The sequence below is a fragment of the Bos indicus x Bos taurus genome, chromosome 5 (assembly GCF_003369695.1).
Source record: "Bos indicus x Bos taurus breed Angus x Brahman F1 hybrid chromosome 5, Bos_hybrid_MaternalHap_v2.0, whole genome shotgun sequence".
In the NCBI taxonomy this organism is placed as follows: Eukaryota; Metazoa; Chordata; class Mammalia; order Artiodactyla; family Bovidae; genus Bos; species Bos indicus x Bos taurus.
This window is the reverse complement of record NC_040080.1, coordinates 41,387,928-41,848,201: the sequence shown is the minus strand read 5'-3', so window position 1 is coordinate 41,848,201 and position 460,274 is coordinate 41,387,928. Positions and strand designations below refer to the sequence as shown.

Below are 460,274 nucleotides of genomic sequence, written 5' to 3'. Positions count from 1 at the left end.
CCCTCACAACTCCCTCCCCAGCCCATCCCTCTAGGTTGTCCTGGAACACCAGTTTTAGGTTCCCTGTGTCATACAGCAAATTCCTATTGGCTATCTAATTTACATATGATAATATATTTGTTTCATTGCTACTCTTTCAAACAATCCCACCTTCTCTCTCCCCCACTGTGTCCAAAAATCCATTCTCTATGTCTGCATCTCTATTGCTGCCCTGTAGATAGGTTCATCAGTACCATCTTTCTAGGTTCTGTGTATATGCATTAATATATGATATTTGTCTTTCTCTTTCTGACTTACTTCATTTTGTATAACAGGCTTTAGATTTGTCCAGTTCGTTAGAACCTTTTTTAATTCCTTTTTATAGCTGAATAATATTCCATTGTGTATATGTACCACAACTTCTTTATCCATTCATCTGTCGATGGACATCTAAGTTGCTTCCATGTCCTGGCTATTGTGAATAGTTCTGCAATGAACACTAGGGTACATGTGTCTTTTTCAGTTATGATTTCCTCAGAGTATTTGCCCAGTAGTGGGATTTCTGGCTCTTACGGTAGCTTTATTCCTAGTTTTTTATAAGGAATCTCCATACTGTTCTCCGTAGTGGGTGTATCAGTTTGCATTCCCACCAACAGTGGAAGAGGTTTCCCTTTTTTCCACATTCTCTTCAGCATTTATTGTTTGTAGACTTTTTGATGATGGCCATTCTGACCCAGTGTGAGATGATACCTCATTGTAGTTTTGATTTGCATTTCTCTAATAATGATTGATGTTGAGTATCGTTTCATATGTTTATTAGCCATCTGTATGGAGAAATGTCTCATCCTTGGAGAAATGCCTGCTTAAATCTTCTGCCCACTTTTTGATAGGGTTGTTTGTTTTTCTGGTATTGACCTGAACGAACTGGTTGTATATTATGGGGATTGGTTGTCAGTTGTTTCTTTTGCTATTATTTTCTCCCATTCTGAGGGCTGTATCTTTTTTTATTTATTCATTTTTAATTGAAGAATAATTGCTTTACAGTATGTGCTGGTTTCTGCCAAACATCAACATGAATCAGCAATAGGTATACATATGTCCTCTCCCTGAAGGTTGTCTTTTATTCTTATTTATTGTTTCCTTTGCTGTGCATAAGCTTTTAAGTTTAATTAGATCCATTTGTTTATTTCTGTTATTATTTCCAATACTTTAGGAGGTGGGTCAGAGAGGATCTAGTGGTTTACGCCAAAGAGTGTTCTGTCTATGTTTCCCTCTAAGACATTTATAGCTCCTGGTCTTACATTTACATCTTTAGTCCATTTTGAGATTTTTTGAGTATGGTATTAGTATGTCATTTTCATCCTAGGGGACTGAAATGCAAAAGTAGGAGTCTAGGGATATCTAGGGTAACAGGCAAGTTTGGCATGGAGTATAAAATGAAGCAGGGCAAAAGCTAACAGAGTTTTTCCAAGAGAACATGCTGGTTATAGCAAACACCCTCTTCCAACAACCCAAGAGACAACTCTACATATGGACATCACCAGATGGTCAATACCAAAATCAGATTGATCATATTCTTTGAAGCTGAAGATGGAGAAGCACTATACAGTCAGCAAAAACAAGACTGGGAGCTGACTGTGGCTCAGATCATTAATTATTGCAAAATTCAGACTTAAATTGAATAAAATAGGGAAAACCACTAGATCATTCATGTATGACCTAAATCAAATCCCTTATGATTATACAGTGGGAGTGGCAAGTAGATTCAAGGGATTAGATCTGATAAAGTGCCTGAAGAACTATGGGCAGAGGTTTGTAACACTGGACTAGAGGCCGTGATCAAAACCATTCCCAAGAAAAAGAAATGCAAAAAGGAAAATGGTTGTCTGAGGAGGACTTACAAATAGCTGAGGCAAAAGAAAATGAAAGATTACCCATTTGAATGCAGAGTACCAAAGAATAGCAAGGAGAGATGAGAAAGCCTTCCTCAGTGATCAGTGCAAAGAAATAGAGGAAAACAATAGAATGGGAAAAACTAGAGATCTCTTCAAGAAAATTAGAGATACCAAGGGAACATTTCATGCAAAGATGGGCTCAATAAAGGACAGAAATGGTATGGCCCTAACAGAAAAGAAGGTATTAAGAAGAGGTGGCAAGAATACACAGAAGAACTATACGAAAAAGATCTTAATGACCCAAGAAACCACGATGGTGTGATCACTCACCTAGAGCCAGACATCCTGGAATGTGAAGTCAAGTGGGCCTTAGGAAGCAATCCTATGAACAAAGCTACTGGAGGTGATGAAATTCCACCTGAGCTATTTCAAATCCTTAAAGATGATGCTGTGAAAGTGCTGCACTCAATATGCCAGCAAATTTGGAAAACTCAGCAGTGGCCACAAGACTAGAATAAATCAGTTTTCATTCTAATCCCAAAGAAAGGCAATACCAAAAAAAGGTCAAACTACTGCACAATAGTACTCATCTCACACGCTAGCAAAGTAACGCTCAAAATTCTCCAAGCCAGGCTTCAACAGTACGTGAACCATGAACATCCAGATGTTCAAGTTGGATTTAGAAAAGGCAGAGGAACCAGAGATCAAACTGCCAACTTCCATTGGACCATAAAAAAGGCAAGAAAATTCCAGAAAAACATCTACTTCTTCTTTATTGACTATGCCAAATACTGTGACTGTTCTTCTTCATTGACTATGCCAAATACTGTGACTGTGTGGATCAAAACAAATGGGAATACCAGACCACCTGACCTACCTCCTGAGAAATCTATGCAGGTCAAGAAGCAACTTTTAGAACTGGATATGGAACAGACTGGTTCCAAATTGGGAAAGGAGTACATCAAGGCTATATATCATCACCCTGCTTACTTAACTTATATGCAGAGTACATCATGCAAAATGCTAGGCTGGATGAATCACAAGCTGGAATCAAGATTGCTGGGAGAAATATCAATAACCTCAGATATTCAGATGATACCACCTTTGTGGCAGAAAAGTGAAGAGGAACTAAAGAGACTCTTGATGAAAGTGAAAGAGGAGAGTGAAAAAGTTGGCTTAAAGCTCAGCATTCAGAAAATGAAGATCATGGCATATGGTCCCATCACTTCATGGGAAATAGATGGGGAAACAGGGTCAGACTTTATTTTTCTGGGCTCCAAAATCACTGCATATGGTGTTTGCTGCCATGAAATTAAAAGACGCTTACTCCTTGAAAGGAAGGTTATGACCAACCTAGATAGCATATTAAAAAGCAGAGACATTACTTTGCCAACAAAGGTCCATCTAGTCAAGGCTATGGTTTTTCCAGTAGTCATGTATGGATGTGAGAGTTAGACTGTGAAAAAAGCTGAGTGCCAAAGAATTGATGCTTTTGAACTGTGGTGTTGGAGAAGACTCTTGAGAGTCCCTTGGACTGCAAGGAGATCCAACCAGTCCATTCTGAAGGAGATCAGTCCTGGGTGTTCATTGGAAGGACTGACACTAAAGCTGAAACTCCAGTACTTTGGCCACCTCATGTGAAGAGTTGACTCATTGGAAAAGACCCTGATGCTAGGAGGGATTAGGGGCAGGAGGAGAAGGGGACGACAGAGGATGAGATGGCTGGATGGCATCACTGACTCGATGGACATGAGTTTGAGTAAATTCCAGGAGTTGGTGATGGACAGGGAGGCCTGGCGTGCTGCGATTCATAGGGTTGCAAAGAGTCGGACATGACTGAGCAACTGAACTGGAACTGGAACTGCCCAGTTTTCCCAGCACCACTTCTTGAAGAGACTGTCTTTTTTTCCATTGTACATTTTTGCCTACTTTGTCAAAGATAAATTGCCCATAGGTGGGTGGATTTGTCTCCAGTCTTTCTATTTTGTTCCATTTTTCTATGTTTCTATTTTTGTGCCAGTACCATACTGCCTTGATGACTGTAGCTTTACAGTAAAGCCTGAAGTCAGGGAGGTTGATTCTTCCAGCTCCATTCTTCCTTCTCAAGATTGCTTTGGCTATTCGGGGTCTTTTGTGTTTCCATACAAACTGTGGAATTATTTGTTCTACTTCTGTGAAAAATATCATTGGTAGTTTGATAGGGATTGCATTGAATCTATAGATTGCTTTGAGTAGTATAAACATTTTCACAATATTGATTCTTCCAATCCAAGAACAATGTATATCTCTCCATCTGTTAATTAATTCCTTTCATAAGCATCTTACAGTTTTCTGCAAACAGGTCTTTTGTCTCTTTAGGTGTGTTACTCCTAAGTATTTTATTCATTTCGCTGCAATGGTGAATGGGATTGTTTCCTTAATTTCTCTTCTGATTTTTCATTGTTAGTGTATAGGAATACAAAGGAGTTCTGTGTATTAATTTTATATCCTGTGACTACTATTTTCATTGGTTAGCACTACTAATTTTCTGGTGGAATCTTTAGGGTTTCTATATAAAGAAACACGCCATGTGCAAACAGTGTGAGTTTTACTTCTTCTTTTCCAATCTGGATTACTTTTATTTCTTTTTCTTCCCTGATTACTGTGGCTAAGACTTCCAAAATTATGTTGAATGATAGTGGCAAGAGTGGGCACCCATGCCTTGTTCCTGCTCTTAAAGGAAATGCTTTCAATTTTTCACCATTGAGAATAATGTTAGCTGTGGATTCGTTGTGCTGTGCATGTTAAGTTGCTTCAGTTGTGTCTGACTCCTTGTGATCCTAAGGACTGTAGCCTGCCAGGTTCCTCTATTCATGGGATTTTCCAGGCAAGAATATTGGAGTGGGTTGCCATTTCCTCCCCCAGGGCATCTTCCCAACCCAGGGATCGAAACCACATCTCTTATGTCTCCTGTATTGGCAGGTGGGTTCTTTACCACTAGTGCCACCTGGGAAGCCTGGGTTTGTTGTATACAGCCTTTATTATGTTGAGGTCTGTTCTTTCTATGCCTACTCTCTGGAGAGTTTTATAATAAATGGGTATTGAATTTTATCAAAAGCTTTCTCTGCATCTATTGAGATGATCATATGGTATTTATCTTTCAATTTGTTGATATGGTGTATCACATTGATTGACTTGTGTATATTGAAGAATCCTTGCATCCCTGGGATAAAGCCCATTTGATCATGATGTATGATCTTTTTAATGTGTTGTTGGATTCTGTTTGCTAGAATTTTGTTGAGGATTTCTGCATCTGTGTTCATCAGTGATATTGGCCTATAATTTTGTGTGTGTGTGGTATCTTTGTCTGGTTTGGTATCAGGGTAATGGTGGTCTTGTAGAATGAGTTTAGGAGTTTTCCTCCCTCTGCAATTTTCTGGAAGAGTTTGAGCACAAAAGGTGTTAGCTATTCTCTAAACTTTTGATAAAAATAGCCTGTGAATCCACCTGGCCTTGGGCTTTTGTTTGTTGGAAGATTTTTTATTACAATTTTGATCTCCATGTTGTGGTTGTTCCGGTCATATTTTCTATTTCTTCCTGGTTCAGTTTTGGAAGGTTTTACTTTTCTAAGAATCTGTCCATTTCTTCCAGATTGCCCATTTTATTGGTATAGAGTTGCTCATAGTACTCTCATGATCCTTGGTATTTCTGTGTTGTTTGCTGTATGTTTCCTTTTTCATTTCTAATTTTATTGATCTGAGTCTTTTTTTATTTTTGATGAGTTTGTCAACTTTGTTTATTTTCTCAAAGAATCAACTTTTAGTTTTATTCATCTTTGTTATTGCCTCCTTCCTTTCTTTTTCATTTATTTCTAATCTGATCTTTACAATTTCATTCATTCTACTAATCTTTGTTCTTTTTTTCTAGTTGCTTTAGTTGTAAGTTTAGGTTGTTTATTTGATGTCTGTTGTTTCAACATAGGCTTGCATTGCTATAAAATTCCATCTTAGCATTGCTTTTACTACAACCTATAGGTTTTGAATTGTCGTGTTTTCATTGTCATTTGTTTCTAGACATATTTTGATTTCCTGTTTGATTTATTCAGTGATCTGTTGGTTATTCAGAAGCATGTTGTTTAGCCTCCATATTTTTGTATTTTTATAGTTTTTTTTTTCTGTAGTTGATGTCTAATCTTACAGCATTGTGATCAGAGAAGATGCTTGAAATGATTTCAATTTTTAAAAACTTACCAAGGCTTAATCTGTGGCCCAAGATGTGATCTATTCTGGTTCCATGTGCACTTGAGAAAAAAACGTGAAATCTATTGTTTTTGGATGAAATGCCATGTAGATCTCAATCAGGTCCAACTGGTCTAATGTATCATTTAAAGCCTATGTTTTCTTGTTAATTTTCAGTGTGGATGATCTGTCCATTGCTGTGAGTGGGGTATTAAAGTCTCCCACTATTATTGTGTTATTGTCAATTTCCCCTTTAATAGGCATTAGCATTTGCTTTATGTGTTGAAGTGTTCCTATATTGGGTGTATATATATTTATAATTGCTATATCTTCTTCTTGGATTGATCCCTTGATCACTATGTAATGTCCTTCTTTGTCTCTTGTAATGGTCTTTATTTTAAAGTCTATTTTATCTGATATGAGTATTGCTACTCCTGCTTTAATTTGATTTCCATTTGCATGGAATATCTTTTTCCAGCCCCTCACTTTCCTTTTATATTTGTCCCTAGGTCTGAGGTGAGTTTCTTGTAGACACTGTATATAGGGGGTCTTATTTTTGTAACCATTCAGCCAATCTGTGTCTTTTGCTTGTCTGTAAAGCTTTTTTCTCCTTCAAACCTGAATGAGATCCTTGCTAGATAGGGTAATTAAGGTTGTAGGTTTTCCCCTTTTATCACTTTAAGTATGTCCTGCCATTCCCTTCTGACCTGCAAAGTTTCTGTTGAAAGATCAGCTGTTAGCCTCATGGAGATCCTTTTGTATGTTATTTGTTGTTTGTTGCTTTTCCCTTGCTGTTTTTAATATTTATTCTTTGTGTTTAATTTTTGTTAGTTTGATTAATGTGTGTCTAGGCATGTTTCTCCTTGGGTTTCTCCTGTATGGTACTCTCTGGGCATTCTGGATTTGGGTAGCTATTTCCTTTCCCATTTTAGGGAACTCTTCAACTATAATCTTCTCAAATATTTTCACACGGCCTTTCCTTTTGTCTTCTTCTTCTAGGACCCCTATGATTAGAATATTACTACATTTAATGTTGTCTCATAGGTCTCTGAGCTTGTCCTCATTACTTTTTACTCTTTTTTTTTTCTTTCTTTACTTTACTTTCTTTACTTTTTTTTTTTCTTTCTTGTATTCTGTTTTAGTTATTTCCACCATTCTATCTTCCAGCTCACTTACGTGTTCTTCCACCTCAGTTATTTTGTGGTTGGTTCCTTCCAGTGTATTTGTAATCTCAGTTGTTGTGTTTTTCATTATTGATTGTTTATTCTTTAATTCTTCAAGGTCCTTGTTAAACGGTCTAGTTATCCATGCCTCCATTTTATTTTCAAGATTCTGTGTCATTTTTATTATCATTACTCTGATTCTTTTTCAGGTAGACTACCTATTTTCTCTTCATTTGTTTGTGAGTTTTTACCATGCTCCTTCATCAGCTGGATGTTTCTCTGGCTTTTCATTTTGTTTAATTTACTGTGTTTGGGGTCTCCTTTCTGCAGGCTGGAAGGTTGCATTTCCTCTTAATTTTGGAGTCTGCCTCCCCTGGGTGGGGTTGGACCAATGCAATGCCTTGTTTAAGTTTCCTGGTTTGTGGGATTTGTGCCTGCGTTCTGGTGGATGGAGCTAGATCTTGTGTCTCTGAAGGGCAGTGCTGTGTCCAGTAGTGTGTTTTGGGGTGTCTATTGGTTTCGTATGGCTTTGGGCAGCCTGTCTGCTAGTGTCCAACGTTGTGCTGTTTTGCTGAAGGATTGGTGTGGGGCATTCAGCAGTGGAGCTTGCTGGCTTTTGAGTAGGGCTTTGTCTTAGTGTTGAAAGGAGGCTTTTGGGAGGGTTCTCATGTATTAATGTTCTGTGGGGTCAGGAGTTATTTAGTGGTCCAAAGTCCTGGAGTTGAGTCTTCCTCCTCTGTGATTCAAGCCCAACCCCTTACTGTAACATCAAGATTTCACAGGACACACAGCAGAAGACAAAATAGCAAAGATCACCCAAAGAGATTCACACAGAGAAGAAAAGAGGGGAAAGAGAAGGAAAGAGGGGAAATGAAGAAAAAGATAAGAAGAGTCAAAAGAGAGCAATCAGGCCAATAATTAAACCCCTAAATGAAAATGGATACAAAAAATATTAATAGACTCTCAAAGATACAAAATCAAAAACAAAAGATTAAAAAAAGCCAAATCAAAAATGTAGAAAAAATTAGACTCTCAAAGATACAAAATCAAAAATAAAACATCTAAAACAAAAGTTGAAAACTTGGAATTTATTTTTAAAATAGGTCTTAAAAAAAAAAAAGAGGGAGAAGTAGGTTATAAAAAATAAAAATTAAAGGAGTAATGAAGAATGACATTAGGACAGTATGAGGGAAAAAAATAAAAAGGGGGAAAATGGAGGGGAGAATATATATATTGAAAGGTGACAGGAATATAGTCAGAGGAATGTCCAAGTAATTTCTCTGATTTCCTGCTCCAGTTGATTTGCCTACTCAGAAAGTCTTCTAGTATATCTAAGAAGGTCTCTGGATCTGTTTTGGGCAGTGTGGGGGTCTGCTCAGTCTCAGGTCTTGTCTTGCTCCAGTGTGTACTTGCTCTCATAGTCTACAATTGCTCCTAAAGCATAGTTTCCGGCTAAATTCTGGGATTTAAACCACTACAGCTATAACTTCTGGGATGATTTCCCCTTTTTTCCTTTGCTCACATAGACCCTGGTGTTCTGCTTTGGTTTGGGGCCCACCTTTGCTTTTAAATCTCTCTCCAATATCTGTTCACTGCCCAAACAGGAGGGGGTGAAAGGAGCCACTTATTCAGGCTCACTTGCTCAGTTGTGCTGGAGAGAGGGGTTCAGCAGATTCCGCTGTGGTAGTGGGGAGTGCTTGCCTCAGCTGGGTTATGCAGGAGGTCACCACGGTCTGAGGCGGTCCTGTACTTCCCCAAAGGAGTTGGCTCTGGGCTGTGGGGCAGAACCAAGACCCTTGGGCTCCGAGGTAGACTCTCTGGGGGTTGTTCTACATGCAGGTGATATTTTGATACATTTGTAGGGGAGAAGGTGTTCTCCCCATCCTATTCCTCTGCCATCTTGAAGGTCCCCACCTTTAAGTCAGCTTTTTCACTCTCCTCTTTCACCTTCATCAAGAGGCTCTTTAATTCCTCTTCACTTTCTACCATTAGAGTGGTATATCTGAGGTTGCTGATATTTCTTCCAGCAATCTTGATTCCAGCTTGTGATTCATCCAGCCCAGCATTTTGCATGATTTACTCTGCATATAAGTTAAATAAACAGGGTGACAATATACAGACTTGATGTACTCTTTTCTCAATTTTGAATCAATCATTTGTTCCATGTAAGGTTCTAACTGTTGCTTCTTGACCAATATACAGGTTTCTCAGGAGACAGGTAAGATGGCCTGGTACTATCATCTCTTTAAGAATTTTCCACAGTTTGTTGTTGTTGTGTCTGGCATGCTGCAGTCCATGGGGTCGCTAAGAGTTGAACATGATTGAGCAACTGAACAATAATACAGTCAAAAGCTTTCATGTAGTCAATGAAGCAAAACCAGGTTTTTTTCTGGAATTCCCCTACTTTCTCTATGATCCAACAAATGTTGGTGATTTGCTCTCTGGTTCCTCTGCCTTTTTGGAACTCAATTTGTACTTCTGAAGGTCTCAGTTCACACACTACTAAAGCCTACCATGAAGAATTTTGAGCATTACCTTGCTAGCAATATGAAGTGAGCACAATTGTACCGTAGTTTGACCATTCTTTGGCATTGTCCTTCTTTGGGATTGAAATGAAAACTGACCATTTCCAGTTCTGTGGCCACTGCTGAGTTTTCCAAATTTGCTGACACACTGAGTGCAGCAGTTTAACAACATTATCTTTTAGGATTTGAAATGGCTCAGCTGGAATTCCATCACCTCCACTAGCTTTGTTTGCAGTAATACTTCTTAAGACCCACTCGACTTCACACCCCAGGATGAGGGAGTGTGAGGGCTCTAGGTGAGGGACCACTCCATCGTGGTTATCTGAGTCATTAAGACCTTTTTCGTATATTTCTTCTATTCTTGCCACCTCTTCTTAATCTCGTCTGCTTCTTTTATGTCCTTACTGCTTCTGTCTTTTATCATACCCATCTTTGCATGAAATGTTCCCTTGGTATCTCTAATTGTCTTGAAGAGATCTCTAGTCTTTCCCATTTTAGCACTGTTCATTTAAGAAGGCCTTTTTATCTCTCCTGGTTATTCTCTAGAACTCTGCATTCAGTTGGGTATATCTCTTCCTTTCTCCCTTGCTTTTCTCTTCTCTTCTTTCTTCATCTTTTGTAAGCCCTCCTCAAACAACCATTTTGCCTTCTTGCTTTTCTTTTTCTTTGGGATGACTTTGGTTACTGCCTCCTGTGCAATGTTATAATTCTGTTTATAGTTCCTTAGTCACTCTATCAGACCTAATCCTTTGAATCTATTCATCACCCCCCCACACCCCCGTATAATCATAAGAGATTTGATTTAGGTCTTATCTGAATGGACTAGTGGTTTTTCCTACTTTCTTCAGTTTTAAGCCTGAATTTTGCAATAAGGAGCTCATGGCCTAAGTCACAGTCAGCTCCAGATCTTGTTTTTACTGACTGTATAGAGCTTCTCCACCTTCAGCTGCAAAGAATATAATCAATTTAATTTTGATATTGACCATCTGATGATGTCCATGTGTAGAGCTGTCTCTTGTGTTGTTGGAAAAGGACATTTGCTCTGACCAATGTGCTCTCTTGACAAATCTGTGTTAGCCTTTACCCTGCTTCATTTTGTATTCCATGGCCAAACTTGCCTATTATTTCGGGTATCACTAGACTTCCTAGGATGAAAAGGGCATCTTTTTTTGGTGTTAGTTCTAGAAGGTATTGTAGGTCTTCGTAGAACTTCAGTCAACTTCAGCTTCTTTAGCATTAGTGGCTGGGGCATAGATTTGGATTACTGTGATGTTGAATGGTTTGCCTTGGAAACGAACCAAGATCATTCTCTCATTTTTTTAGATTGCACCCAGGTACTACATTCTGGACTCTTGTTGACCATGAGGGCTACTCCATTTCTTTTAAAGGATTCTTGCCCACAGAGATAAAATGGTCATTTAAATTAAATTCTCCTATTCCCTTCTATTTTAGTTCACTGATTCCTAAGATGTCAATGTTCTCTCTTGCCACCTCCTGCTTGACCAAGTCCAATTTACCTTGATTCATGGACCTAACATTCCAGGTTCATGTTATATTGTTCTTCACAGCATCAGACTTTACTTTCACCACCAGACACATTCACATCTGAGTGTCATTTCCACTTTGGCCCAGTCACTTTATTCTTTCTGGACCTATTAGTAATTGACCTCTGCTCTTACCCAGTAGCGTATTGGACACCTTCTGACCTGGGGGCACTCATCTTCTGGTGTCATATCCTTTTGCCTTTTCATACGGTTGCTCATCTTCTGGTGTCATATCCTTTTGCCTTCTCATACGGTTGCTCATCTTCTGGTGTCATATCCTTTTGCCTTTTCATACGGTTCATTGGATTCTCACAGCAAGAATGTTGGAGTGATTTGCCATTCCCTCCTCCAGTGGACCACTTTTTGTCAGAACCCTCCACCATGACCTGTCTGTCTTGGGTGGCCCTTATGACACGGCTCATGGCTTCACTGAGTTATGCAAGCCCCATCACCACGACAAGACTGCAATCCATGAAGGGGTGGGCTCCTTTGCATAGAACTAATGGCGCCTAGTAACATACAAGTTCCACCTTTGGGCAGAGGTTCTAGCATGGTAAGGGGTAAAGGCAACTTTTAGACACTTTGGGTCTTCTGTGCAGGCACTGCATTCATGGCCAGGTGAAACTGGTTCAGGGCAGTTGACTCTGCCCATCTTGGGCCTTTCTGACTCCAGCTGGTTCTGTGGTTTTGCTATGTGTCATCTGCCTTCAGAGAAGGCACTGGCACTCCACTCCAGTACTCTTGCCTGGAAAATCCCATGGACAGAGGAGCCTGGTGGGCTGCAGTCCATGGGGTCGCTAAGAGTCAGACACGACTGAGCGACTCCACTTTCACTTTTTACTTTGATGCATTGCAGAAGGAAATGGCAACCCACTCCACTGTTTTTGCCTGGAGAATCCCAGGGACAGAGGAGCCTGGTAGGCTGCCGTCTATGGGGTCACACAGAGTTGGACACGACTGAAATGACTTAGCAGCAGCAGCATCTGCCTTAGTTTCTGTTAAGTGAGCACAGATGTGGGCATAGATTAATGGATTGTGGTGGGAAAAGAGAAAGTAGTTTAGTTTCGTGTAGGTGTGGGTCTCTTCCTGGTGATAGTTTCATGTTAACTTCTGAATTAGCTCTTTCAGGGTTTGATAAACTCTATTTCTTCATCTTCACCATAATCAGACTTTCAGGTAATTATTTTGAAAGGACTGTAGGCATCTCCCAGGCATTTGAGAAATTGTAATTATTATCTATGGAGGAAAAAGTGAACTGCAGAATCTAAGCTTTTTTTTTTTTTTTTTTTTTGAGAATACCTGGCATGAGAAATCTCAAGAGGAGCAGTCAATTTAGGGGAAAAGAGTAGAATGTTTTATGGGACTTTAGCAAGCAGAGTGTGTCAAAGTTCAGATTATTCCAGGAATAGAGAAGAATCATTCTTGAGGATTAGCAACCATATCTTTAGCAATCTGCAGTTTGGCTGCAGTGCTGGGAAAGAACAGATTTAAGTCCTGTGTCCAAAGGTTGGGCAGAAGAACTCTTGGGACAAAGACCTGCCAGGTTCTCAGTGGAAAGTTTCTAGTCTTTCTTTTCTAGTCTTGCAGTCCCTCGTTTTGGTTGATGGGGATACTGAGTCTCATATCTAGGTCTTACTACATCTTGGCTTGTTCAATTCACTAGATCTATGTTGCCCCTGAAGACTCAGTGAAACACAGACATTCAGGATTCCCATGACTTTTGCCTTTGTAACTCCAGTCACCTTATGACTGAGTGGTTGCCCAGAGGAGAAAATAGTAAATAACTGTCAACTGTCATGGACTGCCCATTTACATCTCCCCCACCCCCACCCAAATTCAGATTTGAAACCATAATCCCCAGTGTGATGGAATTTAGAGATGGGGCCTTTGGGAGGTGATTATGTCATATGGATAGGGCAATCATGATGGAATTAGTGCCCTTATAAGAAGAGACAGGAGAGAGCTTGTTCTTTCTGCTCAGCACCATGTGAAGATGTAGGTAGAAGATGGCTGTGTGGAAACGGGAAAAGGGTCCTCATCAAGAGCCCTACCTGCTGGCCCCTGAATCTGTAGAGAAATAGGATTATATATTAATGTGTTTCTGTAACACTCTCTTTGCTCATCCTTCTCATTTTCCCAAAGTAATAAACATCAAGGGAAGAAACTTTAAGAATTTCATTTTAGCAATAAGAGCTTAAAATTAACACACAGAGAAGAGATAGCCAAGCAAAAGTAGAAAAAGAGACAAAGAGTGTGGCAGTCATTGACTTTAGGTACACCTGGATCCTGATTCCCAGGTCTTGGGTAGAAGTTACCCACAGCTAGCCACCTGCTGCATAGTCTGAGGCTCTTGTGAAAATAGTTTCCTTCATGATGCTTCTGTTTCTGATAAATTTCCTCCCAGTGATGCTCAAGACAGTCTTACACTATTATGATTTTTAATAAGCCAAACTCTCTGGGATGAAGGTCATGCAGAGATTTACCTTTTAGAAAAGTTGCTGAACCCATTTTATAAACAGGGAAGTTCTGCATTCACCCTCACCTTTTGCCATATTGGACTGTACAAGAGCAGCCTCAAGGGTAAGGGTGAGATCCACAGATACTGAAGAGTTCAGTGAGTACCTTACATGGGGATTGTCTATGAGTTCTTTTGGAGTGACCCTAAAGTCCAGGAGAGCCTTTGGCTGCAGTAATTGGAGTTCCTTTGGTAGTTTCATAAATTACCATTTATTCAATTTTCTCTGAGAACTAATGGTGATAAGGCAGCAAAGCTTATGTGTGATGGAGCCCTAGAGAGTTCCTTAACTATTTCAGTGAATTGGGTTCCTTCATCACTAGACAAATTAGGTGGATTTTCTCCAAGTGGGAACATAAGAACTAAAAAAATTTTACTACCGTCAGAGCAGTTGCTTTACAAGAGAAGGCTTCTATCCAATCAAAAAACAGAGACAGAGTAGTAAGAACACATATAGAATTCCATGAGAAAGAAGCTGAGTTAAATCCATATGTAGAAGTTTAAAGGACATAAATGTTTTTGGCTCACTTCAATGTTCCTTCTTTAAGAGATTTCCTAGGAATATGGTTTAGATGGATGGATCACCTTCCAGAGATATCCCCTGAAATCTTATGGAAGATTTCCTAAAGGCTTATAAAAGACTGTGATATTGTAAGATATATATATTTGGTCATTGTTCCTGGTACAGGTTGTACCTTCACCCTATCTGACAAAATTTGGGTTAACAGTGAGGCAGCTATATTACCTAGTGATAGAAACAGCTCACTAATCTTATAACCCTTTCCTATATGAATCAGGGTGCACTGAAGGGAGGTTCCTGCTAGACTGGTTTTGCTGCCTGCAGACTAAACCAGCAGTGTAGCCAAACCCAATGTTCTTCCAAAGGTATAAAAGTTTGGGTATAAGTAGAGAGGAGGAATAGCACTATAGGAATGAATAAATGAGTTATTAAATAAGGGAATCTCAATATTATATTAATACTCAAAAGAGATTCAGAGCAAGAGATGACATTGTCTCTTAGCTCAATTTATCAGATGTCTGAAAGGATGAAGCCAGGTACCGCTGGCAGTGCTCCTGCTTTTAGAACCTGACAAGATGAAATGGAAGTTTGCAAACTTGAGTGACTTTCCCTGGAGACATTTTTGTACAGTAAGGATTCCAGTCCAGAATAATTATTAATGACAGTCGGTTCTAGTCATGTGCCACATCTCTTAACTGTTAGGATCCTCAGACCTGTGGCATATTTAAAAATATGTATTTGGTCTTTGTCCCCAGTTCCTGGCAAAAAGCTTCTAAAACCCTTGGAATTTCCTGTTATAGGAGCATCTTTTATTACTCATAACAAGCCCTTTTCAACCAACCCTGAGTTTAAGTTGATGAACTGACTCTTGGTAAATATTTAGACAGCTTCAGGATGAGGGCTGCTCATCAGAGGAACAAGCCTTATGACTGGAGGGCTGGAACGTTCAACTCCACTCCCAGAACTCAAGGGAGCAGAGATAGACGAGATGGAGCTAACTACCAATGGCCAATAATTTAATTTATCTTGTCTACCTAATGGAACCTCCATAAAAGCCCCTAAATGAAGGGGTTTCAGAGAACTTCTGGGTTGGAAGACACATCAAGATTGTGGAAAGGTGGTACTCCTAGAGAGGGCATAAAAGCTCTGCCCTCCCTCCCTCCTCAGTACCTTCTACTATATATTTTTCCATTTGACTGTTCCTCAGTTGTAACTAGTGCTGTGCTGTGCTCAGTTGTGTATGACCCTTTGCGACTGGGCTCCTCTGTCCATGGGATTTTTCAGGCAAGAATACTGAAGTGGGGTGCCATTTCCTCCTCCAGGGAAACTTTCCAACCCAGGGATAGATTGCACATCTCCTGCATTGGCAGGCAAATTCTTTACCACTGAGCCACCTGGGAATCCTGATAAGGTAAATCACTTTCTTGAGTTCTGGGGGTTGTAGTGATTTACTGACACTGAGAAAGGGGTTGTGGGAAGCTCTGACTTTGTAGTCAAGTTGGACAAGTGTTGGTAACCTGAGGACTTGGTCCCGGTGACTGGTGTTTGCAGTGAGGGCAGTCTTATGGGACTGAGCCCTTGGACCTGTGGAATCTGATGCTAACTACAAATGGATGGTGTCAGAATATCCCAAGATTCATCTGTCACTGATTTTTATTTCATTCCATTGGAATTAGAGAGCACACTTTGTATGATTTCAATACTTTTGATATCATTGAGGCTCACTGATATCATTTTTCACCCACCATACTGTCCATCCTGGAGAACTTTCCATGTGTACTTGAGAAGGATATATATTCTACTATTATTGTCTGTAGTGTCTATTGCTGTTCAGTAGTTAAGTCTATCCAACTCTTTGTGACCCCATGAACTGCAGCACACTGGGCCTCCCTGTCCTTCACTGTCTCCCAGAGTTTGCTCAAGGTCATGTTCATTGAGTTTGCAATGCCATCCCACCATCTCATCCTCTGCCAGCCTCTTCTCCTTTTGCCCTCAGTCTTTCTCAGCATCAGGGTGTTTTCCAGAGAGTCAGTTCTTTGTATCAGGTGGCCAAAATACTGGTGCTTCAGCTTCAGCACCAGTTCTTCCAATGAATATTCAGGGTTTGATTTCCTTTAGGATTGACTTTTTGATCTCCTTGCTGTCCAACGGACTTTCAAGAGTCTTCTCCACCACCACAGTTTGAAAGAATCAATTCCTTGGTACTCAGCATTCTTTATGCTCCAACTCTCACATCTACATATGACTACTGGAAAAACCATAGCTTTAACTATACGGACCTTTATTGGCAAAGTGATATATCTGCTTTTGAATACATTGTCTAGATTTGTCATAGCTTTTCTTCCAAAGAGCAACTGTCTTTTTATTTTTTTTAACTGGAGGCTAATTACTGTACAATATTGTGGTGGTTTTCACGATACATCAACATGAATCAGCCATGGGTGTACATGTGTCCCCTCATCGTGAACCCCGCTCCATCTTCCCTCCCCACCACATCCTTCTGGTTGTCCCAGAGCACCGGCTTTGTGTGCCGTGCTTCATGAATCAGATTTGCACTGGTCATCTGTTTTACATATGGCAAAATACATGTTTCAATGCTATTCTCTCAAATCATCCCACCCTTGCCTTCTCCCACAGAGTCCAGAAGTCTCTTCTTTATGTCAGAGTCTCTTTTGCTGTCATGCATATAGGGTCATAGTTACTGTCTTTCTAAATTCCGTATATATGCATTAACATACTGTATTGGTGTTTCTCTTTCTGACTTACTTCACTCTGTGTAATATTCTCCAGTTTCATCCACCTCATTAAAACTTACTCAAAAGTGTCCCTTTTTATAGCTGAGTAATATTCCATTGGGTATAAGTACCAAACTTTCTTATCCATTCATCTGCCAATGGACATCTAGGTTGTTTCCATGTCCTAGCTGTTGTAAAAAGTGCTGCAATGAACACTGGGGTACATGTGTCTCTTTCAATTCTGGTTTCCTCAGTGTGTATTCCCAGCAATGGGATTGCTGGGTCATATGGCACTTCTATTTCCAGTTTTTTAAGGAATCTTCACACTGTTCTCAATAGTGGCTGTACTAGTTTGTATTCCCACCAACAGCATAAGAGGGTTCCCTTTTCTCCACATCCTTTCCAGAATATATTGTTTATAGACATTTTGATGGCAGCCATTCTGAACTGCATGAGATAGTACCTCATTGTGGTTTTGATTTGCATTTCTCTGATAATGAGTGATGTTGAGCATCTTTTCATGTGTTTGTTAGCCATCTGTTTGTCCTCTTTGGAGAAATGTCTGTTTAGTTCTTTAACCCACTTTTTGATTGGGTCATTTATTTTTCTGGTATGGAGCTGCATGAGCTCCTTGTGTATTTTGGAGATTAATTCTTTGTCAGTTGTTTCCTCTGTTATTATTTTCTCCCATTCTGTAGGCTTCTGTTCTTTTCACCTTACTTATAGTTTCCTTCATTGTGCAAAAGCTTTTAAGTTTAATTAGGTCCCATTTGTTTATTTTTGTTTTTATTTCCATTACTCTGGGAGGTGGATCATAGAGGATCTTGCTGTGATTTATGTCTGAGTGTGTTCTGCCTATGTTTTCCTCTAAGAGTTATATAGTTTCTGCTCTTACATTTAGATCTTTAATCCATTTTGAGTTTACTTTTGTGGATGATGTTAGAAAGTGTTCTAGTTTCATTCTTTTACAAGTGGTTGACCAGTTTTCCCAGCACCACTTGTTAAAGAAATTGTCTTTTCTCCATTGTATATTTTTCCTTCTTTGTCAAAGATAAGGTGCCTATAGGTGCATGGATTTATCTCTGGGCTTTGTATTTTGTTCCACTGATCTATATTTCTGTCTATATGCCAGGGCCATACTGTCTTGATGACTGTAGCTTTGTAGTATAGTCTGAAATCAGGCAGGTTGATTCCTCCAGTTCCATTCTTCTTTCTCAAAATTGCTTTGGCTATTCGAGGTTTTTTGTATTTCCAAACAAATTGTGAAATTACTTGTTCTAGTTCTGTGAAAAATACTATTGGTAGCTTAATAGGGATTGCATTGAATCTATAGATTGCTAGAGATTGCTACTCATTTTCACTATATTGATTCTTCCAATCCATGAACATGATATATTTCTTCGTCTAATTGTGTCATCTTTGATTTCTTTCATCAGTGATTTATTATTTTCTATATAGAGCTCTTTTGTTTCTTTAGGTAAATTTATTCCTAGGCATTTTATTCTTTTCGTTGCAAAGGTGAATGTGATTGTTTCCTTAATTTCTCTTTCTGTTTTCTCATTGTTAGTGAATAGGAATGCAAGAGATTTCTGTGTATTAATTTTATATCCCACATCTTTACTATATTCGTTGATTAGCTCTAGTAATTTTCTGGTGGTGTTTTTAGAGTTTTCTATGTAGAGGACCATGTCATCTGCAAACAGTGAGGGTTTTACTTCTTTTCCAGTCTGGATTCCTTTTATATCTTTTTCTTCTCTGATTGCTTTGGCTAGGGATTCGAAAACTATGTTGAATAGTAGTGGTAAGAGTGGGCACCCTTGTCTTGTTCCTGATTTTCAAGGAAATGCTTTCAAGTTTTCACCATTAAGGATTATGTTTGCTGTGGGTTTGTCATATATCACTTTAATTATGTTGAGGTATGTTCCTTCTATGCCTGCTTTCTGGAGAGTTTTGATTGTAACTGGGTGTTGAATTTTCTCAAAGGCTTTCTCTGCATCTGTTGAGATAATCATATGGTTTTTATCTTTCAGTTTGTTAATATTGTGCATCACATTGATTGATTTGCAAATATTGAAGAATCCTTGCATCCCTGGGACAAAGCACACTTGGTCATGATGTATGATCTTTTTAGTATGTTGCTGGAGTCTTTGCTAGAATTTTGTTGAGGATTTTTGCACTTATGTTCATCAGAGATGTTGGCCTATAGTTTTCTTTTTTGTGGCATCTTTTTCTGGTTTTGGTATTAGGGTGCTGGTGGCCTCACAGAATGAGTTGGGAGTTTACCTTCCTCTGCAGTTTCCTGAAAGAGTTTGAGTAGGAAAGGTGTTAGCTCTTCTCTGAATTTTTGGTAGAATTCACCTGTGAAGCCATCTGGCTCTCGGCATTTGTTTGTTGGAAGATTTTTTATTACTGTTTCAATTTCTGTGCTTGTGCTGTCTCTGTTAAGATTTTCTATTTCTTCCTGGTTCAGTTTTGGAAGGCTATACTTTTCTAAGAATTTGTCCATTTCTTCCAACTTGTCCACTTTATTGGCATATAATTGCTTACAGCAGTCTCTTGTGATCTTTTTTGTTTCTGTGTTGTCTGTTGTGATTTCTCCATTTTCATTTCTAATTTTATTGATTCTTCTCCCTTTTTTTCTTGATGAGTCTGGCTAACAGTTGGCCTATTTTATTTATCTTCTCAAAGAACCAGCTTTTAGTTATGTTGATTTTTGCTATAGTCTCCTTCATTTCTTTTTCATTTATTTCTGCTCTGATTTTTATGATTTATTTCCTTCTACTAACTTTGGAGTTCTTCTTCTGTTTCTAGTTGTTTTAGATGTAAAGTTAGGTTGTTTATTTGTTGTTTCTCTTGATTCTTGAGGTAGGCTTGTGTTGCTATGAACTTTCCTCTTAGCACTGCTTTTACTGAATCCCATAGGTTTTGGCTTTTCATGTTTTCATTTTCATTTGCTTCTATGCATATTTTCAGTGTGTCTGCCCTCTGATGCCCTCTTGCAACACCTACCATCTTACTTGGGTTTCTCTTACCTTGGACGTGGGTTATCTCTTCACAGCCACAGCTCCTTACCTTGGATGGGGTATCTCCTCACTGTTGCCCCTCCTGACTTTGAACATGGAGTAGCTCCTCTAGGCCCTCCTGCACCCGTTCAGCCACCACTCCTTGGACATGGGGTAGCTCCTCCCAGCAGCCGCCCCTGGCCTCAGGTTGAGGGTAGCTCCTCTTGACTGCTCCTGCGCTGTCGCAGCCTGGCACTCTCTGCTGCCGCCCCTGACCTCGGACACGGGGTAGCTCCTCTCAGCCGCCACCCCTGACCTCAGACGTGGGGTACAGCAACACGTGAACCATGAACTTCCAGATGTTCAAGCTGGTTTTAGAAAAATCAGAGGAACCAGAGATCAAATTGCCAACATGCACTGGGTCATGGAAAAAGCAAGAGAGTTCCAGAAAAACATCTACTTCTGCTTTATTGACTATGTCAAAGCCTTTAACTGTGTGGATCACAATAAACTGTGGAAAATTCTGAAAGAGATGGGAATACCAGACCACCTGACCTGCCTCTTGAGAAATCTGTATGCAGGTCAGGAAGCTACAGTTGGAACTGGACATGGAACAACAGACTGGTTCCAAATAGAAAAAGGAGTACATCAAGGCTGCATATTGTCACCCTGCTTATTTAACTTATATGCAGTGTACATCATGAGAAATGCTGGACTGGATGAAGCACAAGCTGGAATCAAGATTGCCGGGAGAAATATCAATAACCTCAGATATGCAGATGACACCACCCTTATGGCAGAAAGTGAAGAGGAACTAAAAAGCCTCTTGATGAAAGTGAAAGTGGAGAGTGGAAAAAGTTGGCTTAAACCTCAACATTCAGAAAATGATCATGGCGTCTGGTCCCATCACTTCATGGGAAATAGATGGGGAAACAGTGGAAACAGTGTCAGACTTTATCTTTTTGGGGCTCCCAAATCACTGCAGATGGTGACTGCAGCCATGAAATGAAAAGATGCTTACTCCTTGGAAGAAAAGTTATGACCAACCTAGATAGCATATTCAAAAGCAGAGACATTACTTTGCCAACAAAGGTTCGTCTAGTCAAGGCTGTGGTTTTTCCAGTGGTCATGTATGGATGTGAGAGTTGGACTGTGAAGAAAGCTGAGCACCAAAGAATTGATGCTTTTGAACTATGGTGTTGGAGAAGATTCTTGAGAGTTCCTTGGACTGCAAGGAGATCCAACCAGTCCATTCTAAAGGAGATCAGTCCTGGGTGTTCTCTGGAAGTAATGATGCTGAAGCTGAAACTGCAGTACTTTGGCCACCTCATGCGAAGAGTTGACTCATTGGAAAAGACTGTGATGCTGGGAGGGGTTGGGGGCAGGAGGAGAAGGGGATGACAGAGGATGAAATGGCTGGATGGCATCACTGACTCGATGGACGTGAGTTTGAGTGAACTCCGGGAGCTGGTGATAGACAGGGAGGCCTGGCGTGCTGTGATTCATGGGGTCACAAACAGTCAGACACAACTGAACGACTGAACTGAACTGAACTGATGCATATTTTGGTTTCCTTTTTTATTTCTTCTGTGATCTGTCGGTTATTCAGAAACGTGTGGCTTAGCCTCCATATGTTTGAATTTTTAATAGTTTTTTTCCCCTGTAGTTGACATCTAATCTTACTTCATTGTGATCAGAAAAGATGCTTGAAATGATTCCGTTTATTTAAATTTCCCAAGGCTAGATTTATGGCCCAGGTTGTAATCTATCCTGGAGAATGTTCCACGTGCACTTGAGAAAAAGGTGAAATCCATTGTTTTGGAGTGAAATACCTATCAATAAGGTGCTGATATCTATCAATTAGATATCAACTAGATCTAACTGGTCCATTGCATCATTTAAAGCTTGTGTCCTTGCTAACTTTCTGTTTGGTTGCTCTAACCATGGGGGGGGGGGTATTAAAGTCCCCCACTATTATTGTGTTACTGTTAATTTCCCCTTTCATACTTGTTAGCATTTGCCTTATGTGTTGAAGTGCTCCTGTGTTGGGTGCATATATATTTACAATTGTTATATCTTCTTGGATTGGTCCTTTGATCATTATGTAATGTCCTTCTTTGTCTCTTAGCATGGTCTTTATTTCAAAGTCTATTTTATCTGATATGAGTATTGCTATTCCTGCTTTCTTTTGGTCTCCATTTGCATGAAATATCTTTTTCCAGCCCTTCACTTTCAGTCTGTATGTATTCCTAGGTTTGAGGTGGGTTTCTTGTAGACAGCATAAATAGGGCTCTTGTTTTTGTATCCATTTGGCCAGTCTTTGTCTTTTGGTTGGAGCACTTAGTCTATTTACATTTAAGGTAATCATTGATAAGTATGATCCCATTACCATTTATTTTGTTGTTTTGGGTTCATTTTTATAAACCTTGTCTGTGTTTCCTTTCTAGAGAAGATCCTTTAGCATTTGTTGAAGAGCTGATTTGGTGGTGATGAATTCTCTCAGCTTTTGCTTGTCTGTAGAGCTTTTGATTTCTCCTTCATATCTGAATGAGATCCTTGCTGGTTAGAGTAATCTCGGTTATAGGTTTTTCTCTTTCATCACTTTAAATATGTCTTGCCATTCGCTTCTGGCCTGAAGAGTTGCTATTGAAAGACCAGCTGTTATCCTTATGGGGATCTTCTTGTGTGTTATTTGTTGCTTTTCCCTTCCTGCTTTTAATATTTGTTCTTTGTGTTTGATTTTTTTTAGTTTGATTAATATGTGTCTTGGGGTGTTTTGCCTTGGGTTTACCCTGTTTGGGACTCTCTGGGTTTCTTGGACTTGGGTGGCTATTTTCTTCCTATTTTAGGGAAGTTTTTGACTATTATCTCCTCAAGTATTTTCTCATACCCCTTCTTTTTGTCTTCTTCTTCTGGAACACCTATGATTCGAATGTTGGGGCATGTAACATTGTCCCAGAGGTCTCTAAGGCTGTCCTCATTTCTTTAATTCTTTTTCTTTTTTCTTGTCTGCTTCATTTATTTCCACCATTCTATCTTCCATCTCATTTATCCTTTCTTCTGCCTCAGTTATTCTATTGTTGGTTCCTTCCAGAGTGCTTTTGATCTCAGTTATTGCATTGTTCAATATTGATTGACTCTTCTTTATTTCTTCTAGGTCCTTGTTAAACATTTCTTGAATCATCTTAATCCTTGTCTCTAGTCTGTAACTCCATTTTGTTTTCAAGATTTTTGGATGATCTATACTATCATTATTCTGAATTCATTTTCAGGTAGAATCCTTAACTCCTCCTTTTTTGTTGGGTTTGGTGGGTTTTTATCATGTTCCTTTACCAGCTGACTATTTCTCTGCCTTTTCATTTTGTTTATACTTCTGTGTTTGGGATGCCCTTTCTGTAGGCTGGAGTTCGTGGTTCCTCTTTATTGTGGAGTCCCTGTGGGTGGAGTTGGACTAGTGGCTTGTCAAGATTTCCTGGCTGGGGGAGCTTGCATCTGTGTTCTGCTGAGTTTAGCTGGATCTATTCTCTCTGGAGTGCAATGAAGTGTCCAGTAGTGAGTTTTGAAGTGTCTATGGGTTTGGCATGATTTTGGGCAGCCCATCTTTTAATGTTCAGGATTGTGTTCCTGTTTTACTGGAGAATTAGCATGGCACGTCTTTCACTAGAACTTGTTGGCTCTTGGGTGGAGCTTGATTTCAGTGTAGGTATGGAGACTTTGGGGTGAGACCACAATAAACTGTGGAAAATTCTGTAAGAGATGGGAATACCAGACCACCTGACCTACCTCTTAAGAAACCTGTATGGAGGTCAGGAAGCAACAATTAGAACTGGACATGGAACAACAGACTGGTTCCAAATAGGAAAAGGAGTGTGTCAAGGCTGTATATTGTCACCCTGCTTATTTAACTTATATGCAGAGCACATCATGAGAAACGCTGGGCTGGAGGAAGCACAGGCTGAAATCAAGATTGCCAGAAGAAATATCAATAACCTCAGATGTGCAGATGACACTACCCTTATGGCAGAAAGTGAAGAAGAACTAAACAGCCTCTGGATGAAAGTGAAAGAGGAGAGTGAAAAAGTTGGCTTAAAGCTCAACATTCAGAAAACGATCATGGCATCCGGTCCCATCCTTTCATGGCAAATAAATGGGTAAACAGTGGAAACAGTGGCTGACTTTATTTTTCTGGGTTCCAAAATCACTGCAGATGGTGATTGCAGCCATGAAATTAAAATACACTTACTCCTTGGATGGAAAGTTATGACCAACCTAGATAGCATATTCAAAAGCAGAGACATTACTTTGCCAACAAAGGTCCGTCTAGTCAAGGCTATGGTTTTTCCAGTAGTCATGTATGGATGTGAGAGTTGGACTGTGAAGAAGGCTGAACGCCGAAGAATTGATGCTTTTGAACTGTGGTGTTGGAGAAGACTCTTGAGAGTCCCTTGGACTGCACAGAGATCCAACCAGTCCATCCTGAAGAAAATCAGGCCTGAATATTCATTGGAAGGACTGATGCTGAAGCTGAAACTCCAATACTTTGGCCACTTGATGCAAAGAGCTGACTCATTTGAAAGGACCCTGATGCTGGGAAAGATTGAGGGCAGGAGGAGAAGGGGACGACAGAGGATCAGATGGTTGGATGGCATCACCAACTCAATGGACATGGGTTTGGGTGAACTCTGGGAGTTGATGATGGACAGGGAGACCTGGCATGCCGCGGTTCATGGGGTCATGGGGAGTCGGACACTACTGAGTGACTGAAATGAACTGAACTGAACTTGTCTATTAAAGTTCCCTGGAGTCAGGAGTTCTCTGATGTGCTAAAGTTTTGGAGTTAAGCCTCCTGCCTCTGGCTTTTGGTCCTTCTCTTACAGTAGCCTCTAGATTTCTCCATCCATACAGCATAGAAGATAAAACCCCTAGGTTAATGGTGAAACAATTCTCCACAGCCAGGAACAAAGGTTTATATAGAGAAGAGCAAGGAGGGAGAGAGAGGTGACCAGGAGGAGAAAAGGGTGAGTAAAAAGGGGAGAGAGAAATCTAGCCAGTAATCAAATCCCTAAGTGCTCTCCACAGCCCAGAGGCAGAGAGATTCTCAAAGTTATGCAGAGAAGAGAAGAGGGAGGAAGGAGATAGAGGTGACCTGGTAGAGAAAAGGGAGAGTTAAAAGGGGATAGAGCAATCAAGCCAGTAATTAAATGCTTAAGTGAAAATGGATACTGATTAGTTTCTTAAAGGTAAAAAATTGATAACAAATATCAAAAAGCAAAGATTAAAAAGCTAGAGGAGAGGTTCAGTTCAGTTCAGTCGCTCAGTCGTGTCCAACTCTTTGTGACCCCATGAAGTGCAGAACGCCAGGCCTCCCTGTCCATCACCAACTCCCGGAGTCCACCCAAACCCATGTCCACTGAGTCTGTGATGCCATCCAACCATCTCATCCTCTGTCATCCCCTTCTCCTGCCCTCAATCTTTCCCAGCAGAGAATAGAGGTTAGACTCTCAAAAATACATTATAAAAAATACAAAACAAAATCAATCACCAAAATTAAAAATATATGTAAGGAATTTGTTTTTAAAAAAATAGGGGGGTTTTTTTGAAAGGTAATGGTAGGCTATAAAAAAATGAAAGTTAAAGGGGTAATAAAGAATTAATTTTTTTAATTAAAAAGTGATAATAGTAAAAATGTATCTAGGAATTTCTCTGGCGCTGTTGTGGGCAATGTGGGGTCAGTTCAGTGTCAGATAGTCCCTTGTTCTGGCTTGTACTTGTTCTTAAGTTCTATAGGTGTCCCTCAAATGCACAGTCTCAGTATTAATTGCTGGATTTTAATCTGTTGCACCTGTCACTTCCAGGGTGGTTCCCCTTTCTTTATTTATTTTGGCTTCCTCTGTTTGCAAGTCTCTTCAGTATCTAATCTCTGCCCTGACACAAGGATGAAGGTGGCCACTTATTTAGGCTCACTTGTTAGTTGTATTGTGGGGAGAGAGACACTGCAAACAAATACTGTGTGCTGTCATGTGTGGGGAGTGCTCTCAGTGGATGGACCACACTGGGTTTGCCACAACCCAAGCCAGCGTGTACTTCCCAGGTCTCCACTGCTCAGGCTCCAGGGTGCTCTGTAAGGGCACTGTCCCAAATGGGCCCTGCATTTTGTGCACTTCCCAGGTCTAAGCTGCTTAGGTTCTTGGGTGCTCAGCAGGGGCACAGACCCAGATGGGCTGTGTGTTTTGTGCCCATCCCAGATCCAAGCAGCTCAGTCCACTGGGTGCTTGATGAGTGCACTGTCCCAGGTGGGCTGTGCATCTTATTCACCTCCCTGGTCCCGGCTGCTTGGTTTCCCAGGGGTGCCACGAGAGCACAGTCCCAGGTGTGCCATGTGTCTCTTCTGGGGGCTGATCTTAGGCTGTGACACTCCTGGCAGATGTCAACCATCCAGGATCCCAGGAAGACATGGTTAGCAACTGGGAACCTGCTCACAGTTTGATGGAAGATGCGGTCTCTGGGGCCGAAATTGAAACAGCCCCTGGCCTTCCAGCTCTGACTGTCACATGTCTGCCTCTCTGCCTCTGGGGAAGGAGGGCCCTATACGGCAGCCAGCTTGCTCTCCCTCGGAGAAGGCAATGGCACCCCACTCCAGTACTCTTGCCTGGAAAATCCCATGGACAGAGGAGCCTGGTGGGCTGCAGTCCATGGGGTCGCTAAGAGTCGCACACGACTGAGCGACTTCACTTTCACTTTTCACTTTCATGCATTGGAGAAGGAAATGGCAACCCACTCCAGTGTTCTTGCCTGGAGAATCCCAGGGACCGGGGAGCCTGGTGGGCTTCCGTCTATGGGGTCGCACAGAGTCGGACACGACTGAAGCGACTTAGCAGCAGCAGCAGCAGCAGTTGCTCTCCCTTGGTATTCGCTCAATTCTTTGTTCTGTGAATGTGCCAGGCATCACTGTGCAGCATTAGAGCCTTTGTGGGAAAGGTCTTTTTTTTTCCTTCTCTCTCTGGTAATTCCACAGTTTGGGTTGCAATCTCACATAAGCTCCCTCAGATTGTCCTCAGGGCATTTAGACCCAGTCTTTATCCTAAGGACTTATCCTACGATGCAGCCTGCACCTCCCTGCCCAGCCCACACTCGCTGGTGGCAGATGCGAACATCTGTGCCACTTCTTGGTCTTTGCTTGTAGTTGCAGTTAGGCACATATTCTGTGGTGAGTTGTTTTTTTTTTTTTTTTTTTCTTCTTCCCTCCTGGTTATGTTGCCCTCTGAGATTCCAAAATTCCCCACGGACACGCCTTGAGAGGGTTTCCTACTGTGTGGAAACTTCTCCTCTTTCATGACTCCCTCCCCCAGATGGGTCTCTGTCCCTAAATCTTTTGTCTGTTTTTGTCTTTTATATTTTGTCCTACCTCCTTTTGAAGAGATTGGGCTGCCTTTCAGGGATTTCCTGATGTCCTCCACCTGTGTTTAGAAGTTGTTTTGTGGAAATTGCTCAACATTGAAATGATCCTTTGATGAATTTGTCAGGGAGAAAGTGATCTCCCTGTCCTATTCCTCTGCCATCTTGGGACCACCCCCCCAAAGAGCAACGACCTTAATTTCATGGCTGCAGTGGCTGTCCTCCATGATTTTGGAGCCCAAGAAAATAAAATCTGTTACTGTTTCAATTTTTTCCCATTTGCCATAAAGTGATGGGACAGGATCCCATGATCTTCGTTTTTTGAATGTTGAGTTTTAAGCCAGCTTTTTCATTCTTCTCTTTCACCTTTTATCAAGAGGCTCTTTAGTTCCTCTCCACTTTCTGCCATTTAAGTGGTATCATCTGCATATCTGAGGTAGTTGATATTTCTCCTAGCAATCTTGATTCCCACTTGTGATTCATCCAGCCTGGCATTTTGCATGATGTACTCTGCATATAAGTTAAATAAGTATGGTGACAATATACAGCCTTGATGTACTCCTTTCCCAGGTTCCAACAGGAACCAGGCTGTTGTTCCATGTCTGATTCTAACTGTTGCTTCTTGTCCTGCATACAGATTTCTCAGGAGATAGGTAAGGTAGTCTGGTATTCCTATCTCTTTAAGAAGTTTCCATATTTTGTTGTGATGCACACAGTCAAAGGCTCTAGCTTAGTCAATGAAGCAGAAGTAGATGTTTTTCTCAAATTCCTTTACTTTTTCTATGATCCAATGGATGTTGACAATTTGATCTCTAGTTCCTCTGCCTTTTGTAAATCTAACTTGTACATTTGGAAGTTCTTGGTTCAGATACTCCTGAAGTCTAGCTTGAAGGATTTTGAGCATGTGAAATGAGTGAAATTGTACAGTAATTTGAATATCCTTTGGCATTGCCTTTCTTTGGGATTGGAATGAAAACTGACCTTTTCCAGTCCTGTGGCCACTGCTGAGTTTTCCAAATTTGCTGACTCATTAAGTGCAGCACTTTATAACAACATCATCTTTTAGGATTTGAAATAGCTCAGTTGGAATTCCATCACCTCTACTAGTTTTGTTTATAGTAATGCTTCCTAAGGCCCACTTGACTTCACACTCTAGATGTCTGGCTCTAGGTGATGGACCACTCCATTGTGGTTATCCAGGTCATTAAGATATTTTTTGTATAGTTCTTCTGTGTATTCTTGCCACCTCTTCTTAATCTCTTCTGCTTCTGTTAGATCCAAACCATTTCTATTCTTTATTTTGCCCATCTTAGATGAAATATTCCCTTGGCATCTCTAATTTTCTTGAAGAGATCTCTAGTATTTCCCACTCTATTGTTTTCCTCTGTTTATTTGTATTGTCCACTAGTGACTTTCTTAGCTCTCCTTGCTATTCTCTGGAACTCTGCATTCAGTTGGGTATATCTTCCCATTTCTCCTTTGCCTTTCATTTCTCTTCTTTTCTCAGCTATTTGTAAGGCCTCCTCAAACAACCGCTTTGCCTTCTTGCATTCTTTTTCTTGGGGATGGTTTTGGTAACCACCTCCTATACAGTGTTACAGACTTCCATCTACCAGATCCAATCCCTTGAACACATTCATCACCTCCACTGTATAATAAAGGATATGATGCAGGTCATGTCTGAATGGCCTAGTGGTTTTCCCTCCTTTCTTCAATTTGAGCCTGAATTTATAGATGCCTATTAGGTCTAGTTGGTTTGTAATGTAGTTTGTCTTCTATTTCTTCGTTGATCTTCTGTCTATTTGGTCTGGTTATTGTTGAAAGAGAGTTATCCACACTTATTACTAAATTTTCTATTTCTTTCAATTCTGTCAGTTTTTGCTTCATCTATTTTAGGGCTCAATTATTAGATGTGTATATGTTTGTAATATTAACATATTTTTGATGGGTTGGCTATTTATCATCATATCCTGTCCTTCTTTGTTTTTTGTAACTATTTTGTCTTAATTGTCTAATACTGTTACAGCCACTCTTTGCTTACTCTTTTCATGGAATATCTTTTTCCATTCTTTTACTTTCTTTTATGTCTAAATGTAAAGCAAATCTCTTCTGGACAGCATATAGTTAAATCATGATCTTTAAAAAATTCCTTATGCCAATTTCTGCCTTTTAATTGGCATTTTAATCCATTTAAGTGTATACTGCTAAAGCCAGACTTCTGCCATTTTGCTACTTGTTTTCCCTGTCTCATGTCTTTTTTTTTTTTTTTTTCCTGTCTTTGTTCTTCCATTACTGCCTTCCTTTCTGTTAAGCAGATCTTTTCTGGTGTACTATTTTAATTCCCTTGTTGTTTGTTCTGGTATTCATTTTTGAGTTATTTTCTTAGTGGTTGCTCTGGGATTATAATTAATATATTAACTTATAAAACCAGTTCAGATTAAGACCAACTTAATTCCAATAGTATCCAAAATTTTTGCTCTTACATAGCTTCATTTCTTCCCCTCTCTTTTGTGCCATTAATGCCATACATATTACATATTCATACATGGTCTGTGCTCATTCTCTCCATGAAGTTCTCCAGGCAAGAATACTGGAGTGGGTTGCCATTTCCTTCTCCAGGGAATCTTCCCAACCCAGGAATCAAACCCAGGTCTCCTACATTGCAGGTGGATTCTCTAATTCTTTACTGTCTGAGCCACCAAGAAGCCTTTCTATGCCCATTAGCATAAATTTATATTTATTGCTTTCTGTAGTTGCCTTTTAAATCATATAGGATGCTGGGAGCGAGCTCCGCCCATGGCAAAGGTCATGAGGAAGGAGGCTTGGCATACGCAAAGGCGGGATCGAGCCTCAGGAGTTCCCCTGGAAATTCTCGAGCATCTATCCCCCAAACCAGAGTCTGCCTACTTTCTGCTTTTTGCTTTCACCTACACCTCTGACTTTATGGGGGGCTGTCCCCCACTACCTCTCTCTGAAACAAGAGTTAGCTTACAGCTCCAGTTAATAATTCCTGGGTGTGACACTGTTTCAACCTACAAACTCCTTTGGAAGTCCTCTAGCCTGCCTGAATAGGTTTTTCTAGCCACATGTGATTGCTCAGAGCCTCCCAACTGTGAGAGGCATGAGATGTTCTAAACTGTCTAAATACAGATTCCTTTGAGCAGTTAAAAGATTGATTAGAAATTGTATTGGTGAAGGGATTTTCACTTGTTGGGCCAATGTTTGCTGCTAAGTTTCCATATCCCTTACCTGCTGTGTCCCTGGCAGTGTATTGATTAATATAATTGGTGTAAGTAGTAGCTTTAATGTTTGTAACCTGGGACCCTTGAGTTAATTCTTTTTCTTGTTATAGCCCACCACACCTTTGCTCTGTAGGAATGCAACTTTATCTAATGCTTTTGGAGGGTGGCTCCTGACCAATCACCTTTAGAGAAAAATAAGTTTTCTGAAGAAAGGGTCTTAAAATGTTAACAGGCCTCCGGGCCAGAAGATGATGCAAATCACCTAAGCTTTTGCATATGATAAGTTTGCAGGAAGAAAGCCTGGCTTGCTGCATGACTCTACCCCTTCCCCCATTATCCTCTATGCATAACTTAAGGTATAAAAACTACTTTGGAAAATAAAGTAGTTCACCGGGCCTTGTTCACCAAAACTTGGTCTCCCCAAGTCGTTCTTTCTCTCACCTTCTGGCTGAATTATTCAGCCTCTTTTCTCCACTGAATTTCCTCACTGAGCTATCCTTATTTCAGCCTCTTTTCTTCGCTGAATTTTCCTACTGAGCTATCCTTATTCTATTATTCTTTATATCCTTAATTAACGTTTAATTAAGCAGTTGTTTCCTGATCCTCACCGATGCCGTCCCCGCTTCGAATTCCCTGGATCCACCGGGGCTGGACCCTGGCAATAGGACAAGAAAAAAAGTGTTACAACAAAAAACACATTTCTAGTGTCCTTTTATTTCAACCTCGAAAGATTTATTTTACTATTCATTTGCTGTAAACAAATTCTCTTGGTTTTTGTTTATCTGGAAATAGCTTAATTTCTCTGACATTGACAAATTTGAACTTCCCTCTGTGATCCAGTGGTTAACAGTCCACCTGACGATGTGGAGTACATGGGTTCCATCCCTGGTTCGGGAAGATTCCACATGCTCCAGGGCAACTAAGTCCGTGTGCCACAAGTACTGAGCCTCAGTTCTAGACTCCACGAGCCACAGCTACTGAACCCACATGTTGCAACTACTGAAGCCCATGGGCCCTAGAGCCCATGCTCCCCAACAAGAGAAGACACCCGACAATGAGACGCTCACATGCTGCAACTAGAGAAGAGCCCCCACTCCCTGCAACTAGAGAAAGCCGTGAGCAGCAACAAAGACCTAGCACAGTCATTAATAAATAAATACATAAATAAAATCTTTTCTAAAATAAATACAATAAAATAGATAAGTTCCCTCAGCTCACAACCCACCTTCTTGGTAACCACCTTTCCTTCAGGCCATAGAAGGGCCCATGCTCTGTTCTAGAGGGTTGTCTCCTCCAGCTTGTCTGCACTGTGACCCTGCCTCCTTCAGATGGCATGGCCTAAGAGAGGAAATGACTGAATTTGGACTTGGAACCAAGAAGACTCCTTGGAACCACCCGCCTCCTAGGAGCTGTCAGAATATATTTCCCACCAAGCGAAATGAACAGTAGATGTATTGAGTAGATAAAGTCATGCATGGAGAGATACAGTGTAACCAGGGCCTATGGAAGATACAAAGAACTATTAAACACTGTTCTTATCCTCAAGGAAGGGACAGGAAAGATAAATTGAGCAAAAGGGAGTTCATATTGTGCCCAGGTCATAAGGTAGTCCCTAAGTCAATGATAAATTAGTCAAAGTCCTCAGGGAACTTATCATCTTATGGAGAAAATTATCAGAAAGACAATCACAGTTTGATCAATTCTAGCACTAAGTATAGGGTGTTGAAAGCACTCAGAAGCAATCTTCCTAATTCAAATTCAGGGCCAGGGAAGAAGCTTCTTTAAGAGAAGCCTAAGCTAATTCTTGGTATAATGGTAGTTAGCATTATTAACAGATCATTGTCTCATTTAATCTTCTCTATAACACTATGCGGCTTCCCAGGTGACCAAGGGGTAAAGAGTCTTCCTGCCAATGCAGGAGACGCAGGAGACACAGACTCATTCCCTGGGATGGGAAGATCTCCAGGAGGAGGAAATGGCAACCCCCTCCCTTATTCATGCCTGGGAAATCCCATGGACAGAGGAGCCTGACAGGCTACTGTCAATGGGGTGGAAAAGAATTGGACATGACTTAGCGACTGAGCACATGCACAACACTATGTGGTAAGTACAAATATTATGTCCAATTTACAGATGAGGAAACTGAGCTTTGGTGAAGTTCAGGGACTTGTTAAAGTTCACACAGCTCTGAAGTGGTAATGCTGAGCAGCTCTAACCAGCCATATTGAGTTTAACCACCCATACTCATAACCACTGTGCTGCTGCAGCTCTCTAGCAGTTCATGGGGCTGGATTGGGAAAGGGGAACGTCAAGTCAAGGGGGTCAGGAGGAGAAAGGCGGATGGGCGAGAGTGCAGAATGTGTTCTGGAACTGAAGTAGTTCAGAGTGGCTAGATTGAGAGAGTGAAGGGGGAAAGAGCAGGAACAGTAGGTTGGACGAGGGACTCATAAAAGAGAACCACTGATGATTTTAAACATCAAGAACTAAGATTTTGAAAGTATGTAGAATGGATCATGGAAAGTGTACGACTACAGTCAAGGAAATCAGACAAGAAATGGTTGCTTAATTCCAGCAAAAATGATGACCTTAATGAAGATTGCAGCAGGAATGGAGAGAAAGAACAGATTCAAGAGACACAAAAACGTACTCAGAAATGTGGCAGTCAGCTGTTTTTCTACCTGAGCAACACACTGTAAGAGGCTTTTTCAGGTTCTTGGTAGAATCTAGAAATTTTGTGGAGAACTAAGGCAAATGCACTGTAGACTTTTTTCCTTTGATGATAACACCCATCATTCTGACTTGAAGAATTGTATGTGTGCTTAGCTGTGCTTATTCGGTCAGTCATGTCCAACTCTTTGTGACCCCATGGACTGTTGCCCGCCAGGCTCCTCTGTCCATGGGGATTCTCCAGACAAGAATATTGGAGTGAGTTGCCATGCCCTCCTCCAGGGGATCTTCCCAACCCAGGGATTGAACTGAGGTCTCCTGCACAAACCCAGGTCTCCTGCATTACAGGCAGATTCTTTACCATCAACAATGGGAAGTGGCAATACCTCCCTAAGTAGAGAAGTCCAAGAAAAAATTTTGTATGGAATATATAAATTCAGTTTGAGTTCATCTTGAGTTTGAGGTAACTGAGGGAATCTGGGATTAAGGGATATTCTAGAGGCAACTGGATATATTTCTGGAGTTCAAGAGAGTTCTGGTTTGGATGTGGTGTAGACAGTCTGCAAGATGACCAGATGCCCAGACCCAAGAGGTTTCCTGGAACATGAGATTTTCAGTGCTAAAACCAGGACAGTTGTAGGCAGAGCAGGACAGCTAGTCACCCCAGGACAAGTCTGGAACCCCAGAGAGAAAGCTGAGTTAGAAACATATATGTAGGCAGCACCAGTCTATAAGTGACAGCCAGGAAGGGATGGAATCACCCAAGAAACATATTTGTGGTATAAAGAAAAAACTGCCAAGGAACGAACCTTGAGGATTGCTAACACTAAATGAAAAGGTAGAGAAATAAAAAACTGGCTCTCTGTTGGTTGTTTACCCAATGGCCATTCTCCTTTCTTTAATTTTGGGCCACAATGTACTCAGCTGAGGGTGAGCGGTGGACAGTCCAAGCCAGTTAACAGCAATCGTCTCCCCCTTTCCAGGGCTGGGTTTAAAGATGGGCATGTGACCCTGTTCTGATAAATGAGAGTCATTGGTCCCTTCAGCAAGCAAGGACTGATTGCCTACCAGGCACCAAAGCTGTGGGGATACAGGTGAGATGAAAATCCTTAACTTCACGGAGTCTACTTTTTCATGGATAAGAAAGAAAGAAAGGCGTATGTCAGCTATTGACAATCCCTAAGAAGAAAAAGCAGAATAAGGGGAATAGGTTAAAGTGGGTTGAAGTAAACCAAAATTTTATTTGGAGGAATGGAAAGGCCTCAGTGGTAAAATGATATGAAATACATGGGACACTGTCCTGGTGGCAGATACCTACCAGAGATTTCAGCACCACCTGACCACAGAGGGAGATACCACTGAATCAAGTCCAAGGGAAAGAGCCTGGATTCTTGATGACATCACTCACTGAGCAGCCAAACAGGGGTGGGAAACGAAAGAAGGAAAGGAGGGAAGAAAGTCATAAAGCTTTGTGTCCTAGAAACTAAGGAGAAGGAAAGTTAACAGTTTCAAATGCTACAGGGAGGCTAAAGAAGATAAATGTTTGAAAAGTATCTAATGGTGACCTTGATCAGGGCCATGTTCAGCAGAGCTATGATCACATGATCACACATGTTTTGGGATCCTGGTGTGGAAATGGAAGGTGAGGAGAGGACACAACCGCCAGATGAGGGATATAAACCAGAGGATGAAACTCATAAATCCATAACTACATCTAAGCTTGTTTTACATTGAGGAAAAGTAAAAAACAATAGACCAGGAAAGCTAAAGACATGGGAGTTAATTGATAAAGAGTATTCATGGGCAGGGAAACCACAAATGTACAAACTGCTTTTCTTCTCATAGAAAGCCAAGTCTTTTGGGCTTTCAAGGCCCCCATACAGCTCTGCTCCCGTCCCCAGCCCCCTCCCCGCACCACTCTGAGGCTTCAGTCCGGGCCTTCTTGCTGCTCCTCCCTCCAGCTGCTCATCGTTCTTCCCCCAGATATCTAAGTTCTCCCTTCCTTCCTTCTATGCTCTGCTCACAGATCACCTTTTCAAGGAGTCTCCTTGACCAACTGATATAAAATAACACTGCATGGGCACTGCACACTCCCAATCCCTTGCCTAATTTATTTTCGTTGCACTTTTTACCACCTGATCTACCATTTGTCTCACTCTCTCAATCATCCACTGCCTGTCTCCCCACAACTAGACTACAAGCTCCACGAAAACAAGGCCTTTGCTGTTTTCAGCACTGAGTACACTGTGTGGCACATAACAGGCACCCAACCAATATTTGTGGAATGAATGAATATGTGGCAAACAAGCAGCGGAGACAACATATGAACTTAGAACATATGAATTGCTGTGACACGGTGGTCAGAAAAGGCTCAGGTCCAAGAAGGCAGCATGAACAATAGGAGCTCACATCCTGCCCGCTAGATTTTGTTCTAAGTACTTTACATAAATTTTCTTTAAGTTTCAAAATGGATCTAGAATGTAGGTATTCTTGTGACCTCTGGAGGCACAGAGAGGGTAAGTCATGTACTTGAAATCTCATACACAATTCACAGCAGAGCTGAGGCGACAGACATAGGCAGCCTGGTTCCAGAACTACGCACATAAAGACCAGGTTCTAGTCCCTTATCCTTTAAGGATTTAGAGGATCTCCTCTCTCACTTGGGGGTTAGAGAGGAGAAAGATACTTCGGGCACAGAGTGAAAGGCCAGAATTTACAAGTACATTATGGAAAGGATAAAGAGCCCAGTCTAACTGTAGAGGAGCATTCATGGGCTCCAGGAAATGGGAGACAAAATTAGAAAGACAGGGTGGGGCCAGCTGGTGGACAGCTCAATTGCCAGACTTAGAAGCTTAGATTCCATTAGGAATTTCAACTGGTAGACATGTGATCAGAGGAGTAACAATATGTCAACAGCAGTGCAGTGGGCATGTCAACGGCCTCTGAAAATAAAGCAGACACAGCTAGGAGTATTGGGAGGGTGAAAGAAAAGCTTTCTTGTCACCAAGCTCAAACTACTCTGTGTTTTAATTATGTGTTTTAAACAGATAAAAGGGTAGACGGACAATCCTCACCAACTTTCCTGTCTCCAGCAGAGTCGGGCATGACTGAGCGGCTTCACTTTCACTTTTCACTTTCATGCATTGGAGAAGGAAATGGCAACCCACTCCAGTGTTCTTGCCTGGAGAATCCCAGGGACGGGGGAGCCTGGTGGACTGCCGTCTATGGGGTCGCACAGAGTCGGACACGACTGAAGCGACTTAGCAGCAGCAGCAGCAGCAGCAGCAGCAGCAGTCCATAACTGGGATTCCCAGGTGGTGCTGTGGTAAAGAATCTGCCTTCTAATGCAGGACACAGGTGATGCAGGTTCAGTCCCTGGGTGGGAAAGATCCCCTGGAGGAGGGCATGGCAACCCACTCCAGTATTCTCGCCTGAGAAATCCCATGGACAGAGGGTCTGGCAGGCTGCAGTCCATGGGGTTGCCATGTGAATAGTGATGACGCAGTCATAACTGGTAGCACCCGAGTACTGCATTTAACATCATTTACATAAAGTACTTCATTTAATCTGCACAGCAACCTGTTCATGAGAGGAAACGGATGCTCAGTTCTAGAATCACAGACTGTTAAAATGTAAAGGAACTTTACTATCATCCATGCTATTATTTCGTTTTCTCTACAACATCTGAAACTCACCAGAGTCTGGCCTGTCCAGTTCTGGCTGCTACTGAGAAGAGGGACGGGCAGTATTTCATAAAGTCAGTCTCTCACTCTCAGCCCAAAGTAGTCCTTAGAAGCTTAAAGAACACTGAAGAAGAGACATCCCTGGCAGCTCAGTGGCCAAGACATAGAGTTCCCAATATGAGCAAGGGGCCCTGGTCCAATCCCTGGTTAGGGAACTAGATCCCGCAAGCGGTAACTAAAGATCCCGAGTGTCACAACTAAGAGCCAGCACAGCCAAATAAATAAATAAGTACATTTTTAAAAAATCAAATAAAAATATCACAAATAGCTCAAGCATAGTAAGTGTTGTTACTTCAGAAATTAAAAAATATATATCTTTACATACAAACATTGTAATAGATAATATTTAGTTCCTAGGCCCTCAAACAAAAGACTGTTTAAGCCATGCAGTCACTTAAGACTTTCATGTTTGCAGTTTAAAAACAAATTTAAAACCATTCTTTGGGGAGGGAAAGGGGAGAGAGGTTCAGAAGGGAGGGGATATATGTATACCTATGGCTGATTCATGTTTAGGTTTGACAGAAAACAACAAAATTCTGTAAAGCAATTATCCTTCAACAAAAGAAATAAACCATTCTGTTGTAATAGTAGAAAATAACAAAAAATTATTCTAAATATAATCAGTAGCTTTTTATTTATCTTGAAAGTTGACACTTTAAGAAAAAGAAAGTAGACTTTTACATGAATGAAAAGGACTATGGAAATTCCTGACAAGGTGAAAAGAAACATCTGGGTACTTGAAAGGCTTTAGAAGTTGACACTGTATATTTTTAGAAAGTCTTATTTCATTCAGGACTTATATGGCTTTTGTCCCCAGTCACTATTAGCAATGGTTTTGCACCTGTGCATGGAATTACAAGAAACAGAAGAAGACATTTTCCTTAAAACAATATGTATACATGTGGAAGAAAAACCTGGAAGGCAAGTAAATCCATTTTAAGGAAAAAAAAAAAGATAGACTCTCCAAAAAGAAAAAGGAAATATTATAACAGTTATTGATTTTCAAGCATTGTACATTCAAACCTACACTTTTACATGGTAAACAATAGTACTCAGCAAATAATGGAGTTGGGCTCTTGTCCAAAGGTTCCTGCCAGCCAGAAGCACAGGGTGCCATCTGTGGCACTGTTTGCCCATGTGATTTAATACTTTACTGTTTCCTCTTATTTTATTTTTTATTTGCTGCCTTTTTAAATTTATTTTTAACTGGAAGATAATTGCTTTACAATATTGTGTTGGTTTCTCACAATATTGTGTTGATTCATCAACATGAATCAGTCATAGGTATACATATGTCCCCTCCTTCTTGAAACTCTCTGCCACCTCCCACCCATCCCACCCCTCTAGGTTGTCACAGAGCACTGGTTTTGAGCACTCTGAGCCATGGTTTTCCTTTATTTCAATGAAAAAAATCAAAGAAAATTTTAAAATGAAAACAACATGTAGACCACATTCAGTTCAGTTCAGTTCAGTCGCTCAGTTGTGTCCAACTCTTTGTGACCCCATGAACTGCAGCACGCCAGGCCTCCCTGTCCATCACCAACTCCCGGAGTTCACTCAGACTCACATCCATTGAGTCAGTGATGCCATCCAGCCATCTCATCCTCTGTCAACCCTTCTCCTCCTGCCCCCAACCCCTTCCAGCATCAGAGTCTTTTCCAATGAGTCAACTCTTCGCATGAGATGGCCAAAGTACTGGAGTTTCAGCTTTAGCATCAGTCCTTCCAAAGAACAGCCAGGACTAATTTCCTTTAGAATGGACTGGTTGGATCTCCTTGCCGTCCAAGAGACTCTCAAGAGTCTTCCCCACCACAGTTCAAAAGCATCAATTCTTCAACCTTCAGCTTTCTTCACAGTCCAACTTTCACATCCATACATGACTACTGGAAAAACCATAGCCTTGACTAGACGGACCTTTGTTGGCAAAGTAATACCTCTGCTTTTGAGTATGCTGTCTAGGTTGGTCATAACTTTCCTTCCAAGGAGTAAGTGTCTTTTAATTTCATGGCTGCAATCACCATCTGCAGTGATTTTGGAGCCCCCCCAAATAAAGTCAGCCACTGTTCCCACTGTTTCCCCATCTATTTCCCATGAAGTGATGGGACCAGATGCCATGATCTTCGTTTTCTGAATGTTGAGCTTTAAGCCAACTTTTTCACTCTCCTCTTTCACTTTCATCAAGAGGCTTTTTAGTTCCTCTTCACTTTCTGCCATAAGGGTGGTAGACCACATTAATAGAATACAATTGAGACAGAGAGGGTTCTCAAAAGAGCACCTCCTGAGTTTCAGTTGAATCCTCACTAGTCGAACTATGAAGGAAAAGAAAAAAAATTAAAGAATATGAGCCAAGTATTAGAAGTAAATATTTGAAGAGTGTGAAATAAAATTAAAGATTTGTTAGTTCTCTTTAGTTTTAACAACTAAAACTCCCATAACACATAAGTTCATATAGAGTACCTAAATCCCACTTTCAAACTTTTGATCCTCAGAAATGCTGCACTGTAAGTACAAGAGTAAAGAGATGGCCAGTACAAAGCAAGGAAGCACCTGTGCCAGGTGATTCCGCAGGGTGGCCACCAAGGGGCACCATCAGCTCATTCATAAATAACTTGCTCAGGGAGCTGCAAGTGAGGAACGGCTGTTTCCAGTGTGGTTTAATAAGGAGCTGTTTCACGCTTTCATTCAGTTGGGATTTGTACAACTTAGTATTTGTAGCTGAGAGACTGCCAGAGATTCAGAATGTAACTTGATTTTTGCTATGTCACTGAATACATCTCCTGTGTAAATGTAGTCTTGATTCTCACTTCTCCATTCTCTGAAGGGCTTATAGAATTATTCCATTTCTGACAAGGCCCCAGTAGCTTCATCTGCTAGAGTGGATTCTCTTATCTTTTTGAACTCTGAAACACTGAATCTAAGTAAGAATCTGACCTTAGATTTTTTATTTAAATTAGATAAACTATTGCACTTACATTTATCTGCATAAGTGCTATTTGTGTCAAGACAGGAGGCAGATTCTAGACCAAACTAAACTCTCAGTCAAGAAAATGGCAGCCACGCAGACCTCTTGATTCCCATGGCTCTGGTCCCAGGAAGATACCCAGTGTTGCTGAGTGATCTTGCAGTAATTGCTGTCCAGCATGCTTTCCCTTTTCAGGTATTTCCTGTTGCTGACAATCTGCTATTTTAAGGCCTAAGTTACTATAAACCGTTTAAGACAACTTGGTGTGAGAAGCTTTGGCTGGTAAGACTTGCTGCCTGCTAAAGAGGGTCTTCCTGGGAAGCAGAGAGCTGATGGGAACCTCACATTCAGGATCTAGCCCCAAAGTCAGCTTTGACAAGACACAAAGATAGAGACTTACACCGCCACATTCCCAAGAGTCTACTGTACAAAGAACAATACACTGTGATTTATTACAGCATAATGAACAAACAGGGCAGAGGAACACTGACGGAGGCTCCTCCATGGTTTGATGAAAAGAGCTCTTCTTGAGTTGTTTCAACTGATGGTAGCCTGATACATTAGAAGCAAGTTTTGTTTGTTCATTTCTCAAGGGGCACATCATTTCCACATATGGGGAATGCATTTTCCTGTAATGTCCCTCACATACTAGAGTGTGTGTGTGTGTGTGCATACACACACTTAGTCGCTCAGTTGAGTCCACTCTGTGATGCCATGGACTGTAGCCCACCAGGCTCCTCTGTCCATGGAATTCTCGAGGAAAGAATACTGGAGGGGGTAGCCATTCCCTTCTCCAGGGTATTTTCTCAACCCAGGGATAGAACCCAGCTCTCTTGCACTGCAGGAAGATTCTTTACCACCTGAGCCACCAGAGAAGCCCTTTAAGGTTAAAAGTAAAAGTGTTAGTCACTCAGTCATGTCCAACTCTTTTGTGATCCCATGAACTGTAGCCCTACCAGGCTCCTCTGTCCATGGTATTTCCCAGGCAAGAATACTGGAGTGGATTGCCATTTCTTCAGTGGATCTCCCCAACCCAGGAATCAAATCCACGTCTCCTGCAGGAGATCCTGCATTAGCAAGCAGGTTCTTTACCACTGAGCCACTTAGGAAGCCCAGGGAAGCCCTTAAAACAGTATGAATATGCCTTATTGTGCAGTCACTCCCCACACTGTACACCCCACATGCTGTTCCTCCTCATGTTGAGGTGGCCCCTCTTTCCAATGAAGAGTAAGGATGATCGTAGCATGGTGTTAAGATAGTTAGGCTCTGCCAGGTAACAAATAAACCCTGAACTCTCAAGGGCTGAATAGTATAGAAATTTGTTTCTCAATTGTGCTGATGTTCCTGGTCAGAGGGTTTTCTGGGACAACTGTTCTCTAAGCAGCAACTTCCAGGATTGGCGCTGCTCCTATCACACACCTCTGCCATCTCAGAGTCTTCACTTTCAGCCTCACAGATGGAGAGACAGCCCAACTAAAACAGCATGAGGAAGTTTATATATGGGGTCCTGGGAAATGTAGCAGAGAAGGCAATGGCACCCCACTCCAGTACTCTTGCCTGGAAAATCCATGAACAGAGGAGCCTGGTAGGCTGCAGTCCATGGGGTCGCTAAGAGTTGGGCACGACTGAGCGACTTCACTTTCACTTTTCAACTTTCTTGCATTGGAGAAGGAAATGGCAACCCACTCCAGTATTCTTGCCTGGAGAATCCCAGGGACGGAGGAGCCTAGTGGGCTGCCCTCTATGGGGTCACACAGAGTCGGACATGACTGAGGCGACTTAGCAGCAGCAGCAGCAGCAGCAGCAGCAGGGAAATGTAGACTTGCTGCGAGCTCAAAAGGAAATGAAATGATTTGGTCAACACACAGAATCAGCTCTGCCATGATCATGAATCATTATTTTAAAAAGGAACTTTCTGTAAACATCAAGTTCATCTTCCATTTTAATCTCACCTTTTTGGATTCTATAACGTTTCTAATAACAGGGAGAAATTAAGTCAAAATTTTTCATCCTTGTGATTTTATTGCTTGTATAACCTACATAAGTATCTTAATCTACATAATATTTCACTTAACCTGGAAGAATATTTTAATTACAAGCCACCCTTCATAGATGAAGAACACTGACCACACTGTCGCTCACCCTGACATTCCACCTTGAGACTTCACACCATGTTACAGTTGGAACCCACAACCATTTGCAAGGCCTTGCTTCTCCACATTTGCAAAGCTTTAACCCTCCCAAACACAACAGAGAACATTAAACTAAAGTTTTCAAATTCCTGACACATATTAATCTTCGGGATTTAAGAATGAGATACCAGAATTCCCAAGAAGCCCAAAAACCATTCTCCTTAAAATACTGCCAATATTCTTTTTTATTCTCTTTTATTCATGATTATAAATATTGGAAATAAATATAATAATTAATAAATATTAAGTGTAGTGGTATTGCAGAGAACTACAGCCTATGGCAAATATTAAAACACTGAATAAAAGTGGGTGAATGTTAGTAGATAGTATTTTTAACATTCACATCTCCCAGCAAGGTTAACAGCACTATCAGAATCACGTGTGAAAATTGCCAACTTAAGCATTTGTTGTGCTTCCCAAACGTGTTATTTTTGTAATAGCATTCATAGGATTTGTGTAAAGTATATGATGCACATAATTGAACTGATACTTTCTTTGCAAGAATGACTCAGTTAGCAGCAGATGGGACCATGAATACACACGTATAACATGGCAACAGCTGCAAGCAACATGGCCTGATTAGACGGTGACCACTTCTAAGTGTTGACTCCAGCCTCAGCTCCATGTGTCAGCAAAACCTTACCGAGCAAAGCTCAACAGAATTCTGGCACAGACACAGTGAATCAGGACAAGTTCAGCTAACTCCTGCACTAGACCTGTCTGCTCCCACTGATTGCCAGTCTCTTGCCTTGTGTCTGACTTTTGGTGAGTCCTTTGCCTTCTACCCTCTTCCCAATGCTGACTAATTCCCACCCACTTGGTGAGACTGCCCTGAGCTCTAAATGCTTCTTTCCCCTAGGTGTCCCTTCTCAGGCTCCCCGCCCTCCCCAAGTCCCTGCTTTATCTACTGCTTAACCAGCCTTGGTCCCCCTGCTTAATCCCAGACCTGAGCACTGCCAGCTTCCATTACCACTGATGCCGCCCATTGATCCTGATAACTAACCTTCCTATGTGGGCCTTAATGGAAGATACAAGTATAAATAATATCTTAGAAAAGGGAACCCTCCTACACTGTTATGGGAATGTAACTGGTACAACCACTATGGAAAATAATATGAAGGTTGCTCAGAAAACTAAAAATAGAGTTGCTATATGATCCAGAAATCCCACTCCTGGGCATATCCAGAGAAAACTCTAATTTGAAGATATGTGCACCCCAATGTTCATGTCATTATTTACAATAGCCAAAACATGGAAGCAAACTAAATGTCCAAATATATTCAGTGAAATACTGAAATGAAGTGAAGTCGCTCAGTTGTGTCCAACTCTTTGCAACCCCATTGACTGTAGCCCACCAGGCTCCTCCATCCATGGGATTTTCCAGGCATGAATACTGGAATGGGTTGCCATTTCCTTCTCCAGGGGATCTTCCCGGCCCCAGGATCGAACCCAGGTCTCCCACATTGTAGGCAGATGCTTTTACCATCTGAGCCACCAGGGAAGTCCCACTCAACCATAAAAAAGAATGAATGCCATTTGGAGCAATATGGATGGACCTAAGATTATTATACTAAGTGAAGGAAGTCAGACAGAGAAGACAAATATCGTACGATATCACTTATATGTAGAGTGTAAAATATGATACAAATGAAATTATTCACAAAGCAGAAACAGACTCACACAAAACAAACTTACAGTTACCACAGGGAAAGGGGGAAAGGGATAATCGGAAGTTTGGGATTAGCAGATACAAACCACTATATATAAAACAGACAAACAACAAGATCCCACTGTACATAGCACAGGAACCTATGTTCAGTATCTTGTAATAAACTTGTAATAATGGAAAAGAAAAAGCCAATAGATTAAATCTACAGACTGAAATAAAATGCTCCATATATGATCTCAATCTCATAACACATCTGAGAGATGAAAACAATGACAGCATTATTTCCTTAATCTTCAGATGAGAAAACATGACTATGAAAGTTGTGATAAATTTAAACAGGTCAACTTTTAATACAGCTGAACCAGAATCAGTGTTTCTTTTTTATTCTTTGAATAGATAAGTGAATGCCTAATAGTGCCAGGCACTTAATGCAGTTTTCATTTTATTTCTTTATATTCTCTAGAAGGGAGTGTGCTTATATCAATGGTGAAGAATAGTGCTCTATCACTATGATATTTTAACCAGATATTTGTAGCAAGAGGTTACAGAGGTAGAGTCTCTGTTGGTTGAATGTTATTTAAAAGCATTAATCATATCTGAGCACTTTCATTAACTGTTTCTTAATGATTGATGCTAAGAGCTAATTCATCCATCTTTGCAGCCAAGAGAGGAAGGCTTGAGGAACTGTCAGAGAAAGGAACTTTCAGCATGTTCCAACTTATAAAGTGTCACTAACATATCCTTTAATATAATCCTCAATTTTCTGAAGGAATATGGCTAGGATTATCTTTATTACATAAATGAAACAAAGACAGGGGCATAAAATGAAATCCAAGGACAAACCTACTTTTTCACTCTTGATAAATTTTGGAACAGTCTTTGTGGAAATCCCCCTGCAGGTCAAGAATGTGGCAAGGAAGTGATGGTGATGAAATATTCCCAAATTTAGTTTTACCCAACTGACAAAGACAGGTAAGTAAATCTTTCAGTTTGGAGAAACCCATCCCAGTTTTTGACAATACATAAAGGCTTAGACCGACTGTACTGACCGCATTTGTTTGTTTTTGGCTGTGCTGGGTTTTTGTTGCTGGGTTTTGGCTGCATTCAACATGCCAGCAAATTTGGAAAACTCAGCAGTGGTCACAGGACTGAAAAAGGTCAGTTTTCATTCCAATCCCAAAGAAAGGCAATGCCAAAGAATGTTCAAACTACCGCACAGTTGCACTCATCTCACAAGCTAGCAAAGTAATGCTCAAAATTCTCCAAGTCAGGCTTCAACAGTACGTGAACCATGAACTTCCAGATGTTCAAGCTGGATTTAGAAAAGGCAGAGGAACCAGAGATCAAACTGCCAACATCCATTGGACCATCAAAAAAGCAAGAGAATTCCAGAAAAACATCTACTTCTTCTTTATTGACTACACCAAAGCCTTTACTGTGTGGATCACAACAAACTGTGGAAAATTCTGAAAGAGATGGGAATACCAGACCACCTGACCTGCCTCCTGAGAAATCTGTATGCAGGTCAAGAAGCAACCGTTAGAACTGGATATGGAACAACAGACTGGTTCCAAATTGGGTAAGGAGTATGTCAAGGCTATATATTGTCACCCTGCTTATTTAACTTAAATGCAGAGTACATCATGCAAAATGCCAGGCTGGATGAAGCACAAGCTGGAATCAAGATTTCCAGGGGAAACATCAATAACCTCAGATATGCAGATGACACCACCCTTATGGCAGAAAGCAAAGAACTAAAGAGCCTCTTGATGAAAATAAAAGAAGAGAGTGAAAAAGCTGGCTTAAAACTCAACATTCAGAAAACTAAGATCATGGCATCTGGTCCCATCACTTCATGGCAAATAGATGGGGAAACAGTGGAAACAGACTATTATTCTGGGCTCCAAAATCACTGCAGATGGTGACTACAGCCATGAAATTAAAGGACACTTGCTCCTTGGAAGAAAAGCCATGACCAACCTAGACAGCATATTAAAAAGCAGAGATATTACTTTGCCAACAAAGGTTCGTCTAGTTCCAGTGGTCATGTATGAATGTGAGAGTTGGACTATAAAGAAAGCTGAGCACTGAAGAAATGATGCTTTTGAACTGTGGTGTTGGAGAAGACTCTTGAGATTCCTTTGGACTGCAAGGAGATCAAATCAGTCCATCCTAAAGGAAATCAATCTGGAATATTCATTGGAAGGACTGATGTGGAAGCTGACGTTCCAGTATTTTGGCCACCTGATGTGAAGCACTGACTCATTGGGAAAGACCCTGATGCTGGGAAAGATTGAAGGCAGGAGGAGAAGGGGGCGACAGAGGATGAGATGGTTGGATGGCATCACTAATTTGATGGACATGAGTTTGAGGAAGCTCTGGGAGTTGGTGATGGACAGGGAAGCCTGGTGTGCTGCAGTCGATGGGGCTGCAGAGTTGGACACAACTGAGCAACTGATCTGAACTGACTGGTTTTTGTCACCGCCCTCTGGCTTCTCCTGTTTTGGCACGGCTCAGTAGTTTCACCCACTGCATTTGTTGCTTCAAGTTAGCAGCACTTTGTACTGTGTTCCTACTGTGTTTATACCACAGTGAAGTTTTGCAACAGCCTGGATTCTGCTGCACAAAGTTCCCGGGTGACCACCATTGCAGTCTCATCAGTAACCACTGAAAATCCACATAGCAGCAAGCATGTAGCCCACTCAACTCCTGTGGTTAAAACCAAAAAGCAGCTGGGGTAATACTGAACTTGCCACTGGAAGATGATACAGAGTTGAGATTGAAAGTTTGGGACACTGAGCCCAGACAGCTCAAAATCTGGCTTCACTATTCACCAGTGGTGCAACTTGAACTGCGACCTCCTCTGTGATTCTGGTCCTTATCTGTACATGAGTAACTAATAGCACAGCCTCAGAGGTGGTGGTGAAGATGAAGGGCGGCAGAGTATGCCTGCTCAAAACAGGACACTTTGGCCTGAGGATTATTTTGAGCTGGGGGCTTCCCTGATAGCTCAGTTGGTAAAGAATCCGCCTGTTATACAGAAGATGTGGGTTCGATCCCTGGGTTGGGAAGATCCCCCGGAGAAGGGAAAGCTTACCCCCTCCAGTATTCTGGCCTGGAGAATTCCATGGACTGTGTATTCTCTGTACTTGGGTAACTAATGGCACAGCCTCAAAGGCGGTTGTGAAGATGAAGGGTGCCAGAGAATGCCAACTCAAAACAGGCCACTTTGGCCTGAGGATTATTTTGAGCTAAAGGTACACAGCAAGTGAGCTGACCAGCTCTCTTTTCTTCCTAAAAGCGGGAGATAAACTGCCCTATGGCTTTCCCGATGGCTCAAGCAGTAAACAATCCACCCTGAATGCAGGAGACACAGGGGACTCGCGTTCGATCCCTGAGTAGGGAAGATCCCCTGGAGGAGAAAGCAACAACCCACTCCAGCATTCTTGCCTGGAAAATCCCATGGACAGAGGAGCCTGGCGGGCTACAGTCCAGGGGGTTGGCCACAACTGAGCACACACACAGTGTTGGAATTGGAAACCAGCCTATGAGAGATGTCCTCCTACTGAAAGGAAACAACCTTATCATCAAGGGTGGGAAGGTGAAGGCAAGAGACTTCTGTGCAAAAAGACCTTGTTAAAATAACTCTTATCTTTCTTTAGCCTCCCTGTTTATTTTAGTTAGTTTTCCACAATTACCTGTCTTTGTTCATTAGGTCTTTGTTTCCTTATGAGGGCTTTCCTGTCACATTAAAATTATACTAAATAAATATGTATGCTTTTCTCTGGTTAATCTCCTCATGCAAATTTAAATCTAATGCCCAGATGAAAACTCTAAGTTGTTCAGTCACTAAGTCGTGCCGTACTCTTTGCAATCCCATGGACTGTAGCACACCAGGCTCTTCTGTCCTCCACTGTCTCCCAGAATTTGCTCAAATTCATGTCGATTAAGCTGGTGATGCTATCTAACCATCTTATCCTCCACCGCCCCCTCCTCCTTTTGCCGTCAATCTTTCCCAGCTTCAGGGTCTTTTCCAACAAGGCTCTTCACCTCAAGTGGCCAAAGTACTGGAGCTTCAGCTTCAGCAACAGCCCTTCCAATGAATATTCAGGGTTGATTTCCTCTAAGATTGACTGGTTTGAGCTCTTTGCAGCCCAAGGAACTCTCAAGAGTCTTCACTAGCACCACAATTCGAAAGCATCAATTCTTCACCCAAAGGTTAGGTAAAATTTTGCCTCCTCTACAGGGATTAAATAGGATAACTATGTATCTGAAACACCTTAATATGAAAGAAACACTATTATTATATGTGCATATATGTGAATGTAAATGCCAAAAAAAAAAAAGTGCTCTAGAAGGGAGCACACAAAAATGGTAGTAGTTGTCATTCTAAGGAAGGGGAGTGAGATTCAGGGGAAGGGTTGGGAATGATGGGTGACTTTTACCATTAACCTGTATTTTTCTGAATTTTGATTTTTTTCAATGAGGATTTCTTTATCAATGAATTATTTGTGGAACTTTAAAAGTGATATATAGGGAATTCCCCAGCAGTCCAGTGGTTAGGACCTCGAGCTTCCACTGCAAGGGGCATGTTTGATCCCTGGTAGGGAAACTAAGGCAATGGCACCCCACTCCAGTACTCTTGCCTGGAAAATCCATGGATGGAGGAGCCTGGTGGGCTGCAGTCCATGGGGTCGCTGAGAGTCGGACACGATTGAGCAACTTCACTTTCACTTTTCACTTTCATGCATTGGAGAAGGACATGGCAACCCACTCCAGTATTCTTGCCTGGAGAATCCCAGGGACGGGGGAGCCTGGTGGGCTGCCATCTATGGGGTTGCACAGACTCGGACACAACTGAAGTGACAGCAGCAGGGAAACTAAGATCCCACAAGCCTCATGACCCAAAAGCCATGTGACACAGCCAAATTAAAAAAAATTTTTAATCAAAAAAACTGACATATAAAAGTCAGCCTTTGCAGTAGTGTTAGAAAAACCACATCATGTACTAAAAGTACCTATCATTTAATCAAGTAAAACTGGTTTTGTATTTTCTAAAATAACCTGAAAATATCTTTTAAAAAATACAAATCTGATTTTTTTTAAAAATCATATCGGTTTTACCATAGGAGAGGATTGCCTTAGGAAGTAGCTAAAGCAGTGTCATAGGAAAGTCTATTAATGTGCTCCAATCACAACGTCTTAGAAACCTCTTGTGGTGTAATTATAATGGAAGTTCTTACATGACGATGCCAACCTTTTTCATTACTGTGTCACTGTCTAGAGTGGTCATTGCTTTTAGTCTTCTGCAGTCATATCATCATGATTATTTGAGTTTCCACACCATAAACATATTTATATGACAAAAAAGAAGAAACATGCTGCTGTCGTTACTTCACCTAGGCCACAGCCGTGCATTATTATATAGGACACGTTTTATTATAGGTAATAAAAGTCACAACAAAAATAAACTTTTAAATGTAAAGCCAATATTCTGCACTAGCCCGGAATATTTCTGGTGACTTTTGTGCCTCATATTTGGGAATATTAAAACAATAATTTACCTGAGCAGTTTATCCCTTATTTCAAGGGTGTAAACTCTGGGAACAGAAGCTGTGGTAGAGATGATGCTTCTGGAGCTCCTATTCCCCCAGACGGAGCCTAACTGTACCCACGGAGGCCTTCCTCCGTTTCCAGGTATATAGAGAAAGCGCAGGGATGGTAAAGGCTGAAGCTTGAGATTCCCCAGCTGGTGAAATTAAGTCAAAGATAAGTAAGTTAGAGGAACTTGTTCAGTATGGTCAACCATTCACACTATCCCAAAGGAAATAAAGCCTTTTCCAGCGGGGGCGGGGGTTGGGGACAGATGTGTATGGGGTGGGGGGTGGTAAAGAATCGCCTTGCCAATGTAGGAGACGGGGTTCAATCCCTGATCAGAGAAGGCCCACATGCCGAAGAGCAACTAAGCCCAAGGGCCACAACTACCGAGCCTGTGCTCTAGAACCTGGGACCTGCAACGACTGAGCCCATGTGCTGCAACTATTAAAGCCAGTACGCCCTAGAGCCCAGGCTGCAGAACAAGAGAGGCTACCACAATTAGCAGCCACCACAATGAGAAGCCCTCCCACCGCAACTAGAGAGTAGCCCTACTCACCACAACTAGAGAAAAGCCCGAGCAGCAATGAAGACTCAATACAGGCAAAAAAAGAAAACAATCAAAAACGTCAGCCTTAAAAAAGAGAGCGAGGGGGAAGAAAGGGAAGGAGGAGGAATGGTAAACTGAAAAAGGGCAAAGGCGTGGCCTTTGAGGAAGCAGCCCAGATGAAAGTTCCTGCGATTGCATAAGGTAACCACCAGGTGGCGCACGGGAAAGCATCAAACTTGGGCCCTCGGCGGACTACAGTTCAGTTCCCTCAGCCCGGTCCGCCTCTTGGTGACCCCATGGACTGCAGCACTCCAGGCTTCCTTTCCGTACCAAATCCCAGAGCTTACGCATGTCCATCGAGTCGGACTACAGTCCTGCGTTAAAGCCACCAGCCCCTTAGGTTCCCACCAATAGTCAAACAAAGCAAGGGTGGTCTCGCTTTGGCAGCACAGACTCGATGGACGTGAGTCTGAGTGAACTCCGGGAGTTGGTGATGGACAGGGAGGCCTGGCGTGCTGCGATTCATGGGGTCGCAAAGAGTCGGACACGACTGAGCGACTGATCTGATTCTAAAATTGGAACGATACAGAGATTGGTATGGCCCCTGCGCAAGGATGACACGCGAATTCCTGAAGCGTTCCATATTTTGTGCCCTTCCCCACCGTCCAGACACCGTTTGCGTCTTAGCCCCCAAGGAAACGCTCTTTGTCAAAACCACAATGCCTGGCACTTAATTCTGAACTTGTGATTTTTCACTATAAAAAATAAAGCAAGGGTAACTGTAAACGCCATGGAATTGTGCCGCATAGATAGGAGGGAATTGGGAGGGACTCATAAAAGGGTTTGGGTTTCTGTTAGATGATTTAGGGAAGAGTTCAAAATGGCAACCCACTCCAGTACTCTTGCCTGGAAAATCCCATGGACAGAGGAGCCTGGTAGGCTACAGTCCACGGGGTCTCAAAGAGTCGGACACGACCGAGCAACTTCACTTCGCTTCACTTCAGTTCATCAGGGTGAGGCTTGCTCTGGACCAGGTGTGGTCAGAAAGGAGGGGTAATTTGGTGATTGAGTATCTTAATGATTTTCATCAAAGATACGACAGGAACAGGATCAAGCTAACGCCCTCATTCAAAAAGAACCATAAGGAAGCGGTAGTTACTCGTGTTAGCTAGGAAATGGTGGGGGGGTGAGGGCGCGGGGCAGGAGGCGCGGGAGTTTGGTTGTTTCTGTGGTTCTAAGAGAAGGAAATGGCAAGAACACTGGAGAATCCCAGAGACGGGAGAGCCTGGTGGGCTGCGGTCTATGGGGTCGCACAGAGTCGGACACGACTGAAGCGACTTAGCAGCAGCAGCAGTGGTTCTAAGAGCTGCTTTGGTTTGTGCTGAAGGCATGGTTGCAGAATGGTCTCTGTCTCACTCCCCAGAGGGCTCTCAGGAGACAGTGCCTTTCTGAGAAAAGGTTTGTGATTGGTAGGTACTAAACCAGTTCCCAGCTGTGGGGGCCAGGCCGGTTGCCAGCTGACAGCGGTAGAAACTTTTGTTTTCATCCACATGCTTCTTATCCTCAGGTTCCCTGCTGTCAGAAGGAGCATCCTAGGAGGTCATCCAGAGGGAAGCCTGTGGCATGGTATCTAAATGGCTGAACCATGGCTTCAGACTGACCTGACTGTGCTGCTCAAGTCTACCATTCACACTGGCATGGGACCTTGGAGAAGTTATTTAACTTCTCTGTGCCTGTTTCCTCTTTTGTAAAAGAAAATAAAAATAGTACATGGAAACTGGGAAACTGGGAAAATGAAATGAGATAGCATATGTTAACCACTTACAACAGTGCCTAACACATGATAGGCATTTACTACTACTGCTAAGTCACTTCAGTCGTGTCTGACTCTTCGAGACCCCATAGACGGCAGCCCACCAGGTTCCCCCATCCCTGGGATTCTCCAGGCAAGAACACTGGAGTGGGTTGCCATTTCCTTCTCCAATGCATGAAAGTGAAAAGTGAAAGTGAAGTCGCTCAGTTGTGTCCGACTCTTAGCGACCCCATGGACTGCAGCCTACCAGGCTCCTCCATCCATGGGATTTTCCAGGCAAGAGTACTGGAGTGGGGTGCCATTGCTTTCTCCATGATAGACATTTAACTTAGACTAATCTACCCTGTTTTGGAGGAGGAAATGGCAACCCACTCCAGTATTATTGTGTGGGAAATCCCATAGAGGATCCTGACGGGACCACAGTACATGGGTCACAAAAGAATCCGACACAACTTAGCGACTAAACAACAACAACCCAGTTCATTATTTGTCAGAGGTCACAATGCTCAATGCACTCTGGAAACCCATCAGGGGACTGAAGAATCAAATAATATTCAGTTTATAAAAACACTTCTACTATCAGAAGATGCTCATGCATATACTACTACTATATGTAAAGTAGATAACTACTGATAATAAGAACCTACTGTATAGCACAGGGAACTCCATCAATACTCTATAATAGTTTATATGGGAAAAGCCTATATGGGAAAAAAGAAGGGATATATGTATTCACTTTGCTGTTCACCTGAAACTAACACAACATTGTAAATCAACTATATGCCAGTAAATTTTTTTAAATGTATTCATTACATAATATTTTTATTTTTTCTGACAACTTGAAAATAAAATCAGAATATTAAAAAGAAGAAAAAAGATTACTCATAAATGAAGTTAAAGGGTTCTCTTTTATTTCTGGTTTGTCCAAAGCATATCTATTACAGACTTAGTAAGAGACTTGTACTCAAAAAGATTATGCAAGGGGGGAAGGAAAATACTGCAGTGAGAGAAGGCTGTGACATAGGTTTGCTGCAAGCATCTTAGAGTTGGGCAAAAAGATTTTCCCTCTGTTATAGAGAGGAGTCAGAGGAGTCAATGGCACCCCACTCCAGTACTCTTGCCTGGAAAAATCCCATGGATGGAGGAGCCTGGAAGGCTGCAGTCCATGGGGTTGCTGAGGGTTGGATACGACTGAGTGACTTCACTTTCACTTTTCACTTTCATGCATTGGAGAAGGAAATGGCAACCCACTCCAGTGTTCTTGCCTGGAGAATCCCAGGGACGGGGGAACCTGGTGGGCTGCCGTCTATGGGGTCGCACAGAGTCAGACACGACTGAAGAGACTTAGCAGCAGCATAGAGAGGAGTAAACAAGGCTGGGAAGAGCCAGACTCAGGGAAGTGGGATGAAACAGTGGTGTGAGGACTTCCCTGGTGGTCCAGTGGTTAAAAATGTGCTTGTCAATGCAGGGTACACGGGTTCAATCCCTGGTCCAGGAAAGTCTCACATGCCACAGAGCAACTAAGCCTGTGTGACACAACTCTAGAGCCCAAGCCCCACAACAAGAGAAGCCACAGCAATGAGAAGCCTGTGCACTGCAACTAGAGAGTAGCCCCTGCTTGCCGTCACTAGAGGAAGCCAATGAGCAGCAATGCAGACCCAGTGCAGTCAAAAATAAATTGGGAGAAAAAAAAAAAAAGAACTTAAAAAAGAGTGGCGTGAATGGATGGTAGATTAGAGAATGTTTGACCCTATTCTCAGAAGCTGTGTGTTGTGCTGTGTGTTCAGTCACGTCTGACTCTTTGTGACTTCATGGATTGTAGCTCCCAGGCTCCTCTATCCATGGGATTTTTCAGGCAAGAATAGAGGACTGGATTGCCATTTCCTTCTCCCGAAGGATCTCTCTGACCCAGGGATCAAATCTTCATCTCCTGTGTCTCCTGCACTGCAAGCAGATTCTTTTCAGGCAAGAGTACTGGAGTGGGTTGCCATTTCCTTCTCCAGGCAATCTTCTCGACCCAGGGATCGAACCCAGGTCTCCTGCATTCCAGGCAGACGCTTTAACCAGGGAAGCCAATTTTTTTACCAAAGTATTGTCATAATTCGCTTGAGAAGAAGGTTTTCCCTACTTTTAGAAAACACAAGATTCAAATCCATAATTTTTCTTCCCAACCCAGGGATTGAAACCAGGTCTCCCGCAGATGCTTTACCATCTGAGCCACCAGGGAAGTCACTGAGGGTGGGCCAAAGTTCAAGGACCTAGAGGAAGGAGAGAGCTTAACCAAAGTTTGGTTAACATTACTGTGTTGCATTTATTGGTGGGGACAAGCAGTTCAGCTAATCATTTATGAGGCAAAGAAAGGAAATTATGAGGGTCTATGTCTGGCCTTGTCACAGTGAACAAGGGACATCTTCTCTACATTGGCCTGGAAAGGACGGGTCTTAGTATTAAGCAAAGGCTGCTGGGGGATTTCTTAATCCTCACCAATGTTTTCCAGGATAACAGGGCTCAGGTAAGATTCAGCATTTATTCAGGTTGCAAATTATAATACATGTTTCCTATTTCTTAAATTGCTGTGTTTCACATAAAGGATGAAATATCCTGAGAGATCATGGATCCTTACATAGTGGCACAGGTCTGTAAGGCACAAGGGCCAGGGAAGGGCTGGTTTATTTGCAAAGCTCTTGGCAAACTGACTGTATAGAGCTTCTCCATCTTTGGCTGCAAAGAATATAATCAATCTGATTTTGGTGTTGACCATCTGGTGATGTTCATGTGTAGAGTCTTCTCCTGTGTGGTTGGAAGAGGGTGTTTGCTATGACCAGTGCATTTTCTTGGCAAAACTCTGTTAGTCTTTGCCCTGCTTTGTTCCATATTCCAAGGCCAAATTTGCCTGTTACTCCAGGTGTTTCTTGACTTCCTACTTTTGCATTCCAGTCCCCTAGAATGAAAAGGACATCTTTTTTGGGTGTTAGTTCTAAAAGGTCTTGTAGGTCTTCACAGAACTGTTCAACTTCAGCTTCTTCAGCATTACTGGTTGGGGCATAGACTTGGATTACTGTGATATTGAATGGTTTGCCTTGGAAACAAACAGAAATCATTCTGTTGTTTTTGAGATTGCATCCAAGTACTGCATTTCAGACTCTTTTGTTGACCATGATGGCTACTCCATTTCTTCTGAGGGATTCCTGCCCACAGTAGTAGATATAATGGTCATGTGAGTTAAATTCACCCATTCCAGTCCATTTGAGTTCGCTGATTCCTAGAATGTCGACATTCACTCTTGCCATCTCTTGTTTGACCACTTCCAATTTGCCTTGATTCACGGACCCGACATTCCAGGTTCCTATGCAATATTGTTCTTTACAGCATCGGACCTTGCTTCTATCACCAGTCACATCCACAGCTGGGAATTGTTTTTGCGTTGGCTCCATCCCTTCATTCTTTCTGGAGTTATTTCTCCACTGATCTCCAGTGGCACCTACTGACCTGGGGAGTTCCTCTTTCAGTATCCTATCATTTTGCCTTTTCATACTGTTTATGGGGTTCTCAAGGCAAGAATACTGAAGTGGTTTGCCATTCCCTTCTCCAGTGGACCACATTCTGTCAGCTCTCTCCACCATGACCTGCCTGTCTTGGGTTGCCCCATGGGCATGACTTAGTTTCATTGAGTTAGACAAGGCTGTGGTCCTAGTGTGATTAAATTGACTAGTTTTCTGTGAGTATGGTTTCAGTGTGTCTGCCCTCTGATGCCTTCTTGCAACACCTACTGTCTTACTTGGGTTTCTCTTACCTTGGGTGTGGGGTATCTCTTCACGGCTTCTCCAGCAAAGTGCAGCCGCTGCTCCTTACCTTGGACTAGGGGTATCTCCTCACCACTGCCCTTCCTGACCTTCAACGTGGGATAGCTCCTCTAGGCCCTCCTGTGCCCGCACAGCCACCGGTCCTTGGATGTGGGGTTGGTCCTCCCGGCTGCCGCCCCTGACCTCGGACTCGGGGTAGCTTCTTATTGCCAAATTCAGACTGAAATTGAAGAAAGTAGGGAAAACCACTAGACCATTCAGGTATGACCTAAATCAAATCCCTTATGATTATACAGTGGAAGTGAGAAATAGATTTAAGGGCCTAGATCTGATAGATAGAGTGCCGGATGAACTATGGAATGAGGTTTGTGACATTGTACAGGAGACAGGGATCAAGACCATCCCCATGGAAAAGAAATGCAAAAAAGCAAAATAGCTGTCTGGGGAGGCCTTACAAATAGCTGTGAAAAGAAGAGTAGAGAAAAGCAAAGGAGAAAAGGAAAGATATTCCCATTTGAATGCAGAGTTCCAAAGAATAGCAAGAAGTAAGAAAGCCTTCCTCAGCTATCAATGCAAAGAAATAGAGGAAAACAACAGAATGGGAAAGACTAGAGATCTCTTCAAGAAAATTAGAGATATCAAGGGAACATTTCATGCAAAGATGGGCTTGATAAAGGACAGAAATGGTATGCACCTAATAGAAGCAGAAGATATTAAGAAGAGGTGGCAAGAATACACAGAAGAACTGTACAAAAAAGATCCTCACGACCCAGATAATCACGATGGTGTGATCCCTGACCTAGAGCCAGACATCCTGGAATGTGAAGTCAAGTGGGCCTTATTAAGCATCACTACGAACAAAGCTAGTGGAGGTGCTGGAATTCCAGTGGAGCTATTCCAAATCCTGGAAGATGATGCTGTGAAAGTGCTGCACTCAATATGCCAGCAAATTTGGAAAACTCAGCAGTGGCCACAGGACTGGAAAAGGTCAGTTTTCATTCCAATCCCAAAGAAAGGCAATGCCAAAGAATGCTCAAACTACCACACAATTACACTCATCTCACATGCTAGTAAAGTAATGCTCAAAATTCCCCAAGCCAGGCTTCAGCAATATGTGAACTGTGAACTTCCTGATGTTCAAGCTGGTTTTAGAAAAGGCAGAGGAACCAGAGATCAAATTGCCAACATCCGCTGGATCATGGAAAAGGCAAGAGAGTTCCAGAAAAACATCTATTTCTGCTTTATTGACGATGCCAAAGCCTTTGACTGTGTGGATCACAATAAACTGTGGGAAATTCTGAAAGAGATGGGAATACCAGACCACCTGACCTGCCTCTTGAGAAATCTGTATGCAGGTCAGGAAGCAACAGTTAGAACTGGACATGGAACAACAGACTGGTTCCAAATAGGAAAAGGAGTATGTCAAGGCTGTATATTGTCACCCTGTTTATTTAACTTATATGCAGAGTACATCATGAGAAACGCTGGACTGGAAGAAACACAAGCTGGAATCAAGATTGCCGGAAGAAATATCAATAACCTCAGATATGCAGATGACACCACCCTTATGGCAGAAAGTGAAGAAGAACGAAAAAGCCTCTTGATGAAAGTGAAAGTGGAGACTGAAAAAGTTGGCTTAAAGCTCAACATTCAGAAAATGAAGATCACGGCATCCGGTCCCATCACTTCATGGGAAACAGATGGGGAAACAGTGGAAACAGTATCAGACTTTATTTTGGGGGGCTCCAAAATCACTGCAGATGGTGACTGCAGCCATGAAATTAAAAGATGCTTTTTCTTTGGAAGGAAAGTTATGACCAACCTAGATAGCATATTGAAAAGCAGAGACATTACTTTGCCACCAAAGGTCTGTCTAGTCAAGGCTATGGTTTTTCCAGTGGTCATGTATGGATGTGAGAGTTGGACTGTGAAGAAGGCTGAGTGCTGAAGAATTGATGCTTTTGAACTGTGGTGTTGGAGAAGACTCTTAAGAATCCCTTGGACTGCAAGGAGATCCAACTAGTCCATTCTGAAGGAGATCAGCCCTGGGATTTCTTTGGAAGGAATGATGCTAAAGCTGAAACTCCAGTACTTTGGCCACCTCATGCGAAGAGTTGACTCATTGGAAACGACTCTGATGCTGGGAGGGATTGGGGGCAAGAGGAGAAGGGGACGACAGAGGATGACATGGCTGGATGCAACACTGACTTGATGGACGTGAGTCTGAGTGAACTCCGGGAGTTGGTGATGGACAGGGAGGCCTGGCGTGCTGCGATTCATGGGGTTGCAAAGAGCTGGACACGACTGAGCGACTAAACTGAACTGGCAAACTGAACTGTTTAGAATGTATAACTTGTGTGGCTCTTGCATTTCTTCCGGCCTACAACTGAATCCTGGTGACTCAGTGGTGAAGAATCCACCTGCTAATGCAAGGAGACACAGCAGACACTGGTTTGATCCCTGGGTCGGGAAGAGCCCCTGGAGAAGGAAATGGCAACCCATTCAAGTATTCTGCTGAGATAATCCCATAGACAGAGGAGCCTGACAGGCTTCAATACACAGGGTCACACAAATGAGTGACTAAGCATGCACGCACGCACAAGTGGATCAATAAAAACTAAAACTTGAAATGAGGCAACATCAGCACATATGTTGAAACCGCATTTTAGTTCAAACTCTGTTGAGGGCCCAGCTCTCTTCCAGGGCTTTGGGGAGTCTCAGTGTTACAATGCTGCACAGCCCACACCCGCTGCAGGGTGATTGCTGTGCTGCTTACTTCCCTTTGCCTGTAAGGAGTCCAGCCTGCATGTAGACCATCTCCCTCTCATTCTGTCCTCTCCTTTCAGAGCCTTTCCATCTGCAGTGACACAGCTTGAAGCTGCTCACATGTTCCACTGTGGGGCTGGGCAATCTTGTAACTCCTGCATTTTGCAATGTGTCCTGGAGCAGCCTGAATCTGCGGTAGACCTGAGAGGCTCCCCACGCCTGCCCTCCACCTCAGGGAACGTCTTTATTACACGCTCTTGTCAGGTTCTGAGAAGTCAAGCTTTGATTTACTTTCCCTTCCTAGAGCCAAGGGAATAAAACTGTCAAGTACAAGCTGATGATTTGAACTAGTTCTGAGGATTTATGAAAATGCTCAAAATCCATGCAGGGCATGAGGAGAAACAGCCTGACGTCCTCAGCCAGGAAGTGCGTGCAGTGGGTCTCACCACCCTCCCCACTCGACCACTCCTTCCTCTTTCCTGAAGAGATTCCTCTCCCTCTCCTCCCCACCATGTCAGGAGACAATGCTCTCCCCGTCTTGAAAACAAAACCAAACCCTGCCTGTTCTTATAAAGAGGATGTGAATCAGAGGATCCCGTAACTGGAAGGAGCTTGACCAACTTGTCTGGTCCCCTTCCCTCCTTTGGGAAACTACGTGTGGCGCCATATTTGGAAAGTTAGCTCCCGCCCTTTTTCTTTACAGCTGCTACTGCTGCTGCTGCTAAGTCGCTTCAGTCGTGTCTGACTCTGTGTGACCCCATAGATGGCAGCCCACCAGGCTCCCCCGTCCCTGGGATTCTCAAGGCAAGAACACTGGATTGGGTTATCATTTCCTTCTCCAATGCATGAAAGTGAAAAGTGAAAGTGAAGTCGCTCAGTCATGTCCAACTCTTAGCGACCCCATGGACTGTAGCCCCCCAGGCTCCTCCATCCATGGGATTTTCCAGGCAAGAGTACTGGAGTGGGGTGTTCTTTACATCTAAGAAGGTTCTAATTATGAATCTTTCTAGGGGCTTCCCTGGCAGATCAGACAGTAAAGAATCCACCTGCAATACGGGAGACCTGGGTTCGATTCCTGGGTTCGATTCCTGGGTTGGGAAAATCCCCTGGAGGAGGGCATGGCAACCTACTCCAGTACTCTTACCTGGAGAATCCCCATGGACAGAGGAGACTGGTGGGCTAACAGTCCATAGGGTCGTGAAGAGTCAGACACAACTGAGCTACTTAAGCACAACTGCAGATGTCCACACACACGCAGTCCTCTCTTCACGTAAGGTAAACTTTCTTCACGTAAGCTCAGACAGCGTTGTGTGTTTAAATTCAAAATAGATGAATGGTTAAGTATTAGTTTTGCTTGAAGATGAGCAGAGCTTACAGTGGGGGATTGACAGGAAGCAAACTAGAGAATGAGCTAAGAAAGCAGAGGAGGACTTCCTCAATGAGTGGCCACCTATTCAGATGAAAGGCAAACTAAAATTCCTCCCAAAGAGAGACAGGAACAGTTGGAGAACAAAATCCTTCTAAGGCTTGCACCTTGACAAGCATATAGACTTTCCGAGGCACTGCAAACTGTATAAACTGTTTCAGTCCTCTTAGGAATGCATTTGTTAGCATTTAGAGAAAATAAAATTTTACCTTTGGACCCACATTTTAAATACCTGTTAATAGCTAACTATCACAAGTTGTAGAGCTTAATATAACCATTTTTTTAAAGGATTTATTTATTTATTTGGCTGTGGTGGGTGAGTAGGGGCTATTCTGTTGCAACATGCAGGCTTCTCATTGTGGTGGCTTTTGTTGTGGAGGCTCGAGGCATTTGGACTTCAATAATAGCAGCTCATGGGCTCAGTAGTTATGGCTCTCCGGCTCTAGAGAGCTGGCTCAGTAGTTGTGGTACATAGGCTTAGTTGCTCTGCAGTATAGGGGATCTCCCTGGACCGGGGATCAAACCAGTGTCCCTTGCATTGGCAGGTGGATTCTAAACCACCGGACCACCAGGGAAGCCCTTTTCAACCATTTATTTTGCAAGTGTTTTTACAGGTAAGCAATTTGAGGACTCCACAGGGCAGTCTGTCTGCCTGGCTTCATGTGGGGGCAGCAAGGTCTAGTGATAGCCTTCTAGGTGGCGTCTTTGCTCATGTGTCTGACGTCTCAGTGATCCTTGGGCTCTTCTTGATGCCCACCTGGGGCTTCAGACCCCAGGGCTTCTTCATGTGGCTTGAGCTTCTCATAGCACAGTGGTTTCGAGAAAGCTGCACTTTCTAGAAGTAGGAAATAGATGTTACTAAGGCCAATTAAGGGCTATACCTGAAACAGGAACAGTGTTACCACTGCCGTATTCTAACAGTCAAAGTAGTCACAGAGCCCATTGAGGTTCAAGGGGAGTGTCAAGTCCTTGTTGCAGAAGCGCAATGGGGTTGGGAGATATTATGTGGCCATCTTTAGAACATACAACCAATCACAACTCATAATCTTTTTAGGAATATATCGCATGGAAATTATGCCAGAGAAGTACAAAACAGAAGTTCATCACAGCTTTTGTAGGAAAAAACCTCCAAACAGTGGAAACAATCTACAAGTCTACCAATAGGTAAATGACTAAATCAATTGTCACGCACCAACTCACAGGAATAAAAAGCCATAATAATTGAAAAGATTATGAAATAACATGAATAAGTGTTACTCGTAGCTCAGTTGGTAAAGAGTCTGCCTGCAGTGCAGGAGACCCGGGTTCAATTTCTGTGTTGGGAAGATTCCCTGGAGAAGGAAATGGTAGTCCACTCCAGTATTCCTGCCTGAAGAATCCCATGGACAGAGGAGACTGGCAGGCCAGTCCACGGGGTCACAAGAGTCGGACATGACTTAGCGACTAAACTACTACTACTATAAAAGGAAAAAATGTAAAATTGAAAAGCATATGTACTATGATGGTAATTATGTAAAACCCTGCACACATCTGGGTAAAGTCTGGAAGGAAATATGCAGAAATTAAAAGTATTGCCTTGAGGTGGTAAGATTCTACATACCTTCCATCTTCCTCTCTATTGTTACAGCTTCATGAAAAATGAAATTGAAAAGAAGTAAAGCTTTAATTGTCAGTGCTCAGTGCTTGGCAGGTGCATGTAGATGTGCAAGGAAGATACAGGGAACACACAGCTCTCCCTGTAATTCACTCATTCAGATAAACTGCCAGGTCACAGGATCCACAGATATTCTCATTTATAATTAACTTTCTGCTTTGACCTCTCATTTTCAGAATGCTAATTGTCATGGAGGCAATAATTGTCATATTAGCCCTGCTATGTTCTTAAGGCTGTTCATGATATGAGATTGTAAATACTTTAAAAAGCTACTATAACATAAAACATAAGGTGATATATTTTTCATAATAACTCCATCTACCCCTACCCCTACTTCTAACCCTGTCTCCCATGAAACACTCCCAGTAGTGAAGCCTCTGTGCAGTCTCTTGAATCTGGGCTGACATTGTTGACCCTATTAACCAATAATATATGCCAGAAGTGATGCTGTGCTAGGTCCAGGCTTCAGTCTTGAAACGATAGTAGCTTCCACTTTTTGCTCTTGGGAGCCCTGAGCTGCCATGTATGAAATCCAATTACCTGGTTGTAGGGACCACATAAAGCTGGGAGGTCAGCTGACCAGGGAGCTGGGAGGCCTCACTCAGTATGCCAGCTGATTGCAGATACACAAGTGACCACTGGTAAGACCAATAGAAAAATCACTCAGCTAAGCCTAGCCCAAGTGAACAGTTGTTTTTCAACATTAAGTTTGGGGATAGTTTGTTATGCAGCAACAGAAACACCAGATACCTGTGCCTTTTATTGATGTACTCATTCCAAAATATTTACTGAATCTCTTGTTGTTGTTGTTCAGTAGCTAAGCCATGTCCAACTCTTTACAACACCATGAACTATAGCATTCCTGGCTTCCCTGTCCTTCACTATCTCCCTGAGTTTGCTCAAACTCATGTCCGTTGAGTCAGAGATGCTATCCAACCATCTCATCCTCTGTCGCCCCCTTCTCCTCTTGCCCTCAATCTTTCCTAGCATTTGGGTCTTTACAAATGAGTCGGCTCTTCACATCAGGTGGCCAAAGTATTGGAGCTTCAGCTTCAGCATCAGTCCTTCCGATGAGTATTCAAGGTTGATTTCCTTTAGGATTGACTGGTTTGATCTCCTTGCTGTCCAAGGACTTTCAAGAGTTTTTTCCAGCACCACAGTTCAAAAGCATCAATTCTTCAGCACTCAGCCTTCTTCATGGTCCATCTCTCACATTGGTACATAACTACTGGAAAAACCATAGCTTTGATTATATGGACCTTTGTTGGCAAAGTGGTATCTCTGCTTTTTAATACACTGTCTAGGTTTGTCATAGCTTTTCTTCCAAGGAGCAAGCATCTTTTAATTTCATACCTGCAGTCACCATCTGCAGTGATTTTGGAGCCCAAGAAAATGAAATCTGACACTGTTTCCACTTTTTCCCCATTTATTTGCCATGAAATGATAGGACCAGATGCCATTATCTTCATTTTTTGAATGTTGAGTTTTAAGCCAGCTTTTTCACTCTTTTCTTTCACCTTCATCAAGAAACTCTTTAGTTCTTCACTTTCTGCCATGAAAGTGGTATCGTCTGTATATCTGAGGCTGTTGATATTTCTCCTAGCAATCTTGATTCTAGCTTGTGTTCATCCAGCCCAGCATTTTGTATGAGGTACTCTGCATATAAGTTAAATAAGCAGGGTGACAATATACAGCCTTGACATACTCCTTTCCCAATTTTGAACCAGTCCATTGTTCCATGTCCAGTTCTAACTGTTTCTTCTTGACCTGCATACAGGTTTCTCAGGAGGCAGGTTAGTGGTCTGGCATTCCCATCTCTTTAAGAATCTTCCACAGTTTGTTGTGATCCACACAGTCAAAGGCTTTAATCTCTACCAGTGCCAGTTCTAGGAACTGGATACAGTGGTGAAAATTAACAATTAAACAAATAGATAAACACTTCCTAAGGAAGTTGGTTTTGAGTAGAGATCTAAATGATTAGATGGAGCCAACTATACAAAGATTAGAAGGAAGCATGTTGCAGAGATGGTGAAGAGATGCAGTCAAACAGGTAGGCAGGGACTAGATCATGTTTTGGCCCTGAAGGAGTTCGTATTTTATTCTATGTGTAATGGGGAGTTTACTGGAGAGTTTAACAAAATGGGATAATATTGTCTAATGTGGTCTCTTAAAAAGATGATTCTGGCAGTCATGTGGAATAAAAACTGTAGGGCCACCAGAGAATTAGCCAACTCTTGTCATAGTCCAGGTAGTATTTAAGGATGGTTCAGACCAGGGAAATAGAGCTCAAAGTATGGTCTTGGTAGTTTCGTGTTTCCTTAAAAAACTAAACATTGATTTGCTATATGACCTAGCAGTTCTACTTCTTGGTATATACCCAAGAAAAGGGAAAACACATGTCCACACAAAAGCTTGCACACTGATGTTCATAGCAACATTATTGATCATAGCTAAAAAGTGGAAAGAATTCAAATGTCTATCAACTAATGAATAAGTAAAATGTAGTATATATCCATGTAATGGAATATTATTAAGCCATATGAGTAAATGAAGTACTGATAGATGCTACACATGAACTCTGAAAATACTATACTAAGTAAAAGAAGACCACTGAATTGAAAGTCCAATTCAGTTTTTATAAAGCACCCAGAATTGGCAAATCCTTAGAAAAAGAAAGTAGATCAGTGGTTATCAGGGGTTGGTATGAGAGGCAATGGGTAAAGATTGCTAATGCAGAGATAATTGCACGACTTTGTAAACATGCTGAAAACTACTGAACCATCGGTCTTTCCTTTTTTTTTATTTTGGCCTCACTACACATCTCATGTGCTCTTAGTCCTTCCACCAGGGATTGAACCCAGACCCCCAGCATTGGAACCCTGAGTCCCAACTACTGGACCACCAGGGAATCCCCTGTTGATCTTGAAAGGGTGAAGTTTATGGTATACAAAGTATAGCTCCATTTTTTTTTTTAATGTTAAAAAGTGCTTTCTGGGGAGCCCTGAAGATCCCTCTGAGACATTCTTGTGGGTTTGTAAGGTCAAAAGTACTTTCATAATAGCAGTAAGACATTACTTGCCTTTCTTATTCTCATTCTTTCATGAGTATACAGCAGAATTTTCCAGAGGCTATGTGACATGTGATATTGCAGCAAATTGAATGCAGAAGTAGCTATGAAAGAAAATCCAGCCTTTTTGAAAAAAATCAGACATTAAAGAGATTGGCAAAAAAAGTAAAGCAATGCTACTATTATCACTAAATTTAGGGGGATATGGAGAAGGCAATGGCACCCCATTCCAGTACTATTGCCTGGAAAATCCCGTGGATGGAGGAGCCTGGTAGGCTGCAGTCCATGGGGTCGCTAAGAGTCGGACACGACTGAGCGACTTCCCTTTCATTTTTCACTTTTCACTTTCATGCATTGGAGAAGGAAATAGCAACCCACTCCAGTGTTCTTGCCTGGAGAATCCCAGGGACGAGGGAGCCTGGTGGGCTGCCGTCTATGGGGTTGCACAGAGTCGGACACGACTGAAGCGACTTAGCAGCAGCATGTCTATTTAAAAAGTGTATTATTTATATTAACATGATACAGACTTATTTTTTAAAGGGTAAATAAATATTTTAAATTGTTTCAGCTCTGATTTCTAATGATAAATATTAATACAACTCACATAAACATAACAGGTCTTTGGAGTCCAAAACAGGAATTTCCAAGAGTGTGAAGGAACCCTGAGACCAAAACGTTTGAGGATTGCTGAAGTAGAATGCTAGCAATGGAGATATTAAAAAGTGGTTTGAAATAAGCTCCATTGCTGGGGATTTAGATGTTAGTAGTAAGAGGAAGAAAGAATCAACGATGGGTTCTGGTTGGGGGCCTAAGCAAGTATGTATGGTGGGGCCATGAGCTGAAATCAGGAGAACTTCAATATGTCAGCAAATTTGGAAAACTCAGCAGTGGGCACAATACTGGAAAAGGTCAGTTTTCACTCCAGTCACAAAGAAGGGCAATGCCAAAGACAGTTCAAACTACCATACAGTTGCATTCATCTCACATGCTAGCAAGGGTATGCTCAAAATTCCTCAAGTTAGGCTTCAGCAGTACATGAGAACTTCCAGATGTAGAAGTTGGGTTTAGAGAAGGCAGAGGAACCAGAGATCAAATTGCCAACATTCGTGGGATCATCAAGAAAGCAAGAGAATTCCAGAAAAAATGCCTACTTCTGCTTCATTGACTACGCTAAAGCCTTTGACTATGTAGATCACAAGAAACTCTGGAAAATTCTTAAAGAGAGCAATGCCAGACCACTTACCTGTCTCTTGAAAACCCTGTATGCTGGTCAAGAAGCAACCATTAGAACTGGACATGGAACAACAGACTGGTTCAAAACTGGGAAAGGAGTATGTCAAGGCTGTATATTGTCACCCTGCTTCTTTATAATTTATGTGCAGAGTGAAGTGAAGTCGCTCAGTCGTGTCCGACTCTTTTCGACCCGTAGGCTCCTCTGTCCCTGGGATTTTCCAGGCAATAGTCCTGGAGTGGATTGCCATTTCCCTCTCTAGGGGATCTTCCCAACCCAGGGATCGAACCCGGGTCTCCCACATTGTAGACAGACGCTTTACTGTCTGAGCCACCAGGGAAGTCAGTATGTGCACAGTATATCATGCTAAATGTCGGGCTGGATGAATCGCAAGCTGAAGTCAAGATTCCTGGGAAAAATATCCACAAACTCAGATATTCAATACCACTCTAAAGGCAGAAAGTGAAGAGGAACTAAAGAGTCTCTTGATGAAGGTGAAAGAGGAGAGTAAAAAGGTGGCTTGAAGCTCAACATTTAAAAAAAAACCAAGATCATGGCATCCAGTGTCATCATGCATGTGTGCTAAATTGTTTCAGTCGTGTCCGACTCTGTGCGACCCCATGGACTGTAGCCCACCAGGCTCCTTTGTCCATGGGATTCTCCAGCCAACAATACTGTAGTGGGTTGCCATGCCCTCCTCCAGGGGATCTTCCCAACCCAGGGGTTGTACCTGCATCTCTCATGTTTCCTATATTGGCAGGCGAGTTCTTTGCCACTAGTGCCACCTGGGAAACCCTCTGGTGCCATCAGTTTGGTTTAGTTCAATTACTCAGTCATGTCCAACTCCATGGACTGCAGCATGCCAGGCTATAACCAACTCCTGGAGCTTGCTCAAACTCATGTCCATCAAGTCGCTGATGTTATCCAACCATCTCATCCTCTGTCACCCCCTTCTTTTCCTGCCTTCATTCTTGCCCAGAATCAGGGTCTTTTCCAATGAGACAGTTCTTCACATTAGATGGCCAAAGTATTGGCACGTCAGCTTTAGCAATAGCCTTTCCAGTGAATATTCAGGTCTGATTTCCTTTAGGATTGACTGGTTTGATCTCCTTGCAGTCCAAGGGACTCTCAAGAGTCTTCCACAACACCATAGTTCAAAAGCATCATTTCTTCAGCCCTCAGCTTCCTTTATAGTCCAACTCTCATACACATACACGACTACTGGATAAAGCATAGCTTTGACTAGATGGAGCCTTTGTTGGCAAAGTAATGTCTCTGCTTTTCAATATGTTGTCTAGGCTGGTCATAGCTTTTCTTCCAAGGAACAAGTGTCTTTTAATTTCATGGCTGCAGTTACCATCCACAGTGATTTTGGAGCCCAAGAAAATGAAATCTGACACTGTCTCCACTTTTTCCCCATTTATTTGCCATGAAATGATAGAACCATATGCCACGATCCTAATTTTTTGAATGTTGAGTTTTAAGCCAGTTTTTTCACTCTCTTTCACTTTCATCAAGAAGTTCTTTAGTTCCTCTTCACTTTCTGCGTTAAGGATGGTGTCATCTGCATATTTGAGGTTATTGATTTTTCTCCTGACAGTCTTGATTCCAGCTTGTGCTCATCCAGCCTGGCATTTTGCAAGATGTTTGCCCATCTTTGGATGAAATGTTCCCTTGGTATCTCTAATTTTCTTGAAGAGATCTCTAGTCTTTCCCATTCTATTGTTTTCCTCTATTTCTTTGCATTGATCACTTAAGAAGGCTTTCTTATCTCTCCTTGCTATTCTTTGGAACTCTGCATTCAGATGGATATCTCTTTCCTTTTCTCCTTTGCCTTTCGCTTCTCTTCTTCTCTCAGCTATTTGTAAGGCCTCCTCAGACAACCTCAGACAGCCTTTTTGCATTTCTTTTTCTTGGGAATGGTCTTGATCACTGTTTCTTGTACAATGTCATGAACCTTGGTCCATAGTTCTTCAGGCAGTCTATCAAATCTAATCCCTTGATTCTATTTGTCACTTCCACTGTAAAATCATAAGGGATTTGATTTAGGTCATATCTGAATGGTCTAGCGGTTTTCTCTACTTCCTTCAATTTAAGCCTGAATTTTGCAATAAGGTGCTCATTATCTGCAGAGAAGGCAATGGCACCCCACTCCAGTGCTCTTGCCTGGAAAATCCCATGGATGGAGGAGCCTGGTGGGCTACAGTCCATGGGGTCGCTAAGAGTCGGACACGACTGAGCGACTTCCCTTTCACTTTTCACTTTCATGCATTGGAGAAGGAAATAGCAACCCACTCCAGTGTTCTTGCCTTGAGAATCCCAGGGACGGGGGAGCTTGGTGGGCTGCCGTCTATGGGGTTGCACAGACATGACTGAAGCAACTTAGCAGCAGCAGCTCGTTATCTGAGCCACAGTCACCTCCTGATCTTGTTTTTGCTGACTGTATAGAGCTTTTCCATCTTCAGCTGCAAAGAATATAATCAATCTGATTCCAGTATTGACCATCTGGTGATGTCCATGTGTAGATCTTTTCTTGTGTTGTTGGAAGAGGGTGTTTGCTATGACCAGTGTAGTCTCTTGACAAAGCTCTGTTAGCCTTTGCCCTACTTCATTTTGTACTCCAAGGCCAATCTTGCCCATTACTCCAGTTACCTCTTGACTTCCTACTTTTGCACTCCAGTTCCCTATGATGAAAAGGGCATCTCTTTTTGGTATTAATTCTAGAAGGTCTTGTAGGTTTTAATAGAATTGTTCAGCTTCAGCTTCTTCAGCACTAGTGATTGGCACATAGACTTGTATTACTGTGATATTGAATGGTTTGCCTTGAAAACCAACAGAAATCATTCTGTTGTTTTTGAGATTGCACCCGAGAACTGCATTTCAGACTCTGGTTGACTATGATGGCTCCTCCATTTCTTCTAAGGAATTATTGCTCACAGAAGTAGATATAATGATCATCTGAATTAAATTCACTCATTCCAGTCCATTCGAGTTCACTGATTCCTAAAATGTCGATGTTCACTCTTGACTTTTGCCATCTCCTGCTTGACCACTTCCAATTTACTTTGATTCATGGACCAAACCTTTCCTATGCAATATTGTTCTTACAGCATCGGACTTTACTTCCATTACCAGTCATATCCACACCTGGGCATTGTTTTTGCTTTGGCTCTGTCTCTTCATTCTTTCTAGAGTTATTTCTCCACTCTTCTCCAGTAGGATATCAGGCATCTACTGACCTGGGGGAGTTCATCTTTCAATATCATATCTTTCTGTGTTTTTACACTGTTCATGGGGTTCTGAAGGCAAGAATACTGAAGTGGTTTGCCATTCCCTTCTCCAGTGGACCCCATTTTGTCAGAACTCTCCACTATGACCCATCCATCTTGGGTGGCCCTACATGGCATGGCTCATTGTTTCACTGAGTTACACAATGCTGTGGTCCATTTGATCAGTTTGGTTAGTTTTCTGTGATCATGGCTTTCATTCTGTCTGCCCTCTGATGGATAAGGATAAGAGGTTTATGGAAGCTTCCTGATGGGAGAGACTGACTTTGGAGGTCACTGGTGCCTCACTTCATGGCAAATAGAAGGAGGGAAAGTGGAAGTAGTGACATTTTATTTTCTTGCGCTCCAAAGTCACTGTGAACAGTGACTGCATCCATGAAGTTAAAAGACCTTTGCTCCTTGGAAACAAAGCTATGATGAACCTAGACAGTATAGTAAAAAGCAGAGACATTACTTTGCTGACAAACGTCTTTATAGTCAAATGTATGGTCTTTCCTGTAGTCATGTACGGATGTGAAAGTTGGACCATAAAGAAGGCTGAGCCCAAAGAATTGATGCTTTCAAACTGTGGTGCTGAAGAAGACTCTTAGTCCTTTGGACTGCAAAGAGATCAAGCAGTCAATTCTAAAGGAAATCAACTAAATACTCATTGGAAGGGCCGATGCTGAAGCTGAAGCTCCAATACTTTGGCCACCTGATAGGAAGTGCCAACTCACTGGAAAAGACCTTGAGGCTGGGAAAGGTTGAGGGCAAGAGGACTTGACAGAGGATGAGATGTTTGGATAGCATCTCATCAATGGACATGAGTTTGAGGAAATTCCAGGAAATGGTAAAGGACAGTGAAGCCTGGTGTGCTGTAATCCATGGGGTCACAAAGTACTGGACATGACTTAGCAACTGAACAACAGCAACATGTGAGGAAGAAGTTGGGCAGAGTAAAATTAACTTCTACATCAGAAATTTAGATACTTAGACATTGAAGGATGACCTTATTTAATGCTTTCTCTAATCTGATGAATTATTTTATCTTCATTTTACATATGAAGATGTTATAACTCAGAATTTGCCTAGAAAGCAAGAGATGAATCCTGCTCTGCACCAGGTCAGACTGAAATCCATGCTGATCTCAGTTTCCCTAAACTAAATTCACCTAAACTCCCAAATGAGCTTCCCCGGTGGCACAGTGGTAAGAATCTGCCTGCTAATGCAGGAGGTGCAAGAGAAATGCGTTTGATTTCTGGCTCGGAGGATCCTCTGGAGTAGGAAATGGCAACTCATTCCAGTATTCTTCCCTGGAAAATTCCATGGACAGAGAAGGTTGGAGGGCTACAGTCCATGGGGTCGCAGAGTCAGACATGATTGAGTGCATACACACACACACACAAACTCCCAAATAGGAGGAAATAATAAAGGGATTTAGGTAAAAGTGATATTTAAAGTGTGTAGCCACCATTTTGGTATCCTATGAAGGCTTCAGTTCCCACAAGCAGCCATGGCAGGTTTCCTGTGAGATGGTACAAGATGAGGGACCAATTGGGCATCAAGCATGTCTACTAGGTGTGGGCCCATCAGAGACCAATCCTGCCCCAGAGAGGGCCAGAGAAGCCAGGGGCTAGGTAAGGGGGAGGAGGAGGAGGAAGTGCTAGGGGGAGTTTTCACCTTTTAGGAAGAATTTTAATATTTTAACAGAGTGCAACAACTGCAGTGTAAAGCCAGCTGAAAGTCAGCCGTGATGTTAGTAAGGTTGGTGTTAAAATATTTCCCCTTTCATTCTGGATTCAGAGAAATTGTTTTCAAAATCAGAGATTGGGTTTCAGTTTTGCCCTTTTTGTTGTCTTACAAATAATCAACTTGCTCTATTTCTAATCCTTGGATAAAATTAACCACCTACGCAACAAATCTATCAAATATGGGAATGTGATTTATAAGATATATTCATTTTAACATAATTTCAGCATAACAAAATAATACATGGAGACAAACTTAAAATTCAAATTCCTGAAAGTTCAATCTGAAAAAATGTTTGTATTACTATTTTTATCTAAGCTAGGTAACTATCAGTAAGACCTTAATATTGCTTACTGTATATTATTTGGTATTAAAGTTTTCTTTTTTTCACATTTGTAAATGGGCATTATGATTGTGCTTTTTAAAAAAGAGTCAATATTTTAGATGTACATACTATAGTATTTCTGATGAGATATTTTATATCTGACAGTTAATTTCCAATAATCTAGTGTAGTGGAGTGTGGGGTTATAAATGAAACAAGATTGGCCATATAGTGATAAATATTGAATCCAGGTAATCAGTACATAGCAGCAGTTTAGTCGCTAAGTTGTGTCCGACTCTTGTGACCCCAAGGACTATAGCCTGCCAGGCTCCTCTGTCCATGGGATTCTCCAGGCAAGAATACTGGAGTGGATTGCCATTTCCCTCTGCAGGGAATCTTCCCAACCCAGGAATTGAACCTGGGTCTCCTGCACTGCAGGCAGATTCTTTTCCAACTGAGCTACGTGGGAAGCCCAGTACATAGCTATGAGGGAATCAGTACACAGGGGCTCATTATTCCATTCTTTCTACTTTGTCTATGTTTGGAAATTTCCAAAACAAAAAATTTAAGAAAAAAGTTCAATATTTGTGTAGTCTTTGGAGAGTGCTGCTGTTCAAAAAAAAAGGACACAGGATACCAGACAGTAAATTATTTTCTGTATTTCACCTGCTTTAGGTTCTCTTTTTTTTTTTCTTGAAAGGGTTCTGTGAAATTGTACATTTCAAGATGAATAAAAAGTAGTATGTATTTATCCATAATTTCCTTTTAGTAGTTTTTGGGTGTCTCCTATATACTTCCAATTATAGCAATGAGAGTAAATAATTCCCCCTAATTTGGTCTTAATGCTCAACTGCTGTCACATTAATTGCTACCTTTGTGTAGCTGCTGCCTAGCAATACATTACTAGACAAGACAGATATTTTAGAATCTAAATTCGGATATTAACTTAGCAAGTTTTTCATTTCTCATTAGTTTACTTTTTTAAGGTGAAAAAATTTTAATTCTGTTATTGGCTTAGTTCTTTATTATAATCTGGTCACATTTCGTCTTAGAGGAGTCTCCAGAACTTTTACCCAACAATGTTCGAAAGATGGTTCCGCAATATTTTAACATTTCTAGCTATCAATTATCTTCTATATCCCTAAATAAGACACTCTTGTCACCCTTACCACCAACACCCTTCACCACCATGTGAAGAGATAACTTGAAGATGGCTGTCTGCACACCAGAAAGACCACTCTTCCCAAACCACTAAGCTGGCCCTTTGCTTTTGGATTTCTCAGCCTTCAAAACTGTGAGAAATAAATTTCTATGCTTAAACCTCCCAGTCTATGATAATTTGTTACTTGCAGTCTTAACTAAGACATGGAGTTTGGTGTTTTATAAGCCTAGATAGCAATTCTGTAAAATGATAAAAGTTAAGCAAACAATTAAATTTAAGGACAGAACAGCTAAATACAGAGAGTTGAAACTATATTATCTAGCTGAAACCTTGAAGAAATGGGAGTGTAAAATTTAAAATGGTTATTTCCTGCCCTTGGTTCTTCAGTACTAGACAGTGTTCTTTCCTACTCTTAGTTAATAACATGCATATCTAAAATTAAGCCTCTTGTGTTGCCTTGGATTCTGTTACTTTAAATAGGCACCCACCAGATTATAATTTTTACTTGTTTGAAGATTGTTGGCGTCTGATATTAATTTCTTTCCTGCCAAAAAATCACAATGGGCAAGCTGGAAGTCAGAGACAATTATTCAGTACAGTACAATTAAATTGGCTTTTCTCCCAGCATCTTTCTTGTTACCTTTAATTATCGTTGGAGTCTGAAGTTCAAGGAAATAGTTATAGGAGAAGAATTCTTTTACAAAAAGAGGGGGAGAGGGAGAGAGGTTGTGAGAGGAAGAGTCCGTAGTTTCCCTAAAGCAGAAGCGGTGCTTTCCACAATGTATTCTAAAAACTGTTATGTAATCTAAAATTGCTCCCTAGAAATGACCGAGGGAGTTCTAAGCTTGGAGGATAACAGTTGCTTAGAAGCAACTAAGGTTAATAAACATCCTACGATTTCTTTCTAAGATTTCAAGGCTAATTCAATGATGTGGTTATGTCTAAATTGCTAAGCTTAAAATAATTGCCTCATGAATAGTCTTATTGATTATGACTGAAAAACACAGAGGATCTGTGTTCTATTTTTAGTTTAAGCATATGCTCTTTGTCGAGGAAGCCGAGGGATGCATTTAGTCAACTTTCTGAAAGAGTAAACTGTGATGTGTGGATGTGAGGAGAGAGAAAACAGTTCCTAACCTCCATAAGCTCTCAGCTACACAAGTTAGAAGAAGAAGATTTATATATATGAATTAATTAATATTGCGAGAATAAATTATGTAGGACTAATTACAAATGCTTCTGAATTCAGAGTGGGAGAAAGTAGATGAGTGAGAGTTTTGTGATTTAGAGAAGGTATTCGAAATTGTATACGAAGTCTGAAACTGAGAACCTGGGTTTAAATTCCGGCATGTGGTAAGAGTCTAAAAATGGTGGATCCAAAATACACCCAAATCAAGATTGGTAGTTTTATTTAGTTGGCTCTTCAATTTGGTGGTTTCAACCATGAAATTTATAGTTGAAACTGAGGAAGATTACACATTTATAACATGAAATCGAGTTCATTACTGAATAGCCAAATTAGTTTTGATTGAAAATTATGCATACATAAACATTACACCCTGCTACATTTCAACATTTATAGTTACTTGTATTCTTAAGACTATTTTGGATCTCCTTATGTGCAACACTGTAAATCTATAGGACTCTTTGACATATCACTAGAACACTGCCTGACATACAGTAGGCATTCAGTAAGAATTCTTGAGGACTTCCCTGGTAGTCTAGGGATTGGGAATCTGCCTGCTAATGCAAGGGACATGGGTTTGCTCCCTGCTCCGGGAAGATTTCACATGCCTTGGAACAACTGAGCCCGTGTGCCACAACTACTGAGCCCACATGCCCTAGAGCCCGGCCTCTGAAACAAGAGAAGCTATCACAGTGAGAAGCCTGTGCATTCGACTAGAGAAAACCCGCATGCAGCAATGCAGCAATGAAGACCCAGAGCAACCAAAAGTAAATAAATAAAATTATTAAAAAAAGAATTGTCAATTCATTCTCCATTATGCATGCATGTGTGTATATGCATATATTCAATATTACTTTATCTATAGTCATTTGAATTACCCTTAAGAATAAGTCAGTAAAATAGTTACAAGTGTGAGTTATGTATATGAGAATGACTATGATTCACAATGTTGATAATCTTTTCTCACAGAAAAATACACATACACACTTAAAAAGAAAGATTTTGAATTACAAAAAAAGCAACAGATGCCTGTTGTGCAATTTTTAATAATTATAAATTTAATATTCAGAGATATGAAAAATAAAAAGTTACGCTTTTCATATTTTTTAAGCACAAGCATTTGTATAGTTTATTTTTAACACAGAATCATACTACATATTTTCTTTCTTGATTTTCCATTCAACCATATAGTGGATAATTTTTTTTTCCATCAGTGCAACTTCTTTCTTAGCATTACCCCACATAAATATACTATAATTTATATAACCATTTCCTCTTGGTAGAAATAAGATTGTCTCCATTTTTTTTTAATATCATAAGCAATGTTTCAGGTAATATCATTGCACACAGTATCCTTTACTTGTGTGTTTTTGTAGCAGAGGTTCTGAGAAGCAGAACTGTTGAAACAAAAGGTAGGAGTGTTCTAAACTTTGATGGAAGATCTGTATTTTAATCACTACTCTTATATTCTCAATCTTGGCTTTGTGACAAGGAATCCATCCAACCAAAGAAACTATCAATTTCTTCCTCATTCTATGGGCCCTGATTCTCAGTGGGGAGCCTGCCCTAGCTGCCCGAGATTCTAGTGGCTTATTGTTACCTCCTTGAGAAGAGATAAGGCTGGGTTGTTTTTTCCTCCAAAATATGGACTTACATATTCTTTCCTTTTAGGTTTAGAATATACAGATCAATCCCCTTATTTGAGGGGGCATACTTTTAATTGCAAGTAAAAGAAAAATAATTCAAACTGGCTGAAACACTAAAAGGAATGTATTGGCTCACATTAACTGATAAATTTCAGATACTGAGCTGGCTTCTTGTGTGATTTGACCCAGAGTTCACGATACAATCTGCTTTTCAGAGTTTCTCTACTCTCTGCACTGATCTGTATGTTGGCTTCATCCTTGGTCTGGCTTTCCCCCATAGGGCCAGCAATTCTGTATTTTTCCTTACTAACATCCAAGATGAGAAGATGGTGCTCCTTTCTCCAACTGTCAAACAAAGGTTCTGAACCTGACACTAAGTAGACCAGCTTAGGACAATTGTACATCTCTAAATCATTAACCCTTGAAAAGGTCATAGGTTCACAAAGCCTTACCCTAGAGTTAGTGGTAAGGCCAATCCCACCCAAACAACATCCAGGCTACACAATGAAGGGAGGGGAATGGATTCTGATTAAACAAACACTCCTTAGGGAGGAACTTCCTTTCCTCTTGCCTCATGTTTCCATAAGGAGGGACTTCTTCTACTGTAACACTCGTGGCCTCTCCCTTACCCATTGCTTACTGTTCTCATGGGTGAGGGATAGCAAAATCTAATGTTCATGGTCCTCATTTCTCTGATGGAAGAAGCTAATCTAATTAAATGTTGCGAGCATTGAAGATTTGGCTGTTTTCTTTCCTCCTGGAACTTACATGGGATGGCAATACTAGGTTAAACGTAGCTGCTCTGCAGTCTCAAATGTTCCCTTCTGTGTGCTGTGTCAGGGTACGGCCTGGGGAAAGATTTCTGAACACAAAATGCAATCTATCAACAATTGAGGAAATAAATTTATGATATTTTAAATATAGTTTGCTATTGTTTCAAGAAGTAGACAGATAAGGTACACTTAGTTTCTATAGGTTTGTGTCTTTATGGTTATATAGAGATCTTGAGGGCTTCCTAGGTAGTGCTAGCAGTAAAGAATCTGCTTGCCAATGTGGGGAGATGTTAAGAGACTCGGGTTCGATCCCTGGGTTGGGAAGATCCCCTGGAGGAGGGCATGGCAACCCATTCCAGTATTCTTGCCTGGAGAATCCCATGGACAGAGGAGCCTTGCAGGCTGCGGTCCACAGGATCACACACAGTTGGACACGACTGAAATGACTTAGCGCGCACGCACGCAGAGATCTTTAAAACATACAGAAATACAGCTTCTCTTCATATCTTCTGAATCAGGGGCTGAGTGGATATATAGACAAGTCCTTATACTTTTTAGCCTGGGGTAGCCTGAGGGTTTTGCCCATTTCTTCCTATCAACATTCTCCAGGCCAAATCACACTTAAATATGTGCTCTTTTGGCTGCAAGTGGCAGAATCCCAATTTAAATTACCTTAGGCAAAACAAAAGTCAAATATACCATAACAGTAGAGGATGTTTGCTCCATTTGTCCTCTCTGTCCTGGGTGTCAGTCTCATTCTTCTCTCTCGCTGCAGATTATTTTTCTTCACATAACAGAAATATGACCACTGGTCTCTCCTGAGGTTTTCAGCTTATAACACTGGCCATCTGCAGAGAGACCACCTCAACTCTCTGGGCCCTAAGTCCAAGACCAATGGGGAATCGCTTATAGGCCCAACTTGAGCCATAAGCCTTCTTCTAGACCAATCAATTCTTCTGAGAGGAGTGTGTGTGTGTGTGTGTGTGTGCGCGCGCGCGCATGTGCGCATGTGTGTGATGTTGTATCATATCATTGTAGCTCCTGAGAGAGCAATTTGGTTGGAATGAAAGGAAGGAGGTTCTCAGAAGGAGGCAGTCCTGAGAAAACAATTACACGTAAATCTACTAAAGTATTATTGGAAAAAAGAGAAAGAACAGGACTAGATGATGAAAAGGAACTAATGTTGGGTATTTTATGTGAGGTAAAGGCAGAAAAGAAGGTCTAGATATTTCACTGAGAAAGTAAGGAAACATTTATGTGAAACTTTAGATAGGACAGACATACTCAAAATGTTGACTCATCTTGTGCTTTATTTACTTTCAAATACTTCAGTAAAACGGAGGAGGAAATGGCAACCCGCTCCAGTGTTCTTGCCTGAAGAATCCCATGGACAGGGAAGCTTGGTGGGCTATAATCCACAGGGTCACAAAGAGCTGGACACGACTGAGCAACTAAGCACCCATGCACTTCAGTAAAAAAACAATTAAATGGCAAAATGTTAATATTCAAACTGGGTGATGGGAGAATAGTCAAATTCATAGAATCATAAAGTACCCTGGTAGATGGTAGGGGCAGGAGGTTGGGACAGGGGAGGGAGAATGGGTAGTTGGTGTTCAATGGGGACAGAGTTTCAATTTAGGAAGATGAAAAATTCAGGAGGATGATGGTACAACAATGTGAACGTATTTAGTGCCCCTCAACTATACTGTTAAATATGGTTAAAATAGTATATTTTATATAATGTGACTTTACCATAACAAAAATTTTTTAAAAACTAAGTGGTGGGTATACAGGTGTCCATTATTCTAGTCTTTATGTATGCTTGAAAAATGTTCCATCACAAAAGAAAAAATAATCAAATTCTGAAGTGGACCTATGACAAGAAGTCATAAGCAGCACAGAGGGAAAAGATTAGTCAACTCAGGTAGAGAGATTTCATGGACTAACAGACATCAGAGGGCTTCCCAGGTGGCTCAGTGGTAAAGAATTGGCCTGCCAATGCAAGAGACTCAGGAGACACAGATTCGACCCCTGGGTCTGGAAGATCCCCTGGAGAAGGGAATGGCAACCCACTCCAGTTTTCTTGCTTGGACAGTTCCATGGACAGAGGAGCCTGGCGGACTACAGTCCATGGGGTTGCAAAGAGTCAGACATGACTGAGTGTGTATGCACACATACACACAGACATCAGAGCTGAGAAGGCCTTAGATAGTCTACAGTCCAGTCTTTGGTTTTGTTCCCGGTCCTACCACCGACAGTGTGTGTTTGGGTAAGTCACAAAAATTCCGTGGAACTTAAGACATTTTTATTTGTAAAATAAGGGAGCTAGCTTTGCTGATTTCAAATATTCTGTGTTAAACTCATTCAAAGCTAGCTAAGCCGAGCTCTTCAGAGATCAGATCAGATCAGATCAGTCACTCAGTCGTGTCCGACTCTTTGCGACCCCATGAATCGCAGCACACCAGGCCTCCCTGTCCATCACCAACTCCTGGAGTTCACTGAGACCCACGTCCATCGAGTCAGCGATGCCATCCAGCCATCTCATCCTCTGTCGTCCCCTTCTCCTCTTGCCCCCAATCCCTCCCAGCATCAGTCTTTTCCAATGAGTCAACTCTTCGCATGAGGTGGCCAAAGTTCTGGAGTTTCAGCTTTAGCATCATTCCTTCCAAAGAAATCCAGGGCTGATCTCCTTTAGAACTGACTGGTTGGTTCTCCTTGCAGTCCAAGGGACTCTCAAGAGTCTTCTCCAACACCACAATTCAAAAGCATCAATTCTTCGGCGCTCAGCCTTCTTCACAGTCCAACTCTCACATCCATACATGACCACAGGAAAAACCATAGCCTTGACTAGACGGACCTTTGTTGGCAAAGTAATGTCTCTGCTTTCGAATATGCTATCTAGGTTGGTCATAACTTTCTTTCCAAGGAGTAAGCGTCTTTTAATTTCATGGCTGCAGTCACCATCTGCAGTGATTTTGGAGCCCAGAAAAATAAAGTCTGCCACTGTTTCCACTGTTTCCCCATCTATTTCCCATGAAGTGATGGGACCAGATGCCATGATCTTCGTTTTCTGAATGTTGAGCTTTAAGCCAACTTTTTCACTCTCCACTTTCACCTTCATCAAGAGGCTTTTTAGTTCCTCTTCACTTTCTGCCATAAGGGTGGTATCATCTGCATATCTGAGGTTATTGATATTTCTCCCAGCAATCTTGATTCCAGCTTGTGTTTCTTCCAGTCCAGCGTTTCTCATGATGTACTCTGCATATAGGTTAAATAAACAGGGTGACAATATACAGCCTTGACATACTCCTTTTCCTATTTGGAACCAGTCTGTTGTTCCATGTCCAGTTCTAACTGTTGCTTCCTGACCTGCATACAGATTTCTCAAGAGGCAGATCAGGTGTTCTGGTATTCCCATCTCTTTCAGAATTTTCCACAGTTTATTGTGATCCACACAGTCAAAGTCTTTGGCATAGTCAATAAAGCAGAAATAGATGTTTTTCTGGAACTCTCTTGCTTTTTCTATGATCCAGTGGATGTTGGTAATTTGATCTCTGGTTCCTCTGCCTTTTCTAAAACCAGCTTGAACATCAGGAAGTTCATGGTTCACATATTGCTGAAGCCTGGCTTGGGGAATTTTGAGCATTACTTTACTAGCGTGTGAGATGAGTGCAATTGTGCAGTAGTTTGAGCATTCTTTGGCATTGCCTTTCTTTGGGATTGGAATGAAAACTGACCTTTTCCAGTCCTGTGGCCACTGCTGAGTTTTCCAAATTTGCTGGCATATTGAGTGCAGCACTTTCACAGCATCATCTTTCAGGATTTGGAATAGCTCAACTGGAATTCCATCACCTCCACTAGCTTTGTCCATAGTGATGCTTTCTAAGGCCCACTTGACTTCACATTCCAGGATGTCTGGCTCTAGGTCAGTGATCACACCATTGTGATTATCTTGGTTGTGAAGATCTTTTTTGTACAGTTCTTCTGTGTATTCTTGCCATCTCTTCTTAATATCTTCTGCTTCTGTTAGGTCCATACCATTTCTGTCCTTTATCGAGCCCATCTTTGCATGAAATGTTCCTCTGGTATCTCTGATTTTCTTGAAGAGATCTCTAGTCTTTCCCATTCTGTTGTTTTCCTCTATTTCTTTGCATTGATTGCTGAAGAAGGCTTTTTTATCTCTTCTTGCTATTCTTTGGAACTCTGCATTCAGATGTTTATATCTTTCCTTTTCTCGTTTGCTTTTCGCTTCTCTTCTTTTCACAGCTATTTGTAAGGCCTCCCCAGACAGTCATTTTGCTTTTTTGCATTTCTTTTCCATGGGGATGGTCTTGATCCCTGTCTCCTGTACAATGTCATGAACCTTATTCCATAGCTCATCAGGCACTCTATCTATCAGATCTAGGCCCTTAAATCTATTTATCACTTCCACTGTATAATGATAGGTATCAGCAAAACCAAGAAAGTGAGTCACCCCTACTGCTTGGCATTCAGGGCTCTTCATGCTCTGGCTCCAACTGAACTTCTGTCCTCTATACAGTCATTTCTTCTGTGCCTGAATGTTCCCTCCCAGTTCTACCTCCTATTTCTCTTATAAGACCATCTCAAATATGACCGCTTTCATGGTGTCATACTGGATTCCTTAATAAGATCTGACTTCTGTTCACTATATCCCACATATTTATAGAATGTATCATGTGGAATATACAATATTTTACTTTTTACTATTTCTAATGGTATTTGAATTAGTTTTGAAAAATATTTTCCTTCCTTGTTGTTGTTCAGTTGCTCGGTCGTGTCTAACTCTTTGCAACCCCATGGACTGCAGCATGCCAGGCTTCTCTGTCCTTCACTATCTCCTGGAGCTTGCTCAAACTTACATCCCTTGAGTCCGTGATGCCATCCAACCATCGAATCCTCTGTCATTCCCTTCTCCTCCTGCCTTCAACCTCTCCCAGCATCAGGGTCTTTTCTAATGACTTAGCTCTTCACATCAGGTGGCCAAATATTGGAGTTTCAACTTTAGCATCAGTCCTTCCAATGAATATTCAGGACTGATTTCCTTTAGGATTGACTGGTTTGATCTCCTTGCAGTCCAAGGGATTCTCAAGAATCTTCTCCAACACCACAGTTCAAAAGCATCAATTCTTCAGCACTCAGCCCTCTTTATGGTCCACCCTCAGATGCATACATGACTACTGGAAAAACTATAGCTTTGACTAGACGGACCTTTGGCAGCAAAGTAAAGTCTCTGCTTTTCAATATGCTGTCTAGGTTGGCCATAGTTTTTCTTCCAAGGAGCAAGCATCCTTTAATCTCATGGCTGCAGTCACCATCTGCAGTGATTTTGGAGCCCAAGAAAATAAAGTCTGTCACTGTTTCCATTGTTTTCCTGTCTATTTGTCATGAAGTTTACCCATCTATTTTCTTTCCTGCTAGACTATAAACTCCTGAAGAAGAGGGATTGTGTCTTATTTAGTTTCATATTCTCAGATCATTAGCATAATGACTTAGACAAAAGTTTTTTTATAATCTTAGACCCGTCATTTAAGGTGGAAACAGATTTATGCAAAACTGTGAGTTGGCTGTTTTGCTTCCAAACTCTATTTTTTTTTTTTTTTGGTTGCATTGGATCTTCATTACAGTACAAGGGCATTCTCTAGTTGTACCTTGCATGGGACTTCTGGTTACAGTGCTTGGGCTTCTCGTGTTGTGGAGCACAGGCTCCAGCTTGCATGGGCTCAATAATTGCAGAATACAGGCTAATTTGCCCTGAGGCATGGGGGATCTTAGTTCCCCAACCAGGGATCGAACCCATGTCCCTTCATTGGAATGTGGATTCTCAATCTTTGGACCACCAGGGAAGTTCTGCCACCAAACTCTTACTGGCATAAACTAATGCTTTTTCTGAAACTAATGATGAGGGAATATGATTATTGATTTTCCAAATAATTTTTCATTGTGGTAAGATTTTCCCAGAAACCTTTTTAGCTGGCAGAAGAAAAATTTTGCTCAAAAAAATTCTGCCACAAAAGAGAATTTTTTGTTGGAATTGTGATTATTTGGCATGTTTTGTGCTATGAGATTGTTGCCTCCACTGTAGGTTTCCAGGTGGGCAGCATATGTGCCAGGAACAGCAGCAGAATGGAAGGCAATGCTGTAAGTATTTGAACAATGATCCCTAAAGGACTCTCTGGTAAAACCTCCAATGGAGGGGATGACTTATGTGTGGAGAGGTTCAGCCATGCCAGGGTTTGCTGCCTGCAGGAGGCACAGGAATGAAGAATTAACTGATTACTGCTAACCTGGCATAACATATAGTGACTCTGACTACTAGTAAAGCGTGGTCCAAGGAATGTGTAGGGCTCTGAGTAGTTTCTTTAGCAATCCTGTCTCTCTTGGTTATGAATATGTGTAGATGACATGGTGGAAAGGAAGAATGGTACCAACAAGGGTTATCTTAGCATGGAAATAGAGATATGATCTCTCCCCTCCTCAACACAGTTTAAATACCTTGTAAGATTTAAGTCATTTTATAAGCAACTTCTGCAGCTCAATTCCAGAAAAATAAACAACCCAATCAAAAAATGGGCCAATGAACTAAATAGACATTTCTCCAAAGAAGACATACAGATGGCTAACAAACATATGAAAAGATGCTTAACATGACTCATTATCAGAGAAATACAAATCAAAACCAAAATGCGGTATCATTTCACGCCAGTCAGAGTGGCTGCGATCCAAAAGTCTACAAGCAATAAATGCTGGCAAGGGTGTGGAGAAAAGGGAACCCTCTTACACTGTTGATGGGAATGCAAACTAGTACAGCCACTATAGAGAACAGTGTGGAGATTCCTTAAAAAACTGAAAATAGAACTGCCGTACGACCCAGCAATCCCACTGCTGGGCATACACACTGAGGAAACCAGAATTGAAAGAGACACGTGTACCCCAATGTTCATCACAGCACTGTTTATAATAGCCAGGACATGGAAGCAACCTAGATGTCCATCAGCAGATGAATAGATAAGAAAGCAGTGGTACATATACACAATGGAGTATCACTCAGCCATTAAAAAGAATACATTTGAATCAGTTCTAATGAGGTGGATGAAACTGGAGCCTATCATACAGAGTGAAGTAAGCCAGAAAGAAAAACACCAATACAGTATACTAACACATATATATGGAATTTAGAAAGATGGTAATGATAACCCTGTATTCGAGACAGCAAAACAGACACAGGTGTATAGAACAGTCTTTGGACTCTGTGGGAGAGGGCAAGGGCAGGATGATACAGGAGAATGGCATTGAAACATGTAAATTATCACATGTGAAACGAATCACCAGTCCAGGTTTGATGCATGATACAGGGTGCTTGGGGCTGGTGCACTGGGATGACCCAGAAGGATGGGTTGGGGAGGGAGGTGGGAAGGGGGTTCAGGATAGGGAACACATGTACTCCCGTGGCAGATTCATGTCAATGTATGGCAAAACCAATACAATATTGTAAAGTACAAAATAATAATAATAAATTAAATAAATAAAAATGTCCTTTTAAAAAAAGATTTAAGTCATTTTATTCACTTAGCTAATTTATTTCTGAGTCATCATTTTAGAGCAAAACATATGTGCATTGATGTATAGTTAATTCTTTTTTTTTTTTTTTGCTGAGGTCTTCATCATGCAGGATCTTCTGTTGTCTTAGACTCTCTAGCTGTGGCACACAGGCTTAGGTGCTCCAAGGCATGTGGGATCCTACTTCCCTGACCAGGACTTGAACCCGCTTCCTCCGCATTGCACAGCGGACTCTTAAATACTGTACCACTAGGGAAGTCTCTCTTGGTTATTCTTTCAACTTTGCTTTATTGCAGTTAATGCAGAATATACCACAGTGTTGCTCTGAAGTGATAATTAGGAACATACCCAGGTATTTTCAAATTAGAGTTTTAACCTTGTAACGTGTGATAATTCTATTGAAAGCTTTAGGGAAGATTTTAGCCACAACTAAAAGATCCCACATAGCACAACTAAGATCCAGCACAGCCAAATAAAAATTTTTTTTAAGTCAGTTACTTTTCAAATCAACAAAAGTACCATATCCCTTGGCTAGTTCAAACAGTGAATTAGTTTTCTATTGTCCTCTATTAATCTAGAATCAAACAAACATTCTGTAAGGATCTACCGCAAAGATAGGAGAAACATACACATCCTCCCCTCATTAATGAATTGTTTTACATATTTCAGTTCTGTCTATATGAGAAAAAGCAATCATTTCATAATAGCAAATAAGCATATGTTCATAAATATGTCACAGATAGAGTTTCTGTATTTTCCTAGTAGCATCAACAACTTGTTACTACCGAGATAACCACCCTTCTTTCATTCATTTAATAAACATGAATTGAGGGGCTAGGTGGACCAGGGTTCTGCTAGACACTAAAAGTAGAAACAGGCTGAACCTAGCAGGATCCTGACTCCTGCTCTGTGGAGCTTACAATCCAGTTGAGCAGACAGACATAGGTCATTGAAAGTGTTTTGAAGGAAAAGTGCAGGGTGCAGTAGGAGCTAAAGGTGCATTACCCAGGCTGTGGCTCATTCTGATTTTTTTCTTCTTCTTACACTTCAAACCCGAGGAAAAAGTGAGGGTACAAGCCACAGTACATGATGGTATGTGTGTGTGTGCTCCATGGACCACAGGACATCAGGCTCTTCCATGAGATTTTCCAGGCAAGAATACTGGAGTGGGTTGCTATTTCCTTCTGTGAGGGATCTTCCCAACCCAGGGATGGAGCTTTTGTCTCTGGGGTCTCCTGCACTGGCAGGCAGGTTCTTTACCACTGAGCCACCAGAGTGAGTGAGTGTTCAGTCGCTCAGTAGACTCCAACTCTTTGCAACCTGATGAACTGTAGCCCGCCAGGCTCCTCTGTCCATGGGATTCTCCAGGCAAGGCTACAGAGTGGGTTGCTGTGCCCTTCCCCAGGGGATCTCCAGACTCAGGGATCAAACCCTTGTCCCTTAGTCTCCTACATTGGCTGGTGGGCTCTTTACCACTAGCGCCACCTGGGAAGCCCACTGAACTTCCATACATATCTTTCAGAGAACATTTTCCAGTCAAATAATTGAGCTTCGGTATCTCAGTCCACCTCCCTGGAATATCTGCTAGAGTGTCTACCGGAAATGTCACCATGCACACCCACATGCTCCCCCCACCCAACCCCGTACCTTATACCCAAATCCCTAAAAAAGAGTGCCGAAGTGGTGTGGAAGGGATGACCATGTGGAGATAGTATGGATTTAGTTGTCACTTTTCAAGGGATTAAGAGTAGATCTGTGATGTCGTTGTGAAGAGTGGTAAGTCAGAGGAAAGAGCAGGGTAAGAAAGCCATAGCCTTGTGAAGAGAAGAGTTCAGGGTTTAATTCCTTTTGCCTTATCAGCCGCCGATTGTACCTGCTGGAAGAGCAGATAAGTTCAAATGAGTACAGAGCTGGGGAACTGGAGCGCCTTGACTACATTACACTGACCTGGAAAATGTCAGGATAAATTACGGAATGGGTCGGCTAGGGGAAGTTGGTAATTGTGGTCATTGTAGGTCTTAAAGCTTTGTGGATATTGAGTGGGTTTTCTGTTTTCTTTGTGCCATTGAGTAGGCACCAATTCGGTGAGGAAGGATGGCTTGTGAGCGGGGTTGAGCGCTGGTGGAAGGATTCAAGGACTATGATCTTAAAATAAGATGGACATCCGCACTTGTCAGTTTAAAATATGTTGATGGTCCAGATCGTTGTGGGAAATGATTTCGGAGCAGCCGTTAACCTTTCCCCAAGCTGCATTTCTTTTTTAAAAATTCAGGATAGGAAGCATCCCCTCTGCGGCTTTGCCTCTTATTGGCAGCCAGAGGCGCGTGTGTGGGGTCGCCCTTGCGCCTCAGCCCCGGCCGCCAGGCTGGCACGAATCCCGCCAGCATCCGGCGCTCCCTTCCGAGCCCGCTGGACGCGCGCGCACGTACTGCCGAGACGCGCGCTCCCGCCCCTCGCGAGCGCGCCCTCCCCTCCGCGCCCCCGCCCTCCCCGCGCTCCCACCGCCAGAGCGCCGCTCAGCTGACCGGCGGGCGCCAGACGGCGAGGCTCCCAGCTCGCGAGCGCAGCTGCGGCGACGCGGGCCTCTCACGGCGACACTCCCCCCGCGTGCCCCTCCCCCGCCGGGCACCGGGAGCGGGACCGACCGGGCACGAGCTCGAGGCCGCTTCCCCGGCGCCGAGCGAGGAGCGAGGCTGCGCTAACGAGCGGCGGCTGCGCGGCCATGGGCTCGCCCGGATCGCCTTAGGGCGGGCGCGCGGAGACCGAAGCCCGAGCGGCAGCCTCAGCAGCGAGTCCTCTCAGGCGACGGCGGCGACAGGAGCAGCGCGGCCGGGATGAGCGGGAGCGGCGCGGCGCCCGGCCCGGCCTCGGGCTCCTCCCCGGCCGCCTGCCGCTTTGCGCACTACTTCGTGCTGTGCGGGATCGACGCGGACAGCGGGCTGGAGCCGGACGAGCTGGCGGGTAAGGCCGGGCTGCGGCAGCGCGGGGTCCCCTCAGGGACGCGGGGGACGCGCGGGAGGCGGGGTGCCGGCTCCAGACAAAGTCAGTTCCCGGCGGCGCTCGCTCGCTGGCCGGCCAGGCTCTCGGGCAGCGATTTAATGACATTGTTATTTATTCCGCGTGCAGGGTGCTCTGCTGAGCCCGCGGGCGCCCGCAAGCCGGCCCCCTCGCCCGCAGCTGCCGGCGGAGGCGGCCGGTGAGTCACCGGGCGCGTTAACTCCCGGCCTCGCTGTGCTCCCGCCCCCCACCCTCAGCCCGGACCTCGAAGTTTTAGCCTCTGCACGTGACGCGGCGCCCCGACCCTTCGGGGAGGGGGCGTCGGAGGCCGCGGGGCCGCGGGGCGGGAGTCCACCCAGGCGGCGGCGGCCCGCGGGGCGAGCGCCGGGCGGGAGGCTGATTGGACTTCATCCTTGAGTGTTCGCGGTCTGCGCCGCCTCCGGCCTCGGGTTCTGCGCTGACGGTGGAGTCACCTTTTGGAATCCTGTCGATTTGGCAGTATCGCGGGGGCTGGCGAAGATCTTTGAACCTGGGGACTTAGGACGATGCTTTGTTGATACCGCCTATAGGGTTCTGAGTTTAAGTAGTTAGACATTTCCACTCAGTTGGGTGCACCGAGTGTTGCTGCCTGGGTTTTCCCGGAGGGGCATCGTGCGTCCTCTTGACTCATTATTTGATGGCGCAGTGCGGGGCTGAGCTGGGGAGCAGCCGCTGGAAAGGGGGCTGTTAAAGGCTGGTGGTGGAGGGGGCAGGGGTGTGTGCGCAGTGTCAGGAGGAGCCTGGGGAGAAACGACTGATTTCATTTTTCACGCCTGTTTCTGCTTGCCTTCTTGGGTTCTGAATCTCGATTTTTTTTTTTTTTTGTACGTGTGAGACAAGTGACATCTACCGCTTGAACTTTATCTGTGTCAGTGTTAGACACTTAGGTCATAGCCTTTCAGAACAGCTTTTTTGGACATAGCATTCTTGATTGCACCAGTGTGTGTGTGTTTCTTTTCCTTTTTTGGCGGGGAGGGGGTGACTGTGAAGAATGTATTAAATAATAAACAGTAGTAAACAGAACTGTTCAGCCTTTAGAACAATACCCACCAACTCAGCTCTTGGCTAAATGAATATCTTAAGTCAGTTTCACAGCAAAACCTTTTCAACAAAAGCTATGAATAATTTTACTTAAAATTTTTATATGAAAAGAGAGATGAGTACCAGGCTATGTGTAATTATATATTCCTGTCCTTTCTTCATGTACGTATTAGGAATGGCTTTGTTAAGGGTTACGGAGTTAGAAAAAAGAAATGTTTGGAGAGATTCCTCTTTCAGGATTGGTGAAGGGTTATTTTAGATTTCTAGAATCCCTTTCCCCCTAAACATTTCCCTAAACATTTATGACACTGAGTCACTTGGAGACCTTCCGTCAGTGGCTACTGATGACTGGAAAAAGCCTGTGTTTTTTTCTTCATCAAGTCTGTATGCCTAGTAAAGCTAGAAGAACACCTTTAAGTGTCACCTGAGTCTCTTTGGGCATAGTGCAAATGGCTTTAACAAAACAGGAAAAAAACATTTTAATGCATTCATTCAGTAAGTAGTTTTGAAAGCCTTTAGGTGTAGATTGTGTTCTAGGCACTGGGCTCAGCTGTAATCAAAGCAGTCAAAAAAATCACTGCCATCATAGAGCTTACATTATAGTGTAAAGAAATAATAAACATATGTAGTTTTGTCAGAGGTTATTAAGTGCTGTGAGGAAAAATACATCTGGGAAATGAGAGTAGGGCAGTGCCAACAGAATGATGGAATTTGTAGGGTTGGATTGATTTTAAATAAGATGGTTACGGAAGGCCTTGCTGATAAGGTAATGTTTGAAAAGAACCCTCAAGGAGGAGAGGAAGCTGGCCATGTGTATTGTCCCAGGGTACAGCATTGTAGGCAGAGGAGACAGCATGTGCAAAGACCTGAGGTGGAAGAGTTCCTAGTTTTGTGGTAACAGCAAGGAGGCCAATACTGAGTAAGAAGGAGAGTAGTAGCTGTCATCATTGAGAAGAAGTAGGGCTTCATAGACTGTTAGACTTATAGATGGGAAACCATATCACTAGGCTTTGAGCAATGTAATGAGATATAATCTACCTTCTAAAAAGTTGGCTATGGCTGCCATGTTGACTAGACTATATCAAGGGCAAGATAGAGGCAGACCAGTTAGGAGGCTCTTTTTCACTCTTTGAGGCAAAAGTTGTTGGGGGTTGGATCAAGTTATGTGGTTAGAAGCTGAGTATATTTTGAAGGTAGAGCCAGCAGAACTTGGTGATGAATTGAGTATGGTATTCATAATAAAAGAAAATGATAAAAAAGAAAGGACTCCCAAGATTTTCTCTCTAAACAATTACAAGCACCTGTTTACTGAAATTGGAAGACTGATGGAGAAGCTGGCTGGAGAAGATTAGTTTAGCTTTGGGCATACTAAATTTGAGGTGCCCATTAGACATTCAGATAGAAATACCAAGTAGGCAAGACATCTGTCAGGGCCCCTAACTTTATTTTTAGGTGTAAGTTGAAAGCCTTGAAGTTAGGTGTCACCCAGGGAGTGGATGTAGATAGAAAAGAGAAGAGGTTTGAGGATTGAGTCCTGGGGATATTGCAACATTCTGAGGGGAGAAAGATGAGGTGGAAACAACCAAGGAGTTTAAGAAATGCGGCTAGTGTGACAAGAGGAAAACAAGAGAATGTAGTATCATGAACCCAACTACCAACTTCTTAACTTTTTCCACAGAGCTACATTTAGGGATCAGGAAACAAGGCTGGTGAGTTAAGCAAATTAGTCACAAGGTTGTTTCTGTTTTGCTGCATTAATTTCAGAGTTAATGATAGTTAGGTTTCTATTTTACTTTTCTGGAACTAATCTATTTTTATCCTACTGTTTCTTAGCAAGTTGTCACCCCACCTGTAGAAGATCTTAATTGACTTCTATTAAACATAAACCAGTTGCTTTATAGACTTGTTCTTAACATATACATATTCCTAGAACTTACACTTTGCAGGTGGTGGGTCATTGTTATCAAATGAAGGACACGAACCATATGATGAAGTAACAGTTAAATAGACTGAGATCTTATGAGAAATGAGATCTTGTAATAAAGTGATCTGGGCTTTACCTTGCTTTTAGACACTCCTTCGGTAAAGCTTTGCTTTACCAACAATGGAGAAGACGTCTTTCATCGCATATAGGTCTTTTAACAACTGAAAGTAATTTGAACATATATAAATTTAAAATATGGAGGTCCTAGAGATTTTATGGAAGTGTCTCTCTCTCTCTATGTATACTGATACAGCAGTATTGGGCTTCCCAGGTGGTGCTAGTGGTAAGGAACCCATGTGCCAGTACAGGAGACATAAGAGATGTGGGTTCGATCCCTGGGTCAGGAAGATCCTCTGGAGGAGGGCATGGCAACACACTCTAGTATACTTGCCTGGAGAATCCCATGGACAGAGGACCCTGGCGGGCTACAGTCCATAGGGTCGTAAAAAATCAGACACAACTAAGTGACTTAGCACGCATGCACGCACAGCAGTATTGCCTGTTGTTCTTCTCTGCCATGTCTTAGCTGTTGTGCTTCTCCTACTCACTGTGTATTTTCAAGATGTATTTGATCCATAAACAAAAATGTCCCTTAAATGTTAAAGCATAAATATTTAAATTTCCTTTAATGTTAAAGATAAGATGTTTCAGACTGACTATTGCATAAAGAAGAAAGGAGGTGTAAATAGAAGTCACTGGAATTAGTTGATGTGAAGGGAAGTAGGTATCATTTTGAAATTTTCCTTTATGTCTCTCATTTCCTCTAAGACCAAGCTGTAGGAATTTATGTGGCTTGATTTACAGCAACAGATCTTTTAGGCAGTAGAAAAATGAAGGATATAATTAGACCTTTATTCAAGTAACGTAAATATGCAAGCCCCCAAATATTCCTTCCCCTAAGAGGGAAAGAAGCGTCTTTGTTGCTCTCTTTCATAGTACCTTGTACATAGTGTTTAATAAGTGAATATAAAGTTTACAAATGAGTCTGCAAATTGTGTGGTGACCAGAATATTCTTAAAGCTTTTCCATGGTAGCTTGGATTCAGGAATGCTGATAGATATGGAAGTCTGATGGATGAGATCCCTGCTTTGTTTCGAGATCTTCCTTGGTGCCTCCAGCTGTTTATTTTTAGCCTTGGTGTCTTGGCTGTGGTTTAGAGCTTAGAGGCAGTGGAGACCATGTTCTGAATTCAGATATAAAATTTTGTTAAAACTGACAGTATCATGCTGCAGTAGTACTGGAAGGGACCTTAGACATCATTTAGAGTGGAGAAACGAAGACTGAGAGTTTAAGATCTCAGAGATCCCATTTGATCAGAGCAGGCACCAGACTAAAGCCTGGTGGTTCTTTTTTTTTTCGGCCGTGCCATTCAGCTTCCTCAACCAGGAACTGAAACCAGGACTCCAGCAGTGAGAGCAGCAAGTCCTTAACCACTGGACCACCAGGGAATTCCAAGCTTGGTTGTTGTAATGCACAAAGCTGCATAGTTATTTAAACTCAAAAAAAGACGAGCTTAACGTGAGTTCAGCAAGCATTTCAGGATTACTCAATCCAGACTGAATGTCATGGTCAAGGCTGTGCTAAAGTCTTTTAAAAACCATGGCCAGGTGTACAGAGGTGGATGGGATAGGAGCTTCCCTGATCTGACCACAATTGGCACTGCCTGAATTGTTAACTTTGCTGACATCCTTGGTCCACAGTAGATTATGTGTGGGAGTTTGCAAGGTCTGCCCTGGTAACTGGGGTGCTGGAGAAGGAATAATACAAGGATCAACTTCCGTTCAAATGGGGCCAAAGAAGAGTCAAGGTCTAATTGCTGTGGTATAGTGATACTTGGTTTTAAAAATCCACTTGGAATAAAATTCTTTACAGTGAAATTGTCCCAACAGTGAGGGCAACTAAGTCCTAGGGCTCAGGCATCTTCTGCACTGGTTCATGCAGGACATACCAGCATAGGAGCTCAGAAGAGCAAAGATGAGATAGTTAGGAAAGAGGGGAGGAGGGAGGAACATAAGTGTCTTTGGAGGAGAAATAGTAACAGAAAGGGGAAGAAAGGGGACGAGAAGATAAAAAGGAGGCTGGAGGAGGGCAGGTACATATATCCAGTGCGGAGGAGTTGAGACAGACTGTCCTGACATTTCTGAGTATATTCTTTGATTTGCATTTCCACTTCTGGTCACAGACACTCTTGGAGTAATAGAAGTAAATGTCTAGAATATAATGCATTGTTAGTCATAATTTCTATTGAACTCCATATGGAAGAAAACATTTTCTTCTATGATTTGTTAGAGGGTAGAGGCAGTTCCTACATAAGGGACTTCAGTCAACTATACTTCAATTTTAAAAAATAGGTACTTTAGGAAACAAGTGCCGTATGTCCAAATCCTTAACAGTTTTGATTAGGCTTTGGATTAATTATTCAGTGTTAAATGCTTATAGTGTGCCAGGTTGAGGAGTATATAGGTGACAGTCACTGTTTTGAAAGAATCTACAATAAAATAGCAATAATAAAATAACTTTCTGCATGCCAAGCACTAGCTAAATGCTTCATAACTATTACCTCATTTCATCCTGACAACAACCTTAGGAGATGGCACTATTTTCTCTATTTTACAGATGAGGAAACTGAGTTTATCAAAACAAAAATTAAAAAAAGAAGAGTATATATTTGATACTATACCTGTTCTTATTAATGAATGTTAGATATAATGGAAGTATAAGGTATTTACTGCACAAATAAAAACACTACTTCCAAAAAATGTTAATCCTTTTGTTCTTCTTATTGGGTTTTACCCCTCTCTTTTCTTGGCATAAATTACCTGTCCTTAGATAAGTTTATAGTTTTTAAAAGGAATGTTGCTTGCTTGTGAAACCTTGGCTGGTGTGGCTGTCAGTACAATTGTTAAAGCTGTATGCACAATCAGAAGCTGAGAATCCGGTCCTGGATCTGTTATTTAGGACAGCTCTGGGTCTCAAGTGTTTTTATATGTATTGATGGGGTTGAATGAGGTGCTTGGTTTCTGAATTTACCACTCCTCTCCTTATGGGTTGGAAATTGTTTTTGAATGAAAAACTAACTGTATCAGTTTTTTAAAAGATTAATCCTAAATGACATAGAACATGAAGACTGAATATACCCCATATTTCTACATGAGGATTGATGAGTAATTATAATCTCAGCCACAAGAAATGGAAAAAAATAAGTTAGTCTGTGCCGTGCAGTTTTTTAATAAGCGTTTTGAAATGTTAGTTCATGCGCGCTCAGTTGTTATCTGCATGGACTCTTAGAAATCCAGAGATCTCTGTTTGAAATGACCATGTTAAGTAATCTCTAGAAGTCTGTACTCTAGCGGTGTAGATGATACTGCCAGTTCTCCACAAAATAGCCAGTGGGATCTTAGAATAATTTTTTCCACTTAAAATTCTTCAGTAACTGTCTTTGTATTCAGATCAAGATTCAGATTCTTTATTGGTATCTTAGTTTATTCAGGCTACTATAAAAGAACACCATATACTGGGTTGCTTATAAACAAGAGAAATTTATTCCTCACAGTTCTAGAGGTTGGGAAGTCGAGATGAAGGTGCTGGTAGATGAAGTGCTGGTGAGGTCCTACTTGCTGATTCCTAGATGACTGTCTTGTATTGAAAGAGGTGAGGGTGTGTCTGAGATCTCTCTTATAAGGATTATGTATACATTCCATTCACGAGGGCTCCACCCTCGTGACCTAAGCACATCCCAAAGGCCCAAGCTCCAAATATCATCACATGAGGGATTAAATTTCAACATAGGAATTAGGGGGGTGGGACACAGATTTTCAGTCTGTTCACCGTCGTTGGCAGAGCCCTTCATAATGTGCTCTCTGCCTGTATTTCCAACAGACTGATTGGAACAGTCTTTCCTGTTACATTGGTTTTCTTAAAGGTTCTTAAACAGGGCAAGCTTCTTATCTCATGACCTGTTTATCTTCTGTTCTCTCCCTAGAACCTCTTCCCCTAGACCACCATGATCCATTATAATTATTAATATAATGTGAGACATGTTTATAGTTTTAAAATTTCAAGCCACATTTAGAAAAGTAAATAGAAACAGGTGATATTAATTTTAACGATATATTTTATTTATATATCTAGGAGATTATTTCAACATATAATCAACATAAAAATTATTCGTGAGATATTTCACATTCTTTTATTCTTACAAAATCTTCAAAATCCGGTGTGTATTTTATGTTTACAGCATATCTCAATTGGACTAGCCACATTTTGAGTGTTTGGTAGTCATGTTTCAAGTGTTCAGTAACCACATGTGTCAGGTAGCCACCCTTTGCTCAGTGTAGCCCTACATCTTTGCAAGATTGGCTTCTTCCTGTTCAAGTTTTTGCACAAGTGTTGCCTTCTCAGAGTAGCCTTCCCAGACCATCCTATATAAAGTTGTGTCCTTCCTCTCTCTCCCTGCCCAACCCTTGCAGTCTCCCTGCTTTATTTCCACATTATTTATTTCCAGGTATATTGTACTTGGCATGTCAATATTTCCCATTCGATTGTCGATTGTTAGCTCCTGGAGGGCAGGACCATGTCTCTCTAGTTTAGTTTTGTATATCCAGTGACTAGATTGTTTGAATAAATGAATGAAATCCCTTGAGATAGGCTTTCCTGATAGCTTAGTTGGTAAAGAATCCACCTGCAGTGCAGGAGACCCTGGTTTGATTCCTGGGTCAGGAAGATCCCCTGGAGAAGGGATAGGCTACCCACTCCAGTATTCTTGGGCTTCCCTTGTGGCTCAGCTGGTAAAGAATCCATCTGTAATACGGGGAACCTGGGTTCGGTCCCTGGGTTGGGAAGATCCCCTGGAGAAGGGAAAGGCTACCCACTCCAGTATTCTGGCCTAGAGAATTCCATGGATGGTTTAGTCCGTGGGGTCGCAAAGAGTCAGACATGACTGACCAACTTTTGCTTTCACTTTCACCCAGTGAGTAGATTGTTTGAATAAATAAATGAAATCACTTGAGATGGATAAATATAGAACTTTTATTTTTGTTACCAACAATAAAAGTTAGTATGTTTGGTTTATTTGTGGATTTTTTAACCTCTAAAGTGGACTAGCGTTTTTTGTTGTTTTTTTTTTTAATTGGAAATTTGAAATTGATAAAAAAGCAAGAGAGTAGAAGAATGATTAATCTTTTAAAAGGTTTATGTCAGCTTTGTGGAAAGCTATTGTGGAAGCTATTGCGTTCCATTTCCTTCTTTGTGGACATCCACATCGGTTTTGGGCCTGGTCAGCCAGGACAGTTCTCTTTTTCTATAAAGTTTAATCCTTTGTAATTTTTCCCCATTTATATTTTGTCTTTATCATACCTTATGTAATGTTCTCTTATGCCTGAGACTTGACTTTTTAAGATTTAATAACCTCTTAGCCAGAGATTCCAGAAATTTTCAGTATGAGGCTACTTTTCACACAGCCACTTTTCTACACTACTTTTCAAACAGAATGCAACGATAGCTGTTTTAGTGTGAGAAGATAAGAACTGAGAGTTCTAGGAATAAAAATGGAAATGTTTTATGTACTGCTGAGACAGCACATCATGAGGCTAGAATAATATGAAACAGTTCATTCCTGCACCTTTCCCAAGAATCCATGATTTTTACTAACTGTATTCTGAATTAAATATTGTAACTATTTTAATTAATGGATTTCTTAAGTTAGTGCCTTTTATTTTCCTTTCATAAATTTTTATACATCACTGGTGTAGAAAGTTAAGTTTGAAATGTAGAAAGTTAAGTTTGCTTTTTTAAAATGATTTTCAAAGATACATGCTAGCACTATTATGTCAGAAGTATCTCCAGGAAATCCCCTTTATATAATGAAGTTGTGAAAATAGTTAATGTTTATTGGGCCATGAACTGTGGTTGATGATTTATAAACATTATTTTGAATCCCCACAATAACTTGAATGTATTACTATCATCACTTTATAGGTGAGGAGGCTGAGGTTTGGTGAGTTGCTGCCCAGAGTCACAGACAGTAAAGGCCAAAGCTGGAATTGCATCCTGGTGGCCCTCTTCCACTGTGCCCTGCTGCCCCTCCAAGTACTCCAGACCAGCTGTCCTCAGCTGGTGGGTGGTGACATATTTCCAGGCCTGGCGGCTGTGAACTGGGTCACAATTAATTATTAATAATAGTTGAGGACTTTCTGGTGGTCCATTGATTAAGAATCTGCCTGCCAATGCAGGGGATACAGATTCGATCCCTAGTCCAGGAAGATTTCATGTGCCGTGGATCAGCTAAGCCCATGTGCCGCAACTACTGAGCACTTAGCCTAGAGCCAGAGCTACGAAACAAGAGAAGCCACGGTAGTGAGATGCTCTCGCACGAAACAGAGTAACCCCTGCTTGCTGCAACTAGAGAAAGCCTACTGACAGCAATGAAGGCCCAGCATAGCCAAAAATTAATTAATAAAAAATAGGTGAAATACTGAGATTTTAAGTGGTATTTTTAAATAAGTGGATTAATTCAATATCTGCCCTCTAAGGATGTCATTCTCACTTCCATTCCTATGTGCTTTTATTAAGTGGTGGAAGAGAAAGTTGGCATTACATGCACTATACCAGCAATTGTGAATAGCCCCACACAGGATGGGAAATCTGTCTTGTTAATGCTACCACCAAGCTGGTTATTCATGAGCAGTGAATAGTTTCCATATATTTCTATTCTATTAGGAATACCATTGCAAAAGTAGTCTGTTTGCTTCCCTTCCCTGTAGATTTTTTTAAAAAAATTATTCATAGTTCAAGGGCACATATAGGAGTATGTTTTTGAACTCTTCATGCTGATCTAGATTGTTTCTTGATACTTCTCTCAATTATGAAATGTGACAGTGTTTTGCCAAAGAGCTTTCTAAACTATAGGATAAAAATATGAGGTAGAATTATAATTTTAGAGTTGTAGAATTTTTTAAGTTCAACCCTGCTGTGGACTAGTAGGCTGAACCCTTAAATACAGCTTGTAGACCTCTAGGTTTTAAATGGAGAAGGCGATGGCACCCCACTCCAGTACTCTTGCCTGGAAAATCCCATGGATGGAGGAGCGTGGTGGGCTGCAGTCCATGGGGTCGAGAAGAGTTGGACACGACTGAGCGGCTTCACTTTCACTTTTCACTTTCATGCATTGGAGAAGGAAATGGCAACCCGCTCCTGTGTTCTTGCCTGGAGAGTCCCAGGGACGGGGGAGCCTGGTGGGCTGCCGTCTATGGGGTTGCACAAAGTCAGACATGACTGAAGCAACTTATCAGCAGTAGGTTTTAAATATGAAACCCAGTTTAGAGATATTTTAAGTTGTTTTTTTTTTTTTTTTTCTTCTATATCTCAGAGGCCTTATGATGTAAATCCATCTGTCTTGCGTAATTTTCTGGTGCTCTGGCTGAAAGAATCCAGGTTTCTGCTATGAAGATCTTGTTTTCTTGCCTTCTTTGTCTTCCTCTTCTAGTACAAGACACTCCTACTGTCATTTATTTAACACAGAAAAGTATTCTATAGTTTGAAGAAATATCATATAGAACTGGTATCTAAATTAAGTTTCAGATAGTCATCATGGCACAAGTTTGCTCACAGGCTAGGTTTTTGTACTTTTTTTTCCCCAATTTCTTCTTCAGAGATCACCCTTTTTTTCACTTTAGTTCTCATGAAGCCACAACCTGCTCTTTTGGTTCTTTTTTTCTGTAATAACGGGGAGAAGACTTTTTTTTTTGGCAAAAATTTTTATTGTCATTAAAATCTCATAGGGAAGAAATTCTAAGGTCTCATTGAATCCTCTAGTTACCTTCATCCTTAGAAGAACAAGGAGGAGTTTTTATTATTATTATTTTTTTTTTTTTGGCTGCACTTTGTGGCTTGTGGGATCTTTATTCCCTGACCAGGGATGGAACTCCAGCCCAGCAGTGAGAGCACCAGGTCCTAACCACTGGACTGCCAGGGGATTCCCAGGAGGAGTTCTTATTTCCCACAGTTATTCATACTTTCATATGAATACCTTTCAAAGGTTTCATACTTTCTGTTTCTAGTATCCTTTCCATTTCCCTCCTTTTTCTTCCCTCATAGTCCTTTGGGGAAACAGGGACAGTCTGCTAGATCAACAATATTCTTTCTATATATTAAAATTATATATATTTTTTCTCCCAGGACTAAAATAGCAGAGATCGTTTCCCTATAGGCAGATGAAACATGATTGTTTCATAATCATCCCATAATCTCATACAATTCCCAGACATGGAAGTCCTCCCTGTCATGACTCAACACCAACATATCAACTGTAATTCCATGACAATAAGGTATTGACTTTAATAAGAGTAGTTTGGGCAGTAGGAATTTAGGACTGTAGTTGAGTTTGATCCCTGGGTTGGGAAGATCCCCTGGAGAAGGAAACAGCAACCCACTCCAGTATTCTTGCCTGGGAAAGCCCATGGACAGGGCAGCGGGTGATAGTCCATGGGGTTGCAAGAGTCGTGTCGACCGAGTGACTAAGAACAACAACATATGTTTAAAGTTTATGGGTGATGCACTTCTAGCACCACGTTTTGTTTTACTTTCTTGGTTAATTTTCTTCACTTTAAGTTTAACCCTAACTTTTAAGGAAATTTAAATGGCTGGGGTAACAAGATAATAAATTGTTTAAAAATATTTCCCCATCATGTCAAGTATGTTCTTTTTCTTAATAAATAAACTTTTGTCCAGATTTTAAAATATTCTGGCTCAGCTCCACGGAAATGAGCTTTGGTACTTGACTGTTTGCTTCATGCCATTGTTCATTAGAACAATGACTGTAATGTCACAGTTTATTAAAACAAAAGCATTGGTACCATTGAGGTGATTTGATTATGCCAAAATAGGTTATTTTGTTTAGTTGTTCTCACTCCTGTCTGGCAGTGCTTATTTTTCCATTGGCAGCCCTGTTGTAATTCTATTTTAAATAAATACCTGAAAGCTGTGTGGGCTCGAATATAAAATCTTGCGTGTTCCTCACAGTGAAGGATTGAGAGGCCTCATTTACTGTGAAGCACTGGGAAGCTGTCTTGTCCCTGGTGGAAGGAGCCACTGGGGAGAGAGGCAAAGTGTGTGTGTATAGAGGGTGGAAGGTGACGGAAAACAAAAAGTTAAAACCGTACTTATTATTCCAAAATCTTCTTTTCCTGGTCTTGCTGATCCGGTACTGTTACCCTGTCTTCTGTGTGGAACACAGTTTTGTGGTTAGAGTGTGATAAATGGTACAGAGATAGCCAGACAGACGCCCTAGATCCTGGAGTCCCCACAGTACTTGTGTGAGAGAAGTCATTACAGAGTCTCCTGTACAAATGTCACACCTGCTGAAAGTTTAACAATCATATTCACTCTTCCCTGAAATGAAATCTCCTGTAACAGAAATAAAAATGTTGCTTTTTCTGAATGTGGCCATAAGGTCAAGAAGTAGACATATTTTGTTGAATCATTAGGGAGTAGAAGCCTTGCTGTGAAATATCTGTTGACATGTATGCATATTTAGTATTTATTTCTGTGCCCCAGTGAACCCTGTTGAATAGATCAGGTGACAGCTTTTATCTGAAAGTCAGTCTATGAGGGGCAGCTGAAGCGTGGGTGTGTGAGTGTGAGGGATTGGTGTTTTTTTCAATGTCGGGCAAAGAAGTAACTTCTTAAATTCCTTGCTCTTAAAAATAAGGAATACTTTCATAAAATTCAGATTTGCTCTGGGACTTAAAGGAAATGGTTGTATTATTTTAGTGTGTGTGACTGAATAGTTTTTTAATGTCTTCTGAAATAATTAGATATAGGCTCCTCTCAAGTGTGGGAACTGTTTTGCACCCTGTTCCCCTGTTCGCTGACCTCTGCCTTTTGACCCTGTTGCTTTGTGATGAGATTATGGGCCTTTGGGCTTTTCACCAGTCCACCCAGACTTAGGTTTCGTTATACAGAAACATAAAGCTTTAAAGCTTCCTTAAAAGGTGTTTTTAGAATTGAGGCGAACATTCAGATTTAATTGTGGGCATGAGTTTTTGTAAATATTTTTTCTTTAAAATGTTTGTTTTTTTCTGTCCAAAGTATTATATATTTTCTAATAGGAACTTTAAAGTTTTGTGGATATGTATATGACTAAATATGTTTTTTTCCCCCCCTTCAGAGTAAAGTGTCACAAAGTAACAGTGTGTATTTAGAGAGAGACTTAAAATTCAAGTTTTCTAGCTTAAGGGAACCAAGGGAGACCCAACTATTTGCTCTCCATTGTTGGCTTTTTAGGCATGAGAAGTTAAAAATCTGTATTCAGAGAGTGTTATACAAGAGCAACAAATCAAATATTTCCAGAGAGAATCAATGCTTTCACCTGCTTATCTTACAGTAAATACTTTTTAGACACCTTGCCAGATGCCCAAAATAGAGAAGGAAGAAAATCAGGAACAGACAAAAGGAGAAAAACTCATTTAGTTTTGCTACTTGTTTGTAATTAATGTGATAGTTTTTGTTTTGTTTTTGGAAAGAGCGTAAATTTAGTGTCAAAAATAAAGGTTTGTTGATTGTGTATTTTATTATTGTTTTATATACTGTCTTCAAGATTATACAGAAAACTATGCATTTGCTCTGTTTCAAACACTGTGGTAAGACTTTCTGAAGAATGTCTATTTACATGCTGTCCAAAGGATTTATAATAATGAAGCTTTTGGACTTTTGTTTACATGGCACTTTCCTGCTACTGAATACCCTACCAGAAGTGAGGATAAGCAAAACAATTGACTTGAGATAATGAAAGACAAACTGCTTTTTTTTAAAAAATGTGGCTTTTAAATTATAAAAATAATGTGTGTTCAATTTAAAGACTGAAGTAGGTGGAGGATTGTATTAAAGAAAACAAGCATTTGTTATCCCAGAGAGGTGGAATTTAAAATAAGAATAGAAGTTCTAATTTCTGATCACTAGGTAGAAGCCACAGAGATCGTTTTACTAAAGTGTTGTGGTTAAATGCGCTGGGCAGTAATCTGAGAAACACAGTAGGATTTTCTTTTGTCCAAGGCATTGCCATTGACTTAGTAAGACAGTTGTGATGACCTGTGTGAACTGTTATTTGAGGGAGTGAATGAATAAATAATACAGAATTGTCTACCTCAGCTGTTTACTTTGAGGGATAAAAATTAAATGCTTACTACTTACAACAGAATTTTTAAAAAACAAAAATCCTCTATAAGGTGAGTAATTACAATGAAATAGGAAAAGAAATAGTGGCTTTGAATCTTAAGAGTTTGACATTAATATATATTTTTTCATTATGGAAAAAGAGAAAAGCGTTAGTGACAAATAAGATAGGTAGAGGAAGGAGAAACTGGTAAGCAAAAGAGGCGGCTCGGTGACAAATGAGATAGACTCTTGATCTCCATCTTACTGGGAATCCTGTTTGTTTATAGTCACATAGCGGAATGGAAATATGTTTAGATGGCATAAGAAACCTCTGGTGGAAAAGGTGCTTGTCTCCCCTCAGGTTGCTGAGCCTAGAAGCAGCAGCAGATCCGACACTTGCCCCTCACAGCTCCTGGCCTGCCTCCCATGTAGGGACTGTGTAAACATTTCAGGAGCAGCGCTGGCAATGGCTGCAGAGGATGCAGAGAGGGCTTGCTATTTCCTTTTTCATGTAGCAGAATAAGGAGAACAGGGACAGTCTTTTGATTGTCTTGCGGTGTTTTGGCTGTTCTTTTAGATCCTTTCTGTTAACTACTTTCCTCCTGCTACTGCTGCTAAGTTGCTTTAGTCGTGTCCAACTCTGTGCGACCCCATAGACAGCAACCCACCAGACTCCCCCCGTCCCTGGGATTCTCCAGGCAAGAACACTGGAGTGGGTTGCCATTTCCTTCTCCAATTCGTGAAAGTGAAAAGTGAAATTGAAGTTGCTCAGTCATGTCTGACTCTTAGAGACCCCATGGACCGCAGCCCACCAGGCTCCTCCATCCATGGGGTTTTCCAGGCAAGAGTACTGGAGTGGGGTACCATTGCCTTCTCTGACTTTCCTCCTAAAAGATAATCAGATGTTAAAAGTCATATGTTTAACTAACCAACCAGAGACCTAAACATACCAAAGAGGGGATGTTTGTCATCCTAACTGAAAAAAACTTTACAAGAACAGATGTGCTTCTCTCATTTTCTTTAAACCTGTCCGTTTCCTGCCATGAATGTGAGTTTTGTCAATAATAACTATGCATTCGAAAAATTGTATGAGTAAATGAGGCAAAAGTCTTCCTCCAAAAGAAATTTTTTTAGGGGGAGAGAGAGACAGATAAGGAGGGAGGGAGGGGGAGAGGGAGAGAGGACTTTAGTTCTTATCTGGAGAGGTATTATTTGCATTTTTGTTTCGGTTTAGTTATTTTAATTTTTTTAGGATGGGCTGAATTGAGGTGAATTTTGGTGGTTCTAAGATCTGTGTCTAGCAGTGATTCTTGAAATTTTTTTTTGAGAATATTAACACATTCACAAAAGAAAGTAGAGAGGCAAACCATGGGGAAGAGAGGGTTTATTTATGCCCAGGTCTCTGCCCCCACTTTTTGTTTTTATAACTGGATATGTACCTTACACACTTAGAAAGAGGTGTATAGACTAGCTGCCTTTAAGCATTTCATGCAATGGAGATGAGTCTAGCTTTTAGAAGTTTTTTTCTGTCAGTTAGAATACTTGTGACTATAGGTCAAAGAGGACCTAAGAAATGAAGGGATTTGGCTGGTTCACACAACAGTTTTCTTCGGGTGGAGGTGATCAGGTATAGTTTAAACAGAGCGCTTGCCCCAGTTCACTGCAGTTCTGTATGCTCTGTCTGTCCCAGTGTTGACTTCCTCTTCAGTTTGGCTTCCTTCATGGTATTAAAATGGCTTCACATTTGCACTTCACATCTTCCCTAGAGGAGATTTAACTTTTCCTTCTCCACTCCCCACTCATGTCTGAAATAAGAATCTGGGTCTTTGCTATGACTGGTCCATTTTAGGTCACACTGCCCAGAGGGCATCCTTGAATCGTTAGTGTGGCCAAGGAAAATGGGGTTAAGCTGTTTAGAGACCAGTTTGGGATGAAAGTACAGGACTTGTTCACAGTGGAAGAGTGGAAGATTGGCTGCTGGAGTGCAGCCTCTTTGAATGCTAGACTTTGAAGGCAGAACATGCTTCTGGGCTGAGTTCTAGGAATATTACTCTGGATGAGGGCTTAGAATAGAATCAAAGTGGGGAGAAACTAGAAAAGGGGAACCAATTAGATTGTTTTACAAAACAAACTAGAGAGGAAGGGCCTGAATTAGGGTAGTGGTGGTGGGAGTAAAGAAGCAAGGATGGATGTAGGAAATAGAATAGATATAGGAAGAATTGAACTTGACGACTTCAGTGTGTGTAAGGTTAAAGGGGAGGTGAGATGCACAGGACTAGACTTTGCACCCAGGCAACAGGGCCATAAGAGTGTCATTCATAGCAGGAACCCAGGAGGATATAAGTTTGAGAGGATGGAGGTGAGTTTAGTTTTGAATTTGTGGTAGTGATGGTGCTGGTATGATGTTATTTTTCTTTACATTGGGGTGGACTAAAACCACATTCTCCACATCTTATTATAACAGTAATGATTAACTGTTAAAGGGTGTGTGTGTGTGTGTGTGCAAGTATTGGAACCAGAACTTGAATTCAGGGCTTCAGACCCAGAATTCCATAGTCTTTATATTATGTCACACTTAACACTGTTTATAGACATAACTTATGCATTATTCTCCTTTTCTCTCCCTCCTCCCTCCTTTCTTTTCTTCCTCGGAGCCAAGAATATATATGTGTTCATTAAAATCTCTGTTTTTAAACATGAAGTATAAAAAATACCATAGGGACTTCCCAGGTGCTCCAGTGGTTAAGACTCCGAACTTTCACTGCAGGGGGTGGGGATTGGATCCTTGGTCAGGAAACTAAAATCCCACATGCTGTGCGGTGCAGCCAAAACAAAGCAAAATTATTATTAAGGAAAATATAGAAACTGCCCAGGACACAAGCTGAGAGACGTATTTTTGAGTTACGAAAATTCATTGGACGTTAATTAGTAAATAATTTACCTTTCTCCCCAGCACTTCAGTTTGTAGTTAAATGCACGGCTTTTGTGGCAGGCTTTAGTAGAGCATTTAGAATGCATCTGTATTCTTCAGCTGTGAGGCAGTGAACCATATGCTGCATAAACTCCCTGGAGTTTGTACAGCAAACAACTCCCTCACCAGTTTGTACGTACTTGTACAGGGTTCTAGGCATTCCCACCTGGAGCATTCAGGCCCTGTGTTACTTGCTGTAGCACTCTGCCTACCAGTTGGCTGAAACTGCATGTATGGTGCATACTGTAGAGGCTGGTAAGATATAATTGCTCAATAAACATGAGCTACTACCCTTATTAACATATCTATTGGATTAAACCCCAGACATGGATGAGGTTTAAGATGTTTCTGGAACTCTCCTTTAGACATTAAAAAATAGTCCCTAGGGCTGTGCCCTTTTTTTAAAATGACAGCTAATTTTATCCATTATTTTTATTTTGAAATGTTTATTTATTGATTGATTTGGCTGCCTCGGGCCCCTGTTGTGTTATGTAGGATCTTTCATTGTGTTGTGCAGACGCTCTAGTTCTGTGTGTGTGTTTCAGTAGTTGTGGCATGTGGGCTCCCTTGTTGTGGCACACAGGGCTTCGTTGCTCGATGGCCTCTGGGATCTTAGTCCCCTGACAAGGGATCAACCCCTCATCCTCTGCATTGCAAGGTGGATTCTTCACCACTGGACAGCCAGGGAAGTCCATATTCATTATTTTTGAAATAGATAATATACTCATTTGGTATCATTTTTAGAAGATACAAAAAGATTATGTTAAACAATATGTCCCCTTTTCCAGCTGTCTAGTTCCTTTCCTCAGATGCAACCTTAGTTATCACTTTCTTGTGTGTCCTTCTAGAGATATACTATGTTCCATGACATGTTTCTTATCAATTTCAGAGTGTACTCTTAACCTCTGAACTTTGATATATTTCTCTTACCCATGTTAACTGCCCTTTTACCCCACTTTAATCAGTAACATTAATGATAAAGATATTGCCCAAGTTATATTTTTTATTGCTTATAGCAGGTCAGGTACTAACTCTAGCTTGCTGTCGGCAATCATGTTCAGAGATTTTAAGTACTATGCCTAAATTTGCATTGCTTGTGGTAGAAAAAGAACCAGAAAGGGTCTTCTGGGTCCAAATTCAGGCCCCTTTTCCTAAAGAAGAACTTAACGGGTTTCATGAGTAAAAGAGCCCACCCCTTTAATCTGATGGAAAGCAGGGCACTTACATTGCACTTAAAAAGAATCATAATAAACTCATTAAACTTAAATCACATTAAACGAACACAGGACCAACTTTGGGCTGTTGTACACATGAGAATTACAGATTTTATTGGTTGGCCGTCTGTTTTAGGGGTAGATTATCTACACATACAGACATAAATTTTGTGTGTGTGTGTGCACTTTGCTTTATTATTTTTCACCTTATGAACTTTTTTTTTAACCCTGTGTCCAGCAAATCTGTTGATGCCATTTTTCCAATAGCAGCTGCTCACTTTCTGTCCCTTTGTCACATTTGGTAATTGAAATATTTCAGACTTTTTCATTATTACTGTAATATTTGTTATGGTGATCTGTGATGTATCTTTGATATTACTATTGTAATTGTAGCACTAACCAAGCCCATATAAGATAGAACTTAATCAATATATGCATGTATTCTGACTGCTGTATAAATCCACTCTTCCCCTGTGTCTCTCCCTCTCCTCAGGCCTCCCTGTTTCCTGAGACACAGCAATATGGAAATTAGGCCAGTTAATAACCCTACAGTGGCCTCTAATGTTCAAGTGAGGCCACTTGAACATTAATGTTTAAGTGATGAGTTGCATGTCTCTTGCTTTAAATCAAAAGCTAGAAATGACTAAGCTTAGTGAGAAAGGCAAGAGCCGAGGCAAACAGAAAGCCAGGTCCTTGTGCCTAACAGTTAGCCAAGTTGTGAATGCAAAGGAAAACTTCCTGAAGGAAATTAAAGTTCTCCTCTAGTGAATGCGTGAATGATAAGAGAGTGAAACAGCTTTACTGCTAATGTGTAGAAAGTTGTAGTAATCTGGATAGAAAAACAGGCTGCAACATTCCCTTAAGACAAAGCCTAATTTGGAGCAAGGCCTTAACTCTCTTAAATTCTCTGAAGGCTGAGAGAGGTGAGGAAGCTGCTGAAGAAAAGTTAGAAACTAGCAAAGGTTGGTTTATAAGGTATAAGGAAAGAAGCCATCTCCCTAACATAAAAGTGCAAGGTGAGGAAGCAAGTGGTAATGTAGAAACTGAAGCTATTTATCCAAAAGATATCGCTCAGATAATTAATGCAAGTAGCTACACTAAACAACAGATTTTCAGTGTAGATAAAGCAGCTTTCTATTTGAAGAAGATACCATGTAGGACTTTCATAGCTAGAGAGAAGTTAGTGCTCGGCTTCAAAGCTTCAAAGAATGGGCTGACTCTCTTGTTAGGGGCTGATGTAGCTGGTTTTGAAGTTGAAGGCAGTACTCATTTACTATTCTGAAAATCCTGGGACCCTTAAGAAAAATCTACTCTGCCTGTGCTCTGTAAATGGAACAACAAATACAACATCTGTTTACAACATGGTTTACTGATTATCTTAAGTCCACTGTTAAGACCTGATGAGAAAAAAAGATTCCTTTCAAAATACTGCTGCTCACTTGACAATGCACCTGGTCACCCAAGAACTGTGATGGAGTTGTACAGTGAGATTCATGTTGTTTTCGTATCTGCTAACACAACATTCATTCTACAACTTAGGGATCAAGGAGTCATTCTGACTTTTAAGTCTTATTATTGAGAAGTACATTTCATGAGACTATAGCTGCCAAGAACAGTGTTTCTTCTGATGGAACTGGGTAGAGTCAATTAAAAACCTTCTGGAAGGGATTCACGGTTCTAGATGCCATTAAGGACATTTTTGATTTATGGAAAGAAGTAAAAAATACCAACATTTATAGGAGTTTGAAAGAAGTTAATTCCAGCTCTCAAGGATGATTTGATGAGAAATTAGCAAGAGAACTAGAATTAGAAGTGGAACCTGAAGATATAACTGGGTTTCTGCAATTTCATGATAAAACTTGGACAGATGAGCAATTGTTTCTTATGGATAAACAAAGTGGTTTCTGGAAATGGAATCTACTCCTGGTGAAGATGCTGTGAAGATTGTGGAAATGACATATTACATAAACTGAGTTGATAAAGCAGCAGCAGGGTTTGAGAGAATTAACTCCAGTTTTTAAAGTATTCTCGCTATGGGTAAAATGCTATCAAACAGCATTGCATACTACAGAGAAATCATTCGTGAAAGGATGGGGCAAACTTTACTGTTGTATTATTTTAAGGAGTTGCCACAGAAAATTCCATGGTGGTCCAGTAGTTAAGATTCCGAGCTTTCATGGCTGAGAGCATGGGTTTGATCCCTGGTAGGGGAACTAAAATCCCACAAGTCACGCAGTGCAGCCAGAAACTAAAACAAAAGAAATTGCCACAGCCACCCCAGCCTTTAACCATCCACCACCTGATCAGTCAGCAGCTATCAACCTTGGGACAAGAACCTCCACAGAAAAAACATTGCAACTCACTGAAGACTCAGATGATGGATAGCACTTTTAGCAATAAAGAATTTTTAAATTATGGTATGTACATTGTTTTTTTTTTTAGGCATAGTGCTGTTGCACGCTTAGACTACAGGATAGTGTAGCTGTAACTTTTATATATGCTGGAGAACCAAAAATTTCATGTGACTCACTTTATTGCAATACTAGCTTCAATGCTGATAGTCTGGAACCAAACCTACAGTATCTCTGAGGTATGCCTCTGACTGACCAAAGACACCCACATACACAAGACATATGTATGTATGTAGGTCAAAAGGGCTCAAAAACGTAAATGTAAAAGGACTCAATAGATATAATCCTTTCTTTTTTTCCCTTCATATTAAGTATCTTCATGGCTTCCCCAGTAGCTCAGCTGATAAAGAATCCACCAGCAGTGCAGGAGACCCCAGTTCAATTCCTGGTCAGAAAGATCCCCAGGAGAAGAGAACAGCTACCCACTCCAGTATTCTTGCCTGAAGAATTCCATGGACAGAGGAACCTAGCAGGCTACAGGCTCAGTCAAAAGGGCTATATGTCGGACAAAAGGGATCAATGACATAAATGTAAAAGGACTCAATAGATCCTTTCTTTTTTTCCTTCATTTTAAGTGTCTTCATATTTATTTATTTTTTGTTTATAGTGAAAGCCCAGTAGTTGCAGGAGCATAGTTTTAGACAAGCATATTGTTTCAGATTCCATTTCAAATTACAGAGAAATGCCTGGAATCTTATTAACTGTGCTTTAACATATTTAACACAAATTTTCATGCTTATGCCTAACTGCAGTTGCATCCTTCCTTGCTGACACCAATATCCCCTGAGTGGGCCTCAAAGTCTATGAGACTGGCTGGCCAAGTATGGCAAAAAAACAAAGGACTGGAAAATAAGATAATTCTTTCTTTTAATAGATACTTGAAAATAATTCAGAAGTAGAACTGCACATGCTACATTAATGAAAATTTTACTTTAAAAAAACTTTATTATCAGGAATTTCCTGACTGTCCAGTGGTTTCACTGCTGAGGGCCTGGGTTCAGTCCCTGGTTGGGACCAATATCCCAGGAGCCACACCTTGCAGCCAAAGCAGATAATCTTTATTATCTAAAGAAGTACAATATACACATTTGATTAACCTTTTTCTTTGGTAAGATGCATTTCTATAAATTATATGACATTACCTTGATTTCATGGAGTCTTGGTATCCTGAGTGGGGGTTTTGGTGGATTTTGGTAGTTAAGTATGAAATTAGTCAGTGTAGAGTATATTTTGTTTTCTCTCCTTAGGAAAAAAAAAAAACACCAAAGACAAAACAAAAAATAAATCCCTCATTAGTATGGAGAGTTTGAAACATACTTAAGAAAGAGTAGTTTAATGAACCCTCATGTGCCTCCATGGACAGAGGAGCCTGGTGGGCTGTAGTCCATGGGGTCGCAAAGAGTCGGACATGACTGAGTGATTAAAAATGCACAAACATTTGTGCCCATCAGCTTACTGGCATATTATTTTAGCTCCCCACTCCTTCCTCCTACCTACCAGTATAGAATTAGTTGAAATAAATGCCATATATTGTCATTTCAATCACAATCTTTTAGAATGTTACTCTAAAGATTAGTACTCTTTTATGTACACTTTTAGTAAAGTGAATTTTGGTTTTCTATTTAATCTTCAGATCCCAGTTGCAAACAGTTTATGTGATGGATAAACAATATGAAATGTCTCAATAACGAAATGCAGTAATTAAATCTAGAAGTAAATCTTTTAACATTTTGAAAATTAAATTGACAGATTTTAAAGATGTGACTAATTTTTTGGGGGGGGCCACACCAAGTGGCATGTGGGATCTTAGTGGCCAGACTAGGACTCAAACCTGTTCCCCCTGTGGTGAAAGTGTGGAGTCCTAACCACTGAACTGCCAGGGAATTCCCAAGATGTAACTAATTATTAAAAGCACCAGTGTTATTCTGGCTTAGAAATTTAGACTTTTTTTTGCTGGTCTTTTTCTACTTTTTTTAAAATTGAGATTTAGTTGATTTACAGTATCATAAATTTCAAGTAATTTTCAAGAAAATTAGAAATACCAAGGGAACATTTCATGCAAAGATGGGTACAGTAAAGGATAGAAATGGTATGGACCTAACCAAAGCAGAAGATATTAAGAAAAGGTTGCAAGAATACACTGAACTATACAAAAAATATCTTAATGACCCAGATAACCACAACGCTGTGATCAGTCACCTAGAGTCAAACATCCTGGAATGCGAAGTCAAGTGGGCCTTAGGAACTACAAACAAAGCTAAGGGAGGTGATGGAATTCCAGTTGAGCTATTTCAAGTCCTAAAAGATGATGCTGTGAAAGTGCTGCACTCAACATGCCAGCAAATTTGGAAAATTCAGTAGTGGCCACAGGACTGGAAAAGGTCAATTTTCATTAAAATCCCAAAGAAAGGCAGTGCCAGAGAATGTTCAAACTACCACACAATTGCACACATCTCACATGCTAGCAAAGTAATACTCAAAATTCTCCAAACCAGGCTTCAGCAGTACATGAACTGAGAACTTCCATATGTTCAAGCTGGATATAGAAAAAGCAGAAGAACCAGAAATCAAATTGCCAACATCCATTGGATCATCAAAAATGCAAGAAGAGTTCCAGAAAAGCATCTACTTCTTTATTGACTACACCAAAGCCTTTGATTGTGTAGATCACAACAAACTGTGGAAAATTCTTCAAGAGATGGGAATACCAGACCCCCTTACCTGCCTCCTGAGATATCTGTATGCAGGTCAAGTAGCAACAGTTAGAATCAGACTTGGAACAACAGACTGGTTCCAAATCAGGAAAGGAGTATGTCAAGGCTGTATATTGTTATACAGCTTATTTAACTTATATGTAGAGTACATCATGAGGAATGCTGGACTGGATGAAGCACAAGCTGGAATCAAAACTGCCAGGAGAAATATCAATAATCTCAGATATGCAGATGACACCACCTTTATGGCAGAAAGAGAAGAGGAACTAAAGAGCCTCTTGATGGAAGTGAGAGAGAAGACTGAAAAAGCTGGCTTAAAACTCATCATTCAAAAAACTAAGATCATGGCATCCACTGTCATCATTTCATGGCAAATAGATGGGGAACCAGTGGAAACAGTGACAGACTTTATTTGCTTGGGCTCCAAAATCACTGCAGATGGTAGCTGTAGCCCTGAAATTAAAAGACGCTTCCTCCTTGAAAGAAAAGTTATGACCAACCTAGACAGCATTTTAAGAAGCAGAGATAATACTTTGCCAACATAGGTCCGTCTAGTCAAGATTATTGTTTTTCCAGTAGTCATGTATGGATGTGAGAGTTGGAGCATAAAGAAAGCTGAGCGCCAAAGAATTGATACCTTAGAACTGTGGTGTTGGAGAAGACTCTTGAGAATCCCTTGGACTGCAAGGAGATCAAACAAGTCAATCCTAAAGGAAATCAGTCCTGAATATTCATTGAGACTGATGCTGAAGCTGAAATTCCAATACTTTGGCCACCTGATGCAAAGAACTGACTCATAGGAAAAGACCCTGATGCTGGGAAAGATTGAAGGCAGGAGAAGGGGGCGACAGAGGATGAGATGGTTGGATGGCATCACCTACTCGATGGACATGAGTTTGAGCAAGCTCCGGGAATTGGTGATGGACAGGGAAGCCTGGTGTGCTACAGCCCACAGGGTCACAAAGAGCCAGACATGACTGAACAACTGAACTGAACTGAAAGAATATGCTTCACTTATAGTTATTTTGAAATACTGACTATATTCTTTGTATTGTAAATAAGAGGCTTTCTATTAACATCTTGTTATAAGTAAGCTGTCAGTAGGGCCACTTGCTTGTATTATTTAACTATTGCCATGGAACAAATTATCCTAAAATTTAGTGCTGAACAGAAGTGTTTATTATCTTGCATACTTTCTGAGGGTCAGAAATCCAGGGGCAATTTAACTGGATGGTTCTGGCTCAGAGTCTGTCTATTACAAGGTTGCAGTCAAGCTGCTGGCAGGAGTGCAGTCACCCCAGGGCCCTGCCCAACTGTGGCTGAAGAGTCTGCTTCTAAACTCAGTTGTGTAACTGTTAGCAGCCTGTTTCTTACCACTTGGGCCTCTTTGTAGGCTGCCTGTTCATCCTAATTACATGACTGCAGACTTCCCTCAGAGCAAGTGGTGAGAGAGACAGACAATCACAGATAGACAGATGGAGAGGGGGCTCATGATGGAATCTGTGGGGTTTTTTATACCTTATCTCAGAAGTGGCATACAATGGTTCCTGTCTTATGCGTAGGACCCACAGTCCTGCCCTGGTTCACTGTGAGAGGGTATTCTCAGGGCTGTGAATGTCAGATAACGGGGATTGAGCTATCTTGCAGGTTGGCTACCACAATGATTTTGGCAATATTAAAGCCTTTAAATTTCTTTTTTTTTTTTTTTTTAAATTTTTTTTGCTTGTTCAGTAAGTTTATTATTGTCTTATCTGAAAAATCTTGATAGAAAATGTGGTTTGGTTTAACTCTCAGCAGCTCGTTCCTGAGCTCTAAGGAAGCTTGCCTTCTTCTGAGCTACCCGATCTTTCTTCTGGGCAAGTGACATTTTGGGACAGTTCCACCTCTTCTTTTTAACTTCTTTCTTAGGCTTCTTCTCATACACTGGATTCTCTCATATTGCAGCATGAGCTTTCTTATACATCTCCTCCATCATGTCTGGAGTTACGTTGTTCTTTATGTACTGAGAGAATTATTTCTGATTTAGGACTTAAAACTTTCAGCAGTGATTTTAAATAGAATGTGTCAAAGCTGTGGTAGTAGTGTGCAGGATTTTGAGCAATCTGTATTTGAAAGAGATAATACTGATCTGTTGTTTCAGAGAGGCATAGCAAGCAGAATTTGAGTGCAGGCTCTGAAGCAGACTGCTTTGGGCAAGGTACTTAAATGTCCTCTACCTAATAATAATAGAACTCTAACTGCTCTTGGGATTTGCTGGTCAAATGCTTAGAACAGTGCATGGCACATGAAAATGAAAGTGAAAGTCACTCATTTGTATCCAACTCTTTGTGACTGCTTGGACTGTACAGTCCATGGAGCTCTCCAGACCAGAGTACTGGAGTGGGTAGCCTTTCCCTTCTCCAGGGGATCTTTCCAACCCAGGGATCAAACCCAGGTCTCCCACATTGCAGGTGGATTCTTTACCAAGTGAGCTATGCTGGGCACACAGTAGGCGCTTAAATCTTATTTGCAATTTTAATTTTTATTGTTAAAAGAGCTTGAGTGAACTCTGCTGCTTTTGTCTCTGAAACACGGGTTAGAGTGTTGGAAGATGAGTCTGGAGAGGTAGGCAGGGACCTGTGTGCTCTGGGAAGGATGAAGCTTCACCTCTGCTAGCTAAGCAGAGCTGATTTGTATTTATGCCTGGTAACGCTTGGCAATTAGTGTTTATTTTAAACTACTTTGTTTAGAAAAGAGTGGTTAGGGTTTTGTAGCACTTCCTTTGTTCATTTTTGCCTCACTAATAACACCTAGACTCATACTTTGGCCTCAGCAGTACAGAGGATACAGGTATTGTTTTCTTTAAAAAAAAAAAACAAAAAACAAAAAACAGTCCCATTTGAAAGAGAAACAATGGTGGTATTGCTCTTTAAAAAAGGAAAATGAAAAAAGAAAGAACGAAAAGGGTGGTAGTAGAAGGGAACTGAAAAGTGCTTGATAAATTATGTAAGGAAGCATTTAGCTTTGGTTGGAAATTTAGTTGTTAGCCAGCTGCAAGCAACCCATCTGGCACCCTTTTTCATTGTTCTTCTGAAATATTCATGGACTCCAACAGCCCTGCCTTGTTTCCATTAGTTCCTCCCATATTCTTATGCTTGGTGGCCCATCTGGAGTTGCACTGAGTTGCCCTTGTTTTGTTTCCTTGTTGCTGTCGATGTAATCAATAAAGAATAGACATTCATGGAAAACTTTGTGTATACTCAAATTCTCTTGAAAAATAAACTGTGAGCCAAATTAAATAATGTAGGATTTGAACAAAATAATCACTACAGTTCATTATGCTTAAAAGTATCTATGATACTCTAAGCGTTTCTGAATTATGCATCTCATTTGATCATCAGCAGTACCATTCATTTTCATTAAAGAAATTTTATTTTTTATTTAGAGAGCATTAGTAAAGTAAACTTTAAAAAAAAGTTTGTAAAAGGTATTTGCATGTTTCTTATTTCTCAGAGATCTCTTGAAGTCATTTAGAATGTAGATCAAGAAAGCATAAGGAATCCTTTTATATTTTAAAATTAGCTTCTTTATTGAAGTATAGTTGGTTTATAATATTAATTGCAGGTGTAATATAGTGATTCAGTATTTTTACAGATTGTACTCCATTTAAGTTATGGCTGTATTTCCTTGTGCTGTACACTGTATTCTGTTGCTTTCTATTTTATACAAGTAGTTTGTATCTCTTAGTCCCAGACTCCTAACTTGTCCCCCTCCTCTTTCCTCTCCCCACTGGTAACCACTAGTTAGTTTTCTGTGTCTGTAAGTCTTGTTTCTTTTTTGTTATATATATTTGTTTGCTTTATTTTTAGATTCCAGGTATAAGAGATAAGAGCATTTGTCTTTCTTTGTCTAACTTGAACATTAGAGTGCATGTATCTTTTTGAACTAGTGTTTTCATTTTTTGGATATATACTCAGGAGTGGAGTTGCTTGATTATGTGGTAGTCCTATTTTTAGTTTTCTGAGCGATCTCCATACTGTTTTCCACAGTGTCTGTACTAGTTTACATCCTTACCATCGGTGCACAAGGGTTCCCTTTTCTCTACATCCTTATTTCTTGTCTTTCTAATGATAGCCTTTCTGACAGGTGTGAGGTGATATCTCACTGTGGTTTTGATTTTCATTTCCCTGATGATTAGTGATGTTAAGTATCTTTTCATGTGCTTATTGGCCATCAATATGTTTTTGGAAAAAATGTCAATTCAGAGCTTCTGCCCATTTTTTTAAATTGGATTGTTCAGAGTTGTTGTTTTTTTCTATGTTGGGTTATATGAGCTGTTTATATATATTGGATATTAACCCCTTATCAGTCATATCATTTGCAGATATCTTCTCCCTTTCAGTAGGTTGTTTAATTCTTTTATCCCAGATCATTGATGTTGGAATTGTTTTTAATATTCAAAAAAAGGTTCTGAAAACTGGTCTTATAAATTTCTCTCCAGGTTCACGAAAGTGCTCTTTCTACACATCTATTATAGTTATTCCTACTTCTCTTTCTCTCCCTTTTTTTTTTTTGGCTTGCTGTTACTGCTTTATCTCAAATTCCTTATAATGTGGGCTTTAATGGAGGGATATCCAGAATTTTGGAGGGGATGTTGATGTCTTAAAAGGTCTGTCTTGTGAGAAACTTAAAGAGCCCCCTTACTCCGTGCTTCTTTTTAAAAAAAATTTTTGTTTTTATTTTTTTCTTTTACCTTTTGACTCCTTTCAGCAATTTCTCTAACTTCCCCCCCCCAACCCCTGCCACCTCTGGCACCAGCAATCTGTTCTGTGAACTTGGGTTTATATATACATGTATGTGCATGTGTGTGTATACACATATGTTTATAATATATATATATATTTTATATATATATAATTTTTATATATACTATATGGGCTTCCCTGATAGCTCAGCTGGTAAAGAATCTACCTGCAATGTGGAAAACCTGGGTTCAATCCCTGGGTTGGGAAGATCCCCTGAAGAAGGGAAAGGCTACACACTCCAGTATTCTGGCCTGGAGAATTCCACGGACTGTGTGGTTCATGGGGTCGCAAAGAGTTGGACACAACTGAGCGATTTTCACTGTGTAAGTTTTCTTGCCTGGGAAATCCCATGGACAGAGGAGCCTGGCAGGCTATACAGTCTGTGGAGTTGCAGAGAGTCAAACAGGACTGAGCACACACATGTATATACACATATATGTGTTTGAGTAGTTTTTAGATTCTGTGTGTAAAAGACATCATACAGTATTTGTCTTTCTCTGTCTGACTTTCTTCACTTAGGATAGTGCCCTTGAGATCCATCCATGTTGTCATAATGGTAAGATTCTATTTTTATGGCTGAATAATATTCCATTATATGTATATGTGTCTTTGTGTGTATGTCTCTCACAGTTTCTTTATTAATTTATCGGGTGATGGACACTTAAGTCGTTGTCATATGTTGGCTATTGCAAACAATGCTGCAATTAATATTGGGGTGCAAATATCTTTTCAAGTTAGTGTTTTCATCTTCTTCAGATAAATACCCAGAAGTGGAATTACTAGATCATATTGTATTTCTGTTTTTACTTTTTTGAGGAACCTCTATACTATTTTCCATAGTACTTGCACCAGTTTAACTTCCTTTATTTTGGCTCCGCTGCATGGCTTAGAGGACCACCCAGGGAATTCCTGTCAGTGCAGTTCAGTCCCTCAGTAGTGTCCGGCAACCCCATGGGCTGCAGCACACCAGACTTCCTTGTCCATCACCAACTCCTGGAGCTGCTCAAACTCATGTCCATCGAGTCAGTGATGCCATCCAGCCATCTCATCCTCTGTTGTCCCCTTCTCCTCCCACCTTCAATTCCCAACATCAGGGTCTTTTCATATGAGTCAGTTCTTCATATCAGGTGGCCAAAGTATTGGAGTTTCAGCTTTAGCATCAGTCCTTCCAATGAATATTCAGGACTGATTTCCTTTAGGATTAACTCCTTTGATCTCCTTGCAGTCCAAGGAATTCTCAAGTCTTCTCCAACACCACAGATCTAAAGCAACAATTCTTTGGCGCTCAGCTTTCTTCATAGTCCAACTCTCACATCCATACATGACTATTGGCAAAGTAATATCTCTCCTTTTTAAAATGCTGTTTAGGTTGGTCATAGCTTTTCTTCCAAGGATCAGGCGTCTTTTAATTTCACAGTTGCAGTTACCATCTCCAGTGATTTTGGAACCCAAGAAAATAACGTCTGTCATTGTTTCTACTGTTTCCCCATCTATTTGCCATAAAGTGATGGGACCGGATGCCATGATCTTAGTTTTTTGAATGTTGAGTTTTAAGCCAACTTTTTCACTCTCCTCTTTCACTTTCATCAAGAGGCTCTTCAGTTCCTCTTGACTTTCTGCCATAAGGGTGGTGTCATCTGTGTATCTCAGGTTATTGATACAACCTCAGATTATATCAGTTTGTGCTTCATCCAGCCTGGCATTGCTCATGATATATTCTGCATATAAGTAAAATAAACAGGGTGACAATATACAGCCTTGACGTACTTCTTTCCCAATTTGGTACCAGTCTGTTGTTCCATGTCTGGTTCTAACTGTTGCGACTTGACCTGCATACAGATATCTCAGGAGGCAGGTAAGATGGTCTGGTAGTCCCATCTCTTGAAGAATTTTCCATAGTTTGTTGTGATCCACACAGTCAAAGGCTTTGGTGTAGTCAATAAAGCAAAAGTAGATGTTTTTCTGGAATTCTCTTGCTTTTTCTATGATCCAGCAGATATTGGCAATTTGATCTCTGGTTCCTCTGCCTTTTATAAATCCAGCTTGAATATCTGGAAGTTCTCAGTTCACGTACTATTGAAGTCTGGCTTGGAGAATTTTGAGCATTACTTTGCTAGTGTGTGAGATGAATACAATTGTGCGGTAGTTTGAGCGTTCTTTGGCATTGCCTTTCTTTGGGATTTTAATGAAAACTGACCTTTTTCAATCCTGTGGCCACTGCTGAGTTTTCCAAATTCGCTGGCATATTGAGTTTCACAGCCATTTCACTTTCACAGCATCATCTTTCAGGATTTGAAATAGCTCAACTGGAATTCCATCATCTCCACTTGCTTTGTTTGTAGTGATGCTTCCTAAGGCCCACTTGACTTCGCATTCCAGAATGTCTGGCTCTAGGTGAGTGATCACACCATCATGATTATCTGGGTCATGAAGATCTTTTTTGTACAGTTCTTCTGTGTGTTCTTGCCACCTCTTCTTAATATCTTCTGCTTCTGTTAGGTCCATACCATTTCTGTCCTTTACTGAGCCCATCTTTGCATGAAATGTTCCCCTGGTATCTCTAATTTTCTTGAAGAGATCTCTAGTCTTTCCCATTGTATTGTTTTCCTCTATTTCTTTACATTGATCACTGAGGAAGACTTTCTTATCTGTCCTTGCTGTTCTTTGAAACTCTACATTCAAAATGGTATATCTTTCCTTTTAACCTTTGCCTTTAGTTTCCTGAGGGTTCTCTTTTCTTTACATTCTTGCCAGTGCTTGTTGTTGTTGTTCTTTTTGAAGTTAGCCATTCTGACAGGTGTGAAGTAATATCTCATTGTAGTTTTGATTTGTATTTCCCTGATGATTAATGATGTTGAGCATCTTTTCATGAACCTGTTGGCTATCTGTATGTCTTTGGAAAAATGTCAGTTCAGATCGTCCCCCCATTTTTAAATTGGATTTTTTTTTTTTTGCTATTGTAAGAGTTCTTTGTATATTTTAGATATTTACCCCTTATCAGATACATGATTTGCAGATATTTTTTTCCATTCAGTAACTTGGCTTCTCATTTTGTTGCTGGTTTTCTTTCTTGTGCAGAAGCTTTTTGTATGATATAGTCCCCCTAATTTATTTTTGATGCTCTTGCTTTTGGTGTTAGATTTTAAAAAATCATTGCCAAGTACTGTGTCAAGGAGCTTACTGCCTATGTTTTCTTTTGGGATTTTAATGGTTTCAGATCTAATGCTCAGATCTTTAATCCACTTGATTAAATCCATGAATGGTGGATTTAATCCATGCATGGCATAAGATAGTGGTTGAATTTCATTTATTTGCATGTAGCTGTTCAGTTTTCCCAGCATGGTTAGCTGAAGAGACCGTCCTTTCCCTGTTGTATATTCTTGGCTCCTTTGTTGTAAATTAATTGATCATTTATATGTGGGTTTGTTTCTATATGTTCTCTTCTATTCCATTGAGCTGTGTGTCTGTTTTTATGCCAGTCACATGCTCTTTTAATTGCTATAGCTTTGTAATATAGTTTGAAATCAGAGAGTATGATGCATCCAGCTTTGTTGTTCTTTCTCAGGATTGCTTTTGCTATTCAGATTTTTTATGTGTGTGGTTCCTTATAAATTTTGGGATTATTTGTTCTGTTTCTTTGGAAAATGTCATTGGAGTTTTGATAGAGATTGCAGTGAATTTATAGATTGTGTTAGATAGTTATCATATTTTAACAGTCTTGATTCTTCCAATCCATGAGCATGGAATATCTTTCCATTTATTTGTGTCATTTTCAATTAAAAAAAAAAAACTTCAATATATAGATCTTTGATATACAGACGTTTTCAATATACAGATCCATTTATTTGTGTCATCAATTTTTTTATTACTGTCTTTGATATATACAGAAAATTTTGATATATAGGTCTTTTTCTTCCTTAGTTAAATTTATTCTAGGTATTTATTCTTTTTGATGCAATTGTAAAGGGGATTGAATTGCAAGTTTTTTGTATATTGATTTCATGTCCTACAACCTTACTGGATTTGTTTATTAGTTCTAGTAGAATTTTGATGGCTTCATCAGGGTGTTCTATACATACCTACTTCTTTTTAAGAAGAAACCTTGCCACTATTTAGAGATATCTTCAGTGGTCATATATGACATTCTTCTATTAGCTCCCTGTTTTACATGGGAAGAAAACTCTTGTATATATTTTAAAGGAGATTGGCAGTTTTAATGCATACCAACTGCTGAGATTTTACCTACTTGAATAATAGATTAAAATTTTTAAAACAGAGTGAGGTCAGTCTTTTCATTTTTGTAGGTTAGCATTATGACAGTGATGTTAATTAAAAAACAGGGGCTGTTTGTGTCACAAATTTGTGTGATATGGATTTTAATGTTTGTATGATCTTCCTTTGGTTTCTCTTTTAGCTTTGGCTCCTTTGTCTGCTCTGGTCTTGCAAGATGAAGAAACATAATGACTTTTTTGGGGTCAGTGCTTCCCAGAAACCTGGCTGGCTTTATTGGTCAATAGGACCCATTTGCTACCTTTTAAACAAAGGATTTGAAGGCCTTGCAGGCTGCCCATCTGTCCTAGGAAGCTTTGTATGGCTAACGTCTAGAAAGAAGTTTTACTTAGAGGCAGAAGGAAGCCTTTTCCACATAAGTATTTAGAATTTATGAAAAAAGTTTCTAGGTAAATACATAAAGTGACTTTCAGTTTTGTTCTATATTCCAAATCACCTGATTCTGTTTTCATGTGTTAGGAAGAGATAAGTTGAACAGAACTGAAGGTCTTGTCACTGAAGGAATTAAATTATTGCAGAGCAGTCTTTTTAGAGTAGAAAGGACTTAGATGCTTTTATGTGTTATTTTTGTTCATTTTATTACTCATGTAAAATCATTATGTGCAAGCCATTTATTTCTTTAAGTTTGTCCTTTAGGGAGTAATTCTGTACTGTAAGATGTGTGCATTCTTTACCTGTGTGTACTTAATTTGCCATTTTTATTTTCCAGGTAGACTTTTGGGCACTAATGAGGTGGAGCTGGCCACATGTATTAACATCATTTCTAAGCTCATTTTTCTGTCCTCCAGACTTGAAGCTAGTGGAGGGAAACAGTTTAGCATAGCAGTTGAGTATATGCGTTCTGGAGTTTGAAGTACCTGAGATTAAACCCCAACTCTGACACTTGCTAGTTTTGCTTCTTAAATTTTCTAAGCTCTCATCTCTAAAACAAAGAAGTTTAACTCATAAAGTTTTACGTTAATAAAGGAGATAATATGCACTGTTTGGGATACATAGGAAACAATAAATATAATATATTATTTACTTTTGTAACCCCTCAGCATCTAGTACAGTGCCAGAATGCATAATCATTGTCAATATAATTGATAAGTATGCTTAAAAGATCAGTCCTGGGTGTTCCTTAGAAGGACTGATGCTAAAGCTGAAACTCCAATACTTTGGCCACCTCATGCGAAGAGTTGACTCATTGGAAAAGACTCTGATGCTGGGAGGGGTTGGGGGCAGGAGGAGAAGGGGACGACAGAGGATGAGATGGCTGGATAGCATCACTGACTCGATGGACGTGAGTTTGAGTGAACTCCGGGAGTTAGTGATGGACAGGGAGGCCTGGCGTGCTGTGATTCATGGGGTCACAAAGAGTCGTACACGACTGAGCGTCTGAACTGAACTGATGCTTAAAAGAAAAGCAAATGCTTATGATTTGATGTTTGTATCTTATTTTGACTGTAGTCACTACACTCAAGGTCATATCAGCTCCTTTCACAGACCTGACAAATAATTAGGTACCCAAGATGTGTTTGAACACGTTGTTGATTTTTCACCTGTCCTTGAAATGTCAAGTTTTTCTGTTTGTCACTTTATGTTATACTAAACAGACTGGAGCTTTCGGTGTCCTTTTTGAAGACTGAAACTATAAATTCAGGACGTTAGATGCTGTCTAAGATTTCAGAATGGTGATGAGTTTTGGTTTTGTTTTTTGTTTCTAAAGCTGATCATCTCAGCTTTAGGTTTTCAGGTAAAACAAACTGTTATAGGTATATAGCTCTAGCAGAAATTATTGTTTAATTCATTTGCATTTACCTGGCATTGAGATGTATTTCCTTACTGTTTCTCTTTTGCCATGTTTGGGTAAGGAAATGCTTGCTAAGCTTTAAGTTATATTTGATTTGCCTTTTTTTCCCCCATGAAACTCTTACATTAGTGTGTACCAGGTATATATATGTGACTCAGGGCCTCTGAGTATAGATCTTGGTAATAGAACTCTTCCTTTCTTTGTCCTTTGCACAGAGTTCTTCAAGTCTCTAAACATGACTGGAGTCTTGACAAAAGGTTCCAGCTAATCTCTTATTCCATTTTCTCATGGGAATATACTCCTAGTTCTAGTACTGTCTTCCACAGTCTTTGGAAGGTGAAGTGAGTTCACTGAGGGTGAATTTTTTCCTCCCTTTCTCCTTTCTTTCCTTCCTTCCCCCTATATTAAGCATACTGCCCAGGATAGGCCTCACTGAGAAGTGATCATTGAGCAAACACCTTAAGGAAGTAAGGAAGTTAACCAAGTGAACGTTTGGGATAAGTGCCTTCCAGGTAAGAATTTTTATTCCATTTTACTTATGTTAAAGTTAGATTTAGTGAGGTATATTTCCACAAGGTAAAATTAAACCACTTTAGCTCATCAGTTCAGTTCAGTTCAGTTCAGTTGCTCAGTCGTGTCCGACTCTTTGTGACCCCATGAATCGCAGCACACCAGGCCTCCCTGTCCATCACAAACTCCCGGAGTTCACTCAGACTCACGTCCATCGAGTCAGTGATGCCATCCAGCCATCTCATCCTCTGTCGTCCCCTTCTCCTCCTGCCCCCAATCCCTCCCAGCATCAGAGTCTTTTCCAATTAGTCAGCTCTTTGCATGAGGTGGCCAAAGTTCTGGAGTTTCAGCTTTAGCATCAGTCCTTCCAAAGAAATCCCAGGGCTGATCTCCTTCAGAATGGACTGGTTGGATCTCCTTGCAGTCCAAGGGACTCTCAAGAGTCTTCTCCAACACCACAATTCAAAAGCATCAATTCTTTGGCGCTCAGCCTTCTTCACATTCCAACTCTCACATCCATACATGACCACAGGAGAAACCATAGCCTTGACAAGACGAACCTTTGTTGGCAAAGTAATGTCTCTGTTTTTGAATATACTATCTAGGTTGGTCATAACTTTCCTTCCAAGGAGTAAGCGTCTTTTCATTTCATTGCTGCAGTCACCATCTGTAGTGATTTTGGAGCCCAGAAAAATAAAGTCTGACACTGTTTCCACTGTTTCCCCATCTATTTCCCATGAAGTGATGGGACCGGATGCCATGATCTTCATTTTCTGAATGTTGAGCTTTAAGCCCACTTTTTCAGTCTCCACTTTCACTTTCATCAAGAGGCTCTTTAGTTCCTTTTCACTTTCTGCCATAAGGGTGGTGTCATCTGCATATCTGAGGTTATTGATATTTCTCCTGGCAATCTTGATTCCAGCTTGTGTTTCTTCCAGTCCAGCATTTCTCATGATGTACTCTGCATAGAAGTTAAATAAGCAGGGTGACAATATACAGCCTTGACGTACTCCTTTCCCAATTTGGAACCAGTCTGTTGCTCCATGTCCAGTTCTAACTATTGTTTCCTGACCTGCATACAGATTTCTCAAGAGGCAGGTCAGGTGGTCTGGTATTCCCATTTCTTTCAGAATTTTCCACAGTTTATTGTGATCCACACAGTCAAAGGCTTTGGCATAGTCAATAAAGCAGAAATAGATGTTTTTCTGGAACTCTCTTGCTTTTTCCATGATCCAGCCGATGTTGGCAATTTGATCTCTGGTTCCTCTGCCTTTTCTAAAACCAGCTTGAACATCAGGAAGTTCACGGTTCACATATTGCTGAAGCCTGGCTTGGAGAATTTTGAGCATTACTTTACTAGCATGTGAGATGAGTGCAATTGTGTGGTAGTTTGAGCATTCTTTGGCATTGCCTTTCTTTGGGATTGGGATGAAAACTGACCTTTTCCAGTGCTGTGGCCACTGCTGAGTTTTCCAAATTTGCTGGCATATTGAGTGCAGCACTTTCACAGCATCGTCTTTCAGGATTTTAGCTCATAGTGTTGTGCATTTTAACAAGCTCATACAGTTTCATAAACACGGCCATAATCAAGACACAGAACAGTTCCAACATTCGCCCCAACTCCTCAGCACTTGGCAATCACTGATCTGTTTTCTGTCACTATAGTTTTGACTCTTGTAGAATATCATGTAATGTATGGCTGCATGCATCAGTTTATTCCGTTTTCTTGCAGAGTAGTATTCCATTGTGTGGATGCAACATAGGTTGTTTATCCATTCACCCAATTAAGAACATTTTGCTTATTTCTGGATTTTGGCAGTTATGAAAAAGGCTACTACGAACATTCTTGTACAAGTTTTTGTGCAAACATAAGCTTTGAAAACCAAAATTTTGACAGGTAATTTCTGTATTTACAGAAAATAGAAAGCAAAGAAAAAGGAGAGGGGAAAAAAAAAACATTGAAGTCTGAGATGAACATTCCAAGGAGCGTCTCTTCACAGAGTGTTTCATAGTAGGAAGTAAAAGAGTTTCTAAGGATGGGTAGAAAATCTGATGATATTTGAGGGCCTTTCCAAAGAAGGAGGATAATCCTTAACAAAACTGGAAATTGGGAGTAACAAAACTGGAAATTGGGAGTAACAAAAGCAAATAAATTGGTTTCAAGATGAAAAGAGAGAACAAGAAGAGCACGGACTCTAGGTGTGGTTCTGGTGGTGGTCTGTGACTCCAAGGAACCTTAAGGAGCCTGGAAGAACGAACAGGAAGAAGGATAGCAGGAGAGGAGGGCAGAAGGGTCAGTATACAGTCCATGGAATTCTCCAGGCCAGTGGAGTGGGTAACCTTTCCCTTCTCCAGGGAATCTTCCCAGCCCAGGGATCGAACCCAGGTCTCTTGCACTGTAGGTGGATTCTTTACCAGCTGAGCCACAAGGGAAGCTCCAGAAGGGTCACATATGAGGTCAGATCCTGAAGGGTCACATATGAGGTCAGATCCTGAAAGGCCTTGTATCATTGAAAGGGCTTTGGCTTTTAACTGTGAGAGATGAAGAGCCATGGCAGGGTTTGAACAGAGGAGAGACCTCTGACTTAGTTTTAAAAAGATCATCCTGGCAGCTGTTTCAAGACTGAACTGTAAGGGTACAAGAGTGAAAGCAGGAAGGTCTGTTAGGAAGCCTGTAGTAATCTAGGTAAGAGATGGTGGTAGCTCAGAATACATGGTGAGCTATGATTAGTTTTTGGATATATTTGGAAGATTGAAGCAATAAGATTTCATTATCAAATTGTGGGATGTGACAGAAGGGTAGGAATCAAGAACAACTTCAAAGGTTTGAACTTCAGCAACTTGAAAAATGGAATTGCTGTCAGCTTAAATGGGGGAAGACTGTGAGTTACAAAGGTTGGAGGAGTGGCAGTGCAGATCAGGACATGGACATGCTGAGTTTGAAATGCTTATTAGATATCTTGGTCAAGTATGTTATTAAGTGTATGAGTTAGAAGTTAGAAAAGACTGAGCTGAAATTAAAATATAATTATGCATGTATTTAAATCCTCGAGACTGGATAACACTACCTAGAGAGAATTATAGATAAAGAAGAGAAAAAGAGCCAAAGATAGCTCGTGGACACTCAAACATTAATACTGTATCAATGCTGCTGCTGCTGCTAAGTTGCTTCAGTCTTGTCCGACTCTGTGCAACCCCATAGACGGCAGCCCATCAGGCTCCACTGTCCCTGGAATTCTCCAGGCAAGAACACTGGAGCGGGTTGCCGTTTCCTTCTCCAATGCATGAAAATGAAAAGTGAAAGTGAAGTCCCTCAGTCGTGTCCGACTCTTAGCGACCTCATGGACTGCAGCCTACCAGGCTCCTCTGTCCATGGGATTTTCCAGGCAAGAATACTGGAGTGGGGTTCTGTATCAATAAGCACATATAAAACATCTTAGGGAAAAATTATGAGTATTTTTTAAAGAATAGGATAATAAAGGAGGGTGGCTGTACTCAGAGACTGAACTTTAGGGGTTCTTTTTTCTTCCTGCTCTTCCTTCGTTTACAAAATTCTTAAAAAATTTTCCTTTGGTAGTAAGCTGAAGGTCAGAGTGAACCTACTCAGTTCAGTTCAGTCGCTCAGTCATGTCTGACTCTTTGCAGCCCCATGGACTGCAGTATGCCAGGCTTCCCTGTCCATCACCAACTCCTGGAGCTTGCTCAAACTCATGTCCATCGAGTCAGTGATGCCATCCAACCACTTCACCCTCTGTCTTCCCCTTCTCCTGCCTTCAATCTTTCCCAGCATCAGGGTCTTTTCCAGTGATTCAGTTCTTTGCGTCAGGTGGCTGAAGTACTGGAACTTCAGCTTCAGCATCAGTCCTTCCAATGAATATTCTGGTCTGATTTCCTTTAGGATTGACTGATTTGATCTCCTTGCAACCAAGGGATTCTCAAGAGTCTTCTTGAACACCCCATGTCAAAAACATCAATTCTTTGGCGCTCAGCTTTCTTTATGGTCCAACTCTCATATCCATACATGACTGCTGAAAAAACCATAGCTTTTACTAGATGGACCTTTGTTGGCAAAGTAATGTCTCTGCTTTTGAATGTGCTGTCTAGGTTTGTCATAGCTTTTCTTCCAAGGAGCAAGTGTCTTTTAATTTCATGGCTGCAGTCACCATCTGCAGTGATTTGGGAGCCCAAGAAAATAAAGTCTGTCACTGTTTCCATTGTTTCCCCATCTATTTGCCATAAAGTGATGGGACCGGATGCCATAATCTTAGTTTTTTGAATGTTGAGTTTTAAGCCAACTTTTTCACTCTCCTCTTTCACTTTCATCAAGAGGTTCTTTAGTTCCTCTTCTCTTTCTGCCATAAGGGTGGTGTCATCTGCATATCTAAGGTTGTTGGTATTTCTCCGGGCAGTCTTGATTTCAGCTTGTGCTTCCAGGCCAGCATTTTGCTTAATGTACTTTCCATATAAGTTAATTAAGCAGGGTGACAATATACAGCCTTGACATACTCCTTTCCCAATTTTGAACCAGTCTTTTGTTCCATGTCCAGTCATCTAAAGGTTGCTTCTTGGCCTGCATATAGATATCTCAGGTGGCAGGTAAGGTGGTCTGGTATTCTCATCTCTTGAAGAATTTTCCACCGTTTGTTGTGATCCACACAGTCAAAGGCTTTGGCATAGTCAATAAGGCAGAAGTAGATGTTTTTCTGTAACTCTCTTGCTTTTTCAATGATCCAACGGATATTGGCAATTTGATCTCTGGTTCCTCTGCCTTTTCTAAATCCAGCTTGAACATCTGTAAGTTCTTGGTTCATGTCGTGTTGAAGCCTAGGTTGGAGGATTTTGAGCATTACCTTGATAGCATGTGAAATGAGTGCTAAAATATTTGTGTCTCAATAATTTTATGTACTTTGGAAGGAATGATGCTTAAGCTGAAACTCCAGTACTTTGGCTACCTCACGCGAAGAGTTGACTCATTGGAAAAGACTCTGATGCTGGGAGGGATTGGGGGCAAGAGGAGAAGGGGACGACAGAGGATGAGATGGCTGGATGGCATCACTGACTGGATGGACGTGAGTCTGAGTGAACTCTAGGAGTTGGTGATGGACAGGGAGGCCTGGTGTGCTGCGATTCATGGGGTCGCAAAGAGTCGGACACAACTGAGCGACTGAACTGAACTGAACTGAAGCAGTATTCATAATGAATGATGGAAAGTAGCTGATCTAGCAGCTGGAAAATTCTTACTGATAATTTTAGTGAGTTGAGTGGAGCTGATTCTGAACTATAATGTGGCTTAGAGGGCCATATCCTTCTTTCTTCTCTCTTCTTCCATTCTGTGTCCAGTTCTTGAGCTTGTCTTTGAATTTGTTGAGGAAAAGTAATTTACAGAGAGTAGTTTGACTTGCCATCAGTTCATTTCGTCTACTAATTGTTCAGCTAAAATTGTTCAGCTGGAGACTGATTATTTTTCCTTCACTCAGTAATAAGGATTATCAGTACTAAAATGATAGAAAGTTTGCTTTTCATTTTTCACCTGTTGTTAAAAATTCCGTTCTAAATGACATACTTACCATTGAATGAAGGTATATTTGGTGATTGAATGTGTGATATTTGGGAAGACTTTTTTTCCTCTCCTCACAGATAATGCTTCAACCATGCTGATTAAGTTGGTAGTTAAGAGTCTTTAATCACTCCTAATGAGGAATGAAATTGTGTTAGTTGCATTAGTTAATAAAAATCAGTAACAGACCATATTCATGAGGTTTCTAGAATCATGAAGAATCACAGATTTTCAAATACTAAAACTTTCAAAATGGATGTGTAGTCGATTCTTAGTCATTAGGCTGATTGGTTTTGGGGCTTTACTTCTATAATTAAGCCAATCCTTTAGGAGGAGGGAAGCAGAGGGGAGTTGATTTAAAGTACTGTACAAAATCATTGGAGGTATTTTTCTTCTTTTATTCATGAAGTCATGGGTTCAAAGAAGTTTTAGTAAAATGCCCAGTTTTATTTCCAAAGTCAGAATAAACTTTGAAAATAAGTTTGTAACACTTGGGTACAAACTGAAAGTCTATGGAAGGAGGTAATTTGGATCTTGCATCTAAAATTTAGAAGTTCTAAGGAAAACTTTCTGTCTGATTTTGGACATCTGTAAGTCTCCATAGGTCAAAGAGCTGGGGTTCAGTTTTCTTCTTTTGCTATTCCTTCACTTTCACTGCAGTAATCTTTGTGAAATGGTATCATTGCAATTGTTTTTTGTTCCAAGCCCAGGAAAAAGAAAAAGAAGAGGGAGAGAGAAGCTCGCTTATGTGTGTCCAACTCTCTGTAACCCCATGGACCATAGCCCGCCTGACTCCTCTGTCCATGGGATTTTCTCAGCAAAAATACTGGGGTGGGTTGTCGTGTTCTCTTCCAGGGTATCTTTCCAACCCAGGGATTGACCCTGCATCTCCTGCACTGCAGGCGAATTCTTTGCCACTGAGCCACTAGGGCAGCCCCATTGATATATCATATGTGAGGAAATTTAGAACTGCCCTTTATGAGGAATTATTGAAAATACGTTTTCAGTAATTTTGCTGTAAATATCACAGTAAAGCTTTGTGATATGTTTCCATATAACTTTAGAACAGGTTCAGTGTCTGAGGATAACCAAAGCTAGATTATCGTGATGGTGAGCTCCTGAGACTGGTCTCTGTGGTTGCTTTTGTTTTGGGTGGGGTGGTGGACTTAGAAGCAGCTTCCCTTGTGCTGCTTCTGCTGTGGTAAAAGTGGTGAGCATCTCTCTAGTGAAACAGGTTGCTCATTGTTCCCACTCTTTCAGTTGATTTTCTCATTTCTCCTTTTCCCTACCCCCCAAGAGATCTGAAATGTAGTAGAGAGGTGGGGAGGGCTTTGTGCTTTTATTTTATTTTTTCCATTGTTAAGCTTCCTTATTCATTCTAAGCCTTGAATTTGCACTTCTACTCTTTGCCTTTAAAAATGAATATATTGGACTTCACTGGTGGTCCAGTGTTTAAGACTCTGTGCTTCCACTGCAGGGGGTCTGGGTTCAGTCTTGGTCTGGAAAGTTCTGCATGCCTTGTGGTATAGCCAAAAAAAGAGAATAGTATTTTTAAACTGATTATAAATATATTATATATGGTTTGTAGGAAATTCAAGCAGTACAGGGAAATATAAAGGAGATAAAAATGAAAAGCAGCCCAACAATTGAGATAACTACTGATACATTTTATTGGACATCATATCTCTATATACATGAAGATACAACATATAATAAATTATTTAATATTAATAGTAACTTTAATATATATGATTTAAATGTGTCATTTAATATATTTTCATAATGTTTTTTTCATTGTATAAAAACAATGGGAGGGCACTAGTGGTAAAGAATATGCCTGTCAATGCAGGAGATGCAAGAGATGCAGGTTCAATCCCTGGGTCAGAAAGATCGAGAAATAACAACCCACTCCAGTATTCTTGCCTGGGAAATTTCATGGACAGAGGAACCTGATAGGCTACAGTCACAGGGCTGCACGAGTCAGACACGAGTGAGCAACTAACACTGTTCTTTTAATAGTAGAATACCATGTGTTTTATCCATCCAGTGAGATGGCTGGATGGCATCACCAGCTCAATGGAAGTGAGCTTGAGCAAACTCCAGGAGGTGGTGAAGGACAGGGAAGCCTGGCGTGCTGCAGTCCGTGGGGTCACAGAGTTGGACACGACTGAGTGGCTGAACAACAACAAAATATATTTTATAATGCACTTATTTATTTACATATTATCTTCCAATAGGTTCTTAGGTTGTTTTGAATTTTTTATTTATAAACAGTATTGTGGGTTGGAGCGGGAGAGAAACTCAAGAGGGAGGCAATACATGTATACTTACGGCTAATTCATGTTGTTGTATGGGAGAAGCCAGCACAATTGCTTACAGCATTGTAAAGCAATTATCCTCCAGTTAAAAGAAAAACAGTATTGCATGAAACTGCCTAGTAGGAAAATCTTTGCACATGTTATAAATTATTTCTTTAGGTCATTTTCCTAAGGGGGAAGTTACTGGGTCCAGTGGTATATATATTTTATTTTTTAATGTATTTTGCCAAACTGCCCTCTATAAAGGCTATACTTGTTTACCAGTATTATTTTTTACCTGTATTCTTGAAAGAATATTAATGGTTTTGACATTTTTTTAATCCTCCACTATTTATTTTATTAAGAAAACACATTCCACTGAAGGTTTCAGAATCTCTTTATTCTGTAGAAGATGGATTTCTTAATAGTGTCCTGCAAAACCTCTGGAATTTCCAGGTGCTGTAAAGTTCTCTCTGAAAATTAAGAGGGGCCTCTTAAAGAAACTCATTTGGCCAAAAAAAATTTTTTTAAGAAATATGTAGATAACATTAATTAGTATTTGCCTTCTAAAATACTTTTAATAATCTTAGGTTTTGTGCACAACTTTCAAAATTATAATTCCTTTTCTTAGAATGAAGAAAAAGAAGTTGGTGCCTTTTTAGTGTAATGAGGAGACTTGGTTATCATTGCTGATGCAAGTGGATGATACATTTTAACTCATTTCTGAATTTTCTTACTGAAGCCACATTAGAAAATGAGTTTGGCTTTCAGTACTGTGCTTATTGATCCTACGATGAAAGGCTTAAGTTTTCAGTTGCACCCAATAATATATTCTCTGCATAAGGAAACTGTAGTACTGACCTTTCAAAAATACATAACCATAAATTAATTAAATTGGTTCCCTTGAGGGCACTCTTGCTCAAAAGGTTCGTTCTTTTACACAAAGAAGGAGGAAGTTTGATTAATTTACAGATTTTACTGTAGCATATTATATAGTATTTGGAAAACTGTCAGCCTCTCATGAATTTAAAAAACCTATACTATGGGAAATTCACTTACTTGTTAATTGAATTAGTTTCCAAAAGGATGTGAAAGCCTCAGAAGGTCTTGTGATGCGAATCAGGTTTGTTGAGAGGCAGTATGTCATGTAAGAAAAAAAAAAAAACCTGATCTCAGAATCAGATATTCTGGGTATTATTCCTGTGGGGAGACTTACTTGATCTCTCTCGGCCTCAGTTTTCTCAACTGAGCAGTGTTGGTTCCGTTTCTGGGACTTCAGAGAGCATGCCTGTCTTGGGGACAGAGTCAGTTCAGTAGTTCTGGGCTGGGTCTGAAGTTCTGCCTTTTGAACAAGCTCCTAGGTAACGCCAGTGCTTCTGGCCCAAGTCTATTTCAGTAGCAAGGAATATATAATAATCTGTGTTTCTTCCAGCTTCAAAAGTCAAACTGGGGCTATAATAGTGTGCATACTCAGTCGTGTCCGACTTTCTGTGACCCCCCTGGACCATAGCCCGCCAGGCTCCTCAGACCATGGACTTTTCCAGGCAAGAATACTGGAGTGGGTCGCCATTTCCTATTCCTGGGGATTTTCCCAACCCAGGGGTGAAACACACATCTGTTTCATTGCCTGCATTGGTAGGTAGATTCTTTACCACCAGCACCACCTGGGAAGCTATAATAGAGATTGTTTAATATCTTAACATTTAAAATTTTTTTTGGCCATGCCACACTGCATGCAGAATTTTAGTTCCTGTAACCAGGGATCAAACCCAGGCCCCCTGCAGTGAAAGTGAAAGCTGGGATCTTAACCACAAGACCACCGGGAAGTCCCCAATATAAGTGTTTTTAATATTTTTAGCTTTAAGTGAAAGAAGAGATGTATCTTTACAAATTTTAAGTTTGCTAATGAGAGACTTTCTTCTGATCATGTCCAAGATTTGTTTTCAAATAGTACAGTATTCACTCCCTCCCTTAAAATGTTGCGAGGGTGGGGCATGGGGAATAGATAAAACCAGAATAACAAATGTTGGTAATTGTTGAAGCTGGATGACGGGCACATAGGGGTTAATTATACTTTTCCCTTACTCTCTGTCCTTATGTGAATGTTTGAAAATTTATTTTTAAAAAAGAAAGAAAACACAAGCAGTAATAAATTTGAATTTGCCAGGATCGCAGGCTGATGATATAACTACATACATGTATGTATAGCTTTAGGCACCATTTCTCAGTACTAACTTGTCTGATATGAAACAACAGTGGCAGTGACCTGAGAGAAGCTCTTTGAAGGAAGAAAAGCACAATAGCTAATGAAGCACATTTGCTGGAAAGAAAGAACTCAGAGCTGCCATTCTCCATGTGCAAGTCTTAGGCTGTTTGTTTCTTTTAAACATTGCAAATATGCTTCTGCCAACTAAACTTCAGTGTGTTAAAATGATATTTTTGGAAATTGACTTTACAAACTGTAAACTCAGAATAAATTTTGGTTGCTATAGTTGGGTATATCAGTCAAATATTGTATTTTTTTAATAGAACAAAGATACTTAAATTAGTGTACAGGAAGTACACATTCAACAAATGTTTCCCACAAATCCAGGGGCTTTTAGATATGGGGTTATAATGTTGTTTTTAAAGCTAGAGTGATTTTAAAAAACTTGATTCCCACTAAACATGCATTTTTCAGGGAGGAGTTGAAAACAAAATGGAGAAAGAATATGAGAGCTTTGTTTTGGTAGGATTTCAAGGAAGTGATCAGAAAATAGTTCTAGAATGGTACCCTATTTAGGAAATACATTTTCATATGAGATAAACAACTATCTAGATTAGTTATTATATAGATCATAATATAGTTTATACTTTGAAAATAAATACTTAAAAAACACAAATTTTGCTGTTAATAACAAAAACTAGGAAAAAAAATATTTAGAAGTATAAACCCCAGGTACAACCATTGTTAATATTTCTTTGTATGTCTGCTTTTAATGTGATTTTATATAGTTTTTCTCCTTTATAAATCCTTTTATCCTGTTTTTTTTTTTTCATTCAACATTGTAAACTATGCACTTTTGTTATTATACAGTCTTTTATAAATATAACCTGAGTAAAGTAATTCTCTGTCAGATCAGGATAAAGACCTTCATGGTTCTCAAATGGATAGTTTAGAAGTATCCACTTTGATTAGGTCTAGGTTATCTATTATGATGAGTGAAATGGAGAGAGAAAGTAATTTTCTGTTGGAAAAATCAAGGCAGTTGCAAGGTCTATTCGGTATTTTGAGTTTTGAACTGACAGAAATGTCTATATTCATCTGAGAAAGAATGTAATCCCGGGTTGAACGGAGCCACACTGGACTTTTATAAAGTCCAGACAAATGACAGCTCTGATGCCAGGATTCAGCACTTGAAAGGCTCTTCGTAGGGAAGTCACACTTCTGAATCAAACCCCAAAGTGAACCTTTGAGGATAAATAGGATACGATACTGGTGATTCTTGTCAGTCCAGGGAGTTCAAGTCTCAGCAGAGGACAAATCAAAACAAAAAGTCTGTATACACAAACATGGATTAAATGAACTGATATCAATATAGTGCTTAGAATAATTCTTACCACATAGTAGGAATATAAATGTTAGGTACTGTGTAAAGAACTGAAGAGAGTTTAAGACAGCTTTATGTTTAATGTTAAAAGTAGTGTAAGTAAAAGTTTAATTTCTTTTAACACTGAATATGCTGAACCAAGTTGAAAATAATGATTAAGCCCGTTTGCCTCTCCTTCTCTTTCATGTTTTATCCCTATTACTGAGGACCTTTCTCAGTGTTACCTATTTCTCTATTTTAAGTCTTCTTTTAGATTCCTAGAGTAGAGTAGGAGGTGAATCTTAGCTAATAACCTCACTGGTAACTGAGAGCAGTAACTTAAAGTTAAGGTCCTAGGCTTCTGTTTCTTTAAGGTTTAAAGTTTTCAGAAGTAAATGTACTTGCTCTGTTAAGAAAATTCTTTGGAGCATGTTTTTCATTAGAAAATTTTCCTGGCATCTAAACCTGACCTGAACTTGACAAATTTCCCTTATTATCAATGTAATTGCTTTTAAAGGTGTGAAAGTATATTCTTTTTCTAAAATTCAATAAATTTTTCAATCCTGACACATTCAGCTTGTGGTTTATTTTGATTTTCAAATCTCTAGTGATGTTAACTTTCAAACCTGAAAGTTTAAACTATGTTAAGATCATGGATCCCATTGAAAATATAATAAAATATCTGAACCTTCTTTCTGGAAAGATGTATGTACATTCAAAATGTTGTATATAGTGTGAGACTTTTCACAAATATCCTGAAACTTATCCATATATTGTTTTTAAAAACTGTTGCTCCTCCTAAGTTAAAAAAAATAAAGATTCCTTCTACCAGGATAAAACAACAACAACAACTGTTGCTCTTCCTTAGATATATTACTAGTCTATTTCCATTTTGTTAATGTCTTATTATATTAAATTTTAAAATTGAACTACAATGCTATAGTATTTAATTTGCATAATACAAAAGTTCTAGATTGTCTATTTGTAAGTAGTAATAAAATAGAGGAAGGCTGCTGCTGCTGCTGCTAAGTCGCTTCAGTCGTGTCCGACTGTGCGAGGAAGGCTAGTTGGGCCCAGTGGATTTCTTTTGAAGGGTGCAGAATTCAAAGCAGTGACTACTAAGGCAAACATAGCTATCCTTATTTTATATGATTTCCCTGGTAGTTCAGCTGGTAAAGAATCTGCCTGCAATGAGGGAGACCTGGGTTTGATCCATGGGTTGGGAAGATCCCCTGGAGAAGGAAAAGGCTACCCACTCCAGCTTTCTGGCCTGGAGAATTCCATGGACTGTATAGTCCATAGGGTCACAAAGAGTCGGACATGACTGACTTTCACTTGTTTTATATATATAAATACTTTATATATTTGTATATATACTTTATATAGATACATATATATATATAAAGTACATATATATATACTTTATATGTACTTTATATATTTGTATATACTTTGTCTTACTTTTTAAAATGTAGTATTAGAGATTCTAAAACAAAATTCTTGACATAATTTTATGTAGGATATTTTTTTAAGGGTATTCTCTTGAATGATGGATATTTGTTTTTGTAGCAGTTAGAAGGCTATGTAGCAGTATGTATTGTAAAATTTGGGAAGAAACCAGAAGATCTTCCAAGATATTAAGTAAGCTAGGCTTTTCTTCATTGGATCCAGTTTCCTTAAGGAAATGCTAATAGCTCCATTTCATCTTAGGATGACTGAGGTTATCAAATTTTCTTTGGTTCTTTTCTGCCCTGATATATAGGTACCACTTGGTGATTTTATAGGCATGCTGTAACTGTCTTCTTCTTTGGTGATTTAGTCCAGTATCATGACTTTAATATGATCTAATATTAGCACTCTACTGATTAAATTTATATCTCTAACTCAGAGTTTTCTCCTGAAATCCGGACTTGTATCTAATTGCCTTCCTAACATCTCCATTTTGAATTACCATCTCAAAATCAGTATGTCCAAAACTGAAATTCTGTTATTTGCAGCTACAATTTATCTTTCCCTTCTTAGCCAGTGATGTCAGTCTCAAAGCCTTGGGGTCATTCCTGATTCCTCTCTTTCTCTCGCACTTCACACTCTGTTTAGTCTATCAGTACTTATTGCCTCAACCTTCAAAATATACCCAGAATCCAACTGCATCTCACTAACTCCACTGCTACCACCCTGGTTAGAGTTACTACCATCTTTTGCCCAGATTACAGCTTCTGTAGCATCTACAGCTTCTACTTCTTCGTTTGCCCTCTCTAATCTATACTTAAAACTTTTTTCCTGCAGATTCTTATTCTGAAAAATATCACATCTATAGAAGAGTTGAAAGAATAGTTTAACAAAAACCCATAAACCCTTCCTGCTAGATTCACCTGTTGGTAACAGTTTGCTATATTTGCATGTTACCTAGTGTGTGCTCTCTTTTTCTCTCTCTGTGTTTGTTTTTGCTGTACAATTTAAAAGCAAGTTACACACTTTATTCTTTCAGCATTTAACCCCTAAGAACAGGGTATTACCCTGTAACTGCAGTCCTATTATCACACCTAAGAAAATTAATGTTAATTCACTATCATCTGGTCTTCCCTAGTGGCTCAACTGGTAAAGAATCACCTGCACTGCGGGAGACCTGGGTTTGATCCCTGGGTTGGGAAGATAGATCCTCTGGAGAAGGGAACGGCTACCCACTCCAGTATTCTAGCCTGGAGAATTCCATGGACTATATCATCCACGGCATCGCGAAGAGTCGTACACGACTGAACAACTTTCACTTCCATTTTCAGTCTCATCTAATGTCTAAGAAATGTCTTTCTATGCCGTTTCCTTCTGTAGTAGGCTGAATGATAGTCTTTTAAAATGTCAGATCCTGGAACCTAAATGTTTCATTATTTAGAAAAAGCATTTTTGCAGTTGTGATTACATTTAGGATTTTGAGATGGAGATATTATCCTGGATTATCCCAGTGGACTCTAAATAAGAGGGAGGCAGAGAGCGACTTCACACACACACACACACACACACACACACACACACGCAGAGAAGAGGAAGTGATGTAAAGACAGAGGTAAATATTGCAGACTCTTAAATAAGAGGGAGGCAGAGAACGACTTCACACACACACACACACACGAGGAAGCGATGTAAAGACAGAGGTAAATATTGCAGTAATACAGCCAACAAGCCAAGGTATGTGAGAGCTACCAGGAGCAAGGAACAGATTTGCCTGTGGAGGGATTATGGGCCTGTCAGGACCTTGCTTTCCACCCAGTGATGCTGACTTCTGCCTTTAGAACTGTGAGGCATTCCATTTCTGCTGTTTTATGCCACACAGTTTGTCGTAATTTGTTACAGCAGCCATAGGAAACAAATACATGCCCCCTTGAGGATTTGAGTCAAGGTTGTTCGTTTTGCTTCGTTGTTATGACTCCTTTAGTCTAAAATAGTCCCCTCACCTTTTTTTGTTTGTTTGTTTTTCATGACAATGACTGTTTTAAAAAGTCCGGGCCTGTTGTTTTGTAGAATGTCCCATATCCTAGAATTACTTGATTGTTTTCTCATGGCCAGGTTGAGGCTAAACATTTTTTGACAAGACTATCACACAGGTGATGTTGTGTAAAGACTATTCTTAGTACAACTGCCAGAGCCATCCTTGTTTTAAAACAGTGAGTTGGAGCATTGTACTCAGTGCGGTCTCCAGTGGCCCCCGTTTTGTTCAGAGGAAAAGCCAGAGCCCTCCTGTGGTCTGGCTCCTGAGACCCTCTGCCCTCCCGCCCCCTCCTCCCTCCCTGTTCTACCTTCTCACTGACTGTTGTGCTGCTCTCTGAACAAGATGGGCTGCTTCAGTCTTGGAACCTTTGTTTGATCTGCTCCTTGGCCTGGAAAGCTCTTCCAGAGAATAGCCTTGCCCTGCCCGCCCCTCCCTCACCCTCGCCAACCTGGTCCACATGTCAGCTTCTCAGAGAGGCCTTTCCACACTACTGTTTTGAAAATTCCAACTTTTCCTCCCCTTCTCTACTTCCAGTCTCCCAGACCTGCTTTACTGTTGTGTTTTGTCATAGCACTATTACCTTCTCACACATCATATAACTTACTTTTAAAATATATTATTTATTGTTTACTTCTCCTACTTGGAACGCAAGAGCCATAAGGCAGAAATCTTTATTTTTTGTTCACAGAGGCATTCCATGATCTTATGTTCATAGCAAGTACACAATAACATAAAAGAACTTTAGATGAATGTATCTAACTTTACCTTAGTCCATACGTATGGAGCCTACTTTTTTAAAAAAGTAACCAAACTCTTTATTTTGAAATAACTGTAGATTTGCAGAGGAGTTTCTAAGACAATACAGAGTTCCTATACACTTCACCCATCTCTCCAAATGTTAACATTCTACATGACCAGGGTACATTTATCAAAACTAAGAAATTAACATTGGCATAATACTGCTTACTAAACTACAGACTCTATTTGGATTTCACTAATTTTCCGCCACCCTCGTCTTTCTGTTCCTCGGGCCAATCTAGGATACCACATATTGCATTTGGTTGTGTCTCTTTGGTGTGCTGTACTCTGTGGAGAGGCTGATTCAAAAAGATAAATCTTTCCTAAGAATACTACCTTGTGTAAATTATTGTAAAATGCTGCAGCTTGTTCATTGTTTGAGCAAGTGGCTATGTCAAGAGAAAGAAAGATGGTAAAACCCAGGAGCCCTAGATTGTGTAGCCACGGGCATTGTTAAACTTCAGATCACAAGATTTGACAGTACTTTCTGGTTTTGATGCAGAATATACCTGTCTGGTCCATTTTCTTCTGCCATCAGAACTTCCCACCCCATCCATATTATCACTATGAAGAGATGAATCCTAGATGAATCCTAACCATTTGTGACTTTTTAACAGGTAAATTCAACTCAATATGTTTAACTTGCTTCGTATTATTTGCCTGTGTCTCTCTTTGAGGGTAATTAATTCTGTAGTGCACTAGAGTAGAGAGATGTTGAGTACCTACTCTGTAATGCATTGTGTTAGGTCTTGGGAGAGTGGGTGCAGAAAATTCAAAGAAGGGTAACAAGTTTTTTACTGTTCAGAAGCTTGCATTCTGATATGGGTAATAAAGAAGTAATGGAGTATAATAACAACTGGTTTGACAGTGTGGAGGAAATTATTAATTTTTCCTAGGTAAGGTAAGAAATGGGGGAGGATCATATTTGAACTTGCCCTTAAAGTACACATAGAGCTTTTTAAAATTTTTTCTTTTTTAATACCACATTTTAATTTTTATTTATCTTTTTGGCACACAGCAGGGCATTCAGGATCTTAGTTCCCTGACCAGGGATGGAACCTTTGCCCCCTGCAGTGTAATCACAGAGTCTTAACCACTGGACTGCCAGAGAAGTTCCTGCATAGAGCTTTTAACACAGTTTGAGATGTAATTCATATACCCTGTGCACACCACACATACCATTTAAAGCAAACAATTCAATGGCATTTAGTATATTCACAGGGTTATGAAACCATAAGCACAAATCGGTTTAATAACATTTTCATTAAGCTGAAGAGAAACCCCATATCTGTGTTGGCTCCCTATTCTCCCCTCCTCTCAACTCCTGGTGACTACAAAGCTATGATTTGCCTACTCTGGCAATCCATATAGGTGAAATCATACAATATGTGTCTCACTTCTCTCACTCGGGCTTCCCTGGTAACTCAGAGGGTAAAGTGTCTGTCTGCAGTGCAGGAGACCTTGGTTCGGTTCCCAAGGGAATAGTCCCTGGAGAAGGAAATGGCCACCCTCTCCAGTACTCTTGCCTGGAAAGTGCCATGGACAGAGGCATGACTATTAGGCTACAGTCAGTGGGATCACAGAAAGCTGTACATGACTGAGCAGTGTCACTTCTCTCACTTAGCATAACATTTTCAAAGTCATCTGTTTTATGGTATAATTTAACATTTCTTTCCTTTTAATTGCCAAACATTATTCCATTGTATTGGAAATACTGTATTTTATTTTTCCATTCATTAGTGGATGAATGTTTGAGTGTTTCTACTTTTGGACTATTATGAATAATATTGCTGTGAATAGTCATGTACAAGAATTTGGGGGGACATATATTTTCAGTAATTTTGGGTATTGAAACTGGGAGTGGAATTGCTGGGTTGAAGAACTGCCGGATTGTTTTCTAAGGTACTGTTTACATTCCTGCCAGCAGTCCATGAGGATTCCAGCTTCTCCACATCCTATCCAACATAGCTGATCCATGCAGCTTGTAGGATTTTAGTGCCCTGACCAGGGATTGAACCCAGGCCTTGACAGTGAGAGTGCAGGGTCCTAGTATCTCCGGGACTTAATTCCCTTTTTGTTTTTGTTTTGTTTTAAATTTACTAATCCTAGTAAATGAGATCATAGAAAAAACACGAGAATTCCAGAAAAACATCTGCTTCATTGACCACACGAAAGCCTTTGACTGTGTGGATCATAACAAACCGGAAAATTCTTAAAGAGATGAGAATATCAGACCACCTTACAAATAAGAATACCAGACCGCCTCCTGAGAAGCCTGTATACAGGTCAAGAAGCAACAGTTAGAACTGGACATGGAACATCAGACTGGTTCAAAATTGGGAAAGGAGTACGTCAAGGCTGTATATTGTCATCCTGCTTATTTGATGTATATGCAGAGTACATCATTTGAAATGCCAGGCTGAATGAAGCACAAGCTGGAATCAAGATTGCTGGGAGAAATATCAACAACCACAGATAAGCAGATGACACCACTCTAATGGCAGAAAGTGAAGAAGAACTAAAGAGCCTCTTGATGAGGGTGAAAGAGGAGATTGAAAAAGCTGGCTTAAAACTTCACGTTCAAAAACTAAGATCATGGTTTCCAGTCCCAGCACGTCATGGCAAATAGATGGGGAAACAATGAAAATAGTGACAAAATTTATTTTCTTGGGCTCCAAAATCACTGTGATGGTAGCTGCAGTGAAAGTGAAAGTTGCTCAGTCGTGTCCAACTCTTTGCAACCCCATGGACTATGCAGTCCATGGAATTCTCTAGGCCAGAATACTGGAGTGGGAAGCCTTTCCCTTCTCCAGGGGATCTTGTAACTGCAGCCATGAAATTAAAAGATGCTTGCTTCTTGGAAGAAAAGCTGTGATAAACCTAATGTGTGTGTCTTAGTCACTCAATTGTGTCCAACTCTTTGTGACCCCTTGAATTGTAGCCCATCAGGCTCCTCTGTCCAGGCAATTCTCCAGGCAAGAATACTGGTGTGAGTTGCCATTCCCTTTTCCAGGGGATCTTCCCCAGGAATCGTACCTGGGTCTCCTGCATTTAAGACATACTCTTTACCATCTGAGACAGTGTATTAAAAAATCAGAGACATCGCTTTGTTGACAGAGGTGTATATAGTCAAAGTGATGGTTTTTCCAGTAGTCATGTAGGGATGTGACAGTTGACCATAAAGAAGGCTGAGAGCCAAAGAATTGATGCTTTCGGGCTGTGGTGCTAGAGAATGTTCTGGAGAGTCCCTTGGATGGCAAATCAACCCCGAATATTCCTTGGAAGGACTGATGCTGAACCTGAAACTCCAATACTTTGGCCACCTGATGCAAAGAGCTGACTCATTGGAAAAGACCGTGATGCTGGCAGAGATTGAGGGCAAGAGGAGAAGGGGGTGACAGAGGATGAGATGGTTGGATGGTATCACTGACTCAATGGATGTGAGTTTTAACAAACTCCTTGAGATGGTGAAGGACTTAAAAGCCTAAAGTTCATGGGGTTTTGAATGAAGAGTCAGACAGTACTTAGCAACTGAATAGTAACCGTGAATGTGAAGTGGTTTTGATTTGCATTTCCCTAATGACCTAATGACCTAATTAGGAAATTGCATTTCCCTAATGACATAATGTCTAATGACTGCAGATGATGACTGCAGCCATGAAATTACAAGACGCTTACTCCTTGGAAGAAAAGTTATGACCAACCTAGATAGCATATTCAAAAGCAGAGACATTACTTTGCCAACAAAGGTCCATCTAGTCAACGCTATGGTTTTTCCTGTGGTCATGTATGGATGTGAGAGTTGGACTGTGAAGAAAGCTGAGCGCTGAAGAATTGATGCTTTTGAACTGTGGTGTTGGAGAGACTCTTGAGAGTCCCTTGGACTGCAAGGAGATCCAACCAGTCCATTCTGAAAGAGATCAGCCCTAGGTGTTCTTTGGAAGGAATGATGCTAAAGCTGGAACTGTAGTACTTTGGCCACCTCATGCGAAGAGTTGACTCATTGGAAAAGACTCTGATGCTGGGAGGGATTGGGGGCAAGAGGAGAAGGGGACGACAGAGGATGAGATGGCTGGATGGCATCACCAAGTCGATGGATGTGAGTCTGAGTGAACTCCGGGGGTTGGTGATGGACAGGGAGACCTGGCGTGCTGCAATTCATGGGGTCGCAAAGAGTCGGACAGGACTAAGCGACTGAACTGAAACTGAACTGAATGACTAATGTTGCTGAGCATCTTTTCATGTGCTTATTGGTCACTTGTAGGTCTTCTTTTGAAGCATAGAATTTTAATAGGTGAAGAAAGGAGAAAGGAAAGGAACACTTCAGCCTAAGATAACAGGGTCAAAGACCTGAGAAATGGTGCTGCTGCTGCTGCTAAGTCGCTTCAGTCATGTCCGACTCTGTGCAACCCCATAGATGGCAGCCCACCAGGCTCCCCCATCCCTGGAATTCTCCAGGCAAGAACACTGGAGTGGGTTGCCATTTCCTTCTCCAATGCATCAAAGTGAAAAGTGAAATTGAAGTCTCTCAGTCATGTCCGACTCTTAGCGACCCCATGGACTGCAGCCTACCAGGCTCCTCTGTCCATGAGGTTTTCCAGGTAAGAGTTTTGGAGTGGGGTGCCATTGCCTTTTCTGGAGAAATGGTGAGAAGTCAGTAAAAGTAGATAGTAGGGTCTCCAGATGAAGGGAGTGAGAGAGAATACTGGAAATTTTAGATATGATTGAGTCTGTTTTCTTGGGCTTCTCAGATGGTAAAGAATCTGCCTGAAATGCGGGAGACCTGGGTTTTATCCCTGGGTTGCAAAGATCCCCTGGTGAAGGGAATGGCTACCCATTCCAGTATTCTGGCCTGGAGAATTCCACGGACAGAAGAGCCTGATGGGCTACAGTCCATGGGATTGTAAAGAGTCGAACATGACTAAGTGATTTTCACTCCCTGAGTCTTTTTATTTTTTGATGAGTCAAGTCACTCTGTCCTTTGCTTATCTTAAACTTACATTGGTTGAATTTCAAGGTTATTCCTTCTTTTGTAAATGTCAGAGTGTTGTGGCTAGCTCACTTGATTGATTCATCCAACCTTATGTAAAAAATTATTGAGGGCTTACTTCATTCTAGGAGTTCCAGGCCTCAGTTAGTGAGGGGGTACATCAGAGCAAAAGCAGGGAAGGTCCTTGCTTTTCATGCACTTTATTTTCTAGTGGGGCGATTTTTGTACCAATGAAAACCTGCCCATTAGAGGCTGCCTTTATCCAGCATTTCTAGGCTTGTTAAGCAAATCCGGTCTATTTTGCTCATGCTGTTGCTGATTTTGTTGGCTTGGGTCATAGCATCTTTCAGCTTTCACTTTTTTCAGACCTACGTTTTAATTTTTAATAATCTCTTACACAGCAGCAGCCTGAAATCCTTCTTGGCATCCTTGTTCCTCTTTTTGGTAGTGTTATACTTGTTTGTAGGAATTACTCAAAAAGTCTGATGAAGTATAAAGAAAAGTTACATAAATATTTTAAACATTTTCTCTTAGAACATACTATGTGTATTTCATAGGTGTTTTGTTTTAGGACCAAGGCTTTTCATTTGAATAAGGATCTGCTGACTGTAATTTTCTGTGTTATATTTGTTTTTTAAAATATTTATTTATTTGGCTACATCGAGTCTTAGTTGTGGATCACAGGCTCTTGATTGCCGCACATAGGCTTCTCTAATTGTCGCAAGCGAGTTCTATGATGTTTCTTATGTAAACCTCACATAAAAAATGAATCACCTATGGTTTTTGATTTCCATTTCTTTACAGTAGAGTGAGAATTTAAAGCCATTTCAAAGAAATCTAAGTGCAAAATCTATTTAGATTTTTATGATTTTTCCACCCTCATCTAATTAGATAGCTTATTACTTTTGTAGCAACTTGCCTATGATTTAGCTTCATTTTTATAGAAATTCTGAATCCTTTCACAGTCATATTTCATAATTTATTTACTGATTAAATTATGAATTAAGTATCATATAAGACTGCATAAACAGGTTGGGAATGGCTGTGGCAAGCAAATTCAAGGACAGGAAGCAGAAGTGCTACTGACTATGATCATTTTTGGCCCACTGTGGCTGTCAGCCATAATGTTTTATAGGAGAAGCAGTATTAGTTCAATCCAGGCTCTTGGTTAAGGAGAAATTGGTTAGGATTGTTGCTTTTATATATTCCAGGCTCAGTCCTCTTCCACTGTTTTCTCCTAGTACTCTATGGAGACCTCTTTTATAACATTTACACTGCTCTCTAGTCATCTACTTGTCTTCTTTATGGGATTTCATAGTCTTTGAGGGAAGGGTATACTCTCTTGTTGTTACATTCATAGTTTCTAGTATATTCTTGGCATATAATTATTCATTCACTTTTAAAAAAGAATTGACTGTAAGCTCAATATAATTCAATAATATGACCAATTCAGTGTGATTCCTGGGTTGCACTTAGTTGTTTATAGTGTTCAGAATAGTTCCACTGTATTCATGTTGTGTTGAACTAGGGTCATAGATTTTAAGATACATGTTGACTAACTTGAGCACATCCCTTAAAAAGTTAATTCAGTGAGACTGTGTCTGTTTTATATACTGCTGTATCTCCAGTACATTATAAGATAGAGTATTAATGCCTGACAGACCAAAGGTGCACAGTTTTCTAAATTTTTAAATTTTTAAATTACTGAATCCAAACAATGGAGAATAGGATGGTGACATTTCTTTAGTATTTCTTGAGGAATGGTAAAATGAATAGGGTGTGCTTCCTTACAAGAGGAAATCGAAGGCCTAGTGATACAGAAGAGAATGTGGATCTCATTAGCTCTAGAACTGAACTGGAACTAGAGAATATAAATGGTAGAAAAGCAGATTGTATCTTAACTTTTTTCTAATTATTAGGACTTAATAAATAGAAAAATAGAATGAATTGTTTTATGAGGTCACTGGAACAGAAGTGTAATAACTTATTCCAGAGATGTAAAAAAAATAAATTTTTGTATGAAGTGTGAGACTGGTTTATCTAGACAAGCCAAATTCATCCTAATCTAGGCCCTGTAATCTCTTGTTTCAGTCTTCCATTGAATTAATATTCTTCATCAGTCATTTATCTCATAAGATGTTATAGGTCTTTGGACATTAAGGAGAAAAAGTGACTTTTTATCTCCCCATTTAATTTCTAACTTTGATGGAAAGCAGATACTATATCATCAATTCAGTTCAGTTCAGTCGCCCAGTCATGTCCAAGTCTTTGCCACCCCATGGAGTGCAACACACCAGGATTCCCTGTCAATCACCAACTCCTGGAGCTTGCTCAGACTCATGTCTATCATGTCCATGATGCCATCCAACCATCTCATCCTCTGTTGTGCCCTTCTCCTCCTGCCTTCAATCTTTCCCATAATCAGGGTCTTTTGCAGTGAGTCAGCACTTCACATCAAATGGCCAAAGTGTTGAAGTTACAACTTCAACATCAGTCCTTCCAATGAATATTCAGGGTTGATTTCCTTTAGGATTGACTGGTTTGATCCCCTTGCAGCCCAACGGACTCTCAAGAGTCTTCTCCAACACCACAGTTCAAAAGCATCAATTTTCCAGTTCTCAGCTTTCTTTATGGTCCAACTCTCACATCCATACACTACTACTGGAAAAACCATAGCTCTGACTAGGCAGACCTTTGTCAGCAAAATAATGTCTCTGCTTTTGAATATGCTAAGTTGGTCATAGCTTTTCTTCCAAGGAGTAAGCGTCTTTTAATTTCATGGCTGCAGTCACCATCTGCAGTGATTTTGGAGCCCCCCAAAATAAGTCTCTGTTTCCATTGTTTCCCCAATCTGTTTGCCATGAAGTGATGGGACCGGATGCCATGATCTTAATTTCTTGAATGTTGAGTTTTAAGCCAACTTTTTCACTCTCCTCTTTCACTTTTATCAAGAGGCTTTTTAGTTCCTCTTTGCTTTCTGCCATAAGGGTGATGTCATCTGCGTATCTGAGGTTATTGATATATCTCCCAGCAATCTTGATTCCAGCTTGTGCTTCTTCCAGCCCAGTGTTTCTCATGATGTACTCTGCATATAAGTTAAATAAGCAGGGTGACAATATACAGCCTTGACATACTCCTTTCCCAATTTTGAACCAGTGCTTTGTTCCATGTCCAGTTCTAACGGTTGCTTCCTGACGTGCATACAGATATCTCAGGAAGCAGGTAAGGTGGTCTGGTATTCCCACCGTTTGTTGTGATCCACAGAGTCAAAGGCTTTGGCATAGTCAATAAAGCAGAAGTAGATGTTTTTCTGGAACTCTCACTTTTTCTGTGATCCAGCGGATGTTGGCAATTAGATCCTCTGCCTTTTCTAAACCCAGCTTGAACATCTGAACGTTCTTGGTTCAGGTACTATTGAAGCCTAGCTTGGAGAATTTTGAGCATTACTTTGCTAGCATGTGAGATGAGTGCAGTTATGCGGTAGTTTGAGCATTCAGTTGGCATTGCCTTTCTTTGGGATTGGAATGAAAACTGACCTTTCCCAGTCCTGCCACCACTGCTGAGTTTTCCAAATGTGCTGGCATATTGAGTGCAGCACTTTCACAGCATCATCTTTTAGGATTTGAAATAGCTCAACTGTAATTCTATCACCTCCGCTAGCTTTGTTCATAGTGATGCTTCCTAAGGCCCACTTGACTTCACACTCCAGGATGTCTGGCTCTAGGTGAGTGATCACACCATCGTGATTATCTGGGCCATTAAGAACTTTCTTGTATAGTTCTTCTGTGTATTCTTACCACCTTTTCTTAATATCTTCTGCTTCTGTTAGGTTCATACTGTTTCTGTCCTTTTTTGTGCCCATCTTTCTATGAAATGTTCCCTTGGTATCTCTGATTTTCTTGAAGAGATCTCTAGCCTTTGCCATTGTATGGCTTTCTTCTATTTCTTTGCATTGATCACTTAGAAAGGCTTTCTTTTTTTAAAAAATTAATTTATTTATTTAATTGGAGGCTAATTACTTTACAATATTGTAGTGGTTTTTGCCATACATTGACATGAATTAGCCATGGGTGTACATGTGTTCCCCATCCTGAACCCCACTTCCACCACCCTCCTCATCTCATCCCTCAGGGTCATCCCAGTGCACCAGCCCTGAGCACCCTGTCCCATGCATCGAACCTGGACTGGTGATCTGTTTCACATATGATAATATACATGTTTCAATGCTATTCTCTCAAATCATCCCACCCTTGCCTTCTCCCACAGAGTCCAAAAGACTGTTCTTTACATCTGTGTCTCTTTTGCTGTCTCACATATAAGGCCATCATTACCATCTTAGAAAGGCTTTCTTATCTCTCCTTGTATTCCTTGGAACTCTGCTTTCAGATCGATATACCTTTCCTTTTCTCCTTTGCCTTTTACTTCTCTTCTTTTCTCAGCTTTTTTAAAGCCTCCTCAAATAACCATTTTGCCTTTTTTCATTTCTTTTTCTTAGGGATGGTTTTTATCACAGCCTCCCGTACAGTGTGCTACAAACTTCTATCCATAGTTCTTCATGCACTCTGTCTATCAGATCTAATCCCTTGATTCTATTTGTCATTTCCACTGTATAATTGTAAGGGATTTGATTTAGGTCATACCTGAATGGTCTAGTGGTTTTCCCTACTTTCTTCAATTTAAGTCTGAATTTGGCAATAAGGGGTTCATGAGCTGAGCCACAGTCAACTCCCTGTTTGTTCTTGCTGACTATATAGAGCTTCTCCATCTTCAGCTACAAAGAATATAATCAGTGTGATTCTGGTATTGACCATCTGGTGATGTCCATGTGTAGAGTCTTCTCTTGTGTTGTTGCAAGAGGGTGTTTGCTATGACCAGTGCATTATCTTGGCAAAACTCTGTTAGCCTTTGCTGTGCTTCTTTTGTACTCCAAGGCCGAACTTGCCTGTTACTCTAGATATATCTTGACTTCCTTGACTTCCTACTTTTGCATTTCGGTCCCTATGATGAAAAGGACATCTTTTTTTTGATGTTAGACCTTCTAGAACTGGTCAAGTTCAACTTTGACACCAGTGGTTGGCGCATAGACTTGGATTACTGTGATATTGAATGGTTTGCCTTGGAAACGAACAGAGGTCATTCTGTCATTTTGAGATTGCACCCAAGAACTGCATTTCAAACTCTTGTTGACTGTGAGGGTACTCCATCTCTTCTAAGGGATTGTTGCCCACAGGAGTAGATATAATGGTCATCTGAATTAAATTTGCCCATTCTAGTCCATTTTAGTTGGTGATTCATAAAATGTTGATGTTCACTCTTGCCAACTCTTTTTGGAACATTTTCAATTTATCTTGCTTAGTAGACCTAACATTCCAGGTTCCTATGCAATATTGTTCTTTACAGCATCGGACTTTACTTCCATCACCAGTCACATCCACAGCTGGGTGCTGTTTTTGCTTTGGCTCAGCTTCTTCATCCTTTCTGGAATTATTCTCCACTCTTCTCCAATAGCATATTGGGCACCTGCCGACCTGGGGAATTCATCTTTCAGTGTCATATCTTTTTGCCTTTTCATACTGTTGATGGGGTTCTCAAGGCGAGAATGCCGAAGTGGTTTTCCATTCCCTTCTCCAGTGGACCATGTTTTGTCAGAACTCTCCACCATGACCCCTCCATCCTGGACCCTACACAGTATCTCTTAGTTTCATTGAGTTAGAGAAAGCTGTGATCCATGTAATCAGTTTGTTTAGTTTTCTGTTTTTGTGGTTTTCATTCTGTATGCCCTCTGATGGATAAGGATAAAAGGCTTATGGAAGCTTCCTGATGGGAGGGACTGGCTGTGGGGGAATCTGGATCTTGCCCCTGATGGGCAGGGTCCATGCTCAGTAAATATTAAAACCAATTTTCTGTTAATGGGTGGGGCTGTGTTCCCTGTTTTCTGTTGATGGGTAGGGGTGGTGGTGGTAATTACTAGAGAAATGCAAATCAAAACCACAGTGAAGTACCATCTCACACCCATCAGAATGGCCATCATCAGAAAGTCTACAAATAATAAACGCTGGAGAGGCTGTGGAGAAGAGAGAACCCTCTTACACTCTTGGTAAGAATGCAAACTGATATAACCACTATGGAGAACAGTATGGAGATTCATTGTGGTTTTAATTTGTATTTTGTGTGCATTGTGTGTGTGTGTGTGTGTGTGTGCGCGCATGCTCAGTCTTGTCTGACTCTTTGCTACACCACGAACGGTAGCCCATCAGGCTCCTCTGTCCATGGGATTTCCCAGGCAAGAATACTGGAGTGGGTTGCCATTTCCTCCTCCCGGGAATCTTTTCTACCCAGGGATCAAACCCATGTCTCCTGCTTAGCAGGCTAATTCTTTACCATTAAGCCAGCTGGGAAGTCCTAATGACTAATGATGTTGAGCGCCTTTTCATTCGCTTATTGGCTTTTTGTATATATAAAATTTATTCTCTTGTTCAGCTCTTTTGTCCATTTTTTTTAATGGGTTGTCTTTTTTAAATTATTGATTATTATAGGAATTCTTTTATTATTCTGGTAAACAAGTCCTTTGTTAAATATAAGGACTTTTGGTTTTAAAAATTAATAAAATATTCAATTTAGATGTTTCAAGATTCTTTGGGCATCAGAGTAATAGGTCAATTTATTATTGGCAGAAATTCCATTCCAGTTCTAAATCTAGGGTTCCAGAAGAAAATTGGTTAGGGGTATGTGGATTTTCTGGTTATCTACTGCTGTGTAACAAACTATCCCATAGTGGCTTAAAGCACCAGTGATTTGCTATTTCTCACAATTTTCTGGGTAAGTTAGGCAGGTTCTCTGTTTCACGTGGTGCCTACAGGGGTTGCTTATTTGGCTTGATGTCCCAGGATGGCTTCTCTCACTTGATTTGGGTGGCTGTAATGGCTATAGACTAGGTCGGCTTCTGCTTCTCCATGTCATCTCTCATTATTATTTAGTAGTTTAGCCCAAGTCTCTTTTTGTGGTAGCTTAATTCTAAGAGAGAACAAACAGGAGCTGTCAGGACTGTTAAGGGCTAGGTGTAGAACTGACACAGTGACACTTCTGTCGCATTCTGCTGGTTAAAGCAAATCACAGGGCCAGCCCAGATTCAAGGGAGGAAAATACAGCCCTTCTTTTGATGGAAGAGGCAGCATGTACACTTTCAGGAAAGGGGAGAATTTTTGGTGGTCATTTTTTGTGATATTTTATTACAGTGGAGGAGATGTTTAGAATTCCCTAATAAAAGATGATTTCATTAAGAATATAATCTGTAAGTTATCCCTATATTTATTTCTAAGTATCTTTCTAATTTGTTTTTATTTCATGCATTTATTTATCCCTACTGCATATACTCTGCTACCAGTGTTTCTCAGACATGATTCAAAATTGGAGATGATTAAAAAAAACTCAGTAGTTTTCACTAAAAAAACAACAAGGAGGCTTACTGAGCTATTACAGATGTTAATTAGGGTTCATTTCCTTTAATATGCTAGAGAGAAGTTATGATGCCACTTTACTGATGAACAAAATGAGCTTAATCATATCCTGGGTGCTAAATATTCTGACATTATAATCTTTTCTCTCAGAGCCCATCAGAGCAGTCTTAGCATTCAGGATAAGGTGCTGGGTGACATTATAGGCACAAGTGTGTCACATACAAACAGTGAAGGAAAGGAGGACGGCCTTGGCAGTCCTTGTCTCCTCATGTACTTGTTTTTCACTTTCAAAAATTGGGGTAAAATTCCCCTAACATAAAGGTAACCATTTACCATTTAAAAGTACACAATTTAGTTGCATTTAATATATCCACAGTATTTTATGTCTCCTCTCCTCTTACTTTATAAAGGAAGCATTTATTTCAGGGAAATGAACAATAAAATTCAGGCCTCCCAGGTGATGTTAATCCACCTGCCAATGCAGGAGATTCAGGTTTGATCCCTGGATTGAGAAGATCCCCTGGAGTAGAAAATGGCAACCCACTCCAGTATTCTTGCCTGGGAAATCCCAAGGACAGAGGAGCCTGACAGGCTACAGTACATGGGGTCCCAAAGAGTCAGATACAATTGAGCACACTCTCAGGAAAAGTAGGGCAAAACAGACTAATAAGATGTCTAAACATTAACTCAGAAAGAACTCTTCTTTGGTGGAATGCTTTAAGAGATATGCTGGGACCACTGCCTTCCCACTGAAGTGCCAGTGTCTGGTCAGCAACAGCATGGCCTAAGCAATCGCCTTCTCATCTCCTGCCAGCCTCCTAAATCCTCCAGAATTGCAAGATTAGTTCAACTTTACCTTACCTTCTTTATTCGAGGAACGGTAAGCATTCTCAGGGAATTCACTGCATTGGTCCTCTGTATCACAAGACTTGGGAGTTTCACAGATCTTTATTCCAGATCTGAGAGAAGCGGCTTTCCTGGGAGCAGGGATTGTGGGCATCGTTAGCCTCTCCTGGTCCTTTTCTCTGCCTCAGGATGACTGACACACAATTGTCCTGAGGGCCAAGGCCACCTGCAGTAAATCTAAAGTTTACTTGAAGAGGCCCTGCTCCCTTTTCCCCTAAAAATGGAAAGATATTTAGATGTTTTTGTCATTGGTGATTTACTGGGACCTGGTTAAGACCTGAACAGATACGGTAAGTCATTTGAGATATAAAGATGTCTTAAAAATTTAGCTATACTTGCCCTTATACACTTAAAATAGTCTCAGGACTTAGCTACCACCTCCCTTAACCTAAAAAGGGGTAGGGAGAAGGAGGAGACATCTGTGAGGAAAAAGAGATACTTTGCCAAGAAGAATCAGTCATTCCAATATCCATCTTAATGGTTAGAATAAGATGAAATAGAAGCAAGAAGATTAAAGAGAATATAACCTCCTTGCTGCTGCTGCTAAGTCACTTCAGTCATGTCTAACTCTTTGTGACCGCATGGACTGTAGCCCTCCAGGCTCCTCTGTCCATGGGATCCTCCAGGGAAAAATACCAGAGTGGGTTGCCATGCCTTCCTCCAGGGGATCGTCCCAACTTAGAGATTGAATTGTGTTTCTTAAGTCTCCTACATTGGCAAGTGGTTTTTTTTTACCACTAGTGCTTTGGAAGGACTGATGCTAAAGCTGAAACTCCAGTACTTTGGCCACCTCATGCGAAGAGTTGACCCATTGGAAAAGACTCTGATGTTGGGAGGGATTGGGGGCAGGAGGAGAAGGGGACGACAGAGGATGAGATGGCTGGATGGCATCACTGACTCGATGGACGTGAGTCTGAGTGAACTCCGGGAGCTGGTGATGGACAGGGAGGCCTGGCGTGCTGCGATTCATGGGGTCGCAAAGAGTCGGACACAACTGAGTGACTGAACTGAACTGAGTGCCACCTTGGATAGTAGTAATCCAGTAATTTTTTTTTTCAACAAGATGTTGGAAAAGCAGTGCTGATGATTATGGGGCACACCAAGAATAATATTAGCAACCTTACTAATTAAAATGTAATACCAGTCATAACTTATTTGATATTTCCCTCATCTATGAAATGGAGATCTGCCTTACTCCCAGAGAAAGGTGCATTTAGGACTGCAGAGTACAGCAAGTTTTAGTTCTCAATAAGACCATGGTATCCTGAGAAATTTCCAGAGGAATTTGACCTTGATTTTAGCCTTCTGTGATCACATTGTAGACAAAGCCTTGTAAAATTTGACTCCATTGCATACCGTGTTAGGTGTTGAAAAAGAAGGTTTAGCAAAGTGCATCTAACATTCCCTGGCAGCATTTCCCTGAGATTGTATCACTGAAATAGGAGCAGATGTTTGCTAACTTGGCAGGGATTGAGGGGAGAATGTCTTAAACTGAGTGAAAATATTTGTAAAGGCAGAAAGGGGTAAGAATGTGACAGAAGTAATTCACTCTAGCTAATGTGGGAGGGAAGAAGATGAGTTGTTAGTAGAACTGGAGAGGTAGTCAGGGACCAGATGTACAAGTTAAGGAATCTGGAGCTTCCCAGGTGCCCCTAGTGGTAAAGAACCCACCTGTAGGAGACACAAGGGACTCAGGTTCAATCCCTGGGTCCGGAAGATCCCTTGGAGGAGGACATGGCAACCCATTCCAGGATTCTTGCCTGGAGAATCCCATGGACAGAGGAGCCTGGCAGGCTACAGACCATAGGATTGCAGAGAGTCCAACACGACTGAAGCAGCTTAGCATGCACACAAGGCATTTGGGTTTTTATTCAGCTTTAAAGGGCCACTGAAGGATTTCATGCCCAGGATTGTAACAATCAGACTAGAATAATAACAGCAATATAGAGGCCAGATTAACAAGGAGGCCAGTTCAGAGTCTATGCATATCTTAACTAAGGCACTCCTTACATTGCATTAAAAGAGAAGCTGACTTCAGGAATCTAATGCTGTGCTGCTGAGTATGGGGGCACTTAGCCAAACATGGCTACTGAGCACTTGAAACTTGACTATTGCAAAGTGAGATATGCTATAGATGCAGACACTCACCAGATTTCAGAGGCTTGGTGTCTCAGCAGAATGTTCTTGTATATTGATGATGAGTTGAAGCAATATGTTGAATATATTGGATTAAGTAAAATATATCAGTACAATTAATTTTTCCTGTTACTTTTTACTATTTCAAGAATGTGGCTACTAGAAAATTTTAAACTACATATATGGCTCACATTGTATTTTTACCTTTTTCATTGCTGACTGAATTTATTTCAGTTTAGTTGCTTGCCTAATTTGCTTGCCTAGTTGTTGCCTAGCTGTTTGACTAGAAAATGTTTCATTTTAATTTGTAATAGGTCTGAAAACTGCAGTAATGCAAAATGAGTTTCATATATTTGGGAAACAAGGTTGAAAAGCTCTGTAAGACCATATTTTTATTAATTTGTTTATTTTATTAATATAAACCTTAACACTTGAGTATCTGCAGGAACCTGGCTTTTGCAGATGAGGTCACAGTGCATGTTGAAATCCATTGTTAGATAATGTTTATTCACTCTTCTACAAATAAATTATTTTTACAACAAATGTTCCAAAGCTCATGCACTGATAAGACTAGACTAGAGAAAAAGTTTATCTGAAAAACATTTTTTGAGAGTTTTTAGGTGTTGTCTAAACACTCTAGAATTTTTCCTACCATGTTCCAGTCGATAAGGCCAAGAAATGCATGCCCTCACAGGTAACAAACTTTCATAGCTAACAGGGATGGCTATTATGTCAAAAACTCTTGTCTACTCACAGGTACAGAGGTTTTTTTTTTTTTTTTGAAATGATGAAACGTTCTAAGATTAGATAGTGGTTATACAACTCTGTGACTATCCCCCAAATCTCTGAATTTTATACTTTAAAAGGATGAATGTTAGTGTATATGAAACATATCTCAATAAAGCTGTTATTTAAAAAGCTCAGTCTTTACATGCACATCTATTGCGGTTACTGATTTCCTAGTCATTTAATGAGAATTATGTGAGCAGACACACAAAACGCAACCATATGTTCAAAAATTACTGTGATCAGACAAAAAACGGTGTATCCTGTTTTTGCTTCTGTACTAGCCTCACAGATCTGGTGGTATATAGGGAAGCCTAGTAGCCTCCTTTGGTGAGTACTTATGAAGCTATTAAGCATTGTTTAGCTTAAGAGAGTGAAAGATTAAGTTCTCATTCATGTTCTAGTACACGATGGATGTGAGTAGAAAAAATAATACTCTGATATTTGATCATTTGATGTTGAGGAATTTCTTAGTTTTTAGACAGAGTTCTAAGAGTTGGTTTATATGTACTGTGGATTTTGTTAGGCACATTTCCTGTTTCTTGTATCTTGGTTCATCCTGTAGAATACCATGCCATCTGACTCACTAGATACCCAGAGAACAGCCATGGAGTGTTTTCAACTCAGAAACTGGCAGAGGATGCCTTACTATTTCTTTTCCATTTGCTACCATCTGAAGGAGGATTTTCTGGCTCATCACCACACACCTATCATCTCAGAAAGGAAGAAGCAGGGTGGATTTGGTGCATCTTTTTTTCTCTCTACAACCTCTTTCCGAGTCATTTCCACAGAACTGCCTTGGTACAGGAGAGAAGCTGGGTGCCAGTTTTTCTGTCAAAAGCAGAGCGCTTCAAATAGATTTTTACACAGCTGCTGCATTTGTCCTAATCCTTTTCCTTGCAGCCTTGTTACTGCGGCCTTGCTCTAGAGCTGCTTTCAGCAACCTCTCTGACACAGGTTTAATGCTGATTAGTTCCCAAACGATTCTAGGGCAGAGCTCCCTGCCAGGGTAAAGAATGAACAAAATTGGTTTGCACACAGGCCAGCTGCAGTTGCTCCAACTTGAGCCTGTCAAATACGGACCATTTTCTTGTTTACCAAGATGAGGTTAACTTAGCACAGCATGAAGCAAAACAGATAAAAAAAAAAAAAACAAAATTAAAACTAGCCATGCTAGTTGAGTAGGATGCAGTGAGTGTGGAATTCAGGTGACTTTAAGTTAGTTTGGAAAGGTAAGGTAGTATACAGCACTAAAAGCTGATTAAAAGTCACTTGACAGATTTGCTTGCTCTATATGGGGCGGGGGTGGACTGTATAAGTGGACTGTATAATCTTTGAAAGATTATTCAGGTCTAGCACGGTATGAATTACTCATTTATGAAGTTATTTTCTGAAATATTTGAATCAGGTTTTATGTGTTTATAGAGCGATCTCTGGCAGACAGACTTCCAGACTAGATGAGAAAGCAAGGTGAACTATGTAATAAGAGAACCCCAAACCCAAGAGGTCTCTGACTTCCAGAACTTAAGTATACGAGACTCCCTTCCTCTTTTTTTGTGCAGAGCCTGTGCACAGATCCTCTCTTGCGAACCCAAAACTTCCATCCTTTACATTCAGGGCAAGTTGAGGGGAAGAGGTGGAGTAACTAGCTGAGGACTGGAAGAAGTATAGGAGTGGAAAAGGAAGAAAAGGCACATACAGAGAAGAGTGTGAGACAAAAGGTACAGTGTCTCATCTGACTCCCGAGCCCCCGTCCTTCATTATCTGTGGGCATGAGAGCTCCAGACCTTCTCTTTGCTCTGACTTTCTCAGGTTCTTGTCCTAGGTTGTTAGGTGTTTTACCCCTGCTAGTTTAGGGCTGGAGAGAGAGAGATACTTAACCACCTATAACATTGTTCCTAAGGGAAATGCATTCTCTTACAGACCAGTCCCTGAGTATAACCATTAATTAAATTAAGGCTATTAAACTGCAGGTTGTGTGGTAGAGAGAGATCTTTTTACCAACTGTGCACTTCTCATTCAGCACTGTACTGTACATTTCACTATCCATCACCTCCACTGAGATAATGTACCTAATGTCTCAAGACAAGGAAGCAACAGGAGTATTAAGACACAGCAGCATAATCAGCATGTTACCTACTCACAGGCCATTATCAGTTCAGGCTGAAGGGAACTCACAGAAAAAATAAGATCTGCCTGTATTGGAAATAAAGTGGGTTGGATTTAGAGAAAAAAGGAATCATTATGGACTGTAGTAGGGTAGTTTATAATTTAGACTGTGTCCTGAAGGAGGAATGACTGAGCAAGGGTGGACTAGTGTTCTAAGTTCCAGGCCTAAAGGGGTCAGGGAGGGACATAAAGGAGACTTTTTACCTCTAAAGTTTTATTTTTGTCTTTAAAAAATGATGAAGAAGCTATAGCAACATGTTAACATTTGTTAAATTCAGGTGGAAGATATCCACACAAGTGTTGATTATTTTTCTTTTACTTTTCTCTGTGTTTGAAATGCTTTTTAATTACAAAAAGGAAAATAAATACCCTTAGAGCTGGGCAGTGGAGAAGGCAATGGCAACCCACTCCAGTACTCTTGCCTGGAAAATCCCATGGACGGAGGAGCCTGGTGGGCTGCAGTACATGGGGTCCCTAGGAGTTGGACACGACTGAGTGACTTCACTTTCACTTTCATGCATTGGAGAAGGAAATGGCAACCCACTCCAGTATTCTTGCCTGGAGAATCCCAGGGACAGAGGAGCCTGGTGGGCTGCTGTCGATGGGGTCGCATAGAGTCGGACACGACTGAAGCGACTTAGCAGCAGCAGCAGCAGAGCTGGGCAGTACAAGAGAAAAATGGGCTTCCCAGATGACTCAGTGGTAAAGAATCTGCCTGCCAGTGCAGGATGCAGGTTCAATCCCTGGGTCAGGAAAATGCCCTAGAGGAGGAAATGGCAACCTATTACAGTATTCTTGTCTGGGAAATCCCGTGGCCGGAGGAGCCTGGCAGGCTATAGTCGTGAGGTTGCAAAGAGTCGGATATGACTTAGTGACTAAACAACAGCAACAAGAGACAAATGAAAGAACTTAAATAACATACAAGTCAGTAACCAACTCTTGAGTAGGGAGGTGGTGATGGTAGTCATTTTATCAAGGGTCTTAAAGAAACATACAAGTAGTATATTTTTCTCCAAGCAAAGAACTGATAAATGATTAAAATCATCCATAATGAAAGATCAAATTAATTAAAAAGTAAATAACTAACCAAAGCATCTTCATGGCTTGGGCTTAACCACCTTTAGGTCTGGAGGTATGCTAACACGGAAAATACATTGTGTATCATTGGAGGAAGTGAATTGTTGTTCAGTCGCTCAGTTGTGTCCGACTATTTGTGACCACATCAACTTCAGCATGCCAGTCTTCCCTGTCCTTCACCATCTTCTAGAGCTTGCTCAAACTTGTGTCCTTTGAATTGGTGATGCCATCCAACCATCTTGTCCTCTGTCATCCCTTTCTCCAATAAATTATATATTTTAGTCACTATAATCAAAAGGAGCAAGTTTAGGAGCAAAGGAAGAAAGCATAACCACTTGGTTTTCACACATATATTTATCATGAAAAGTAACCATGAGCATAAGAATTGTTTTTTTGAGAGATTGGCTTTAATATATATATATATATAGGGATTCCCTGGTAGTCCATTGGTTAGGACTCTGTTCTTTCATTGGCAGAAGGCAAGGGTTCGATCCCTGGTTGGGGAACTAAGATCTGATATGATACAGTCCCACCTCGAAGACCATATATTTAAATTCTGTAAAAATATACTGTATTGCCTCTCTTTTTCTGATATAATTGTCTCTCTTTACCAGCTTGAACTATTGCCCTCCCAGGAATTTCTTCTATAAGCATTGAGGGGAAAACCATTACTAATAATCTTTCTGTATTCCTAATATGCTTGATTAATTTTATAGAAAGAGCTAGATATATTTGTTGGTTGGCAATATAGAATTGTGAGCAGTATATTAACTACCAGTTATACTGTGTTCTGGGCTTCCCTGGTAGCTCAGATGGTAAAGCTTCTGCCTGCAATGCGGGAGACCCAGGTTTGATCCCCGGGTCAAGAACAGCCCCGGAGAAGGAAATGGCAACTCCAGTATTCTTGTCTGGAAAATTCCATGGACGGAGGAGCCTGGTAGGTTACAGTCCACGGAGTCGGACGCGACTGAGCGACTTCACTTTCACTTTTCACTTTCATACTGTGTTCCTAATGAATAAAACAGTTTAATCTTAGTGCGAAAACTATGTCCATGTAATGTAGTTTTTCAAATTGACGCACTACTGAATATACATAACTGAATGAAGTTTGAATTTAATGGATTTTTGTTCATTCATTCATGCAAAATGGAAAGGCCTTTAAAATTCATCCTAAAAGTACCTCTCTCCTATTAGGATGTCTTCTTTCGAAAAACCAGAAACAAGGAATGTTGGTGAGGATATGGAGAAACTGAATAATTGAGTTAATTAGAATGTAGAATGGTACACTTGCTATAGAAAGCAATGTGACAGTTCTTCAAAAAATTAAAAATAGAATCACCATTTGATCTAACAGAGGGCGTATACCTACCTGAACGAATTGAAAACCAGAGTCTCAAAGAGATATTTGCGTCAGGTTCACAACAGCATTATTCACAAGGGCTCTAACAAGAAGGCAGCCCAGGTGTCCGTCAGGGGATGAAAGGATAAACACACTGTGGCTTACGCCATACAAGGGAATTATTCAGCTTTCAAAAGGAAGAAGGTTCTTCAGTACGCTGCAACATAAATAAACTTTGAGAACATTATGTTTAAGTGAAGTAAGCCAGGCATAAAAACACTCTGTGATTCTATTCATATGAGGTACTTAGAGTAATCAGTCATTCATATGAGGTACTTAGGAGTAGCCCTCATAGTCAACAAAAGAATCTGAAATGCAGTAATTGTGTGCAGTCTCAAAAACCACAGGATGATCTTGGTTTGTTTCTAAGACAGACCATTCAACGTCATAATAATCCAAGCCTATGCCCAAACCACTAATGCCGAAGAAGCTGAAGTTGAACGTTTCTATGGAGACCTACAGTCTTCCCTGGTGGTTCAGATGGTAAAGAGTCTGCCTACAATGCAGTAGAAGTGGGTTTGATCCCTGCGTCAAGAAGATCCCCTGGAAAAGGAAATGGCAGCCCACTCCAGTATTCTTTCCTGGAGAAGCCTACGGACAGAGGAGCCTGGTGGGCTACAGTCCATGGGGTCACAGAGAGTCAGACATGACTCAGAGACTTTCATTTCACCTCACTTCATTTCATGAAGACCTACAAGACCTTCTGGAACTAACACCAGAAGAAAAAAAAAAAAAAAATGTCCTTTTCGTCATAGGGGACTGGAATTCAAAAGCAGGAAGCCAAGAGATACCAGGAGTAACATGCAAGTTTGGCCTTAAGTACAAAATGAAGCAGGGCAAAGGCTAACAGAATTTTGTCAAGAGAACACACTGGTCATAGCAAACACCCTCTTCCAACAACCCAAGAGACGACTATGGACATCACCAGCTGGTCAATACCAAAATCAGATTGATTATATTCTTTGCAACCGAAGATGGAGAAGCCCTATACAGTCAGCAAAAACAAGACTGGGAGCTGACTGTGGCTCAGATCATGAACTCCTTATTGCAAAATTCAGGCCTAAATTGAAGAAAGTAGGGAAAACCACTAGGCCTTTCAGGTACGACCTAAATAAAATCCATATGATTAAACAGTGAAGGTAATTAATAGATTCAAGGGATTAGATCTTATAGACAGAGTGCCTGAAGAACTATGCATAGAGGTTCATAACATTGTACAGGAGGTGGTTACCAAAACCATCCTAGAAAAAAAGAAATGCAAGAAGGCAAAGTGGTTGTCTGAGGAGGAAGACTGAAGACAGAAGGAGAAGAGGGCGACAGAGGATAAGATGGTTGGATGGCATCACCGAATGAGTGGTGAGTTTGAGCAAACTCTGGGAGATAGTTAAGGACAGGGAAGCCTGGCGTGCTACAGTCCATGGGGCCGCAAGTACTCAAAAGCTATATTAGTGACTGAACGGCAACAGCAATAGTAATCAAAACCATAGAGATAGTAGAATGATGATTGCCAGGGACTGAGGGATAGGAGCAAATGCGTAATTTTTCTTTTAAAGGGGATAGGGTTTCAATTTACTAGATGATAAGAATTATATAGATGGATTGGAGTGATGGTTGCACATTATAAATGTGTGTAATGCTACTGAATTGTATACTTAAGAATAGTTTAAATGGTATTTTTTACATTATGTGTATTTTGCTATAATGAAAAAATTGAAGGAAAAAATTAACCCTAAAAAGAATTTGACTTGTATTCTGTCACAGAAATACAAACATTTATGGCAATAAAATTTAACCACAGTACAAGTATATCTACAAAATTGTATGTATCTGTAATGGTCATGGCAGGAGTACAGAATCCATAATGTGCTTCCCTGGTTATTTCTCACCTATTTCTGCATAGTTAGTTCAGTTCAGTCGCTCAGTCATGTCTGACTCTTTGTGACACCATGGACTTTGTGACCCCATGGACTTTGCGACCCCATGGACTGCAGCACACCAGGCTTCCCTGTCTATCACCAACTCCTGGAGTTTACTCAAACTCATATCCATTGAGTCGGTGATGCCATCCAACCATCTCATCCTCTGTCGTCCCCTTCTCCTCCCACCTTCAATCCTTCCCAGCATCAGAGTCTTTTCAAATGAGTCAGTTCTTCGCATCAAGTGGCCAAAGTATTGGAGTTTCAGCTTCAGCATCAGTCCTTTCAGTGAATATTCAGGACTGATCTCCTTTAGGATGGACTGGTTGAATCTCCTTGCAGTCCAAGGGACTCTGAAGAGTCTTCTCCAACACCACAGTTCAAAAGTATCAATTCTTTGGTGCTTGGCTTGCTTTATAGTCCAACTCTCACATTCATACATGACTATTGGAAAAACTATAACTTTGACTAGATGGATCTTTGTTGGCAAAGTTATGTCTCTGATTTTTAATATGCTGTCTAGGTTGGTCAGAACTTTTCTTCCAAGAAGTAAGCATCTTTTAATTTCATGGCTACAGTCACCATCTGCAGTGATTTTGGAACCCAAGAAAATAAAGTCTCTCACTGTTTCCACTGTTTCCCCATCTATTTGCCATGAAGTGATGGGACCAGATGCCATGATCTTAGTTTTCTGAATGTTGAGCTTTAAGCCAACTTTTTCACTCTCCTCTTTCACTTTCATCAAGAGGCTGTTTAGTTCTTTGCTTTCTGCCATAGGAAGGGTGTCATCTCCATATCTGAGGTTACTGATACTTCTCCCAGCAATCTTGATTCCAGCTTATGCTTCATCCAGTCCAGCATTCCTCATAATGTACTCTGCATATAAGTTAAACAAGCAGGGTGACAATATACAACCTTGACGTACTCCTTTTCCTATTTGGAACCAGTCTGTTGCTCCATGTCCAGTTCTAACTGTTGCTTCTTGACCTGCATACCAATTTCTCAGGAGGCAGGTAAGGTGGTCTGGTATTGCCAGCTCTTGAAGAATTTTCCACAGTTTGTTTTGATCCACACAGTGAAAGGCTTTGGCATGGTCAATAAAGCAGAAGCAGATGTTTTTCAGGAATTCTCCTGCTTTTTCAGCGATCCAGCAGATGTTGGCAATTTGATCTCTGGTTCCTCTGCTTTTTCTAAATTCAGCTTGAACATATGGAAGTTCACAGTTTAGGTACTGTTGAAGCCTGGCTTGGAGAATTTTGAGCATTACTTTGCTAGTGTGTGAGACAAGTAGAATCATGTGGTAGTTTGAACGTTCTTTGTCATTGCCCTTCTTTGGGATTTTAATGAAAACTGAACTTTTCCAGTCCTGTGGCCACTACTGAGTTTTCCAAATTTGCTAAGTTTTCCAATATTGAGAGCAGCACTTTCACAGCATCATCTTTTAGGATTTGAAATAGCTCAACTGGAATTACATCACCTCCACTAGCTTTGTTCGTAGTAATGCTTCCTAAGGCCCACTTGACTTCACATTCCAGGATATCTGACTCTAGGTGAGTGATCACACCATCATGATTATCTGGGTCATGAAGGTCTCTTTTATATAGTCCTTCTGTGTATTCTTGCCACCTCTTCTTAATATCTTCTGCTTCTGTTAGATCCTTACCATTTCCGTCCTTTATTCTCATCTTTGTATGAAACATTCCCTTGGTATCTCTGATTTTCTTGAAGCAATCTCCAGTCTTTCCCATTCTATTGTTTTCCTCTATTTCTTTTTGTTGATCACTGAGGAAGGCATTCTTATCTCTCCTTGGTATTCTTTGGAACTCTGCATTCAAAATGGTTTATCTTTCCTTTTCTCTTTTGCCTTTCACTTCTCTGCTTTTCATAGCTATTTTTAAGGCCTCTTCAGACAACCATTTTGCCTTTTTGCATTTTTTTTCCCCTGGGGATGGTCTTGATCACTGCCTCTTATACAATATCACGAACTTTGTCCATAGTTCTTCAGGCACTCTGTCTATCAGATCTAATCCCTTGTATCTATTTGTCACTTCCACTGTATAATTGTAAGGGATTTGATTTAGGTCATACCCAATGGTCTAGTGGTTTTCCCTACTTTCTTCAATTTAAGTCTTAATTTTGCAATAAGGAGTTCATGATCTGAGCCACAGCTCCTGGTCTTGTTTTTGCTGACTGTATAGAGCTTCTCCATCTTTGGCTGCAAAACATATAATCAATCTGATTTCATTATTGACCATCTGGTCATTTTGTTATTGACAGACTGAAAACCACAATTACAGAAAACTAACCAATCTGATCACATGGACCACAGCTTTGTCTAGCTCAGTGAAACTATGAGCCATGCCAGGTAGGGCCACCCAAGATGGATGGGTCATGATGGAAAGTTCTGACGAAACGTGGTCCACTGGAGAAGGGAATGGCAAACCACTTCAGTATTCTTGCCTTGAGAACCCCATGAACAGTATGAAAAGGCGAAAAGATAGGACACATGATAGATGAACTCCCCAGGTCGGTAGGTGCCTGATATACTACTGGAGAAGAGTGGAGAAACAACTCCAGAAAGAATGACGAGGCTGAGCCAAAGCTAAAACTGCGCCCAGTTGTCAATGTGACTGGTGATAGAAGTTAAATCCAATGCTGTAAAGAGCAATATTGCATAGGAACCTGGAAAGTTAGGTCCATGAATCAAGGCAAATTGGAAGTAGTCAAACAGGAGATGGCAAGAGTGAACGTCAACATTTCAGGAATCAGCAAACTAAAATGGACTGGAATGTGTGAATTTAACTCAGATGACCATTATATCTACCACTGTGGGCCAGAATCCCTTAGAAGAAATGGAGTAGCCATCCTAGTCAACAAAAGAGTCTGAAATGCAGTACTTGGATGCAAGGCAAACCATTCAGTATCACAGTAATCCAAGTCTGTGCCCTGACCAGTAATGCTGAAGAAGCTAAAGTTGAACAGTTCTTTGAAGACCTATAAGATCTTTTAGAACTAACACCCAAAAAAGATTTCTACATAATATTGTGAAAGAAACAAATACTTTTACAATAATAGTAGTGATAATTTTTAATACTACTACAAAACTGTTTTCCTAAAATTGGTACAAACATGATAAAAATCTTTACACAGTGTCAGTAGTGGCTCATATTCTTTCTGCTAGCCTGTGTTCATACTAGTTTGCTTAATTAGTTATCCTTGAGTTCATGTATCCTTGGCCCTGTGTAAGCCCTGGAGATTCAGTAGTGAGCAACTTTTACCTTCACAGAGCTGCAGCCTTTTCCAGAAGAAATGACTATAAGCTTAGATCTGAAGGGTGGTCAAGAATTTACAGGTGGGCTATGGAGTGGGGGCAGTACTAAAAGAAGTGTTTGTGGCAGACAGGCAGCATGTGTAAAAGTCAGCTAATGTGAGAGTGCGTAGTAGATATGGTAAACAGCATGACTGGAGTACAGAATGCAAAGCATATGAAAAATTCTGCAGAAAGGGTTAAGACATAAGCAGTCAGGTTGTGAAAAATTTTGAAGTGATACTAGGCAATTTGAGATTTAACATCAGGATAATGAAGCAGTATTGAAGGAAAGTATTGGATTTGCATTTAGAAAGATTTCTTGGCTGCATTACAGAGTAGTGTTGGTAGGGAGTAAGCCTGGAGGCAGAACACATTTTTAATCATTCAGGTGAGAGATGGCATTGGATTAGATTAGAGCAGTGGCAGAGGGGATGGAGAGAGCTAGACAGAGTTAAGAAAATAGGAGGTAAAATCAATAGGATGAAGCAACTGATTAGATGTGGGCAATCAGAGGGAAAAAGGAGTCAAAGATGACTGCAGCTATCCATCTTGAGCCTCTGGTTAAAATGGTTGTACTAATTGAGCTGGAGAAATTACAGCTCAGGGCTTTGAAAGTGATTCCCTGTTTGATCTCTAAGAATTGTCCTATTGTGAGGAACAGTTCTCATAAATCTAAGAATTTGTGATTCTTAACTCTTCTAAGGAAGCTCATTATATATTCTACAGATTAGATCATTTTATTGCCATTTACACGAAAGTCATCCTGAGATGTCCATATCTTTAATTACTCTTGGAATTCATTGTTAGAGCTCATTGGCTTTTTTGTTAAAGAGAATATTGTTTTCTGTAGACAGTGTATACTCCAGTGTCCTTGCCTGGAGAATCCCAGGGACGGGGGAGCCTGGTGGGCTGCCATCTCTGGGGTCGCACAGAGTCGGACACAACCGAAGCAACTTAGCAGCAGCAGCAGGCAGTGTATAATTTTGTCTGGTTGCATATATAACTGTTATGTATAACCCTTTGTAGGCAACATAGCCATGTATCAAATCACTCTAAAATTAACTGTAATGGTAACAAAGCCACTGTTGACAAGGATGACAACATAAATATATCTGAATAAGTTAATGTTAAAAGTAAACATTTGACAATTCTCATTCATTGCCAGTGGAAATGCAAAATAGTATAGCCATTTTAGAAGTCATTGTGACAGTTTCTTACAAAACTTAACATATTTACCATGTTCCATTAGTCACACTTCCTGTTATCTATCCAAAGGAATTGAAGGCTTACATCTACACAAAAACCCTTACTCATGAATGTTTCTAGCAGTTTTATTCTCAATTGCTCAAATTTGGAAGCATTTAAGATATCCTTAAGTAGGTAAATGGATAAATAAGTTGTGATATGTTCATACAATGGAATATTATTCACTGCAAAATTGAAAGGCGCTACCAAGCCTTGCAAACATGGAGGAAACTTAAATGCATATTACTAAGTGAAAGAAGCCAGCCTGAGAAGATTTCAGTTGTGTGACTTTCTTGAAAAGACTAAACAATAGAGATGGTAAAAAGATGGTTATCAGAGATTAGAGAGGAGATGGGAATGAATAGGCAGAGCACGGAGGACTTTCAGTGCAGTGGATTGTTCTGTACCATACTACAACAGTGGATACATGGCATTACAAATTTATAAAGCCCCCTAGAATGTACATAACCAAGAGTGAACTCTATTGTGAACTATGGACTTTGGGTGATATTGATGTGTAAATCATCTCTTATTCAGGGTTACCTTTTATTCAAACACACACACACACACACACACACACACACAAATTAGGCAAATGGTTGTCTGAGGAGGCCTTACAAATAGCTGAGAAAGAAGAGAAGCAAAAGGCAAAGGAGAAAAGGAAAGATGTACCCATCTGAATGCAGAGTTCCAAAGAATAGCAAGGAGAGATAAGAAAGCCTTCCTCAGGGATCAGTGCAGAGAAATAGAGGAAAACAATAGAATGGGAAAGACTGGAGATGGCTTCATAAGGAATGCTGGACTGGATGAAGCACAGCTGGAATCAGGATTGCCGGGAAAAATATCAATAACCTCAGATATGCAGATGACACCACCCTTATGGTAGAAAACGAAGAACTAAAGAACCTCTTGATGAAAGTGAAAGAGGAGAGTGAAAAAGTTGGCTTAAAACTCAACATTCAAAAAACTAAGATCATGGCGTACGGTGCCATCACTTCATGGCAAATAGATGGGGAAACAGTGGAAATAGTGAGAGACTTTATCTTTTGGGGCTCCAAAATCACTGCAGATGGTGACTGCAGCCATGAAATTAAAAGATGCTTGCTCCTTGGAAGAAAAGCTATGACCAACCTAGACAGCATATTAAAAAACAGAGACATTACTTTGCTGACAAAGGTCCATCTAGTCAAAGCTATGGTTTTTCCAGTAGTCATGTACTGCTGTGAAAGTTGCACTATAAAAGAAGTGAGCGCCAAAGAATTGATGCTTTTAGAACTTGGTGTTGGAGAAGACTCTTGAGAGTCCCTTGGACTAAAAGGAGATCCAACCAGTCCATCCTAAAGGAAATCAGTCCTGAATATTCATTGGAAGGACTGATGCTGAAGCTGAAACTCCAATACTTTGGCCACCTGCTTCGAAGAACTGACTCTTTGGAAAAGACCCTGGGAGAGCTAGCTTTGTATGTCAAGAATGCTTTTTAGACATACTTGCTATTGTGTTCTCTTTTCCTAGCATTTGGAGGAGGATTTTTAAAATAACCTTTATAATATTTATAATTTTATGGTATAACTTCACTCATCATTGCATTTTCCTTTCTGGAAAACACAGAAAAACTTAAGTAGTTTACCCAAGGTCACATATGGCTTGTTCATTGTATATATATATGTATTTATGTTCCAGAAACAGAAAGCTAAGATTCATTCCCCACATTGTGGGAATGTTGAACTCTCTTCATTTCAGAAAATACTTTGTATGCTAGATGAAATCTGTTTATATTCATTCTGTTTTTTCAACCTTTTTCAAGAGAATAGAGTCAATCCCAGGTCTTGACTTGGGTGATTCTTGGTCTGTCCAATAAGATAGCTATTAGAAATGTATCTTATGCAGCCGAGGAACTGAATTTTAAATTTTATTTAATTAAAATGTAGATATCCATGTGTTAATAGTGGCTACTGTATTGAACAGTGCAGCTCTAGCTTACCAGTTAGAAGACAGGACCATGTTAAACTCTAGTAGGGAGGCAGTCAGCACAATTCAGACTGTGGGAAACTGTCAGGTTTCTTCAACAGAGAAACTCCAAGCAGGGAAAAAGATGTGGAGGGGAAATCCTAAGATTAAAAGAGACTTAAAGGGCATATCAGCAAATCACAATGTATGGACTTTATTTGAGTCCTGATACAAACTGTTAAAAATATTTATTACATTTATGAAATAATTGAATAACAGCTAGATTTTTGGTATTAGGAAATTATTGTATTTTTTTAAGCATCATATATTGTAGTTGTCTAACAAAAGGAGAAGGGTGAGTCATTATCTTTTAGAAAGATGTTGAAGTATTTACTTCTGCCCTTTGAAGCTAGGCTTATATTTACTGCATTTTTCATCAATGACCTATTTTCTTTTAGCATTGATTTAAAAAAAAAAAAACTTTTTTTTTTAAAATTTTATTTTTAAACTTTACATAATTGTATTAGTTTTGCCAAACATCAAAATGAATCCGCCACAGGCATACATGTGTTCCCCATCCTGAACCCTCCTCCCTCCTCCCTCCCTATACCATCCCTCTGGGTCGTCCCAGTGCACCAGCCCCAAGCATCCAGCATCGTGCACCGAACCTGGACTGGCATCTCGTTTCATACATGGTATTTTACATGTTTCAATGCCATTCTCCCAAATCTTCCCACCCTCTCCCTCTCCCACAGAGTCCATAAGACTGTTCTATACATCAGTGTCTCTTTTGCTGTCTCGTACACAAGGTTATTGTTACCATCTTTCTAAATTCCATATATATGCATCATTATACTGTATTGGTGTTTTTCCTTCTGGCTTACTTCACTCTGTATAATAGGCTCCAGTTTCATCCACCTCATTAGAACTGATTCAAATGTTTTCTTTTTTATGGCTGAGTAATACTCCATTGTGTATATGTACCACTGCTTTCTTTTTTTTTTTTTGTCTCGTACACCGGGTTATTGTTACCATCTTTCTAAATTCCATATATATGCGTTAGTATACTGTATTTATGTTTTTCCTTCTGGCTTACTTCACTCTGTATAATAGGCTCCAGTTTCATCCACCTCATTAGAACTGATTCAAATGTATTCTTTTTAATGGCTGAGTAATACTCCTTTGTGTATATGTACCACAGCTTTCTTATCCATTCATCTGCTGATGGACATCTAGGTTGCTTCCATGTCCTGGCTATTATAAACAGTGCTGCGATGAACATTGGGGTACACGTGTCTCTTTCCCTTCTGGTTTCCTCAGTGTGTATGCCCAGCAGTGGGATTGCTGGGTCGTACGGCAGTTCTATTTCCAGTTTTTTAAGGAATCTCCACACTGTTCTCCATAGTGGCTGTACTAGTTTGCATTCCCACCAGCAGTGTAAGAGGGTTCCCTTTTCTCCACACCCTCCCCAGCATTTATTATTTGTAGACTTTTGGATCACAGCCATTCTGACTGGTGTGAAATGGTACCTCATAGTGGTTTTGATTTGCATTTCTCTGATAATGAGTGATGTTGAGCATCTTTTCATGTGTTTGTTTAGCCCTCTGTATGTCTTCTTTGGAGAAATGTCTATTTAGTTCTTTGGCCCATTTTTTGATTGGGTCATTTATTTTTCTGGAGTTGAGCTGTAGGAGTTGCTTGTATATTTTTGAGATTAGTTGTTTGTCAGTTGCTTCATTTGCTATTATTTTCTCCCATTCTGAAGGCTGTCTTTTCACCTTGCTAATAGTTTCCTTTGATGTGCAGAAGCTTTTAAGGTTAATTAGTCCCATTTGTTTGTTTTTGCTTTTATTTCCAATATTCTGGGAGGTGGGTCATAGAGGATCCTGCTGTGATGTATGTCAGAGAGTGTCTTGCCTATGTTCTCCTCTAGGAGTTTTATAGTTTCTGGTCTTACGTTTAGATCTTTAATCCATTTTGAGTTTATTTTTGTGTATGGTGTTAGAAAGTGTTCTAGTTTCATTCTTTTACAAGTGGTTGACCAGATTTCCCAGCACCACTTGTTAAAGAGATTGTCTTTAATCCATTGTATATTCTTGCCTCCTTTGTCAAAGATAAGGTGTCCATATGTGCATGGATTTATCTCTGGGCTTTCTATTTTGTTCCATTGATCTATATTTCTGTCTTTGTGCCAGTACCATACTGTCTTGATAACTGTGGCTTTGTAGTAGAGCCTGAAGTCAGGTAGGTTGATTCCTCCAGTTCCATTCTTCTTTCTCAAGATCGCTTTGGCTATTCGAGGTTTTTTGTATTTCCATACAAATTGTGAAATTATTTGTTCTAGCTCTGTGAAGAATACTGTTGGTAGCTTGATAGGGATTGCATTGAATCTATAAATTGCTTTGGGTAGTATACTCATTTTCACTATATTGATTCTTCCAATCCATGAACATGGTATATTTCTCCATCTATTAGTGTCCTCTTTGATTTCTTTCACCAGTGTTTTATAGTTTTCTATATATAGGTCTTTAGTTTCTTTAGGCAGATATATTCCTAAGTATTTTATTCTTTCCGTTGCAATGGTGAATGGAATTGTTTCCTTCATTTCTCTTTCTGTTTTCTCATTATTAGTGTATAGGAATGCAAGGGATTTCTGTGTGTTGATTTTATATCCTGCAACTTTACTATAATCATTGATTAGTTCTAGTAATTTTCTGGTGGAGTCTTTAGGGTTTTCTATGTAGAGGATCATGTCATCTGCAAATAGTGAGAGTTTTACTTCTTCTTTTCCAATTTGGATTCCTTTTATTTCTTTTTCTGCTCTGATTGCTGTGGCCAAAACTTCCAAAACTATGTTGAATAGTAATGGTGAAAGTGGGCACCCTTGTCTTGTTCCTGACTTTAGAGGAAATGCTTTCAATTTTTCACCATTGAGGATAATGTTTGCTGTGGGTTTGTCATATATAGCTTTTATTATGTTGAGGTATGTTCCTTCTATTCCTGCTTTCTGGAGAGTTTTTATCATAAATGGGTGTTGAATTTTGTCAAAGGCTTTCTCTGCATCTATTGAGATAATCATATGGTTTTTATTTTTCAATTTGTTAATGTGGTGTATTACATTACATTACATTACATTACATGGTGTATTACAAAAAAAACTTCTTATATGGAGAATTTTGAACACATGCAGGTGGATAGAGTAGTACAGTGAATCCCCATATACCCATTATCCATATTTAAGAATTATCAATTCATGACCAACATTGTTTCCTCTTCACATCCCCATATTATGTTTTATAAGCAAATCCTAGACGTTTTATGATTTTATTTGAAATATCTCAGTATATATCTCTGAAAAGTAAGGCTGTAAACAGATAAGGTAAGGAGTTCCTGAGAAAGAGAGCCAAGCATTGCTTTCGTGACATAAGAGAAGCCATTTTTGGCCTAAGCCTGTCCTAGTGCTTGTCCTTGAATAGGTCTCAGAAATGATCTCGAAGGGACAAAAATAACGCAGAAACAAACTGTTATCAGGTGAAAGAAGTAACTTTGCTGTTGTTGGAAAGATATCAGTTGTAAACATTGCTAATTCTGTTGAAGTGGTGTAAATTAGTCTGAAGTGCTCAACCACTAGATCAGCTGGAACTCAAAGGATAAATATGTTGAGCTTTTCTGACCTTCCTGACTTCAATCAGGAAGCTTGGATTCTGAAGACCTATCAACTGCCCAAGCCTTTTCATGAATATGCATGTATCTTTAGCCTAAAACTTCCCAGTTTTGCTGTTCAGGAGACACTGTGTTGGGAAAGATCCTTGGTGTTCTCCTTGTGTGTATGTGTGCTAAGTCCCTTCAGCTGTGTCCAAGTCTTTGCAACCCCATAGACTGTAGCCCGCCAGGGTCCTCTGTCTACTCCAGGCAAGACTTCTGGAGTGGGTTGCTGTGAGCTTCCTCAGGGGATCTTCCCAACCCATGGACTGAACTGTCTCTTAGCCTCTTGCACTGGCAGACAGGTCTTTACCACTAGTGCCACTTGCTGTAAATAGTGGGTCCTTTTCCCAATCTTGGCTTGACACCCACTGAGAGGCAAACCCAGTTTTCAGATAACAAGACCTCTTTGGTTTTCCATTTCTTCAGTACAATTACCAAACGTAAAATTTTTAAATAATATTATTTTTTAAATATCATTATTTTATATTCAAATTCCACTTGCTTCAAAAATTTATAGTTTACATCTAAATGACCAAACATGACAATTCTGTAAATAAACCAAGTTACATGATCCATTTTATGTTAACATGATGCAGTGTGGTATCCTGTATGGGATTCTGGAACAAAGAAAGGACCTTAGATAAAAAATATGAAAACCTGAATAATGTGTGAAAGTGTTTAGTCACTCAGTCATGTCCGACTGTTTGCAATCTCATGGACTGTAACCCACCAGGCTCCTCTATCCATGGAATTTTCCAGGCAGGAATACTGGAGTGGATAGCCATTCCCTTCTCCAGAGGATCTTCCTGACCTAGGGATTGAACCAAGGCCTCCTGCATTGCAGGTGGATTCTTTACTGTCTGAGTCACCAGGGAAGCCCTGAAAAATGAATAGATTTGGTTAATAATAATGTGCCAGTATTGCTTCATTAATTATAATGTAATGCTTACTGATAGGGGAAACTGGTTGGAGGGTATATTGGAACTCTGTACTTGTCTTCCCAATTCTGTAAATCTAAAACTATTCCAAAAACTAAAGTTTACTTTGAAAAAGAAGTTAGCCATGAAGTCCTGGGTTCAGAGCAAAGAATAATAAAGTTCTGGTTGTGTGATACCACCATGGGCAAATGATATGATAATAATATCCTTAAGTCTTACGTTTGACATAAGGTAGGTATCAAATTTTAATGTATACGTTGGTACAAATTAGAAAAGAAATAAAATGTTATAAAGAAAATGGACTAATTTTATTCCTTTACTTATATTACTTTTCAGTTTATATAGTCAAAGTTTGGAAGTGAATCATTTTCACAGCTATCAGTTCTTTAAATAAGTTTTCCAAATTCTGGAGTATATAATTCAGGTCCAAATACAGTTTTCATTTTCATTTATCCATTTATGTAGCAAACATTAATGAACATATGTACCAGGCACAGTATTAAGTAGGTGCTGAGGATGTAAGAATGAATAATATGTTGTATAGATTAAAGTCTAAAGGAGGAGATAGGATTGAACAGTTTTAATACAGTATGTTAAGTGGATAGCAATATGCAGAGCAATTATGAGAACAGAGTTCCAAAACCTAAACAGTTCTATTTCTTAAAAAAAAAAAAAAAAAATTATATTTACATATTATGTGTCAACCAAGAAGAAAAATGCAGTGTCCTGAACCTTAATATCAAGGAAAGTTTTTATTTTAACACATCAACTAATACATATTTAGTACAATGTTTGTACAATAGTGATTTACTTAAAAATTAAGCTCTTGGAATTTAAAAGATGTTGGACCATAAAACTTATCTGTTCTGATTAAGCTTTTATGTTGAAAAAACTCCTTACTCTTTCTTTGCTTAAAGACCTTGTGAGACCTGGAGCAAAGGAACTGTTGGGCCACACTGTGCCCAGACTTCTGACCCACAGAAACTGATAAGAAGTGTGGGTATTGTTCTAAGTTGCCAAGTTTGTCATAATTGATTAAGGGGGTAATAGAAAATCAAGATGGAAGAAGACATTCCAGACACAAGACCACAGTACTTAAAGGGAACTGCCAGTCATTGAACTTAAGTGCAGATGTGTAGGCAATGGGGAGATTCAGAACCTGGAGCTGAACATGTAGGCAAGGGCTAGATCACAATGGTCCTCAAGTGCCATCTCAGGAATCTGGGCTCTGGGTGACAGGGGTCTGAACTCAGGAGACTGGTGTCTTAGTTCACTTTGATTTTCCTGAGAGAGAAAATTAATTCACTTATCTTCACTTGAGTCTCTGCCCAGATATCATCATCTTAATAAGACCACCTGACCTCCCTATTTAATATTGCAACTAGTGCTCTGTACTGCCCTTCTTACTCTACTCTTTTCTTTAACTTTCCTTGCACTTTTTGTCATTCAACATATTGTATAATTTAAATTTATTATTTTTATCTCCTCCTAGAATATAAACTCCATGAGGACAAGGATTTTTTTTTTTTTTTGCCTTTTTGTTCACTGTTTGTTCCAGTTATTTATTATTGCATCGCAAACCAGATAGAAAACTCTCTGCTTAAATGACGGTCATTTACTTTACTCACAGATCTGCAGTTTGGGCAGCCCATGGTGATGCCACCTTGCCTGTGCTCCATGCTGCATCAGCTGAGTGGCCTGACAGGGCCAGAGGACACACTTGCAGGTGGCTCACTTCCAGGACTGGCAGGCTCTGCTCACTGTTGGCTGGGCCCTCAGTTTCTCTCTTCCCACAGCATGTGACTGTGTTGTAAGGGCATGTGTCCCAAGAGAATATGGTGGAAATGCCTGGCATTTTTTATGGCTTAGCCTTAGAAGCCATAACCTCATTTCTCTGGTATGCTTATGTTTGAGGAAGTCTTAAGGTCCTTCCAGCTTTAAGAGCAGGGAACATGGACTCCACCTCCTGATGGAGTTTCAGAAGAACATGTGGATAGGAGATATTGTTGTGGCCATCTTTGGAAAATACAGTCTGTGTGCTGTGTATCCCCAAAGCTAGAACAGTGCCTTGGCTGGTAGAGCTCTATAAATGTTCGTTGAGTAAATGAGTAAGTGAGAGAAAGAGAGAGAGAGAAGGAGGAATTAGAAGGAAATTGTGTACAGTGTGTGGCAGGGAGACTAGAATTTTGGAAACTGTAAGTATTCTGAGCCTGGCTTGAGATTCAAAATTAACAAAGTGGCAGTGAAAATAGAAAGGAAAGGCTGATTGGGAGGGATAGTAAGGAAGCATAAATTATAAATTTTAATGACTGTTTGAATATGGAAGGAAAGGGGTGGGGTCCAGATGAGGGAAGGGGGAGAAATCTAGAATCTAAATCTAGAATGACTCCTAGTCAGTCAGCTATTCAAGCTATGTGCCGAGTACCAGAATAAAAGTAGTGAATGTGATACCTTTTTGATAGAATTATTCTTAGGTGTTAAATTCATCCCTCTTCAGAGATGATTAGTAGATAGTAATATTTGAAAACTACATGGATTATGGCACTGTTAACAGCAGAAAACCTTTAGGGGAGAAGAGTTAAGCTTTGAAAATGAAGTTCAGCCTGCCGGTACTGAGATAGATGAGTGGAGAGTCTTGGTGAGAAGTAAGAATTGTGAATTGAAATGCAGGGCTAAGAGATCATCTTGAGGGTTTTCTTCTGTTTTTCTGGTGGAGAGAGGAAGGAAGAGATTGTTTTTCCTATAGAGAAGAGGAAAATTCTACTCCTCCCTCCCATTTTTATCCTTCTTGGTGGGTTTTGTTTCATGTTAATTTTGAAAACTTCAGAAAGTGATTGAAAGGACTTTTTTCCCCACCAAAGTTGATTTTCTTCTTTCGTAATATACTAGGTAGTAGCTTTAGGAATCAGTCCCTTGTAGAAATGGGAAAGTCTAGTCATCATATAGGTCACATTCCCTCTGACCCCCAGCCCCACCCACCCCTAGTGTATGTGGACCATTGTATCTGTGCTCAACCTCAGTACCATTTTAAAACAGAGTTTAGTTAGTTCATTTTAAAGCCTGAGTGTTCTAGCTCACACTCAGCATATTAGCGGAGGCCTGGAAGGCCTTTGGCGAATGTGCACACCAATGCAGAGAGACTCAGAGGTGGTCACATCAGTGGAACATTCTAGCTACCAGCAGCTTCAGGTAATTGTTGGAATAATACTTCTTCTCTTTGATTCTTGTAGGAATATTCTCTTTCCCAGTGAATCCTGTTACCGATACTTATTTTGCCTGATTTTGCTGATGTTAGAACAATTTCATATACCATGGGGCAGTAGTGTTAGTAAAACAAATGTATCCTTCCTTGTCTTATAATTTATATATCTCCTTCAGAGAACATTATTGATTTCTTATGCAGGAATTTTTTTGTTTTTGAAAAGTGTAGGAGGAATAAACAGAGAAGGCAATGGCACCCCACTCCAGTACTCTTGGCTGGAAAATCCCATGGACGGAAGAGCCTGGTGGGCTGCAGTCCATGGGGTCGTGAAGAGTTGGACACGACTGAGCGACGTCACTTTCACTTTTCACTTTCATGCATTGGAGAAGGAAATGGCAACCCACTCCAGTGTTCTTGCCTGGAGAATCCCAGGGACGGGGGAGCCTGGTGGGCTGCTGTCTATGGGGTCACACAGAGTCAGACATGACTGAAGCGACCTAGGAGCAGCAGCAGCAGCAGCAGGAGGAATAAAGTGGTGTTCCTGTGAGAGTTAATTGCTACTCCTGTGTAAACTAAATGTGTCTGTATAGGTGAGTATAGTAATGAATGAAAATGGACGGAAAAGTCTGCTTTCGCTTTGTACAGATAGTGCTTCATTGAGTCACACAGTAGAAAACCTTCAGTTTGAATGTCTCAGAACTCTAGCTCTGTAGTATTACTTGTCAGCTATAAATATTTTAACGGTGGTTGGCTTTCTTTTGTTCCTAAAGGCAAAGGGTGGCTCTCTTGTAGGCTCTTTAGCAGAGAATAAGTTCTTTAGCAATAGGGGAAGATTCGTTTTATTTTGTATAGTAAAAAGCAGCATGAATAGTAACATTAAAATGCTTTTTTTGGATAAATGATTCTCACAGCAGATAGATATCTAATAACACTACATGCTAAAAATGTGTTGTTACAGTAATAAAATAATCTGTATTTTATGTATGAGGATATTTTTGCTCGAAGAAATTGTGATTTGCCCTAGACTACTAGAACTAGAACCTTGTTTTCTTGGGTATAATTATTATTTGAAAATCACTTGTATATAAAAATAATAAAAATCATTTACTAAACACTAGTGAACACATAGGAGAAGGCAATGGCAACCCACTCCAATACTCTTGCCTGGAAAATCTCATGGATGGAGGAGCCTGGTGGGCTGCAGTCCATGGGGTCGTGAAGAGTCAGATACGACTGAGTGACTTCACTTTCCCTTTTCACTTTCTTTTTTTTATTTTATTTTTTTTAACTTTGCAATATTGTATTGGTTTTGCCATATATCAACATGATCCACCACAGGTATACACGTGTTCCCCATCCTGAACCCTCCTCCTCAAAGGAAATGGCCACCCATTCCAGTGTTCTTGCCTGGAGAATCCCAGGGACGGGGGAGCCTGGTGGACTGCAGTCCATGGGGTCGCTGAGAGTCAGACACGACTGAGGGACTTTACTTTCACTTTCACTTTCATACATTGGAGAAGGAAATGGCAACCCACTCCAGTGTTCTTGCCTGGAGAATCCCAGGGATGGGGGAGCCTGATGGGCTGCTGTCTTTGGGGTGGCACAGAAACGGACACGACTGAAGTGACTTAGCAGCAGCAGCAGCAGTGAACATATGACACTTATTTGATTATTAACCTAAAAATTATGGACCCTTTCCTCTTAGAGAGTTTCATGATATCAGTTATACTATTTCAGTGGCTTTTTAAAGTTTTTTTTTCTTGGTTCATAATTTTATTGCAAAAGGAATATTATGACAAGCATGGGTTAGGATCAGAATGGTTTGTTATTTCATCTTTAGCAGAGGACCATAGAACCTGGTTTCATTGTTAAGATTTTTTACAAGTAAATAATATACTGTTATATTCTATGCTTGGTGGTAGGAGGCACAGTGCCTAATAAGAATTTATCTGGTCTTTGTCCCATGTTCCTGGAGCAAAACTTCCAGAACCCTGAGGATTTCCTGGTAACAGGAGTGTTATCCTAATGAAGCAACTACTAATGGGCTCCTAGATAACTTCAGGTAGGGCTTGGTCACAGAACCAACCTAGCAGAGGGAAGGAGGTTGGAGATTGAGTTTCGGTAACATGGCTATGATTTAACAAGTCATGCCTATGTAATGGTGCCCTAATAAAAACTCTAGACACCAAAGTTTAGTGGCGCTTCCTGGTTGATTAACACATTGGTGGGAGTAGGAGTGTGACACACCCTGATTCCACAAGGAGAGAGCATGAAAGTTCTCTGATCTCAACCTGTGTATATCTTCATTTGTCTAGTCCTTCTGATTTCTATGCCTTAAAATAAAACTATAATCATAAGTGTAGTGCTTTCATGATTTCTGTGAATTGTTGCTGTTTAGTCGCTAAGTTGTATCTGACCCTTTGTGACCCCATGGACTGCAGCATGCCAGGCTCCTCTGTCCTTCACTGTCTTCTGGAGTTTGCTCAAATTCATGTCCTTTGAGTCAGTCATACTGTCTTAACTATCTGATCCTCTGCCACCCTCTTCTCCTTTTGCCTTTAACGTTTCCCAGCATCAGGCTTTTCCAGTGAGTTGAGTCTTTGCATCAGGTGGCCAAAGTATTGGAACTTCAGCTTCAGCATAAGTTCTTCCAATGAATATTCAGGGTTGATTTCCTTTAGGATTGACTGGTTTGATCTCCTTGCTGACTAAGGGACTCTTTAAGAGTCTTCTCTAGTATCACACTTTGAAAGCATCAGTTCTTTGATGCTCAGCCTTCTTTGTAGTCCAACTCTCACATTTCTACATGACTGCTGGATAAACCATAGCTTTGAGTATACAGACCTTTGTTGGCAAAGTGATGTCTCCACTTTTTAATATGCTGCCTAGATTTGTCATAGCTTTCCTTCCAAGGAGCAGGCATCTTTTAATTTCATGGTTGGAGTTACCATCTGCATGATTTTGGTTATTAATTGCCAAACCTGAGGGATTTGTGGGAACTTCAAGATATATATCCAGTCTGTGAGTAGTGCAGGTGGCCTGGGGAACTTCTGAAATCAGGGCAGTCTTATTGGGAACTGTGCCCTTGGAGAGTTAATACCTGCACTAATGCCAGGATTATTGGGATACCTCTGGTTGAGTTTGAAGCAAAATATCTGTATTGTGTACTCTTTTGATTCCCAGTGAATAAACTTCAGTATTACGAGTCTCTTAGAAATTAACAACTTACTGGATTGCTGTTGATGTACTTTATTAAGCTCTTAATCAAGATAAACTTTTAGGATTACCAGAATTCAGGTTTCTTTATCCATGAACATTCTTCAGTAGGGCCTATGAATTTTCAGAGACTCCTCTACCTTCTTTTGCTTGATTTTCTTTGTGACCAGCAGCCTATACCTGCAAGACTGCAAACTGGATTTAGAGTTTATAGATTTAGAATGACTAATAGGCCCATCATGAATTAATGCCTCTGGTCTTGATTAGTAGCTTAGTGATTGGTATATGAAAGATAAAGAGAATTCACAGAAAATGGGCTAATTCTATCCCGTATTTGAAGAACTATACTTATCATGTATTTGAACCCAGTAGCTTTTCACTTAAATGCATTGGAGAAGGAAATGGCAACCCACTCCAGTGTTCTTGCCTGGAGAATCCCAGGGACGGGGGAGCCTGGTGGGCTGCCGTCTGTGGGGTCGCACAGAGTTGGACACGACTGAAGCGACTTAGCAGCAGCAACAGCAGGCAGTGTAGAACATCATCAAGGAAGTGAAGGTGGTATATAGTCAGGGATTGACATTAGAGTCAGAAGGTCAAGACTAATGCAAGTTAATTTGAGTATACAGACCTTTGTTGGCAAAGTGATGTCTCCACTTTTTAATATGCTGCCTAGATTTGTCATAGCTTTCCTTCCAAGGAGCAGGCATCTTTTAATTTCATGGTTGGAGTTACCATCTGCATGATTTTGGTTATTAATTGCCAAACCTGAGGGATTTGTGGGAACTTCATATACTCAGGCTAATCCAGAAACATAAAAATAGCTAACTCCTGTAATAACAACCATAGACTATCAGTGGCTCAAAACAATAGAAACTTACTTCTCATTCGTTGTTTAGTCTAATGTAGGCCAAGGTGGAGAGAGGCTCTATTTTGCAGAGACATTCAATGACCCAGGTTTCTTCCATGTGTGACCTTCCATCTTTACAGCCCCATTTCCATTTGCATTTAGCTGGTGAGTCACAGAAGAAAGACAGATTGTGTGCCTCAGGCTGGAAGTGATACACATCACTTCTGCTCACATTTCATTGGCAAGAGCTAGTCTTTTGGCCCCAACCCAGATGCAGGGATGTTGGGAAGGAGAGGAGAATAGGGATGTTGGTGAGCACCTGCTGTCTGTCATAAATTCAGGATCAGTGATAGCTATTCCCTGGTGCTAAGATAATTGGCATGGCTTATCCAGTGAGAATGATTTGGGGTTGTTTCAAGAAGTGCCAGAAGGAGAAAAGATGCAATCCCTTATGGATTCAGTGTCCCGTATAAATATTACCAAACTCAGGTTTGGCTGCTCAATGCTTGAAAGCCAGTACAGGTGCTGGTAGGAATGGAAGTGTTGCTGCATTCAGGAGGCCAGCAACTTTGGACACAAGCAGGCTTGTGTCCAAAAACCAGCTCCAGGAATTTTTCTCTACCATGAAATTTTTTAAAGGGAGAATTACTCGGGAAGGGGTTCAGCATCTTTGTTGTCTTCCACAGGGTGCAGACTTTCTTTTGATTGATTGATGATGAGGTAACAGGACAGTGTTCCATGACTCTGGAGCTCAGCCTGGAGTTACCATTCTCCATCTAGGTGGGGGCTTTAGTTCCTGCTGTTGCTGCTGCTGCAATCATGTCCGACTCTGCACAACCCCATAGACGTCAGCCCACCAGGCTCCCCCGCCCCTGGGATTCTCCAGGCAAGAACACTGGAGTGGGTTGCCATTTCTTTCTCCAATGCATGCAGAGGAACTCAAAGGTGTTTTGTTATGTATGTTCCTTGTGGAGGAACCAGACACAGTGTAGGCACAGTGGAAATGTTGCTTGAATGTGTTAACATTCTCCTGTCTTTAAGAAAACAAAATCTGAAACCCTTCCCTCAACCCCACATTCTCCTCCAGTATTATCACTTATCATCTTTCCAACAGAACTCCTCAAGGGTTAATTATACTCTCTGCCTGGACTTCCTCTCTTTTGCAGTCTTTCTTGGAACCATACCAGGTAGGTTTTCACCCCCACACCCTGCAGAAATCTCTTTGTTCAGGTCACAGTGACTTCCTTGTTGTTGACAACCTGCTTTAACTTGGTTTCCATGATGCTTCTGGTTTTCTCTTATTTTACTGACTGCTTTTTCTCTTTTACCTTTCTGCCAGTTCTTTTTCCTCTTCCCAGCCTCTTAATGTTGCTTGAGTCCCGGGGGGCTCTGACCTCAGCCTCTGTCTCCATCTGCAGTCATTTCCTAGGTGACGTTATCCAGCCCTGTGATGTTAAATACTGTCTTTTTTATGTAGACCCCTGAGTTTCTAAACTTTTCCCTTGAATTTAAATTCATGGATCTAAATGCTTACTCAAAAATGTCTCTTGGATGTCTAGTAGGCTTCTCAGACTTACCATATCCAAAACTGAATTCTTCATTCCAGCTGCCTGACCACTATCCTCCCCCCAGCAAAACCTCCATCTTCTTTCTTTCAGTAAGTAGCTACACTGTTAATCCAGGTGCTTAGATCAAAATTCATGGTATCACAATATCCTTCTTGACTACTTCTTTCTCTCACATCTCATTCATCAGCAAATCATTATTTTATGCCTTCAGGATATATTTAAAATCTTATCACTTCTCACCACCCTAGCACTTACTATCTCTCTAATCTGTACTGCCATCATATCTTACCTGGACTGTTGCAGAAGGTCCTAACTGATCACTTTCCTTCTACTCTTGCCCACTATAAACTGTTCTCTCAGCTGGCAGGGTGATCTGTGGAAGATACTCCAATTATTTCCCACGATGTGTGCTAAGTTGCTTCAGTCGTATCCAACTCTGCGACCCTGTGGCTATATAGCCTACCAGATTCTCTGTCCATGGGATTCTTCAGGCAAGAATACTGGAGTGGGTTGCCATTTCCTTCTCCAGGGGCTTCCCGTGATACTTAATATAAAATCAGAAATCCTCACCATTGCTTACAGTCCTCACCTGTTTTATCTGGCTCCTGGGAACCTCTGACTTCATCTTCTACCACCTCACTAGATGCATCTATGTCCTGGTCTTACTGCAGCTCAGTGGGGACAAGCTCACTTGTACCATTGGGATTGTCCACTTGCTATTTCCCTTGGCAGAAATACTCTTTCCTGAGATGACCTCGTACATAGAATTAAGAGCACAGACTCTGGGGTTAGACTGCGTAGGTTTGAATTTCCTTGTTATCTGACCTGAGCAAGTTATTTAACCTTTTTGTGCCCCAGTTTCTACATCAGTAAAATGAGAATGGTAATAGGATCTACTTCATATAGTAATTATGATGATAAAATGGGTTAATATATGTAGAGCACTTAAGCACCTGCCTGTAGTAAGCTCCGAGTGTTAATTGTGTGATGGTCACTACTTCATAAGGTCTCGACTTATACATTGCCTGTTCAGAGGTGTTTAGTTGGAGGATCATCAGAATGAATATTGAATATGCAGCCTCCTCGGGCACCTACTTTGAAGAGGACAGCTTACTGTGGTGTAGAGACAGCACATGTGTAGCAAATGTCTTTCTATGAATGTCACAGAAGTGCCCCCTTATTTTATTTATCACCCTGATGGTGCCCTCTCCCCCTCACCCACACCTGCTTCTCTTTCCCTGTGAAAGTGGAGTCAGTTGTGTCTGACTCTTCGCGACCCCATGGGCTGTAGCCTACCAGGCTCCTCTCTCCATGGGATTTTCCGGGCAAGAATACTGGAGTGGGTTGCCATTTCCTTCTCCAGGCGATCTTCCCGACCCAGGGACTGAACCCGGGTCTCCTGCATTTTAGGCAGACGCTTTACTGTCTGAGCCACCAGGGAAATCCCACTGCTGCCCTAGTGTTCCCCTTCCCAGCTCCCGCTTATGCCAATTCAGGTTGGGTCTTGGGAGGCAAACATTTGGAGACCTTTGGAGGTAGACATGGGAAGGAGGAGTTGTCACCACCACATCGTCCCTTTTTCTTTGCCTCAGCATGGGTTTCATCATAGGTAGCATCCATAGTGTCTCCATTTACTTCTGTCACCTTTGTTATCATACTGAGGAAGATTTACTGATTGTGAGCATTCTGTCCACGTGTGTGTGTCTATGTTTTAACTTCCCTTTAGAGAGAAAAGGAATAAAATGAAAAAAAGACAGGGTGGAAGAGATTACCTGTTTCAGCTTCCCTTCTGTTTTCATTGTTCCCATCAACAAACTTTCTTTAAAACATCTAGACTTCAGTGACATCCTTCAGGGATAGGCACATAGGGAAGTATTGGGAGCCTTGGCCTTGTTTTGTGGAGAAATACCCTGCTCAGAAATAGGCTGTGGTGGAAATGGATAATGAAGAAGGGAATTCACTGGGGCCCTAGGAGTGAGAAGGTTCAGAGAGGAAATGAGTGAAGAAATACATAACGGGGACATTCAGCCTGAGAAATAGCTCCGAGATTCACAGATCTCTCTCTGCTTACAATGTCATGCACAGACTAGAGAAATCCTCACCAGTGGCTGGAGCAGGGGCAGTGTCCCTGCTCCCATTGCCAGTTGAAAGGAAACGTGGAGCTTCCAGAAGGTCAGACCTTGTGCTCCCAACCACAGGGGAAAGAGGTATATTATTGATATTCTGACGTCATCTACAAAGTCAAAGGAGGCTCAGACACTTTATAATATGCCATATTTCAGAAACTGTGAGAGTTTAAGAAATATTAGAGCTCAGTCCTTCTGGACCTGCCTGTATACATTTTTGTATGTTAAGTGAAACATTATTCACATTTCTTTTGTAGTTATACATTATCTTTTTTAATATATATGCTATAAAGTAGACTGCAATCCAAATTTGGTCTAATGGTGATTCTCATTATAGCTTTGCATGAAGCAGATGCACTTATTTCACTGGAAGTTCTCTCAATTATTTAGACCATAGTTAATTGGATTTTGGGATCTGGAGGTAGTGATAAAATAATTGAACCTCAAATCTATTAACATTATTTTTGCTTATGTACCATTTTCTGTATAACTGGTCAGAATAAAATGATCTAAAATAACTTTCGTATTTTTTTATTTTTGGCCAATGAAACCAGAAACAACGGCTATATGAAATAATTGGGACTGTTGGTAAATATAATGGCAGCGATACTCTGAACACAACCAAGAGTTTCTACCTTTATCAGGGCACATTTAGGCTTTAGATGAGAGCTGGGCAGAATTGTCAGACCATTGAATGGATTAGTTTCCATGCTTTGTGTCTCATTTTTATAAGAAGGATATTCAGTATCAGTAGTAAAGTTTGTGCTCACTTTTCCAAACGGGGAGATTTTTTGCTGCTTGGAGTAGTCCAATATTATTCTACTCTGCTACTCCCCTCTCTAATTTGTAGTTGTTATTCTTTTGACCCAGAAAGAGGAAATGCCATAGTATATATTTAGTCACAGAGCTCTACTGTAAATTCCCCCCTTCACCCCAGGTGTGAATATTTTAATAGCTTGTGTCCTCATTGTAGTAAAACTTTTCCCCAAGAGTTGATATTTCTTAAAGTACCTAAGAGGATAGTTGACTAATGGAATCTTTACTGAGCAAACTTCAGCTTGTGTTTGCATAGTAATTTACAAAAGATAGAATAATTAAAAGATTGGATGTAATATATGTTTTTGTCCTTACATTAAATCATTTTTTAATTAAAAAAATTTTTTTAATTTAAACTTTACAATTTGTAAAAGTTTTAAAGACTTGTTTAAAAAATTTTTTAAACAGACTTGATTTTTAGAAACAGTTTTAGATTTACAGAAAAATTGAGAAGCTAATACAGAGTTCTCACACACAACCCCCCATCCATGCACATAGTTTTCCCTATCATTTACAACCTAGGGTGGTGCCATACATGTGTTGTAATTAATGAATCAATATTATTGTTAACTAAAATCTATACTTTATTCAAATTTCCTGGTGTTTACTCAATGTCCTTTCTGTGTTGGAGGAGCCCATCCAGTATACCACATTACACCTTTCTTCTCTCCTTAGGCTCCTCTCAGCTATGATAGTTTCTGAGACCTTACTTGTTTTTGATGACCTTGACAGTTTTGACAAGTATTCATCCAGGTGTATTGTAGGTTGCTCCTCTTGGAATTTGTCTGACTTTTTTCTACTGGTTAGACAGGGGTTGTAAGATCATATGGACTATGTTTAGCCTTGTAAAAATTGCCAAACTGTCTTTCCTAAGAGGTTATACCTTTTTGCATTACCGCCAGCAATTTATGAGCGTTCTGTCTCTTTGCATACTTATCAGATTTTGGTATAGTCAGTTTCTTGAACTTCAGCCAATCTGATAGGTTTACAGAAGTTGGGATGCAATTTCCATAGTTCGTCATTTAGTCTTACTATCATATTTTATTATATCTGGCATTAGCTTTCTGCTGATACTTCTTTTTAAATTAGCATTAAGAAAAGAACATGCACCTTTTCCCATATGAATAATTGTTACAGATGTTTAAATGGCATTTCACTTATTACATTAAAATGCAATTACTTATTCTCTTTGCTTTCTTATCACTAATAGCCTATAAGCTACATACTATTGGTGTTGTGTTCTGTTGATGTTAATGTCTCATGTTTAATTGCTTTTGTTTAATTTTTTTAATTCTTATTTTCCATTCTTCAAAGTCATTATTGCTTTTTTGTTTGTGTTTCTTTGTTCATAAAAGCTTTTTTATTTCTATTACATTATGTAGTTTTGTACCAATGGCTAGAAGCAGATCGTCATGGCAAGAGCCAAGATGCTGCAAATACGACTTCAGGTAAAAATAAAAAGTTGAGGTGTTAGAAGTTATTATTTTAATTCACCCCAAATCCATCATAATTGTTTCATTATTCAGTTTTGCTTAGGCAAAAAAATTTGTTATTTTGTATTTCTGTTCTCTTATTTGCATCTTAATTTTTGTAAAGATCTCATTTGCTTCAAGCCTTGAAGAAATTAATTCATTAGTCTTTAAGCTGTCTTGGCAGATATGTTCTATTTTCTTAGGAGGAAAGGTTTAATTGTAGTTTAAGTTTAGTAGGAGGTTATTTGGCAATATTACTTGAAATTAAGTCTACTTGTTGCGGGGGATATTAATAATTGCACAAATTTATAATCCTTGTTTATTTCAGGATAGTGTTTGAAAGGTGGATTTTAGGTTAATTAAAGCATCCTTATGTAATTTCCATTTCCTTGGAATCCAGATTCTTAGACTGGTTCATTTTTCCTGTTAACCTAACAGTAAATTCTAAGTTAGAGGTTTATGGGTTCAAAATGCAAAGGTTAGGTTCCCCTGTCTCACATCTCCAAAAGTCATCTCAAGGATTCTTTTATTTGACTGATATTAATAGGAATAGCTGCATTTACTCACTTCTAGATCCTTAACAGTGTTGTCAGAATTTTCAGTCAGCTTCTCTCCACATTTTCTTCAAAATAATATTTGCCAAGACAGCTGTATATATAGCAATGATCTCCCCGCCTCTTTTAGAGCAGTCTAATAAGAAGTGGTGGTGGTAGTGGTGGCAGTGGTGATGATGGTTCTGTTTTTCTTTTGTTAGATTTGTATTTCTGTTTCATGGGGTTTTGTTTTTGTGAAATTCTTTTTCTCTCAAGGTGGTTTTCTTTCTTCTGGTTGATTCATTGTTCCTCTAGGGTGTGGTGTTCCTTAGTTAACAGGACAATTATGTTGAAAATAGCAGTGTCATGACTTTTTCTGATTTATTTCCTGTCACATTAATAACTTGATATATGAATGAAGATAAAGTTACTATTTTAACCAAACTCAGGCAGAAATCCATTAAAAGGTAAGTGTTGCAAGGATTTATATCCTCATTATATGCTGTTTCTTCTGCCCCTGCAGTATTTCATATTTTATTTACATTTGTGAATGATAAAATAAGCATTTTTGGTATTTGAGGGCAGGTAAAGGAGAGGGTTTCTTGATGGCTGGGTATTATCTAAGGTGAGATTATCCTTTTGCTGTGTCACTGGCACAGTCAGCAGCATAAACCTTAGAACCAGGAGAGGATTCTAGTTTTGCTTTTTCTCTGACTTAAACTGAAGTGAAATATAACCTTTTTTTTTAATGAAGAAGTAAATAATCTAAAAATTCTTAGTGTTTACATAAGAATCTAGTACCAGCTAAAGATACCATTTACTCTTTGTGAAATCAACCGTGAACCCTGACTCATTTCTTCGGACATAGTGACTCTTAAACGGTTTCGTATTGTCCACTGACTTTTCCCATGTTCACATACCCTAGAAGCATGGTGCAGAAATTGATAAACATTCACTGGGGACACCTTTGACAGTTTCTCTTCTAGAAGTGAAAGCTCTTTACTGTGTCACTTAGAAGATGAAAATATGAGGTAGAAAGATAGAGAGATGGAGTGCTTGCCTAAATAACGAAGAGGAATCCAAAGGAAAAAGATTGTTAGCCAAAGGCCTAAATTAGAAGTAATAGGTTAGTTGTTGCAACAGATCTGTTTAAATTATGTGCCTATATTCAAAACACTCCTGTGTGTTTTATATTGCATTCTCCAACAAAATTTTAGAGTGTGACTTTTCCCTGCATCTGAGATCTGTTAAGTTTCTCACTGAAAGGTGTTTTAGGATACATCTTTTAGATTTTTACCAGAGATGGAAACTGAATCTAACTAGGTGTCCACATGTGACTCATGAATTGTTTTATGATATTTTTGTTTGTACAATTACTGGTAAGTAGCATTTATCTTTGAATATATCAGCTTGTGTTTTGTAATTAGAACTTAAAAAGTAGAAAAAAACACAAGAGACAGATGGTATTGCTCCCAAGGTCTTTCTAATTCCTTAATCTCAACTTTTTGACACTGAGAATTTAAGATCTGTCCATATTAAAATATTTTATGAAACTAAGGCATTTGGAGGCAGCAGGTCTCACGGAAGTTAATTTGGTTAAGACTTTAAAGAACTGAGCTGACAGCTTTACTGAATTTTGTTATATGTAATGATCAAAGCATAGCCTTTTACCTTTTCAGGATTTTAACAGGTGATTAATTTGGCTTAGAATAGCTTCTTTTTAGAGGTTAGTGTTCTTTAATGTGTCCTGTTTACTAAACCAGACAACTCAGTAATGATGTTTCTGATTCTATTAATTCTTGTAAAAGCGTGGAGATGCAGTCACGTTTATCACGTTTATCAGAGGATTTTGTGAAAACTCAAGCAAACTTGCCTCCTTTGGGCACTGCACCATTAAGTTTATATATGTAAAAAATTTCAGAATCTTAGTTACAGTTAGTTTATTTTGAAATGTTTCTTTAGTGAGTTAAATGTTTCCAAATAGGATTTTTTTTTTTTTTGGTCATCATGTGTTGAAATGAGGACAGTAATTAGGTCACAGCAAGGATTATTTTAGCGTATCTTGATTTTTAGTATTAGTTGTCTAGCCAGGATTTTAAAATTTGTATTATGAAGTTTTAAATGCACGTCTCTTATTAAAAGTTCCTTTTTAGTTGTCCATGGAAAAATTTACAAGCCAGACTATTAGAGGTAGAAAGTGAATCAGATTTCAACACTATCACTCAGTGTATTTACAAAATAAAAATAAAATTATGACATGCTTTTGAAAAAATTCTGCATATTAACTAATTATTAATTATCTGTTGTAGGTGAAAATTTTGACCAGAGTCCTTTGAGAAGAACATTCAAATCCAAAGTTCTGGCCCACTATCCTCAGAATATAGAATGGAACCCTTTTGATCAAGATGCAGTAAACATGGTATGTGGTTTTTTTCTCCTCTTCAAGGCCTTCTTTTTATTTTATTAATATGACAGTTGTGACTATATTTTGAATTTGTACATTATTTCATTTCATTTAAGCCTTTAAATAAAAAAATTTTTAAATAGTATTATCCTTACTTTCCAGCTGTGGAAAATGAAGCTCAGAGAAGCTAAGTAACTTGCCTAAGATCCCCATAGCTAATTAGTACATACAACAGCCCCTAAGCAGCCTGTTTTCTTTTCCTGCCATTAAGCTGTGTGGTGAATTTGCATTAATTAATACATAGATTCTTTGACAACAGTGATAATAGTTTGGTTCCTGGAGAGGAGCCTGATGGAAGGTACATGATTATAGTTTTCATATTTCAAGGAATGTTATATGATGGGTCTGTAATTTATTATGTTCACAAAGTAAGGTAGGAAAGGAACTTAAGTGCCTCATTTAGATGTTAGTAGGAATTTGTTTATAAGGAATTTAAAATAATGTAATGAGTTACCAGTGGTGATTGTAAGTCCCATTAGAGGTTCTTAAAAATACAGTCGGTCATAATTGTCCCATTAGAGGTTCTTAAAAGTAGTCAGTCATAATTTTCAGGTCAGTTAGGAACAGTTCTTCTTAGAAATCTGGAAAATATTTTGTACCTCCATGAACTCTGCAGTTATAAAAATCAGGGGGTCCCAAAGTGAGCAAATCAGAGATCAGGCACCATAGGGACAAAAATGATTAAAGGTAGACTAAGACACATAGATGTGGTTCTTTATGAGTATTTTAAAGGTGGAACCAAAGGATCCCATTATGATGTGATACTCTAAGGGAAGAAAATATTTAGTAGATACCTGTTAGGTCCCTTATATGTGTTACTTTCACATACTTGCTTACACATACCGAGTGAGGATTATTATTCATATTTTACAGAGATTAAGTTAGTTGCCCAAAGTTGTACAGGGAGTCTCAGAGATTAAATCCAGATTATTTTTACTCTCTAGTTCACTTTTTTCCCACCTGCATGCTACTTCCCCCAAAGAAAAACTATATGTTTTTAATAACTTGGTTTTCACCTGCTCTCAGGGATATGATATTTCTATATCACAGTAAACCCATTCCAGTCTGATGTTACTCCAAGAAGGGAATTTCATGGTACCTTTTCTAAGGACAGATGACTAAGGCATATGGTACTTCGACTTTGATTCTTTACAGAGCATGGTATAGTTACTTCTCTAAACTGTTGCCCTATACTAGAGTAACAGGAGATGTCACTTTGCTAGAAGTTAATACTGTAGGGCCTAGCCTCATCTTTGGTGAAGACAGTGCTGTAGATATTAAGCAGAATACAACTGTTAGTCATATTTATGAGACTTGGAGAAGTGCAGACAAGCTTCTTACTAAAATAGTCAGCAAAAAGCAGTGACAGAAAATAAATTATCAGCTGCTTATGTCAGAAAATTAATGGAAAGATATTAATGATATAAAAGAGTACCTAATGAAACATTGGAAGAATGGATAAGAATGTAAATGGATTATAACACTAATTTTCTTAAATTAGTGATACATTTCAAAGTATTTATAAATTATTATGTGAGAAGTCAGAATGGTGTCCAAAACTAGATTCTTATTATCATATGAATCCATAGTCATTTGAACAAAATGCCGCACTTGATGTATTTTATTACTTTTAATCATTTGGATGTCTTAATAGTAAGATATCTGTGTTAACCTTTGCCTCTGTCTAGCATTTATCTTTTGGAGAAGGAAATGGCAACCCACTCCAGTACTCTTGCCTGGAAAATCCCATGGATGGAGGAGCCTGGTAGGCTACAGTCCATGGGGTCACAAAGACTTGGACACGACTGACCGACTTCACTTTCACTTTTCACTTTCATGCATTGGAGAAGGAAATGGCAACCCACTCCAGTGTTCTTGCCTGGAGAATTCCAAGGGCGGGGGAGCCTGGTGGGCTGCCGTCTGTGGGGTCGCACAGAGTCGGATACAACTAAAGTAACTTAGCAGCAGCAGCAGCATTTATCTCTAAAGCAATTGTCTGCTTCCTTGACTGTCTTTAATATTTTCTTTATCTGTTGTCTCTGAGTTATTTTATGTAAACAGGAAACATTTCCCTCTGAAGAACAGACTTGTAGGCTTGTGTTTTGATGCTTAAACACAATACAGCATTTTGTTTTTTGCTGCAGATCTAAAAGGATTTACTAGTACTCCTTGAAAATCTCTGTAAAGCATTCCATTAAACTAGTATGCATTTGGGTCATAGATTTACTGCCCTTAATTTCCTCTTTGATTTATTAGTAAGTGCATTTGTATGAATCTATAATTTATTCCCACTTAAAGATAGAAAGCTTTGTTGTTAGCTTTAGCAAAATTCCACTCCAGTAAGTTACTGCCTTCTATAGTATCACTCATTCTGCTAAACAAAGTGGAGCTTTAAATAAGGATCATTCAGTTCAGTTCAGTCTCTCAGTCGTGTCCGACTCTTTGCGACCCCATGAACTGCATCATGCCAGGCCTCCATGTCCATCACCAACTCCCGGAGTCCACCCAAACCCATGTCCATTGAGTCAGTGATGCCATCCAACCATCTCATCCTCTGTTGTCCCCTTCTCCTCCTGCCCTCAATCTTTCCCAGCATCAGGGTCTTTTCAAATGAGTCAGCTCTTCGCATCAGGTGCCCAAAGTATTGGAGTTTCAGCTTCAACATCAGTCCTTCCAATGAACACCCAGGACTGATCTCCTTTAGGATGGACTGTTTGGATCTCCTTGCAGTCCAAGGGACTCTCAAGAGTCTTCTCTAACACTACAGTTCAAAAGCATCAATTCTTACTGAGCTCAGCTTTCTTCACAGTCCAACTCTCACATCCATACATGACCACTGAAAAAACCATAGCCTTGACTAGATGGACCTTTGTTGACAAAGTAATGTCTCTGCTTTTTAATATGCTGTCTAGGTTGGTCATAACTTTCCTTCCAAGGAGTAATTGTCTTTTAATTTCATGGCTGCAGTCACCATCGGCAGTGATTTTGGAGCCCAGAAAAATAAAGTCAGCCACTGTTTGCCACCGTTTCCGCATCTATTTGCCATGAAGTGATGGGACCAGATGCCACGATCTTAGTTTTCTTAATGTTGAGCTTTAAGCCAACATTTTCACTCTCCTCTTTCACTTTCATTAAGAAGCTCTTCAGTTCTTCTTCACTTTCTGCCATGAAGGTGGTATCATCTGCATATCTAAGGTTATTGATATTTCTCCCAGCAATCTTGATTCCAGCTTGTGTTTCCTCCAACCCAGCGTTTCTCATGATGTACTCTGCATTTAAGTTAAATAAGCAGGGTAACAATATACATCCTTGACGTACTCCTTTCCCAATTTGGAACCAGTCTGTTGTTCCATGTCCAGTTCTAGCTGTTGCTTCCTGACCTACATATAGGTTTCTCAGGAGACAGGTCAAGTGGTCTGGTATTCCCATCTCTTTCAGAATTTTCCACAGTTTACTGTGATCCACACAGTCAAAGGCTTTGGCATAGTCAATAAAGCAGAAATAGATGTTTTTCTGGAACTCTCTTTTTCCATGATCCAGTGGATGTTGGCAATCTGATCTCTGGTTCCTCTGCCTTTTCTAAAACAAGCTTGAACATCTGAAAGTTCACGGTTCGTGTATTGCCTGGCTCGGAGAATTTTAAACATCACTTTACTAGCGTGTGACACTAATTTCATACAAATTAAGTCCCCCAAAGCAATGAAACTTGTTAAACAACAACAAAAAATCCCGTATATGAGTGCAATGCATATGTAACAGCAAATAAGTATGTGACATTTGAAATTTTCTGAATTAATTGCTTTTGAAACAGGTGAAAAAAAAAAAAAAGAAAACTATATAATTTGAACTTTTAACTATCATGCTTAATTTCTCAAAGGAAGTCTTGGAACTTCTATTATTTGTTGTAGTAAATCTCCTGTTCATTTAAAACTTTTCCTCAATTCTTCCTTTTCTTTGGGTTTGGATGTCCTATAGTCCAGGTAGGGATATATATTCATAGATCTGTATTCTAATCTTGTACCTTCTACTATATTGCTTAGAGCAATTGCTTATAAACTTAATGTTATTAAACTTTTTAATGTCACATCACTATCAATAAAATATTTTTGAGTGTGCAAAAAAAAAATTGCTTTTATATCTCTTTTGGTTGTGGATTCACAGATTTTTGTGGGAAAAAAATGGAAGTATCATAAAGCAGAGAGAAAAAAAAAATCATATACCCACCACCAAGAAGTAACAGATGTCAACATTTGACAAATTTGCTTCAGAGCCATACCTTTCCTCTTAAATGAAACAAAGCAATGCAAATGGAGCTGAAGTCCCCCCCCCCCCATTTCAGATCTCCTAATGAAAACTGTGTATTAGCGTCTGTGACTGTCTATGTAATGTTCTAGTAGACAGAGCTTATACTTAAGAATGTGGTGAACCTAGGAATGGTTAGGAAGAAAATGTGGTCAGTAGCTTTTTAAGCATGTTCTGTGAAATATTAAGATTCCATTTTGTATATATGTCCTAAATAAAACATCTGATATATAAATTTTCAGATAATTGAAGACTAATAACTATTATATAGCTGTTTATAAAGCTCAGTTTACTGTTTACTTTGATCCCAAAGAAGAGTGGAGTGGAATGAAGAGTAAAGAGTAAAGGATACATTGTAACTGACCCCCTGCTGCCTGTCTTTTTCATTCTCCACACTACAGCTTCTGTTTCTGCTTTCCTTCCTCTCTGAAAGGAAGACATTTTCCTGTCTCTCTTCCACTTCTTCCTCTAGTGAATTCTTCATATTGACATTTCAGATTTCATTTTAAACATGATTTCCTCAAAGAAGCTATCCCTGACCACCACCTTCACCACCCTTCCAACATTTAGCCAGGTCCCCTTAAGTTCTCTTGGCACCATGTACCTTTTTGTAGCACCATTACAGTTACAATTAATTAATTATATAGCTGGTTGTCCTACTCCTTGTCTCCTGCTATAAAGTAAGAACCATTAGGACAGGAACACACTCTTACTGATTGTGATAGATGGCTCAGAGTTAAAGAATTCGCCGGCTTAGCAGGAAATGTAGGTTTGATCCCTGGATCGGGAAGATCCCTTGGAGAAGGAAATGCAGTCCCCTCCAGCATTCTTGCCTGGAAAATCCAACAGGCAGAGGAGCCTGGCGGTCTACATTCCATGGGGTTGCAAAGAGTCAGATACCACTTAGCGACTAAACCACCATATCCTTAGCTTTGCACATAGTTGAGGTTCAGACCATTAAATAAATGAAGGAGTATATGCTTGCTTACAGAACTTCGCTTCCCCATCTTTGATCAGGTATCACCTCTACTGCAAAACTATCTCTTAAGCAGGAATAGTTAGGTGCTCTGTCTTCTCTGTTCCTGAAACATGTTGAACACTCTCTGTAGCAATAGGGATCACATTATTTTGTAACTGTTGGTTTATATGTCTCTGTTTCCTATTAGAGTGTAAGCTCCCAGAGGTAAAAAATTATTTTCATATTTGTCTTCTGAGTTATCAAGATCTAATGCAATATATGACATAAAGTAAATGTTTATTAAATGAAGAAGGGAAAGAGAAGGAAAGAAGGAAGGAACAGAAAACTAACCGACTCATTAAGAGTTTTCTCAATAGCTTTTATTTGTAACATAAGAGAAAAGGAATGGGATTGATAGAGCCATAGAAAATGGGGGAAAAATTGTTGCAGTTCTAGCCACACTGACTAAAAGAATCCAGAGAGATAATAAGGATATTTGGTCACTCAAACCAAGAAAGGTACACAGACAGCATTGTGAGCCTACTGTGGCTCGAGTAATCTAGCCAATGACAATCTGATTAGCAGTGACAGCTCTTAAGTTTTTTAGTTGTCGTGAGAGTGGGGTGGGGAGAGGATATTGTTAGTAAACATCAGTATTAGAGGATAAAAGATATTGATTGTCATGGTGAGCAAATCTTGATTTATAGTTTAGAATTATGAAAAATAAGTCATATGATTCTCACTGTTAAAAATGAAAAACAATAGCATTTTCCAACTATGGTTCCCAGATTAGAAATATAATTCTTATTTTTTTTTTTTTATTTGTAGGAGAGTTTAAGAATTCCTACATCTGCTATCTGTAGCATAGAAAGTCATTCTTCCCTTTGGGCATAACTTTTGGCAAGCTTTTCCTGTAAATGTCTGAATGCATGCTAAAGAAAGCTACAGACCCTTAAGGGAATATTTGGCAGCTCTTCAAAAACAGTTTGAGCTTGAATTTAATGGTTTATGATGTCAGGAAAGCCTGTCAATTAAATTAAGTCTTTATGTTGACTTTGGAGGTCACTGTGTATTGCCTACTTGATATAAGAGAACTATGGACTGAATGAAGAGATGAACTAAATCTGATCCTGTTCCCTGAACTGTTGTTTTTGATTGTTTTCTTGTTCGTTGATTTATTCATTCATTTAAAAGACACTTACGTATGCCACGCACTATGCTGTGCACGTTTGAGCTTAGCCTGAGGCAAGACTGATTCACATCATCCTTCCTATAACCTTTATTGACTCTAGTAAATGTGTCAGATGAATTTTCATTCATAATCAGTAGAGGATCTCATTGACTTGTTATAATGAAAGCAACCTTAATCTAAAGGCCTAATTATGAAAATATCCTGCCATGGCCTTTTTTTCCCCAAGATTAGGAATAAGCAAAATTTCCCCCCAACAAATCCAGATATTCATGTGTTTTATCTAAATCTGTATCTTATTCTGCCCAAATATACACATTAATTTAATTTTTGTCAACATACATATATAATAATGATTAAAGCTACTATCAGATCAGATCAGTCGCTCAGTCGTGTCCGACTCTTTGCAACCCCATGAATCGCAGCATGCCAGGCCTCCCTGTCCATCACCAACTCCCGGAGTTCACCCAGACTCACGTCCATTGAGTCAGTGATGCCATCCGCCATCTCATCCTCTGTCGTCCCCTTCTCCTCCTGCCCCCAATCCCTCCCAGCATCAGAGTCTTTTCCAGTGAGTCAACTCTTTGCCTGAGGTGGCCAAAGTACTGCAGTTTCAGCTTTAGCATCATTCCTTCCAAAGAAATCCCAGGGCTGATCTCCTTCAGAATGGACTGGTTGGATCTCCTTGCAGTCCAAGGGACTCTCAAGCGTCTTCTCCAACACCACAGTTCAAAAGCATCAATTCTTTGGCACTCAGCCTTCTTCACAGTCCAACTCTCACATCCATACATGACCACAGAAAAAACCATAGCCTTGACTAGACGAACCTTTGTTGGCAAAGTAATGTCTCTGCTTTTGAATATGCTATCTAGGTTGGTCATAACTTTCCTTCCAAGGAGTAAAGCTACTATAGCTGTTTCCAATTCTCATGTTCAGTGATGTGAAATGTAAAGACATTTTCACTGAGATATTTATGCTGAGCTTCACAGTTTTTGCTTTTTACCTTTATCAGTCACCATTTATTATGGCCCAAATACTACATTGTTCCATGTGTGGTACTCTTGAATGGTTAAAGCTATTACCAGTGCTTGAGTAGTTTTTCAGTCTAGAGATGAAACAAAATTAGAGAAACTACTGATGTGTGTCATACATATGCAGTGTACATATACTGTGGTGCAAGGCTTTAACTGCTTCATTCAATAAAAGCTTTTTAGAGGAGAAGTGACATTTTAATGGCATTTATGGGATGAAAACACTATTTTTTTAATGGAAAAAGAAATTAAGGCCTCTTTAAGGTAGTTATATGGAGACTTACAGGAAGTAAGGAACTGTTTTGGGTAAGCTGCATAACAAACCATCTCAGTGTTACTTAAGTGACTTAAAACATAGACTTGCTGTTTTTTTTCCCCCCACACAAAGGGCCAGATAGTAAATAGCTGAGTGTTGTGGGCCGTGCAGTCTCTGTCACAGTGATTCAGCTCTTGTTGTAGTGCAAAACCAGCTAGACAGTGCTTAAAGGGAGTGCGATTGTGTACCAATAAGATTTTACTTTCAAGGCATGTGGCAGATTGGATTTGACCTGTTGTTTTAAAACAAAGCCATCATTCTGCTTACAGATCTGCAGTTTGGGTAGGGTTTGGCAGAGTGGCCCTCCTCCGTTCTAGCAGGTGTCAGTTAGGGTGGATTGAAGGCTGAGGACTAGGATTGTCTGAAGACCCACAGCAGAGTAGGTGAGCTGAAGAGCAGTGGAGGGTGGAGCAAGAGCTGCTGGGGCCGAGTGATGTAGGGCCTCACAGGGGCCTTGTAGTGTGAAGATTTCACCTTCTAACAATATGAGAGACCATTGGAGGGTTTTGAATAGTGGCAAGATCGAACATATTTTTTTAAGAATCACTTTGGCTGCTCTATGAGGAGCAGGTTATTGAGGACAAGGACAAAAGCAAGGAGATGGGTTAACAGGCTATTATATTAAATAGTCATCCAGATGAGAGAATAGTATGGCTTAGATTAGAGTAGTAAGAGTAATGATGGAGGTAATCTGCTCCTGAATATATATTTGAAAGTAGAACTGGCCTTTTTTGATGGATTGGGTAATGGAGTGAGCGAGAAAGAAAGGAGTCAAGGGTGACTCCGAGGCTCTGAGCATTCCTGCTGCCTGCTTAGAACCTCTGGGGAAGCCACCGCCCTCACATGCCGGAAGGTTGATGTGCTAAGCAGCCCTCTGTTTCTGTACCTGTGCTGCTGAAAACCCTCCAGAGGTTTCTCATACCCCTCCTCAGACTTATGCTGTGACTCCAAGGCCCTTTGGGGTTCAGTATCTCCTGCAGTCACTCTCCTCCCCACACCTTTCATTCTGCTCCCCACCCACAGTGAACCTCACGTTCTGTCTTCTGGGCTTTTGCCTATGCCCTCTCTGCCTTCATTTCATCTCATTAACACCTGTACTTACCTCAGGTCTCCACTTGGGCTTCCTTCATTTTTTCCCCTGGTCATTTGTTATTTTTAGTCACTACGTCATGTCCACCTTACCTACCTCCTGAGACCACCTTACTTACCTCCCGAGAAATCTGCATGCAGGTCAAGAAGCAATAGTTAGAACTGGACAGGGAACAACAGACTGGTTCCAAATCGGGAAAGGAGTACGTCAAGGCTGTATATTGTCACCCTACTTATTTAACTCATATGCAGAGTACATAATGCAAAGTGCTGGGCTGGATGAAGCACAAGCTGGAATCAAGATTGCCGGGAGAAATATCAATAACCTCAGATATATAGATGACACCACCCTTATGGCAGAAAGCAAAGAGGAACTAAAGAGCCTCTTGATGAAAGTGAAAGAGGAGAGTGAAAAAGCTGGCTTAAAACTCAACATTCAAAAAACTAAGATCATGGCATCTGGTCCCATCACTTCATGGCAAATAGATGGGAAAACAATGGAAACAGTGAGAGACTTTATCTTTTTGGGCTCCAGAATCACTGTGGATGGTGACTGCAGCCATGAAATTAAAAGATACTTGTTCCTTGGAAGAAAAGCTGTGACCAACCTAGATAGAATATTAAAAAGCAGAGACATTACTTTGCTGACAAAGGTCCATCTAGTCAAAGCTGTGGTTTTTCCAGTGGCCATGTATGGATGTGAGAGTTGGACTATAAAGAAAGCTGAGCACCAAAGAATTGATGCTTTAGAACTGTGGTGTTGGAAAAAAGTCTTAAGAGTTCCTTGGACTGCAGGGAGATCCAATCAGTCCATCAGAATGTTCATTGGAAGGACTGATGCTCAAGCTTTGGCCACCTGACGCGAAGAACTGACTCATTTGAAAAGACCCTGATGCTGGCAAGGATTGAAGGCAGGAGGAGAAGGGGACAACAGAGGATGAGATGATAGGATGGCCTTACTGACTTGATGGACATGAGTTTGTGCAAGCTCTGGGAGTTGGAGATAGACAGAGAGGCCTGGTGTGCTCAGTCCATGGGGAGTCAGACACGACTGAACGACTGAACTGAACTGAACTGAAATCATGTCTGACTCTTCTGCAACCCCATAGACTGTAGCCCACCAGTGCTCCTCTGTCCATGACATTTCCCAGGCAAGAATACTGGAGTGGGTTACCATTTCCTTCTCCAGGGGATCTTCCTGATCCAGGGATAGGACCTGTGTCTCCTGCTCTGACAGGTGGATTTTTTATCACTGATCTGCCAGGAAAGTGCCTTTTCTGGTAGCTCCCTCTTTTCTCATTTATGTCCTCCTATTGTGTTTTTCCTAGCAGCCTATGTTTACCCTATCACAGCACTTCCCATAGTTTATAGTTTATATATATTTTTAATAGTCTGTTGTCCTTATTGCACTGGTAACTCCAGGGGAGCAGAAACTATATTTCTCACCGTTTTATCACTATCATAGGGCCTGGCTCAGAAAGGCGGTTAATAAGTGTTTGTTCACAATTTGAATGAAAGTCATAACTCTTAAGGGAATTAAATTTTTTTATAATGTGGGGATTTGGGAGAACTTCTAAATTTTATACCAGATCAATTATTAAATCTGAAATAAAAGAAAAAAAAGTCATATGGTAAAATTATTTCTATGCAGAAAGCATATTGTAATACAAAGTAGAAAGGAATAATAGAAAAATTAATAATCATGATTTTAGGATAGTTGAATTACAATTCTGTTTTCCTTAGTACATTTCAAATTTTCTATAATTTTTCTTGTTTAAAATGTTTTAGACTCAATTCTAATTTTTTTGCTTTATAAAGTATCTTAAATATAGCATCTTTAAGTCTTCAGGTAATTTTATTCTCAAATTTAACTCAATCCTGGTTGGTTCCCAAGACCTGGGGCATAATCTCTGCTGGAAGTAATCTGAAGTGTCTTGGTTCTACCCTTCTGCTTCAGTAAAGAAAAATCAATCCATTTTTAACATTTATTTTTTCTAAGGACAAAGTATCATATTGTTCAAAAGAGCAAAAATTATACTTTTGTTTTTATTATTCTGTTTTAACTTTTTTCCATTTATCAAATGAACCTTCACCTGCTTCTGTATTCCTCTGAAACATTATCGACTTTAAAAATAGTCCTTAAATATTTGTAAAGTGTCTTTGTCTTAAGGTCACTGATGCTGCAGATGTCATAGATAAAGAAACTAAGGCTCAGAGAAGTTACATGACTTAATGAAGGTCATAAGCTCAGATAGAACTTCACAACCATTTTTCTCTGGTTTGAATTTGTTCATATATTGCCTTCTGATGCTTTTCTTCTCCTTCCTCCACAGTTGTGCATGCCTAAAGGGCTATCTTTCAGAACACAAACTGACAACAAAGACCCTCAGTTCCACTCATTTATAATTACCCGGGAAGATGGATCTCGTACCTACGGTTTTGTTCTCACTTTTTATGAAGAAGTTACAAGTAAGCAAATCTGCACAGCAATGCAGACACTCTACCAGATGCACAATGCAGAGCATTACAGCAGCGTGTACGCTTCATCCTCCTGCAGCATGGATTCACTGGCGAGCAGTATTGACGAGGGAGATACAACTTCCCTTTTGAAACTCCAGCGATACAACTCCTATGACATCAGCAGAGACACCCTGTATGTTTCAAAAAGTATATGTTTGATCACACCACTGCCTTTCATGCAGGCCTGCAAGAAATTCCTCATCCAACTTTACAAGGCAGTTACCTCACAGCAGCCACCACCTTTGCCTCTTGAGAGCTACATCCATAATATTCTCTATGAGGTGCCCCTTCCACCTCCAGGAAGATCACTGAAATTTTATGGTGTTTATGAACCTGTCATCTGCCAGAGGCCGGGGCTCAATGAACTCCCCCTCTCCGATTACCCTCTCCGAGAGGTCTTTGAGCTCCTGGGCCTAGAGAACCTGGTGCAGGTATTTACCTGTGTTCTTCTGGAGATGCAGATCCTTCTCTATTCACAAGGTAGGTCTGCCCTAAAGTTTAGGTCTCCCAAAACCAACTGCTTATGCTCTCAGCTACTGGGGTGTATTATTAGAGCCAAATAATTGATGGTCAGAAGTCTTTTCTGTCTTGTGTAAAAGGAGAGAGTTTTAGGTAGGACCAGATGCCAAGAGGTTACTTCTCTTTTAGGTGACAGTGGCTGTAGAGAAAAAGAAGGGAAGAAATATAAAAGCATTAGCTTGGCTGATTTGCATATGTTTATTTTTTTTAATGGAAGTAACCCTTTTTCCCTGATAATACATATTTATTGTAAAAGAAGCATATTTCTCTTTATAATAAAAGTGAGAGAATCCTCTTACTACCAAGACCATGTAGACTTCGCTGTCTTTTTTTTTTTTTTTTTTACAGATTAGTAAAGGTTCACATAAAAACTCAGCTGACACTGGAAAGGGACAGACAGGATTGTTAACTCTGACGCTTTCTAAGGTGATCACCTTTGGATCTTTGCCTATGGGTGATTTCATAGAGTGAGAGAAGGGGTACAGGCGTGTGAAACAGACATGATTCTCCTAGGTCTAACAGTTCCACCAAAGTTATATGGAGTTTTTGTGTTTTGTTTTTAATCCCAAAGGAAGCTATCGTTGTGATGCTTTTCATTCAGAATTCTCCCAAAACATACTTTAAAAACAAACAGAATTTGGGTTTTATTTTACCAGTGCATCTGCGATGACTAATGTTGAGCCTAGACTAAAGCACTGGTTCCAGTCTGAACCTGAATTTGCAGAGGAGATAGAGATGCTGTGTTTTTTGGATAATGAATTGACAGAAAATATAAAATAATACCTATGCATTGATGGGTTTTTCGAAAAATGTGGCACAAATATTTAGTTTAGTATTTTGCTAACTTGTATTTAGGCTGGCAGAACTGTAGTGCAGTCTTCTGACTGTGGCTGTTAAGCTTATTTTACCAGTTCCCTTTTTTTCTTTTCTATTTTAAATTATAAATGAGACTGAGCCAAGTAGGCTGTATTTGTACTTCCCCATCTTGTGTGTATGTTGACACTGTTTGTGTGTTGACAGCCCTTCACGAGGTTGTATTTTCTTCAGTTTATCCTCATCATGTTCTCTGATAACGTGTTCAAGTGTCTCAGTTTTTGTTGTCCGGAAGTTCTTCTCTAATGACTAATTTAAATTCTTTCCCGTCCTTGTGCTCTTACTTTCTTAGTGCTGGTCGTTACCTGAAGATCACCCTTTGGTATCCGAAATATTTAATGTTAAGTAATTCTCTCTTCTTTTCAATGTCTTCCTTTTTTCCCTGAACGGATTGGGATTAGAGAGTTGCTTGGAGGGGCAAAGGCTTGGAGCTTAATACTTTCAGGTTTATTAGCTTATTAGTAAAAAGAATTTTAGATCCTAAATTTTCAAGAGATCTTCCCAATCATTTAGTTCCATGTCCTATTCTACCTAGAGAAGCAATTTGCTATTGGAAGAATATTGATTTTTGAAGTGAAAATAATCATGAGTTCAAATCTCTGTTCTGTAACTTGCTAACTGAACCTTGGACAAGATACATAATCTTCCTATGTGTCCATCAGTTCATTTTTATGGAGATAACAGGTTTTTTTCCTTCCTCTCTCACTGATTTATTCTGACAAAGTGAGAAATCTGTGCTGACTAAATGATAGCCAATATTGTTGTAATTATTATCAGTTTTATCAGTCCTACATAATCCTTTATAAATTATGCACATCTTAAGTTGTGAGAATCTGACATATTCAGTTCAGTTCAGTTGCTTAGTCATGTCTGACTCTTTGCGACCCCATGGACTGCAGCACGTCAGGCCTCCCTGTCCATCACCAACTCCCGGAGCTTTCTCAAACTCATGTCGATCGAGTCAGTGATGCCATCCAGCTATCTCATCCTCTGTTGTCCCCTTCTCCTCCTGCCCTCAATCTTTCCCAGCATCAGAGTCTTTTCCAATGAGTCAGTTCTTCACAACAGGTGGCCAAAGTATTGGAGTTTCAGCTTGCGCATCAGTCCTTCCAGTGAATATTCAGGACTGATTTCCTTTAGGATGGACTGGTTGGATCTCCTTGCAGTCCAAGGGACTCTCAAGAGTCTTCTCCAACACCACAGTTCAAAAGCATCAATTCTTCAGCACTCACCTTTCTTTATAGTCCAACTCTCACATCCTACATGACTACTGGAAAAACCATAGCTTTGACTAGATGGACCTTTGTCAGCAAAGTAATGTCTCTGCTTTTTAATGTCTCTGACATATTACTGCACTTAAAATACTAACTGTTAAATAGTCCAGGCATTTGTTTCAGGGTTGAGAACTTAATAAACTTTCTCTTATACTGAAAGTCATGCTTTTTAAAGAAAAAAACCCTTCATATTCACACTTCCTGTCTTAAATAGCACTTTATGTCTTGGTGCTTTTGCACTGTCTTTCTGCTTATTCCATTTAGTTTATGGAGTCTGTTGAAAAGTTACAGTTGATTAATATCTACACATTTATTTCAATTTCAAACTAAGAAGACAATATTTATTAGCATGTTATTGTACTCAAATGAGTTTAGTTGTTTTTTTTTTTTTTTTTTTTTTGTAACTTGATCTTTGATGCTGAGAAGAGTGAATCCTGAGATTGTAGAATTCTACATATATATATTTTTAAAGTGTCATACAAAAAAAACCTTATAATTTTCTAATCATTCACAGAAATCACTTTGTATTAGGAATTATAATTTAATTAGGTTAAAATGCCTTGTACATTTTGATTTTTCTCCCAACACTTAATCCTCTCAACAGTGAGTTATTACTGCCCATGCTTTTAATGGAGAAGGAAATGGCAATGCACTCCAGTACTATTGCTTGGAAAATCCCATGGACAGAGGAGCCTGGTAGGCTACAGTTTGTGGGGTTGCAAAGAGTCAGACATTACTGAGCAACTACACTTTCACACTTTCATGCTTTTAATGAAGGGGGAAATTAATGCTCAGGGAAGCTTGGTAACCTACCGAAGATCACATAGCTGTTGGGTAATGTGGTAGAGCTGAGAATGGGCTTGGATCTGTTTTTCTCCAGAATTCTTACCCACATGTTAGCTGTATTGGACACTGCACTTAACTTCTTCTTATCTAGCTCATTATTTATTTTTATTTTATTTTTTATTTTTTGGCCACACTGCCCAGCATATGGGACCTTAATTCCCTGATCAAGGATTGAACCCATGCCTCCTACAGTGGAAACTTGGGAGTCTTAACTACTGGACCGCCGGAGAAGTCCCTGTGTCTCAGTATTTATTTTTAAATTATAAACTCACCTCTGAGGGTCTTTTGTAAAGGTTCCATATTAAATAATTGTAGATTATCTGTGTAAATGCGGATTTTAACAGCAGGAGATCCCAGTTCGATTCATGGGTTGGGAAGATCCACTGAAGAAGGAACAGGCTACCCTCTCCAGTATTCTTGGGCTTCCCTGGTGGCTCAGCTGGTAAAGAATCCGCCTGCAATGTGGGAGACCTGGGTTTGATTGTTGGGTTGGGAAGATCCCCTGGATAAGGGAAAGGTTACCCACCCCAGTATTCTGGCCTGGAGAATTTTTTGGACTGTATAGTTCATGGGGTTGCAAAGAGTCTGACATGACTGAGCAACATTTACTTCACTTTACTTCACTTCTCCCATTAGAGAAAGAAAGGAATGAATTAAAAGTTGTTGGGTTGATCTGTACTCTGGTGCCATTTTTCATTTCTCCTGACTCTATTTAGGGTTTTTAATAATATCTGATCATTTCTTGTTCACTGATGTCATACAATTTTAAAACATTGCAAATGTTGAACAATTACTATGAAAACCCAAAGTGAATAAAAGTATAGATGGATTTCAGTGATGAAGATGTCTTTCTAGACTGATTTGAAATTCTTGTCCACAGCCCATATAAATCTATCCAGTCTTTTGTTTCAAGAGTGTGTAAATCAGTCACTTTGTAGTGGTAACTGGCTAGACATTTTAGCGGAGAAGAAATCCAAGAGGTAAAGACTCTTTTTTAGAACCCCGAATCAGAAAAGAGTACTTTTCTTTGAGGCCTAGAAATACTTGGAGCAAGACAGTGGGAAGATTGGAGTCTGATCATCTTTTCAAAGAAACAGTGGAAGAATAAAAAGAATTTAAACAGCAGGGTCTAACTTTTGATACCAGTAATTAAAGTCTCAGGACACTTTTGGACCTTGCTTACGTCCTTTGATTCTTCACAATGGAAATAAGCAGTTACTCACAGCCCACGCTGGGCTGGCTGCCTGTGAACCTTCACAGTGCTCCTCTCCCTCTCCTCCCTTTGCAAGCTGGGCATGAATTAACATTTTCAGAAAGTAGAAGCTGCTTGAAATTTTCTTGAAGAAGTTGGGAGCCTCCTAAACACAGGTTGCTAGTTAGGCTCAACTAAACTTTATAGCTTATTTATTATGGAGCTGATAAATCATAAAAGCAGATTTGATATTTTGATGGCAAAAAATGGATTCCCCTGACCAGTATCCAAAAGCATTAGAATTTTAACAGCTTAGGCCAATATCTTTATACTATTAGTTTTACCTTGTAGTAAATGAAAACTTAATATTAAGAAATTTTTCTTAATAAATTTTTATTACATATTCAAGAAACTTGGTCAGTTACATGACTAACAGATATCTCCTTCCAGTTTGTGTTCTTAATTTTCTTTTAGGGATCTTTTGATGAATTGATACTCTTAATTGAAATTAAAAGATGCTTACTCCTTGGATGGAGAAGGCAATGGCACCCTACTCCAGTACTCTTGCCTGGAAAATCCCATGGATGGAGGACCCTAGTAGGCTGCAGTCCATGGGGTCACTAAGAGTCGGACACGACTGAGTGATTTCACTTTCACTTTTCACTTTCCTGCATTGGAGAAGGAAATGGCAACCCACTCCAGTGTTCTTGCCTGGAGAATCCCAGGGACAGGGGAGCCTGGTGGGCTGCCGTCTATGAGGTCGCACAGAGTCGGACATGACTGAAGCAACTTAGCAGTAGCAGTACTCCTTAGAAGGAAATTTATGACCAACCTAGAAGGCAGTGGCACCCCACTCCAGTACTTTTGCCTGGAAAATCCCATGGATGGAAGAGCCTGGTAGGCTGCAGTCCATGAGGTCGCTAGAGTTGGACACGACTGAGCGACTTCACTTTCACTTTTCACTTTCACGCATTGGGGAAGGAAATGGCAACCCACTCCAGTGTTCTTGCCTGGAGAATCTCAGGGACAGGGAAGTCTGGTGGGCTGCCGTCTCTGTGGTCGCACAGAGTCGGACACGACTCAAATGACTAAGCAGTAGATAGCATATTGAAAAGCAGAGACATTACTTTGCCAACAAAGGTCCGTCTAGTCAAGGCTATGGTTTTTCCTGTGGTCATGTATGGATGTGAGAGTTGGACTGTGAAGAAAGCTGAGCGCTGAAGAATTGATGCTTTTGAACTGTGGTGTTGGAGAAGACGCTTGAGAGTCCCTTGGACTGCAAGGAGATCCAACCAGTCCATTCTGAAGGAGATCAGCCCTGGGATTTCTTTGGAAGGACTGATGCTAAAGCTGAAACTGCAGTACTTTGGCCACCTCATGCAAAGAGTTGACTCATTGGAAAAGACTCTGATGCTGGGAGGGGTTGGGGGCAGGAGGAGAAGGGGACGACAGAGGATGAGATGGCTGGATGGCATCACTGACTCGATGGACGTGAGTCTGAGTGAACTCCGGGAGTTGGTGATGGACAGGGAAGCCTGGCGTGCTGCGATTCATGGGGTTGCAAAGAGTCGGACATGACTGAGCGACTGATCTGATCTGATCTGATCTGATCTCTATTCTGAGTTCATAAAAATGGTCTACATTTTTTCCTAAATGTTTTAAAGTTACGTTTAGCATGTAAGACCTTAGTCTGTAAGAAATCAATTTTTGTTTATGTTGTGAGTAAGAAATCAAACTTAATATTTTAGAAATATCTGTAGCTAGTTATTTTATGCTAGTTATTAGATAAACCATTCTTCTTCACTCTGGTCTGCAGTGCCACCTCTGTCTTGTGTAAATTTCTGTATATGAAGTTCCTGTATGAATTTCTAGACAGTCAGTTTATTCTGCCAGTTTTTTGTTCCCTGTACTAAATTACAGTGTTGTAATTACTACAGCTTTACAGTAAGTCTCAGATTCTTGTAGGATAGTTCTCTTCACCACCTCTTTTTTACTGAAGTTTCATTGAATCTAGTTTTGAGACAATTAACATATTTAGAGTATTATCCTCCCTTTCATGAGAATGGTATGTCTCTCCATTTATAAGGGCTTTCTCTATTGTCTCTAGGTAAAGATTTATGACAACAAAGTAAATGATAAGGTACAAATAATGATGGTTTTATTTCTTAATTTTCTATCTTTGTCACCTTTTTTTCCTTGTCTTATAGTCCTAACTAGGCTTTTCAGTACTGTGCAGAATGGAATTGATAGTAGCAGGAATCCTGTCTTTTTCCTGATGTTATAAAGAATCCTTTTAATGCTTCACTCTTAACATTTGCTGTGGTGTTTCTGGTAAATATCTTGTACCAAATTAAAGACTTTTAATTTATCTCTAGCATGTTCAAAGTTTTTAAAAATCATGAATCCATGTTGTATATTATTGAGTATTCTTTCTGCATCAAGTAAGGTGATCTTGTTTTTCTCACTTTAATCATTTAGTAAGATGAAAAATGTACATTCCGCCCTTATATTCCTGAGACAAACCTGCCTTGGTCATGATTTTCACATATGGCTTGCTAATATTTTGATTAGAAGTTTTACATCTATGTATTTTATTGATTTGGCTTATTTTTATTTCTTGTACTGTCTTACCTGGTTTTTGGTATTAAGATTATTCTAGCTTCATAGAATGAGTTGAAAAATATTCCATTTTGCTCTGGAAGATAAAATGAAGAAGAATTCATTTAAGATTGTCATTGTTTGAACCATGACTATTTGAGGGAACCTGTCAGTCTGTTTGGTCTTGTTGGAAAGATGTTAAGTACCAGTGCAGTATCTTTAATGGTTTATTTAGGTTTTTCTATATCAGTAACCTCAGATATGCAGATGAAACCACCCTTATGGCAGAAAGCAAAGAACTAAAGAGCCTCTTGATGAAAGTGAAAGAAGAGAGTGAAAAAGCTGGCTTAAAACTCAACATTCAGAAAACTAAGATCATGGCATCTGGTCCCATCACTTCATGGCAAATAGATGGGGAAACAATGGAAACAGTGAGAGACTTTATCTTTTTGGGCTCCAAAATCACTGCAGATGGTGACTGCAGCCATGAAATTAAAAGACGCTTGCTCCTTGGAAGAAAAGCTATGACCAAGCTAGACAGCATATTAAAAAGCAGAGATGTTACTTTGCCAACAAAGGTCCATCTAGTCAAAGCTATGGTTTTTCCAGTAGTCATGTAGGATGTGAGAGTTGGACTATAAAGAAAGCTGAGTGCCGAAGAATTGATGCTTTTGAACTTTGGTGTTGGAGAAGACTCTTGAGAGTCCCTTGGACAGCCGGGAGAGCCAACCAGTCAATCCTAAAGGAAATCGGTATTTCCTTTGAATATTTAATTTGAATTCAGGGAATCAGTATTCCCTGACTATTCACTGGAAGGACTGATACTGAAGCTGAAACTCCAATACTTTGGCACCTGATGCAAAGAATTGACTCAGATGGTTGGATGGCATCACTGACTCAGTGGACATGAGTTTGAGTAAACTCCGGGAGTTGGTAATGGACAGGGAGGCCTGGCGTGCTGCAGAGGGCGCAAAGAGTTGGACACGACTGAGCAACTGAACTGAATTGAAGTGATTTCTCCTCTCCCATCTCCCTCCCACTCCTCTGTCATCATTATCATCATTATCATTGTCACTGTCATCAACTGGGGACAAAAGTCAAATATTTTTGTTATACCACAGACCATTCCCTGGTCTTTGACTGTGATCCCTTATAGCACAAGGATCCTAACAGTTAAGACAGTGTTGGCATATTACTGGTCCCATTGTTATTACTGCTTAGTTCAGTCTGTCATCCTGTTGTATGAAAATGTCTCCCAGGGCATTGCCCTGGGAAGCACAAAGGTATCTGTATAGTAGTTGAGTGTGATTACACACTTGCAAAGGCATATAAGTCAGCCCTTTATGCTTTTGTCTGTCTCACCCTTTTAGACAGTGCATGTTTCAACTGCCTGTTCTAATTCTCAATTAAGCCATTACTGTAGGGTGATAAACAGCATCATCGTATGTCCGTTTGATGTGGTATCTCTTTACCCACTGTTGGACACTGTGTGCAGTGAAGCATGTGTGTCCCATACTCTGAAAATGTGTAACTTGGCAGCCCACATTGGTAGAGTATCTTCTGTTCCACTCCTCTCCTAGTATTTTAAGCATTTGCATCTACTTCAGACCGCAAAGCCCAGTCTGAAGCATCTATTCCTGGTGGGACCCATTTACAGCCCTCCCACCAGGGCCGCTGGCATTAATCCAGTGTAATCTACTTGCTGGCTATGTGTAGCAGGGCCTTCCCCCCTGGAGAATCTTCCCACAGCCATCTGCAGCCTCTCTCTCTCTTGTTAGCAGACAAAATGGTTCTTGTTGGCAATTTGTGCCTCAGAGGTTATAAGAAGATTATGTATAGATTCAGCCCATCTGTGCATTGCTGAAGTCCTCTAGGTGGGCACTTCAAGGGAGTATACCAAAAGGTCCACTTGGGGGTCACAGTTACCTCCCAAACCTGAAAGCGGGTTCTTCTGATGAGCGTTAGCATGTCCTATTTAATGTGGTCCGTGGATTCCCAGAGGGATTTCCATATGGCTGCACCTTACACAGACATCCTTTTAGTAGTCCAGTTTTCCACTGTGCATGAGTCAGTAAAAACCTAAGCATATGTACTTTTGAGTTTCCCAGGTGGCTCAGCAGTAAAGAATCCGCCTGTAATGCAGGGGGCTCAGGAGCTGCAGGTTTTATCCTTGGGTCAGGAGATCCCCTGGAGGAGGGCATAGCAACCCACTCCAGTATTCTTGTCTGGAGAATCCATGGACAGAGAAGCCTGCCGGGCTATAGTCCATGGGGCCACAAAGAGTTGAACACAACTGAAGCGACTTAGCACATGCACACGCGTGGACTTTTACCATTGTTTAGTTCTTCCATCACTGCTAAGAAAACAGCATGCAAGTCAGTCCACTGAGCCCATTTGTATTTACTTGCTTCAATCAAAGTAATGGCCATTCACCTTGAATCTGTCACTCATAACCAAGAAGCTCTATGCTTGTCAGTTGAGAAGTATTTATGCTGTCCAAGTGACAATATAATCTGGTATCTCCTCACTCAGTTCCAGAGTCAGTTCTCTGGGAAAAAAAGCTCTTGGTTGTATCTCCTCCTTCTATTTTCCTCCTAACAAGATTCTATATAAACTCTTGTGTGCATTGTCTTCCTCATTAGAGTGCTTTTCTGATCACCCGAGACACCATGATTATATAGGGTTTCAGTATCATTTTGTCTTTCAGTTTATAGGGGCAATTTAGACTAATGTGCAGTAGCAGGCTAGTGATTGCCTCTCAAATGGAAGTTCTCCAGTCCAGAATCTCAGTTGTTTTTTGTCACGGGGAGTCAATCACAGGCTTTTGCCATAAGTGCCAGTCTGTGTTCTCTATAGAGCTGCTGTACAGAGCTTGTCTCCAGGCTCCAGCTTCTTGTCTGCAACACTGTATGGGCTCAGGCAGTCTTGTTCTCATTTAGTATGATGTCCAATTAATATTGCTTGGAGGGCAGTTGACATGCCATCTGTTTTATGTTGGGGGAAGCCATAGTATCTTTAGTATAGTGTCTATCTTTAGTATAGTATCTATAGATAGTATTTATCCCATTTAGACATAGTATCTATTCCTATAAACCACTGAAGTAAGCCTGTGGATGACTCTACACATGGGCTTCACCAGATGGTCCATACTGAAATCAGATTGATTATATTCTTTGCAGCCGAAGATGGAGATGCTCTACACAGTGAACAAAAACAAGCCCTGGAGCTGACTGTGGCTCAGATCACCAGCTCCTTAATTCAAACTTCAGGCTCAAATTGAAGAAAGTAGTGAAAACCACTAGGCCATTCAGTGAATGTGAAAGTGTTAGTTGTTCAGTCATGTCCAACTCTGTGTGACCTCATGGGCATAAGACACCATGGACTGTAGCCCGCCAGGCTCTCCTGTTCATGGGATTCTCCAGGCAAGAATACTGGAATGGGTTGCCATTCGCTTTTTCACTAGATCTTCCCGATCTGGGAATCAAACCCAGATCTGCTGCATTGCAGGCAGATTCTTTACCATCTGAGATAGCAGGGAAGCCCCCAAAACATATGGGATAAAAAAAAAAAAAAAAAAAAGAATACTGGAGTGGGTTGCCATTCCCTTCTCCAGGGGGTCTTCCCAACCCAGGGATCAAACCTGGATCTCCTGCATTGTAGGCAGATTCCACTGTCTGAGCCACCAGGAAAGCCTAGGCCATTCAGATATGACCTAAGTCAAATCCCTTATGATTATACAGTGGAGGTAATGAATAGATTCAAGGAATTAGACTTGGTAAACAGAGTGCCTGAAGAACTATGGACAGAGGTTCATAACATTGTGCAAGAGGTAGTGATCGAAACCATCCCCAAGAAAAAGAAATGCAAAAAGTCAAAGTGGTTGTTGAGGAGGTCTTACAAATAGCTGAGAAAAGAAGAGAAGCAGAAGGCAAATAGAAAGGGAAAGATATACCCAACTGAATGCAGAATTCCAGAGACTAGCAAAGAAAGATAAGAAAGGCTTCTTAAGTGAACAATGCAGAGAAATAAAGGAAAACAATACAATGGGGAAAAATAGAGATATTTTCAAGAAAATTAGAGATACCAAGGGAACATTTCATGGAAAGATGGACACAAAAAAAGGGTAGAAATGGCAAGGACCTAACAGAAGAAGAAGATGTTAAGAAGAGGTGGCACGTATACACAGAACTGTACAAAAAAGGTCTTAATGACCCAGATAACCATGATGGTGTGGTCACTCACATAGAGCCAGACATCCTGGAGTGTGAAGTCAGGTGGGCCTTAGAAAGTATCACTATGAACAAAGCTAGTAAAGGGGATGGAATTCCAGTTGAGCTATTTCAAATCCTAAAGGAGGATGCCTTTAAAGTGCTGCACTCAATATGCCAGCAAATTTAGAAAACTCAGCAGTGGCCACAGCACTGGAAAAGATCAGTTTTCATTCCAGTCCCAAAGAAAGGCAATGCCAAAGAATGTTCAGATTACTATACAGCTGCACTCATTTCATATACTGCCAAGATTATGCTCAAAATCCTTTAAGCTTGGCTTCAGCAGTCCATGAATGGAGAACTTCCAGATGTACAAGTTGGATTTAGAAAAGGCAGAGGAACCAGAGATCAAATTGCTGACAACTGCTGGATCATAGAAAAGGCAAGAGAATTCATGAAAAACATCTGCTTCATTGACTATGCTAAAGCCTTTCACTGTGTGGATCACAGCAAACTGTGGAAAATTCTTCAAGAGATGGAAATACCGTCTTACTGCCTCCTGAGAAATGTGTATGCAGATTAAGAAGCAGTAGGTAGAACCAGACATGGAACAACAGACTGGTTCAAAATTGGGAAAGGAGTACATCGAGGCTGTATATGGCCACCCTGCTTATTGCATTTCTACGCAGAGTACATCATGCGAAATTCTGGGCTGGATGACTCACAAGCTGGAATCAAGATTGATGGGAGAAATATCAACAACCTTAGATACACAGATGATACCACTCTAATGGCAGAAAGTGAAGAGGAACTAAAGAGCCTCTTGATGAAGGTGAAAAAGAGTGAAAAAGCTGGCTTCAAACTCAACATTCAAAAAGCAAAGATCATAGTATCCAGTCCCATCACTTTATGGCAAATAAGATGGATGAAAAGTGGAAACAAGGACAGACTTTATTTCCTTGGGCTCTAAAATCACTGTGGATGGTGACTGCAGCCATGAAATTCAAAGACTCTTGCTCCTTGAGAGAAAAGCTATGACCAACCTAGACAACATATAAAATGAAGAGACATCACTTTGCCGACAAAGGTCCATATAGTTTTTCCAGTAGTCATGTATAGATGTGAGAGTTGAACCATAAAGAAAGCTGAGTACAGAAGAATTGATGCTTTTAGATTCTGCTGCTGGAGAAGACTCTTGAGAGTCCCTTGGACTGCAAGCAGATCAAAGCAGTTAATCTTAAGGAAATCAACCCTGAAAATTCCTTGGAAGGACCAGTGCTAAAGCTGAAGCTCCAATACTTTGGCCACCTGATGTGAAGAGCTGACTCACTGGAAAAGGCCCTGATTCTGGAAAAGATTGAGGGCAAGCAGAGAAGAGGGCAACAGAGAATGAGATGGTTGAATGGCATCACTGACTCAATGGACATGAGTTTGAACTAACTCTGGGAGATAGTGAAGGACAGGGAAGCCTGGCGTGTTGCAGTCCATGGGGTGGCAGAGAGTTGGACACAGCTTAGAGACTGAACAACAACAACAAAGCCTGTTGAAAGATTCAGTTTTCACCCAGACTTTCACCTTAATCCAATCAACCTTAACTTTTTTCATATTCTCTCAATCAAATTGTAGCCTGTGTTAAGACTTCACCAGAAGATTTTGGTATCATAGTCCATGTGGTCCCATCTAAGTAAAGGAGTCCCAGAAACTTCTCTTCCCTGATCATTTTAGCCAGCAGGGGGTTTGAGCCAAGAGACTTCGGTCCTTCTTGTCAGTCTTCATCTCAAATAATCTGCCTGTTATCCTGTACAGTTTCTCATTATAATCATTGCTTTCCCTGTGTCTTAAATTTGTCCAAACTGGGGTAGATAGACTCAACTAGTTTAACGCCGTTTTATATAAGGGTACTATCAGGGTCCCCGGAGAAGGCAATGGCACCCCACTCCAGTACTCTTGCCTGGAAAATCCCGTGGACGGAGGAGCCTGGTGGGCTGCAGTCCATGAGGTTGCTAAGAGTCGGACACGACTGAGCAACTTCACTTTGACTTTTCACTTTCCTGCATTGGAGAAGGAAATGGCAACCCACTCCAGTGTTCTTGCCTGGAGAATCCCAGGGACGGGGGAGCCTGGTGGGCTGCCGTCTATGGGGTCGCACAGAGTCGGACATGACTGAAGCAACTTAGCAGCAGCAGCAGGATCCCTTTGATCCACCCAGTCTCTGGTCCAGTGGTTAGGGATCTACTTTGCAATGCAGGGGACATGATTTTGATCCCTGATGGAAGAGCTCAGATCCCACATGGGTTTAGTAAACCTGAGTGCTGCAACAAAGGCCCAAGGCAGCCAAGTAAATAAATAAAAATATATATTTTTAAAAAGACCTTTGTTTCAACCCCATCAATGCCCATTTTATTCATCCCATTTCTTAATAACCATCCACAGATTTCCATCCTTCCGGGATGAGTCCTGTGACGCCTTTCTTTCTTTTTCCTCTTTTTCCACTCCTCTTCTGCTGCCGCTAAGTCGCTTCAGTCAGGTCCGACTCTGCGACCCCATAGACAGCAGCCCACCAGGCTCCTCCACCCCTGGGATTCTCCAGGCAAGAACTGGAGTGGGTTGCCATTTCCTTCTTCCAATGCATGAAAGTGAAAAGTGAAAGCGAAGCCGCTTATGGGGTGAATTCATCTGGGGTGTTCTACTTCACATTTTTAGAGGGAGTCAGGCAGTCCCTGTTCTTTGTGTAAACATAGTAGCTTTTATCCAGTTCACTAGGCTGGCTGTTCTCTCAGGGATAACCCACTGTCGTGTTTGTGTCATGGATAGCCATCTGTGATTGTCCCATAGTTAGCTGTGGTCCTGCATCAACCCTTCCACTCTACAGCATTTAAAAATGAATATACTGCTCCTAAATTTCTTTCTTAGTCCTTTAGTAAAGCTTCTTCAGGAAGCTGGTGGTGCCAGTCTACAAAGGAAATGATAGTTCCTTCACAGTAAGCCCCTGTTCTCAGTAGTTTCTTGGTTTTGCCCTTCCCACCCCCAACAGTGAACCTTGGTGACGTTTGTCCCCAGATAATTATTCCCTTTGGGGGCAGCTTTGAAGCTAGATTGCCCAGCAACAAAATTTGACCTTGCAGTCTTTTTTAATTTTGTTTTAGCTGTTCTAGCTAAATCAATCAAGGAATTGCGTGTGTCACTTTTTTTCTTACTGGTTTCTTTATGCATCCATTGAAACAACTCCCCAGGAGTTAGATCCATCAGTAAATTCCATTGATAACTTTTACCTTCGTAATTTATCTCAGCACAGCTTTTGCTGTATACCGTGATTAACCATGAGGCCTCCCAGGGGTCAACAGTTCCTCATATCCTGCCCTGCTCCTCATCCTTTCTCTCCCCAGACCACATGTTTCTACAAACCTAAGTCATTCTATTAGTTCCCACATTTTCTGACACTGAATGAGAGTTTTTTTCCTTTCCTGACATCCATCAGACGTGATACTGGCAACTCAGTTCACTTCTGACACTAACCAGCTGGATTTAACATCAGGTTTAAAGTTTTGGTTCTGCAGAACTGCCCTCACTTCAGTCACCAGCCACAAATAGGGTGATCAGGTTACCCACATTTCTGTCCAGCCAACTGTGAATTCAGGATTTCCCATGACCCTTCTTTCAGGTTGCATAATTCACTAGAGCAGCTCATAGAACTCGGGGAAGCACTTTACTTACTGTCACCATTTATCACAAAGGCTACAACTCAGAAACAGCCAAATGGAGGAGATGTATAGGAGAACATATGTGAGGAGGAACGCATAGCTTCCGTGCCTGGAGGGTGGCCTCCTCCCCCACCTCAATGTGTTCGCCAACCTAGAAGCTCCCTCTATTCCTTCTTGAATCAATTTTTGTTTATTTCTGTTTTATCTAGGAAAAATTCTCTTACCTTTCAGTTTATTGACATAAAGTCTTAATTATATTTCCTTATCATCTTAATCTCTGCTATGTCTGTAGTTTTGTTCCCCTTTTCATCCCTAATGTTATTTATTTGTGCCTGCTCTCTTTTTTCTCTTGATTATTTTCTCATAAAGTATGTCAGTTTTACTACTCTTTATAAAGAACATTTACCTTTGTTTGTATTTTCTGTTGTATCTTTATTTTGTATTTTATTAATTTATGGATTTGTTTTTTATTTGCATTGGGCCCACCCCACCCCCAAATATTAGCATCTTAAGCGTTTGAGTGCTGTTTTAGTTGTACCCTACAAGTCTTCAATTCAGTTCAGTTCAGTCACTCAGTTGTGTCTGACTCCTTGCAACTCCATGGACTACAGCACGCCAGGCCTCCCTGTCCATCACGAACTCCCAAAGTTTACTCAAACTCATGTCCATTGAGTCGCTGATGCCATCCAACCATCTCATCCTCTGTCGTCCCCTTCTCCTCCCGCCTTCAATCTTTCCCAGCATCAGGGTCTTTTCAAATGAGTCAGTTCTTCGCATCAGGTGGTCAAAGTATTGGAGTTTCAGCTTCAGCATCAGTCCTTCCAGTGAATATTTAGGACTGATTTCCTTTAGAATGGACTGGTTGGATCTTCTCTGCAGTCCAAGGGACTCTCAAGAGTCTTCTCCAACACCACAGTTCAAAAGCATCAATTCTTCAGTGCTCAGCTTTCTTTATAGTCCAACTCTCACATCCATACATGACTACTGGAAAAACCATAACTTTGACTAGACAGACCTTTGTTGGCAAAGTAATGTCTGTGCTTTTTAATATGCTGTCTAGCTTGGTCATAGCTTTTCTTCCAAGGAGCAAGCGTCTTTTAATTTCATGGCTGCAGTCACTGTCTGCAGTGATTTTGAAGCCCCCAAAAATAAAGTCTCTCACTGTTGCCATGTTTCCCCATCTATTTGCCATGAAGTCTTAGTATCTGGTATTTTCATTATTTAAATTCTAATGATTTTAAAATTTTCACTTATTTTAACCATTTGCCTTTATCCTTTTTTCTTTTTTGCCTTCTTTTGAAATAATTGAAAGATTTTTCTCATTCATTTTTTAAATTTAATTATTGTAGATGTGATTTGCTTTGTTTCCCTTTATTAATGATAAGCTTTGAGATTTTAACGTGAATACTCAGTATTATGTTAATAAGAATCTTTAAAACACAGATACTCTAAAAATGCTTTGACTTCAGCCACCCCCATCATGGCTTACTTATTATAGTTGTTCAAAATTTTAATAATCCCTCAAGTTAGATATGGGAGAAGGCAATGGCACCCCAGTCCAGTACTCTTGCCTGGAAAATCCCATGGACGGAGGAGCCTGGTGCGCTGCAGTCCATGGGGTTGCTAGGAGTCGGACACGACTGAGCGACTTCACTTTCACTTTTCACTTTCCTGCATTGGAGAAGGAAATGGCAACCCACTCCAGTGTTCTTGCCTGGAGAATCCCAGGGATGGGGGAGCCTGGTGGGCTGCCGTTTATGGGGTTGCACAGAGTCGGACATGACTGACGCGACTTAGCAACAGCAGCAGCAAGTTAGATATATTTATTTGCTATACTTGATTTTGCTTAAACTTACTCATAATTGCTCTTTGTTGAAAATTCACATTCCATTTTGTATCTTAAATATTTCTTCTGGGATTAGTCTCCTTATTCCTAAAGTTTATCCTTACAAGTTCCTTAAGTGAGGTGACGTTCTCTATTAGATTTTGTTCATCTAACAGTGTTTTAAATTTGTCCTTGTTTTTGAAAGATGGTTTCATTAGATATTAAATTCTGTACTGAAAGGTTTGTTTTCCTCTCCCTCTTAGCACATTATATTCCAATATCTTCTTGAAACCATTCCATTCTCATTTGAATGAGAAGTCATTTATTACAGTCACTCTCATTGTCATTCCTTGGCCAGAAATCTTTTTTCATTCTGGCTGTATATATGATTTTCTGTTTGTCCTTGGTGTCCCATATTTGTACTGTGATTTATCTAGATGAGGGTTTCTTTATTTGTCCTGGTGTGATTCATTGTGTTTCCTGAAATCTAGGATTAATATTTCTCACCAGTTTTGGAAAATTCTCAGTTTTCTTTCTGAATTTTACTTCCATATGTCTTTTTTCTTTTTTTATCGTCTTGAAACTTTAATTAAATGTGTTACTCTGTCTTGCTTAGTCTTCCATATCTTTCGACCTCTTTTTCTGTCTGTCTCTTTGCTGTATTCTGGTTAATTTATCTCTCACCTTATTCTCCTTTTGCCCATGTTTAATCCATAGTTAACCCTTCCTTTGACATTTTAATTTCAGTGGTCCTATAAATAGTTTTACTCCTAATTTTTCCCTTAATTTCCTTAAATGCATTAAACATACACATCTTATATTCTTTTTCACATAAATTCAGTATCTCATGAGTTGAGGATTGAGGATTTATTCCTTCAGGGAGGGTTTAGTACCTGAATTCACTGGCAACACAGATTAGTTTACTTTAAGTTATAGTTTTCACTATGAGTCTTTCTTTGGGCCTTACAAATAGCATGAGAGCCCTAAACACCTTTGAAAACTAGACAGTAGATAGGAGTTTGCAGGAAGGCTTTTTTCTACCTTCCTCCCTGGGCCTGGGCCAGGGCCAGGTCCAGAGCAGACAACTTTCGTTGGCAATACAGACTTTGTTGTAATCATTTTTGTTTCAGTTTTTCCTTTCTTGGTCTCCTTTCCCTGAGTTTTTTGCCCTTTTTAGATCTGACTTTTTTGCAAGAGGATCTACCATTTTAATTCTAGCCCTTCTTGAACTTTATCCCTCAGCATGCACAAAAGTAATACTGACGCTCTAGGCCACCTTAGTTCAGTAAACACTCCAAAGACAGCCAGACATTTCAGCTTTACCACACTGATCTCTCGCTCCCATTTTGTTCCCGGCCTTCAGTGACTTCCTTTATATTTTTTTGCAAATTCATATGGTCATGTACTGGGTGTTTAATTGTTATTTCATTTACCATTTTATAGATTAGTTTTGGAGCCCTAGTCCATAACACTGTCATAAATAAAAATGTTTAAAACAGATCACTGAACTAAAAATGAACAGACTGTGACAGTTATTACAGAATATAACAAATGCTAGGTATAATATAACTGTTAGTAACATAAAAAGGGAAATAATGCAGATCTTTTTTCTCTTTTACCAGCAATTACCAATAACCTACATTAAATAATTTAAGTACACAGTATGCGTGTAACTATTTCATTTTTGTTTTAACCATTGTTGAAGCAATAAAAGATACTATTCACAGATCCTCATGAGTGTTAGAAAATTATATTTTTATGAATAAAGATATTTATACGAAGTACATTTAAAATTATGAATTAAACAAGACCTTTAATATAGGAAACAATTTCATTGAATATATATTTCATTACCTATTTTGCAAGCCTATTTGTCTTTGAAACCTATATATACTTTAAAAAGTGATCTCATATCAAATAAAAAATCATTTTCAAGTCAGATTCAAATTATTCTTATAGATGCATTTTGGGGGGGATTCCACTTCCCAGATTATTTCCATATAGATTAGATTCAGTAAGTTTTTAAAATTGTAGTAAGAAAAAAAAGATGTATGAATTTACCATCGTAACTACTGCTTAGTGAAAAATTCAGTATATTCACATTGCACTAAGTATATTTAGATTATTTTGCAACCAGTCTCCAGAGGTTTTTCATCTTGCAAAACTGAAGCTCTATACCCATTCAGCAGTAACTCCCCGTTTCCTAGTCCTCTTAGTCCCTTCCTGACAACCACCATTCTTCATTTGTTTCTATGAATTGACTACTTTAAGTACCTCATCTAAGTGGAATTATACAATATTTGTCTTTCTGTGACTCGCTTATTTCACTTAGCATAATGTCCTTAAGGTTCATCCACATTGTAGCATATGCCAGGATTTCCTTCCTTCTTAAGGCTGAATAACATTCCATTGTATAAATTTTTTTTAAAAAGAAAAGCAAAAAAGCATTCCATTATATGTATATACCACATTTTGTTTATCCATTCACCCATTTTGTTTCCACCTTGGCTACTGTGAATAATGGTACTATAAACATAGACATTTGACTATATCTTCAGCACTCTCCCTTCAGTTCTTTGGGTTCAGTTCAGTTCAGTCACTCAGTCGTGTCTGACTCCGACTCTTTGCATCCCCATGAATCACAGCACGCCAGGCCACCCTGTCCATCACCAACTCCCAGAGTTCACCCAGACTCATGTGCATTGAGTCGGTGATACCATCTAGCCATCTCATCCTCTGTCGTCCCCTTCTCCTCCTGCCCCCAATCCCTCCCAGCATCAGGGTCTTTTCCAGTGAGTCAGCTCTTTGCATGAGGTGGCCAAAGTATAAGAGTTCCAGCCTCAGTGCCAGTCCTTCCAATGAACACCAGGAATGATCTCCTTTAGGATGGACTGGTTGGATCTCCTTGCAGTCCAAGGGAGTCTCAAGAGTCTTCTCCAACACCACAGTTCAAAAGCATCAATTCTTCAGCGCTCAGCCTTCTTCACAGTCCAACTCTCACATCCATACATGACCACTGAAAAAACCATAGCGTTGACTAGACGGACCTTTGTTGGCAAAGTAATGTCTCTGCTTTTCAATATGCTATCTAGGTTGGTCATAACCTTCCTTCCAAGGAGTAAGCATCTTTTAATTTCATGGCTGCAGTCACCATCTGCAGTGATTTTGGAGCCCAGAAAAATAAAGTCTGCCACTGTTTCCACTGTTTCCCCATCTATTTCCCATGAAGTGATGGGACCAGATGCCATGATCTTAGTTTTCTGAATGTTGAGCTTTAAGCCAGCTTTTCACTCTCCTCTTTGACTTTCATCAGGAGGCTTTTTAGTTCCTTTCACTTTCTGCCATAAGGGTGGTGTCATCTGCATATCTGAGGTTATTGATATTTCTCCCGGCAATCTTGATTCCAGCTTATGTTTCTTCCAGCCCAGCGTTTCTCATGATGTACTCTGTATATAAGTTAAATAAGCAGGATGACAATACACAGCCTTGATGTACTCCTTTTCCTATTTGGAACCAGTCTGTTGTTCCATTTCCAGTTCTAACTGGTTCTCTGGGTATATGTACCCAAAGTACCCAAATTCCCTAAGGGGAATTTCAGCAAGTTTTTAGTACCTAGCTGCTTCCTACTGCTGTCAAACACATTTTGGTTTTCCATGGTAATAATATAGATATGCTCTTAATAGCTTTAGTATATTTCATTATATAAGTGGCCATAAATCTAACCCTTTTGTTAGTTACTTAGAATATTGTGAATAGTTTACTGTTACAAATAACACTTTATACACTTTAAGCATCCATGTACATATGTTTTTGTTTATTTATGTGATAAATTAACTAGATTTTCTGGGTCAGATGATCTGTTTATTTTTAAGCTTTTGAAAAATATTGCCGAGTACGGAGGTCTAGCAATTTATGCCGCCTTTATAAGACAATGTATGAGAATACTCTTTCCTCCACATTTTTGCTGTGCTTTTCTTTTTTAATCTTTGTCAATCTGATAAGCAAAATATAGCTCACTCTTCAGCCATCATTGAGGGTAATTTTTAAAATGCTCATTTGAATTTGTAATCTGCCTTTTGAGATATCTTTGTGAACTAGTCAGGTCCAAGGCCTCAAAGCCAGTCTGGCTCAGTCAGTAACTAGTCACTGCCCTGGGTTAGTACATGTGTAATCTTCCAGCTTTCATCAGGATGTTCACCAAAGGTATGCTGGACACCACCATCTTCACACCTCTATTGGCAGTGCTTCGTAATATGTAAACCCCAGTAAAAGCGGCCTTTCCATGGGCTGTTGCACCACCAGCCAGCACTGGACCTGACCTGTGTCACTCAGCCATCTCCTAAGGCTGTAGCCTGGGTCCTGTGCTCCCAATCTCAGTTCCAGCCTCAAGCTATTTGACTGTCCCCATAGGGCAGACCTTATTCTCCACAGTGATGCTGGCAGACAGTTGCCAAATCCCAGGGATGAGATAGCAGAGGCCAGGCCATCTCAGGGTCTGTGCCTTTGCCACTGGTAGGCAAGTTTTTGACTGTGTTTTATTGTAAAACATGGTCAAGCATAATGTCCGATAGTTTTATTTCATTTTACATGCCTTAGATGTTCACATAATAATTCCTCAGTGTACATTTGTTGACTATTCACAATGTAGTAGGCCAGGTTCCAAGTGCTGGAAACTCTGAGATTAAAAATATAGTTATTGGTGCTCTAGCAAATGATGGTTAGCAGGGAAGAGAGGAGAGACACACAAATAGATAATTATAATAGAATTTTGATAGTTTTATTGGTAGGAATAATTACTGTGATGAAAATAGAGGTGGGATACTGTGGAAGCATGTGGAAGGGACTGTAGTGCCAATAAAAAGTATTTAGGGAATGCTTTCCAAAGGAACCACTGCCTAAAGAAAAAGTGGAACTTAGCCAGGTGCTGCAAGGGAAAGAGACATCCTGGGCAGAGGGAAAGGATTACAGAGGCACAGGGACCTGTCATGTTCAGAACTGAATTGCTAGCATATGATTTGGCTACATATGTGGTGGTGAGAAATGAGGCAAGAAAGGACCAAATTATGAAGCTGAGATATATCTTAAATATGGAAACTTACTACACATTCATCATGTTGAGTATCAAAGAAAAAATAATTTTCCTAAGTTATTTAATTTTTAAAAAAAAATGTTTAGAGGAGAAAACTAACTTTTATTTCTTGATTCAGTTAAAAAATTGCCTTGTTTCTGCTAAGTAAGTGCATTATTAAAAAGCATGTGGCATTTATACTGTCCTTGAGAAAGCAGAACTAGAAAGAAGAATAGACATGGAACACACGTAACAAGTGGGTAGAATTGTGGCGAAGGAAAAATAAACTATGTATATCAGTCTTTCATGTCTGCTAGAAAGGTGGAAAACATATAATTTGTTTTCACTTCCCCATGTGAAAGTTTTCCATAATTAAAGCAAGAAAATAGCCTAAGATGGCTGGTTGCCATTCCTTAAAGAAGTTATTTTTCCTTTGAGATTAAACATTTTCCCATTAACAGTAAATAAAGTAGCCAAGCTGCTAGGGATTTGATTTGAGTGCTTAAAACCCTCTGCCTTTCAGCATTGGTCCAATCAGGAGACAGGTTAAACCACACAGTAACTTAAATAGAGGAATGTGATGTGAAGAATTATTAAGCTATAATAGGAAAGTAACTATAAAGACATGAAGAACACTCTAAAGGGTATCCTAGGAAGGACCAACTTGGAAGGAGGCCTACTTCCCAAGGCTAAGGTTCATACTTCATTGAGAAAGGTGTGGTTACAGCTCATTGGATGGTGGAGGCCAATGGGTTGCTTGGGCTGGAACTGATCCTCAGTCAGACAAGCAGAAAACAAACCTTCTAGGTCCAAGTGAGCAGTCGCTGTGAGATATGAGTATGCCCTATCCTTATTAGGAGGGCCTAGTCACTGAGACTGCCCACTCTAGGTGTGTGGCCAGGAAAGTGGACCATCAGACGTCCTTACAGATCCACACCACTGATCAGCCATGCAGTGGGAACAAAAGCACACAAAACACTGCACCTTATCCACTGTACTCCAAAACCATTAAGAGAAGCCCTTCCTCCTGCAGTGTCTCTCTAGTTATCTCTACTGGCAAAGCCTCACTGTGTGCTCACTGTAAAAGAGAACATGCTAACTGGCCAGTCCATTTTCATAGACCACCTGCAGAGTGAATTTGGAGCTCAGTAAATAGATCAGTAGATAACTGGCACACAATCTGACTGCTTAAAACCCTGAACATTTCACCTGTGTCTGGCATATAATTGAGAAAGAAATTTTAAAAACCCTGAAACCCAGGAACTGATGTAGCTCTCACAGCTCAGCCTTCCTGTCACCACAGACTGATGGGATGCTCACAGCTGAACCATGCTGTTCTGTTGAGTATAAGCAGCCCCACGGGACCATCCACTACAAGCAAGGTCACTGTGCAACCCACGAAATACGAAGCACCCTCTTTCTTCAAGCTGCCTGGTATATATTTTTTAGAAGTGCTCTGCTAAGCAGGTTTTCACCTAACACTTAATAATGAATCAGATGAGGGAATTTTTAAATACATGTAGGCTGTGGGTAGATGATAATTCATGACCAAAATCCTATTGTAGACTATTAAAAGTAGTCATTTACAGATTATAAAACAACACAAGAAAAATTTTAATGGAAAACATCTTGCTTGTGTGTTTTGGGTGTTCTTTGAGTTGATATGAACCAAGTAGCATCGGCTCATTTCCCTTAACTTTTTAAAAAAGTCTCCCCCAAAGCCTGCTCCCTCAGATTTTACTGTGTTTGTGCACAGTGAATTCTGTGAGAGAATTATTACAATTCTACAATATCCATTCTGAAGACCAAACATTTTTTGGTAACTCATTTATTAGTAAAATTAGATCTGAACCAGCGTGACCCTATTTAGATTCTTTGGGTATACTCGGACACTCATATAGTTTGCTGCAGAAACATTAACTGATTATAGGGTGCTGCCCTAGGTGGTTCACGTATGTGTTGTATGCACAATATTACCTTGTAAATTAAGTTATGACATGTGTGCCTCCAAAGGTTTAAATAGGGATTATAGACATATGTCTGTACCACTGGTGGCTCCTGCCAATTGCTGGAAATGCAGGTTCTATCTCTGGGTTATGAAGATCCCCTGGAGAAGGAAATGGCAACCCACTCCAGTATTCTTGCCTGGGAAATCCCATGGATAGATCAGCCTGATGGGCTACAGTCCATGGGGTCGGTCATAAAAGAATCCGACAAGACTTAGCAGCTAAACAACAAACAACAATAGACATATGTATGTATAGCATCCATGGCAGAGTGGTTTTAGAGGGTACTTCATTTGTAACTATGTGAGTTAGTGAATATTAGCTGAACTTATTGTGGTAATATATTTTCCTGTTTATGCATATATCAAATTATCATGTTATATACCTAACACTAATATAATATTATGTGTTATATTTCAGTAAAACTGTGAGGAGGAAAGAGGCATTTTAATATTGTGGACAGTTTTTAGTTTTGATAAATTAGCTCATGGTTTACATGAGCTAAAACAATAAGAAAAGCAACCTTTAATTTTCCAGTAACTTTCCATTTTGTCTCTGAATTTCAGTTGGAGGTTAACTTAGGAAGTGTAGACTGTGTGTATCCCCGAAATGAAGGCTAAAATAAATATAATCAGGACAACTATAGGCTATAGCCATGATCATTTATACAAGAAAAAAAGAGCCTCTTAATTGAGGATTGCTTAGATAATACGTGTATATAAAAAGGGATCAATAGCAGTATTCTTGGAGAAGGAAATGGCAACCCACTCCAGTGTTCTTGCCTGGAGAACCCCAGGGATGGGGGAGCCTGGTGGGCTGCCGTCTATGGGGTCGCACAGAGTCGGACACGACTGAAGCGACCTAGCAGCAGCAGCAGCAGCAGTATTCTTACACATTTTCAATGGAAGAAATGTCAAGAACAATTTTATTAGTTCTTGTTTGCTTTGCATTTTAAAGGAATGTCAGTTCACATACCAGTGTTTTCATAAACAAAAGTTTGATGATGTTTCCCACCTACTCATACACCCCTGAAAATCATTCAAGTGAAACCTTTCAGCTCTTTGATTATGGTGGGATAGAACTGACTTCTTTTCTGTGTGGTCATGAAGAAGCATTTTAGCTCAAGGATGTAGCACAAGAACGTTAGCACTTTAGGATTTTAGCGCAAGAATTTTTCTGGAAATTGATGTTTTTAAGCTGAATGCAGTGATCATGTTTTGACTTGGAATCTTGCCCTCCGTTTCTGTTCTTGTTGTTCTGTACAGATTATCAGCGCCTGATGACTGTGGCTGAAGGCATCACCACACTTCTGTTCCCATTTCAGTGGCAGCATGTTTATGTGCCCATCCTCCCTGCTTCTCTGCTACACTTTCTTGATGCTCCTGTCCCTTATCTGATGGGCCTTCAGTCAAAAGAAGGAACTGACCGTTCTAAGCTAGAACTTCCTCAAGAGGTAAAACTTTAAATGAATGATGCAGCATATGCTCTTTGTTAATTTAGGTCAGGGCCACTTTTGTTAGATAACATTGTCTTTGTCCAAACGGCGTCTCTGGCTATTCTGAATCTTCCAAGTAGGTCTAGGGCAGACATTTGGCCATAGAATTCAGATCCTGACTTCTAATGGCTATTATAAGACATAGTCAATAATGAAACATGGTTCAAAACAGAACAGTGGCAAATTTTCACAGCTGTAAATTTGTGAAGATGGAGTGATAGTAGTATTATCTAGTTGCTTTATTATTCTAATAATATTTTATTTCTTTATTCATGTTTTAAATTTTGTTTTTAAGTGGTACAGAGCAGTTTTAAAATCCTTCAAAAGTATTGTATTAATTGAAGTGAATTTGATTCTTGACCTCTGTCAAATGAAAAGTAACATCTTTCTGCAAACTAAGGGTCATGGAAATATTAAATATTTAGTCTTTGTTTTCAGACATAAGACCAGTTATCAACTTTTTCTGAATGTCAGCTTAGCTAGCTGGGTGAGATAAAAATTCTAACCCTTAGCTTTTAGGCCACCTTAAGATTACTTTCTGTGTGTTATATTTTCCAATGTTGTTTCAAAAGAAAATAAACAGGAATTTTTGAAAGCATTTTGAATCTAATTTTTAGCTGTTTTGATAGTACTCAGAATTGAAATGTAAAGCCTTTGAATTGAAATATTGATGAGAGAGCCATGGCCTATTAAAAAACATAAAATGGTTAATTACATTATATTATTAGCAATTTAATTAGCACCTTTCTCAGTAAAATTTTTTCATGCTGTGCTTCACTTTATTTGCTCTTATTTCCCATAGAGATTCTCATTTTAATAAGTGAATTTAAAATAACACATTAAGCCACAGCTGTTATACCCAGAAATGATTCCTGTAATCATCCATTGCTTGCTTTATTGTAATGAATGTTTTCTTACCAAAATGAACATTTTTGTTCAGGGGAAAGTAGCCGATTCAGGTTATATAGAATACACATGCAAACTGTCTTGCTCCTTTTGAGCTTGTGCATGCTTTCTGCTTCTTTCTCGGATACCTCTTTTTTCTTATAACTGAACTCTCATTTTCTCTTTTATTAAATTAATGTGTTTTGTTGGTTCAAAGACGTTAGCCTTTTAAATTTTCAAGGAAAAAGAAATAGACTAGCCAAATACAGTTTGGTTTAAATATTTAAACTGTGATATGTTTTAGTTTCTTGTTGAGTATCTGGTCTATTTGTATGTTAATTAAATTATATTTGTTTAGACACAGATATTACATTTCCATTTTTGCATGAGTAATAATTGTTGAGAAGTTTTTATTTATTTATTTACTTTTATAGAATTTTAAATGCCAGCTTGATGTGTTATTAGGAAATCTTTCTGTTTCTCTGTGTCTATGTGTATCCTCTGTGTGTATGTGTCTATGTGTATCTTCTGACTCTAAAAATGAACATACTTAAATACTCTGAAAGTTGTTATAGTAATATCTGTGATTTTCTGATTTTTCATTTACTAAATCAGTACTTTAATAAGTATACATACTTATCTATTCATAGAGTAGAATAATATGAAATAACCTGAATCAGCTGTGAAAATAGTAGTGCTTCTGTATAGAAAGTATACATGTGTGCATTACTGACTTAGAAGAAAAGGCTAATGGCATATCACTTTGCTCTGCTGTTGTTTTACAATGAGATGAAATAATCCACACACATAATTTGGAGGAGGAAGTGGTTATAAAAATAATCATTGTTTAAGAGTGGCTAGTAATATTCCCCTTTCCCTAAAAACTGCAAAATAAAATAATAGCTAAAAATAGTGAGAGGGTTTCTTAGAATAGTTGTGAAAATAAGTTTACAAAATGATTATTTTAAGAAGATATGACTTTAGTTGTTAGCTAACTAATGTAACTATATAGGCTTATAATTAACTATGCACTCACTAGCCCTATGATTCCAAAATGATAGGCACAGGTAGCTGTTTCTGTATTACATACAGAAACAATAATTACATACAATAAGCAATGTGTTGTTTTTGGTGGGGTACGGGAAAGTGATGGTACAAGGATGTAGCACTGAGAATTAGTTGTATAGACTGGTACCTCACTTTCTACCATCTTTACAATGAATAGTAGATGAAAAGCAAGAGAAAAGCTGAAATAGCATTGCTTTTGCTATTTTCTTTCTGTTAGTATCTTGCTTTTGCTACTTTCTTGTTGTCTTGTTGTTTTGTTGTCATATCTTGCCCTAAAATTCTATGAAACTGTTAAATTTTCCTGACATACACTTATGCCAGCTTAACTTCAGCCACTGAGAAAGCTGAACTCTTAGCAAACATGGAGAGAGCTGCCCTGGCCTCACGCTTTTGGATACTTTATCCTATCGGCTCCATTTTTAAGGTTCCATAAAATGACAATCTCCTTGAGCCTTATTCATTCATTCAGCAAACAGTTGTCTCATACCCTACTAGTGTGTGATATCCTGGGAGACATCTAGAGGAAAAAAGTCACCTTTAAGAGGTGTTCTGTTTTCCAGAATAAGACATTTACAAATATCAATAGCAGAGGCTAAAAAATATTAGAGGAATGAAAGATCAAAGAATGTATTCAAAGGAAATCAAAATGCCTTTAGTATTGGGACAGGCTTCCCGGGAAAAGAGATCATTAAGCTTCAATCCTTTGTCCCCTTTTGAAGGAATGTTTGTTGTTTTTAATTGGTAGTAATTACATATCATGAAGGCTTCTGGCAGGTTTATTAGTAAAGTTATAGAAGTATTTAGTCCTAAAACAACATTGGATTGAGATGTTGAGTATATTTTTCATTCTTGAGTTTTTTAATTTTTTTTTTAGATTTATTTTTTTTTAATTTAATTTTATTTTTAAACTTTACATAATTGTATTAGTTTTGCCAAATATCAAAATGAATCTTCCACAGATATACATGTGCTCCCCATCCTGAACCCTCCTCCCTCCTCCCTCCCCACACCATCCCTCTGGGTCGTCCCAGTACACCAGCCCCAAGCATCCAGTATCGTGCATCGAACCTGGACTGGCATCTCGTTTCATACATGATATTTTACATGTTTCAATGCCATTCTCCCAAATCTTCCCACCCTCTCCCTCTCCCACAGAGTCCATAAGACTGTTCTATACATCAGTGTCTCTTTTGCTGTCTCGTACCCAGGGTTATTGTTACCATCTTTCTAAATTCCATATATATGCGTTAGTATACTGTATTGGTGTTTTTCCTTCTGGCTTACTTCACTCTGTATAATAGGCTTCAGTTTCATCCACCTCATTAGAACTGATTCAAATGTATTCTTTTTATTTATTTATTTTTTTTGATCTTTTTATTTATTTATTTATTTTTTTTAAATTAAAATAAAAAGAATTTTACATGACATTTCACATGTTTCAATGCCATTCTCCCAAATCTTCCCACCCTCTCCCTCTCCCACAGAGTCCATAAGCCTGTTCTATACATCAGTGTCTCTTTTGCTGTCTCGTATACAGGGTTATCGTTACCATCTTTCTAAATTCCATATATATGCGTTAGTATACTGTATTGGTGTTTTTCCTTCTGGCTTACTTCACTCTGTATAATAGGCTCCAGTTTCATCCACCTCATTAGAACTGATTCAAATGTATTCTTTTTAATGGCTGAGTAATACTCCATTGTGTATATGTACCACAGCTTTCTTATCCATTCATCTGCTGATGGACATCTAGGTTGCTTCCATGTCCTGGCTATTATAAACAGTGCTGCGATGAACATTGGGGTACACGTGTCTCTTTCCCTTCTGGTTTCCTCAGTGTGTATGCCCAGCAGTGGGATTGCTGGGTCGTACGGCAGTTCTGTTTCCAGTTTTTTAAGGAATCTCCACACTGTTCTCCATAGTGGCTGTACTAGTTTGCATTCCCACCAGCAGTGTAAGAGGGTTCCCTTTTCTCCACACCCTCCCCAGCATTTATTATTTGTAGACTTTTGGATCGCAGCCATTCTGACTGGTGTGAAATGGTACCTCATAGTGGTTTTGATTTGCATTTCTCTGATAATGAGTGATGTTGAGCATCTTTTCATGTGTTTGTTAGCCCTCTGTATGTCTTCTTTGGAGAAATGTCTATTTAGTTCTTTGGCCCATTTTTTGATTGGGTCATTTATTTTTCTGGAGTTGAGCTGTAGGAGTTGCTTATATATTTTTGAGATTAGTTGTTTGTCAGTTGCTTCATTTGCTATTATTTTCTCCCATTCTGAAGGCTGTCTTTTCACCTTGCTAATAGTTTCCTTTGATGTGCAGAAGCTTTTAAGGTTAATTAGGTCCCATTTGTTTGTTTTTGCTTTTATTTCCAATATTCTGGGAGGTGGGTCATAGAGGATCCTGCTGTGATGTATGTCGGAGAGTGTTTTGCCTATGTTCTCCTCTAGGAGTTTTATAGTTTCTGGTCTTACGTTTAGATCTTTAATCCATTTTGAGTTTATTTTTGTGTATGGTGTTAGAAAGTGGTCTAGTTTCATTCTTTTACAAGTGGTTGACCAGATTTCCCAGCACCACTTGTTAAAGAGATTGTCTTTAATCCATTGTATATTCTTGCCTCCTTTGTCAAAGATAAGGTGTCCATATGTGCATGGATTTATCTCTGGGCTTTCTATTTTGTTCCATTGATCTATATTTCTGTCTTTGTGCCAGTACCATACTGTCTTGATAACTGTGGCTTTGTAGTAGAGCCTGAAGTCAGGTAGGTTGATTCCTCCAGTTCCATTCTTCTTTCTCAAGATCGCTTTGGCTATTCGAGGTTTTTTGTATTTCCATACAAATTGTGAAATTATTTGTTCTAGCTCTGTGAAGAATACTGTTGGTAGCTTGATGGGGATTGCATTGAATCTATAAATTGCTTTGGGTAGTATACTCATTTTCACTATATTGATTCTTCCAATCCGTGAACATGGTATATTTCTCCATCTATTAGTGTCCTCTTTGATTTCTTTCACCAGTGTTTTATAGTTTTCTATATATAGGTCTTTAGTTTCTTTAGGTAGATATATTCCTAAGTATTTTATCCTTTCTGTTGCAATGGTGAATGGAATTGTTTCCTTAATTTCTCTTTCTGTTTTCTCATTATTAGTGTATAGGAATGCAAGGGATTTTTGTGTGTTGATTTTATATCCTGCAACTTTACTATAATCATTGATTAGCTCTAGTAATTTTCTGGTGGAATCTTTAGGGTTTTCTATGTAGAGGATCATGTCATCTGCAAATAGTGAGAGTTTTACTTCTTCTTTTCCAATTTGGATTCCTTTTATTTCTTTTTCTGCTCTGATTGCTGTGGCCAAAACTTCCAAAACTATGTTGAATAGTAATGGTGAAAGTGGGCACCCTTGTCTTGTTCCTGACTTTAGAGGAAATGCTTTCAATTTTTCACCATTGAGGATAATGTTTGCTGTGGGTTTGTCATATATAGCTTTTATTATGTTGAGGTATGTTCCTTCTATTCCTGCTTTCTGGAGAGTTTTTATCATAAATGGGTGTTGAATTTTGTCAAAGGCTTTCTCTGCATCTATTGAGATAATCATATGGTTTTTATTTTTCAATTTGTTAATGTGGTGTATTACATTGATTGATTTGCGGATATTGAAGAATCCTTGCATCCCTGGGATAAAGCCCACTTGGTCATGGTGTATGATCTTTTTAATGTGTTGTTGGATTCTGATTGCTAGAATTTTGTTAAGGATTTTTGCATCTATGTTCATCAGTGATATTGGCCTATAGTTTTCTTTTTTTGTAGGATCTTTGTCAGGTTTTGGTATTAGGGTGATGGTGGCCTCATAGAATGAGTTTGGAAGTTTACCTTCCTCTGCAATTTTCTGGAAGAGTTTGAGCAGGATAGGTGTTAGCTCTTCTCTACATTTTTGGTAGAATTCAGCTGTGAAGCCGTCTGGACCTGGGCTTTTGTTTGCTGGAAGATTTTTGATTACAGTTTCAATTTCTGTGCTTGTGATGAGTCTGTAAATTTTTTTTTTAGATTTAATGGTATTAAAAATGAGAAACTGACTTACAAGAATACCCTATTGTATGGAGTTCTTTTCTGTTGTAGAAAAAGGGCTTTTTGGTTTGTCTTCAATAAATTTTTATAACACAAGTTTACACTCCCTATCTCTTCTTTGTAATAAAACCCCAATTTGGACCCTTTCAAGCCTGCATAGGAGGGTGAGAGAGAATCGCAGGAATATGGAGAGAAGCCAGTAACTTCAGTGCAGGAACATCCACCTTGCCGTACATTTTTGGCTCAGTAGTGATTACGTGTGGAGAAGGAAATGGCAACCCACTCCAGTGTTCTTACCTGGAGAATCCCAGGGACCGGGGAGCCTGGTGGGCTACCGTCTATGGGGTCGCATAGAGTCGGACACGACTGAAGCAACTTAGCAGCAGCAGCGCCAGTGATTGCGTGAGCATGACAAGCTTGAAAATTTCCCCAAATGTATCATTTTTCTCTTTTTTGGGGAGAAGGAGAGGGATAGAAAAGGATAGCAGGAAGGCGTTAATGATGGAGACAGTACAAAATCTAAGTGGTGAGAGGTTGCAGGTTAACATTTAGATTAGCAAGTTGTTGAATTTTTTTCTTCCATTTTTAAAGATATTGAATCATCCATGTGAATTATGGTGACCTAGTTTCTCCCTTTAAGCCTTACAATACATCCTACTTTCTAGAGACTGTAGAAACATATATAAAGATGTGGATTTAAATAAAGCTGCAAGTAGCACTACTGTCTTCAGTAAGACATGACTTCAGCTCTTACTTTATTTTGAGAAAACTATTAACATTGGAAATGAAGCATAATGGAAAAGAGGAGAATCCCTTAAGCCACCAGGCTGTTTGAAGATGCATATCTGGAACAGGTGTCGGGAAATCATGTCTGTTCTTAGGCCTCAGTTTCTTCATCTACAGAATTAAAAGATTGGATTCAAAGATTATCTTAGGCTTAAAGAGTCACTGTTGATTCTCTGGTTTTGGATAGTAGAAAATCTTGAGCTTTTGTTGATCTTAACTGTGGAACTCTGCTGTACTTCTTGCTTATCAATATCTAACACGAAGAACAGGGATCAAAAGAGAATAACAGAGACCCAATTGTTTGCTCTCCTTTTTTCATCTTGGTGGTGGTGGTTTAGTCGCTAAGTCGTGTCTGACTCTTCCAACCCCATGGACTGTAGCCTGCCAGGCTTCTCTGTCCATGGGATTCTCCAGGTAAGAATACTGGAGTGGGTCGCCATTTCCTTCTCCAGAGGATCTTCCCAACCCAGGGATTGAACCTGGGTCTCCTGCATTGCAGGCAGATTTTTTACTGACTTAGCTACGAAGCATGTTAGCATTCAAGATCAAAGGATAGTGTGAATTCTGTCTTTGTTGACCTTGGGGGTGTTGTTGGCGGGCAGGTAGAGGGAAGTATGAGCTGAGACTTCCTATTCTGTTTACTGACTTCACCTTATGCATACTAATACAATCAGAATCAGTTTTATGTGATGGGCTACCTTGCCCTCCTCCTACCCCCAAATTTAGGAGCCCAATTTTCCTTTACTCTGACAACCTTGTTCTGTCTAAGAGGGTATGGACAATAAAGGTAAAATGCTTTTTTTTGCATGTATTGTCATCAGGTACCTGAGGGATAATCCAAATTTTATGCAGGTACTTAGCCCCTTGAATTTTCTTTATCTACTTGAAAGATATTTAAAAGTCTTTTAATTCAAAATCTTGAGTGTAAGCAAACTAAAAAAAAAAAGCCATTTTCTCTTATTTCAACCTCTTCTTTTCCTTGACTCAAAAATATTCAAGTCAAGACTGAATTACTCAAGGGTCACTTACCTTTGTCTAGGCACTAACCCCACCCGTCTCTGTCTCCTGCTCTTTGTCCTGGCTTCTGAAATGGTCTTGCTATATAAGAGGTTGAAGCTAATTTTGGATAAAGTGAAAATTTGTGGATTTTCTGTGAACTGTAATGCTCTTTGCCAGTTTCTTTCCATTTTGGAATACTGTAGCTGCTAAGTTTTAGCAATTATTAATTCTAAATTATAAATGGTGTTAGAGCAATGGAATGGCATAGAAAGTTCAAGCTCAGTGAGCATTTTACCCTGTGCCTCCTATTTGTAAGGTACTATGAATCTGTGCACTTTTACCTGTTTAAGGAATACTTACTGGATGCCATATATTGCAGAGTCGTATCCTAGACTGATGAGACCTGGAGGAAATGATTTATATATATGTTAAATATATATATTCCTTTGCATAGGGGAAAGTGCTGGCAACAGGGATTTATTTTTAAAGAATAAAAATTTCTTAACTCTGAGAAGGTTAGCATAAAAGGCTGTGGAAACCTGTGGTTTTGTTAATAATAGCTGGCAAGAATATTTTAGAACATAATATTCCTTTACTTTAAAACCTTTGTATTTCTTTTTTCTCTTTCAGGCTAACTTGTGTTTTGTAGATATTGACAACCATTTTATTGAGTTGCCTGAAGAATTTCCACAGTTCCCCAATAAAGTGGATTTTATCCAGGAACTCTCTGAAGTTCTTCTTCAGTTTGGGATCCCTCCTGAGGGCAGTCTACATTGCAGTGAGAGTGCCACCAAGCTCAAGAATCTGGTTCTGAAAGACTTGGTCAATGACAAGAAGAATGGCAATGTCTCTGCAAATAGCATCAGCATGTATGAGTTACTGAAGGGCAACGAAACCATAGCTCGTCTCCAGGCTCTGGCCAAGCGGACTGGTGTGACTGTGGAAAAAATGGACCTCTCTGCCTCTCTGAGTGAAAAAGAAAAAGACTTAAAACTGCAGTGTGAAGACGCAGAACTAAGGGACTACCAGCTCAATGTTCAGCTCCGAGAGGTCTTTGCCAACCGCTTTACACAGATGTTTGCAGATTATGAAGCGTTTGTGATTCAGACTGCCCAGGACCTGGAATCCTGGCTGACCAACCGGGAACAGATGCAAAACTTTGATAAAGTAAAAACAACCAGAGTTTCCCTTTTTGTGGTTCTTAATAGGCTATATGTTATTGATTTTGTTAACTTTTTTAAATACAGATTTTCCCCCCACCCTTCCCCTTAAGAACTTTTTTTAACCACTATTTTATAATAGATAAAATAATTTCACAGGAAAGTAAATGAACTAGCTCATTAAGCTGCTCACTGAATCATGTATTAAATTGCCTTTAACCTCATTTTTAAATTTTCTATACTTTGAAGATACTTGAAATAGAAACTCTTAAATTTCATTCATTTTCCAAATCTGTTAACACTACCTCACCTTGTAAGAGTTTTATTTACTCATATTTTAGGATCAAGTCTAGTTAAATGAAGCCTATTCCTTTCTAATAAAGCCTTAGATTTTTGTCTTCCTCCCACAGTGAAGTCACAACTTGCCCATATAAAGGTAACAAACAAGTTTATTTTCAGAAAGTAAATTTTTATCTCACCATCAAAAGAGAAAAAATGAGGTTTTATGAAAAAAATAAGGTTTTATGACTGTTAGACTATGTTCCGAAGTATCAGAAAAGGAAGACAGAAAGTGATATTAGCTTTTGATTGTCCTGCTGAAGTTGAGGCTTCTTTCTAAGGTCCAGTATGTTCTTCTGCCAGTTTTTCTGGACATATTCATCAGATTTCTTCCCCTCCCCACCATCACTCCCCCTGCCCAGGACAAAAGCACTTAGGGGTGTACATTAACTTTCAGGTCACTAGGATGTAGTTCAGCCCCTTGCCTTTATGGTTGCCAAGGCATGATGTTGCAATTAGAATAAATTATGGCTTTTTGCTAAATGGTATCTTTGTGTCATGGAAGACCTCTCAAAGAAGCTAATATGTTCCAAGAGGCTAATCTACCATCTTGGAGCATCTGCCAAATAAGTATTAACAAAATATTTCTGTAAAGGTGGGTAGTATAAAAGATTTTTTTCTGACTTCATCAGGTATTTTTTAGATAGTTATATAAACTACATTTAACAGTTAAGTTCTGATGCACTTTATGTTAGAGAAAACTTCTTTAATAAATTAAGAGGCCTTCACCTATCCAAATGTATTCCTGCTGTTAGGTTCCTTTCTCATTAAGCTTAACCATTTCTGCACATTTTTTCCTAGCCAGCTTGGAACTAATCTGTGTATACTCATGATTTATCCTTGGAGCAATTCAAATTCTTATCTAAATCAAGCACTGGTACATTCTTCCTCTTAATCTTTATGTAGCTTCAAACTATAAATGGAATTCTTTTTATATAACCCCTAGAGAAATGAAAGTTTCATGTTGGATTCCAGAAGGCTTGTAATCATCTCATTTTTCAGTAGGAAAATTTACAGAACTATCACATACTAGTCCTGCAAGCCAAGTCTTTGCTGACTTAAAGTGATATAGCCCACAAGGATCTGAATATCAAAAAGCCAGACATTTGGTCCATTTAGGAAAAAAGGCTGTTTGCTCTATGAAAAGTAAAGTTGATGTTTATCTCTAAAATACCTTTTTAAGAGGTGTGCTGACTTCTGGAGACTGCTATGAACCATTCTTTGGCTATTTGGATTTGTGTGACTACATCTAAGCTATGAAGGCACTTAAATTGAATAAGTGGATTTCTGTAAGGAAGTTTTTCAAAAACATCCTAAATATCAGAATTTGTTTCCTAAATAAATATGCTGGGAGAAAGCTATGAGTATTGAGAAGAGTAACAATAGGTCAGAACGTATACTTCCACCTTTCCCCTTCTGGCTTTTGCCACATTGCACTCAATCAAAAGAATGAAAAGCAGAGGCATCCCAGTAGCTGAAATAGTAGTCCACTTCCAAATTTTAGCTAGTTCCAAGTTGTGACTAGAATTCCTCTACATGCATGGACCTGAAGAACCAAAGGAAAGAAATGAACCCTTTGAATTAGAAGCTGATTACAATTTCCTGAGCCATTCCATTCACGCAGACAAGCTGGTAACAGGGACATGTGGCTGGTTGTACATGTTTTCAACAGGCTTGGCTTGCTTTGGATGGTTTTCCAGGCAGTGATTTTTTTAGTGGTTAAGGCCCAGACTATTCTGTTAGCACAGGTTTGGATGGAGTTTGATCTTGAATTAGTACTCATCCATCAGTTTCTAACTGTGGGCACCTAGGAAAACATCTACTTGAAGAACAGATGATTTTACTTATAAGCACAAATTCCATATGGTTGTTTTTTTTTTTTAAGAGAATTGCTTATGTATATATTAATGCTATTATTGTATCCATTAATCGCCTGGCTGCCTATGACTTGGAGGTATTTGGCATAGTCTAGGAATAGAGAGTGGAAAAAATTACAGCTCACTGGGGAAAAGGTGTCAAATTTAACGGCAAGTGAAGAGAATAATTGACGTTCGTGTAGCGACTGATCCTTGGAGAAGGAAATGGCAACCGACTCCAATGTTCTTGCCTGGAGAGTCCCAGGGACGGGGGAGCCTGGTGGGCTGCCGTCTATGGGGTCGCACAGAGTCGGACACGACTGAAGTGACTTAGTAGCAGTAGCAGCAGTAGTGACTGATCCACCATCTTTCATTAACAGTGCTCTCTTTTCTGCATGATGGTCATGAGGACCAGAACGTAAATTAGTTTTGAGAGGTAGGAGCAGCGCTAATGACTTAAGTGACCTAAATTCTATGAATTTAGAAGATGGGGGCGGGGGAGTGAAGTTTTAAGGATTTTTTTAATATCATACATTAGTTTGCATGTTATTGAAAAGGAATGACTTTAGCGACAGATAATTTTGGGGTTTATCATGTAGTATTGAGATGATCTCTTTGCACTACTAATTGCCTGATTGTCTCATTACAGGCTTCCTTCCTGTCTGACCAGCCAGAGCCGTACCTGCCATTTCTTTCACGCTTCATTGAAACACAGATGTTTGCCACCTTTATTGATAACAAAATTATGTCTCAATGGGAGGAGAAAGATCCTTTGCTTCGAGTCTTTGACTCTCGGATTGAGAAGATAAGACTGTATAATGTAAGGGCACCCACCTTGAGGACATCTATTTACCAGAAATGCAGCACTTTAAAAGAAGCAGGTACATTTGTCATGCCTTTAAAAACTAACTTAAAATCCACTATCATTTCTTTTTACACATTGTTGACCTCATAAACCACAAAATTAATTTTCAGTTTTAGACTTCCTGGTTAATCCTTGTGCTATATCAAGAGATGCTTTCTGTAGTTTTGTTTCGTTCTGTTTCGTGAGCTAATGTCTGTCCTATTCCCACTTGACATTCCTCTTCCCTCAGAAGATGAAAAACAGTAACAAACTGAATGGATTAGAACTATTAGGTTGCTGTAATTTCTGTCTTATTCTCTTTATTACCTTAATGAAAAAATATTAATTTTTGTTTTGCTGCTTCTTTTGCTCTTTTTGCTTTTTACCTTTTCTTCTCTTCATCCAAGGAAAATAAGTATTAATTTAACATAGTAAATTTGAGTTGCTACCTAATTTACATAATTAAAACTATTTACTTTAGTGGTACCATTAATTAAAATAGCTTCGTCTATTGAAATTAAACCTCTAGATTCTTGTATTCAAATGAGAGCTTCCCAACCCTGATGTTAGTTTTTCTCTCAGAGAATTGTGAGTCTTGGCCAATCTTGTCTGGCAGTGTAATACTATAGTCAGTTAAATAAATAATCATATTAATAGTGTTTACTGATTACATACTCTTGCTGTTTTATGTACAGTTTTGCATTTGATCATAATAATGAGGAGGTATAGACACATTTTATTGTCTGTTTTACTGCTGCCTTCATCTTACAGTTGAGAAAACTGAGAGGTGAAGTCACTTGCTTGTGATTGCATAGCTAGTGGTTGGTTAAGCCCTGATTTGAACCAGAGTTTGACTGATTCTAGCACCTGGAGTCTTAACACATTAAGCTGTTCTTTCAATAAATAAACATGTAAAATGTACCAGTCCACATAGTTTTATACTTTTATACCCGATTCCTAACTCTTTCTTAGTTTATTTCTCTGCCAATAAACTGACTTTTATAACTTGAGTGCCCCTTCCTTTTATTTCTTCCCCTTCAAGTGTAAAAGCTGTTTGAGAGCAACCTTCTTTTCTTTTTTTTTTTTTTTGAGCAAAAAGCAGCAAATGTGGATTTTCTTTGCTCTGCTTCTGTTGCTTGCCTTTCTCTCTTCACTTGAGGTAGAGCAGAATTACAAGAGTGTGGTGATGCTGTAACCAGCATGTTTTAAGGAAAGAAGTATATAACTGATGTCTCTTGTGTAGCCTTCAGAGGTTTCTGATAACTTGAGGAAACATCATTCTGTTGTATCCCACTTATGAGGGTAGATCCTCGGAGCCCTTTAGAAAGTGACATTTGCCTCTCTGTTTCTGAAAGTTGGGGGAGCAGAGTGATCAAAATTGTCTATGCCTGTTCAGAAAGTAGTATGGCTTTCAGTGCTTTAGTAGCCATGTAAAAGTACAATGCCTTCTTGAGCAAATTTTATTCCTCCCTCCTGACAGAATTTTTAAAATGAAGCTAAGTACTGATTGCTTTATTCATATGCTTCTAGAAAATTTTTTCAATTAAAACAGATTGTTGGCCTCTCAGAGTTTGGTACTTATACTGTCATCACAAAAATTATATAATACTTTTAAAAATGTACCATTATAGACTTACCATATTTAAAAGAGATTAAACTAAGTTTAGGAATAGTCTCCTAGGAACTTAATTTATCAAAGACTTTCTTTAAAGGGAAGCAGTTGGCTGTGACTATATCTATCTCTCATGAATGGTGCAGTTATTTCTTTTATCAGGTAAAAGATAATAGACTTAGATCTTTTAAAAGACTTACCTCACCCTCACTCCCAACAGAAGCTGTAGAGATTGGGATTTTGTTGTTGACATTGAATTTTATTGTGTATCTTTTTTTTTTTTTTTTGGTCCTTTGTTGTTTTGCTTTTGTTTCTATTTTGCCTCTAACTAAAAAGAATTCTGATTTGCAGGTGAACGCTTTAGGCAGAGGCTATCTGCTGCTGATATTGTGGCACCAGAACCTCATGATTTCTTTGCAGAAAGACCACAAGTTGCTAGTAACGCAGAGTTTTCTTATTCCTTACCGATCACAGAAAATGAGTTTTGGCACAATCCCTTGAAAGTCTAACAACAGGCCTTTGATCTCTTGAAGCAGGCATTTAATAATTTCTGAATGTTCAGTATTCACTGATGGTATAGTCACTGAAATGTAACATTGCATTGTGCTCCCTGTGGCAATCTTATAAACCCAGATAATTAATTGTGAATTGTGATTTTTGTTTCTACAGAGCTTCCTAACTAAAGGAGAATAACTCAATATCAGATGGGTTTTTCTATCATTTTAAATCCAGCAGAAAAACTGACACTACTTTTCTTTTTTTCCTTTTGGGAGGGTAGAAGCACTTTTTGGCAGAGGTGAAATTTTGTAGTAGTTCATGGAACATAAAATTGGCAGGGACTTCAGAGAATTCCGCACCATGAATCTAAGCATTATTTGCCTAAACCTAATTGTGTTTTATAAATATTAGGAAGCATTAAGAATATATATATTGTTGTGGCAAGTCAGAGGGCATCATTGAAAATTAAATATCACTACATTAAAGCATGACACCCTTTTGCCCAGTCCAGAATATATGGACTGTATTTTGAGAGAAGTTACAAGTTACACATTAAAATGAAATTTTAAAAAGTTCTGGATAAATTCATATGAGTTATAAAGAAAAATTAGGAAAGCTTAAAGCAGATGTCTCACGCTTTGAAGTTTAGTGTAATAATGCCTCTGTACACATCTCTTAATTCTGCAAACACAAACACTGGCTGGGAGGCATCAATCTCACATAAGATGATCTTAAGTAGGTTCTTTTGACTAGAGTGAAATGTGTCATTCACAGACCTCTTCCCACCCCAAAAGATTTTCTTTAGAATATATATGGAGAAGAACCAGCAATACTCAATCTGCTGGTATTGAATAGGGCAGAGTAAACTGATTCTATGAAATATTTATAAGAAAATACCTTTTTACTTCTCTCAGCTCCCAAGATTGGCAGTGCCCACAATGTGTTCTGTTTATGACACAAACACAGTTACTGCTTGTCCTCCCCAGCAGTAATCTCTGGGCACGGGATGGGAGACCTAACCTTGGTTACAAGTATTATGTTTTCTCTTATAAATGTAATTGATAAAGACATTTAAGATCAGGTTTTTTTTTTTAAAGGAGACTTGCATTTTTATTTTTATTTTTATTTATTATTCATTTTTTAGCCACACTGCTGGGGCATGTGGAATATTAGTTCTGCAACCATGGATTGAACCCACACCCCTTGCAGTGGAAGCATGAAGTCTTTTTTTTTTTTTTTTTTTAATTTTATTTTATTTTTAAACTTTACAAATTGTATTAGTTTTGCCAAATATCAAAATGAATCCGCCCAGATTTTTTTTTAACCAGAGAAATAGTTCACTGTTTCTTTCCTGAGCCTTTGAAACATCTCCCAACTTTCAGTGGTTTTAAAATAGAAATATTGAGTAATTTCTATTTTTTAACTCTGGCCTATGTTATTCTTCAAATGGGAGTTTTTTATTCTCTGGACATTTTCTAAATGCCTGCTTATTTTATTTTTCTCTGCATTACTCATTTTGATCTAATGAACACTTTTAAATAACTCCTAATGAGAATGAGACTGTTGCTAAACGTGAAGGTAATAAACTTTACACAGTTCCTTGTTTTTTACAAGTGGAAAAGCATGAATATTTAATGGATCTTTGCACAAAGAAATAAAGTAACATAGGGCTATAGAGCTTGCTTTTACCTCCCCTAATTTGTCTTTCAGCTCAAGGAAGATATTTTATTTGCCATCATTTTCTTTAATGTTGTACTTAGAACCGTATTTTCATTAAGAATATGAATTTCGCACTCATGGGAAACTGTTTCAGTACTAAATTATAGATTGTTTTTTAACCCCACTGCCCTGCTTTTGCCACATGCAGAAAATAGTATGAAAATTCATTATCTAGTATTTACTTAAAACTAACCTTTTTATACTTACATTATACTGATTTCTGAAGAGCTTTTGTAAAAATCTATTTCAGACTATCAGAAAGATTGAGTTTCTTGTCACTGCATGAGTAGAGGAAGCATTATCTTTTAAAGTTTAGCCAGTGAAATGTTTCTAACATGTTATAAATTTAATTTATAGCCCAGTCAATTGAGCAGCGACTGATGAAAATGGATCACACCGCAATCCACCCACATCTACTTGATATGAAAATTGGTCAAGGCAAATACGAGCAAGGATTTTTTCCAAAGTTACAGTCTGATGTCTTGGCAACAGGACCAACTAATAACAAGTAAGCATGTTCTTCATTTGAGTCGTTGACTGAAGGAGTGAATGAAGGGAACAGTGGGGGACAGTGCTCTGCACCTCTTATGGGGACTGCTTAACTATTAACGGAGAAGGCAATGGCACCCCACTGCAATACTCTTGCCTGGAAAATCCCATGGATGGAGGGGCCTGGTAGGCTGCAGTCCATGGGGTCGCTAGGAGTCGGACATGACTGAGCGACTTCACTTTCTCTTTCCACTTTCATGCATTGGAGAAGGAAATGGCAACCCACTCCAGTGTTCTTGCCTGGAAAATCCCAGGGACGGGGAAGCCTGATGGGCTGCCGTCTATGGGGTCACACAGAGTCGGACACGACTAAAGTGACTTAGCAGTAACTATTAACAATTTTATCAATCACTACTTTTTCGAAAACCAAATTAATCCACTTGAAATATGAGTTGACAACAAGTATTTGACTTTTAATTCCATCATGTAAGAAAATGCAAAAGTAGAGATTTTTTCTTATTGAAGTAATGTGCGCTTAGGAATAGTTTTAAATGACTGTTTAAATATAATGCTAATACTGTCTAATGGAATTAGAAAAGTTATGCCTTCACTGTCTGTATTAGTTTCCTAGGACTGCTGTAACAAAGTACTACAAACTTGGTGGCTTAAAATGACAAATTTATTCTTTCATAGTTCTGGAAGCTGTAAGTCCAAAATCAAAATGTTGGCAGCGCCATGCTCCTTCCAAGGCCTGTAGGAGAGGATCCTTTCTTGTGTTTTCCAACTTCCTGTGGCCCAGGCAGTATTTGGCTTATAGTAACAGAACTCAGTCTCCACCTCTACTTCACATGGCTACTATCCCTCTATGTCTGTGTTCAAATATCTCTTTTCTTATAAGGACACCAGTCATGTTGGTTTAGGGCCCACCCTAATGGCCTCATCTTAACATCTGCCAAGATCTATTTCCAAATAAGATCAAACTCACAGGTGTTGGGATTAAGATTTCAGCATTTATCTTAGGGAGACACAATTCGACCCATGCCACTGTTTTGTACTTTTAAGTATCAGGTGCAGAAATTACAAAACAACCAAAAATAAAGATAAACCCTATCATTCTTTATGGTAGATGATCCCATTCAGAAAATATTTGAATATGGTTAGAATTGAAAACACTTATTTGGGTTTAAGGGAATTCTTGATTTTAGATGAATGCCTGTATGTATCTCAGTCCTGTCAGATTCTTTGCAACCACGCAGACTGTAGCCCATTTTCATACGGTTCATGGGGTTCTCAAGGCAAGAATACTGAAGTGGTTTGCCATTCCCTTCTCCAGTGGACCGCATTTTGTCAGAACTCTCCACCATGACCCATCCATCTTGGGTGGCCCTATACAGCATGGCTCATAGTTTCATTGAGTTAGACATAGTTTCATTGAGTTAGACAAGGCTGTGATCAGATTTGTTAGTTTTCTGTGATTATGATTTTCACCCTGTCTGCCCTCTGATGGAGAAGGATAAGAGGCTTCTGGAAGCTTCCTGATGGGAGAGACTGACTGAGAGGGAAACTGGGTCTTGTTCTGATGGGTGGGGCCATGCTCAGTTCAGTTCAGTTCAGTCGCTCAGTTGTGTCCGATTCTTTGCGACCCCGTGAATCAGAGCACACCAGGCCTCCCTGTCCATCACCAACTCCTGGAGTTCACTCAGACTCACGTCCATCCAGTCAGTGATGCCATCGAGCCATCTCATCCTCTGTTGTCCCCTTCTTCTCCTGCCCCCAATCCTTCCTAGCATCAGGGTCTTTTCCAGTGAGTCATCTCTTCCCATGAGGTGGCCAAAGTATTGGAGTTTCAGCTTTAGCATCAGTCCTTCCAATGAACACCCAGGACTGATCTCCTTTAGGATAGATGGGTTGGACCTCCTTGCAGTCCAAGGGACTCTCAAGAGTCTTCTCTAACACCACAGTTCAAAAGCATCAATTCTTCGGCACTCAGCTTTCTTCACAGTCCAACTCTTACATCCATACATGACTACTGGAAAAACCATAGCCTTGACTAGACGGACCTTTGTTGGCAAAGTATTATCTCTGCTTTTCAATATACTATCTAGGTTGGTCATAACTTTCCTTCCAAGGAGTAAGTGTCTTTTAATTTCATGACTGCAGTCACCAACTGCAGTGATTTTGGAGCCCAAAAAAATTAAAGTCTGACACTGCTTCCACTGTTTCCCCATCTATTTCCCATGAAGTGATGGGATGGGATGCCATGATCTTCGTTTTTTGAATTTTGAGCTTTAAGTCAGCTTTTTCACTCTCCTCTTTCACTTTCATCAAGAGGCTTTTGAGTTCCTCTTCACTTTCTGCCATAAGGGTGGTGTCATCTGTGTATCTGAGGTTGTTGATATTTCTCCCAGCAATCTTGATTCCAGCTTGTGCTTCTTCCAGCCCAGGGTTTCTCATGATGTACTCTGCATAGAAGTTAAATAAGCAGGATGACAATATACAGCCTTGACGTACTCCTTTTCCTATTTGGAACCAGTCTGTTGTTCCATATCCAGTTCTAACTGTTGCTTCTTGACCTGCATATAGGTTTCTCAAGAGGCAGGTCAGGTGGTCTCGTATTCCCATCTCTTTCAGAATTTTCCACAGTTCATTGTGATCCACACAGTCAAAGGCTTTGGCATAGTCAATAAAGCAGAAATATATGCTTTTATGGAACTCTCTTGCTTTTTTGATGATGCAGCAGATGTTGGCAATTTGATCTCTGGTTCCTCTGCCTTTTCTAAAACCAGCTTGAACATCTGGAAGTTCATGGTTCACGTATTGCTGAAGCCTGGCTTGGAGAATTTTGAGCATTACTTTACTAGCATGTGAGATGAGTGCAATTGTGCAGTAGTTTGAGCATTCTTTGGCATTGCCTTTCTTTGGGATTGGAATGGAAACTGACCTTTTCTAATACTGTGGCCACTGCTGAGTTTTCCAAATTTGCTGGCATGTTGAGTGCAGCACTTTCACAGCATCAGCTTTCAGGATTTGAAATAGCTCAACTGGAATCCCATCACCTCCACTAGCTTTGTTCATAGGGATGCTTTCTAAGGCCCATTTGACTTCACATTCCAGGATGTCTGGCTCTAGGTCAGTGATCACACCATCGTGATTACCTGGGTCGTGAAGCTTTTTTTTTTGTATAGTTCTGTGTGTTCTTACCATCTCTTCTAAATATCTTCTGTTTCTGTTAGGTCCATACCATTTCTGTCCTTTATCAAACCCATCTTTGCATGAAATGTTCCCTTGGTATCTCTAATTTTCTTAAAGAGATCTCTAATCTTTCCCACTCTATTGTTTTCCTCTATTTCTTTGCATTGATCACTGAGGAAGGCTTTCTTATCTCTCCTTGCTATTCTTTGGAACTCTGCATTCAAATGGGAATATCTTTCCTTTTCTCCTTTGCTTTTCTCTTCTCTTCCTTTCACAGCTATTTGTAAGGCCTCCTCAGACAGCCATTTTGCTTTTTTGCATTTCTTTTCTATGGCGATGGTCCTCATCTCTGTCTCCTGTACAGTGTCACAAACCTCTGTCCATAGTTCATCAGGCACTCTATCAGATCTAGTCCCTTAAATCTATTTCTCACTTCCACTGTATAATCATAAGGGTTTGATTTAGGTCATACCTGAATGGTCTAGTGGGTTTCCCTACTTTCTTCAATTTAAGTCTGTTGGCAATAAGGAGTTCATGATCTGAGCCACAGTCAGCTCCCGGTCTTGTTTTTGCCGAGTGTGTAGAGCTTCTCCATTTTTGGCTGCAAAGAATATAATTAATCTGATTTCAGTGTTGACCATCTGGTGATGTCCATGTATAGAGTCTTCTCTTGTGTCGTTGGAAGAGGGTGTTTGCTATGACCAATGCGTTCTCTTGGCAAAACTCTATTAGTCTTTGCCCTGCTTCATTCCGTATTCCAAAGCCAAATTTGCCTGTTACTTCAGGTGTTTCTTGACTTCCTACTTTTGCATTCCAGTCCCCTATAATGAAAAGAACATCTTTTTGGGGTGTTAGTTCTAAAAGGTCTTGTAGGTTTTCTTAGAACCGTTCAACTTCGACTTCTTCAGCATTGCTGGTTGGGGCATAGGCTTGGATTACCGTGATATTGGATGGTTTGTCTTGGAAATGAACAGAGATCATTCTGTCATTTTTGAGATTGCATCCAAGTACTGCATTTCAGACTCTTTTGTTGACTATGATAGCTACTCCATTTCTTCTAAGGGATTCCTGCCCACAGTAGTAGATATAATGGTCATCTGAGTTAAATTCACCCATTCCAGTCCATTTTAGTTCACTGATTCCTAGAATGTCAACGTTCACTCTTGCCATCTCCTGTTTGACCACTTCCAATTTGCTTTGGTTCGTGGACATAACATTCCAGGTTCCTATGCATTATTGCTCTTTACCGTATCAAACCTTGCTTCTATCACCAGTCACATCCACAACTGGGTATTGCTTTGGCTCCATCCCTTCATTTGTTGTGGAGTTATTTCTCCACTGATATCCAGTAGCATATTGGGCACTTACCGACCTGGGGAGTTCCTTTTTCAGTATCCTGTCATTTTGCCCTTTCATACTGTTCATGGGGTTCTCAAGGCAAGAATACTGAAGTGGTTTACCATTCCCTTCTCCAGTGGACAGCATTCTGTCAGACCTCTCCACCATGACCCGTCCGTCTTGGGTGGCCCCACACGGCATGGCTTAGTTTCATTGAGTTAGACAAGGCCGTGGTCCGTGTGATCAGATTAGCTAGTTTTCTGTGATTATGGTTTCAGTGTGTCTACCCTCTGATGCCCTCTCGCAACACCTACCATCTCACTCGGGTTTCTCTTACCTTTGACGAAGGGTATGTCCTCATGGCTGCCCTTCCTGACCTTGAACGTGGAGTAGCTCCTCGTGGCCCTCCCGTGCCTGTGCGGCTGCTGCTCCTTGGATGTGTGGTTGCTCCTCTCAGTTTTTAATCCAATTTTCTGTTGATGGGTGGAGCTGTGTTCCCTCCCTGCTATTTACCTAGGGCCAAACTGTGGTGGAGGTAATGAAGAAAATGGTGGCCTCCTTCAAAAGATCCCATGCGTGTACTGCTACACTCGGTACCCCCAACCCTGCAGCAGGCCACCACTGACCCACGCCTCTGCCAGAGACTCCTGGAAACTCCCAGGCAAGTCTGGGTCAGTCTCTTGTGGGGTCACTGCTCCTTTCTCCTGGGTCCTGGTGCACACAGGGTTCCGTTTGTGCCATCCAAGAATCTGTTTCCAGTCCTGTGTAAGTTCTGGCAGCTCTGTTAGGGTTAGGCAACTTCCTCCAAGAGGGCTTATGCATACGCAGGGCCTCTGGGCCCTGCCCCTGCGGCAGTCCACTGCAGACCCATACCTCCACAGGAACACTCAAACAGTTCTGTCTCGGTCTCTGTGGGGTCTGTAGGTCCTGGTGTGCACACAGTTTGTTTGAGCCCTCTGAGCATTTCTGGTGGGAATGGGGTTTGACTCTAAATGCAAATTCGCCCCTCCTAGCATCTTGCTAGGGCTTCACTTTTGCCCTTGGACGTGGGGTATCTCCTCGCAGCTACTCCACCGCCACGCAACCACCACTCCAGTACCTACTGTCTTGCTGGGGCTTCTCTGACCTTGAACGTGGGGTACCTCCTCACAGCCATTCCAGTGCCACACCAAAGCAAAAACAATAGCCAGTTGTGGATGTGATTGGTGATAGAAGCAAAGTCCAATGCTGTAAAGAGCAGTATTGCATAGGAACCTGGAATGTTAGGTCCATGAATCAAGGCAAATTGGAAGTGGTCAAACAGGAGATGGCAAGAGTAAACATCAACATTTTAGGAAACAGCGAACTAAAATGGACTGGAATGGGTGAATTTAACTCAGATGACCATTATATCTACCACTGCGGGCAGGAATCCCTTACAAGTAGGCAATAGCCATCATAGTCAACAAAAGAGTCTGAAATGCAATACTTGGATGCAATCTCAAAAACGACAGAATGATCTCTGTTCGTTTCCCAGGCAAACCATTCAATATCACAATAATCCAAGTCTTTCCCCTGACCAGTAATGCTGAAGAAGCTGAAGTTAAATAGTTCTGTGAAGACCTACAAGACCTTTTAGAACTAACACCCCAAAAAGATGTCCTTTTCATTATAGGGGATGGGAATGCAAAAGTAGAAAGTCAAGAATCACCTGGAGTAGCAGGCAAATTTGATCTTGGAGTACAGAATGAAATAGGGCAAAGGCTAATAAGTTTTGCCAAGCCTTTGACTGTGTGGATCAAAACAAACTCTGGAAAATTCTGAAAGAGATGGGAATACCAGACCACCTGACCTGCCTCTTGAGAAACCTATATGCGGGTCAGGAAGCAACAGTTAGAACCGGACATGGAATAGCAGACTGGTTCCAAATAGGGAAAGGCGTACGTCAAGGCTGTATATTGTCACCCTACTTATTTAACTTATATGCAGAATACATCATGAGAAACACTGGGCTGGATGAAGCACAAATTGGAATTAAGATTGCCGAAGATTGCCGGGAGAAATATCAATAACCTCAGATATGCAGATGACACCGGCCATATGGCAGGAAGTGAAGAACTAAAGAGCCTCTTGATGAAAGTGTAAGAGGAGAGTGAAAAAGTTGGCTTAAAACTCAACATACAGAAAGCTAAGATCATGGCATCGGGGCCCATCACTTCATGGGAAATAGATGGGAAAACAATGGAAAGAGTAAGAGACTTTATTTTTGGGGGCCCCAAAATCACTGTAGATGGTGACTGCAGCCATGAAATTAAAAGACGCTTGTTCTTGGAAATAAAGTTATGGCCAACCTAGACAGCATATTAAAAAGCAGAGACATTACTTTGCCATCAAAGGTCCATCTAGTCAAAGCTATGGTTTTTCCAGTAGTCATGTATGGACGTGAGAGTTGGACTATAAAGAAAGTTGAGCTTCAAAGAATTGATGCTTTTGAACTGTGGTGTTGAAGAAGACTCTTGAGAGTCCCTTGAACTGATAGGAGATCTAACCAGTCCATCCTAAAGGAAATCAGTCCTGAATATTCATTGGAAGTACTGATGCTGAAGTTGAATCTCCAATTCTTTGGCCATCTGATGGAAAGAACTGACTCATTTGAAAAGACTCCGATGCTGGGAAAGATTGAAGGCAGGAAGGAAGAGAAGGGGTTGAAAGAGGATGAGATGGTTGGATGGCGTCACTGACTCAGTGGACATGAGTTTGAGTAAATTTTGGGAGTTGGTGATGGCCCTGCCTGGAGTGCTACAGTTCATGGGGTCTCAAAGAGTCAGACACCATTGAGTGACCAAACTGAACTGAACTGAACTGTAGCCCACACAGGTTCCTCTGTCCATGGGATTTCCTAGGCAAGAATGCTGATGGGTAGCCATTTCCTTTTCTAAGGGATCTCCCCAGACCAGGGAGCAAACCTGAATCTTCTGCTTTGGCAGGAGGTGAATACAGATGTGTAATAAAGGAGTATTTTATAAGAAGATAACTCAAAGACTAGTAATGGGGAATATGTTAAGTTGGAAAGGTTTTGAATTGGAAATTGGCAATTCTGAAATTTAGTTCATTCCTGACCACTTAGAATGCTTGCACATTTGGAATCATTTGCCTCTTTTCTGATCTGAAAACACACTAACATTCTATAACATCTGTGATTTTCTTAAAGATGCTCAGAGAAGAAAAGGGAAAAGCCAAGCAGTGGCAAAGAAATGGTAAAAGACTGATGGAGATTGGGTGCACAAAATGGAGTGGTACACGAAAGGACGAAAGAGGGTGTATATGAATTAAGAAAGGCTTCTCTGGTGAAAGGGAAAGTTGCTCAGTCGTCTCCAACTCTTTGCGACCCCATGGACTCTTCAGTCCATGCAGTTCTCCAGGCAAGAATACTGGAATGGGTAGCCTTTCTCCTCTCCAGGGGATCTTCCCAACCCATAGATCGAACCCAGGTCTCCCACATTGTAGGCAGATTCTTTACCAGCTGAGCCACAAGGGAAGCCCAAGAATACTGGAGTGGGTAGCCTATCCCTTCTCCAGTGGATCTTCCCAACCCAGGAATCAAACCAGAGTCTCCTGCATTGCAGGCAGATTCTTTACCAACTGAACTACCAGGGAAGCCCCATCAGTAAAGAATCTATCTGCTGATATAGGAGACAAAAGTTCCATCCCTGGGTCGGGAATATCCCCGAGAGTAGGAAATGGCAACCCTCTCCAGTATTCTTGTCTAGGAAAATCCCATGGACAGAGGAGCCTGGCAGGCTAAGTCCGTGGGATTGCAGAGTCAGATGCAGGAACTTCGCCAGTGGTCCAGTAGTTAAGACTCTGTCTTCCAATGCAAACAATCAGACACAACTTAGTGACTAAGCAACAACAACAATGAATTAAGGAAAATAGTCACAATACTGTATATACCACCATTTCCTTTGCTTTCAGAGTATAGTACAGGCATACCTCAGAGATACTGTGATTTTGGTTCCCGATTACCACAGTAAAGTGAATATCCCAATAAAGCAAGAAGTTTTCGGTTTGCCAGTGCATATATTTACACTATGCTGTTGTCTCTTAAGTGTGCAATAGCATTATGTCTAAAAAAAAATACAGTTACCTTAATTTAAAATACTTTATTGCTAAAAAATGCTAAGGATCCTCTGACAGCACAGGTTGCCACTTTCAATTTGTATAAAATGCAGTATCTTTGAAGTGCAATGAAATGAGGTATGCTTGTATTTATTATTATAAATATCCACCTCCTTTCAGATCTCAGTCAAAAAATTTGGAAATTTTCATCATTGCTTTACTTAATTATCCTTCCTTGTAGCCCCCCCCCCCCTTTTTTTTTCCTGCTTTCAAAAGCAGTGCCTCTGCTGCCAGTGGAGCCTTCTCCATGCCAAGAGAGTGTTAGTTATGGAGATACTGCTGATAATAGCTAGTATTATTAAGCTGGTCTGCACTAGCTTCTTTGCTGACTGCATTAAGTATATTAGTTCTTTGATCCTTATATAAGCATATCCCTACATATAAACCTATATTGTTTTACCCATTTTATGCTGGAGGCTCAGAGATGATCAACAGCTTGCTTTAGGATCACACAGCTAGGAAGTGGTGAAACTAGGATTCAAACTTAGGTCTACTAATTCAGAGCCCAAGCACTTAACCATTGTACTATATATACCTGGCTCTGTCACTCTAATACAAAGGTGATGTGTGCCTTTTGTTGCTATTGAGCTGGATGTTTTACTTTGGTAGCCCCCTAAGAAATTTTGAATAACCTAAAATACTGAATATAAGAGAGTTCAGCAACAGCCTGTCATACCAATCTGATGAGGTCTTTCAGAATGAAAGAACTCTCAGATGCCTCACCCCTGCCTCACCCTGGGCTGTGTGAAGAGGGTTGGACCCAAAAGAAGATAAGATAATACCCTGGGAAGCAAGGTACATTCTCAGGTGCCATCTTGCCTCATGAAGAGTTTCATGAACCAAAGATTGAGATCAAAGAGCCCAACTCTGAAACAGTGTCATCATTACCTGTTGGTAAGTGTACAAGCTTGGATTAGTAGCAGAGTTAGGATTAAAACCCGGGTTTCCTTATTTCTCAGAGAAGGCAATGGCACCCCACTCCAGTACTCTTGCCTGGAAAATCCCATGGGCGGAGGAACCTGGTAGGCTGCCATCCATGGGGTCGCGAAGAGTCAGACACGACTGAGCAACTTCACTTTCACTTTCCACTTGCACGCATTGGAGAAGGAAATGGCAACCCATTCCAGTGTTCTTGCCTGAGAATCCCAGGGTTGGGGGAGCCTGGTGGGCTGCCGTCTATGGGGTCGCACAGAGTCGGACACGACTGAAGTGACTTAGCTTAGCAGTTATTTCTGGCACCATGTTCATGATGTCTAATTCATAAGGACTGTGGAAAGGTGTGGAAAATCTTCAGTACCAGCATTCTTTTACATATTTGGAAAAAGAATACTATGCAGTAAAGTGAACTGTGGATTTTTAAAAGGCTTTATTTGATTGAACTCTCTTATTTAAGTAGGTTGCTTCAACTCTAATGAAGACAGTGAAAGAGGATGATTTACTAGAAAGGTGGAAAAGTTATATGTTCAGGATGAAATCTTCCTTTCCTGTAGAAATGGAAGTGTTTATACTAAAGTCTTGGGGAGGAAGGTTGCAGAGAGAATTAATACGCTGCTTATGAGATGGAAGTAAATAGCTAATGACTGAAAAGTTTACTCACTTACTTACCTTAGTTAATTTGTAGAGTTTTACCCTCCAGTGAAGAGCTATCCTTGCTTTTATAAACACTGAACTTGAAATGCACTAAGAGATGTTGACCATTATGGGGATTCAGACTTTCCAGATGATTGTACTAGAAACAGTGTTTTATTTTTCACAAGTGGATGACTAAGTCATCAGTTCATTCATTTTCTCTCATGTTTATAAATTATCCTAATTTTTTGAATCAGTTTGACATGGGCAGATACTTAATTTAAATGGTTTTTATTTCCTTTTGATAGCATTAGAGTGCTCATTCATGCATTTGGAAAATATTTATGGAACCCATACTATATATGACACTGTCCTGTTCATTGGGAGTTTAACAATGTACAAAATAACAAAAATCCCTGCTTTCAGCATGAGAAAGCAAACAAGGAACTTATTAATATATAAAATAAATAATCTATCAGAAAGTGATAAGGTTTGTGAAGAAAAATAAAGTAGGGAAAGGAAGCAAGGAGTGCTTAGGAGGAAAGATTTCAGGTTTAAAATCTTCCTGCCATATTTTATTGCTTTTAATCTTACATATAATCTCAAATTTTCCCATTTCCACACAGAGCATCAAGAATTACATTTTTAGCTGAGTTGTAGTCTGAAAACATTACGTTTTCACCTAGATTTTAGGTGAAAGAGAATAGATCTCAGAATTGGTTACAGGGTAAAGGGATTTATAACCATGACTATGCAAATGATTGATCAACTGTTAGAAACTCATATGCTACTTACAAAACAAAAACAAATAAGCAGTCTTTAGTATTTCAGCAAATGTACTCTTCTTTGGTAAAATTATACTTAATAAATGAGGTTTAATAATGTAAAGAAAAATGATTTAACAAGATGAGGAATGTGTGGACTTCATAGTAACTTTTTAAGCAGATGCCCATTTCCCTGTTTGGAAAATAAAATTAAACTGGGCATTTTTGTCTCAAAGAATGAGATGCTAGTTATATCCTGAAAGTTAATATTTATCCTTGTCTTTTGTGCTTTTCCATTTTGCCTACCAGGAGAAATGTTCAGCCATGTGTATTTTGCTCCTTCCTTTATTCATTATATAAGTTCATTAGCTGGTGTTTATAATCCACCTCATATTTTTACTATTTGTTTAGTAATCCTAATTTTTTAATCTGAGCAAATTTTAGTATCATACATGACAGGGTTTGTTGTTTTCTTTTTTGGCTACAGGGCTGTTTCCAAGGCTTCCAAGTCTGTATATATTGTGTTACTTATATTTTACCCTTCCTCTTTATTTACTACATAAATTCATCAGCTAGTATTTATATTTTGCTTCCGAGTTCTTAAAAAAAATTTCATGACACTTGTTGAAGAGGGTTCCTTTATTTAAAGTATAGAGACCACTGCAGTGGAGTCTTGCAGTGGAGAGGGAGATTAGAGGCTTCTCTGAATATTGCATGGACACATGGGAATTTATCACCAAGGAGCAGAGTGGAGATCAGTGAGTAGGAAGTTACCAAGAGGGAACATCAGGGGTAAAGGGGGATTCTGAGTGAGCTGACCTAATAGGATTCTTGCTGAAGACAGACCTGAGTGATTAGACATCACCTGGGGGATGGTGGAGAATTCAGAACTTGATCAAATGCCCAGAATGATCATATAATGAGAGGGAAAATGGTTTATGCTAAGCTGACTTAGCAAGTTTCTTACTAAAACTGAATTTTACAAAGAAATCCATAGATAGGCTTAGGAGAAGTTCCAGGGGTCTGATTAAAGTTTGATGAAGCAGAGAATCTTTTTCAGTGTCTTGATAGGATTTTTTTTCTGAATCTTCCTTTTCAATATCCTTTTTACAGTCTTATACAGTCTTACGTTGATCTTTTGCTTTAGGGACATTTCCAAGGATTCTACTTCAAAGATCTGTCACTAGCTCTTTGCATTTTTTTCTCAGTATAAACCTATTCTTTAAAAAAAAACACAAAAACTATTTTAAGAGGGGCTACTTTACTTTGCAACCATTTTATCATAATTATTCGGTGTTCCTCTAAATAGCAGACTGAAATGAGATGATTCATCAGTTTGAAACCAAAGGCATGCATAAATTATTTAAAGAGCAACAAAAGAAGCAGCACTCTGATTTTAAGCTTTTTGTAAATTGGATACTATATTAATAATACATTTTAAATCATCAGTTGTCGGTCATGCAGTGTGACTTGCTGGATGGTAAAAGTATAAATTCACTTCTTGTGTATAGCTCTGTGCTCTCAGGGATATATCAAGAGTAAATAGTTCTAGAATAGTGCAATGAATGCAGTCATGGGCATGATAAACCAAGAGCTGAGAAATCTTTTAAAATACTTTGATATATGAAGAAAACATAGAACACTATTTGACATAAATTGTAGCAGTATTTTTTTGGATCTGTCTCCTAAAGGAAATAAAACAAAAATAAATAAATGAGACCTAATTAGACTTAAAATTTTTGCATAGCAAAGGGAGCCATCAAGAAAACCAAAAGACAGCCTACTGAATGGGAGAAGATATTTGCAAATGATATGACTGATAAGGGATTAATATCCAGCATAAATAAATGGCTCATCCAACTCAACATCAAAAAAAAAAAAAAAAACCCCAATTAAATATGAGCAGAAAGTCTGGATAGAAATTTTTGCAAAGAAGACACACAAATGGCCAACAGGCACAGAAAAAGATGCTCAACATCATTAATCATCAAAGAAGTGTAAGTTAAAACCACAGTGAAATAACACCTCATACGTATGTCACTTGGTCATGTCCAACTCTTGTGACCCTATGGACTGCAGCCCACCAGGCTTCTCTGTTCATGGGGATTCTGCAGGCAAGAATACTGGAGTGGGTTGCCATGCCTCCCTCCAGCGGTTCCTCCCAACCCAGGTCTCCTGAACTACAGGCGGATTCTTTACCATCTGAGCCAGCAGGGAAGCCCAAGAATACTGGAGTAGGTAGCCTATCCCTTCTCCAAGGTATCTTCCCGACACAGGAATCGAACCAGGATCTCCTGCCGGGGTCTCCTGCATTGCAGGTGGACTTCATGAGCTGAGCTACCAGGGAAGCCCCAAATATCACCTCACACTCGTCAAAATGGCTGTCATCAAAAAGACCACAAATAACAAATGTTGGTGAGTAAATGGAGAAAAGAGAACCCTTGTACACTGTTGGTGGGAATGTAAATCAGGGAGGTCACTATGGAAAACAGTATGGGTGTTTCTCTAAAAACTAAAAGCTATTTTATAGTTCTATTGCCATATTTTATAGTAGTTCTATTTCTGGGTATTTATCTGAAAAAAAAAACAGAAAAGGCTAATTGGAAAAGATACATACACCCCAGTGTTCATAGAAACATTATTTATAATTGCCAAGATATGGAAGCACCCTCAATGTCCTTCAATAGATGAATGGATAGAGAAGATGCAGTATCTGTACGTATACACAATGGGGTAATACTCACCCATAAAAAAAGAATAAAATTTTGCCATCTGCAACAACACAGATGAACTTGAAATCAGTACAAGAAATAAGTCAGAGAAAGACAAAGACTGTATGGTATTACTTATATGTGAAATCTAAAAAGTAAGACAAATTAGTGAACATAAAACAGAAACAGATTCACAGATACAGAGAACAAACTAGTGATTATCAGTGGGGAGAGGGAAGGGGAGGAAGAGACAAGAAAGGGGTAGGAGATTAAGAAGTACAAACTACTATCTATGAAATAAATATACTACAAGAATATAGAAGAATGTAGGGAAAACCACTCGGCCATTCAGGTATGACCGAAATAAAATCCCTTATAATATACAGTGGAAATGACAAATAGACTGAAGGGATTAGATCTAATAGAGTGCCTGAAGACCTATGGACAGAAATTCGTTACATCGTATAGGAGGCAGTGAACAAAACCACCCCCAAGAAAAAGAAATGCAAAAAGGCAAAGTGGTTGTCTGAGGAGGCCTTACGAATAGCTGAGAAAAGAAGAGAAGCAAAAGGCAAATGAGAAAAGGAAAGATATACCCATCTGAATGCAGAGTTCCAGAGAATAGCAGGGAGAGGTAAGAAAGCCTTTTTAAGTGAACAATGCAAAGAAATAGAGGGAAACAATAGTGGGAAAGACTAGAGATCTCTTCAAGAAAATTAGAGATACCAAGAGAACATTTCATGTAAAGATAGGCACAATAAAGGACAGAAATGGTATGGACCTAACAGAAGATACTAAGAAGAGATGTCAAGAATACACAGAAGAACTGTACAAAAAAGATCTTCTTGACCCAGATAACCATGATGGTGTGATCAGTCACATAGAGCCAGACATCCTGGAATGTGAAGTCAAGTGGGCCTTAGGAAGTATCACTATGAACAAAGTTAGTGAAGGTAATGGAATTTCAGCTGAGCTATTTCAAATCCTAAAAGACGGTCCTGTGAAAGTGCTACACTCAGTATGCCAGCAAATTGGAAAACAGCAGTGGCCACAGGACTGGAAAAGGTCAGTTTTCATTTCAGTCCCAATGAAAACTGCCAGAAGGGCAATGCCAAAGAACATTAAAATTACTGCACAGTTGTACTCAAAATTGTACCGCACAATTGAATTCAAAATTATACCGCACAGTTTTACATGCTTGCAAAATAATGCTAAAAGTCCTTCAAGCTAGGCTTCAACAGTATGTGAACTTCCAGATGTACAAGCTGGGTTTACAAAAGGTAGAAGAACCAGAGATCATATTGCCAACATCCATTAAATCATAGAAAAAGCTAGAGAATTTCAGAAAAATATATGCTTCATTTTCTACACTAAAGCCTTTGACTGTGTAGATCAGAACAAACTGTGGAAAATTCTTCAAGAAATGAGAATACCAGACCACCTTCAATGGACTGGTCCAAATAGTACGTCAAGGCTATGTATTGTCACCAGGCTTATTTAACTTATATGCAGAGTACATCATGTGAAATGCCGGACTGGATGAAGCACAAGCTGGAATCAAGACTTCCAGGAGACATATCAATAACCTCATATATGCAGATAACACCACCCTTATGGCAGAAAGCGAAGAGGAACTAAAGAGCCTCTTAATGAAGGTGAAAGAGAGTAAAAAAGCTGGCTTAAAACTCAGCATTCAAAAAAACAAAAAGATCATGGCATCCAGTTCCATCACTTCATGGCAAATAGATGGGGAAACAATGGAAACAGTGACAGATTTTATTTTCTTAGACTCCAAAATCACTGCAGGTGGTAACTGCAGCCATGAAATTAAAGGATACTTGCTCGTTGAAAGAAAAGCAGTGACAAACCTAGACAGTATTTTAAGAAGCAGAGATATTACTTTGCCTACAAAGGTCTGTATATTTAATGCTATGGTTTTTCCAGTAGTCATGTATGGATGTAAGAGTTGGACAATAAAAAAGGTTGAGTGCTGAAGAATTGATGCCTTCAAGTTGTGGAAAAACCTCTTGAGAGTCCCTTGGACAGCAGGGAGATCAAACCAGTCCATCCTAAAGGAAATCAACCCTGAATATTCATTGGAAGGACTGATGCTAAAGCTGACGGTCCAGTACTCTGGCTACCTCATGCAAAGAGCTGACTCATTGGAGAAGACCCTGATGCTGGGAAAGATTGAAGGTAGGAGGAGAAGGGGACAACAGAAGACAAGATGGTTGGATGCATCACCGACTAAATGACATGAGTTTGAGCAAGCTCCAGGAGATAGAGAAGGACAGGGAATCCTGGCGGGCTACAGTCCATGGAGTTGCAAAGAGTCTGGCACTACTGAGCTACTGAACAACAAAAACAACAAAGATATATCGTACAGCACAAGAAATGCAGCCAATACTTTATAATAACTATAAATGAGATATAACTTAAAAAAACTGTGAATACTTTGTTGTATACTGAAACTTACATTGTATATCAGCTATACTTCAATTAAAAATTAATTGAAAATAAAAGGAAAAGCACTTATAATGCCATCACCATGAAATGTTAACTTTTGGTATTATGTCTTTCCATTGCACGGATCCTGATATGTGTGCATGTCCATACTTATTTTGTTAATTAGAAAATTTCTTACATGTATCCAGCTTTTTCATTCACTATTGTATCATGACCACTGTCCCATATTATTGATATTCCTGAAAGTGAAAGTCTTAGTCACTCAGTCGTGTCCAACTCTTTGCGACCCCATGGACAGTAGCCCACCAGGCTCCTCTGTCAGTGGCATTTTCCGGCCAAGAATACCAGAGTGGGTAGCTATTCCCTTCTCCAGGGGATCTTCCCTACCCAGGAATCAAACCCAGGTCTCCTGCATTGGAGGCAGATTCTTCACCATGTGAGCCACCCTGGAAGCCCCATTGATATTTCTGGTAACTTAATTTTTTAAATGACTATATGGTCTTTCATTATATCACCCCCTACTGTTGAACATTTAGGTTGCATTGAGCCATGAAATTAAGACGCTTGCTCCTTGGAAGAAAAGCTTTGACCAAGTTAGACAGTATATTAAAAAGCAGAGACTTTGCCGACAAAGACCTCGTCTAGTCAATGCTGTGGTTTTTCCAGTAGTCATGTATAGATGTGAGAGTTGGACTATAAAGAAAGCTGAACACCGAAGAATTGATGCTTTTGAACTGTGGTGTTAGAGAGGACTCTTCAGAGTGTCTTGGACTGCAAGGAGATCCAACCAGTCAATCCTAAAGGAAATCAGGCCTGAATATTCATTGGAAGGGCTGATGCTGAAGCCGAAACTCCAATAGTTTGCCCACCTGATGAAAACAAAGAACTGACTCATTGGAAAAGACCCTGAACCTGAGAAAGATTGAAGGCAGGAGGAAAAGGGGACGACAGAGGATGAGATGGTTGGATGGCATCACTGACTCGATGAACATGAGTTTGAGCAATGTCCAGGTGTTGATGGACAGGGAATCCTGGTGTGCCCATGGGGTCGCAAAGAGTTGTACACAACTGAGCAACTGAACTGAACTGAGCATGTTTACTTGATTCTGAGTAACTGTTGATTGTAAGATCTGCTATTAATTCAAAAGCTTTTTGGAAAAATTATACTTTAAACTTGTATATGACATAGAAGGTTCATCCTAGTTTCAGAAACATTTAAAAGCCAAAATGTGAGTCTTGTGTGTGTAGTCACTCAGTCATGTCCAACTCTTTGCTGCCTTTTGGACCGTAGCCTGCCAGGCTCCTTTGTCCATGGGATTCTCCAGGCAAGAATATTGGAGTGGGTTGCCATTCCTTTCTCCAGGGTATCTTCCCAACCCAGGAATTAAACCCTCATCGCCTGTGTTTCCTGCATTACAGGCAGATTCTTTATCCACTGAGCCATTGGGGAAGCCCCAAGTGTGAGTGACTAACTCATTCAAAATGTGAGTCTTAGAATAAAGGAAACTTAGAATTCATTATTGCACGTATGCTGTGATGAACATCTGTAAACCTAAATATTAGACTGTCTCTGATTACATTTATTTAGGGTGTATTTATAGAAAGAATAGGTGATGTAGTTGACTCTGCAGATAAATGGCTTACAGACACGACATCAACCCTTCAAGCATTTATAGCAGAGAGGATTGTATAGAAAATAGACTTAAGTTATTATAAAACACTGTGATAAATACTGTAATTGGAGAGTATGAGAGGGATAGCTAATTTAAATTTGGAGGAATTATAGAACACTTTCTATGTAGCACCTAAAGCTGTCTGAGAGATGAATAGAAGTTAGAAGAAAACTTCATCTTCCAAGGCTCAAATGTGAGAGATCTTACCCCATTGGGATCACTGAGGTATTTGAAGACAGCTGGAGGTTTAAGGTAGAGAGAAGGATCAGCAGAAACTGTAAGTAAGCTAAAAATTGAATTACAGCCATTGGATTGGCAGTTAGGGCTATAAATGGCTTCATCAAGATCAATTTCAGGGAAAGAAGCCTATTTGAGATGAACAAAAGATCCAAAGATAATTAAGCAGAGGCCTTACATGTAAACTTTTCTTAAGAATGTTTACGTGAAAGAGCAAAGAAACAGATTGAAATGTAGTGTCAGAGAAACCAGCATACTTGTAAGCTGAAGGGCAATACTCATTTGAGAGAAAAAAAATTGGAGATATGGCACACGAGATTTCTAATAGAGAAAATTGGAGTAGGCAAGAGAGGACTGGTCAGGGATCCTGGTGGAAGAAAATTTTGAGCTGTGGCCAATATATATTACACTTTGGAATTAGAAGAAAGATGAGTGGGGGGTGGGTCTGTATGTGTGTATCAGTCAAGTAGAGAGTAGCAGGAGGGAGGCAAGGCTAGGTCATCAAGTTGAGTAGAGGCACTTGAGGATAAAGGGAAAGGTTTGGTAACAGTCTTGAAGAGAAATGGGAGAACTTGATAAAGGGCAGCAGGTTCAGTGATTCTTGGTAGTCATGAGGGAAATCAAGAACTAATCTATTAATACATGGATATGATAAAGGAAAGTGCTACAGTGGTCTCTATCCAGGCTTGGGGCTCTGTTGGGCAGGTAGGTGGAAAGGAGAGAATCATTACAGACACTGTACATTTTTTAACCTCAGTTTGAAAGCAGCATTGATTTTGGTGAGGGTTGCACCTCTCTATGAATATGCTAAAAACCACTGAATTGGATACTTTAAATGAAAAGAATTATATGATATCTCCTGGAGAAGGAAATGGCAATACTTCTGTATTCTTGCTTTGAAAAATTTCCATTGTCAGGGGAGCCTGGCGGGCTATAGTCCATGGGGTTGCAAAGAGCTGGCCATGACTGAGCAACTGAGCCAGTATCTGGTATCTAAATTACATCTCAATAAAGCTGGTATATACTTGTTTAAAAAGAATCTATTGAAAAATAAGTATTGCTGGTCTTTAGTTTTCAACCGTACATCCTTTCTATTTTAAAGACATGTGAGATCACATTTTATTTTTTCGTTTGATTGTTTGTTTTAACCTACCCCCTTCTATTCTTTCAGTCGCTGGGTGAGTCGGAGTGCCACTGCACAGCGCAGGAAAGACCGCCTTCGCCAGCATTCCGACCACATTGGGCTGGACAATGACTTGAGGGAGGTATGTGTGTTGCCTTCCTGGGATGCCTTGATGCGGGAACTGTAAGCTAGGCTTACTTAGTCCAGCAGGTATCATTGCGTAGGTTCTCTTGCATTCTTCTAAAAAAAAAATAATTGTTCAATTTATGTTTTAAAATAGTAATTCTCTTATACTGACTGACATAGCTGAAACACCTTTTTTTTTTTTCCATTTTGTAATTTTTATACATCTAAAATAAGGCTGTAAAACAAGTCTCCCTCTGGACCACATCAAGTAAAGGCTGAGCTTAAGATAAAGTTTTGGTCAGTATATCTCCTGCAGGGGGAAAAAAGTATAAGAAGCATAGACTTTCTAAGTTTCAAGCATAATTTAAACTTAGTAAATATATATTTGCCTGTGATTTGTCCTTGGCTTGTTGACACCATTTTTAGGAGTGTTTTAAAATTACTTTAAATTAATATCCTTATGCTTTATTTGTACTATTTGAAAATAAAACTAATTATACATTTGAATAATGATAGGTAATTTTTTTTTCTCTCTATTTTTTCTTGTGATCAAAAAAATGCAGTCAATTATCTGTTAACTCTTTTCTAAACTCAAATGGGTTAAAAAAAAAGCAGAAAACATCATTCTGAATATATATATTTCTTTTTGTTGATTTGTTCATACATACATGGTTTTAAACATTTTCTTAAGAACTGAAGCATAGCCTGTCTACTGCTTTTCGTTGTGCTACTGTATTTCTCTCCTTTCCCTTCTGCTGTGACTTTATCATATGCATGCTTGTTTTGCTTGTCTCTTTCTCCCATCCTTTTCTTTTTTGCTTTTCTGTCATATACACTTCTCCATCCTCATAGCCTTCCGGGGAACTTGTGGTCTGTCAGAACTCCATGGCATTCTGGGAGTGGGATCAGGGTCCACCTCCTCCTGCACGACTTCCTAAAAAATCCTTCTCTGAGTGCTGCCTGGTATGTTCTTTGCCTGAAAGTCCTTTGCAGATGTTCCTGAATCTTGTCTGTGGTGTTCCTTGAATCATCCACATGTGTGAGTGCACATACTAGAGGCTTCACATCACCTTGTGACGTGAAATCTTAGCTCTCCACTTCCTTTTGTGACTTGTACCTCTTTGTGGTGGTGTGTGCGCTAACAAGAGTATTCTCTACATTTGGCAGAGAAAACTGATTATTTGAATCCCAAATCAGTGGTATTTTTGAGGGAAAAGAAGGGGACTAGATTTAGCACATTGTTTTTCTTCCAAAAAGGGGAAATATTTAAGTATTCAAATTTTCTTTTACTTAAGCATTTTGCAAAAGTGCATAAGTGATTCATTTTCAAACAACTTTTCTTTTGCTGAGTTTATCTGTTCCTGGTCTGTATTTTATATGGTCAGAAAATCAGATCACCAATATAGAATCTTACTGCTAAAAGAAACAGTTGAGGTATCTTTGTCCAGCTTGACATGATTTAACTGAATCCAAGTGTTAGTCGATCAGTCATGTCTGACTCTTTGTGGCTCCATGTTCTGTAGCCTGCCAGGCTCCTATGTCCATGGAATTTTTCAGGCAAGAATACTGGATTGGGTAGCCCTTCCTTTCTCCAGGGGATCTTCCTGACTCAGGGTTTGAATCTGGGTTTCCCACATCGCAGGCAGTCTTTACCGTCTGAGCCACCAGGGAAGCAAGTCCAAAAGGCTTTGTCTAAAGTCAAATGGACACACAGAGGCAGGGCTAGGCTCACAGGCCAGGCCTCCTGACTCCAAGCCAATACTCCTCCCAGGAACCCTGCATACTGGGTTACACTGAACATTACTCACCTGAGGGCCAGAGTTACTTAGGACTTTTGGTTGTATTTTATCCCATTATGACATAGTAAGATAAATTTACTTAACTTTACATTGCTCTGCTCTTCACATGCTCCATGTTGGTTAGAGGGACAGGGTATTATTAGACGAAATCCTGCGCTGAAGAGCAATTATTTCAGTGTTGATTGAATAATAGGATATGTTTTTATAGATAGTTCCTACTGTTTTAGGCTTCCCTGATAGCTCAGTTGGTAAGGAATCTTACCAATCTTATAATGCAGGAGACCCCAGTTTGATTCCTGGGTCGGGAAGATCCGCTGGAGAAGGGATAAGCTACCCATTCCAGTATTCTGGCCTGGAGAATTCCATGGACTATTAAGTCACATAAGAGTCACATAAGGGTCACAAAGAGTTGGACACAACTGAGCAACTTTCACTTTATTCACTCACTTTCCTACTATTTTTGGCTTAGAAATGAAGAAGAGCATAGTAGAAATCTCAGAAGAAACCTGGGGTGACTTCCCTGTGTAGGAAAATGGACTTTATTATGAAACCACTCCCTATGAAAGATTTCTTCCTTCTCAGTTTTTTATCTTAAAATACACCTTTTCCTCCAGTTACCCCAAAGAAAGCACGTCTGTGTTGTCACTTGTTTATTGTAAGGGCACTGCTTTGTTTTTGCAATATGCCAGAAGCAACCTCACTTCTTGGTATGAGAAGGGTTCTTTAGCCACCCCTGTATTCATTCTGCACATGTCCATGGAATGTGGCTTGTTTTGTGGCTTCAACAAAGTGCTCAGAAGGAGAGTTTGCACGTGGCCCTGTGGAATTCATTGTTGGCTAATACTGTATCTGCCTCGTATGTGCTGGCTGATCAGCGAATATGGCCACTCAAAGGACAGTCCCATTCTAGCTTGCTGTCATTTATATTATAAAATAGAACCTAAACTTTAAACAGTGGTTAATTTTTAATCCAATTATTGACTTTTAAAAATCTATTCATATATTTCAGAGAAAAGGAAAAATGCCTGAGGCTTCTTCCTGTCCTCTTGCTTTGTCATGTACTCACTTCTTTCATTGTAGCCAGTGTATTCCTTCTTAAGCCAAGTGTGATACTTCACTGTCCTTGAGAATTGGGTCTTGTAGTGGTTCTCTCTGTATTTGCACAGTCCTAAAGATGGAGGAATTGAGGCCTGGGGAGAAACAGAACCCTTTTAACATTAGTAGTTAACATTTGTTTTTACCAACCATTTATCTCTAAGTTGTAATGTTCCAAATAACATTAGTACTACCTGAAATGATAGGAAATGAAGGTAATTATAGTCTCATATATGATCCCTGTCTTATATCTCAGGTTTATTTTTCTGAAATTCTTCATTTCCTGCTTTTATTTATACTAACCTTCAGGATGTTTCACACAACTCTGTTACACTTAATTTCCCTGGTGGAGATTGTTGCCTCTCATTGTCAATTTTCCCTCTTCCTTTTACCCTCTAAAAAGGATTTGAAGCAGGAAGAAATATACACAACTAACCGTGTGCAGAGTCCATTTACTTTTTAAATCCATCCTTAAAATAAGTACACTGGAAAAGAGATTATTTTGTAAATGCTGCCTTTTGTCAGGAGGGTCAGGAAGTAGAAGGTAAATGTCTTTGTTGAATCCCTAATTGGTGAGATTTTTAACAATTGTACTAAATTTAGCAGGTTATTTTTCTTCCAAAAGGAAAATGTGTTAAATGTGCAAAAACTCTCTTTTATTTAAAGAATGCAAAAGATTTTACACATATTTTTCTTATACTATCAAATCTCCCCTTAAGATAGTAAAGATAGATTTCACATATGTGTCTGTGGGAGGATGTGCTGACTTGCAGTCTCTCTCATTCCAATAAACTGCTGGTTTTACTATATAATTAGAGCAATTATTCTCTAAATACAGACCTAAGACACTTAGACTTCTTGGAGATTCTGCCCTGCAGTCCTGACACCAACATAAGGTATCCGGATGAGCTTTCACAGGTGCCACAGAAAGAAGAAAGATAACAGCTGTCCTGAACTAATTACATGTAGTGCTTCTCTTACTGGAAATTCACTAACCAAAGTTCAAGAGCAGTGGTCTGAGTTTCTGTGGTCCTCTCTGAGCCGTCGATGTCTCCTAAAATAATATGATATTTCTGATTTCTTTTGACCATGGTACAAGGCAAAGTAGGGATGTCGCAAAGTGTCTTGGAAATAAGAGGTCACCTCCTACATTGGGAGTACATGATACTTTTCAGAGTGATCGCCTAGCCTTTGTATGAGGCAGGTGGGCTTGTTTTATGCCCATTTTATGAATAAGCATGTATGCCTGAGGTCATAAAATTTATTGCAGCCATTTTCCAGAGCTGATTTAATTTACTCTTGTGACTTGATTAGAACAAAGGACAGCACTCCCCAAGAGGCTGGAAGCACCTCAAGGCTCTTGATCTGTGGAGAAATAGGTGGAGGAAACCAGTAATCACTGGGTTTCTGGAAAACCATGGGTTTGATATTCATTCAGACACCCCAGTTTTTCCATCCCAGCCATGATCCCAACTAATCACACACTGGGTATTCCCAGTAAAAAGACTGAATGAGTTTTTATTTGCTGTGGCTTCTGTCACTCTCATTTTCACGGGACTAACAGTAGAGGGAGTGTGACTACCCTCTGCCTTTCAGTGTACTAAACCTGAATATATACGGCCTTTTTTTGCATTTTGTTCCTGCACTTATTTTTAAGTTTAAGTAGGTTAGAAGAATATCTGATGTTTATGCATTAAAAATACTCTTTAATTTTTAGAAATACATGCAAGAGGCACGAAGTTTAGGAAAAAACCTGAGGCAACCCAAATTGTCAGACCTCTCTCCTGCGGTGATTGCACAAACCAACTGGAAATTTGTAGAAGGCTTATTAAAAGAATGTAGAATGAAGGTACGTATTACTCACTGGTGCAAGACAGTGCGCATTCATGTTCACTCCATGTGTGAAGCTAAAATGAACTGAGCCAACCCCCACTTGAGCTTTAGCTTCACTAGAAAGACACTTAATACTGGGGCATAAACCTCATGTGCTCTTTATTTACTAAAGTCATGAACCTCTGCGGGTTCTGTCTGTCACCCACAGAATCAATGACATGGGAGCCCTGCTCAGTTTTTCTCACCTTTCAACTGTTGCTGTCTTCCTCTCCAACATGGACAGATATTAAGCCAATCAGAAGTTCTGTCAGGGATGTTGTAAACTTATGTGAAAGGCAGCACATTTTTTGTATGTGTTTGTATGTATCTCTGTGTGAACCTGTGTAGAATCTCATCTGTGCCCATATGTGTGTGCATATACCCATAAGGAAGAAGATCTTAGCTGTGTTGTAGATTTGTGTGTTATATACATGAGTCTCCTCTCAGATATCTGTGTTTATCAGAGGTAGCACTACAAGTTGACAAAACTCAGAACATCATTTTAGGCAATAATTTCATTCATTTATTTGACAGTCATTTCTTGAGTACCTTCTCTGTGTTGAGTAAATGCACTATGTCAGCATCAGCTTGCAATGCTGAATCACACAGACATGGTCCTTGCCTAAAGTAACTAGATTCTCTCTCACTTATATTTTATGAGGACAGTTAAGTCTGCTATAAGTTACCGTACTTGAAACTGATTTCCTTTCCATTTTCTGGTACATACTCATTCCAGAAAAAAGATGAAAGGGAAAATGAAGAAGGAAAAAAGAGGTCTGCTTCACTTAAAATTAGAGAATTCTGAAACAATGTAGAACTGCCTGTTTGTATTGTGGTTTTTGCCTAAGTGCAATCAAAACTTAAGTGTGAATATCTTTAGTGTGCTAAGATGGAGCATGAGTGGTGGTGGCAGGATGGAGTTTCAGATTCTGTGATATATAGTAGATCTGGTGTAATTGCCCAATGTTATTCAAGTTAGTAATCTGAAAATTGTTGTACATAAGCATTTTCATGAGGATGCTTTAAAATAGCATCAGAATCTCTCTTTAGTGGCTCTCTATTTCTCTGACAGAATAGTTATACATGCTATTATTCATTGGTTGACCACAGAGAGTAAGACACTTTCCCCAAGGTGATTCAAAATCTGCAGTTAGAAATATAGTGAAGGGAACCCAGGTGTTGACTTGATGGCTTTTGGCCTCATTGCTGGAATAACACTTGAGACCACATGTGATATTTTCAGACGAAACGCATGTTGGTGGAGAAGATGGGACACGAAGCAGTGGAACTGGGCCATGGAGAAGCCAACATAACTGGCTTGGAGGAGAACACCCTGATTGCCAGCCTCTGTGACCTGTTGGAAAGGATATGGAGCCACGGCTTGCAAGTCAAGCAGGTAACAGGTTCAAGAAGCCCTGCTGACAGGACCAGTTAGAAGTCCTGTTAAGAAAAGTAACAAAAAGGAAAAAAAACATGAAAATGAAAGGATAAGTCCCTTTGTCACAGGATAATGAGAAATATACCACAGACATTTTAATTCCAGAAAAAGAAAATACAACCCATGATTAGCAAGTAGTTTGGGGCTCCTTTCCTGGTAAACAGGAAAAGATAAAAGAACACATTCACTGCAGGGACTGTATTCACTGTAGATTCCATTAAGTATCTACTTTCATCACAGTCTAAAAAAAAAATCTAAATATTAGTCAGAATTAACAGTTCTTTGCCATTTTAAGTTGTCTGGTAATTCAGGGTGAAAAAGTTAGATGCTTTCTCTGCTTTTGTCCCTCTTATCTCCCTTTCTTTTTTTTTTTTTTTTTTCCTGCTGTGTGCATCTTTCTTTCTTCCTCATCTTTTCTGTTTCTCCTCCTACCCCACTTTTCTTCCCTCATTGCTCCTGCATATATCCAAACATGTTTTGCGTACACAAATACATTCTGTGCTGCTAGAGCCTTTAATTCCACACTGACTAATGTGGCCAGTATAGACAGCCCTAGTTACATACAGTGAAGTACCAACCCAGCTGAAGTTGGAAATTTCCATGCCTGCACTTCTGGCCTTTACTTAGCTGACCTTCCCCAGGCTGCTGCCAGCCTTGTCAGTGAGGCAAAGGACCCTCACTACACATGGAGTGGGATGCTCAGGATGTCACACAGCTAGGAATGGATGAACTTCAGTTTCCCAGCTTCATAATCAGCATTTCAATGTCAATGGTTTGATGAGAAGTTATTTTTTAATGAATTGTTTCTTATAAAATGAAAAATTGTATATGCCTTGTACTTTCAGGGGAAGTCAGCTTTGTGGTCACATTTAATTCAGTTTCAGGACAGAGAAGAGAAACAAGAGCACCTTGCAGAGTCGCCAGGTGAGAATTAATTGGTTTGATTGTTTCTACAGCACTGGCAGCAGTGGACCATGTCAAAAATCAGTCGCTATGGCTTTGTCTTCACCTTTCTCTCTCAAACTGCCACTCACCCCGTCTTGCCAATAGTGGGTAGAGTAGGAGGAGGAATATTACTAACTCTGAGACCTGGGGAAAGTCCCTTGACCTTTTGATCTTCAGCTTCCTCATCCACAGATTGGGGAAATAATATTAGCCATGCCAAGGCTATAATGTTGATCAAATCAGATAACATTTGAAAACCTCTAATAAGGTGTATAGAATCATATAAGTAGTATTCCTACTCTAACCAGTATTAGGGTATGGTGTATACTGATTTTTTCTTGAATAAAAGTTTTATCACATTGTTAATAATCTTTCAGAGGAGAAAACGTGTGTGTGTGTGTGTGTGTGTATATATATATATTTCAAAAATTTCAGAAATCATATTCTTCAATTTATGAGACATGTTACACTGTCATGATTCATTAGCTCTTTAATTATATAGGATTCATAGATGCTCTACCTATTGTGTATTTTTCATAAAAAGGAGCTTGTTTTTCTTTAAGCAAAATAAACATCTATTTCATAAAAAGTAGAAGTAATAGTAGAGAGTTAGTAGAGATAAAATGTTTTATACTGAATCAGCTATTTGGGAACATTTTCTAAAATTATAAATTAGATATTGAAAAAATATTTTTTAAAGGCTTATTTTAAAAAAAAGAACTCATAAGCCAACCACTAACTTTAGAAATACAGCACTGCAGAGACTTCGCTGTGGTCCAGTGGCTAGGACTCCATGCCCCTAATGCAAGGGCCTGGGTTCAGTCCCTGCTCAGGGAACTGGATCCCACATGCCACAACTACAGATCCCACATGCAGCAACAAGGATTGACAATCTTATGTGCCACGCCAAAGGCCCCGCACAGCCAAAAAAATAAATATTTTTTGAAAAAGAAGGAAAAGAAAGCATTGCATGATTGAAATACAGTATTTCCATTCCGCTCACTGCCTCTAGAGGGCAATACTACTCTAAAAGTGGTGTTTATTATTGGAAACCTACTTTTTCAATGTATCCAATGAGACAGCTAGGAATAGGAACTGGATACTACATTGCCCTGCTGCTGCTGCTAAGTTACTTCAGTCGTGTCCGACTCTGTGCAACCCAATGGACGGCAGCCCACCAGGCTCCCCCGTCCCTGGGATTCTCCAGGCAAGAACACTGGAGTGGGTTGCCATTTCCTTCTCCAATGCATGAAAGTGAAAAGTGAAAGTGAAGTCGCTCAGTCGTGTCCGACCCTCAGCGACCCCATGGACTGCAGCCTTCCAGGCTCTTCCGTCCATGGGATTTTCCAGGCAAGAGTACTGGACCACCTCTAAACAGAATGTCAAAGTTTTAATGTCCCATGATGTAACCATATTTATAATGATTAAGATCAAGTTTAAAAGCATTCTCTAGTGTCCATTTGTCCTTTTTCCTACTGAAAAAGTAAAAATGCATTAGCATATCTGAAATTATCTCTAATATTTACCCAAGTTCATAGAAAATTTAGCAGTTCGGACATAAGACCATATTCAAGGTAGTTTACTAATTAGAATAAATTACTAGGAAGAAATAACCATTTGTAGGATGAAATGTTGCAAAACCAAGCTTTGTTAGGCAGGGAGGCATTTGACTTCTACTAAACAGGCATGCGAGAATGTCCATCTGTTAAGAGTAAGCAGCTACCAGGCAACACCAGGAAGTTCATGGCTTTGAATAACCAAATCATGGGTGGTTGAGCTAGAGACCAGAGACTCAGCCATTTGCAGGGTGCTTCAGGCAGTCAGTAATGACACTAGTAAAACTCAAGTCAGGGCTCAGAAATACGGAATGTGTCAAAGCCTCATGCAATCATTGTTCTGCACTGCGAAGTGTCAGTGAAGCGCTGGTGATCTAAGAATAAACATAAGCTAAATATTATACTGATCCTAAGTAGGATTAATGTAAGCTGTGTAGCTTTTGAAATCAAATTTACTGTCTGTTTGGAGGGGTGGATTTGATAAATACTGCTCTAACACTTGTGATGATTCAGCCCATGAAGTTAGGACTTAAAAATATGACAGTGTGAAATGTATATAAAAACATCAGTTTAAAAATAAAATTCATTATTGAGAAACAGTATGTTCTAATTATACAAAAATTAGCAGTTCCCTGACTTTAATGATTTTAAATCTGGTGTTTTGTTTTTTTCCAAAAAAATAGTTTGTTTGCCAACTACTTAGCTTCCTAATTAATGGCAGTAAACAGTATGTGTCTTCATATTATGCAAAGATCCTCCAAGTCCTTAGAGATTCACAATGGATTTGAACACAGCTCTTACTAACATTGAGCCGGGAAGCAGCCCTAAACAAGAATCAGACATTTTAAGGATTGTAGAAGAATGGAAAAAGTCTGTCTTAGCAAGAGGACCATAGCAGGGTAGACTGTCTTAAAATTTTTTGATAGATTTTATTTTTCTAGCAGTTTTAGGTTCATGGCAATATTGAGCAGATGGTTCAGAGATTTCCCCTAAACCCTCTGCCCCGACACGTGCATAACCTCCCTCATTATCCTGCTTCTTCACCAGAGTAGTACCTTTCTTACAGTTGTTGAACCTTTGCCGACACATCAGCACCCTAAGCCCGTAGTTAATTTACATTAGGATTCACTCTTGATGTGTCATACGTACTATGGGTTTAACAGATATGTGTTAATGACATGGATCCACCATTATAGTGTAATATAGAGTAGCTTCACTGTCCTAATAATTGTGTGTTCCACCTATTCATCCATCTCTCTCCTCTAACCCCTGGCAACCACTGATCTTTTTAACAGTCTCCATAGTCTGGCCTTACCTAGAATGTCATTTGGTTGACATCATGTGGTATGAGGCCTTTACACATTGGTTTCTTTCACTTAGTAATATGCACTTAAGTTCCCACCATGTCTTTTAAAACTGTCTTAATTTTGACCTCATTAAATTTTGACCAAGTTACTGTACCTAGTAGTTAGAAGTCCTGTTTTAGAGAGAGGATCTCAGAATGCAGTTGATTCTAGAAAGAGGACCATTCTTAATATATCACCCAAAAGTTTCTACCTTTAAAAATGTGGACCAGCTTACACATGGGTGTTGTCTCCAAACCTTGCATCCTCAGATAAGTTTCAACTAAACTTTAAATGCACTTTTAAAACAGTTGGCAAGGAGTGCGGAAGAATGCAGAAAGGAATAGAAATAGTAGTTTAAATGCTTATTCTAGACCTGGCCAAGAATTTGGAGTCATTCTTTAAAGGTCTTATCCTCATCAAGTTTCTTTAATTACTTACCTGCCCGTGGGTATATTATGACTCTATAAAACAATACATATAGTCTCTATGCTCTGTGTACTTGCTGTCTATGCGGTAGCATTCTTGCAGGCAGAATACAAAGGACATTTTTGTGGCTGAGTATTAAACCAGTGTTTGTATTGAAGGGGAAAGTAACCTGTTACATTTGAGTATAGCGAATTAAGAAATACTAAGAAGAAGTTCCCTTTTGAACTAGTGGTTAGGATTCCAGACTTACACTGCTGTGACCCAGGTTCAATCCCTGGTGGGAACTGAGATCCTGCAAGCTGTGCGGTGTAGCCAGGGGATAAAAAGAAGAAGAAATACTAATAGAAATATACCTTTGAATAGTTTATAAATTTTTCTTCTGTGTAGAAGAGACTTCATGGAAACTTTCTTAGATTTTAGATCTCTAGATTAAAACTATGGCCTCATTCCTTAATTCCTAATCTGCATTTTTGTTCACAGGCTTCTAAACTTTCCTTCAAAGTTTACTAATAAAATACTGTATTAATTTCCTGCAGTTGCCGTTATATAGGACCACAAATGGGATGACGTAAACAACAGACATTTATTGTAGAAGTACTGGGGGGTTTGGACATCTGCATCTTTTTTTGACAGCTAATGCACTGTTATCATCAATCTATCCCATTAGCAGGTTTTTCATAAATCTCTATCTCCAGCCCTAGTTCTTAGACATCCATAGCCCAGCGGGACCTCAAACTCAACTCATCCTGAAACAAACTCATTACCTTAGCACCTCTCCCTCCTGTCCCAATCATACTTTCTTTTTTTTTTTTTTTTCATACTTTCTTCCTTCTTGTCAATTTCACTTAATGACATCATAACCCTCTTCTCAGTCAGGCAAGCCAGAAAGTCATCCTTAATGTAACAGTCCACTGGACATGACATCAGAATACTCTACCCCTTTTAATTAATGGAATTCTGGTGGCAGATTTCTTAGCCTCTTTAAGCCTCATTTTTTTCATTTGCAAAATCAAGATTAAATAAAGGAAAGTTATGATTATGGAATACTATATAGTAAAACAGTATATGCTGCTGCTGCTGTTGCTAAGTTGCTTTAGTCGTGTCCTACTCTGTGCGACCCCATGGACAGCAGCCCACCAGGCTCCCCTGTCCCTGGGATTCTCCAGGCAAGAACACTGGAGTGGGTTGCCATTTCCTTCTCCAGTGCATGAAAGTGAAGTCGCTCAGTCATGTCCGGCTCCCAGCGACCCCATGGACTGCAGCCCACCAGGCTCCTCCATCCATGGGATTTTCCAGGCAAGAGTACTGGAGTGGGGTGCCATTGCCTTCTCCGAAAACAGTGTATATTCATACTTAATATTGTTTTGACTCTTGAGTCTTGCTTACCCTTAATCTAGTTATTTAATTCCCCTGCATATTTCTCCTCTTTGTTTTCACTGGCTGCCACTGTCTTAGTTCATCTACAAGCTGGCCTTCCGGAACAACTTCTAGCTCATCTCCCTTGTAGCATTTGTACCATTACACTGGGCTTCCCTGGCTCAGATGGTAAAGAATCTGCCTGCAGTGCAGGAGACCCAGGTTTGATTCCTCAGTTGGGAAGATCCTCTGCAGAAGGAAATGGCTACCCACTCTAGTATTCTTGCCTGGAGCATCTCATGGGCAGAGGAGCTTGGTGGGCTCCAGTCCATGGGGTCGCAAAGAGTCAGAGGTAACTGAGGGACTAAGTGCACACACACACCATCACACTGTCACTCTACTTAACTGACTAAAAAGCAGTAGGGAACTTCCCTGGAGGTTCAGTAATTGAGACTCTGCACTTCCATTGCAGGGGGTGCAGGTTCAATCCTTGGTCAGGAAGTAAGATCCCACATGCCATAGCATGTGGCCAAAAAAAAAAAGCACTAAGAAACATATCATTTCTTTTCAAAATCTCTTTCCCCTCCCTAGGATTTCTGGATGTTTCCAGCTTGCTTTATTTAAGGTTCTGCCATCTGGCCCTAAATAATCTTATCTTCCTCAATGAGTACTTGCTCAGCCTTTTGAGGGGCCCTCTGGATATTCTAAGAATAGGATATGACCAAGCCTCAAGAGGCATATAATTTAATAATAAGAGTAACAGAAGTGTTAAATTGTGATTGGTTTGTAATAGAGGTTCAGTATTAAAAATCCCACAAGAGAAAGGGAATAACTTCTAACAGTGTGCCTAGGGGAGAAAGTATATTCAGGAAAGATTTCACAGAGGCAAAATTAAAGCTAAATTTCTTTTTTTTTTTTTTCTTTTGAGAGTTTACTTTGTGCCAGGCACCATTATAAGTGTTTTACATCTGTTTGAATAAGGTAGGTATTGGGACTGTCCCCAGTTTGCAGGTAATGAAACAGACCATGCTGCTACTGCTGCTAAGTCGCTTCAGTCGTGTCCGACTCTGTGCTACCCCAGAGACGGCAGCCCACCAGGCTCCCCCGTCCCTGGGATTCTCCAGGCAAGAACACTGGAGTGGCTTGCCATTTCCTTCTCCAGTGCATGAAAGTGAAAAGTGAAAGTGAAGTCGCTCAGGTTGTCTACTTGAAAGTTACACAGTCGTGTCCGACTCCTAGCGACCCCATGGACTGCAGTCTACCAGGCTCCTCCGTCCATGGGATTTTCCAGGCAAGAGTACTGGAGTGGGTTGCCATTGCCTTCTCTGAGAACATGCTTAGACCTGTGAATGTTCTTTTTGTGGATGCTGCTGCTTTTTTAAATGTCAGGCTCCTCTGTTATTTAGTATCTCACCTGTTCTCTGCCCCCTGGGGCATGATTCCTTCTATTGTCCTGTCTTTCCCTGGTCAAGTTGCTGTTCTCTGCCCCCTGGGGCATGATTCCTTCTATTGCCCTGTCTTTCCCTGGTCAAGTTGCCAGATTATGGTAACTCAGCCCCTTTCTCCTGCCTCATAGTCTTTTTCTTTTTCTCTTCTCAACCCATTTCTTACCACATGTGTGGCCATCTTACATGCTGTCTAATCATTTGGGGTGTAGAGGCATTCTCTGAGGCATTTCACTTTCTCTCCAGTAAGAGGGATGTGCTTTCATTAATTAACACACTTAAGTGGTCGTAGTCTAAAACAGGAAGACAAACAGCATATTGCCTGCAAATCTCTGAAATAGTGTCTTCCGTGTCTATTACCTGTTGGGTATTGAGATCAACTAGTGTTTCCAGTGATCCATCAAAAACTCCCTCCACAGACTGCCAAGACAGATGCCCTATTTTTACCTACTTAGTAGGGCAGGCCCTCAAAAGAACTGCCTTTAGGTTGGTCTGGCTGCATTCTTTTTGTCCTGGCAACTCCATCAGTGTTCACTTATGTTATACCTGCCAAGTATCAGTTGAGCTTCTTGCATCAAGTTCCAAAATCTTGCAGAACCTTATCCACCAAAATGTTCCCTGTCTTCCTTCAGTGCCAGCTTCATATAAACTTATGTGTTCCAATATTGTATCCTAGCCCCCAAAAGTAGAATGTGTCTAAAAACTGAGAAAATGGAAGTTTAATGTACAGTGAAAACCTCATCCTTAGTTCTCATTTTATGATGTATTTGCCAAGTGTGATGTTGCAATTTAGTTTTCCTTTACAGATGAGGAAATAGAAATAAAGGGCACTGAACTCCACAGAATCTCACTTACAGTGAGATTGAGCAATCCAACAATATTGTTGTTATTGTTTAGTCCCTAAGTCGTATCTGACTCTGCAACCCCATGGACTGCAGCCCACCAGGCTCCTCTGTCCATGGGGTTCCTCAGGCAAGAATACTGGAGTGGGCTGCCATTTCCTTTTCCGGGGGATCTTCCTGACCCAGGGAAGATTCTGAATCTCCCACATTGGCACCACTGAGCCACTAGGGAAGCCCAACTACAATATATTAGCCAATAATTGATTGTTTCGCCATTGTTATAAAAAAGAATAATCTTTCCTTCTTACATAAATGTTAGCTCTTCAGGCTTCATAAGAGAATGACTCATAGACATTATACTTCTAACCGTCCATTTAGGTTACTCACTTTGTATGATAAACATATTGTTACTTGGATTCTGAACTTGAAGTAGAAACTTATCAGACTAAAGAATCCAAACTCTTAAGGTTTTCTTTTTAAACGTTTTTTCGAAAGGGAAATTTTATGATTGTAGCTAACGAGACCAGAGATGATTCACGTATTTAGTAGGTTAATTTACAGACACTGCTTTCCTGCAATTATTCAGAGCTATTAGAATGATAACTTTAGAAAATGACTGGCCCTTCTGGCCAAAATGTACACACGTTGTCTTATTTGCTATGTGGGTTCTTATGATTCATTTAAAATTTTCAGATAAAGCCCCATATTAACTAGGAAGAAAATAGCTAGTTTACTGTAATAATAAAGTAGGAATATTTGGGTGAACAAATTTGAGCTTTTCTATTATCTTTAAAATTTGTTCATATCAAAATAGCTTCAAAGTATTTATTTGTGGAATGTGAATCATGTAGATTTTTTTTTAAGTCTCTACTGTTGTTTTTCTAATACTTTGCTGATATTTTTCTACATAGTTGCCCTTGGACCAGAAAGAAGAAAATCTGACTCAGGAGTTATGTTGCCAACCCTCAGGGTCTCTCTTATCCAAGACATGAGGTATTTGTTATATGTGCTAGCATATGGTGATAACTTTTGAAATATTCATGGTTTTCATATAAATTGCTCAAATAACTGTGACTATGGTATTTTTTGCCTATGTATTCTGAAGAAAACATTTTTTATAATCTCATTTATTTTAATTTTGTACTGTTATGATTTTCCTGACATTAAATCCAAAGGCAAAATGCAATTGAGAAGAGTTTTTTAAATATCCCTAAATTATTTTTACATTTTCTTTTGTTCTGTTTTTTCCTTCTTTAGTATCCTTAAATTCTTACTATCCCCAGATATAAACCAAAATATCTGCAAATAATAGCAAGTTACTCAGCAGAAAAATCTCTGTCACTTAGATTTCCTTTGAAGGAAATGCAAATCTGAAAATTATCACATGCAATTACTGGTTTTAAAAGTGATTAGAAGGCATCAACATACCTAAAATAGATTTACTGAATGAGGAAGGCAGAAGTTTTTTCTTTTGAATATTTTGGGTCCTTTTTAGTTAACTTTTAAAATATATGGGTTTAATGTTACAACATTTATTGATGTTTATTTGATTTATCAAAGGCTTACAACTAAAAAGCATAACTCTTATGGGTAGCGTCATAATACTGCAGTGGCACATCCTGACTTCACACAAGCTGTGTGATCCCAGGCACTTTTTGTAACTTCTCTTTGTCTCAGTTTTTCTTTCTCTTGTTGCTGTTCAGTTGCCAAGTTGTGTCCAACTCTTTGTGACCCCATGGATTGCAGCATGCCAGGCTTCCCCCTGTCCCTCACCGTCTCCTGGAGTTTGCCCATATTCTTTCTCTCAAAGATAAAAACAGTTGTCTAGTTCATGAGACCTAAACAAGTTAGTCCATTATACTAAAAAGTTTCAAGAAGTTCTTGGCTTATCCTAAGAGTTCAGTAAATGTTGGATTTTGTTTTCTGAATCCATATTTATATCTTAAATGCTCTTATTGCTTGATAGATGAAATGTAGTTGTCCTCATGTAGCTTATGATTCCTTTTGAGGTCAGCAAGAGATGAATAGTTCTAACTATGAGGGGAATGCACTCCCCCTCTCTTAATGGAAACATAAAACCACATGTGTTAATGCCTTGATTTCACAGTAGCCATCATTTTAAGGTGGTGATTGTTGAGAGCTTTGCAACAGTGACCTCAAGGACCAAACTTCTAAAACCTAATTAGGAGATGATCATGTTACATAAGGCTACCCTACTCCTTCCAGTTTCCTGCATATTTACTTTTATCTCCTTTATGTTGTTGGTTTTGTTTGGGGAGGGGTGTCCGGCCTTGATAAACTCCCTTCATTTGATAAAAGGCAGTCTAGCGTGCTGATTAAGAGCTCAGACTGTGGAACCAGCCCACAAGGGTTGCTGTTTTAACTCTGCCACATACTAGGCTCTGTGGCCAAAGGCAATTGCTCATATTCCCAGTTTCCTCACCTATTAAATAATAGTGTTTCTCTTAAAAATTTTGGTATAAATATTCAATGAGTTAATAAAGGTAAAGCACTCAAAATTGTCCTAGAAATAAATGTATGTTTGTGTACTCATGCATACATACACATCTATACTTACTTCTGTTTCTATATTTATTTATATGTGTGTATGTGTACTTTTATATAATTTTTAAGACCATAAATTCATAATGATATCCCTGATTCCAGTTCTGTACCACAGGGATCATGCTAGCCTTCTCCCTTATTTATAATTTTTTTCTCAAACTATGAGAAACCTGGCTCTCATTATCTGTAATATATTCACTTATTTGTACAACCTGTAAGGTAGTTTTGAAATTGCTGCCTCACACCCCTGTAAGAAACAGAGGTACTAACTAAGCACAGTGTTTGCACAACTCAGTTTTGTCATTAACCTTTCGATACCCAGTCAAAATACTGTTTTCCAAAACTTAGGTTCCTTCTTTTTTTCTCCAGCCCCTTCAGTGTGGTCTTATTATTCATTTGTAACACTGTTAGGTTTATTTGTTACCTTGTATTTCATTCGGGGTTCCCTTCACATCCTAGTGATTTTTGTTTGGGGTTTTGCTTAAATGTATATACAATGAAATTCATTCTTGGTGTGTAGTCCTATATGTTTTCATAAAAACACAATTGTGATGCATCACCCCCTTGTGCTACTGCTTTTGCATCAGCCCCTCTCCCAGCTTCCTACTCTGTGCAGTCACTGATACATTTCCAGGCTCTTTTCACTGAGAGAGCCTAGAAGTAGTAATACCCCAGCAATAGTGAGCACAGCTAGTGCCCACAGATTGGTTTCTGGATACCATTCTCCAATGAAAGGAACCATGGCTATCTAGAGAAGTGATTGATTCCAGGAACTGAGGAAGGGAAAATACAGAATGAACCAAGTGCATCTTTGGTAAGGGAGTGCTCAGAAAGTGTAGGATCACATAATAAAGACGAGCCAGCCTGAAAGAGCTACAAATGGCCAAAGCTGAAACAATTTGAGCAAAAAAAGTAATTTACAGTAGTAATAAAATGAATATCCAAGAGCCTTTTCCAATATAAATAGTTAAATAAGTGAATACAGTGGAACAGCTTTTTTACAGAAGCACTCCAATTAATAAATATAGAAGAATGAAGTAGAAAAATCAGTGGTTGAAGCATCTAAGCTGAAACAAGAATATTTGCAGTGTCTCAAAAGTATTTTCCCCAAGAATTTATTAATTACAAAGGAAAAAGTATTAAGTTTACAGTAGATTCCCCAGGCAAGAATACTGGAGTGGTTTGCCATTTTCTTCTCCAGGGGATCTTCCAGACCCAAGAATCAAACCCTCATCTCCTGCATTAGCAGGCAGATTCTTCACCACTAAGCCACCAGGGGAGCCCCTTTTTCATAATATATTTACTTATATCTCAGTGGATATGTTTATTTCTGTTTCTAAGTTCTTAGGCAAGAACTTCATTGTAATCTCTAGTTGCAATCTAGATAGTTCATGTGGACCTTTTTCCTTAAAGAGAAATACCTAAGTAATATGCTAAACTTTGACAGATAAACAAAAAATACTTGTTTTCTAAAGATTAGATTACATAGATCTCAGAGTTCACACTCTATTGGCCTCGTGCCCTGCCAGTAACTCCTGTCTCCGAAATTTCTGTCTTGAGGCAAAGACATGGGCAGTTTAGAGACTTTTGAGTCCCTGTAGTTGTCAAGAGTCTTGGTACCAGATTGCTCAGCAGCTGGCATGAGTCCAGGACAGATATGTCTACAGGCTATCCCCTTTATCTTAGTATATCTGACAATTCCCCAGGACTTTCATAGATACTAGGTATCACTGTACTGTCAATAATAGAATGATTTCTTTTCTTCCAAAGAGAAAGGCTTGGGACAATAAATAATTATACAGATTATCTACATATAAAAGAGGAGTATTACAATGCCATTATCATTATTACTAATTTCTTTCCAGAGTAGCTATGCGTATATCATCTAGACATTCAAACCAACTTTTATTGTTAATGACAAAATGTAATTAATAATGAGGGGTATAGTAGAATATTACATGATTGAGGAGATTGTTAGTACTGTTATCTAAGTATAGATATTCTGAATATGTCAACAAATGAGCAGGATGTCTTAAGTATATCCTAGAAGTACTTGGTTTTCCTATAAAGATGGGAATAAATTACTTGACAGTAAACTGGATGGTCACTTTTATCTTTTTATAAATAATGTTTGCATATGTGCTTGTGAGCATCAGCTTTATTCTCCACTAAGGTTAAAATAAGCATGATTAATTTTGTTACCCTAGGAAGGAATATTTGAGGAATTTTTATGACTACAGAGTGTGGGCTTAAACTAAAATTGGCTAATTCCTTAATTTCTCAAATAAATATTCCTTAATTTCTCTAATAAAAATAATTTCTCTGGCTTTCACTGGTGATAAATTAGATCATTGAAGGCTGTCAAGGTCAAGGAAAGCTTTCTAGAAGAAGCTGGGATTTCAGACATGAATAGAATCAAATAAGGAAGCTCAAAGAAAGTAGGTACTTCAGGTAATAAAACACAAGTCTATGAGTTAACTGCTTGGAGTAGAATTTTTTAATAGGAAAATATGTTGAGGCCAAGACTTCATGGGCCTTGAATGCAAGCTTGAGCAATTCAGATGATATCCTGTGAGCGTTTGAAGATTCTGCAATAAAGCAATTAATTACATTAGGAAGCAGTCTTTTAGGCAAAGAAATTTCCCTAGTGCCAGTAAACAAAGGGCTTGAGAAGAGTCTGGTGGCCTCATCTCTTGACGCCCGTGCCTCCTGCCAAAAAAAAAAAAAAGTGCAAACATTTTTATGAGGGGAATGCTAATAGCCACCTAAAGAAAATACGTTTCACTTTATGTATTCCAATCCTGCCCATTTTCCTTAACCATACATTGTTTTTCAAATTATTATGTCCCATTTTGACATTCTTGATCTATTATGTCTCCAGTTTAAGGCCAGCATACGACTAATTTCAGTAGATTTTACTGTGTTAGAGCAGTAAGAATATTTAGGAAAAGATTACCCAACATAAGTACTTACCAGACTTCATGTAGATTCATTTTGGGTGGATACACTTTGACAGCGTGGTATTCCTGGATCCTGTGAACTCTTATCTGGCACTGAGCTCATGGGGGGACCTTGTAAGTACTGTGGAACGTTAAGTGATAAATACCTGAGCATTTTCCAGTGTTGCTTTTAGTCAGCTGTTTCATCTGGGCAATGTCAGGGTTGAGGAAGAGCCAATGCTGTTTCCTAGGCTCATATTGGCTGTGCCCATGTGGGTTGTCCAGTGCCCACCACTGCTGCCACCACCATAATCAGGGTGTAAATGGGGCTTGCCTGACCCCAGTTTTCTTCATTTGTGACCACGTGTAATGGTCTTAGCCCTTTAAAGATAAATTAAGTCTGTCATAATTTCTGAAAAAAATTCTTAGAGGTGAGGTGAGGTTGGTTAACACGAAAATGTCAACAGAATTTTCTTTTATCTCCTCATTCTGATGTGTTTTTCAGCCACTTCTTTAAGCCTCTCGTGTGATGTGATAATGCTTTATTTTACATTTTGTTTATCAAGAGTGTTTGATCAGACGCATGGGAGTCTGCCCCAGACGGGAAGCTGCAGCTTCGAGCCTCCCTAGCTCTGACCCTGCTGGGGGAATAGCCACCACGAGGCTACCTAATAGGGCTGGTTTGACCTGACCAGGTGACCTTAGCAAGGGGTGGGGGGTGTGCTGAAGAAGGCTGGCCTACAACTGGGATCGAGGGGCGTGATCACACTGCAGAAATGGAACCCTCTGCCCAGGGCACACAAGAAAACCAAACCTCAGGACGAAGGAGGGAGGGACACATGTGAACACATGAGGACTCACAAGGCATCCAGACATGGAAGTGCAGTACTGGGGACCACAGGTGACCTGCAGCCGGGCACCCAGCACAGAGAGCATCATGGCAGAGCAGGTGGCTCTGAGCCAGACACAGACGTGTGGGATACTGTGGGAAGAGCTGTGCCAAAGCTATTCTTTCCATCAATCAGGGACAATATATCTTAATATGTACATATCCTCTTCAAGAGGAATATCTACCCACCATCTGGTAGCTGTTCCAGGATGGCTTCTGCCAAAAGATACCTTCATTGTGGGCTACACGGACTCCCACTTCACAGTGGCCAACATCCGCAAGCAGAGCAAGTCCACCCCAGAGAAGGAGCCCAAGCTGGAGGAGTTCTTTGCCCACAGCTCCTACATGGCCAGCCAGTATGATGACGTGGCTTCCTAGGAGCACCTCAACAGTGGCATGAACGCTCTCCACTAGGGTCCGCAGGCCACTGCCTCTTCTACCTGGCCTTGCTCCCCAGCGGCTACAGGACTGTCACCAAGAACATCTGTGACACCTGCGCGAGCCAGACAGAACCGTATCATCATGGGGAAGCTCTTTGGGAGGGACCTGCGTATTTCCAACCAGCTGTCCGACCACGCAGCCTCCCTGTTTTGTGAGAACTAGATCTACTGCATCGACCACTACCTGGGTAAGGAGGTAGTCCAGAACCTCATGGTGCTGAGGTTTTGTCAACAGGATCTTTAGGCCCCATTTGGAACCGTGACAACATTGCCTGCGTGGAGCCTTCAAGGAGCCATTTGGCACTGAGGGCCGGTGGAGCTACCTCATTGAATCTGGGATCATCTGGGAGGTGATGCAAAATCCCCTCCTCCAGATCCTGTGTCTGGTGGCCATGGAGAAGCCCATCTCCACCAACTCAGATAACATCCGTGATGATAAGGTCAGGGTGTTGAAATGTATATCAAAGGTGCAGGTGAGCAATGTGGTCCTGAGCCAATATATGGAGAACCCCACTGAAGAAGGTGAGGCCACCAGAGGGTACCCAGAGGACCCCAGGGTGCCCCATGGGTCCACCACTGACACCTTTGCGGCTTTTATGTTCTCTGTGGGGAATGAGAGGTGGGATAGGCTGCCCTTCATACTGTGCTGCAGCAGAGCCCTGAATTAGCACAAGACCGAGGTGTGTCTGCAGTGCCTAAACATGGCTGGTGATGTCTTCTAGCAGCAATGCAAATGCAACAAACTGGTAATCCATGTGCAGCCCAAGGAGGCTGTGTATGCCAAGATGATGACCAAGGAGCCTGGCATGTTCTTCAACCCTGAGGAGTCAGAGCTGGACCTCACCTACAGTAACAGATACAAGAACGTGAAGCTCTTTGATGCATATGAGCACGCCTCATCCTGGACATCTTCAGTGGAAGCCAGATGCACTTTGTGTGCAGTGACGAGCTTCAGCAGACCGGGTACATCTTTACCCCACTGCTGCACCAGATCAATCGCAAGAATCCCCAGCCCATCCCCTACATCTGTGGTAGCCCAGGCCCCACAGAGGCCGATGAGCTGATGAAGAGAACGGGCTTCCAGTACAGAGGGACCAACAAGTGGATGAATGCCACATGCTCTGAGCCCTGAGCACCTGGTCCCCACCCCAACCCACCTTGGCCTGTCTCTCTGTCCTTCCCACTGTCTGACCCCATTTCAGGAGGACCTTGAGACCATAACCATCAGCCTCACAATACCGGCTCCAGGCTCTGGCCACACTGTGCCATGGCTGCCTTGGGCCCAGTTACATTCTTCAACCACAAGCACAAGAGAATCACACTGTGACCATCCCCAGCAGCCAGTGAGCCAGCTTCTGTCCACAAAACTGAGCCCCAGTGGAAGAAAGAAGAGTGGCTCTTCATCTGTCCTGGCTCTTTCCAGATGACTGGAGTTAGAGGACCATAGGGAGGGGCAGTGGTAGGCCTCAGTGGGCCATGGCTGTCAGCAGGCTCCTCAGAACTCAGGAGGAAGGCCCAGTTGCTTCTGCACCAGCCTCAGTGCTATTTGATATTCCTGGTCACCCCTGGAAGGAACTTCCAGGCTGCCCAGCACACCCCCCCACCGTCTTGGCTTCCTCAAATGTCCCCCTCGAATGTCCTCCCCACTGGAAACCAAGCAGCAGGTGGGATGCCCGACCTCAGTCCCCTGTCATTAAACCAGCAAATGGAATTAAAAAAGTGTTTGATCATATGTAGGTGCCCTGGATTGAGAGGCTAAATCTTTACATCCAGGGATTGAGAGAGAAAGAAGGAAGAAGAGAAGTAAGAATGTGTGTATTATACCATGGATGGACCTAGAGGGCATTATGCTAAGTGAAGAGAAATCCTGCATGATGTCACTTATATGTGGAATCTAAAAAAGAAAACGAATAAACAAACATAATCAGTCATAGATACAGAAAACAGGTGGCTGCTAAGAGGGCAGGGGCTTCGGGAGAGGAGAGAAATAGAGGGAGATTGAGGTACTGACTTTCAGTTAACAAAATAAATTAGTCACAGGTATGAAATATAGTGTGGGGAATATAGACAGTAACTATGTAATATTGTTGTATGGTGACAGATGACAGCTAGACTTATCATAGTGATCTTTTTGAAATGTATAGAAATCAAATCACTGTTGTGTAGCAGGAACTAACACAGTGTTGTGGGTCAGTTATACTGCAAAAACAAACAAGTTCATAGAAAAAGAGATCAGGTTTGTGATCACCAGAGGCCAAGGTGGGTTGGAGGGAGATCATCTGAAGGCAGTCAAAAAGTGTAAACTCTGAATTTTAAGTACTTAGTAGGGATGTAATGTGTTGTGCAACATGACGACAACACTGCTGTACAATGTAAATGAAAGTTGTTAACAGTAAATTGTAAAAATTCTAATCACAAGGAAAAAAACTGTCTTTAATGTATCTATAAGAAATGGTAGATGTTCACTAAACCTATTGTGATCATTATTTCATAATCTATATAAGTCAAATCATTATGTTGTGTACCTTATATGTTGTGTGTCAATTATATCTCAATAAAACTGGGCAGGGGGAAGAGATGTGTTTTACAAGGAGGGTATTCCTTTTTATGAATGCTGGAATCATCAGAATCTGCAATGATTATAACAGCTGAGATAAGTCATTCTGTACTTAAAAAAAAATCAAAGGAAAGATCGTGGGTCACAATCACAAAGACTTTTCAGTGACTCATTGTACTGTTTCTATAATTACCCTGTCCCTTAGATTTGTCCTTCCTGCTCAATCCTTCTTTCCTCCTAGGAGGGGAATAATTTAGGAAGATTAATTCAGTCCTGCTGGGCATAGCATCAACTTCAACACAGAATACTAATTTATACATATATGTAAGTTATGACCAACCTAGATAGCATATTGAAAAGCAGAGACATTACTTTGCCAACAAAGGTTCGTCTAGTCAAGGCTCTGGTTTTTCTGTGGTCATGTATGGATGTGAGAGTTGGACTGTGAAGAAAGCTGAGTGCCGAAGAATTGATGCTTTTGAACTGTGGTGTTAGAGAAGACTCTTGAGAGTCCCTTGGACTGCAAGGAGATCCACCCAGTCCATTCTGAAGGAGATCAGCCCTGGGATTTCTTTGGAAGGAATGATACTAAAGCTGAAACTCCAGTACTTTGGCCACCTCATGCGAAGAGTTGACTCACTGGAAAAGACTCTGATGCTGGGAGGGATTGGGGGCAGGAGGAGAAGGGGATGACAGAGGATGAGATGGCTGGATGTATCACTGACTCGATGGACGTGAGTCTGGGTGAACTCCGAGAGTTGGTGATGGACAGGGAGGCCTGGCGTGCTGCGATTCACGGGGTGGCAAAGGGTCGGACACGACTGAGCGACTGAACTGAATGTTCATTTGGAGGTTGATCACACAATTTTTTTGTGGCCACACAGTATCCTAAGTCTTTCAAATTTTTAAGAATTTTTAATTTATTAGTATAATACAGCTTTTCTTCTAATGCCATAGAAAATGGAACTTCATATTTTCCAGATGTTGTCAGAGCAATTTGAAAAATGATTCAGTGAATTAAAGTTGTAGCAGAGATTTAATTAAACTGTAGAACAATTATTTTGAGTAAGAGCATGAATATACAGCCTGTTTTATTACTTTTATTTTTCTGAGGGTCAGGGATAACTGATTGCCAGTTTATATGTATCTGCAAGCATGAAACAAGAACAAAATAAAACCTGAAAGAGTAGATTCAGATGGGACACTTGAAGTTTAATCAGCATAAATGGTGTGTGGCCTATTCCCTCTAAGTAGAAAATAACTTTTCTGTGCGAAGTGCTGTAATTCTTCAGTTCTTTTCCAGTTCAAGGTTAGCCTTAGGATTGACATCTTTGCTGTTTTACTATTCTTTAGGCATATTCAAAACATGAGTGAGATCAAGACTGATGTCGGACGAGCTCGAGCATGGATAAGATTGTCTCTAGAAAAGAAGGTCTTGTCCCAGCATCTCAAGCAGTTGCTCTCTAACCAGCTGCTCACAAAGTAAGAGGTGGCCTCGAGGCATTTCTGTTTCTATGACCTATGCCTACAAAATAAGTTGCATAGACTGACAGGCTGCCTTCTTTAGCATGAGTTGTTCACTCCTTGCACATGCACTCTTCCTTTCTAACAGGCACATGTTTCAGAAACTCTGTGTCATGACCTCCTATTTGATTATATATGGGAGGGTACAGATTTCATAGCCAGAGGCAGATGGTGCTACCTTTTTCAGAAAAAAAAAGCTAAGTAGTCCCACAGGTTGATGGTAGCATCCAAAAAGTGAAAGTGGCTCAGTTGTGTCCAGCTCTTTGCGAACCCATGGACTGTACAGTCCAAGGAATTCTCCAGGCCAGAATACTGGAATGGGTAGCCTTTCCCTTCTCCAGGGGGTCTCCCAACCCAGAGATTGAACCCAGGTTTCCCACATTGCAGGTGGATTCTTTACCAGCTGAGCCACAAGGGAAGCTTTACCAGCTGAGCCACAAGGGAAATACCCAAAAGATGGGTTGAATTTGTGTAAACCTTGTATCATATTGTGAAGATCACAACAAAACCAGGAGTAGCAAAAAAAAGGTCCATAGTAAAGAGCTTCTCTGAGAGTCTTACCAATACTTATATTTAGTAGTGTAGAGCCAGTAAACCAGTCAAGAGCATATTAGTTAATTAACTGTTTTGATTGATTCCCTTTACTCCATCAGAAACCTAGATGATAATACATATAGTAGAATTAATTTGAAAATTAAGGGCTTTGGGGTTCTCTAGAGCAAAGGCATGCAAAGGATTCAGCAGAGACCTCAAACACGAGAGTGTTGGAATCCCACCATAACCCAATTCTTTTTGTGATTTTAAATTTGTATGTATCACTGTAGAGTTAGTTATCCCTTGGAGCATTTTAGGATGACTCTTAATATCCAAAGAATGAGTTAGATAAAGAATATATGATGTGAAGTACAGCCTGTGAACCTGACCGTCTCCTCTTAAAACTGACTACACTCCCCACACCTTATCCCTGCTGATAAGTCTTCTGCCCTTTGTGGCCAGAGTACAAAGCAGAAAATGATAGTCGTTTAAAAATGTTGCTACGTAAAGGTAACTACTAAGTATCTTACATGTTTTCTACTGTACTTCCTTCTATGCATGTTCTCTTAGTTAAGATTATACTGTATTTGCAATTCAGCTCACCCTTTTTTCAGGTTAATATTATACCATAACATTTTCTATGTCATAAAGTCTCTGAAATCTGAATGCCTGTGTTCAAATACTGCCTTTACTATTCACTATTTGAATGGCCTTTTAGGCAAGATCCTTAACTTCATTTTATCACTTTTCCTCATCTGTAAAAGGAGAATGCTAATAGACTTACCTCTCATGTGATCACGAGGATTAGATATATTAATAACTATGAAATACTTGGGAAATGCTTAAATGTAAATGCTTAATAAAAAGTTACTGTTTTAGGGAGCAGTAGTTTTTTTCTTACTCAGTTAAAATTCAATCCTTATTTGAAATGAAACATCTGAAACACAGAGTGGTTTAAATTTTCCAGAAAGATATCTTCCAAACACTATAATATGGATGATTATAACTAGTCAGTATTTTTAAAAATTTATCTTTAGTGAATGTTATGTCCTTCAGCCATGGGATGAGGGAAAAAAAAAATCCACCATAGGCTATTAATAGCAGATGTGGGGAGTAGTAGTTTTGTTATTGTTAAAATTCTTCTTAAACTTAATTTTTTTAACAAATTTTTTAAAATTTGTTTTTAGCTGCACTGAGTCTTCACTCTGCATGCTGGCTTTCTCTTGCTGCCATGAGCAGGGGACTACTCTCTAGTTGCGGTGCGTGGCCTTCTCACTGCTGTTGCTTCTCTCGTTGCAGCTTGCAGGCCCTGGAGCTCAGGCTCAGTACTTGTGGCGCCTGGGCTTAGTTGCGCCATGACATGTGAAATTTTCTCAGACCCAGGGATTGAAGCTGTGTTCCCTGCATTGGCAGATGGATTCTTACCCATTGTATCACTAGGAAAGTCCTAAACTTTATTTTAAATTAGTATACTATGATATATTGGGTTGGAAAAACCTGAATGAACTTTTTGGCCAACTCAGTGTTTTTATTTTTTACAAATAATATTCAAGTGGACATTTGTGAGTAAATCTTTGCCATTTCGTATTATATCCTTAGGACTGAGTCCTTAAAATAAAATTAATAAGTCAAAGAATAATTATTTTTAATTACTTAAATATTACCAACAAATTGCTTTTCTGAAATTTTCAGATTACACTTTCTGTTATTCACTGCCACCCCCCACATACACCCCCATCAGCACTGATCATTAATTTTAAATCTTTATTACTTTAATGGACAAAATGAATTCACAGGAGGTTGTTTCTTTAATTACTAAGTAGGTTAAAATATTAACGTATATACATTCATTTTTATGAATTGTCTGTTCTTTCTAGATTGAAGTTTCTACTCATCGTTTGTCTAAGAGGAAGTATTTTTTAGCGGAAGACATAAAGAAAAATACACAATACTATTACTTTGTGTTTGTCTTATCCTTTCCTAGGAAGCTTTATAAACGTTATGCTTTTCTCCGTTGTGAAGAAGAAAGAGAGCAGTTTCTTTACCATCTTCTTTCCCTCAATGCTGTGGACTATTTCTGCTTCACCAGTGTCTTCACCACTATCAGTAAGTCTGGAGAAGTGAATGTTAAGTGAAGTGCTGCTCGGATGACTAATGGAATAAGAGTTTATATTTTTAAAAGTGAGACATACCACAGTTCAGTGAGACAGACACTGTAACATCCACCCCTCCCCCAACCTTCCCTGCCCAACCCCATCTCCATTTAGCAATAAAGGTTACAGCCCAGCAGCCCCACCTCCTGAAGACAACCCTCGGCTATTTGGGGAATGTCTCACCAAAGAAAACTACCATCCCTGAGGCTGTCCGTCCTACTAAAGCCAGCCAGGATCCCTGCCTGATCCCTGGGCTGCCCCAGAACTCACTGTGGTATCAGCTGAGGACTCACAGCATCAGAGCTCAGTTTCTGCCTCAGCCCACCCTTTCTTCCTCACATGTTGAACCCAGAAGCAGCATTCTTCATGCTGATTTCTGACTCAGAGTCTGCTTACCAAAAAACCCATCCTGCAGTAGGAAATGGGGTTGATGTGAAGAGGAATGTTTTATTAAACAAACATTGCAGTGTCTTATCTGAAACACATAAATTCAAAGAATCAGTATATGATAATAGTAAACATGTAACTGAACAGCCATGAAATTAAAAGATGCTTGCTCCTTGGAAGAAAAGCTATGACCAACCTAGACAGCATATTAAAAAGCAAAGATATTACTTTGCCAACAAAGGTCTGTCTAGTCAAAGCTATGGTTTTTCCAGTAGTCATGTGTGAATATGAAAATTGAATTATAAAGAAAACTGAGTGCTGAAGAATTGATGCTTTAGAACTGTGGTGAAGACTCTTGAGAGTCTCTGGGACTGCAGGGAGATCAAACCAGTCAACCCTAAAGGAAATCAGTCCTGAATATTCATCTGAAGGACTGATGCTAAAGCTGAAACTCAATACTTTGGCCACCTGTTGTGAAGAACTGACTCACTGAAAAAGACCCTGGTGCTGGGAAAGATTGAAGGCAGGAGGAGAAGGGGACGACAGAGGACAAAATGGTTGGATGACATCACCAACTCGATGGACATGAGTTTGAGCAAGCTCCAGGAGTTGGTGATGGCCAGGGAAGCCTGGTGTGCTGCAGTCCATGGGGTTGCAAAGAGTTGGACAGGACTGAGCAACTGAACTAAACTGAACATCATTAAACTTTGATGATTCAGAAAGACTTCAGAATCTTGCTGAATGTTGAAGATCTTAATGACCCAGATAACCACGATGGTGTGGTCACTTACCTAGAGCCAGACATCATGGAGTGTGAAGTGGACCTTAGGAAATGTGACTACAAACAAAGCTAGTGGAGGTGATGGAATTCCAGCTGAGCTATTTCAGATCCTAAAGGATGATGCTTTGAAAGTGCTGCATTCAATATGCCAGCAAATTCGAAAATTCTGTAGCAGCCACAGGACTGGAAAAGGTCCATTTTCATTCCAACCCCAAAGAATAGCAGTGCCAAAGAATGTTCAAACTACCATACAGTTGCACTCATTTTGAATACTAGTAAGGTTATGCTCAAAACCCTTCAAGCTTGACTTCAGCAGTACGTGAACTGCGAATTTCTAGATGTACAAGCTGGGTTTAGAAAAGGCAGAGGAACCAGAGATCAAATTGCCAATATCCGCTGGATCATAGAGAAAGCAAGGGAATTAAAAAAAAAAAAAATCTGCTTCATTGACTACACTAAAGCCTTTGTGTGGATCACAACAAACTGTGGAAAATACTTCAAGAAATGGTAATACCACACTACCTTACTTGTCTCCTGAGAAACCTGTATGTGGCTTAAGAAGCAATTAGAAACTTACATGGAACAACTGACTGGTTTAAAATTAGGAAAGAAGTAAGACAAGGTTGTAAATTGTCACCCTGTTTATGTAACTTCTATAACTTCTTATATAGCAGTTAATGCCTGACTGGATGAATTGTAAGCTGGAATCAAGATTGCCAGGAGAAATATCAACAAACTCAGATATGCAGATGATACCACTCTAATGGCAGAAAGTAAAGTTAATCTAAAGAGCCTCTTGATGAACGTGAAAGAGGAGAGTGAAGAAGCTGGCATAAAACTCAACATTCAAAAAACTAAAATCATGGCATCTAGTCCCATCACTTCATGGCAAATAGAAGGGGGGAAAGTGGAAGCAGTGACAGATTTTATTTTCTTGGGTCCAAAATCACCTCACTGAGGACAGTGAATACAGCCATGAAATTAAAGTGCTTGCTCCATGGAAGGAGAGCTGTGACAAACCTAGACAACGTATTCAAAAGCAGAGACATCACTTTGCTGACAAAGGTCCGTATACTCAAAGCTGTGGTTTTTCCAGTAGTCATGTATAGATGTGTGAGTTGGACCGTAAAGAAGGCTGAGCACCAAGGAACTGATGCTTTCAAATTGTGGTGTTAAGAAGACTCTTGAGAGTTCCTTGGACTGCAAGGAGATCATACCAGTCACTATAAGGAAATCGGCCTTGAATATTCACTGCAAGGACTAATGCTGAAGTTGAAGCTCCAATACTTTGTCCACTTGATGGAGAGTCAACTCATTGAAAAAGACCCTGATGCTGGGAAAGATTGATGTCAAGAGCAAAATGAGAATATGGTGGTTAAATAGACTCTGAATGCTAATGGACATGAATTTGAGCAAACTCTGGGAGATAGTGAAGGACAGGAAAACCTGACATGCTACGGTCCATGGGGGTCAAAAAGAGTCAGACACAGCTTAGCCGCTGAACAACAACAAGAGGGAGGAAATACTGATTGAAGATGTGTTTTTGATAAACTAAATTATAGTATTTATTCTGTCACATTGGTCCCCTTCCCTACTTTGGAGAATTTTTACTTGTATCAGTTAGGAATTATTTTCAGTTGCAAATATCAGAAAACAGTGGTTTAAACAAATCGGTAGTTTTGTTTTTCTTACACAGTGAGAAGTCTTGAAGTAGGCAGTCTGCAGTGCTATCACAAACCCAAGCCCTGTGACCGCTGCCAGTGTGTGCTAATCACCTCATGATCACAGGATAGCTGTTCTCAGTTTACCCTCCAGCCTGAAGAAGGAAGCAGTGCCAAGGAAGAGGGGTCAGAATCTGTGCCAGAAGAACATAGTTTTCTGAGAAATTTCAATAAATATAACCAGTATTTCACTGGGCAGAGTTGTGTAGGTTTTGGTCTTCTAAGTCTCTGGTAGAGGCAGACAAAGAAAATGGAGTTAGAATGGTTATTAGACTAACCTGTAATATCTGTCAAGATACTGTTAGTTAATTAGAAGCTAAGGTGTTATACACAATTTTGAAAGAAAAGAAATTGCAGAGGGACTCCTAAGCTCTTCCCCATATCTGCAGATTTCTCTTTATCCATGTAACTCTTAAAACCAGGGAATTGAAATACTTCATGAAATAAATATTCTGAGTTTAATACTACTACTCTTTTTCTGCTTTATGAAATCATTGTTGTGTATCTGTGAGCCCTTTGCAGCCAACAGAACTGCTGACCCTAAACAAGCCTTTTTCTGCATCTTTTCTAATCCTATTAGTGAAAGAAATGAGTAGCCTCTGGCACCTAAAATAACATCTTGCACTAACCTCTTCTGCTTTCAGTTTCAAAAATCGTTTGAGTCTCATGATTACTAAGCCATGAAAATATGGCCTTTTTCTCTGACATTTTCCTTTCCTTCAGCCAAAATAAAAGGACAGAAAGGGGAGTTATTCAGCCAACAGAAAGAAAGTCCTCTATGTAAAATTAGAGAAATGAGCCATTTATCCCATTCATTTTGCTCATCTAAGAGCACACTGAAACATGAACCCCTCTTGTGAGGCAGTATCTGAGCCCCTTGTCCAGTGACTGTTTTTAATCCTGCATGTAGTTCTTTCAAAGAGGACTTTTTAATAGTTCTCTTGTGACTGGATGAAGAGAATACCAACCAAAATATTGATTCTACCCTGCTTTAAAAAAAAAAAAAAAAAGTATGGCTCTGAGGGCTAAAAATATGCTAATGTGTCTGAGCCGTCCTCATTTTTTAAAGGAAATGGAGGTGTGTGGAATGCCTAACTGTGGGTTCCACATTTGAGCAAACAATGGTGTTTGGCCAGTGACATCTAGTGGCTTGCCTTTGAAGAGCCTTCAAAGGGACGATTTCACAAATTCCTTTCCGCATCCTTATTCTCTCCCTGAGGCATCTCTTGCCCTAGAGCCCCCTTTCCAAGTTGTAGCTAATAGACTTCATATTACAACTGGAATGGAGGTGCTGTTGTCTATTACTGGCTTTGCATATAGGACTGTAACACTGGGGTGAGAAAGTTCTGGAGTGCAGTGTTGTGAAGCATTGCCCAAGAAAATCAGCAACAAGCAGATACTATGCAAGTAGTCACCAACCACTTTCCTTATATGAAACCATGCCAGTAACCATGCTCATTTGTACTCCATTTTGGAACAAAATGAATAAAAACATCAAAGCAATGAAAATACTACACAGTCACTGTCTATGTCCTCAGGTATTCTGGTGCTAATGCCTGACATTGTTTATAAAATGTAGTGCTGATGATAAGCATGCCATGTTATGGGTGTGAGAGTTGGACCATGAGAAGGCTGAGTGCTGAAGAATTGGTGCTTTCGAATTGTGGTGCTGGAAAATACTCTTTTGAGAGTCCCTTGGACTGCATGGAGATCAAATCAGTCAATCCTGAAGGGAATCAACCCTGAATATTTGTTGAAAGGACTGTTGCTGCAGCTGAAGCTCCAATACTTTGGCCACCTGATGCGAATAGCCAACTCATTGAAAAAGACCCTGGTACTGAGAAGGATTGAGGGCAAAAGGATAAGAGGGTGACAGAGGTTGAGATGGTTAGATAGTTATCACTGACTCGATGTATAAGAATTTGAGCAAACTCCAGGTAATAGTGAAGGACAGAGGAGCCTGGTGTGCTGCAGTCCATGGGGGTTGCAAAGAGTCGGACAGAGTTTAGCAACTGAACAACAACAATGCCATGTATACATAATGATGTATAAGTATGGAAACTAGTACAAGTACTGGGACTTGTGGCTTAATACCAGACCTCATCTTTCTAGACTAGAGGAGGTTATGATCTCATCCTGTTGCTTAAGTTTATATCTTGATAGATCATTAAAAAGCAAATTATCTGTGAAAGCCAACAGAATTCTGAACATACATTTGTTTTCTTCAGGAGAACTTCATTGTTATTTTGTATTAATTTCAGCATTTTTCTTTCAGTGATTCCATATAGGTCAGTGATCATTCCCATCAAAAAGCTGAGCAACGCGATCATCACGTCAAACCCTTGGATCTGTGTATCAGGAGAACTAGGAGACACGGGAGTAATGCAGATTCCCAAAAACCTCCTTGAAATGACTTTTGAAGTAGGTTCAGCTAATTGCTTTCTTAGCACAAAGTGTCATACATAGTTCTACACAACAATGCCAGTTTCAGTTTTTCATTTTTCCCCGAGTCAAATAATACAAAGGGTAATTAAGCATGCAGGATCATTTAGAAGATTATATACCTAAAGTTGTCTGCTACTGCTGCTGCTGCTAAGTCGCTTCAGTCATGTCCGACTCTGTGCGACCCCATAGATGGCAGCCCATCAGGCTCCCCCATCCCTGGGATTTTCCAGGCAAGAACACTGGAGTGGGTTGCCATTTCCTTCTCCAATGCATGAAAGTGAAAAGTGAAAGTGAAGTCGCTCAGTCGTGTCTGACTCTTAGCGACCCCATGGACTGCAGTCTACCAGGCTCCTCCGTCCATGGAATTTGCCAGGCAAGAGTACTGGAGTGGGGTGCCATTGCCTTCTCCAAAAGTTGTCTGGAACACATGAATTTGTTTTGCATTCTTATTGTTATTTTAATTGTTAAGCTGTGTATTTCTACTTGTAGTGGTGCACTCTGGGGCTTTGCCAGGTCCTTTTCCATAATTCCCAATGCGTGTTGTAAAACCTGGCACGTAGAGAACATTCAGGTGAATGCTTTCCCCACAGTGGTTCTCTTCCAAACTGTAAATTCACCCTGCCTGAACCTGGACAAAGGGAACGGGAGCTGCTTTTCATGCTTTGGCCTTTAGACCACATGGTGATATTTATAAAGTGATCTTGCGAAAATACCTCTCACTATGATAGTCAGTTTTCCGGTCTTACCTGGTGAAGTAGCCCCATACTTTTGAGCCCACATGCTGGTTGATCCTGGCATGCAGAAAGGAGACAAACATCTGTTCTCCTTTCCGAAGGGAAATGGTACTAACTGAACGTTCTCTTCCTGGGGTCTAGGAATGGCAGTTTCCACTCAGAGTCATGACACTGCCCAAGAGCTTATTTTGACACTATTCAGTGGGCTCACAGCTATCTGTATATAAAAGATTAAAATCCTTGGCTTTTCTTTGACTGCTATAAAGCATAAACTGCATTATAAGTCCCATCATTGCTGTTTCCAGACTCTCACATCTGCCTGCTTCTTTCCATCTCTGCTGCCACAACTAATTCAACATGCCCTCCTCCATCACCTAGATCGCTATGATTCAAAGATGTGAAGTGCTTTGAGAACTCATAGCTTTGAGGTTCCCAGCTATACATAGTCAGTTGGGGTCTGTGATCTTTCATCAGAATTTTGTTGACATTTATTTTTACCATTTCTGTTATCATCGCTTTTTTTTTTTTATCATCACTTTCTTTTGTACTTACCCACAAAGGGTCAGGAAGAATGCTGATAACTATGTTTTTTTTTTTTTTAACAGTAGCTTCAGAGACTTCTAGATGATGTTTGAGGTCAGTCTGCCTTAGTATTTATTAAAGCAGAAGAACTTGGTGATTTTTTATGTCTATAATTATTTTTCTGACCTCTCTATAACTAAATAGCATCCTTTCCCATTTTTTGGAATTCTTCTCATCCTTCAAAGGAAAAAAAATCTACGGTGATGTTTCTGGATTCTCCAGTTGGAAATCATTGTTCCTTCCCAAGTGTTCTTCAAGCACCTGTTTACATATCTACTCTCAGACATTATGTAATCCCTCTCATTTAATAATGTTCCTATGTTTCCTGTCTCATTAGAAGGGATCTATTTGGATATTTTTCTCTAGTGCACAACAGAACACATTATGCAGAGTCCTCTGCACTTGTAAATTGTTTGGAACCACTACTAAAGCTGAGAGGTGGCAGGAAAAGATTGGGAACTGAGTACCTTATGATCCTGTCCCTACAGTGCCAGAATCTGGGGAAGCTGACGACTGTCCAGATCGGTCACGATAACTCAGGACTGTTAGCCAAATGGCTAGTGGATTGTGTCATGGTCAGAAATGAAATCACAGGACATACATATAGGTAAGTAAATGTCCTTGGGAGTTCAGACTTCTTTTAATACTTTTTAGACAAGAAAAAGTTTGAGAATTATTTTCATTCTAAAGCTTTCCCACTACCTTTTGAATTTTACTTTAGTTTTTTGGGTTGTCTTGTTTATGTAATAACAAAGTTCTGTTATTTTGTTCCAAATACAAAATTGCCCCCAAAATACTTCTCAAAAAGACTGATTGTGTTTGCTGCTAACACTTAGTCCACAAATATGTTGAAAAAGATTGAAACTCTGGTAAGAAAAGGAAAAAAAGAAACTTAAAAAATAATATCAGTAAGACAAAAGGCTCTTTTGGACACTCCTGATTGCAGCCAGCACTCCTCTTTGAGAACATTCTCCCCTTTTTTCCTGGAACTTAATTCCCCCATTAACATCTAGTTTGAAGATACTCTTGTTGACACTAACTACAGAATTTTGATACAGATGAGGTATGAGAAAATATTTAAAAGTTACTTTAATTTGATAATAATAATTTATGGCTATACAAGAGAGACTTCTTTATTTTTCAGAGATTCACTGAAGTAATTAGTAAAATGTCCTGATGTGTGATTTACTTTAAAATACTTTTAACAAAAAACAAAAATGAAGCATATGGGAGAATGTTATAACTAAGTCATAAGAACATGGGTGTCTATTTTTTTGTCTTCTTTTTTAAGTGTTTGCAATTTTTTATAATGAAAAAATCACCCACAGGCTGAACACCCACTAAAATGATGGGTTTCACCCTTGATGCCATTTAAAAATTCTGATTAAAGCTAGTAACATATTGGAGATTCTGAAGGTTATTTCTGTCCTGCTAGGTTCCCATGTGGGCGGTGGCTGGGGAAAGGCATTGATGATGGAAGTCTGGAGAGAATTCTCATTGGAGAATTGATGACATCAGCAGCAGATGAGGATCTAGTAAAGCAGTGTCGGACTCCACCCCAGCAGAAATCACCCACTGTGGCCAGGAGACTGAGCATCACATCACTGACAGGAAAAACTACCAGTAATTAGTTGTTTTTTTATTTTCCAATGTGTCTTAGATGTTTTAGGCATCATTTGGCCATTTCATAAAAAACTGTTGTGTTAAATGAATTATGGTAAGGAGATTAAAAAGAAAGCTGAGGAAAATTAATTTGTGAGAAAGACTTTAGAGTGGAGAGAGAAAAGGGGGGAAATAAGGCAGGATAATTACAAATAATTAAAAGCCTGAAGAATTTAGATGTTAAAATCCAATAAAAAACCACCTGCTCTATTTCAGTTATGCTCTGAAGGTATGAATAAATAATATTTTGCCTGAAACTTCAAGGAAGAATAAGGACAGTTATAGTACTCTCATATCTAGTTATCCAAAGCCCCTTTGTCTAAGAGTAATTCTAAAAATTCCACTCCCCACCCCACCCCCAAACTTCCTGTAGAAGTGACAAAATATATAAAAAAGTGACTTCTACAGATGGGATATTGTGTTCACATGCCATTTTTAATAGCACAATAAACTTCTAGTTTATACTAATGTGGTCTTTAGTCTCCCAAGGATATCAAATTTTAATCCCTGGGATATGTAAATGTTACTCAATTGAGTAAGTTAAGGATCTTGAGATAGGGAAATTATCTGGGTTATCCAGGTGAACCCTAAATTTAATTACATGTATTGTTATAAGATAGAGGAAATTAGACACACAGAGGAGAAGACAATAAATAGACAGATGGAGGCAGAGACTGGATGATGTGGGCACAGGCCAAGGAATGCCACCTGGGCTTGAAGAGGCAAGGAGCAACTTCTTCCATTGAGCCTCCTGAGGAAGCACAGCCCTGTCCACAACTTGATTTCCACCCATTGATACTGATTTCTGACTTCTCCCTCTGGAATTGTGAGAGAAGAAATTTCTCCCTTTTTTAAGTTACTAAATTTGTGGTCATCTATTACAGGAGCCACAGAAAACTAAAGAGACAGTCAAGTGGTTTTATTTCAATTCATAGACAATAATCATGAGTTATTGGAGGTACCTTATTAATAAGAGGTACCTAAGAGGTCCTTAGTTAACAAAGCAATTTCCTTAGATACTATTATTCTATATCCGTTTGTTAGCATATAGTGATATATTAACTATTAGAATGATACAGTCTTTAACAATCTCCCTTATTCTTTAATAAATGATTCCCTTTATCCATAATTCTTTTCTGCCTCCAAAGTAAACTTAATACCGCACATACACTAGAATAGCTAAAAAGAGGATAGACAATAGTGAATACGCATATATTTCAATGGGAATACAAAAGGAAAAACCATTTGGCAATTTCTTATAAAGATATATACATGTACTAACCCTACACTTCACCCAGAACTCTCAATCTAGATGTATATATCCTAGAGAAATGAATGCATATATCTATACCAAGACTCATACTCAAATTTTCCAAGCAGCTTTATTCATAATAGCCAGAATGGAAACACTTGCAATATCCACCAGCTGGTAAGTGGATAAGCAGATAGTGATACATCTAGTCGGTGGGATACTATTCAGCAATACTGTTGATATAGCTAACATCATGGATGAATCAAAAGTATTGTGCCAGGTGAGAAAAAGCAGACATTATACAATTCTATTTATTAAATTCTAGAAAAGGCAATATAATAATGATGGAAAGCAGATGAGTAGTTGACAGGGGTTACAAAGTTACAAGCTGGGGAAGGGAATTGACTGAAAAGGGGAACAGCGGAACTTTGGGGGTTGATGGCAATTTTCTGTATTTTGATTATAGTGGTAGTTACATGTCTACACATCTGTCAAAACTCATCAAATTACATACTTAAAATTGGTGACTATAGTTACAGATTTTGAATGGGAAGGCTGGGATTTGAGTCTTGGGGGTCTCTTAGATCCTTTTCCTTTGTGCCAGTATGCCTCACTTGACCAAACTGGCAAGGCAAGTTCCATGGATCCCTGACAAGGCAGCCTGCCCTGGTGAAGTGTTTCCTGTACAGGCAGGCACAGTTGATGTCCTGTAGTACTTGGTTTATTTTCCTTGCCTGAAATTTCCGCCATTATTCATTATTTTTTAGAACCCAATGCAGGACAGATCCAAGAAGGAATTGGAGAAGCTGTGAACAACATTGTGAAACATTTTCACAAACCTGAAAAAGAGGTATGATGGGCTATAAAACTTACTGTGGTAGGATTTTAAAGCTGCTTTTATACATGATACATAGGGCAATAAAAAGGTGCTTTAATTTTTATTTGTAAGCTTGTTAATTAATAGCTGCAAAAACATGTTTCACAGCTACCCTCAGCACTTGCTCCTCTGCTGTTTTCTTAAACGTCGATGCGGGAGCTCATTCTCTGGCACTGTGTTGCTCTCCACAGAGAGGAAGCCTCACTGTGCTGCTGTGTGGAGAGAGCGGCTTAGTTGCGGCGCTTGAGCAAGTTTTCCACCATGGCTTCAAATCAGCTCGCATCTTTCACAAGAATGTCTTCATCTGGGACTTCATAGGTAAATTAAAGCTGGTGTGCATTGTTGTAAGGTCATTGAAATGTGTCTTAGAAAACTCAAAAAGCCCAAGAATTTGAGCAAATAAGGGTTGGTGTTAAGGGTATATGTTTTTCAAAGTAAATATCAAATAAGCAGTGTCTGTGCTTTTCATTCAGTCAACAAATATCTCTGTGTGTGTGTTCACAATATTCTAAACTATTTTAGATGCTCAAGATATACACTTCAAGTTAAAAGTAAACAAGACACAGAAATTCCTATGGTTGACAAACTTACAATCTTGTGGGGTCAGGAGGGCAAACAATACACAAAATCATAACAGATATGTAATTTATCTGATACGTTGGAAGGTCATCATTGATGCAGACAAAAATGGAGCAAGGCAAAAGGAAACGGAGTGGGAGAACTCTTTTAATTAGGAAGGTTATAGACCTTGTTGATAAGGTACTGTTGAGCAAAGACTTTAAGGATGTGAGGAAGTGAGCCTTGTGAATACCAGGAAGAGAGCACCCCAGGCTGAGACAGGTGCCCTTGCAGAGCAGGGTGGGGCTGTGCTTGGCTTTCTGTAGAGCAGCAAGGAGGTGAGTGTGACTGGAACAGAATGAGGGAGAGAGGTGGGTATTTGGAGAGAGGATCTTTATTGCTAGAGCCGGGTTGTGGAGGGCCTTCTGTGTCTTTGAAAGCAGTTGGTCTTTATCCTGAATGGAATGGGAAGCCATTGGAAGACTTGGCGCTAAGGTGTGCTTAGTTACTCAGTCGTGTTCGACTCCTTTGCGACCCCATGGACTGTAGCCTGCCAGGCTTCTCTGTCCATGGGGATTGGATTCTCCAGGCAAGAATACTCGAGTGGGTTACCACGCCCTTCTCTAGGGGATCTTCCCAACCCAGGGATCAAACCCAGGTCTCCTGCATTACAGGCAGACTCTGAGCTACCAGGGAGCTGAGGAATAGGATATAATTTGTTTTAAAAAGATTACTCTAGTTCTGTGCTATCCAGTATGGTAACCACTAGTCACATGTGGCTATTTAAATTGACTTAATTTAAATCAAATTTTAAATTGACTCCCTTAGTCATACTGGCCCTACAAGGGGCTATAGAATTGGACCTTGCAGATATAGAATGTTTCCATCTTCAGGAAAGTTCAATTAGATTGTGGTTCTCTAGCTCCCTAAACTTTGCATTCTTTATTTTGCTATGCAGCTCTTCTACAATTCACAGTCTCTTTAACAGGGTGATTAATCGTTTCATGTTTTGTAAATAAGACCTGGATGAAATGGTTGGTTTTATCCAAATTTGAACTTTTAGACAAAGAAAGGAAAGTGGACAGAGCTAGGCCCCTAGAGCGGGGTATTTTTTTCCTTTTGGAATGCACTGAATCTTACTAGCCCTGCTTCTGATATGTGTATTAATAACTCTTCCTCAGATTTACTGAAGCAGTTCTGTTTCAAGGACTTTGCTGCAGAATGTTAGCCAGCCATCCTATAACTGGATCAAAGGGCACCACCTCAGTGGCTACCATGTCTTTGCTACTTACGCCTAGAAGGATCCAGTCTTAACAGACAAGACCATGTGTATTTTTTCGTTGCTATCAATTGCCATTTTTGAAGGTATTCTAAAGAGAGTAAGCTTTCTAACCATCTAGAGTGTAGTCTAGATTAGAAAATAAATATCTGGGAGCATATGGTTCTACCAGGAAACATGGGCCTTTAGGATTTATTGTGAAACCAATGATAAAATAATGGTTTTGGTTTTAGGAATGGCTATAATGCAAAGCATCTTTAGTATTTCCAGAATAAACTGTTTCATCTTTTTGTATATGAAGTATTAATGTGTATTGTAATATCTCTGATTTCCTTCCCCAGAGAGAGCAGTTGCTTATTTTGAAACCACTGACCAGATTCTAGATAATGAAGATGATGTCCTCATTCAGAAATCATCCTGCAAAACCTTCTGCCACTATGTAAATGCTATTAATACTGCACCCCGGAATATTGGGAAGGATGGCAAATTCCAGATCTTAGTTTGCCTTGGAACACGGTATTAAGCCAGTTCTTGACTTTCCCTATCTTTGTCATGTGTTGAACAAGAATTTAGAAAGGTTTATACCAAACCATCCCCTTCCAAAGCTCTCCGGTTGGTTTCTTCCATTCCAAGTTTTATGAGACTCCTGTTTATTGGGTATTTGCTGTGTGTTGGGCACTATACTTAGCACTTCCCATGTATTATCTCATTTAACCCTCCTATCACTTCACCACCACCACTGCATGAAGGAGCAAGCAATATCCCCACTGTATAGGTGAGAAAATAGAAAGTAGAAGAGGCACAGATAAGTTAACAGACTTTCCAAAGGTCACACAGCTAGAAAGAGGCAGAGCCAAGATTTATACCCAGTGTCACCCCAGAGCCCCAAGCTCTGAACCATGACACAGTACTGCACCACAGACAGGTGGAGGTATTGGACACAACAGCACACTCACACATACATATTTTCTGTACAGAGCTTGTATGGTGTGTACACAGTACCATATTGCTTTAAATTTGATGACACTGTAGAATTCTTACTGTGGAAAGTCTCTTTAAGACAGTTTCCTACCCCTTTCTTTTTGTAAAATGACACATAGGAGCTATACAATCCATTAATTTTAAAACAGCTGTCAAAATTGTAAGAAATGAACCACACAGACCCTTAGAAGATTTTTTATCCGTGCAGTGTTTGTTTTCTTCTAAGCCCCAGCACCTCTTGTAGGATGGCCTAGCTGCCTTGTCATGAAGGTATACTGGCAGCTGCTCAGCAAGGGTGTCTAAGCAACTTAGCGACAGATACTAATGTCAGTGTAATTAGGAAACATTAAAGATGAGATCCTGTCCTCCTGAAACAGCTAGTTAATTGAGCTAAATTCTATATTTCTTCTTAATAAAAGCTGTCCAACTTCAGCTGTGCTTTTTAAGTTCCTTTTGAGCATGATCCTTATCTCCTTTTCTCTCTTTACTGTTGTGATTTATTAAATCAATGTAACACTTACTTTTTGTAAGATCTACTTAATGTTTTCTGCTTTGATTTTATTCTTACCTTTTTATGTTGTGTAAATTTTTTTTTAAAGTGCTAGTCCCTACAATTTAATGGAGGCTTTCTTCCCAAAAGATCTACTGTGGCATGTCGTCACAGATGTCTGGATAACATCTCTGTTAAACAATACAAAATGACATTCTGCTTCTTTTTAAAAGAGGTAGAATCAGAATAGAGAATATCTTTACCACATCTAAGTCTTGATGGCCAACTTGTGCAAACTCACTCATAGAATCTGATAGGTTTCCTTTCCCCCTTAGCGTACACTGTTTCATTACCTTATCTTTTTAACCAGTAATTATCCAACTACTTGACTTTGATTTTCTGTCTGGTGACCTCAGAGCTTGGCTAGATTTCGCCCCATTCAGCCTCGCACCTTCTGTCCAAAGCTCCAGTGTGTGTGTAGTTCTGCAGCAGGGCAGCAGTGCTCAGGACTTGTTTCTGTTTGGGTCTGCAGAGATCGCCTGCTCCCACAGTGGATTCCTCTGTTAGCCGAGTGTCCTGCCATCACCCGAATGTATGAGGAGAGCGCCCTCCTGCGAGATCACATGACGGTCAACTCCCTTATCCGCATTCTGCAGACCATCCAGGACTTCACCATAGTCTTAGAAGGCTCGCTCATCAAAGGAGTGGATGTGTAACCCAATTAGCTAGAAACTCAGACCAGAACCCTTGTTCCTGAACCTTCCCCACAACGGGCACGGATTTGGACTTGTCTGACAAGTCAGTGAGTCACTGCAGGGGCGGCACGGCGTGTCCCCCAATGTGAACAGTCCTCACACTGCAGACAAGGCAAAATGCTGTATTGTAGTTCATTTGAACCTGGAATTTAGTATAAAATAGAGTATTTTCATGTGTTAGATGTGTGTAAATATTCTCTCTTCTTTAAGAAATTCTATTACTCTAATAAGATACTTTTCTTAGATTGAATACTCCTGTAACTTAAAATCAGTAGCTTAAAAGTATTGGGAGTTGGGTAGTGGGGAGAGTGGTGCTAGTCAGGAAGAAGCCAGTAAACATGTAAATATAGTACAACCCATTGGGGCTTTTTATTTCCTCCAGGTACCACAAAGGAATCCAGAAAGCATTGTTATGTACTTGCCAGCCATCCTGGTGTCTTACCCTTTATATTGTGAATGTAAACAGTTTACCTGCTGTAGGGGAGAGTAGCCCTCATTTACATCTTTTAAGTTTCAGATGGTTTCATAATTTGAATTGAGCCACTCTTCCAGTCTTGGAAAAATTTTTTCATCAGCACAAGATAAAGATATAATTCAAATATTTTAAATACTGGACCCCAGGAGCTTGGCTACACTGAAAAGAGAACACACAAAGCCCTGAGAAGTCTGTGAAATTGTGGGATTATATTAACTTCTTTACACTTTGGAAAGATTAGCCTAGACTAACTTCATCCTTGACATTTTTATTCTTGTTATTTGAGGTACTTTGGGGAGATGTGAATTTCAGAGTGTTGGCCTCATAGTCTTAAAAACTGCAAATAGCAGTTTGATTCTATACTTTTAATTTGGCCATCTCAACCCTGCAGTTACCTCTCAAGAATAACCACAAACACTCTTTGTTTGGTTTCAATCACCCGCCTCCCCTCTTCCAGTGCCCATCCCCCCTCAGGAAATGGAAAGAATGTCGAAGGAGGAGGAGGACTCTGTGTGGCTTGGAATGTTTTTGTGAAAGTATTTGTTGACCATGATAATGCAAATACCAGAAGAGAGAAAGAATGAACCCTTTCTGGGTGTTTCAGGGCCAGCTGTATGTTCCTTTGTAAGCAGGGGTGAAAATGTAATACTGCGGGCCCAGGAAGGTAAAAGCCAGTACTGCGCAGACTGGCAAAATGGAAGCCAGACAAGAGGCAACAGTTTGGAAGACCAAACGTTGTGAGAAACTTTGCAATTTGGTGTTTTTTAAGGAAGTTAAATACAGTGTTAGCACGTTACCGTAAGTCTTCATGTTACGGTTGGTCTTGTAAGTAATTTAGACATTTGCACGTTGTTAGCAGTGAAATTGCCTTAGCAGAGCTCCAGGTTTTGTTCCCAGTTGTGACTGAGAAGCAAAGTCATGGCCTCTCAGGACCCTTGTGTCATCTGCGGGTCCTGGGCTTTAGCCAATAGTGTTGCTTCCCTTTTTCTCTTGAGGAAGAAACTAGTGAAATAAGTGCCCCACTCCCGTTATCAAACACTGCATTCAGCCAAGGCACACTCCCTTTTAATATGTGACTGAGTCTTTGAGGAGGTAAGGGAGAACTGAAGGCAGCATTTAGAAACCATGGAAAGGGTTTAAGATGGGTCTGGGTGACCTGGGTAGACCAGAAATTTGTTTGCCTGCAGCTAAAGTTTGCCCACAGTGGTGTGGCTACCCCTGGGACATGGAGAGTCTATTATGGGACATATCCAGAACCTGTTTCACCCAGGTGCTTACTGTTTCAATGATGAGAAACCACAGAATGATCCAATCTAGGGTTTTGTTCTTGTTACCTTTTCCGAAGGCCTTGCTTCTGACACATTCTGGACAAACAGAGAGGTGACTTAGGTTAGCATGCTAGAATTGAGTCGTCTCATCTAGCCTTCTCATTTTACAGATGGGAAGACTTAAGGATCAGAGAGATTAAATACTTACCTGCACACCTGGTCAGTGGCAGCACAGGGTGTAGAATTCATGTTTTTTTAATTATACCAGGCTACATGAGACTGGCCTTCAAGGCATTCATATTAATAATAAGTCTTTCTACCCTTGGATCTTAATTCATCCACCTATATAGGTAGCAGATAATGATTAATATTCATTTATAGTAATAATTTATAGGGATTAATATTCATTTTAACAAATTGACCTTAAGTAATAGAAAATTACACCTGTTGTAAAAAGTAGGAGCAGGAATTCCCTGGCAGTCCAGTGATTAGGATTCCACACTTTTACTGCTGAGGACCTGGGTTTCATCCCTGGTCAGGGAACTAAAATCTCACAAGCCTTATGGCACGGCCAAAAACAAAACTAGGAGCAAAAGTGGATTTCAGACCTGTGAGTAAACCCATTACTTTAGAAAGTAATACCCCCCAAGAGTTTGACCTGAAATTTCATCCCATTTTCTATTATCTGACTACAGTAGTGAAATGACCAATTTCAGAAGAAGAAATCACACCAGAACGGACACATCGTCTAGAATGCTGTGCCCTTTAGTTATCACCGTGGGAGTCTATACACAGTCCAGTCACACAGCCTGTGCTTCACACCCCTTGGACCTCCTTATGAGCTGCCCGAATGCCCTATAGCCCATTCTTTTGAATATTTCTAGTGATGGGTAATGGTGGCTTTTCAGAAGAAATTTTCTATTTGGAAACAAAAAGTTCTTAGAACCCAAGTTGATGAATGAAAAGGATACTTATGCAGAGTTTGGGGTCATGTAAGAGATACAGTAAGTAAGACAATTCTTACATGGCTTATAACTGTCTTTGAGTATCAAAGTATTTTGAGCAGGACAGCAGCAAAATTCTTAGAATAAATGTACCTATAAGTGTACACAGCCTTCCGACCTGACTTTGGAAAGTCACTCAGAGGTATACTTTTTGCTGTTAATATATTAGTATATCACTATATCATCATACTTCAAAGTTAAAGTATACAAAAATCAAATTTGACTTTTTTCTTCAAAATAAATTAAAAGTTGTGCCTGGAGTCATGATTAGTATTTTCACAAAATAGCTTAAGAAGAAATTATTTTAAAATTAAATTGCCAAAAATGTTACCTCTTGAAATACTTATCTTCCAAGTGTTTTTCAAATGTTCTGAAAGTCCTAATAATCACCTTTTTGATATAGGGCCATTACACCAGTGTTGGTATTATGTGTGAGACCCTGAAGCCCTGTTCTGTTTGGGGGCTCGTCTGCGCCTTAAATGACTGCGGCTCAGTGTGGAGCAGTATAAAGCAGTGTTCTCAGTGGAGAAAATGGGGCTACTGAGAACAGAAGGAAGGCCTCCCGACCTTCCCTTCCTCTTTCCCACTGTGGCAAGAATCTGGTAGAAGAAACCGAAAGCTTGCAAAATTTATGATTTCCCTCTAAATTTTATTTTAAATATTTCATACATTTTGTACCTTTTGTAACCCTGTGGTATTTACTTTAACATGGCTTTTTAAGAAATCATTTTAATGAACTTCTGTCACACTGTATGAATATACAGGGGAAATACTGAATTGCTCATATTTCCTTTTTTGGCAATAAAGCACTGTTATATGTAAATGGGAGTAAAAGAGGGATGGAGACTATACATAACAGTTTGTGTATAGTAAATGCTGACCCCTCAGATACTTTGAAACATGAGGCAACAGACAAGGACCTCAGATTGCCCAGGGAAATATTTATTTGACAGCATTGGGAGTGTAGCTGTTAATTATAAAATAGCTTCTTTCTGCTAAGAATTATGATTTTTCAGTAGATTTTCATTTTGAGAACTGTTGAGTATTTTCTCTGTGAGGTTTATAGAAACTAGTCTATCTTTTTCACCATTTGGAAGGACAATCTGAACCATAGCTATTTATATTTCAGTATTAATACACCTTCATTGATTGAGAATGGAGTCTTGAGATCTTCTCTACTTTTATAAAGTGAATTCTATTTCCACGTCATCCATGTCATTTGAAGTCCGTGTTTCTTATATAAGTACTTGTTATATTACCTTTTAGTGTAAAAGGAGAAACAATAAACTACTAGGTCTCTTATTCCTATTAAAATCCATTTATAAAACTCTTGAATAAAACTGATTTCCAAGCTTTTTGAAGAGGATACCAATGGAGTGTGATCAGAATAATCCAAGGAGAACCTCATCCTTTCAGATCTTAGCAGCCCTGATTGTCCTCTCAAGGACAAAATAAAGATTGGATCCAGAAAGGTATCACACTGAGCAATTAATATCAGAGTGAAAAAAAATCATCAAAAACATTCTGCTCATTTGAATGAATCCAGGGTATCCTTGGGTTATGTGGGAGGGAATTATGCTTGACACATTTACCTAAATGTATTTGTGTGTGGCCCAGTCTTTATTCCAAACACCAGACAGATCTTGTTAACAGTAGAGAGGTATGGTGCGAGTTCCTGTTGTCAATCAAATGAGGGTGTTAAACATATAGAAAGAATTCTCTGTGTTACACTTGAACCATGTATAAATGTATCCTGTGTGTCTTTTTTTTAAATAAGCATTTCTGCATTTAAATTATATATTTTTTTCTTTGTATTGTTAACAAAATGCATCAGAACTGGATTTTTTTTTCATCTGAACATAATTAAAATTTAAAAAGTATTGTGATATCAAGCACTTTAACATATGTATCAGAGAAACTGATGTGGGTTTTTCAGGTTTTGGAGTACATTTAAATATGACTTTTCATGCTTTGTTCTTTACAAATAAAACTGTGGGGTTGATACTTTGTTTTGCTTCATTATTGTAGAACCTTAATACTGAGTAGTGCACAGGGCCAGTGACTCCAGAAAGTAGAGCAATAAAGCCATTATGAGAGAAAGCTACATGAAACCATTATGTGGTAGAAATATGAGCTTCCCAGATGGCACAGTGGTAAAGAATCCATCTGCCAGTGCAAGAGGCACAAGTGTAGATGTGGGTTCAATCCCTGGGTCGGGAAGATCTCCTGAAGTAGGAAATGGCAACCTGCTCTAGGATTCTTGCCTGAAGAATTCCACGGAGTGCGTACACACATGCATTCAGGCGCGCGTGCACACACACACACACACACACACACACACGATAGAAATATAATCTGCTGGGCAACTGGTTATTCCAGAAGTGGTAAAAAGAAAATGTGAACCCTATCTCACACCATACAGAAAAATCAGTTCTTAGCTTAACAATCTAAACATAAACAGCAAAAACAATTTTTGAAAGAAAATGTAGAATGTATTTATGAATTTGGGATAAACAAGACGTTCAAAAATAACTAGCACTGTAGTCCTTACTAAAAGTGAAAGGCAGAGATGCATTGATTATTCACCACATGTTAAGCATTACTTTAGGTTATGACCATGCAGCAGTTTAAACACACACACACATCAGATTCCTGCTTTTATGGAATTTATATTCTAATGGAGCAAATTACCTAATAAACATGACAAGTAATACATATAGTTGATGTTTAGTCGCTGAGTCATGTCCAACACTTTTGTGACCCCATGGACTGTAGCCCACCAGGCTCCTCTGTCCATGGAATTTTCCAGGCAAGAATACTGGAGTGGGTTCCTATTTCTTTCTCCAGGGAATGTTCCTACCCAGGGACCAAACCCACATCTCCCGCATTGGCAGGCAGATTCTTTACCAACTGAGCCACCTGGGAAGCCCAATACATATAATAATTAGATAACAGTAATAGCAAGCAAAGAAGAAGGATTGAAAGTGTGGCTGGGGCTGCTTAAAGATGGACTGCAATTGTAAAGTGGGTTAGCCAGGGAAAGCCTCACTGAAAATGGAGTTGTCTTTAGCTGTGATTGGAAAAAGCGTAAGAGAAACAAGTTTGCAGGAGGAACATCAAGAGCTTACTTTTGGCTGTAAGTTTGGCATGCCTGTTAGACATCCAAGTAAAGATGTTGGATAGTTGCACTATGGATTCTGAGTTCAGGGGAAAATAATGGTGTATTTGTCAGGATCCAAATCAAGAGACAGAAACCACATAGCAATCTGAAGAGAGGTAGTTTAATGTTTAGAACTGTTAGAATTATCCAGAGAAACAGAGCTAAGGATGTATACAGATGTGTGTGTGTGTGTATATGTATAGAGAGAGATTTATTTTAAGGAATCACCTGACAGTTGTGGAGCCATGGTAAATCCAAAATTTGCAGGTTAGGCTGGTGGACTGGAGACCCAAGGAAGGAAATGTAGTTCAAGTTCAAAGATGACTGACTGGCAGAATTTCTTCTTGCTCAAACGAGGTCAGCCTATGCTGAATTGAGGCCTTCAACAGATTGGATACATTATGGAGGATAATCTGCTTTACTCAAAGTCTACCAATGTAAATGTTTGTCTCATCTGAAGAACACCGTCACAGAAACTTCCAGAATAATGTCTGATTAAATATCTGGGTACCACGGCCCAGCTAAGTTAATGCATAAAATTTAACCATCACAGACTACTATAATAAGAAACTGGAATGATGAAGGATTTGCTACTAAGCAATAAAAAGAACTCTAAAGAATACAAAAATAGCACATATAGGGAGCAGCTACCAACTCTAGGGCTGAGGTAAGGTAAACCTCAAAGAGCCCCCTCCCACTTAGGCTGAGAGTCAGACTTTATTAGAGAGGGCACAGCCATGGCCCGCTGGCTGGCAGAGGAGCTCACTGAGATGCTGCACCAGTGCCACTTGTTTGGAATCTGCTGTCAGGTGCCAGGGAAACATCCTTGGAGAGGTGGCATAGCCCAGAACTTGCTGGAAAGCCACTGGAGAAGGAGGTGCCAGGGAAGCCCTGCATGGAGAGGTGTGATACCAGTAAAGCTCACTACAGAGCCCCCCAAGCCTCCCTACCACAAGAGGTTAGCCTCTGAGACCACAAGGACTTCCCTTGTGGCTCAGCTGGTAAAGAATCCACCTGCAGTGCAGGAGACCTAGGTTCAATCCCTGGGTTGGGAAGATCCCCTGGAGAAGGGAAAGGCTTCCCACGCCAGAATTCTGGCCTGGAGAATTCCGTGGACCATATTGTCCATGGGGTTGCAAAGAGTCAGACACGACTGAGCGATTTTCACTTTCACTTTCCCCAAGAGCCAGGAGCTGCACGCTGGAGGAGCTCACAGAAGAGAGCACAGCAGAAGCTGGAAGAGAAGCTCCCTCCTCCAGTGCCTCTCCAGTGCATTCTATTAACAAAGATTAACACTGTGCCACCTGTCAGAAATGTTTACAAGAAGGTCTAGCTCCATTGTTGCAGAGCAAGATTTTTATTGCTATGGGGCAATAAATTGATAACTGCTCCAGACAGTTTAGTTCCTTATATTCAGTTAAGGAGGAAACAAAGGAGGGGAGTAGGAAAATGCAGGAGAAGATACGAAGATAGTGAGCAAATGTCTCCAAATTTTATGAGGTAATGATTTAGAGCGGACACTGTCTGCCATGTTCATTTGAACTTAGTCCAGATGTATACAATTTTCACCAGTGCTCTTTAAAATATTGACCAACTGCAGTTATTATAATAAGGTCAGGAGGCTTTTGCAGTATAAGGGAAAGAAGACATCAGTGGTCGCAATGGTGAAAAGCATTGGGTATGGGTATATTTTGAAGCTAAAGTCAGAAAGTTTCCTGATGGATTGAATATCGGGGATGAGGAAGAGTCAAAAATGACTCCAAGGGAAACCAGGGGAGCCACTAGAATCGTCACCTGCCTCAAGAATGTCAGGCTAGTGGCATCTTTCACCACCAGAGGCCTCACTCTAATTCTGCCCACACTCAGCTCACGCACTAAGTACACCATCATGATCAACCAGGCCACACCCTACACCTACCTACCCAGTGCTCTTTCAAGACGATGGGAACAGGCCCAACATGCCTAGCCACCCCCAGACCCTCAGAGCGTTGGAATGGCTGAAATGGTGGAAGAACTGTGAGCTCCTCTGTTGACAGGGACAGGGCCCCTCCCCGGTGGCCCCCAATAAAAATGTGAAAACCAAAAACGAAAATGACTCCAAGGATTTTGACCTGAACAAATGGGAAAGGAGAGGCTAGAATTTCTACTAACTGAGATAAGTAAGGATGTGGGGAGAACAGGATTTAAAGACAGATCAGGAGTTCAGTTTTGGACATGTTAAATTTCAGATATTGACTAGACATCCAAGTGAAAATGGTGAACAGGAAATTGAATGTCTGAGTCTGGATCTTCTGGGCTATTGGACTTCTGATATGCATTTTGGAGTTGCTGGCCTGTATAGATAGAATTTAATGTTATAAAATTAGATGAGGACACAAAAGGAGTAAGTTATTAAATAATCTCTCAAAACTTTTAATTTTCCAGTATTGTGACATAATTTACTGTTTGACATTTACATTACTCTCAGTGTTTCACTATTCTGAACAATACTATAATGAACAAACATCCTTGCTTTGTGAGAAATTACCGTTTTTGTAGGTCAAAGACAAATGTCAACTCCATATGATTCAACCTAATGTTTTTGATAATTCTTTTGGTTCTTTATCCTGATATGTGCTTTACTTTGATTAAAATAGATACTGTAACCTAGATGGAGCAATTACTCTCTGAGCAATCTAAAAATAAATCACTCTAGTCAGAGCCAACATGTGGGCCAGATGTTCCTTATACTCAACATAACCTGGAGGCCTTTTACCTACCCATACTACCTACCTACTACTCATACCACCTAGCTACTTGTGTTAAGTGCCCCAAAACTTTTCCTTGATTTCCCTCTTACATCCTGTTCAAAAGCAGCAGAACTTCAAAATGCCTGGACACAAAAACAATGGACTCAATAAGAAATAGACAAAGTCTCAGTTATAGTAAGATAAAGCTCTCCTTTCTCAATAATTGATAAAGAAATGGATAACAGTAGAAACACAGAGGACTTGCACAACAGTACCAACCAACTTGACCTAATTGGTATTATTAGAATGTCCACCACCACCAGAATACAAATTCTTTTCAAGTACACAAAGAACACTTACCAAGATTGCCCATATTCAGGTCAATAAAACATGTCAAATTTAAAAAGATTTAAGTCATGCAAAGTATGTTCTTTGGCCACAAGGGTCAAAAAATGAATCAAAACTGAAAGCAGCAAGTATTTTGAACCAAATGAAAATAAAGCATATCAATATTTGTGGGATACATCGAAAGCAGCTCTTAAAAAGAAATTAATTGCATTGAGCACCTCTGTTGAGAAAAAAAAAAGATCTCAAATCAATGACATATTCTTCAACCTTTAAAAACCTAAAAACAATAATAGTAATAAAAATAAAGATCAGAGCAGAAATCAATTAAACAGAAAACAGAAAAAGAAAATCAGTGAAAACAGAAGGTGGTTCTTTGAGAAACCAATAAATTTGATAAAACTTTAGCCAGACTGATTACAGGAAAAAAAAAAAAAAGACACAAATTGCCACATAAGAATGAGAGAGGTGATGCAAATACAGACATTACATACATTAAAAAGATAATAAGAGAATATTATGAGAATCTTTTTGGCAAGAAATTCTGTATCTTAGATGGTAGATAAATTTCTTAAAGACATTAACTACCAAAGATCACTTAGGAAACAGATAAAATGAGTAGCCTATATGTATTATATTAAAGAAATTGAATTTGTTATTCAACTTTTTTTATCTTTGTCATCTGAGTTTGTTTCCAAGGCAAAACATTCAACATCACAGTAATCCAAGTCGATGCCCCAACCTAGACTAATGCCAAAGAAGCTGAAGTTGAACGATTCTAGGAAGATCTATAAGACCTCCTAGAACAAACACCAAAAAAAGATGTCCTTTTCATTATAGGGGACTGGAATGCGAAAGTAGGAAGGTAGGAAGAGAAACCTCGAATAAGAGGCAAGTTTGGCCTTGGAGTACAAAATGAAGGCAAAGGCTAACAGAGTTTTGCCAAGAGAACACACAAGTCATAGCAAATACCCTCTTCCAACAGCACAAGAGACGACTGTATGCAGGGACATCACCAGATGGTCAATACTGAATCAGATTTACTATATTCTTTGAAGCCGAAGATGGAGAAGCTCTATACAGTTGACAAAAGAAGACCAGTAGCTGACAGTGGCTCAGATCATGAGCTTCTTATTGCAAAACTCAGACTTACATTGAAGAAAGTAGGGAAAACCACTAGGCCATTCAAGTACGACCTAAGTCAAATCCCTATGATTATACAGTAGAGGTGACAAATAGATTCAAGGGACTAGATCTGTTAGACACAGTGCCTGAAGAAATATGGACAAAGGTTCATAACATTGTACAGAGGGTGGTGACCAAAACCATCCCCAAGAAAAAGAAATGCAAGAAGGCAAGGTGGTTGTCTGAGGAGGCCTTACAAATAGTTGAGAAAAGAAGAGAAATGAAAGGAAAGGAGAAAGGGGAAGATATGCCCAAATGAACGCAGATTTCCAAAGAAGAGCACGGAGAGATAAGAAAGCCTTCCTCCGTGATCACAGCGAAGAGATAGAGGAAAACAATGAGATCATGCTGTGAAAGCGCTGCACTCAATATGCCAGCAAAATTGGAAAACTCAGCAGTGGCCACAGGACTGGAAAAGTCAGTTTTCATTCCAATCCCAAAGAAGGGCAATGCCAAAGAATGTTCAAATTACTGTATAATTGCATTCTTTTCACATGCCAGCAAGATTATGCTCAAAATCCTTCAAGCTAGGCTTCAGCAGTATGTGAATCGAGAACTTCCAGATGTTCAAGTTAGATTTACAAAAGGCAGAGGAACCAGAGATCAAATTGCCAACATATGCCAGACCATCGAAAAAGCAAGGAAATTAAAAAAAAAAAAAACAAAACATCAACTTCTGCTTCACTGACTATGCTCAAGTCTTTGACTGTGTGGATCACAACAAACTGTGGAAGATTCTTAATGAGATGGGAATACCACAACACATTACCTGCCTCCTGAGAAATGTGCGTGCAGACAAGAAGCAACAGTTAGAACTGGACACGGAACAATGGACTGGTTCAAAATTGGGAAAGAAGTACGTCAAGGCTGTATGTTGTCACCCTGCTTATTTAACTTCTATGCAGAGTATATCATGCAAAATGCTGGGCTGGATGAAGCATAGGCTGGAATCAAGATTGCCAGGAGAAATATCAACAACCTCAGATATGTAGGTGATACCATTTTAATGGCAGAAAGTGAAGGGGATCTAAAGAGCCTCTTGATGAAGGTGAAATGGCAAAGTGAAAAAGCTGGCTTAAAACTCGATATTCAAAAAATTAAGATCATGCCATCCGGTCCTATCACTTCAAGGCAAACAGATGGGGAAAATGTGGAAACGGTGTCAGATTTCATTTTCTTGGGCTCCAAAATCACTGCAGACGGTGACTGCAGCCTTGAAATTAAAAGACGCTTGCTTCTTAAAAGAACAACTATGACAAACCTATACAGTGTATTAAAAAGGAGACATCACTTTGCAGACAAAGGTACATACAGTCAAAGCTAAGTATGGTACCTTTTCTGCTAGTTGTGTATGGATGTGAGAGTTGGACTATAATGAATGCTGAGTGCCGAAGAAGTGATGCTTTCAACAGACGTGTACCCCAGTGTTCATCGCAGCACTGTTTACAATAGCCAGGAGGACGTGGAAGCAACCTAGATGTCCACTGGCAGATGAATGGATAAGAAAGCTGTGGTACATATACACAATGGAATATTACTCAGTTATTAAAAAGAATGCATTTTAATCAGTTCTAATGAGGTGGATGAAACTGGAGCCTATTATACAGAGTGAAGTAGGTCAGAAAGAAAAACACCAATACAGTATATTAACGCATATATATATGGAATTTAGAAAAATAATAACAAGGATCCTCTATGTGAGACAGCAAGAGACACAGATATAAAGAACAGACTTTTGGACTCTGGGAGAAAGCGAGGGTGGGATGATTTGAGAGAATATAATAACATATATATTATCATATGTGAAATAGATCGCCAGTCCAGGTTTGATGCATGGGCCAGGGTGCTCAGGGCTGGTGCACTGGGATGACCCTGAGGGATGTGATGGAGACAGAGGTGGGAGGGGGGTTCAGGATGGGGAACACATGTACACCCATGGCTGATTCATGTCAATGTATGGCAAAAACCACTACAATATTGTAAAGTAATTAGCCTCCAATTAAAAGAAATAATTAAAAAAAAAAAGAATTGATGCTTTCCAACTGTGGTCCTGGAGAAGATTCTTGAGAGTCCCTTGGACAATGAGATGAAACCAGTCAATCCTAAAAGAAATCAACCCTGAATATTCATTGGAAGGACTGATGCTGAAGCTGAAACTCCAATACTTTGGCCACCTGATGCAAAGAGCTGACTCACTAGGAAAAAAACTTGATTCTGGGAAAGATCGAGGGCAAGAGGAGAAGAGGGTGACAGAGGATGAGATGGTTGGATAGCATCACTGACTCAATGGACATGAGTTTGAGCAAGTGCCAGGAGATAGTGAAGGACAGGGAAGCCTGGTGTGCTGCAGTTCATGGGTCATAAATAGTCAGACACAACTTAGCACCTGAACAACAACAAATTAACCTTCTCCCAAAGAAAAACTCCAAGTCCAGATAATTTTACTAGTGAATTCTACCCAAAATTTAAGGAATAAATAATGAAAATTCCATACAAAGTCTTCCAGAAAATGGATAAAGAAGTCTGTGTTAGTTTGTTAGGGCTGCCATAACAAAGACTAGTTGGCTTAAGCAACAGAAATTTATTTTCTCAATATTCCGAAGGCTAAAATTCTGAGAGCATGGTGTCAGCAGGACTGGTTTCTTCCGCGGCCTTTCTCTTTGACTTACAGATGGCTGTCCTCTCTCTGTCTTCATATGGTCTTCTCTCAGTGGATGTCTGGTCCTAACTTCCTCTTCCTCTAAGGTCACCAGTCATATTGGATTAGGGCCAACCCTAATGACTTCATTTCAACTTACCTCTTTAAAGACCTTATCTCCAAATACTGTCACAATCTGAGGTACTGGGGGTTAGGATTTCAACACATGAACTCTGAGAGGATACAATTCAGCCCACGACAAGGTAATACTTCCCAACACATCCCATGAGTCAGCACTGCCCTGATACCAATATCAAACAAACTACAAGAAAAGAAATATACAGACCAAGAACTCTTATGAAGGTAGGTGTTAAAATTCTTAACAAAATATTAATTCAAATTCTATGATACAAATATATGTCATGTCTAATTGGGGTCTATTAGGGAAAACAAGGTTGGGTTAACATTCAATCAAGCAATATAATTCACCATACTTACAGACTAAAAAAATAAAAGCAAATTATAGGCTCATCCCAATACAGGCAAAAAAATTGACAAATTCTAAAAAAGCAAAATGGCTGTCTGGGGAGGCCTTACAAATAGCTGTGAAAAGAAGAGAAGCGAAAAGCAAAGGAGAAAAGGAAAGATATAAACATCTGAATGCAGAGTTCCAAAGAATAGCAAGAAGAGATAAGAAAGCCTTCTTCAGCCATCAATGCAAAGAAATAGAGGAAAACAACAGAATGGGAAAGACTAGGGATGTCTTCAAGAAAATCACAGATACCATAAAGGATAGAAATAGTATGGACCTAACAGAAGCAGAAGATATTAAGAAGAGACGGCAAGAATACACAGAAGAACTGTACAAAAAAGATCTTCACGACCCAGATAATCACGATGGTGTGATCACTGACCTAGAGCCAGACATCCTGGAATGTGAAGTCAAGTGGGCCTTAGAAAGCATCACTACAAACAAAGCTAGTGGAGGTTATGGAATTCCAGTTGAGCTATTTCAAATCCTGAAAGATGATCCTGTAAAAGTGCTGCACTCAATATGCCAGCAAATTTGGAAAACTCAGCAGTGGCCACAGCACTGGAAAAGGTCAGTTTTCATTCCAATCCCAAAGAAAGGCAATGCCAAAGAATGCTCAAACTACCGCACAATTGCACTCGTCTCACACGCTGAAAGTAATGCTCAAAATTCTCCAAGCCAGGCTTCAGCAATACGTGAACCGTGAACTTCCTGATGTTCAAGCTGGTTTTAGAAAAAGCAGAGGAACCAGAGATCAAATTGCCAACATCTGCTGGATCATGGAAAAAGCAAGAGAGTTCCAGAAAAACATCTATTTCTGCTTTATTGACTATGCCAAAGCCTTTGACTGTGTGGATCACAAGAAACTGTGGAAAATTCTGAAAGAGATGGGAATACCAGACCACCTGATCTGCCTCTTGAGAAATCTGTATGCACGTCAGGAAGCAACAGTTAGAACTGGACATGGAACAACAGACTGGTTCCAAATAGGAAAAGGAGTACGTCAAGACTGTATATTGTCACCCTGTTTATTTAACTTCTATGCAGAGTACATCATGAGAAACGCTGGACTGGAAGAAACACAAGCTGGAATCAAGATTGCCAGGAGAAATATCAATAACCTCAGATATGCAGATCACACCATCCTTATGGGAGAAAGTGAAGAGGAACTCAAAAGCCTCTTGATGAAAGTGAAAGAGGAGAGTGAAAAAGTTGGCTTAAAGCTCAACCTTCAGAAAACAAAGATCATAGCATCCGGTCCCACCACTTCATGGGAAATAGATGGGGAAACAGTGGAAACAGTGTCAGACTTTATTTTTCGGGGCTCCAAAATCACTACAGATGGTGACTGCAACCAAGAAATTAAAAGACGCTTGCTCCTTGGAAAGAAAGTTATGACCAACCTAGACACCATATTCAAAAGCAGAGACATTACTTTGCCAACAAAGGTTCATCTAGTTAAGGCTATGGTTTTTCCTGTGGTCATGTATGGATGCAAGAGTTGGACTATGAAGAAGGCTGAGCGCCGAAGAAATGATGCTTTTGAACTGTGGTGTTGGAGAAGACTCTTGAGAGTCCCTTGGACTGCAAGGAGATCCAACCAGTCTATTCTGAAGGAGATCAGCCCCGGGATTTCTTTGGAAGGAATGATGCTAAAGCTGAAACTCCAGTACTTTGGCCACCTCATGCGAAGAGTTGACTCATTGGAAAAGACTCTGATGCTGGGAGGGATTGGGGGCAAGAGGAGAAGGGGATGACAAAGGATGAGATGGCTGGATGGCATCACTGACTCGATGGACTTGAGTCTCAGTGAACTCCGGGAGTTTGTGATGGACAGGGAGACCTGGCGTGCTGCGATTCATGGGGTCGCAAAGAGTCAGATACGACTGAGCGATTGATCTGATCTGATCTGATCTGACTGTTCATTCAAGATTTAGGAAAAAAACCTGAAAGTCTTCCTCACATCTTCCTCACATCAGATATACTGGGTTCATGGCTTAGAAAATGCTTAAAGTCATCTGCAAAAATCTACAGCTAACATCATCCTTTATGTAAATACTGAGTGCTTCCCCCATAAGATCAAGAACAGGCAAAGACATCCACTCTTAACACTTCTATTCAACACTGTACTGTAGTTTCTAATCAGTGCAATAAAATAAGAAAAAGAAAAGGCATAAAGATCGGAAAGAAAGAAGTAAAATTGTCTTTATTCACAGATGATTAATGATTGTCCATTTATCAATAGACAATCCTATGGGATTTACTAAAAACTTACTGATGCTAGTGAGTGAGATTAGCAAGGTCGGAAGATATATAGTCAAGGTACAAAAATTAATTGCATTTCTATATGCAACAGCATTACAAATCTGAGATACCTGGGGATAAATTTGACAAAAAGTAGGCAAGACTCACTCACTGAAAACTACTGAGGAAAGCTAAAGTCCTAAATACATGTAGAACTCTAGTGTGGTCCTAGATCAGAAGACTCAATATTATTAAGATGTCAGTTCTCCCCAAATTGATCTATAGAGTCAACGCAACCTAATTCAAACTCCCAGCAATCGTTTTCACAGAACTTAACAAACTGTTCCTAAAATTTATGGAATTTGAAAGCCCTAGAAGAGCCTAAATTATATGGAACTAGATTTTAAAAAGAAACTTGGAAGACTTACACTACCTGATTTCAATACAGTGAATCCCCTACATATGAATGAGTTTCATATTAAAAGCACATTCATAAGTCTAATTTGTTTGTAAGTTCAACAAAGTTAGCCTAGGTGCCCAGCTAACACAATTGGCTATATAGCATTATACTGTAATAGGTTTATAATACTTTTAATATAAATAATACATAAAAACAAAAAATAAAACATTATTAATCTTACAGTACAGTACTTTGAAAAGTACAGTCGTACAGTACAATAGCTGGTATACAGAGGCTGGCATTAAGTGAATAAGCAAGAAGAGTTAGTGACTGTAGGAGGGAGAGAAGGTGGGAGATGGTAAAGCTGAAGGATCATCAGCAATAGGAGAGAAAGGGCAATTTCACTCATGCCTAATGTTGACAGAACATTCTTTCTTTGAAAGTTTGTAACTTGAAGATTCATATGTAGGGGACTTGTGTGTGTGTGTGCTCAATCACTCAGTCATGTCCAACTCTTTGCAGCCCCGTGGACTGTAAACTGCCAGGCTCCTCTGCCCATGGAATTTCCCAGACAAGAATACTGGAGTGGGGTGCCACTTCCTACTGCAGGGGCTCTTCCAGACCCAGGGATTCATCTCCTGTATTGGCGGGTGGATTCTTTACCAATAGCACCACCTGGGAACCCCTTTAGTGCTTATACTTAAAGCTACAGTGATTAATACAGTGTGGGGGAAATTAAGGTAAAGCTAGACAAATCTAGGTCAACTGAATAAAAAGTCTGGTAACACACCCACATATATAGGCTCAATTGCTCAACAAAGTTATAAGGGTTGTTAAGTGTCAAAAGGATAGTCTTTTCAGTGAATGGTCCTGGAACAATTGAATAACTACATGCAAAAGAAATGAAGTTTGATCCACACCTCACAGCATATATTTTAAATCAACTCAAAATGGATCACAGATATAAATGTAAATTTTAAAATTAAAAAACTGATAGAATATAGAGTAAATGACCTTGGGTTAGGCAAAGATTTCTGATATGACAAATAAATACAGTCCTTAAAACTGATAAATTTGACTAAACAAAAATTAAGAATGTATATATGCTTTTTGTTCAAGTTTCAGACATGTATTAATTAGTGTAAACCCTCAACACAATACACAAGCATGATTTCATGCATTTAAAGGGGAAATATTTCCTGGTTAAATAGAAAATTTTACAAATGACTTCTGGAAGACCTTCATTCTAAGCAGCTTTATAGTCAAACATTTCATTTAGGAGTCTGGACCTTCTTTCTTCGACTTACTGTAATCCACATTCACTGAATAGAACTCACATTGATCACTGGGATTCAGTTTCTTCTGGCTTATTCTTTCTGTTCCAACTGATTGGACAATGCCAGATACAAGGCATACAGTGCTGCTACAGTACCTCCAGCTCCAACAAACACAAGGAAAGAAACCAACCTTGTATGTTTCTTGGCCTAACCAAGGATCTAGTGGAGCATATTTGATCTGAAAGGAGATGAGAACAAATCTGCCGGGCCCCAGACTAAGTAGTCCCTGCCCAAATGTACACTTTTTGGAAGATACTTTTAGAAGAATGCAAAAATAAGCCACAGGTTAGGAGAACATTAGCAAATCACATATACAATAAAGGACTTGTATCCAACATACATAAAGAACTCTCAGAATGCAATAAAGAGCCCAACAACAAAAAGTGACAATTGATTTGAAAGCATACTTCACCAAAGAAGACATTTTTTGTGTTAATTGCTCAGTCGTGTCCAACTCTTTGCGACCCCATGGACTATAGCCCACCAGGCTCCTCTGTCCATAGAATTCTCCAGGCAAAAATATTGGAGAGGGTTGCCACTCCATTCTCCAGGGGATCTTCCCGACCCAGGGAATGAACCAGGGTCTCCAGAATTGCAGACAGATTCTTTACCATCTGACCCACCAGGAAGCCCTCCTGACATATTGATGGCAAAAAGCACACAAAAAGATGTTCAGCATCATTAACTATCTGAGAAATGCAAATTAAAATAAGATACCATTGCATGCCTCTGAGGATGGCTAAAATCGAAAGGACTGGCCAGATCAAATAATGGTAAAGGATGTATAATAATCAATTTTCATACACTGCTGACGGCAATGTAAAATAGTACAACTACATTGGAAAACAGTTTGACAGTTTCTTAAAAACTTTGACATATACCAATAGTATGATCCAGCCATTCTATTAAGAAGTAATTAATTACTGAAAGGAAATAAAATCATATGTCCACAAAAATACTTGCACATGAATGTTAATCACAGTTTCACCTGTAATAGCCAAAAACTGGAATCAACCATATAATCAACAGATGAGTGGATAAATAATTTGTGATATATCCATACAATGAAATACTACTTAGCAATAAAAAGCAGTAAACTATTAATACATGCAACAACACAGATGCAAACAATTTAAAAAAAAAGAGCCATGCGAATAACCTGTAGTGACAAAAGATAATCAGTTGCTGCTTGGAGAGGGGCCTGGAGGGAGGGGTTGACAGAAGCCCAAGGAAACTTTGGAGGTAACAGATATATTCATAATCTTAACTGCAGTGATAAGTTTCATGAGTACATACTCATGTCAAAATTGCATACTTTAAGTATATGAAACTTGTTGAATGTCAATGACACCTCAAGGTTTTTTTAAAAATATAACTGAAAAGTTGAGAATACACACATTATAATTAAAATGTGATTTTAAACAAAGGAAAAACCCAATAACTTGATTTATCAATCGTTCCCTTCTACCTCATTCTATTAGCTTCTTAGTTTCATCACTTGTTTATCCACAAGCACTGAAGGCATTGATGCCAAAGGCTAGAAGAGGTCAGGTCAATCTAACAGACCCAACAAGCACTAGCATAAAAGAATTGGAGGCGTACAACTGCAGTCACAGTTATACATTCTTCCAAAAAAGACAACCTGCATTTTTGCTTCTAGGTTTTTTACTTGGCATGTTGTCAGTTCAGTTCAGTTGCTCAGTCGTGTCTAACTCTTTGCAAACCCATGAACCACAGCATGCCAGGCTTCCCTGTCCATCACCAACTCCCGGAGTCTACCCAAACCCATGTCCATTGAGTCGGTGATGCCATCCAACCATCTCACCCTCTGTTGTCCCCTTCTCCTCCTGCCCTCAATCTTTCCCAGCATCAGGGTCTTTTCAAATGAGTCAGCTCTTCGCATCAGGTGGCCAAAGTACTGGAGTTTCACCTTCAACATGAGTCCTCCCAATGAACACTCAGGACTGATCTTTAGGATGGACTGGTTGGATCTCCTTGCAGTCCAAGGGACTCCCAAAAGTCTTCTCTAACACCACAGCTGAAAAGCATCAATTCTTTGGCACTCAGCTTTCTTGACAGTCCAATTCTCACATCCATACATGACCACTGGAAAAACCATAGCCTTGACTAGATGGGCCTTTGTTGACAAAGTAATGTCTCTGGCATGTTGTAGTGACTCTTTAATCTTCTTTCCTTAAAACCCTTGCAGGACTGTGTCCATTAATCCCAAATTATTGTATCATGATCCTACCCAAACTTAACCAAGCCCCCTTCCCCATGGAAAGTTCTGCCTTAGACCAATCTCCAAAACTTCAGTAAATATCCAAACTCCACCCTTTGCCCTCTGATAGGTTACTAAGACTCTGTCAAGGTAAAGCTCTTCCTTACTGTGCAAGCAATAAACAGAAAGTTTTGATGATAATTCAGGAAGCCAGTATTCAACATTATTGATTATGTATTTCCTCTTCTGAGTTATTTTAGTAACCTTTTCCCATTCATTTTTAATGTGCGGCTTTGACTTATAGTTTAAAAACATTTTGGAGCTATTCTTTGCTCTATATGATGTCAGTATTTTCTCACTTTCCTTTTAGGTTTGGGGATTTTCTGTTGCACAGAAAATTTAAGCTTTCAATTGTTTAAAATTATTAACCATTCCTTAAAAATAAATAAATAAATGAAGCGGTACAGCTTCTGGTGCCATACTGCCTGGTTGCAAATCTCTGCTGCTTACTAGCTGAAGACCCTTGTTTATCACTTAAGTCTCTGGGAACCTGGTTTCCTCATCTGTCTCCCCACAGGAATGCAAGTTCCACAAAGGATACATTTTTGATCGTTTTGTTAATTGCTGTAGCTCTGGGAACAGTGCCTGACACACAGCGCTCAATAAATATTTGTTAAATGAATGAATCTACAAAGCCAGACCAATAATCTTATTTGCCTCATAAGGTTGTTATAAGAACAAACTAATCCTTGTAAATTTTGGTCTAGAACAATGCCTGGCACACAGTAAGAGTGCAAGAAATGTCAGCTCCCCCACCCCCAATACCAGAATCCCGCCTCTTTGTGAAGTCTTACCTGAATACCCCTCTCCTCCATCTTCCCTTCTCCCCTGTCCACTCCCGCCAGATGTGCATCTCTGTTCCTCTTTACTAGCACCCACATGTCACGACACAGATAATCAACATGGTGTGATCACTGACCTAGAGCCAGACATCCTGGAATGTGAAGTCAAGTGGGCCTTAGAAAGCATCACTATGAACAAAGCTAGTGGAGGTTATGGAATTCCAGTTGAGCTATTTCAAATCCTGAAAGATGATCCTGTAAAAGTGCTGCACTCAATATGCCAGCAAATTTGGAAAACTCAGCAGTGGCCACAGCACTGGAAAAGGTCAGTTTTCATTCCAATCCCAAAGAAAGGCAATGCCAAAGAATGCTCAAACTACCACACAATTGCACTCATCTCACACGCTAGTAAAGTAATGCTCAAAATTCTCCAAGCCAGGCTTCAGCAATATGTGAACCGTGAACTTCCGGATGTTCAAGCTGGTTTTAGAAAAGGCAGAGGAACCAGAGATCAAATTGCCAACATCCGCTGGATCATGGAAAAAGCAAGAGAGTTCCAGAAAAACATCTATTTCTGCTTTATTGACTATGCCAAAGCCTTTGACTGTGTGGATCACAATAAACTGTGGAAAATTCTGAAAGAGATGGGAATACTAGACCACCTGATCTGCCTCTTGAGAAATCTGTATGCAGGTCAGGAAGCAACAGTTAGAACTGGACATGGAACAACAGACTGGTTCCAAATAGGAAAAGGAGTACGTCAAGGTTGTGTATTGTCACCCTGCTTATTTAACTTCTACGCAGAGTACATCATGAGAAACGCTGGACTGGAAGAAACACAAGCTGGAATCAAGATTGCCGGGAGAAATATCAATAACCTCCCGTGGTGGTTATATCTGCCTTAAGGGTGGTACAGATGACACCACCCTTATGGCAGAAAGTGAAGAGGAACTCAAAAGCCTCTTGATGAAAGTGAAAGTGGAGAGTGAAAAAGTTGGCTTAAAGCTCAACATTCAGAAAACGAAGATCATGGCATCTGGTCCCATCACTTCATGGGAAATAGATGGGGAAACAGTGGAAACAGTGTCAGACTTTATTTTTCTGGGCTCCAAAATCACCGCAGATGGTGACTGCAGCCACAAAATTAAAAGACGCTTACTCCTTGGAAGGAAAGTTATGACCAACCTAGATAGCATATTCAAAAGCAAAGACATTACTTTGCCAACAAAGGTCTGTCTAGTCAAGGCTATGGTTTTTCCTGTGGTCGTGTATGGATGTGAGAGTTGGACTGTGAAGAAGGCTGAGCACCGAAGAATTGATGCTTTTGAACTGTGGTGTTGGAGAAGACTCTTGAGAGTCCCTTGGACTGCAAGGAGATCCAACCAGTCCATTCTGAAGGAGATCAGCCCTGGGATTTCTTTGGAGGGAATGATGCTAAAGCTGAAACTCCAGTACTTTGGCCACCTCATGCGAAGAGCTGACTCATTGGAAAAGACTCTGATGCTGGGAGGGATTGGGGGCAGGAGGAGAAGGGGATGACAGAGGATGAGATGGCTGGATGGCACCATTGACTCGATGGACGTGAGTCTGAGTGAACTCCGGGAGTTGGTGATGGACAGGGAGGCCTGGCGTGCTGTGATTCATGGAGTCGCAAAGAGTCGGACATGACTGAGCGACTGAACTGTACTGAACTGAATATGTCACTTGGAGTTCTTGACCTTTGGGCAGCTGTAAGCCCCTCTGAGAATCCAAGGACCGCTATAAACACTCACCCTAGAAAAATACACCTATGCACAAGCTACTTTTCAGTACAATTTCAAGGAGCTCATAGAATCTAAATTCCTGAATTAAGTAGACCTTAATGTCAAAACTCCGTACTGCTTAGTAGCAACAAAGCTTAACAGGTCACAGGAAATTTCTCAGAGCAGATCTTAAGGGTCAAAGTACAAACTGAGCATCAAGAGCAGAGCTCCTCTGGGTTGCAAATTTCTTTCTCCTTTTGAAGAGATGAGAATTATTCCTTCCTGACTGTCCTTTCAGCACTGACCCTTCACCCTAACCGGACAGGGAAAGGCTGTGGGGTACGAGGGGCCGGGAGGAAGGGGGTTCTTAATGAAAGCAGGGGGCTTCAACAGATTCCAAGATGAGCTGCAAACTTCCTAAATTTCGGCCACCCAGTCTCCCGGTTGGTAGTCAACAAATTCTCACCAACATAATGACCCGAGTTCCAGTCTTCTCAAGCAGGAAAGAGGGGTAAAACGGAAGACTGTCTTACTGCCCTCTCGGGAAAAGAGGCAGACTGGGCAGTATGCAAGTGAAGAGCCCTGGACCCTGCGACTACCCGCGTAACTTCTATCAATTCTGTAAACTTCCTAAGCCTCCGTTTTGCCCTAAGAATGGGAATTAGCAGAATGAACCTCGTACTTTGGTTGTGAGGTAACTAAACCACCGACACACTATCTTGCACCTGGAAGCTCCCAATAATCATGAGCTGTTTTTTTATTAACATTAAATAACAACCGGAAGGAAGGACGTTGCCTGCTTACCAACCTTGTGGGCCTGGAGTCGGCTCAGGCAGGAGAGCGGCGCGCAGAGCGCTGGCCTGGGCGGGGCCTGGGCGGGGCCTGCGCCACCTCCCGGCCTTCCCCAGCCACAGGCCCGCCTACTTCTACACTTTCGCCCCCCTTCCAGGGAGGCGGCCCCTTACCTTGTCGGTGTTCTGGGAACTCCCTAGACAGAAATGCGCAGATCCTCAAGGGGTTCCCTGCCTCCCCCTCCTTTTAGCCACGGGCTGAGACTTCCTCATCTACGGATGGTTCTGTCAGAGTCAAAAATTACTGGACTCCGAGAAAGATGAAGGCCAGCCTTTTATTTTGATTAGAAACAATCCCGGAGGGGAGAATGGATACATGTATATGTAAGGCTGATTTCCTTTGGTGTTCACCTGAAACGATCACAACACTGTTAACCAGCTTATACCCCAATACAAAATCAAAGGTTAAAAAGAAAGAAACAGTCCCAGAGGTGACGTGATTTGCCCAAAGTCGGCAACTTCCTGAAATTAGAAACCAATCGGAAGACTTCCATGTGGGTGTTCTTTCCGCTGTTATCAGGTTACCTCAGAGCCTTAGGATCTGCTTTTGAAAAGGAATTGAAGAGGTCGGTTAGGGAAAGCCACTGAAGGAAAAAATATTCGGATTTGGTAACTGCTTATGGCAGGGGTTGAAAGAGGGGGAGTGATACAGTGTGTAATCGGCTTCCCCCCAAAAAACACAATGTAAACAATTTTAGAATTGTTTTAGATCATGAATTTTAGTTGAGTGTATCTTCGGGCGGGGGCGGGGCGGGGGGGACTTAACCTGTTTTGTTTACCCAGCCAAGTGCCTAATGCAGAGTACCTAGTAAACGTTTGCCACCTGAATGACCGCGTGGCTGGGCGCGCCCCATCCACCATCGAGGTGCTGGAGGGTTTGTGGAGCCAAGCCCCACCTGGGAGGCACGTACGTCTTTCTTTTCCAGTTTTTCTCAGTTATGGCTTTGCCCTGAATATTCTTTGTTCTTAAATCCTTGACTGCATCTCTTGATTATTTCCTTAGGATATTTTCCTAGATGTGGGATTACTGTGAAGGGTATGCACACATTTAAGGCTCTAGGTTCAGAACCCCTCCAGCGGTGCAAGAATTAGTCAGCTTCCCAGCTCGCTGGCTCTAACTAGGTATTAACAAGCTTCATTTTATTTATTTACTGCCATCTTGATAAAACAAAAGTATTTTATTTGCCTTTCTTTGTGGACTAATAAGATTGAGATTTAAGTAATTTTAAAGAAATACTATAAGGAGGCCAGAGAAATCCTTGTGTGCGGTGGGAGACCAGTGAAATTAGGCACCTTCTGCCCCAAGAGGGGAAACCTAAGGGCAACCATTGTTTGGAGCAATTTGACCTGAAGATGTAAACATCTGAGCCTTCCTAGAGAGGCTCCCCCTGGGCCAGGGAGGGGAGCTGTGATTAACGCCTTTCCCTCTGCTACTTTCATTTCCTGATGAGTTAATATTTTAAAACTAATGAAAAACCAGTATACCTGTCTTTAAGGACAGCAAGAGAAGGTAGAAGTGAGAAAACTATTTGAAGTTAAAGTCCTGGAGAAAGGGGAGGGGTGAGTTGGTGAACTGTGAAACATGTTTCCACAAGATAGGAGGTAAGTCCTTGGGGGCCTGCTGCCAGTCTGGAGGGGCCCAAGGTGGGGTCTAGAGAGTTTGTATGTGAAAGGCTGCTCTTTGGTTGTGGAACTTATGAGGACAGGGGTCCCCAAAGGACCTGGAAGGGGCTTTTAATGCACTTTGGAGGCTCACAGTTAAATCTCCAGGGACAAAGGAAAGCAGTAAGGAAGTGGAGGGAACCATGCAGCCCAGACTGCTCTCAGAGTGCTGAGAAGGGAGCTTGTGGTTTTCCCAGAGAAGAGGCAACCATGAGCTGGGGAGCTTTTCTTGGTTTATGAAACAATGAGGACTTCCCACCCTGCTAGAGCCAGGAACCAGCCCCAGCTCTTCTGAGGTCCACTGGGTTCTTTTACAAACCATACGGAGGAGGAGAACTATTTTACAAATGTTTACAGGCAGTTTTATTTACTAAACTAGCTCTCATTTACTCTCAACTAAATTTATAGTCTTAATTGCCATCATTACCATTTTTCTTGATAATAAACATACAAGATGTGTTTTATAGTTGGTGGGTTTTTTTTTAATTAGCTTTGTGGGGGAGTTTATTTTCTTGATTGCTTTAAATTTCCTATTAAAGTCTTAAATTTAACAATCAGCTTCTTGCAGTTCAGCAATCTACGAATTTTTCTGTCACTTTAATTCTTCTGAAAGAGCTTAAGCCAAGTATGAACCAGTAGTTCTTAGAGGTTTAAATGAGTGATTTCAAAATCTTGTTACACTTCAAAATCATTTAGCTACTTTTAGAAAAAAAATTACAGTTGCCCCTGCCTCCTTTTTGAGAGACTAATTTTATAGGGTTGGGACCTCCCCTGGAACTGTTTTTTTTGTTGTTTTTAAGCCTCCTTGGCCATCTTTTGGGATTCCCTGGTGGCTCAGACGGTAAAGCATCTGCCCACAATGCGGGAGACCCGGGTTCAATCCCTGGGTCAGGAAGATCCCCTGGAGAAGGAAATGGCAACCCACTCCAGTACTCTTGCCTAGAAAACTCCATGGATGGAGGAGCCTGGTGGGCTACAGTCCATGGGGTCGCAAAGAGTCGGACACGACTGAGCGACTTCACTTGTGACTTTTGTGGTGATCTTTTAGGGAACTGATGCCTAAATGTTTATCTATTTTGTTTGTCTTTTAAAATGGGATTTTGAAATGGCAGCTTTAACTTCTAAAATATTAAATCACTTTGCATTTCTGGAGAACATTCCTTTTCACCTCCCTCCCCACTTGGCCCAGGCTTCAGCTCTCCAGGCTCTGCAGTCCTTGCTTGACACTTACTGCCCTGTGTTCTCTCTGGTTCCTATGGCTCCTGGTTTTCCTTCCTGGCAGCATATTTAGGGTTTTCTGTTGTTCACTGGCCTGTCTTCTTGTACTGTCTTTCAAAGCACTGTTGCTGCTCAAGGTGTCCTGGAAACTCTGGTGGGCATATTATCCACTCCCACGATCGATCATTGATCGCCATTGGGTGCTTACTGTTCTCTAATTTGCATCTCTCACTCTTTCTGTGGGAAGCCCTCCAGATGCCCATGTCAGCTGCCTAGAGAGCACCTACTCTCGGATGTCCCGCAAAGCACCTCACACTCCCTGTTTTTCAAATATTGAGCTCCTCACCATGTTTGTCCCCTGTGTTTCATATCTCAGAGAAAGGCTCTCCCAAATTATTCAAGGAGGAACCTGGGGATACCAGAAACTCTGCTGAACTTGCATACAAGGTGGCAACAGTCAGTCTCTCGGCCTCACGAATTCCAGCTCCTTCGTATCTCTAGACTCTATTTTGTCCCTTCAGTCACTCCCTAGACCAAAATTCCCCAATGGCCTGCCTCATTCTCTCCACAACAGTGTTATCAATTTTAGTCTCCAGCTTTAAGTTCTCCATCCTCCCAGGATAAAGTTCACCTTCACAAATTTGGGTTCAAAGGTTACACACCCTCTGGGCCCTGCTGGTCTCTACCACACTCTCCTCCCGAGGAAGGCACTTTCCCCACAGCCACACTGAGTTACAGCTGCAGCCCACCCTACCAGCCACTGCCCACCCCCTCCTCTTCACCTAGTCAATTTCTCTTCACTCTTCAGGTTCCAGCTGAGACACTGACAGAGAGCCTTTGAGATGGCTTCCTGCTATTCATGCCTTTGAGTGTGAGCTGGACTTCCTGATGTGATTCTGGAGAAGAGAAGATGGCCAAAGTGACAGGCTGCTCCTTTCAGGCACCCTCCCCCACCTTACCTGCTCTGTAGGAAGCTAGTTGCCCTGTTGAAATGCCCTGTGACGGAGGGGAGGGCTCCCGCCAACAACCTGTGAGGAACTGACTCCTGTCAGTAACCGCGAGTGAGCTCAGAACTGGGTTCTCCACCAGTTGAGCCTTCAGCTGAGAGGACGGCCTTGGCCAATGGCAGTAGTGCCCCGCCCCGCCATGAAAGGCCTTCAGCCTGGGGGCGCCTGGCTAAGCCACACCTGGATTCCTGACCCCAAGAAACTGAGATAATAAATGAAAGGCCTTCAGCGTGGGGGCACCTGGCTCAGCCACACCTGGATTCCTGACCTGAAGCAGCTCTGCTTTTGTTAATTTATTACAGAGACACAGATAACCAGTACCACCTCTGGACCCCTGCCCTTCCTCCACACCAACTTCAGGGTCCTTCTGAGTTCCAGTTTCCACCTGTCATGATCAGAACTTAGCGTTAGTAATAGAATTAGGATTTGTCCTGATCTCTGCCTCCAAACTGCCGACTATGGGGAAAAGTAGGATAGGAGGGAAGAAGGTCCATTTCCTTCCAGACACCCTGAAGCCCACCCTGCTCCTACCACACCTTGGCACACCACGGCGTCACACAGAGCACGTGCCCCAAGGAAGAGGTTCAGGCAGCAGAGCCACGCCTGCAGTCCCAACCTCCCGGCCAGTACACACTGGCCCCACAGGCCTTTGTGGGCCTACTGCCCTCCCTGAAGAGGAGGGGGGAGAATGGAGTCTCTCTTTGCTCCTTCGCACACAGCCTCAGGCCATGCTTTTTCAAGGGATCAGAGTAGGGGGAGCTGAATGGCAGGTAGGGAAGGACGGCCGCCCAGTTCCTCCAGCCAACTTAACTGTCACACTGTGCCAGGTGTGGTGGGGAGGCCCTGCAAAAAGCGAAACAAAACAAAAACCCCACTAGCCCAGAGTGCTTCCTGCTGCTTTCACTTTCCTGTGACTCCAGGCACAGGTCACTCGCTATCTCAGACCTATTCCTGAGCTCTGAATACAGTTCCTGGTTCCCAGCACCCGCCTCAGGGCAGGTATCAGCACTTCCGGCCCTATGCCTGCGGTACCAGGAAGGTGGCAGCTCCTGAGGCCCCGCCCCCCACCCCTGCTGCCAACCAGCCGACATCTCTATTGTGCCCAAGCTGGATGAATGAATGTTTGAGAGACATGCCTGGGTATGAACACTTCTCTATTTCAGAAGAAAAGATTCTAAAACACTGCACGCGCACATGGCATGGGCTTCTGCCCTGCCCCACCCCCAGCAGTTTTCCTCTGGGCCCTTCCTCCTGCAGTGGCTTTCTGCTAGCTGCTGTCTGTGGCTAAAAAGGTTCTGCTCTAGAATGTGGTAGTGTGGTCATGGGAAGCACACAAGTTTGAGGGTGTAGGTCTGCTTTCAAAGCTGGATTCTGTCATTTAGGATATCTGACCCTGATTGTGTTACTAGCCAGCTAGGCCTCATCCTCTGGATGAGGTCAGCTAAAAAGCTGTTTGCCCCGGTACTGTGATTAGGTGAAATAAACCATGAATATGACTATGCAAGGCATCTGTAGTAGTAAGTGTTCAATAATTGCTTCTTGTGTGTTTTAAAAGGACTTTAACCATCCTTGTAATTTTTCCTTGGAAATTAGGCTAAAGAAGATTGTTGATGTCTAGTTGACAAAGTGCCACTTTAGGTTTTTTGTTTGGTTTTTTGGCAGGAGGTGGAGTAGGAAAAGATTGAAGGGTTAGGGGACCACTGTTTTACTGGTTTCTAATCTGACTCTCCCATCTGCTGTTCTGAGCAATACAGTAGAAACAGCTGCTCAAATGCACAAGGAATGGATGTGCCTGAACCTGCCTCCGACTCCCAGGTGGTAAGGTGTTTTTCGTGTTTGTATTCAGGCCCCTGTGCCTCTGCTTTGGCCCTGTCACAGGTGAAAGGGAATTGCTCATGTCACTGAGAGCATACAAACGCACTCAGCCATTAGCCGCAGGTATACAGACTCAATTTCCAGATCAATAAACAGCTTGACTTCAAAAATTAAGTGCATTCGACTTTCTTTTCACTGCCCAGAGTATACACAGGGGGTCAAATAACAAGTCAGTAGTCTTTTCAAATCAGTCCAGTTTAGGTCTAGAGCATGCCAGTGCCTGCGTGATGAGAAGAGTCAGACACACTGTGGTGAGATTTTTAGATATTTAAATCGACTGTAGAAGCATCTACACCCACAGAAAATTCATTGTAATTGTTCATCTTTTTCTCAACAATGTGAAAAGTTACCATAGGGTGGTAAACCTAGGTTTAATCAAAACCAGATCAAAATTTGAGTCCTAAAGTCAACATACTTACTTCCTTGATACCATAAAGAGGAAGGGGAAGTATAACAAGATATTTTAACAGTGGGAGAGATAATCTGGCATTTTTGTATAAAGTCAGCACTTCAAATAATACTCCAAAGGGGCATCTACTCTCACCTAGTCTCTAGCAACTGTGTCTGAACTTGCTCTTCACCACAGCAACTTAGAGTCGTTTGCCATTTAAAATGATAAATACCAGTCATCACGTATAATCATTGGTAAGACACTTAAAGAAAGCAAAATAAAGATGTCAGGGAAGGAGGCTGACAGGATTTGACTGGTTGCTCAGACTGCTCAGGCAGTCAGGACTGCCTGACTTTATTTAAGTCATAATGCCCAGATCCTCAGCTTTGAAGATCCCCAAACTCCCTATTTTGCTGTATTGGAGGTAATCGCTAGGGCTCACAGTGGGAGCTAACAGTAACTAAACTCCTAAGAAACTTATGTACAAAACCAGCTGCCAATTTATAGTTTGATAGTAAGAAACTATAATACCAAGAGGACCAAATGGTCAGCCCAGTCTCCCTTACGGGAATAGACATGAGCAGTGGGCAGCCACGTGTTAGTCTAGGATAATAGAAGCAGAGACCAGGAGCTCACAATCAGGATCTGAGAGGTCAAGAAGCCCTTCACTATCGTGATAAATGAAAGCCCATGTTATAAAACAGTATGTCCAGTGTAACCCCCACTTTGATTATTTGTTTATTTTTCTTTTTGGGGTGTGCTGTGTGGCTTGTGGGATCTTAGTTCCCCAATCAGAAATCGAACCCAGGCCTTCGAGAGTGAAAGCATGACATACTTACCACCGGACCACCAGGGAATTCCCCCACCTTTGTTTAAAAATACAAACAAACCTGGAAAAACATACATCATCATGTTTTAATAGCAGTTATAATTTCTCTGTAATGGCATTATGGGCAATTTTTATTTTTCTTATCTCCATTTTAAATTTTTTCCACAAAGTAATTATGAGTTCCTTTTGAAGACAGAAAATAAAGGATAAGTTAAAAGTTCAACTTTAGAGTCTTTGTTAAGTAAGTCATGAAAATCTACATGGAAAGCTATGCTGTCATTAAATATCATGTTGTGGAAGAGTTTTTTAATGCTTGAGGAAGTATTAATAGCAGTTAACATTTGTGAGGCACTTACCATGTGTTAGGTACATGTGCTTTATGTGTCTGAACTCACTTAATTCTGTACCAAGCTTGCAAGGTAGATGAGGAAGCTGAGGCCGAGAAACGTGAAGAAACTTGCCAGTGTCACCCAGCTGATCCCAAGGTCAATTTTCTCTTCCATAAAATGAGTTCCCTTCCTGACATTAACTCATCAGATTGACATTTGAATTCAAGAAGATAACAAATATAAAGAAAAGAATCCAGCGTCCATAATGGGCGTCAGCAAACTTCAGCCACAGTCTGAATCCAGCCCTGTCACCTGGTTTTGTATTTTGTATGAGCCATGAGCTAAGAATTGTTTTCACGGTTTTAAGTAGTTGGAAAAAATCAAATCAGAAAGATAATAGTATTTCATGACACGTGAAAATTACATGAAATTCAAATTTAAGTGTCCGAAAATAAACTTTTACTGGAACACTATCAAGCTTATTCTTATTTGTCTGTGGATGCTTTTCTGCTCTGCTAGGATGAGTAGTTGAGACAGACCCTGAACCGCAAAGCTTAAAATATTTACTAACTGACCCTTTACAGAGAAAGTTTGCCAAAAGCCCCGGGTGAGGTCTAGCACTGATTATAATAGTTACATGAAGCCTAGTATTAATCAGTTAAAGCAGTGGTCTCTGACTTTGGCCGCACTTCAGAAGCTCCTTGCATGCTCCACTGGTCGCCCTACCCTGCTCCCCTTCACAATTGCAGCTTATCCTGTAGTAAGGTAGTTGGGAAGTTTGTATTTTCATGTGCAAACTGTGTCTCATATGTTTGTGTTTACATATATATATCCTATTTAATTCTGATAATAGTCCAATGACCCCAGTTTTACACATGAGGAAACTGAGGCTCACAAAATGAAGGTAGTTTGCTGAAAAAGTATATAGTTTAGCAAATGGCAGTAATACCAGTTTTCTGGAGCTGGTTTAGTGAGTATTCCTACTACACATGCTGCCTCTCTGCACCTCTCTTGCTGTTTCACATGCTTTGTTTATTCTCTACAACCATCGTATCACTTCCTATTTGGGGTTGGCACCCCAATCCCACATAAAAATCAAACATCAGTCCACTAAGAGTAGTAGCTAACCCTCTGGCCAACCACAATTTACTAATGGGCAAAAACTAACCTCCTTTCAGCCCCAGGTAACATTTAAATCTCAGTGTATTTGAACCCAGTTCTTCTGAAGCTGACCTTGCTGTCTTTTTGAAGAACACTGTCGGTGGATATTCTCAGTGGAGGCAAGCACAATAGCAGGTTGATGGGGATTTCTGTTTGGACAGGTGTGACTCCATTAAAAACCACACTATGCAGACTTTCACCATTCCACAGGGCGCTTGTGTAATCTTGTATGCGCTCATTTTTACAAAGTGAAAATGGCTTTTCCTTTGTACTTTTGCATTTGAGTACCTCATGCTTGCTGGTAATGCCAACTCATAGCAAATGAATGATCCATAAATAATGTTAAATCCAGTGGCAGAATGTTTATTAATGCCAAGTGTATTAGTAAACCTTGATTCTATTTTTTTTTCTTCTTCATGTAGAAGATGTACTTATTTTTTCATTATTTTCATGGTTCTTTATAGACTGTTACTTCGATTCAGTCTTTTTCCTTCTGGAATATTTAATTTCTCCCTCATTGAGTCCATACCCTTGTGGCCACTCAGTAGGGCAGGGCAGGCCAAGGGGAAGAGACTGTTGGGTTCCTTGCCAGCACTGGCTTGGAAGCAATGTTGTCTAGTGACTCTGCTTGCTGAAAGCATGAGCAATACCTCTGGGGCCCAGAATCAGTAGAAGGTGTCGTGCAAAGTTGCTGCTTTCCTGGAAGAGCAAGTCTTAAATAGTTAATGATTGTAAAGAAACTCATTAAGAGAGGCATATTTTACCTCCTTTTCTGTCATCGTTGTAACAGAGGATTCAATCAACTTTAATTTATTCAGCCAGGTGCCTGTGGAAGCTGCCTCGTTTGTTTGGCTTTGTTTTCATGAAATCCCTTGTCAACTGTGTTCCAAGCATCAGTGAGCTAATCCTGCCCCTCTGTCAGATTCACAGTAGACAAAGGCCACTAGCACAGAGTCTCCACAATGAGAACGGCAGAGGATCTATTAATGTGTCAGTTGCCTATGAATTACAGCCAAGATATTTGCCTAACATATGGCATAAGGTTATCATGTTGTAAAGCATCTCATTGGAAGTCAAGTATCCATGCCCGCTTATAGACGCTCATAACTACTTAGTTGTATAAAAAATTATGCCCAAGGACAAATATCCTTGGGAATTTCATGCAACCACCAAATTACAGTAGAGTTAATCTATTGGGAGCATTTTACTTTTTATAGGATAAAAATAAATCAGAGATGAAATCAGAGCAGCTTTTAGGGATAAAGTGCAAAAACTGCCACATTTAGTTCTAATCCTCAATTAGGACTGAAAGGCAGGGTCCATGGGCAGTAAGAGTGTTATGAGCAGAGTCCATTTTATCCACAAAGACATTCAAATGGAAAGGAATAAGGTAATGTCACAGAGACAGATATCACCTGGTTTTCTGATTGCCCCTCCATATACGCCCAAGAGGTTTGGCTTCCACTTTTGCTGATTAGGAATCTTTAATCAGTAGCCCCAAATTAAAAGAACTCAGATACTAACTCACTAACAAAGCTCAAAAACAGGAATGAATAAAAGAGAATGCCAAATTATTCATTTCCAATGAGAAATAGAATGGCCCAACTTAACAGTTACTGAGTCAACCTAATCAAAGATCTCTCTTCTGGCCAGTAAGAGAGGTTGCCTTTTCCTCTTATTAATTTTCCATCCACTGACCATCTCCCACCCTGATTTCTTGCTATAAATTTCCACTTTTCCTTGTTGTGTTCAAAATCGAGCCCAAGCTCTCTTCCATACTTGCAAAAACCCCCTACTGTGATGGTACCTGAATAAAATCTCCCTCATCATTTTTTAATGATGTTGAGAATAATTCTTATAAGGACACAAGTTATATGAGGTAACGACTCACAGTGTGACACCATCTTAACTACAGCTGAACCTTAAACAACACAGGTTCACACTGCATGGGTCCACAGTACTACATGATCTACAGTCGACTGAGTCCACAGATGTGCAACCAAGGATATGGGGGGCAAACTGTAAGGTTACACGCAGATTTTCAACTGAGTCATTGTCCCTACCCCTCCACCCCCATCCCAACTCCTTTGTTCAAAGATCAACTGTAACACAACTGCAATGACCTTATTTCCAAATAAGGTCACATCTGAGGTCCTGGGGTTTAGGACTTCAGCGTGTCTTTTGGGAAACACAATTCAGCCCATAACAGGCAACTTCTCCAGAATGCATGGTGGGCATTCTGATGTTGCCTCCCACACTCTCATTCTTTCTTCTGGTAGTGCACCACCCTCCTTCTGTCCCCTCATTACAAACCTGAGATTCCACATCTCTGGCCACACAGGACTCAAGCAAGGCCTGTGGCTGGTCAGCTAACACCCTTCCCTCAGATTACTCTAAGTAGAGTCAGGGTGGGGGAAGCCCTCCCCCACTGGTATGTGGTACTTGGGCATGAAACCTTTAGACCTGCTGCGCTATGTCCCCAAATAAATGGAAAGAACTTGTTTACAGGATGACCCAATGAAGCCACCAAAGGGAAGAAGCTGAGATGAGGGGCAGAGAGCCAGAGCTTGGAGTTTCGGCTCCCAGCTTTCCCCAGGCACAGCCTCGGCTCTTCCAGGATCATGAGAATTAATCAGGCCTTCTTTGTGTTCAAACAAGTTTGACTTGGGACCTATGATTTGGAAGGAAAAGAGTCCCAGAAGAAGACAAAAGATAAAGAGCAGTAAGTGGATCCTTGAGGGCTGTGTCATTGGGGAAAACCCTGGAGAGAGCCCCTTGGGAAGGATAACATTCCCCAGAGAAGCAGAGGGGCTGGAACCCTTCTCTTCAAAAAGAGAAGGGAACCCTGAGACATACCTGGGGACACTTTGTGGGCTGAGGCAGGTGGCTTGCTACAGAAGAGCCACCGAATCAGAAAACTTGGTGTTAAAACTCTGGTAGACTAAGTTATGACCTTGTGGGACCTGAAGATAGTTGAATTAGAAATGAGAATGCAAGTTATCAAAAGGCTGGTTGACAAGCCTAGAATCCTAGCAAGGGGTATTGACATGAGTTGAATGACTTAAGTGTTTACTGGCACCAGGCTTTGATATCTGTTTTCATAACAGAACATACCTGTCAGAAGAATATTAATCTACTCATTATTCAACAAATATTTATTAAGAGCCTTCGATGTCCTAGGCACTGCAGTAAGAATGACTATATACTGAAGATATTTAACAAATAAATATACTACTAAATGTACAAATCGTAGTAAATGTGATGGAAAAGTTATGGGAATTGAGAATTTTAGATCAGAAGGTTAAGAAAGTCCTCTCTGAGACTACTGAGACTTGAAGTTGAATAGAAGTTAGCCAGGTATGGGGAAGGGTGGTAAGGCAGGAGACAAAAGGAGAATCCACATGAAGGAAACAGTGTATGCAAAACCCCTGTGTCCAGAAGGAGCTTGACAAGAAATGAGAGAGAAGCATGGCTGAAGAATAACTAGGGTGGGCATAGAGTGGTCTAAGAAGAGCCTAGAGAGATAGGCAAAGGCCTGATATAAAGATCCAGAGTCTCTCACAACTATTTAATGTTCAAAGGCACCTCTCTTAAGATAATCACGATGGTGTGATCACTGACCTAGAGCCAGACAACCTGGAATGTGAAGTCAAGTGGGCCTTAGAAAGCATCACTACGAACAAAGCTAGTGAAGGTGATGGAATTCCAGTTGAGCTATTCCAAATCCTGAAAGATGATGTTGTGAAAGTGCTGCACTCAATATGCCAGCACATTTGGAAAACTCAGCAGTGGCCACAGCACTGGAAAAGGTCAGTTTTCATTCCAATCCCAAAGAAAGGCAATGCCAAAGAATGCTCAAACTACTGCACAATTGCACTCGTCTCACACGCTAGTAAAGTAATGCTCAAAATTCTACAAGCCAGGCTTCAGCAATATGTGAACCGTGAACTTCCGGATGTTCAAGCTGGTTTTAGAGAAGGCAGAGGAACCAGAGATCAAATTGCCAACATCCGCTGGATCATGGAAAAAGCAAGAGAGTTCCAGAAAAACATCTATTTCTGCTTTATTGACTATGCCAAAGCCTTTGACTGTGTGGATCACAATAAACTGTGGAAAATTCTGAAAGAGATGGGAATACCAGACCACCTGATCTGCCTCTTGAGAAACCTGTATGCAGGTCAGGAAGCAACAGTTAGAACTGGACATGGAACAACAGACTGGTTCCAAATAGGAAAAGGAGTACGTCAAGGCTGTATATTGTCACCCTGTTTATTTAACTTCTATGCAGAGTACATCATGAGAAACGCTGGACTGGAAGAAACACAAGCTGGAATCAAGATTGCCGGGAGAAATATCAAGAACCTCAGATATGCAGATGACACCACCCTTATGGCAGAAAGTGAAGAGGAACTGAAAAGCCTCTTGATGAAAGTGAAAGTGGAGAGTGAGAAAGTTGGCTTAAAGCTCAACATTCAGAAAACGAAGATCATGGCATCCGGTCCCACCACTTCATGGGAAATAGATGGGGAAACAGTGGAAACAGTGTCAGACTTTATTTTTCTGGGCTCCAAAATCACTGCAGATGGTGACTGCAGCCATAAAATTAAAAGACGCTTACTCCTTAGAAGGAAAGTTATGACCAACCTAGATAGCATATTCAAAAGCAAAGACATTACTTTGCCAACAAAGGTCCGTCTAGTCAAGGCTATGGTTTTTCCTGTGGTCATGTATGGATGCTAGAGTTGGACTATGAAGAAGGCTGAGCGCCGAAGAATGATGCTTTTGAACTGTGGCATTGGAGAAGACTCTTGAGAGTCCCTTGGACTGCAAGGAGGTCCAACTAGTCCATTCTGAAGGAGATCAGCCCTGGGATTTCTTTAGGAACAATGCTAAAGCTGAAACTCCAGTACTTTGGCCACCTCATGCGAAGAGTTGACTCATTGGAAAAGACTCTGATGCTGGGAGGGATTGGGGGCAGGAGGAGAAGGGGATGACAGAGGATGAGATGGCTGGATGGCATCCCTGACTCAATGGACGTGAGTCTCAGTGAACTCTGGGAGTTGGTGATGGACAGGGAGGCCTGGCGTGCTGTGATTCATGAGGTCACAAAAAGTCGGACATAACTGAGCGACTGATATGATCTGATCTGAAGAAAGAGAAGTGATTGAAGGACATAGAGAAAAGAGAAACCAATTAGGAAGTTGTTTGCAATAGTTTAGATGAGAGAAGACGATGGGTGACAGCAGAGATGTCTGCATTTGAGACACTTGTTGAAGGCAGAATTTATGGGTCTGGGCCTGGTGTACTATCATAGGTTAGTTACATGAGGGAGGGATTGAGAATGGCTTTCAGGTTACTGGCTTGAACTTTTGATGGTTGGTAGTGCCTAACTGAAGTGAGAAATAATAAAGACGGATGTTGCAAAGAGATAGGCAAGCAGCATCAAAGAGTGATTTCAGGTTTAACATGTTCAGTCTAAGATTCTTGGAGGACTTTCAGGTGGAGATAGGAAATACTAGTTGGATAGTCAGTCTCGTGATATAGGGAAGATCTGGACTGCTGGTAGAAATCTGAGAATTACTGGAAAAAAGCAATTGGGATAGGATAGTTATAGTGCCTAAGAACAGAGTATAGAGCAAGAGGAGAACCTAAGGACTGAAGGAACTCTTTGCAATGAGTTGTTGGGTATAAGCCAGTGTGTTAACAAAGGGAACTGAAAAGGCACAACCAAACAGGTGGCAGAAGAACCAAGAGCAGGTAGTGTCACAGATTCCACAAGGAGAGTGTTACAAGGAGCCATTCCTTGTGAAGTCCAGTAGGATGAGGATGGAAAGGTATTTATTGAATTTGGTGGCCTCATCAAAAGCTTCCTCATTGGAGCAGTGGGAGGGTAAGGTAGACTGGAAAGGGTAGAAGAGTCAATGGGATGTGGGCAATGGAGTTAGGAAGAAGTGTAGACAGTGCTTTCAAAACCTCTATTTAGGGAATTCCCTGACAGTCCAGTGGTTAGGACTCTGTGTTTCCACTGCCGGGAGGCCTGGGTTCAATCTCTCATCAGGGAACTAAGATCCCACAAACTGCATGGCATAGCCAAACAACAATAACAACAAAACCCTCTATGGCTTCCCTGGTGGCTCGGATGGTAGGACGGTAAAGAATCTGCCCGCAATGACGCAGACCCAGGTTTGATCCCTGGGTCAGGAAGATCCCCTGGAGAAGGGAATGGCTAACGACTAACACTTTCACCATGGGAGGCAGAGAAATGGTACTGTGACCAAAGAGAGAATATGGGGTCAATAGGGGCAGGATTTAAATATGAAAGATAATAGAGCGTGTGTGTTAGTCGCTTAGTCATGTCCAACTCTATGGGACCCCATGGACTGTAGCCCACCAGGCTCATCTGTCTATGGGATTTTCCAGGCAAGAATACTGGAGTGAGTTGCCATTTCCTCCTCCATAATAAAGCATATGGATGCAAATGCATTGAATGCAAATGAGAATTATTCCCACTGAGCAGGAGATAAAGCACAGGGGAGGTACAGGCAGGATCCAGGAAGTAGCCTGACAGAAGGCACTCTTTTCTGGGCAGGGTAATACCTGACTCCAGCTGTGTGCTGCTTTTATCGATGACCTTTCCTCCTCATCCTACTCCTTCTGGTTGACAGAAGAATGCTTCATTTTCGTGAATCATTTAACTGTGACTCAGAGTCTACATCTGTCTTTGTGTTGTGTTTTGGTTTTATAGTTTTGTTCTTTGGAAAGAATTTCCATTTTCCTTAGATACTATACTAATGAGAAATATTCTGTCCCAAGGTAGCCTGGGTGGTGTGATTGGAATACCTAGTAAAATTTATCCTTGCCCCAAAGTATCATTTAGTAAGAACTAATAATAATTAACTCAAATACAGGAGTTACCTTTAACGAGCATCTTAATTTCACAGATATTACCTCCTTTCATCTTTTTTTTTTTTTTTCCCAGCCATGCTTCACAGCTTGTGGGATCTTAGTTTCCCAACCAGAGGATGGAGTTCTGGCCCTTGGCAGTGAAAGTGCAGAGCCCTAACCACTGGACCACCCGTGGTCCCTCATTTCATCTTTTATTTTTTTACACTTAAAAAAATTTTTTTTATTGGAGTATAGTTGATTTACAATGTTGTGTTAGTTTCAGGTGGACAGCAAAGTGAATCAGTTATACAGATACATATATTCATGCTTTTTTTTAGATTCTTTTCCCATATAAGTCATTACAGAGTATTGAGTAGAGTTCCCTGTGCTCTAATAAGATAGCAGGTCCTTATTACTTACCTATTTTATAAGAAACTCTGATGTAGTTTTTATTATTATTATCTCCACTAGGAAAATAAGAAATTGAGACCAGGAGAAGTTAAGTAATTCATAACTTTTTAGAGCCGATAAATGGCAGATCCTTGGTAGTTTAAACCCAGAATTCCAAGAAAAGCTCTAACTGTGTCTTTATAGATGTAGCTTCATTGTCCTTGAGATAGATGTAGATGATGAAACGATCACAGATATTCTGACAACAGCCCTCAATTGTCAGCCTCTAAGAACAGGGACAGGGAGCGGGGTTAGAAACAAAAAGCCCACATTTGAAGTTCAGCTCTCAAAGCCCCTTGCGAGTGCCCTGAACCCCATCACCTGGGAATCTTTCACAGATAATCATTCCACAGAATTTAGCTCATGTCCTCACAAGCAAAACTGAGATTGAGAAATGATCTGGTTCCTGTGGACAATCAGCCTGGAACCAGGCATGAATTAACTGCAATTAACCAGGAGGAGGCTTATATTGTTACCTTTCTTGTACCAGCACACAAAGTGGAGAGTAGAATAGAGGTTTCTCACAACTTAATTTTCTGAGAATAGTGTTTGCAGTTGGGATGAGATAATAGAAATAAAATCCTCTTGAAAACAGTGCATTCACATTGCTGTGTGATAGTGGTGGGGGAAAGGAACTGGCAGCTCATGGTATTACCTTAGAGTTCAGGGTCTGTGAGCCAATGACCTTTCCTCCTCCCAGGGAGTGTGGAGCCTACGGAGCCTCCCTGAATCCCCCAACTGTGGTGCTCCATTTACTGATGGGCCCTTAGCTCTTCCAGTACATGGGAAGCCCACGAATACTGGAGTGGGAAGCCTATCCCTTCTCCAGCAGATCTTCCCCACCCAGGAATCGAACCAGAGTCTCCTGCATTGCCGGCAGATTCTTTACCAACTGAGTTATGAAGGAATCCCCTCCATCACACCAAAGAGATTCAAAATGGAACATGGACAGTGTCCTTTAGAAGCTTTAAGGACAATTCAGAAGCCTAAACCAACTCTTTGTTTATGCAAAGTAAACAAAGGTTTTGGAAAATGTCCACCATGTAGTTAAGCTGTAGGACTCCTCCACACACACTTATTGATAGGCAAACTGAGAAAAGCCATCCCTTTTTCAGAAAATGATCCTATATAAACTAAGAAGGTAAAATGATAGGTGCAATATTTGGATTCAAAAGGACCAGGGGTGGGATGGGATGGGAGGTGGGAGGGAGGTTCAAGACGGAGGAGACATACATATACCTATGGCTGATTCATGTATGGCAGAAACCAGCACAATATTGTAAAGCAATTATCCTCCAATTGAAAATAAATTTTTTTTAAAAAGGACTGGGGTACAATCTCATTTCTATCACTTATAAGATGTGAGGTCTTACTTTATTTCTCTCAAGCTCACTTTGCTCAGTGATACAATGAGTATGACAACAACAATAATGCTTAGTTCACAGCAACAGAGTAAAGTGAAGAGATAAGGTGACAGACCAGATAAAGGAGGCAGAGTGCTTGGTGTTTTGTGTTATAGCCATTGGTCTATAGCTGACAGGCTACAGTCTATGGGGTCACAGAGTCGGACATGACTGAGCGACTTTCACACTGTAGCTGAAATGTAAGAAAGTGGGCTTGTAGACATCTTGAGGAAAGTATAAGGAATCAAGTGAGGTTTTGAGAACAGCTGCTACAGAGTGAAGAAGTGCTGGTCTGGAGAAGTGGGTGGTGGGTGTGCCAGAGGGTTGGCGCTTTGGGAGCTGTAGAAAGTGGTCTGCTGGCTTACTCAGATTTAGACTGGAGGCTATGGAGCGTGTGTCATTTCTGACACATTAAATAAAGTCCTTCGTATTGGCTTCTAAGTTCAAGGTTTTATAGCTCACCTTGGAAGGTAGAAAGCATTTTGCTGCTAGCTTCACTGTTTCTTCTGTGCTTGTTCTCCAACGCAGGTGCTTTCATTTCTGAGAACCAGTTTGTCAAGACTAAAGACTAATGCCTATGCTGTAGGCTTGTCTGGAGAAACGAAAGCCATTAATGACAGTTAACATATTAATTGCAGAAAGCACTTCTTTAGGTTTCTGTTGGCAACAAGTTACCAGTCTAACAGAGTAAGTGAAGTGCATCCAGACTCAATTTAAAACCTGGCCAGGCAGGGCTTTTAATCTCCATGCTTCAGGTTTTCGTTATTACCCTTGCCAAAACGCCAAGCTTATAATTTACAAGTATTACCCGTGTGTCACTTAGAAAGAAACCCAAACCTAAAAATAGAAATGAAACTCAGGAAAACACCAACCCAGATAAATGAATCTCATGTTAAGTGCAGAAAGCTTGTAAACTGTGCTCAAGGTTATACTAATTGTTAAATTTCAATTGATTAAAGCAAGTGCATTAACCAGTCAGTATGTCGCTGCCCAGAGGAAAGTGACAATTCAAGAGAATTACCTCAGAAAATTTTCTCACAGTCATTTCTTGCTCTTTTTACGTCCTGTCCAATTATTCAGTTCTTAGGTAACAGACTGCTCTTTCTGTAACAGCCATGGTAATACTTCCATTGTGATTAGTTTTATTTATAATATTTATTTGGCTGCACCAGACCTTAGTTGCAGCATGTAGGATCTTTAGTTGCAACATATGGGATCTAGTTCACCAGGGATTGAACCCCAGGCCCCCTGCACTGGGAGTGTGGAGTCTTAGCTAGCGGACCACCAGGGAAGTCCCCGTCATAATTGCTTTTACCTAAAGCATCCCAGGGACAGAGGAGCCTGGTGGGCTGCAGTCCAGGGGGTCGCTAAGAGTCGGACACGACTGAGCAACTTCACTTTCACTTTTCCCTTTCATGCATTGGAGAAGGAAATGGCAACCCACTCCAGTGTTCTTGCCTGGAGAATCCCAGGGACGGCGGAGCCTGGTGGGCTGCCGTCTATGGGGTCGCACAGAGTCGGACACGACTGAAGTGACTTAGCAGCAGCAGCAGCAAAGCATTACTCCTATAGGGCCACAATCACTGACCTTCCCTGTGCAGAACTTTGTTACACTGCCACACACTGTGTCCTTAACCCCAATCCTTGTGAGAAATATGTGTGCCATTGTTCAGGGTAGGAAAAGAGATGGAAGTTAAGGGTGGAAACACAGTACTCATTGTTAAGGGTGGGCCAGAAGTGAGGATAGTTGCAAACCACTGCATCCAAGCCTAAAACCTTGGACCTCCTTTGTCTTTAGCCCCCAACCCCACATTCTAGCCAATCACCAAATCCTCCTAATGTTTTCTCAATTTTCTTTTTTTAACATTATCCATCCTTTCTTTCCCTTGTGTGATGGTTTGTTTTATATGTCAACTTGGCTGGGCTATACTACCCAATTATTTAATCATATGCTAATCTAAGTTTGGGTTACAGTGAAGGTATTTTATAGATGTGTTAACATCTTCGATCAATTAACTTTAAGTAAGGGAGATTATCTTGTTAATGTGGGTGGGCCTCATACAATCAACTGAAATTGTAGGGGAAGGAAAACTTTTTATCTGCCCTCTTAGGTTAAGTGAATGGGAGCTGCAAATTAACCTGATAAAGACCAATTAACAGGAAGAGAAAACAGAGTTTATTTATGCAATGTGCATATAGCAGGAGAACTCTGTGAGAACTCAAAGGAGTGGTTAGAATTTGGGATTTACATACCATCTTAATATTAGGTGAAGGGAAGATGGAGAAAGGCATTTATGGAAAGACAAGATAATGGATTTTCAAGAGAACAAACAGGAGATAAGAAAGGTTGTGATGATGTTTGTCTATACAGGTATGAGTAGTCTTTCCTGCTCCTTCAGGACCGTAAGGAAACCTCCTTTGTAGAAGGGGTAGCTCTTTTTCATAGTCTCCCTTCTGGGAATAGATCTACCTTGAAGAAGAATTTATGGTAGCCTAATTTCCCAGAAGTTGCTGCTTTTAGTCAGATAAGATGAGCTCTGAGAACGATTTATCTCCATCTGTTGAATTTCAAATATCTTCAGCTTAAGATAATCTTTATACCAATGTTTGGTTCTGAGTGGACAAAAACTGAGGTTTCCCAGAGAGGAAATGATTTTGTCTCCTCAACTTCTGCCTAAATTCTAAGTCTTCAGCCTGTGGGCCTGCCCTAAACATTTCAGACTTATCAGCCCCCACAAATGATTAAGCCAATTTCTTAAAATCAGTCTCTTTGTATATACACACATACATCGGTTCTGTTTCCCTGGAGAACTCTGAGAGGTACATAGTGCCACTACCACTAATGAAGGATCATATCATCTAATATTTATACTAATGGAAACTTATGTAGTCTTCCTATTTGAAGTATTTCTCTGCTCTAAAGTCTTACACATCAACTTTATCTTTCTTCGGTTGCTCTCTTAAGCCTGCAGAACACAGCACAAATCATTAAGGAGGTAATCTAGGTCCTCAGCATTTGATGCTATGCTATGCTAAGTCACTTCAGTCGTGTCCGACTCTGTGCGACCCCATAGACGGCAGCTCACAAGGTTCCCCCGTCCCTGAGATTCTCCAGGCAAGAACACTGGAGTGGGTTGCCATTTCCTTCTCCAATGCATGAAAGGGAAAAGTGAAAGTGAAGTCGCTCAGTCGTGTCCGACTCCTAGCGACCCCACGGACTGCAGCCTACCAGGCTCCTCCATCCATGGGATTTTCCAGGCAAGAGTACTGGAGTGGACCCCACCAATTCAGCCTCCTTTTCCAGCACACTTTTTCTTCTTGTCTCCTAGTTCCTGAGTACGCTGTGTGCATTGTCAGCTTCTTGCTATCTACATTTTTATCACCCATTTCCCCATTCCCTTGTCTTCATTTATAGATGTCCTACCATCCCTCCAATGTCTAACTTTTCTGACAAGTCTTCTTTTACCACTTATATTAATTTCCTATTTCTACTGTAACAAATTATTACAAATTTAGCGGCTTAAAACAACACAAATTTGTTCTGTTACAGTTCTGGAAGTCAGGGGTCAAAAATCAGTTTCATTAGGCTAAGGTTAAGATGTCAGGAAATTTGGTTTCTTCTGAAGGTGGGAATACATTAACTTGCTTTTTTCAGTTTCTTGCAGTCACCTATATTCTTTGACTTGTGGCCCCTTCATCCATCTTCAAAGCACATCATTTTAATCTCTGCATCTCCCATTGTCAAATGGCTTTCTCTCTCATAGTAAAATCTCCCTCTGCCACCTTCTAAGGATACTTGTGATGAAAGCACTCTCTCCCACTCCAGTCAGCAATAGTTCCCTCACAATTCTTCTCAGTCCACTCAAGCACTGGACTTTTTCTCTTAAGCTGGCTAACTTGCTTCCATTTCATTAACAGAATCAAGGTCATCAAGCAAAAGATATCTAAACTTCTCCCACTCCTAGAAATGTGGCTTCATTTCCCACCATGGCCACATCCTTCCCATGGTCTCAAAGGATGAGATAGCCTTCTGTTGCTCCAGGCCAACTCATCCACCTCTGCCCTTGGGTTTTCTATGTCTTGTTTTCCCAGGACTTTGCTTTATCAGTCATGCTCTCTCTTTATCTTCAACGTCTTCCTCTCAACTCATTCTTTTCATTCTTTCAACAAATAATTTATTGAGTGCTATGCAGCATAAGATGCAATGCTGGGACTCATAGCATGAGCCTACGAGCATGATCAAGTTATTCACACTAAAACATAACAAAATATATAAACAAAAAACTGTCTTTGAACTTTTATTCCTTTCTAGCTTCTACTTTCTCCTTCCCTTCCTCAAATTAGAGCTGTTCATCTATTCCTCTAAACCTGTTGATTTCCCACTTTTCTCAATCTCAGTTCATGTGACTATTATCTAAATTAAAAAAAACAACAACGACCCACTTATTCCAGACCCTATGCTCTCCTTCATATACATCCAATGAATAACCAAGTACTTCTTATTTTTCCTCCTTGAAATCTCCCAATCTGTCCTCTTTGGATAGTTCATTTATATCCAATTATGGCCCTTAATGATATTTCGCCTAAACTACAGCACTATAATCTTAAGTAATCAGCCTGCCTGCGGCCTTATGTCCTTTAATCTGTCCTCCATGCTGCACTTAGATATTTAAAAACATGAATCTAATTATGTCATCCCCCTGCTTAAATGCTTTTAATGGCTCCCACTGCTTAGAGCCTAAGTTCGAGCTCTTCATTAGCATGGCTCACAGGCCCTTCATGACCTGACCAAACTTATCTCCCATAAATCCTAATCATGCACTTGACACTGTAATAATTCTGCATGTCCCTTCAACATGGCAAGCTTTTTCCTACTTAAGAGCTTTTGTTTATGCAGTCACTGTAACTTTGAGAGGCCTGCCCATGTTTGCTCATCTGTCAGGCTCACATTCATCCTTCCAGATCTGCTCAAGCAGCATTTTCTCCAAATCTTTGAACAACAAGCTGTGCTAAACATTCCAGCCTTGTGTTTCCCTAGTACCTTGTGCATACTTTATCATGTTATGTTGAAATTATCTATTTACCTATCCAGGATCTTTACAAGCTCCTTAAGGACACGGACCAAGTGAACTCATAAAGTAATATGGTGAGTGTATTTCATTTAATACAGAACTTATATTACTTTGTGTATTTGGGTAATTATTTTTTATGTAACTGTTATGTCTCCCTTGTGAGGCTGGAAGCCCATTAAGGGTAGGAATTATATTTTATAATATTGTGTATCCTTATCAAATAGCTAATGTTCTAAAGATATTAATTAATGATTATTATTGTGAATATTATGAAAAACGCCTCAAGGATATACCTACTATTTGTTCAGTTGCCAAGTTGTGTCCAGCTCTTTGCGATCCCATGGACTGTGGCATGCCCGGCTTCCCTGTCCTTCACTATCTCCTGGAGTTTGCTCAATTTCAAGTCCACTGAGTTGGTGATACAATCTAATCATATCATCCTCTGTCACCCTCTCTCCTTTTGCTTTCCATCTTTGCCAGCAGGAGGGTCTTTTCCAATGAGTCTGCTCTTTGCATCAGGTGGCCAAAGTTTTAGAGCTTTAGCTTTAGCATCAGTCCTTCCAATGAATATTCAGGATTGATTTCCTTTAGGATTGACTGGTTTGATCTCATTATTGTCATAGGAACTCTCAAGAGTCTTCTCCAGCACCACAGTTCAAAAGCATCAGTTCTTTGGCATCCAATTTTCTTATGATCCAACTCTCACATACATACATGACTACCGGGAAAACCTTAGCTTTGACTATCTGGACTTTTGTTGGCAAAGTGATGTCTTTGCTTTTAAATATGTTGTCTAGGTTTGTCATAGCTTTTCTTCCAAGGAGCAAGCATCTTTTAATTTCATGGCTGCAGTCACCATTCACAGTGTTTTGGAGCCCAAATCTGTCACTGTTTCCACTTTTCCCCCTTCTGTTTAAATTGAAATGATGGGACCAAATGCCATGATCTTAGGTTTGTTTTATGTTGAGTTTTAAGCCAGTTTTTTTACTCCTCTTTCACCCTCATCAAGAAGTTCTTTAGTTCCTCTTCACTTTCTGCCATTAGAGTGGTATCATCCGACTATCTGAGGTTGTTGATATTTCACCTGGCAATCTTAACTCTATCATGTAAAGAAAGTAGCCCATTTCAGGGAAAATCTAATTACAGCAGATTCTAACAAGACCTCTAAATTCTTATACTGATTGTTAATATAAAAGATTGACTGAGAAAAGTGAAGCATCAGTTAGTATGTATTATACATACACACAAAAACTTTTTTGTTGTCATAAAAGTATCCAACTGACAGGCAGAGATATCAACAAAATTGGGCTGCTTTAATAGATAACTCCTTAGGTAAGGAACACCATATTTTATGTGGCATTTGTAGTCAGTCCTGTTCAACCACATTCTTGCTGTGGTCCCCTTAAGTCCCCTTCTCCTCCTAGACAAATTCATCCATTTTCAAAGCACTGCCAGCATGTTATAGTCTTCTTTTGCTTTCTTACAAGTTTAAGGGAGTTTGGGAGAGTCAAGGCAGACTTTTTTTTTTCCATAGAAATATTATTTCCACTTGGTCCACCACTTGTGAGTGGCTCCATGGTGGTCAAAAAGCTATCTTGTACACATAAAAAGATACTAAACATTGCTAATTATTAGAGAAATGAAAATTAAAACTACAATGAGGTACCACCTCACATGGGTCAGAATAGCCATCATCAAAAATCCTACACAATGGGGGCTTCCTTAGTAGCTCAAAGGTAAAGAATCTGCCTGCTAATGCAGAAGACATGGATTTTATCCTGATTCAGGACGATTTTGAGAAAAAAAAATTCAACAAATAACAAATGCTAGAAGGGTATGGAGAAAAGGGAACCTTCCTACACTGTTGGTGGGAATGTAAATTGGTGCAGACACTATGGAAAATGGTATGGAACTTGCTCAAAAATAGTAAAAATAGAGTTGCTGTAAGATTCAGCAATCCCACTGCTGGGCATATAGCCAGACAAAACTATAATTTGAAAGATGATGCACCCCAATATTCATAGCAGCACTCTTTATAATAATCAAGACATGGAAACAACCTAAATGTCCACCAACAGATGACTGGATAAAGAAGATGTGTTATATATACAGCAGAATATTATTCAGCCATATAAAGAATAAAATAATGCCATTTGCAGCAATATGGATGGACTTAGAGATTATCATACTAAGTGAAATAAATCAGAAAGAGAAAGATAGATACCATACAATGTCACTTACATATGGAATGTAAAATACGACACAAGTGAACTTACCTATAAAACAGAAACAGACTCAGACGTAGAAAACAGACTTACCATTGCCCATGGGGAAGGAAGGTGGCAGAGGAGTGGACTGGAAATTTGGGGTTAGCAGATGCAAACTATTATATGTAGACTGGATGAAAAACAAGGACCTGCTGCATAGCACACGGAACTATATTCAATATAGTTCCTGTGATAAACATAATGGAAAAGAATATGAAAAAGAATGTATATATATGTATAACTAAATCACTTTTCCAAACAGCAGAAATTAACATAACATTGTAAACCAACTATCCTTCAATAAAATAAATTTTTTCAAAAGCTGTTTAGTGGCCGCAGGGAGTCTTCAGGCCAATGCCCTAAAAGCAGGGGGATGCCAGGGCTCCTTAAATGACACTGGGCTCCATTCTAGAGTCTCCTTGGCATGCTTGAAGGTGAGCTCTTTTGAAGAGATACCTGCTTAGCCCAGTCTGGGGGCCTCCAGCCTGTTGAGTTTAGTTAGATAGTGGCCGACTTCTTGATGAGTTTCACCTTTTCATCTAGAAAGTGGCTCTCCAGGAAGTCACAGAGATGGGGGTTTATAAGGGTAGAACCCAGGGCATGCAAATCCAAAAAGCTTGGTTCATGAGATGGTTGTAAACCTAGCATCCTGGGTATAGCCCATTCATCTTGAGAACACTTCTCCTTGTCTTGGAAGAGGGCTCAGCTACTGCATTGGTTTTGCATTCTCAAGAGATACACTTCTCCTTGGCCCATTCATGAAAAAAGCGGCTCATACCCTCCAGAGCCACATCACTGCCTTCAAAATAGAAGCCCAGAGAAAAGTTGGATGGCGATGGCCTGCACCTTGGCAGAATTATTCTTATGAATCTGGAAGTTTATGGTTGATCAGCAGTAAGGAGCTGAGCTCCATACCGTTGGCTGATCCTGGAGGTTGAGGATGGCAGAATGGTTGGTTCTGAAGACCGTGACTGGAAAAAAGGTTGGAGGATGACAGGAGGCTGGAAGAAAGGGTGTCCCTGGGTCTGTTCTGACCAAATACTGTTGAAACAAGAGACACATCTGTGGACCAGGAGCGGAATGAAGGCAAACTCCTTATTCTCCCAAGATAGCATAAACATTTTTATGCATGTGTGATCTGGATAACATAAGGGTGCCTTTCAAAGGAAAACGAAGAGGAAAGCCATCATAAAAGGGCAGTATGTAGCCTGAGTGAAAGTGTTAGTCGCTCAGGCATGTCTGACTCTTTGCGACCCCATGGACTGTAGCCCCCCAGGCCCGGCAGGCTCCTCCGTCCATGGGATATTCCAAGCAAGACTACTGGAGTGGGTTGCCCTTTCCTTCTCCAGTGTAGCCTGAGGGAGTGACCTAATAAGCCTGTTTTCCTTATTCTTTATGGCCGTTTCCATGTTAACATCTAAGATGTGTTTGAGCACACCTTTGTGCCCCAATTGTTTCACCTCTCAACTTCATCGTCCACTACCTCCCTAGAGCTTATGCTATTTTATCTTCACGGTGTTTGTATCACCCAATTTCTTGGACTTTTCTTTCTAGAGATGTATCTCTAATTTTACATTTGAATTTACAAAAATCATTAATGAGTATGAATAACAACGAATATTATTAGGCAACTGCTTTTCACAAAGCACTATGGAAATTCAAAGATGAATAAGGTGTGGATAAGCCTAGCAGTCCTCAACCCTTGGTATGCATCAGAATGGCTTATGTAGTTGTTGTTGTTTTTTAATATGCAAGCATCAACTGCAGAAATTCTAATTCCATTGGTCTGTGGTCTAAACATCTTTTAAAAATTAACACATCTATTAATATCAAAGTCAGACAAAGACACTACAAGAAGAGACTACAGATCAACATCCCTTATGAATGTTGATACAAAAATTCTTAATAAAATACTAGCAAAACAAATATATCAGTATATTAAAAGTATTACATACCATGACCAAGTGGGACTCATTTCTGGAGTAAAACGATGGTTCAATATGCCAAAAAAAAAAAAAAAACCCTCACTTATATGATTATCTCAATTGAGGCAGAAAAAGCATTTGGTAAATTGAACACTCTAGTATGATAAAAACCCTCAACAACCAAGGAATATAAATAAATTCCCTCAATATAATAAAATCTATGTTGTGAAAATCACAGAGTGAAAATCATACTCAGTGATGAAAGACTGAAAGTATTCTTTCTAAGATGAGGAACAAGGCACTAGAAGTTCTACCCAGAGCAATTAGGCAAGAAAAATGAATACAAAATATCCAAATTGGAAAGGAAGAAATAAAATTATCTCTGCTTGCAGATGCAAAGAACTAAAAGATTTCCCTCAATCCTCTTATCCCTGGTTGCACCTGAAAATTAAATGGGCAAAGACAGAGTAACAGGAGAAAACCATAAAAACTTCGTTGTTTTATGTGGCATGAGAACTTTCATAAAGAAACACAGACCCAAAGAAACAGTTAAACCTAAATATTTTTATGCTAAGTTTGATAAAGTGATGTTGGGGGCCAGAGTGAGGTACTCCGCCCGTGACAAAGGTCATGAGGAAGGAGGCTCGACATACGCAAAGGCGGGATCGAGCCTCAGGAGTCCCCCTGGAACTCCTCGAGCATCTACCCCCATAACCAGAGCCTGCCTACTTTACTACTTTGTGCTCTTACCTACACCTCTGACTTTACGGGGGGCTGTCCCCCACCACCTCTTTCGGAGAAGGAGTTAACCTAGAGCTCCAGTCAATAAAAACTCTTGGGTGTGACAAGAGTGTTTTAACCTACAAACTCCTCTGAAGGTTCTCTAGCCTGCCTGAAAGGCTCCTCCGGCCACATGTGATTGCTCACAGCCTCCCAACCGTGAGAGGCATAAGATGCTTTAAACCCTCTAAAAACAGGTTCCTTAGAAAAGTTAGAAAACTATTAGTATAAGTATAATGGGCTGATTAGAAATTGTATTGGTGAAGGGTTTTTCATTTGTTGAGCCAATGTTTGTTGCTAAGTCTCCACATCCCCTGCCCTTACACACATTAATGAATATATAGAAGAAATAAGTATTAACCTTTGATATTAATCACGTTAGACCTTAGGCTAAGTAAATTCTTTCCTTAGCTAAAACCCACTACACCCTCACCCTGTAGGAATGTAACTTTATTTGGGTGGCGTCTATTTTGAGACTAATCAGCCCTGGAGAAATAAGTGTCCTGACTGACTGACCGCTATCACAAGGAGAGGGTCGTAAATTGTCAGCAGGCCCCCCTGGCCAGAAGATGATGTAACACCCCTAAGACCTCTGTATACATTTGTGTGAAGCACCTGACTTTAATAAAAGTCAGGACTGCTGTCCCCACGTGACTTTTGTATAACATCTCAGTGTATAAAAACAGACTCTGGAAAATAAAGAATTGGGATCAGTTTCTCGAAATACTGGTCTCCCCATGTCGCTCTCTCTCTCACTCTGGTTGAGTCTCCATCTGGAGCGCGGAACCCACCATGCTTACTAATTATGCCTGGGCTTCTAAGATCCGACCGGGGAGGCCTCAGTGTCTCCTCTCCTTCCGGAGAACGGAAGGACGCCTGCGGCCTACGTAAGTGGTGCAAACTTCTTGTCTTGAAGTTTTATTGGTCTCCCGTGTAAACCAAGCCACTCAGCCTCTTTTCTCCACTGAATTTTCCTACTGAGCTATCCTCATCCTATTACTCTTTATATCTTTGATAAAATATTTAAATAAATAAATAGGTCGCCGACGCCGTCCCCGCTTCGAATACCCTGGATCAGCCGGGGCAGGACCCTGGCAAAGTATAGAGAGTTATGAAGAAAAATCATTAGTTCAAAAAGTATGAAGTATGTAAACTGAATGAAACTTAGCAAGACCAGTTTGATTAGATTTTCCTTAGTGTAAGTCACTCAGTCATGTCCAACTCTTTGTGACCTCATGGACTATACAGTCCATGGAATTCTCCAGGCTAGAATACTTGAGTGGTCAGCCATTACCCCAACCTAGGAATAGAACTTAGGTCTACCGCATTGCAAGTGGATTCTTTACCAGCTGAGCCACCAGGGAAGCCCTTTGTGACCCTTTATTTGGAGATAAGGATGCTCATTTCCTCTCGGTAAACAGAGGGCATCTCTCACATGACATGAAACAAGGTGACTTGCTTCAGGGGAGAAAGTTTGCGGGGGAAGGTGAAAATGACTTTCCTGTTCATACCATTTTCTCAAACTCCTTTAGCCAAAAATATCCAACATACCAAGGTGCCATATTATGGGGTGAAAGTGCTAGTCGCTCAGTCATGCCCAACTCTTTGCGACCCCATGGACTGCAGCCCATCAGGCTCCTTTGTCTATGGAATTTTCCAGGCAAGGATTCTAGAGTGGTTTGCCATTTTTCTCTCTCCAGGGCATCTTCCCCACCCAGGGATCAAACCCTGGTTTCTTGCACTGCAAGCAGATTCTTTACCAACTGAGCTACCAGGGAAGTCATGTATTATGGGGTAGTATGTCTTAAATCTCATCATAGATATATATCTTATATGTAGAAAACCCTAAAGAGTCCACAAAAAGAACGGTTAGTACTAATGAATTCAGCAAAGTCCAATTCAGTTCAGTTCAGTCGCCCAGTCGTGTCTGACTCTTTACAACCCCAGGGACTGCAGCACGCCAGCCCACCCTGTCCATCACGAACTCCCAGAGTTTACCCAAACTCATGTCCATTGAGTCGGTGATGCCATCCAACCATCTCATCCTCTGTCGTCTGCTTCTCCTCCTGCCCTCAATTTTTGCCAGCATCTGGGTCTTTTCCAATGAGTCAGCTCTTTGCATCAGTTGGCCAAAGTACTGGAGTTTCAGCTTCAACATCAGTCCTTCCAATGAACACTCAGAACCAATCTCCTTTAGGATGGACTGGTTGGATCTCCTTACAGTCCAAGGGACTCTCAAGAGTCTTCTCCAACACCACAGTTCAAAAGCATCAATTCTTCAGCGCTCAGCTTTCTTCACAGTCCAACTCTCACATCCATACATGACCACTGGAAAAACCATAGCCTTGACTAGACAAAGTTGGCAAAGTAATGTCTCTGCTTTTTAATATGCTGTCTAGGTTGGTCATAACTTTCCTTCCAAGGAGTAAGCATCTTTCAATTTCATGGCTATAATCACCATCTGCTGTGATTTTGGAGCCCAAAAGACTAAAGTCAACAACTGTTTCCACTGTTTCCCCATCTATTTCCCATGAAGTGATGGGACTGGATGCCATGATCTTAGTTTTCTGAATATTGAGCTTTAAGCCAACTTTTCCACTCTCCTCTTTCACTTTTATAAAGAGGCTCTTTAGTTCTTTTTCACTTTCTGTCATAAGGGTGGTATCATCTGCTTATCTGAGGTTATCAGCAAAGTAGCAGGATACAAAATTAACCTGCAAAAATCCATTGTATTTCTATATACAAACAATAAACAATCTGAAAACAAACTTATGAAAATAATTCCATGTACAATAGCATCAGAAAGAATAAAATACTTAGGAATTAACCAGTGACAGAAAACCTGTATAGTGAAAAGTGCAAGACATTGTTGAAACAAATTAAAGAAGATATAAATGAATGGAAATGTACTCCTTGGAAGGAAAGTTATGACCAACCTAGACAGCATATTAACAAGCAGAGACATCACTTTGTCAGCAAAGGTCTGTCTAGTCAAGGCTATGGTTTTTCCAGTGGTCATGTATGGATGTGAGAGTTGGACTGTCAAGAAAGCTGAGCGCCAAAGAATTGATGCTTTTGAACTATGGTGTAGGAGAAGACTCTTGAGAGTCCCTTGGACTGCAAGGAGATTCAACCAGTCCATTCTGAAGGAGATCCGTCCTGAGTGTTCATTGGAAGGACTGATGTTGAAGCTGAAACTCCAATACTTTGGCCAACTGATGCAAAGAACTGACTCATTTGAAAAGACCCTGATGCTGGGAAAGATTGAGGGCAGGAGGAGAAGCAGACGACAGGGGATGAGATGGTTGGATGGCATCACCGACTCAATGGACATGGGTTTGGGGGGACTCCGGGAGTTCGTGATGGACAGGGAGGCCTGACATGCTGTGATTCATGGGGTCGCAAAGAGTTGGACACGACTGAGTGACTGAACTGAATGAACCCATGTTTATAGACTGGAAGACTTAATATTGTTAACAGATGTCAATTCTACACAAAGTGATCTACAAATTCAATGCAATCCCTATAAAAATCCCAATGATTTAAAAAATAAATAAATAACTAAGGTCCAAGATAGATGAAAATATTACAGAAGAGAACTGTGCTGAGATGAATGGGATTGCATCTTCTGGCTTCAAAAGTTTATATCTAAGGGCCCTCAAAGTACTTGAAGCTGAGGCTATCATGGTACTGTCAGCACTCTGGGAAGAATGGCAGTGAAGGAAAGATGTGACCAAAGGTTAGAGACAGACAAGTCGGGTTCACTTTTCAACAAAGGAAACACTGGATTCTATAAACTAATAAGGAGGGACCTAATGTCAATATGGAGGCAGATTCTAGAGATGGTCATTAAAGACAAAGCTCTTGTGGTTATTTCTCCTCCAACCTGACAGGTATTGAGTTGGCCAAAACATTCCTTTGGTTTTTAAGTAGAAATAAAAGGCGCTTTTTTCATTTTCACCAAGAATTTTATTGACCAATATATTCACCATTTTGTCCCTCTACCTTCTTCCATTTTCCAAGCAACTTCATAATTCCATCCTCCCAAAACTATTTTATTTTTTTGAGTGAAGAACTGTTCCAGGTGCCTTTTACAGCCTTCTAGGGAAATTTTTCCATTATGAAAAATTTTTAGAGACTGAAATAAATGGAAATCCAAAAGTGCAATGTCTAGTGAATATGGGAGATGAATCAGAACTTCCCAGTCAAGCTGTAACAGTTTTTGCCTGGCCATCAAAGAAACACATGGTCTTGAGGTATCCAGTGAAATACTAGGCATTTTCTATTGACTAATTCTGGGTGCTTTTTGTCAAGTGCTTCTTTTAGTTTGTCTGGGAGCTGTACTTGTTGGAATTAATCATTTGGTTTTCCTGGAGGAGCTCTTAATAGAAGACTCCCTTTCAATCCCACCATATACACAGCGTCACCTTCTCTGGGTAAAGACCCGCCTTTGGTGTGGTTGGTGGTGGTTAATTTTGGTTGCCCCACAATTGCTTCATTCAACATTATTGTTCAGTATCCACTTTTCATTGCCTGTCACAATTTGTTTCACAAATGGAATGTTTTTATTACATTTAAGTAGAGAATCATATGTAGAAATATGGTCGAGAAGGTTTTTTTCACTTAACTTACATGGAACTCAAATATCAAAGCTATTAACAAAACTAAACTGACGCAAATGATTTTCAATGCTTGATTTTGATATTCGGCTATCTCTTGCACGGTATAACGTTGATTGCTCTCAATTAATGTCTTGATCTAATTGCTATCAACTTCAACTGGTCTACCCAACCTTGGAGCATTGTCCAGTCAAAAATATCCAGCATGAAACTGTAAACCACTTTTGACATGCACAGCACAAATCTTTTTTGCATTTCAGTTGCATTTTTATGTTTCTTGTAGCAATAAAGCGTAAAAAAAAAAAAAAAAAATCCCAATGATTTTTTTTTCAGAAGTAGAAAAATCCATACCCAAATTTATATGAAAACATAAAGGATTCTGAATAGCCAAATAATCTTTAAAAAGAACAAAGCTGGAGTATGAAATCATATTTCCTGACTTCAGAACTCATCAGAAAACTATAGCAGTCAAAACAGTTTGGTATTGGCATAAAGACAGACACATATAGACCAGTGAAATAGAATTGACAGCCCAGAAACAAACCGATGCATTTAGTCCATGGCTAAACTATTTTTGACAAGAATGCCAAGACCATTTGATGGGGAAAGGATAATCTTTGCAATAAATGGTGCTGGGAAAACTGGATATCCATATTCAAAAGAATGAAGTTGGAACTTATACAATACTATACATAAAAACTAACTCAAAAGGCATTAAAGACTGTAATACTTTTTTTAAATTTTATTTTATTTTTAAACTTTACATAATTGTATTAGTTTTGCCAAATATCAAAATGAATCCGCCACAGGTATATATGTGTTCCCCATCCTGAACCCTCCTCCCTCCTCCCTCCCCATACCATCCCTCTGGGTCGTCCTAGTGCACTAGCCCCAAGCATCCAATATCGTGCATCAAACCTGGACTGGCATCTCATTTCATACATGATATTTTACATGTTTCAATGCCATTCTCCCAAATCTTCCCACCCTCTCCCTCTCCCACAGAGTCCATAAGACTGTTCTATACATCAGTGTCTCTTTTGCTGTCTCATACACAGGGTTATTGTTACCATCTTTCTAAATTCCATATATATGCGTTAGTATACTGTATTGGTGTTTTTCCTTCTGGCTTACTTCACTCTGTATAATAGGCTCCAGTTTCATCCACCTCATTAGAACTGATTCAAATGTATTCTTTTTAATGGCTGAGTAATACTCCATTGTGTATATGTACCACAGCTTTCTTATCCATTCATCTGCTGATGGACATCTAGGTTGCTTCCATGTCCTGGCTATTATAAACAGTGCTGCGATGAACATTGGGGTACACGTGAAAAGACTGTAATACTTAAAATAATTCCTGAAACTATAAAAACTCTTAGACAAAGGAATTCCAGTGGTTAGGACTCAGCACTTTCACTGCTGTGGCCCAGGTTCAATCCCTGGACAGGGAACTAAGAACCCACAAGCCATGTGGGCCCTCTCCCCCCGCCAATAACAAATGGCCATTAAAAAACCCTTAGATGAAATATAGGGCAAAAGCTTCATAACACTGGATTTAGAGGTGAATTCTTGGATAGGACATCAAAGCACAGGCAACAAAAGAAAAAATAGCCAAATTGCACTTCACAAAAATGAAAACATTTTCTGCATCAAAAGACAATATCAACAAGGTAAAAGGTCAACTCAAAGAATGGGGGAAAACATTTGCATATCATATATGGGGGATTAATATCCAGTACATAAAGAGAACTACTAAAACTAAACAACAAAACAACCTGATTCAAAAATGGGCAAAAACTTTACGTTTTAATTTTTTTTTTTTACTTTTTGGCCACATCAACTGGCATGTGGGACCTTAATTCCCTCACCATGGGATGAACCCGGGCCTCCTGCAATAGAAGCAGAGTCCTAACCACTGGGCCACCAGGGAAGTCCCCCCAAAATGGGCAAAAACTTTAAACAGACATTTCCCCAAATAAAATGTACAAATGGCCAATAAGATATGAAAATATGCTCAATAGCACCAATATTCAGGGAAATGAAAATCAAAACTGCAGTGAGATGAGATATCACCTCATACATGTTGGAACAGTTATTGTCTAAAAGGCAGAATATAACGATTGTTGGTGAGGATGTGGAGAAAGTGAAACCCTTATGTGCTATTGGTGGGGATGCAAAACGGTGTGTACTATGGGAAACAGTACAATGTTTTCCCCAAAAAATTAAAAATAGAATTACCGTATGATTCTTCTAACAACACAAGAGCGGACTTTACACATGGACAGCACCAGACGGTCAACACTGAAATCAGATTGATTATATTCTTTATAGCCGAAGACGGAGAAACTCCATACTGTCTACAAAAACAAGACCAGGAGCTGACTCTGGCTCAGATCATGAAATCCTTATTGCCAAATTCAGACTTAAATATAAGAAAGTAGGAAAACCCACTGGACCATTCAGATATGACCTAAATCAAATCCCTTATGATTATACAGTGGAAGTGATAAGCAGATTCAAGGGATTAGATCTGATAGAGTACCTGAAAATATGGACGGAGGTTCATGACATTGTACAGGAGAGAGTGATCAAGACCATCCCCAAGAAAAAGAAATGCAAAAGGGCAAAATGGTTGTCTGAGGAGGCCTTACAAATAGCTGAGCTGAGACTCTAAAGGCAAAGGAGAAAAGGAAAGATATACCCATCTGAATGCAGAGTTCCAAAGAATAGCAAGGAGAGATAAAAAAGCCTTCCTCAGTGCTCTGGGCTTCCCTTGTGGCTCAGTTGGTAAAGAATCCGCCTGCAATGCAGGAGACACGGTTCAATTCCTGGGTTGGGAAGATCTGCTGGAGAAGGGGTAGGCTACCCAACTCCAGTATTCTTGGGCTTCCCTTGTGGCTCAGCTGGTAAAGAATCTGCCTACAATGTGGAAGACCTGGGTTTTATCCCTGGGTTGGGAAGATTCTCTGGAGAAGGGAATAGCTACCCACTCCAGTATTCTGGCCTGGAGAATTCAATGGACTGTATAGTCCATGGGATCACAAAGAGTTGGACACAACTGAGCGACTTCACTTTCACTTTTCACTTTTCATGCATTAGAGAAGGAAATGGCAACCCACTCCAGTGTTCTTGCCTGGAGAATCCCAGAGATGGCGGAGCCTGGTGGGCTGCTGTCTATGGGGTTGCACGGAGTCGGACACGACTGAAGTGACTTAGCAGCAGCAGCAGAGCAACTTTCACTTTCACTTTCACTTTTTTCTTTCCTCAGTGATCAGTGCAAAGAAATAGAGGAAAACAATAGAATGGGAAAGACTAGAGATTTCTTCAAGAAAACTAGAGATACCAAGGGAACATTTCATGCAAAGATAGGCACAATAAAGGACAGAAATGGTACAGACCTAACAGAAGAAGATATTAAGAAGAGGTGGCAAGAATACACAGAAGAACTATACAAAAAAATCTTAATGACCCAGATAACTATGATGGTGTGATCAGTCACCTAGAGCCAGACATCCTGGAATGCAAAGTCAAGTGGGCCTTAGGAAGCATCACTATGAACAAAGCTAGTGAAGGTGATGAAATTCCAGCAGAGCTATTTGAAATCCTAAAAGATGATGCTGTGAAAGTACTGCACTCAATATGCCAGCCTATTTGGAAAACAGTGGCCCCAGGCCTGGAAAAGGTCAGTTTTCATTCCAATCCCAAAGAAAGGTCAAGCCAAAGAATGTTCGAACTACTGCACAATTGCACTCATCTCACACACTAGCAAAGTAATGCTCAAAATTCTCCAGGTGAGTCTTCAACAGTATGTGAACCAAGAACTTCCAGATGTTCAAGCTGGATTTAGAAAAGGCAGAGGAACCACAGATCAAATTGCCAACATTCATTGGATCATTGAAAAAGCAAGAAAGTCCCAGAAAAACAGCTACTTCTGCTTTATTGACTATGTGGATCACAACAAACTGTGGAAAATTCTTTATGAGATGGGAATACCAGACTATCTTACTTGCCTCCTGAGAAACCTGTATGTAGGTCAGAAGCAACATTTAGAACCCTGACATAGAACAATGGACTGGTTCAAAGTTGGGTAAGGAATATGTCAAGGCTGTATATTGTCACCTTGTTTATTTAACTTCTACTTAGCGTACATCATGCGAAATGCCCGGCTGGATGAAGCACAAGTTGGTATTAAGTTTGCTGGGAGAAATATCAAGAACCTCAGATATACAGATGATACCACCGTTATGGCAGGAAGTGAAGAGGAACTGAAGAGCCTCTTGATGAAAGTGAAAGAGGAAAGTGAAAAATCTGGCTTAAAACTCAACATTCAAAACCTAAGATCATGGCATCCAGTCCCATCACTTCATGGCAAATAAATGGGGAAACAATGGAAACAGTGACAGACTTTATTTTCTTGGGCTCCAAAATGACTGCAGATGGTGACTTCACCCATGAAATTAAAAGACACTTGCTCCTTGGAAGAAAAGCTAACACCAACCTAGACAGCATATTCAACAGCAGAGACATTACTTTGCCGACAAAGATCCATCTAGTCAAAGCTATGGTTTTTCCAGTAATCATTTATGGTTGTGAGAGTTAGACTATAAAGAAATCTGAGCACTGAAGAATTGATGCTTTTGAACTGCAGTGTTGGAGAAGACTCTTGAGAGTTCCTCGGACTGCAAGGAGATCAAACCAGTCAATCGTAAAAGAGATCAATCCTGAATATTCATCGAAGGACTGATGTTGAAACTGAAGCTCCAATACTTTGGCCACCTGATGTGAAGAACTGACTTATTCGAAAAGACCCTGATGCTGGGAAAGATTGAAAGCGGGAGGAGAAGGGGGCAACAGAGGATGAGATGGTTAGATAGCATCCCGACTTGAGGGATATGAGTTTGAGCAAGCTCTGGGAGTTGGTGAAGGACAGGGAAGCCTGGCATGCTGCAGTCCATGGGGTCGCAAAGAGTTAGACGTGACTGAGTGACTGAACTGAACTGAACTGATAATTCAACAATTCAACTTCTGGATATAGATCCAAGATAACTGAAAAGAGATACTTTAAGAGATATTTGTATGTCCATGTTCATGGCAGCATCATTCACAGCTGCTAAAACAGGGAAGCAACCCAAGTGTCCCTTGAAAGATGAATGGGTAAGCAAAATGTGGTAATATACATATAATGGAATATTATTTACTCTTAAAAAGAAAGAATATTCTGACATATACTGCAATGTGAGTGAACCTGGGGACATTATCCTAAGGGAAACAAACCAGTCATGAAAAGATAAACATGGAATGATTCCACTTATATGAAATACTTACACTAGTCAAAATCATAGACAGGAAGTAGAATGGTGGTTGCCAGGAGCTGTGGGGAAGGAAGAATGGACAGTTACTATTTGAGTATAGAGTTTCAGTTTTACAAGATGAAAACAGTTATGGAGATGGATGCTAGCGATGGTTGCACATTATGAATGTATTTAGTACCACTGAACTGTATACTTAAAATGGTTAAGATAAATTTTATGTTATGTATATTTTAGCACAATAAAAAAACTGAAAAAATATTCTTTGGTGATTTTCACACACTGCAAGGGTTGAACTGTTGGAAAATATCACTTGCTGTTTGAGGAATCAGGGTGAAGTCCATGAAGAAGTACAGTGGAATGAATCCAGAATTTCGACCTCAGAGACCTGGTTTCCTCTTTTGCCTTTGCCTCTTTCTATGACATATGAGACACTTAGTAAGCCTCATAACTGCTAAGCCTAGTTTTTACATGCAAATAAAAATGTGACAAAGACTCACATCTGTCACAGAATTTTTATGAAGATTTTAAACAATGAAGAGAGACAAAACATGTGGAAGCACATAGAGTAATGCCAGATCTAGAGCTGGCAATCAATAAATGATAATTATGTCTCAACCTGAGCTGGTATTTGAGTCAGGCCTTGAAGAATGGATAAGATTTAAACATTCAGACCTGAGAGGGAAAATGTTTCCAGTAAAAAAAAGAAGAGTTTTTATGGACTGCATGGTTTTATGGCTATTTATGTGTAGGCACCATACAAAACACTTGGAAGCTTTGGAGCCAAATCAGATACGGATCTTTAGTTCAAGAAGCTAACAGTCACCTTAGTAACTCACTCATTAAACTGATACACTTTTTCTTTTGTAATGTTGCTTGTATTCCTAATGTGCCACGTATGTTTTAATAGGTGTTTTCTACCTTGAAATATTTTACAAGTATCTATAATAGATGTTCATAAAAGTTCAAAGAGGAAAAATTATATAACATAAAAATTACTACCCCCACTTTCTCAATTCTGTTTTCATCAGACGTAACATGTGGTATGTCTACTTAAAATCACTTTTTGTGCACATACAAATGCATTACATATATATTTATTTTTGCCTCTCAAATGAAATCATACCTTACATGCTGTTCTGGAAACTGCTTTTTATCCACTTTAAACAGAGTGCCAGTATCTTACTAAGTCAGTATATATAAAGCAACCTCATTCTTTGAAATAACAGTATAGAATTCCATTTTATGTACATTTCATCATTTCTTCAATTAGTGACCTATTGATAAGCATTTTGGCTATTTCCATTATGAATAATGCTGGAATACATATCCTTAGACATATCTATGTGCTCTGTCTGTATAAATATATCTTAGGGGAAATCCCCAGAAATGGAACCAAACAAAATTTCCACATTTCAATAGATAATGTTAAATTGGTATCTTAATGGAATGAATAATGTATACTCTCAATAAAAGAATATGACAGTTGCTGTTTCCCTACATGTTCATCAACCCTGGACATTATCAAACAAGTTTATAATCAAATCTAGATAAAAAGTGGTTGATTTTCTTGATACTAAAATTATTAATAGTTACTATAAAATTTTTAAATAAACAATCTTATTATAAAGTATGACTAAAGTTCAGCTTCTTTCCATGTGTTTATTTCTATTTATATATTTTTGGGTGAATTATCTTTTTATATTCTTACTCATATTAAGAAATTATTTTTATTTTGCAAGATTTTTTCAGTTTGACTTTTTTTCGTTGGCACCATCATATCTTTCCCCATGTACAAATTTTTAAACTTTATGTAGTTAAATTTATTAATCTTTCAAGTCTTTTGAATTCCTTCATTCCAGGATTAAAAAAAAAAAATGACATACGTTTTAAATTCCAGGGCTTCCCTGGTGGCTAGCTGGTAAAGAATCTGCCTGCAATGCAGAAGACCCAGGTTTGATCCCCGGGTTGGGAAGATCCCCTGGAGAAGGAAATGACAACGCACTCCAGTATTCTTGCCTGGAGAATTCCATGGACAGAGAAGCCTGGCAGGCTACACCCTATGGGGTCACAAAGAGTAGGACATGACTGAATAACTAACACTTTCGCTTTAAATTCCAGTCTTTAATTGCAACATTCTATTAAAATAATATCATGATATGACAAAAAGAGGGAAAAGTTTATAAATTTTATCTTCTGATTATACTATATCAATTAAGGTAAAAGTTAATGAATATGATTTATGTTCAGTTTTTCAAATCAAGAATTTGGACAAAATTAGTTAATTATTCAAAACATGAAATTTATTTTAGCCCCACTGGCAACTGTTCTGATTTGAAGAAATGACAGGTAAAATTTTAAAGAATGCATTTTTTCAGAAATAGTTTTAAAGATCTGGGAGTCCTGTGTTCTCCTCCACAAAGTATTATTTTGTAAATTATTAGTCTAAGTATAGATTACATTGCTGGCATTATAGTAGTGTTTTAGTTGTCAACAGTTGAGTACTAACACACCCCCTATTTTCAACAAGCTTGAGGGTATGTTTTAATTTTATTATTGTAAAGAAATTTAAATTATGTTCATAGTCTAAACCTTGCCTGCTAGCAAAACAGTATGTAATGTTTTATTCTCTGCTGATACCATCATCTCTAACCATTGCCACAGATGCAATATGGTACATTGATTACCTCTGTTTCATCTGCACCGCTTTGTATTTCCATTTCTGGAACACTAAAGTACTGCCAAATTAGCAATATATCTAGATAAACTACTAATGCTTGCGTCATCTGAAGCCTTGAAACCGGTATCTCTTATTTGCTGAGCTAAGCTAGGAAGTTGCATTTTTTTTTTTAATTCCTGCACAAAAATTCAAATTCTTTAAAATACATATTTAAATGTTTTAAAAAATTAACTGTCAGCAAAATATTAAAATTTTCTAGGTTCCTAGTTTCTAAATTTCTAGGTTCAAAGTTTTTAGAAATGGCATCCCAGCATGAATCTTTTCTGTATTATGTAACTGCTTGTTCACCTGTTCATCTGTTGTAGCATCTGTTGTTCATCTGATGTAGCATATTTGCCTTTAGCAGTGATCTGAATAATTAGAACCAGGATTCTTTCAGGAAGTGGATTCTATGGCTGGGGGATCAATTTCCTATTGATGTTTAGAAAAAAATTTGCAGAAGAAATATATATTGATTATACCAATTGTAATCTAATCACAGGGGTTTGTGTCTGGAGTCTCTGCACTTGAATAGTGCAACTACTTCCAACTCAGTGTAGGTACTTCCAAATCCATAGAGCTTACATTCTGATTTCTACTAGACTCCAACACTTGACATGATCTTTTCCCTCAAACAAGACTCATGTGTGATTTTTATTCAATCAAACTTATGATTCTTTTGGTCATGTCTTTTCTCACCATCCCAAGTACCTGACTGTCTTTAAGAACTTGTTCCTAAAATTGCCATTGGTTCAACAACTCTTACCACCCTCCAATCCGCCATCTAATCCTGCTGATAATTCAACTTTACCTCTTCAAAGATGCTTTTACCTCCAGATTATATCAGATCTCCTTGCTATACATGATTAGGTTCACAGTACTTTTTTCCTTTTATTTCTCATGGTCTGTCATCATATTTGTGCTGTTATTTGGAATGCCTGCCGCATTCCATGAGAGACTGTTTCTGCATTGCTCACCATTTTACTGTCAGAGCCTGGCAATTAGTAGATACTCACTAAGTATTTGTTGAATGAATCAATGAATTCATGTCCAAACTCAAATCTCATACTCTCCAAAATGACATTCCTCACTTCTCCAGCCACAGTGATGGACAAATTCCTTTCCTGAACTTGTTGATGCCATTCATTTATCCTAAGGAATCACAGATTCACAGAATTCTGTAGGAGTAGGTAGCAAGCTTTCTACTGTAAATAATGTAACTCACTGAAATAAAAAGTCTTGGTTTTATTTTTGTGAACTTCTGAAGTATCATGAACCATCCTTGGACTATTCAAATGTTTAGAAATATTTCTTATATTTAGCAAGACATTCTTGGGCTTTTCAAGATGAATTTGGCTCCTAAGCATAAAAGAATAAGCCCATTTGCTCTTCTAATGATGGTCCTTTTCAAGTAGTCAAAGATTGCTCTCTTGCTCAATCAAAACATAGCCCCTTCTTCAATTATTGCTTTTATGCTGTGGTTTCTGGACTCTTTCATCATCCTGATTTCCTCTCCTGTGAACTCATTCCAGTTTGTCAGTGTCCTTCTTGATATAAAATTACTTTTGTTACCAGTAATTTTATTTTAAATTTAAAAACTTTTATTTTTTGAAAGTTAAAGTCACTCAGTCCTGTCCAACTCATGGGATTCTCCAGGCCAGAATACTGGAGTAGTTACCCTTTCCCTTCTCCAGGGGATCGTCCCAACCCAGGGATTGAACGCAGGTCTCCCGCATTGCAGGTAGATTCTTTACCAGCTGAGCCACAAGGGAAACCCAAGAATATTGGAGTGGGTAGCCTATCCCTTCTCCAGCAGATCTTCCCAACCCAGGAATTGAAGGAGGGTCTCCTGCATTGCAGGCAGATTCTTTACCAACTGAGCTCTCAGGGAAGCCTTTTTTATTATTATTATTAAAAAATTTTTAAGTATGCTAATATAATATTTAAAATTTCTATAAATTCAGAGGTTGCTCTTTCTAAGAATAAATTTATGACAGTTCTTTAAGTCTAAGTTCAGAAATTTGAAAAGTTAATTTTGATTAAGTAATAGATACCTTTTCTGGCAGCTGTGAACAGTTGCTGGAGGATTGCTTAGATTACACAACCAATTTTATACTTACAGTTTAAAATTATCTGACTTGCTCTGTCCACTTGCTAGTTGAACTTCAAAAGGACTTAAACAAATGAGTAACAAAATACTGTGCTTGTTTAGGTATGAGGAAAAGGTTTAGTTTTATAGCTATTACCTGTTAAGGATCCAAACCCAATGGTTAATAATAATAATCATCTCTTTCCTAGGCTCAACAAAAATGTTTTGATGTGGTTCATACCAGCCTCTGGTGAGGGTATCAGCCTTCATTTAAAAAATCATCATTAGTTTCAGTGGTCATTACGAACCTTACTAAATTGCTGATGATATCCTTCATTGCCAAGCATGAATTGTCTTTTTCAGTCCTTTATATAGAATTTATCCTCCATTCCAAGATCATAATAAATTGTAAAGTTGCTGATAATAGTTAATCCTCAAAACAAGACAACAAATACTACAGAAGAGAAAGTAGCAAGTAAAATGGAATAAATTAGAAGAGGTAAGAAGAGCTTGAGTCTCTCTACTTCTTAAATGGTTTTACTGTCTGGCACATAGTTATGATCATTAAATGTTTGCTAAATGATTGAAAACATTTGGGCAATAGGCATAATTCTGCAATGGGGACAACACATAAGTAAGGTAGTTGGCTTATCTGGTAGCTTATTTTCAATTTCAATATTTTTGATAACTCAGTATGAGTTCAAAATAGCACTACAGTCATTAAAAATACTCAAATATTTCCCAAACATGGTATAAGTCAATCTCCTATAATCCAAATATAATCTAAACTTATATAAGTTTCTTCCATCCTACCTTCCTTCCTTATGAAAAATTCACTTAGGCTACTTAAGAAATAGTTATTTTAAAAGTAGCTCATAAATGAAGCTATTAGTTGGCCCTGGATAGAGCCAGCTATAACAACGTGTTCAAACAGTGAAAGGAACAAAAGAACCTTTGGAATGCACCAGCTTGTTCAAAAATAGCAGTTTTTTTGTTTTTTTTTTTCCCAAGACTCTAAGAACTGAAATTTCTCTTTAACAATTTTGTTGCTATCTCTCTTACAGAAATTACCTAGATTGCTTCTTGACCTCTACTTTGAGAGTAGAGGAAGTCTTGCTGTATAGTATTAGTTCCATAGCATGAAATATCCAAAATACTGTAGTTCCTGCATTTCTTGCACATTTGGACCTATTTCATCCCTGTGTTAAAATATATATCTTTTTTTTTTTTTTTTTTGTATTGAGCTATAGTTGATTTACAATATATTAATGTCAGGTGTCGGAGAAGGCATTGGCACCCCACTCCAGTACTGTTGCCCGGAAAATCCCATGGATGGAGGAGCCTGGTAGGCTGCAGTCCATGGGGTCACTAAGAGTCGGACACGACTGAGCGACTTCACTTTCACTTTCCACTTTCATGCATTGGAGAAGGAAATGGCAACCCACTCCAGTATTCCTGCCTGGAGAATCCCATGGACGGAGTAGCCTGGTGGGCTGCAGTCCATGGGGTCGCACAGAGTCGGACACGACTGAAGCGACTTAGCAGCAGCAGCAGCAGCAATGTCAGGTGTACAACATAGCAATTCAATATTTTTGTAGATTATACTCTCTTCAAGTTATTACGAACCAGTGGCTTACAATATATATTCTTTACATAAATTTTCAAGAGAAAAGGCATTGAAAGTACATATATACATTATATATATTAAACATATATATGTATATTAAAATATATAGATATATCCTACAAGCAATAATTGAAATTTGAAAAATATTACTATACTTGTAAGTTCCATACTTTCAGAAACATACATTAATGTGAAATAATTTTTGGACTATCTGTCATAAACCAAATAAGTACTCGAGACAATGTGGGCCACATTTTAAAAATCTTCTTTAAAAAGAAGAAAATAGAAGTTTATGCTTAAGAGTCTAATTTGCCATCAAAGTCCAGAAATGGTTATGAATCTTATTCTGCTTTATTTATTATGATTTAAGGATAGCCATCAAATCAATCGAGGTGATCACCATAACTTCCAAGATCATTTTAGATAAAATACAAAAATTCTAAACTAAAACTGTTTTTATGTGAAATAAATCTATAATAAATTTGAAAACATCCATCGATTTATTATTTACAAGCAGTCTGTCAAAGAATTCATTACATACCATGCACTGTTTTAGGCACTAGGGTACAAAAAAGAATGTAACATAAAATTCTTGCCCTTAGGGAGCTGACATTTTAGTGACAGGTGTCAGCTTTTTTCTCCTTTGTAAGTATTTAGCATATAGTTTTTACAAACAGTTACAGAAATAGTATGCTACAGAACCTAAAGAAAATGAAGAAACATTAGTTGAAGACTTCAGAAGTGAGTTTGTCTTGTTCGTACTAGGAATTGATTTTCACATTAAATTAGCATTTCAGAAGTAGCTATTTAAATCCATATTGTTGACACTACAGTGAAAGCAGTGAAACTAGTCAGCAGATGATTAAGTTTTATGGTTGATGTCCACACTTTTGTATCCTGGGACCAATATCAAGTTTCTGGGAAAAACATCCTTGCTCTCTCCCCATGTCCCTCAATCATTAAGTCAGGGTCTCAGCTTGTTGTTGGTGTTAAATGTGTTCTGGGAATAAAGATGTATCTCAATTATTCTTTCTGCATTTTTCACTTATCAATCTGAGAAGATTTACTTCAGCTTTTCCAGGTTTTTTCCTATCCTGAGGCAAGAAGCATTTAGATTGTTTATTATATATTCCACAAGGGAAAGTCTGCATTTAACTGGCTACTTTTTCAATTCCCAAGACCATCAGTTAGTAGAATCAATATTATTTCTGGGTGAGTGGAACAACCTTTACTAGCAGCTGGAGGTGTATGTACATTTCTAGCTAGATTACTGACTTCCCACTAACTAGTCTATTAGGAAAGCGACACTGTTCCCACGGAAATTAACAACCATTCAATTCAGGCTTGAAATCTTAAGGCTGAAGTGGAGAAAAAAGTGGATTGCCATGGGTTCTGTTACTGTTTGAGGAGGGCAGACAGGAGTTAGTGAATGGATAGTGTCAAAATTGGACTTTACTAAATGACTCATTAAAACTCCAAGACGAACCTCTACTGGCCCCAGAAGAGTAAAACAGAAAAAAGATTAAAAAACCTGTTTTCAAACAAAATTTAGCAAATGTGGGAAACATATAAATTCAGTCTGGATACTTGCAAGACCACCTCCCCTATCACTCAGGCCAGAAACCGGGCACAGGTATGAGAACTTCGCAAAAACAGCTTTCAAAACTATTTTCCAACGCGAAACGGTGTGCCTGAAGAGCTTCGGAGTGGAAACCACTTCACGCAGTCTAGTATTCTCCCTGGGTTGCTAACCTCTCCGCCTTTCCCATCCCGCCACTCCCACTTGGCCTCCGCCTCAAGGCAGAGGGCGTTTGTTTACGTGACGTCAGCCGTAGTAAGCAGCCCCCGCCCCCGTTTCCCTCTGGCCGCCGCGTTTCCCGCGCCACGGCGCTTCTCCCCTTAAAAGGACAATAGAGGCCTCGGGAGCGCGCTCGGCCGCCGGGCCTTTTCCCCTCCCAGCCCTCGACGCGCGCGCGCCCGTATGCAAATAAGTTCGATTCAGGAGAATTTTGTACCGGGAGCCGCGCGTGCGCAGAGGGAAAGCGGAATCTACACCTTCCCCGCCAGCGGTAGCAACTGCAGAACTGCAGGAGACAATCTTTCTAGACAAGGCAGTTGAGGAGGAGGGAGCGATTGAAGGGGGGATTGACTTGGCGTGCACTGTGCCCCTCGGGAACGTTATTGCGCGTGGAACGGCTGCTTTTGGAAGGTGAGTAACTCGAACCATTACTGTGGTGCAAAACTGTCTCACGAGGCTTTGATTTCAGAGTGGTTTCTTTTCTCTTTTCACCTCACCTCACTACCTCCCCCAGTCCTTCTACAGACACACGCACACATTTATACACACAGGAAGTTTTGTCTTGGAGATGGCATTTCGGGGAGCGCTGTTTTCGTGATCTTCAGACCCCAGATTCTTTTGTATCTGCACGTTTAGTGTGCCCTTTTTAATTGGGGAGGTTATTTGAGGAAAAGCGAAAGTCTTGGGGTGGGGGAAGTGAATGGAGCCAGGAAAGGGGTGAGGAGTCGCCAGAGTTGAGGGATCCACGTTGAAGGTGACAATGACTTTTCGCAGCCGCAGTGTTCGCTAGCGAAAGGGAGCCCGGTGGCTTAAAGGCCCCAGAGAAAAGGACTTGCTGGCGATTGCAGAGGGGCCCCGGGTCTGTGCACCCGCGTGGGCGCGCGCCCGGGAGTGGCCGGGCGCCGTTGTTGGCCCTCGTGGTTTAGTTTCTTGCGGCCCCTCGGGCGTGTTGTCAGGAGGGTGGACAATGAACGCCCCTTGCTCGGAAACTAAGTTGCCGCCTACTTGCGAGCTGGAGGGCGAAGGGGGTTTAAATCGGCCTTTCGGGTCGGTGCCGGCGTGGCCACAGTGCACGCGGGTGGCGTTGTCCGCCCAACTCCGGAGGGATGCGGATGCGACAATGAGCAACACGCGGCCGCTCGGAAGCGGCCCCGGCTCGCAAACGCCTCTCCTCGGGCCGCGCCCAGACAGCGCGGGCGTCCGGGGTGTCGGTGGAGCCCCAAGTTTGGTTCGCAAATTTATTCACCTGTAGCGTATAAAGTGGGCGCCGCGGAGCTCTCTAGGGCGACGGTGTGCGGCTTAAGATGGCCAGTCGGAGCCGAGTTGACTCCGGGATGGAGGCAGCGGCGTTGTCTGCGCCTGAGGAGTGCGGGAACTCTGGAGGGCACTGCTTTTTGTGGGGAGCGTGACAGACCACGTGCTGGGGCTACAACCCGGGTTTGGTCCGGGGTTCGACTGAGTGTCGGGCTCGCGGTTAGCGGGGAGATGCGGGCGCTGTCGGGGCTGGCCGGCCGGACAATGTGACTTGCTGATGATGGCGTCTTGCCAGTTTAAAAAGCAGAGTGAAAGTCGCCAACTCTTGGCCGGTGCGGGGCGGGGGATTCGGGCGTTTCTCATCAAGGACATTGCAAAACTTTGATTAAATGGGCCTACTGCTTGGGGAGGACGGCGGGACCAGCCCCAGACTCCCGGGGCGCCGGATCCGGACCCTTCCCCTGGGCGATCGTCAAGTGTCTCCCCCTGGGAAACAATCCCACGCCCCTGATGCTGCACGTAGGCAGCGCCCGGCTGGACAGAAAACAAAGAGCTGCATGTGCCGGTGCGGGCCCGGCCGGCGCTGGAGGCGGCCGCCTTGCAGGCCGGGCCCTCCTAAGTTCGGGCGAGTTTCGGGAGGGGCTTTTGTCCCTCGGCCCCTCGCGGGGAAACTTTGGCGACGCTACTTGTGCGCGGTGCGGTGCCGGAGCGCGTGGGGGAGGCGGCGTGCTTCCTCGCGGCGGGCGGCCGAGGGGCAGCAGTCGGGGCTTGGCGCTGGAGCCGGGGCGCCGGGTGCCGCGACGGCCGAGGGCCCGGGAGAGAGCAGCCGCGAGGGCTCGGCCCGCTCCCCGGGGCCGGAGCCTGCGTCTGGGAGGTCTGTGGATCCGCCTTTGAAGTCGAACTGTTGCCATGTTTGAATTACGTCAGGGCAAAGCCATGAGGAGGAACAAGCCCCGGCAGCACGGCGTGCGGGAGGCGCGGCCTGCGGGAGGCGCCGGGCCGGCCGGGTGGGCGGGCGCGGGGCCCGTTGTTCCGGCGCAGGTGAGGGAGGCGGCGGAGAGGGACGCGCTTCCCTCTCGCCGCCACCCCCCTCCCCTGCGGGCAGCTCTCCACTGGAACTTTCCTCCCGACCCCAGCTGCTGTATTTACCCACGGGTCCGCCGGGGAGCTGTTCTGTTTGCTGCCTGGGTGTCTCTCTCTCGGCCGTCGCCGCGTGCCCGGGGGGAAGCGCAGCCTGGGGCCACCGCGGAGGACTGGGGCGGGACGGGGAGGCATTTTGCTGCTTTCGGGGAAACCGGCGAGCACCCCTTCCCCCCAGCCGAGCCGCGGCCCGCACGTTCAGGGGACCCAGCCCCGACGACACCCAAAAAGCAACCGCAGGGAACTTCGGGGCTCCCGTTGTCCTACAAAGGGAAGTGAGGACTGTGGGCAAACCGTGCGTGCAGCTCTGGTCTTTGTGTGTTTACGTGTGGGAGGGGGGGCCGGCTGTGGCCAGGGCTGTTTTGGTTGGGGAGGTGCTACTTGGGGTGGTCGCGCGGTGCAGAGTTTGTTCTGGTAACTCTGACCCCTACTTGGTTTCTTTGTTTTTATTTTCTCTCTCTAATCTTCGATTACTCCAGGCACCCGGAAGACCAGGAATTACTGTGTAGCCAAACATGAACCCAGTGCTAAACAGTTTCTCCCCATCCGTCCTTCCGCGCACTCCTCACTCAAATTATCCTAAGGAAGCTTAAGAAAAGTGCCCCCGCCCCAACCCCGCCTTTCTCCTAATAATTTTTTAAAAAAATGAATTTGACCTTGTCATTAAAAGTACTCAAAGCACCTGTTTTTTAACTGGAGTTTGTCACTCTTGAGCGTTTTCATAATTGATGTTACAAAACCGAAAACGTTTATTAGTTGCTCAATCTGAATAAACTTCTGGGACTTTGTTTCTGGTGGGCTATGGCATTTAAAGTATTTACGTAATGGTTTGGGCAAGGGGGAATCTTTTGGCCTAAAGGTGTGCTCAGCTCAGGTTCCTGCGTTATCTTTGGACGACCTTGAAGAAGCTAGCACGTAGGAGTTAGGCCTTTCTAGGAGATTTTCTGTGGGGGCTGGGGAGGAAGCTGCTCAAGGGGATGATATAAGGTAACGGTTAGCTGTCCCTGCTAGCTCTTCCTAGTTCCTGTGAACTGGGCTTGACCTGCTGGTTACCCCTCTTAGATTTTCTTTTCAAGCTAACTTTTTTTTTGGTATGTGGCCCCAGGCACAGCTCAGAAATTATGCTGGTTTGACACATGGATGCTTCTTTGGTATTTGGGGTTTGCTTGCAGTCTAGACATCCGATAAGCAGCACCGTGTCTGTTGTTTCTTTCCTTATTGCTCCTGTATTTTGATCATGTTTAAGGGTTAGAATCTAAAAGTGGCGTTTACTGAAAAATAAAAATATCTTTTGAGGGCCACGCCCACACATACCAGACTATCCATACAAATTGAAACCAGTTTTGTGCTTTCGTTGTTTTGCTATTCAGTATACTCTTTTCGCCCAAGTTTTGGTTGACCGAATGACAAATACCTAAAGGCTGCCAATATTAGTACATTTCTGAAATGAACAGAAACATCTTGTCAAGAGAATGAGAAACTTCAGATTTAATAACCTTATGGCTTTCCTTTGGGGAGTTATTTCTCTGGGTCAGGTATTTATTAATAAAACGCATATGAGCTTTGCCAATACACTGAGATTCTTTAATTTGTTTTCTTAATTAGTATTTCATAGCCGAGTTACAGCTAGATTTCAATGTTCTGAGAAATTTCAAGTGTATCTAGAGTTTAAGGCTTCTGTTTTAAATATCAGATGATATGTGCAGCAGAGATTTGGTTTATCAAGGTAAATGAGTTGAGAGTGGGAAAGACACAGACAAGGTCTGTGCTGCCTTCTCGTTTTGCATTACTTTTGTAAGAGATTGGAGATAAAAAGTTCAATACATAGTATGTTCTAGAATCTTGGGTGGGCCTCAAGACTGCTGTTGCACAGTACTATTCTGTATATCTGGAACCTGAATGATCAGTTTTTTCTTTAGAGTTGGCAGTCAGACCCTGGGAAAACCTGGCTCATAAGCTCACAGTCAGGCAGATTTATGTCACAAAAGCATTTTGAGAATGATTTTCCATGTAAAATAAGTTTCTCATTGGGAAAAACTTAAAAGCTAATTTGAAATGTAGACCAACGTCATAAGCTGTTGCAAGGACACATTAATTTACTGTGCTAGGCACATAGTAGGTTGCTTTAAAAGTATTACATTTTCTTTTTCTCCCTAAGCAGTGCTAGGCATGTAATTGGCTAAGAAGGAGGGAAGTACATTTGTTGAGGCCCTAGGTTAGTGTTCAGAAGTCTATGGCGTTGAAAAGACGTGATCCAAAGACGCTTGGTTTCCAAAGATGTGATCATCTTAAGCAAGTCGCTTTGTTTGTAGTCAGATTTTGTCATCTGCAAAATAGCAATAATCATATCTGGTTCTCGGGGATGTAAATAAGTAAATCATGTGCTTGGTAATACAACCTGTTGTCCTCACAACTTTGGAAAGTAGATATTTTGCAGAAGACAAAACAGGTTTGGATCAGTTTCCTTGCTGGAATACATAATTTAGTAAATGAGAAGTGGAAAGAATAATTGTTTTTGGCCCCATCCCCCACCTTCAGAAACTGTTTCTGGGAAGGCACTGCCTTAAACTCCTGGTTGCCAATCTAATTCTGATTCAACCAGGTAACATCAGAAAGTCCAGTGGAAATCTAGAAAATACCATCTTCTTTCTGATTTGTCCACAAGAGTGTCCTGTTATAAATTGAAAATATTTTGTTATCTTTTGGTTCTCCAGTTTCTCTTTTTCAGTTTCCCTTTTAATTGAATCTGCAACTGAGTGGTTTTCTGTATTATGGAAATGCAGCTAATCCAAAAGAAGGGAGTTTATTTTCAAGGGAGAGTTTTCTTTTTGTACTAGAAATATAGAAGTCACAGACACATTTGCTATTACATATTCAAGTAAAAAAGTTGCAGTTTAACTAAAATAATTTTTTTAGCTTCATATTTAGCTGTTTCCACCTACTATAAGTTTGCTTTGGCTTAATGTTATTTTAATTTGGTTGATGTTAATGTATGCTGAGTTTAAATAGCTCTCATTTTGAGATTCATTTCTACACACATTGTTCTCTTAATCCTCCCTTCCTCTACACATGCCTGCTTGAAATCAGCAAGAAATATTTTTTCTACCAATTGTTATGAAAACGTTGACTTGTTTACTATTAGTCTTTTCTGATTAAAGTCATTCATTTGGTTTATATTTCTTGGAAATCTTTAAAGCCCACTTTTTTGGGGGGGGGGTGCAAAAGTTTAGGAACTAAATGTTAAAGAAAAATGACATTGTTCACAACATCAGTTTTGTTTTTTGTTTTTTTTTTAATGCCCGTCTTTATTGTGGACACCATTCCTATTTCATGCCCTTACAAACACTGTTCAACTCCATTTTGTCTACCCCACACTTCTTAGCAAGTTCCGTGCAGTTCTGTATACGATGTACAGTCAGCACCTGGTTGTAATGTAAGACTTATTAATAGTTTCTGTCCTGTAACAGTTTATCATTGAGTATAGGGAGCAATCCCCTGGAGGAAGGCGTGGCAACCCACTCCAGTATTCTTGCTTGGAGAATCTCCACGGACAGAGGAGCCTGGTGGGCTACAGTCCATGGGGTTGCAGAGTCTGACACCAGTGAGTGATTAAGCACAGAGGGAACAATACCTTAAACAAGTACGTGAAATCCAGTGTGTTTGTTAGGAATGGAAAGGTTTTATAAAAAATGTAATTCTCAAGTAATTTCTTAGGTTAAGAGGATGAAGGAGAAACCATTTGGACAGAAATAGCAGCCTTAAGTATTGATATGGCTAGTTATTAAGGTTGATTTGACACTCCTGGAATATCAGAATTCTATGTTGGGAGTAGCTGGTAGACGGGACTAGATCCTGAAAAGCTTTGAATTTCTTGCCAAGGAGTTTGGATATTATCCTGATATCCAAGTGTTTGTACCTTGGAAGGAATATTAATATTTGAACTTTTTAGGACGATACCACCTATTTGAAGGGTGCAGCCTTATAAGTCAGTTATGAGGCTCTGACAGAAGTTCAAACACCATAATGAGGGACAAACAGACAATGGGAATGGAAGGAACATGAACCAGAGAAGTGAAAGTAGAAGCAGATTCTCTAAGGACTTCATCATGGAGATGGTAGAGATCTTGCAGAAGAAGAGAAGGGAGCACCTGGTTGACTTTCAGATTTTTTATGTGATTATATGGATTAAAGCCAGGTTAGGTGAACACAAAAAGAATATGTTTGGAAGAGAAGACTATATAATCAGGAGGGCATTTAAAGGTTAGGACTGCCAGTCCTTGTGCTTCAGAGAGCTTTAGGAACTTTGCTGAGATTTGGGTTAGACCAGGTATGTACTTTCTTAACATTTTTGTCAAGTTTGAAAATGGAGAACAACCTTCATGGAAAGGAATATGGTCATTTCATAAACTTAAAATCTCTGGAAATTAAGTTCCTCCTTCCCCACAAACTTGTTCTTAAAACCTTCAGAAATCAGGATTCTACCCTCATTTTAGTTAGTTGGGTGTGTCTTGGGACAGACAAGAGTTTATATTTCTATAATGTGCAAGTCATAAATTTAAGGAAATAAATGGTATACATACACTGATGTTTTCATATTCTTGCTCCACAGCATTCCTGGAAAGTAGAAGTAAGTTTTTACCCTAATATTACAGAGGACAAAAAAATTTGAGGTGACTGTCTATTCACTTGTAAAGACACAAGCAGAAATATAGACTCCAGTTTGACTTCTTCATCACACTCACGGTAGTCACATTTCCTAACTAATAATCATCCTTTAAAAGCAAATAAATACTATCCCCCCAACCTTTAACTTTCTCATTCACTGGAATTTGAAATTGGAATACCCAGTTTTGTTTTGTTTTTACAGTATCAAAATGGGAAGACCTAGTATTTGTTTTTACACTGTCTAAAACTCAGAGACCTGGATTTGTGATTTTTATTTTTAGCCTGTGCTATGTCAGCTGAAGACTTAATTTCTGAGTTTGACCCCTTTCCTGTAGGAGGAGTTCTAGGGTCTTCTACTGAGCGTGGATTCCATAGGCAGCACTGGATAAATATTTTATCATATAATTTCTCAGTCTGGGTACATGTTTGGAGAAGCTTTTGGCAGATAAGTGGGCATCCACCACCTCTTTCTGTTTTTCTCCAGGCAAGTTTAAATTTTTAAATTTCACTTGGAAAAAGTGAATTAATAAATTCAGAAACTTTGGTGTTGGGATGTGGGTAGGTATCTACTAGAAGCAGGTAAAAGGAAATAGTAGTGTTTGATTGCCCCATGGTTTTCCTTAAGCACTGCTGAAACATCTTTTTGTAGGGGAATACTGCAACCAAGTGGCCTGGCAGTGGGAGAACACAAAACAATCCTATTTGACGCTTTGTGAAGAGTGTTGCTACAGTTACACTGTTAGTGTTTACTAGAACCTGTACTTACATGTGATTAAAGACAGCATACCGGTGACTAAAATGGTGTCGAAGGTGGCATTACCAGTTTCAGGCACTCGAGATGGCACTTAACTTTGGATCATAAGTGCTTTTTCGTATTTATTTCTCTTCCTTTCCCATAATCATGCCGTTTAAAGTTCAGCTCTAAAAAATGCATCTCCTTCCCTTCAGAGTTGTCTTTGGTTGCTTGGTTCCTTTCCTCTTTGTTCACTGCTGTTTCCTTCCCACTTTACAAATCTTTTGCTTGTCTCGTCTCTGCAGTTTCCTTCCCATTCTGTTCTGTCTGTTCTGATTTTACTAGTCTATTCTGTATGCTCTCTTGTGGAATGTATTTGCTAATGTGTATCTCTTCATCTGTATGTCTTTGAGGAAGTTTATTTAAGTTCTTTGGGCTTTTTCAGATTCCTCTTTAGTTAAGTCAAGATATGTGATGATGACTAAAAGTTTTGGGGTATGGTGCTCTTGATTAAAAAAAAAAATAGTATAGAAGGGAGTAAAGTGAAAGTAAACCTCCTTCATTCTTGCACCCCTCAGAGACCATTGCTAGTTATTGGTTCTTAAATGTCTATTTTAAAAAGCCAGGTTGTGTATTCAAGATCTCATTAAAAACATACTATATAACAAGATATCTTAAAAAACTTCCCTCCCTGCACATGTTGTAGATCTCTGCTGCCTTCTTTTAAGGGCTGAAAGGGTATCCTGTAGTATGAAAACACCATACTTTAACCAGTCTGAGAATCCATGGACATTTACATTGTGGCGCAGTGGTAAAGAATCTGCCTGGCAGTGCAGGGGATGCAGGAGATGTGGGGTCGATCCCTGGGTCAGGAAGATTCCCTGGAGGAGGAAATGGCAACTCACTCTAGTATTTTTTCCCAGAAAATTCCACGGACAGAGAAGACTGGTGGGCTATAGTCCAAGGGGTCACAAAGAGCTGGACACAGTACCTGAGCATGTATGCAGGCACACTATTTTATGTGTGCTTTTTTTAGAAAAGAAGTCTAGGTCATTTGGTTTTTTAGAGAAAATGATTAGAAGCTATAGGGTTTGGTCTCTTGAAAATGAAGGACAATTGAGAAATGTTTTAATTTGGGAGGTTGCACCCCTAATTTGTGCATCAGAATTTCACTTCTCAAGATGGTATGGGCAAGTTACAACGTTAACTATAAAAGCTGATTTATCATCATCTTTGGCATATTTACTTCTGTTTTCTTCTACCTGGTCCATCCAGTGCATTTTGAATTTTGAAAAAACGATTTTAAAACATTTGTTTATTTTGTTTCTTGGATGTGTTGAGTCGTCTTTGCTGCACTGGAACTTTCTCTGGTGCAGCAAGCTGGGGCTGCTCTCTAGGTGTGGTGCGCGAGCTTCTCACTGCAGTGGCCTCTCTCGCTGTGGAGCGTGGACTCTAGGCAGGGCGTGCGGCCTCAGTAGCTGTGGCACAGGGCACGTGGAATCTTCTTGGACGAGGGATGGAACCCATGTCCTCTGCGTTGGCAGGCGAATTTTTAACCACTGGACCACCAGGGAAGCCCCTGAAAGGTATTTTTGAATATAAGAAAAACAACTACCCAGAAGGAATCTAGAAAATGGATTTGGGGAAGTTATTACATTGGAGGAGCTATTGGTGTCCTTCAAAGCATACCAAATGAGGTGAACCTAATAGATGTTACATACATCATAATAAGAACCCTTATAAGATTTGAAAGATAAGAAAATACTCTGCAGAATTAAGATCTTCATCTCACTGTCTCCTAATTCCATGTTAGAAAGGGTACTAAAAGCTCTAAAATTAGCATTTTTCAAGATTCTTCATACTGTTCCTTAGTTGATACCAAATCAAGTATTTGGTATTACTAAAAATTAAAAGAGATCATCTTTAAGCTTGGAACTATCAGAAAACTTCTTATACAGCCTTTGTATAAGGTTGTGAAGATTACTTCACCCTCATGTTATTCTGTGCTCGGTAAACTTACATTATGTGTGCTATATTAAGTGTACTAAGACATCATCCTGCTCTTTGGGTTCATAGTCTCATTAAATCAGATTAGAATTGGCTCTTTTGTATCTTGATAAACAGTGGTTACTTCACGCTTTCCTTGCTTCAGCACTAAGGATGCATTTCCCCATCCTTTCATTAAGTTGATCATTGAATTTTTATGAAATTTACAGTTTTAAAGTAGATGAAACCCCAATAAGTCAATCAAAACAAATGTTCAAAATTGATTGTTGTATTTTAAAAACTCACATTGCTGTCTCTGTATGCTATTTGTTCATGTAATTACAGTTATTTCTCTTATGGCTTTTGCTGACTTAGCTATTAACTTTAATTTTTGAGATTGAATTAAATTGGACAGAACAGTAATTTCAGCATGGTTGGTTTGTCTTTAACTGTTATAATGTTTTTTAAAAATTGTGGCTTTTTGGCTGACAGTAGGTAAAGAAATGTCAGTGAAAGTGCTTTATCAAACATGAAGTACTGTACAAATGATGGTTTTTTAAAAAAGTTTAATCCACACATTTATTGAGTACATATTACATGATTGACAATATTGAGGTGCTGAGGTTACAAAGATGAATAAAGTCAAGAGACTTCCAAACCCAATCTTTTTATTTTTAGAAACAAGCTTATTGTAATAATTTATATATCATAAAATTCACTCTCAAAGTATACAATTCAGTAGCTTTTAGTATATTTAGAGTTTTGCAACCACCGCTACTGTCTTATTTTTAGAAGGCAAATGGCAGTTTTTAAATCAGCATTTTAAGTCTTTTATTTTTGCCTTTATTTCAAAGGTAAAATTTTTTCTGATTCTGCAAATACTTAAGGGTGATATTATATGGAGTCTACTCTCATCTGTAACTATTCATCAATTAGGAAGCAGATGGCATTGGCTTCCTTCTATTAAAGCACTGCTGAGTGATGTGACATCTGTAAGAATACATGCAAAAATCACTAATAATTTGAACAAATAGGTTGTTCTGGAGGAATCATTTAATATTGTACAAATGTGAGCTTAGGAAAGAAATACTCTTTTAAAAACTGAAGTTGATTCAGTTTTATTATGTTACTTTTTATTATGTTAATTTCAGGTATACAAAACAACATAGTGATTCAGTGTTTTATAGGGAAGAAGTATTCTAAAGACCACTTCATTTGTTGAGATAATAGAAATCCCAAGTTTAAAATCAAATTGTGCCATGCTCACTCACAACCTTCTCTCAAATATATAAAGTAACTTGGTTTCAGAGCCATTTTGTGTCTTAGTTTTTTCCCAGAGATTAGATAAGGTTTTTTATTTTTTAAAACATTAGTGGGTCTGTAGGTTTTGTGAAAACTTTGAGTTACTCTCTGGCCTCCCCAAAGCTCAAAATAGTTAAACACCAATCACTGCTTAAGTGGGTTGCTTGTAAACAAAGCCCAAAATGAAACCCCTGTGTATTTACTGCAGATTCCCAGGTGCCTCTCAAGTGCAGGAATAAGCTCAGAAAAGGTTTACTAGGTTTATTAAGTAATCATCCATTAAAAGGCTCATGTGCTACTTGTGTGTTGCATCAGGACAGGTGCCTGCCCCCTTACTGCACTTAGCACTGAAAGAGGGTGAACCCTAGAATTCAGACTCCCCACTCAGCTGTTTAGGCAGAATTTTGTCAGGAAAAACAAGGTTGCAGAGCTACATAAAAGATATCAGTCAGAAGACATCAGGCTATTAGATTTTCTCTGATGTCTAAGAAGAACATTTCTCAGGCAGAAGAGTGGATTGTTTCACTTACTATTGGGTAAGTTTTGTGGCGATTCCTACCACCAACAAAAATTGATTCGCAATCGCTGCTGATGAAAAGGAAAGTAATATTTAGCTATAGCCTTAATATTCCCTAGGAGCTGGCCAGCATGATAACTGGCACAAACTATGACTTCTTGGTCAAATCCAGCCTCAGTGAAGGTAGTAGTTCATATCTTGGAGATGACCCAAATTTTTTATAGTTTTGATAGTATGTTTATTATTTGTGGTAGGAAGGGGATTGTGAGGGTAGAATAGTCTGTCCTGTAATGGGATTTGGCCTGTGTATTAATGGAATGAACTGGCCTTTCTTGCTGTACTTCCTCTGTCCTTGCTGAGAAGGGAGAAGGGAGGTTGAAGTTTCCTGGAGCTATTGATGAAGCTGGCGACTGCAGGAGGATCTGTGGACTTTTGACCTTGATGATAATGGGAAGGTATTAGGGGAATTTGGAGAGGCCGCAGGTTGGTGTAATGACTAGAAAGAGTTGTGTTACATTTTTGCCTCAAAACAGGAATATACAAATTAAAGCAGTAGCTTCTACTTTCTTAGTACTTCTTTTAAAGTTTGTATAAACCTGTGTCGTTTGACATTGTTTTTTCCAAAGCAGTGCATGGCCGTTTTCTTCAGGAGGCAATTTTCTTTTCATTTATCATGTGAATTTTTGTTAGACTGAAAAAAAAATCTACCTCATTTCACAGGTCTATGCCTTTTCCTACTATATATTGAGCACCTTCCTCATTTTTTTCCTTTCAAAAAAGTCTCACTTAATGAAAACAATTACCTTAATCAACTAGAAACATTATGTTCTTGTTTGTTTTAACAATTCTTAAACTAACTTTTAGTTTAGAATTAACTGTTGAAATGCATCAGTGGCCTTCTGATCCATCACATCTTTCTTTTACTTGCCTCTCAAAAACATCAAAGAACACTAGTCCCTGTTTAAAAGGAAAACTTAAGTGTTTGGCTAATTATTTGCTGATAAATTATTTTCTTGAAAGCAAATTTTAAATCCTTTGTATTTCAGAATTGCTTCATCTCAAACACACACACGCACACACACAGAGTCTAATTATTTGGTTATTTTTCTAAATCACTTTCATAAATACTTACTGTGGTATGGCTAACCAGAATTGGAGTGGAAAGAGGTTAGGGAAGAGGTCATTCAAAGACAAACACCAAGGCTTTTGTTTTACTCATATATTTGAGTGTATTTCTAAAAGAACTTTAAAAAGGATGGCATTCCTTTTAAAACATGGTTATAACTCCTAAAACTGTGGGTACAAATCTAGTTCATTTTAATCATTTTCTCTTATGCTTTATGTGATGTTTGTGTGTGTGTGTGTGTGTGTGTGTGCATGCGCACCCACATGCCCACACACACAGAGGCCCTGCTCTGGATTTGTCCTTTGGGGTTTAGTTTCTGTTCATTACATTTTCATCACCTCTTAGTCCAGATGTTTTGTGAAGTTGGTCCTTGGTTTGGATATTCTAAATTATTTATAAGGTATATGTTTACTACCAGCTGCCTTTTTGTTGCAACCAGCCCTGGAGTTCTTTCTTCCTTCCTTGATGGATGTTGAGGGTTTTTTTGATCATGGAAATCACAGTTTATCTCACTCTACATTTTTGAACATCTGCCTCCCACTATTATAGCTCTCAGGCACAGCACCTCATTGAAGAACTTCAAAAACCTCTGTAACGACTGAGGGGCAGACCACTGGTCAGGCAACATGAGCTTACTCTTAATCTGTCTTAATGATTTATGAAATTAGCATTCTTAAACTATAACACTAGTTTTTTGTATGTTTTACATCCTCCTTTCCGTAGTTTCAATTCAAGGATAACTTGCCTGCTTAGAACTTCCCGTTTATCACAGAAGAAAGCCCCTCTGATTTCCCATAGGGCAAAGTAGTGTGGGTTGATGCATTGAGCTACTTCTGTGCTTAGTATCAGATTATAGTCCTGTGGTAAATGCTCAGAACTTTCCAAGAGGGGAATCACAGTAATGCAAACATGCAGAGTAAAAAGGGGTACCTTTAATTTTAGGACGTGTCCTCCACTATGTATAATTCCGGTGTTTCCCAGGATAGTGGAGAGAGAATTTGTTGTATTCTCTACTTTGTTGTTGGGCAGTCAGTCAGTTGTATTTGACTCTTTGCAACCCCATGGACTGCAGCACGCTAGTCTTCTCTGTCCTCTTCTTAGAAAATTGAATTTTAGAAAATGCCTGCTTCCTGCAGTTTTAGAGTGAGTTTTTGCCAGGATAGTAGAAGGAGGTAGGAGAAGCTTTGTTATATATCAGAACTGTTCTGTTTGTTTTAGACACTTGGCGTGCTCGTGTGCCAAGAATTGAGGTAGATTCAAGAGGTCTTCACCAGAGCCCTCCTGTCTGGCTTGGTCATGTAATACCATGTGGCAGGGGGAGGGGTGGAGCAGAGAGCTTGCTTTTAATGGTTTCTTGTTATAGCCCTCAACAACACTGTGTCAATTCCCTTGGCTTTACAGGCTATTGCCCAGAAGAAAAGATGTTTGGTTTTCACAAGCCAAAGATGTACCGAAGTATAGAGGGCTGCTGTATTTGCAGAGCTAAATCCTCCAGTTCTCGATTCACTGACAGTAAACGCTATGAAAAGGATTTCCAGAGCTGTTTTGGGTAAGATCATGTGATGTTTGTACCATTTTTAGAGTGAAAAAGATCACAGTATAAGGAAATATTTCTAAGCAAAGGGATTGGAACAGTGCAATAATAATTAAAATCACTCATATTCTAATCTAGGTTGTTTCAAGGCACTTGCTCTTAAATCCAAACAATACTGAAAGCATACCTTACTTTTTTTTCTAGATTATGAGGAACTACCAAGTTTATTGTGAAGCCCTTAATCATGGGGGAGTTGAGAGGGAGGCTCAAAAGGGAGGAGATACATGTATACTGATAGCTGATTCATGTTGTACAGTAGAAACCAAAACAACATTGTAAAGCAGTTATCCACCAATTAAAAATATATTTTAAAAAAGTTATAATAGAACCTTTCATTGTTAACTTCAAGATGTATAAAGAGATTAAAAAAATAACCCTTATTCTCAGAGTAATTGTCCTCCACTAGTACTTTGTATTGTTTTTCTAAGTTATACAAATAAATTTTAACCCAATCTGCTGAGGATCCTAACAGGGTTTAATGTTCTGCCCTGAAACCTGTCAGGGTCCATTAGTTTTATTTTATAATTTTGTTCTTTATCTTTTGACAGTAAACCTCTGCTTAATAACATGGAATTTATTTTCAAAAAATAGAAACAAAATACTTAATGTTGAGCCATTTTTGATGTTAGAAATTAATTTCACCCCTGTATTTTCTTATCAAAACATTCTGTTGATTAGTTATTGTTAATCCTAGACTGTATTTATTTTGAAGGTTGTCAAAGAGTTTCCACCAACCAACGTTGCCATCTGAAGTCACATTTTTCTCTTAATGTCTTTATTTCCAATTGTATATATAATAAACGCTATTAGTATTTTTCTGTATATATTTGTAATATAGAAATATGTGTAATAGATGAAAAATTCCTCAGACAATTAAAAAATAACTTGGAAACTGTATATTTATTTCCTCTTATGCAGATACATTCATTAAAATAATATTACAGTGCCTCTCTGGTTTTGTTTGTTGTGAAACTAGAATATCATGGCACATTATTTTACTTAAAGGGTAGAGTTTTATTGCTTACGCATCTATACATTTCAAGAAAGATTAATTGGACATCATTGTTTAAAACCATGGTGACCAGGATCTTTTCTAGGTCTTAAATTTTACCATTGTTTAATTAAAAAACATTCTTTATTTTAAAATGACCAAATTGCAGCACATAGAAGTTAATTAGACTTCTGAAATATTCTACAGAAACAGTAGAACTGGATCACCCCAGACAATTGGAAATAACATCTATAAACTATAAATAGTGTTTTTTCTAAAAGAAATGTACTTCCATGAATTCTTTTATGTAAAGGAGACGAGTAAAGGTTTGATCGTTTTCTTATCAGGTTACATGAGACTCGTTCAGGAGATATCTGTAATGCCTGTGTCCTGCTTGTGAAAAGATGGAAGAAATTGCCAGCAGGATCAAAAAAAAACTGGAATCATGTGAGTTTATCTTTTCCCCTTTTTCAGTTGTACCTCTGTTATATTTAAAGTAACACTAGTTTTTCCCCTAATTTAGGAAATAATATGTTTCTGGGGTAGAAAAGTCTGAAAAAAATAAAGAAAAATACTAGTTGCTGCTTAGATATAATCATTTAACATTTTGGCCTGTTTGGGAGCAAAATATTAATAGCTTGGTATGGCATTTACCTGAGGTTGTATTGAATATACCCATTTTGGAGATTCACAGTGCACATTTAACATATTTGTAGGTTCAGCCCAGAAATTCCTCCAGTTAATTAGACATGAATCCTTTTTTCATCTCTTAGGACAACAGATTTCCTAAATCATGTTGGTACTAATGAGCACATGAGTTTACATTCAGAACTGGATTTAAACCCTCCTTTTTTACCACTTACTACTTGTGAACTTTGAACATTTATTTATTAAGTGCAAAAGAGAATAATAGCCATGTCACAAAACTGTAGTAAGAACTGAATGAGAGGATATATATTAAGAATAATTAGTAATCACTCAGTTAAATAGAAGCTGTTTTTGTTCTCTATGTTAAATTGAGATTTGCATTTTACTTACTGTCACTAGAATTCTTCAGAAAATATTTTCAGTGACCAGAACAACACTATTAAGTTTTTTCTATATGCTAGCTTTCAGAAGATTTATGACATTTATATAACATACTTGTTTTTGAGCAGGCAAGCATTTCTTCACATTTTTTCTTATGCTACCCTTGCAAGCTGTTCTTTGGTGACAATGTTACGTTATTATAATAGGTTTCTGTGTGTCTGTTAACTTATAAAATTGTGAGTTTTTCTTTAATGAATAGCTTATGTGGGGAAGATCCAAATTGTGATTTTGAAGGTGATGTCAACCTTTTTACATCAGGATACACACATGCTAAGTCGCTTCAGTTATGTCCTTCAGTTGTGTCTGACACTTTGCGACCCCATGGACTGTAACCCGCCAGGCTCCTCTGTCCATTACATAAGGATAGAAGTCTGCAAATAGTAAATGTGAATGAAGACATGAGAAATGAGACCATATGGGTCTAGACCAGTGGCCTTACCAGGCTGTGGGAGAACATGCCATTGCTGCACGTGGCTGACCTCAGGCTTAAGGGTGTGTAGTAAAAAGAGCATAAAGCAGAGGTCTGAAAACCCTGATTTGAGTCTGGGCGCCTTCTCTACCTACCTTTGCCTATTTACTAGTTTAGTGAAATAAGGCAAAATACATAGTTTAATATCTCTTGGTTTTCTTTACCCTAAAACTGGAGTAACAAATTACTGCCTACTGCCTTGTGGTGAAGTTAGAATCAAAAGTATATGAAAACGTTTTGTAAACTGCAGACATCATCCAGTAGGAATGTTAATTGTTGTAAGGTCTGGTTTTTCTTAACCTCCTTGGCTCATTTTCACCATATATAAAACCTATATAAATTTTTTGTCCAGCTACTCTTGCTGTTACTACTTCAAAGTAAAAAAACCCTAGATAAACTGTTTTTAATATCATGTGATGATTCAAAGTGCTCATGAGCTCTTAAACACTGAGTAGAAAACTATGGTTCTCAAATTTGGCTCCTTCAAATAAGCACTCATCTGAACTAAGGGAGTACAGAGGTGTCATTTTTAAAATGGTATTAAATATTCAGTATTTTCTTCCAGGTGGTAGATGCAAGGGCAGGACCCAGTCTAAAGACTACACTGAAACCAAAGAAAGTGAAAACTCTATCTGGAAACAGGATAAAAAGTAACCAGATCAGTAAACTGCAGAAGGAATTTAAGCGCCACAGTAAGTTGGATATTGAGACATGAGAATTTAAGAATGGATGTTTTGCTTCTGTCTGCCGGTGGCACATGGCATATGTAGACCATGTTTTCTTTTGTTGCTTTTTTAAAAAAGAGTGGGAAGCAATGTTGACTTGGTAGAAATATTTTATTTCTAGGAAATCTTGAAATTTTATCTTTGATTTTGATGTCTTAAAAGTACTTTCATTAGCCACTTCTTCAAACTGTACTTCAGAACACTTGGACCATTCTCATCTCTTTATTGACATCTTTTCTAAAAGATTAATGTTTCAAGGTTGTTTACTTGATTTTTATCCTTAAGGAGATTGAGACCTGAAGATATGCAGAAAGGTATGTAAATAATTCAGTTCAGTTCCGTCGCTCAGTCGTGTCCGACTCTTTGCGACCCCATGAATCACAGCACGCCAGGCCTCCCTGTCCATCACCAACTCCCGGAGTTCACTCAGACTCACGTCCATCGAGTCAGTGATGCCATCCAGCCATCTCATCCTTTGTCATCCCCTTCTCCTCCTGCCCCCAATCCCTCCCAGCATCAGAGTCTTTTCATCAATGAGTCAGCTCTTCACATGAGGTGGCCAAAGTACTGGAGTTTCAGCTTCAGCATCATTCCCTCCAAAGAAATCCCAGGGCTGATCTCCCTCAGAATGGACTGGTTTTAGAAAAGGCAGAGGAACCAGAGATCAGATTGTCAGCATCCACTGGATCATCGAAAAAGCAAGAGAGTTCCAGAAAAGCATCTATTTCTGCTTTTTTGACTATGCCAAAGCCTTTGACTGTGTGGATCACAATAAACTGTGGAAAATTCTGAAAGAGATGGGAATACCAGACCACCTGATCTGCCTCTTGAGAAATCTGTATGCAGGTCAGGAAGCAACAGTTAGAACTGGACATGGAACAACAGACTGGTTCCAAATAGGAAAAGGAGTACGTCAAGGCTGTATGTTGTCACCCTGCTTATTTAACTTCTATGCAGAGTACATCATGAGAAACGCTGGACTGGAAGAAACACAAGCTGGAATCAAGATTGCCGGGAGAAATATCAATAACCTCAGATATGCAGATGACACCACCCTTATGGCAGAAAGTGAAGAGGAACTCAAAAGCCTCTTGATGAAAGTGAAAGTGGAGAGTGAAAAAGTTGGCTTAAAGCTCAACATTCAGAAAACGAAGATCATGGCATCCGGTCCCATCACTTCATGGGAAATAGATGGGGAAACAGTGGAAACAGTGTAAATAATTAGTGGGCAACCTAAGACTTAAAACCCAGGTTTTCTGGAGAGTAATTTTGGAAATCATAACTCACATATTGCAGCCTCAAGATTTTTAGGTTTAAAGGGGCTTGGTGTGTTGGGTCAGAGGATGGGAAAGAAATGATAAATTAACAAGTTCATCTACTTTTATGGGAAGTAACTGGGGGCAGGGGACCTGTTGTAGTACTTCTGTATTTAGTAATTTAAATTTTGAAAAGGAAATCCACTGTATATAATGTTATTACCTCCGGGGGTTTGAGGCAGCACTATTGAGTCCAGCACAGTAGTGTTTCTGCAGGGGAAATGTAGACATATTTACATCGGTGGAATAAACTAACTGTAAATAAACTAGTCATGTTTGCCCACCTGATTATGGCCCAGATCAGGCCAGATTTTGTGGCCAAATGGGTTAGAGATAAACGTTTGTTTTGAGAACATTTTCAGAATTGTGGATGGACCTATATTGGAGTTTTCAGGATTAAAAAAGATATGGGGACTTCCCTGGCGGTCTGATGGTTAGGACACCACTGCATGGGGCATGAGGTGTGGCTAAAAAAAAAGATCTGTAGGCCCTTGTTAGACAAAATATTATCAATCAATGTTTGTTTTAGAGTAATGGAGAAAGACAGTTAAATTTACTGATCAGACAGAAGGAAAGGAAGGAAGAACTATCATCTCTGGAGCATTTTGGTGTATATTCCAAGCACTTTACAATTATGCCAGTGATTTCAGTTTTAGAGATTAGGATAGGAAGTACAAGCTAGTGGTTTCACCGTGATCTGGCATCACTTAATAAGTAGCAGAGATGAACTTGACCTGGGGTTTGTCTAATCTCAAAACCCTGCGCCCTTTGCACAATCATCCTGCTCTTTTGGATAGCATAGCTTATGCCCCAGGACCCCAAAGTCTTTCCAGATCTGCTACTAACTCCATGCTCTAAGTTGGTGTTACTAGTAAGTTGTTGGTGTTACTAGTCCATAGTTATTTTGAAAATACATTTAATTTAATTATATATTTAATTAATATATATTTAATCTTTGGCTAAACTTTTATAATATATCGGTAGTAAAATATTTAGACAACATCAAATATGTGTATATTTTAATCATAGATTTTTTTTCTTAACCAGCTATCACCAAGGGGCAAACAAAACTGACTCTACCCTTTATTCTCAGTAAATGTTTGAGTGAAAGTTTAGAAAACAGTAATTTTCTTATCATTTGAGGAGTAGAGAAATTGAAAGTTTGTATGTATATTCTTAGCATCTTTAATTATAGGGAAGGTGACACCTAACTTTTGCCTTACCTAAGGGAATATGTCCAGTGTAATTTTAGATTTTTGTGATAAAGCTATGTTGTGGAGGGGTTGGAGATTGAAAATTAATGGGTTTGGAGACTCAGTGAAACAAGATTTCCTAGGTGCATTGTGAATTGCTTGCAGCTGTGTGCAATGTAACAGTTTTGAGATATTTGAATTTTGATACATCACCCACTAAATGGTTTCTCTGCCTCTAGTTACAGATTTACTTCTGTGCATCTTGCCTGTACCTGACATGTATTCCTCTTCTTGGAATGTTCTTTCTTTTGTGATGTACTGGAAAGGCATTGGATCTAAGGCTTGAAGATCTGGATTTGAGTTATAGTTCTTGAACAAATATATGACCCTGGTGTTGCTTAACATTAAACCACAGTTTCCTAATCAAGAGAAATGAGGATAAGCAAGTAAAAAGGGCTTTTGTAAAACAAAACAAAGAAAAATAAAGTCCTCTAGAAATGCTAGCTTTTTTTTTTTTTTTTTTTTTTGGTCATTTTCTCTAAAGTCTGCCATGATTCTGGTTGCTGTAGAATAAAATTGAAAATCCCTAGCAAGTCTTTGGATGTCTCCTTTAGGGTAAGGGTCGGTTCCCTTAATGTGCATGATGTATTCTGTTTCCATTACTTTGCTCATCATCCCCATCTATCCCATGTGGGGGATGGGATTTCCAAATCCTACCTAATGTTTAAGATTTTAAAAATTTCAGTTCTTTGAAGAATTTCCAGATTTACATTCTAGAAGAGTTTTTTCCCCCCAACTGCATTTCTATGTGTAGTTAATTGTATCCTGTTTTCCCAGGTATTATTAGATTAAGCCATATAAAAAATTTATCACTTTTATATTTAGAAACGAACAAATATAATTGCAATTTCAAATGGTTCATAGATATTAAGCACTTACTAGGGTAGTGTATTTTCTTCAGAAGCATAGCACTGCTATTGCTGTTAATTATTAGGAAAGTCTTTTAAGTATTCCCATAGCCTTACTCCTTTAAAGCCTGCTACTTTTTTTTACATTAAAAAAAATATATTCTTTTACCATTATGGTTTATCATAGGTATTGAATATAGTTCTCTGTGCTATACAACAGGACCTTGTTGTTTATGCATTCTAAATGTAAAAGCTTCCATCTGCTAAGCTCACCCTCCCACTTCATCCCACGCCAACCTCCCCGCCTTGGCAACCACAAGTCTCTTCTCTACGTTCATGACTGTGTTTCCGTTTCATAGGTTCATCTGTGTCATCTTTTAGATTCCGTGTATAAGTGGTATCGTATGGTATTTGTCTTTCTCTATCTGACTTATTTCACTAGTATGATAATCTCTAGTTGTATCCATGTTGTTGCAAATGGTATTATTTTGTTCTTTTTTATGTGAAGCCTGCTGTTCTTAAGGATTTTGTTTGGTTGTTTTTTTCCATGAAGTTAAGCTATTCATAGATTGGGAAGTAAATGAACATATTAAAAACACCAATGGTGCTTTCTTTGTTTTAGATACTTAATATTAAATGCTATTTTATGTAAAATTTTGATAATAGAAAACACTTGTGAGCGCTGTTCAAAAAAGCTTTCTTTAGTCTTGTTTCTCCCCATACAGGATGTGACACAGGGTTGGTTGTCTAGTGGATACTTCATGAATATTTGATTGGTTCTCTAAATTGGAGGATTGTTCTATCCACCTGTCCTGGGAGGGGGGTAGTCTTCAGATAAAGGTGAGGTGTGTAGTAGACTCAGCCCCTGTCTGATATTTCTGTTGCTGGGAATAGCAGTAGGATGGCTTTATAGCTCACTGACTATTAACCAAAAGATTTATATTCTGGTTTGTAAATGTATGTGATATCTTCTGAGGGCAAAAATACTAAATCATGTGTAGCTTGTATCTGATTAACTGCCTTTATTCCTTACTAAGTTAGAATCTATTGTTTCTGCTTTATCGGTAAGGTTTCATTTTTCTTTGGATGCTTTCAAGATTTTTCTCTTTTTCTTCAGTTTTCGGGAGTTTAATTATAGTGTGTTTTGTGGCAAAGACGGTGAAGAACCTGCCTGCAGTGCAGGAGACCCAGGTTCGATCTCTGGTTTGGGAAGATCCCTGGAGAAGGGAATGGCACCCCACTCCAGTATTCTTGCCTGGAGAATCCCACGGACAGAGGAGCCTGGTGGGCTACAGTCCATGGGGTCGCAAAGAGTCAGACATGATTGAGTGACTAACACTTTCACTTCGGCATTGGTTGCTTGGGGTATATCCTGTGTGACGTTAGCTCAGCTTTAATCTGTAGGTTTGTCTCTTGCCAAGTTTGGCACATTTTCCGCCATTATATTTGAGTACATTTTTACCTGCGCCTTCTTTGTCCTCTTCCTTCAGGACTGCAGTCACTTGGACGTAGATTTTTTGTCGTAGTTACGCAGGTCACTTAAGGCTCTTCATTTGTTTTCTTGGTGTTGTACAGGTTGGCTGATTTCTGCTGATCTTTCTTCCGATTCACTGACTGTTTCCTCTGTCCCCTCCCTTCTGAGCCTGTCCACTGCCCTGTCATTTATTGTATTTTTTTCAGTTTGGATTTGGTTCTTTATACCTTTTTTTTTTTTTTTTTTAAACTGAGACCTGCTTATTGAGTTTATGTTTCCATTTATTTTAAGCTTGTTTATAAAGGCTCACTGAAGCATTTTTGTCATGGCTGCTTTAAAATCTGTCAGATAATTCTAACATCTCTGTCATCTTGGCATTAATATATACTTGACTTTTCATTCTATTTGAGATTTCCCTGGTTCTGGATATGATGTGATTTTTTTTTTTTTTGAAACCTAGACATTCAGAAATTGTGTGATGAGACTCTGAGTTTTATTTAAACCTTCTGTTTTAACTGGCTTTTTTTTTTTTTTTTGGTCAGAGGGAGAAATGGGAGAGGGACACAGCCTTGTTACTGCCAGGTGGTGTTACAGTCGGGTTCCCTACCCAACCTCTATAGATAGCTGAAGTGGGAGTGGCTCCTGACTGCAGCTGAGTGGGGCTGGGATGGGAATTAAGGCTCCCACGTGGTTGGGGTCCTCCTGTTCTTGGTGGGCCATAGTGAAAGCCCAGACTCTTTAGTAGGCTTCCACTGCCATCACCCTGGTGAAGGTGTTTGGGAGGCCTCATAACATTCTTGACTGGATGGAAATCTAGGCTTTCCTGTTGGCCTTTACTAGGGTCGGTGGGGGTAGGGACATGTTTTTTCTGTTCGGCTGCAGTAAAGTGATTATTGTGTTGTAAAGATTTCCTGTCTTGCTAGACTGCCCCTTTCTTAGTCCTCTGGCTAGAGAGAGCCGACTTTCGTTGGGGGTGTGTGTGCGTGGGTGTCTGTGTGTACCCACTGGCTTTTCTGAATTACTGGCTTCTTCAGCTTCAAGACTGGGATTTATAAGGCAAAAATAAAACCCGTAAAAGCTAGGGTGCTCACCTTCACATCCTTCCTTAAGTGTTGAGCCCTCTAGCTGTTGCCAACTTTTGGAGTCTTTTGTTTTATATGTTATATCCTTATGTTTTTAGTTGTACTTACTAGCAGAAGAGAGGAAAGTATGTCTACTCTTAGTCTTATCAGAAGCTCATTTTCTTTTAGATACACTTTAGTACAAATACAGTAGAATAGAAAATAATTTTTTTCCATTTTTGACTGTCTCATTCACTGTGTTTTGTGCTGAGGCTTAGTTGCAATGGCATATAATGAAATTATCATTTTTGTTTTCTCTTCACTTCAGATTCTGATGCTCACAGTACAACCTCAAGTGCCTCTCCAGCTCAGTCTCCCTGTTACAGTAACCAGTCAGATGATGGCTCAGATACAGAGATGGCTTCTGGCTCCAACAGAACGCCAGTGTTTTCCTTTTTAGATCTCACATACTGGAAAAGGTAAAAGCAACAGAAAATATCTCTCTAACCAGCAAACCTTCTTAATTACAGGCAACTGTTTCCCACTTCCTTAGCAATTACATGGCATTTGGCAAACCACTGGTAGCATGTGTGGTTGGAGGTGGATTAGGCAAGAATGGAGCTGAGAGTTTGGATTTTGTGTGTTTTTCCTATTAAAATTGATTTAAAATAAAAACCATGTTAAGGAATCTAAATTTGCTATAATGGAGTATACGTAGATATTCAATGTGATCAACTCTCCCACTGAAAAAAGTAAAAAGATTAGAAGTATATATATATATATATATATATTATGTCTTTAAAAATGGCATTAACAAGTAGACAAGTTAATGAGAAATATATATGCATGCTCAGTCACTCAGTCATGTCTGACTCTTTGTGACCCCCATGGACTGTAGCCTGCCAGGCTCCTCTGTTCATGGGATTACCTTGGCAAAAATATTGGAGTGGGCTGTCATTTCCTCCTCTAGGGGATCTTCTCGACGCAGGTATCGAACTTGTGACTCCTGCTGCCCCTGCATTGGCAGGTGGATTCTTTACCCCTTAGCAGCCTGGGAAGTCCCTAATAAGGAATAACCAGAGGCCAAAAGCCATGTGAATGAGAAACCCCAAAGTCAAAAAAGAGATAATAGACTAGGAAAGAGAGAATATTGAAAGTGGTTAAGGATTTTCTAGTGCACAGATTTGGGAAGACTAACAAGTAAAAGCAGGGTAATAAGCAGTTATCGTATGGGTGAGGAAAATTCACCCATATGACACATTATATGCAAACTGTGGAACACGGGAGGCAAAACAGTTAGTGAGAAAATAAAGACTTTATTTTTCGAGGAACAACAAACACACAAGCTGAGTTCTCAGCATGAACAAAGGATGCCATAAAACCATAGATTTAACACCTTCAGTGGCCCCAGAGATAACAGCTGGGAGATAATTCTCCCAGGCAAGAATACTGGAGCGGGTTGCCGTGCCCTTCTCCGGGAGATCATCTTCCTGACGCAGGGGTTGAACTCACGTCTCTTAGGTCTCCTGCATTGGCAGCCGGGCTCTTTACCACTAGCACCACCTGGGAAGCCCTTACATGGCAATAGCATGTAAATCAAAGTAGTAGAAGTAATGGGAGTGAAAGTGTCCTAATGTCTTTGTACTGTTGAGAATAAATATATTGAATAACTTTAAAGTTTGATTAATGAGCTGTGTAACCACTGAAAGAATAAAAATAAGAATGTAAAACCTCCAGAGAAAAAGAGAAAGACCAAGAATTTAAAAATATACCTAGCAAGATAAAAATGATGAAAAACTTCTATGTATTTGTAAATTGAGAACCCTTGGGTCAAGAAGAAAGTGTAAGTTAGAACATCCGTATAACTAAAAAATAACTGAAAAATTCCACAAATCAAAATGTGTGGTATGAAGTTAAAGAGGTAAATAGAAGAAAAGTTGCTTTTAGTACTTTCTTTTAACACAAAGATTTAAAATAAACGAAGTTATATATATCCAGTTTATAGATTAATGAAGCTCAATATAAAGAAAAATAAAAGCAAGGAAGTCCTAAAGATAGAAGTAGGAATAAATGGAGTAGAAAACCAATATGAATGAATAGTATCAGTAAAGCCAAGAGTTGGTTCTTGAAAAAGATGACCGAAGAAGTTACTAGAGATCAAGTTACTACAGATCAAGAAAAAGAGATGGTACCCTTGTTATTTCTTATTTCTTGGATAAGAAAGTGATATTCAACTCTAGACAAACAGAGGTTTAGAAGTCAAAGGATATTATAAACAACTTTATGCCGGTAAATTTGAACATACAGGTGAAGTGGATACATTAGTAGCTTACCAAAACTGTTTACCAAGACAGTTTACCAAAACTGTGCCAAGACTTGAAGAGTCGCATAATGAAGAAAATGGATTCAGTGGTCAGAAGTCTTCCCACAAAAAACCCCAGGCTGAGATAGACAAGTCCTACTGAATGTTCCAGAAACAAATGAATCTGATCTTGCACTGGATTTTCCAAATTATGGATCAAACAAGGCCTAGGCTCCAAGCATTCTGTGAGGCTGACATACCTTTGATATGTTATAAACAGTTTGTCATAAGTATATTAGATTTATTCTAGGGATGTGAGATTGTTTTAAGCATTAGAAAGCCAAGTAACATAATTTGACAGTTCCTAAAGGAGAGGGGAAAATGCCTGTCGTGTTAGTGGTGTATTGAAGATATTTGATAAATTTGAACTTTGCTTCAGGGTTTAAAATAAAATCTTTAGCAAAATAGGAAGAGGAGGCAACCACATTGATAAATACTTTGTATTTTCAGGTAAAATCAAACATGTTCCCATTCCTATATTTCAGCAACATTGCCTTCAGACATGTGCACTGATAATGTGCAGCGTGTTTGTAAAAGCAAAAGTTGTCCCATCAGAAGAAGAGCAGATAGCCCTTTCACTGTTCACCTAAACTATCACAGCAGTGATAATCAGCTGTACCCTAATGCAGAATAAAAAGTTTTAAAAAAGAGAGTCTGCAAACTATGGTATATTCACGTGGTGGAATACCATACATAACTTAAAATGAAAAAAAACTCTAATAGTATAGTATATTTGAACCTCAGTTATTGTTGAGGAAAAAAATTGCAGCATACAGTATGATTCCATATATGTGCATTTCTGTATATATTTTTATTTTATATGTTACATACATGAGATAACAAGCAATATGTTTAGAGATGCAAACATGTATACAAAGAAAAAGGGGAGTGATAAACCTAAAATTTTAAGGAGAGAGTGAGATTGAGTGGAACGGGATTGAGAAGAACGTACAGGGGGATTTCATAGGAAACAATTGTTTTTTTCCTTGGAGTATATGATCCATGAGTGATTTGCTGGGTTGTCATTTCTGTATGCCTTTATGTGTATTTGATAATATGTGTATATATTTTTTGTCTGATCAATATTAAAACCGCCAGCTGTATCAGCCTGTTCATTGTGGCTATTTTTCTCTAAGATGTGGTGACTTTTGGAGGAAACAGTTAATAACTTTAGGAACAGCCTCTGAAACTGAGGAATACCTTCTCCCCCTTAATATTTACTAAGATTCAGTGTGGGATTTGGGCTTTCCTGGTGGCTCAGCTGGTGAAGAATCCGCCTGCAATGTGGGAGACCTGAGTTTGATCCCTGGGTTGGGAAGATCCCCTGGAGAAGGGAAAGGCTACCCACTCCAGTATTCTGGCCTAGAGAATTCCATGGACTACACAGTCCATGGGATCACAAAGAGTCAGACATGACTGAGTGACCTTCACTCACTTACTCAGTGTGGGATTTAAGGGACTTGGGTAATTCCCATTACCTGGCAAATTGAGGTCACTCTAGGAGACCATTCGTTAGAAATGTGATGATTGTGGAAGTAGAACCTTTCTTTGATCATATTCTACTAGTTATAATGTTTGGTGTGTATGTTAGTTGCTCATTCCTGTCCAACTCTTTGCAACCCCATGGACTGTAGCCCGCCAGGCTCCTCTGTCCATGGGATTCTCCAGGCAAGAATACTGGAATGGGTTGCCAGTTCCTTCTCCAGAGGATCTTCCTGACTCATGAATTGAACCCAAGTCTCCCACAGTGCAGGCAGGTTCTTAACCATCTGAGCCACCATTAAACCAATATAATGATTGGTGGATTGTTCTTTTTTTTTCTGTATTATTATTCTGCCTTATTGATATATTTTGTTCTCTCTCCATTTTTTCTTTTAGACAGAAAATATGCTGTGGCATTATCTATAAAGGCCGTTTTGGGGAAGTCCTCATTGACACACATCTATTCAAGCCTTGCTGCAGCAATAAGAAAGCAGCTGCTGAGAAGCCAGAGGAGCAGGGGCCAGAGCCTCTGCCTATCTCCACTCAGGAGTGGTGACTAAGCTTTATGTAGAAGGGGAGCAAAAACGATTTAAATTTTGGAAAACAAAGCAACAAAATGACCCTCCTATTTTTAATTTGGATACCTGCTATTCTGCCAAAAGATGGATTTGTAGAATAGTTTTGAATGGGTTATTTTTCCTCCAGTTCCACAAACTCTGAAGCCAGTGAAGCTTACTAAGAGATAAAAAAGAAGTGTACATAATATTTAAGATGCTGAGTATTTCATAGGAAAGCTGAATGCTGCTGTAAAGTGCTCTTTAAGTCTTTTTTAAAAATCCCCTTCTAATGAATGAAATTAGGGGAATTTTCAGGGGACAGAGATGGGATTTGTTGTATGATAAACGTATGTAGTTTTAGTCTTTCTATTTTGAGAAGTAGTGGTTGGGGCATTTTTTAAGATGGCTGGCTACACTTGTTTTCCTTCATTATAATAAATTTGTCATAACTCAGTAAACATGGACTTGCCCCTAGAGGTGGTGGTTAATAACTGAAATATTAAGGTCTTGCCAAGGTTCTGGTGATTCAAACCTGTACTACTGAATATTAAGCAGGACAGACAGCTCTCTGGTGCGAGTATCTTGAAGGAGTAATTTCTAAATATGCAGAGATAACTTGACTGTATATGTTGCATCCTGTGTCACCTCCCTCCATATTGGTATTTGATACAGATTTTAATTTATATGAAACTTAAAAAGCAGAGTCAAAACTTAAAGCAGAATCAAAGTTCCTCTTGGGGAAATGTCAAGTCTTTAGGATAAGCAATCCTAATGAATAGTACCAAAGCATTACCACTTGGTAGAGAACATTCTCTATTAAAAATGTTGTATTATCTGAAAAATAACAATGTGCAAGTCTTTGGATGGCACACGAGAAAAACAAAGGTTAATGCTTCTTGGGGCACGTTTCTTAGAGGGCTTGCAAGCGTGTAAATAATTTGTTTATGTTACGTGACTGGTGACTTCACTGAAAATCTGCACAATTCAGTTTTAGCTCTGGATTACTTCAGTTGACCTTTGTGAAGGTTTTATCTGTGTAGAATGGTTGTTTGACTTGTTTTAACCTGTTAGGGTTTTGGGATTTGGGGTTTTTTTTTTCATTCTATATTAAAGTAAAATTCTACTAAAAGAAAAGAGGTGTGTGTGAATGCTGAGTGGGTTGGTTTTGGTTTGGCTTCTGAACATTGGTCAGGCTTTCTGAACATTGAGGTGTTAGATGATACATCCTAAATGTGGAGCTCTTCCATTCTGAAACCTTCATTAAAAGCCTTTTACTTGAACCCAAACCAAAGTACTATCTATTGCCTCTTTTCTAAAAGTACAGGAAAAATATATCACCTGTTTTCATAACGAGGAAGCATTGTTTGCCTCCCTGGTAAAACATGACTCAGTACTTATTTTTAAAACTGGATTTTAAAGATTGGATAGTATACATAACAAGAGAGTGAGCCACTTTTTATGGGCACCCTATAGTTTTATAGTTCTTAATCAAAACTTAAAGTTTTCTATTTCTTCCTTTGGGAAAAACTACAAGCCACCATATGCACAGACTACACAGTGAGTTGGCTCAGTGCTCCCGCAGACTTTGAGGTGTATTACAAGAACCCCAGCCATTATCATCTTCCTCCTGAATTATTTTGAAATTTTGTTTTGTACATTTTGGCTGCAGTATTGGTGGTAGAATATACTATAATATGGATCATCTCTACTTCTGTATTTATTTATTTATTACTAGACCTCAACCACAGTCTTCTTTCCCCCTTCCACCTCTCTTTGCCTGTAGGATGTACTGTATGTAGTCATGCACTTTGTATTAATATATTAGAAATCTACAAATCTGTTTTGTACTTTTTATACTGTTGGATACTTATAATCAAAACTTTTACTAGGGTATTGAATAAATTTAGTCTTATTAGAAAATAAAAGAGGCTGTTTGTGGCTTTGTTTGAAAGGTGTTCTTAAGTAAGAATAACTAATACTTTTGGCCCTCACAGGTGTTACTCAGTATAAGCACTTAGTATTGTAAGAAGCCATAAAGGAAAAAAGTCCTCTTTACCAAGAAATACAGACTTTAAAATACAGATCTTCTCTACTTACCTTAGGATTACACCCCAATAAACACAAGTTGAAACCATTGTAAGTGAAAAATGCATTTAAGTGACTTCCCTTCCTGTGGTCCAATGGTTAGGAATCCCCCTTGCAGTAGGGGGAGGGAGTGAGGAACACACAAGTTGGGAACTAAGATCCCACATGCTGCAGAGCCACTGAGCCCTTGTGCAACAAGCAACTAGAGTCAGCTGCAAGGAAAGATCCTGCATGCTAAGTGAAATATTTTAAAAATGTGTTTAATACATTATAGCTTAGCCTAACCTACCTTAAACATACTCAGAACATTTACATTAGCTTACAGTTAGCAAAATGATCTAACACAAAGCCTATTTTTAATTAAATATTGAATGTCTTACGTAATTTATTGAATGTTGCACTGAAAGTGAAAGCCAGAATGGCTAAACATACTGGTAGTTTACCTCAGGATCATGTGGCTGATTGGGAGCTGTGGTTTGCTATTCCCTGCTGCCAGTGCATCACAAGAGTAGCCTACTGTGTATTGCTAGCCTAGAAAGAGATCAAAATTCCAAGCCTGATTTCTACTGAAAGCATGTCTCTTGCACGATCATAAAGTCAAAAAATTAAGTTGAACCATCATTAAGCCAGAGACTGACTATAAAAGACATTTTAACTAATGTGCACAATGAGGTGATTTTAACCATAAAGGACAGAAGTTCTCCAATGATTCAATGACTGCAGTGTTTCTTATTACTGTTGTCTATGTACATATGGGAAGCACCATTGAGATTTTAGAGAGACTAAAAATTGTTTGGAGACAGATTTTGGCATTGGGATCAGACCTGTTCTCTAATTTCTGGTCCTACATTAGCTATGTGAGTCACTTGATTTTGTGAGTCTCCAAACTTTCTCTTAAGGACTTCCCTGGTAGTTCAGATGATAAAGAATCTGCCTGCAATGCAGGAGACCTGGATTCAGTCCCTGGGTCAGGAAGATGAAGGGAATGGTAACCCACTCCAGTATTCTTGCCTGGAGAATACTATGGACCGAGGAGCCTGGCAGGTCCATTGGGTCGCAAAGAGATGGACATGACTGAGTAACTAACACTTATATAAACTTAACGTTACTTTATTTCACAGAATTGTTTATAGATTTATGAGGAAACCAAGAGGTATAATTAATACCAAAGGTTTTTGTTTTTTTTTTCTGTACCACTCTGCTTGCGGGATTTCAGTTCCCCGACCTAGGGATTGAACCAGGGCCATAGCAGTGAAAGCCCAGAATATTAGCCACTAGGCCACCAGGGAACTCCCATATATCAAAGTTTTAAAAACAGATTGTTACTTGGGCAAGGTATATTCTGTGAGTCAAAACTTTTATACTAACAGTTAAATTTGCTTTGGGATAGTCCAGGTGATTTTGCCAGCACCTAACCTAGTTACTGTGAAGCTACTAAGTTAGGTAGTGAAAGATGATAGCACCTACATTATTATCTATTGCTGTTTAATTACCACAAATTTAATGGCTTACAAGAAATTGATTTCAGTTTCCATCTAGGTGCAGTGTGGCTGGGTCCTTTGCTCAGGATCTCATAAGGCTGCAACAGGTGTCAACTTGGTTGCATTCTCATCAGATGAGTATAAATCACTCCAAACTCACTTGGGTTGTTGACAGAATTCTTTCCCTGTGGCTGTGGGATGGTGGGGCCCCCTAGATCCTTACCAGTTGTTCAGTCGCTCAGTTGTGCCCGACTCTTTGTGACCCCATGGACTGCAGCATGCCTGGCTTCCCTGTCCTTCACTATCTTCCAGAGTTTGCCCAAGCTCATGTCCATTGAGTCAGTGATGCTATCCAACTATCTCATCCTCTGTTGCCCCCTTTCCTTCTGCCCTCAGTCTTGCCCCAAATTAGGATCTGTTGAGGTCTCCCAACATGGCACTCACTGCACCAAGCCAGCAGGTCTCCAGAGCCAGTCAGCTGGCAAGAGTCGTCTGGTCCGCATTTAGGTCACAGCACAAGTGGTGGAGTGTGGGAACCATAGGGTTTGGTCTGCCACAGCACCTCTTGCATAATGAACCACTTGAAAGTGTCCTATAATACAAGCATTTGGTGTAGCAAGAAAAAAAGAAGCTCCTCCTATTAGGAAACACACTGTGGTGGGCCTGGCACTTTTAAACTTTGTTCAAACAACCTCACAAGTGAAAAACAACAAAAAACGTGTTTACAGGTAGTCAGTGAAGGGGTGCAAGGGGGCCATATAATTTAAAATCAGCTTTCCTGATTGCAAAGCCTCTGCTCTTCAGACTGGCCCCTATCCCTGCTCTAACTCGAGTCTCTTCTGAAGGCTGCAGATGAGGCAAGTTTCACCCCTGCAAAGAGGCTAACCATTGTCTAAATCAGTTACTCGAATTCTGATAATTTTGATGTTGAAAATGCATAGTATATACTATCTTTTCATGGAGAAGAGAGTCTCCAGGAGGTTTAGTAAAACACGGAATCATCTCAATAAAGGAGCCAGAACTAACTGCTTGCTCTGTACTGAAAAATGGAAGATCCCGAGGGAGCCTCTTGATGCACCGTCCCTAGAGCAGTTTCCCAATCACCCAGATTTAGCATTGTGCTGCCCTGGCAATCACTGTTGTGTGATGTTCAGTGAACTGGGAAGGAGGAGAAAGCCAAACTGGATCAGAGTTAGATATTTCACAGGCTCATGTTCTCAAAGAAAGGGATCTGAGGGTTCTAACAATTTCTCAAGCTATGGAGTTTGGTTACTCATTGTGATCATGAGAATGCTTCGGGTTTCAAATATCTTGCCCCTGGTTAGAAACTGCTTGTTATTTTATGTCGAGTAGGGGGGTCTTGGACATGCTTAGTTACAGGCTTCAGTGCAAAAGAGCTTAATCTCTCAGTTTGTTTGTTGTTGTTTAGCCACTCAGTCGTGTCCGACTCTTTGCAACCCCATGGACTGCAGCACGCCAGACTCCTCTGTCCATGGGATTTCCCAGGCAAGAATGCTGGAGTGGGTTGAAAAGACTTTGGCAAAGCTTGTCTTTTGTCTCAGTGACTGAAAGAGGGGGAAGTAATTTACTCTGTTTTAGAGCTTTGATTCTCTACACTTCTGTAGCTTACATTAGCTTTAGTATTGTCCAGGTATTGTTTTATTTTTTTTTGTAACTGCAAGGAAGAGTGGCTGTTTTATGTTTATACTTACACCTCTAAGACAAAAATCTCAAGATTCTTTAGAAAGTCCCTGGAAGAGTTAAAAAGTTAAAATAGGAAACTGAACAGTTGTGTCTCTTTCTGACGCTAACAAGTGTGTTCTTTGCCTCCAACCACCATTACAGTCCACTGAAGTTAATTTTGCCCCCACCACCCCAAGGATGGTTGTCTCATGGGGAATTCCAAGGCCCTCATTTTACTCATCCAGCCTCTCAACAGCACTTAATACGATTGTAGTTTCTCTTTTGAAACATTCTTGGCTGATAAGGCTGCTGTTTACAGGTTTCCTACTGCAGATGTTCACTGGCCCAGGGTGCACCTTCAGCCCTCTTCTCAGACCGTCTGCATTACCACGGTTCCAAATAACATCTAAAACATGCAGGCATCTCCCAAGTCTATCTCATCAGGGTGCCAGTGGGAAACACATGGCTTTTGAAATTGGATAATTTGAGGAAAGTTTAATAAAGGGACTTTACAAAGCTCTGCGCACGGTATAGGGAAACTCCAAAGTAGGGTGCAATTCTCAGGACTGGTAACGTTGTCGCTAGAAACCTAAGGTTGCTGTTAACTACCCCTGGGTCTGAAGGGTTGGGAGTAGGGCATTATTGATGTAAAAAAGGGTGGGGGACATGGTGAAGCCATAGGAAAAAATATTTTTGTCACTCCATATTGACCTACACCATCATTGGTTTACACATACTGTTTGTTCTCTCTGAGCCACTTCCCCACCGTACTATAGCTAGGTAAAACCTACTTATCCATCAGGTTTCAGCTTAGGCACCACCTGAGGAAGGCTTCCAGAACCCTGCCCTTCCCAACACACACACACACACACACACACACACACACACACACACACAGAATTGTATGCTAAGTGGGTTCCATGAAAGCAGAAACCATGTTTATTTTTTACCACACTAGTTCCCAGAATCTAGTATGGTTGTTATTAGTATATGAAGAGGAGCACAACAAATATTTATTAATTGACTCATTGGTTACAACTTTGTGTTTTCATAAGTCATGATCATAAAAGAGTTGAATTTATGCTAATGGGTCGTGATGAATTTCAAGAATTTTAAAAAATATTTTGACTTTGAAAAATTTTTAAATATCCAGAAAGTTGACCCACGAACTTTTAAATTTTACAAGTACTTTATCTGCATTGCTGAATCATTTGAAATTAAGTTATGACAATTGACACTTCATCCCTGAATACGTAAGCATTCATCTCCTAGGAATTCTACATCCTTAGGTGTGCCATCGTCACACCTGAGACAAATGGCTCAGTAATACCTAACATGACAGATCTGTATGGACTAATTGCCCCAATCATCCTAGTGTGTCTTTTAAAACTTTTTTCCTCATCCAGAATCTAGTCAAAGTTTATTTATGTGGTTATGTCTCTCCTCTTTTCATTTAATCAAGAATAGCCCTTTCTGCTTTTTTTTTTCTTCATGACACTGAACTTTTTCACATATCCAAATCAGTGTATAATATCCTAAATCTTGAATTTTTTCTAATTGTTTTCTTCGTAGATTTAGATTGCTCATTCTGTGTGGTTCATCTCTTAGCACCTCAATAGAGGTGCTGGTGATGCTAACATGATCACTTGTTTAAGGTAGTGACAGATCTTTTCAAAGTATATTTTTGCCTTTTGTAAATGAATAATCGGTGAGATGATACTGTAAACCGTTTTAAACACCTTTTAGTTCAAGTGTTCATTGAGCACACGTTTCCAAGACCCCACTAAGTGTCCTAAACAGTCCTTTGATGCTTGAGAAATCATGTAATCCTTAATTCCTTTGAGAATCCTTGCTTGCTAAGGTTCCTTTGCTCATTCTTGCCATTTGACCTTTATTTTCTTGATTTCCCTGTGGGTCCCATTCAGAAGTAAAGGTGTGATGGATGGGAGTAGGGGTTATGTTTGGCGTGTGAGCTTATTAATATCACTGGAGCATAGATGAATAAACAATGGAGTTAAAGTTAGAAGACTTGGATTCAAATTCAGATCTTGTTTTGGTGCTTAATGGCATTATGATCTCTGGTAAATTTTTTTCTGAGATCATTTCCTTCTCTGTAAAGTGAAGTAAATAACAGCAACCCAAGTTGTAGTAATATGGAATGAGTAGTGCACAGTGAAGCCAACACTTGTTCTTTTTAGCACTGAGGTCTATTTGGTTATGGAGAAATGAAAACTTTTTTTGTTATCTGTAGTTATGGTGAACATAGGAAAGGTCATCAAGAGTTCACATCAAGACACCTACCTTGTCTAAACCACCCCCTTTAAAAAAACTACAACCCTAAAGCTTTCTTAGGTTTCAGTGCTTTAAGGAGAAAATGTATTCACTGCAGGATAATTACCCTTTGGCAGCACATGAATTCCAGGATTGGGAAATTGTATAGAGGACACGAAGTGATGCCAAATATAATTACACTATCCAAAAGTGTGCTGAGACCCAGGGAGTGGCCAAGATAGGCTTGCAGGATGGTTTTTGAACAGTTAAATTTGGCTGTGCTGTAGCTGTACTGTGGAACCAATTCATAAACATGCTGAAACAGTAGAACATACCTCTTAGCCTCAAGGCCTAAGTCTTCAGTTAGTTTAAGCAAGACCAGTTGCCTGCTTCAGCCAGCCTAACCTCCTGGAACAACTCCAAGGGTGAACCGTTCATCCTACAGAAACGCTGTCCCTCCTCCTCGCCTCTCTCCGCCGCACCCCCTGTTATGCTAGCACTGAAGATAATGTCAGTGGAGTGCATGATTTCCGGAATGCTTGTGGCTCTAGCAGCTTGAAATTCTTCCTAAACTCCATGGGACAGAGTTTGGTTCTCTTTGTAATGTTTTCTTTCTTTCCCAAATAAACCAGTGATAAGGGGTAGCTTTGGCTGTTTATAGACCATCCTGGAGATAAAATTCTGTCAATTGTTAAAGAAATCTGACATAATTAAAAGTTCTAATTTTCATTTTCTTCTGAAGTACTTAAACCATTATTGAGGAGGGGGCTGACACTGGGCCACCAAGCTTCCCTTATCATGTTATTACATGAATATCCACAAGGTGGTGCTAGTCACACAATAATTTTAGGGCCATCTAGTTTAGCGCTTTCATTTACAGAAGAAGAAATTTACCAAACGATCACCTAGCTCATTAGTTGAAGAGCTAAAACTGGAGCTAATCCATTGTTGAATCCACAATCAGCTAAACAGTAGTTTTAGTTTAAATGTAAGTCTTAGAAACATATTTAAAATGTCTGGAGAATCTATTTGTATTTCCTTTGACAAGATAACTTAAATCCTTTTTAAGAACTGAAAACCAACCCTTAGTGTTTTCTGCAGTTAAATTATCACAAAGGAGAAATAAAACATGCTTGTGTTTTCCTTCTTCTAATTTCCAATCCCAGAAGACTGCTGTTGTGGATAAACTATGCTACTGGGGGAGTCAATTCTTGAATATCACAGATACTGTGGCCATAGTCCTAAAGGTTTAGGACCGCTGGGGTGTCTGCCCAGTGTACATTTGGAGATTAAACTGGTGCCATACAACAGAGACTAGAAGTTATCAAGCCCCCCGACAGCATGCTTCCGCTGTCTGTACAGGTGTGGTTTCCAAGTAGTGTGCAAGGCTGGTCCTTTTGAAATATGCAAAGTAATTTCTGTTTATTTTTTCTTATTCTTTTTGTCTCTTATTTTTTATTGAAGTATAGTTGACATATAGCATTATATTAGTTTTAGGTATTCAATATCATGATTTAGTATATGTATGTTTTGTGAAATGATCATCACAGTAAGTCTAGTTAACATCCATCACTGACATAGAGTTACAGAGTTTTTTTCTTGTGATGAGAACTTTTAAGAACTATTTTTCTTCTATGATTTTTAAAAAAATTTTTAATGTACATAATATTAACACAGTGCTAAATACATATGGAAAAAACATATATGGAGTATATACTCAGTTTTTTTCTTACTAGTTGGAGAGGGATCAGAAAGGTTTGGAGAGAATTGTGTACTTTTCTGCATGTGTATTACATATCAATAAGAAGTTCACTTTTAATATATTTGAAGTTCATTGCTCTAGATACCATACAGTGATGGAGGGTTAGGAGTAGGAGCTATTTATTTTTAAGTCTAAGAGATTCTTTAGTATGAAATATTAGAGAAAGTGGTTTATGGACCTTTCCTAAATTGGATGGGGAAGAAGGAATGACAGTTGCCAGAGCTGGTTTATATTACATGCTTTTCAAACGGTTGTTTCCTCTCCCATGGTGTAATGTTTCCTCCTTCCTGCCTTTATCACCTAGACTGGAGTGTTTTTCAGAATGGGATATCCTCCCTTGGGAGTAAAGTTATTAAGTGTGCCTTGTCATTGGGGGAAACGAAAAAAAAAAAACCTAGTTTTACCTAGGGTTTTCTAGTTTTTTTCCTTTACCTCCCATTCAACTGGATCCCTACAATTTCTAACCCCCAATTATTTTTTTGTAATCGTATTGAAACTCCATAGAAAATGGTAAAAAATGACCATACTGGCTTATTAGTCAAGGATAAGTCTTTACATTTGCCAAATTATTGAAGGCACTGAAATGGATCAGGAAAGATAAAATTATGTGCAAGCCTTTTTAAGGGAGGTTGAGAGTGGAGGGTAGAAAATCAGTTACTTAGATTTTTAGTTGTAAAAGAAAGCTCCACAGCTACCCAACAGGAAGGTAATGTATTCCTTATGAGGAAATAGAAGAAAGAGTTTCTTTTGGAAGAGAATCAAGTTGAAACTTTTGGGGAGAAATTATTAGCGGATGGTGTGTATGTGTGTTCGTTGCTCAGTTGTGTCCGACTTCTTTATGGATTATATAGCCTATGAGGCTCCTCTGGCCGTGGAATTCACCAGGCAAGAATACTGGAGTGGGTAGTCATTCCCTTCTCCAGGGCATCTTCCTAACCCAGGGATCAAACCTGAGTCTCCTTCATCGCAGGCAGATTCTCTTTACTATATAATATTTCATCATGTGAATGTCCCATAAATTTTCACAGATACTTGGGTAGCTTTAGTGAACATTTTAGTATGTGTCTTCTGGTGAACCTATGGATGTATTTCTGTTGGGTGTATACTAGGAGTGAAATTACTGTCTCATAGGAGATGCATATGTTCAGTTTTAGGAGATGTTGGCAAATGATTTTCCCAAGTGTTTGTACCAATTTGTACTTGACTAGATTTTTGTGAGAACCCCAGTTGTTCTAACAACTTTCTAACACTTGGTGTTTTGCATCTTTTCACTTCAGCCATCTGGTCACATTTTGGTTTTAATCCACATATCCCTGATAATGAATCAATCAGTTTAGTACATTTTTTCACATGTTTATCAGATGTACAATTTCGTATACTCTTATGAAATGTCTGCAGCGTCTTTTGTCTTTTTCTATTGGGTTGTATTTTTTTCTTACTGATCTGTAAGAGTTTTATATATATTTGGGATATGAGTCCTTGGAGGGATATGTGTGTCTGTGAATATCTCCTCTCAGTCTAAGTTGCCTTTTAGATTTCTTAGTAGTATCTTTTGAACACATGTTCTTAATTTTTATTTTGGACGGTATATGGGGAAATGTGTCTGACTGAGTCAACTTTTAAGGCACTGAGGCCTGAGAATTGTTGAATCTCATAGTAGTTTTGAACACTTTCATATACATGACTGGGGCGGGGGGGAATGGTTTTTCCCAGCTTTATTGAGGTATAAAATATTTAAAGGGTAGAACATGATGATTTGAGATATATATATATATATATATATATATATATATATATATGTACATATATGTATTGTGAAAGGATTCCCCAGTTGAGTTAGCACAGATGTTCTTAATTTTAATACAGACTAACATCACCTTTTTCCTTTTTTGGTTAATTTTTTTTTTTTTTAGTCCTCTTGAAGAAATCTTTGCTACAAAATATCCTTTTAAATGGATTTTAAATGTAATGGAAAAGGAGGCTTATCATTGATAGGAAGTAGCAGAAAAATAGTATCATGTGGAATGATCTTTTTTCAATCAGAGGAGCTCAGAAAATCATCATTACTTGATATTTATAGAATATAAAGTGAAACTGCAAAGTATGCTGCCTACAGAAGGTACTGACCACTTGACTCTTGCTGCTGCTGCTAAGTCACTTCAGTTGTGTCCGACTCTGTGCGACCCCATAGACGGCAGCCCACGAGGCTCCACCTTCCCTGAGATTCTCCAGGCAAGAACACTGGAGTGGGTTGCCATTTCCTTCTCCAGTGCATGAAAGTGAAAAGTGAAAGTGAAGTCGCTCAGTCATGTCCGACTCTTAGCGACCCCATGGACTGCAGCCCACCAGGCTCCTCCATCCATGGGATTTTCCAAGCAAGAGTACTGAGTGGGGCGCCATCGCCTTCTCCGACTTGACTTGTATGGTAGTGTACACTCCCAGTGTTGACTGTGCCAGGCAGCTTGTAGAACCAAGCTGCTTAGTTTTTGACTCAGCTAAGGGAGAGAGCTTTTAGACCTCAAATATGTTTAAAGCCCACATTTTATTTATTTTCACATTGTGAGAGAATTCAGTTACTACTTGGTTAGATACAGGCTTCTTCTTTTATTGATTAAAAATATATACATATTAGATGAATAAGTTCACATGATTTTCCTTGACAGTGGCTATTATCCTCATGTTATGCAGGATGCAATAGGCACATTAAACATGACCCTCTTTACACCAGAACGAAAAACCATAGCTAAGAAACTAATCTTTAATGCTCTAAAAACATATATTCTTGGGACTTTCCTGATGGTAGTTGGTTAAAACTCCACGCTTCCAATGCAGGGAGCCTAGGTTCAATTCCTGATCAGAGAACCAGGTCCTGCATGCTGCAACCAAGAGCCCACAGGCCACAGCTGAAGATCCTGCATGCTGCAGTGAAGATTCCATGTGCTGCAACTAAGCCAAATTAATACATACATACATACATATGTATATTTTTCTTGTTGTGAAGATAACGGGACTTTTAAAAAAATGAACTAAAAAATCACTTATAAATCCATCTCTACATCCCCAGCCCCCAGTATAATAATAGCCTTTGTCTTTTGTTTTCCACTCCAGATCTTAGTATCTCGGTCCTCTTGCTCTTTCCCAATTGTGGTTTATGGTCCACTGCTATACACACAGTTTTCCAAGTCACTAGATGGTGGAAGACTCTTGCCTGGCAAATCCCATGGACAGAGGAGCCTCGTAGGCTGCAGTCCATGGGGTCACTAGGAGTCGGACACGACTGAGCGATTTCACTTTCACTTTTCACTTTCAAGCATTGCAGAAGGAAATGGCAACCCACACCAGTGTTCTTGCCTGGAGAATCCCAGGGATAGGGGAGCCTGGTGGGCTGCCATCTCTGGGGTCGCACAGAGACGGACACGACTGAAGTGACTTGGCGGCAGCAGCAGCAGCAGATGGTGGAAGACTCAAGGAAGTTTTTTCCCTACAGCTTTAATAACAGCACTAATGAAATACTGACAGGGAGAAGAGATGGAAACCTCAGCTGTTCCAATTTTTTAGCTCCAAGGAAAGAAAGTATAGGGAAAGAGGAGGTAATTCACGTTTAGAAAATTAGAGGATAAAGGAAAGCCTATTTTCTTAGATGAACATGGGTTGCTAGTCATAAATGGTTTCTGCAGGTTCTCATGTTTGTGAAGAGCCTCCATGCCATCTCTTCATGTAGAGTCTTTAAGAAGAGATGAAACTTGCCCACAGTGATTCAGAAGTTCCCAAATGAATTCTCAACCGTGATGGTTCTGACAAGCATCAAACGAAAGCAATTAAGATAGTAGAGGCAGCAGACAGAAATAGCCACGGCAAATGAGATAGGCAGTGATCCAATAATTTCTTGCTGTTGATTTTAGTCCTTTACTCGTAAAGAAAATGAAAGGTTTGTTAGAGAGTGCATTCTTGTCTCCTTCATCGTCACTGGTGATGGAACTGTGACTGGAATTAGAAATCCAGCTTCTGTGTTTAAAACAAAAGCATTGTGTGTTTAGGAATCTGTCCAAGGTAAGTAATGAAAATCATGTATAAGATTTAGCTACACGAATGAATAAATTTCAACCCTTACTTCATACCACTTACAAAAGTTAACTCACAATAGATCAGAGGCCTAAATGTAAGAGCTAAAACTGTAAAACTCTTCGAAGGAAATATAGGTAGAAATCCTATGACCTTGGGTTTGGCAACAGTGTCTTAAATATGATACCAAAAGCACAAGCAACAAAAGAATTGCTTTTGATAGTCCAATTGCTTTTGAAGTCCAATAGATGAATTGGACTTCATCAAAATTAAAAACTCTCATGCATTAAAGACACTATCAAGAAAGTGAAAAGACAAAATGGAATGGGAGAAAATATTCACAAGTAACATCAGGTAATGGCATAGTATCCAGAATATATAAAGAACCCTTAAAACCAACAATAAAAAGACAAACAACCCAATTAAAAAGTGGGCAAAAGATTTAACAGACCTTCTTAAAAGATGATATACAAACAACCAGTAAACATGTGAAAAATGTTCAAATTCAATAGTCATCGCTAAGTCGATTCAGTCGTGTCTGACTCTGTGCAACCCCAGAGACGGCAGCCCACCCGTCCCTGGGGTTCTCCAGGTAAGAACACTGGAGTGGGTTGCCATTTCCTTCTCCATCAATATTCATTAGGGAAATGTGAATCAAAACCACAATGAAATACCATGCATACATACTAAGATAATGATACTAATAATATTTTAAAAGGAAAATAACAAATATTGGTGAGGATATGGAGGAATTAGAATCTATACACACTGCTAGAGCAGTGTAAAATGGCATAGCCACTGAGGAAAATAATTTGTTGTTAAGTCTCTAAGTTGTGTCCAACTCCTTGCGACCCCATGAACTGAAGCATTAGAAAGCATTCACTGTTCTTCACTGTCTTCCGGAGTTTGCTCAAACTCATGTCCATCGAGTAGGTGATGCCATCCAACCATCTCATCCTCTGTTGCCCCCTTCTCTGCCATCAATCTTTCCCAGCATCAGGGTCTTTTCCAATGGGTCGGCTCTTCTCATCAGGTGGCCAAAGTATTGAAGTTTTAACTTCAGCATCAGTCCTTCCAATGAATATTTAGGGTTGATTTCCTATAGGATGACTGGTTTGATCTCCTTGCTGTCCAAGGGGCTCTCAAGAGTCTTCTCCAGCACCACAATTTGAAAACATCAATTTTTGGTGCTTAGCTTTCTTTATGGTCCAACTCTCACATCCATACATAACTATTGGAAAAACCATAGCTTTGACTAGGTGGACCTTTGTCAGCAAAGTGATATCTCTGCTTTTAAATATATTGTCTAGATTTGTCATAGCTTTCCTTCCAAAGGAGCAAGCATCTTTTAATTTCATGGCTGCAGTCACTGACTGCAGTGATTTTGGAGCCCAAGAAAATAAAATCTGCGACTGTTTCCATTCTTCCTCATCTATTTGCAATGAAGTGATAGGACTGGATGCCACGATCTTCGTTACTTGAATGTTGTTTTAAGCCAGATTTTCACTCTTCTCTTTCACCCTTATCAAGAAGTTCTTTAGTTCCTCTTCACTTTCTGCCATTAGAGTGGTATCATCTGCATATCTGAGATTGTTGACATTTCTCCTGGCACTCTTGATTCCAGTTTGTGATTCATCCAGCCCGGCATTTCACATGATGTACTCTGCATAGAAGTTAAATAAGCAGGGTGACAATATATAGTCTTAACATACTCCTTTCCCAGTTCTGAAGCAGTCAGTTGTTTCACGTCTGGTTCTACCGCTGTTTGACCTGCATACAAGTTACTCAGGAGACAGGTAAGGTGGTCTGGTATTCCCATCTCTTTAAGAATTTTCCAAAGTTTATTGTGATCCACACAGTCAAAGGGTTTAGTGTAGTCTACGAAGCAGACTGGAGATCAGTGGAGAAATAACTCCAGAAAGAATGAAGAGATGGAGCCAAAGCAAAAACAACACCCAGTTGTGGATGTGACTGGTGATGGAAGCAAGGTCCAATGCTGTAAAGAGCAATATTGCATAGGAACCTGGAATGTTAGGTCCATGAATCAAAGCATATTGGAAGTGGTCAAACAGGAAATGGCAAGAGTGAACATCAGCATTTTAGGAATCAGAGAACTAAAATGGACTGGAATGGGTGAATTTAACTCAGATGACCGTCATATCTACTACTGTGGGCAAGAATCCCTCAAAGAAATGGAGTAGCCATCATAGTCAATGAGAGAGTCCGAAATGCAGTACTTGAATGCTATCTCAAAAACAACAGAATGATCTCTGTACGTTTCTAAGGCAAACCTTTCAATATCATGGTAATCCAAGTCTATGCCCTGATCAGTAATGCTGAAGAAGCTGAAGTGGAACGGTTCTGTGAAGACCTACAAGACCTTTTAGAACTAACACCCAAAAAAGATAATCTTTTCATTATAGGGAACTGGAAAGCAAAAGTAGGAAGTCAAGAAACATCTGGAGAACGAGAGTGGACTGTGGCTCAGATCATGAACTCCTTATTGCCAAATTCAGACTTAAATTGAAGAAAGTAGGGAAAACCACTAGACCATTCAGGTATGACCTAAATCAAATCCCTTATGATTATACAGTGGAAGTGGGAAATTGATTTAAGGGACTAGATCTGATAGATAGAGTGCCTGATGAACTATTGACTGAGGTTCCTAACATTGTACAGGAGACAGGGATCAAGACCATCCCCAAGAAAAACAAATGCAAAAAAGCAAAATGGCTGTCTGAGGAGGCCTTACAAATAGCTGTGAAAAGAAGAGAAGTGAAAAGCAAAGGAGAAAAGGAAAGATATACCCATTTGAATGCAGAGTTCCAAAGAATACCAAGGAGAAATGAGAAAGCCTTCCTCAATGATCAATGCAAAGAAACAGAGGAAAACAATAGAATGGGAAAGACTAGAGATCTCTTCAAGAAAATCAGAAATACCAGGGGAACATTTCATGCAAATATGGGCTCAATAAAGGACAGAAATGGTATGGACCTAACAAAAGCAGAAGATATTAAGAGGTGGCAGGAATACACAGAAAGACCTATGCAAAAAAGATCTTCGGAGAAGGAAATGGCAACCCACTCCAGTATTCTTGGCTGGGAAATCCCATGGACAGAGGCGCCTGGCAGGCTACAGTCCATGGGGTTGCAGAAGAGTCGACGACAACTTAGTGACTAAACAATAAATGTTTTGGAACCTGGAAAAAAAAAAAAAAATCTTCATGACCCAGATGATCATGATGGTGTGATCCGTCACCTAGAGCCAGACAGCCTGGAGTGTGAAGTCAAGTTGAGCTATTTCAAATCCTAAAAGATGATGCTGTGAAAGTGCTGCACTCAATATGCCAGCAAATATGGAAAACTCAGAAGTGGCCACTGAGTCAGTTTTCATTCCAATCCCAAAGAAAGGCAATGCCAAAGAATGCTCAAATTACCACACAATTGCACTCATCTCACACGCTAGTAAAGTAATGCTCAAAATTCTCCAAGCCAGGCTTCAACAGTATGTGAACCTTGAACTTCCAGATGTTCAAGCTGGTTTTAGAAAAGGCAGAGGAACCAGAGATCAGATTGTCAACATCCACTGGATCATCGAAAAAGCAAAAGAGTTCCAGAAAAGCATCTATTTCTGCTTTATTGACTATGCCAAAGCCTTTGACTGTGTGGATCACAATAATCTGTGGAAAATTCTGAAAGAGATGGGAATACCAGACCACCTGACCTGCCTCTTGAGAAATTTGTATGCAGGTCAGGAAGCAACAGTTAGAACTGGACATGGAACAACAGACTGGTTCTAAACTGGAAAAGGAGTATGTCGAGGCTGTATATTGTCACCCTACTTATTTAACTTATATGCAGAGCACATCATGAGAAACACTGGGCTGGATGAAGCACAAGCTGGAATCAAGATTGCCGGGAGAAATATCAATAACCTCAGATATGCAGATGACACCACCCTTATGGCAGAAAATGAAGAAGAACTGAAGAGCCTCTTGATGAAAATGAAGGAAGAGAGTGAAAAAGTTGGCTTAAAGCTCAACATTCAGAAAACGAAGATCATGGCATCCGTTCCCATCACTTCATGGCAAATAGATGGGGAAACAGTGGAAATAGTAGCAAACTTTATTTTTGGGGGCTCCAAAATCACTGCATATAGTGACTTCAGCCATGAAATTAAAAGACACTTGCTGCTTGGAAGGAAAGTTATGACCAAACTAGACAGCATATTAAAAAGGAGAGACATTCCTTTGCCAACCAAGGACCATCTAGTCAAGGCCATGGTTTTTCCAGTAGTCATGTATGAATGTGAGAGTTGGACTATAAAGAAAGCTGAGCACCAAAGAATTGATGCTTTTGAACTGTGGTGTTGGAGAAGACTTTTGAGAGTCCCTTGGCCTGCAAGGAGATCCAACCAGTCCATCCTAAAGAAGATCAGTCCTGAGTGTTCATTGGAAGGACTGATGTTGAAGCTGAAACGCCAGTACTTTGGCCACCTGATGCAAAGAGCTGACTCATTGGAAAAGACCCTGATTCTGGGAAAGATGGAAGGCAGGAGGAGTAGGAGACGACAGAGGATAAGATGGTTGGATGGCATCACCTACTCAATGAACATGAGTTTGGGTAAATTCTGGGAGTTGGTGATGGACAGGGAGGCCTGGCGTGCTGCAGTCCATGGGGTCGCAAAGAGTCAGACATGACTGGATGACTGAACTGAACTGAACTGATCTGAACTGAATGAAGCAGAAAATAGATGTTTTTTTTGGAATTCCCTTGCTTTTTCTATGATCCAACGGATGTTGGTGGTTCCTCAAAAAAGTGAAATAAAGCTCAGCTAGCAATTCCACTTCTAGGTATAAACCCAAGAGAGCTATAAACATATGCCCACACAAAAACTTGTACAGCAATATTCATAGTATCACTATTCACAACACGTCAAAATGTAGAAACAACCTAAATGTCCATTATCTGGTGAATGGATAAATAAAATGTGGTGTATTCATGTGATTGAATATTATTCAGTCATAAAAAGGAATGAAGTATTGATACCTGCTATAACATGGATGAATCTTGAAAACGTTTTGCTAAGTGAAAGAAGTCAGACAGAAAAGGTCACATACAGTGTAATTCCATTTGTCTAAAATGTCCAGGATACGTAAATACATAGAGACAGAAAATGCACTGGTAATTGTCATGGGATTTGGGATGGCAGTTGGGAGTGATTGGTACTAGCGTGGGGTTTCTTTTTGGGGTGATAGAAATGTTTAGAATTAGATACTTGTACAACCTTGTGACTATACTAAAAACTTCTGAATTGTACACTTTAAAATTGTACACAAGTTTTGTTTTGTGAATTTTATCTCAAAAAATTACAAAAAGGCTTTGACTACAAGGGTATTCACTAAATTGTGATTTTTCATACAAAAATAAAAGGAAGGAAAAAATAAAAGAAAGATGTTAAATATTCAACTATGGGGTGTTCTTTGAATGAATTGGACTAGAGCCATATGTACAAACTTGTAGAAATTTATTAATGTGGAAAGGTGTTCATGATATTGAGTAAAAAAGTTACAGAATAATATTTAAGGAATGATTCTATATTTTGAAAAAATAATGAAAACAAAACCAAAATACACTAGGGAATGAGAGACTGGAAGGGTACACACACAGTTTTCTTCCTCTTTTTGCCTCCTAGTGTTCTTGGATTTTTCCACAAATCCCTTCGCTCCCATAACAGATTATGGTGAAATAATTGGCTAAGATCTAGGGGTTTAGGAATTCTGAAGCCTGGGGCCACCTTGACTCTCTGACTTGCCCAAAGCTGTGCTTTGCTCACAGTCAGAAAAACATGACAATTGAAGGGGAAGGAATAAGGTCCCTAGGTAATAAAGAAACAGTTTTAGAAAATGTCATTAGGCAAATGACACCTGTAACTGCTAGACTGCCTGCTGCTTGACGATTTCCTTTTACCCTTCACACTCTACTAGTGAAGGAGGTAAAAAGACCAGTGTGTTGGCAATAAAATCCTTACGGCAGCACTGGGGAGTGCTACTGTAATTATGGGCTCTGCGCACTTTCCTGCAATTCCAGCTTTCAGATGTTTAAAACTATGTTGTAAATTCTTTATCCACATTGAAACTTAGCACATTTGACTACTAGCTGCCCAGAGATTTAATTGCTAGAATCAACAATGCCTTTTAACTGGAGAGAAAAGAAAAATAAGCTAAATATTTCTGGAACTTGGAAGGTATTCTCTCACATCATTTTATTTTTTTAAATGAAAACTTTTTTCTGACAGTCTTTTTGTATACTTAGGAGGTTTAAAAACAATATGAACATCTTAATATTTAAAAAAACATTTTAAGATGCACTGATGAAAGTTGAACATTTCTAAAAACTCCAATAAATTACAAAATAATGTTTACCTATTGACCACAAGGAAAATAGAGGAACATTTACCAGCTGTTCACTAGCTGTGCAACTTTGGGAAATTTACATAACCTCTGAGCTTTGTTTTTCTTTCTGAAAAATGGGGATGACTATAAAATCCACCTCTTTGTGAGAGCCATGATGTACAGCACTCAGATCTTGCTTCAAGAAAGGACTTGCTCTTGAGTTCTAAGGATTGTTAGCACTTTCAGGATCAACCTCAATTTCTGGGGTGAGATCACGATGTTCTGGAGTAGCCCCTAGCCAGTAGCTGAGCTCAGTGGGGTACAGTGTAATCATTTCAGGCCAAGGTGAGACTCCTCTAAAGGGAAACATTGCTCCAGAGTTCCTGATGGCCAAGACTTTGTCACACTGCCGTGTGGTCAGAGACTGGCCTGGCCCAGCCTGCTTACTCTTTAACACGTCAGATCTGCAGTGTGGTCTGAAGGCTCCCTGCCAATCTTGCTTTTCCTTCCTTTTATCAATATCTTTCCTAACTCTACCTGCTTCTTAGAAAACCCAGCTGACACGTTTGAATCTGTTTTAAGACTTAAGTGTGATAGTATATGATAAATCCTAGTCGATCGATGCCTGGCACACAGTAAGCCCTCAATAAATGTTTGACATTACTAGGATTATGTAATTGATTTTAAAATTAGTTTGTATTTTTGATCACCACTATTTTCTCATTTATTCTTGATTCAGTTTCCATCAGCCTTTTCTATTGGCATATAAATACAAGGTTGCATATGTACTGACTTTTTAAATAAAAGTTTTATCATTTGATGTTCTATGAAGAGAAAAATTGAAACAAATATTGACTAGTATTGGGCAAAAAACTTAAAGAAATTAAAGAGAAGAAAATAAGATGTGCATGAAGTGAAGATAACAGATTTTGGGGACATATTTTTATCTAACATTTAAACAATGTTACATGTCATATTCTTTAACTACTCACTTGCTCCACCCCTGCTTCATAAGAATTCTTTGTCAGCATTTAAAAGTTCTGTTATTTAAGAAAATTCTTTTTTAAAAATTTATATTGGATTATAGTTGATGAACAATGTTGTGTTAGTTTCAAGTGTACAGCAAAGTGATTCAGTTACATATATACATGTATCTATTCTTTATCAAATTCTTTCCCAATTCAGGTTATTACAGAGTATTGAGAAAAGTTCCCTGTGCTATAAGTAGGTCTTTGTTGGTTACATGTTTTAAATATAGCAGTATGTACATGTCAATCCCAAATTCCCGATCTATCCCTCCCCACTACCCTTCTCCCGTAGTAACTATAAGTTCATTCTCTAAGTCTGTGAGTCTGTTTCTGTTTTGTAACTTCATTTGTATCATTTTTTTAGATTCTGCATATAGTAATATCATATGATATTTACCTTTCTCTGTCTGACTTACTTAGAATGATAATCTCCAGGTTCATTCATGGTGCTGCAAAAAGCACTGTTTCATTCTTTTTTTTTAAATATAAATTTATTTATTTTAATTGGAGGTTAATTACTTTACAATATTGTATTGGTTTTGCCATACATCAACATGAATCCGCCACAGGTGTACACATGTTCCCCATCCTGAACCCCCCTCCCACCTCCTTCCCCGTACCATCCCTCTGGGTCATTCCAGTGCATCAGCCCCAAGCATCCTGTATCCTGCATTGAACCTGGACTGGCGATTCATTTCATATATGATTATTATACGTGTTTCAATGCCTTTTCCCAAATCATCCCACCCTCACCCTCTCCCACAGAGTCCAAAAGACTGTTCTATACATCTGTGTCTCTTTTGTTGTCTTGCATACAGGGTTATCGTTACCATCTTTTTAAATTCCATATACATGCGTTAGTATACTGTATTGGTGTTTTTCTTTCTGGCTTACTTCACTCTATATAATAGGCTCCAGTTTCATCCACATCATTAGAACTGATTCAGATGTATTCTTTTTAATGGCTGAATAATACTCCATTGTGTATATGTACCACTGCTTTCTTATCCATTCAACTGCTGATGGACATCTAGGTTGCTTCCATGTCCTGGCTATTATAAACAGTGTTGCAAAGAACATTGGGGTACACGTGTCTCTCAGTTCTGGTTTCCTTGGTGTGTATGCCCAGCAATGGGATTGCTGGGTCATAAGGCAGTTCTATTTCCAGTTTTTTAAGGACTCTCCACACTGTTCTCCATAGTGGCTGTACTAGTTTGCATTCCCACCAACAGTGTAAGAGGGTTCCCTTTTCTCCACACCCTCTCCAGCATTTATTGCTTGTAGACTTTTGGATAGCAGCCATTCTGACTGGCGTGAAATGGTACCTCATAGTGGTTTTGATTTGCATTTATCTGATAATGAGTGATGCTGAACATCTTTTCATGTGTTTGTTAGCCATCTGTATGTCTTCTTTGAAGAAATGTCTATTTAGTTCTTTGGCCCAGTTTTTGATTGGGTCATTTATTTTTTTGGAATTGAGCTGCAGGTGTTGCTTGTATATTTTTGAGATTAGTTCTCTGTCAGTTGCTTCATTTGCTATTATTTTCTCCCATTCTGAAGGCTGTCTTTTCACCTTGCTTGTAGTTTCCTTTGTTGTGCAGAAACTTTTAATTTTAATTAGGTCCTATTTGTTTATTTTTTATTTCATTTCCAATATTCTGAGAGGTGGTTCATAGAGGATCCTGCAGTGATTTATGTCAGAGAATGTTTTGCCTATGTTCTCGTCTAGGACTTTTATAGTTTCTGGTCTTACGTTTAGATCTTTAATCCATTTTGAGTTAATTTTTGTGTATGGTGTTAGAAAGTGTTCTAGTTTCATTCTTTTACAAGTGGTTGACCAGTTTTCCCAGCACCACTTGTTAAAGAGATTGTCTTTTCTCCATTGAATATTCTTGCCTCCTTTGTCAAAGATAAGGTGTCCATAGGTGCGTGGATTTATCTCTGGGCTTTCTATTTTATTCCATTGATCTATATTTCTATCTTTGTGCCAGTACCATACTGTCTTGATGACTGTGACTTTGTAGTAGAGCCTGAAGTCAGGCAGGTTGATTCCTCCATGTTTCATTCTTTTTAATGGCTGAGTAATATTCCTTTGTATGTACATACTATATCTTCTTTATCCATCTGCTAATGGACATTTAAGTTGCTTCTATGTCTTGGTTATTGTAAACAGCACTTCAATGAACATTGGGGTGCATGTATTTTTTTGGACCATGTTTTTCTTCAGATATATGCCCAGGACTAGGATTGCTAGATCATATGTTTGTTCTAGTTTTGGTGTTTGATTTTTGTTGTCACTGGTTTTTCATAGTGTACCAATTTATATTCCCATGAACAGAGAAAAGGGTGCCCTTTTCTCCACATCGTCTCCAGCATTTACTGTTTGCAGACCTTTTGGGGATAGCCATTCTGAGCAGTGTGAGGTTATACCTCATTGTAGCTTTGATTTGCATTTCTGTAACAATTAGTGACGTTAAGCGTCTTTGCTTGTGTCTACTGGCCATCACTGTGTCTTCTTTGGAGAAATACCTACTTAGATCTTCTGCCTACGTTGTCTGCCTTTTGTTTTTGTTTCTTGATATTGAGTTGCATAAACTGTTTGTGTATTTTGGAAATTAATCCCCTGTCGGTCACATTGTTTGTAAATATTTTCTCCCATACTTTGGGTTGTCTTTTTGTTTTGATGATGGTTCCTTTTGCTTGTGCAAGCTTTTAAATTTAATTAGGTTCCATTTATTTACTTTACTTTCTTTCTTTTGCCTTGGGAGACTGATCTAAGAAAATATTGCTACAGTTTATGTCCAAGAATGTTTTGGCTATATTATTTATCCTCTAAGAGTTTTATGGTGTCATGTCTTATATTTAGATCCTTCAGCCATTATGAGTTTGTTGCTGTATATGGTGTGAGAGTGTTCCTGTATCATTGATTTACATGTAGCTGTCCAGTTTTTCCAATGCCACTTACTAGACTGTGTTATCTCCATTGTATATTCTTGCCTCCTTTGTTGTAAATTGTCTGTAGGTTTGTGGGTTTATTTCTGGGCTCTCTATTCTGTTCCATTGATCTATATGTCTCTTTTTGTGCCAATACCATGCTATTTTGATTACTTTAGCTTTGTAGCATAGTTAGAAGTCAGGAAGGGTTATACTTCCAGCTTTGTTCTTTTACCTCATGACTATTTTGGAAATTCTGGGTCTTTTATGGTTTTATATAAATTTGAGGATAATTCATTCTGGTGGTGGTGGTGGTTTAGTTGCTCAGTTGTGTCTGACTCTTGCAACCCTGTGGACTGTAGCCCGCCAGGCTTCTCTGTCCATGGGATTCTCCAGGCAAGAATACTGGACTGGGTTGCCATTTCCTTCACCAGGGGATCTTCTTGACCCAGCGATCGAGCCTGGGTCTCCTGCATTGCAGGCAGATTCTTTACCAACTGAGCTAAGAGGGAATTTTGTGAAAAATGTCACAGGTACTTTGACAAGGATCTATTAAATTAAATCTTAAAACTTAGATTAAATTTGTAGATTGCTTTTGGTAGTATGGTCGTTTTAATGGTCCTAATTCTTCCAATTGAAGGAGCATGGCATATCTTTCCATTTCTTTGTGTGTGTACCTAGTTGATAAGGCGTGTCTGCCTCTTTGTGACCCACACAAAAGAGGCTCTGTAACAAAGTTCATAAAGAAAGACAGAGAAGGGCACTATATAATAATGAGGACCAATACAAGGGGATATTACATTTACGTTCATTAACATATATTCACCAAATAGAGGAGTACCTAAGCATATAACACAAATACTAACAGACATAAAGAGGAACGTTGACAGGACTATAATAATAGTAGGAGACTTTGACACCCTGCTAACAGCATTGGACAAATCTTTCAGACAGAAAATCAATAAGGCAACAGAGATTCTAAATGACACAATAGACCTGTTGGACTTAACTGATATCTGTAGGACGCTACACCTAAATAAACCCAGAATACACATTCTTTTGAAGTGGATGTGGACCATTCTCTAGGTTAAACCGCATTCTGAGACACAAATAAGCCTCAACAAATATAAGAGGATAGAAACTATTTCAAGCATATTTTCTGACCACAATGGTATAAAACTAGAAATTAACCACAGGAAGAAAAATGGTAAACTAACATGGAGACTAAACAACATGCTACCAGAACAGTGGGTCAATGACGAAATCAAAGAAGAAATAAGAAAACTGAAAAAATAGATTAAAAAAATAAAGAAAATACCTCAAGACAAACAACAAAATGAAAACACAGCCTTACAAAATCTATGGGATGCAGCAAAAGCAGTTCTAAGAAAGAAGTTAATAGTGATACAGGTCTTCCTCAAGAAAAAAGAAAAACTCAGAAAAATAATCTAATCTACCACCTGAAATGATTAAAAAAAAGAAGAAAAACAAAGCCCAAAGTCAGCAGAAGGGAGGATATCATTAAGATCAGAGAGGAAATAAATAAAATAGAGATGAAAAAACAATAGAAAAGATCATGAAAACCAACAGCTGGTTTTTGAAAGGAAAAAAAAAATTGAGAAACCTCTAGCTAGACTCAGCAAGAAGAGACAGAGGACCCAAATAAACAAAGTAAGAAATGAAAGAGGAGAATTACAACTTATACAACATGAATACAAAAAAAAGGAGAATACTACAAACAGTTGTTATTGTTGTTCAGCTGCTCAGTTGTGTCTGACTCTGTGACCCCCATGGACTGCAGCACATCAGGTCTCCCTGTCCTTCACCACCTCCCAGAGTTTGCCCAAGTTCATGTCCATTGAATCAGTGATGCCATCCAACCATCTCATCCTCTGCTGCCCTCTTCTCCTTTTGTCTTCAGTCTTTCCCAGCATCAGGGTCTTTTCCAGTGAGTCTCCTCTTTGCATCAGGTGACCAAAGTATTGGTGCTTCAGCTTCAGCATCGGTCCTTCCAATGAATATTCAGGGTGGGTTTCTTTTAGGATTGACTGGTTTGATCTCCTTGCAGTCCAAGGGATTCTCAACAGTCTTCTCCAGTACAATTCGAAAACATCAGTTCTTCAGTGCTCAGCCTTCTTTATGGTCCAGCTGTCATGTCTGTACCTGACTACTGGAAAAACCATAGCTCTGACTATACGGAACTTTGTTGGCAAAGTGATGTCTTTGCTTTTCAGTACACTGTCTAGGTTTGTCATAGTCTTCCTTCCAAGAAGCAAGAGCATTCTAATTTCATGGCTGCAGTCATCATCCACAGTGATTTTGGAGCCCAAGAAAATAAAATCTGTCACTGCTGCCACTGTTTCCCCTTCTATTTGCCAGGAAGTGATGGGATCAGATGACCTGATCTTAGTTTTCTTAATATTGAGTTTTAAGCCAGCTTTTTCACTTTCTTCCTTCACCCTCAGCAAAAGGCTCTTTAGTTCCTCTTCACTTTCTGCCATTAGAGTGGTATCATCTGCATATCTGAGGTTGGTGGTATTTCTCCCAGCAATCTTGATTCCAGCTTATAACTCATCCAGCATTTTTCATGATGTACTCTGCCTGGAGAATTCCCATGGACAGAGGATCCTGGTGGGCTACAGTCCATGGGGTTGCAAAGAGTTGGACATGACTGAGCGACTAAGCATAGCGCAGCACCCTGCATATAAATTAAATAAACAGGGTGACAGTATACGGCCTTGCCATACTCTGTTTCCAATTTTGAACCATTGTTCTGTTGTTCCATGACCAGTTCTAACTGTTGCTTCTTGACCCACATACAGGTTTCTCAGGAGACAGGTAATATGGTCTGGTATTCCCATCTCCTGAAGAATTTTCCACAGTTTGTTGTGATTCACACAGTCAAAGGCTTTCGCATAGTCAATGAAACAGAAGTAGATGTTTTTCTCGAATTCCCTTGCTTTCTCTATGATCCAATGAATGTTGTTGATCTCTGCTTCCTCTGCCTTTTCTAAATCCTGCTTGTACATCTGGAAGATCTCAATTCAAGTACTCCTGAAGCCTAGCTTAAAGGATATTAAGCATAACCTTATTAGCATGGGAAGTGAGCACAATTGTCCGATAGTCTGAACATTCTTTAGCACTGCCCTTCTTTGGAATTAGGGTGAAAACTGACCTTTTCCAGTCCCGTGGCCACTGCTGAATTTTCCAAATTTGCTGACATATTGAGTACAGCACTTTAACAGCCTCAGATTTTAGGATTTGAAACAGCTCAGCTGGAATTCCATCACTTCTACTAAGGTGATAATGCTTCCTAAGGCCCACTTGACTTCACACTCTAGGATGTCTGGCTTTAGGTGAGTGACCACACCATCATGGTTATCTGGGTCATCAAGACCTTTTTTGTACAGTTCTTCTGTGTATTCTTGCTACCTCTCCTTAATCAATTATATGCCAACCTATTGGACAAACTATAAGAAATGGACATGTTTCTAGAAATATACATCCTGCCAAAATTCAATCAAGAAGAAAGAGATAATTTGAACAAACCAATCAGTAGAAGTGAAATAGAATTCATAATTTAAAAAAAAATCTCTGCAAACTAAAGTCCAGGACCAGACGGCTTCACTGGGGAATTCTACCAAGCATACAAAGTTATCCTTCTCAAACCATACCAAAATAATGAAGAGGAGGGAACACTTACAAATTCATTCTATGAAGCCACCATCACCATGATACCAAAATCAGAAAAAGACAGTAACCAAAAAAAAAAAAAAAAAGAGAGAGAGAGAGAAAGAAAATAACAGGGCAATATATTTGAAGTCACTTAAAAACTATTTTCTGCATCATGATTCCCATTATCCAGATTGGAAGCACCTGCTGGATACTGATGTATGGAGCTGGCTATCAGATATTTTAGAAACCTTTTGTGCTTTTAGGTAAATCTAACAGAAAATGAGCAAGGCAAAGTCTGCTGTTTGATTGCCATGAATGTAGGCATTAAAGTCTGTTCCTTTTTATGGTGGATCACACTTTATGAGTAAGATCCATCAGAGAACATGGTTAGGCAGGTTTTTGTCCTGAACATCTTTGGTACCTAGTTGGATGAAATTTTGTCAAAAATATCTTTCTAAAAATAGGACCTTAGAGACTATCAGGTACAGTTTTGGCTTCTTGAGTCTTGTGACTAATATCAAACATCTCTGGCATTTTCCCATCATGTCAGTTTAAACAGTGTCATCTATTTTCTTCTTGCTCCTTTTTTGTTTGAATGCTTTTCTGTAAGATCTTAGTTCTTCCTTGCCATGATTGTTACTGATCAGAAAAGTAAAGTCAGTTTATTTCTTAGTCAAAGAGCAATGGGAGAGTAAAAGTTATCATGAGTCTACAGAAAAGGCATAGCACTCTAAGCTTCTTAAGGACAGTCAATATTGTGCATCTAATTGTATTTTCTACAATTCTTACCCTTATTGATATGCATGTTATGCTGCTGCTGCTAAATCACTTCAGTCGTGTCCGACTCTGTGCGACCCCATAGATGGTAGCCCACCAGGCTCCCCTGTGCCTGGGATTCTCCAGGCAAGAATACTGGAGTGAGTTGCCATTTCCTCCTCCAGTGCATGAAAGTGAAAAGTGAAAGTGAAACTAACACAATTATGTAAAGTTTAAAAACAAAATAAAATTAATTAAAAAAATTTAAAAAAATTAAAAAAAAATGAAGGAGAGATAAAATGTCAGACAAACCAAAACTTAGAGAATTCTCTGCCCACAGATTTACACTATAAGGATATTAAAAAGAGTTTTCTAGAAAAAGGAAAACTATATCAGAAACTTGGGTTTATACAAAGCCATGAAGAGTGTTAGAAATGCAATAAACAAATATTGGATGCAAACACCTGCCCCAATCATCCCTAAATTGGCCATTTCCTTTTGGACACTAAGAAAAAAAAAAAAAGAAAGTGAAGTCGCTCAGTCGTGTCCGACTCTTCGAGACCCCATGGACTGCAGCCTACCAGGCTCCTCCGTCCATGGGATTTTCCAGGCAAGAACACTGGAGTGGGGTGCCATTGCCTTCTCTGATGCATGTTATAGTTTCTGAAAATAAATTTAGGGAGTGTGTTAAAATATATGTGCATGTGTAAATTGTGGAGTGAGCCATAGTAGTTTATAGATTTTTATGTGGTTATTATAAGGTTAACTGAAATATACACGCACACAAAACATGAATTTGATTATTTTAAACACAGTACACTCCTGGCTTTTTCAATGTTATCTGGTTTATAACTCTCAGGAAATCTTCAGCTGTGTTAATCAAAGTCATTTAGAATGTTGCCGAAATGTTGCCACTAGCACAATCTAAGATGCACAGTTTGCTTGCAGAGAGATGAGCCTCTATTCTCTGGGGGAACTAGAGAGGCTGGTCAAGGACAGGACAATAGGAACTGATGGCCTCTCAATAAACTCTGTTATAAGGAATGCATTCCCCACCCCTTGCAACATTCAAGCCAAAATTATTTGACCACGTCTTAGAATCCTGAAGAGGTGATTTGTATATGAGAGTTGGACAGGAGGAGAAGACTGCTAAGATTTTTTCTGTATGAAAAAAAAAAACTGTCTTTGAGAATTAGATTTACAAAATTAGCAATGTTTAATGCTTCATCAGGACATTCTTAAATGGAACTTTTTTGTGTGTGTGTGAGTACCTGTCAGTGAAGAGAACAATAGTTATTAGCACAGTTTAGTGTCACTGCCTTGACTTGGGCTACAGTTCCAGCTGATTTCCCCACCATTGCTTTTTCCATCATAGTGCAAATGTCAACAGAGACATTTTCTGGTAAATGTCATACTTTCATTATGAACACAGAATCATTTTAAAATCCAGTCTGACAACCCTTCTCTTTTAGTTTCTTTACATTTATTATAAGTACTATACATTTGGATTTAGATCTATCATTTTAGCCTTTACTTTCTTATTTTATTCCATGTATGCTATCCTCCTTATTCCCTCGCTTTCTATGCTTACTTTTGGAGTAATTGTTTTTTATTATTCCATTACTGTCCCTACTCGCCCTGTTAGATTGTTACTTGCTTGCATTAGCTTGTTAGTTATTCTTTTACTATTCTTTTTTGTTAAAGAATCCACCTGCCAAGATCCCTGGATTGGGAAGGCTCCTTGGAGATGCAAATAGCAACCCACTCCAGTATTCTTGCCTGGAAAAATCACATGGACAGAGGAACATGGCAGGCTACAGTCTGTGTGGTCACAAAAGAATGAGACATGACTAAGTGACTGAACAACAACAACTCTTTTAGTGGTTACTCAAGAGATTAAACATGAATCCTTGATCAATCAAACTTTCAATATAAATAAGTACTTTTGCTACTTCCCAGACAATATGAGAACTTTGATCATTTTTACTCCATTTACCTTCCTTGAAACAATATTTTTTTGAAAAAATTTTTACACCTTCAAAAAGTTGCAGTAATAATATAATAAACTTCTATGTACACAAATACATATATTCTTATAGATTCACCAGTTGAATCTATAAGATTCTATGGATGTCTGTTTCTTTCCGTCTCAGTTTTGCTCATAAGGCCTTTGTATTGATTAGATGAGGCCCACCCAGATTATCAAGGATAATCTCCAGTATTTAAAGTCAACTAATTGTAAATGTTACTTATCTAAAAAATACTTTCACTTAGATCAGTGTTTAATTGAATAAATGGGTACAATGGCTTAATCAATGTGCACATAAAATGAATCATCACAAAGCACATCAAGTTTCTTTCTTGTTCCAAGTCAGAGGACATAATACACTTACCATTTGTACACTCATGACTTCATTCATTCATTTATTCAAGAACTATTTCTTTTTTTAATATAAATTTATTTTAATTGGAGGCTAATTACGTTACAATATTATATAGGTTTTGCCATACATTGACATGAATCTGCCATGGGTGTACACGTGTTCCCCATCCTGCCCCCTCCCACCTCCCTCCCCATACCATCCCTCTGGGTCATCCCAGTGCACCAGCCCCAAGCATCCTGTATCCTGCATCAAACCTGGACTGGCGATTCATTTCTTATATGATATTATACATGTTTCAATGCCATTCTCCTAAATCATCCCCCCTCCCTCTCCCACAGAGTCCAAAAGACTGTTCTATGCATCTGTGTCTCTTTTGCTGTCTTGCATACAGGGTTGTCATTACCATCTTTCTAAATTACATATACATGCGTTAGTATACTGTATTGGTGTTTTTCTTTCTGGCTTACTTCACTCTGTATAATAGGCTCCAGTTTCATCCACCTCATTAGAACTGATTCAGATGTATTCTTTTTAATGGCTGAGTAATACTCCATTGTGTATATGTACCACTGCTTTATTATCCATTCATCTGCTGATGGACATCTAGGTTGCTTCCATGTCCTGGCTATTATAAAAAGTGCTGTGATGAACATTGGGGTACACGTGTCTCTTTCAATTCTGGTTTCCTGGGTGTGTATGCCCAGCAGTGGGATTGCTGGGTCATAAGGCAGTTCTATTTCCAGTTTTTTAAGGAATCTCCACACTGTTCTCCATAGTGGCTGTACTAGTTTGCATTCCCACCAACAGTGTAAGAGGGTTCCCTTTTCTCCACACCCTCTCCAGCATTTATTGCTTGTAGCCATTCTGACTGGCGTGAAATGGTACCCCATAGTGTTTTGATTTGCATTTCTCTGATAATGAGTGATGCTGAACATCTTTTCATGTGTTTGTTAGCCATCTGTATGTCTTCTTTGAAGAAATGTCTATTTAGTTCTTTGGCCCATTTTTTGATTGGGTCATTTGTTTTTCTGGAATTGAGCTGCAGGAGTTGCTTGTATATTTTTGAGATTAGTTCTTTGTCAGTTACTTCATTTGTTATTATTTTCTCCCATTCTGAAGGCTGTCTTTTCACCTTGCTTATTATAGTTTCCTTTGATGTGCAGAAGCTTTTAAGGTTAATTAGGTCCCATTTGTTTATTTTTGCTTTTATTTGCAATATTCTGGGAGGTGGGTCATAGAGGATCTTGCTGTGATTTATGTCAGAGAGTGTTTTGCCTATGTTCTCGTCTAGGAGTTTTATAGTTTCTGGTCTTACGTTTAGATCTTTAATCCATTTTGAGTTTATTTTTTTTGTATGGTGTTAGAAATTGTTCTAGTTTCATCCTTTTACAAGTGCTTGACCAGTTTTCCCAGCACCACTTGTTTAAGAGATTGTCTTTTCTCCATTGTATATTTCAAGAATTATTTCTTGAGCACCACCTATGTTCCAAACACTGTGATAGATACATGGATACATTTTCTAAGATCCAGACAACTGACAACAGTTATAAATAACTGTTACAATACAACCTAATTTTTGTTAAGCTAGGACCCTACTGTGTATTTTTAAGGCTATTGTCTTATTAGTTTTCCTAAAGACATAGACAAGACTATTTTCATGGGTTTCATAAGTCTCCTTGCATAATTGCTTGTCAGGTTATATATATAAATACGTCCTATCAAAAAAAATAGCATTTTAATTAAATCAATAGTTTTACCAGAAAGGTTGAACTCAATGATTATTAAAATGGAGGGGAAATCTCAGCTCTATTTAGCAGCTTATTTCCAAAAGCTACAATAGAGGATCAGCCCCAGTGCATAACTGCTTTTCAAACTTCTGCTTGCACCTCATTTGTTTATGTCCTATGTTACAAAGCAAGCCACAAAACCAGTCCAGGTTCAGGATGTGGGGAAATAGACTATATCTTGATGGACATTGCTGCCATGAATTCATGGCCATTTTCCCCCTCCATGTACTACCATGGTTCGAAGGTAAGGTGAACCACATCACAGTTTTTTTGCAGAGGGTCACAATAGTGTAGCCCAACCGGACATACTCTGGGGTACGTGGTGCCTTCCCTACCATACTATCATACCTGGTCATTTTAAAGTTGAAGTATAAACGAAATGGCTTACAATGTTATATTAGTTTCGGGTGTACAACCTAGTGAGTTTTATATGTCACAAAATGATCACACGACATGTCTAGCTACCATGTATCACCACACAAAGTTATTACATTACTGACTATATTCACTGTGCTATACATTATATCTCTGAGGCTTATTTATTTTGTAACTGGAAGTCTGTATCTCTTAATCTCTCTCACTTATTTGCCCACCTCAACCCTCCTCCCCTCTGGCAACCATCTGTTTGTTCCCTATATGTGCAAATCTGTTTCTGTTTATTATGTTTGCTAATTTAAAAAAAATTCCACATATAAATGAAATTATATGATATTTGTCTTTGTCTGAATTATTTAACTTAGCATAATACCCCTTGGGTCCATCCATGTTGTGGCAAGTGGCAAGATTTTATTCATATTTTATGGTTGAGTAATAGTCCATATGTAATGGAATAATATGCCTGCAATGCAGAAGAGATGACAACCCACTCCAGTACTCTTGCCTTGAAAAACTCATGGATGGAGGAGCCTGGTAGGTTACAGTCCATGGGGTCACAAAGAGTTGGACACGATTGAGCAACTTCACTTTCAATTTCAATGCAGGAGACCCAGGTTCGATCCCTGGGTCGGGAAGATCCCCTGGAAAAGGAAATGGCAACCCACTCCAGTATTCTTGCCTGGAGAATCCCATGGACAGAGGAGTCTGGCAGGCTACAGTCCATGGGGTCACAAGAGTCAGACATGACTTAGTGACTAAATCCGAATATTCCATTGTGTATATACCACAATTTCTTTGTCTATTAATCTATTGATGGACATTGACTTTGCATCCATATCTTGGCTATTATGATTAATGCTGCTATGAACATAAGAGTGCATATATTTTTTCAAATTAATATTTTGAAAAAAACATTGTTTTTGTTTTCTTCAGAAGAATACTGATAAGTGGGATTGCTGGATCATATGACATCACCGACACAACAGACATGAATTTGAGCAAGCTCTGGGAGTTGGTGATGGATAGAGAAGCCTGGCATGATGTATTCCATGGGGTCGCAAAGAGTCAGACACGACTGAACGACTGAACTGAACTAATGGTAGTTCTGGGCTTCCCTGCTGGCTTAGGCGGTAAAGAATCTGCCTGCAGTGTGGAAGACCTGGGTTCTATCCCCGAGTCAGGAAGATCCCCTGGAGAAGGAAATGGCTAAACACTCTAGTATTCTTGCCTGGAAAATCCCAGGGACAGAAGAGCCTGTAGGGCTACAGTCTATGGGGTCACATAGTTAGACACGACTGAGAAAGTAACACTTATACTTTCACTTCATGGCAGTTCTACTTTTATTTTTTTTGAGGAAACTTTATGCTGTTTTCATGTGGCTGGACCAATTTATATTCCTATCAACAGTGCATGAGGGTTCCCTCTTTTCCACATCCTCACCAACATTGATTATTCCTTGTCTTTTTGATAATAGCCATTCTGACAGGTGTGAGGTGATATCCCATGGCTGTTTTGATTTCCCTGATAATTAGTGATGTTGTATACTTTTTTCATGTACCTGTTAGCCATCTGTATGTCTTCTTTGGAAAAATGTCAATTCGGATCCCCTGCCCTTTTTTTAGTCAGATTGTTTGGGGGTTTTTTGCTATTAAATTGTGAGTTCTGTATATTTTGATTATTAATTCCTTATCATTTGCAAATATCTTCTCTCTGCCCACAGACTGATTTTTAAAAATTTTCTTGATCGTTTCCTTCACTGTGCAAAAGTTTGATGTAATCAGTCCTATTTAAAAATTTTTGCTTTTGTTTCCCTTACCTGAGAAGACATATTTACCTGGTCACTTTTTAACATAAAGGGTAAAAGCTGGTGATTATGTAGTTAAATAAGACAAACTAGACAGTTCAAGCATAAAAACAAAAATCTCCTTTGAAACCTGAATTATTGGTTTTTCCATTACATCAACCAGGCACCTTGTCAGCTGTTCCCTTTGTTTTGAAGACATTAGATCTGCAGTCTAAGTCACTGCCTCCTTCCTTTATTTCCATGCACATAACCATTCCTTCAACCCTTGGGAAAATGTCAAAATTTCCTTTTTTTCCTTGATTATACACTTTTAAACGATGCTTGGTCATTTAGATTCAAAATAAAACATTTTACTTACCTGGAAATGCCTTTTGATTTTTTTTAATAAGTAGAGTGGAAGATATGTAATAGGTGCTATGGTAGTTGTTTTCCTCTCATGGGAAAATTATTTAGTTTTTGTAATAAGATGCTATGCTTTAAACTTTGGCAAGAAGTAATGAAAGTATACCCTTCAACAAGGTTCCAGTGAGGACAACTGAGTAGCTAAGATACTTAGTGAGGGAAATTCAACCATAAGCTCTCTAATTCAACTGAGCACGAAAGCTCAGAATCTTGCAGTGTGACCCTATTGACCTGAAAGTATGTGCGTACCTTTAAACATTGAACAGATTACTTGCTTCCCATCAGCAGGTTTAAACTTGGTATTTTCGTGGTTGTGTAATAAAGCTTTAAAAACACAGTTAAAATGGTAACCACTAGTTGGAGAAGGAAAAGATTAAAATTCAAACGTATTTCAGTTCTCTTAAACAGATTCTGCCGGGGGTGTGCACATATACAATTGGTCGCTTTCCTCAGTGACTGTTGTACAATCACACACCCTAGAAGAATTTGGCTGTGTTCAGTTCCATTTAACAAAGAGCCTTTTTTTCAAACATCTCAAGAGTGATATAAATAGCTGGGAAGGGTGTTAATTGCAGAGGTACAATGGTTTATCAAATGAATAGCTATGTGAATGAGCTCTGTAAACTCTACAAAACACTCTAAAACTTTGTTGTCATTCTTTTTATACTTGTGTACATAATACAAGAACACAGTCTAACATTTCACCTTCCGCAAATTGGCTTTGCAGTGTGTTGGACTGAAAATGAAATAACTTTGGTAACACTCTTCTTAGATGACTGAATTTTAAAATTTTACTTTCTTGTCACTAGAATCTAGACACAGTTCCCAACAGTATGAGTAGTTTCTTAAAAGGATTATTTCTGATGATCTGCCTAATATGTACCCATTTTAGAAAAATTTGAAAATGGAGGAAAGTATGAAAAATAAAGTGAACAATCATTCACAATTTCATAATCTAGAGGTGCCCTCTGTGCTCAGTCACTCAGTTGTGTTCAACTCTTAGCAACCCTTTGGAATGTAGCCTGCCAGGCTCCTCTGTCCATGGGGTTTCCCAGGCAAGATTACTGAAGTGAGTTGCCATTTCCTCCTCTAAGGGATCTTCTACAACTCAGGAACTGAACTGGGGTCTCCTGTGACTCTTGCTTTGCAGGTGAATTCTTTACCACTGAGCCACTGGGGAGGCAGTAGTCATTAATATTTTAGCATTTTCTTCTCATTTTTTTCTATACATATAATATACACAGAAATATGAAAATTATATATATTTACTATAATATATGGGGCTTCCCCAGTAGCTCAGCAGTAAAGAATCTGCCTGCAATGCAGGAGCCACTGGAGACATGGGTTCAATCCCTGGGTGGGGAAGATCCCCTGGAGGTGAGCATGGCAACACACTCCAGTAATATTGCCTGGAGAATCCCATGGACAGAGGAGCCTGGCAGGCTACAGTCCATAGGGTTGCAAAGAGTCAAACACGACTGAAGCAACTTAGCATGCACACACGCACTATAATGCTATGATACTATATATGAGGCAATATAGTATAGTAGTTAACATTGTCAGAATATTAAGTTTGAATTCTGGATCCTCTGCTTTCTAGTTGGGTAATCTGGGCAATTTATTTTCACTGTAACTCACTGTATGTGTTAATTACTCAGTTGTGTCCGACTCTTTGTGGCCCTATGGACTATAACCCACCAGGCTTTTCTGTCCATTGAATTCTCCAGGCAAGAAAACTGGAGCAGTTTGCCATTTCCTCCTTCAGGGTATCTTCCCTACCCAGGGATCGAACCCTGTTCTCCTGCACTGCAGCCAGATTCTTTACCATCTGAGCCACCAGGGAAGCCTTTTCCTTAGCTGTAATATGAAATAATATTAGTGACCTATTTTGTAGGGGTATTTTGAGGATTAAGTGAATTGATAGACTCAAAGCACTTAGAACAGCGTCTGCTGCTGCTGCTGCTAAGTCGCTTCAGTCGTGTCCGACTCTGCGTGACCCCATAGATGGCAGCCCACCAGGCTCCCCCGTTCCCGGGATTCTCCAGGCAAGAACACTGGAGTGGGTTGCCATTTCCTTCTCCAATGCATGAAAGTAAAAAGTGAAAGTGAAGTCGCTCAGTCGTGTCTGACTCTTAGCGACCCCATGGACAGCAGCCTACTAGGCTCCTCCATCCATGGGATTTCCAAGCAAGAGTACTGGAGTGGGGTGCCATTGCCTTCTCTGAGAACAGTGTCTAGTACATTATAAATGCTCAATTTTTAATTTTTTTGGTGACACCACATGGCTCATGGGATCTTCGTTCTCAGACCAGGGATCAAAACCAGGCCCATAGCAATGAAAGTGCCAAGTCCTAATCACTGGACCACCAGAGATTTCCCTAAGTGCTGAATACTATAAACCATTCTTATCATATAACACCAGGGCATAAGCACTTTCCAAAATAATTTAAACATTTAAAGATTGTGCTTGTGTGCTGTTGCTTCAGTCACGTTCAATTGTTTGCGACCCTATGGACTGTGGCCCACCAGGCTCCTCTGTTCATGATTATTCTCCAGGCAAGAATACTAGAGTGGGTTGCCATGCCCTCCTCCAGAGCATCTTTCTGACCCAGGGATTGAACCCATGTCTCATGTCTCCTGCATTGGCATGCAGACTCCTTACCACTAGCGCCACCTGGGAAGCCCATTTAATGAACATATAATTGAATATATTCCACTGGATAGAGATGCCATAATATACTTACCCAGTTTCATCGCTGAATTTTGTTTCCAAATTGTTATGATTATAAACATTTCAATAAATATATTAATACATACAATTTTATTGCATTTCAGATAATTTTTATTAAACTAGATTCCTACAAGTAGACTCTGGTGACCAGCTCCCATTATGGTCCCCAGTGATCCCCCTCTTCTGGTACTCAGGCCCTTGTCTAAGACCTCCCCATTCCCAACCTCACACTAAATACACAGAGCTTTTTGGTTTAACCAGCAAAATATTGCAAACATGATGAAGGCTGACTTCTGAGGCTAGGTCACAAAAATCACCATGGGTTTTTCCCTGCCTCTCTCTGTTTGATCACTCTCTCTGGCAAAGGACAGCTGATACACTGTAAAGACACTTCAGCATCTCCATGGAGAAGAGATCGTGAAGAAGGCCGTATGCTGAGGAACCAAGGCCTCATGCAACTGCTATGTGAACGAGTTGTCCTGGAAGCAGATCATGCAGCTCCAGATGACTGTAGATGTGGCCAACAGCTTGAAAAACCTTGACCCAGAACCACCTAGCCCAAGCTGTTCCCAGATTCCTGACCTGCAGAAACTATGTGAGATGATAAATGTATTGTCTATAGTTAATACAGACAACATTAGTCTATTATAATCATCAAACTTGCTAAAAGGCTGCTGCTGCTAAGTCTCTTCAGTTGTGTCCGACTCTGTGTGACCCCATAGACGGCAGCCCACCAGGCTCCCCCGTTCCTGGGATTCTCCAGGCAAGAACACTGGAGTGGGTTGCCATTTCCTTCTCCAATGCATGCAAGTGAAAAGGGAAGGTGAAGTCGCTCAGTCGTGTTCGACTCTTAGCGATTCCATGGACTGCAGGCCACCAGGCTCCTCCGTCCATGGGATTTTCCAGGCAAGAGTACCGGAGTGGGGTGCCATTGCCTTCTCCACATTTACTCTCTAGTGAGGTTAATATTTTTTCTTACAGTCTTCTTTTTAAGACAAATTTTTTGAGCAGTTTTAGGTTCACAGCAAAACAAGAAACAGGTATAGAGATTTCTCATATATCCTCTGCTCCCCACACACACATAACTTAGACCATTATGAACAAATCTCATCAGAGTGGTACAGTTTTTACAATTGATATACCTATATTGATACTTCATAACCACCCAAAGTTCATAGCTCACTTAGCTGAAGCATGTGGGATCTTCACTGAGTCATGCAGGAACTTTTGTTGCATCGCCTGGACCCCCTCTTGTGGTGGGGGGGCTCGGTAGTTGTGGCATGTGGGCTTAGTGGCTTGGCATGTGGGATCTTAATTCCCTGACCAGGGATTGAACCTGCATACCCTGCATTGCGAGGTGGATTCTGAGCCACTGGACCACTAGCCAAGTCCCTCATGTTTCTTTTCTATTTGTATTTCCTCTTCTTGGAAACCTCTTTATTTATAAATTGATCAATTTCCTATTGAGGTTTTAGTGTTTTTCTTTCAATTGTTTTTCTTTCAATTTGTATGAACTCTATAAAGGATATTAACCAGTTTATGCTCGTCACATTTTCAACTGATTATTCTTTTTATGGTTTTATGTTTAATGATATGTAGATGTTTTAAATTTTTATATAGTCATTGGACTATGATATTTTCTGTAGTGTTTAAGCCTAGAAAGTCCTATTCTATTCAAAGAGAAGACAAACATTTATGTCAGTTTTTTTAAATCTGCAATTCCCAACTTTTTTGGCACCAGGGACCAGTTTTATGGAAGACAATTTTTCCACAGACCAGAAGGAGGGGAATGGTTTCAGGATAATTCAAGCGTATTACACTTATTGTGCACTTTATTTCTACTATTATTACATCAGCTCCATCTCAGATCATCAGGAATTAGATCTCAGAGGCTGGGGACCCCTGCCGCACATCGCTCCTGCCCCCACTATGTGCAATAGCCTCCCATATGTTATAGTTTTTGATTTTGTTTTATATTTGGGTCTTCAGTTCATTTGGAATTTATAGTGGTTTTTTTTTTGTATCACTAAATAGCTAATTTTAAAACAATTTATGAAATAAATAGAACAGTTTTCCTCTTTTCTATCAATGATTATGATAAATTAGGTTTTTTAAAGATCTTGTGCTTATTTCTATGTTCTCTATTTCACTGAAAAGCTCTTCCTGTGTCACTATCACTCTGTTTTAATTAATGTGGTCTATAATATTTTAATAACTGGAAGGACTAGTTAGTAGAATGACTTTAGTAGCATGACCTCTGGAAAGCCACAGAACTTTCCAGAATGCAATCAGATACTATTCAAAACTGTTTAAAAGTTGGGTGACATTTCACAGAACAATATGAAAGAAGGCAAAATTTCATCAAGGTCAGAAGTCCGTGGAGCTGGGCAGAAAAAACATTTTAACTTTCTAAGAACCAAAGAAATAAAAAGTCCAATCAGGAGTTTTAGCAGTCTGCTGAGAGTTGTAGATTTCCAGGAGTCAGCAAAGAAAGAAGGCAGACAGATTCACACACAGGAATGCAAATGAATTCCTCTGTGCAAACTAAGTTTGGCCAATAAATTCATTTTCATATTTTTGTGTATCTTTGTCAAACTCTGGAAAGTTTGAAATAATTCAAATGCACAAAAAATTGAGCTTGAAAAAAAACTGATCTTGGAAAGCTTCTTGAGACATTCAGCTTTGATAACTGAATATTTTCTTCAGTTTTCTATTATTTTGAAAATAGTTTGATGTTATATTTGTTTTCTTCTTTGAGTCAACATTGTTTTACTTAAAAAACGAAGCCCTGGGTAAGCAAACCACAGTTCTCTTTCTCTCTTCATTTACATTTTCAAAAGTGGAGCAACTCTTTTTTGTTCTCTTCTTCCCTGAAAATAATCTTTCAAAAGTATGCCATAGAAGAATTTTAGGAAAACTAATAGAAATCACTGATTTTGAGACATTCATTCCACTTACTTGATACTTCTTCCTCTTGACTCACATTAAACCAACTGATTTTGAGAATAAAAGTTCTAAACCGTTACGGCTGAATGAAATGTGTAAAGTGAAAGCCTTAGGTAAACAGATATATTTTGGCATCAGCAAATTTGTGCTACAGCTAATATCTTGGATCCATGATTCAAAGCAGAAATGTAACTGAAACAGCTGTTTAATTTACAGCTTACGAGAGCACAAAGTAAGCAGCATATTTGATGGCAGGAGAAAGGTACAGGTGAAGGTCATAGAATCTATGAGAAGGAGGCGGCCAGGTGATCGTCGTTGTCTGGGAGAAAAGAGGCATGACCCCACTTGTTGAGCCCTTCAGCCTCCACAGCGGTAGTGCCTGGGGGTGAACGTCGCTTATTGCTGCCAGGGATTCACTGTAGCCAGTTGCTGCGGTGACCTGTACATGCCTCCCACCATCTATATGAACTCTGGGCCCACTTAGATGGAGGCATAGCCTAGAGCATTATAATATGTGCTCTGCTTCCTTTCCTGTATGGCTGCACCATGGCATGTGGACTCTTTTAAGTTGTGGCTTGGGGATCACGCGGGATCTTTAGTTGTGGCATAAGGGATCTAGTTCCCTGTCCAGGGATGGAACCCAGGCACCCTTCACTGGGAGCATGGAGTCTTAGCCACCGGACCACTAAGGGAAAGGAAGTCCCTTCACTTCAGAATTTTAAGGTCTAATCTTCTATTTTCAATTGAAATTATCTGAGCTTTAGAAACATACCCATATCGACCAGAAAGATTTAGATACACAACAAAGTATGCGTGTGTGTTAAGCCATGTCTGACTGACTCTTTGCAACCCTATGGACTGTAGCCCACCAGGCTTCTCAGTCCATGGGATTCTCCAGGCAAGAATACCAGAGTGAGTTGCCATGCCCTCCGCCCAGGGATCTTCCCCAGCCAGGGATCGAACTCAGTCTCTTACAGCTCCTGCACTGGCAGGGGTGTTCTTTACCGCTAGCACCACCTAGGAAGCCCTTCACAATTAAATATTGTTGTTGTCCAGTTGCCAGGTTGTGTCTGACTCTGTGACTCCCTGAACGGCAGCACACCAGGCTTCCCTGTCCTTCACTGCCTTCCGGAGTTTGCTCAAACTTATGTCAATTGAGGCAGTGATGCTATCTAATCATCTCATCCTCTACTGTACTCTTCTCTTGATCATATTGGACACCTACCAATCTAGGGGACTCATCTTCTGGTGTCATATCTTTTTGCCTTTTCATACTGTTTATGGGGTTCTGGAGACAAGAATACTGCAGTGGTTTGCCATTCCCTTCTCCAGTTAAGTACACATCTGAAATATTATTTAAACTCAGAAATTGAAGCTGTGTAAAAGTATTTATTTGTAACTGGCTCCCCCTAGTGATAATTATTTTAAATAGCATAATTCATTTAGGAATTTCTCTTGAACTGGTAAAATTTTTTGAGAGTGGTTTCAAATTTTATTCTCTATTGAATCCCAGATTGTAAACTAATAGATTTTTATTATTACAGGGTCTATTTTAGAAATTTATAATGGAAAATAATCCAAAGACATACATAATTAATTATCCATGTCTCAACACCATAATTGCAACTTTTCGGATAAACAATAAAATTGACTTTCCTTTTTTTTTTTTAATTTAATTTAATTTATTTATTTTTTCCAACTACAATTTTATTTTATTTTTAAACTTTACAAAATTGTATTAGTTTTGCCAAATATCAAAATGAATCCGCCACAGGTATACATGTGTTCCCCATCCTGAACCCTCCTCTCTCCTCCCTCCCCATACCATCCCTCTGGGTGGTCCCAGTGCACTAGCCCCAAGCATCCAGTATCGTGCATTGAACCTGGACAGGCAACTCGTTTCATACATGGTATTATACATGTTTCAATGCCATTCTCCCAAATCTTCCCACCCTCTCCCTCTCCCACAGAGTCCATAAGACTGTTCTATACATGAGTGTCTCTTTTGCTGTCTCGTACACAGGGTAATTGTTACCATCTTTCTAAATTCCATATATATGCGTTAGTATAAAATTGACTTTCAAAGATAAAAATCTTGTAGAAAAGTGTAATACTGACTACCCTTGAGATAATAAGTGAGTGTGGGACACAGCAGAAAGATGGTGATGAGATTGCTACAGAATTCAGACTAAAAATAATAACCTTGTTAACAGTTCCAAATTGCTTGTATTAACACTTGTTTTTTCATTTGCTCTTTTGGGGTATCCTGTAAGCTAGGTATCATTCCTCTGTTTTGCAGATCAGAAAACAGTCTCAACAAGTGAAGTGCTGTGCCCAAGGTCGCAAAGTACTGTGGATGCCGTGCGTGCGCTCAGATTCCCAGACTCTCCTTCAGGGCAGGGTTACTTCTTATTTCTCCAGTTGCTGGGAGAGTTTTGGCTAATGCCTCTCACCTTTTCTCAACCAAAGAAAGACACTTTGCCCAAGGTTATGCTCTGTTCCCAGGGACAGTGCACATCTAATAACTGGTTCATAAGGGGGACAAAGACTTGTTCACTTTGCCTCAATTTGGGATATCACAGAAGGGCCATCCCAGCTTCAGAACTCCCCATGGGATCTTCTGTGACCTCAGTTGCAGCCACACTGCAGCTCGACTTTTCCTCTCTGCCCGGTCTTTCTACCCTCACCACTCACAGGTGCTACTTCTGCTAGGGTTCTCCATTCACCTCTGCTCAAAAACCTCAGTTTCTCAGTCTGTTTCCTGGAAAACCCAGCCAATGACAGTTGTTTCTGGATGTGCTTCTAAAGTGAGATTTTGTTGCTGGCCCTGGCTGGCTGAGATAAAGACCCCATTGCTGTTAGTGAGAGGAATATTAATAGCCCCAGGCAGGCAGTTCCAGTGCTATTGCTAAAATTTAACAAGTGGTAAACAGAAATGGATACCGATGGGAAGCAGTCCACTGGCAGGTGCAATATCTCAGGGGTTTGAGAGTTTCGGGGGAAATTAAGTAAATATAAGAATTTTGAAAATTAGCTGACTTGTTTGGAAGTAGATGGCCCTGGATGTTTTAGAGAGAGGCAATGAAAGACTGAGGATGATTACTCACCAGTACATGGTGCAGTGTGAAGCCAGACTGCTTCCTTTCTGTACATAAATGGATTCCCATCTCCTGCAGCCTGGGAGGAGTAAACTGAAGACTTCTGCATTGTAAGAGTAGCAGAATTCCAGAGGATGTTAAATTCTCAGCTCGAGCTGGTCTGCCGTTTCTAGGTTAGGGCCCTGATTTGGAAGGAGTGAGAGCCTGAGGCTTTGGGTGGGGACATCTGGCTTGTGCACTAAAAACTCCATGATTCCTCTGGACCCTCTGGACCTGCAGAAATGATTCACTCCTCCCTACTTAAGGCTAGTGCCTCTTATTTATTTGCAGATAATGCAAGCTCTAAACAGGGGCTCTAGAGGGGTGGGATGGGGAGGGTGATGGGAGGGAGGTTCAAAAGGGAGGGGATATATGTATATCTTTGGCTGATTTATGTTGAAGTTTGACAGAAAACAATGAAATTCTGTAAAGCAATTATCCTTCAATTAATAAATAAATTAAAAAAACAACCTCATGCTCTGCTCAGGATGTATCTCTACCTCCTCTTGTGGCCATCAAACCCATAACTAGGGTCAAGTTAATCATAGCCAGAGAAATGCTGGGCCTGCTAAGGGAGAAAGGGACTGTCCCCTGAAGTGAAGTGACTACTGGAGCTGGTCAGCATGTACTCTTAGAAATTGGGAGGTGTATGTGTGGGGCTGGATTCTGAGGGTACTGAATCAAGAGGCACAAAATATAATATTGGAAAAGGGAGTTTGTTTTGTGTGAGTGTTCTCTCATGGTACAGGACTTACACCTTGGCAAGGGTGCCAGGAGATGGCGCTAATACATTGGCAGTTTGCCTCAGACACTTGGGGAAAAAGTATGCATTAGCTTACATGAAGTAAGGTATTAGAACTGGAAGCACTGCTATGGAAAATAGTGAAAGAAGAAATCAAAATGTCCAGAGATGTGGGTGAGCTAGACTGAATACACCACATAGGCCTGAAACCTCACCAGCTACTTCTTTCTGCGGGAACCCAGAGGACACTCCGTTTACCTTAGAAATAAGCAGGTCCTTGGGGAGAAGCTCTGGGCTGCTGTTAGGAGATGCTGTTACAGAATGCGCTCACTGATTGTAATGGGGACAATGGGGAGCTGAAATAATGGAGGCCAGGTGGCAAGGCTAACTGCTGTAAGCCAGTTGGAGGCAGCTGAGAGCCCGTTGGCTGTAAAAAACAGAAAGACAGGCAGTCAGCCAGGACAGGGTCCCAGCCCCCACCCCGATTCTCCACCCAGGACTCATAACACTTAAGTGAGTAAAGTTCGGAGCTCCACTTTTTGTTTTAAATGTTAGGCTCCAATTCTTGTTTTTTGTTATTGCTAGTTGTTTTTTTTTTTTCAAATGCTTCTCTTTACCAGATGCCTTTGTCAACCAGATCCAAGAGCAATTCAGCTGCAGTGCTGCTGGCATCTGTTGCAGGGTGGCATCTCAGGCTTACAAGCCCAGGCTGGAGGGGAGATCCTGACTCTAACTTTTTACATTTTCTTGCCCTGTCTTTCTGGAAGCTCAAGCTAAACCCTATGAGCCATCCTCAGTGCCTCTGATTTCTTCATCCAATTGTTGAGTAAATTCTTTGGTTCAGGCTCCAAAGTGCATTCCTGTCCATCCAATTTTTTTCACATAACTACAGCTTTCACACTGTAGTCTAAAGTTTTGTGTCTATTATTAGTTTACATTTATCGAGTGCTTGAGTATTACATTAGTTATCTATTGCAGCATAACAAATTACCCCTAAACATAGGGCCTAAAACACTATTTTCTTGCAGTATCTGTGGGCCGGGAATCTGGAGTGGCTTAGCTGGATTTTTTGACTCTGGGACCCACACAGTTACAAGTGTCTCAGGACTCATTTGGGAAGGATCTTCTTCCCTGGATCCTGGTGATTGTTTGCAGAGTTCATTTTCTTGCAAGTTGTTGGACTGAGCCTTTATTTCCTCACAAACTCCTAGCTAGAGGCCTCCTTGAGTTCCTTGGTGCCTGGGCCTCTCCACAGAGCATCTCACAAGATGAGATCTGACTTCATCAGTGAGAGTTTCAGAAGAGGGAGTGCTAGCAAGACAGAAGTCAATCTTTTGTAACTTAATCACAGAAGTGATAGTTCATCATTGTGGTCATATTCTGTTTGGTTCTAGAAGCAAGTCATCAGGTCCAAACCACTCAATGGGAAGAAATTAACACAAGGGTTGAGTACCAAGAGTTGGGAACCATTGGGAGCAATGTCAGAAGCTGCCTACCACAGGCATGTAGGTACTCTTCTAAATGCTTTACACATCTTAATGCATTTAGTCCTCATAAGAGATCTTAAGATAAATATGCTATTACTGTGTTCATTTCACAGGCAAATAAGTGCCAAGCAGTCAAGTAACTTTTCCAGGGTCAGATAGCTAAAGTCAGTAGGATACAGAAATTTGAACCTAGGCTGTCTGGCTTTAGCATGTGTATTCTTTTCTTTCATGCCACTTTTTAAGAAATTGTGATATAATTAACATGTAAAATTATATGTGTATATTGTGGAATGATCACCATAGTAAGTCTAGTTAATATCCATCACCATACATAGTTGCCCCTGGAGAAAGAAATGGCAACCCACTCTATTATTCTTGCCTGGAAAATTCCATGGGCAGAGGAGCCTGGCGGGCTATAGTCCATGGAGTCGCAAACAGTTGGACACGACCGAGTGACTAACACACACATACATAGTTGCAAGTTTTTTTCTTACTATGAGAATTTTGAAGATCTCAATCAGTAACTTCCAAATATACAATACAGTATTGTTAACTATAGTCATCATGCTGTACATTACATCCCCAAGACTTTATGGAATTTTGTAACTTTTGATCACTTTTGCCCATTTGACTCCCCCTGCCCCCACTCCTCAGCTCTGGCAAAAGAAACCTTCTGTTTTTTTTTATTTTTAGATTTCACATATAAATGAGATTTATTTTACTCTGACTTATTTCACTTAGCATAATGTCCTCAAGGTCCATCCATGTTGTCACAAATGGCAGGATTTCCTTCTTTGTTGTTGCTGAATAATATTCCACCTTGTGTGTGTATGTATGTATATGTATACACACACACACACATACATATGGCATACCAATGTCAGTATTCAAGTGACAGGTGGCATCTGGACTTCTTGGAAGAGGATTGGTCTGGCAAAAGATATTTAGAAGATGAAATTGACTAATTTGAGAAGAAGAATCACAACTGATTCCCAGTTTGTTTCTGTATAGTACCCAGACTCCTCCAGTGCCAAGGAGTTAAGGAAAAATAGATTTAAAGCTTTTCTTCTGTATTTTTTCCTTCCTTTCTCCTCCCCCTTCCCTCCTTCCTTCCACAAATACTCACTGCCAACTATGTTCTGGGGAAAATACTAGATCCTGGGGAATGGATTTTTTTTAGCTCTCCAGATACAAAAGATATATTATTTTGAGCAGTTTATGAACAACCTGCAGTCGTCCCTGAATCATCTACTTAACTGTCACGTATTTCAACTTAAATGGTCTTCCTATTAAATGTACCAACATTAAGTGTTGTGACAGTACTAGAAAATAAGCAATTTGTAAAGCATATGCACAAATTCTAACCAGGCTAACTATTCTGGCTTTCTCTATTAATTTGAGCAATTCCTTAATTTAACATATGATGATGAAAATAATTTTACAATATTTCCAATTAAGTTAATCTTCACATTGCTTTTGTGTTCTTTGTCATAACACGTAGAATGATAAAATTCTGTTTTGCATATTATTAATGAATATGGGGCATGTTTTTCCATCTGGGTCATTAATAGCTCGCTTTTATCTAATTTCAGAAATGAGTTCAGTACTCAGTCTACAGATTATACAGTAACCAACTTCTCTCAATGAACCACAATTCTGTTAAGCTCTCAACCCACTTTTTTCTACACTTGTGCCAATCTATAACAAGCCAAATCCTGATGTTCTACTTCAGCTAAGTTGGTTGCACAAAATTTAGAAGTCATTAGCAAGAAATCTGACCCAGAACCAATATAGGCCCTCACACACATGAAGAAAAGATGAAAATAACAAGGTCTTATTGTATAGCAAAGGGAACTATATTCAATATTCTATGATAAAACCATAATGGAAAAGAATATGAAAAGATAATATATACATACCACTGAATCTTTTTGCTGTACAGAGAAATTAACACAACATCATAAATCAAATATACTTCAGTAGAACTAAAAAAAAGTGGGTTAAAAAAAAGAAAAGATGAAATTGCACAATCCACATTAGATTGAAATTGCACAATCCACATTAACCAATGTAGATCTAATCTGCATTGGTTAGGTCCACATTAACCATTCCCTAGTTTATGATTTGAGAAGATCATTTAAGTGGCAACCCTGCTTCTTATTTATAAATGACTTTAAAACAATGGGAACAGTAACTGTTCTATTTTCAGCTTCTGCTGAGTATTTAGATGATTACCAAGAAAAGTATGTTGTAAACAGCAGCCTATAGAAAATACCAGGAAAGAAAGCAATGCTGCTTGGGAAAATCTAACCTATTCAATTTTGAATAGTGTATGGGCTACCAATTTAGTGCTAGGATATTCTGATAAAAGACAACTATTTCTAAGGGATCTATCTGAAAAAGTCTCACCATAGCTCCATTTGGGCATTTAAAAAGTTGTCATGTTGTTGCCATGGAAATATTCTGATGATTTACAGGGCTGTGTCAGAGCACTTTTATTTGTCTGTTAGAATTGTGAGAACTTCCTTTACAAAAGTGTTCAATTTTATGTGCCTAAGAAGCCAATTCCCGGTCAGAGAGTAGCTTACTCTATTTTGGAGAAGGGAATGGCAACCCACTCCTGTATTCTTGCCTAGAGAATCCCATGGACAGAGGAGCCTGTCTCCTCTGTCAGTGGGCGGGCTAGAGTCCACGGGGTCGCAAAGAGTGGGACATGACTGAGCGACTAACACACAAGAAGCCAATACAGATATTCTCCAAAGATACCGTCATCATGACTCAAATGAAATTAGCATACCAAAGGATTTCTATTTAACTGCTGGAAGTGCTCTCTGGGTCAAAATCAGTCTATCAGGCAGGCATGCATGCTCAGTCGCTTCAGTCGTGTCTGACTCATTGCGACCCTGTGAACTGTAGCAGGTCAGGCTCCTCTGCTCATGGAATTCTCCAGGCAAGAATACCAGAGTGGGTTGCCATTTCCTCCTCCATTTGGCAAGGCTTTAAAAAACCCTGACTGAGAGCCTAGCATAGTTCTAGGTACCCTGGGGTTGTGACACACCACACGTGCTGCACACCAAGATCTAATGGAGAGCTTTATCAAATAAACGAACATACATGATGCCAAACCTTAAGAATCTCATTGGTAGGTTCTGGCACCAGGCTCCTGGGAATCTGCTTTTGTTTTTAATCTTTTAACCTCCCAGGTGATTCTAATGATTTATTGGAACTGGGAACTGTTCCTGCAGAGATTGTCAAAGTCTGGTCCCTGGACCTTTATCACCAGCATCACCTGGGAACTTGTTAGGAATACCAATTCTCAACCCCATTCAGATTTATTATAAATCATAGACTCTGGAGATAACAATCAGTGGTTTTTTCCAAGAGAATTTATTTATTTTTATTTTTTGCTTTGCTGGGTCTTTGTTGCTGGATGGCTGTCTCGCCGCTCACACTGTTCACTGAACCCAGGTAGATAAGGCGCGACCAGGGAAGCTGGAAGAAGACTTGAAGAGCATGGGGACTGCAGACATGTTTATTCTCTCCGGGTAGCAGAAGTTATAGCTATGGAGAAAAAAGCTTTAGCTAAGTCCACCACTTAGTGATAAGTGCCCAGTGCTGTAGTTAACTGGTCTATCAAGTCATGGATTGAAGGCATGGCAGAATGCATAGGTGGCACCACTTTATTCAGTTCCCTGTAGTCCACAGTCATCCACCAAGAGCCATCAGGCTTCCACACGGGCCACACAGGGAGTTGAATGGGCTCTGTGCAGGACGTACAGTGTGCACTTTTGCCAGCTCAGCAATGGTGGCGCCTATTTCCTAGTGGCCACCTGGTACACGATATTGTCTCATAGTCACTGCCCTCCGGGCTGTCGGCAGCACCTGCGGGGATGCTTTGCATATCCCCTCACAATTGCCTTCACAACACGCACTCAGAGATGGAATTCTACCACAGAGGTCCACAACACAAGACCTTTTAAAACATCTATCCCCAAAATGTATTCCAGAACTGGGGACACGTACACAGTGTACATCGCATAGAAAGCCGTCCAATTTCCAGTGGTAAGGACGCAGCCTTTACTTCAGTGCTTTGGCCATCGTGGCCATCCATATATGCACTGTGGCCAGGAAACTGTTCTGGTTTGCCGTGTACCAGGCTGCATTCGCACCAGTGTCAAACAGGGCCATTACTCTTTGTACATTGATGGGTGACCAGTGAATTGCAAGTTCCACATGGGGCCTCCGGTCCCTGCTTGGGCTCTCTGGATGGGCATCTTGGCCTGAGCCCTATTTAAAGTGGAACAGGGCATCAACAGAGACATCCCCAGTTGGCATTAAGTCCTCTAGTTGAACAGCCCGTACTTCATGCCATGGACACTTCTTTTTACACTTGGTCAACTGTTGATCCGGGCTCAATTGTTTCCATAGTTCTAAGAATACAGCATTAGGTTGCTTATCAGTTTTATTTCTGTCAAGTCTCACCCTTAGCAAATCAGCCCACATTTGTAACTGTGTCACCCGGGTGGGGCCTTATGTTTATTCTCTCCGGGTAGCAGCCGCCAGGAGTCTTCAAAAACTACTGATACACTAAGACAGACAAAAGTGGCCCATGGCCAAGCGGGCACGCAGGCACAGCTTTGCCAAGGTCAGCAGTATCTATGTTTATAGAACATAAGGTATGAGGCTGTGAGAGATCAGGGCAGGAGAGCCTGACTGATGCCGTGTTGTCAGTTAACTTCTTCATAACGGCTTTTCTCTAGCAATGGTGAGCTGGGCTGCTCTCCAGTTGCGGTGCACAAGCTTCTCACCGCAGTGGCTTGTGTTGTTACAGAGCACAGGCTCTAGGGTGCAAGGGCTCAGTAGTTTGGGCTCACAGGTTCTGGAGCCTGGGCTCAGTAGATGTGGCGCACAGGCTTAGTCACCCCAAGGCACCTGGGATCTTCCTGGACCAGGGATGGAAATTGCCCTTGCATTGCAAGGTGGATTCTTAACCACTGGACCACAAGGGAAGCCCAACAATCTGTGTTTTAACAAGTCCACAAGGTGACAAATTCAGAGGATCTTGGCCTTTTCTTCAGACTGAGATAGATGCTGAAGTTCTTTCTTTTTGGCTGCAGAGCTAAGGAACTAGGATGGACTTTCTCTCCCTAGTAGGTAGCCAGTCACTCTCTCCTTCTCTTTACTCTGAGAATGTCTGAAGAAGTGTGGGGCGAAATATGCTTCCTCATCCCACTTCCTTGCTGCTTGGTAAGATGATATGTAGAGAGAGGCCCTTTTGTTTTCAGGGAAAATGGAAAGAGGATTACAAACAATAACCAACATGGGGAAGTGGCAGAAGTCCTAAGATTTAAAAAAAAGCCTTCTGTCCGGGCCCAGGGCCTTCTATCTTCTGTTTTGACTCCTGAATATGGAGCTCACATCCTCCCTATTTCTCACTTCACCTTCAGCAAAGCCATATGACTCTTCACAGTAACTCAAGGCCTAAAAATAAATAAAACCATGCAATAGATATCCTCTTTCAGCATAAAAGTTTTCTTTTTTACTTTTAATGAAAATTACTCTAAAATGAATTTTGTTCAGTATATTCTGGATTTTTCTTGATCATCTAGTGTTATTATAATGAACATTAATTGTATATCCTACAGCAATCAATGGTATCATGGATTTTTGAAGACTGAAGACACATTTGCATAGTAAATAATCTTAGATGTCTAGGATTTTTTTCTTGTATTCTAAATTTTTGTCTTTTCTCTCACTCTCAAGCTATCAGAAAACATGTCCAAGTATCTTTTTCAGTATTCTTCACCTTGCTCCTAATTTTTTGCTTTTGATATGTGGGGGCTGGGAAATCAGAAAACAAGTTTGTTACATCTATGTTTTAAAAAAGGGTACAACAAATTGGGAAATTTTATTTTTCACTGATAATACTCAGTGTTAGTGAGGTTGTATTAAAGCTAATATATCCTGATATTGTCCATAAAAATGTGACATAATCCTTTGGGAAAGCAGTATGGCACTATATGCCAAGATCCTTAAACTATTCATACTCTTTAATAAAACATTTTAGGAATTTCCCTGGTGGTTCAGTGGTTAAGAATCCGCCTGCCAAGGCAGGGTACATGGATTCAATTCCTGATCCAGGAACCAAGATTCCACATGCTGCGGAGCAACTACACCTGTGTACCACAACTGCTAAAGCCTGCGTGCCCTAGAGCCCATCTCCACAACGAGAGAAGTCACCACGATAAGCCTGAGCACCATACCTAGAGAGTAGTCCCTGCTCACCGCATCTAGAGAGAGCCTGCAGGCAGCAACAAACTCTCAGTGAAGCCAAAAAATAAATAACATTTTACTTCCAGAACTAATATAAGAAAATAATTTATCATAAAAATATTTATCCACAATGAAGTTTCTTGTTTTATCATTTAAATAGGAAAAAGCTGGAAATGATCAGAATATTTAATAGTAAAAGAATTTTTAGGTCAATTCTTTTTTTAATTCTTTAATTTAATGTTTCCTAAACTGATAGATAAAAAGATTTCTGAAATAAGTTTAGCATATATACGTATAACATTAAATGAAAGAGACAATCCTCTTATGTTTTGCAGAGCTTAGAAATAATATAATAGTAATGGCTAATTACTTCATTTATGCTAACTCATTTAAACCCCATTAAAAAAACCCATTAAGTAAGTAGCATTATAAACTTCATTTAATAGATGAAGAAATTGTTATTAAGAGTGTAAGTAACTGGAGAATAATTGCCAGAGCTAGTATTCAGACCCAAGCAAGGTGGGTAAAAAAGCTCATGCTTCTAGCCACTAGGGCTTTAAATAGGGACATCTCAGGTTATGCTTGCTGAACTAGAACAATTATCCATGGTGCCCCATTTCATCCTCAGAAGTCCTAATTGAGAGGATAAGTCATATGGTTGCACTAGCTATAGATGTACACAGCAATCTCAACAATTCTCAGAGGATCAGAAACTGCGAGGGTTTTCTGACACTGAATGCATATGGAATAAAATAGGAGAGGGACCCAGAACATGCCTAATGCAAGGGCATGTATGATCACAAAGGATCAGTGACTAAGTGGGCCTCATGCCTGGAGGCTGTCAAAGCCAGGAGGGGGGCCAGGGGGAACTAGTATGGGGGGTAGTGGGTTCCGATGGCAAGAAGAGTGACTTCAGTTATAACAGACTGCAGAAATGGTCACCATTCGCCTCCACCAAGGCGTGGTATCTATTTCCTCCCCAATCCCCTTGAATCTGGGCCAGCTTCATGACTTTCTTTGACCAAAAGAGTGTGATGAAAGTGACGCTGGGTGAATTCTGAACACTGCTACCAAGTGAACAAGCCTGAGTTAGCCTGGTGAGAGATGAGCGATCACATGGAGAAGAAACAAGTGGCCCCAGCCAAGATCCAGACACCTGTCAGACATGCAAGTGAGGCCGCTTAGGACCAGTAAGACTCCAGCAGACCAGCCAGCTGACTGCACACCCAGCAGCTGACTACAAATTCATGAACAGGACCATGGAATGGCTGCCTGCTGAGCCCAAACTGCTGACCCACCAGAACTGTGAGCTGAATAACTCAGTGTTATTTTAAGCCACTGAGATTTGGAGTGGTTTGGGATACAGCAAAAGCTAACTAACATTTCAGAAAATCCTTGCAAATATCTCCAGCTTCCACTCCTCAGAGGTTTAGGCAGTGTTTCTTTGGGCAGGAGAAGTGCTTGGGGCAGGGGTGAAATCTGTGGTTCTAAAGTTACTCAGGAAAAAATATGAAGATCACCGAGTCTGGAAAAATCAGCCATAAGATAATATATAATAAGATGTGTTTGGTTACTTCTTTCAAAAAATAAATAATATATGTTGCAAAATGTGATAAGAACAGATGAAGTTTTGCCAAATTTCTAAGAGAAATTTCTTTATCCAGAAGTCATTCTTTTTGTTTTTTAATGCAGCTGTTGAAGAGGAACCTGTTGGAGAGGAACTCATCAGACCAGCTCCTCCAGGTAATTCAAATGCTAGAATTACAACTGAATGTTACCACAGCCCATATACCTTTTGCCTCAAGAGAGGTTATAAAGAAACAACATTGCCTCTTTGAAGCAGATTCTTGTTCATGCTACAAGTTTGGCTGTAAATTGCAGACCAACCTCTGTTTCATTGCCAAGATAAATAAATGAGATCAGAACTGCTTCAGTTCAGTTCAGTCACTCAGTTGCGTCCTACTCTTTGCAACCCCATGAACTGCAGCACGCCAGGCCTCCCTGTCCATCATCAACTCCCGGAGTCCACCCAAACCCATGTCCATTGAGTCTTGCTTGTAAGTTTGCAAAAAGTAATTCATCGCTCAAGCAGAGGTAATGTCTAGCATTGTTTTATATATTTATTTTTTTGTTGAGGTATATTTCACCTATTACAGAATTAACCATTATAAAGGGTACAGGTCAGTGGCATTTAGTGTATTTACCATGTTGTGTAACTACCACTTCTCTCTAGTTTCAATACTTTTTTTTCACCCCTCCAAAACACCCATACCATTAAGTAATCACTGTGTCCTCCTCTAATCCCCTGATAACCACTAATATACTTTTTATATCTTTGTGGATTGCCTATTCTGGATATAGCATATTAAAATAATCATTCAATATGTGACCTTTGTGTCTAGTTTCTTTCTTAGCATAATGTTTTTAAGGTTCATCCAAATTGTAGAAAGTATTCAGCTCAGTTCAGTTCAGCTGCTCAGTTGTGTCTGACTCTTTGCAATCCCATGGACCACAGCACACCAGGCCTCCCTGTCCATCGCCAGCTCCCGGAGTTTACTCAAACTCATGTCCATTGAGTCAGTGATGCCATCCAGCCATCTCATCTTCTGTTGTCCCCTTCTCCTCCTGCCTTCAATCTTTCACAGCATCAGAGTCTTTTCAAATGAGTCAGTTCTTCACATCAGGTGGCCAAAGTATTGAAGTTTCAGCTTTAGCATCAGTCCTTCCAATGAATATTCAGGACTGATTTCCTTTAGGATGAACTGGTTGGATCTCCTTGCAGTCAAAGGGACTTGCAAGAGTCTTCTTCAATAACACAGTTCGAAAACATCAATTCTTCGGTGCTCAGCTTTCTTCACAATCCAACTCTCACATCCATACATGACTACTGGAAAAACCATAGCCTTGATTAGATGGACCTTTGTGGGCAAAGTAATGTCTCTGCTTTTGAATATGTTGTCAAGGTTGGTCATAGCTTTTCTTCCAAGAAGCAAGTGTCTTTTAATTTCATGGCTGCAATCACCACCTGCAGTGATTTTGGCACCCAAGAAATTAAAGTTAGCCACTGTTTCCACTGTTTCCCCATCTATTTGCCATGAAGTGAGGGGCCCAGACACCATGATCTAAGTTTCCTGAATGTTGAGTTTTAAGCCAATTTTTTTCACTCTCCTCTTTCACTTTCATCAAGAGGCTATTTAGTTTTTCTTTGCTTTCTGCCGTTAAGTGTGGTGTCATCTGCATATCTGAGGTTATTAATATTTCTCCTGGCAATCTTGATTCCAGCTTTTGCTTTACCAGTTCAGCATTTCTCCTGATGTACTCTGCATATAAGTTAATGAGCCATTGCTGGGGATAAAATGTTGAACCAGATGTCATTGTTACCTTCCAGGAGTTCAGTTTGGTGGGACAGACAAACAGGGAAAAGGGGGAATTTTTGTGCAGTGTGTTGAGATAAAAGCAGCGTCAAGTCAGGGTGTTTTGAGACCTTTCTATTTTTCCTTTCAAAAAAATTTTACTTTATTGAAGTATAGTTGATTTACAATGCTGTGTTAATTTCTATTGCACAGCAAAGTGATTTAAAAATATATTTTTATATTATATACATACACATATACATACAGATTATAGGGGCTTTTCTGGTGAGTTAGTGGTAAAAAATCCACCTGCCAATGCAGGAGATGCAGATTTGATCCCCGGGTCAGGAAGATCCCTTGAAGAAGGAAATGGCAACCCACTCCAGTATTCTTGTCTAGGAAATCCCATGGACAGAGGAGCCTGTTGGGCTACAGTCCATGGGGTTGCAAAGAGTCTGACACGACTTAGTGACTGAACCACCACCACCACCACCACCACAAAAATATATGTGTATAATTTTTTCACATTATTTTCTATTATGGTTTATCACAGGATAATAAATATTATTATCTCTGTGCTATACAGTAGGATGTTGTTTACCCATTCCATATGTAGTAGTTTGCATCTGCCAGTCCCAAACTCCCAATCCTTCTGTCCCCTACACCTCTCCCTTTTGGCAACCACAAGTCATTTCTCTATGTCTTCAAGGCTGTTTCTGTCTCCTAGATAAGTTCACTTGAGTCATATTTCAGATTCCGCATGAAACTGATATCATATGTATTTGTCTCTCTCTTTCTGACTTACTTCACTAGTATGATAATCTCTAGGTCCATCTATGTTGCTGCAAATAGCACTATTTCATTCTTTTTTATATCTGAGTAATATTCATATATATGTGTATATATATAGCTGTTGTTCAGTCGCTAAGTTGTGTCCGACTCTTGGGGACCTCATGAACTGTAGCACACGAGGCTCTTCTGTCCTCCACTACCTCCCAGATTTTGCTCAGATTCATGTTCATTGAGTCGGTGATGCTATCTAACCATCTTTTCCTCTGCTGCCCTTCCTCCTTTTGCCTTCAATCTTTCCCGGAATCAGAGTCTTTTCCAATGAGTTGGCTTTGCATCAGGTGGCCAAAGTATTGGAACTTCAGCTTTAGCAACAGCCCCTGCAATGAATATTGATGGTTGATTTCCTTTTATATCACATCTTCTTTATCAGTTCATCAGTTGATGGACATTTAAGTTCTTTCTGTCTTTGTTATTGTAAATAGTGCTGCTAGAACATTGTGATGTGTGTATCTTTTTGAATTATAATTTTGTCTAGATATTTTCCCAGGAGTAGCATTGCAGGATTATATGGAAATTCTATTTTAAATTTTTTTGAGTAACCTTTCTAATGTTTTCCATGGTGGCTGCACCAATTTATACTACAAAGAGCCAAGAAGACGCTGCAGAGTAAGGAATGCCTCAGTTGAGACTTAAGCTTGATTGTGAGTGAGCCAGAAAAAAAGAGAGGAGGGGAAAATCTTCAGGCCAGAGATCCAATGTGTAAAAATTCCCCCAAACGAGGGAGAGCTTGGCCAGTCCAGGGAATCATTTAGCATGGCTGGCGGACAATATTCTATTGGGAGAATAAGTTGGGAGCAGTAAAAATGCATGGGGCCCTTTCTGCAGGGTCCTGTGAGATTTCTCATTAATTCTGGGCCTTACAAAAACAGCAGTAGGGAGCCATTCAAAGATTTTAAATGAAGGATGGGGCGAGAATGAAGGTAAGAAGGCTAGTTTGAGAGTTGCCATAAGCTGGATGAGAAGTGATGATGATGTAAACTAATGAGTGAGTTGAGAAGTGAAAAAACAATTAATGGAATTGAATGATATTAAAGAGACAGGTTTTGGAGATTTACCCTATGCATGTGTGTGTGTTTGTGTGTTAGGGGTGGGGACAGCTAGTTGAGAGAAGTTAAGGATTACTGGCAGGCTTCCTATCTATGCCTGAGAAAGAAAATAAGTCACCCCGAGAAGAGCAGTGTTGAGTGTGGGCAGAAGTCAAGGTCAGACCTATTGGGTTTGGGGACCTCTGTGACAGCTATTTAACAGGCATTTGGATTTATGAATCTGGAGTCAGGTGAGAGATTTAAGCTGAGGAAGCTTTGGGAATCATCCCCATATAGATGGTGACTGACCCCATGGGTCCTTTCCTTCCATGTCTGAAAGTCTGTCAAAGGACAGAGGAAGAAGGGATTCCATTTTCCACAAATTAATCTACACTTCCTCCTCCACACTTCCTTCACTGATATCTAAGGTGTCAGGAGCACCTTGTGAGAAGCGTGTTCACCTTCGCAGGAAGCACGTATGGTCTGAGGCTTCAGGGACCTCAGGAAGGGGCAGAGGTCCTCCCAATGATTGTGAACACTTCCTTCACTGGCGGTCAGATCAGCAGTTTCTAGTACTACCAAGACTTCCAAAACTTGTTAACTGGAAGAGGAGCAAACAACCAGGTGCCAAGCTCCATCCCTGGAGAAAGGCCATCCCTGGGCCAGAATCATGGGGAGTGAGCCAGGAGCCTGGAGCGAAGGCACAGGGCTGTCAGGGTCTGCGATTCTTGTGCTGTTCATTGCTTCCTTTCTGTTCCTCTAAGCCTGCTCCTGGAAGAACCTTCTGCTTCATCTTGTCAGGGATCTCAGAGGCCAGTGAATTCTGACTTCTAGAAGAGTTCCAAGGCTGTCACCTTGCTTATTTAACTTATATGGAGAGTGAAAGTGTGGAAAGTTTAGTTGTTCAGTTGTGTCTGAGTCTTTCTGACCTCATGGATTGTAGCCCACCAGGTTCCTCTGTCCATGGAATTCTCCAGGCAAGAATACTGGAATGGTTGCCATTCCCTTCTCCAGGGGATCTTCCTGACCCAGGGATTGAACCCAGGTCTCCAGCATTGCAGGCAGATTCTTTAATATCTGAGTGACCAGGGAAGCCCAGAATACATCTTGTGAAATTCTGGGCTGGATGAAGCACAAGCTGGAATCAAGATTGACAGGAGAAATATTAATAACCTCAGATATGCAGATGATACCACTCTAATGGCAGAAAGAGAAGAGGAACTAAAAAGCCTCTTGATGATGATGAAAGAGGAGAGTGAAAAAGCTGGCTTAAAACTCAACTGTCAAAAAACTAGGATCATGGCATTTGGTTCTATCACTTCATGGCAAATAGATGGGGGAAAAATGGAAACAGTGACAGACTATTTTCTTGGGCTCCAAAATCACTGCAGACAGTGACTGCAGCCTTGAAATTAAAAGAAGCTTGCTCTTTGGAAAAGAAGCTATGACAAACCTAGACAGCATATTAAAAAGCAGAGACATTACTTTGATAACAAAAGTCCATATAGTCAAAGCTGTGGTTTTTCCAGTAATCATGTATGGGTGTGAGAGTTGGACCATAAAGAAGGCTGAGCACCAAAGAATTGATGCTTTTGAACTGTGGTGCTGGAGAAGACTCTTGAGAGTTCCTTGGACAGCAAGGAGATCAAACCAGCCAATCCTAAAGGAAATCAGCCCTGAATATTCATTAGAAGGACTGATGCTGAAGTTGAAGCTCCAATACTTTGGCCACCAAATGTGAAGAGCCAACTCATTGGAAAAGACCCTGATGCTGGGAAAGACTGAGGGCAGGAGGAGGACGACAGAGCATGAGATGATTGGATGGCATCACCGACTCAATGGACATGAGTTTGAGCAAATTCCAGGAGATAGTGAAGGACAGGGAAGTCTGACTTGCTGCAGTCCATGGGGTTGCAAAGAGTCAGACGTGACTGAGCAACTGAACAACAACAAGAAGAGTTCAGGTCCGAAGTTCACACGTCCTCCCAGTGGTAAGTGTTATTTGGAGAACCTACAGCCCTACAATAATAAGTTCTATATAGAGTATTTTTGTATATCTGTTAAAATAAATTTTGATACTGTAAAGGTGAGCTCTCTTGAGGGAAGACTCTCCCTAGGACGAAGAAACATTTGAATATATAGAGTAGTAAAACAATGCAAAACAAAACAAACAAACTCCATTTATTAGCTGGTTTTACCCACTGTTCAGGCTGGACACAGTAAACTTCAATGAAGCAAAGGTTGCAGGAAACACTTGTTTCTGGATCCAGATACTTATATCCCTTACGTCTCAGGTACCCATAAATTTGCCCTGATGAATGAATGTTGAATGGATTTTGTACATGCTTTAGCCTTGCCACAGGGCTTACTAGAGCAAACAGCTCGTGCACGGGTCCTCAGTGGCTCAGTCATGTCTGACTCTTTGCAGCCTTATGGATTGCAGCCCTCCAGGCCTTTCTGTCCATGGAATTTTCCAGGCCAGAATAATGGAGCGTGTTGCCATTTCCTTCTCCAGGGGATCTTCCTAACCCAGGGATCAAACCCAGGTCTCCCACATTGCAGGCACATTCTTTACCATTGAGCCACTGGGGAAGCCCTGCAAATAGCTCAGGTCTTTTTATTTCAGACACAGTTGCCCTTGGCATATTCCCTTATCTGTCCTCAGGGCACCTCCCATGTGCCAGGCATGGTGATAGTTACTGAGATCTGCCAAAGGAAAAGACTATCATTCAATATCTAAACAAAAAAACCAAATGTAATACTTACTGAAGCACAGTCTTTTCCAGCAAAGCAAGGAGCTGATTTTATACAGGGTTTGGGAAGTAGAGTTGAGGGATTGGTGGACTTTCAGGGGCAGGAGTGGGTTGATGCTAGCTGTGAAAACCTGCTTGCTTAGATAATGGTGTGGACTGGCTGGCTTTCAAAAGCACAGGGCCGTTTCTGGCTAACTTTCAAAAGTGTGTTCATTTAGGCAAGTTGCCATTGATTCATTAATGCAGTTTAGAACTGGTTCTGGTGGTTGCTTATTGCCACAGCTACAGAACATTTAATCTTTTCCTAGGAGTGTGGGAAATCTTTTTATTTTCAGGTCACTGCCTTCAAGAAAAATGATAACCTATGTAGAAGATAGCTATGCAGCCTATACATACAGGAGGGACTCTCAGGTGGTGTAAAGAATCCGCCTGCCAGTGTAGGAGATGCAAGAGACATGGGTTCGAACCCAGGGTCAGGAAGATCCCTTGGAGGAGGGCGCGGTAACCCACTCCAGCATCCTTGCCTGGGAAATCCCAAGGACAGAGGAGCCTGATGGGCTATATAGTACATGGGGTTGCAAAGAGTCAGACATGATGAGCGACTGAGAACACACACACATGTACACAGAAGCAGCCTAACAGAGAGGTTCAAAGAACAATATTCTTGCTCAGCCCAGAGGATTGGATACTTTGCATTTACCTCTGTTCCTTCCTAAATCTCCAACCAGATGGTACTTAAGGGATTAAAAAAGATATAAACCTGTAAGAAAGAGAAGACCACGAGGAGAGAAAACAGTAGGATGTAGAAGAGCAGTTGAAAGATGTCTGTCCAGTTTTGGAAGCCAAAAGGCAGATGGGCAAGACCAGCTGATCTGGCAGACCAGGGAAATCTGAACCATATTGCTTGCAGGAGAGAAGCCAAGATGCAAAACCTTGCTTTAGGAGCCTGGAACATCTCGGAGGTGTGGTGCCAGTTATCTCTGAAGGCAGGGGTGAGGGGCTGAAGACAGAAAAACTGAAATTCTGTAAAGGAAACAGTTAGGCTCTTGTATCCCTTTTTACACCCCAGGCAGCCAAATAACTTGCCCCAATAGAAAATGGAAGGGCATTGAATTAGGAACTCCAAGTTCAGGCATAGAGGAAGAGCAGGGAGCTCTGTGTAAAGCAAGGGGATTAAACTGAAATCAGCATCTTGTGAAGTAAGATTCTAAAGCCTCTTTACCAACTTGGCTCCCAGAATTGACACTCACCAAGGTAAAAAGCTAGTGGGAGAGTTTCCCCTGGGGAAAGTGACCATTCCAGGGGAAAAGACCTAGAAATGCTAATGCATTTGGGAGGCTGTGTCCCTTAGCAGATGGCTTGGCTCCTGCCCGTTATTCTGCAATGAAGTCGACAAATCAGTACTTTTTATTTCCCCACTCAGGTCTTCTTATTGGGTTTTAGAGCCTCACACTCAACCATAA

General features: G+C 40.0%; 2 protein-coding genes, 2 long non-coding RNA genes and 2 pseudogenes across 6 annotated transcripts; 5 read left to right on the top strand and 1 right to left on the bottom strand.

The window, feature by feature from the left end:
• The first annotated feature begins 50,658 nt into the window (after positions 1–50,658).
• LOC113893819 lies at positions 50,659–50,759 on the top strand (annotated as a pseudogene).
• Positions 50,760–86,077: 35,318 nt separating this feature from the next.
• On the top strand, positions 86,078–307,048 carry DENND5B (DENN domain containing 5B). 2 transcript variants are annotated; one of them, XM_027541657.1, is made up of 22 exons: positions 86,078–86,514; positions 184,295–184,360; positions 187,227–187,336; positions 198,600–199,266; positions 224,162–224,349; positions 232,826–233,362; positions 236,200–236,431; positions 240,581–240,731; positions 259,992–260,085; positions 264,681–264,812; positions 266,079–266,231; positions 267,119–267,197; positions 275,101–275,182; positions 284,933–285,061; positions 287,622–287,743; positions 292,955–293,100; positions 294,929–295,047; positions 295,876–296,063; positions 298,122–298,204; positions 298,423–298,549; positions 300,410–300,584; positions 302,072–307,048. In XM_027541657.1, exons 1-22 carry the CDS (start codon positions 86,388–86,390, stop codon positions 302,253–302,255), a joined length of 3,891 nt encoding a protein of 1,296 aa, XP_027397458.1. In that variant the 5' UTR covers positions 86,078–86,387; the 3' UTR covers positions 302,256–307,048. The 2 variants fall into 2 exon arrangements, with proteins under 2 accessions (XP_027397458.1, XP_027397459.1); XM_027541658.1 differs by lacking the exon at positions 184,295–184,360.
• Positions 279,237–329,013, bottom strand: LOC113892611. Its single transcript, XR_003511088.1, has 3 exons — positions 328,930–329,013; positions 325,225–325,808; positions 279,237–280,074 (listed from the first exon to the last, which is right to left on the bottom strand). It is a non-coding gene; the product is annotated as an uncharacterized LOC113892611 (long non-coding RNA).
• Positions 279,982–282,872, top strand: LOC113892610 (annotated as a pseudogene).
• Positions 326,271–329,427, top strand: LOC113892612. The gene is made up of 2 exons (XR_003511089.1): positions 326,271–326,389; positions 328,956–329,427. It is a non-coding gene; the product is annotated as an uncharacterized LOC113892612 (long non-coding RNA).
• Positions 329,428–370,907: 41,480 nt separating this feature from the next.
• Positions 370,908–400,554, top strand: SINHCAF (SIN3-HDAC complex associated factor). 2 transcript variants are annotated; one of them, XM_027541656.1, is made up of 6 exons: positions 370,908–371,096; positions 384,810–384,957; positions 386,341–386,440; positions 388,117–388,243; positions 394,557–394,707; positions 398,469–400,554. In XM_027541656.1, exons 2-6 carry the CDS (start codon positions 384,830–384,832, stop codon positions 398,626–398,628), a joined length of 666 nt encoding a protein of 221 aa, XP_027397457.1. In that variant the 5' UTR covers positions 370,908–371,096; positions 384,810–384,829; the 3' UTR covers positions 398,629–400,554. The 2 variants fall into 2 exon arrangements, with proteins under 2 accessions (XP_027397457.1, XP_027397456.1); XM_027541655.1 differs by lacking the exon at positions 370,908–371,096 and adding an exon at positions 373,007–373,350.
• The last annotated feature ends 59,720 nt before the right edge of the window (positions 400,555–460,274 follow it).

Bases quoted from the DNA above. Each gene is read 5' to 3' on its own strand.
- DENND5B (XM_027541657.1), top strand. From the start codon at position 86,388: ATGAGCGGGAGCGGCGCGGCGCCCGGCCCGGCCTCGGGCTCCTCCCCG. The intron at 260,086-264,680 runs GTATGTGTGTTG...TTTAATTTTTAG, and splicing joins TGGACAATGACTTGAGGGAG to AAATACATGCAAGAGGCACG. The intron at 287,744-292,954 runs GTAAGTCTGGAG...TTTTTCTTTCAG, and splicing joins CAGTGTCTTCACCACTATCA to TGATTCCATATAGGTCAGTG.
- SINHCAF (XM_027541656.1), top strand. From the start codon at position 384,830: ATGTTTGGTTTTCACAAGCCAAAGATGTACCGAAGTATAGAGGGCTGC. The intron at 384,958-386,340 runs GTAAGATCATGT...TTTTCTTATCAG, and splicing joins GATTTCCAGAGCTGTTTTGG to GTTACATGAGACTCGTTCAG. The intron at 386,441-388,116 runs GTGAGTTTATCT...ATTTTCTTCCAG, and splicing joins CAAAAAAAAACTGGAATCAT to GTGGTAGATGCAAGGGCAGG.